Raw genomic sequence first — 485,818 nt, 5'->3', positions numbered from 1 at the left:
GGGAAGCCGAATTTCAGGCCGTCCAAGGGTTTTACCACTTCCCGGTAGCGGTTTCCTGCCATGATGTGAGTGCAGGAATTTTTGGGAGGTGAGTCAGAGGCTGCAATGAGAACCACCTGGTTGGGGCTGGGCTGGGAGGCTCGATCCCGATCTAGGGGTGATCCCTGCTGCGATGCTCGATGCCTGCATTCCTAGAGTGGAATTACTTACTTGGGACACAACATCCCATCACAGACCCCATTTCTGGCCTGGAAAAGAAGAGGGATTTGCTGCCTGAGTTCCCACGGCTCCTCCTTCCTTGCCGGGCTGGGATCGGTACACTCCGGCCACCCCACCCGGGCTCCAGGGAGAAGCTTGGGTAAGAATAAAGAGCAAAACCTCATCCAGCTCTGCAGGAAGCCGCTGGAATGGCTGTCCCGCCCAGGCACCGGGTTGTCCCGAGCACGGAACTGCTCCAAAGCAGCACCGAGGCTTGGTTTTCCCTGGGGGGCAATGCGGGAGTTGGCGGAGCTGAGAAACTGCCCTCCCTGGTCTCTGTAATTCAATATACAGAATGAGCTCCTGCTGAAGGAACCTCCCAAGTTTTGCCTCCTGAGCTATTAAAGCTCCATGACCCCGTGCCCACTCTCTCCCCAGCATTACTCAAACCCCTCTGCGCAGAGAATAAGTGAGTCGAGTCCAGAGAGTGAGACTGAGCCGGGATAAGCCTTTGGAAAGGAGCTAAACCTGCTCAAAGCCGGCACTGTTCCCTGACCCGCCCTCCTAATCCTGCCTGGCTGATAATGGAATAATAAAGGGCTGCACAGCCTCGCTCTCTGCTGCTCTGTGGGGGAGGTTCCTGCTGCCTCTGTACATGCCAGGAGCTGGGATATTAATGACTCCCTAAGTAAACAGAATCGCTCCTTTCTTCTCCTTTGCCTGGCTGTAAAACCGAGCGTGACCTTCAGCTCGCAGAGAAATCAGAGTCGCTCCCCTTTCCAGGAGAAAGGCTGGTTGTGGCAGTGATAACACCGTGATCTCTGCCCGCCACCCTTCCCAGGGCTGATCCAAACCCTGCAGCATCAACAGCTGATGGGTTCCTGGTGGGACTCGCAGGGCCACCCCTGCAAGGCTTTGGCCTCTCCCTGCAGGAATGAAGCTGGTGGTTCACTGAGGGGGAACCTCAGGAGCACAGAAGGGGGGATTTGGGAAACCCAGCCCCTCCACACCTTGTCTGCTGTGCCGGGGGTTGCCCTGTAGCAGAACCTACAAACTTGTTGCATCTCAGCCTCAGCAGCTGGAAAAAGGGAAAGTGACAATGCCAATAAGATCCATTCCCTATGGCTGGGATGGCTCTGAGCACCTCACAGGACACCAGGAATGGTGACAGGAGGAGGGTGCTGGGAGACCCAGAGGCCACAGCATCATCCCTGGGCTGCTGTGCTGAGGCTGCTGAATGAGGAACCAGCTGGGAAGGGGATAAACAGCCCTTCCTTCTCCACATGCCTGATTCCAGGCAGGGAAGAGCTTTAAAGAGGAGGGCAAAGCAGGTCTCTGGGAGGGAGTTGGTGGGAGGCTGAGTGCTCTGCAGAGGGATGTGCCATGGTTCCTGCAGGGGCAAAATTCCCTTCCTACCCTTTGGGCATGCCCCTGCTGCTTGGGTGTCCCTGAAGCAGGATGTCCCTTACTTCCCTGGGAATTGCCATTTCTCTGGTGGATGCAGGAGGGACCTCAGGAGGTAGGCAGCTTCCTATATCACAAAAAGCCCAGCTCTCACCAAATTTTTTGAAGGACAAAGGCAGCAACCTGTGAGGAGTGACCACCTGTACCGTGGGTGCTGTGACTGCTCTCAGCCTGGGGTTGGGGTGCCCAGGAGGGATGTCTGGGCTCTCTGGCTGATGGATGTTGTGGATTCATCCCAGGATAATGCCAGCCTGGAGGTCTGATTAGAATCCTACACGTGGCTGTGGTGCCTCCTCAGAGTGAACTCGGCAGCTGATGCTGTCAGCTCTCACCTCACCTTGGGGGTGAGGAGCTGGGATGTGAGAGCCAAGCTGGAATAGCCCCTACAGCCGAGCTGGAATAGTCCCTGCTCTGACAAGGCATGAATTTAGGACCTGCAGGAGGCACAGCAGGAGGGAAATGTGGGGCTGGAACTGCAGGGACAGGTAAGGTATCATATCACCAGGCGTGGTGGAGTGAGACAAAACTCTCCGGGTCCTTGGGCAGTGCTGGCATAGACAGGGGACACGGACAATTCTCTCTCGTTTGCATGGAGGGTGTCTGAGAGAGACAAGTTTTAATGAAGTGTCAGCTCAAGGGGCTGATGGCAGCGCTGCAGCTCCCAGCTGAGTCTGTGACAGGGAGTCACTGTGGCTGTCACAGCTGGAAAGCCACTGGGTCATGGAGGGAAACCTCGTCCATATCCTGAACAAAGCCCACCAGGCCTCCTCCTCCGCCTCCCTCACTCCCAGCTGGGAGGACACAGGCCAAGGGATGATGGTGTTACACAGCAACTTTGAGAACTGCCAGGAAAAGCCTCTCCCTCCAGGATGAACCAAGTGATGTGGCTCAATGCTGGTGATTAAAGTAATGCAGTTTGCCTTCCCTGCAATACATAATTTCTGTCATATACCCTCATTTCTGCTGCTCTGTGGGGTGCTCTGATCCATCCTGACCACAGGGGATGGATCCCAACAGTGTTGTCACCTCCCATCATTTTCCCAGCTGCCAAGGCTGAGATGTATATTGTACATATATAAAATAAAATTAAAACAAAATGTAAATACATGTATATATATATTTGTTCAGCCAAGTTTCACCTCCTCCTTATATATATATATTTTGATATATATATATATTCCTTGCATATAACAGATATAGCATATAATAGATATTTTATATATAATTACTATACACGTTTATATGATATGCAACTATATGTGATATGTACACTATGTATTAAAGATTTAATATTTTATATACGCTATGTAGTTTATCTATAAAGTGTATATTATTTATATAATAATACATGCGTTAATATATTTAATTTATAGGTGTTATATATAAGCACACAGTGCATGGAAAGGTCAGCCTAGCGCTCTGCCAGATGGGCCGGAGCTGAACTTTCCTGTTTAACTAAGCCATTGAGTGCCTGTACCCGTGAGGATTCCAGAGCGGACAGCGGAGCGCCGGGCACGGAGCGTTCCCTCGGGAAAAAGCTGCGGGAGCCGCGGGCCGGGCGGGTCCTCCCGCCGCCCCCGCCACAGAGCGGGGCCAGAGCGCCGCCGCCGCGCTTCCGTTTCCCCCGCCGCCATCTTCGGCACGGGCACTTCAGCCACCGCCGACACCCCGTGCCTCTCACCGCCGGGCAGGAGCGGGAGGCGGCCGCGCTGCGAGCCGCCCTCGGCCAGCGGGAAGTGTATTTATCCCCCGAGGAGAGGCGGTTCTGGCGCTGTCCTCCCGAGGTACCGGCGCACTTCGGGCAGGCGGTGAGGGGACGCCGTGACGGGGAAGCGCGGCTGCGGTGCCCTCACCTAAGATGGCGGCGGGGGCGGGCTTCTCCCGCCGAGAAGATGGCGGCGGAGGGAGCGGCGCTCTGGCCGGGTGGCGAAACTCGCTGGGCTGGGTGAGGGGAGCGGGATGGGACCGTGGCCCCCAAAGACTTCCCCCTTCACAGGGACTCCCTGCGCCGCCACGGAGACCTCGGTCCAACCCTGCTGCATCACAAACCCCCCCAGCCTTCCTCCCTCAGCTCACCCGTACCTTCTCCAGTCCAGGGACCCCTCTCCGCCTTGCTACCCACCCTCATTTTGGGGTCATCCCTCCCCTGGTGCATGAGGGGCCGCTGAGTGGGCGTGGCGTGGGGTTACCCGTTGCCTGTCTACCCCTCTACTCCCCAAAGCAGCCGCTGCTCCATTTTTTATTTATTTATTTTTTTTAATCATAATTTCCACTCTCCCTTTCATACTTTGCCGCAGGAATGGACCAGCAAGTCCATAGGTAGCGGAAGGGTCCCCACCCTCCTCTTCCCCCTCCTCCTCCCCCTCCTCCTCCCCACCCCTTAAGGGGCGGTGATCACGGTGGAGAGGAAAGAAAAGGATGCCACGGAAGCTGTTGTTGCCTTATAAATCTGTTTTTTCTCACTTTCGAGCTCCACGGGGGTTGCATGACTCTTTGGCGATGAACGCGGCCAGAAGTGGCTACCGGGTCTTCTCGGCCAACTCTACCGCAGCCTCCACCGAGCTGGCGAAGAAGATCACGGAGTAAGTTGCCTTCTCTTTCAAGTTTCTTTCTCTCCCATCGCTCCCCGGCGCAGGCAGGAGCCCTCCCGAGCGGCTGGAGAAGCTTCTGGCATCCCCCGCATTCCCAAGGCGTCTCCTGCGAACACCTTTGTGGAGATTTTGCGCTGGGAATCTTCACCAGCTCTGCCTGACCCAGCGATGGAAATGGACTCGCCGCTTTATCCCTTCTTTGATGTCCATTTCACTGCTGGAAAGGCTGGGCTACGGCAAAAGCTGTTAATTTTGGGGAGGAAGGAGGTGAAACTTGGCTGGACAAACCTCAGAAAAGCGTTTTTAGCAGGTTTGGGAGACTCTCAAAACTTTCTCCAGCTCCTGACCTTGTTTTCCCAGCAGCTTCGGTGCCTGGGGCAAGGGGAGTGTCCATGTGCACCTCGGCACAGCACCTTGCACTGACCAGAATGAATTCTGGAGAGCTGGGCAGCCTGGGCTGTTTGATTTAGGGTAAAAGTCTGCCTCATTTTCTTCAGCCATCAATTTAGGCAGAGTTTGACCTTGTCTTGTCTGGGACCGATGTGTTGGGTCCTGATGAGTGAAGAGTGTGACATCTGCCTCCAAAATGGGGCTCTTGGTGCTCTTAGATACAGTTCATAGGCAGCTGATCCCAAAATCGAGGGGTCTCAGTGCTGGTTTGTCTGCTGCCCCTGACAGCATCCCAATTATCCTTGCTAGGCATCTGCTGCCCCATTCCCATCTCCAAGGGTGTGCTTAAATTGGAAGCAGGACTTAAGTACAGGTGAGCTGCCACTTTAAACTGTGAGAACACTTTGCTGTTGGTCCTGCTTGCTTAATAAACAGTGTTCAATCCTTAGCACAGATTATCTCCACGGAGCTGACTTGGCTGTTTGGCTGGGAGGTGTATTGGATAATAGTGATGGACTTCTTTAAATGTGAGGCTAAGAGGAAAATCCTTGTGTTTGGGAGTGGAAAGCCTTTTTTTTTCCTTGTTTTTTGGGCTTATGTATTCTTGCTTTATTTGGTCAGTTCTGTTTCACTTTCCTGTCACTGAACTCTGAAACTAATGTATCTCTCTATAAAAAAGTAAGTTTTGCTGCAGCAGATGGGACAGAGTTTTACAGAGCTTGTCCTGTTGCATCAACATGACACAACAGAATTCCCCTGGGGACAAGTTCTGAGTTCTCAGGACTGGAGGAGCAAATGGGCAATCTTTCTTCCTTGTTCTTTGTCTTAAAAATAACTCCCTTCTTTGTAAAGATGAAATGAGAAGAGACACAGAGAGGCTTCCCCAGGCCATGGCGCTGGCTGGGATGATTTGCTGATGTTATCCCAGGGATGCTCTGGAGGGGAAAGAAGCAGGATCTGGATCCAGAATGACCTCCCAGCCCCCTCCTTGATCTCTCACCAAGTTAATTTCTAATAGGGGCGATGTGGGATTTTTCCCTTGGCTCTGCCATCAGTGGGATATTGGATGCTCTGATGGTGGCACGAGCACAGCCCTGTGACACACAGCTGCCACTTAACTGAGGCTTAAGGACATTTATCTTTGTTGTGGGTACAAAATCTGGAACTGTTCACAGTACAGATTTGCCCACAGTAAAAAGTCTCCCAAAATTAAAGGTATTTTCAGCATCTAGCACAGTGGTTTTCCACTGCCTTCCCTTAGGAGCTTGAGGGCTGTTTCAACTGACCTGTAACACATCCCTTCTTCTTTCAGGTTGCAAAAGATGCATGGTTGCTGCCTTTCCCCCTGTCTCACATCCCAGCCTGTTCTTTGCTGGGAAGGTCAGTTGCACCTATAAACAGAGTTGGAGCAATCTTACAAGGGTGAGTCTGTCCTCTAATATTGGGGGTTCTTTTTAAAGTTTTTTTATGACCTTGAGTAAAAGTAGTAAAAAAACTTTAAAACAACACTCAATATTAGGAGGACCCCTTGAGACACCTGTTCATCTGGGCTCTGTAGGTATGAGCTTAAGATATCTACTTGAATAGTTCTGACTTATCCTTTTTAAGATCTCCAGCCTGGAGAGGAGCACTGTGACACTGACCAGCTTTCAGACACCTGATTTATCTCCTCGCTTTCTTTACTGCAAAACTTCCCAGAGCTACTTTCATTTCAGGCTCTGAGTATCATATTCTGGCACAGTTCTGATCTTCATGATTTCCCTTGAGCATTCTCTGCTTATGGGACGATGACTAATGGTCAGTCTTACTTTCACTTTAGGTTTTCAAAGTTTTAGTTGATAGTAATGACTGCCAGGGAGAGGAGCTGGTGCTGGATTATTAGGACCTTGTGAAACTTGAAGTAATGAAGATCTTCCTTGGATTCAGCACCACTGAGACATAAATAAACCCATGTCTTTATTTTTTCTGTTATAAATTGAGAGTGATGATTATTTTACTTTAAATTCTTTCCATGATGGAAAGAAAACTGTTGCTGTTAGGACACTTGGCACCTGATTACAAGCTGCATTTCCAGGGGACAAAGATAATTTCTGTGACCAGTGCTGGTCCCTGATGGGCCTGTGTGCTGCTGGGGGGAGGGAGATCTAGAAAGTCTTTTTGATCTTTAATCCAACAGATGCATTTAGATCTCCTTGTGACTGCAGTGCTTGGCTCAGCAGGTACAAATATTACATTCTACTCACTGCTTATGTGTTTGGCTTGGAGGAGGTTGGTGATTGAATCTTGCTAATGCCTCCCCAGAGCTCCTGCAGCTCTGTGATGTGGGATGTGATACTCTTTCACTGCCAACTGTGGATGTGAGTATTCCAGAGATTTACTCAGTTTGCAGCGTGGAAAATGCTGGTGGTGTGAAGATAGAGCATTGCCATGAGCATGAACGTGGAATTAGGAAAACACAGGGATTTGTGTTCTGACCTCTGGCTGCACGGAGCTGGGTCACAATGCTAAACCCAGGGTGGTATTTTCTGTGACTGGGTGGGAGGTTAAAACCCTGCTTTGGGGGGAGACAGTACATTCAGGGGACTTGCAGCAGCCTCCCTCAGCTGAGGGAGGATTTCTGGTAGGAAATGTATTCTTTAGGTCATCTTACCAGCACGTGAGAGGGTGGCAGAGGGGAGTCACAGTATTTCTATGCAGTTTAGTTAGAGCACAGAATGTGGCTGAGCAGGCTGGGTTCATGAGGAGCTTTCTGTGCTGGCCAGCACAGCTTTAGGGGAAGTTCCTTCACCAGGAGTAGAGGAAGATCTGCCTGTTATTTGCCAGTAGTTGGGCTGCATGGCTTTGGCATGGCTGGAACAAGTGATTCCAGATGAGCAATAGGAACTTTTCTTCAAATATTCAGTTGGGCTGGGTGGATGGGGAGAGGCAAAGGAGAGCTCAGATAGTTCTAATGATATCTAAATAGATTGTATCCAGGAAGCTGCCATTCCCTTTCCCTTTCCTGGCTGTTCTTTTACTGGGGGATTAGGAAGTGTACTGCAGAGCTGCCATTGTGCTGGCTGGACCATGGCTGATCTTTATTTAAATATTTGCTGAAGTTTGAAAAGCAATTCAGAGTCAGGCTGTGGCTTGATTTGGCCGCAGTCAGGCACAGCACAGACCCTCTCTCCTCTGCTCCAGCTCCTTCTGAGTCTGCAGATGTGGGGAGAGTTGGGAGTTTGTTGAGCTGACACCAGGGAAAGTGTTTATAATGAAGCAGATATTGCCAAAATAAATTATCATAATTAAGAGCTTTGTGTTTAGATTTCTCTTCAAATTAAATGTTTGTGCTGTAAGCTGGCTGAAAGCTCCCTATGGAGATAACCTGACAAATATCTTAGATTCTGGTCACAGAGGAGGAGAAGGAAACACAGCCTGGGCTGAGGGTACTTCTCAGTGGCACTGAAACAGGCTCTGATGGCACAAAGTACTGTGAGTACATTTGCCCCTTGAAATTTGATTCAGCTGAACATGGAGTTGCTTTGTCTCAAGAGCCTGGTACAGTGGTTTTTGACAGTCTTCAGTGGAGCATTTTAAAGTACAATCTGATACAGACTCCCAGTGTTTCCTAAAATACTGCAGTGTGTCACTTCCTCTTTAAACTATGGGTAACTCCTGAGCTGTTTTCACTCAGATGTGAATTTGAGACAGGTTTTATAAACACTTTTGTATTCACAGCTTAATATCCTCTTGGCATATTTTGAGACTGCAGAAAGTTTGATCATCCTTCCTGGGCAGTGTTTACAGAGAGACTCCAGATCAATACAAATTTTTACTGGCCAATTGCTCTGAGTAGGATTTTTAAAGCCATAAAGAGGTATTTTTTTTCTCTTCAGTGCTGTCATGCCCCAGAGGAGTTGATTTAGTGATGGAGCTGGTGTGAGGATAGCAGCTCATTTTGCTTGGAAATGTGATTTGTCTTCAGGACCTAAAATGTTACTTTTCCCAGAAGCAGCTTTATCTCTGCTGGGTGTGTGATCTGGGTTACCTGCAGTGGCACCTTCTGTGTCCTAGTGCAGGCCTGCCTGTGTCTGCAGACAAGTGATCAGTAACTGTGGTAGCCCAGATTATTGTGATTATGCTGTTAGTCCTGGAGCTGGATGAAAACAGTTCTTGCTGTCAGTTCAATTCCTGTATCCCCTTAAAGCAACAACCAATTGGGAACTTCAGGGTGGAGGGGATTTTTGAGAGAAAAGAGTTGGGATGGAAAAGAAAACAAGGGAGAGGTAATAGGAAGGGGAAATTTATCTTTGAACTCTGGCTGCTGCCAGGCTGTGTGGTCAATAAGGTTGTGCCCTGCCCTTGGCTTCCATGCAAATATCCCTTTTGATAAAAGTCCTCTGGAATTTGGTGCTTTACAGCACCAAACAGTCCCCTCTTTATTGTCCTTGACTCAGTCAAGGTTTATCAGACTCCCTCCCTGGCTGATACCTTGTCTAACCAAAGCCTCCAGGAAGGGATTTGGTACAAGGTGTGCCCTTGGGGTGCACATACCTCAGCTGCTCTGGGGAAGCTGCCTGTGGATCCTGCTGTGCCTGTGGCTCCTGGGACTCTGGAGTGCTGCAGGCAGGGCTGATCTGGGACTTTCATGGGCAGTTTTATCTCATATCCACTGCTCTTGTTTACCTGCAGTCAACAGTTGGAGCAGAGCTGGGATTTATTGTTTGACCAGAGCTGCTCATTCCTCTAAATTGTCATCTGTTCCTGTCTTTTCTGCTGCTCCCTGCACCCAGGTTTGACAGCTGAGCTGCTTTAGTGCCCCAAGCTGAGCTGTTTTAGTGTCTCTTTTGCCATGGGGGAGCAAACTTGCCCTTCTGAATTCTGGTTTCAGCAGCACACAAACTGCATTGCTGCTGTATGGTGAGTAGGAGAGCACTGCGCTCTGGTTTCTGCTAGCTGCATTATGGAATCATGAAGGTCAAAAAGACCTTTAAGACTGAGCACAGCTGTTAACCCAACTCTGCCAAAGCCACCACTAAACCATATCCCCAGGTGCCACATCTACATGTCTTTTAAATCCCTCCAAGGATAGTGACTCCACCACTTCCCTGGCCAGTGTGTTCCAAGGCTTGACAACCCTTTCAAGGAAGAAATATTTCCTGATATCCAATCTAAACCTCCCCTAGTACAATGTGAGAATGATTCCCTGTGAGCACCACAAACGTGGTTTCGTTTGCCACCACTTGGCACTGAAAGTGCCACCTCCCAATGGGTGTTTTGCTGAGATGAGTCCAGCTGGACTGGTTTTGAAGCTTTCCATCCTGCCATGAGATTCAGGGCTGACTAAGAGCACTTGCACAGTCTCTCCAATGGAATCTTTTTTCCCCAGTACTGAGGTAGGATTATGCTGTCTGCAGTGAAGTCAGGGCGCACGTGCCTCCAAGTGGAACTTGCAAGACTTGCCATGTAGTTGTGGTGGAACAAGTGTGAGTCATGAAACATTTCCCACCACACACTGCTCTGGGGTGGGTGGATGTGTGTGTATGTTTCTGAGCTTGTTTGGACACAGATGCCTTAGCAGTGATTAGGACTGAGCTTGGTGGTTCCAAATGCCAGACTGTCCTCATCAGGACAGCAGGATCACACCTGAAAAACTCACCTCTGGTGTGGGTGAGGTGCCAAGAATTGCTTTTATTTGACTAGCTGCCAGCTCTTTTTGAAGATACTGAATGTACTGAGGATGCCTTTGCATTGCAGCTGCAAGTTTTAACCCACCTGGGCTGAGAGGAGCCCAGTGGGGAGATACGTGAGACTTGTCTGGCCTGGGCTGCAGGGTGATGCTGCAGTTGGTACCGAAGCAGGGCTGGTGACAGTCTGGCACGTCCAGCTCTCGAGGTGGCAGTTTAGTCACCAGCCCAGCCATTGCAAAACGTGCTGCCAGACACTCAGTGGGGAGGGTGTGTGTGCCAGACGTGCTTTCGAGCCAGCTAAGCAAACATATCCCATGGCATCCGAGTGTCTGTTATCTCAGCTGTCCCAAGCACACTCTCCAGGCCAGCTTCTAGCTGGGACCTCCAGCTCTGGCTCACAGCTGAGCCCAGCAGTTGTTGATGGGACAGAAGCATGCCAGGGTCAAACTGTGTTGTTCTTTCACTTCTGAAAGCAGAGATCTTTGTGACAATTGAAGAGCAAGGCCGAGTTAGTGGGTAAGGAGATGGAGTGAGACCAACTGCTGAAGGCTGTAGATCAGAAAAAAAACAGCAGAAGATATGTACTCTTCTATTTAGGGTTAGTCCTGATCTGAAGAATTTTGGCATATATCCAGGTAAATACAGTGCAAGTGCAAACAGGAAACTGCTGCCATAATCAGCATGGTGAACAAAGGTATTTTTCAGGCATAAACTCTTTCCTAATTCATTGTGTGGCCATGGCCACAGAGCATATACTGGGAGAGGAGGGAATTGTCCCGGCTCCATCTCCTTCAGCCCAAGCATTTCACTGCTGCAGGGTCTCACAGCTGAGGCTCTGGGTTAAAGCACAAATGCCTTTAAGTACTTACTAACGGATTACTTGTCAGTACAGTTAAGTACTGAAGTGTCACCTGAGGGAAAAGTCTGCATTTTGGAGCCTTTTAAAATGCTCTTCAAAGTGAGTCTTTGTTTTGTAAGAAATAAATTAAAAAGAGAAGGAGGATGACTAATCTTTGTTGTGATGAGTGTTGTAGATTTGATATTTAAGAAAAGGAAGGAGTAATTTGAAAAAAAAATTTAAATTGACATTAAAATCTCATTTATCATTTGAGTTATTTCAGAAGGAAGGCTCAAGGAGGAAAAAAAAAGGAAAAGAGGTGGGAGTCAAAAAAGTGACTCAGGTGCCATTAATTGAGTCTGAGTAAATCATTCAACTCTAGTTGTACATCAGACTTGCCCAAGGGAGCATTGCACAGGCTGGCAAGGTGTCCTTTGCCATCAGGAGTCACAGCCTGTGGTCACTTATACAGTCTTTGGGTAAAGCAGTCACCTGCTGCAGAGTGATGTGTCCCAGGGCCCTCTCAGGGACATCAGAGGGAAGGAGACCCCCAGAGAAGGGGATGATGTAGTTCTGCAGCCTGGCTGGCTCACTCAGCTCCCTCTTGGGCAGTGGTGTGTTTTGGTGGTGTGTAATGTGGTCCATTCCCTGTTTTGCAGCACAAACTGCCGGATTCCTCCATTTCCAACGTCCTTTTTTTCTTTCCAGGCGTCTCGGTGCTGAGTTGGGGAAATCTGTGGTGTACCAAGAAACCAATGGAGGTAAGAGAAATCTCTATATTTGCAACTGTTCTGAGGTAATCTTAGAAATGCTGTGTAACTCCATTGGGCAGACCTGCCTAAGAAGTGCAGTGATTCAGCTGTGATGTTACTGCTGCCTCTGGCAGTGCTAAACCTCCATGGCTGACCTTGGACAAAGCAATTAAACATGTTCCTTGCTTTCCCTGGTTATCTTGCTTGTTTACCCATCTGCAAACTCTCCTCTAGAGTCCTGCCTCAGGTTTTAGTTGCTGCCAAATCTTTTATGCTCCTATGCTGAGCAAAACATCTCCAGATTTAAAAGTGATGCCCTGCTTTTTCAGTGTCTGCCTTGTGAAAATTTAAATTATCGCTTTCTTTCAGCCCTTCCCTGACACACAAAATTTACAGCTGCCCTTGCCTTTAAAAGTGCAAATTCATGGCTGTGCTGGGGAAAATGCCTCTTGAAGGTTGCTTTTGTTTTTAAGGAGGTTAACACTCCGCAAGTGTCCATTTTCAGATGCTGGTGTAAAACACAAGGATTTTGGCCAGCAGAGTTCTGTAGCCAAGAGTCATTTACTGTTTCAAGACCTCTGTTAGCTTGTTTGCAAGAGAGAGTAGTGATACAGAGCTGCTATAGGAAGGGGTGGAGGATTTTGTGGTAGTGCTGCTGCTGTTGCAGCCGGAATGGGCCTGTCAGCGGGAGAGCTGCTGTGGTTATGGTTGGGCTGGCTGGTGCATTCCTGCCCGGGAGAGCTCGCTGCCCTTTGGGGTTGGTTTTAAATCAGGTTGCTTGCTATGAGGTCTGAAGTCGTTTTTCATCGCTGCACAGCTGATCAGTCTGCTCTCAGCAGAGTCCTGTAGGGTCACTGCCAGGGCAAGGCAATTAGACTTGGAATTCCATAGCTGAGGAGCTGTTTCTTTCCTTTTCTTTACCCCTTCCCTCTAGCTCATGACTGTGTGGAAAATGAGTGGCTAAGGCAGGCACCTTGGGAAACCTGGAATCATTGCTTTGGCTTTGCAGAGCTACTTGGGGTTTAGTTTCTGCATTTGAGTCAGGGACTGTAGGAGTGGTGCTCAGCAGAGACCCAGACTCCCAGCCTGTGCCAGTGTTGAAATGTGAATTTTCTATGAACCTTGATAGTGAAACTGGGGAGTTCTTGCTCTGAGTTCTGTGCTGCTGGTGTTGCCTTGAGCTCTCCAGCCAGCATGGAGCTGATCCCATGGTAAGCTGTGAAAGATCAAAGTGCAAAAAGTGCTGAGTTACCTTCTTGGAAGTTCTGAAGGTTGTTCTTCCTTGGGTGGTTAATTGCTCACTAATGAATGTGCTGTTGACATCTCTCAGCCCTCCATGGAAGTGTGAAAAGGGTTTCTCATTGAGAGTTAGGTAAATTGTCTTCTAAATCTTAAAATTCTAAATTCTATAAAAAAAACAAACAGATATTCAGTCTACTTTTGCTCTGTAAATACAACTAACTCACTGGTATGTCATGCCAGCTCTACCCAGGTCCAGCCTTTGGAAAATCCAGTGGGCTCATTTGCATATGTATGTGCACAAAGGGCAGAGGAGCGAGTCCTCATCTGCCCTGACTAGGGGGCAAGGTTGCTGCTACAACATGGTGTGTTGTCAATGTCAACCTGATGTTTGGAAACAAAACTGACTCTGTTTTCCATCCTTTTCAGAAACAAGAGTTGAAATAAAAGAGTCTGTCCGTGGACAGGATATCTTCATCATACAGACAATCCCCAGGTGAGGCACTTGTGGCTCAGTTCTGCACCTGGGATGTGCTTTGAATACCTAGATCAGCAGATGCTTCAGTGGTTTGCTCACTGCTAACCAGCACGATAACCAATGGAACTCATGCAGTGTTGTCATTGCTCTGCCTTAGATCTAAGCCCCACATAGTGTTAAGTTGTTAACATTCCCAGGGGATTGATTGCAACACTGAGATGCTTCCCATCAAATAGATGGAGTGTGTCACTTGAGGCAGGAGCAGGAGTGACTGATGGTTCCCACTGAAACATCCCTGGTCTGTGTGTTGGTGGCCTTTCAGGCTCAGCTGTTGGATGATTTCTGACTGGCATTTCCATCCCAGGATGGGTGATTTCCTCTGCCTCCCAACCACCAACCAACAGAGCCAGCATCAAACAGCAGCTGCTGCTTTCATTGCAGGCTGGATTACTCTTCCCCTTTTGCTGTAGTGATGTGAAACTGAGCTCAGGTGGAAGCCCATAGCCTCCCTCCTGTACTTTTACAGTTCTTGATGATGGTGAGGCTTTTTGGGTTTTATTTTGGACTGTTCTAGGCTTGGAGTAAGAGAAGTGCTGCAAATTACCAGGGGGCTAGAAAACCATCTGTAACCCCAGAAGCCTTGCTCCTTGCTGGCTCAGGAAGAGTAATGGGACAGCACTAGGGTGATGGGAGGGGAGCCTACAAATAAATGATAGCTGCAAATCGACCTACTGTGATCAGGGGAGGTGCTGTTTTCAGAGATGTGGTATTGATATTAACAAAACAAGAATATTCCTGCTCTGATAGCTTTTTCCAAATTACCAAATTCTGCTCAGATTTTGGAGATCACAAGAAGTAATAAGTTAGCAGAGCTCAATTGTAGCTCAAAAGTAGTAGGGAGCAGAATTGCCTGGACACAGGATTTTTTCTTTCTTGCTAGAGAAATAGAGCCCACTGAAAATTCAAATTCATTTCCTCTGTGAAATGCTTGGCCTGTTGTAAAGAAATCAGTAGGACTACTAGACCAGCTTACTCCTGGAATTCCTCTTGCAGGCAGAAACATTTTCGTAGGGCTCATCTCTCTCCAGAGAGATGCCCCAAGTGTTTCCTCCCTCAGGGAGCAACTAAATCCCTGCAAGATGAAAATCCCCTGCTGTAGGATTATGTTTTGGGTGAATGGTGCCATTCTGTTGTCCCTTGTGAAGGAGTTCTCTGAAATAACTTGTTACTGAGAGCTGTGTAAACATGAAACAGATAAATGTTCAGAGAGAGCTAACTCAGAGCATTAGGGATAGGAACAGTTTTGGGAGGGGAAAGCCTCCCTTTTTATTTTAACTTGTTGATCCCTTGTTTTTCCATTAACTGAATTCAGTGTTTTGGGCCAAGAAATGGATCTTATTTTAGCCAGAATGTTCAAAGCCCTCCAGGTGAGGAGCCAGTGTTGTGCAGCCAAGTCATCTTTCATTCCTAAACTGCAGCTGTGCCTTGCTGCATTGCTAGAAAGGACAGGTTCAAGGACATCTCAATTTTGCAGTGGGTTTCAGGAAGCTTTTTAGGAGAGTCAAAACAACAACTGTGTGGAATAATCTAAGAATAGGACTTCCACACTCAGTAGTGGTTTGAAAAGAAAATATTAGGACTTGTTAGTAGAGAGGGAAACAACCTTGTTATGCTGCAGTGTGAATTCACAGTCTGCATCTTAAATGCACAGAGAGAGCAGAAAGACCTGAATAATTGATACAGGCTCTCTGTCGTAAAAGCTGTAGCACAACCCAAAAAAAGGTGACAAGGACACTTACCATCCAAGACTGGTGTGTAGACTGGCATTTGTATGAGGGAAAATCAAATAGCTCATGTTTAGGTGGTAGAAAAATGAACGAGTTGGCGATTTTGTGGTACCCTAAAGGCAAAAGGAACCTTTTAGTGCTGAGTGTTGGTGCCGATTGTTGCAGAGTCTATGGACAGTATCACAAAAGGTGTTTGCTCAGCCTCCAGAGCAGGGGTGTCCAGGGATGGCCCAGCCAGAGGTAAGGAGCAGCAAGGGAGTCTCTGGGGTGGTAAGCAGGGTGTGGGGGATAGCTGAGCTGTCTGAGTGTCCTGGTAATGAGCTGCCAGCCCCTGTGTGAGGTCTTGGCTCAGCCCTCCCAGCGGTCACTAACTGAGCATGGCTTCAAGGCCAGAGATGAGGAGGGCAGCAAGGAGCCCAGGATGCTCTCTTGGCTTTTGGAGATGCTGGGGCTGGGCTTCCTCCATCAATGCCATTTTCCCCAGCTGGTGCCCTTGTTTAGGGTCAGTGCCCCTTGCAGAGGAGCAGATCAGTGATGGCTCAGCTTGAAACCTGCTCAGCCCACCCACCCTGGGCCCTGCTGGAGGGACAGACACATCCACCTCTGCCTACTGCCTGTGCCACCTGGTCTGCAGGAGCTTCCCTGAGCCCAGCTTGGGATCCTGCTTGAATACTGGGAGAAGCACACTCCTTGAATAACTTCTCCTTCAATATGGCTACTGGTGTCCTGCAGCAGCACCAGAACTGCTGGTGCCTTTTGAAGTCCCAGTCCTGTTCTCTGCCTGCTTTCCATGTGAATATGCATGTATTTTCAAAGAATAAGTTGAAAAATAATGATGAAAAATACTAAGTTTCTCAGATGAGCTTTAAATAGGCTTCAGTTTTACCACTTTGTTTTTACATGACACTGATAGTAGCATCTTTTTCTTCTCTCACAGCCCCACTGGCACAGCTAAACCACCAAAGGGAAGAAACAGTTCTTTGTTTGCTTGTTGTCCTGTGTGGCAGGGGGCTGTGTTTTATGTAATTCTTGGCTGGGTGCTCCAGAGCCAACAAAGCTTTCTTGTGTGTAAATGGCATTGTGTGCGCAGGCTGGCGGGGCCAGCGGGACAACAGAGACCCAGAGCCTCACAAAAGAAGAGGCACAAGTGGAGGTTAATTTCCAAAGGAAGAGAGAGCAGTGGGAAAATGGAAATGGTCAGAGGTTTGTCATGGGTCATGTCTCTGGGCAGTTGGAGAAGCTGTCTGTAGTGGCTGTCTCAGGAGGAAAACAGGGGCTGAGCAGTGCTTGGGTAATGTCCAGGAAGCTCTGCAGGGCTTTAGGCTGCTCTGTTTATTCTGCTGCTGTGTGGAAAGATGGCCCAGTTAGCCCCTGCCCTGTCACCATGGGCTGCACAGCTGAGCCACTCCCGCACTGCTCTCCTGACTGGGCTGGGGGTGTGGCGTGTCACTGGGAGCTGTCCATGCTGGAAACTCCCAGGAAAGGGGGTCTTGTCTTGCAGGAGTGCCTGTCCTGCCATCTGAAGCACGTGCTCTTCAGTTTCCAAATGTTCTTGAGTCAGTCTGTGGTGAAGCAGTGTCTCTTGGTGCTGGTCTCAAGAACTAAATGGGATCTAAGGGCTTAGCTTTTTTCCCCATCCCAAAATTAATGAAAATGCAGATTAATACACTCCTACTGGGCCACTCCAGTCATTGTGGGTGAGCAAACTGTAAATGGAATATTTCAGTCTCATGACCAGTGACAGGACTCAAGGAAACAGCACGAAGCTGAGTCAGGGGAGGTTTAGGTTAATATCAGGAAAAGGTTTTTCAACCAGAGGGTGGTTGAGCACTGGAACAGGCTCCCCAGGGAAGTGGTCACAGCACCAAACCTGTCTGAGCTCAAGAAGCAACAATCTCAGGGACAGGATAGGATTTTTTTGGGTGTCCAGTGCAGGACCAGGAATTGCACTCATGATCCTGATGGAGCCCTTCAAACTCAGCATATTCTATGATTCTTCTGCCTGTTATTTTTTTCTTTGGTTGTTTCTTCTTTCAAGAAACAGTCCTTTAGCATTTCATGTGCTGTTGTTCCTTCTGTCTCTAGATAAGCTAAAGTATGGAGATGCTGACCTCCACCAAAGTGCTATGTCTGGAGTTTGTACTGCTCCAGTTTCAGTATTTTTTAAGGCAGGAAAAATAACCTGCTGTACATTGTTAAAGAGGAATATACCCCAAGAAATCCAGTGTGGATGAAGTTGTGTTGGCTGCATGTGAAGACTATTTTAGTTCAAATTAAACTGTATCAAGTGACATTTGTTCCAAACTAAATTCTATACAAAGCCTTTTTTGTTGGATGGTGGAGGGAAATCATCATACACGTTATGTTAGAATATAAAATCAAATTCCAGTCCACAGCTCTTGAGTGCTGGTGTTGTGTCCTGTATGTGTAAGAGTTGATTGTAATTTGTTGTGGCTTGGTGGAAGGAGCTGTATGGCTGCAATCTGGGTGTGGCACACATTAGCCTGAGATGTAGCATTATTTTCTTGGAATTTTGGTGAGGGGTGGTCAGTATAAATGGAAAAGGAGTTGCATTGGAAAAACACCTGCTAATATTTGGAATTGTGTTCAAATCTCCTAGAGATGTGAATACTGCTGTCATGGAGCTGCTGATCATGGCCTATGCACTGAAGACTTCCTGTGCCAGGAACATCATTGGGGTCATCCCTTACTTCCCCTACAGCAAACAGAGCAAAATGAGGAAGAGGGGCTCCATAGTCTGCAAGCTGCTGGCTTCAATGCTTGCCAAGGCAGGTGAGTGTCCCAGGGAGCAGCAGCACAGCAGGCTGAGTGCTGCTGGGCATCCCAGAGGTCACCTGTCCTTCCAGTCTCCTGTTTGATGTGGGGACATGTTGCTGAGATCTTGAGCCACATTAGAGGAATTAATTTTCTTCAGCTTTCTTGTATTTCTCTGTAACTTGCACCTGGGGAAGTGGCCTAGAAATGTTGTAGTGAAATACAGTGTCAGGCCAGTGCTGTGGCATCACATGCCTGTTTCTCATTATGTCTGTGGAACTTTCTGTGTTAATCTGTTTATGATTGTTTCATGACATGGCATAATAGTCTGAGTAATAGCTAAAACAGTCTGAAAAATGGAGGTGTTGAAGGAACTCCAGCCACGTGGGAGTATTTTCAATAAATTGTTGTCTTTTTTCCTCCCTTAGGTTTAACACATATTATTACTATGGACCTTCATCAAAAGGAAATCCAAGGCTTCTTCAGCTTTCCAGTAGACAACCTGAGAGCATCCCCTTTCTTGCTTCAGTATATACAGGAAGAAGTGAGGTTACTCTAATTCTATGTATATCAACTTGTTTGAACTCATTTTAATGTGATGGCAGCATTGGGCCTCTGCTTAAGTAGAGGTGGTGGTGTCAGTCTAGGTCAATCCTTCTGTTAATTAATTCTTTCTCAGGGGGCACCTATTGCATGTTTCATGGAAGGATGTTACACTTCTGTGATTAGATAGAAACTGAACTGCAGCACAAGCAGGAGAGGAGCTTGCTCACTGTGGAGTTAGTGCCATTTGAGAGATGCTACTTGTGCTCCTGCCTCTAATCACCTCTGAAATCCCGTTAAACTGCTTCCCCTCTCCCTTGGTGCTGTGCTGGATTTCTGACTCCTCTGAATTATTGATAGACTTTGTCTTGGGCTGGGTGTAGGAGTGCTGAGCACAGCAGGGCTGGGAGCGGGGTGCAGAGGTTTTATTCTCCATGTGCTAAAGATGATTTATTCCCATATGATGAGAGCAAAGCTTCCCCATATGGGGAGGGTTAAACATAGTGAACATTCCCACCTTTGCAGAATACACAAATACTGGTGTTGGAAGCAAGTGCAGTTGCCTCTCTAGTTTCTTGTCGCAGAATGAAAATTTGGTTCTGGGGAGGAGGATGGGTGAATTTATTCAGCCATGTATCAAACCAGTTACTCCCTAGCAAGAAGGTCTTTTTTTAATTAATTAACTTTTTATCACATCCAGATTCCAGATTACAGAAACGCAGTTATTGTAGCCAAATCTCCTGGCGCTGCTAAAAGGTAAATGGATGCTTTGCTGGCTGGTTAAAAGTTACTAGGAAAATACCTGAGCTGGTGGAAGATGTACCAGGGAAAGTATGGGAGGGTGGCAGATGGATTGATAATCTGGTCATAATTCCTTTGTGGCTGGAAATGGGATGGATGTGGTGCAGATAGGCAGCTGAACTTTGTATTCCCACCCTCATGTGAGTAAACTCTGGCAGTCTCACTGAAATGGTTCACCTGGAGTCAGACTTGCTACTGGAGTTTCAGCACTGCCTGACCATCTCAGAAAGCATTTCACATGTGGAGGAACATAGGAGACCCTGTGGTGGAGTCAATGGGTAGAGTGGGCTTTGGGATTTTATTAAGGAATGAGGAGTCACTTCCAGTGAGGTTTCTTGCAGAGAAACAGCCACAGAGGTGCAGCCTTTGCTTGCTGTTGATCTGGGAGAGACTTGCTGTAGTGGGCTGTGAAACTGCATCAGCCCTGCACCTTCCTGAGAGGCTGTTTTTGTGTTGCAGGGCTCAGTCCTACGCCGAGAGGCTGCGGCTGGGGCTGGCAGTGATCCATGGAGAGGCTCAGTGCACGGAGCAGGACATGGATGACGGGCGTCACTCCCCTCCGATGCTCAAAAATGCAACTGTGCATCCTGGCCTGGAGCTGCCATGTAAGATCAAGCTTCTCTGCTTACCTTTGGGGGGAAAAAAAGAGAAGAGTTTGGTGGGAAGTTTCTGTTGGTTTATTTGTGTAACCAACCTAAAGGCAGTTAGACCAGTGGAATTCTTTTCATAGAAAGGTTGATATCAGTGAGTTTTAGGAGAATTCACAGGGGAAGGTTTTTATTTAACTCCTTCTGGCCATGCAGAGCATCAGTAGTTTCTCCTTGGCTGTGCCTACTTTATAGTGTTATACTGCCAAACCTCTGATAAAGGTGGTGCTTTTACAGTATTCAGCAACAGAATTCATTGAGCTGATGAAACAAGGGAGATGTAAAAGTGTAAGTAATGAGATAACGATCACTGAGGCTGTTGGCTCTATTGGGGAGGGGAGGGCTGGTCTTTATCTTCCCTTCTCTGCAGACATTGTTACTGCTGGAAATTTTCTTCACCTCGGCACCCAGGTGATCATATTCCAATGTCTGTTCTGACAAGGTTTTGAGGTTTATGTGGCTGGGGTGAATAGGTTCTCCAAGAGCATTGTTGTCCTGCTTCCAGAGCTCTTGCCATTGATTTGGGAGCAGAGAGCAAAAGAAAAAGAAGAAACTTGTGTTCTGGGAAATGCCATCCTCAGGATTGTTTGTATTCCTGCAGCAGTCAAATAACAACAGTACAGTCAAAATCCAGCTACTTTTTGGGAAGATTTTAGCTTTCTAGGCAGGTGGTGGTAGGAAAGAAATTGGGAGCAGGAGTGTGGCTGAGAAGTGCCTGTGGGAAAGACTGTGCTGCTGCATGTGGCAACACCAGCAGTGGTTTGGCTACTGATAATCATCTTTGGAAATTTAGGGAGAACATCCAACCAGTTTGTGGGCAGCTTGTGGAGGGCAGGCAAGTAAGACTGCAGGCGTTTTACGTCACCCCAGTGTGTCTCACTGAAATACAATCAGTTAAAAAGTGCTTTTGTTGCTGGTGAAACTCCTCTTGGGCCTTGGGGGGCAGGTGGGGTTTGGCAATGAAGTTTGGGGCTTTATTTTCCTCCTGACAAGAGGATTTTTTTTCATGCCTGTCCAAGAAAGCAGGAATTTGCATTGTTATTCTTCACTTTCTCCTTCCCCTCCTATTCTGGAGGATGCTGTCCTCCAGAATATCAGTAGCTGACATGTCTGCTATGGAGGAATTGATGTGATTGTATTTTTATTTCCAGCCATGTCACTTCAAAGAAGCTCAGTTGTGGAAGGTTGTGCTGCTGGAGAGCCCTGTAAATGGTTGTTCATACAGAAATGTGTCCTTGTCCTGTTTAGTAATGAATCCAATGGAAAATTGTTTTCAGTCCTCACCTATCTAAACACAAACTAATTTGCTGTATCACCACTTTCTTACTATCTCCTGCTGCACAAACTCAGCACTTGATCAATGACCTTACATCCCCAGCATGCCTAAGGCACAGTATAAAACAGTCGAGCTGTGGCTTGGCAGCTCTCTGTCATGGGGTGGATTGTGGGGCAAACTTGTCCAAAACTCTCCTTAGAAGTTGTTTTCTATCCTGAGAGATCCCTGGTTTTGAGTGAGCAGGGTTCTGAGGTTATCCCTGTCTGAAAGCAGTCTGCATTCTGGTTGTGTCACAGTCTCTGCCAGACAGAGGTGAAAGTGCAGCTGGGATGGCAATGCTGCAAGTGTCTCTGCTGACCCTCTCTGCTGTGCCTCGTTTCTTGTCCAATTCAGTCATTTGAAAAGCATCTCCCACTTCAAATGTCACATTAATTCCAAACCCTCATTCAGCTCTCCCTTCCTGGTGGTGAAAGCTCTGAGAGCAGAGTATAGCAGGGTTCAGCTGTGTGATTGGTTGTGAAAGGTCAGACACATGCTGCTGCTCAGAACTGGATGTTCCTTACACCAGAACTGTCCCCAAACCCTCCAATTATCAAAACAGAAACGGTCTGTGAGTCTGCCTGGCTCAGCAACCAAACCAGGGCCTGGCAGATAGAAGGTTGGGGATGTTCCTGGGGAGTGGCTGAGACTTCTTATGGGGCATCCCACTCTGGGCTACAACCAGATCAGTGTGGAGGATCCCAGACTTGGCAATTGTGTTAGAACCAGGAGAGAGGTGAAACCTGTGTCTGGGAGCAGCCCCAGAGCCCCACAGCGATGGCTCGTGCTTTGTGCCATTCTCCATGGGCTTCCCGGTGAATTGGCTGGGCTCCTGCGTCCTGGCATGCACCTTCTCCCCCTGTTCTAGCAGGGATCATGTGCCTCTAATTAATGAATGCTAGGCAGTGTAATGGCTTATTTATTGTCCTGTGAGTGTGGCCTGATGTGATATTCTGATTCGTAGGGAGCCACAACAGAAAAATACCAGAGGTGCTTCTAATTGCACTTAAAATGCTGTGCTAGAGTGGCAGCAAGAGCCCACATCACTGCAGCCCCTGAAATCAGAGCCTTGGAGACAGGATGTCACTCCAAGGTTATTCCCTTTGATTGTGTGCTTTTGTGTCTCAGAGCTTGCAGCTGGCTCGGGGCTGTGCCTTAACAAATGCATGGGGACTCTTTGCATGTTTCCGTGAGAAAAAGAGTGGAGCACCATCTGTTAAATCATTTCAGTGGCTTTGGAATTCAGTACTTTATACAGAGCTAATGGTCTGCTTGAATCCCAGAGCCCAGCAAACTGCCACAAAGGGAGTTAGGGGAAAAAATGGAGTGACCATAGATCTGTTCCTGCTTCCCTACCCCCATCTTGCCTGTGTTTAGGCTGGGCACAGGGATGTTTTCTGTCCTTCCAAGGTTATCTACACAAAACAGTTCATTCTTGAGCAGCCTTTTGCTCCCAGGCTCTGTTATAAATGCAGCATTATATTTCTTGGTGATTGTCACTTTAATTTGCACTGTCAGCTCCAAACAGAATATATTTTAGTACTTCTTAACTCATTTTTGACCACTTAATTAAAGCACCATGTTTACACACCTGGGAATGTCCTTTTTTAGTGCCAGTGATCCTGCCTTTAACATGTGGTACTTTGGTGTATATTATGCACATCTGAATGAAAGTGTTCTTTGATATTCTTGTTTTGTAAAAAATGGTGGTTGGTCTAGTTTTTTCTCTTTTATTTTTCCCCCTCAGAAGCTACAGGTACCACAAGCATCTTTTCTTACTCTCCAGAAAGTCAGCAGGTCTTAAACCCAAACACGTATATGATCCAAAGGGTTACATCGGGCAAAAGTACCACCATGGCTTATTTCTGTTACCCTCTTCTGTCTGTGAACATAGAGTATTTGTGTCTGGGAGGAAAATATTCTTTATTGAATCATTTTTCAAGGCACCTCCTCATAGTAGTTCTGACTTGCACATCCTTATATGTCCAAAGATTTTGAAGAAGAAACTGGCTGCACTAACCCTTGTGTAGACTCTCATCACCTTGGAGCAGTTGAGATTTGATGTGGTTGTGGGTAGATCTTTGGCTTGCAATTTCTTTTTCTTTTTTTTGCAGAGAAAATTGAACAAGGAAAAGGGAGAACATCTCTTTAAGATCCGGGTAGGTCGACATGTTGCCTACCATTCTTTAAAAATAAACCAAAATTGAAATACAGCTTTTAAAAAACAGACAGAGATGCAAAGCACTGCTAATGTTGCTGGTTGCCATGTTAGCCTTTAAGCATAGCAAGGAATATGTCTGCTTCCTTCATGGAGTAGAAGGATACTGATTTGCTGAAACTCCGTATCTCTGTGAGTAAAATAGTGCTGAATTTCAGCTCTTCACCATTTGTGTAGAAAAGTTTCCCCTGACCTGGCTGTTGTAAGCAGAGATGGCACTCTTCAGTGGATACACACGGAGGCTGGGATGGCAGCCAGGTGGAATCCTTTTGATACTTCACAGCTCCCACCAGGAGCTCTGTTACTGTCCAGACTAGATAGTAAACTCATAACTAATCTAAGCAGGCCAGTAGTGCCTGTAACTGAAATTTACTCTTGTGGTGCTTAATCTTCATTTATTACAAATAATCTTCCTTCTCATAAGAATATTTTTCCTTCAGGGTTTAGATGTGACTTTGCATTTGATAGGAGGCTCAGAAATAACCATGCAAGGGAGGCTGAGGAATCTGTGCCACAAAGAGCTGTTGATTAACTCCTCAGTCCAAGGTAGCTGTGACTTTTAACTGCAAAACCTGGCAATGAGTAATGGGACTTTGGGCAAAACAGAACTTCTGGACACCTTTTATACAGTTTTGGTTAGTTTATGAAAAACCAGCCTCTGGAGTAGGTCATGGATGTGAATACACAAGGATCTTCAAAGTTGTGGTCCTTATAATTGCTTTCATCATATCCCTCAGTGTGACTCATTCACCCAGCTGTGCTTGCACTCTAAGCTTTCCCAGGCACTGATGAGATATGGGAATAGTACTGGATCATCCTGCTGTGCAGGATGTATGACTTAATGTAAGACTTTTTTGGTGAGGAGAGCAGAGATCAATATTCAGACAGGCTTTTTGATGGGCAATGGCTTGTGTTCTCCTGCTGCTCAGGTATTACATTGAAGTGGATTACCCCAAAAGAGAAAAATCTTGCAGTGTCTGAACTCCTTGAGGCACTCGAGAAGCCTCTGTGGCTGGAATCCTGGCAAGACCTGAGCTTAGAAAAGGAGGGGCACCAAGTGCCTTGGCAGGACACTTTGCACTCACTGTGGAGAGTATAAAATAGGGGTGTGGGGGTGGGCCAGGTAAGTGTTACAAAATGCTGGAGGTGCCTCTTGACTTCAGTGGTTAGATCAGCCCAGACTGTCACCTGTTGACACACATCTGCCCACCACGGTGTCCTTTCCATGCTGGAAGGTTTTGTTCCAGCACCCCATGGCAAGTGAGAGGTTTGGCAGATGGACACCACGTCCCTGGCTGGCAACCAACTGGAGGCTGGTTGCTGCTTGGTGTAAGTCTGAAGGCTGTGTTACATCTGGACACTCTCAGTGCATCTTAGTTCAGATCTCTGGTATTTTTATGATGCTGCTGGAATTTTGGCAGGATGTGTTTTTGCATGAACCCTGTCAGTACAAAAGTACTGTCAGGAGGGAATGGAACCTTATTTCCCAGTACATCTCTTCACTGTGTGACAGGTAGCACAGCTTGTCAGTGTATCCTTTGATCCAGTTGCTGGTTGCACTGAGCTTGTTGAACTGAGTTTCAACTGAATTTTTTCCTACCCTTTCCATTAATCCACTTAAAAAATAATCAGCAAATTTGCTTCTGCAAACTTCCTTAAGCTTTCTTTGCCTGAGCAGGTGGTATTAAGGTTCTTACATGGTCTCAAAGACCCCTCTGTGTTTGGTGATGTGAGAAAGCAAATGAGGTGCAGTGCAAGTCTCTGATCCTACAGATGATTTACTGAGTCCAAGAGGTGAAAAGTTGCACCTTGTAAAGTGCCTGCCCTTTGAGAGGTGCTGCTTAGAAAAGCACATTTTTTGTTCCCAGTCATGGAATGGACCCTTTTTCAAGTCCTGTGCTGGAGCTCAGAGAAAGTCACTGATATTGCCCATAAACCAGATGCTGATTTGTAACTCTCCTTGCACATGGGTTTGTTAGAGTTTGAATTGCTTTCTGTTTCTGAGGTCAGTACAAAATCCCCGCAGAAACAGAACTTCCTCTTTATGCAGCAGTGCTGTTCATTTGAGGAGAAAAATGGTGTTTAAATCAGGGTTCCTCGCTTAGGTGGGTGTCAGGATCACGTAAAGCACATCTGTGTCTGAATCAATGTAAGATGTTTAATGGTTCAGCCTCTTGTGTGGTGGAACTGGTGGGGTTTGACTCAAGCCTGACTCACCTGGACTCTTTTTTTCCCTTCTTCTTTAGTGATGATGGCCAAGGAGAAACCGCCAATAACTGTGGTTGGAGACGTTGGAGGAAGAATTGCCATCATTGTGGTATGAGTGTGAGGGGAGCAGGTGGGGGGGTGGCTTCCTCACAGCATCTTTGCTTCAGCTGCTCCATCCCTGAGGGTCAGAGGGATGGCTGGTGGGAGGAGTGGGAATGTGTTTTTTAGACACTCATTTCTTCAGTAGTGCTGGTGGCTTTGGTTATTTCAGCTTTCTGGTGAAAACCATTTGCACTTCAGCTCTTTAAGCCCTAAAATCTCCTTGCTCACTTGATTCTAAGTGTCAGATGTCTGCAAGTAATGAATAAATCCAGGGCACACAGAAAAAAAACCTTGAAGTGTTAAAAAAACCCCAAACAAACAAAAAACTTTCCAAGCCTCTCTTACTTGCAGTGCCATGCTGCTGTGTAAGTAATCAACATGCAGCTCCTACCCCACGAAAAAATATGCCTTGCTGATGATAAACTCTGCATGTGCAGGGACTAATTTGTTTCCAAGACACAACATTTGCTGTCCACATAGCAAAAGGGTCATTAAACCCGGGAAATAGCATTCACAGATTAGTCATGCACGTGGCTGTCCTCATCAGCAGCTGAAGTAGACAGGGATTCTGTTTTTCATCTGTGTGCATGGCCAAAGCTGCAGTACCCTGATCCATGCCTACCCTGCAGGCTCTGTGAACTTCTGGTTTTGATGTTATTTCTGTTTCTGCTCAGGATGACATCATTGATGACGTGGAAAGCTTTGTAGCTGCTGCAGAGATCCTGAAAGAGCGTGGAGCCTACAAGATTTTTGTGATGGCTACTCATGGGCTCCTGTCAGCAGATGCTCCCCGTCTCATAGAGGAATCCTCCATTGATGAGGTGAGTCTCCTCTCCAGACTGCAGAGGGAGGGCTGGCACCAAAACTCACAAATTTATGTCCTTCCTATGGCACGTAGCTCATGGTTGGAATTACTCATTTAATCAGGTGCTTTCAGTTAGCTGGGTCTTCACTGGAACAAATAAAAAAAGAGCTAGTGTGATTAATACTTGCTCAGATCAGATCTGCTTCTCTGAGTGTATTTACTCCCTTATAAAAATATTAGTCATCCCTGCCTGGACACTTCCCTCCCTGCAGCTGGGGCTGTGTGGCTGCATCTCACTGTGCAGCCCCTCTCCCCCAGCTGGTCAGGGGCTGCTGGTACATGAAGAGGACAGGATTTCAAGCCTTAGTAACAGATCCTGTGATCTAAGTGGGCCCATCAGCCTGTTGGAGAGTGCTGGTTTTGCTGGTCCCCTCATCAGACTGTCCTAGAGGGGAGACCATTTATTTTAATCTTTTTTGCTAATATGCAAGGATTTCTCCCCCTGAACTGTGAAACAGCAGTACGCACCCCTCCTGGAGTCAATCCAGGGTGGCTGCTCAGGGAGGGTGAATGTTCCAGCAGCACAACTTCCTTTCCTTTCTGGCCCTCCATAGGTGGTAGTGACCAACACTGTTCCTCACGAGGTGCAGAAGCTGCAGTGCCCCAAGATAAAGACTGTGGATATCAGTTTGATCCTCTCGGAAGCCATCCGGCGGATCCACAACGGCGAGTCCATGGCCTATCTCTTCCGCAACATCACTGTTGATGACTAGACCTGAGCCTGCCCCCGTCCTGGATTCCAGAAGAGAAGGAAATCTGCATGGAAAGGCAATATCATAAAACATAGGCATAACACAGCTGTTTATTTTTGTAGGAGCGTTGAGGTTTTCAGGGTCTTGAGCCATGAGATCTAATAGAAAAAACCAACCTGACCAGCACTTTACAAGTGAATAGAGGGGGACACTGGCATAGGGGGGATTACACCTTAATTAAGAGAGATGGAGAAATGAAGTGGTGTTGAATTTTTAAGTTTCTTTAATGATTTTTTTTTTTTTAGTATGTTATCTCTTGCCCTGTAGGGGCAGAAAGAAAAGCTAAACAGAAGTAGCTGTCAGCTTGTGAGAAGGGAACAGACTACTCATTGCTGTGTGGGCAGCAAGAGCAGCCTTTGGGGTTGTTTCTGCCTGTGTCTTGCCCCAGAGCACGGAAGGGAATGTTCAGGCTGTGCTGCTGGCAGAGCTGAGCCAACAGCAGCTCCGTGCCAGCTCAGTGGCCTCTCCTCTCCTGCACAGCAGAGCAGGGACTTTCATCAAAACTAAGTTAGCGGAACATCCCGAAAGGACAGCTTAGGGCAACCCATTGACAGGGCTGCTCCCATCCCTGGGTCAGGGAGCTGGGAACAGGCTCTCGTGTGTGTCCCAGCAGAGCAGGGAATGCTAGTTTATGTGTTGGCCTTTTCATTTTGTGAGCTTTGGATCATTATTTCTCCTCAGTGATGAGTCACGTGAGGGTCCTGGTCCTCACTGGAACACTTGTCTGCACTGCAAAACCAGGCACGATTTTTGGAGTTGCCTGGGGCTGAGTTTGTGGCAGAGTCTTGTGGGGAAGGGAAGTTGGAACAATATCTGCTTCTAATGCAGCCATGCTCTCCAAAACACTAACACTGAACCTGCAATAAAAAGTGTAAGATTTTTCAGCTTTGGTGCTTCCTGTGAATGCTGTGCCCTCTGAAGAGCTGCTGTGTCTATTCAGTGGGGCTGTTGCTGTACCAAGGCTCACTTGGCAGCTTGCAGCCTTTTTTCACAGGGAAGTAGGACTGGCTGATCACTCCTTTCTTGAGTGATACTAATTTCTGAGTGGAGGGGACACTTGAGGAAGCAGCACAAGATGCATGTGGAGGGGCTTTGTCTCCAGGATGATACAAGGATAAACTCCCAAACTGATCTTTCCCCTTGATGAGACAAACACACTCCAGAAAAACCTACAACACTGGTCTGCTGATGTGAGGAACAAATAAAAGCTGTTGCTTCAACAGCACAGGAAATGTTTAGTTGTTTAGTGTTGGTTATCCTTATTCTACAACCTTCCATTCCACTCAAACATCTAAAATGTGCCACTGGGCCAGCAGTGACTGAGCAGGACAAGCCTTGAACACAGGGCAAACAAACAGACTCCTCATCATGGAGTGCTTGGACCACCTTCAGTATCCAGCATGGATTAAACCTCCACACCAAATTCCATGAGGGATCAAGGCTGCTGATGGGTTTTCCTGCATTTTCCAAGTACCACAAAGAAATCTCAGCTGTTTTCTGTGACCAGAGCCTGGCTCCTTGGCCTGGAGGGGTAACATGATGCTGTACTGCAGTACATCATCACCAGATCTTCTGGAGCTGTGGGGTCCTTGCAGATGTCTCTGCCCCCTTTCTTCTGAGCTGCTACTGGACAATGTTCTTTATCCTGGAAGGCAGTGTTTTAAAAGTGTGAGCAGTATTGCTGTTCTCTCCCCCTCAAAGTACTTGTCAGACCTGCCAGGAGCAAGGTTGGGGCTCATTGAGGGTTGTTGCCCCATTCAGGCTTGCTTTTGCTGGGCTGTGTTTGGGTAGAAACCATGGAATCACAGCACCACTGAGCAGAGGGTTGTGCCTGTGTGCCCTGGGCCATGGTCCTGACTGAATTATGGTTGCTTAAAGAACCACCAGCAAAGGTATCAGCAAAAGCAGGTTTAGTATAGAAGTGAAAGTTCCACCAAGTTGGTGGCAAGGTTCACTCTACTACTTACTAGGTGGTAAAAACAAACTAAAATCTAAAACAAATCAGTCTAAACCCAAAAGCAATCAAAAGTTATCTACATTTGAGGCTGGGGAGGGTGTAAGGGTAGGAAAGGGCAAGGATAAAAAGGAAACACGAGATGAGTCATGAGGTTCAGAGTAGACCTCTTGCAAAACTGAGCTCCAGACTTGACCAACAGTTTAGGCCCAAAGGTTTAGCAGCACTTAACAGCATAAGCTGTTAAGCTATTGCTTATGCTGAAGTTAAACAATTTAACAATTTCATATAGCATTTCCTTAAAAATCTAAACTACTTAAGAATCTAGGAGAGCAAGATCCATAGTATATTTTCTGTAGTGCATTCCCACTTGCACACAGACCTGAAGGAGCCTGTACAAGGTAGCTCTGAAAAATTCCCCTCGAGCTCCTGGGAATACTCACATCAGATATCTTTGCATTGTCTCAACAGACAAAGGGTTGAGCCTCGAGGAATGGTCATAATTCCTTTCCATCCTGGCCACAATTCATGTCTTTCTTTAAAAGTTTGATAATAAAAACATTGTTCCACTTGGGTTGTTATTCAGGCAAGAAAAATAATTTTCCAAGGCTGTTTGTTAAAATACAGGAGCTTGTTAGACAGCACAAGTTCCTGGGAGCAGACAGTGGTTTTGATAAGATTGAGAGTTGCTCAACCCAGGTGCTGTTCTCAAGGCCAAGGTCTAACAAACATTTCTCAGATCATAGTGCAGCTCAAGAGCTGGGCGGGGGAGGCACCACCAGAATCCACCCCATGACTAAAGACAACTTCTCTTGCTCCACAGAGTGGCCATGTGTTCACCTCTTGCCTCTGCCTAGAAACAGGGATTTATTATGTCCAACTTAAAAATTGTGAGAAATTTTTGATTAGGTTAGCTAAATACTGTGATTTTTAAGACTACTGAACGTGAGGGAACAGTATTATTTATGCAAGGACATCTGTGGGACAGTGCAGTCTGTCTAGCTAATATAAACACTCCAACATAAAAAACACTACAGTACACTAAGCATAAAATGACAGAAATCAGAAAAATGACAGCAGGATGCAATGTTAGATCTGGAATTCCTGTTGCAGTGGGTGACTACTCAAACACTATCCCACCAGTGATGTTCTCCATTTCTCATCACATGATGTATCTCTTCTGTATTTGATGAACAGAGATCAGAGTTCTGTGTCCATTCCTTCAGACACCTTCCAGCAGTCAACACAGCTCGTCATGCTGCAGTAATCTTTCCACCAGTGCAAGGTTCATTCCAGTGGGGGTGAGCAGGAAATCTTGCTGGGATGTATAGGTAGGTTGTAGCAATTCATGGATTGTGACAGAACTGAATAGTTGAAGTTGCATCCCCTAATTTTGGAGAAAACTACAAACCCAAATGTTTGAGTGATGGCTTATTTCTACAGTGGTGTGGTGTCCATGGAATCACAGACAGTTCTTAATCTTCCCAATGTATGTCAGTACAGTTTCAAGCATTTCAGCAGGACGTATTTCAAAATGACAAACATTTTGTTCAGTGCCAAGACAAATGTCTTGGACATTAGTGGTGTTCCTTTCACAAATAAATCCCTGTTGTTCCTGTACAGCACACATCAACAGTGACAGCTTGCCATTTGTTCCTATTTTGTTGGGCCCATACACTGTGTTGTATTGGGAATAATTCCATGGTGATTTAACCCCAGTGCAATGGGTGGGTGTATGGGGTTTACCAAAGCACTGTGTATTGTTAAAGCAAAAGCTGTGGCTTTACTGTTGGTAGGGTCAGAAGTGAACTAGATGCCACCAAGGCTGAAATTCTCATTAAAATTTGTTCGCATTATCCCTGATTACCTTTTACATTTCAGTGGTCAAGGTACCTCCATAGCTTTCCCTTATAAATTGCTGCTGCAGTGAATTGTCTGCACCACAGAGTTTGGATGTAGCTGTAGACAGGGAGACCTGCAGGCTCCAGAATGAGGAGGAGAGTGAAGAGGAAGGAGCCTGCTGGCTGTGCCCATCTTGCTCCACTTGCTATCACCTCCCAAGTGGGATGCTTGGACACCTGTGGGATCTGCCTGCCCAGGAGAGCAGGGAACCACTGCAGGGAATTGTGAGAGGCCCCTGTGGTTCCCACCCCATCAGACATGGAGAAAATAAGGAAGAAAGTGGAAGCCAGTGAAAAGAGACATCACCAAGGCAGAGCAAGAAGCTCTTCCCAGCCCCTCTGAGTGCTCCCCCTGAGCCACCCCCTCCTTTGGGGTCTGCATCCCTTGTGTGTTTGGGGAGCTGCTGCCCCTTCTTGGCTGCTGAGGATGTGCTGAAGGCCAAGCCCTGCCTGCGGTGCCCTGTGCCAGCCTGGCTGGGCCCTGCGCTGCCCCTGGCTCTGTGCAGACCATGGTGGGGGCAAAGGACCTGGTCACCAGAGAGCCTGCCCTGGTTCACCCTGCCATCCCCCTCTCCGAGGTCAGGGCTCTGTGCCAGGAGATCTGCAAGGAGATCCATGACTTGATGGCAGAGCACATGGCAGAGAACATTTGGAGGCTTCCAGTGTGAAGGGACCAGGAGGGAAGAGTGGGAAGGGTGTCCTAAGAGTGGAATGTGGGAATCAGCCCAACCCACCTGAAGCCCCCTACACTCCTGCCAGCCTCTCTCCAGCCCCAGGGAAGGTGACAGAATGGTGTGCTGGGATGTGCTGCAGGATTTCCTGGGGGGCAGCAAAGCAGAGGGAGGAAGAGGAGACCAAGGTCTGCCAGTGGAGTGGGACTGCAACCCTCAGTACCTCCAGCCACTGCCCCAAGGTTCCTGCCCCTGTTCCCTGCACATCCCACCAGGAGGCAAAACCTGGCACAGGCAGAGCCAGGGCAGCTCCGGTGTGCTGTTTTCTGCTCAGAAAAAGGCCATGCTGAGGGTGACAGGAGAAACAGCAGGAGCTGGTGTCAGCTGGGGCCAGGCTGCATTGACACCCCACCACAGCTCCTGGGTGCACATGGGCACCTGAAACCCTTAGCTGGGAAGGAACCTCTTGAAATTCAGCAAAGGCGAGTGCCAGGTCCTGTGCCCTGAGGCGTTCATCCAGGATCCCCCAGCACCCACACCTCCATCCCGTGGCTGCAGCCAGCACAGACCCTCTGTCCAACAGAGGCTCACCTGTGAGTCCCAGCCACACAGATGGCTCTGGGGACAGCTCTGGCCCTGTTCCCTCCAGGAGCCATGTGATGCCTGGCATCAGACCCATTTTAGCTAGGGATGTCCTCCCAATGACAGGTTCCTGTCATTCAGGGAGGAACAAGGAGTGGGCAGCTCCAGGATGGAGCCCCTTTAAAGCACCAGCTGCTCGTGGCTGCCCAGAGCACACAGGGATGGGAGGTGGAGGGCACAGGCTCCCACACCTGCCATCCCAAGCAGCCCTCACACCTCTGTCCTCACTTGGTCAGGACCCCCCTGTGCCCTGCAGGTCATGTCATGGCTCTGGAGACCATGTGCTCTGCCCTGAGAGGGTGGTCCTGGACCTTCAGGATACCCTGGGGCTGCATTAAGGTGAAACAGCACCAAACAGTCAATTAGAAAATTGGAGGTTTTGGGAAGCAAGGATTTAAAGCTTGTGATAGGTTGCACGGACTGGCGGCAACAATTTAAACACTTCTGAACAGCCTGCAGATTAAATTTTCCTGGACAATTTGTGGATTAAACTTCCCTCAGGAACAGCTCACAGATTAAGTTTATTTCAACAGCCCACAGATTAAAATTCTCAGAACAATGCGTGGCAACGTTTTTTAACAACCCACACATTCTCTGATGAAAAGCCCATGGATTACACAACCACCTCAATGAACAGCTCATGGGTTAAATTTCCTTGAACTGTGCATGGAAACAGCGATTTCATAACAGCCCACAGCAGCTGCAATTTAAACTCTTAAAGAGAGGGAGAAAGGAAGGAGGAAAGGAAGGAGAACAGATGTAGAGAAAGAATTTGTGTCATCAGCCTGGGTTCCAGCACCATCCCTGCTCCAGTCCCTCAGGATGGTGGGTGTCCCCCCAGCCATTGTCCATTGTGGAATTTATAGACTGGTCCTCCCACAGCCTCATTTTGTTACTCTTTTAACTTCTCAGAACAGGGTTGGGGGTTCTTGTGGTTTCAATTTCTCCCCCCTGGGAAGAGCAGGCAAAGGGGAGCAGGTTGATGGGCAGCACCTGGGGCCCCTCAGCCTGTCCCCAGCCTCTGTCTCCAAGCCCTGGCTCATGGAGCCAAACTGAAGTACCCCCTGAGAACCCAAAGGTTCTAGTTGATTTTTTAAAGGATTTGTCTGATGGATCACTCTGGTTCAAAGATTTTTCCCAGTGTTTGTGTCCTTTAACACCTAGGCTTGTCTGGAGTCTTGTGTTTATCTGCTTTTCCCTGCTCGTATGGCTCTTTGCTCTGGAGTGAGGTGCTGAAAATCTGTGTATTGATGGAGTCAGCAGCAGATTTCCACCATTCCCACATCCAAGGAAAAAGAGAAACTCTCAAGCTTTTGAGACCTCAAAAATGAATGGCTAGAGGTGCTTCCTCTCTGGGGCTGATCTCCTGGAGTGTTCTGGAATGCTCCAGATAGTGTGAGAACATGGATCACTTTTCCACAGGGCACAGCCCTCCTGGGCAGACTCAACTCACCCTGAGAGTGGCTCCTGGGGCAGCACCTGCCCAATGTGAGCTGTCCTTGGAGTAATTTTGGGGTTGAAAGAGGTAAAGGCTGGAGGTGTTGTGGCATGTGGTCCCTGCAGGTCCTGTTGGTTGCTGGAACCAGGACATCACCAGCAGTGGGGGACAATGGGGACATTCCACATAGGCTGAGCCATTGCTGTGTAACAATGGGCACTCTTTGCCAGGGCAAGGGGACGCTGTAAAGAGGGAAACAAGTGGCACGGGCTCCGGAACAAGGAGGAGACCAAAGAGGAAGGAGCCTGCTGGCTGTGCACCTCTTCTTCTTCCTCCTTCTACCACCTCCTACCACCTCCCACCCTACCTGCTCCTCTCTGGAGCAATAGCTCAAGAGGCTCCTGTTCATGGCAGTTCTGTGCTTTTGGACAGATCAGCAGCAATGGCAACACTCACTCTGGGCACGATGCTGGATGTTGCCCTCGGGTCATCAAGAGCTGGAGCTGTCGACTTTGAGCAGCTGTACAACCTCCTGAATGGGATGCTTTTGCACCTGGGCCTGCGGGATCTGCCTGTCCAGGAGAACGGGGAACCACTGGAGGGGGCCGAGGGAAGCCCTTTCTCTGCTGCTTTCCTTGAGGAGTTGATGCGGAAAGTGGAAGCCAATGAAAAAGAACTCGCTGAGGTAGAGACTCTTCCCAGCCCTGGGTGCTCCCCATGAGCCATCCCCTCCTCTGGGGTCTGAACACGCTGCTGGGAGCTGCTGGGGATGTGCTGGAGGCTGAAGCACAGCCCAGGCCAGGCCCTGCGCTGCCCCTGGCTCTGTGCAGACCATGGTGGGGGCAAAGGACCTGGACCCCAGGGACCCTGCCCTGGGGCTCACCCCACTGTCCCACTCTTCTAGGTCCGGGCTCGTTGCCAGCAGCTCAATGAGGAGGTCACTGAGATGAAGGTGGAGCAGTCCCGCATGACAGAGGACATGCAGAGGATGAAGGAGAATTTTGGCGCGGTGAGCTGCCACTGGTGTCCCCTGGAGCTGCCCCTCACTGCTCCTGCCCTGCTGCCCCTGCCCTGCAGCCCTTGGAGGCTTCCAGTGTGAAGGGACCAGGAGGGAAGAGTGGGAAGTGTGTCCTAAGAGTGGAATGTGGGTGCTTATCCCAAACCACCTGGAGCCCCCTCACTTTCCTTCTGCCAGCACTGTCCCGGGGAGGGCAGAGGGGCACCACTGCCCACAGGTCAGGCCAGTGGTAGAGGTCACTGCTTCCCTCAGACAGGGCTGCTGAGGCATTTGTCAACTAAACAGCCACCAAAAAAATGTAGCCTGGGTCCTGGAAGCTAGGGAGACAAAAGGCCAGCTGTGAAATACAGGCACAGCCACTTGGCATAGCCCTGTCCAGGATCCCTCTGTCTGGTGTCCAAGTTAATTTGCAAATGTTCCTTTTAAAACCTGCTCCTGTGTTCTGACTCCTGTCCCTGTCCTCGCCAGGACTCGCTGGATGACCTCCGTAACCAGTTGCTGGAAAGTGTCATGGTATGTCCTTGAGCACACCCAGGGCCTGCTCCAGGGTAGGGTCCCCTCACATCAGGACATGGTCCCCAAAAGTTCTGTGGGGGTAGGGAGTGGAGGAGGGTCAACAGTCCCCTGGATCCCATCCTGCCCCCAGTTACACGGATGGCTCTGATGCCTTCCTTCCCAAAGAAAAGCTAAATAAGAGGCTGATGCTCTCCCCAGCCCCAGAGGAGGTGAGAAACATGGTGTGCTAGGATGTGCTGGAGGACTTCCTGGTGGGCAGGAAAGCAGGAGAAGGAGGAGGAAGAGGAGGCCAAGATCTGGCAGTGGAGTGGGATCACAGCCCCTTGCACCTCCAGCCACTGTGCACCCTGGCATCTCTGCCAAGGTTGCTCAGGATTCCTGTGCATCCCACTGGGAGAAGGACCTGGCATAGACTGAGCCAGGGCTGCTCCTCATCTCATGTGCTCCCAGCTTGTCTTCTGCTCAGAACACGGGTTCAGGGTGGTGGGAGAAACAGCAGGAGCTGGTACCTCCCTGGGGCCAGGCTGTATTGACATCCCACAGCAGCCCCTCCTCGCTCAGCACCAGGCAGGATCACAGCTCCCTGCCCTCCAGGTCTCTCTGGAGTGGTGGCTGGGACTGGGGGACAGCAGAGGGATGTTATGGGGCAGGTCTGGGATACTGAATCACGTTGCTGGAGGGAAGAATGCCTTGCTGTTGTATTAGATGGCATCAGTTGGGTGTTTGCTGATCCCCTGGGTTGGCTGTTAAAACCATGGTCATGGAGGTACCCAAAGAGCTAAACTGGCTGGGGAGGAACATCTGGAATTTCAGCAAAGACAAGTGTGGGGTCCTTCACCTGCAGAGGAACAGCCCCAGGCACCAGCACGGGCTGGGACTCACCTGCTGGAAAAGCTGCTCTGTGGGGAAGGAGCTGGGGACAATGAGCTGGCCATGACCAGAGCTGTGCCTGAGGGGACGAGAAGGGCTCTGGTGTCCCGGGGTGCCTTAGGAAGAGCATTCCCAGCAGGTCAGGGAGTGATGCTGCCCCTCTGCTCAGCCCTGGTGAGGCCTCCCCTGGAGCAGTGTCCAGTTCTGGGCTCCTCGGGATGAGCGAGACACGGAGCTCCTGGAGCTCCAGCATCCTGGAGGGGCACAAAGGTGATCTGGGGACGGGACCATCTCTATCCTGGAGAAAGGCTGACAGAGCTGAGGCTGTTCAACCTCAAGAGGAGATGCTGAGAGGGAACCAAGGATGGGAGGGTCATGCTGAGCATCCAAGGGGGATCTATGCCTCAGTTTCCCCAGGAAGAACTGTGTTGGGAGGTTGGTTTGGGGATCCTGAGTGCAGCTCAGTGTGGTAGCCAGCCCATCCTCTCCTTCCCAGTCTGCCGTGAGGGACATGTTGATGGGCGACCAAGACTCCCCAGATCAGCTTAGGTCCAGGCAGATAAACCCGTTGGATGACGACGAGCTGATTGTCATCGGCAATGAAAGTACCTTTGGGCACAGCTGGGGAGGGACCTGGAGGGTGTGAGGGCACAGCAGGCTGGGCAGGGGGCCTGCAGACTGCTGGGTTTTCCCCCAGCCACGTTCCCCCAGGCTCCCCTGACCCTGGGGAGCTCCCTCTGGTTTCTTCTTCCAGTTACCCTCGTGGAAAGGACACCCGTACCAAGGCCCGTCAGCCCCCTGCCCCCCAAGGCCGAAACAGAGGACAGAGAGAAGGATTCCCTGGAGGCAACTACGAGCAGCCACCCAGTCTCCTTCGGGGCAGATGACGTGGGACAGATCAAGGATGAAGAAATCAAGATAAGTATCTCTGAGGCAGAGGCTCTTCCCAGCCACCTGGATGTTCCCCCTGAGATGACCGATGTGGGAGAGATCAAGGATGAAGAGATCGAGATGAGCATCTCCAAGGTAGAGGCTCTTCCCAGCCCCCCGGGTACTCCCCCCGAGACCTCTGGGGTCTGCACCCCCATCTTGCTACCCTTAGACCAAGGTCTGGTTTAAGACCAAGCTCACAGTGGCATGGGGGCTTCCCTGAGGGAAAGGGATGGAGTTCTGGGGGCAAGAGCTGGGGCTGAAACACTGCTCAGGCTTGCTCAGGCTCCTCCCCACGTTCAGAAAAAGAGTTCGGATGACAGACTCACCGCCTCGAGAATGCATCCAGGAGCCCCTGGCACCCACCCCCCAGTCCAGCGGGTGCAGTCATTACGAGGCACCCCAGGAACCCAGACCCCCGGCATCCCAGGGGAGAGTGTGGCTGGGACCAGCAGGTGAGTGCCATAGGGACAGCAATGGCTTTGGGGACAGCACTGGCCCTGTTCCCTCCAGCTGGGCCCATGAGGTGCCCTGGCATTGGGTCCATTTACCCACTGATGGAACTGTGGGGATGCTGCTGATGATTTCCTCCCACTGGCAGCAAGCTCCTGACACCCAAGGAGGAACGTGGAGGAGGCAGCTCCAGGATGGAGTCACTCCAAGCTAAACCTGGAATGTAGGTGCAAAGGCTTTTGTGACAAGTGTGGGGGACAGTGGCTTGTCCCCTGGCAGGGCTGGGACAGGCGGTGCCAGAGCCAGGTCATGACCTGCCCTCCTGGCAGGGCACAGGGGGGTCCTGGGTGCTGACCAAGTGAGGACAGAGGTGTGAGGGCTGCTTGGGATGGCAGGTGTGGGAGCCTGTGCCCTCCACCTCCCATCCCTGTGTGTCCTGGGCAGCCATGAGCAGCCACCACATTTTGGAGGCACCAGTGGGACCGAGGTGAGCGTGTCCCAGGCTGGGAGCATCCCACCCCAGCAAGGGGTACAGGAACCCCCTCTTGGACCTTGCCACCAGCCCCAGTTCCCATGGGTTGCCGCTGGGACAAATTCCCATAGCAGTGTGGGAGTTTGGGAGCTTCCCTCTGTGTATTCACCATTGTCTAATATGAGCTGGAGCTTTGATCCAGGTGGGAAACCACAAATAGCCTATTTCCCCATGGCACCCCCTTTATCTTGTAACCAGCCAGTGGGTTGGACTGTGCTGGGGTGGTGGTGGAGAACCCAGGCTCAGGAGCCTCAGGAGCCTGCCCAGCCTTTTTCTTTCTGTTTTAGGATGGTCCTAAAGGTGCCCTCTTCCAAGTATTCACCTTGTGAGCCGCTTGTGCGCTTGTGAGTGGCACCAGCACTGGTGAATCGGGGGGTGGGACAAGGGCAGATGGGTGCTGGCAGTGCCCTGCAGTGCCAGGGGTGGCTCATCTGGCCTCTGTCACCCACCTGTGGTCCCTGTCACCCTCCCCAGACGCTCTGAGATCCCATCCACGCCACCGCTATCCCCCGGCCTCTCCGGGCGCCTGTGCCATGCTCACAAGCAGTACCAAACACAGGAGCAAAGGTAGGGACATGGGGACCCATCCCTTGTCCCTGGGGGAGCCCTGTCCCAGTGAGGAGAGCTCTTCCCTGGGTGGGCTGGAAGGGGCTGGAGGTGCCTGGGCAGAGAGGAGCTGCAGAGGGTCAGCTGGGCTTGATCCAGGTCAGAGAGGTCTTGCAGCCCTCTGTGCTGTCCTGCCAAGCCCTGAAGCCACATGTGATGAGTTGTCATCAGGGACTTGGTGCCTCCTGTGAAAGGAGTTCCCAAATCAAGCCCTGAAGCTGGCACAGCCCTGCAAAGGGCACCAGGACCTGTCACGGCCATGGGCAGCTCATGGGGCTGTGGGGAAAGGGCAAATCCTGCAGGGCTGGGTAGGCAGGGGTCTCCTGCAGCAGCTGGAGGAGGGGGAGCACCCCCTGAACCCCTCCCTGGCATAGCAGGTTGCAGCAGAGGGTGCCACGGTGCTGGGTACTGAGCATCCCTGTGCCCTGTCCCACAGGGAGCAGGAACTGAGTATCCCTGTGCCCTGTCCCACAGGGAGCAGGGACTGAGTATCCCTGTGCCCTGTCCCACAGGGAGCAGGGACTGAGTATCCCTGTGCCCTGTCCCACAGGGAGCAGGGACTGAGTATCCCTGTGCCCTGTCCCACAGGGAGCAGGCAGCCGAGGGGTATTCCCGCAGATCACCGATGTACTGTGGGGGTAAACACACCAGCACCTACCCCGTGCAGCCCATGGAGCCCCTGCTTCCAGACCCCAACAAGGTAGGGATGGGGAAGGTGGTGATACAGACAAGGGACACCGAGGCTGGGAGTGTGATGGTGAGCAAGCATCTCGGGGAGGATCTATGCCTCAGTTTCCCCAGGAAGAGCTGGGTTGGAAGGCTGGCTTGGGGATGCTGAATGCTGAATCCAGCCCATGCCCTCCTTCCCAGCCCGGCGTGATTGAACTGGTGGGCAAGGATGGACTCGTGTACCGGGGCCGGGATGCCTAGGGGATCTGAGCAAGCAACTGCAGCCTGCAGAAATAAAGGGTGACGAGCAGCCAAGCACCTCCTGAATGCAGCAGGATCTTCCCTTCATGCACAAGGAGGAGTTGGCAGCATCCCTCGTCCTGAAAACAGCCCCTGTGGAACCCCTTCTCAGGGTCTGTGTCAGCCCCACGGTGTCGTGCACCCCCTGGCCCTCACGAGCCCCACTGCCAGGGGAGCCTGTGGTCCCAAAAGGGTCCGGGACAGCAGGAGGAGGAGGAGGAGGAGCTCATTTGCTGCTGGAAAAGGGGAAAATGGGGACCTCAGTGGGAGGGACAGCAGCAAAACACAGTTCGATGCCAGAAGCAAATCCCACCCCAAGCCTCTGGTTTGCTGTCGCTTATCCCCCGGGATGAGCATCACTGAGCTGCCTTCCTCATCTCCAAGTGAAGAAACCCCCTCTGTCACCCCCTCATCCCTCTTGCAGTGCTGCCACTGATTGAAGGCACAAACCCCTCTGCTCCTCACCTCCAACCAACACACCACAACCCCAGGAGATGGACACGTCCCCTCCTTTCCCTTGTGCCACCCCGAAGCCCCCCCCTCACCGTGGGTGGGAGGAAGCCCCAGTGTGTGCTGAGACTGAACACAAGTGGTGTCACGGGGAGTACCGGGCAGGGAAACCCCCAGCCCTGGAGCAGCACGGGGGAAATGAGGGGTGTCACAGCTGGGGACACATGGCTGTGTGTGCAGGGGGCTGGGGATGTCCCCTCTACACACGGGCAGTGACACTTCCTGGGGTGGGACACAGCTGGTGGCACCTCTGGGGTGAGTGGGAGGGTGAGAAAACTTGAGGGGAACCCCAGAAGAACCTGGGGAGGACTCAGAGCTTATGGGGGACATTCCCTGGGGGCTGCCCCGTCCTGGTGGATGTCCCCAAACCTTCCCCCCACAGGGACAGCCTCCATCCCTGGTCTGCTCCACTGTACTCCACAGGCATCTTAGCTCCGAGGGAGATCCCCCTGGAATGTTCTCCCTGGTGAGTTTGGTTTTTCAGGGGAAAACCAGGTACTCAAAACCTGCTTTGGGGGTACTGAGGTGGACACAGCAGGATCTGGGATCCCCCCAGTACCACAGTAGGATAACAGGAGGCCCCAGGAAGATAACTGGGCACCAGAGCAGAGCCAACAAAGAGCAATCCTGCACTCCTGACTGGGATTGAGGGGTTTAAAAACAAACCCCTCTGGGACCAACTGGATTTGCAGAACATGGCCCAGCTGGGGTCACCTGTTTGGTGTTCATCATCCCCCTGCCCCTTTTGCTGCCCCAGGATCCAGATGCACCCTATAAACACCCCCACACCACCCCTGCACACCCCAAACACACCCCCAGCCTTGGGCGATCCTTGGAGCAGGTAACCCCAGACAGAGGATTTGCCTTTGCTCCTTGGAGTTTGTGCCATCCTGGGGACCTCCCCATCCCTGCAGGAAACTTTGGACTGTGCCTTGAGCCTCACAGTGTTTCCTGGCATTTCCAGAGCCGCTGTGCTCCCATTTTAGAGGTTTTCTGCAGACAGGGGTGTCAGCTGCACCGCTGGCACATGGGGACTCCTCGCTGTGCTGGAACAGCACCCCCATGGCCCTGGGTCTTCCCTCTGATCCCCCTTTTTGGGGACAGCAGTGGTGGCTTGTGCAGGCAGAGCACAGACTCAGTCCCTACTGGTGACGCTGCCTCACAGAGTCACCACCCCCATTTTCAGTGCCCTACCAGGGACAACCTCTCAGCAGAGAGAAAAGGCAGGGACAGCTGGTGTTAAAAAAGTGATTTTTTTTTTTTAAATTTTTATTATTTTTTAAATTAATAAAAAACCTTCAACCTGTTTTTTGCTGGGTCTTTTTTCTCTCTCTTTTTTTTTTTTTTTTGTTTTTTTTTTTGGTTTGTTTTTCTGTTCGTTTTTTTTAAGCAACATTGATTTGAAAACTAAAAAACCCCCAGCTCCCCCCTGCCTGGGGAAGCGCCACGTAAGGCGGTCACAGGGACAGGGGGACATCACTTTGATAAGCCCCCAGGCCCTGGGGGTGCTGAGGGAGGGAGGATGGGGTTGGGGGCAAGTCCAGGAGGGTCTGTGCAAGAAGCTGGGCTGAATTTCGGGAGCCAGAGAGCTGCATTTGTCCTGGGCACTGCAACAAGTGCCCAGGGAAGCCAGAGCTGGGAAGGGTGTCCAGTGGCTCCACGTCCATGTGGCCATGATCTGGGGTGCCAACAGCCACCTCCATCCATTTATTTTTGTTATTCCTGTCCTCCCCTCTCCTGCCCTGATGTAGAGATGCTGGGTGGGGATAGAGCCATAGAGAAAACCCCCCAAACACCCAGCAGCTGCCTCCATGCTGCTGCTCCTTCTCTCTGGATTTATATACATTAGATATATTTATATATTATAGTTATATATTTTTTAAAAAAAAGTGGAGGAGAGTAGAGAGCAGCCAGAGGCTCTCACGGGTCAGTGCCCCCCTTGGCAGCATGTACTCCCCCGCTAAAAATAATAATAAAACCTAGAAAATTATTCCAGTGCGTTTCTTGGCGAGCCCCTGCTCCCAACGCCCCGGCCCGGCCCCCCTGACCCCCCCAACCCTTATCTCTGACCATCCATGGTGGCCACGGCTTTCTGTGGGGGGGCAGGGGCCGGAGGGGTGGGGGGCCAGGAGGGCTGCGGGTGGTGCAGGTGGTGGTGGAGGCCGTGGGTGGTGGGTGAGGATGGGGGCAGCCAGGCAGGCTGGTGGCTGGGGGGCGAGGAGGCCCAGAAGGGGCTGAAGCTGCCCGGGGGGGAGCAGGCCATGGAGGTGATGGGGCTGTTGCTGCTCTGCAGGCTCTCCGAGGTGCGCAGCTTGGAGAACATGGCCAGCGCGTCCGGGAAGTTGGGCGGCGTGGCCGGCGTGTTGCTGGGGGTGCACATCTGCAGGGCACAGGAGAACGGGGGTGTCAGCTCGGTCACGGCGGCTTTTGGGGGTCCCAACCCGCCCACAACAGCCCAGACCCACGGCTGAGGGTCCTGCCTGTATCCCACACCTGGCACCACCCCACATCCAAGGGCTGGTGCGGCCCCCAAGGCTCTGTGTGGCTGCCCCAAAAGGTGTGGGGGTCCTGGGGAGAGGCCCCAGAGAATCTGGGAAGGACATTTTGGACCATACAAAGCCCATGGACGAGGCGGGTTTGGGGAGCAGCGCACACAGGGCTGACACAAAGGGGTCATGGTGGGTAGGGAGGGTGCTGGGGTCCCACAGGACCCCCTTTCACCTTCACTCTTCCCCTTCACACCCCATTATGACAGAGAGACAAAAAGGCAAGCAGGGTACCCCCAGTTCCTGGTACAGCCCCTGCCTTCTCAGTACCCAGCTAAATTTAGCACCTGGACAGTGATGGATCATTGGGGAGAACCCAGCCCCACACTGAGGCTCAGGGGCTGGCACAGGGACCCCAAATCAGCACAGAACTTGCTGAACTGAGAACTGGGGAGGTGTTAAAAGGGGGACAGGGGTATGTATGCAAATTCCCATGAGGCTGCACACACAAGGAAGGGCTTGTGGGCAGGGGAATGCACTGGCAGGGGATGCCTGGACATGGGGGTGATCTGTACACAACAAAACTTCACCCCTCTGGGTAAAATCCATCCCAAATCCCTCTTGCCCTCCCAGAGCCACAGCTCCTGACAGATGCTTGTGGGGACTTGAGCAGAGCTATGGGGCTGGGACAGTGTGTGCTGCCTTTAGCAATGGGGGATTGAGATATTTCTGGTGGGGAATAGCTTCTTGATCTCCCCCTTCCTGGGACTTATCCCAGGATTCACCCCTGGCTGGTGCTGAGCAGCCCCTGCTGCTCCCAGGACAGGACAACGCCTAAATCCCTCCCTGAGGTCCCTCCTCATCCCCATCCTGGCCACCCCCAGTGATGCTGGGATCAAAGGAGCAGTGGCCAAACCCTTGCTGGGGGGCCCAGACCCCTGAAGTTGGGGTGCTCCCCCAGTCTGAGGAAAGCAGCAGCTGGCTCCCATCAGCCTGTGGAGCTGGGGCACCCCAAAAATGCAGTCATGGCCTGGCTGGCACTGAACAGGTTCACAGTTAACCGGGGATATTCCTCCACAGAACTCATTTCAGAACTCAGCTTGCAGTGGTGCTAACCCAGCTTTTGCTTTTTAAATTAACCTATACATTTGGTAATTTCTGAAAAGATACTTGCTGGAAAAAAAACCCAACAAAACAACAAACCAACAAACCCCAAAAACCTTGAATTTGCTCTGATTTGAAAAGAACCCACCACCACCACAGCCAGCCACGGAATTATGCTGGACACAGCTCTGGGCTTCTGGGGTGATGTTTGCCAGATTCATTTGAAATATTAATTAAAAAATAAGAATTCCCATGTAATTATTGCCTTCCTCCTCCAACACATCTTGAGGAGAGCTCTCAGCTGTCAGAAGATGCCCCCCACACTGAACCATGGCTGCACTCGCAGCTTTGTTCCCTCATGCTTGAAAAAGAAATAGAAACTGCAAGCACAAAACTCCTCACCTCACGCCTGCCCTGAACCGTGTGGGGCATTTCAAACCGCACAAATCAGGATGCTGGGGAGGGGAAGGGAAACGCTAAAAAAAATTCCCCAAAACAGGAGTATCTGGGGAGAAGGTAAAAAGTATTTTGACACCACGTGGAGCACACAGCGTTGCTGGGGAGGGGGAGAACCGAGTGGCTCCAGATCCTCCGGGCTGGGGGGAATGGGGTGCCTGTCACTGGGGTTGAGTCCCTGTGCAGGGATGGGGCTGGGATGGGTTTCACCAGCCCAGCTTTGCATCCCACTCCCAGCAGCCACCCCGATTCCAACAGGAATTGCCCCGATTGGGATTTCGGGCTGAGAACAGCAAGGCCTGGATCTGGCACCTGGCCCCTCTCCCTCCGGGAACGCGGCTTTTCCATCGCCAGACCCTCTGCGAACCCCCCGGGGCAGCACGGAAACGTGCGGGGTGGGGAAGAACTGCAATAAAAGGGTTTTTAGTGGGAGCTGGCTGACAACACGACTTTCTCCGAGGGAAACAGAGCACTTGCTGCCGGCAATGCCGGGCCGGCTGGCGATTCCCGATGGAATGAGAAAAAGGGGAAAATTCGGTTTAACCCAGATCCGCTCCTTCCCCCACACGCGGCACCGCTTAGTTCCCTCAACACTGGAGGATGGCGGGGGGAGAGAGGGAAAACAAGAAAGAAAACCCCCCAAGAAACACAAAACAAAACACCCGGAGGGCAACAACTTCCTCCCTTTGGCCAAGGGGATGTGCCCTCGGCCAAGGTCAAGTGGCGTGGGGGGGAAGGGGGGGCCAGACGTGGCCCCCCGGCCCGGGGAGCCCGAGTTGCAGAGCGATGCTCGCCGAGACAAACTATTTCCTGGCAGACATTTTAGCTCGTGTTTACATTCTCCGGCTGCGTGTTCCTGCGGGCGCCCAGCAATATGGCTGGCAGGGAGCTGACAGCTCCGAGGGCTGGGGGGCTGCACCCCCTCGGGGGGCTTGGGGTGGGGGGGCCGGGATGGGGGGTCGTGGGGTGGGTGGTGGTTTTAGGGGTGGGGGGGGTGCGGGGTTGGTTGGCGCTGGGAAGGGTCTAAAGGTGTTTTTGGGGCTGGGGGCGTTGGGGAGGGGATGGGGTGGTGCAAGGGTGAGGGAGGGGTCGGGGTCCCACTTACCATCTGGGGGGGGTGGTGGCTGCTGGGAATGTTGGTCTCCTGGAAGAAGGCGCTGAGTGCTGTCTGTGGGGACAAGCTGTCAGCTCCAGCCCACCCGAGACAAAGGGGGAGGGATAACACGGGCCCCCCCAAAGCTCACCCCGCAGCCCCCGGCTCGCTCCCGTCCCGGGGGGCATCCAGGGGTGCCCCCAACCCCGCCAGGCCCGGGGGCTGCCCTTCACCCGACCCACTGGAGATCGTGTCCCCTACTCGCTCAGGGGCTCCCCACGCGAGGGGGGACACCCCAAAGCCCTGGTGTTTACAGCCCCCACCTCCCTCCCAGCGGCTCCCCCATCCCCGGATCGGAGCGCGAGGGAGGGGCCGGGGCGCTGGGCCGCAGCTCGGGTTACGGCCCGGGTATAAATAGACCCGCCGGAGCCCGGGGCCAATTCCACCCCCCGCCCCGGCGTGGGTGCCGGGGGGGCGGGCAGGACCCCCCAAAACCCGGCCACGCTCGTCGCTGGGCCGGGGCCGCAGAGGCCTGCCCCCACCCCCACCGCCTTCCGCCCCGCGGCCCCGCGGGCAGGCGGCCGTGCGGATCGGGACCCGGGGCGTCCCGCTTCGCGTGCGGCTTATCCCGATCCGAGCCGGCGGCGGCCCGTCCCGTACCTCGAACTGCCAGTGTGCCGCCTGCAGCAGCTGCTTGGCCTGGTCGGCGGCGCAGCCCGCCGCCAGCACGAACTGGTTGTTCATCACCTGGTGCCGCAGTTCTTCCATGTTCACGGACATGGCGGGGCGGCCGCGGCCGTGGCCCTGGCCCTGGCCCTGGCCCTGGCCCCGGCCCCGGCCCCCGCCCCGGCCCCGGCCCCGGCCCCGGCCCCGGCCCCGGCCCGCACCGCCCGGGGCGCCCCGCGCCCGCCGCGCCCGCCGCGCTTCACCGGGGGGACGGGGGGGGCGCCGCTGGCCCCGCCCCCGCGCGCTGATTGGCTGCCGCCGCACCCCGCGCCCCGCCCACCACCGGCTTCGAACCTTCCAGCTGCCTCGGCGCCTCCCCATTGGCCGGCGCCTGTGTTTTGGCTGCAGGCTGCGCCGCGATTGGCTGAGGATGGCGGAGGCGGGGCCATGCTGGAGGGAGAAGGGGAGGACAGGACGCTGATTGGCTGTGCGGGGGTTTTTATCGTGCGGCGCTGGTGACGTCACGTTCATTGAGGAGGTTCATTGAGGACGCGCGGGAGGGGCCCATTGAGAGGGGTTCAGCTTGGGGGGCTCTCATTGAGCGGAGCTGGTAAAGGGGGGACATGGAGCGGGGGGACCATAGGGGGTTCACAGAGACGGGGACTCCGCCCATCTTTGGATACCCCTCTGGGGGCCGCTCCCGTGGGGGCTGCACCTTAAGCCCCTGCCTTGGCTCCCCCAGCCAGGCTGCCTCGTTCCCTTAGCAAGGCTCCTCTTTCCCCTCAGCAGAGCTCTCCCAGCACTCCATCCTCCTTACTGTTGCCCCCTCGGGGGGATTCCCCCTTAACCCCCCGTCTTGACTCCTCCAGCAAGGCTCTCCCAGAGCCACTCTCCCATCTGGGAACCGTTTACCTTGGGGATGGAGCCCTAACCAGATGCCAGGGGCAGGAGCAGGGACCCATGCCCTTCATCCTCACACCCATCATCCCCATGCCCTTCCCATGTAAAGGCTACGGGGTTCGGGGCAGCTCCCAGTTTGGGGTGGGGTTTGGGATTTTTTGTTAACGGTTAAAATCATGATGACTCTGAACTCCAGTCTCAGCCTGGAAGGATGAGCTCTCTTCTGGTGTGCTTCCCTCGCACAGCATTTGGGGACCTGAGTAGGACTTGTGCAATTTGTGCCTTGAAGTGTTTCAATTAAAAAGGGAAAATTGGCATTTAAACCCCAAACGAATAAAGAAGGGACTTTGCAAATCCATGGTGTGCAGATAGGTTGATCTGGGAAGAGCCACTGGAGATTTGGATGTGGCAGTGGTGACCAGCTGGCCAGGGGAGAGGGAATGAGGAGGCAGAGGGATGGAAACTTGAAGCTGCATCTGCAGATGATTGCCCCCAGCAGTGAAGACCTCTGTGGGGCTTCTGCAAAGTCCTGGTGGTCCCATGGAGGTGAGGTCAGCAATGCCAGTGTGTGGTTGCCCAGGCTGGATATCCTCCGGGGATACTCAGGGGCATCCCATCACTGGGATTCAGCGATGGGCATCGAGGGTCCTGCTTGCCCAATAAGATTTTGGTTGCTTTGTCTTCTTGGAGCAAAACCAGCCTTGAGGCAGGTTGAGGTGTGAGAGGAGCAATTTCAGATGCAGGGATCCCAGACCCACCTACACACAGCCTTGGCGAGCTCTCAGAACCTCCTGCTTGCCAAAGCCACCCACTCACGTGCACAGCACAGCTTTGAGCTGGGAGCAGCCAGCCCCAGGTAGTGCCAGCCTGGGAAACCAGTGGGAACGCAGCTCATGGGCCCTTGGCACCCAAAGCTGTGACAGAATAGTGTTGGTGACATTTGGAGAAGTCAGCAGGACTGTGAGTTCTTCCAAATTAACCCCTTTTTGGGGCAGGATTCGCTGTCACCTCTCCATGCTGAGATGCTCTTCCAGATGTGCTGCCCTGACGCCCCGCTGGGACCCTGGGGATCACCCTGCAGGCAGGGGTGGGCTCCCAGCACCTTCCCAGGCAGGGGCTGGGGAGCCCTCAGCAGGGCTGAAGGGTCACCCCCTCCCCAGCCATTGCCACCGTGAGCTGCACAGAGCAGAGCCAGCCCAGAAGGAAAGGGGCTGGCAGCTCCAGTTTGTGTCAGTGACTGCTGGGGGAGCTGGGAATGGACTGGGCGTACAGACAAACGTTTTCCGCTGTGGGTGAGCTGCACACCCTCCTGTTATAACATTAACTGCTGTGCTCTACCGTGACTCAGTTTCCCTCTCAGCACAAGGAGACAGGATCCTCTCTCTGTGCCAAACACACGTGTGAAATCCCACAGCCAGGCAGCACGAGCTTCAGACTTGCATCTTGCCCAGCAGCACGTGCATTTTGGATTTAAACGTTGCACTTTTCCTGGATGCCCCCTCCGGGTCAGCCCTGCTGAGGTTTCTCCTGGCTTTGTGCGTGCTGGGATGTGCAGCTGGGCAGAACTGGGAGGGCCCCTGCCCTCGGAGCCGTATCGTCACCCAGCTCCTGCCAGCGCTCCACTGCGGCACTGTCCTACAAAATCCTCTGCTGCAGTAATCGCAGGGAAAAAAACCACGAGCCGTGCATGCAGGCAGCAGCTCTGCGCGTAATGACTGCCGGGTTATGGATCTGCACGGGGATAACTTTGAATTATTATCTACACTAAAACCCTGCAGTCTGCTGTGTGCTGGTAATGAAATGTGCTGGCTCCCTCTCCCAGTTTCCTGCTGCCGGTGCTGGCTGGAGGGAGGCAGGGGAGCGGGGCTGTGCTAAATTTTTAAATTTTATCCATGTGTAGAACAGGATCCCCAAGAATGTGTGTTGGGATGAACGGGGATCAGTTCCTGGGGTCTCGGGGCTCCCAGCTGGGCACCAGCCCTGAGAGCTGGAGCAGGCTCTCGGTGTGGATGTTGCCCTCAGCTCCTCCTAGAATCATTTGGGTTGGAAAAGACCTTTAAGATGATGGAGTCTGAATCCTCCTCTTCAGCCGGTGCTCCCGCTGGCAGCCAGCCCAGGTGTGACATCCAGCAGCGTGGACGTGGTGTCACTGCTGGGAATGTGGGTCCCGGTGTGACTGTGGCAGGCTGAGAAACAGGATACAAAGCCACCCCTGCTGCTCTTTGATTTAGCTTTTCTCAGCTGCCTTTGGGGCTTGTGAGGGTAGGAAGAAGTCAGGAGAGGGGTCCATGCGTCCCTCTGCAGGGAGGGGATGAAGGGGGGAGCCCCAGGAACGGCCTTTGATCGTCACCACTGAGTAGCCGAGGACATCAGGGCAGCTGATCCGCCTCCCTGCACATCTCCCGTTTGATATTTATAGCACTCGTGTTATCAACTCAAATCAAAATCATGTGATCCTCCACTAACTGGCGCTGCCGGACTAATTAATCACCGGCTGGTTTAAGTGAGCGGTCAAAGCGTCCATCCCTCCTCTTTGGTCCAAGAGGAAAATCAGTAGGTGACCAGTGCTTCCCAATATAAGGCTGGGGGAACTGGGGGAATCTCTTGGGGTGCACTGGAGCAGGCAGGCAGCTCCCTGCCTCCAGATGCCCAGTGCATGCAGCTGCTCCTGGTGTGGAGCGGAGCTGGGAAGGCAGGATGGGGATGACGAAGATGGGGATGATGAAGATGTGCACTGGAGGGGGGTTTAACCTGGCTCCTCCCCAGCGCTGCGCACCGCTGAGGTGCTGCTGGAGGGGGTCAGTCCCTGTGCCAGCAGCTGCACAAAATCCTTCCCCTTATAACCGGGAAAAGTCGGGTTGTTCTCCTCCCAGGCGACACGCTGGCGGCAGGGGGTGCAGGGACAGAGGGGCCATGCCCAGCCTGCCCCTGGGGGTCCCTGAGCTGGAATTGCTGCTCGGTGCCACCCAGCTGGTGGGGCTGGGGGCAAGGATGGAAGGAGGGAGGGCCGTGGTGGACAGAAGTCACTGGGGAGTGGCTGAGAGTGGCAGATGATGGCCAAGAGGGCCGCTGAGCGGTACCGGAGGCAACTGAGCGACACGGGGGATGGCGGGTGGGTGGCACTGTGAGCACGCGTGTGCCACCGCGGGGGGACAGGTAAGTGGCACCTGAGGAGGGACCCTTCACCGGGGCAGGGCGGCACGGGAAGGCAGCGGTAGCATCTCTCTCCTCGCCGCGCTGGACCGAGCCGGGGCGGGTCGGGGCGTGCCAGCCGATGCCGGCCCCGCCCCGAATGTCGCAGCCCCGCGGTGCCGCGGAGGCGGCGCCGGGCGCGGCGCAGAGCGAGCGGAGGATGCTGCGGGCGGGGGCCGCCGCCAGTCCCGGTCCCGGCCCCCGTCCCGGTCCCGGTCCCGGGCGGGAGCACTCCCCGCCGCCCCCAGCCCGCTGAGCCCCGGCCCGGCCATGGGGGCTCTGACCAGCCGGCAGAACGCAGGGGTGGAGGAAGTGGATATCCCCGCTAATTCCGTCTACAGATACCCCCCGAAATCCGGTGAGCTCCCGGGGGGCCTCGCGTCCCGGTGCCGCCGATGGGGAGGGAAAGAGAGGAGCGAGTCGGGCGGGCACCGGGCACGACCTTGCTCCGGGCGGGGGTGACCCTGCGCACCCCAAAGCAAGCGCTGACGCACAGGGGGAGCACCCTAAAAATCTGGGTCTGCTGCGGGACACCCTGCGTGAGTGCGGCGCGGGAGGGATGGGGGTCACTCCTCTCCGGGCACCCCTTTGCCAGCGCACCCCGCTTCCCAAACTTGGCTGAGTTGACGCGACTTTAATGACATTATTGTTATAATTATTTCTGTAGCCGTGGTCTGCGGCACCGGGCTCCGGAGGCGATTTTTATAGCCGGTTACTCCGGTGCTGCCTGCTCGGGAAAATCCTGGTTTTAAATTCCCGGGAGGATGAGGGAGGCTGGGGTGGGAGGGATTGGAGGGGATCCCTCCTTCCCAGTGCTCTGCCCCATCGTAGCACCCCAGCCCCTGCCGTGGGCAGCCTGCGCCTTCCCGGCTCCTCTCCGTGCCTCGAGGCTGGCTGGTGATGCATCTCCCGCTCCCCAATCCGGCCCTGTCTCAAACCTTGTGCGTGACCTTGGAAAATCCGCCTCTGTGCCTCACTTTTCCCTGCCAGGGCCGGGCTGAGCGGGTGTCCGAGGGGGGCAGGCTGGGGAGGGAGGGGTGCTGGGGTCCAGCCCTTGGCGCTTCAGAGCCGCAGAAATTCCGGCGCCGGTGGGTGATGCCCCGGAGCACCGTGCGTGCATGTGAGGAGATTGCACAGGATCCTTGCAGCACTAAATATTATTAATAGGTAACTATTTTGGTAGTTAATAGGATAAGGTAAACGCTCGGATCGTTAGTGCTGTGACAAATTACTTGCTAATTACAACTAAAGACCTCCTTAGGAAGAATTACAGCCAACACAAACGCTATGCTTGTCCTGAAAAGCCGTGTTTGGCTTTTTTTTTTTTTTTTTTACTTTTAATCTAAAATAGGTTGCACAGCTGGCTGGAGATGGCTGATCCTTGACAGCCTGGCCTCCTGCAGGGCTCCCCCTGCTCCCCTTTTTACATGGTTTCAAGGCCTCTGTCACTTTGATGCCAGGTGAGGCTGGACCAGCCCATCCATGGATTGCTCTTTGTAGGGACGGTGTTTCCATGCATTACAACCTTTTCCCTTGAGATCCCATCTTATTTAGGGGCTCTTGGAATATCTGGGTACGAAGGGGTGGAGGGTGTAAGAGCACTTCCAAAGCCCTCTCAGCTGACAGAGGTCACCAGGCTGATGCTTAACTCCGGCTTTCAGGGAGAGCCTGGGGCTCCTGGCTGTGCTCAGCTGGCCTGATCCCACTGCTGGGGTCTGGGCAGAGCTGGGGGATGGTCCTGGTGCTGCCCAGGGTCCTCAGGAGAGGGGCGGGAGGTGCCCAGGTGACACAGCCATCTGCACTGAGACAAGGGCAGGCTGGTGGCCCTGGGGGATTATGGCTGGTTTGCCTCTAATCCGAGTGGGATTTGCCTTCAGCGCTGCTGGCAGCCGAGGGAGGACGTGCCAGGCAGCAGAGCTGAGTCCTCTGTGGCAGCAGCGCTTCCCCCACCTCAAAAACCACCTGGAAACAGCCACTGGCTTTGGAAATGTGGCCCTGGAGGGGAATCTCATGGGACCTTGGGGCATTTCCCTCTCTCTGCAGATGTGGCTTTGGCTGTTGGGCTGTAGGCTCTCTCGGGATGGCCAGTGGGAATTGGGCAGCTGTGTCTTATCCCAGCTGAGCATCTCCCCATCCTGGGAGTCCCATCCCCTCCAGGTGAGATCTCAATGGGATTAGTTAAACCATAATTTTTGAAACAAAGTCTGAGATTTACTTCCATGGCTGCCACTGGGAGGGAGAGCCAGCGGGGGCTGTAGATGGAGCCCACTGCCTGGCTACTGGGATGGCTTTTGGGGCCAGCTTTCAGCCCCTGTCCCCAGCTGAGGTTGGCACTGAGCTCTCCCAGGGCACACAGGACTGTGAGCAGGGCCCTGGCAGCGGGCAGGAGCACAGGGGTTAATCCAGCAGTGACACCCCCAGTCCTGGGGCACAATCCCAGCTGGTGGCAGAGCCACGGCAGGCGAGGGCTGACGCAGCAGTGCTGTGGACAGGGTTTGGCATCAGCTCCGGCTGCTGCTGGCTCTGGCTGCCCACTTTAGAGCATGGAATTAAATAATGGGCTGCCCAGGGGCAGAAGCACCCAGAGCCTTTAACCAGCCCACCACAGCACCCTGTGCTGGCACCCGTGGCCGCAGGGTGTCCCTGTGCCAGCGCTGTGCCACCCGCCCGGGCTGACCACAGCCTGTGCAATCCCAGTGCTCCCCTCACCAGAGTGTGTGGACTAGCTGGGAATGAGCTTTTCTGTTTCAGCAGCTTTGGAGAGTGAGGCTGTAACGTTGGAGAGCCAGAGGCTGCAGTAGCAGAGCCCGGCAGGGCAGTGATGGCTTGGGGCACGGTGCAGGACGTGTCACTGCACACCAGAGCACAGCACACACGAGGGTCCTCACCCTCCTCTGCCTCCTGGACAAGGCAGCATCGTGGGGAAAAGGAGCTGACAGCTGGTGCCAGATGTGTGCTGCTACCAGCAGATGTGCAGGACACAATGACTTCTTTTTTCGCTGGGAACCTCAGGCAATTTGGGTTTATTCCCCTTTTCCAGCAGCTGCTCGTGCAGCCCTTCCCAAGCTGTGGCTGTGCTTGACTGGCTCTGCTTCCCCAGGAGTGGGTGTGGGATTTACAGTCAGCCCATAATGAGGTGGCTGAGGCTGGGAAGGTTCTTTCCTGCTCTGCCCCCCGGCCATGTCCAGGGAGTCACCGGCACGCTCCTGCCAACGCCCTGGGCTTTCCTGGGCTGCTGCTTCCCTGGAAAACCTGGCTCAACTCACACCTCTGTTTAACAGCAAGGAGGACCTTTCCTTGGAGGGAGCACAGAGCTGGTTCTGCCTGCTGGCAAGAGGGACTTGAAGCCTCTGGGGGATATGCTGGAGCCTGCAGCTCCCAGGGATACTCCTGGGAGGGAGACTGGGTGATGGCAGCACGATCCTCACCTGCTCTGCCCATCCTGCAGGAGCCCCCACCATGCACTAAACTATGGCTGGGCAAATCACAAAGAGCCTGTGCTCCATTTTCCAGCTTTTTCTTAGTGCTGGGGTGGCTTTTCTCCATGTTTAAATGCAATTTTTTTGCCATCTCCTTCTCTTGCTCCAAGTCAGTGTCAGGAAAAGCTTTGGATGGCCCCATTCTCCCCTGGCTGTGCTGTTGCAGGCAGCTCTGAAGGCACTTTGCTCTTGGGTTTTTTTTTTCCACGTGGCTGAGTCCTTCCAGGCGAGCTGCCTATAAATTATGTACATGGAAAATGGGACCTGAAAGCAGCAGGCATCAATAATAGATGGTCGACGTTTGCTAACGGGCTCGCTGCATTTGGGCATCCCTGTGCCATGGGGCCTCGGGGCAGAGCTGTGTGACCCACTCATCCCTCCCAGCCTGGAGTTACATCCCCCCTACTCCTCCCCTTGGGCTTTGGGCTCTGTTCTGGGTTTCAGTGCAGTATTAAAGCCTGATCCAGCCCTGGACAGCCCGTGCCTCTGTTGGAAGCTGATTGCAAGTTCTGACCTCAGTACCCACAAGCAGAGCTGCTGCTCAGGCTTAAGCTCCTTTATCTGTGGTCTCCAAATGTTTGGTTTTGGGGTGTCCCCTGGGAGGGGTGCAGATGGATCTGTACTGGTGGGTTTGGAGTTTTTATAAGCCAAACCCTGTCCCTGTGGCTGTCAGGATTCAGGACTCTCTGTCCATGTCTGACTGAATCCTGGTGCTTCTGCTCACCCCATACTGCTGCCCCATCCCTGTCCACCTTTCCCTTTTCTCCCAGCCCTCCTGCCTGTGCCACAACATGCTTTCCCCACACAGCCCAGATCTCACAGGCAAGGACCAGGCACCACTTGTCTCCTGGCCAGGCTGGAGGAAATTCTCCTCTAGTGGAGACGTGCCTGACCTGGGGGCTGCTCCCAGCTCAGGGCTGGGACATTTGGTGTTTTGGCTCTGTGAGGGAAGAAGGGACCCAGGTCATTGACCCAGCGTTCATCAGGGCAATGTGGAGCACTCTGCAGGGCAGGTGCTGAGCTCCTGAAGGATCTACAGGACCCCAAAATCCTGATTCCTGCAGGAGAGCCCTTCCTAGGGAGGGGCTGCAGGCTGAGAACTGACAGAACTGGGTTCAGCTGCGTTCCTGGTGGCAGCTACAGCCAATCTGGGCAGTGTCTGGCTGTGGACACGCTGCCTTGGGTGGCACACGAGGTCTGTGCCATCAGGCTCTGGGCAGGAGCAGCCCTGTTTTGAGGGCTGTATGCCGGGTCCGTGCTGCCCTTCCCCGCAGCATCCCCAGGGATGTGGGGGCCAGCCTGGCTCCTCCGGGGCTCGCAGGGCTCTCTGGCAGGTCAGGCTGTGCCTCTGCCTCTCCCGCCTCCTCGGGACATGAGCTGCTGCTTATGGGCAGGATTAGCTCTGCTCTGCCGCCCCAGGAGCCGTCTCCTCTTCCTCCTCACGGACCAGGATGCGGCTGCTCCTGCCAGTGCGGGGATGGCTGAAGGTCAGGGTGACCTTGGGTGGCTCAGGCCATACTGGGGCTCACAGGGATTTCCCAGACAGGGAAAGGGGACCGGGCACTATTAAATCCCATGGATGGAGCAGCCCCCAGGGCCAGCACTGCCGTGGGGCTGGACCCCTGCATCAGCCTCTCCCCATCCCGGCTCTGCGTGCCCAGGCTTGGACCGCGGTGCTGAAGCGGGTGGGATGCAGGAAGAGGGGAGGGCGGGCAGGGAGTGAGGCTTCTTGGCAGCCTCTGCCTGCCTGGGAGCTCTCAGCGTGTGAGCTCAACCAGAAAGGCTCCCAGCAAGGTGACCCTGGGGACAAAGTCACCTCCGAGCCATCGATCCGGTGGCTTTGTGCCGCTCCATCCCCCGGCAGGAGCCCCCTCCTCCCGCTCCGCTCAGGAGCTCTCTGTTCTCATTTCAGGGAGTTACTTTGCCAACCACTTCATCATGGGCGGGGAGAAGTTCGACTCCACGCACCCCGAGGGGTACCTCTTCGGCGAGAACAGCGACCTCAACTTCCTGGGGAACCGGCCCGTGGTGGTGGGTACCGGGGACCCGGGGCTGGGGGGCTCCGGAGCACAGGGACCCCCTTCCCAAACCTCTGCTGGCCGTGTGTGCCACGGGGTGTGCGGGACAAGGCTGCTGGCTGTCCCCCTCCACGGGCACAGCCAGCCAAGCCTGCCTGGAGCGGGCTGAGTGGATCCTCTGGTGGCTCATCCAAGGTTTGGGTTCCTGCTGCAGCCTGTCCTCTATCCGGGACTAATGGTGAACGGGAATTGGGTTGATTTAATCCAACTTCTTTCTCATTCCCTCTTCAAGAGCTGCGTTTTCTCTTGCCTTCCCCATGTCATCCAGGAGCTATATCCCAGACAGGAGGGCACATGTTGGGGGGTGTAACACAGAGGTGCTGGTGTGGTTCAGGGTAGTAGAGCAGCTTGGACAGGAACAGATGAAATTACTCCCCAAGCTCTAGCAAGAAAGGGAAAGAAATAAAATAAAAGTAAAAAGGCAGGGGTAAGTCGGGGCTGGGGACAGCATGGATGGGTTTTGCAGTGCTGGGTGCTGCCAGCTCCAACTGGTCTCAGGGCACAAGGGAACCTGGCTGGAGGGGGGTCCCTACACCCCAGGCTCCTGGAGGTGGTTTTTGTGCTTGCTGCCTTGGGAAAGGGAGGAAATGAGAGCAGGGGTTCAGCCTGGGAGTGATGTCCCCCTCTCATCTGGGTGTCTCTCAGCAGTGGGACAACTCACCAACACTGGCTGGAGGAGTTTGGGAGGTCAAATATTCAAAAGATTCAGGGTGAGGACTTAAAGGTCATCAAAGCTTTTCTGTTAAGTCGAGATAAACTTGCCTGGTGCTTTAGCCCAGCTCTCAAGCATTGCCTGCTGCCAGCAGGGTTCCTGTTTCCTCCTTGCCATTGGCTTTGGTAGTGTTTTGGCAGCATCATGTGGTCCCTTAGAGGGGAAGTGTCCAGCCCTGGGCTGTGCCAGAGCAGGGATCCCAGCAGAGCCAAGGCTGGGATCACCCACAAAGCACATGAATATAGGGTGGCCAAGGACTGTGCCTTTCTCTCCAGCCCCTCTGCTTCCCTGGAAAATGAGAAGTCAGCGCTCAGGGTCCTCCAGCAGCGTGTTGAGAAATCCTCTTGATTACAGTAAAAGCCTCTAAACTGCCCAGTGAGCAGTTCCCATGTCAGCAGCCCTGACAGCAGAGCAGCAGGGAAGGCAAAGGAACAGCTTGGAAACAGCAGAGAGAATTAATACAGCATCATGAGCTAAATTGTTTTGCTCCGGTTTAATTACCGATGGCTCTGGGCTGCAGAGCTGTGACCAAGATCCCGACTCCCTGGGGAGCAGGGGGAGTTCTGGGGCTGGACTTCTGGGTCAGGACAGTTTTGGGGGCTCAGGGAGGAGTTGGGGAGGTTCTGTGCTGGTTCTGGTCCAAGCTTGTGTCCAGGCAACACTTGGGCCTCCGCCTCCAAGTCCTGTCCTGATGCTTCTTGGCTGCGAGACTTTTGCTTTCTGGCCTTCTGTGAAAGCCCTGGTTGGGCTGGAAACATTAAAGATGACCACTGCTTTTTGGTGGGGGATTAATTTTGAGTTCCTTGGGGATCAAGGACCTGGATATTTTAGAAGAATTGTGTCCCAAGTCCTCTGTGAGTAGAGCGCTTGTTCTGAGCTATGAACAGCACTGCTGCCACAGGGATGTGCAGGGCAGCCAGAGGCTGTGCAGGTTCTCCCCTCTGTGGATACATGATAATCTGGATTTTCCAGCTGGGAACAGGTTCCCAAGGGGCTGGGAAGGGCGTTGCAGGTTTAAATAGCTGCCACCATGCAGGGGCAGAGGAGCAGAGAAGCTGCTGGAGGCACTCCAAGAGCACAGGGTAAGCTGGGAACTGTTGAAATGTGCCACTGGGTTTCCCTGCCCACGCAGAGCTGCTGGGGTTTGCTTGTAGAAAAACCCCAAGACAGACTTTTGAGGATGTTTTTTATTTCACTTTAACAGAAGCTGGCCTGCACCAAATGTTGCTATAGGCACATGGATGACATTCTTAACTTCACCGCAACTGTTACCCATTTTTTTCTGTTGTGTTTCAGCGTGGTTTAAAGTGAGGAGATGTAAAACGTCCTCTGAATAGCCTCTTTCTGATGTGCAAAATCTGGCTTGTAAAATTTAATTTGAAAGAAAAAACCAAACAACCACCCCCAAAAAGCGCTTTTCACACGTGGGAGAGCCCGAAGTGGTTTCTGCAGCACAGAATTTGCCTGCAGCACTTCCCCATCCTGCCCAGCCCAACGGCCCCTGTGGGTGGCACCCAGGGGACCTGGCTGCCCCTTCCCTTCTCTGTCACCCACCCCTGCAGCAGGAGGGGGGTGCACCCATGGGTGCTTTCCCTGCCAGGGCTGGTTTGAGTAAGGTGCAAACAAGCAATTTTGGATGACTGCATTAGTTTGAATTACAGGGGATGTATCACGACATGGCACAACATGTCATGACGTGGCTCAGCTTCAGCCTGGAGCGTGTTCTCACTCTCTCCCCTCCAGCTGCAATGGGTGACTCTGCAGGTGCTCGATTCTGCAGGTGCACATTTGGTGACTCATAGAAAAGATCGTTAACAGCACTTTAATGACTCTGCTGCCCTTTTCTCCTCCTGGAGAGGACGAGAGCAGTGGGACCCAGTTCCACAGTGCTGGGAATTCATCTCCAAAGCCTTTGATGCCATCAGCCAAGCTGTGTCCAGCCTAGGCTTTAATCTGCCTTTAGTGGCACCCGTGGGATCAGGGCTGTGGCATAGCTGGCCGTGGTGATGGTGGAGCAGGGATGGGACAGAGCTGTGCCTGCACTGAGGGCTTCTGCCTGTCCCATCCTGAGCCCAGCACGGGTCCCCCAGCCACATCCATCCTGCTCTGCAGGGCTTTGGGGATGGGAAAGGTGATGATGGCTTTGAGGACAGGTTGGGTTAGGTGGTTGTCCCCTGTGAGAGCACCAAGGACATGAGGAACGGGCATCTGGCTCCCTGCAGGGCATCCCCAAGGGCCACCTGCAATTCGGTCTTGTCCCTTTGGTACTGGGTGGGTGCCTCAGTGAGGGACAATGGGACACTGTTCCCTCTCCAGAGGCAGCAGTTGAGGCTCTTTGACCACCCCTGATGGCACTTGACACCCTCCTGGCTCTGGCTGTCCCTTGGCACACGGTGACAGCTTGCCAACGAGCTGGGCCTTAGGGCTGATCCCTCCTGGAGCTAAACCTACCTGGGAGATGGAGAGGGGGGAGGTGGGTCCTGCATCCCTTCCTCACTGCCCTCAGTCTCCTTCGGGTGACTGCAGTGCCAAGGAGAGGGTGTCCCCTGGGTGCCACCACGTCCCCTCTCCCCAGGGAGCCCTGCAGCCCTTGCCAAGACAGGACTGGCAAGGACAATGTCAGCTTGGAGGAGGGATGCTGCTGCCTGCCTGCTCCTGCCCAGACATCTTGCTGGCTCTCTGCTCTGGACACGGGGCTGGGATCCCACCACCCAAATCCCGTCCACCACAGGGAGGAAACAGGGACGCTTGTGCCTGTTTTTTCTCAGCTGGTGGGCAGGGAGAGAGCTTCAGCCTCTCTCTGCCAAGCCTCATCCAACAACATAAAAATCCATCAGCAGCTGCCTGCCCCGTGCCCCACATCCCCCTCACCCTCCAGCTGAAGGGACAAGGAACAGCCCCTCCGTGTGTCCCCTCCCCAGTGAAACTGTCCCTGCTGTCCCGGGCTTGCTGGTTGAGGAGGGACATCCCTGCTGCCTGGTACCCAACGCCAGCAGGAGCTGCAGGTGCTCAGCACCCATCAGGTTGCCCAGGCCACCCCAATTCCCTCTCTGGGGTGTTGGGTTTGGGTCACGGGGGGGTTCCACAGCCACCAGAGTCCCCCTGTGTGCGTCTGCCTTCACCGCTGTCTCTCTCGTCCTAGTTCCCTTATGCTGCTCCACCTCCTCAGGAACCCGTGAAGACCCTCAGGAGCTTAATCAATATCCGCAAGGACACCCTGCGCCTGGTGAAGTGAGTGTCCTGAGCCCTGAGCCGGGGAGGGAGGTGCTGCTGGGTGCTCCAGGGACGGTGGGCACGGGGCTGCTCTCGCTCCGGCACCTGCGGGTGGAGGGATGAGCCGCCCTTCCCCTCCTGGCACAGGCTCTGCCGCAGGATTAAAGGAGCTTAGCGCTGCCTTTGAAGTTCTTTGCTGCTTCTTCCTCCCCCACCTTCTGAAGGCTTTGCTGGAGGGAGGCTGGGGATTGCGGCAGGGCGATTCGGGAGGTTCGGGATTATGGTTGGAATCTGTCTGCGGCGCTTCCCAGCCCGCAGGAGTGACCTTGGGCATGCCAGGCACTCTTGTTGTGCCTCAGTGTCCCCTGATGGAGGGCAGCAGCCCCTTTTGGTGCCAATGGGATTAGTCCTGGAGCACCCCAAGGTGGACCCTCTGTGCTCCCCAGGTGCTCAGAGGAGGTGAAGACCCCGGGGGAAGAAGTGAGCAAAGCCAAGGTGCACTACAACGTGGAGTTCACCTTCGACACCGACGCCCGCGTGGCCATAACCATCTACTACCAGGCAACCGAGGAGTTTCACAATGGGGTGGCGAGGTGAGGGGTCCCAGCCAGGCCTGTGTCACCCCCTAGCCAGGCCTGTGTCCCCCCAAGCTTGGTGTGTGTCCCTGGCTGGTGGACGTGGAGCGTCGCCCCCTGAGCATCTTTCCTCTTCAGGACAGGGAACAGCTGAGGGTGGTGCTGACATTGGAGGGGGGCTCCTTGTTTCCCCCAAGTGCCACCACCGGCTCTTTGCCAACCCCTGCCACCTCATTCCCTGTCACATCCTGCTCCCTCTTTTTACCCTCAGGTCACAATGGAGACCAGGGAAATAATTCTTCCCCCCAAACCCCTCCAGGTTGGATGTGGAGTTGTCCCTGTCCCCTCCCATGCTGTGCTGGCTGCCCTGTGTTTACTTTACCCTGTGGATTATTTTAGCCCTTTTTACACCTTCATACCTCAGCCCCAAGAGGCATCTGGGAAGGGAGGAGTGACACACACACCCCCTCCCATTTTCCTGGCATCTCGGTGATCTGGGGAGAGCAGGAGGAGCGTGGGGACAGCCGTGGTGCCCTGACTCTGTCCTCTCCCCACGGGACAGCTACACCCCCAGGGACAACAGCCTGCAGTCGGAGACGGTGCACTACAAGCGGGGGGTGTGCCAGCAGTTCTGTGTGCCCTCCCACACCATCGACCCCTCCGAGTGGAGCGAGGAGGAGGTGGGTGCCCCCAGCCCCGACATCATCCCATGGAGATGGAGGTGGGATGAAGCCTCAGCGCTGCTCCATCTCACCAAGCCCGCCCTGTCTCTCTCCAGCTGGGCTTTGACCTGGACCGTGAGGTTTATCCCATGGTGGTGCAGGCAGTGGTGGATGAAGGAGAGGGTGAGGAGGGGGTTCCTTGCTGGGATGGCCTTTCCCAGTTTGCTGGCATTGTGATGCCAGCTGGGCAGAGCCTCCTGCGTTTCCTCACTGCTGCCGTGGCTCTGCCCATGCCCCTGCACGTCCCCTGAGCCCTGCGTGTTCCTTTGTGTCTTGCAGAGCACAGTGGGCACTGCCACGTGCTGCTGGCCACCTTTGAGAAGGTAAGTGCCAAGCTGGGGCCATCCTCCCCCTCCTGCCTTCATCACCCACCAGGTACAAGAGCCTGGAGAATCCCTGGGAATCGGGTGCTGCTGGGCTGGGGATGTTTTGGGCAGCTCCTCAAATCCTGGGATCATTCCCTCATTTTAAGTACCCACTTCTAAGGCATTTGGGCTCAATTCCCTCTTCCTTCCTCCAACAAGTCTCCAGCTTTGCAATGTGTGTGACCTCCCAGAGCTACCTGGTGCTGGGCTGCCAGGAAAAGCCAGAATTCCTGCAGAATGGGCTTGTTGGGAGCGGGGAGGGAGCAGTGACAGCCACAGGTTGGGTGGGTGCTCTAGCACAGCAGCCCAGGGCTGCCCACCCATGTGCTCCTTCCTCCCCCCAGCACAGTGATGGCACCTTCTGCGTGAAGCCCCTCAAGCAGAAGCAGGTGGTGAGTGTTGGGGTGTCCCTGAGTTACAGATGGCCCTGCACACCCTGCAGGGAAACCACTGAGGGGTTTTGGGGAGCCCCAAAAGCCCTAAGCCTCTTCCAGCCTTGCCCCTGCCTCCCAGGGAGTGCAATTTTGAGGTTATCAGTGCAAAGGGAACCCCTGGATGTTGGGGAGGAGGAGGGCTGGCCCAAGCAGGGGGCTGGGAGCCACAGGGGCTCTGGGCAAGGTGTCTCTGCTCCTTACCCCTTCCCCATGGGATTGCAGGTGGATGGTGTGAGCTACCTCCTGCAGGAGATCTACGGCATCGAGAACAAGTACAACACACAGGACTCCAAGGTGTGTGCCTGCATCCCCCTGCCTGCATCCCAGGGGTCTTCCCTCATCCCTTCTTCCCTTCCCCTAGCCCAGCTCTGGCCACTGAAACACGCTCAGGGCAAGAGTTTGCAGCACAGCACGGAGCTGGTGATGGCTGGGGACACTCTGTGTTGGCATCGAAGCTGCTGGAGGCAGAAAAGTGAAGGATTGAGCTTTCCCCCCATCCTCTGTGGTCCTTTGAGGGAAGGGTGGTGGCTTAGATGTGGAGCATCAGGCTCAAGGCACGGGATGTGCCTTATGCTCTGCTCTAATAGGTGAAAACTGGGGTGAAAGTTTGGGTTTCTCTTTCCTTTGGCCTCACCTCCCAGCCTCCTGGAGGAGAGGAACGTGGTCCCAGGGGGTGCATTTCAAGAGCAGGCAGCCCATGGACACAGGCAGAACTCTCCCTGAGCACCCAGCCAGTATTTTAGAGCACCCAGCCACGTGGGCTGGGCACCCCCGAGGCCGAGCAGTTCCCTCCTGTCCCTTGGGCAGGTGGCCGAGGATGAGGTGAGCGATAACAGCGCCGAGTGCGTGGTTTGCCTGTCGGACGTCCGGGACACGCTGATCCTGCCCTGCCGCCACCTGTGCCTGTGCAACACCTGCGCCGACACCCTGCGCTACCAGGCCAACAACTGCCCCATCTGCAGGCTGCGTAAGGCCCGGGGGGCAGCTTGGGTGGGCTGGGCAGCATCTCTGGGAACGGGCTGGCATCTCTGGGAACGGGCTGGCATCTCTGGGAACGGGCTGGCATCTCTGGGAACGGGCTGGCATCTCTGGGAACGGGCTGGCATCTCCGGGAACGGGCTGGCATCTCCAGGAATGGGCTGGCATCTCCAGGAACGGGCTGGCATCTCCCACCCTCGAGCTCTGCAGTCCCTCTAGCCCCACTGGGGATGCCCCTCTTGAGAAACGGTGTCATTTTATGACAGGTCTCCTTTCAATGCCTGGTTTTCACCCCTCCCTTTTTTCCCTGCTGCCGCAGCTTTCCGAGCCTTGCTTCAAATCCGAGCCATGAGGAAAAAGCTGGGCCCGCTGTCGCCCACCAGCTTCAACCCCATCATCGCCTCGCAGACCTCCGACTCCGAGGAGCACTCGGTCAGTGCCTGCCTGAGGGTGGGACCCTGGCCTCTTCCACCAGGATGGGGATGTTTGGGGATCTGTGTGTCTCTGAAGAACAGGGTTTATTTACTTATTACAAATTCATCTTGCGAAAAAATGCAGGGTTGATGTTACAGGAAAAAAAAAAAAATAAAGGTTTCTGGCAGGGTGTCCATTCCCTAGGTTTGAGCTTCTTCCTGGGGCATTTTGATCCCACTGGTTGTGAGGGGATCAGCAAAATGGCCTAGGGAGGATCCTCAGCCCATCTTCCCCCCTCCCCAGTCCTCGGAGAACATCCCCCCGGGTTACGAGGTGGTGTCACTGCTGGAGGCTCTCAATGGGCCGCTGACGCCGTCGCCGGCCGCGCTGCCCCTGCGAGCGCTGGGGGATCCCCCGGGCGTGGGGACCCTGCCCTCGTACGGCAGCGATGGCCCCCTGCCCCCCCTGAGGGCCCTGTCACCCCTGGAGCGCCTGCCCGACTGCGGCCCCCCGGGGCTCAAGCTGAAGAAGAGCATCTCCAAGTGAGTACTGGGAGCCTGGGGGCACGCTGGGGCTCTGGGGGCTGTGGGCAGGGGTGGAACCCTCTGCTTTGCTCCTTTGGCCAGGTCCATCTCGCAGAACTCCTCCATCCTGCCCGAAGAGGAGGATGAGAAGTCGTGCACCGAGTCAGAGCTGAGGGTATCCAGGAGGAGATCCCCAGCCCGGCATGAGGAGGTGAGCACTGTCCAAAACGTGCTGGTAGGGAGTTGAGGCACCGGGGGGACAGCAGGTTTGGGTGAGGCTTGGGACCAGAGAGGCTGCCTGGGGTTGCCCCTCCTGGCTCTTCCTCCATCTATAAGGATGCCTGGAAGAGATGGGCCATCCATGCTGAGTATCCCTCATCCCATCCTTCCCATGGGCTCCTGTTCCAGGAATGTGGTGCGACACCGGAGAGTGAAAATATCACCCTGTCATCATCAGGAGCCATCGACCAGTCCTCGTGCACTGGGACACCCCTCTCCTCCACCATCTCGTCCCCAGAAGGTATAGCATGGAGGGGTTCATAGGTGCTGGCAAGGCAGGAGAGTGGCATCGTGATGTCAGGACTGTCACACTGTGGGGGGATGCAGAGAGGGGTGGCATGGCCCCTTCTTACCCTGCCATGGACATTGGATGGAGCCCCAGGACATCCCTCTGCTTTGTCACCTGTAGATGGAGATCATGGGGATCATGCCTGCTTTGTCACCTTGTAGACCCAGAAACTGGTGGCTGTGAGCCCTGGGGACCTGCTGCCGGTAGCTTTGCACCCATCACGTCTCTGTGGCACACAGCCAGTCCTCCCTCTGCACCCCACACCTCCTCATTAGCCCCCTTCCATTAGTGGGTGCTGTGCCGTGACTCCCACCAGCGGCTGGGGGGGTCCAGCAGCCCCCTCAGCCCCTGCTCTCCCCCAGAGCCCGTGAGCAGCAGCCTGGCTCAGTCCGTCATGTCCATGGCCTCCTCCCAGAGCCAGCACTCCCAACTCAGCACCGACACCGTGTCCTCCATGTCTGGCTCCTACATCGCCCCTGGCACGGAGGAGGAGGAGGAGGAGGAGGAGGAAGAGGACGTGCTCCCCTCACCTGCGGCCGCAAGCGCCACAGCCTCTGATGGAGAGGTAGGGACTGGGGGTTGTTGGTGGAGCCCAGGGTGGAGAGCTCTCCCATGGGATGTAACTCCTCCTCCAAAACCACTGGCACCAGACTTTTTTTGGTTTTGTTCCATCTTTCCCACCTTCCTCCTACAGTCAACACCTGTGGAGTCCCCAGATCTAAATTTTGTCAGCATTTCTGCCGAGGAGCGCGATGCCGAGGTAACCATCACCATCCCACGAGGAGCTGGGAGCTGTGGTGTCACCTGGCACTGTGGGGGGATCCCCGTTGTGCCCACGGAGGGGGAAGCTGGGCAGCTGGCACCACATTCCACCAGGGCTGGGCTGGGGAAGGGGCTGCCCTGGGGATGGATGGGGCACTGGGGCTGTGCCCCACTGACACTCCTGCTCCGTGGAATCCCCAGGGCCGGGGATGTGCCCCCAAAGGGACCTGGGAACAGCCCCTGGCTCAGCCCTGGGCTAACACACACTGCCTCTCGCCTGTGCCACAGGGCAACGATGTGCTGGAGGACGAGGATGCCTCTCCCACACAGGAAGATGGTAAAAGGCCCTGGGTCCTTGTTGTCCCCTCGCTGTCACCGTGAGTGGGGGGTGCTGTGCTGTCCCCAGCTCCCCTGCTGCCATCAGGGACAGCCCTGGGGGCTCTGTGGGAGCCAAACCTCTGTCACAGCGGGGACACCCACGGGGGGGCTGAGCACCAGTGGGTGGGGGGAGCCAGCCGGCCACGGGGACCCCAGAGAGTTCAGTGTGGGACATGGAGCAGGCGATGTGTGCAGGATCCAATGGTCTTTCCCAACGAGCCAAATGGGAAAGAGGTTTCTCTCTCTGCGCTTTTTCCCTCGCCAAGGTCTTTTCTCAAATCTCTGGAACTCTCCCCTGTAGAAATCAGTGTCTGGGCTGATTCCCATAGGAAGGGGCTGCAGAGCTGTTCCCCCTGGGATGCTTTCTTCACTTTCTTTGGCCTGTCCTCAATGTGCTTTCACAAGTCAACACAGACACATCGAGGGCTCCTCTTGCCTCCTCCCCTGAGCTCAGCCAGCCAAGGAAAGAGGTGGTCACCTCCATGCCACTGGCCACCAACTGCCCTGGATTGCTTTTGGGCAATAGGGAGGCCCACAGTGCGCCCTCTCCCACATTTCCAAGTCTCTTTTCAGCAAAAATACAACAAAACTATTTCCCCATCCAACCCAGATGCTCAGCCAAGCTGGAAAGCAGGAACACCCATGGAACACCCATCTCCAAATCATGGCCTCTGACCTGCAGAGAGCCTCTGGCTGATGGGGAGACTCAAGTGTAACAAATAGGAACAACCAGGGGCTGTGGTGGACACCCACGGGCATCCCAACAGCTCTGGGAGCAGGATGGCCTTTCTCCTTAGGACACAGTCCTGCGCCTGTTCTCAGCAGGGCTACTGGCACATTTGGGAACATCCCTCCTGAGGTTTAGTCACCTGCATCTGATGGATGCAGGTAAGAACCTGGAGGCTGATCTGTTGTAGAAGCGATGCTAAGAAGCAGAGTTACCCCCCTCATCCCCAAAAGCCTCCATCCCCCCCTGCAAAAGCTTGGCTGCGGCTTCTTTTGCCCCACGCATCCAGCTACTGCCTCTTCCCGGCATCCACGCAGCTCTCACTGCACCGCTGGTGCTGGAGAGGCTCCTGCAGGAGGTGATGGGTGCCACCACAGCCTGGCTGTGCCAGAGGGAAGGTTTGGCTGAACCCTGTTGGTTGGCAGGTTGGTGCGCGTGCCCGCGGCCGCATCGTCGCTGTTCCGCTGCCCTCCGATGCGGCCGCTGCGAGGAAAGGAGCAGCTTGGGCCGTGCCCAGGCGTTATTGTCCACTCTTCACCCGCTCCCACACAGATGCATCGTTTCTATGTCATTTTTTGTTTTGAAAGAGGCTGGGGAGGGGAGAGGAAAAGCCCCAGAAATCCCACCCCCCAGTGCTAAAAAGGCGACATCGAGCCCCAGCCCGGCCGAGTTAACTGCCTTAACTCCCTTCCAGGCCCGAGGACAGGCGCTTTCCTCGGTCTGAGGTGTGACAATAACAATGACATGGGCATCGCACACGTGAAAGCGCTGGACAATAAACTGTGCTCTGAGGCCTGCTTACCTGGTGAGTGGCCGTCTGCTGAACATGAACTTGGGGTGGGGGGGGACAGTTCCACTCTTCCCTGCATCCCCCCAGCCCTTTGCATCCATCCCTCCTCTCCCATCACCATCATTCCCACCATCCTGGCCACTACCATCCCCGCCAGGTTGTCCTCACTGCACCCCTCCACCCGTCCCTGTGTGGGGCTGAGCACCAGACTCGTCACCACCCGTAGGTCAGGGTGGCCTGTCCAGACTGGGACATCCCCAGGCAGCTTTGCTGGCATTCTCTGTCCCTTGGCCAGGGGCTGCTGGCACTCCAGGAGGCACCAGACCTCCCTAGGATGGTGGTTGTGTGGTACAGCTGTAGCCTGGTACAGGCTTGTGGTGGGCACAGCAATATTTTGAGTTGGGATGTGATCCACAGGCAGTCCAGCTGTACAGCAGGAGCTGCCTGTCCTGTCCTCCTCTTCCTCCAAGGTCAGGGAGATGGGGTGTGTCCATCAGGTCACCTTTCTACAGAGCCCCAGCATTCATCTGTCCCATTTCTTCATGCTTTTTCCCCCACCCTCCTTCCATTTCTGTTTCCTCCCAGCCTCTCTCCATCCCCCTTTTTTTCTTCCTTCCCCCCAGGCTCCTCCGTCTGTGTGAAAGTTCATGTTCGCTCTGTGCCAACACGGTTTTCTCCACCCACGCTTGTGCCCCTTCCCTGCCCAGAGTTGCCCAAAGGTGACAAATGTATTGAACACCCCTGGCCCCTGTGTGGAAGGGGGCAGTGGGTTGGGGACCCTGCCCAGACCTGCAGGCTCTCCTCAGCCTGTGCGTGGGGAAACGAGCCAAAAAGCCAAGACAACACCCTCTGAGGGGTCTCCCTCAATACATTTGTGGACAAGCTGAAAGCAACTCTGCCCCTGCCTTGCCCCGTCAGCAGACTTTGTGGCAGGTCCCAGACCTGCAGCAGGTACTGGAGAGCCAAGAGAGTGGGTGAAACCCACTGGAGGGAGGCAAAATCCTTTCTTCTCCCCTTCTCCTTTGGGAAAGCCTCCTCTCCTGCTGCCTTGCCTGTTCCTGCTGGTTTCTACGCTGGAGAAACACAGCTGAGGCTCTTGGGGAGGAACAGGCGCCTGCCACAAAAGCCCTGTGTCCCCCCCATCACCCTCTGTCAGCAGCTGGCTGAGTCCTGCTGGCCTGGAGGGAATGGGGAGGGAGCTGGGGGTGTCCCAGCAGCACCTCTGCTTTGCTGGAGGGCCTGGCAAAGCATCCCTTGGCTGTGGCAGTGGCCAAAGCCATCCTTGACTGCATCCCTCTTGGTTGTGCTGGGGGGCGGATGAGGAAGGGAGAGCTTTGCAGCCCAGATGGCTCTGGCACAGGGTCAAATTCTTGCTCTGCTATGAGGAGGGCACTGGCCTTGTCCCCTGCTTGGGCTGGGGTGCAGGAGCTGGTCCCTGGGCTGGGCCCAGCCAAGGATGCCCTCTCCATCCTTTGGCCACCACACCTGTCCATGTGTCTGGCACGAGCTGTGCTGCATGAGAGGGGTGAGCCAGCCTCGGCATTTGTGGGGAAAAGCTGAGGGCTGCCCCCTGTGCTGGGACCAGGGGCAGAGGAGGTGCAGGGTGGGGGCTTTGGGGGCTGTCCATGGTCCCCTGGGAATGGCAGACACGATGTTCTCCACCCCTTTTCACTTGCTGTAGGATACAAGGCATTTTTCCCACATAATAACAGACAGCAATCATTTCTGACTTTCCTTTTTGAGTTGTTGCACCAGTTTTTATAGATCAGGATGTTCCAGCAGTTTTTAACTGGGGTAATGTCCATTCCAGTAGGGGTTGGAGACGAAGTGTCATGTAACACATCTAACATAACATTTTGGTGCAGTTTCAGTAGGGAGCAGCTGAAGTGACACCCTGCTCTATAGGTGAAATCACAAATGCATTGATTCAAAGCTGTGTCTTTGTGTCATCCACTGTTAAATTGTCACATGGGGTTCTTAGACACACACACCCTTATCCTGTGGGTACTGGGATGGATTCAGGGTCATGGTCTGGAGACATTTCAAAATGATAGCCACAGTTCTGTGTCCAAACACACAGGTTAGGCTATCAAAATCTTACTTTCCTATACAAACCCCTGCCATTCTCTCACCACACAACCACTTAGATCAGTGGTTTGCCATGCATGTGTATGATGGTTCTTAAAAGCCCGTGCTCAGTGCTCCAATGGATCTAATCCTGTTCCTACCACAGGGATTTGGTTCTTGCTATGTACAGAAGCACTCTATATTGCCAAGACAAATGCTGTGACCTTGCTAGTGATGGGGACATAAGAAAATTTGATTAAAGACCGCCAGCATTGAAATGCCCTTTCAAATTTCAATGAATAAAAGTCCCTTTTCCCATTCAGTGATTATCCCAGCACTGGCAGAGTGTAACCACAACTGAGTTGGAATACAGCTGAGTGCTGAAGACACTGCTTTGGGCAATTCCCAGACCATCAGCCAGTTGGTCATTAGCATTTGGGTATTTTTGGTGTTTGAAGCTGACTACTGTGCGTTCCCAAGAGCAGATAAGGAAGACCTTAAGGGCTGATCTGTAGTGTTGAAATTATTAATGGTTGCACTTGATTGATCAGTTAGAGTTTGAAGATTGATATTATTCAATACTCCTATTCCAGTTCCCAATATATCAGTTAGATGTGTGAGATAAAAGCCAGGAACACCACCCAGTAGAGGAGGTAACAGTAAAAGATGAATGTTTTGGTCTGATAGCAGAAACATTGGTCTGAATCTCTTTAAGGACTAGGATTAAACAATATTTGTTGTTGTTCAACCAATTTGACCTTGAAATGTTATATAGGTTATATATATATATAATTTAATAATTATAATCATTATAGTAATTATAATAATAACTTATATTTTATATATTTATATGTTTTTATATTTTGATATATGTACATACATGTACATATACATACTTACATATATATACATACATACACACACACATACACAAACACACACACACACATATATATATATCTGAAATGTATAGGTTTTGGAGAAGTTTTTGGAGCAGTTGTGGAGGGTATGATGGGCACACTTAAATCCTCTATGGTCCAGTCAGCTTCTGTATCATAAGGAGCTAAGATCAGTATTGTGTCTTTAAATTTACAATCCTTTGGGCTCATGGTAAGACAGATTGGGGGTGTTCCATATTTTGTGATTTTGTTTTGGCTGTATCATTCATAAAACTTCCCAGAGCTTGTACCCAGTTCATGACAACCCCATTCACTGGTTGTAGGGAAGGCAGTAGCATCCTGGCCCTTGAGATCTGTGCTGTTCAAGAGTCAACATCTAGGACAGTCTCCAAGCTGGTGATGTTTGATAATGATGGTTTTGTCCTCTCTGTAATAGACGAAGGCGAGGGACGTGGTTCCTCAAAGTTTCTTTTGAAATCTCTGCAGATTTCAATCTGTTGGGAAAGAGCACTGGGAGGAGGTGAAAGTCCCCATCCCAGGGATTTTAAGACACGAGGTTTAACTAAACCTATAGATCCGTGTTCTTGTGCAGATCCTGCAGAGCACAGGTCGCAGGGGCTGTCTCCAGGGTTCAGAGAATCCTCTGGCCACAGCCACAGCCTCTGCCAGGGGAAGGGTGGCAAAAACAGCTTTGGAAAGAGAAACTGGGGAAAAGCATCTGCCAGAAAGGCTGGCACTGAGGTGGGGGGGCTGGAAGGCTGCTGTAGAAAACCTGAAATCCCCTGCGGGCTCTTGCTGGTTTAAAGCCAGAGATGCTCTGAGCCGTGAGCAGTGGGCCGGGCGAGCCGGCTGGGTTTCACCAGGATGGGATTTGGGAGCTGCTCTGCCCAGGGCAGGTCTGCCAGCTGCTGACGGCAGGGGAGACCCCTCCAGCAGCACAAGGGGTGGGAGGTGGGTGGGCACAGGGCTGACATCCTGCTCCAGAGCCAGACCATGTCCTGCTGCCCCAGCCCTGCTCCTCGGCAGCCTCACAAGGGTGCACTGAGCAGAGCTGTGTCTCTGCTCTGGAGCACTGCAGTGACTTAGGCAATATCAAGCTCTTAATGGGATTTCCATGTGCATGTACGTGTGGTCCTGTTCAATTATCCATTCCCTCCGGAATCTGCAGACTTAACATGCCTCGCTCTCCAGCCTGAGCTCGCCATGAAAAGCCAGTCGAAATGGCAGCTGTCACCTCCCATAAATCAGCAGGCAGCAGGATTTTGTTGCTCTCCCTCTGAGAAAGCCTCAGCCCTGGGCCTTGGCATGCCTCACACAGTCCCTCTGCCTCAGAGCTCCCCTGGCCACAGGGCTTAACCTCTCTGGAGGGCGCAGCCAAGCTGCCCTAAGCGTGCACCCCCTTCCTAAGGGCACTACGCAGCCTCTGATGGGTTTGGTGGTGGGACACAAGCCAGGGGCCGAGCTCTGCCATCACCCAGTCCCAGCTGAAGGCTGCTGCCTGAACCGAGAGCCTGCAGCCGGAGAGGAGGCATGCGGGCACCCAGCTACCCCCGCACCACAAGCACGTCCACCCCTCGGTTCCCCTTGGCACGAAACCCCGGGTGGCTCCACGCATGGGGACCCCTCCCTCCGTGCCCGGCACAGCTCCCCGGACCCCTTGGCAGGCGGTGAGCCCCCCCAGACCCGCCGGTCACCCCGTTTGCTCGCTCGTGTGTGCATGTCCCCGTGTCCCCGAGCCGCCTCCGCTCCTGCCTTCACCGTGTGCCTTCTGGTCTCTCCTGCCTCGCAGCCGCCGTGCCGGACTCCTGCCCCATTAACATTGAGGAATAGGTGAGACCCCGAGACCCCCAGAGCTGCGCCCGCCTCGTGCCGTCCCCCGGGGGGTTGGAGCTGGGTTGTCACCCGTTGCTGGTGGCCCTCTCACTGCCCAGGTGACATCCCTTGGGCACCTGCATGTGGCCTCTGGCTGGGCAGAGGGGGCACAGGCAGCCCCCTTTCATTTGGGTTATTTAAACACAGCGGTGGTCGCGCTGTGCTTCCCGTTTGGCCCTCAGCGTTCCTGAGAAATTGGGGGTTTAAGAGGCTCCCCCGGCCTGGAGAGGTGAGTTCAGGCACCCCCCCAGCCCTCACTGCCCCCAAAACCCAACGGGGGGCTGGGGAGGTGGGCGTTACTTTGGGAGAATAAATCGTATCCCCCATGAATAAACGAGCCGAGTGCACCAGTGGGCTTTGGGAGCCCCTAACCCCATTTTCTCCCCCCAGGCCCAGAGGCAGCCAACAACAACGTGGGGCTGCAGCAAACCTGGCCCCGCCGCCCCCCCGGCTCCTGGGACCCGGAGCAGGCACCGTGGGCCCTGCCCGTGTGAGGGCTCAGCCTCGGTGGGGGCACAGACCCCCCTGCCCACCCAGAGGGTGTCTGGGCACCGTGGGCATCGCCACCTCCACCCCTCGGCTGTACCAGGACTGATTTTCAAAAGAAAAGACGGTAACCTCGACTTTTCCGTGGGGGCTGAAAGCCATGTCACTTTGGAGCCCCCCATTAGCACCTTCCCATTCTCCAGCCATAACGGGGACAGGCTGGGGTCCCCTCCTGCCCCCCCCCGGTCACCATACACCCCCAGGCTCCTCTCCTCCAATGTGTGGAGCAGATGGGACAGGGTCACCTCACTGAGGGGGTTCTGGGATGTGGGTGGGTGGGGACAGTGGGAGGATGATGTTCAGGGGTGTGGGTTCAAGGGTGAGTGTTGGGGTTGGAATCCTTGGTGCATGAGCTGGTGACTCTCATGGGGGGCCGGCCCCCCCCCCAGGCTTGCTGGCCCATGCCCCTGCCCTGCCGTGTGCTGTCCCCATGCCATGGGATGTCCCCATTGATGCACTGGCAGTAGTGGTGCCCTCATAGCTCCCCCTCCTCCTGCTCTCCCTCTGAGCAGCACCTGGGCTCCTGGGCCTGGCCCTGAGGTTGCTTTTCCCCAGGGCATGCAGTGGGGTGGCAGGGGTGGTGGGCAGGAGACCTGGTACCACCCCCCAGCCCTGCCAGCCTGCTCCTGGGGCATTGATAATTTATCCTCTCTGTCTTCCGCCCTGCTGTGAGCTCAGGGCTCTGGAACAAGTGCCAAAAGTGTCACCCCCATCCCACCCGTCCTGCCCTCCCATAACACTTTGTAGCAAGGGGTGGATGAGGGTGTGGAGCCCATCCCCATCCCTCTGGCCAGCACTGGGCTGGCAGCATAAGTGGATTTTGCTCCAAGGGCGGATACACAGGGATAGTAAAGGAAGAGGGATAAAGCCACAGACCCTGGGGGCCACGCTCTACTCCAGAGAGCATCAGGACAGTCAGAAATCACTTGGAAATCACATCAGACCCTGCATCCCAATCTATTGAGCTCTGGAGCTGTTTGGGGCAGCCCAGGGTGGGAAGCTGAGCCTTCCTTTTCGCCACCTGTTTTTGTCACATGGCTGTGGCAGCAAAGGCCACCTCCTCTTTGCAAAGCACCTTAGAACAGAGGTGTCCATGCACTGAAAGCAGTGTCCCTGGAGGGGTGTGTGTGAGAAGCAGGTTCCCAGTGCCATCCCCATGGCAGAGCATGGGCTGTGCTGGTGATGGCTGTGGCTCCTAAAGAGGGATGAAGCCCTTCTGGGGGCTGGGGGGTGTTTTCTCTGCCTGGCTGTCAGCCAGGGCCACGGTAGCTGCTTGTTCTGCGGCCCCAGTGTGGGTCCTGCCAGAGGTGGGTTTGGAGGCAGCCGTCCCACTGCTCTCTCCTCTGGGCTGGCTGTCTCCTCTGTGCTCAACAGCTCCCAAATTCCTCCCTGGGAACCCAGGGCTGGCTGCTTGATCTCCAAAATGCCATCCTGTGGCATGTGAGGTGGGAGCTGCAAACAGCAGGGAGGGATGAAGTGGTGGGGACAAGTCTTGTGCCCCATTTGGGGATGCACTGGGTGTCCCAGCCCCAGGGAGCCACAGCACCTCACAGGTGCTTTGGAGGTTCACCATCGTGCTAAGCTAAGAAAATCATGGCAGCCATCTCTTCCCTAAGTCTCCAACAAGGGCAGGGGAGAGAAAATTTGGCTGATGCTCCAGGGGCATCTCATCTACCACAGCCCAGCCTTCCTCATGGTTTCAAAGGGGACAAAGACAGCTGGCCTGGCACCCTGGCACAGGGTGCAATGGTGCTTGTGGCTGCCAGCAGAACGAGGAGGACTTAGGAGTGACCCTGAGGGTTTTCTGGCTTCTCTGAGTGGTGTCTCCAAGGCTGCAGGAGCAGCCAGACAAGCTCACGAGGCGGCCGCAGACCCAGGGTGGCTGTGGGTGAGCGCTGCCCCTCGCTCAGAGCGACCGTGGCCGCGATGGAGAGGAGCCCAGAGGATGCTGTGGCCGAGCGGCACTGCTGCCTGGCTGCGAGCAAAGAATCCATCCTCTGGGTGGCACAGGAGAGACGGGATTAGGGCATGAGTGACACCAGTGCCGTCCTTGGCCACCCAGAAGGGGTAAGGGGCAGGCAGGAGCTGCCAGCACAGCGTGGGGTGAAAGGTGACAGCCCCTTGTGTCCCTCTTGTTCCAGTGACCCACGTGTCAGGGATTTAAGGAAGGAAACCAGATTGCTGCTTATGATTTTGCTTTGAGCATGTTTTGGATTTTAAGACTATGTTTAATAAAGGGTATCTTATGTCGACAAAGTGTCCAGAGTCATTTTGTGGTTGCAGGGTGAGGGCAGTTGGGGTCTGGCGGGCTTGGTGTGTAAAAACCCTTTTTGGCTGGGAAGACCCACTTACCTGTCACCCAGGTACCTTCTCCAAAACAGCCCAGCTGATTCAAATGTCCTAAAACACTTCCAAACTGCATTCCCGACTATCCTAATTCCTGCCAGGGTGGAGAAAGGGCAAATGCAAACTAAAGCTCTGCAGGAAGAGTCTGGCCTGGGGTAGAGGCATCTTCCTGGTGTGTGGTGTGGGTGGCCCCTGTCAGTGCTGTGATGGATGAGAACACCCAGAGGGGGAACTTTTCCTGGGGGAGAAGAGGAGCAACAAAGAGCTGCGAGCTCATGCAAGAGAAATCCCTCCAGAGGTGGGGAAGAAAATGTGTGCAGGGAGCTGAAGTCTTGAAGGTGAGGAGGGCTGTAAGGGGGATTATAATTTGGGTTTAGTAGAAGGGGCTGATGATAGTGGGAGGAAGCAACTTGCAGCTAAATTAGAGTCAAAATCAGAATCAATCAGATTGGAAAAGGCTTCTGAGATCATCGTGTCCAACACATGACTGAACAAGCTGGAGGGGAATGGCTTGCAGATGGTCAGATCCTTCAAAGGGATCCCTCCCTGGCCTCTGCTAAAGCTCTTGGAACAGCAGTTAGGGGACAGAGATTTCTTAGAGAAGCCTTTGGATGCAGGTTTTTTTAATTAAAGGCAGACTCCATCCTTTATGTTTGGAGTCTGCCAGCCTCACTTCAGCTTTGCCCTCATCGCTGTGGGTGCATCAGGAGCAAGAAATAGGATGGGGGCACAGGTAGGAGGAAAAGGGCTGGGGTTGCCCCTGGAGGGGCAGGTCACAGGTTTCCACAGAATCACAAATGGTTTGGGCTGGAAGGGACATTAAAGATCATCCAGTTCCAACCTCCCCCACACCAAAGTCTGGGACACCTTCCACTACCTCAGGTTGCTCCAAGCCCCATCCAACCTGGCCTTGAACTATTCCAGGCATGGGGCATCCACAGCTTCTCTGAGCAACCTGTTCCACCACGCTCACAATCGTTTCCTTCCTATAACCCAGTCTAAACCTACTCTCGGTTTGAAGCCATTCCCTTTTCCTATCACCACGCGGCCGCTTCAAAAGTCCCTCCCCAGCTTTCTCAGAGCTCCCTCCAGGTACTGGAAAGCCTCCACAAGGTCACCGCAGAGCCTCCTCCTGTCCCCAGGGCTGCGTTCGGCGGGGTCCCCCAGCATCCCTGGGTACCACCCCCGGTTCCCATGGCAACGCGCGGACCAATGGCGTGGCCGGAAGATGTTTACGGGGCGTGGCGTCTCCCCGGCAACGCGCGAAGCCTCCCGGAGCCGCTACTTAACCCCGCACCGGGGCGGCCGCGACTCACGGCGGCTCGGCGGGCACGGCCCGGCCCGGGCACCCCGACACCCCTGGGACTTCTCTTTCCCCTTCTCTTTTTCTCCCCTCCTGCTTTTTTTTTGTTTGTTTGGTTGGTTGGTTGCTTTTGTTTGTTTGTTTAATTTTTATTTTTTTTTTAATTTTTATTTTTACCTGCCGTCTCCTGTTTTTCCAGAAGCTTCTTACTCTGTCGTGAACTTTGCCTGTCGGGGGGCGACACCGGGACGGGGTAAGGGGATGCGGCGGGGTCGGGAGGGCGGTGGGACGGGAAGGGCAGCGCTGTTGGGGGCGGAGGGTCTGCGTGGGGGAGCGGCTCTGGTTATGCGCCCTCCCGGAGCTCTCTCGTGGCCCACACACTCGGGATTTCGGGTTTACATCCACATCCCCGACACAGGACTCCCCAAAGTCTGAAGCTGCCGACTCTCGCTGACTGAGGGTGTACTTGGGGTGGGACCCTGCCACTTCCCCCAACCCACCCCTGAGTTGTTTCTGGGTACCATGGGAAGGTAAAAGCAGAAATAGCATAAAACCGAGAGAAAGTGGCTGTGAGGGGTGAATCTTTAAAGTATTTTTGTCCTGGTGTGGAATACTGAGTTAGTCCTCTGAGTGCCAGGTATCCAGAGATGTGTGTTCCCAAGAAACAACCTCACTTTGTGGGATGGCAGGGCTGGATTTTGGTTGTTTGAGGGGGTTTTTGTTGTGTTTTTAAAAATTCTTTGTTTAGCCAAGAACTTGCTGGGCAGCAGGTCAGTGGGTGACACTGAGGTGTAGGAGTTTGAGGTTCAAGGTGGTTCAGTCCCTCAGGGCAGGCATGGCAGGTCCTGCACAGCACACCAGGGATGGGTCTCACCCAGCAGCTCCAGGAGCACCCAGCTGGCCCTGCCTGGCTGTCAGAGAGAGACTGCACCTTGGGGAACTTCACCCCTGTTCCTGTTGTTATTGCAGGGTCTGCCCCATCCCTTCCCTCCCCTTCACGTGCAGTTGGGAAGCACTGAGGGAGGCATGGCGTGGCCGAGCCGAGCGCTGAAAGCCAAGGGAAAGTTGAAGTGTGTGGAGGAAGACCTGGATGACAGCCTGCCAGACCTCATGTGGCTGAGGGACTTCACGGTGGCCCAGACTGGCCTGCCTCAGTTATACTCTGGCTCAGACCCCCAGGACTGTTACACGATGAGTGAGAGTCTGTTCAGCCTGGTTGATTTTGAGTCCCCGTGCTCGCCCCTGGCTGCTGACCCGGCCTGCAAGGGCACACGCCACACTCCCTGCACGCCTGTCTCCTCCTCCACCTCCTCCACCACGCACCACGACGTGGCTGTGCCCCCTCATCTCACAGGGGACATCGACTACAAGACCAACCCTCATGTCAAGCCGCCCTACTCATACGCCACCCTCATCTGCATGGCCATGGAAGCCAGCAATAAACCCAAAATCACTCTCTCTGCCATCTACAAGTGGATTACTGACAACTTCTGCTACTTCCGACATGCTGATCCCACCTGGCAGGTAGGAGATGTGGAGCCTTGGCCACTGTCCCTGCAGGGCTGAGCAGGGCTTTCCACAGCCTCCACCCTGCAAGACAAGATTCTGCAGGGATGCTGGATCCCACTGGGAAAAGAGTGACACCAGCCACCAGTGGGGAAGGGCTGGAATGGGAGAGGACTTGGCTGGGCATGAATGCCACGGCCATCGAGGTGGCAGAGGGAAGGAGCCATTCTGGGGGAGAGCCCAGGACCATTTTGGGAGCAGGCAGGCGCTCATTGGGCTCCTGGCACCTGAGACTCCTCTTGGTCTCTACATTCCTGGAGTTCTCCTGGGGCCCTGAGTCCCTTGGGGTTGAGCACACATGGAGAAGTTGCCAGGTCAAGTGTCCCTGGGTGCTGAGAACCAGGCATGGGAGAGGGATGGAGATGTCACTTGTTGGACAAGTCTCTCTCTGTGGAGGTTCTGAGCAGAAATGCCTCTGCTTTCCAAGCAGGGCAGAGTACTGGGCTCCTGGCCCCAGGGATAGGCCAAGGAGCCTCCTTCACTGGGATGAGCTGGTGAGACCTGCAGAGGGAAGCCCAGGAGTGGTTAACTTGGGCTTCTGTCCCCAGCTAGCACAAACATGTCCCCAGGGGAGAGGAGACAAGCCCCCAGGCTCACCAGCTTTGGGGACAGCCTGAAACCCGGGGGCTTTTCCCAGCCACCCTGGCTTGCTGCCCTCCTCTGTCACACCAGGAGACCTCTGGCACGCGAGGTTTTCTAGGATATGGCAGGGCTGGAGGGCTCTAGGGGCTCATCCCTCCACTGGGGTTATTCCCATCCCAAATCCACAGTGTGTCACTAATCCTGATGGAGAACCCCACTGCAAAGCCCAGGCATTGCCCACCTTCTCTCCAGGCAGGTGGGTCTCCAGTGGCTCTTGAAGCCCATCACAGGGAAGGGAACCAGTCCCCCTCCAGGGCCATCTTGGTCCCACTCTTACACTCAGGGGACCTATGAAAGTGATTTGGATGCAGGAGCTGGGTGCCAGCAGGTTGACTTTCTCCTGCACACTTCATGGCTAAGCATTCACAAAGTTTTTAATTAAATGTGTTCATTAAAAAAAGAAAGAAGGTTTTCAATTCCTCTCTGCAGAGATGCAGGGGGTACCCTGGGCCGTTGCAGGCAGGAATGATAAATATGTTGACCAGCTGAGTAATAATTCAGCCTGGGCTGAGCAAAATTTGGGATGGGGAGGAGAGATGGGCAGCAGAGAATTCAGCTTTCAAGTCTCTGATCCTTGTAAAATTTCATTACACAGTAAAATTGGAGTTACCACAGCCTGGATTGTATGGAGGAATATCTGTATTCCTCCTTCTTCTTTCTTCTCTTTTTTTTTCTCCTTCCTTTTTTTTCTTAATCTTTTGTTTCATTTCACTTTTTTTCACTTTTTTTTCCCTTCCTTTCTTTTTTTTTTTTTTTTTTTTTTTTTTTCTTTTCTTTTCTTTCTTGTTGTGGCTGTGTTCTCATCCCCTATCCCGATTCCCGTACGTGAAGACAGCCTGGAAAGGTCATGCCACCCATAGTCTGAGGGGGAGATGGATATATTCCTGTGGGAGCTGAGTGCTTTGGAGAGGAGCCAACAAACCCAAGGAGCTTCAGCCCAGAGGAGTGTTTTGGTGTGTGTGTGTGTGTGTGTGTGTGTGTGTGTGCATGTTTTTCAACAGCTCTAAGCAATTGAGCCTTGTTTTTCCTATTGGGCACTACGGATTATGGATGAATAAGCATAAAGATATCCAGGCAACATTAAAGAAAAAAAAAAAAAACAAAGCAAAAAAACCCAAAAAAAAACCCCACCTCTGCCATATCCAATCTCTTAGTACAGTCCTGGCTTTGTGGAGTCCAACGCTGGGTTATTTACCCAATAACTGAGTTTCCTTTCTGATTATTCACATCACTCCAGGCACATTCAGGGTTTCAGAACAGCTTGATGGGAGTAGAAACTCCTCCTTTTCTTCCCCCCTCCTTTTTTTTTCCCTCAGCTTATTTGAGCAGTGCCTGATGAAGATGCAGTGATTCCACACCGAGGTTCTCTGGGCCAGGAGGCACCTCTGGGGACACACAGGGTGGAACAGCCCATGTGTCTCTCCGTGTTCTCCCATCTGATTTGTGCCAGCCTGACTAGGGGAAGGCATGGTGCCTATGTTTTCTCCAAATATTTTCCTCTCAACACTACCAATAGACACAGTTGAACTGGGGAATGCCAGCAGGGCTCTGATTGCTGTCCCCCCACACTGCTGCCATGTGCTGCCCCTTGTAAAGGGGCCATGGCCACATGGGTGTAAAGACCCACCTCTTCCTCCCTGGCACGGACGATCCAACCTCCTCCAGCCTAGCTCTATGCCTAGAGCAATTCAAGCCAGTTTCTCCCAGTGTTCTGCATGATTCAAGGCCCCATGGCCCCAATTTCCAGCCAAGGAGAGCTGCCCAAAAGCTTCCCATTGGGTGGCAAGTCCTAGCTTGAGCCCCTTGGCTCCTGCCACCTTTGGCTGGATGAGACAGAAGGCAGGAAAACTGCTGGAGACTCAGGGCTTTGAGGGACTTTCTGCTGGGCATGTAGCCTTGGGTGTCTGGATGTTGCCAGTTCTGCTTTATTTTCCCAAAGGTCCTTGTGGAAACCCCCACCAGCCTACCAAGACAGGTAGGTCCTGCAGCTGCAGACAAGCACTCAGCCTTGGTTTCTTTCTCTTTTGACTCCAGAATTCCATCAGGCACAACCTTTCCTTGAACAAGTCCTTCATCAAGGTGCCTCGGGAGAAAGACGAGCCAGGGAAAGGTGGATTTTGGAAGCTGGACCCTTACTATGCCAACCGGCTCAAGTATGGGACTTACAAAAAGCGGAGGATGTCTCCAGTGCAGATCCACCCAGCCTTCTCCGGGAGGGTCCAGAAAGAAGCACGGCATGTTGTCAGCCCAGCCACTTCCTCCTGCAGCTCCAACAGCGTCCTCGAGGCCAGCGTGGCATCACAGCAGCTGCTCAAAGAGTTCGAGGAAACCACCAGCAGCCAGAGCTGGAGCCCTGTGGGTACCAAAGCGGGGCAGAAGGGCAAGCAGCCCTCACCCCTGCCCACAGCCAAGGCGTCCCGGCTTCCCAGCTCAGCCCTGATGACCCAGGAGGAGCAGACTGAGCTGGGATCGCTGAAAGGTGTCTTTGACTGGGAAACTGTCTTTAACACCAACCTCAACGGAGACTTCTCCACTCTGGTGGATATGGAGCTCCCACCTTCCATCAACCCTGTCACATGTGACCTAGACTGGACAGGACAAGGGCAACACATGGAGTGTCCCCAGGGGCAGGAACAAGTTGTCACCGAATCCAACCAGTACAGCCTGGACTTTAACGAAACCCTCATGGCCACAACTTTCTTGGAGCATCCCTGGGATGAAGGGACAAGCGATTACCTCTCCAACTGTGTCAACATTGACCAGGTGTTTGAAGACATTGATGCCTCTTTGCTGGCAGATGTCATCAACCTCAGCAGTCTGGCACGCCTCTTGTAAGACTTTTGTAGGATGCTCTCCCCAAGCTGGGACTTACAAGGGACAAGATTTCCTAGAGATGCCCATGGTGACTTTTACCAGCTTCATTGTAAGGTTATTCCCAGAAACACCAGGGGAAAAAACCCCACCACCCCAGGAGCTGCCTGCTGTGTCTCCAAAGGACACCTCAGAAGTGTCTAGTTTTCTCAAGAGAAGAAAGTTAACACTACTTATTTTTTTTTTACATTTTACTTTAAAAAAAGAAATGTGAATTAAGATGGGTTCTTTACCATCAGGGCTAAAATTACCTGTGAAATCCCATCTAAGACATGAGATTCCTGGTGGCTTAGGATTTGATAGACTAAAGTGCAATTTCCACACCTCTTTGCCTCTCTGTTTCACTCTGTCTTTCCTTTTTCTATCTCAGTGCAGTTGGTAGGTACAGTGTGATAATTAGCTGGTAAGAAAATACAGGTCCCTTCTGGATTCTCCACATTCAACATCCCAGCTGACTTGTGCCTAGGGAAGAAGAAAAGGTTTATAAACTCAGCAAGTGTGCCTCTTTAGACGTTTTTATATAATCTATTATATATTATATATTCAAAGAAATCTATATTTTTTAGCACTAGAATTTCTTAAGGGGGGAGGGGAAGACTGGAAATGCAGTTTGAGAGTTGTTTTATATTTTCACTGTTTAAAGGTTTTGTGTTCATTGTTCTGTAAAACAAGACCACACAAGGGAGAACTCCTGCACCAACAGGTTTTGTGAAGAATCCAGGAATTGGCCCTGGCAGGAGAGAAGCGGCAAGGACCAGGATGCTCCCAAAACCAGCTTTTGTATTTTTTGTACCCAAAACCCTTGCTGCAGTTGCCAATGGGTCTGGAGCACCATGAACCCTCTCTTTCACCTACTGACATAGCCCCTCTCTGCTTTTTTGGTCTGAGATTGTTGCTCTTCGCTTCTCCAGCTCTTCCATCAGGCTCCGGGTGCAAGGAAAACCCCACGGCCTGGCCCTCATCTGGTGGTGATGGAGCCATTCCACACTGAGCACTCCCAGGTGGGGCTGAGGAGGAAAGAAATCCACATTCAGGCTCCATCCAGGAGCTCAGGCCAAAAACTGCACATGTAACAGGCTCTGGGGGACAGCAGTGGAAATGAAGTCCCATCCAGCCGGGAGAGACGTCAGGATCGGTGTGCAGCGAGAGCGTGGCGGGGTCAGTGCAAGGTAACTTGGAAATATTTTGGGAGCAGAGCCAAACTCTGCTGAAACTTGACTTGAAGCTCTCAAGAACCAGATTCTTTGCCTCTGCTTTGCTGTAGGCTGTGAAAGGTAGAGCAGTCATTAGGTAGGAGCAAGTAGAAGCTGGAATTTTAGTGGTGTGTCTTAGACTTGGCAAAAGAAGTGGAAGATTTTAATTAGATTCTGTTTTGGTTACAAAAGCACTTAGGAGGGGCTTTGGGGTCTGTGTAGTTGTTTGTATTGACAATGTTTCTTTTTATTTGCTGTTTTTCTTCTGTTTTCCTGCTTTGGGGATTATGTTGGAGAACTACAGAGATACTTGTGCAATTTAACTGTTTTCATGCAAATTATTTACAAATTTTAAAAAAATAATAATAAATAAAAAAATGGAGAAGGAAAAAATCCCTTTTGCCTCATTGTTTCCTTTCCCCAGCCCTGCTTGTAAACCCAGGAGCTCTCACACACTTGCACAACTGTGCAAATTCCCTGTGGGGAACCTGAGGCACGAACCAGCCCCAGTGAGACAATGGTTACACACCACCTATGTGACACAAGGTTGGCTGTGCCTGGTGTCCTGAGCTCTGGGAGCTGCTCCAACCCTGGGAATAGCCTTCCCTGGCCCTGCACAGGGAGCTTCTGGGCTGGCAGGTCCCTCTGCTTGTGCCATGTCACCACCTGGCCCTGTAGATGCTCCAAGATGCCCAAGTTTTGGGTACAGGGTGGGGAGAGGAGCTGCACAGAGGTCCATCTCCAGACCCTGCATGGGGCTCCTCCAGCCTGGTGCTTTGGGTGCACCCACTCCTGCATATCCCATCCGTCCTGCCCTGAGGACACAGCCCTGCCCTTCTCCTGGGGAGTGCACAAGGAGCTCCCCGGTGATCTACTGGATCCCCTCAGCACCAGGCACTCCAGCAGCCAGACCCAGGGCTGCTACAGCTTCTCCCAGTCCAGCCAATCTCAACCCAAACTAAGCCCTGGGCTCGGCATAGACACTTGCCTTGGTCTGTGTGTGCTTTGTGGTGGGAAAGCAGGATGCTGACGTTGGGAAAAGGTAGGGTTATCCCTGGGGGAACAGCTTTGATGTGTCTGAGGGGGAGAATTTAGAGGCAGATCTGGGCTTTCCTTTCAGGTTTGGGATATTGGGGGCCATGAATACCAGAAGGCATTAAGGAATTCCTTGTCCTGGCTTCTCCTCCTCTCAGCTCCTTGTTGGAAGCACTGGAAGAGCTATTCCCTTCTTCCCCCCGCCCCAGTACTGGTGGCACTTCAGGGCTGCAAAAAGCTGGCACTTCCCCTGCCCCTCAGACCACTTGGTTAATTCTTTTTGCCAGGCACAAACATGTAGTAGTGCTTTCAAACCCCCTGGAAAAGAGAAGTCTCCAGCATCCCCACCCTGCCAGGGGACTGAAAAAACCCAAACTTGCCAGGAAAAAATATTCCAGCCTGGCAGAGCCAGTCGAGGGGTTTAAAGTGAGAAAGGGTGAATATAAAGGAGGCACCAGGCAAGGCCTGAAACAACCCCGTTTTGTTCAGCAGCTGAAAGCAACCAAACCGACTTGGACGTGAATTTTCCCTTCTTTCAGTGAGATAATTTGGAGGGGGTGGTGTTTTTTCAAGCGGCAGCCAGGAGGTGCAGGAGCTGGGGGTGCTCTGGGCGGTGCCATCGCTTCCCATGGGGCACAAAGCGCGGCTGTGCTCGGGGCTGTGCTCGGTGCCAGGACGGAGGTCAGGACCCGGCAGCCGCGGACCTGCCCGGGCTTGCCGGTGGCAGCGGGGCTGCAGCCGGGGCTGGGGCTGGTCCAGCCCCGCAGGCTGTCCCGGCTCGCCCGGCACAGGGGCGGTGATGGGCTGGGGATGCAGCGCTGGCGGTGTCCACCCTGCTGCAAGCAATGAACCCAGAGCGCTCCAGCCCAGAGCTGGCCGCGTTTTGGGGCATCCACCAGCTCCAAAAACTCTCTGAAAGCTCAGCTCGCTGCCCTAGTGGGGTCCTTCCCCAGCTGGTTATTAAGCACATGACGATTATTCCTTTATTATTTATTTCTGCTATTTCCCCAGCCGTCCCCTCATCCATCATCCCTCTCTGATGGGCAAACATTGACACCTCAAACCAATCTCCCCTTCACAGAGGGAGAAAAAATATACACATAAGCCCTTCTTTTCTCTCCCTTTCTTGCCGTGTCTTTCTTTTCCCTCCATTGAGAGTGGGGCTGGCATGGAGCCATTCTGGCAACAGCCGGCTTTCACTTGCTAATCATCCTAAATATTGAAAATCAACCCTAGAATAAACAGCTCAAAGATTGGGGCCATCTCTGCTCTGTTTGGAAATGCTAATCTCGCTGCCTTTTGTTTTCCTTGTGTGGATTTGGTGCCTTGAATTTGGAGGAGGTCACAGCTCATGGGTTCTCTCTGCATCCCCAGATTTCTAAAATTTTTTCCCCTGTCATCGTAAAAAATTCAGTCCATTTTAACATCCTAGGCTGGGATGGTTGGAATGGTGAGGGGGGAGAAGGGGGAAGCAGGATGGAGGAGGGTAGGGAATGGACTCGCCTTGCATAGCAATGAATGAACCTCCAAAGTTTGGGAAAAAAACAGGTTTCCAAACATGCATCTGGGAGTTCACATGGATGTGAAATCTCCTGGGAGCCACACTTAGACAGGGAGATCTACTTGGTACAGCAGGTTCCTGGTGGGGATGGGATGGGGATGGCATCAGGGCAGCCTGGCACTCACCCAAGGCAGGGCTTGGGGACAGCTCAGGTACTCCCTGGCCTGTGATGCTGATTTTTATAGTGTTTTACACCTGATGGGCTGGAGGTGCCACAGCAAACTCCAGACAGGCTGTGCTGAGCCCCACGGCTGGACTCGGATGGCTTTCAAGGAAGGATCAGGCTGGATGCAAACACCTCTCTGTGGGGCTGTAGGAGCACTGGGGGAGGTGGCTTTGAGAACAGAGAGGGGGGCAAAGCCCCTCTCCTGCTTTCCCAGCAGTGACCTTGTACTGCCAGCAGAGCCCAGAGGGACCTGTGGCACTCACACAGCCCGGGTGGCTCTCAGCACCCTGATGGGGAAACTGAGGCAGGGCTGATGTGGGTCAGAACCTGATTATCTCTGCAGAATTTTTGGAGCATCTCTTTCAGTCCTGTTCTTGTGCGGTGTGTGGGGCACTACACCCTCTGGCATGGGGGAGCACATCCAGTAAAAGTCCCCTCGGGTGCCCACGTCCCTCTGCGCCCCAGGGAGCCCCGGGACGGGTCAGTGGCCGTTGCCAGTGGCTGTTCCCGGCTGGCACAATGTCCCGGCAGGCCGAGGCTTGCCCTGCAGCAGGGAGGGGGGGAGTGCCGGCAGCCACAATGCAACAGCCCCTGCGTAAGAGCCGTCACATGGACACGCTCGGCTGCCCCTTCCTCCTCCTCCTCATCCTCAGCCCCACCGCCCCCTCCATGCATGCCTGGCTAGGGGGCTGCAGCCCCACAGGGCTTCTGCTTCTCCAGCCCGGCTCATGCCGTGGAAAGGAGTCCCTGTGGCCATTGGGGGGACACATCCAAACCCCCAGTGGAGGGGCTGAGCTGCTGAAGCCGTGCCAGCATCACTTCCTTCTTTGGGAAACCACGTCATGCCAAGGTCGAAACTTGGCCGGTTTGCAAACAAGCACTGGGGCCACGGGGATTTCTTTACAAAGGCTGTTTTTCCAGGTGATTTATTTCCAGGTTTGGAGCGTTAGGACCATCCCATGTCTTGAGATTGTGGGGTTTTTTCACTGCCATCATGACAGTGAGAAAATGGCTTTAGAAGTCCAAAGCAAACACACTCCTCTGGTGTCCGACTCCTTGGAATGGGTCTAAAACCCCTTAAAAAAGGGTGGAAGCAGGGCAGGCTGCAGGCTGCACACTCCCTGGACACAGCTTTCCTATGGTGCTGCTGTGGGCAGAGCCAGGCGTTTGGTGGGGAATGGTGCAATGAGGACCAAATATTCAGGGGTTACAGATGGGGCCAGCCAGGATGAGCAGCGGCAGGTGTGGATCCTTTGGGATGCTCCTATCCTGTGCACAGGGACCACTGGGCTGGAGGCATGGCACAGGCAGCAGGAGGGCTCAGGGCATTACGAGAGGCGGGTGTTGACCTAGAAATCGCAAAGAATTTGGCCTGGCACCGTGCTGGCGGGCAACGTGCCAGCCTGGCAGCCAAGGGAGCATGGCTCCGCTCCGAAACGGTTGCTCCTTTTCCCCATGCCTGGCTGGGAGAGGTGACTGCTGCCTGCCCCAGGAGCTTTGGGAGCATTTGGGGCTCACTGGTGTCAAGGGGTGGGATGCTCATCATTCCTACCAGAGGCTCCTTTGGGGAACCCATGCTCCCACACGGTACAGAGTCTGTGCCAGTTCTCAGCTGGGGAACGGGAGGGAGCAGCCTGGCAAGTGCTGAGGGGAGTAATGCTCCATCCTGGCAGCTTTTGGTTACGAGACACATTAACAGGCAGGAATGTGCAAACATCCAAAGGTCGGAGCTGTGGAAGGCGGCTGTGGTGGCTCCAGTCCCTGGGAGTGCAGCAGACAGAGGCAGGACCGTTTCCTGCTGCAGGCAGACAGGGATGACCGAGGAGAGTCCCCTCTGCACGGGGCTCATTGGATCTGTGCCCCTCAGCAGACCCCATGGCCTCACTGGGCAGCTCCTTGCCATCCCTGAGTGAATTCCTGCAGAGGGGATGAGGCCAGCTGCAGCCCTGCATGGCCTCCCCGTTTCTGTCATGTGGGGGATGTGTGCCCACCACCAACCCGCATGGCAAACACCCCCCTTCCTTCCCCAGCAACGTGGCATAGGAAGAAAATGAGCATCATCCCCCAGCCTGGCCCCCAGCTCACAAAACACAGTGCCCTGGAGATGCCCTGTCCCCTGGACCAAGGCTCCTGCTATGTGTACACACATCCCACTCATCCCAAACCCATCTGGGAACCTCGGGCTCCAGGGTGGCTCTGCTATGAGCTGGGTGGCACCTTGCTAATCCCCAATATGTGCCAGGTACTTGGTGGCTGAAGGGGCTTGCCCAGAGCAGGGGGTCTCTATCCTGCTCCCCTCACTCTAGCAGAGCCCTGAGTAAACAGTGATGAGGGAAACCTCGTTAATCCTGGGCTTTCATTTACAAAAAGCCATTTAGAGCTGGCTCTGCAGGCAGTTATCAGAGCATAGGGGAGGTTTTCCCAGCAGGACCTTAATTCCCTCTGCAAATAAAGCTAGAGGGGAAGGAGAGCACAGCTTGGGTCTGTGATAGCTGAAGGCTTGGGGGGGCTTCTGGGGCCAGCCTTGGAGGGACTGACTGCCTTGAACTCCTTCCTGCAAGGAGCAGGGAGGGCTGTGGCAGGATTTCTCTGCTAGGCACGGTTTCAGGGCAATTCCAGCCATGCCACGTCCTTCCCTGGAGCAGCAACGCTGGCATGGCCCTGCTCAGGGTCACACAGAAATGGCTTGGAAGCTGCTGAAGCCCAAGTGCCAGCCCTTGTCCCACACGGACCCAGTTTTCCGGGAGCAGTGCACATCCCTGTGGCACAATGCAGTGCTCTGGACCCAGGTCAGGATCAAAGCGAAGTCAGAAGGGCTCGGGCGTTACCAGGGAGGCAAAGTCCTGCCGTGGATTTGGTTCCTGTCTCATCCCTTCAAGTTCATGGACACGTAACAGCCAAGGGAATGTGCCTGGGTGCATCCCATACCCTGTCTGTGCACACTCACTCCTTCTTTCAGGGGCTTCCTGCTTATAACCCTCCTAGAAGAGAAAACTGGGGGCTTGTCAGGCAGCTCAGAGCTATTGGTTTTCTGTCTGAAGATTAATTTGGCTGAAGATTGATCACTTTTTCTTTCAGCTGACCTGAGGGGAGACAGAACAAGCTGTGTCTGGGGAGGAGGGAACACCAGTGATGGTGTTCCCAAGTGTTCTGCAGCCTGGGACACTGGAACACGGATCACACCATGGGGGAACACAGTCCATGCAACCCAGAATGGAAGATTTCTAAATTTATGTTAATCCTGACTCCTCCATACTCTGATCTCTCCTCTCCCACATCAAATGCAAAGCCCTTTCGGAGGCTCCTGGCTGCATTAATCTTGTTTCGCCCTCCCTGCATCCTCAGGCAGCTCATGTGGCTCGGAAATGCTGCTGCCCTGTTGCATCCCCAGCATCTCCTCCTCACTGTCCTCTCTTGCAGGAGCAGGATTAACCCTGCCAGTGGGAAGCAAGAGCAGGCATAATTAATTTTTTTGCAATAAAATTGTTTATTAATTATAAAATGGCACTATATTTTAATGCAGGAACAGTTCCTGGAGTGAGCAGTACAGAGCTACAATGCCAGGGATGGAAAGTCCCTGCTTTAAGAGCTACTATTAATTGAATTTCTCCAAATCTTGTAAAAACCACACTTTTGTGCAATGACCTTTGCCACCATAAAGGCAATCAGTAGAAACAGGAATTTGAGGGATACCTGGCTCTATTTATAAACACTGCCAAGCCCTGAGCGGGCAAAGCAAAACCCCGCTCTGCCTCAGTTCCCCCCCCCCCCCCCCCATAATGAGGCTCCGTTCTCTTTCCTGTGGCATTTTGGGTGGCCAACGCCCTGAACACCTTGTCCCCGGAGAGAAGTGACTGTCACGTCCCCTCCAGCAGGTGCCACTTCCTCATGCCTGTGGTGGTGAGTGAGAGCTCCCGTTGCTGAACAACAGAGCGGGGCCGTTGGCCGAACCCCGCGGCCCCCACACGCCGAGGGCGCCGCGCTCCCATCCGAGCCGGCCTTCGGGGCGCCGGAACCGCTTTTATTTAACAAACGCGCTGAAAACGGGCTCGTTAACTCTCTCGCTACCACACCAACCCCCCAGCGCTGAGGATGCGGATTGAATTTCCCACCTGCTGTGCCGGCAGTGTAAATCCCTTGTCGGGCGGGGGAAGAGGAGGCTTTGAGGGGAAGCTCAGCGCCCGCGGGAGCCGCGGCCGGCGGGAGCAGCGGCGGGAACGGGAGATTGTTCCCGCTGCTGGACAACAGCCAGCCGTCACCTGCAAGGCCGTGCTTTGCCTTCTTTCAACACGCTGCTCAGACGGCAGCGAGAAAAAGGCTTTTAGAAATATTTTCTTCTTTTTTTTTTTAATTTATTTTATAAAGTTTAAAATGGTTTAATGGAAAGGTATGGATGCTAACTGTGAGCAAAAGCAGGGAGCACAGCGCCTGTGGAAAAGCAGGCCGCATGTCAGGAAAAGTAATCCACAAACACCAGAGGTTTATGTCCAAAAAGGAGACAGAGGAGTCCTTTTACTTTATTCGAATAAAGGGAGAGGCCATGGGGCATTCCCCTGGGGTCTCTCAAAATTTCGGAGGGCGCAGCCTCCCTTTTATCCTAATTCCCGGCTGCTTGTCCCTTCTCTCTTTCCCCATAGGCTGAGGTACTTGAGAGGTACAGGCTTCCCGGAACGCCTGATACCTGGGATACCTTCTCCCCTCAATGCATAATCCCTTCTTAACTCTTAACTCTTGTGGAATTCATGGTGCTCTTTCAGTGCCTCTTTCATCTTTCAGTGGAATCTATCCTGTTGATTCTGTTGTCTCTCAGTGATAATTGCATCTTATCAGCAGACCCACTGCTTGTTTGTAAAGACAAACCCGTCATCCCTCTCACCTATAAGGCCGCGCTTTGCCTTATTTCAACACGCTGCTCAGACTGCAGTGTGAAAAAGGCTTTTATAAATATTTTTTTTATTATTTTTAATTTTTTTTGAAATAAAATTTAAAATAGTTTAATAGAAAGATATGGATGCTAACTGTGAGCAAAAGCGGGGAGCACAGCGCCTGTGGAAAAGCAGGCCTCATAACTCTCCGAGTCTCGCCTGAGAAAGTGGCCTGGGAAATCATAAGGAGGAATTAAAACAATCCTCAGAGATAGAAGACAGCCTTGCAGGTGCTGTTTGCCGGTTTCTTGTTTTCTTGCAAGAGAAGGTGGAGGGGTGGTGTACACCACTGACCAGTGATGGTGGTGTGTTAATTCACTGACCAGTAAGAGTTTTACCTTTCTGTACTTTCGTGTATCGGTCTATAAAAGATCTGAGGTTATAAACCTTATGCTCTCCTGTTCAACTCACAAGAGAGTCTGTGTCGTTCTTCTTGCCGTTCCCAATAGAGTAACAGAAAGACAATTAGGAGATAGAAATAAAAGAAAATGGACAAATACAGCCAGGTGCCTCAGCATTCAGCCAAGAGCACACCTTACTAACAAAGGATTGTCCCTTAAAAACAGAAACTTATTACATATTCATAAATTTTTATACATGATTCAAACATTCTTCTTAAGTTTTAGATGTTCCTTTGTTTAGCTTCAACTCCCTCCCCATCTCCAATAGATCAATCTTCTTGGTTTTGTTAAATCTCACACTCCCTTATAAAAGAGGTTCAATAAATTCTTCCCTTGGAGCACTGGTTACTGCTGTCTTCATCTGGAGAAGATAATCTAAGAATACAGGGGGTGTTTCTGACTATCTTTTCAGTCTCTGAGTATATGAACATACATATATATATGTATTATACCATTATTTCTAAGTTTTATCAATAACAGAAATAAAAGAAACTATATAAATACAGCAAGGTTTTCTAACATTATACATGTAACATTCATTTTAATATTTGCAAAAAGCCAATAATATAATATGCATCTATAACCCAAAACAACCCCTTGGATTCTTTATGTTTGACCAGCGTTCTTTTTTTTTTCTTTTTTGTTTTTTTTTTCTGCTACTTCCTCTTGGATGTGGTGCTGCACCTCACGTTTGCACAGGGTCCAGCAGTTTTTATGCAATGCTGTGCATTTATTTCTGTACATTTATTCATTCCTTATCACCCCACACAGCTGGCATGTGGGGTGGATGTATCTATCCCACTTTGCTCTAAGGGACTGTTGATCCATAAAGGGTGAGGGAGTCTTTTTGGTGGGTTTTCAGGAAATAAATAACATTATTGGGTGAAACACACACAACTGCTCCCCAAGGGAGGTTCCTTTTGGCTCTGGCTGCCCTTAGAATGAGGGGGTGAGAGCTGGCAGAAAGAGCATGGAATGCTGTAAGGAAAGAGATGGATCTGCTTTTCAGGGAGAAAGATCTTTCCCAATCACACCAGACCAGTGTGGGGAAGCACAAAAGGTGCTGGGTGCTGAGCCTGGACAGAGATCTCACTTCTTCCCTCAAGATCCCCTTTTATCAGGTGTCCCCACAAAAGACAGGCAGGCGGCTGTGGCCATGCAGGGAAAACAGAGCCAGAGCTTGGGCACATCCGTGGCCAGCAGGACAGGGTGGGTTGTGAAATCCATTGTTGAATAAAAAACCAACTTCTCTCTGGAGCCTGGGGTGGTTTGACAAGGGGAAGACAGATGGGCACACACCAGTCCGTGCGCGTGGCAGGACCCGTGGAGCAGAACAGGACAGCGGGAGCTGGGGCTGGAGAACCTGCAGGTGCTGGAGAACCAGCTCCCTGCTCTGGCCTTGGTGTGGTTTAGGGGGTTGCAGAGCCCCCAGTGCGTGATACCCCCGGCCATCCTCCCCTGTGCTGTGGGAGGGAGCAGGGGCAGCTCCCCTGTGGGATAACCTTTCTAGCTAGAAAGTGGATGCAGGACAGGGGTGGGCTGACATTATTCGTGGTCACATTTCTGTAATTTCCCTTCCTGAGCTCAACCCCCTGGACTCTCCCTCTGCATCGGTTCAGCACAAAAATCTAATTTGTTACCGCCCGTGCAATAAGCCAATTATGACACACTCAAGAGAGACATCGATTACTTATTTCAGAGCTGCACAAGCCTGGGTGCTCATTTGGATTCCACAGATCAAGCCATGAAAACTATCAACACCTTTTACTATTTATATATTTTAGCAAACAAAGGAATTTGTGTTAATTGGCTACAAGTTACTTAGTTCTCTTATTAATTATGAGTCTATCTTCTATTGGGAAGTTATTCCCTCTCTTGCCACGCTAATTAGACTTTCTCTTCTTTTGGGGTGATGAGTTTCTTGGATCTGCCCCTGCTGGAATTACAGTTGCTCTGTCGGAGCTGATTCAGCCCAATTGCTGAGCTGGTTTTATAAGTTTCTTCCTTATCTTGGGGGCTCTGCCAAATTTCCTCGTAGCCTGTAAATTCTGCATACTTTGTGCCCACTATCAGTAGTACATCCTTCTTCCCAAGCTTTGTTAACCTACCCCTAAATATGAGATAATTTAAAAATGTCAAACCCCTAAACCTTCCAATAAGAAATTCTTCCAATAAGAAATTTGGTTGTCTAACAAACCGCTGTCTAACTAACCCAGACATCACTTATTGGCTGTTGGCTGTTATGTCTTTCACAGATTGAATCTCCTTTATTGTTGATTAGGCTTGAAAGTACACAAAGATCAAACATCAAAGAATATCCTCTCTTAAGAAAATTTTACGCAACAGTGCCACGCTCAGGACGAGAGGACATAGTTTCAAGCTGTGCCAGGGGAGGTTTAGGTTGGAGATGAAGAGGAATTCCTTCACAAAAAATTGTGATTAGACAGTGGAACAGGCTGCCCAGGGAGGTGGTGGAGTCACTATTCCTGGAGATGTTTAAGACTGGACGTGGCACTCGGTGCCATGCTCTGTTTGACAAGGTGATGTTGAGGCACGGCTGGGACCCGATGATCTCGGAGTCCAAAAGAATTGGTCCTGTTGTTCTGTGACCCATCGCGCCACTCTCAAGATGGCGGCGCAGCCCTCCCGCCACTCCCAACATGGCGGCTCGTAGGGCAGCGCGCACGCGCCGTCACCCCTGCCCGCCCTCGGGCCCTTCTTGTACGGCGCCACTCTCAAGATGGCGGCGGCGCTCTCTGCGCATGCCCGGTGCGCGCCGCCGCGCCCATCATGGCGGCGCGGCAGTGACGGGCCGGGCGCGGTGGGAGCGAGCGGTGGTGCAGCTCCGGCGCGATGATCCCGAGCGAGGAGGTGTCGGCCCGCAGGAGGGAGATCGAGGACAAGCTCAAGCAGGTGGGATTGGGCTTGAGACGCGCTGCGGGCGCTGCCGGGGCCGGGGGCTGGGCCTGGGCCCGCAGCCCCCTGGCGTTGCCGGGGAGACGAGGCTGGGTGTGGAGGTCCTCACTGGGCCTGGGGGCGCCCCGGGACCCCTCAAGGCCTCGTCACCCCCCTCCCGGCTTGGGAACACTCTCACGTCCCCTTCAAGGCCGGTTTGCAGGCTCGGGGCATCTCTGCTCCCCACTTTGGGCCTGGGCTTCTCCCCTTCATTCTTGGGAGGATCAGTGGGCTCTCTCGTCAGGTTCTCGGGTGCAGCCTGTGAGACCAGCCCTGACAGGCTGCAATTCCCTCTCTGCCTGTGGGCTTTGGGAACTTAAAGCCAGCCCTTGTGGGCTACTGTCGTGTCCCCCCCCTCCCACCCCCCATCTGTGGGCTTTAATGATTTGAAACCAGCCCTTGGTGGCTGCTTTGCATTGGACACTTGAGTTCCCGGTGGATTTGGAAGGTGCCAGTGCAACAGTGGTGTTGTGCTCTAGCAGGGAAATACGTGTTCTGAGTCATTGTGCATCTGTGGAAAAGGTGTTAATTTTATATTGTGCTGATGCTCATGGCATTGAAGGGAAACGATGAATTCATAAACCTCTCACTCATTACATGATGTGTCTCCACCTTGGGTTACTTGCTCTGATTTCTGTTAAGAGGTGGTAATATTAAAATGTAGTCACAGAATCAGTATTAGACCAAACATGGCTTGCAGCAGAGTTTACAAGATTGGTAAAAACCTATGTGTAATGTTTAGTGGCTTAAAACTTAGTGTTCAGAATTTAAGGGTATTTTTTTATCTTACAGGAAGAAGAAACTCTGTCCTTTATTAAAGAGAGCCTTGAGAAGAGTGACCAGCTCACCAAGAACATGGTAGGGAGGTCCTAATATTGGGCCTGGCTTTACTTTTTCTTAGATTTTTAGGTTTATTAGTTTTCAAGGCTGTTGTTGTGTCCATCTGAGGGGTGTGGAGCAATGAACCACTTTGGGCTTCAGTAACTGGGTAAAGGGGAAACCTGAGAAATGCCTCAATACTGAGCTTCTCTCCTGCTCTGCTGAGGGCTCAGATAATCTGTTGGCCTCATCTCTGCTACAGTCAGTCCTCTCTCTTGGGGAAAAGGTATTAAGATACCTCAGACTAATTTGTGTGGTTGCTTTATAATTCAGGTTTTGTTTGGAGTTTTATTTTGTGAATGTTCTGTATAGAGATAAAAAGTAATTATTGTGTTATAATTGCTCATAAGCCCTCAGTTTATATACCATGTCCAGTTTTGGTCTCAGTGCTTTAAAAAAGTCATAGAGGCACCACCAGAGAAGTGTGGAAAACATGACATAGGAGACAATCTTGCAGGAATTACCTTTTGGCCTAGAATACGTGTCTGAGGCACCCTTTTATGAGCTTGCTGTGGTTTTCCATCTGTCAGAAACGCTATCGCAATCCTCTTTAGAAAACCAAATATCTGTGGTGGAGAAGAAGGTTCCTACTAGACTGGTCCTTGTGCAGCTCCTATTTGAGTCTCAGTGGTGTGGAGCAAAGGGACTGGTTTGTGCTTTTATTGTTCTTTTTACATGGGGCACCTCCAGGCAGTTCCTGTGGATTTAATTTTTTGTAGAATATTCTGCGAATAAAATTTTGCTTTTCCTTTATACTGTCTTGGAACATTATCTTCACTCTTTGCAAGCATTTAATTTGAGATTGGCCCATCCATATATGGCAGGTGATCTGTTTGTGATGGTTAATAAAAATCAGGATGCAGAGAGATGGAAACAGCTGCTGAGGAGCCATGGCAAATTAGTAGCAGAGCCCAAAAAGAAAAGCTGAAGTTCCCTGACTTCCCTGCTCTAACTCTTACCCCAGTCCATAGGAAGGAAGTCCACAGCTGTTGGTTTCTCTCTTGGTGTGTAGGTTTCAATCCTCTCCTCCTTTGAGAGCCGTTTGATGAAGCTGGAGAACTCCATCATCCCTGTCCATAAACAGACAGAGAACCTGCAGCGCCTGCAAGAGAACGTGGAGAAGACCCTGTCCTGTTTGGATCATGTCATCAGCTACTATCATGTGGCCAAGGACACAGAGAAAATCATCAAGGAAGGGTGAGTTGAGCAGATAGATCCTGCTGGGAGCTTCATCCTGTTGGATTTTTGAGATAGAGGTAGGGGAGCTGGCTCCATACATCCATGCTTGGTACCCTTCCCATGCTCTTTCCTTATCCCCAGTCCACGCTGACTTGACCTTCAGCCATTTCCACAGGGCAAAGACAGCTCAGACTCTGCATTGGGATCTCTTCCAGATCTTGCAGAGGTGCTGCCTTAGCAATCTCCATGAGCACTGGTGTTTCTGTTTTCCTCTACCCTTTTCCCAAAGCTTTTCCCTGCCCATTGAGGTTGTCACTGCATCCAGGATGTACCAGAGCTGTTCTGGAGCCTCCTTGTCTGGCAGGATGTTGGATGGCTCTTGTCTGGGGTGTGCAGTTTCCTCTGCCTTCCCATCAGGGCCTGTCTGGGAGAGGAAAGCAAGGCTGAAAGTTGTGTGCTGCTCCATCATCAGTACTTCTGCACTTGCTGTGTGGGCTGGGTATCCTGCTGTGGCACTGAGTGCAGAAAGAAGAGAATTCCATGATCTCCTCCTAGCTGAAGAAAAGGGGATAGAGATTTCCCTTGTTATTTTTATCCTGAGTCTGGTCTGGTGCTTTCTTGTTACTTTGTTTGTTTGCTTCCTGGGGCACTACTTTTTATTTCTGGTTTTATTTTTAGCCCCACAGGGAGGTTGGAGGAATACTTGAATTGCATGGACAAAATCCAGAAGGCAGTGGAATACTTCCAGGACAACAATCCAGACAGCCCGGAGCTGAACCGTGTGGTGGGTCATGAACCTGGAACCTGTGGATGAGAGGGGGACAGACACAGCCCTGCTGCTTGTCCCCTGCTGGGAGAGGCTGCTGGTTTTCTGCTGGGGGAAGGTGGTGTTTGGGCACAGCTGAAGGAATGATTGCTTTGGCTTCTGTTTGAGCCTGTAGTGGGCAGCATTTCTGCTCCTGGCATTTTGCTCTCTGTCTCTTGTGCCAAGAGGACTCTGAAAGCAGCTCTTGCACCTGTGCAGGGGGAGTTGATTGAACCTCCTCCTGAATAGCTCTTGTGAGTGCTTCAGCGGCTTGAGCAGAATGGGTGATCTGTTTAAATCCCACTTGAACAACTCCCAAGAATTTTTTAAATTTAATTCACTTTAAAAGTCTTTCAGATACAGGCGTGGTTGGAATTTGAAGCCTGCAGTACTTGACAGTGGTTAGGAAGGATGTTCTTATGCAAAAATCTCATGACTGACTGATTACAGAAGTCCTGTTCTGCTTCTGTCCTGCTGTTTTGTGCCAGAAATCCCTCTTTGAGCGGGGCAAGGAATCCCTGGAATCGGAGTTCCGCAGCTTGATGACACGACACACCAAGCCAGTGCCACCCATCCTCATCCTGGACCTGATCAGTGGGGATGAGGAGATGGACACACAGGAGGAGATGTCCCTGGAGCACCTCCCAGAGAGTGTCCTGCATGACATCATCCGCATTTCGGGCTGGCTGGTGGAGAATGGCAGGAATCAAGGTGGGTGGTGCTGCCTGCTGTTCCCTCTTGGCCTCTGGCAGGATGAGTGATGTCTTGGTGGCACCTTTTAGCTGAGTATTTCAGTCTTTCCAGCACCTGAAGATTCTGCTTTTCTTTGTAGTGAGACTGAAGCGATGGTTTGTCAGTCGAACAGAATGAGCTGTGTAAACAAAGCACAAATTATGTAAATGCAAAGTCTGTCCTGTAGCAAAAATCCACTGCACTTGCACCTGTAATGCCTTCAGATGAAGCTGCAGCTATCCAGTGCTCAGGTTTTATAAATGTGTATAAATGTATAATTTTTATAAATGTATAAAGGACACTGGGCATTTATTCTCATTTGGGAAATATTTATGACCAGAACCCATTGTGTGAAATGTGATCAAGGGCAGGGGAAAAGCAGCACAGACTTTCTTCACTCTGTACATGTCTTTCCTTTCCTGTTCTGCAGGATCAAGAACTGCCTAGTGCTTTATAGTCCTTTATTAACTTTTCCTTCAGGATTGAGTAACTTTGTAAACTTGTACAGGAAATGTGAACTTTCACATTCATGCAGCTCCAAGAATCAGCCCCCACTTCAATGATTTACTCCTGAGGGGGGGATTACTGTGCCTACCAAGTATCAGGAACATCCTTAAAAGCTTCTTAAGAATTTTTCCATGATCAAAGGCAACTCATGCATATAGAGCATATTTTATTAGTCAGCTTGCATTCTGCTTTCAAATCACAAGCACCTCATTAAATTCCTGAGTGCCCTGAATCCTGAAAAGTGTGTAAAGTCTCTCATGCTGGAAACGGAGCACTTGAACTGACAATGTCTTGCACAAATATCTCCTGTCAGTTTCAACACTTGGTAGTGGTGGAATTAATGTGTGTGGTGTGAGGGCTGGGAGATTGCAGGGGAAGGAAGAAGTTTTTTAAGAAAATAGGAGAGGCTCTGAGAGGGAGGGATGCTGACTTGGGGTCCCACACCAGTGCTTGCAAGTCCCTGCAGGGGCACAAAGTTTCTGCTTTACCATACAGTGTACCCTGTGTGCTTATAATCTCATTTTTACCTTGTCTCCTCAGATTTCATGACAGTTTACTTCCAAATCCGCTCTGTGCAGCTTGACCGCTCCATCAAGGGGCTGAAGGACCATTTCCGTAAGAACAGCTCTTCCTCTGGGGTGCCATATTCCCCTGCCATTCAGAACAAAAGGAAGGACACCCCCACCAAAAAGCCAATCAAGAGACCAGGTGAGTCCCTGAGGAGAGATCACTGCACTAGGTATTAACACATCTTCAGGTCTTCTCATTGCTGAGGTATCTCTGTGTCTAAAATGTGTTTTTAGGACATTTAGGGAGATTTTGGAGGTAAGCACTTCTCTGCTCTGGATTCAGCATTGGGATTACAGACTCTGTCTGTCTGTCAAGCCATCAGGTGTGTTCTCTGGGTGCTGTAAAGGGAGCAGAGAGGCCCTGTGTACAGGGAGAGGAAAGGCCTTAACAAAGGAGATGAGTAAAAAAGGCATGAGGGGGCTGTAAAAGGATTTGATCTGAGAACACCTCAGATCAAATCCTCAGCCTTGGCATATGGAATATAGCCTGTGACACAGCAAATAGATAGCCCATATCTGATAAAATACCTCACATCAGTCATTAGCTATGAATAAATTATTATTGTGCTAGAAAGCAAGAAGCCCCCAGGAGCTGAGATGGGAATTAGGTAGGTACTTACAAAAATGAGGTACAACATTGTCTGAAGTTTAGAAGGGCTCTTAAAGCTCTTGCCTCAGCCTGTGTTGGGAAGATCTATGAAGAACGTGGCTGGTGGGTTATTCCTCCTCTCCTCACAATGCAGTTTTGCTGCATTTGGTGCTGCTGGTGAGGTTGGTCACTCTGGAGTTTGTGAGTGTAGGGCTGGGGTTCCCATCTCTGGAATGTGCCAACTAGTGGGAGCACAGCCAGGAGGGACAGCAAAAGCCAGCACAGGGATATTGATCCTCTGTGTCCCAGCACTCTGATCCCTCCTCTGTAGCAGTCATCACATCAGAAAAGTTTCTATTTCTGTAGGTTTACCTGGCCAATACTCCCCTATTTTGTCCTGTGTTATCCAAATAGTCTTAGTGGGTTCAGGAAAATAGTAAGAAATGTGGGTAGGGACTGAGGATGGGTGGGATGGGGAAAGGGAGGAAGAAGAAATACCCATTTTAATTGTGTTGTGTTTATTTTTATAATCCTGATGTGAATGCAGTCCTCATCCCAGGTAATGTGTGTCTATGTGTGTGTGTGCTGGCCCTGGTGCTCACTCTCTTCACTTCTGTGTGTGGAGAGGCTTTGCTGGGCCTCTTCTTGCTACAGCAGAGGGTGTGCCTGGGATATTTGGAGAGGGAGGGCTGCCTGGGGAAGGCTGTGGCATCCAGACATCACCTGTGTGGTCTTCTAAAATCAATCTGTGCCATTGCTGCTGTGCTCTGGAGCTGTCCCTGAAAGCTGATGGAATTGGTTTGTGAATTTCAGTGAATTTTCCCCTGACAACAGAGAACCACCTGATAAGGCTCAGAGGCACTGAAAGGTGCTGGTGGGGATCTGTAGTTCAGCTGTGGGAAGCTCAGGTTGAAGATGCTTCAGATTTGGTTGACACTTCTCAGTTATCACCTGATTCTGAAAAGATTCCTGTGTTTTTATTGCTGTGAATTCAGCATGGTCAGCAAACATTTCTGAGCAGCCTGACAAGTGACAGTATCTCCCTTGTGCTCTTAGGTAAAGAGTTAGAGATGTGGGAGATTCTTTTTTTTTTATGGGCAAATTACTGAAAAGTCCTAGGGATGTTTTAAAAGAGTCTCAGATCTTGGATGCTCTCACAGAGAGGAGCCCACACAAGTTCCTACAAACAGGACTCCTCCAAAGTGGATGCATTTGGGCATACAGAATTACTTGGCATGAGGAAAGTCTCAGCTGTAGATGTACCAGAAGATTTTCATGTCTCTATATCAGTTCAATTGGATTTTGTGAGATGGAGCAGGTAGAGCATGGTCTGAATGCACTTATGAAGCTGATGGTGCATGAAGGAAAGTGTCTCAAGTGATCCATTGGGTTATTGTAATGTCAGGAAAAAATAGTGCTCATTTGTCTCCAGTCTTCTGTGAAGCAGAGAGAGAACCAGACTGTAGCTCTTGAAGGACAGTGAATGTTGAACCTCATACACCAGCCATCTCTTATGACTGCTGAATTGTACTTAAGTGAAATTAAAAATTGAGAAATACAGAGTCTTCAGGCGGAGATTCACTGTTTTTTCTGCAGTTCCATTAGCTTTCAAGTACAGCTCTTGAGGTGGAGGTCTCACACCATCTTTTGCACTGGCACAGTGTCTCTCTTCAGAGCAACATTATCTGGTGGTGTTTGTGTGCCCTGGGTTTAGCCTTTGTTCAATTTGGACAAAGGCTTTTTTTCTGTTCTATTACTTTATTTCAGTAAGTAAAGCCAAGTTCTGCCAATCTGGGTTTCAGACAAGGGGGTTTTCTGACAGTTCCACGAAGAGACTTGATTTCTGTGGTCCATGAGGAAAAATATCCCAGTGCACACCCCAGTGCACACTTTAATGTGTTGCAAGGGGTAAATAACAAACTAAATCTGATATGCTATAGCTTTTTTTTTTGCCACAAAACAAAGCACAAGAGAGGCTAAAGGGAAGGTGGGGTATTAGGGGCAGGGTAACAAGGCAGAGATAGCTCCAGGGACTGTGTTGAATTCTAGAGAACATGCTCCATATCCATATGTTGTTTCAGAGGGTCTTCATCTCTCTGTTCCTGTTTTGTCTGTTGATGTACCTTGTACTGTCTCCTGTTGTTACATCATGCAGTTAAAAATCTGACTGCTGGAGATGCTTCTTAAGCAGAGTTGTCTCCTCGTAAGTGACACTTGACAGGTCAAGTTCAGCTGATGATTTGTGGGCTTTTTCTGGTTTTAGTTTGCTGTTTGGAATGTCAGCGCTCCCTCTCAGACAGCAGGTGTATTCAGGTTCCCAAATCATCCTGCTGCAAACATGTGCATAAAATAAAGTCTCTTTGTGATGCCTGTAGGCTCCGTGCTCCCATTTGGCTTGAGTGCAGCAGGCAGCTCAGCAGCTCTGCACTTTTGGGGAAGGATGGAGACACCTGGCCTGGCTGCCTACAAAAGCCAGAGGGCATTGTCTGGTTTCATGCAGATTCTTGCAGCTGGTGCTTAGGAAAAGAGGATGTGTTGCCCTCCTGCTTGGACAGAAAACTGTCCAAGTTTCTGAGTTGCATTTGCAAAAAATGTCTCATGCATGCCCAAACCCTGCTCTGTGGAACAACTGGGCTGCAGAAGCAAAGGTTTCAGGTGTTTTTTGACCTTTGGAGGCTCTTTTCAGACTTCACGGGAGCTCCTTCCCAGTTTCCTTACAGCTCTGGTGACGTGGTACCTAAGGCAGGTTGAGTGGCAGAATAAAAAGCCCATTCCTGTTTCCCAGACTGATCACTGCCTGGCTTGAATGTGATGTTTTCATTAGTAGCTGAAACACAGTCCCATTTCGTTAGGGAGCTGCTTAATAGGGGAAAACAATCCTGGAACAAAAGCGTTTGGCTTTCACCAGAATCCATTAAAGCTCAATTATGATGCCAAGTCAGAGGGATCCAGCAGCACTGAAGTGATGCCCCTGGACACTGAACACTCGGTGTGTGTCAGTAAACACAGGTAATTGTGCTTATGCAAATAAAATGTAGCATAATCAGCTCCTGAAATTGAGAAAAATAGGAGGAAAAATTGAAAAAGCAAAGAAGTCATCAAGGGTAGGCTTTGAAAACATCCCCTGCATACCTGTGGAGTGACAGCCTGCTGACAGCAGCAGCAGTTGTACTGTCTGCTTGGTTTTCACACCAATTCACCCTCTTTTTTTTATTCCTTTGTATTTTCCCTCCCCCTAAATGCTTGCAAATGGGAAAGATGAAAGAACAGGTGGAAGAACAGTATTTGAGTTGAACTGCTCTGCAGCTGCTGGGCCATGGGAGCAGCAGTAAGGAAGGGCCCTCCTTGCCTAGAGGAGCTTGCTGTTGAGTCCAAGCTCTTGAGGCTTCTGGAAGTAGCTAACAATAAAGTGGAGATACGGGGTGTGAAGAGCATCAGGAAGCTTGGGAGAAGAGGCATAGCCCTTATTTGATCATATGACAGAAGCTTGAGAGCAAATGCATCAGCCAGCAAGGGTGTGAGACTTCCCATTGCCCAGGTGTGGGTGGACAGGGTGGCTGTTTCCTGCTAGAAGAAAGTGTTCCATGGTTATGACTCTTTTCTTTCTTTACAAAGTGGTTAAGAACACTCTGGGGGACCTGAAGTTTCCTTTCCATTGCCATAAATCCCATTATGGGATGAAGCTGTCCTGCACCCCAAAATGTTGTTCCAGGGGTGTGCAGCAGTGTGTACTTGGGTTCCCTTCAGCATTTGGGCAGCCAACACTCATTTCCAGGCTGCACTGTGGCTCACAGTTGGTGGTGGAAGTAGGGATCTTCTGCATGTGTGAAGTATTTATTACTTTATCGTGGAAGAACAATTCTTAATTTTGGCAGCAGAATTTTTATGTTTTTAGCTTCTTCATTTACTCCTCCTGGCTCTGTTTCATTTGGGTCTCCTATAGAAACCCCTTCCACCTTCCCAAAACTTCTAGTTCCCTGTTGTGCAGGCAACAGCAAAACTCTGCTATGAGAGGGTGTCGGTGTGCTTGTGATAATTGTGGCTTGTTGCATGACAGCTAACCTTTTAATGTGGAAACACTGCCTAGGCTTCAGTTGTCACATTAATGCTTTGTTTTGTGCTTTCCAGCTGTATATCCAGCACTGCCTTTTGTTCAGTTCTGTCTGGTTTTTGTGTGTTTAAAGTATAAATCTTTTAACCCAGTGTTATTTTTTTTTCCATGGTTTTAATTGATTTGCAGTTCTTTAGAAGAGAAGTGTCTTGGGGATTAGGGTGGCTTAGTGCAAGTTACACATGGGTGGGCAGCATCCATTATTTTGGGATTCCTGTGAAGGGAATTGCTACTGCAAAAAAAGCCCAGAGGTTGTTACCCCTTTACTGCTTCCTGTACCATTCCTTGTCTTGGCTCTGGGGCTCCTGATGGCTCTTTATTGATTATGCTCAGAAAATACCCCTCAGAAAGGCACCTCTTACGAAATGACTGCAGTTGTGGCTCCAGGAGCAGGAAACATGTTGCCAGACATAAATTGTCCATATGCAAAGCCCTGCTTCCACAGCTGAGGAAAAGCAGCAAATCTTGTGTGCTTGGATGCAGAGCACCAACTTCAATAGACCCACTACAGAGAAGGGAGCTTCATGCCTTCCCTTCTCTGGTTGTGTTTCCCACCCAGCCATACCATGCTGTGTCTCCAAACTGATTCTGTATCCCTGGCTGGAATTTATACCCCCAGCCTCAAAGCAGGGAAACATTCCGGAAATGCCATTGTATCTGCACACTTGGAAGTGAGTTTGGGGTTCACGTTCCCGTGCTGAGCATCCTCATTGCTGCCCAGCATCCTCTTGCTGGGCCCAGGTGACTTGTTGGTGGAGGGCTGGTGTTCTGGGTTTGTTTTCTTTTACTCATTTTCTAGGTTTTCTTGTCTTTTCTCTCTGGTTCTGGTGACAGGCACAATCCGTAAGGCTCAGAACCTTCTGAAACAGTACTCTCAGCATGGTCTAGATGGGAAAAAGGGGGCCTCTAACCTCATTCCTATGGAAGGTAATCACAGCTCAAGCTACTTCACCCTTGACTTTCTCTGTGTATCAGCCTTGCTTTCCCAGGTGGGGCTTCCATTACTTCAGTGCTTGGTGGACAGCACTGGATTGGGGAACCAAGGAGACACTGGAGGGCCAAATTATTTTTTTTTTAATTTATTCAGAATTTACTATCTGAATTTCAAAGTCTCCATAAGCATGAGTAGAAGTGGTGAGGAATGTTTCGTTAACACTAACCCACCCTAGCCACCTGGGTAATGGAAGCTCTGCTGACATCTGCTTGTGTTGTTCCTGTTCTCTCTTCTTTTTGCCTGGACTTTGAGACATTCAGTTTCCTAGTGACCTTTCCAAACCTGGTGCTGAAGTGTTGGACCACAGGTAGCTCAGTGCATTGTGCCTGTACTTCTCTATGCAGACCTGCCTAAATGGTTGTCTCGTGTTCTCTGACCTCTGCTCCTAGAGGTTGTGCCAGAAAAAGGAGAAGATGCTTCAAAGCATCTCTAAGACATTCCTGCCTCCTGCTATGAACCCATCCTAAGCAGATCTTTTCAGCACCTCTGCTGTAGCCTGCTAAACTCCAGATGGTGACTAACATCACTCATGTGGGGGAAAATCCTCATGCTGAGCAGGAGAGGGGCTTTAAATTTGGATTTTTAATGGCTGTGGGTAAAAATTGGACTCTGATGCCTGCAATTCCATTTAGAACATATGGCAGGAGGTTCAAAGGACTCTCGTGGTCCAAGAAACAACTTAACTCACACTTCTCATCAGGTTTCAAAGGGTTGCTACCGCTACATAACCCAACAAAAGGATTTGGTCAGGAAGCATTCCCAGGACTGTAGGGAAAAAGCTATCCACCAGATCAAATAAGCCAGGCTTGAAGCAGCTTCCAGCCAGAGTGAGCATCCTTGCTGTGACCACCCAGGATAAATTGCGCCTTCTGTTTGTGCCGGCTGCCATCTCACTAGGTCATGAGCATGACTTACGCGTTAAGCACCTTTCCGATGCCCTGAGCGACAAGCACGGGCTGGCTGCGGGTAAGTACCGGATTGGCACTGGGAACCAGTTGGTCCCCCCTGCTTCCCAGGATGTTCCACTGTGGTGGTGTAGCCAGGGCTGTTCCTCTCTGCGGGCAGTCCTGAAGCATGAGCCTCCTCAGGCTAAGAAGCTTTGGCTCTTCTCAGTAGAATTCACTCCTACTAATCACACCCCCAACAAGGAGCCCAACTTTGTCCAACCAAAGGTCACCATGCTGGGGGACATTTTCCTGTAGGTGGCTGCTGGCCTGTTGGGTGCTGAGGCAAAGCAAGCAGGAAAGGGATCAGTGCAGCACACACTACAGTCTGTGTCCTCTGCTGACCAAAACTTTTGAAATATCAACCCAAGGGACCTGTCAGCATGGGGAAGAATTGGTTCTTTTTCCATCAAAAGTCTCTGGGACGTGAGAAGCAGGAGCCTATAACTTAGAGAAGGCCTCTCTGTGTCATCTTGCTGTCTTGCAGGATGGGGTCTGTGTCTGTCCTGCAGACACATCCATCAGTGTTTGGCATGAGTTGGTGCTGTATCACTTCTCATGCCTACCACGTAGGATCTTTGATGGACCTTTGACTGAGACATTCATATTCTAGGACTCAGATATTTGCATTTGTATGCAGCATTGTGTGGCAGATAACTCACCTAGCTGTGCTGATATTTCTGCTTCATAGGATGTAAATGTTCATCAGCCTGGTTTTTATGTTTTTTCTGCAAGTGGGAAGAAGCTGCCTTCCAGGACAGCCTTTATTTCCCAGAAATGCTGATGCCAAATGGCAGTTCTTCATCTGCATGATGGATGGAGATAAGGAATTCTAAAAATACCAGCAGAGATGTTGAATAATTCACCTCAGATCTTCCTGAGTTTAGTACTCTGTGTTCAAGCCCTTGATTAAATTTAGTCTGTATCCCAGAAGAGCTCCAAACTTCCCTTCTGTCACAAGGCTGGGAAGAGGTGGTGCCCTGATGTGAATTTCCTGAACTGCGGGTGACTTTTCCTGCCTCCTGCAGGGTACTCAGAGATTCCCACACACAAACTCAGGGCAGGAGTGGTGAGAAGATGACTTTTGTTCTCACACATGGATGGGTGCAAAGCCAGAACCAACTTTGCCAGAAGAACCTCATGCTCTGTGTGTAAACCAAAGGCATCTTGCCCTTGCAGGGAGGGACGACGTCTTTGACATCGAGATCGACGCGTACATCCACTGCGTCAGTGCCTTTGTCAAACTGGCCCAGAGTGAATACCAGCTCCTGACAGAAATTGTCCCAGAGCACCACCAGAAGAAGACCTTTGATTCTCTCATCCAGGTCAGTTGAGTCTCTGTGCTTGGAAAGGATGCTGGCTTGTCCTCCAGGACTCGTTGAGGGAACGAGTCTGCACAGAGCCTGGAGAACAAGTGTTCAGAGTCCCTCACTGATACCACAAATGGCACATCAGCCAAATGGTCATCTAGAATGGGTGTCCTGCACTGAGCCCTTTGTGCTGCCTGGGCACAAGTCCTGTTCCTTCCTAGTGAGTCTCTGGCTTTGTTGCAGGAGTCACTGGATAACTTGATCATGGAGGGTGATAACATTGTGTCAGCTGCCCGGAAAGCCATCATCCGACATGACTATTCAGCTGTGCTCACAATCTTCCCCATCCTCAAGCATCTCAAGCAGATGAAGCCAGAATTTGACCAGGTCTTGCAGGTAAATGTGATGGGATTGAAGAGGGTGCTATGGGTTGCATAATCTGGAGAACTTTTTGAAATGGGTTATCACAATGGCTTTGAGCAAAGCCATGCTGCTTCTGTCCCCCAGCATGGACTGCAGTTACACAAGTGCACCTTGCTCCTTTCTGAGCTGGTGAACCAGCAACTCAGCATCTCTCAGCAGCAGCTCTTTTCAGTTCAAGTCCCAACCCTGATGGACCACCATGGCATCTTCCCTTTCTGCCTGGAGAATGTGGGATTTCGTGGGTTGATGGTGCTGTAAATATTCTTCTGGCATATGGGGAGCTGAGAATGAGATGCTGGGGTGGGGGTTGAGGGAGGGTAGGTGCTGGGTGGAAGTTCAGATACTATTTGTTTTCCTTTTCTGATCTATTGTGTGACTATTCTAGGGAACTGCAGCAGGCACTAAGAACAAACTGCCAGGGCTGATCACATCCATGGAGACCACTGGTGCAAAGGCACTGGAAGAGTTTGCAGACAACATTAAGGTAGGATTATCCTCAGTGGTCTCTGATCAGGCTTGGAAGAGAGTTTTGCAGCAAACCCCCTAGTTTAGCTTTCAGCTTTCAATGAGACCATGTAGTTTCTGACTGAAGCAGGAACTTGCTGGATTGCTTGGGACAGTCAAATAGCAAATGCTTGGTGCTGGTTTCAAACACAGAAGGCCTTTGCCTAAGGTCCTTAACAGGCATGCTACAAGTAATTTGACATGAGCCTCCAGGCTTCTACAGATACCAAGTCTATCTCAGAATTAATCCTATTTAAAAAGAAAGGAAAATTGCTGCCTTGAAAATTTTCGAGGACTCATGTTTAGCTGTTCCTTTTTAAGGTGGGCATGGTGAATGGTAGGTTAGTGAAGGTGTAATGGTCACAGGCTGAACAGAACCCTGAGGTTCTGAGTTGCTGATGCTTGGCAGCTCTGCTTTCTGAGCACCAGGAGATGGCACTGCAAGAGCTGGGCCTGAGGGTGTTGGGAGTGGCTGGATGAAGAAGCCTTCAGCTCACTTGTAGCAGCAGTTGTATTGTAGGTGTCTCCCCTTACATGCTCACCTTATGTCTCTCTCTTCCCTTTCTAGAATGATCCAGACAAGGAGTACAACATGCCAAAAGATGGGACAGTTCACGAGCTCACCAGCAATGTATGTGATGATGATTGGAACTATCCTTTGTGAAAACAGCTTCTGAAGGAGTTTTAAAAACAGCAGTAGGGAAACTTCCTAAATTAAGGTGTCTTGGCATTAACAATTACACAATTACCTGGTTTCCATGGCAGGATGAGCTGGTGACCCCTGCTCAGCCATGACAGGACTGTGTGGGGAAAACTCAGCAGTTCAGAGGAGTGTAGTGATTTGTTTCTTGAATTCCTGTAAATGTGGGGGGACACGTGGTTCTTCACGACCCTTAATAGCAAAGCACAGGAGATGTAGTGTTGGTTGCTCCTAAATTCCCTCCCTTGCTTCCAGGCCATCCTTTTCCTACAGCAATTACTGGATTTCCAGGAGACAGCAGGTGCCATGCTGGCATCACAAGGTACGTACATGCATGGGTCTTGCTCAGGCATGCAGTTCCTTCATCAGATTCCCTGGACATCTTCCCTGAAGTAACCAAACCTCAATATGCACTGTGAGCTTGTTCTCCTGTCCTTCACCCTGTGGTTTGTCTTGTCCTCCCATCTGCCTTGACCACGTAGTTGATTATCTGGAGAACTCCAAGGGATGCAGAGTTCCCTGCAGGCCTTCCACACATGCTCCTGGCAGGTACAATGAGGTGTTTACTGCTGGTTGCTCTGAGAGAGGATTCCTGGGTCATTTAGCTCCAAGTCTGGCCCTGGCCTGGTGCCGTGTGACTGTACTGGAGTGAGGGTGGCTGCTCCAGCTTGGCTGTGTCATGAACAGCGTCATCCTCTGCTCAGAGTACAACAGCAGCAGCAAGAATCTCCTCAGATTCAAGACATGGGCAAGCTGGGACTCTGGAGCCATTTGTGCATCCTGTCAGAGAAACAAGTTTTAGTTCTGCTCTCCAGACTGCCGAGGAGACTCACTGCAGAAATAAATGCATAGATCAGAAGCTGAGAGCTGCTCATGTAGCAAGGTGGTGCTGCTTATCAGCTGGAGTGAGATTCTTGGTTCTGTGCAGAGCAGCTGCAGCTCCAGGCTCTCCAGAGAGCTCTTGGCCTTGGCAGCTTGTGCTTTCAAGGTTGGAATAGAGCAGGCTGGAAATCCAGGAAACACAGGGCCCTGAGGAGGCACAGACTGGAGAGGGTTGAAGAGGCCATTAGAAGCAGAGGTAGGAAGAAGCTTAGAGCTTCCTCCAGACTGTTACCTGCAAAGTTCTGTTTGGAAATTTTTGCTAATTCTAAATCAACTCAAACTAAGATGTCTCTGCTTTTGCCCCATCTCCTCTAGCTGCTGCCTTGTGCCTTTTCCACTTGCAAGCTCAGTGTGCTCAGACCCTTCTGGGCCTTGGCTCTCTCTCCTTGGCCAAAGAAGTGAAATTTTTCTTGGAATAATCAACTGTTTCCCATGTTGTCCCCTGAATGGTGATGTCAGTACTGTTTGGAAGTCTTGGAATGTTGTCTGCAGTGAGATCTGTCTTGGCTGATTGAAAAGTCAGCATAGATTTGGGGTAGCTTTGCCTTGAAAGCGGGTTTGGACTGATTTGGAATGAGGTGTTGTGCTAAATACAACCATTGACAATGCAAACAATGTCTCCAGCAGGGGAAGGAGGTTGGACTCTGCCTTTCCTCTGTGATCTCCATTCCATTTGTGGCCTTGGAGGGACTCCTGCCTGCTCTCCTGTGCACCTGCCTGTGGCTGCTCTGTGTTAATATCTGCTTTGTTCTCAAAGGAATGGTGGTCTCTAACCTGTCTTTTTGCACTTTTGCATTTCTTTTTCTCTCTCATCCCTCCCCTTTTCTCTCTGCTCTGCCTAATCTCTGTAGTTCTTGGGGACACATACAATATTCCTTTAGATCCCAGAGGTAAGCAAACTTACCCACACCTACCTGGTTCATATTGCCTTGGACCCTGGTGATGTATGTTAATTCTTTATCCTCCAGCAGTTGTAAATAAATTAACACATAATTGAAAAGGGAGAAGACGAGAGGGTAAATAATCCTTGCCAGTGGGCTGGAGAGAATAGGGAGGGCTTGTCAGCAGCAGACAATGAGGGATGCCACAAGAGCTGAAACAGGCTCAAGACACTCTGATGGCACTGAATCTCTTTGGCACAGGTAGCAGATTGGCCCAGCTGGTGTCATGCTTTATCCCAAGTGCACTCAGCTCCTTATTGTCCAGCTCCCAGCAACAGGAGCCTCGAGGCCTTTCCCATGGGGTGCTGGTGAACTCGGACCACCCGAGCTAGGTCTGGCTGCCAAACTCTCTGGAGGGGGCAGGAGGAGGTGGCCACCCCACATGTCTTGTGGGCCCCGTGCCCACAAGCCCTCGAGGGCAGAAAGGCATCTCCAGAGGGGCTTGTGCCAGCCTGGAGTCACTGCTGCCTGTAGGGGCAGCTTCCCATGCTGGCACAGCCCTTCCTAGAGCCAGGCAGGCCCTGTCAGCAACCATGGGGATGGCTGAAGCTTTCCAGAGCCCTTCTGCTTGTTTCAACTACTCTTGTGTGCTTGCTGTTAACAGCTCCAGCTCTTTGTTCTCTGATTGCCAGTTGCTAGTGCTTACCAGCCCTTTTCAGGTTGGGAAAAAGGATGGGGGGGAGGAGTTTAATGACTTTCTGACCAAAAGTGTGTTCCCTGAGTACCAGGGAGGAAAGGAGAGATTTCTGGCAGGTTGCTCCACACTTGATGTGGACACAGGGATGGAGGGTGCAGAGCTTTTGCCCCCTTACCCAGGATGAGCTGCTGACAGTGGGCTCTGAAGCAGGAGCTGATTTTACTGTCACTGGGTGCTAATTCCATAGCAACAGGGATGAGGCTTGTTGGAATAGAGGCAGGCTGACCACACAACCCCCCCTCTTCCCAGAGCATGTTAACTGGCCTAAGACTTTCCTTTTCAGAGACCAGCTCCTCAGCCAGTAGCTACAGCTTAGAGTTCAGCAGGCGGCTGCTGAGCACCTACATCTGTGAGTACCCTGCACACCTTTGATGCCTTAGGATTTTAGCTTTAGTATTTTTCATATATTTGTAATCCTGCAATTCTTCAGTGTATAACTCTAAACCACATATAAAGTGTTAGCTACTGCTTTCCCATTTTGGTCAGACAAAACAATTCCTCTCCAGGCCTTGGAATCAAGGACACCTCACTATCTCAGGCCCTGAGAAATGTAAACAAAAGTGAGTTGGGGAGGAGCAAACTTGGGGTAAATGACTTCATTACCTGAAGCTGTAATTGGAAGATTAACCCCCAATATGCAAATGGACCAAACTTATAAAAGTATGAAAACCTGTGACCCATCATCCATTTTTGGGTGTAGCCCCTGGGGGGGCTTCTTCTGCTTGAGATGTATCTGAAGGCCCTTCAATAAGTATAACTGCTTTTTATTCTCTTAATTTTGTCTAGACTCTGCTTCTAAGTAGCCCCTAGAAGGCATCACTTTCCTACTTCTTCTTCCCTGTGGACACGCCTTCACAGGGCTCATTCCTGGGTGAAGGCTGTGTCTCTTCTCCATGTGATCTTTCCACGTTTGTGCTGGTCTGATGGGAGGGTCGGACTGGGAGTTTGACTGTTGGAGTAGGACAGGACAAAGCACAGGGCAGCAGCTCTGTACCACAGGGCTGTTCCCTTAAACCATTGTCACCTTCAACCCCATGAAGGCTCCCAGCTGCCAAGGGGGAGTTTAAGAAAGTGAGATCAGTGATTTCTCCTTGTGTTACAATGGAGATCTCAGAAGCCTTCAGCTTGTGAGACCTGAGCTTTAATTGTGGCAGGTTCTGGGAGTTCTCTGAACCCAAAGTGCACCTCCATTGCCAAGGCATGGAAGACAATAGTTTGCAGAGAGGCTCTGGTGACTTGCTGAAGAAAAATCTATGTAAGGACTGTTAAGTGATTGTAGCCTTTGTGCAGGCAGTCAGGCCTGTGCTGTTCACTTTGCTGTGGGCCCACAGCTTGGTTTGCTTTGTCAGTAATAAGAAGTTTCAGTGCAAAACTTCTTGCTCTGTGTTTTTCCCTCTTTAAGGCAAAGTTCTGGGCAACCTGCAGCTTAACCTGCTTAGCAAATCCAAGGTTTATGAAGACCCAGCTTTGAGTGCCATTTTTCTGCATAACAACTACAACTACATTCTGAAATCTCTGGAGAAGTAAGTGTGTGTCTTGAGTGAATCTCCCTCAAGTCCAAGGCTGACTGGATGGTTTTGGAGCAGAGCTCTGCATTGAGAGCATTTACTTGCTAGCCTGTCTCATATCTGCTTTTTCTTCCATCCTTAAAACTGCCTCTTATAACGTTTTGCAGTATTATAAACATCACATTACCTGAGAGTGGAAGATAAAAGCATTAGAAAATGCCTTAGGTTTTAAAGAATCCTTTGATCTCAGGAGGATTGAGGATTTGGCTTTGGAAAGTAACTCGGAGTTGCTTCTGTCTCCCAGTTTGCACGTTTCAAGGAGCATTTTGTTCCTTGTGAAAGGCTGAGAGGAACTTTGTTGATGGGGGGTTGAAATTCTGCCATCCTGAGAGCAGCCTGGCTCAGGTGCTTCCTCAGGTTTCCTGTCCTTCCAGGTCTGAGCTGATCCAGCTGGTGGCTGTGACACAGAAGACGGCTGAGAGGTCCTACCGGGAGCTCATTGAGCAGCAGATCCAGACCTACCAGCGTAGGTCAGTGACATCCTCTGCCTCTCCCTTGCTTTTGTCACTCTGGGAGCTCTTTGAGAGCCAGTGCTGCTGGAGCAGTGGGAGAGATTCACCTCAACCAGAAACTTGTCTAAAACCAAAGCAGAGTGTTTTTTTGTTTCCAAGCAATTCATCCAACTTGGGAAGGGGTCACTGTGGGAAGTTTTGTGGTGTGTGTTGTCTGAGTTGGCCTTTGGGGGATGACAGAGGTGCTCTGGTAAAGGTGTGAGTGACTCTTTGCTTCTCTCCTATCTCATTGCATATGCAGCTGGTTGAAGGTGACAGATTACATCTTGGAGAGAAACCTGCCTGTCTTTCAACCAGGAGTGAAGGTGAGAGGACGGGCAAAGATGGGCTTGACATGACAGAAGTTGCCAGAAACATCATCTCCTTTGTCATAAAAAATTCTCAAAAACCTTCTTTCTATTTCATGCCAGTATCACTCTACAGAGTGAACACTGGCTGGCACAAGTGGACAGCAGCAGTGCCTTCTGATCTGCCCTGCCCTGGATTCATCCAAGTCTTTTAATCTTTGCCTCCATTCTTACATCTTCACCTGAGCAGATGCCTCTGTTTTGGATTTTCAAAACCCTGAGACCTTTCCTTTCCCTTGGAAAGGGCTGGAAGCATGAAGAAGTCTATTTTATGTCAATTATCCTTGTTAAACCTACTTCAGCTGAGTGTAGGGTGTGCTGCTCTTTGCGTCCCTCTCCTCACTGCTGTAGGAGAGGGAATCCAAACCAAATACAGGATATTGCTGAGGTTGGATGGGGAGTTGGGGGCAAAGATTGGTGTTGGGTATTTATTTCTGGAGATAAAATAAGATCCTTTCCCTCCTTGTTGCAGCTCAAGGACAAGGAGAGGCAGATGATAAAGGAGCGCTTTAAGGTAAGGAGGTGTGGGATGGAGTCAGGACATCCCCTGCTTGATTGGAACTCACAGATCTGCCTGAGGAGGAGACCTCTTGGTGATCAGCAGGGGAGGGAAAGAGCATCAGACTCAGTGTGGAGATTGCAGATGGGATGCTGACTGAGTTTCTCTTTGGACAGGGTTTCAATGACGGGCTGGAGGAGCTGTGTAAGATCCAGAAGGCCTGGGCAATCCCAGACATGGAGCAACGGGACAAAATCTGCCGGGCACAGAAAACTATTGTGAAAGAGACCTATGGTGCCTTCTTGAACAGGTGAGACCTCCTGCAGCACTGTCCTTTCCTCTTTGGGTTTACTGAGATCTTTGGGGCCTTGCATAGCCTGAGCAAGCCACTTTTCTATTGTCCTGTCTTAGCTTTTCTACTTTGCACACTCAGACATGCCCAAGCAGACCTTGAGTATTTTTAGACATCTGCTGTCACCCTGATTCCTTGGTCAGTGAGCACAAAGCCCTGAGCAACCCTGGGCTGCTGATGTAAAACTTGTGAGGCCAGTTGTAACCAGGTCACTTGCTCTATACAGGATATTCTGTCACATTCAAGAGGGGTGTGCTGGAGTGGAGCTGATTTGTGACAGAGGAGGAGCCAGTGGATCTCTTTGCTATGTTCCAGTTGTTTGTCACCTCTTCTCTTTTTCAGATATGGCAACGTGCCCTTTACCAAAAACCCTGAGAAATACATCAAATACCAGGTGGACCAGGTGGGGGAGATGATTGAGAAGCTGTTTGACACATCAGCATAAATTTCCAGCTGTTGTGAACTCTCCAGCTGCCAAGTACAAGCCACTGCTCTCTCAGCAACCCTTGGGACTCCCTTCCCTTCTCCCCTGCCCCATTGTGGTGGGCAGGGTGTTATACTTGTATTTATCAGATTTATAAACGTGTGGAAACACTAAGTCCTGACTGTCTTTGCTCTGGATCCATGGGATAAAGCAAAGTCTGCCCTGTGGGCTCCTGTATTGGCACATCCACCTCACCTGGGTTTGTGTTAATGCCTTGATGTGCAGCAGACATGGGGAGTGTGTTTAAAAACAAAAGGAAAGAAAAACACACAACAAAAAAAAAACCCCTGTATAGGTGTACCACCCTTCTGTTAAGGGCAAGAGGCTGTGTGCTCTAAATGGTGCCACCTGCTTCCCTGATGGGTTTTGGGAATCTCAGTTCTGTAGGATCCCAAATTATTTTCACATTGTTAATCTCAACTGTTATTTCATTCAGTGGTAGGGCTCAATGCTGATTCTGGGGGTTTGGGGGTGCCTGGCAGGGCCGCAGTCCAGTCTCCTACAGGGGTGTTTCACCCTAGACCTGTGTCAGTGCTCTGTTCCATGTGAGGGTGATGGCAGGGCCTGGACCTGTGACAGAGCAGTGGAAGCAGAGGGAGCTCCATGGTGGCCCGGCTGTGTGCTGCTCTTTATTGATCTGAAGCAAAGCAAGTGTTCCCGTAGCGATTTCCACTCAGTACCTTCCTCCCACCCCTGTTTTTCTTTGTCTCCTGTCTTCCTAAATCTGATGCATCTCTTCCCTGCAAGCAGCCAAGCCCATTTGCTTTGTTAAACCCATGGGCATCACATGAAGAGCAAGTGCTGCTCTCCCATGTGCCTTGGAGCAATGCTGGCAGGCTTTGATACGGACTCTGACACTTTGCATCAAGGCTTTTTGGAGCATTAGAGCACCTGTGTTTTATCAGTGGTCTCTGGCCAGGCATTTCCTGCTCCACTCTCCCTCTCTCCTGCTGCCTGCTCCATTGTTTGCCTGTAACAATTGAAATACAGGGTTTCCATAGAGCGAGGAGCACTCACAATAGCTGCTGCTTTGCAGTTTGGAGTAAATCCATCCTTCACCTGAGCAGTGTTTACAGCAGTGTTTGCTGGTGTCTGATTAGCCTAGCAGTGGAAGAGCTGTTGGATGTTAGAACCTGGATGAGAGCACAGGTCGTGCTGTGGCTGTGCCTCAGACAGGTATTACTCAGGTACAGCTCCTGCCCTTTCTGAACCCCTGACCTTCTCTTCCTCAGCCTAGTGTAGCAAATGCCTGAAAAACAGCAGTTTTGACAGGCTCATCCAGCCCAGAGCTGGACCACAGTGTGAGTTCAAGTCTTGACCACTGCACCTGACTGTTTTTATGTGTCTGACCGTGCAGGCTCACAGTGCCAACACAAGGGCCCTCCCTGCAGAAACCTTCCTCCTGCTGTCAAATCTCAAATGTCTGTGGAAACCTGAAATCTTGTACTTGCTGTTTCTAACCTCTGCCAGATTCAAGAGCCTCTGGAAGCCAGCAGGCGCCAGACAGTGTTTTATACATAAGCAGAGCTCTGCTGACTTGTGTTTCATGCAGTGTTGAGTCTGCTGGGTACACACCCTGACATTGACCAGAAGGAGCTGGATTCCATCTTTCTCGATCTGTTTCTGACACCGCAGCAGTCCGATATGAATTTCTTTCTTGAGGAGAGTGCATGGAATTCATGCTGAGCTGTAAAACATGTTTTATTGCAGCTGATCCCAGGGTGAGACAGTTCACCCTGAACAGTCACAGGGAAAGCCAGAAGATGGGAGGGGGAGCTTTGCCTGCAGCTTTACTGGAGCACCTGAGCTTTAGTGTGCAGGAGCTGAAATCCTCCCTGACCTGATGCTTTTGTGCCAACCAGAGCCCCCCAAAAATGCATGAGATCGTTCAAGGGTCTCAGAAAGGGCCAAATCCTGTTCTCCAGAGGCTCTGGGAATGTCTCTGCATGGCCCCCACCAAAAGAGGCCTTTCTAGGCTTTGCTGTCAGCCTGTTGCTCCAGGAAAGATGTACCAGACCAGGGCTGGGGGGAAGATGCAGCCAGAGATGGGATGCAAAATATCATGCTTCCTCCTGGTCACTCCATTACCAGCACCAGTAGCTGACTGCATTGTTTCTACCCCAGGGATGCCCTGGCTGCATCTGGAGGAAGGAATGGGGGTAAGAGGCTGCTGGGGTCTGAGAACTGGGCTTGGTGATATCTGTGCAGTGAGGAGGAGCTGGAGATGGTGATTCCCTAGGGGAACAGGCAACTTCTGCTGCTCCCAGGTGGGAATCAAGACCCTAATTTCTCTGAGTTAGAGGGAAAGCTGAGCCACCTGGACCCTGTTCCCTAAATCCAACCTCCCACTCAGCCTAGCTCTAAGCATTCCCTCACTGTCTGCCTCTCCCCTGCACAGGGAATGAATGTGGGGAGACAGACCTGCTTTGGTAGCAGCAACACGTTTTTTCCACGTTTTTTGAGCCACCCCTTCCTCAGGATGGGAGCGGGGGAGCCTCCAGGCTGAGCTCGTGTCCAACACTGCAGCGCCAGGGGAGGGCTGCGTGTGCTCCTTGGCTTTTTATGGTAAGGAATGTGTTTGCAACATGTTAATTAAGAGCGACCATGGCAGCCAGCACAGTCTGACCCTCTCACAGATGAGCCCTTCACGCCCCTCTAAGAGCTGAGAATGAAACCTGGAGTCGTGCTGAGACCATGGCAAGGGGCCACAGATGGGGCTGAACACCCTCTGCTTCCCCTCTTTGCTTCCCCCAAGGCTCCTGTGGGGTTTGACACCATTCCCTCACCTCCCGTTCTGCCCTGACACAGGGAACCTGTGTCTGATTTCCAAGGTTTGGGGGCAGAGCCTCATTTTGATGTTTTTTTATTTTTTAGTGGCCATGCTGGGGGTGATGCCAGGGTCTGGGGGTGCTACCTGCTGCCTCCTCAGACTGGAGAGCAAATTTGTCAGAGTAAGTATTTGAAAACAAACCCACAAATCAAAATAACTTCTCTAACCCTAGTGATAAATCTCTTTGGAAAGCTCACACTTACTGAGGTTTCAGGCAAGAGTTTCTCATCACCTTGCCCACTCTTGGGCTTGATGGGAGCTCAGTTTAGCCTATTCATTTTTCACTTCCAGTTAAATATGCTTTTATTAAATTTTAACTAGAACATAGGGACTTGCAGTGCTCTTAATTTAAGATAAAACCTCCCAAGGGAATGGACCAGGAGCCCATTTCTCTCAGCTGGGAGCATGTTGAGTGTCAGCAGATCCTGATGCTCTTGTCTTTTCCATCTGGGCCTGATATGCTCTGTTATTTGAGGGGGAAAGTAGCTTCCCAATACGGCAGCAAAATCTTGTGTTTGTCCTTGGAGGGCTCATCAAGGCACGGGCTGGGTGTGAGGGCAATGGTTTCCTCCTCAGATGAGCAGGGACAGTGTCAGATAAGCAGGAGGGGGCTTTTATCTCTAATTCTGTATTAGCTGTAAACGGTGCAATGATCTCGCCCAGGCTTCAGTCTTACAGCCTGCAGACAAGTGAGAGCCGCTGGGTGAGGATCCATAAAATGAGGGGGGCTGTTAGGGATATGTCACAACACAGGGCCCTGACCTTGCTGTCTGACCATCACCAAGTCTCTCTCTGCTCCTGGAGAGGGTGAAAGCAGCCATGGTGCATGTCAGAGGGGATTTGGGGGTGCTGGAGGCAGCAGTGAGGTGCAGCCCCCCAGGCTGGGAGCTGTGCAGAGCCTGCCCCCAGCCCACTGTCGCCCTATGGGACCTCATTGCTGAACTGTGACCAGAAACAAGCAGGTGCCAGTGGTGCCCACGGCCACAGTGATGTTTTGGGCTGGCAGCTGAGTTAGGGCTATCCTGGGATGTTTCTTCAAAGTGGTCATGGGGTGGCTGGGTAGCTCTAGAGCAGCGAGCAGGGTATGGCAGGGTCAGCCTTGGGCTTAGGACGCTGTTGGAAGGGCTGGGGTAGGATGGATGGGGGCAGAATCAGTGTCTCTGACAGGGGAAATGTGGATATTGCATCCCCCTGCCATGCCAGCACAGGGACATGTGCCCTTGGGCAGTGCAGAGGTGGTGAGTCAAAATCTCCATCCCCAAGCTGAGCTGATAACTGCCCAGGAGAGTGGATTGGACCCCTCAGTGTGTGTGGGGTCCACTGGAGTCAGATCCTGTGGCTCTCCAAGCAGAGGTAGATGTGGGCACGAGGACAGTAAGGCTTTTAGCTGTGTTTGTGCAGCTGCTTCAGTGTTTTCCCTGGATGTGAAGGGTTGAGCAGGGAGATAAATGCAGATGTAATTAATGGAGCTGCTTATACGCTGCTCTCTGTGACTTATGCCGGGAACAGGACTAGACTAAATATCACTGTTACTGATAGGAGGAGGTGGCCAATTTATGGCCTTCTCTGTGGGAGAGGAAGATCCTGGTTATAATAACACTCAACAGGGGAAAAGAAATTATTTACAGTCAAAGGCTTCTCAAGAAAAAAAGGCCAAGCACTGGGGCTGAGTGGAAGAGGGCTGTGTGAGGACCAGAACCCCAGGGAAAGCCAAGGTCCGTGGACAGAAGTACCCATCGCAGTCCTGGGGAGCTCTGCTGTGGGGACTCACAACATTCTCTGCAGACAGAGCCTCTGTAATGGCAGTTTAGAGAGACATGGCCTTCGTGGGGGCTGTTGGGGTACACAGCTGGGAGTTGTAGGGATGCACAGCACAGCTCATCCCAGCTCCCCTGCACTTTCACCACCACCTCTGCCTGTGCTCTGCCACAGGGTTTTCAAAAGGGTGGCTTGATCCTAGTCTGGTGATGCTCTTCTGGCAAGGAAAAGGAAGGTGTTCACTTAAAGCTCTTAGCTGGTGGCAGTCACAGGGCTCAGGCACCCGTGGAGTCTTTGCAGGGTTAAGAGGTGGGAGTGTGAATCACAGCAGCCTCTTGAGGGCAGCTGCACTCAGCAGTGGTGTTCCTGTGCTGCAGTGCTCCCCTCCAGGGATGTGCTTGGGCATCACCCACATCCTCCATCCCCCCTCAGCTTCCCTGCATCCAGGTCCCACCACCCTCCAGCCTCTCCTTTGTTGCAGCTGTGGGGCTTCTCAAAGGAGCTGGACACGGCAGGTGGGATGGAGGAGCTTTATTGTGGCTTCCCTGGCTCGCTGGGCACCCCCAGCTCTCACACAGCCCTGACTGTCCTGCCTCAGGGAAGCAGTGTCAGTGCCCTGCTTGTCTCCTTGCCTGCTTGAGATGCTGAGCTGTCCCCAAGCTGTCCAAAGGCATTAAAATCCTTCCCCTACCATGGGTCCATGGCTGTGCTTCCCTGGCAAACAACCTCCCTCCCCTTGGTCCTCAGTGACCTTCTGTGCTTCACTCTGGATTTTCCTACCTGAGCTGGGTTTGTGCCCAGTGCTGCCCCAGGATGCAGCTCCTAAACTAGGACACAAACAATCCAAGACTTTCCAAATGTCCCTAAAAGTGCACCCATTAACTCCAGGTGCTGTGCTGGTCAGAGGGGCCAAAGCTTTCCACAGGGTCTGGGTGTAGATGCGATAGGAAGTTCGTCCATGACAGAGGAACAGGTGTTCACACATGGCAGTGGATTTTTGGGCTTGATCTCTCTGCTCTCAGCAAGTGCTTGGTGGAAGCAAATCCTGTCCTTGGTTGTTTATTGGCTGAGTTTGTATCAGCAGCATCACGGTTATGAAATCTGGATGTATTTGAATGAAAGGGGTTCAACTGGACCCATTTCAACCCAAAACGTAGCCCAGCCCCAGGCTTGCAATGCTGCAGGAGACTGCAAAGCCGTGGGGTGGGAGGAAGCTCTGCTAGCTGATGTTGAAGGTGACAGAGGAGCCATCTGCTCTCTGCTGCTGTCCCACCAGCTCTGCCTCCCCCCAGGGCTGTGCGGGGACCCTGCAGCGTGCGGCGGAGCGGCCGGGCAGGGCATCGCTCAGCTGGGTCACCTCACTGAGCTCTGCCTCCAGCGTGCTGACAGTGTTGGTGGCCTGGGCCACGTGCACCTTGTGCGCTGCCTTCTTGTGCAGGAGGCAGCTGAAGATCTTCTTGAAGCCCTTGCGGAAGTGTTTGGAGACCAGGGCGTAGACGATGGGGTTCACGCAGGAGTTGGCGTAGGAGATGACGTGCGAGAGGATGCGGAGCACGTACGTGGAGTGGTTGAGGGGGAAGTACCCGAACCACACGCAGAGGATGACCAGGTGATGGGGCAGCCAGCAGAGGCAGAACAGGATGGCGACAATGATGATCATCCTGGTGACCTTCCTCTTGGCCTTCTTGGACTCAGACATGTCTTGGAGAGGGTCCACGGACCGCCACAGGTAGCGAATAGTCCGCACGTAAGTGAGGCTCAGGATGAGCACGGGGATGATGTAGCTGAAGATGAAGGTGCAGATGTCCATGATCTTGCGCTGGGAGATCTCCCAGATGGGATGGCAGACGGTCAGGTTGGCCAGCTGGAACTCCTGGTAGTAGCTGAGGTAAGGGCCCGAGAAGATGAAGGAGAGCCCCCAGATGAGACAAATGGCCAGGAGGGCGTTCCTGGGTGTCCTCAGCTCCCTGGAGTGCAGGGGGTATCGTATGGCCAAATACCTGCATGGGAAAGGGAGAGAGACATGGCTGCAGTCCTGGGGAGGGCACAGAGACGGCATTGCCAGGAGCAGATTGGAGAAATGGATTTGAGCTTTCCAGGGCAGTTAGTAACACAACAGATTCCCTGGTGTTCCTTAGCACAAAGGATTGAGGAAGATTCTCTCTCTGCCCCTGCCCCTTCAGCTTCTGCTCTTAGCAGTGGTTGTGGGGACAATGGGGATGGTCCCATTCTGTCCCTCCTCTAATCCAGCAGACCCTCACTTGACCATCACTGTCTGGCACAGATTGGAGCAGTGAGGATACAAAAGCAAGAGCAAGTGCCCAGGATCCCCAGACACAGCATTCCTTGTACTGGCACATGTGAGAGCACATCCCCCCTTTCCAGTTCTGTAATTAGCTGGTCCCTTAATTGCAGCCAGATCTGAGGCTTGTGCAGGCCCTCCCCTGCTCAACACATCTGTTCCCTCTGCTCTGTGGGATACAGGGGGAGAGACAGCCCCTGGATGTGTTTTAGCTCCTGGGGGTGCTGGGATAGCAGGACACATCCAGCCAGGCTCCAGGGCCACCCAGGGGACAGGAATACGGGCTTCTCACATCCCATCTCACAGGTTTTGGGCACTGAGTGGAGCAGCACCAGGAGCTCCCAGGGTCATAACTCGCCAGCCCTTGCAGAGGCAGGGACTGAGGTAAAGCACAGGCAGGAGCAACAGGCTTCCCAGCAAAACCCACCCTGGAATGGGCTGGGATAATCACTGGGACAAGGGACTGCATCAGGACAGAAAGGGGTTTTTTGCTAATAGAAGAGGAGGGTGAGAAAATCAGTGTCTCGGCTCAAACATCCCAGTGCTTTTTCTCCTCAGGGTCTGCCTGCTTCACTGGGGATTGCTGGGAGGGTAGGGGCTCTCTCCGTGCATCCCAGGAAGAGCCAGAGCTGCACAGGGACTGAGCTTTGCTTCTTTCTCATTTTTCATCCTAACTTCACTGCCAGGGCCAGTGGATAAATCCCAGTCCTACAGCTTTGGGGTCTGAAAGCTTCCTCCATCTGGGCACTGGGGCCAGGGATCCCCATCCAGCCCTCTGCAGGACCTCATATTGGGTGGTTGCACTTCCTTGCACACATCAACTGGGAAATGCTCCTTGATTCCCCCAGAGATCACAGCAGTCAGAATTTAGCTCCAGGGGATTTTGTCCCCTCTCTGCCCCGGTGGGATCCAGAGGAAGGGGAGCCTCCCTCCCCCCCAATTCCCTTTCCTACCTGTCGAGGGAGACGGTGGCCAGGGTGAAGCTGCTGGCGTACATGGTGAGGTAGATGAAGAAGTGGACAGCCTTGCACATGAAGGGCCCAAACACCCATCCCTCCAGGGTGTAGATGGTGGCTTGGAAGGGGACGCAGAAGAGGATGAAGCAGAGGTCAGCCACTCCCAGGTTGAGGATGAAGAGGTTGGTGGTGTTCTTCACCTGCCCATTGTGCAGCAGCACGGCCAGGACCAGGCTGTTGCCCACCGTGCCCACGAGAAAGATGACGAGGTACACGAGTGGGATGATGACGGACTCGGGCTGCCAGCCCCCCCCAGAGCCCGCCAGCGAGCCGTTCATGGCCGGGAGTGCACGGACAGGGCCAGAGGGGGGAGCGGGCGTGGAGAAGGCACCGGCGGGGCACACAGGGTGACGGGGTGCACAGAGAAATCAGTGTGGGGTGTACCAGGGATTGCACGGGAACGGGGGTGCAGGGAGAGCGCGCTGGGCAGCGCGAAAGGGAGGAAAAGGGAAAGGGGGTGTAGGGAAAGGTCAGTGAGGAGAGCACCAGCGATGCAAAGGAAAGAGGTGGACAGGAAAAGAGGAGCGGTGGGGAGTGCAGTAGGGATGCAAGAGGGAAAGGGGGTGCACAGAGAGCACGCTGGGGGGAGCACAGAAGGGATGCACGGGAACAGGGGGTGCATAGGGAGCGTGCTGGGATCCCGGCGGGGATGCGGGGGAGCCGAGCGCCCTTCACCTCCTCCGGGTGTGCGGGAGCCCGCGGGCGCTCGGGGGGGCTCCGGCGGGGCGGCTCCGGCGCTCTCCGTGCGCCGGCGGGGCGGGGGGGCCCGGGGGGGTCCGGGGCGCGGCTCCCGCCCGGCCCCGCGCATCAGATCCCGACCCCGCTCCCCTCGGGGAAGCGCCCGGCAGAGGAGCTCGGGCCGGGTTTGCCCTGGGCTGGGGTAAAATGTCAGTGCTGTCACCCCCCCGGAGGGGCTGGGCACCCAAAAGGGAGCTGGGCACCCAAAGTGAGGCGTCTGCGGGGGTTTTCTTATCTCCTCCCCCTTCAGTAGTCATTGGAAAAGGGTTTGTTCTACCCCAGGGTCTCCAGGGCTGGTTTTTAGGAATGGGGGTCCTCTGAGAATGTGTCCACATTGTCCAGCGGGCAGCCAAATCCTCGCACCAAAACAGCCGAGGTGAGCGCAGTTTTCAGGAGAAACTGTATTTTTCCCCACGGCTGGGTGAGAAGCGTGATACATTGCAGCGGGAACAAATCTTTTTCATGCCGTGCCTTCTTTTCCTGCAAAATTGCCTTTTTGGTCCTGCACAGATGGAACTCTTGATTCCGGCCGGTGCAATCAGCTCTGCCAGGGCTCTTCGTCTGACCTCACCCCAGCCTACCTTGTTTTGCTCCTGTGGAGAGAGAAATATTTAATGCATCGACTACTCCTGTAACTCACTCCACAGCTTCTCAGTTCTCTTAATGGGCGTTCAGAGCTGAGCCTGTCGTGCTGGGAGCTCTGGGGACACTCACAGCCCTGTGATATTGCCACCACAGCACACGGAGCCCTTTTCACCCTCGGCTGCCCACAGGGAGCCCCACAAAACCAGCTCCCGTTTGGAGGAGGTGCGTGGGGAGGTGAACAGACCTCTTTGGTGTGAGGATGCTCCGTGTTCCTGATCCCACAGGGAAAAGCAGGCAATTCGGAGCAGCACAGCGGAAAATCGGCCGCCCCACAGGAGTGCGGAGCTGGGGAGAAAAAGCACAGCTCTGCCTTCTTCTCCTGATCCCAGGCTGGCCACACATCCTCAGGGAGCCATTCCCGTGCCACATCCCCAGCCACCAGCATGGAGATTGCTGGGATAACTCGTGGGGAAAGCCTGGCCCCAGGGAGGTTCTACCATGTGGGAATTGCCCCAGTTCCAGGAGGTTTCACCCTGTGGGACCTGCCCTGTATCCTCAGATACCACAGGGTGTTTGGGTGATGGTGCTGGTGGTGTCTTTGGTCTCACTGGAGCTTTGGTCAGCCTGCAGAGTGAGACTGTTAAAAAACAAAATGAGGGAAAACACTGTTTCTTCCCAAACATCAGTAAAACTCGAAAATAGCAGGATAAAAATAAATAGCAGCAAAATAAATTCTTGTCCTGAGACACAGATGGGTTATTTGGGCAGGGGTGCAGGAGGATGATCCAGATCCCCAAAAGCAAGATCCTCTGGCCAAAACCAATAGGAAAATGCACGCTGTGAGGCTCTCAGCCCTTGCAGGCTGACAGAGAGATGTGAGGGCCTGGAGCCTGTAACTCTGTGGATTTATTCTCTGCAGCAACCCCTGTGACACCAAAGGCAGCTCAGCCTTGCTGCAAGGCTCCTCTCAAGGCTCTGCTCCATGAGGGGCTGCAGGTTTGTGTGATCCTCCTGTCCCCCTGCCCTGGGAGAGAGCAGAGCTGCCTCTGCAGGAGGAATTTACACACCCAGGCGGTGGCTGATGGTTTTATCCTCCCATTTCCAGAATCCAGAGGAATCCAGAGGAGCAGCAAAGCTTTGTGTCAGTGTGAAAGAAAGGTGGTGTGGCAGAAATGTGCCTGTGCCACACGTGGTAGCTGTCCTGACACTGGAATAGGTCCTTTGGGGGTTTTTTTTGTGAGCCTGAGGTTGGGTGCTGCCGTGCCAGCCTAAGCCAAGCCTGTCTGAACCACCACAGCTGCAAGAGAGGAGCTGTTCTTTGTAAAATAGGCTTTAATTGCAGTGCCTGCTTAGTTCAGCATCATCCTGGAGCATGGTTTGGTTCAGATAGGGAACAAATCCCTGGGAGATGGATTTGGAGCCTGGAGCAGACAGTTTAAAAGATTTGCACAGAAAGCTGCAACTTGAGGACATGGTTGATTTTTTATTTATTTTATTCCCCCCCTCCCCTTTGAGCTTTGCTGTCTATGAGAGGAAAGGAGAAGTTTGAAATCAGGAATAACAGGTCACAGCTGAGCCTTTGGAAGGGGAGAGGAACCAAATTGCTTCTTGTAGTGTGACAGCAAAGTGCAGCCAGGCTGGCAAAGATGGGTCTGGGGACATGAGCCCAGCGCAAGCAGCTCCTGGGGCAGTTTGTACTTATAAGGGTTTATGTAAATATTACCATTAGGTGCTCAAATAAGTTTGGTGTTTGTCCTGAAGGAAGTATTCAAGCCCATGTGCAAAATGACCTGGTCTTACATGCCCACACCATGAAATACAACAGGATTATGTGAGGTAACTGCAGTCTCTTCTTTTACCAGGTACACAGCCCCAAGGGGTTAAGGCGGCTGGAGGTGGGAGGTTTTGTTTTTGGGGCTGAGCCTGGGGGGATTTAAACCCCCTCTCCCAAAGGGCTGCCCAGAGCAGCAGGCTCCGGTGTCCCGGGAAGGGGCAAAGGGATGGATGGATGGATGGATGGAGAGGATCCGCGGGACTGCCAGAGCACCGGGGAGGGACAGCAGCAACAGCATCGCCGGCTGTGGGGTCATCCTGGGCTGCGTGAGGGAATCTGGGGGGCCAGGGTGGGGAGGATGGCCCTGGGGACTGAGTTGGGGGTCAGTCGAGGGGAATGAGTGGGAAAGGATTGAGAAGGGTGAGCTTAGGGGCTGATTTTGGGGTAGGGGGGTCAATTCTGCGGGGGGTGAGCGCGGCAGAGGTGAGGATGGTGACTCTGATTTTGGGGTCAGCACTGAGGGGTGGCCTTGGGGCAGAGCACCGTGACGGAGCTGGGGGGCTCAGTGCGGGATGGATGAGCGGGACACGGGCAGGAGGGCCGGGGGATGTACAAACCCCGGGTGAGGCACAGCCCCGGGAGGCTGCCGGGATCTCCTGATCCCGATCCCAGTCCCGGTCCCGCTCCCGGGCTCCCCCCGGGTCCTCCCCGTTCCCGGCGGCCCCCGCGCGGCCGCGCGCGCCGCCCCCCCGCCCGCGGTGCACCGCGGCCGCGGCCCCGGAGCAAGATGGCGGCGGAGCGTCAGGGGGGCGGCGGCGGCCGCGGGGCCGGGGCGGAGGAGAACAAGGACCACAAGGACGGCAAGGACAACAAGGAGAACGAGCGGCCGGCGGCGCCGCAGCCCGGCGGCCTCGGCGATAGCCTGGGCCTGGAGAGCATCCTGCGCAGAGGCGGCGGGGGGACGTGGCAGGCCCGGCCCCGTGGGCGGCGGGGGGACGTGGCGGCAGCGAGGGGCTCGCAGGGCCCGGGCGGGCAGGGACGGCGGGCAGCGGGCGCTCACCCCCGGCCCGGCCCTGGACATGCGGGCGGCGCTGGCCTGGGCCTGCGTGGGGTTTTGGTTTGGATGAAACAGGTCAGCCTGGCTTTCCTGATTTATGGAATTGCGCTCTGCCTGTGCTAATTCCCCTTCCAAACCGCGTGACGGCCGGCGTCAGTCTGCACAGCGGAGCTGTGTGCTGGGCCGTGTGCTTTAGGGTAAGAGCAGGTCACCCGTGAGCTACTCGTGGTGATATTGCAGCTTGAAGTGAACAGTAATATATAAAAATATCTTAACAGATGCGCTGAGGTGACAGATGGTCACCTGCACATCTAGTGCTTCTGAAATCTCGGCGTGTAAAGCTCGAAGGTTTTGTAGGTGAAACTTGGATGTGAAACCAGTCCAGCTGCACAGCTGTGATAGAGCTGAGTTTTATCTTCTGGGTCAGAGGGAAACCCGAGGGAAATCAGGTTTCAGTTTTCCACGTGGCATATGGTAGGTGTGTAGTCAGTGACTGTTGAGTAAGATGCAGACATAGCAATTGCCCTGGGAATGTTGGAAATGTCTTAAAAAGTTCAGGGGATATGAATTCAGCAAGTAACTGCGGGATAAAAAAAGAGTCTGAAAAACATCTTGGGTAGACAGCAAGGATGAGGAGGGCTGTGTTGAGATATTGCAGTTCGACTTGATTGTTCTGCAGATGTAGAATAATTCAGTGTAATAACTATTGGTGCAGGTTTTTAAGACTTCAGGGACTTTCATTTAGGTGTAGTCCTAAGAAAACACTTCGATAGATATCTGGCATTTTAAACTTTAAATGTTTGGTGGTTTCTTTAGGTATAGTTATAGTTTTTCTTTTGTTTGGCTTGTTGTACAGTCTGGTTGTGTGTTGTGGGCTTTCTTTAAAGGCTTGGTAAAGCTTGAAAGGGAAGTTTTAGGATATGATTATATATAGCACAGAGATTTCTTGTTTGTGGTAGAGATTTCATTTCACAAAATAACTTGTAAACTGAATGAAGAACATCAGATTTACTGGAATGTGGCATGGTTTTATTTGGTAGGAATAACTGAGGGAATAAAGGAAGTGCAGGAACTCTGCAAAAACTCTGCAACATTGAAAGATGTGGAGTCTGGATGGAGTGATGGTGCCCCAGGTCACAGGGCAGTGCTTCACGTCACAGATACTTGTTATAGCAATGTACAGCAAGACTAGAAATCTGCTGAAAAAATGAGAAAATTAGCCCTGGAGTTATTTCCAAAAACACTTTTTATGAGGTTCTGTGCTCAGAAGGCATTTTGTTTATGGAAGCTGTGCTGGGGATGCAGCAGTGATTCTATTCAGGGTGGTTTTTTCTACAAAACTGTGTCACAAGTGTTGCTGGGGAGGTCCTGCAGCCAGGCTGGGCAGTCAGGTGTATTATCCTGGATGGGTCTTTCGGCACAGCTGCTTATCCCAAATTGAACTCTGGTGACAGCAGCACTCCTGTGGATGTCTGTAGGAGGAGGTGCTTGAGGTTTGTCTTGGTCTCTGCTGACGGTCAGGAGCTCTGGAGGGAGCTGTGGACTCATGAGGTGATTTAGAACCATCAGCTCCCTCATCCCTCTGCTTTTAGGAGGTTTTGGGCTGCCCCAGTGTTTGAAGTGCGTTTGTCTCATGGGATCTGTGGGGTTCCCTGCTGTTATTTTGGGGTGGAAGGAGGAGCTGGTGCCAGCTGCACTGTGAGTGTGCCTTAACGCGAGCCACAGTCCTGCAGATCGTGAAGGAGTCGCAGCAGCAGCACGGCCTGAGGCATGGGGACTTCCAGAGGTACAGGTGAGTCTTAGGAGAGCTGCTCCTGGGGCTTTATTTAAATTGTAACCCCCCCCACAGCAGGCAACAAAGCCCATCTGCCAGGCTGTTCTAGCTGAGGCCGTGTGTGCTGATCTCCCATGGCTGTACTGTGGTGTGGCTGTGCAGACTGGCTCTTGCATCTCCACTGCCCATAGGAGCTTGTGTTCACACCTCCTGATAGGCACTGTACTCCTCCAGAACTCAGTGCTCAATAAACACACGTAAACCAGTTAGTAATGAACACATCACCCTGATTTTTAAAGATCATTAATAACTATGTGTCTTCTTACCTTGTTTTCTGTTAATTACTGCTTTACGGGTAGTTTTTGGGCTACCATATGTCACACTTGGAGTTTTAATTGTTAAGACATTTGCCTGGTACAGCCTTTAGTCTTTTTTTTTTTTCTACTTGGATAGAGCAATAAACAGAAACAAAGTTGTCCTTTGGCCAAACTGACTGTGGTTATCCTTTTTTAGGGGTTATTGCTCCCGCAGGCTGAGGCGGCTCCGCAAAACTCTCAACTTCAAAATGGGCAACAGGCACAAGTTCACTGGGAAGAAAGTAACTGAAGAGATTCTCTCAGACAACAGGTACAGGGACTGGATGGAATTGAGAATTCAGTATGTTACTGAAGAGTTTCCCTTCATTAGTTTCTGTTGAAGGTGGAAAACTATTCTGTGCAATATCATCCAAAGCATTTATTTTCAGAGATGTTTGTTGTTGATATTAATAAAAGTTCAGGCTGTAGTGCAGGTGCAAGAGACACTGCTCAGATCCAGCTTCAACCAGTGGGAGAGGAAGGAGCAGCAACAGCCTGTTCCTTCTCTTCCCTCATAGTTGCTAAAATTGATTCTTTTCATAATCAGTGGATTCCTTTGACATTGAAGAGGAAATGTTTATTCAGGTCTGTTGCAAGGTAGCCATGGGAGTGCTTTTAATGTAAAGGGTGTAGCCAACAAGGTTGTGGTTGGAGATGTAATCCCTTCTGTTTGAACAGAAATATTACACTGCAAGTTTTACTGAAATCTTCTAAATTTGACAGAATGCTCATCTGACAGAGTATGTGGAGAATAGCCAGGATTTTGGGTTCACTTCCCATCTTTTAGGAATACTTGAAATGTTTCCCGTCTGGTCTTTTCTTGTGGGAAAACAGCACATGATGCTGCATTCACCTGTGTTGTAAAGAACATATTGAACCAGTTTGAAGAGTGGCCTAAAATGATGAATCCCATGTCTTTGTAGTGTCTGTGGTACTACAGAATGATACCTAATTCTCTACCTCAGTGGGGTAATTACACTTCTGAGTGAGAAACACAGCAGGAACCAGTCAGGAATAATAAGACTTTGTGGGCTTAGAACTTTAAGAAGTAAAAACATCTTGCCTCATCTAACCAAGCTAAACTTCTGTTACTGAAGTTGGCAGGCCAAATGGCAAAGAACTGGTGGTGATGCAACTCTTGTCTGAGTCTCATTACTGTTCCATGGACCCTCCTGCACCCTGCAGGTATTTGCTGCTGATCCTGATGGATGCAGAGAGGGCCTGGAGCTATGCCATGCAGCTGAAGCAGGAGGCCAACACAGAGCCCCGCAAGCGCTTCCATCTGCTCTCGCGGCTGCGCAAGGCTGTCAAACACGCCGAGGAGCTGGAGAGGCTCTGTGAGAGCAACAGGGTGGATGCTAAGACAAAGCTGGAAGCTCAGGTAAGCACTGATACTTTCATCTTGTTATACAGCAAAGGCTGAACAAGAAACCTTTGGAATTTGGGGTGAAGAAATAATTGCTCTCTCTCAGTAGATAATAAAATTTCAAAGAATTTGGGGTGGCTAAGATTGTGCAACACAGCCCAAGAAAGTGCTTACCTGCTGAGTTACCTTTTTGTTAAATGTGCTGAAGTAGCCACCTAGAACGCAAGATTTGGAGGTTCAGTTCCTGGAAAACAGGAAACAACTGTTGTGACCTCCTTGAGCAAGGGGCTGCAGTGCTGTACTCAGTTAAACTGCCATTGTATAGCATATTGCTGGGGGAAAAAAAGTTTTGTGACATCAGTGGGTCATTGCATAACAAACAAAAAATATCTTTGCTTTGATTTCTGGGCAACCTTGTTTAGAGGAAGGTGTCCCTGTCCATGGCAGGGGGTTTGAAGCTAGATAATCTTTAAGCTCCTTCCTAATCCATTCCATTATGTGATTCCATTTTATGATTCTGTGGTTCCTTAGAAATGTAGCAAAGACAATTAAAGGAGAAGAGGTAGGTAGCTGTAACCTGTCATCCAAATCAATTGTTTTCTGTGGGAAGCCCCAATGAAAATGGCAAAGCTTAGTCACTCACTGCAGGAGTCACATCAGCTTTCATGCTAAAGGTGGCACTAATTAGGCTGTGGATGGTGGGGAAGTGACCTTGCCCTCACTCTGTGTGCAGGCGTACATGGCTTATCTCACCGGGATGCTTCGCTTCGAGCACCAGGAGTGGAAGGCAGCAATGGAGGCTTTCAACAAATGCAAGTGAGTCCCTCTTTGTTCAGTAAATAGTGTTAGATCAGTTACATAAAGCAACTCTGGCAACTCTCTTGAGTTTTTTAGTTAATTGTGCTTAACTGGGAGGTGCTGCTGAAGAAATAGCATCCTCCAGAGCGCAGACACAAACTGTTCCCTTAGGATAGCACCTCACAAGTGACACACTGCAGTGTCAATATTTGTCCTTTGCTGTAGGACCATCTATGAAAAGCTGGCCAATGCCTTCACAGAAGAACAAGCTGTGCTGTATAACCAGCGTGTGGAGGAGATCTCACCCAACATCCGCTACTGTGCCTACAACATTGGTAAGGGAAGGGGGGCCTCATCTGTTCACAGGAAAGCAATATTGATTTAGTTAAACCCTGGTCTAAGTGACATTGAGGCCATAATATTTTGGGCAAATTCTGCATGTGTTCTGGGACAGTTTAGCAATGCAAAAAGGGCCTCATTTTGCAACAACACTTGTGGTTATATGTAGAAAGACAGGAGTAACAGTTTGTGGTAGCTTGCCTTTGAAGACAGAATGGAATTGCAAGCTTGTCCCTAAACTGCCAGTATAAAACCTAATTATTAGTTTTGGTGTATATGGAAGTAATTTTGAAGTAAAATGGAATTGTGATCTCAATTTGTCGATTCTCTCAGGTGACCAGTCTGCCATGAATGAGTTGATGCAGATGAGACTGAGGTCTGGTGGCACTGAAGGTCTTCTTGCAGAAAAACTGGAGGTAATTTGTTTGCATGCCTCTGCTTGAAATACTCATTATTACTGGGCTGAGCATGAATATTGCTGCAGCAAACTGTTCAAGAGCCAGAATAGAACAGAAGTGAGCAAGCAAGCCTAAGCTCTGTGGGAAACAACACTTTCCCAGAAAGCCCTTTGATTTCAAAATTGTCAAGTCTAACATGAATTCAGGAGGTTCAGTTTTGCATCCCTGTAAGTTCAAGCTCCTAAGCTCAATGTGTTTTGTGCAGGCACTGATCACCCAGACTCGGGCAAAGCAGGCAGCCACGATGAGCGAGGTGGAGTGGAGAGGGAGAACTGTCCCAGTGAAGATTGACAAAGTGAGGATCTTCCTGCTGGGGCTGGCTGACAACGAGGCAGCGATCGCTCAGGTAGCCCAGCAGCCCTCTCCATCCTGCCCTTCTAACCATCTTCTGTGCAATACCTGCTACCTGAACTAAAGGCTTTTGACTAAACTAATTTGTTTCAAACTTGGGGCAGGAAGGCTAAAGGTGAAAGTGGGGGAATACTGATGGTAACTCAAAGCTGAAGTGTCAGCTCTCACAGCCTGCTGAGTAGAGGAGTCTGGGAGATCTGATCTGAGTATTCCTGCTCCTTGGAACATTCTGTGCTGCCTTCCAGCAGCAGGGTGATAACCATTATTATTAGTACGTCACTTGGAAATGAAGTTAGTGTTTTAAGAGTAACTGGTTTTGAATTACTCTCCTAATTTCTTTAAGCATCTTTCTCAAACGCTCTGGCTTCAGAGTGACCAAAACAAAAAAAGATATATATTGACCATGTTTTCTTCAGCAACAAATAGCCATTTGCCAGGTGTAGCAGGTGCTATGACATCTATTCCAGTCTCTTACTGACTTCAGGAAATCTTCAAAAGCAGGAAGTGGATTACTAAATGTCAGGATGTAAATCAATTTCACATGTAATGGTTCTGAAACACTTCATAGAATAATGGAATATCTTGAGTTGGAAAGGATTCAGAAGGATCATTGAAGTCCAGCTCACTGGAACTTGCAGTGGCACATACTATGCTTGTCTTTAGTATTGTAGTCAAGTTTTCCACGTGTAGTTTTTCCCTTGGAAACGGTGACCAGATGGGATATCCTGCTTTTCAGTGGCTGCATACACACTCAGAGTTTGAAGAGACAGTGAAAGGATCTTCAGTAATAACTATTGCCACTAAAAATGGGATTTTTGCATTATTAAAAACTTTTTATCACCAGGAGAATAATAAAGATAAATAAAAATATAAATGATAAAACAAAAACCATACAGAGGGGTTAGACCAGAGCAGGGGATGGTGTGAGTAGGCTAAACAGGATCCTACTGGTTGGGTAGGAAACAGGCTGGGTGGGAAACCAGAGTGTTACCAATTGTGTTAGGAATTGGACATTGCTGAATGGATTTGGTTTCAGGAAGCACCTAAGTGTGGCCAGCAGGTGGAAGTACAGCTCAGAGTTCAGCGTTCCCTTGTTTAACTTCCATCCTGGAAGCCAACAGTTGGACTTTTTCAGTTCAGTTGCTCTCTAAAGTAGTGGCAGAACAGCCTGAATTTGTTCTCATCTTGCTTTGCATTCCTGGGAAGCTCTGACTAAACAGAGGAGTTGAGTGGACTGGTGAGAGCTGAGCATGCAGCAGCACTATTTGCATTCCCAGAGGGATAAAACTTGCTTTTTTGGCACCAGTTCTGGAGTTTTGTCAGCTGTGATGGGTAGTCCAGCTTCAGGTAAATGAATTGTGCTTCCTGGGATCATTGGTACCTTTCTGCTCATCTTCACTGAGCTGAAACCTGACATAACAGCAGTGCTCTGCAGGGTTTAATTAGGAGTAAAACCAGTCTGGTTTGTGTAAAAATGGAGTCTTCCAGTGCAATTATACTGTTGCCTTTGGTTCGTTATTGGTAATGGAAGGAACAGAACAAATAAGCCAAACTGAAACTGGAATCCAGGTTTAAAATTGCTTATGTCAGTCCTTTTGTAGATTTGAAGGCACAGCTTTGAGGGCCCATTGGCTCTCACCAGGTAGAAGTGACGAGGTTGCAGGGCAGCATGACACAGGTGTGCTCCTACCTGGTATTGCCTCAAGGATTCTGTGCTCATCTCTAGATTGCAGCAAAAGTGGGTGGTAATAACTGTCAGAGATGTTACACAGTAGTTTAGACCAAAGGAAATCAGACAGCTGAGCACTCCACATTTTTGGAATTGGGTTCAGTGGGATTGGTTTCTGTGAACCTTCTAAGATGAGCTGTTCAGTTCTGTCAGGGCAGTTGAATCACCAGCTGTAGCACTTGTGTCTCAGTCCTATGAGCTGATATCTCCCAAATCAGAACAAGTGTATTTATGCATAGAATCAGCTTAAGGAGTTTTTGCTTGGAAAGGAAAGCCTTTGTTTCACTGCAGGGCCCAGCCCTTGCCCTGTTTGTGCCTGAATGATGATCTGGCCATGTCTGTTTTCATTTTTGTGCTTACAGTGAAATTGCTGTGCTGCTCTGGGTGAGGTTGAGAATGCAGTCAAACTCGTCTCTGGTTATTCTCAGGAGTCAGTCCCACCTTAAAAATTCTCACAGCAAATCTTAAAAATACCCAAACCCAAAAACTGCCTCCGTCACAGGATACCTGAGGCTTTCTGAGGGGGTAAAAATAGCATTACTGATTTGGTTTGTGAACATGGGAAGTGGAGAGGCAGAGACTGTAGAGCTGCACAGAAAACAAATGAGTGTGGTTTTAGACAGTTTTATTCACTTGAACTGCAAAGTTATTGCATCAAAGCTCATGTTACACTGTTACATGGCACGGGAGTGGTAGAACATGGTGCTGGTGCTCTTGAATTCTTCAATCTCTGGGGCTGAGGTTTGCTTCTGAGTATTTTTTTCTTACTGAATCAGTGAGTCTTGCAATCTCCACCTGGTTTCCTTCCCAGCATCTGAATGAAGGCTGAGTTTGGGTTTGGGAGCTTGTTTAGTTGAGTACATGATATGCCAATAAATGAGGCAGAGATCAGGCTTCAACTTGTTTTTTAAAAGTTGTTTTCAAGTTCTGGTTTTGGGGCAGAAGGCCAAAAGCTGCTTCACTTTTTAACAAAACTTACAGCGACAGCAGAAAAGCACTCAGTCACTCCTGCTGCTAAAATATAGGGTTACTGTAAAAAATGCTTCAAACAAGCAAGTTATTGCCACTGTGAGCATTGCTGGAGTGGGAGTGGAGGAAAGATAATCATCTGCATGTTCTTACCACATGGGAAAAATTAAATCAGCATAACAAGAGCTGTCTGCATTGGTAATTTGCCAGTTCAGGACTGCTCAGCTCTTCTGTTGCTGGGCCTTTCCCACAGTGCAGTCCAGCCTCAGAACAGTGCAGGTGCCATCCAGGAAGGGAAGGGAGTTGCTGGGAAGGAAGGTAACTGATGGAAGGGTTGAGACCATGAGCTGTGTCTGCTCGGCCTTCACTTCTGTTCAGTTCTCAGCACCAGCCCCATTCCCCAAAATTTCTGGCAGATTTTCCCCAAGAATATGTTGCAGACAGGCACAGATTGGAGTTCTGAGTACCCATGGATCTTAAATTGGTCATAAAATGGACATAATTTGGGAGAAATTTTGTTTAATCTCCTTAATAATTCATGCATCATAGAAAAAGTTATGATTTCTGATCTGTCTTGAATCTCCTTTGCTCTTAGGCAGAAAATGAGGAGACAAAAGAACGTTTGTTTGAGTCTTTACTCAGTGAGTGCAGAGATGCCATTCAGGCTGTTCGGGAAGAATTGAAACCAGACCAGGTAAGCAGCAAACATCAGTTTCTACTTCCAGTGACACCATGTTTCCTTGGGGCTGATGTAGTGTTAAACTTGCTGGCATTTCTTTAATAAAGAGCTGCAAAATTTGAATTTATTCTCTACAGAACTTGTGTGGGGAATAGCAGTGGAGAAGCCCTCCCTCTTTTGCCTAGAAGTCTGTTACAGCTTCCATGGTTTACCCAAACCTTGAGTTGTTGTGTGTTTTTTGTCCCTTGGCTGCCAGTTTTAAGTAAATCACGCAGTGTTTTTTCTCCACTGCCCACAGAAGCAGCGAGAACACTCTCTGGAAAATGATTCTGGGAAGGTGTCCAACATCCAGTACTTACACAGGTAATAGGCAAACATTGCTGCCAGTGCTAGTGTGAAGAAGCCATGTTCTTATGTCAAGATTTTATTTTTGTTTGGTTTTGTTTTATGGGGTTTTTGTTCTGGGCCTCTAAGATCCCAAAGGATGACTGTACAGATAAGGATCTGATTCGGGCAGCTTTGTAAACATCTTTCTCCAGACTCTCATGTTGACCTTACAGATGTTTTCCTGCCACCAGCTCAGAACACAGAGTAATGTCTGAGTAGCTCTGACAGTGCTGATGGGATTTCTCTTTTTCTCTGGCAGTTACTTGACTTACATCAAGCTGTCCACGGCCATCAAGCGCAACGAGAGCATGGCCAAGTCCCTGCAGAGGGCCCTGCTGCAGCAGCAGCGCTCCGACGAGGACGGCAAGCGCTCGCCGCGACCGCAGGACCTCATCCGCCTCTACGACATCATCCTGCAGGTAGTGCTGAGAAAACACATCCAACTCTCCAGTCTAACCAGAAAACTTTGGTACAAAAAGTTAGTGTAGAAATGCAGCATTGCAAGTGAACTACCGTGAAGTCTGAAGAGCAGCTGAGTACCTTCAGGTACCTCAAAGATGTTCAACATCTGCATGAAACACAAAAAAACCTCTTTTAATTATGAGCAGAACCTGCTTCTTGAATGAGTGTCCTTCGTTGTGCACTCTAATACAGTTTCAAAATAATCTTTCTGACTCTTGTGCAGCACCCTTAGAGCTGCCTTAAGGTTCTGCTGGCCAGGGAGAGTAGCAGCTAAAAATACTTGAGCAGGTTCTCAGTTTCTCCCATAATTTTGCAGTTAACTGAGGGAGCCTCAGTCGTGAATGGGAGAGGGAAATGCCTAATGAAAGAATTAGTTCATGTGAAATCTAAGGAGTCTTTGTCCTGTTTGTGTCAGGAAGTCTGTCCTGAGGGCAACTTGCACAAGTTTCAATGAGAGTCCTTCACAAGGTTAGAAAACTGATAATTAGAAAACTGGAAACTATTTCCCTGGGAGTGTTCTGTTGACTTGTCAGAAGGGGCAGCTTTCTCTTAGTCCAGCAGATTCCAGAGGAAGGCAATGCCTGCATTTGTTACTCTGACTCTCTTTTGCACAGAATCTTGTGGAACTGACACAACTTCCTGGCCTAGAAGAGGACAAGAACTTCCAAAAGGAGATTGGATTGAAGACACTCGTGTACAAAGCTTACAGGTGACTGGGAAGCAGCCAGGTTTTCTTTAGCACACTTGACACCTCCAAAGGTTGTAATTCCACAGCTCTGTGTGCTGTGCAGGCCTTTGATCCAGCTTCCTCTATCCTTTGAGACTGGTTCCTAAAGGGAAACTGCCCACTGCAACTTAAGAATATCTCCTATTGTCAGTCATTTCAGTTGGAAAAAGGTGTGGAAAACAAACACATCAGGAATGCTTTTTTAACTGTTGCAGGTGTTTCTTCATTGCCCAGTCTTACGTCCTGGTAAAGAAATGGAGTGAAGCCCTGGTGTTGTACGAGAGGGTGCTGAAATATGCCCGTGAGGTTCAGTCAGGAGCTGGAGCTCACAGGAACAGCTTGAAGGTAGGAACTCAGTCCTGGAGCTGAAGTTTTATGAAGCAGCTCTGTCCCACTATTTACTGTTAATTAGGTGCCAGGCCATTACAATTCAAGACTGATCTTGAAGTAGGGAGAAGAGTAATGTTCATTATAGCAGAGTCCCAGTGACATGGGAACACTTCACCTGGCCACTTGATTGGAGGAGGGACAGAATTCCACCAACTCCAAAACAATTTACCACTTTTTCTCACCTGTGCATTTTCTCTTATACAACTTCTGTAGTGCCTGAAGCACAATGCTGTAGCTTTTCCCCTTCTGGGTGGGTGAAACCACCACACTGTCTGGTTTTACCTTTGCTCTGACTCTTAGGCTGGCACATTTGAGGCTCTCAAATAGTTTTCTTTAATGCTCTAGGAGCTGCCTGATGTTCAGGATCTCATCACTCAAGTCAATGCAGAGAAGTATTCCTTGCAAGCAGCAGCTATTTTAGGTGAGTAACACAGCTATACTAGAACTCTAATATATTTTGACTAAAGCCCCTCCAGCTATTTCATTCCTTTTATTTAAATTCTGGAGTTCAAATGTTTTTCCATCACCATTCATGAAATCTCTGGAAAAATACTTTTCCCCCCAGTTCCTAGCTGTGTGTGGTCCAGGTAGGCAAGCGATGACTGGACATTGGCATGTTTCTCCCTGCCCAGAGATGTTAAAACCCTTCCTGGCGATGTGCATCCCTTTTGGGATTTGCACAGAAGAGTTTAGTGTTTCATTTTTTTGCTGCAAACACTTTGGCCTTACTCATCCCAGTTTTGCCTGCCTGGGCAAACAACTAAGAGAGAGCGGTGATGTTCTCTCTGTCAGTGACAGCCTTGTCAACAGAATTTTGGGGGATGGATGAAGTTTGTGATTTCTTGGGCTGCTGTTTTTGGTGTGCCTGCTGCTGGAAATCCAGGACAAGTAGTGTGTTGCCTCCTTTAGTGCCTTAATGTTGCTTTGACAGACCCCCCTGGGATGTTTCCATCATCTTCTGCTGTGTGCTTCACTCAAAGTCTGTGCAGCTTTCCAGACCTTCTCATGACAGTGTGAAGGAGAAGCTCCACCACTGCAGGGTTGGCTGTAAATGAGTGTGTGTGGTTCTTACTCTGGAAATCAAGTTGATTCTTCTGAAAATACTGTCCTGTGCATCCCAGAGAGCCAGGATCATGGCTAAGCTTGGAGCACAGCTGCTTCTTGAGACAATCTTACTCTACACCAAGGTCAAGCATATTATTCTTAACCCCTTTTGTTCAATTTTGCAGATGCAAATGATCCTCATGAGACTGAATCTCCATCTCAGGTCAAGGATGGCAAGGTAGGAGCCAAGAGCTCTGGCAAATTCCAGCAGTGCTCTTAATGACCATCACCTTTATCCTGTTACCTGAGTATCTTTCACAACACAGGACATTTCACATTGATCAGGATTTGGTCACAATTGGTGTATTTAGGAGATTTTATTAGGCTTGGTGCTGAAGGCACCTGACACAGGGGGGTAGGAGCTGGGAGGCTGCTTGCAGCTTCCAGTGTGGCAGCTCGCTTTATTTAGCTTTCTCTCTGCACATGGGAGGGTTTTCCAGAGATCCAGCAGCTGTGCTTTGACAGGAGGTTAAATCATTTTCAGAGTCCCCAGAGGCCTCACAAGGGAGCTTGGACTTCCCTTGTCTCAGTTGCTGCTCAGTCCTGTTTGATGTTTGACCCTTTTGATGTGACTGGAATTTAACTTGTGTCCCTTCCTCTGTCTCTTGCAGCCACTCTCAGAACGGTTTGAGACTTTCTGCCTGGATCCTTCCTTGGTCAGCAAGCAAGTCAGCCTCGTGCACTTCCCACCAGGATTCCAGCCCATTCCATGCAAACCCTTGTTCTTTGACCTGGCTCTTAACCATGTTGCTTTCCCTCCTCTGGAGGACAAGGTGGAGCAGAAGGCCAAGAGTGGCCTCACAGGATATATAAAGGGCATTTTTGGATTCAAAAGTTAACCAGGACCCCCAGAGGAACAGAGGTTTTATTCTGTAATTGAAGAAAAAGCTCCAAGAGGTTCTAGGACACAAATAACAGCACCTGAAACCAACAGAGGGAAGTTTTACCATCTCCTCCCTTGTGTCCTGTGTTTATGTTTGTGCACACACATTCTCTCCCAGTGTATTAAAGACAAACAATTACTCAGAAACAAACATACACTATAAATAGCTGAGAATAACCTGGAGCACAGAAAAATTCCTTTCTGCTTGGAGAAGTTTTGTGATCAGTGGCCTGTCCAGGGCTGGTACACATCTACTTACTATGGACCAGGGCACAGATACAGTTTGATTCCTGCCTCTGACCCATTATTTGACACTAAAATTTGGGGGTTTTTAATCAAGAAATTGGGGTGTAATTGGGAAACAGAGGCAGAAGTAGATGCAGAATTAAACCAGCAAGGTGAGGCTCCTGCACAATGGCTGTGGAACAGTAGCCAAGGGGGCAACTTCTTCTCTTTCAACCCAGAAGTCTATATTTTTTAAGAATGTAACATTCAGAAATTACAAAAAAAAGACCCTCTTTTCAATAAGGATGGCAAACATCAAATGTTGATGGTTATTCATGCTGTGGTGGTGAATTTGTACTCTGGGCCAATAGCACCCTTTATTCATACACACACTTTGTTAAATACCTAAATACAGTATAGAACCTATTCCTGAAAGTATTTTCCTGGGAAAATAGCTTCATGGGTGGTTTAGAAATAGCTACTTGCTCTTCTTGGGAAGTTGGGTCTCTTGGTGTTTGTTTTGTCTCTGATCTAAACCTTACCTGAAAACAAGATGATCTTTTTCTGGAGTTCATCTATTGCTTTGTTTCTTGTCCCTGGTCAGTAGCTACACGTGAAATGAGGGATAAGGAACAGGAGACCAGTAGGTTTGTGAGTGATAATTCATCTCTGTCATGCCAGACAGTGTTTTTTATAAAGCACCCAGGTGCCATGGGGATGGGCACTTGGAAAGTGCAGATAATTTCATAATTGTGATCACTTCAACAGGAAAAACCCCACAGTACATGGGCAGAACTGTTCCTAAATAAAGCGTTTGGAAGATTCCACCAGCACTGTGTGGGTTTTCACTCAGCTTGTAGCTGGCAGGTGAAGCAACAGTTTGTTCTGGTTGTCTGGACTTTGTGTTTTTTCTCCTTTTTAAGGCATCGGAGTTAAGGTTGGAAACAGAAGGACTGTTTTGAATTATTGGGTTTTTGTCGTACTGGGAATTTTCCTTGCAAGGTGCATGTCAGATGAATGGAGGGAATTAACAATTCCCATTATTTTAATATGAATGTTCTCTTTGTTCCAAGTTGATCTGATTTGTGAGTTCTCAAAGTACAGGACTGTGTGCTCAGAAAGAGGTGGGAGGAGGAGGAGGAACTTCTTGTTTAATTTTAGCAACATGGAAACAGAATGGGAATTTCTGTTGTTGTAGCCAATTCCCTTTGTCTCTGGATTCCAGGGGCATTTTACAGAGGAAGGGGAAGTGTACAGGTGAAAATGTGGAAGACTTTATTCATCAGATGGCAATTTCTAGAAAACTGGGTCTTGACTGGCAGCTTTCTCGTCCCCATAAAGCCCATTTCCTTTTAGGCAAGGAAAAGCCTGCAATGACCAGACTCACCTGGTCCTGTGTCCAGCTGAGCTGCTTTTGGATCAAATCACAGAAGTGTTCTCCTTAGATCTGTACCAAACTCTGCTTTCCTTCCAGGGATCTGTGTTGTGCCTGGATTGATTCCAGGGAAACTCCTGCTGTGGCCACCTTCTAGTTACAATTTCAAAAGCCTAAGAGCAATTGGCCTCTTTCTGCCAAACATCTTTTGACAGATAACCGATGAGTTGAACGCAGATAAGAAATTTGAAAACAATAAAGTTTTATTCGTGACCTCTGAGGCGTGTAGTTTGTATTAGGAGCACTGAGCACTCTTTACCTCCCAAGCACTCAGAGGATCGAGGTCACACCATCACCTGGGGCTACTGAACCCCTGGGGAATGGCCACTTAGCTCTGGAGGAGGATCTCCTGCCCCAAGGCTCAGATAACACCATCCCGAGGAGATTTGGCTTGTTTGTTTTGGTGTAATGTTAGTGGAAAGTGAATGGAGTGGGGTTTGTGAACAGTGCTGTGGCTTAAATTGTGGAAGGTGCTGATGAGGTGCAGGAGAAGAAACCTAAAAATGTAAAGAAGGGAAGAAAATTATTATTGATGTCACCTGTATGATGCAGACCAGACCAGACTGACAAAACTGAGGCTTTTAGTGCTGCAGTGGAGCCTGGGCTGGCACAGGTGAGGTTTACAGAGCTGCAAGGGGACAGGGCAGGCAGGTGAAGTGTCTGATGTGCAGAACAAACCAATTCCCCTAGGCTTGCCCAGGTGCTGGGCCTGGAACAGCCAGGGCAAGGTTCAGAGCATGTTGTGGGGCTTGGAAACTTCCTTATTGCACTGCTCTTTCATGGCTCTTCCTTTAAAGTGCTTGCGCTCTTTCCATGAATTAACTGGCATGGAGGCCACATGATTGCCCTCAAAACAGGAAACTCCAGCAGAATGGTCAAGAGGATTGCTTTCAATCAACTTTTCCTATGCAGTATCTTTGGGATTAGCACTGGAATTTTAATTACAGGCTGAGCTAGCCATGCCTGGTACCACTGCATCTATTAAAATAGGAATGAGATGTTCATCATGGCCCTCACTGCACCACCAGTGCTGGACCTGAGCAATGTTTATTTCTGGTTGTGCAGTCTGAGGAGTCTGGGGACAGTGGATGTGTCTCAAGGGACTCCTGGGGGACAGAAGTGAGGAGCATGAGGCAAACTGGGCAGTGAAAGAACTGAAAGGTGGCACGTGGCCTAGGAGCTCCTAAACAACAGTGTCTGCCTCCTTTGGAAAAAGGGTTGGAGGTATTTTAAACAAGGCACTGTGTTGATCCTTGGGAGAAGATGCATCTGCTGAGGGATTTCTGTGCTCCCTCACAGCTCTTGTGAGCTGCCCTGACAGCGCAGGTACCCGTGAGCTGCAGCCGGGGTGTCATTGAGGCGTTTGCTCACTAAAGGAGTGATTTGATGTGATACTGACTCTGTGGCTGCTCCTCTTTCTTCAGGATGGGATTGCTGTTTTTGAACAATGGCTGGAGAGCGGTTTTCCTGCCAAGGAGAAGCCCTGTGTGACCCAGCTGGGAGCGGGGCGTGCCTGGTGGGATCCCGGGGCTGGGAGCAGCACCAGCTCGCCCTGTGGTGAAAACCTTCCCACCTCTGCCCTAAAAAGCAGTAATGGCTCAGAGGGGGAGGTTTAAAACCACTTTCAAAGGGTATCATTTACACGTCTGTTGTGTGCAGGCAGCCCTGGGCACGTTTTTCGTGTTCCCCCGTGCCATCCATTCAAATCCAGACCCAGGTCCGAGTGTGCACTTGGCATTTCCAGGCACTGCCACACTGGGATCTTTGTCAGACTCCTCCACTGCTGAGCACCCGAGGTGCTGCCGTTATTAAAGTCAAAATTCTTGCTCTGCAAATGATTTTGTCTCTGCCTCGCTGGGCTGCAGGACGTTGCTGGCCGTGCACAGCACAGACACGGCGCTTTGCCCCAGGCTCACACGCTGTGCATGAGGATTAGTGACTCCCATCCCTGCCCGTGGTCAGTCTAGGGAGCGATGCCGGGGCTGTGGTGCCCGAATGACTAAAGAGCAGCATCAAAGCCTTTGAATTACCTTCAGAGCTTGCCTTTTTCCACAGAAGCAGGAGAACGTCTAATTTTCTCAGAGCATCAAATTAAGTCGGGGAAGGTGAGGCCTGGCCACGCAGAATTAGCTGTGGCAGACACATTCGTCGTGCTCGGGTCCCTGCCTGTGACACAGAAGCACTTGCTGCTGAGTCAGGCAACAGCAGCTCACAATTGGAGCTTTGCAGGAGGTTTATGTGTGATTGAAAAGCATTTGGGGCTCTGGGCTGGAAGCTGCACTTTGGGATGTGAGGCCCCTTGGCTCAAAATGGCTGCTGCACCCTCTGCCCTCACAGATGGGTTGGGAGGTGCTTTGCAGGGGCTGTCACCATTCTGTCCCCTGCCTTAGTCACCCTGGCAGGGTTTCTCTCCTCTCCCTGTGGTGCAAGCAGAGCCCTTACAGGAGCTTGGTTTGATTTGGAGGGTGTCTGAAAGCACAATCCTTCCTAAGGGCCTCCAGGTCTTGCAGGATGGGGCGCTCCAGCCTGGGCCCCTCTTCTGAGCACCTGCTGCTTCTTTGTGCTGGGGTTGTTCTCCCAAGCAGGAACATCTGTGAGCTGCTCCAAGCACGTGTTTCAGTGGGCCACCACCTGCAATACACCATCCTGCAGGTATTTTGCACATTGCAGGGCCTTTGCCTTGCACCTGAGTGTGGAGAGCAAACCTGCCCTCGTGTTTAACTTTCCATCATCCCAACACAGGCTGCGTGCCTGGTGCTTTATCCCAGCCTTTGCAGGGGATGGTCCCTTCTCCAGGGCACTCCTGTTTGGGAAAAGCAGCTTTGAAAGAAACTCCAAAACCTCTGATCTCCCACCCTGATTCCATGGGTTCCTTCTCCAGCTGTGCCATGTGTGTGAAGGCTGCCTCTCCAGGCAGGTGTTTAATTACCTCATTGCCTTGTTAATGATCTAGGACACATCTTGTTCAGATCCAATCGCTGTTTGGGAGCAGCTCCCTTCAGCCGTGTCACCAGATAATAAAGCCAAATTTGCAGGCTGCATCCTGTAAGTTATAAGCAAGTTTTCCAGACAAAGTGTCCTGAGAATCTGCCATTAGTGAATTTATTTCGTGCTATTACAGCATTGCTAATCCTCTGGGGAGAGGAAAATTAGGCTAATGCGTTAACTGCTGCGGGGAATTGCCCTGATGTCCTGCTCATTAGCTCTGGGGCTTGAACTCAGAAGGAGCTGCAGGATGCTGGAATGAGCCTGGAGAGGCCGTGGGGTGGGAAGCAGGCAGGTCCTTTTGATGTCTGAAGGGTCTGGTGATGAGTAGTCCCCAATAGCCGTGGGACTGGGCTGTTAAGGAGATGGCGTGGTGGGAATGTCCTCTGTATTTAGAGAGATCCAAAGGAGCAGGACAAGGGCTGCCCATTTGTGCTCTGCTGGACTGGGGCACCTCTGGTTTCTGGGGAAAGATCCCTTGGAGCTGAGCTGGCTCTGCTTCCACAGCCCCCTGACTTGTGCTGAGCCTGCCCCAGCCTGGGGAGCTCCTTAATGGGTCTTAATTCCACCTGCAGGGAGGAGTCCTGGGGCCTTGGCACTTCCCCTCTGCTTATCAGTTGGCAAAGATAAGGCAAAGCAAAACAAGGTTTGAGGACCCAGTAATTTTAGACTCCAGAAAATCAAGTGTCCTATTATCCTAGTGGTGAGGAAGTTTTTTCAGCTAGGCTGTTCTGAGGCTCTGGAGATTCCCTTTGGCTTGTGGAGTATGAAAAACTGCTGCACAAGGGGGAAAAAGGGCTGGAATGGGAATTGTATGAAAAGGTGCCATCCTTGGTGCAAGGCAAACAGAGGCTGAGGAGTGTGTGTGACCAGGCTCTGATTCCTCCCAAGGTGGTGTCTGGGACCCTGATTTCATGCTCCACTGTTCTCCATGGCTTTTCAGACACTCAGAAGGGTTTCCCTGTGTCTGAGGTCGGCTCAAGTGTTACAGGCTCAGTCTCCAGCTGCAAGGAGCCGGTATCCTTTGTAAATCAGCCTGGGCTACCTGTACCTGCTGGTCCTTTTGCCAAGCAAGCAGCACCTCCACAGAGCAGAGCATCCCTCGTGGATGCAGAGGGCTCCTTGGGAATGTGCTGGTGGGTGCTGCTGGTGAGAAAGGCCCTTGGTTTTATTTGGTGTAAAGATAGGGCATCGTGAGCAGGGCCCATACAGGGTGAGGAGATGCACAAACTGCTTTTCCATAGGTATTTTATAAACAGCTCTGGGCTGTTTCCAGGTGCCAAACAATTGGAGACCAAACCCCAATCACCCTCTGCATCTGTGCTCACTGGTTGTTCCTGTGTTTCTCCTCCTATTTCCCAAAGGATAAATTTGTTGTCAAGATCCTTCCCTTGCTCTGCTGTGGCACCCACTACTCTATAGAGTCATTTAGGACCTTTAAAGTGGAGTTTCCCCTGCAGTGTCTGCCCAGAAGCAGCTCTGGCTGATGTGAGGGCATGGTGGGTTTGTGCAGTGTTTTGATTCTGTTGCATCCCGTCCTGGAGGGGTGAGTTTGAGAATGAAGACGTTCAAAAGCAAGGAGGTGAAATGGAAAGAAAACTGATCCAAAGTAATGGTGTGCCGAGGGTGTTCAGGAGGGGAGAGGCACAGGGGAGGCAAGTTCATTGTCATCCAAGAAGGCAAATGGTCTTCACAGGTAACAGTAAATCATTTATGGGCCATGTTCACCTGCCATCTCCTCTAAAAACCCAGCAGAGGCCAAGCTGATAGTGACAGCACATCATCCTCCAGCCTCTGCCAATCTCTTATGAAAGGTTAGCCCAGGATGGTTTCTGAAATCTTCCTGCCCTGAAATGTTCAGTGCTCACCGAGGTCCTCTAGGCAGCTGTGCCTGCTATCTGTCCCTGCAGGCGACTACTGAGCTGTGTGAGCAGCAAGAGGCAGCTGCTGGTTGTGTGAGTGCCGTGTAAAACCAGGCATCTGCATCCTGGCACAGCTCCCGGCCACAGGGATAAATCCTGGTCTGGAAAACGAATGAAGTGATTATGGTGTGACTTCCCATACCACCTCCTGTTGTGTCTGGAGCCCTGCAGGAGCAGCCAGCCCCAGGTCTATTCCCCCAGGAATGCGTCTCAGCCCCAAACAGAGCTGGAGCCCAGCTGGGAATGTGCCTGGGCAAGGCACAACCTGCTCTGGGATGGGTTTTACCTCTGGATCAGCGGCAGCATTTCCAGGCTGGAACAACTGGCATGAAAAGAAGGCTGCCCACCCCTGACCCATCTCCCGTGAGGACAGCAGCTCTGCCAGCTGTGGCAGGAGGGAGCTTGGTCCCATTGCAGCACAGAGTGATCCTGCTGGAGATGGAGCTGGGATGGGGCTGCCTGACTGGAGGGGTCAGGAGATGGGGTCAGGAGATGAGGACCCCTGGCAATGCTGTCAGGGTGGTCTCCCAGAGCTGTGCTCAGGTTTCCAGCTGCACAGGGGCAGGCAAGTCCTGCCCAGCACCTTGGGCCCAGCTCCCAGTGCCAAGTGCAGCCGTGTGGGTGGCTCTGGTGGAGAACTGGCTGAACTGGTCTCCTTGCCTGTTGCTTCATGCAGGGTCTGGGTTAACCACCGTGCTCTGCCCTGGCACGGCTCGGGCCAGTCCAGGCAAAACCCACGGAGGATCTGGAAGTGACCTGGGCTGAATCCAGCAGTGCCCGTCACAAGTGTGAGGATCTGTCATAATCCCCTGAGGATTCTTGCAGCGATTTCCCCTTCCCCTGAGCAGATCTTGGTGTCCATCACAGAGCAGGGGAGGTCAAGCTGGCAGCAGCAGAATGTTCCTTGTGTGCCACAGGTGTTGGGCAGCAGCAGAACCTTCTGGGCTGGCAGAAGCCATCACCCCAGAGCCATCCTCTGGCTTCCCCTGCCAGCCTTTTCTCCTGAGGCTGGGAGAGGGCCTTGCTGAGGGCTGGGCGAGCCCTGCTTCTCCGAGGATGAGCAGGCAGCCAGGAGCTGCCCCTCGCATGGACTCTGCCTGTCCTCCTCCCCTGTCTGGCTGAGTGAGAGAGAGGCAGCTCGATGCTGGCTGCTCAGCATCACTCCTGGACTAGGGCTCAGGACCAGGCAGGACCTGGCCTGGTTTCCCAGCTCGTGCCTCGCACGGTCTGTGAGTGGCCAGGTGCCCTGCCAAGGACGCTGCTCTCCTCCCAGAGATCATCCCCGTGTTTGTCTGTCCTGTCTGTTTGGCACAGAGGCTGCTGCTGCTGCCAGGGCGTGTGTCTGTGTGTGCACAGGGCTGACAGCAAGGACTGTGGCCTTTGGAACACTCTGTCCTTCTGAGGGCTCTTGGCCAGGCTGGGACATGGCTGGGGAAGGATCACAGCAGTGTCGTGTTACACAGAGGAGAGGAAGGTGCTGTCCTGGAGCTGTGCAGGTGAGGAGCCCCAGCTGTGAGCTCCAGGGTGATGGACGGCTCAGGAAGCAGGCTGTCCAGAGGGCTGTGCTGGTATCTGCTTGGTTTAGTCCTGCTGCTAATTCTTTGAACTTCCTCCCTGTGCCAGGGGCTGTTTACCAGGGGATTACAGGCAGTTGATCTTGTCCAATTTAGTTTCCTTTTAACCTAGAAGGAAGGCCCCTCCTGGCCCATGCAAACAGCACCCCCTGTTTTGTGTGGCTGCAAGATCAGGTCTGTGTGGAATCAAATGCTTCCAACTCTCATCTCTGGCAAGGCTTCAGGTCACTTAAAGCCTTTGAGTGCCAGTGACAGGGACTGGCTCTGGTCTGGGGATCCTCCTGGAGCCTCCAGCAGCTCTGGTAAGAGAACATCACTGCTGTCATTGGTCAGTGGGATGTCAATGGCAAAGAGGTGCTCTCTCAGCAGCCACTTCCCATCCTGTCTGTGTCTTTCCCTCTCTGAGACAAGTGTGATTTAAATTTAAAGGGGACGTAGAGGTTACCCAGGAAGGGACTATGCACCCTGAGCCTTTTCCTCTGCTCCTGGGTTGTCCTTGCACCACACAAAACAGGTGAAGAACAGCCACAAGCCTGTGCTGGCATCACTGGTGTCTCGCTGGTGCTTAGGTGGGGGCTGTGACCCCCATCTTCTGTCCCCTTCCTCCTCCATCCTCTGCCCTCCCTCCCTGGTCCTGCATTGGGAAGATCCCATGTTGCTGTGGGATCTGTGCTGGATCAGCCTGAAACACAGGGTTCCTGGTTTGTGGGGACCTTTGAACTTGGCTTTGTCTGAAACCAGCCCTGGCTGTGGCCAGGGAGAGCCATGGGGCTGGACAGCCCCACTGGCAGCTCCACCTGGATGGGCATCCCCCGGAGCCACAGGGATGCCAGGGTGCTGCTGAGCTTACTGGGAGCCACTTGGGACTCTGAAAGAGCTGTCCAGGGGCAAAGCCTGGTTTAAGGTCTTGTGTAGACAGGGTGCCTGGGCAGAGCCTCAGATCCAGATTTTGGGGCTGGGATTGTCCTAGAGCTTGGATCCCGGTAGCTGGGGCTCCTGGGATGTTGGAGCTGCTGATTTTCCCTCTGCTGTGAGCTCTCAGTGTTTTTCTGGGAGCCGGGGCCACCTTGTGCTGAGCCTGGGCCACAAGTTTGCTGGACTGTAAAGTAACATCATGTTCTGAGAATTGCTGATTCCCAAACTGCTGCTGCCACCTTGGGAAGTGCTTGGTTGGCTTTGTCCGTGGGGATTCTGCTGCTCTGTAGCGTTTTAAACAGATGCTGCAAGGAGATGCTTTAAAACGTGCTTCAGTGGCTGCAGTGCACTCCCTCCAAGTCGTGTTCCCAGCACTGCAAAGTGCTCTCTGTCCCTCTGCTGGAAAGCTGCTGCTGTGGCTGTGTGAGCCCAAACACTCTCCGAGCCAGGGCGAGGTCTCCCGCTCTCCCTCTGGGGCTCTGTTCTTTCCACCCTAAACTGGTTTTTCGAGTCATTTTTTCAGATGTGCCTCCATCTCTGCTGCTCACCTGCGTTCGGGGAGGAGCCTCCCAGGAGCTGCTCTTTACTGCGCTGCAGAGCGTCCCTCGCTGAGTCCTGGCTTTCCATCCCGACAGACCGCAGCAGGGAGCAGGAGCCAGAGCCCACCACGAGCCTGCAGAGCCCGGGACACCAGCTGGGACCTGGCCAACATGTTCAAGGGGGTGGGCAAAGGCTCCCCGAGCAGAAGTTCCCCCAGCAGAGGTTCCCCTGTCAAACTGAGCAAGTAAGTGTGACCCCTCTCCTCTGTCTGAGCTGTGAGACCCTGGGGGAGGACAAGGGATGGGTGATCCAGTTTTTCGAGCTACCCTAAGTGCCATCCCTCTGTGGAGCAGCAGGAGGTTGGGGTTTGCTGGGAGCAGATACCAAAATGTGCTGCCTGGCACATGTCCTTGTCTCCTGTGGGCTTTGTGTTCCTTCCCAGAAGTGTCCTGCAGCCCCTGGGATGTGCTCAGAGCTGTGGTCATTGAGCAGGGAGGTGCAAAAAGCCCCTTTTGGGCAGGTAGGAGCTGGGTAAAAGCAGCCTCTGTGCTTGGGTGGAGCGGGGTCTGCTCCATGGTGAAGCAGGTCCCAGCCTGGCTCTGAGATCCTGGGATTCCCTGGCTGTGTGAGGCTGGTGTGATGCTGCCCTGGGATCCCTGGAGAAGGATGCTCAGTGTGCTGCTGCTCCTCAGCTGGTGGAGATGGGTGAGGATGGGTTTGCAGGGACAGGCCAGGTCTCTGCAGCTCGAATCGCTGAGTTTGCCTCTTTCAGATCTGCTTGGAACAACCTGCTCTGGTGGAAGGTGTTCCTGCCCATGGCAGGGGCTTGGAACTGAGTGTCTTTAAGGTCCCTTCCAGCCCAAACCAGGCTGTGATTCTACAAAGATATCAGTTCTGAGGGAATGAGATGTGTGATGCTTCCCTAGGATCAGGGAGTCCTCTGGGAGGGAGCGCTCCTGCAGGGAGACCATCCCTCCCTCCAGCTGCTGTTGTTAACTCAGGATTATTTTCCACCTTCCTCAGCAATTTTGCCTATTGGTTGATTCCATGGGAAGTCCCTGCCCTGCCGTGGTTGGAAGCTGAGGAAGTTTCCAGGGAGGTTGTGCTGAGGAGAAGGGGACATGCAGGGTGAAGGGGGTGCTGGCCACATCTCCTGGGACCACCAGCAGCAGTCCAGGACAGTGTTTGTGTGTGTGGACACCTGGGTGCTCACAACACGGTGCTGGTCCCCAGATGTGCTGTTTTGGGGGCCAAACCCAAACCCAGGTCAGCCAACAGCCACTGAGGAGGGGGTGGCTGGGCAGGGCAGCGGGGCCTGGGGACAAGGTGACCCCACAACGTTTGGGGCTGCCCAGGGAGCAGGAGCTGGAGCTGGACCCCTGCCATGGGAAGCTTCAGTGGAGCTGAGCATGCACAAACTCATCTCAAAGGCAGGTCTGGGGGCTCTCTGAACACCGAGCTTTGCCTGGGGCCTGGCTGCAGTGAGGCACCTCCCCAGCAGCCCAGGAGCTGTGTCAGGCTCTGGTTTATTCAGCCTTACTAATGCAATCTCTCCACCTTCTCAGCCAGCTCCCAAAGCAGGCTGGGGATTTCTCAGGATCCTACAGAGGGTTTGGGCAGCTCTCCCCCGGCATGAACCTCTCAGATTAACTGGAGCTGCATCCCAGCAAGACCCCACTCCTCTTCCCCATGCAGGATGGAGGCTGGAGCCAGGAGCACAGCAATTACTGAGCTAGTTGTGCTTGTTTGAGGAGGCACCAACCATCAGACACAGCCTAATTCTCTTGGCCATGGCCTGGGGCTTGGTCAGTGCCCACAGTAGCTGAGAAAATGAAGGTGGATGAGTTGTCTCAGGAACAGCCACGAGCACACGCTCTCTAGATGGCCCCAAGAAAATGTTGGTGGCTCACAGCTGCTCTTGGTGGCCCCAAGGCCAGAGCCTCAGCAGCAGCTGAGCTTCCCTGTCTCTGGGGTTCCTGATTAACCCCACAGGTCCTGGTGCCTGTGGTGTTGAGCATCCCAGCTCTCAGGGCCCTTTGCTGTCTCCCCTTGGTGGGTGCATCCCAGAGAGGCATCAGCCAGCACAGGTTGTGCCCGAGGAGCATCCTGGAAGTGCCCTGCTCTAGGTGAAGGCACTGCAGGGCTGAAAGGGAAAACTCCTGAGAAGGTGGAATTGAACTGGATCTGGCTGGACTGGCTGTGCCTGGGTGTGATTTTGACAAAGGTTGTGGGTGGTTTGGGAGGTGGATGGCAAGTCATCTCCTGGGATTTAAGTGTCTCCTGGGATTGCTGCTTTTTCCACCACCACCCTCTGCTTCTCCCCACTCAGTCTGGAACAGTGTGACCCTGGGGACAGGCAGGGGGTCAGTGGTGGTCTGCTGGCATCTGCTGGCAAATCAAAATGTGCCAGGACTTCTGTGTGTGTCGGGGAGAACAGACCCAGCTTTGGGCCCTGTGGCCATAAGGAAAAGTCCTGTGAGGAGGGGACTCAGGAGAGGGGTCAGAGACTGCAGTGGGTGGTGCTGTGCTCCTGCCCAAAGTGCCCTGGCAGGAGTGACCAGGAGTGGGGGACAGTCCTGCTGCTGTGAGACAGTGTCCCTTGTGTGCAGCTGGACTGTCCAGGGGGCAGAAAGTGGTAGGAGAAATGAACCAATTAATAATGATAATAATAGTGCTGTGCCTCTCCTAGGCATGAGATAGCCCTAGGGAGGAGGCTGCCCTGGCTGCTGAGGAGGAGCAGGAGGAGCTTTGCCCAGCCTTGCCCTCAGCCATCCCGGGGCTGTGGCTGCACCATGCTCTGTGTGTGGAGCTGGACCCGAATTTTGGGGGCAGGGGTGTCCAACATGAGCTCGTGGCTGCCTGCATCCCACCTGATGCCAGACTGCCTCTCTGCAGCCCAAATGTCAGCGTGTTCACCCTGAAATACAGGGCCCAGCTCTGGCTGAGTGAGAGCTCCTGCCCAGGGGCGGCAGGGATGGGACAGGGGGACACCCCGAGGAGGGACAGTGACCCCTGTCACCCCGGGCTGTGTGGGTGGGGGTTTGCACAGGCTCCTCTCAGCACACCCCTGCTGCTCCTGAGGTGATGTTCTCCAGGAATCATCCCTGCTTCCCTGGAAATCGGGCTGTTTGAAGCAGCAGCATCCAAGCTCGGGTGCCCCGTGCAGCGCAGGCTGGGATGGGCTGAGTCCCCGTGACCAGGAGGTTGCTGACATCCTCTCAGTTCCTTAGTTTTGTTGTGGCTCAGTCTAAACAAAGCAGATTCCTGTGCCCAGCCTCAGGAACTAAGGGATGGAGTGCCCAGTGTTTCCTTCAACCAGAAAGGGAGTGCCAGCAGGAATAAACAGGGTTATGTTGGTGATCTACCATTCCTGGGAACGATGGATCCTCACTTCTCCCCTCTCGGAGCAGCACAGAGTTATCCACAGCCACATGACAAACTGGGATGGGATCAAACAGGACTCCCCATCCAGGCTCTTTAGGGTTCAGCCGGATCTGGGGGGAGGATGCTGCTGTTCCCGGCGCTCCGGGAGAGGCTCTGTCCCCCGGGACAGCCCAGCCCGTGACTCACATTCTCCTCCCTGCGCAGGGAGCCCGGGCAGGAAATTTGGGTGGTGCTCAAGTATTTGCTCGTGGGACACCACCTCATTCCAGGCGTGTCAGGGATGAGTGGGAGATTGTGTAACCTCCTGGGGAGGGGGGACCTCTGAGAGCTTCAGCCTGCTGCACGCTCAGGCTCACAGCTGCTCCCTCCAGCCTGTGCTGCATCTCCCTGAGCGCTGCAGCTCACACCGGGAAAGGGCAAGGATGGAGGAGGAGAGATGATTAACGGGATAGAAAACACAGGCTGTAGCAGGGAATGATGGTGATGGATGCGCTGCTTTGGGCTCTTGGGCTCCACGATCCCTGGAATTAGACCCTGGCAAGCACAGCAGCCCCTTTCACTGTGCTGAGGAGCATTCCAGGCAGGAAAGCTGAGATACGGCCGGAGGATGCTGCCAGCCCCAAACCTCCGGGACAGCTGAGAGCTGCTTTGTGCAGGCCCACGCTTGGGAAATGAAAAACAAGGGAGGAGCTGAGGAAAGGGGACGGGAGGATGCTGTGAGCAGGAGCTCTGGGGCTGTGCCTCCTCTGGAGCCACACGGGCTGAGCTCACTTCAGACGGGAGCTGTGGCACCCCAGTGCTTGGTTTGGGGTGACTGTAGCATTCCGTGGCACGTTACAGTCACTTGGGGCTGTAATAAATGAACATCCCAGCATCTGTTCCAGCCTTTGGAACTGTGGAACAGCTGGAGCCACGAGTAGGAGCTGGAGCAATGACAGAGCCATTAAGGGAATCATTTTCCCCTGTCCTTTGTGGATTCAGGGGCTTGGAAGGAAAGCACGTGGTGGCTCTGCTGCAGGACATCACCTTTCTCTTACCTTCTTCTTCCACCAAGAGGTACCAACCTGCCCTGAAGAAGTGTCCCCCCACTCCAGCTGACCCTCAGTGATGTCCCATTGCTGCTGCTCAAACTCTCTCCTCCTGGTCTCAGATCCCAGCACTCAACCTCTGCTGAACTTTGTCCCCTCAGCAGCATTCCGAGGGCTCCATCCCTGTGTGATGCTATCACTCCACACCCTCCTGCCCCTGCCCACATCCTGGCAGGGCTCTGCTCTCCCTGCCTGCAGGGTAGGGCCAGCACTGTCCTCAAGGGCAGATGCTGTTAAAGCAGCAGGACACGGGGACAAAGGTGGCAGCGAGGTTTGTGCTTCCTTGTCTGCAGGGAGCGTTGGGAACCATCCCAAGACTGGCTGCAGGCTTTGGATCCAGCTGTTCCGGCAGGGGTGCTCATTCCCAAGGGTGGTGGTGGGATAAGAGCTGTGATGGCCCTGTTGGTTGTGTGGTGGCACCGAGGTGGCAGCAATAGGGTCTGTTGGGGACCTTCAGTGAAGCCTCACTGGGGTGAGGAGGGCTGGTAGGTGTGCCATGGCCTTGGGAAATTGGAGTCTTGGAATCACAGGATATCCTGAGTTGGAAGGGACTGATCAGGATCATCAAGTCCAACTCCTGACCCCAAGAATCCCACCATGTGCTGAGAGCATTGTCCAAACACTCCCTGAGCACAGACAGGCTCAGTGCTGTGACCACTTCCCTGGGAGCCCGTCCAGTGCCTGAGCACCCTGTGGGTACAAAACCTTTTCCTGATATCCAACCTAAACCTGCCCTGGCTCAGCTTTATGCTGTTCCCCGAGCTCTGAAAACACCACAACAGCCTACAGCACCCAGAGGGGCTTGTGGTCTGCATAACAAGTCCTTGTCCCCTGCAGCCCAGTGTTGTGGGGTGGCACTGGGCTCACCAGTGTGTCACTGGGCCCAGCTTGGAGAACCTCACAGGGAACAGGGTGGCAGCTCTGGGCAGGGCTGAAGGGCCACCTGTGCCAGCAGCCAAGGGCAGGCACCCAGGGAAACACCTCCAAACAGGGTGAGCACGTTGTGCTGCCTCTGCAGGGTGCTCCCCTGGCCCCCAGCTATCTGTGGCTTTGGGTCTTCCCATCCCAGATGTGGTGGCGGTGCATTTGGGAATCCTACAGCAGTTTTTTTTCCCCTTTATTTCTTTTCTGCTATTTCCCCACCTCTGATTTTTTTTTTTTAATCCACACAAATTTGAGCATCTGCAGCAAGGAGTTGTGCAGGTGTGCTGGGTTTGTGCAAAATCCCAGCAGCGCTCACTCTGAACACAGCAGCTCTGGCCTTCTCCTGGCTGAGGGCAGCAGCCAGGCACTGACCACTTGCGTGTGACCCTTGGCCAGAGCTCAGACTCTTCTTGAGAGACCCAGTGGACGTGGGGGAAAGGGTTGAAGGAGCAGGCCTGGGGCAGGTCCTGGGCAGTGATGGAGTGAGCTTTGCTTTACCCCATCCATCTTTGCTGTTCCCTCTCTCAGGTCCTCCACAAACGAGCTGGCCGTGCTCATCTCCCGCATGCAGACAAATGCTGACCAGGTGGAGAAGGACATCCTGGAGACTCAGTCCAGACTCAAGCAGGTGAGTTGTGGCAGGGGGTGGTGGGAGGTGAAAGGCTTTGCAGTGTCTAGGACAGCAGGTCGGGTGTCTGCTCTGTGCATGCTGGTGCAGGTTTGGGGGCTGACTCGAGGCTGGGGAGGAACAAACACCCCACAGAGCCTCCCAACCCCTGGGGCTGCGTCCCAAAGCCTCCCAGATTCTTTCTGCTCAATGCCTCAGGCTTTGCACAGCCAAGTCTGCCTCACCTGTGGCAGCACAGCCCTGTGCCCTCCAGCAGCCCCAGAGGCTGCCAGCCTGGCACACAAAGCCCCTGGGAGGGAGGAGGCTGGGCTGGGCACCAAGGCTCCTCTGTGGTTGTTGTGTGCAGCATCCAGAGCCTCTGTGTTGGCCAAGGAAAGTGTTGTGAGGTCTGTGTGGTCCAACCAGGCTTTTTCCTCTGTCTCCACGGCCTTCAGGACTCCAGCAATCACCAGAAGAACAAGGCTTTTGAGTTCCAGACAGAGAATGCCAGGAACCTGAAGGAAGCTGAGACCCTGCTGAAGGATCTCTTCCTGGATGTGGACCGTGCCAAGAGGCTGAAACACCCACAGGCTCCTGAGATAGAGAAAGAGTGAGTACAGTGGAGGGACTAGTGTGATGAGGGCACTGAGCAATTGGGAACCTCCTCAGGACATAGAATGAACTCCAGTCCTTGCCATGAGTGGTAGTTTCACTCTTTTCCCACAGATTTTAGCCTTAAAATCATCTTTTCTGCCAATTTATAATAAATACACTGGTATGCAGAGTGGATGCCAGAGCAATTTCCCAAGAGGCCCCATCTTTTGGGAGCCCTTATAAAAGGTACCAGAAAAATGCAGAGCTAAAATGTGGCCCCACTCTCAGGGCAAATCCCCTTTTCCTCTGCCTTCCCTAAAATAAATACCTTTAATTTGGGCAAGCACAGAGGCAGAGGTGTTGGAGTGGGAGAAGAGCTTCAGCTGGCTTCTGGTGCTTTGATCCCCTTCACTTCCAGCACTTCTATGTAGAAATCAGGAGGGAAGTTTCCTAGTTGGGAAGGGACAGCCCTGGTCTCCCTGCAGCATCCTCCTGGGTAGGAATTCCTGAGACATCCCTGAAGTTGGAGAGCAGCAGGACAAGTGCTGGGCACTGCTGAAGGAGGCCAGTGCCACAATGGGACAGCAAAGTACCCTGGGTCTTGTGAGTGAAATTTGGGCTCCACGAGGCCCACCTTGGTTCTCCTGCTTCCTGAGTGACCCAAGGACCGGTGCCTTTCCCCTTGGCAGCATCCAGCAGCTCCATGACCGTGTGACACAGCTCTGTGCGGAGTACCGGGCTCTCTACGAGCAGCTGAACATCCCCGAGGTGGGGCCCAGGGTGGACTGGACCAGGATCCTGGACCAAAAGATGGTAACAGCAGCAGGGTTTGGATGTTTTCTCCCATCTCCTGCCAGGCCAGATAATGTTTGCTGTTGTCTGTAGCCAGACATTGCACGCTCAGCATAAGGCGTGTTGGAGCTGGGGGGAATAACTCAGTGGCTCTGGGTGGAGGACAGACTCTCCTTCTACCTCTTAAAACCCTCTGGAACACCCTCTGAATTCACCTCTTCAGATTAAGAGTGACCAGAGGGGGATCAGGTAGAGTCCTGCTGTGGGATGGAGAAGGTGATGTCTCCTAGGATTTTACAGCCCTACCTTTCAGGGTTTCACTCTGCAAGGTTTGGGTATATGGAGTGCCCAGACTGGAGCCAATTTGGATTCCCCTGAAAGCTGAATGGTAACTAAGTGTGTCCCATGCATGTCACCATGGGCAGCAGGCTGGCTCAGCTCAGGTCTGTAGCCCAGGGTTATGTGGTCTGGTTATCTTTGCCCCTGTATACGACTGAGGAAATACCAACCAACAGCAATAATGGGAAACAACAAAAAAATCCCCTCCCTTCCTCCTGGACCTCTATCAGATACCAGATCTTTTCATGGCCTGCCAGCAGTGCCTGGGGTTTCCCCCTGAAATGAAGCCTTTTGCTTTAGTGTGTGCCCTGACTCCTTTTGCACAGAAACAAGTCAATGCAGGACAGTACGGCCCCGGCATGTCAGAGCTGGAAAAGCAAATAGCTGAGCACAACATCCTCCAGAAGGAGATCGAAGCCTACGGGCTCCAGATCAAGAACCTCCGCTCCGGGGTAAGGCACCTCTGTCCCCTCCTTGCTGCTGTCACCCACAGGGGACCCTGCTGGCTCTGCTCATTGTCTGGCTGGGTGTCCCATCTGCTCCTCTCACAGTGAATGTCCACCCTCGTTCTGCAGAGGCCATGGGGGGCCAGGGAGGTGGCTCCTGGATGGTTTCTAAAGCACATTCCATAAATCAATTCATCAGTATTCACCACATGTTTTGCTAATAGCTTTTCTTTTTTTCTTTTGTTGTTGTTGTCGTTCAACTCCTTGGTCTTGGCTGTGTTGTAATCCAGGATGTGGCAGATTTAAAAAGCCAGTACAAGGACTTGCTGGTAAGGTTCTTGGTGTTTTTCTGAGCAGATGGGGTCTTACAGCAGAGTAACACCATCCCTGATGGGCAGGAAACGCCCAGTTCAGAACAGGAGCTGCCCCTGGGCTTGCACAGTAAAGTTGTGTCCCTCATATCATTTCCCTGTTTCCTTCCCTCCTTGGGATAGGCATAAATTGAAAGAACTCCTGCTGTCCTCAGGGCAATGCTGAGGGTGAGATCCATGTCTCTCCTCTCCATGGGTCATGGATCTGCAGTTTCCTCTGTGAGCACAGGGACCAGAGGGCAGCAGGAAATCCAGCCCACACACAATCCAAATCAGGATTGCAAATGTGGAGCTTTCCCTGATCCCTAACAAGGGCTCCAGAGAGGAAATGAGCAGCCAGAGCAAAGGAGGTGGCCAGGAAGAAGGTTCTGGGTTTACCCAGCTGGGCCCATGAAGGCTGATGCTGAAAATGGGATTTGTGAGAAATCTCAGCTCTGAGACTGCCCCAGGCACCAGCCCACACCTGGGATTCTGGTTAGACAAACATATCTTGTCTGTGAGGAGGGAAAGGGAACAGCAGCCCCATCAGATAAGAGCCAGTGGTGGCAGATTTCTCACCAAGGTTGCTGGGAATCTCCTGCTGGATGTGTAACAGGACTGTGGTCCTGGGGAGGAAGAGGAGGAGAGGAAAGGGACTCCTCAGGCTGAGCACTGACACTGTCTCTGTCCTGTGTGTGGGCAGAAAGCTTCCATCTGGCGAGGGCAGAGCCTTGGCAGCCTCTACCACCACCTCCAGGGCTGCACCAAGGAGCTGGGCTACCTGACAGAGCAGCAGACCAAGATCCTGAAGCAGGACTGGAGTGACCAAATGATGGATGTCCAGAGCGTGCGTCGGGAGTACGAGGTCAGCCCTCGGGGGTGCCAGCGTGTCCTGGCCACGAAAGACTGGCCAAGCCTGGTTCTGCAGGGTGCATCCCAGCCTCCTGCACCTCCAGCACCAGCCCTGAGCATGAGGCTTTCCAAAACAGAGGGGGAAGAGAGCCCCTGGGACCCTCTGTGACCCCTCCAGTCCCCTGAGCTGGCATGTGGGACCACACACTGGAGAGCTGCCAGGGAGGCTTTCCATGGTCAGAGAGAAGGGAAGGGCTCAGTGCCACATCAGCCTCCATGGCCACAGTACAACCTCCAGTGACTGCCATGTGCTGGGACACAGACAATGAGAGGGATAATTGACTGGGAAAATGCTCTTTGAATGAATGTCCTGATGCTTTCTGAGGCCCAAGTGTGTCTAATTTGTTTTAGCTCTGCCTATCCCCTTCTGTTATAACAAACAAACAAAGGCTGTCTGTGCTTTGGGAGCCTTATCTCTGTTATGTTTGCTGTCCCAGGAGGCCATTCTGTGCTCCCTGCATGCTCCCAAGGTCAGAAAATTTCTTTTCCCCTCCAGGATTTCAAGTCCAATGAGCTGCTCAGCCAGGAGGAATTTGTGAACCACCTTCAGGATGATGGGGACAGGATGATTGAGTTGAAGCACCCAGCCATCAAACCTATCCAGGTAGGGAGAGGGGATCTGTTCCCCAGCCCTGAGGGAGAATGAGAGTGTTCCTGTGCTGCAGGTGGTGGGTCAGAGGAGACCCCTTCACCTCTCCCTGCACTTATGTTACTCTTTTCCTTCCACACTGCACTGGCTGCACTGCAGCATCTTTCTGCCTGCTCCAGGCCTGCAGGGAAGCTGAGGGAAGTCCAGGGTCTTCACCCTTGCCAAAATTTCCAGGAGATAGTGGCCAAGATCTGTGTGCTTGGACCAGCCCCTGCTCTAGTGCTCACACACATCAGTGCAGCCACCCTCACACTTAGGAAGTTCCAGCTTTGGTGTGAGTTCTCCCAAGGGAAAGCAGCTCCCAGCCTCCAAGGCTGTATTTCCAAGCCTGCAGATGCAGTGCCAGGCTAAGGTGGGCTCTGAGCTCCCAACACCACTGGGGATGAAACCACCTGAGAAGTGATGGCTGCTGTGTGTGAGCCAGCTCCTTCTCAAGGCTGTCCTCATCCAGGCTCAGCACCAGGCACTGCCTGGGCACAGCTTTGTCTCTGCTCCTCCTCTGATCTCTGGGACTTCTGAGGAAAGGAGACCTGTGGTGGGGGAGGTAGGACCAGCTGGAACCCACTGAGATGTGCTCTGCCCTACCACAGGCTCACCAGGAAGCTTTGAAGAACGAGTGGCAGAATTTCCTGAATCTCTGCATTTGCCAGGAGAGCCAACTGAAAAGTGTGGAGAGCTATAAGAAGGTAAAAAGCAAATTCGTGGGCCATGGTTCTGCAGGTCAGGCCAGAGTGGGCAGACTGGGAAGAGAGACAGCAAAGGGGTGAGGATGGGAGACCCTTTGCTTGCACCTAGTAAAGGTATTTTGGGGAAACACCCCTCAAAATATAATCTTTTAGAGGTGCTGGGAACTGAGAGGCCCCACTGGACTTGGAGACAGTAATGTCCCCCCATACCTGACTGTTTCCCCACCCACACCTCCAGTTCCAGGATGATGCTGAGACTGTGAGCCGCTCCCTAAAGAAGATGAGCTCTGACCTGGACACCAAATACAGCAAGTTCAACAAAGACAGCCCTGGGGTGGTGTCAGATCTGCTGCTTCAGCTGGAGGTGAGGCCTTTGGGGCTGGTGGCACCAGCCAGACCTCAGGGTAAATCCAAAGTTTAAAACTCCCCAGTAAATGACAGAGGGGAAGGGGTGGGTGAATAATCCTACAGGGATAGCTCACCCCAGCTCTGTTCTGGGGAGGGGGAAGCCCAGTAGATCCACGCTGCTCACGCTGCCCTGAGATGGCACTGTCCCCATCAGTGACACACAGCCAGGCCCCAAGTCATCAGCAGAGTAAAGGAGAAGCACAGGGAGAAGCCATTTGTTGTCCCTAACATAAAACACTTGGATTAGAGGGCCTGCAGAGTGTGAACCACTGGCATCCGAGATCCTCCCATCTCCTCAGCACTCTCGTGAGCCAAGGGCAAGGGAGGGAATAAAGAAATCTGACCTCAGGGGTGAGATGCAGATAGGAAAGGAAGATTTGCCCTGGAGAGAGGGAGGAGACACGTTCACCATGGTATCTTCCCAAGTATGCAACACACTTTGCTCTCAAGAGATGCTGGAATCTTGGCACTTTCTGACACTGGAATGCAGCCACCCCTTGGCAGGTGTTCCATTTCTGAAAAGGAAAGCTTCTTCAGGATATCTGATGTGAAAGTGTGGGTTCACCTAAGGTTAACCCAGGCTGTGTCCTCAACAGCAGATCTGTGAGCAAAGGAAACTGAGGATGGTGTTGGCAATGGGAAGGGGAAGAAGGAGAATGGAGGGGTTGAGAATGGAGAATCTGACTCCACCCCACAAGGACAGATAATTGGTCCCAGCATACCTGCTGTAGTGTGACCCTACCCTTCCTTATCCAAACCTGGTCACAACCACTCTGTTTTGTCTAGAACGAGGAGAAGGTGTTGAAGCAGGCAGAGAAGAGCATCACTGACCTGAAGAGAAGGAGCAAAGAGATCAGCCCACTGAAACTGCGCAGGACACGTCCCCCTCAGCCCCTCACCCTGGACACCCTCTGTGACTGGGATGCTGGGGAGGTGAGGGCCAGACTAGCAGCACCCTCAGAAGGGACAGAGGGCTGCATTCTTCTCTGTTTGCTCCAGATCTTGGCCCCATGGTGTGAGGAACTATCTTTCAAGCCTTTCACTGGGTTTTGTGTCCTCTCCAGGTGCAGCTGACCAGAGGGGACAAGTACACTCTGAAGGACAACAGCAACCCAGAGATGTGGGTGGTTCAGAGCAGCACTGGCGTGGTCCAGGAGGCACCTTCTGCTTGTTTCTCCATCCCTCCTCCTGACCCTGAGTCCATAGACAAGGTCAATAGGTGAGTCTGCAGCAGAGACCCTGACCCAGAGCGACATTTAGACTCTCTTGGGTCTTAACCAGCCTGACTGCAGAGAGACAGCAGCTGGTGACAGGCCTCTCGACTATCTCATACTAAATCCCTCCTGGAGAGGGATTTTTCCCTGCACCCAGGTATTTCATCCAGGTGCCTGCCATTCCTCAACACCCCTGCACACTTCACAGACCTCACTGTCGATGAGTTTTCTGGCAGTCAGGCTTGATTTCTTCACCCCAACATGTGACTCGCATAGGTTTGACTAAATTCATTGTAGAATCAGTCTGGAGCTTGGGACTTGCCAAACAGGACAGAGTTATCTGTGGTATCTCCTCTCAGCCAGCCCCAGCTGGAGACTGAGCAATGCTCCTTGAGCCTGTGTGTGGGTTTGCTGCCTGCCTGCTCCGGCAGCTCCTGATGTTCCCACAGGATGGGGCGGTGGTGCAGGGAGGTTGGCATTGCCTTTTTAATCATGGCCCCGGGTGTTTGGGTAAATCAAGTGCCGAGGAAAAGCTGCAGCCCAGACTCAGAGCTATGCAGGAATGCCCAAAGTGGGAGCTTGGGTCCCCAGCGCCACGGGGTGTGATTGCTTCATCGTGTTCTCAGTGTGTAACCCTCTTCACACATCCCAGGATTTATGAGTTTCATTAGTGTTTTAAAACAGAAATTCAGTTCCTCTGCACAGCCCTCATCTGACAGCAGCCAGGCAAGCTGGGAATTGCTGGTTTTAACACACAGTGTTTGGCTGGAACAATCCACAGCAGGGATGAGAACCAGCCTGGTCCTTCCTGTTCCCCCTCCTTCTGGTTCCAAAAGCCTTTTCCCACCCAGAAATATTTTTTGGTCCTTCAGGCTCTGGCAGATCCCAGCCCTAGTTGCATTAGGCAGGAACCATCCTTACAAGTGAGACGTGGCACTTCCAGTGCAGCAGCCACAGAAGCAGCCACTTGTGTTTCCTGCAAAGCACCACAACCATATGAAATTAATTTCCAGCTTTGGTGGCTTCTGCTGAGAGTGGTAAACACTGACTTCCTTAGGAGAACTCAGCTGCTCAAACCAACCATCTTTACTTGCTGCTGTTTCCTTTCCTAAGGGACATCTCTGAGTTACAACAGGCTGCAGGCTCCCAGCCTTTGAGGACACCTTCCCTTGCCTTTGGGGACACCTCCCCAGCACAGCCATGGAGCTGATGCTGTGCAGGGCTCTGTCAGTGCTGTGTCCCTTCCTGGCTGATGATGCCCCTCTGCTCACAGGTTGGAAGGGGAACTGAGCACGGTGAAGCAGAAGCGAGCAGCGGTTCAGAGCACCCTGAGACGCAGCCAAAAGGAGCAGGTGCAGCCCAGCCAGCAAGGTTTGTCACCTGGATAGTCCAGCCCTCTTTGGAGGCAGCTCTGGAAACAGAGCACCCACCCAGGGTGGGCAGAGGCACCTGCAGCTCACACACAGACACCTGCAGAGGTCCCTGTGGGAGGATGCCTTCTCCACCATGGCAAAGGACAGCTGGCAGGACAACCTGACTCCTGCCTCAGCAATTCACTAAGTCTGCTGCCCTTCTCAAGCCTCTGAGATTGACCTCCAGCTCCATCAACAGCTGGAGGGTATTTAGGATTTCAGGGGGACGTGCCTATCCAGAAACTTTAATTAAACCTGCTTTGTAATCTGAGTCCCTTGCAGTTCTCTTCCCTAGCTGGGGGCTGTGGGATGAGCAGGCAGCCACGGCTAAATCCCAACCCTGGGTTATCTGTGTTATTCCCACAGCTGTAGTTCAAAGGCTCCCAGCAAAGCTGAGAAGGGATGTGTCTGCATTTGGCTTTGTCCCTCCTTTGGAGCTGTGGCTCACCACAGCAGAGCTAAAACCTGGGGATTAACCTAAGCTATGTCTCTCTGCAGCTTTGTCCAAGAGTTCTCCAGCAGTCCAGGATGATCCCCAAGCTGACCAGCTCCTCAGCAGCCTGGATCGCATTGGCAAGGACCTGGTCCAGGTGGAGAAGGAGGTCTTGAACCGAGTGAGGTCTCCTGTGAACTACAGTGACCCTACAGATGACCTTGGCAGGAGGATCAAACAGCAGCAGGTGAGTTGGAGCAGGAGCAGTTTGGTAGGGCCCTGTCCTTGGCCCAGAGCAGGAACATGGAAATAACACACAGCTGATGCTCCAAAGGAGAAAACCATGGTGCAGATGTGAGGGTTTCAGGCTGGCTTGGACCCTTGAAATGGGACTAAATGAAATCCTCAGGAAATGCAGGCCCTTCCCTCGCCTCTGGAGCAAGAGGGTTCATCCATTTCAGAGTTGTGGTGCAGGTGCCAGTCTTGGGAATGCTGTCACCCTACACTCTCCAGTCTGTAACAAAGAGACTAAGGGAGAAAAGAATTCATCCAGCTTTGTCTCACCTGCTGGGAAGTACAGACTTGTAAATGTCAGTGAGACAGGAAAAGAGGCAGTGCCCTGGAGCCCCTCTCCTTTCCTCTGGTCAAGGTCTGGGTTTGCAGTATTGTAGCTTGTTACATCTTCATCTCTGGGTATTTATCTGGCTCTGGCAGTAGGATAGGCTCAGGCAGGAAGGTTTTTTCCATCTCTGTCCATGTGGATCTCTTTCCCACACCCTGCCACTGCCAGACAGCCACAGTCTGGATGGGGCTGTGCCCCAAGGGGCAGCTCCTTACGAGAGGGGCACCACGCCCTGAGCCCCACAGCCAAAGCTGCCCCTGAGGGAAACACATTTCCACAGCAGCACTGTTATGGTTGTGTTGGGTGACTGTGCTTCCATCTGGTGTGCCAGGAAACAACAAAGAAACTTGAGAACCTGGGGGCAGCCAAGGATGCCTTGCAGAAGGAGTGTGAGACCTACCTTTCCAAAAAACCCACCAGCACCTCGGCTTCCCAGCTCCCTGTCACGCTGAATGCCCTCAGGAGCAAATACAATGATGTCAATATGCTCTCCAGCCTGTACAACGAGAAGTGAGTGATGGGGATGAGGGAAGGAAGTGTCCTTGCACAGGTGTGCCAAGACAGAAGCATGACAGAAAATGATTTTGATCTGTATGAATGTTGGTTGAGGTCCAGCCCAGGCTGGAAACCTCCCATCCATCATCAAAGACACCTCTGAAGGAGATCCCATGTGTAATTTGTGAGCAGATCCCCCCACTGTGGAAAATCCACCACAATGGGTGTGTGTCCCAACTCTGCTGTGTGGTGAACTGCAGCATATCTGACTTGTGAGCAGCATGACAGGGGTGTGAGTGCACGTTGCTTGTTCTCTGACATGTTGAAGCTCTAATTTTAAGTAAGGTTGAACACCAAAGGGAGAAAAGAAGAATGGGGTTTCTATAGCTAACCTTTCTTCATTTCCCCCCTGCCCAGGGCTAAGGCTGCCCTGAACCTGGAGGCTCAGATTGAGAACACAGACAAGATTGTCAGCACATTTGAGGCCAAGCTGGCTCAGGACAGCATCATTCCTGCATCCCCCAATGCCCTGCAGGATCGGGCCAATGACCTGCAGGTAAGGGAGCACCAGGCTTCTCACTAAGGATGGGAGATCCCTGAGCTCAGGGAGCAATGTGGGAGGGGCTGGATTTATTTGAGCACCTTGAGGCACCAGCGATGAAGCTTTTTTAAGGACTTGTTCCTTGAAGGTTTAATGTTGGTGTTGCAGGCTGACCTGCTCTCACTGGACAGCAGAACACTCTGTCCCTCTGTCCCTCCTTTTGCAGGCCCTAAAGTACATCATGACCCCCTTAGCATCTGATCTCTGTTACTCTGCCTCACACCTATCCCTAATATTTCCTGCTCCCAATCTCCTTGCCCCATCCTTGGCAGCCACAGTGTTTTGCCTTCCCCAAAACTTCTCAGTGCACTGTCCAAGCCACCTTGCTTCCCATCTTCCCTGCTGAACAAGCCTCAGTGCTCCACTTCCACCCTGCGTGTCACTTGGAGAGCCTGAGCAGCCCCCAGTGCTGCCCGGTCAGTGACACATTGAGGAAGGTCTTTGGGTGCTGCTCTGACTGATGCAAACACGAGGTGTTTTCTTTTCTCCCCTGCAGAAGTTGAGGCGGGACCTGGTGGCCCAGGAGGACTGTGTGCTGAAGCTGAACCGAGGGCTCAAGGATGCTGAGCACAGCTGCAGTGCTGTGCAGAACAACTTCCAGGAGTACTGCCCTGACCTGCCCCGGCAGAAGCGGGAGGTGCAGCTCCTCAACGATCGCTACCACGCCGTGGCTGACCAGCTGGATCAGCGGTGAGGGTCATCTCTGCTCCTCCTAGCTAAGGTGGACTGGGGCAGGGCTCAGAGCCCTGAGTATGTTCTTCATTGCAGGACCCTGATCCTGACCACAGTCCTGTAATACTGAGGACCAGCTGTGTTCTGCTGTGTAGTTGCCACCTTCCCATTCGCAGCACAGGCTTTGAGCTTCCAGAGTTGTGCTCCCCACTCAGGCATCAGTTGTCACCCCCAACAAAAAAAATTTTGTTATTTTCATCTTTGTTGTGGTGCTATTTTCACCTTTCACCTTCCTTCCTAGGAACTTACACATTAATCTTTGCCCTTCCCCTTAATGTTCCTGTCCACTTTTGTGCTGTGCAGAGAGAAGACCCTCAGAAACATCAGCCTCACCTACCAGCAGTTCCAAAACTCCAATGAGAACCTGATGTTCTGGATGAACAACCTACCCAGGCACCAAGTGAAGACCACTGATGGGCCAAGCCAGATCAAATACAAGCTGCAGGCACAGAAGGTGTGCTCCAGGGCAAGAATAGCCTGTAACTTTATGTTATGTTATGATGGGGCAATTTGCTTGTGAACAGCACATGCAAAATAGTACCAGCCAGCTCCTAGCTGTGTGCTCCCCCATCGTAGTGAATGAGCTAGAGAAGGACTGCAGCCCATGGATGGTGTTACCTGGTGTATCTCACCTTGCTGGGTTTATCTACAGTGCTGCTCTCCTCATCTGTGCCACTCACCTCCAGATTGAAATCTTCTCCATGGAGAGGCCACTTTCAGATCCTGAAATCTTGTACCTTAGCCTGAGATGTTGCATCCAAGTCCTTCATTTTTCTCTCCTTGAGCAGTCTAAGCTCACTAGCTCAGACAAGGAGTTGTGGAGGTCTCTGTGTTGGCTGTTATTTACCTTATTTGTGATAAATCAGTGTGGGAGGTCCTGGGCAAGTTATAGCACTGCTGAGATACCCTAAAAACCTGGAAACTCTTCCTAAATATCTTCCTGTTCCCACCATTCCCTCAGCTGAGCTGATTCTCTAGGCTGCAAGAGTATTACTGGGAAGCTGGATTTCAGTGTGTCCTTAACACCACGTGTGTCTCCTGCAGAGGCTGGTGGAGGAGATCCAGAGCAAGGAGCCTGAGAGGAACGCCCTGATCCGGCTGTCCCAGAACGTGCAGTCCACACTCAATGTAAGGATGGGCTTTCCCATTTATCACTCCCTTAGCATTTCACCTAAGACATCCCACCTGATTCTCGTGTGTCTGCTCTGAACAGGACTATGAGCTTGAAGCAGGCAAGTACAGCTCTTCTCTGGACCCTTCCCTGACTGACTCTGCTGCAAAGAGGCTGCGTGTGACCCCCCTGCAGGAAAGCATCCAGGCCCAGGTAAAATGCTAAGATGAAGGCATAGAAATCATTGTCCAGCTCATCACCCATGCCCCAATGTCCTCTGCAAGGCCTTAATCCACCTTAACAGCCACCACTTATTATGGTCCAGAGTCCTCAGGGATCCCTTTGTTCCTGGGGCAAAGCAGGATGTGAGATTCTGAATTACGATTGTGCCTGGCACCTTGGTTGAGATTGCTGATGTTGCCTCCTCACCACGTTGTGTATGAAGATAAAACTTACAGGGTAGGTGTGTGGGGAGAGGAAGGAGCCACAGCTCTTCTGTGCTCTTCCCAGTATCACCCCAGTCCTCCTGCATCATCTTGGGGCTTTTGCCAGCTGCTCTCCATCAGTGAATTTGGATGACTGGACCCTGTGTAGGCCTGCAGGCATCGAACAGGCATTCAGGTAACAGGGACAGGATCTCCTGCAGGAGTCCTTAGACTCTGAGTCTCTGTGAAGAGGCAGATTTGATGACACTAATCCCTAGAACTGTGCCATACACAAAACTCGTCCAGGTGAAAGGAGGTGTGGCAGAGTCTGCCATGCAGTGTCCAGGTGAGGGCACAAAGCTCTCACCACTCTTTCTTTTGCAGGAAAATGATGTCACCAAGCTCTACATGGAGCTGGCAGCAGAAAATAAACAGCAGCTCAGCCGGCTGGAGTTTGCCAAGAAGATTGTTGAGAAGGTACCAGCTTACAGCTCACTGCAAGATTGGGGTACTCTAGATTGGGGTCCAAATCTGCTCAGCCTGGGGCTCCCCCACTCCTCCCTGAGTCTCCACATCCAGGTGTGAGGAAGGACAGGAATGGAAACCCCTCTGAGAAAAAGACCACAAGAAACCATAGTTTCACTGACTCTGATCTTGGGTTGTGACTCTCATCACCTCTGGGGGCCCTCAGCTCCTTACTGAAGCTGTAGATTATGCTTGGAAAAAAAGTTTAAGGTTTTTAAGTCCACTTCTCTTAGCCATAGCTAATCAAGGATCACAGACTGAGAATTTCAGATTTGTTTGTGGGTGTGGCTGGAATTTAGTGCTCACAACCTTCTGGAAACACTTCAAAGCAATAGGGTTTTTATACCTTTTTAAGGTTTGAACCACCTGTCTCAGGACCAGGTGACTTTTAGTGGGTTCAGGAAGCACAAGAGATTAAGCTGGGGACTGGCTGTGATGCTCTCCCTCGGCTCCAGATACAAGAAGGCAGCACAAAGCACCTTTTTGGGCTGCCACAGCACCTCCATCTCAAGGGGAGGTCATTTGCTGGAGATGATGGGATTGTGTCCTCACTTTCCATTTACAAACAGCCTTATTTGAAGACTGCCTGAGGATTCTGTGCTAGTTTTGTCTCCCACCATGCCGTGTCATTTAAAAGATCTCTGAGTCACCATAAAAGAGTGACTTGGTTTACCTGCCTTTTTTTGTTTATTTTTTTTTCCCTTGCAGAAGGAAGTACATGAGGGCATTGAAGCTGTACATGAGCAAACCCAGAAAGCTGAAAACAAAGCCACAACCAGCAGGGAATCTGAGGGGTTGAAATTGCAGCTGGAGGAGGAAAAGAGGAAAGTGGCCAGGATTGAAGAGGACCTGGAGGAACACAGAAACAAGCTGCTGATGTTGAAAACTCAGAAGCCCATTGAAAGAGTGGAAGAAAAAGAGGTGATTGAATACTACAGAGACCCACAGGTGGAAAGAAACTTGTCTAGGATGGTACAGCAGATTGAAGAGGAAGGCAAAAAGAGGCAGGGCCTGCAAGAAGACATTGATATGATGAGCCGTAAGCTTGCCCAGATGGAGAGCGAGAAGAAGGTGGCTCCTGCCCAGCTCCTCACCAAAGAGATCACAAAAATTGAGAAGGATCCAGGCCTGGATGGCCAAGCAGCCAGTCTTCGTCAGGAGATCAAGCGTCTCCAGGAGGAAAGCTTGGCTGCTGCTTCTGAACTTGAACAGCATAAGAGGGAGCTGCACATGCTGGAGCGAAAGCAGCCCAACATCCGAGAGAAAGTGGTGGTGAAGGAGCTCATCAAACTGGAGAAAAACCCAGAAATGCTGAAGTCTGTTAGGACCCTGCAGTTACAAATCGATGAGGAGTCCTTCAAAAGAAAGTCTGCGGAAGAAGCAATAGTGAAAGTGAAGAACAAGATTGAGGAGGTGGAAAGGCTGATTGAAACAACAGAACCCAAAATTATTGTTAAGGAGGTGAAACAGGTAGAGCAGGACCCAGAGTTATTGAAAGAGACTTCCAAGCTTAAAACTCTGATTGAAGAAGAGAGGAACAAAAACTTGCTGCTGACAGGAGAGCTGGGAGAGCTGCAGAGCCAGTACAGCATCGCAGAGAAGCAAAAGCCCAGGATAGAGGTGAAAGAGAGGGTCAATGAGATCTTCCTGGTGGACCCTGAAACAGAGAAGCAGATTGCACACCTGAAGAGGGAGCTGCAGGAAGTCACTCTGAAAAGGACAAAGATTGACAGTGAAGTGGAAGAGGCTTTAGCAGAGCTCAAAGTCCTCAGGTCACAGAAACCAGAGGTGGAATTTAAGGAGGTCATAGAGGAGGTGGTGAAACACGAAAAGAGTCCAGAGATTCTCAGAGAAATTGACAGGCTGAAAGAGCAGCTCAATGAACTTGTGAACACCAACGGCAGGACCCAGGAGCAGCTCATTAGGCTGCAGGGGGAAAGGGATGAATGGAGGAGGGAGAGATCCAAGGTGGAAACCAAGCTGGTCAACAAGGAAGTAATTCGATATGAGAACGATCCACTCTTGGAAAAAGAAGCCAATCGCCTGCGTCAGGAGGTGCGCAACATGTCCCAGAAGAGGAGAGCTGCAGAGGATGCCATCTATGACCTGCAGAATAAATACATGCTGCTGGAGAGGCGGAAGCCAGAGGAGAAGGTGGTTGTTCAAGAGGTGATACTGACCCAAAAGGATCCAAAGCTCCGAGATGAGCACAGCAGACTGAGACGCAGTCTGGATGAGGAGGTGAGCAACAGGCGTCGCCTGGAACGCGACGTGCAGCAGGTTCGTGTGCTCGTGGAAGAGCAAGAGAAGTTGCTCAACTTTCAGGAGGATCGAAGCAAGAGGCTTGCACTGGAGAAGGAGATGAGGCAAATTACACTGAGAATAAAGGAGCTGGAGGAGAGCCCAGCCCCAGTACAAGAAAAAATAATTATGGAGGAAGTTGTCAAGCTGGAGAAGGATCCAGTCCTGGAACAGTCTGCCAGCAACCTGCGCTTGGAGCTGGACCGTGAGAAGATGGAGGTGCTGAGCTTGCAGAGAGAATGCAAGAACCTGCAGGTGCAAGTCGATGTCCTTCAGAAAACAAAATCCCAGGAGAAGACCATCTACAAGGAGGTGATTCGAGTGGAAAAGGACAGAGCACTGGAGAGTGAACGTGCACGCATCTGGGAGCTGCTGAGCAGGGAGAGGGGAGCTAAGCAAATGGCAGAAGAAGAGGTACGGCGGCTCCGGGAGAAAATCGAGAGAGCTGAAGGCATGAAGAGGACATGGGCTCGTGAAGAGACAGAGCTGCAGAAAGCCAGGAACCTGGCCATCCAGGAGAGAGCCAACCTGGAGACTGAACTGCGGGAGCTGGAGAGGCAAAAGCAGCAGAAAGTCCTCTTCCTTCGGGAGGAATCCAAACTGCTCAGCCAGCGGACTGAGAATGACAGGCAGAAAAAGAAGCAGCTGGAACACGAGGTTTCCCTGCTGGAGGCAGACATCCTTAGGGAGAAGGACCAGATCTACAACAAGGAGAGGTTCATTCGGGATCTCCAGTCAAAGGTCAACCGTGAAGAAATCAATCATGAGACCCAGATGAGAGAGACGAACCTCTCCACCAAGATCTCCATCTTGGACCCTGACACAGGGAAGGACATGTCTCCTTATGAAGCCTATAAGCGAGGTATCATAGACAGAGGCCAGTACATCCAGCTGCAAGAGCTGGAGTGTGACTGGGAGGAAGTCACCACCCTGGGCCCAAATGGGGAAATCTCACTTCTCCTTGACAAGAAAAGTGGGAAGCAGTATTCCATCGATGATGCACTAAGGCTGAGGAGGATCACAAAGGAGGAGTACCAGCTCTACCGGGATGGCAAGATTCCCATCTCTGAATTTGCCTTGCTGGTGGCTGGGGAAACCAAGCCTCCCTCGTCCCTCTCAATTGGCTCCATCATCTCCAAATCCCCACTCACATCACCCACCACCCACCAAACCCAAACCTTCTTCCCCCCAGCCTCACAGAAGGGCATATGTGATGATACATCCCCCATCGCCGGGGTGTATGACACCACCACCAACACCAAGTACAACATCAAAACTGCCGTTGCGAAGAAGCTGCTCGATCCCATGACAGCTCAGAAGCTCCTGGAAGCCCAGGCTGCCACGGGGGGCATCATAGACCTCATTTCCAGGGACCGGTTCTCAGTCCACAAGGCGATTGAGCGGGGGCTGATTGACAGGACCTACATGCAGAGACTGCTGAATGCACAGAAAGCTTTCACAGGCATTGAGGACCCAGTGACCAGGCGAAGGCTGTCTGTGGGGGAAGCAGTTCAGAAGGGTTGGATGACCAAGGACAGTGCTTTCCCCTACCTGCAAGTCCAGCACCTAACTGGAGGCCTCATCGATCCCAAGAAAACTGGTCGCATCCCTGTGCTGGAAGCTGTCCAGACTGGGATGATAACGAGCAACCTGGCCAATAGGCTCCAGGATGAGTCCAACTATGAAAAAGATCTCATTGACCCTGTCACTAAAGAGAAGATAAATTACAAGGAGGCCATGGCCCTCTGCCAGAAGGATTCTCTGAGCCACCTCCTGCTGCTCCCAGCTGCGTCGGAGGGGTATCAGCGGTACCACCAGGCCAGCCGCTCCCCCAGGCTCTCACGGTTCAGGCACTGAATGGACCAAGGCACATACTGGGGCTGGTTCCTTCAGGAGTTCATCCCTTCAGAACACCTCTCCTCACGGAGGCAGCAGGCTCACAGGAATGGAGCATCTAGATTTTAGGGCTGCCTACGCTTCTCTTGCTCGGCTGTGCAAGGACAAAACCGTGGTGATGGCCTGCCATGGACGGGTCCCCACAGCCCCCAGCTGCTGCTCCCTAATCAGCCCAGAGAGGGGTTGACTGCCAGAACTTCATGGGCAGTTATATGTGGCTATGGCCAGAAAGGGGGGAGAGCCAGAGTGTTTTCCAGCTGGGTGATTCTGCATGCAATAAACATAGCAAGTGAGTGGCTGTGGCTGCGTTGTTTCTGCAGGTTGTGGCTGAAGGCACAGCTACTCCTCCCCCGTGCAGTCCCACGCCCTGCAGCCAAATCCACACAGGTTTTGTGTGGATTTTCTTTCTTGCTCTACCTGATCTCCCAGCACTGAACCCTCCTAAAGTGTCCTTCTGCCTATGAGTTCATAGTTTTAAAGATTTTGTTACATTTGTCTTTAAAACTGAAAACCAATAGGACTTTGTTTTCTCGTCATTTGGACACCTCTAAAAGAGGTGCAAAGGGGTGCAGTCCCACCCAACAGTACTGGAAAATCCACACTTGCTATTTCTGTAGGTGAACTAAAAGTAAGTTACTCCTCTGTGTAACTTCCACCACTCAGTCCCTCCTGAAACAAGCAATTCTTATATCCCAAATGTTCTTCCCTAGTATCTACTCTATTGTGGAGCATCTCCTGGGTTTATGGGATGAGAAAATTACTTTCTATTCATATCAGATGCTCCTTTCCCACTCCCAAGGGCTCTTTTAGCTGATGCTATCCAGGAACTCCAACATACCCAAAATAATCCATGAGAGTAGAGGTTTTCCCCCCTCTCCACCCACCAGACCAGCAGCATAACCTCTATTCCCATAGAGCTTAGCTGGATTTTGAAGTCTGGGCTCCAGGCAGAAACTGTTCCCACTCTGGCAGGCTCAGGACACTCAGCTCTCTTTACCTTCCTGCAGGTAGGAAGTGCCCAGCATTAGTAATCTCTAACAGCAAGTTTCCAGTCTGAGATGTGCCCAGGCTCTGTCCCAAGCTCTGTCCCAGGCTCTGCAGGGTCTCTGGTTATTGTCAGGCCTATGGCTGCTGTTCGTGGCCATTTCAGCTGCCATGATCAACGCTGGGCAATTTGTTGGTTTACAATAGGGAAAACAATTGCACACAGCCTGGAGCATCCACTCCCAGCCCGTTTCCTCTGGCAGAACACTGCTGGTCTGGACCAGCAGCAAGGCCCTGGAGCTGGGCTGTCACACACCAGGAGAGAAACTCTGCCCAACAGCCCTTGAAGCACAGGAGCATGTCCAGGTGAGGATCCTCTCACAGTACAACTCAGGAGCCCTGCAGTCCCCAGAAAACCTCAGGTCACAGCTCTTCAAAGCTGCTGGGAGCAGCCTTGCTGTGCCTGGCTTTGCTCCCCTCAGCTGGCTGAAAGCAGGAGCATCCATCAGCAATGGAACTGTTGCCTTTCCTGCAGCTCAGCTCAGCCCAGCAGGTGAGTTTGGTGCCAGCCTTCCTCACCCTGCTCTGTGGGGTGATGAATGGTTTGGGGAGTACTCTGTAACTACGAGACTTGGAGTTCTGGTAATTAGGCAGGCAGCTAATAAATTTGAACAAAACTGCATGGCAGGAGGGATTTACCTGGGGCTGGGTGAAGTTAAGAGATGATTTAGGTGGCTGAGCAGTTTAGTCTAGTCTGAAAAACACCCACAAAAATCCTTTTGCTTGCTACCAAGGGCCCCTTATCTGCAGAAAGTAGCTCATATCATGTCCTGATGTGTCCATAGGAAGCACCACTCAGCCATGGGGCTCTGGGGCTGTCTGCAGGGTTCTGAGCCACTCAGGGGGAGCCTGGTAGGACTTTTCCTCCCTTCCCAGCACAGGGTGATGGTGCTGCACTGTGGCTTTCCCAGAGCAGTTATTTCCACACGGCTGCTGTTTGTTCCCTTTGCTGGCAGTGGAGTTGGTAAACTGAAATGTTTAAAGTTAAGTCAGTTGCTTCAGTTTTGGGTTAAGTTTGCTCTAGTGTTTTATTTATGTTTCTGGACTGGATGAATGTCCTTGGTATTTATTTTTACTGCAGATCTTTTAAAAAAAAACAAAATGGAAACTCTTCTGCAAACAGTTTGTCTGGTACAACATGAGCATTGTTTGCATAGAGCAAACAGTGGAGCATTGACTTTACAACATGTATGCAAAGGCAGGGAAATGATTCCCACAGCATAATTCATCCATGTCTCCATGGATTCATCCACAAATATGTGCCTCCAAGCTGGCTGTCACCACACAGAGGCCATAAGATGCAGGAGCACAGCTGTCAGGTTGTGCTGAAATTGGTTTTTTGAGATTGCAGTTACTAGGAGAGCACGTGTGCACGTGCAAGAAAAACAGGAAGTTTGGCTTCCATAAATTAGATCTGTCTTTTGAGTATTCAAATAAGTAGAACATAACTCTGAAATAGTGTGTGGCAAATTCTAATGGAAGGCAACCCCTCACTGAGACATCACTGGGCTGCAGAACCATCAGCCCCTCATTCCACCACTGAAATTCACCAAAAACTGAGTAAAATAAAACTCCTTAACACCAATGTCGTGTTAAGAGGAGCCATCATTTATTACAGAATAAGCTCCACCTAGCGTGCACACCATTCTCTACAAGTGCCTTGCTTATACACAGTCACCACATGCATATTGTAAGTGCCCATTACCATAAAACCCTCCCCATGCTCCCAGGTTCAGGTTTTTTTATAGCCTTGTTTTGGCTGTAGCTGCATTCCTAAGCCAGATGTTTTAGGAATTCAATAGGTCCTTGCTGAGAAAGCAGCTACTGCATACCCCGTTTCTTTCTGCTAAAAGAACAAAGAGCAGAAATTGGAATAACCCTTTTGGTATCAATTCCCCCTTTTGATACACCTCAAATTCCTTAAGGCCATTTGATAAGTTCCAACTCGATTTCTATCTCTAGTCACCTATATTCCCATACAATTATGTCTGATCATTTTGCAAACACAACCAATAGCAATGCTGATAATTATTACAATGACAATCACAATTACAATGGTTTCCAGTATTCCAGCCAGCCTTCCTTTCAGGGACCATCACGCTGTTCCTTGAAGAATTTTATTGAACCAATTAGTTTCAGGATAGCATTGCTATCCTCAGCAATTGGCCAGATTTTAGTGGTCTTTGGAGATCTTCTGTTACATTTGGGATGTGTACACAACAATGTTCTCTATCCAATTTTAAATATTCACAACCCTCTTTGGCCAGCAATAGATCTAAGGTCATTCTGTTTTGTAATGTCAGATTATCAAAATGAATCACCACTGACAGATTTATAGGGATAATTTCCCCAGGAATAGGTTCCCCTGCTGAATTTGGGATAGGGAGGCAGGCTGTACTACTGTACAGATTGTGCATCTTACCAAACCAAATTCAAGCCAATATTAAATTTTCTTCAACACCTCCACCTAAAGATAAAATAATTCCCATAAATATTAGTTTATACATTTCATTGCTCATTTACAGATGTCTTCAACATTTTCAGCTGCAAGCGTCCGGTGTTTTCCACTGTCTGCTCTGAGTCAGGAGACCTCTGAATTCAGGTGCAATGTGTCCAGGAGGTAATTCCTTTCACAGCTGGTCTTGTAGTCAACTGAACCAGATAAGGTCCTTTCCACTGCTCCTGAAGTGGCTCAGGTTTCCAGATCTGGATGTGTATGTGATCCCCAGGCTGAAATGAGTGAACTGGAGTGTCTAGGGTAAGAGGTTCTGAGAGAATGACAAACCATTTTTTGTCCATTCAAGGGTTTCCCCATTAAACTTAAATATTGTTCTATTTCCTGATTCCCAATTTTCTCCTCAGATCCAGGGAAAGTTGCAGCAGAAGATGATCTCCCAAACACCAATTCATATTGGCTCACTTTCAGGTTGGTTTGGGACTGTACTCTAACTCATAGCACAATAGGCAAACACAACACCTGTGGCCATTTTAAGAAAGCTTCCTGACACATTTTGCCAATCTGTCTCTTTAAAGTTTGATACATTCACTCAACCCTTCTGCTAGATTGCAGTCTCCATGGAGTATGTAAATGCCAACTGATTACTAAATTGCTGTAACACTTCAGATATAAAATGGGGTGCCCTATCAGATTACATCCCAACAGGAACTCCAAACCTGGGTATGATCTCTTTGAGGAGTGCCTTGGTGACTTCCCTGGCCTTGTTGGTGCAGCAGAGGAAAACTTCTGGCCACCTGGAAAAGGTGTCCAGCAAATAATACCAAGAGATAACTGTATCACTGTTGGTGTGGTAGCTCAGGAAAAACAATCTGCCAGTAATCCCTGGGGGTGTTTCCTCTTCTAGTGATCCATGGAGGCAGTCTTTTTGAATTCAACGGATTATTTTTAAGACATATCAGGCATTTTTCTGTAAGAGATTTGACTTTTTGTCATAGGCACACTGGTATCTGAGTCCTTGCACCAGTCACCATAGCACTGGTTCCCCAGTGAGTCTGCTGGTATTTCTCCTTGACAATCTGCAGCCATCACTGGTGGTGGGACTATGATCTGGTTGTTGGGAGTTAGTAGCTATCCACCCTCTCTGTTCAGGGCTTTTAGGTAAGTAGCTAATTTTACATCTGCCTAACTATATCCAGGGCTAACTTCTGGGAGTGAAACAGCTTTCTTAGGTATTAATGCCAGGATGCCTTGTTGTGCAACCTCTTGTGCAGATTTATCTGCAAGTCAGTTTCCAACAAGAACATGGGAATCCCCACGCTGGTGTGCCTGGCAGTTTAGCACAGACACTTCTCTGAGTGGCATCAAGGAAGGACAGTATTTCTTGTGTATATTAATCAGAGATCCCTGTGCTGTTAATAGACCTCTTTCCTTCCATATGGTTCCACGGGCATGAGCAATAAAAAAGTGTATTTCAAGTGAGTCCATATGTTTGCTCTTCCTCCTGCTGCCAGTTCCAGGGCTCGTCATAGCACTATGAGCTCTGCCTTTTGAGCTGAGGTGTCCATGACCAGCGGTGCAGCCTCTGTTACCTTGGTTGGAATTACTATGGCATAGCCAGCTTTTTATTCTCCATCTTGCACCAAGCCACTTCCTTTTGTAAAGAACTCTGGATCTTCAGCTGGTGCATCTTGTAGGTCTGGTCAGCTTACATAAACTTGCTCAACTATGTACAGGTGATTGAGGGGCTGCTGTTCTCCTTGCATTGGGATATTCAGGACTTGGGCTGGGTTTCCCACTGTGGTTACTTTCAGCTCCACCTCCTCTCGCACCACTAGAACAGTCTGATATTTCAGCATACAGCTTGGGAAAAGCCAATGCCCTCCTTTTTGGCAAAACACAATGGTTATGGTGTGTGAAGTGTACACTACTATCTTTTGTCCCAAAGTCAATTTCCTGGCCTCTTGGATGAGTCACTGCTACAGCTTGCAGGCATCTGAACCATCCCTGGCTGACTTTGTCCAGTTGTTTTGAAGAACACCCCACAGGCCTCTTGAAGTCTCTACCTTCTGAGCCAGAGGAGCCTTCCAAGGATGAGGTGCTGTCATTCCTGCCCAAAAAGCTCAAAGGGTTTTGTTAAGTCTGGAAGTCCTAAGGCAGGTGCAGACATCAGGGCCATCTTTAGGTTACAGAACACGTGTTCACTCTCAGGAGTCAAAATAAAAAGTCCTTCCAGGGCCTCCTTTAGAAGCTCAATGATTTGACCAAAAGTCCATAATTTTAAACCCACAATCTACACCATCCAGCCATAGCCAGGTATACTGTTAAATCTCAGGCAATTGCAGGTTAGGGTACTTGGCAGGTGGCCTCTTTTCTGTCTGTTCCAAATTTCCACTGTCCTGGTATCATTTCAAACTCCAGGTAGGTAACTTGCTGCCTCATTACTTGAGCTTTTTCTTAAAATACTTCATAACTTCCTTGGCCTAGGAAATTTAGAAGACTGATAGTCAGTTCCATGCACTTTTCATTAGTTTCAGTTGCTAGTAAGACATCATCAACATACTGCAGGACCAACCCTTCAGGGTTCTCCTTTTTCCAGGTCTCTAATTCTTTTGCTAGTTGGTTCCCAGAAATCATGGGACTATTTTTAAATCCTTGTGGTAACACAGTCCAGGTAAGCTGAGTCTTCCCAGTCTGAAGATTTTCCCATTCAAAGGCAAAAATGCCCTGGCTTTGCTTATCAAGAGGTATGCAAAAGAAGGCATCCTTCAAACCTAACACTGTAAACCATTGGTGATATTCTATAAGGGATGTTAACAGGGTAAAGGGATTGGCTACAACAGGGTGGATATCCTGAAATATTTGATTGATTGCTCGTAGTACCAACCTGTACTTTTTAACCTCACGCTTTTTAACTGGCAAAATGGGAGTGTTCTGGCTTACATTCTATCAGTAATCCAAATTCCCTGAAATTTTCAATTAGACTCATGACTCCCCTCCTAGCTACTCATTTTAAAGGATATTTTTTCTGCTTTACTGGTTTTGGTCCAGGTTTTAGGGTAACTCGTACAGGCTGAGCTTGTTGGGAATGGTCTGGAGTTCCACTGATCCAAATCAAGGGTGTTTTACTGCATTTTTTGTTGTTTCTATTCCTCCAGAATTGTCTGGTTCCAGTATTCCCTGCAACATAAAAGTCCTTGCCTCGATGGCTTTAGTCTCAAATACCAATAATTGCATTTCTCTGTCTTTAAACAAAATCCATGCCTGCAATATAGCAGGTCTCTTCCTAGCAGGGGAACTGGACATTCAGGCATATATAAACATTGGTGTGTTATCCACGGTTTGCCAAATTTAAAGTTAATGGGGTTCAATAACGTTTGTTTTTCTTCTTTCTCTGTTGCACCAACAACGTTTACAGTTTTTTGGTTTAACTTTCCATGATTTGTATTTAATACCGAGTAAATAGCCCCAGTGTATATTAAAAAGTCAATTTTCTCTTTTCCCCCAGCCCAGGGGGTTTAGCTGGGGTTTTCACTCCCGGTTCCCGTCATTCCTGATGGAGGGTTAGCTCGGTTACCTTGGGCCCTTTCCGGTTTTTGGGGCATTCCCGTTTCCAGTGCCCAAGTCCTCGGCAATAGGCGCACTGGTTCGGCTGCAGCCCCCCGCGGGCAGAGCCCCTCTCGCTCCTGCGGTTAAAAAGCGCTCTCTGCAGGGCTGCGCTCAGCATTGCATCCCTACATCTTTCTCTTCTGTTTCTTTCCACCTCCCGTTTCTTTTCTCTCTCCTCCCTTTCCATTTCCCATTTCTTTTTTCTGTCCTCCCATTCCATTTCCCGTCTCTTTTCTTTCTGCTCCTTCTCCTTTTCTCTCTCCCGGATCTTGTTTTCTTCCTCTTCTCCCCTATTATTAAAAGCTATCCAGGCCACTTGTAAGAGTTCTCCTAGGTCACGAGACTCTGCTCCCTCCAGCTTTTGTAACTTCTTTCTAATATCCGGGGCTGAGTTCCCTATGAAAATGGAAGCCAGCTGTACAGCTTCCTCTGGTTTTTCTGGATCAATATTAGTGTATCTCCTGGCAGTTGCCCTTAGGCGTTCCACAAATGCAGTTGGAGTCTCATGCGGTTCTTGTTTCACCTCATAAAGTTTAGACCAATTGATTGCCTTCGGCATTGCATGTCTAAAGCCAAATAATATCCACTGTTGATATTGTTCCAGAAAAAGCCTCCCCTCCTTTGTGTTAGGGTCCCAACAGGGGTCCTGGGAGGGAAAATGCTCTTCCAGAGTTCCTGGTAATTCACCTGCTGTACCTATCCTGTCCACCTCTTTCCTAGCAGTCCTGAGCACCATCTTTCTTTCTGTGGAGTCCAATAGAGTATATAACAGAACTTGTATAAGCCCCCAATCTGGGTTCTGTGTCTTGAGAATGGTTTCAAATACTCTAGATACTCTCTCTGGATCTTCTCTGTAGGGCCCTGCCAGTCTCATCCATGCCTCGAGATCGACTGGGGAGAAAGGCACCTTCACCACTATCAGGCTGTGAGATCCCACCCCTGCCCAGAGCTGAGCTCTGGCCTCCTGCTTATCCACCTCCAGCTTTCTCGCCTCCTGCTCCCCTACCTCCTGCTTTTTCACCTCTTGCTCCCCTACCTTCTGCTTTCTTACCTCCTGCTCCCCTACCTCCTGCTCCCCTACCTCCTGCTCTCTCACCTCCTGCTCCCCTATGTCCTGCTCTGTCACCTCCTGCTTCCCTACCTCCTGCTCTGTCACCTCCTGCTTCCCTACCTCCTGCTCTGTCACCTCCTGCTTCCCTACCTCCTGCTCTGTCACCTCCTGCTTCCCTACCTCCTGCTCTCTCATCTCCTGCTTCCCTACCTCCTGCTCTCTCATCTCCTGCTTTCCTACCTCCTGCTTTCTCACCTCCTGCTCACCCTGGGTTCTCCCCACCACTGGACTTGAAATTAACTCTTGCCTCCCCCCTGACTGCTCAGCCCCTCCTTGTGCTTCCCCCTTATCAGGCACACCCCAACTCTCTATCCCCCTGTCTCCTGCACCTGGTGCCTCTAGCATTTCTACATCATCCTCTTCCCATCGGCTGTGGCATTTCAAACAGTGGTGCCCAATACTACAAGAGGAACAAGATCTCTTTGGTCTCCTATCCTTTTCCCTTTCCTTTCCAAAAGCTAACATGAGAGGGTTTGATAGGCTGGGTAGGCACCCCCTTTGTAATTCCAGATGGTCTCTTAAAGTAAAGAACAGATCTACGTACGGCATCTCACTCCACTTCCCGTCTCTTCTACAAAACAGCCTCAGCTCTAACAGGGTGTGATAATCTAAGGTGCCGTTCTCCGGCCACTTCGCCTGATTGTCCAGTTTATATAGCGGCCACAAGTGGTTACAATATTGGATTAGTCTGGATTTAAGTAGCGAGTCTCCCCCTATCTTTTCCCAGTGGTTCAATATACATTTCAACGGGGAGTTCGGGATATCATTTCCCACTCTAGTTTTAGAACAGACCGCCCCCATACTCAATAATACAAGTATATAACAACGGCTGGAAAGCGAACACAACGATTACCTGGGCGCGGGGAGCCCAAGGCTCTGTGCTGCAGCGGGCGGCTGGCGCTGCCCAGGCGGCTGGCGCTGGAGCAGGCAAGAACCCGCCGAGCCGGGCCCGGGCTGCTGTGCTGAGAGTCTGTTGGGTTTCTTCTCCCTCCTCCTCCTCCCCGAGCCAAGGTGACGGCGGGGGAACGGCTGAGCTGCAATTGGGGGTGTCCCTGCCCTCCCACCCTCTCCCACTCGTGCCGGGAATCCTGCGCGCACTGGCACGAGAGGGCGCTTCGCATCTACAATTGTATTTCAGCCGCGCACGCAGAAAACAAATCGGTAATCGATAGCACACACCCCCGATTGCTTCGAAACCCCAACAGTCAGTTAAGTTTCAACACTCTTCCAGCAAACGAGCTTTATATCACAGGCGTCCTAGTGCTAATTTTGCAGGCCGGCAAAATGAAATCAACACACAACCCACTCACATGCACACTGCCAGAGACCAGAAAGAATTCAGAGTATCTAAGTGCACTCCACCACAAAAGCGAGTACAGCAATGCTTTGGCTCTGGTGTTATGAACCTGCTTTTTTTTCTCCTCCACCAGCTACAACACTGAGTTTCCTGCTTCAGGGGAACTCCTCAGAGGGAACTCAAATCCCCTAGTCCTGGGGGACTCAAAGCCCTGCACAGTGAGCTTTCCCAGGGACTCAAACCCTGTTGGGCGACTCAAACCCCTCACCAGTAACTCTGTGAGGGGATTCGTACCCCTCATCAATAACCCCAAATAAACAATTTAAATGATGCCTTTACTCACCCCAGGGATCTCGCCTCGAGCCCCTGACGGTCTGAGGCCGAGGTTCTCCCCGAGAACCCCTTGGTGCCAGTTGGAGATCTGTCGACTGCAGATCCGTCGAGGCTCAGAGGTGAGCTCCCATCTGGGTGGCCAATAACTGTCACCAAAATTCACCAAAAAGCAAGTAAAATAAAACCCCTTAACACCAAGGTAGCTTTAAGAAGTTATCACAGGCCTGGTGCACAGGGGATAAGCTCCATCTGGTGTGCACACGATTCACTACAAGCATGTGGCTTATATACAGTCACCACGTGTGTATTATAATTGTTCATTACCATAAAACCTTCCCCATGTTCCCAGGTTCTGTTTTTTCTAGAATTTTGTTTTGGCTATAGCTGCATTCCTAAGGCAGATGTCTTCCCCTTATCTTCCTTCTGTCCTTGATGAGAAAGCAGCTCCTGCATACCCTGTTTCTTTGCTAAAAACATGCAGACACAGCAGAAATTGGATTAACACTTTTGGTACCAGGTCCACAACAGGACTGAGAGCACATCTCTGTACCTGCCAAGGATTTGGGCTGGAAAGGATAAGAGTGCAGAAGATGAAGAAGGGAGAAAGGCTCTTTGGGAAAAAGGACCAGCCAGGCTGTCCTGCATTACCAGCCTTCTGAGCTTTGCCAAAACAATAACACCAAGGTTTCTGAACAAATGACGAGTATTTATTTTATACAGAAGAAAAAGAAATTAAGATGTCAACACCACACCAAGAGTCAGAGACAATCCCCCAAACCTTTGAACAGCAAAAACATTTCCAAGTCAATAAAGCAAAGGAAACAGCATTACATTTGGAATGATGATGGAAAGCCTGTGGTTTAGCTGCTGCCTGTTTCCAGCCATATGCAGCAAGTGTTTTATCCTAACTAGATCTGCTTTATGCTAACTGGATCTTTTGCCTTCTTGGTCCCAGATAAGGCACAAACTGACACTCTTCAGCTTGTGAAAGAGCAGGATGTCAGCTCTGTTAAACAGCTCAGCCTAAACAGCTTGTCTAGTGCTGAGAAGCCTGGCTGATAACAGCAGCAAAGCGCTGAGCAGTGAAGTGTCCCCCCTTCCCTGGTGCTAGCAATGGCCACCAACAGACCCAGGGATGCTCCAGTGCTGGAGACAGAAGTCACTGTGTGTCACCTTAGCTCACTAGTGGAAGAATAAACCTCAGAGAGATGCTCTCTTCTCTACATTTCAGTAGTTTATGCTGATAAATTACCCCCACCTTTTGTATATGACCTCTTCAAAACAGCTCTCCTGGCTGTAACCCAAACTTTCCCCCAACAACAGACTGAAAGTCTCTAAATGGCAAGAACGTCCCCTTCCAGGCTCCTCAGGAGAACAAAGACCCTGGGCTCCAGCCAGGCCTCTGCTAAGTGCCCCAGACCAGATCTGCAGTGCTACCTGGAGGTGCAAGAGTTTGGGGAGAGCTGTGTTCTCTCATCTGCAGTCTCTCCACAGCACGGGTCGCTGTTCAGGGCTCCCAGCATTTCTGCAGAGGAAGTACTGATGGTTGAGGGCTGCTTTGGCTGAGATGCGCTTGCTGGGATCATACAGGAGTAATTGCTGCCAAGAGAAAAACCCAACAGATTTAGGATTTTAAAAACTGGGTGATTAATTGCACCTGCACACAGCTGGGCCCAGTTGCAGATGTTGGTCCTGAATTTTCCTTCTCTGGGCTTCAGGAGTCACCCACAACTTTATTTACTTTGGGGATTATGTTAGAAGAGTTCCTTAACTCCCAATGCAGTGGCTCCTAGAGGAACCTGCAATGACAGTCCTTCAGAGCAGGACGTATTCCATGATTTGGTGCTTCTGCAATGTCAGAGGTGAGCATTCAACCTAGATCAGCTAACACACTTCCAGATAATTAAATCTCAAATATCCCTATTCCTTGCCCAATTTGAAAACATCCTGTCTATGCCCAGGCCCTGCTCTAAGCCCTCACTCACTGTCAGTAAGTCTCTCCCATCTCGATCTAAATTTGGAACAATGTCCTTCATCTCCTTCCTTGGCCACTGGGGAAAGCTGCCCTTGTAGTCAGGGAGCTGGGTCACACCAGGCCAGGTCACCTCAGTGGGAGTGCCCAGGGTGCGAAAGATCTGGAAGAGCTGGTCGATCTCAGAGTCCCCTGGAAACAGGGCCTTCCTGGTCATCTGGGGGAAGAAAAGAAAAAGCCAGTTCCCACCTTTCCATCACTTGTGTTCCCTATTTCATGCTGCAAGCAACCTTCTATCCCAGCAGATGCAAACAGCTGCACAGACCAGGGCAGTTACAACGCAGTGATTCTGCCAGGCAGTGGTTGGGAACATCACAGGAGACTGCTTGTTCCCACTCTTGGCTAGCTCACTCCTACCTGCTCTGCAGCCCAGTGACTTGGGAATAAGGCAAAGTGCTATTATACTGCAGAGCTAACCAGAGCTCTTCCAAGGGGCATATGGACCTCCAGGAGATCCATAGCCATGCCACAGGAGTGCTTATTCTCTGCAGCTCACCATGGGGTCATCTCCTCCCAGGGTCAAAATGCTGCAGCAATAAGGCTGAAGTTACCCCTTTTGTAAGGAGAGACATGTTCCAATGTACTTAGAACCTGAAGCCTTCTGCCCCCAGGGTAGTAGATTTCCTGCAGAGGTAAGGACCAGTTAACCCTTAGGGTGGACTTTCCATAAAGCACACCCCAGGACAGGGTGGGAACACGGTATCCCAGATGTTCTGTATCTCATCCCTCCTTCCCACTGCAGCTGCCTCCTCTGGCTCATGAAAGATATTAAACCCATCCTACCATTTCTGCAAAGATGCAGCCAATGCTCCAGATATCCACAGGGGTTGAGTAGTATCTGCATCCCAGCAGTATCTCGGGGGCTCGGTACCACAGAGTCACCACCTGGAAAGGAACCAGCAAACGGGCTGTGTTTGGTTTCCCTGGATGAAACCAAAGGCATGGGACCCTCCCTTCTCAGTTGTAATGTGGTGACTGTACAAATCAGAGCATGCCTTGCTGAATTTACAGACACTTTAGTGCCTGCAAGGTTGGGATTAACAGAACATTTTTCAACAACACACTCTGGAACTATTAAATGTTCCAGACTCTACACAGGGTTGTGGAGAGAAGGTGGGAGCCCAGCTGGCAGCCAGGCTCTGGTAGAGTCAGTCAGCACCCCTTGTGGGGAGTCCCTTAGATTCAGGTGAGCTTAAGAGCTCATTCCCGGCATGGCTGCACCTCTATTATGGACGAGCAACTTGTGCTGCTGCTGTTCACCCACTCTGGATTGTGTACCCCACTCAGGGAGCCTTGACACTACCTCATGAGTGTATGTGCGTAGGGGGACCCCAAAAGCTCTTGCCAGTCCAAAATCAGCCAGCTTGATTGCTCCTGCTTCATTAATGAGCAAGTTCTGTGGCTTCAAGTCCCTGTGGATGACCCTGTGCGAGTGGCAGAAGCTCACACCCTGCAGCATCTGGAAAAGGTAGTTCTAAGGAGAGAAGAGATTTCAGATAAAGCCATGATGAAAACACTTTGAAGTCTGGATTGTGTGAACCAACACACTTTGGATCACTTAGAGATCTGAATGGGAAGAAAGCCCTTGTTAGAGTGCAACATCAGGCTTATGGGCCACTACTCAGAGATACACACAAACTGCTGCCATGCCACATGGGGACAGAGAAACTCTAATCCAGGCACTGTCAGTCCCTTCCACCCACGCATTACTGTCTACAGAGGCAATTAGCAACAGATCTCTCTTTTGTTCTGCATCAAGATGGGCTGGAGAGCCCAGAAACAGCTGAGAAACATTTCTGAGCAATAGTGCCAAGAGGGTTTCCCAGCTGAAATGTTTGAGATCTGGGAGGCTGAGAAATCATTTCCAGGCCCAGTCTGAGCAACTCTGAGATGGCTCTGCCCAGCAGAAGGCAACATGGATAGATATATTGTCTGCCCTGCCTGTTAGCATTCCTTCCACACTGTACCTTGACCAAGCTTAAAGGAAGCTCTCCAGCTTGGCATGAGTCCATGTACTTCTTGAGGTCCTGATTCAGATACTCAAACACTATATAGAGCTTCTTCTGGCTGTGTATGACATCTAGGAGCCTGTAAAAGAAGTACAGGCTCTCCCTTCAGTATCTGCTCCAGACCTCTGTAAATACCCAAACATCCCTCCTCCCACACATGCCTATGCTCTGTTGGCCTTCTGGAGAAGAGAGGGGCAGCTTAAGGGCAGAATCTAATATGGGGCAGGAGCAGCAGTGTGTTGCTGAAGTGGCAGACCCATGAGGTATTGCTGAAAGTGAGAGAAGTGCATGGGATTCCTGCATTTATTTTGCTTCTGCCTGTGCAGTTGGGGGAGGAAAGAAAAACCCCTTGCTGCCTGCTCCTGGAGCAGGAGCTCATGGATGAGCTGGTGGGGAGGGTGCATCCAGGTCTTACCTGACTATGTTAGGGTGCTTCAGCTCCTTCAGCAGTGAGATTTCTCGGATTGCAGTGCTGGGGACACCCTCTGACTCCCTGTGGCAGAGACAGGCTGTAGTGCACTCCATAACCCAGGGGGATCCCACAGCCCAATGGGGTTCTGAGTCCCTTCCTTCTTCCACTGTACCAAAGGAGCATTTGAGTTTGGGGTGGAGCAGTGGCTGGGGTGGGCTGGGGTGAGGCAGGGGGAAATGGAGTTGTGGGCAAGGAGAGGATGACCTAGACATACAAGCCTTTGGGCAGAGCTTGTTTGGAAGCACCTAAGGGTACATTTAGAGGACCAATTATATATTAAATATCTAGGTCTTTCTTTTTGGAGGTGGGGGAAAATTAAAGCTCTTTTCCCCTCAGGCAGCTACCTCCCCCACCCTGAGGGGCCACCATGGGGTGCAGCCCCAGCATATTGGCTCCCAGTCCACACAGATACCCCTCACTGTGCACACAGCTCAGGCTCCACCCAGGGGAACAACAATAAGCTTTTACCTGCTCAGTCCCACCCTGGAGGGCTGAGGGTGACCCTGCCCAACACCCACAGCACAGCTCTGAGGGAGACACCACCTCACAACATAGCCGCTGCTTCCCCCTGCCCTGTGCCATGGACCTGGGGCCAAGTGGTGCTGGGTCAGGCCCTAAACACTTGCACTCAAAGATCTTGAACTTCTGGCTCAGCAATGGGTTAAATCAGCCCATTCTTAGGCCACCTGGAAGTTGGAGTCTTCCCTGTGGAGTCTTCCTGCCGTGCCCATGAGACATGGAGCCCCCAAGCTCTCCAGACAACATTCCCTTTGGCTCTGCCTTTCCTGGTGCCACAATACCTAAGATTATTTTAATCCTAGAGACACCTTTTTCCCCCTCATATAAGGATTTTTTGTGCCTCTAGCACCATACTGGGCATAGGCCTGGCGCCATGGCCGGACCAGGGCTTTGCCCCACTCACGCGTCCAGGCGGATCTTCTTGAGGGCCACCAGCTGCCCCGTGCGCTTGTTGCGAGCCTTGTACACCACGCCATAGGTGCCCTCCCCAATCTTCTCCACCTTCTGGAACGACTCCTGGATGGCCTCCATGGGGCTGCCTCAGCCTGGCAATGGCAGCGGGGGCGGCTGGCACCGCGCTCTGAGGGGAGAAAAAAAGGCGGGAAACAAAAAGGTGAATGTGGGGAAAGCATTTGAGCCCCCCAAGTGTTCCCTGAGGCTCTGCCGGGGTCTGGGTCCCACCTTGCTGCTCCCTCAGCCTTGAGGGACCCCTCAGGGACCCGCCTGGGGCAGCTGTGAGTGGACAGGGAGGCCTGGTGGGGCCTGGGGTGTCCGGGGAGCTTCAGGTGGACAGAGCCACACAGAAGCCACCCAGGGCTGGTTGTTCTGCTGCCCAGGTTGTGCAGTCTGCTGGCTACAGACAAAAATTGAGGAAAATTGATGTAAAGAGGCACTTTGGGGCCTGGGGAAGAGCAGCATGAACTGCACAGGGCCAGGGGAAGCTCTCCCTCTCCATCTGCACAGTGCTGGGCATCAGTGGAGTAATTTGGTTCATAATTATGGCTCCCTGGGACATGCTGAGGGCAAACACCCAGAAGACATCTTTTTTATTGGTTTTTTGGTTGTTTTGGTTTTTCTGGGGGGGGGGTTGGTTTTTTTGGCTTTGGTTTTGTTGTGGTTGTTGAGGTGGTTTTGGGTTTTGTGGGGGTTTTTTTTTTGGTTGGTTTTGGTTTTATTTGTCTTTTGGGTTGTTTTTTTTTTCTCCTTTTATTTTGTCTTGCACAATTGTCCCTTGAACCTCCCCAACATGGGCTATGCTGCTAGGTCAGCCCTTCAGGAGATGTCCTTGAGGGGGACAAGGTTAATCATTGACTTGATAGCTGACAGAAGACAAGATTAAAATAATCTTATGTATTGTGGCACCAGGAAAGGCAGAGGCAAAGGGAATTTCATCTGGAGGACTTGGGGGCTCCATGTCTCTGGATGGGCATGGACATTGCAGCTGCATGGGTCCGCAAGACTCCAACTTTTAGGTGACTGTCCTGGGGTGACTTTATGATTTACGATATCTAATTGTCTGTTCTGTTTATGTTGGATGTTAAGTTCTGCATCTTTAAGACTGGCTTTGAGAGCGAAAAGGGGGAAAGAAAAAGCCGCAGTTTGTTTTCAGAAACAGCACTCACTCCCCCACATGCTTCTCCGGACTGTGTTGTCTGCAGCACAGACAGCAGGACAGAGCTCTCCTTTGTTTTTAGGTAGTTTTTAGCTAGCTGAGGCAGAGAAGTTCCCCAAACTGTGTTTTTCCTTTTTTTCTTGGATCTGTTCAAACCTGCTCTAGACTGAAAACTGAGGAAAACCCCAGGAGCTCACTCCTATAGCCCACCAGGGCCTGGCCCTCAGCACCTTCCAGTACCGGAGGGACTGATAAGAGACTGAGCAAGCCAAGCTACACCCCACAAAAGGAACTTTTCTTCAAAGAGATGGATTTGCCATCTCTTTGAACAGCGAGAAGTTTCATTATTTAATATTATTATTTTTATTTTTTTTATGCTTGTAGGTACTTTGCTTGTTAAATAAACAGCTTTTTCCACTTTTCTCCAAATAAATTTTTCCTGAACCAGTTAGGGGAGGGGCCACTTGAATTTCTTTCCTAGAGGGAACCCATTCAGAGGTTTTCTCCCAAATTTGCCCTAAACCAGGACAAATACATTTATTGGCACCCAATGTGTGGCTTGAGAAAGTGGAAAAACCTGCACTGATTACATTTTGGTTGTACTTACTCTACATTAGGATAAAGCAGTCAGTAGCCACGTTGCTTAAATTCATAATGTCTCTCAGGGTGGAGGCCTTCATGTTGTTCTAATTCCAAGACTTTTTTTGAGGTTTAAATACCTTTCTAGTCCCTAGGCTTATTTTCTTATCCAGAGATAGCTCCAATATTGTCCCTAACATATATGTCCCTACATAGCTTTTACAGTAAAGGGGCACAGATTAGAATAGCTGTTGTGCTGGGCTTGGTGATAATAATTTATAGGAAGTTTATAAAAGTACTGGAGTTTGTGCCAAGTATGTTTGGTTTATAGTTTCTTTGCCCTACCCTGTGTCCCAGTCCCAGTAACATGTTTTGGGGGTTTATTAGTAATTGCACCCAATTTGATAGAGGAGGAGCAGGAGATGAGACTTTTCACCCTTTCCTTCTTCTCCTTTAGTAGTATTACATCACTTTTTGGAAATGTTCAGCTTCCCCTGAGCTTTTAGGGGAATACCTTCCTAGTATTTAATCTGATAAGCTTCTTCTATATGGTCCACAGCTTCTCTAGAGTGAGGGCTGAGATATCCAGAGTGATATCACTGAAAAGTTTCATTAATTAATATTATTCTTTTTTTTTTTTATACTTGTAGATATTTTTCTTATTAAATAGTTTTTTCCACCTTTCTCCATAAAAAAGTTTCCCAAACCAATTAGGGGAGAGGCTGCTTGAATTTGTTTTCTAGAGAGACCCCATTCAAAAGTTTTCTCCCAAATCTACCCTAAACCAAGACAGTGACCTAAAAAAGGGTTATTTAACCATTGCTGAGGCAGCAGCTCAAATCTTTTGAGCGCAAGCAGAAAAGGCTGGAGATGGCTGCATTCCCCTGCAAACCACAGGCACAGCTCACTCCAGATTTGGGGATTTCTACAGTATAGGAGAGTCTTCTCTCCCTTGCACAAACATTTGATTCTCATCTGACATTAGCAATGTTCTGTTCTTTTGCCAATGGTTTAATACAGCTGTGTAGGCCTGGCACCATGTTCGTCAGAGTGGCTCTGATGTAACTTCATCTCCTTTTCTCGCAACTTTTTTAAAGCCAGACATTTCCATACAAACCCAGTACTTAGGAGAAGGAGGAAAACTGAATTTTCTTACATCATCTATAGGGTTTGTGCAGGACCTAACACATTTGACTTAGCAAGGAGGGATTTAATCAATGAAAAACATGCTGCCTTCTTTTTTTGTCTTTATTTAGGAAAATTTAAATCAAAATCTTTAGATACGTCCAAAATAGTGATTTAAGATCTCTTAAACTTAGTTGCATCAAGGAAGAAAGTCAAGTACTCAGAGTACTGCAAATATTTATTTTAGAGTTAGAACTAATCCTCCCCTTAGATACCAGTTCTTCCTACCTGAAGAGGCAGGTGCCACTGGAAATAGGGACTCTTTGTTCTTGTTTCTTTGGTCAGCCCAGATATGTGAGTGTTTTGCCAGGAATGTTCCTGTGTGGCAGCTGAGTCAGGGTACCCCAACACAGGAACTCATGGGCCTGCATCCAGGCAGGGCTAATGAACTTTGTGCTAATGCCCTTTTCCCCCATCTGCCAAAGGTGAACTGCTTAACTCCAGATTTAGACACTTCTGACTTCATGTTGTGCACTACAAAAGGACCAGTATAACCCAAATGTTCCCTTTCCTTAACCACCCTTTCAAACAAACAACAAACCTGCTTCCCAGAGCTATTTTCAGTCATGACACCTAGGGCAGGAATGGACAGCCCACAGTCACACACTGATTCACAGTCTTCAAGTGTTTCCCTGCTCAGTGACTTTGCTGTTTACCACAGCGAACACACCTCCTAATTTACTTTTAACATATTTGTTGCAAATCCTAGTGCAAGGAGCAGCGTGTGGCTGGCCTCAGAGCTGCTATCAGGATGTGCTGTTTCCCCTCTGCTCCTGCCTCTCATTGAAGTATTTCCTCTGCTCCTGTATGGCTTGTTCCAGCAAGGGCACGTTCATCCCTTCCACGCAGGTCAATATTCGTGCTTTTACTACAGGACTGGAAGTTTCTGGAGAAAAGAAAACAGACACAGCAGCTTGGAGACAGAAAGCTCCCTCAGGCAACATATGACTTGAGCTAGGCAAATAACCATAGCCTGAGAACTTCAGGAGACCAGACTGGCTGCATGCTGCCATGATGTGAGTGATGTCACTGATGTGAGCTTGATTCAGTGACGTGTTTTGCTCTGCCCTGATGGCTACAAAATGCTGGTGACTGACACTGCACTCCCCTTGGACCAGGGAACAGTGCCAGTGCCTGCCATGTAGCATCTGTCTACTTTCTGGCTAGATGCACTTTGGTTTCTCTGAAAAGCAGCAGTGATGGGTCTGGGCTCATTTCTGAATGCCCCTGTGCAGACAAGAGGGCTTAGAAGAGGCTCAAAGCTGGCTACAACCAGCAGTTCATTGGTGGCATTCAAGTGGCAACATGGAGCTGCACAGAAGGGGCCAAACCTTGGTGGCATAGCCTTGGTGACACAGCCACCCCTGCAAAATGGGGCCAACTCCCTCCTAGGCTGGGATGACCAAAATAACAATTTTCTAACGGAATTTTGCAGCAGTGGCTTAGCAGGTCACTCTCTAGAGCTCACGTGAGGTGTGGCTTTCCACATGCTGCTGAGGACTTCTATGGCATGAATGCAAACACTTTTTATCAGGTGTGGCCAAGATAACAAAGAATTCGCTTCACCATCCCATGGCCCAGCTCAGATAAACTCCCCACGCAAAGCACCAAGCAGCTGGAACATGAGGCACCCCAGGAAAGGACAACAGGGCGCCCTGTATGACACAGCCTGCCGCATTCCTCACATGTCTGAGGGCAGGAATAATAATTAGAGCCTTTCAAAGATGGCAAAGACCAACCCAGCCACTTGCAATGAGGTATTGCTGCAATCTGCCACGTTTGGGGCGAAGTCAGTTGGTGTGGTGGCTGGCAGTGATGTCAGAAGGCTTTTTAGCACAGGTTTCAGAAGCCCAGCAATGCTGCTGAAATGCTTCTTTTTTCTAAAAAAATCTGTGCCAGAGGACCAGATTTTCACCAAGATAAGGGTAGCTCTTCTCATGGTCAGCAGTACCTTGAATTACACTCATGTAACTGGAGGAGCTGCATGAGAGGAGCCTTGACCCAGGCTGCCCTCGGTGACTCAGGGAGCCCCAAAAGAGCTGATGTACCATGAAGAGTAGCAAAGGGCACCAGTTTGTGGAGCATTTACCTTCCCTGTGTTCAGCCTCTCCCAGGACCATGTAGAACGATCCCACTTGGGCTTGGAATGGCTCCACAAACTTGGTGTCAACACAGACTTGGTACTGAGCTGAGTTGTGCTGCGTGGTGAGAACGGCTTCAGATCGGGCCAGGTCATAGCAGCATAACCTGGGAATGATCAATTCAGGAAGCTCAGCTGTGCAAAAATCCAATTACAAACCAAAGGGGAGAGGGGGTGCTCAGCCAGTTAAGAAAAGGTCTGGCCTGCAAGGAGAGCAGGATACCCTTCTCACCTGCCAAATGTCCTCAGTGTCTTCCCCTCAGGGACTGAGCTGTTGATCTCCCACGGGAAGTAATAGACACCAGCACTTGGAAGCATCTCATACAACGGCTGGCCTGCAGTAAAGCAAAAGGTCTGACTCCATGCTTCTCCAGTACCTGATGCAAACTGTAAGTGATACTGCCCTTCAACTCCTTCCTTGCCCAGGTTCCACCGTCCAGGGGGCTGCAAGAGCTTCAGAGCTTCTTCCCTGCTGAGTCCTGTTTTCAGCTCAGTAAATGTGCCAAGCCCAGAGCATTCTGGCACAAAGAGGAGCTGTCTAGTCCCACACAACCCAGCATGAACCACAGGCAGACCATCAGGTCCTCTGGGTCTCTCCCAAGCTATGGAGGAGTTGAGAAAGGTTAAGGAAGTGGGGAGAATGGTGACTGAGCAGTTCAGAGTGTGAGGGACTGAGATGCAGGGATAGCCTCAGCTGCTGGGGTGATAGAGCACTATGCAACAATATTTAAGGAATGATCCCAAGCCTGTTCTCTTACTGCAGCATAAAAAGTTCTGTCAGTGTCTGATCCTGCAGCTGGAGAACAATACACTGGATCCAAGCCAGCCTGGTTTCATCAGAAGTTCTGGTTTAGAAGACAGTGACGAGTGAGAAGGATTAATTACAAGACAAAGCTCAGGTGGGACCTCCTGGGAGCTCCTGTGGTGGAGCAGGGCTGGCACAGGCAGTCAGCCACAGCACTGAGCACACAAAAAGGCAGGAATGCAAAGCAGCTTCAGCAAAGTTCTAATCTTGCCCAGTCAATGTCATAGCCAGGCTCCTGGCTGTGCCCTGAAGTGGTTTTTTTTTTGCATAATTTTCCCTCTGATCTCCCTTGCAGGCTGCCTGTGTTTGGAGTATTTCCATGCTTCATTTACTGTTTTTCTTTTCTTTTTTTTTGCCTCTATGTGGGGGATCCCAAGGGCTGCACAGCAGCCCAGGCAGGGACTTCTGCCACTCAGATGTTCAAGGGCGCCCAATACTGATTATTCAGCAGTGGGGACACTGAGCTGACACACACGCTGTGGGCTTTAATGCCTGGTGTCCCTTGCCCACCCCACGCATTGCTCACGGGGTCGCACCCTTGCAAAATGCCCCACAGAGGAGGAAGGCTGCCGAAACCAGAGCGGTCCTGGAGTACCCCATCCCTGCACACGCCTCTTTCTCTGCCTGCTGACGCACAGTCCCATGCCAGGCTGTGGACACCCAGGGCGGGCTGAAAAACCCCTCTGGCAGGGTCCCAGCGTGGGCCCCGGAGGTGGAAACCCACCACCCTGCCCTCTGCAGCTCCGTGCATCCCCGCCGCACCTAACATTTAAAGAGCGGGGTCAATTCTGCACCTGTACCGCTCGGGTTTTGCTCCCGAATCACACTGTGCAGCAAGGCGGATCAGCCAGGGATGCAAGACACTCAGCGTGCATTTAACACAGCTTTTAACGTATAGAGTAATTTAAGTTGTAAAAGCCATAACCCAGTCGCCACACACCCTGTGCCCACCCAATGTACTACCTAATGCATGCGCCACCTCCAGTGCAGGACCTTGCAGAGATTTACGGCCGGCCCAGCCCCAAGCGCAGCCCTTTATACGCAGATCCAGAGCACTAGCCAACACCGTATTTAACGTGTGCACAAACGCAGCCCGCTAACGGCATTTAATGAGCTGTTTATTCAATTAACTACTCCATGCCGATGCCGCACGTGCCGAGCGCTCTCCCAGCGCTGCTCCATGCGCATCACAGCGCGATTTAAGGCACCGCTCCCAGCACGAATGAACGCGCCCTCACCGCTCCGCCATCGCCTCCCGCGGGAAGGCCGGGCACGGGCCGGGACCCACGTGCTCAGGAAACACGTGGTGTCGCGGGAGTGACGTCACGCGGGGACGGTGCCGGCGCAGCGGGGACGGGAGGGGATCGGAGATCGGGATCGGAGACCGGGATCGGAGACCGGGATCGGGAACTGGGCAGAGCCGCCGCCGCGATGTCGGTGAACGCGGACCTGCGGAGGGAGCGCGCTGCCGCCACCTTCCAGCCCCAGCTGCTCACCCATGTCCTGGACGGCGGCCCTGAGCGCACCCGCCGCCGCAAGGAGATCGGTGAGGGAGGGCCCGGGCCGTGGGGACGGGGAGAGACAGCCCCGCTTGGGGCTCGAAGGAGGAGAAGGAGATGCGGGGTTGGGGAGGGGAGAGGCTGCCTGGTGGGGGAGGCGCAGGGGGCACCTCCGGGGAGAGGGGGATACAGGGCGGGGGTAACGGGGTGCGGAGCTCGGGGGAGGTGAGGAACGGCGGAGTTGTAAGGGGGTCGTGGGGCGAGAGAGGGTATGGAGGAGCTTTTGTGGAGAGGGAAGACCCCAAGGAGAGGAGAAAGCTGTGAGGAGAGGGTTTGCAGGTGGAGGGTCCGCGTAAAGGAAGGAGTTAGAGAGGAACAGGAGCTGCGTTACCCCCTGGTCCTCCTCTTCCCCCCAGAAAAGATTTAGGGTGACCCTGATGGAGCAGTGTCCTTTTACTTCTCTGTTTCTCCTTCCTCCAGAGGGTCAGAGGTGTCTTCCCGTGGGTATTTCTCATGGGCTCTGTCCCCTCGTTTTTCCTTCCTAGCATGCTCTTGCCCAACAGTACAAATGTCACTTGTTTGTCACCCGGCACGACGTGGTTATGAGAGATTAATGAGCCGGTTCCAGTCCCTTCCCTGGGCTGGGACTGTCAGAGGCTGGTGTTGTGTAACTTCGGTGCCAAAGGGGGGACACAGAAAGTTTGTGGTCTCTGGGCACCTTGTTTCCAGTTGGTAGAGTGGGAGTAATAACTGTGATTTTCTGTTGGAGTTACATGGGGATCAGAGTTCACGAGGCTGCCTGAGCCTGTGAGGCTGTTGCTGAGGGGCCTGCAGGTCTTGCATCAGTGAATTGCCCTCCTGCCAAGTCCAGAGTCCTTTGAACTGAAAATGGAGTATATATGTGGAATGAGAGTGCCAGGGGTTGAGCTCGCAAAGAGCTTTGATTTCTTTCTCATTTCATTAACTTCTAATTTTATTTTCAATTTTCTGATACCTCTGCCTTGAGGTAGAGCCGGTAAAATGCTGTGTCGCTGGTGACCCACTGCTGAGGTTTGTGGAAACTGAGCTTGTTTTCCTCTCCTGGTCTGTCCCCAGAGGCCTTAGTTCTTAATGACCCTGACTTCCAGCACGAGGATTTGAACTTCCTGTCCCGTAGCCAACGCTACGAGCAAGCCATCAGGAAGAGCTCCTTGATGGTGATGAAGCTAAGGGAGTATGGAATTGCAGATCCCGAGGAGATCTACTGGTTTAAAAGGTACCCAAAAAGATGCAGAGTTTGCTTCTTGTACGTACTTTAATCGTCACCAAGGACATTAGGACTGTGCTTTTTCCCAGTGTTTGTTGTCTAAAGGAAGCTCAAGACCACTCAAGTATTTGGTTTCAGTGAATTTCAGATTAAATCCTGAATTCCTGAATATTGTGTTTTCCTAGGGTTGTTTTTAACATGAATACAGGATTAACAAATATACCCTGTTCTTTATATGCAGTGCAGAAACTACAAAACAGAACTTGAAGTCAGATTTTTTTTCCCCAAAGGAATAAATAAATATACTGAATGACTTTGAATCTGGATAGATCTGATGAGTTTTCAGCTTCTAATGAAGTCACTAAAAGCTGATTACTTCACTTTGCACTTAGACCCAATAAAGTCACATTGCAGGCATACTTGAAAATATTCCAAGATGGCTTATAAGTTGTTTATCACTGTGTGTTCTGTGTCCCTCCTCTAAGCTCCTGATGCTACAGAGGTTCTCTTTGACCCAGAGGCTTCTTGTTGTAGCTGACGTTTGGTTTATCTGATAGTACAACCTTTGGATCAAGTTTACCAAAAGAAGAATGTCTTTACATCTGAGTTTTCATTCCTTCCAGAAGGAATTAGAACTCAGTTCCTGATTTTGATGCATTTCTCCTCCTAATTCTGTTTAAACTCTTTCTGATTTAATCAAACAGAAGTTGATAAGAGAGAGGTTACACAGATCTAGAAATCTGTCTTAATCCCATGGATATATTCTCTGGCACATTAAATAATGAACCACAAGCCCCCTCTGACTGGTTTTGTAGAAAAGCTGTCATGGGCCCCAGGTCATGACCATTGGCACTGAAAATTGAAATCATCTTGTCCACTGTGGTTTTACTTTCAGAGAAGCTGGTCTGCACTCACCTGTGTCATGAAAGTTCTCATGGAAGTAACATAAATAAATTGAAAATTATCATTGGTGGGCAGTGATTACAGGGAACAAGTTCAGTGACAGTAGTGGATTATTCAGGTGCTGCACAGCCAAAGTTAATCATTATTTTTTTTTCATACACAAACTGTATTGAATGTGACAAGGAAGTTTCTTCCTTTATTTATTTATTTCTACAGAGAAAATTCAGCAAAGTCTATCCAGTCTATCAGATGGAAAATTTTCACAAATTTTCTGTCTTTTTGTAGCATTAAATGACAATATTATATGAAAACAGACCTTTTCGAAGTGGTCAAATGAGAGTTTCTAGTTTTGTCTTTCCATAAACATACTTTGGAGTCATCAATTCTTAAGTGGATGAAAGTATATTATTTCATACAGATACCAAATAGCACCTCCATATCTAAGGTGACATGAATGGTCAGGTCTGACTAGTCAGAATTCACAGTCCAAAACCAACTGTAACAATGAAAAAAGCTTATTTTTTTCCAAGCTAAAATCTATTTGCAGCCATTCAGGATTTCAAAATGTAATTGCAATTACTGTAGACTGACTGTATTTGCTGTTTTTTATTTATTTTATATACCATATTCATTCTGTAATAACATGGAACAGAATGAAGAGCAGTGCATAAAGTTCTTGCCTACAGGTGAAGTGTGTTTTCTTTAAGAACTGTGCAGTGTTATTATTCTAAAATTACTTCTTTACTATAATGTGTGGTGTTGGCAAGGGAGGATGTGGGCTTGCTGCTGCTTAAAAACAGGATGAAATGAAAGGATTATTTTTTCATCCTTTGATTTCGTTTGCATTTTAACATCTGTCCCCACTTTCCCACCTGTTGAGTTAAATATTTTTTTAAATTTGGTGAACTGCACCCAACTGACAAAATTATGTTTATTTCTATCCCATATCCAAACATGATAATTGATGCTAACTGTAAGTGACTTCAATAGTGTAAAAGCTGACCTGGAGAAAGTGTATTTGTGCTTATTCATTTTTCCAAACTAAAAACTGAATGGATATGGTGTTGCAACATGCCTCAGATGAAGTTTATAAAATAGATTTACACCCTTGATTCAGACATCAAGTTGTATTTATTGTGATTGACATTTCCACTTATGGAAATTTAAGAAATTTTGTCAGTTATCCCCAAAAGGCAGAGACAGATTTACATATGCAATATTGAAGAATTTTTTCCTGTAGCTTTCCTAAACTGCCAGAACATCTCTAGGTAGCTTTGCACATGAGTCACCAACTTTATAGTTTGATTTATGAGTAGGAGAGGAGAAATGCTGCTTCCTTCACTGCCCTGAAGATATACTTAAATACTTGCTGCTGCTGCTGGTGTTGTGACATGTCCAAGTGAATGCTTCTCTTTCTTGTTCCAAAATGGCTTTGTTGGACACCAAATCATAAGAGGATCTATTAAATATACTTAATTGCTTTTCATGTAGTAATTCTTCTATGTCCACACTGCAGTTGTGGCAGTTGTGAGTACAGATTTGAAGGCCATCAGCCTAAAAGTGCCAATATTTCAGATTTCTTTTACAGTTTAACTGCAGCAAAATATATAGCATGAAAAATGGGAAATGTTTCTGGTGTAATGCTCCAATGCTCTTGGAAGAGAGTGAGCTGCTCAGTTTTAATTCGCCTTCAACTTTAATTAACCTTCATTGAGGAAAATGGGATTAAACAAAGAAGTGAAAAACAGTTGAGACAAACTGGGTCACAGAAGAAGAGAAGATCTGAGAGCTGCTGGTCACCAGATGATTCCTGTGTTCATGAACATTGCATGAATGTGCACTTTCCCTGTTGGAATTTGTTCTTACCTATCTAAACTAGGACGTGGATTAGCTTTGAGATAATCAAAGTAAAAAAACTCTTCTATGGGCCCTACTTGCTACTGTTAAATTAATGCAGAGTGGATGAGTCTGGCTTGATCTTACTTTGATATAAGTGAACAGGAGTTTATTGCCATAGCAGTTAGCTCTGAAGCCCAGATAGCACAGCTCAAACACAGCTCCTGCTCCTTCTCCACTGGGATGATCCTTCATGCTCATCCTCCAGAGAGTTACTTCAAGAACTGCACAAAGCAGAAAAGTTTGCACACAGACTAATGTAAAGTAAATGCCCCTGTTCTGTGACCCAGTTCTGCAGCTTGAGAATGGCTTTGCAGTTGTTCCTGTGGCTTTGGAGCTTCTGAACACACAGACTTTGCTTCTGTTGTCCTCTGTGCACTTTGAGACAATGACACACCTGTCACATAAATGCCTTTTACTGTGTGGGTGGTGCTGGTTGCTGTGAAATCTGGGCAGATCTATATTGCAAAGCATATATTACTACACAGTGGATTTGGAACTGCAGCCTCATTTGACACTGGTTGTTGTAGCAAGGCTGACCTCAGAGCAGCTGGTCATTGATCAGATGGTCACTGCCACCATCAGTCTTGATGGAGCAGAGTATTTGAACAGTTACACTCTGCAGCCTTTGGAGAACAGCCAATCCAGGTGCTGGGAGTGTTGAAGCTGTGACAGGAAGCAGTAAGAGTTCAGAGGAAGAAAAAGAAGGGAAGAAAATCTGTTCTTCCTCCCTTCACAGCTGGTACCTCTTCTGTTTGCTCTGTGTCTTGAGGAAAACAGGATTCTCTCTCATTTACATTCAAGTTGTTAAAAGGCACATTAAGGAAATCCAACATCTTCAGTGTGGAGTACACAGAAATGAACAGTTTCTGCTGTAATTTAATTTTCAGCTTAGTTAATGCAAGAAGCTGTTAAAATGCTGCAGGATTGGCTACTGAAACATCATGGTCTAACACAGGGGTGTTAAAGCATCCACTTGCAAAATGTCTTCTGTCTTCCGTCAGAGAAGGTGATAGTTAACCATGAGATATCTGGCACTTGTGATTAAACTTCCTAATAGGCAGTGAAAGATGCTGGTGTGACCTTTCAGAAGATTTCTGGGATTTTTTCCTGGAGCATTACCTTCAAAGAATCAGTGTCTGACCTGATTTTTCTGACAGCAAAGCATGGGCTACACATTTTTCTCAAGTTCTTTCAGTGACTGCTGAAAATATGCAAAGACCCATTCGAGCTCTTCTCAAGCTGTCCTGAAACTTTGTGTTTCAAACTCAGCACTCATTTTCTCCCTGTAGATTTGTCCTTTTTGGATCCAAGGAATAGGTGCACAATAATTGTGCTGCAGGTAGTGAGGAAGAACAGGGTGCTGCTGTTGCTGTATAGGTTCTGGGCTAAAAGAATGACCTACTTAGGAAGCCACAAGAGTGTTGAAAAGTTCTGTTTCGCTGTCCTTGCAGCATTTTTAAGCCCTTGGTCACCACAAAAACATCATCTTTGGTAACATGTGATGCTGTAGGCAGGAGTATTTTTTGGTGAAAGAACTGTGTGGCTCAATTCCAGTAACTTGAGACACTGTACCTGCACCCACACCAGCTTAAAGCACAGTTAATACATTAATGACCAGCATTTGATTACTTGATTGCAATAGTTCTGGTCCTGGAGAAATCCATGGCTCATTTAGTCTTGTTCAGTTAAAACAGGTAAGGTGCACTTCAGTGGTGCTGTCTCTAACTCTGGTTTACACAGCCTGTACTTACACTGTGTAAACAGGTGTTTACACAACCTGCTGTTGAATTATCAATTATTTATTCTCTGCATGGAATTAAATGCCAGTCACAAATGCTGCTGTAATGGATAAGCTATGTGCAGAACATCCCCTATGGTATTTGTGTACAGTAGATTGAAGATGAAGAAACTGTTCAAGCTGCAGAAGGGAAGATGTCTTAATTGAGAATGTACTTTGCCTGCCATTGTGGCTACTAGATGATTAGAGTTTTCTTTCATGAAATAACTTCTGCTTTGGTTGTCTGATTTTTCTTTCCATTCCCTCCAGCACTAGACTGTGATGGTAACTTTAATTGAAGGTGAGTTTCAGATCTCACAACTGATAGAAGCAGCTGCAGGTAATACAGAGCCATTCCGAAAAGAACTCAGTCACCAAAGAAACCTTTTCATTTTTAATATATATTTATTCTAACTAATAATGCCCTAGTTGTAGGCTACCAGCAGCAGTGGGATTTATTTCCACAAAGCCTGAGAGATAGGGAAGAAAATAATTTGGTTTTCATGTTCTTAGTTTCAAGTTCCTCTTGAACCTTTGTAGAATAACATTTTTCCCAGTTACATAGCAACAGCAGGATTCATGGGGTGAAGAAGATGCCTGGAAAAATCATCTATTTCCCCATTAGCATTGCTTCTGATGCCTCTACATTTGGAGGTTGCTTGTGGGACAAAAATAAAAAAAGGTTGAATGAGGCAAAGAGATTATTTATCTTATGCTCCAGTTGGAGAAAAGCCTTTCAGGTTCATGGTAACACTGAGATCCAGATCCCTCTATTTCTCTCCTGTAGAATATGCTTGGGCAATTTCCCTGAACCTTTGGGTCTCCACTTCAGCATGTTTCACAAAACCATAGAGACCCAAACGACTGCTGCTCAGAAGGAGAAGTGGCTGCCCCTGGTCCGTGGAGTCAAGATAATTGGCACCTACGCCCAAACCGAAATGGGACATGGTTAGTTCCCTTCAGGGATCAATGGGTAACCTCTTTTCTCTAACTCCAGTGGGTAAATTGTTAATGTTCCCTGGGTCAATCTAAAGGGGGAAGGGTGAAATTCCTCAGTTAATGGTTGATGTCTGTAGCTGGACAGCCACCTCATTTCACATCCTGACAACCCCAGGATTCCTTTGGTCTTTTCCAGAATGCATCTCTTAGCTGATCTCTGCATTGGTAGTTGATATCTTTGTTTGGAAATGAGGAGGTTGTTCTAAGCCCTGAGAGTCTGAATTTCACTTGAACCTGTTGGAACGTGTCAGTGAACACGTTCACAGTTAGTGAACTGTGGTTTTTACTTTTGCCTGATTTTGGGATATGTATGCCAGAGCCCTCAGTGCATGGCTGGCCTGCAGAAACAGGACAGGAGCATTCCTATAGCAGCAGTGGAGCACGGTGAGATTGTGAGTTTTGGGTTGAAAGTCAGGTATGCTTTGCCCCAGGCACTTCTCTTCCAGATGTTGTTCCACTGCAGCTGTACAGCTTCCTGGAAAGGTCTTGTTCACAAAGAAAAAAAACCATCTTATTCCTGCTGTTGTTGACAGCAACTTTCACTGCTTCAAATGGAAAAACATTTAATGGATCAGAAAAAAGTCTTCTAGCCCAGAACCTGGAATTATGGCTGTTAAATACCAGCAAGAATAGTTTACAAACAAGGACTCCAGTGCTTGTGCTGGCATCTGAAGTGGGAAAGCCTGAGGTGTACAAGTCTGGACACTGCTGGATGGCAATGCCAGCTGCCTGGTTGTTCAGTTACAGCTGCTGAAACATTTGTAGAAGACTCAGTGGAAGAAACCCTGTCCTCTGACCTGCTCAACAAACCCAGCTCAACACCAGAAGCTGAGGGATAGCTGGATGGCAACAACCAGTGCCTGCTGGCCTTATTTGCTTTCTCACACCAGCTGCTTGAAATCAGTCACATACACACTGCAGTGATTGGTTTTACCTCTGATTTCACATTAGATCATTGCACTTTCTTGCCTGGTGATGGTTGATTTCCTTATAGTTCTCATGTTGTTTCATGGTTAAATTGGTATTTTGACACTAAATGGAGCTAATGCAGTGAAGTAGATATACTTTCTATGCTGAATAATTAAAATGCAAACATTTGGCATTCCTGCTGTGAATATTGAATATCTGATATTTCATCAGTGAAGATGCTGCAGTAATTGTCACTGAGCTTTGCTTAATTTAATCCTGATGTTTAAAATCTGGTGATGGGGGAACAGACCTCTGGATTATTGAATTGAACTCTGGCCTGGATGGGTAGTTACTCAGTTTTATCGTAGTGATTGTGTGTGTGTTGTTATTTTGTTAACATAGCCTGTGTTGGTTTTAACCTGTTTCATAGTGAAGAAATCTCTCTCTTTTTAAAAAAACAAACAAACAGAAAAACACAAATAGCACAGGGCTGAAAATGAAACAAGGAGCAGTGAAAAAGTAAAAATACTGTGCTGTTTCTATCTGGTTTATAACTACTGCTGGTAAATAAGGATTTTCTAATTTTTTTTTCACTCTTTGGCTGTCAGCTGTGTACTTCCCACCAGTACTGAACTCACTTAAAATCTGGTATTCCTGGTAGGCCATTAGTCCTCTGTTGGGCTTGGTCACTCTGCAATTAGAAAGCTTAGAAAACCTTGTTGCTGGGTTTATTAGATTGTTGAATTTATTTGTAGGATTCTGAGAATATCAAAAAACAGTTCTTGGGAAGCCCTAGGGACAGAACTAGTTCATATTAATGTGTATTATTAATGATACCACAAGGATGAATTGTTCCCACTTTGATAAGAATGGCAGATGAGTTTGAGCCAAGCTCAGGCTGGCGTTCTTTCTGTAATGCATATCATTTAAATATATATCAATATATTCCTGTTAAAGTCCAATTACATTTATTTCATACATAAATGAGCCAGGTGGAGGTACTGGTCCTCAATCTATCCCCACTATTTTAATGCTCAAAGCTGTCAATATTTTAAGATTTAATGATGAATTAATTCTTTATATTGAAAAACTTAATAGATCACTTAATTACTTCACAGTGGTGTTTGACAGAACATGGAGAAAAAGTAATTCTAGTAAAAGATGTTTAACTGGAGATAATTTGTGCTGGTGATTTACAGATTGAAAAATGTTGGCTTTCTTCCCAAGTTGTTAAATGTTCACAACTTAGACTTACTCATACAGAGCACTGTCCTTTTAAGAAAGTTCTTTAAAAAAGCAGAAATTGAAGTGAGTTGATTTGAAATGCCATGTACACTAATTGTGTCTGATATTTAATTTTTAAAAATTGGAGTAAATAGTGTAGCCAGGTAGGATTTGCCTTTTCTTCAAAAAAAAAGAAGGTTCATTGAAAACCTAACTCATTTAGCTGGATAAACTAGGACTTCCTAGTTCTAGTTCCAGGTTCTACCTTCAAAACATGGCAAAAAAAATCATGGACTTCCTATATCTGGTTGAAAGCACACTGCATTCAGCCACGTCACATCTCCAACAAACTGACATTCTCAGCTGACTGCCTCAGCCCATTGAACTTAGGGATGCTCTGATGTTCAAACCAGAAGGTCTGGTCCATCTTTTGGTTTGGATTCATCCTTTTTTTTTCCAGTCAATCATAGTGCATCAAAAATAGGGGAATGTTGCAGGTGCACTTTCTGCATGATTACAAAAAAAATGTGTCGCAGCATGTTTATTCCAAAGTGAGTGCAATTTCTTATTACTCAGGCCTGAGAAAAGGACAGTGCTCTGGCTCTCTCAAATACACTTGCTGAATTCCAATTGACACATGAATCATTTTTTTTTTCTTTTTGTCTCTTCCTGAATCTCCACCATGAATCCTCATGCTTGCTTCCCTCCCATAACATTCCCTTCACGCTCCCATCCCATGACAATTCTTCACAGCTTTGTTCACCGCGGACGGCCTGAACCTCTGGACCTTCACCTCGGCATGTTCCTCCCCACTCTTCTCACCCAGGCCACCCCAGAGCAGCAGGATCGCTTCTTCATGCCTGCCTGGAACCTGGAGATCATTGGCACTTATGCCCAGACTGAAATGGGCCATGGTACAGTACATTCAGTAAATGCTCTTTTCTAAGAATGGCTTTGTATACAGAGGATTCCCGTGCCTGGGAAGGACCATGTGTGTGTATCCCACAGTTCTACACATCAGCTGTGGTTGTAGGGAGAAGTGAACAGCCTCTGGAAGGGTTAATGGAGCTGTATGCCATCAGCTGCTTCCCTGTCTTCCTCCAAAGGGAGGGTGTGATGTCTGTAGCTCTATAAATGAGCACCTGGGTGCTCTGTGTGCCATTCCAACCAGTGTCATTACTGCCCAGCACTGGTGCTGTCAGGTTGGTGGCATCTGTTCATTTTACATTTGCTGTTCCTTCGAGTGTGAGTTCTGCTTTGCTCTAATTAATGTTCAGTGTAAAGACAAAAGGACAGAGCTTTGAAGTAGTGAAAGAGATGCCAAAAAATTAAAGAGTTACTGTCTCATCTCACGATTAACCTTGGATCAGATGGGTCAGGATTAACTTGGTTCCAATGCTCATGTTCTGTGGGGAGCATTTTCCCCTTGGTTCACTTCTGTGTGCTCTTTTTAATTTGCCATGAAATGTGTTGGGCTTTTTGAGTTCTCTGTCTTAAGCTGTCTTTGTTTTTTGTTGCTATTCCTTTGCTTTCAAGCTTTGAAATGGATTTTGATAACTCCAGCAGTATTGTGTTTGCAACACTTCCAATTCAAGTTTCAAAGGGAGGACATTCTGCCTTGGGAAACTTTAAATTTTGGTCATCTCAGAGTTGCAGATGAGAATTATTTTCTAAAAATGAGCATGATTCACCTTGATGTTGAAGGGAAATGTAGAGACTTTGTGAAGCATAAAGTAACTGCAAGTCTGAGGAAAATCTCTTGGAACTAGTGAGGTTTGAAGATCCTTTGCCATCAGAGTAAGTCTGTGTTGAGCTGCCTGTGGAAGTCTTCCATTATCTCCATGCTTTGGGAACGTGGTTGCTGCAAGGTGATCTCCTTTTTCCTGTTGGAGCTCTTGTCCTGCGCTGTCAGTCCAGACTCTCAGGAGTGGTCACAGCTTGTCTAGTTTAAGCAAGTAGGCTTGGTGATTTGGGGAGTTTTTAAGGCATTCAGAGGCAATGCCACTGCTCTGAGACAGGTATGTGGGAAGTGAAGCACTGGGGGCAGAAGACAAAGACTGTTCCTGAAACTGCCTCCATCTTTTTGCAGTCTCTTCATCTACCTGCATCAGTACCTGGCATACACATGCCATTACTTGCTGTCTTGGAGCTGTGGATGATCTCTTCTGGGAGATCAGCTCCATCAAATGAGAAGAATGTAGGCTTGATGAGGGAATGAAGAGGTGGTGGGCACTTTATTTCATCTTGTGGCTGAGAACTGGATGGTTTTATTTTGCAATCAGATTGCATTTTAGTGAAATTCAGGTGAGTGTGTTCCTGTGGAACATTTTAACTGAGAAAGGGCTTCTGGTGTGTGATAGCAAAAAGGTGTCAAATTGGAGGTGCTTGGAAAACTAGTCTTAGACCACTGGGGAAAAAAATCAATAAGATTTCTAAGTTTTCTAAGTAATTTAAGTAATCTAAATAAGTTTTCTAAGAATTGGCTTCTGGCCCCAGAATGTGGTGTGGCTCTCTCTTGTTCTTCCTTAATTTGTTGATATTTAGCTTTTTATATATATAGCCTAAAAGCAAAGTTAAAATTTAAACATTACTACTGGAGTTCCACTTTCCATTGTCCTTGTCTCTGTTTTGTGACTGATTTCCTGCCAAAACAATGTGTGTTCTTGCTTCCAGGGACTCATCTTCGTGGCCTGGAAACTACAGCCACTTACGACCCCTCTACACAGGAGTTCATCCTCAACAGCCCCACTGTCACCTCCATTAAGTGGTGGCCAGGTGGACGTAAGTGTGTCTAAATCTGGAAGATGTATGGAAAAACTCAGGGAGGTGATGCCAAGTGTGTTATCATAGAGTGATAACTGAAAGTTGATCCAAAGAGTTGGCTGAAAGCCAGTCATGCTTGCATAACAAGCAGACCTGTCAGAGCCTGCTAAACATTGTCTATGTGCTCTGGACTGTTGCTCAGAACCATTCACACTGTGGATTTGGTGGAATTTCTGATTGCTTTTATCAAATTATTTATAGTTCCTTCAGCTTCACTGGGAGGTGTGCCAAGGACTTGGTGTTTTATAGTCAAGAAAACTGTGTTGTGCTAATTCCACTGACTTGAGCGACACTTTGTCATAGAGCTGTACAATTGGGGTGACATCCCGTGGGGTCAGCCTGGCTTTCATGATGTGATGAGGTTATCTCAGAAGACTCTGTGTGTGTGTAAGTGTGCCTGCCTGTGTTTCTGTGCTGACTCCTGCTCCCGTTGCAGTTGGGAAGACGTCGAACCACGCCATCGTTCTGGCTCAGCTCTACACCCAGGGCCAGTGCAAAGGCCTGCACGCCTTCATTGTCCCCATCCGGCAGCTGGGCACACATGAGCCTCTGCCAGGTACAAATCCACACTCAAGGAATGGATTAAAGCTGTTTCTCTGTGACTGTATACAGCTGCTGTGTCTTGTTAAAGTCCATGGCTTACTTCATTAGCTGAATTCAGCTGGTAGATCACAGGGCTTTAATGAGTCCTTCTTATGACTGAACTACCACTAAATCATCTTTCCTACCAGGCCTTCAGTGTGAAGTTTAGTTTGGGATTTGATTCTGCCTCTGTGAAGTTTAGTTTAGGATTTGGTTTTGCCCCAGTGTCTGCCAGCTATGCATTCCATGAGCAGCACATCCTGCTTTCTGAAAGGGGATGAAGAGCTTTCTTCACTCTTGAGCTGGATGAACTTTAGAGTTCCTGCAGTGTGTGAATAGTAGGGCTGCATGGAAATTATGGAGATTCCCATGTTTTGATGTCTAGTTGTTGTGATTTAACTCATCAGACAGCTTAACACACACAGCCATTCCCTCCACACAGAGGGATGGGGGAAAGAATTGTGAAAAAAGTAAAACTTGTAGGCTGAGATAAAGACAATGTAATAGGACAGAAAAGGAAGGGAAATTAACAACAACAATAATAATAATGATAATAGTAGTAGAAGTAGTAGTAGTAGAGTTTGCAGAGCAAGTGATCACTCTGTGCTTGCTCAGCATCAGCTGACTGGTGCCCAGCCAGTCCCTGAGCAGGGGGCTGTCATCCCCCCCCAGCTGGCTTCACCCAGTTTTATTGTTCAGCATGATGCCACATGGTGGGGAATATCCCTTTGTCCAGCTGGGATCAGCTGTCCTGGCTGTGTCCTCTGCCAGCTTCTTGTGTCCCCCCAGCCTCCTCACTGTTGGGACAGTGTGGAAATGGAAAAGTCCTTGACCTGATGCAAGTGCTACTCAGCAACAACTGAACCATCAGTGTGTTATCAGCATTGTTCTTGTGCTAAATCCAGAACACAGCACTGTACCAGCCACTGGGAAGATAATTTGACTCTATCCCAGCCAAAACCAGGACACCACTTTTCCATCAAAATGATTAAGGTCCCCGTTAACTTTTACTCACAACACTGCCAGGACTTGGTAGAAAACTAAACAGTCTCCTTATTGGAGAAGGCTTTAACCTCATCTGGTGTTTAGTTCCTGTTTTTTTAATGCAAGTGGCTTTGTCTGTGGCAGGTATTACAGTGGGTGACATTGGCCCCAAGTTTGGCTATGATGAAATGGATAATGGCTACCTGAAAATGGACAACTATCGAATTCCTCGGGAAAACATGCTGATGAAATATGCCCAGGTAAAGCAGTGAGTTTCAGCATCTGCTGTTAGAAATGAGCATGCTGAATGCTCCTGTGAGGTTGAACACTGCACCAAAAGGATTGTGGGTGGCTTGTAAGTGCTGCTTGATGAGTTTAGAGTGTGAACATGTAAAAGAGAGCAAACATCACAAATCAACAGGCTGTATTTTTTTTTAATATTTTACTTTTTGGCAGGTTGAACCAGATGGCACCTATGTGAAACCAGTCAGTGACAAGCTGACCTATGGGACCATGGTGTTCATCCGTTCCCTCATCGTGGGTGACTCTGCTCGCTCGCTGTCCCGGGCCTGCACCATCGCCATCCGCTACAGCGCTGTCAGACACCAGTCTGAGCTGAAGCCAGGGTGAGTGCAGAGAGACCTACAGCAGCCTGAACTGCTGAGAGAGAATTCTGAAGTACTGGGAGGAGTGAGAGCTGTAGCTGATATTTGCTTTGGCACTCGGTGTGGTTTCAAAACACTGTCCTGGGGAGTGCATAATCTTTCATTCTTGGAATGTCCTCCCCTGCCAGAGGCTTTTGCTGGATGGTCTGAGAGAGTCTGGCTTGATGTGGATGGTGAAGATACTTAGAGTAGGGATAAATGGGATTTCTGCAGCAGTTTGCTACCACTGACATGCTAACTCATCTGTATTTTGCTCTAGGGAACCAGAACCCCAGATCCTGGATTATCAGACCCAACAGTACAAGCTCTTTCCTCTCCTGGCAACAGCCTACGCCTTCCATTTTGTGGGAGCCTACATAAAGGACACCTATCATCGTATCAGTGGGGACATCAGCACGGGGGACCTCAGTGAGCTGCCAGAGGTACTGTGTCCTCTGGAAACCTGTGTTGATTGAATTTGTGTGAGGTTTCTTTACAGCATGGAAAAAATGGCATTGAGGCTTTTTGGCTTTCACTCATGAGGTGTCTTCTACTTCTGTAGTTTGAGAAGCCCCCAAGTCTAGTATGTGCTGGTGACATTTTTTTACTCTATTCATTTAGCACTTTATAAAAAACAGGGAGTAATGCACAGTGAGAAAGCTACTAGGAATATATTTTTATTCAAAAGGTGTATTTCCAGGAATGATGGAGTACTGTTAGGGAGTTAAGATTGGTCTTGTGCTTGTGCTGTAACTTCTTAATTGTTTTTCCAAGTGCCACAGGTAGAATAGGTGTGTTGATCAAAGTATCAGTACTATACTGAGGGGTTAGGGTTGTAAAATGTTAATTTTCTTTTAGGGTTGACAATGGGCAGTTGAAAACAGTCTTGTACATAGAATGTGTAGGGGCAGAAGGAATGGTGTACTAAAAAGAAGTCTTTCGATATAGAAGGGTTTTCATATAAACATTTGGCTCAGGAAAGAATTCCTTTAAGAAAAACAAGACCCAAGCAAGAATGGTGTTGACTCTATTTTTTTTTTTCTGGGAGTTGCAGTCCTTAACATGTATGTGTGCAAGCTAAGACTGGAAAATAAACCTGGCTTTGCTGTTTCCCCTCAGCTGCACGCCCTGACAGCAGGGCTGAAGGCATTCACCTCCTGGACTGCCAATGCTGGCATTGAGGAATGTCGGATGGCCTGTGGTGGGCACGGCTACTCCCGCTGCAGTGGCATTCCTGACATCTATGTCACCTTCACCCCATCCTGCACCTACGAGGGGGAGAACACAGTCATGATGCTGCAGACAGCCAGGTATGGGAGCTCTGAACAGGGATGTTCCAGCCTCTCCTCGTGGTCCTGGCAGCTGAAGTTGGTACCAAAAGGGTTAATTCAATTTGTGCTGTGTCTGTGTAACTTTGAGCTGAGAAACAAAGCAGGAAGTATCTGCTATCCCAGCAAGGACAGCTGGAAGATAAGGGGGAGACATCTGGCTTAGGAATGCAGCTACAGCCAAAACAAGGACTGAATCTGGGAACTTAGGGAGGGGTTTATGGTAATGAGTGAATTATAATATGCATGTAGTGACTGTATGTAAGCAACATGATTGTAAAAAAATCACATGCACACAAGGAGTTGCCCCTATGCAACCAGGCACCTGTGGTAGATGATGCCCTTCTTAACATTAAATCTGTGTTAAGAAGTCTTTTATTTGACTGCTTTGGAGTGAATTTGGTGACAAAGTGATGAGCAGAAGTACCTGTATTACCATGGAACTGGTGTCGTGTTTCTGTTCCCTACCCCATTTTTGATAATTGTGTGCCTACAGCTGTTCTTCCTGGCCTGAGCCTCGGTGAGATGACTTTTGTCCATTCAAACAACTCATGAGTAAGAGCTGCCATCTACTGTCTCTATTTTCAGGTTCCTTATGAAAAGCTACACCCAGGTGACCTCTGGACAGCAGGTCACTGGCATGGTGTCCTACCTGAACGACCTCTCCAGGCAGCGCATCCAGCCCCAGCACGTGGCTGCCAGGACTGTCACCGTGAGGATCAATGACCCCACCAGCTTGGTAGAAGCCTACAAGTCACGTGCTGCCCGGTGAGCTCACACTGACTGGGCTTAGCCAAGAGAAACTGGGTGAGGTGGTGGTGATGCTCTGCCCTGTTTGTGCTGGATTCTCGAGGCGTGGCTGGTGAAGCTTTGATCTGTGTGTTGCTTTCAGGAAGTGATACACTTTACTGGGTTGGGGTCAGGGTTAAGTGCTTTGAGGCTGCAGGAGGCTGCTCACAGCCTGTTCATAGCCTGGTTACCCAGCTCCCCATTCCTTTGGGATGTATCTTTTTCTTATTTATGTGTAAAGTATATTCAAACTTACAAATACCAAACTACTCAGAGATCTCTGTGGAGAGAAGCAATCCCGATATTAAAGTTCATTGTGAGGGAAGTGGGAGAGTAGAACAGACACCTGCTTGTGAGTAGGTATTGAAGCACCACATGTGTGCTGTCAGAAGTCCTTTTACCCCTCTGTAGCTGTGTTGTAGCTGCAGCAGTGATTTATTGGTGTTTTAGAAGCACAGCTCGTCACTCCAGTCACTGTCTTCACTCAGGGCACATGAGAAGAATTCTGAGCTCACGTGCCATGACTGACATGGATATGAGTTCAGTGCATGTCATCCTGTTAATGTGGTGTTATTATGTAAACTGTTTTTCTTTCTCATATGAAACAGGCAAGTAGAATCTGCAGCGAAGAATCTGCAAGCTGAGCTGAACCACAGAAAGAGCAAGGAGGATGCCTGGAACAGGACTTCTGTTGATCTTGTGCGGGCATCAGAGGTCAGTGATGTGCCTGCTAAAGAAAGGTGCTGTGAGAGCTCCTCATCTTCCTGTGCCCCTGACTGACCCTCTTTGGTTTCTGCAGGCCCACTGTCACTATGTGATAGTGAAGCTGTTCACAGCCAAGCTGGCCGAGGTCAGTGACGCCGCTGTCCGCAAGGTCCTGACCGACCTGTGCCTCCTGTACGCCCTGTTCGGCATCAGCAGGAACGCAGGCGATTTCCTGCAGGTTGGTGTCTTCCTCCAGCACTCCAGATCTCTGAAGCCAGCTTCACTGCTTGCAAATGTGCTTTAAATGCCAAGCTGTGTGGGTGTTATAGGTGTGAGTTCTTGACACAAGGTCATTAGCACTGCAGGTCTGCTGGAAGGCTCTTGTTGGGTTTCCCTCGTGATAATGGAAACCAGGCATGTGCCAAGGTTTAGCTGAAATGATTTCCAGTTGGTGACCAGCTGCTATGTGTTAAAAAGCAATGAATTAATAAAGGAGCTGCAGTTAGAGGTATTCCACAACTAATATCCCTCAAAGGGGATCTTGTGCTCCAAATTCTAACCCATCCTTCAGTGAATGGCTCTACATTGTCAGGTGTTGCTTTTCTTCTCTTCATTCTGTCAGTTTGAGAATGTATTTGTGCAGCAATGTTTTGTTTGCTCTTCAGGCAGACATAGTTTGTTTTGTCTTCCCATTTTCCTCTGTGCTGCTTAATAAAAATTTCCCTGAAGCCAGGCTCAATTTAATATCCTTATATGCATATTCTCCAGAAAACTTGCTGCTGCAGTTAACTTACAGGTACTCACAGAGTGAGTCTCCCACCCAGGATTAATGTGCTGGCATCTCTTTTGGCTTGTGCACTGTGGCAAATTCCCAATTACTTAGTGAAGAAAAAAAACCCCTTGGTGTTTTAGGAACTGCTGCATTTTTGTGTATGGGAAAGCTGACCTGTGTGAGACCTTGGGGAAGGGAAGGATCTGTGATTTGTGTAACCCTTGTTTCTCCTCTCAAGGCGGGTATCTTGACCAGTGCCCAAATAACCCAAGTGAACCAACACGTGAAGGAGCTCCTGGCTGTCATTCGTCCCAATGCAGTGGCACTGGTGGACTCCTTTGACTTCCATGATGTTCATCTGGGATCTGTTCTTGGCCGCTACGATGGCAACGTCTACGAGAACATGTTTGAGTGGGCAAAGAAATCCCCACTGAACAAAACACAGGTAAAGAAACATCTTTTCTTTTTCTCACAGCACCAGAGAAATAACTCAGTTTAGGGTTGTTAATTATGCTCCAGTGATTTCAGCAGGTAATTGAGGAAGGGGGGAGAAAAGTCACAAGTAATAATGGACCAAAATGAGCGACCTTCTTTCAGTTTGCTCTCTGTGGTTTCTCTCCCGGGTGTACCTTGCATTCATTCCTGTGAGATCTCTTGAGCTTCTCAGTTGAGGGAGGAAATGGCACATTCCACAGGGAAACAACTGAATTATCTCAGTGAATTCAAAAGCAATTATCACTTGCTGTTGATTCTGCTTAGTGACAGTAGCTGTGGAAGCGTTGCCCATTTTCTGGCAAATCTTACAGTCTTCAGGTAGTAGCAGTGAGTGGAGGAGAAATAAATTGCTCCCCTGTAGTACTTGGGTATCAGTTGTATATCTGGCCTAGGACTGGAGCTTCAGCTGAGCTAAAATAAACTGAAGTATCCCTGCTCCATCAGCCAGAATGGTAAATCCTGTCTCCTGCTGCCTTTATTTGATGGGGGCAAACTATGTCTCCTACAATGGGCTGCCAGACACTGCAGCTGGAGTTAAATCCCACCACAGCTTGCTCAGTGTTCTGTACTTCTGAAGTCAGTGGGGCTTAGGAGGTTCATTACAGCCCCTTAGAAACCCTGTACCAGTTTTCTTTTAATCAAAATGCCAAGCAATTCTATGGATATAAATACTGCATTTCTTTCTAGTAGTAGTGAGCAGGCTGTTCTTTATATCCTCATGTTTTGTATCATGTAGACCCTGAAATACAGAAGTTATCTGGCTGTTCTTAGATCTCCAAAGTGCCTCTGATTCAAATTTTCTTAGTATAAAAAAACACTGCAAGATGTGAGGAGGTAAAAACTGTTGCAAAGATCAAACCTGACCTTGTAACCACTGTCTTCCTGTCTTGCAGGTTCATGAATCTTTCCACAAACACCTGAAGCCAATGCAAGCCAAGCTGTGACGCCTGCAGGTTTTTTAAAATGCACTCATGTCCTGCCCTGAAAATTGGATGTTTGCATCCTTCCTTCAGGCACCTAAATCAAACCTTTGAATCCTGTAGCTGTAGGACAGTGAATAATTGTAGCCTTTCTTTCCTCTTTTATAAATGGAGGAGATGTTTGGGAAGAACGCATAGGGATTGATGCCTGTTTTTAAAGTGCAATTATAATGGTAAAATCAACCTTTTAAAAATTTGGGAAAGCTTTATGGATTTATACAAGGATTGCTTTTGTGAAGCTGCTAACTAGGGAGAAGTTCCTGTCAACTGGAAAAGGTGGCAGGACTACTATGATGTAGTTGACAGCCCTCAGGCAGTAGCTTCTGGTGAGCAGCTATGTCCTCCCCTCAAAAAAAGCATCAGTGTCTTGATTTTTTCTTTTTTTTTTTTTTAAGATTAGCCCCATCTCTCTCCTCATTTGGCAAATGTTTGTGCTGTGTGAAGCCTCCTGCAGAGGTCTGTGCACATGAGTCTGCTTTTCTGATGGATGTGGGAAGTAAATACCCGTCCTTCTCTGGAGCTCTGCTTCAGGCATCTTTCCAGAAGAAATCCTCGTGTTTCCTTTGTTTTCCTTCTTTCACTGCACTGCACAAACTCCTTTTCCCTTAGTGCCAGCTCTTGGTTAATAGGAGGTCAAAGGAGAACATAGTGATGCTGCTCTGAGGATAAAAACCAGCTCATAGTAATCAGCTGAGTGCTGATGACAGATGTTCTGCCCCTCTTTTCACTCTTAGCATTTTCTAGCACTATCTCAAAGCACTTTACAAATGTTACTTACATTGATTTGGTGGCAAAAAAAAACCACATGTAGTGGTAAAAACTGCAAATTTGACCTGGAATGATGAAGCCAGTATTGGAGGGCAGAAATCAGTTGACCAACATCCTCAGGTATTCTGATTTTTCTGGGATGTTGTCCTGGTTTTTTAAAGGCATTTGTCAAGAAAATGACAATCCCAAGTGAAGTGTCCAGATTTTTTTTTTTTTCCTATCCATGCATTTCCAAGGAGCTTTCTCTGATTTTGCTTAATTTTATTTTGATATCAACTTGGGCCTTGCACAAGTGCTGTCAGATTGAACAAGAATAATTTAGCTTGGAAGATAAGGTCCTGCTGCCCAGGGAAATCAGTGCAACAACTGATTTCAGTGCAACAGCTGAAATCAGTGCAACAACTAAGCAAAATCATTGCTGCTTTTCCACGCCAGTAATTCTGTCCAGTAACCATATAACCTCTTCACACTAGAGAAGGGCAACTCTGAGCTTAAAATGGTAAAAAAGCTTCAGCATAAACCCAAATCCTGCAGTTCTGAGGCAACACCTGAGAAGCTGCTTCTCTGCAGCTTTGGTCTCTGTTAGTATCTAATTTTGAATCAGTTTTCTGGCACTAACAATGATCAGACACAAGTTTTGGCTACTTGTGCAGTAGCTGAACAGAAAGAAATGTTTAATTTTAAATAAACTAATCAAACTTGCCTTTTGGCTGCCGAGTGTTTGAGGTGCCATGGAAGTTCAGGATGCCAGAGGAGGCTGAAGGCTCTGCCTTCCCTGTGTCCGGTGGAACAGGCTGCTGGCCTGGGGAGAGGGGATGGAGGACAGGTTAAAAATACACTAATGAGAACAGCCCTAGCTGTGTACAGATCTAATAAATTACAAAAATGTGTTTTCAGACAAAATGTCTTTCTTTTCACACGCTGCCTTCAGTGGATCTCATGTAAAGCAATGGGGAAAGTAGGATGAAGTATTCAGAAGACCTCAAATTAGCTGGATTTGGGTGTTTTATAGGGTGTGACCTGCCTGGCTTTGCTCTGCAGTGTTGTAGGGCAGCCAGCCCCATCCCATGGGGCTCCAGCCTCTCCTGCTGCTCACAGCCACAGGGGCAGCAGGGCTGGCACAGGGACAGCAGGGCTGGCACAGGGGCAGCAGGGCTGGCACAGGGCAGGGCTGGCACAGGGCAGGGATGGCTGTGGCCTTTGCTCAGTGTCACTGCAGCTCCAGCACCAGCAAAAGCTGGTCAGTGCTGTGAAAAACGAGGTTCACATATTTTTATGTAGAATTTTAAAGTTTAATAAAAGGACAATTAGGAGATAAAAATAAAGTATACGGCTGGGTGTCTCTGCATTCAGCCAAGAGAGCACACCTCACTAACAAAGGATTGTCCCTTAAAAACAGAACCTTACTGCATATTCATAAATTGTCATACATGATTCAAACATTCTTCTTAAGTTTTGGATGTTTCTTTGTTTAGTTTTTGACTTGCCCCTTCCCAATAAATCGATCTTCTTGGCTCCACCGAGTTTCACATTCCCTGATAACAGAAATGCAATAAATTCCTCCCCCAGAGCTCTGGTCACTGCTGTCCTCATCTGGATAAAAAATCCAAGAATGGAGGGGGTCTCTATCTTTTTCAGTCTTTGGGTTACACAAACAAAAGTAGTTTTTGTTTTAATACTGTGCCATAGCTCAACATATATGTACATTATACCACTATTTCTAAGTTACATCAGTAAGAGCAGGGCTGGCTTTGTCCTGTACTCAGCCTTGGTGTGAACTGCCCACGGCATGAAGGAGGTTTGGGACGTTCCCTCAGGGGGGCAAGGGTGGGGATGGGGAGCCCGGGGCGAGGGAAGAGCTGCGGCTGTAGGGACGTTTCTAGTCAGGCGCCACCAGGGGCAGCCGCGCTGCGCGGACCGCCGGAGACAGGCGGCGTGAGGGGCAGCCCCGGGGCGGGCGGGCCTTCCAAGCCAGGCCTGCGCGGCGCAGCGCTGGTCACTATGGCAACGGGGTCCTTTCCTGAGCGCGACGCACAATATGGCGGCGCCCTTGCTGAGTGCGGCGCTCCGCGGGGCCCGCGGCGGGCGGAGCTTCGGCACGGCCGGTGAGAGATGGGAGAATCACGGGAGCCCCGAAACCCGCCCGGGAAGGGAGGGCGAAGGGGAGGGGACAGCTGTGTGCCGAACGTCAGCCCTTGTCACTAGTGGTGTTCCCCAGTGTTTAATACTGGGCCCAGAGCTGTTCAGTTTGTTCCTTGATGAGTTGGATGAGGGGTCGGTGCCTCCTCAGCAAGTTCGCTGATGGTACAAAGCTGCGAGGGGTGGCCGATAGCCCAGAGTGCTGTGAGCCCTTCAGAGGGACCAGGACAGGCTGGGGAGAAGGGCAGAGAGGAACTGTCCCACATTCAACAAAGACAAGTGTGGGGTCCTTCACCTGCAGAGGAACAGCCCCAGGCACCCCAGGCTGGGATTGACCGGCTGGAAAAGCAGCTCTGTGGGGAAGGAGCTGGGGACAATGAGCTGGCCATGACCAGAGCTGTGCCTGAGGGGACGAGAAGGGCTCTGGTGTCCCGGGGTGCCTTAGGAAGAGCATTCCCAGCAGGTCAGGGAGTGATGCTGCCCCTCTGCTCAGCCCTGGTGAGGCCTCCCCTGGAGCAGTGTCCAGTTCTGGGCTCCTCGGGATGAGCGAGACACGGAGCTCCTGGAGCTCCAGCATCCTGGAGGGGCACAAAGGTGATCTGGGGACGGGACCATCTCTGTCCTGGAGAAAGGCTGACAGAGCTGAGGCTGAGAGGGGCCCTCATCCCTTTCTGTCCCTGTCTGCAGGGAAGAGGCAGAGCAGGGCCCAGGCTGTGCTCCAGGGGGCCCAGCAATGGCAGCAGAGGCCACAGACACGAGGTGGTGCCCAGGAAATTCCACCTGGACATGAGGCAGAACTTCCCTGTGCAGTGATCAAGCCCTGAATGAGATTGTGCAGAGAGGGTGTGGAGCCTCCCTCACTGGAGATGTTCCAGAGCCATCTGGACACAACCCAGTGCTCTGGGATGATCCTGCTGGAGCAGGGAGGTGGGACCCGATGACTCTGGTCCCTTCCAGCCTCACCCATCCTGTGACTCCATGAAAGTGGCTGTGGGAGCTGGGGATGGCTCCAGCCCTGTCCATGCTCTGCCCATCCCTGGCTCATTTCTCTCCCTCTGAACCCCCTGGGATCTGTGTTCCCCTCCAGCCGTGCTCTGGAAGAGGGCAGCCCCGCTGGGGCCGATGCCCAACAAGGACGTGGACGTTGGGAACCTGGAGGCGCTGGAGAAGTACCGGAGCTTCGCGCGGTACTTCCGGCAGGCGGAGCAGGAGAGCCGGAAACCCTGCTGGTGGAACACCTACCACAAACACACCAACCCCCCCGCAGGTACCCTGCCCTTGTCCCCAAAACACCCCCTGAGGCTCTGCCACAGGCTCAGCCCTTTCCCATGGACAAGTGCGCAGAGTGCAAATGTCTCCAGGGAAAAGGGGTGGCAGTTTTCCAGAGGGAGGGAGGCTGGCCAGCACCTGCCAAAAGACACACAGCAAAGAAGTGATTCCTGGGAGCCCCAGCGGTGCCACAGAGAGCAGACAAGGAGCCAGAGCTTCAGGCCTGCAGCAGATAACACAGCTGGGCTGCTCAGCAGCCGCCAGAGCTGGGAATGGGAGGGCCATGATCTGGGGAAGGAGGTGCAGAGGGGACAGAATCGAATCCTGATTGTTCTTTTAAGTCTTCTCAAGTGGGAGGTGTCCTTGTCCATGGCAGGGGTTGGAAGTGGATGGTCTTCAACACCCCTCCCACCCCAAATCCTTCTGTGATCCTGATCTCTGGAAGTCTCTGTCTCACGCTCTCAGACATTTCACAGGGGTTTGTGTTTGGGTGGTTTGGGTGCTCACATCCTCTCTTTTCACCCCTCCCTGAAGAGCCCGAGACAGACATTGGCCTGCCACGTGAGAAGCTGTCACGGGCAAAGGAGATCAAGGAAAGAAAGAGGATCCTGAGGGAGAACCGCCAGAATGCTGAGATGGAACGAGCAGCACGGCTCCGGACTGGTGAGAACCCGAGCACCTCCCTTCCTGCTCCAGGTGTCCAGCTGCTGCCTCTGCATCCTCCCTCTCTCCTTGCAGTGCTCATTCCCCTCGACGACGTCAGGGCTGAGTGGGAGAGGACCAGTGGCCCGTTCCACAAGCAGCGCGTGGCCAAGCACTGCGGGGTGTTCCGGGACCTGTTCAGGGGGGCCACCTTCACCCCCTGGGTCGCCCTGAGGGTGCAGTACAGCCAGGAGGATGAGCACCTCGTGCCAGTCTACTATGGGAACATGGTGACTCCCTCAGAGGTGTGTGAGGGGAGCTGGGAACAACCTGGAGCCCCTGGGGAGCTTTTTTCTGCCAGGTGCTTCCAACAGGCACGGTTCATTCCAGGGGATGCCTTTTACAAGGGTGTTACCTCTGTGCTGAGGGAAACTGCTTTATGGATGTGATAGGGACAGAGATTGTAGCTTGTCTGTCAGGAGACTGATGGTTATTTATGCCCTGAGGCTCTCCAGGTGGATTCCTCAGTGGCCTGGCAGTGCCCAGTCTGTGTTGTGTCCAAGACACAGTTCACAGATGCTGTTGTGTGAGTGATTTACATTCTCTTTATGTTGCTCTTTTAGGCTTCCAATCCCCCTGCAGTGTCGTATGAGGCAGACAAAGGCTCCCTCTGGACCCTGTTGCTCACAAATCCAGGTGAGCAGCGAATTCTTTAAAGGAACGTGTTTAAACTGGGCTGTTTCACTTTTGGTAAACTCCTGATTCTTTTGGCTACACAGAGATGATGAACACTGGAAAGGTTCAAGGCCAGGTTGGAGCAACGTGGTCTAGTGGAAGGTGTCCCTGCCCATGTCAGGGGGTGGGATGAAATAAGCTTTAAGGTCCCTTCCAGCCCAAACTGTTCTGTGATTCTGTGATATCTGTTAGTTTGGGACATATTACACATGGAGGAAAGATTGTGGCCTCCCCTAATCTGTAGCAGTTGAGAGAAGGGACAGCGACACAGCAGGACCTGAGTCACACTGTAGAGGAAACAATTACCTGACTTTCATCTTTGCTTACCTCCAAACTCCTCTTCCTTGGCAGTCTGCCTGGAAGGCAGCTTTGCTGACACTGTTCACCCTGAGAAACCAAGGCACAGTGAAGGGATGCAGCCATCCAAGAAGATTTCAAGAATCTTTGAATTAGATCTGCCGAGTTCTTTGCTCCTCATTTTAAACTCAGTCCTATAGGAATGAGTTCCTTTTTTGCAAGGGAAGGAATGCTGGGAGGTCTTGAGCTGCTCCTTCTGGTCAAAGCAGATCTGGACATTCTCACTTTGGGGTCAGTGCTGGCACTAGGGTGTCCCTAAGTCACTTTTCTCTGTTGTGTGTTGGCAGATGGACATTTGAGGGATGCAGACTCAGAGTACCTCCACTGGCTGGTGTGAGTACATCAGAGCCATGTGCTCTGTGCTTGTGGATTGGGCAGAAATTTCTCCAGCAGCTCAGAATCCATGGCTTTTCCTGGTGCTTTTGCCATTAGTTCCTTTAGCCCTGTGTTCTGGGTCCTTCTAAGGATGCAGGTGTTCCAGATGTTGCTGCTGTTTAGCATTCCAATCACTGGGTGGGATGTTTCCTGTGGTGAAAGCAATCTCTACTATCTGTTCCCTTATCAAATGGGGCAGAAATCACATCACAGCATGGCAGAGTGATTTGCAGTCCTGGATGAATCTGCTGGAGAGAAATGAGTGTAAATGTGTTTGTGTTCAGGACCAACATCCCAGGCAGTGACATCAAGGCTGGTAAGGAGATGTGCCATTACCTGCCCCCCTTCCCTGCCATGGGGACAGGCTACCACCGCTTCATCTTCCTGCTCTTCAAGCAACACGGTCCCATCGACTTCAGCCAGGATGCTCGGCCCACACCGTGGTAATTCCTCTGCTCGCATGCAGGGCTTGGCTGCTGCTGCCTGTGGGGTTCATGTACCTGCCATTGCAGTAGAGGAGAAGCTCTTGTCACTCTGCAGAGTTCTCCAGGCTGCTTTGGGTTTGTCTGTCCTCTGCAGCCGTAATCCCAGCACTGCTGAGTCCTGTGGTAACAGAACAGGCTGTTAGAGAGTGGTTTGTCCTGCCCAGAAGTGTGCATGGAGCTGGAGACACTGGGAGATTTCCTTTTAGTGGCTTCCTTTTCCACCTCTTTCATATGCCCTGGGGTGATGTGGAGCAGGGTACTGCTGCAAGGAAAGGTTCACCTGGTGCCTGTGTCTTGTTTCCAGCTACAGCCTGAAGATGAGAACCTTCAGCACATTTGACTTCTACAGAAAGCATGAGGATGCCATGACCCCAGCAGGGCTGGCATTTTTCCAGTGTCGGTGGGACAGCTCTGTCACTTCCACCTTCCATCAGCTGCTCAGTAAGGAATGGGGATGCTGGAGGGGGTCTGTGGGTGGGACATGGCCCTGTGGCTGCAGGCTCTCACTTGGTCTTCGCACTTGCCCAGGGTCAGCACAGACAAAGCCCTTCCTGAGCCATTCTCCTCCAAACTAACAGCAGCCTGAAAGAACAACCCCTAATCCTTGGATGAGGATTTTAAAATAACTCCTTGGGCGTGTTTGAGCAGCCCTGGTCCTGTGTGGGTGAAGGGGGGTTTGGGGTTCAGCTGTGAGCCCTCCTGCTGACCCTGTCACCCCTTGCAGACATGAGGGAGCCCGTGTTCGAGTTCGTGCGGCCGCCTGCCTACCACCCTCCCCAGGTGAAGTTCCCTCGCCACCAGCCCCTGAGGTACCTGGACAGGTACCGAGACACAGAGGAGCCCACCTACGGCATTTACTAGGAGCTGTCCCCCTCTGTGTCTGTGGGATGCTGGCTCCTGGATTTTCTGCACTGCCCTCAGTGCCTCAGGAGGGAAATGACAAAGTCTCAGCCCCTCAGCTCCTGGTTCTCCTGTGCTGGGAGCTGGCATTGGGTGCTCACAGGGCTGGCAGCTGCGTGGTCAAGAGGCTGCTTAACAAGAACATTCAAAATGAATCCATGGCCAGGCTGAAACCTTGCTCCTGATTCTGCAGCAGAGCTGAGCAGTGGCTGGCAGGTTGCATCTCCCCAGAGATGCTCTGTCTTGCTTCCCTGCAAGGATCCCAGTTCTCCTTTTGCCTGTTTATGGAACAAACAGAGCCAGGCCAGCCTGGATTTCCTCCTCTTACAGTGCTGCAGTTCAGGACTGTGTCAGATTTTATTTGTGCAGTCCTCCTGAAGAGATGAGTCTGATTAAACACTCTCTGAGCAGTGCTGGCAGAGCTGTCTTTATTGGGAAGAACTTGTTACCCTGGCCAGTTGGCGCAGAGCTCAGCAGGGTGCAGGGGTGTGGCCAGAGTCACTTCCCTTCTTGGATGTTTTAGTTTGGGAAGAGTGTGGCTACACAGGTGGTAAACCTGCATCAGGTCAGTGCTTGTGGAGGTGCCTTCAGCTACCCAAGCTCCTGGACCTCAGTCTCCTTCACCTCTCTCCCTGGACAGGCCATACCTGGCGTGGGCAGGTGGAGCAGAAGCAGAACTGCTGCTGCTGATGGCCTGGCACTGCTGCTGCTGCTGGTCCTGTTCCCAGGCCTTGGAGAGCCTTTGCTCTCTGTTGTGCTCCACTGTGCATCTCCTGTTCACATGGACCCCCAATATGTTCCTGTTGGTACAGCTGCCTCTTCCCAGCTCTGCTTCTCAGTGACTTTTTCTGAGGTTCCTTCTACCAGGAAATTGGAGCCTTCAGCAAACAGCTGAGATTGGGCTGAGGTGGCCCCTGCTGCCTGTGCTCAGGGCTGTTACCAGTTACTCCAGAGCTCCCTGAACTCCCCTCCCAGCCTGAAGGGTTCTGGGGTCTGGTTTAAGGTGGGGTGAGTGCACTGGGGAGGTGCCCATGGTGGAGACACAGGTTCCAGGCAGACACAGAGGTCATGTTATGCCTCTCTGGGCTTTAAATATTTGGTCAGAATTGAGAGATGCAGCCTAAAGGAATTTTTGGAGCTGAAGCTTGCTGGGACATGCAGGGAATTGTGACATATCCCAGGTCCTCTCCTGTGGTCAGGGGGTGGCTCTGAGCCTGCCTGTGGTATGGAAGCTGGTCTGGATGATCCACCAGAGACCTGCTCCCTGCGTGCCCTCACCTGTGCAGGTGAAAGGGAAGCTGCTCATGAGGGGAGGCTGCTGAAAAACGAGGCTGTCCCAGCAGCATCAACAGCCTGGGAACGTGTGCAAGATAGCACATGGGCCTGGTACAGAGGTAAAACTTGGGCTGGGAAAACTAAAACTGAACTGTGTGACAATGAGATGAAGGTTTGCAGTGCACAGGCACCGCACTGGTCTCCAGGCAGGAGACTCCACCTGCCACCTGAGCAGGGACAGGTGGCACAGATGACATCTTTATTGCCTTTCAGGGTGCTGATGTGCACGGGTGTTGCAAGGAAGTTCATAGGAAAGCTTCCCATGTGTGGTGGGTGTGCATGGGGACATGGCAAACAGCAGGAGCTGTGGTTTAAAAGATGCAAGGGAAGAATGTAGTGCTGGCATGTGTCACAGCCTTGCCACCGCACAGGGAGGTGACACGTGGCTGCAGAGCAGTGGGTGCCTCTGCTGGTTCCCAGGCAGGAGCTCTGTATGGAGGTCTCTATGCCAGGGGGAACTGCAACGCTCAGCTCAGAGACCCAGACCTGGCAGAGCTGAGGATGCCTGGAAGTTCCCTCAAAGGGCAATAAAGGAGTGAAAATCCAGCTGCACATCCATATGTGCCCAGCAAACGCGTTCGTGGAAATACACATTGCGCTGATCCCTGTCGGCCTCCTGCTCGTCTCCCTGTGCTGTCACCGCAGCATTCCATCCTCTCCGGATGTGGAGATTCCATCCTCTCCTGTGCTTCACAGCCCTCCCTCTCCACGGGGAAACAGCTCCAAGCCTCCCTGGGCACAGGCAGTGTGAGGAGGGAGCAGCCGCCGGGTGTCACCTTCGGAGCGCCTGGCCGGGAGCCCTGCCCCGCCTCGGCACGGCGTCACCAGCTCTTCTTCCTCCGCGCTCTGGAGTTCCTGTTTCCCCGGCACAGGCAGGATGGCATCACCCATCTCGCAGAAGCTGGAGGAGAAGCTGGTGTGCTCCATCTGTCTGGAGCTGTTCAGGGTGCCCGTGACCTTGCCCTGCGGCCACAACTTCTGCAAGCGCTGCATCAGCGACCACTGGGACAAGCAGAGGCAGGCGGCCGCCGGGACCCAGCCGAGCTACACCTGCCCCGAGTGCCGCAGGGGCTTCGAGCGGTGCCCGGAGCTGGAGAAGAATGTCACCCTGTACAACGTGGTGGAGCTGGCCCAGGACAGTGAGGCTCGGGACTCGGCCATGGGCTCGGCGGCCCCCGCCGAGCTGTGCCGGCAGCACGGGCGCCCGCTGGAGCTGTACTGCGAGGACGAGCGGCGCTGCATCTGCTGCATCTGCACCGTCCGCGACTGCCAGCGGCACCGGAGGGTGCTCTTCGAGGAGGAACGAGCCAAAAAGCAGGCGGGTGACAGGGCTGGGGCGATGGGAGAGCAAGGGGTGTTGTGATAGCTCATGCGTGATATCCACCTCCACCGCCCCGTGTCCTGCTGCAGGGATGTGATGTCCCTCTGTGTGCCAGACTGCCCAGCCTCAGCTGGACGTGGGGCTGGCCAGGGAGATGCCACCAGTGCCCAGCTGCTTCTTGAGAAGCCAGGTGTTGTCAGGAGCAGCAGTGAGCTGGGTAAATCCAGCAGCACAAGACAAACTGTGCCCTTTGTGTTTGTTGCCCTCTGATCTAGAAGAAACAGCTAAAAAGGGGGTAAAGGGCAGCACAAAAGAATCACTTCTTTGTTATCTTTACACAGAGTCCCCTTCCCAAACTACCTTCTTCCCTGTTAGCCTTGTCCTGCAGCCCTGAGAGAGTCCTGGGGGTGGGTGAGCAGCATTGGGCTGTTCCACAGGATGTGCAACTGGGCATGACTGGGAGAAATGACTGGATGTGAAACTCAGGGCTAGGTGAGGGTGTTCAGCCATAGGTTGAACTTGATGATCTTGGAGGTGTTTTCCAACTATAATGATTCTATGTTGGTGGCTCCTTTTACAGACCTTTTTGAAAGAATCTCTGGGAAAAGCCCAGGAGGAATTGGAGAGGACTGAGCTGGCAATGAAGGAGCTGGAGGTGAAAACACAGAGCATCAAGGTAATGCTGCATCCTCCCTGTGCTGGCCTGTGTGTGGGAGCACACTGGTTCTCATGGCTCTTCCTGCCCAGGACTGCTCTGAGGAGTTCAAGGCTGGGATTCAGAGCAAATTTACCCACCTGAAGAAAGCTCTGGAGGATTTCCAGTGTCAGACAGTGGCCAGGATTGAGCAAGAGCACAGTGCGGCACTGGAGTGTGTGGACAAGAACTGGAACCTGTGCAAGGACCGCCTGGATGTCCTTGGCCAGCACAGAGAGAGGGCTCAGAGCCTGCTGGCCTGTCCTGACCACAGGACCTTCCTGCAGGTACCACTCTGGCACTGTGTCCTTCTGTTGGCTTACACCTGCACCTTTTTGATGACAGCACAATCATGTTCAACCCATTCCCACTGGGAATGCATCCTCAGTTTGGCTCAGGGATGTGATGGGGCTATGGGGAAGAGATGTTTTTTGGGAGTCCCTGAAAAGTTGTGTGGGCAATGCTGGGATGCCCCTGTTGCCCACTGGGGAGACATGGTGAGTGCAAATGGGTTTGCACAGTCCTCCCCAGAGTGGTACATGGTGTCTGTGTGTCTGTCTGCAGGAGTTCCCCCTGCTCCCACCTCTGGAGAGCCCAGAGGTGCTGGTGCCCGTGGAGTTTAATGTGGCTGCTGTGATCAAACCCATCTCTGAGATCCTCACCAGCATCTCCAGGCTCCTGCTGGAGGACCTGCCTGGCTCTGTGGCCCCCAAAGCCCCAGACTCCACTGTCCAAGGTAACCTTCCTGCTCTCAGGGGTACTTTGAAGGGCTCTGAGTCATCCTGAGGATGAGCCTGGCCTGTGTCACTGCTGGGGACACAGCTGCTGGGCACAGGGGTTTGGGATGGACACACATTCACTGCTCAGCAGATGAAGTGGGATGAGCTAAGTGGCCTCCCTGTGGCCCCTCCCTGCTGGGAATGCTGAACCATGGTGGCACATGCCAGCTCCCAGGTTTGGATACAATGGAGTTCCTCCTCCTTCTCCTCCTCCTTCCCACGAAGCCAGAAGAAAGTTTTTGGGTGGCGTTACTCAAAATGCCTGTTCCCCTCCTCCACAGGCCCAGTGCATCCCCAGGAGCTGGCAGTGAAGGCTGTGGCCCCTCTCCCCACGTGCCAGCTCCGAGCTGAGCTCCTGAAGGGTAAGGAGCACAGGGGCCTGGAGGGACAGCACCTCACTGGGGTCCCCAGCAGGAAGAGTTGTCACCAAGCTGGGCTCTTTCCTGGGAGGAGGGTGGTTGTGGCTGCAGGGACAGGGGCTCCTTCCCTGGTTCTTCCAATGTGTCTCCTTAAATGCAGAGAAGGGGGGTGTAGGGACAGAGTGCATGGGCTGGGATGGGAAAGGACTCACTAGGGGGATTAGCAGCACGAGGAAATGCTTTCCCACGGAACTCAGGCTGGTATTGGATTAGTCACTGCCCTGCATGGCATAGCCCCAGTCCAGGGCCCTGCCTGCAGTCATTGCTCTCTATCCAGGGATATGGCATTAGCATTCCTAGCTACAGTCCTTCATGTCCCCTTTCCTCCCCAGGCCCATCCCTCTCCTGTCTTTAGGAAATCCTCTGTGCTCCTCTTCCCATCTCCTCCCTGTTGGGAAGAGGGTCGGGTAATGTTCAGGCCATGTTGGTCATGTCACTCAAGGAGGCAATCACTGCCTATGGGACCTGTAGGAATTCCTTCCATTCTTAGGGCTATTAATAGGAATTCTGTGTTATTTATGGGCAGCAGGCAGGAGCCCAGCCAGCTGGGAGTGTTGGGGGAGGAAGGTGGGGTGCTGGTGGCTAGTGAATGCCCATGGCAGGAGCTATCACTGCCCATGCAGAGGAGAGTAACCCTGCAATACCATAATTGCTCACTTAACACCTGGTTTTCTCCCCCTCTCCCAACCCACACTTTTAAAACCAAGCACATCCTTGCCAAAATGGCCACAGAGCCACTGTGGTCACAATGGCTACTTGGTTGTGAGCTGGGTTGTGCAAGGACTGTGTAAAGCATCGTGTGTGAGTGCCTCAACAGCTATTCCTGGGCTTTTCCATTCCCTCTAGGGCAGGTACTGCATCCTCGCCACTCCCCTTCCCTTCCAAACAACCTGTTCCATTCTGGGAGCCAGCCCTACAGAATTTAAACCCCATCACTGCTGGGAGGGCATAAAGCTCTGATGAAGCATTTCAGCCCCATCCATGCCCTTGCTCTTCCCAGACCATCGCAACCTGACCTTCGACCCCAAGACAGCCAACAAGTACCTGGAGCTGTCGAAAGGTGCCCGGAAAGCCAAGCACGGTCCCGGTGCCGTCCATGGGCAGGAGCAGGGCCCCCGCTTCGAGCCCTGGCAGGTGCTGTGCACGCAGAGTTATGGCCCTGGCCACCACTACTGGGAGGTGAGGATCTCCAGCCACTCTGTCGTGCTGGGGGTCACCTACCGGGGGCTCCCCTGGGAGCAGCAGCAGGGCTGCAGGTTCAACATCGGGCTGGACGGGGGCTCGTGGGGGCTGCAGGTGAGGGAGGATTGTTACCTGGCCTGGCACAAGGGCCAGGCCAAGAAAATCCAGGAGAAACTCTATAAGAACCTGGGGGTCAGCCTGGATTATGGCAAGGGGCTCCTCTCCTTCTATGGCCTCGGGGAGAGGACAAAGCTCATCCACTCCTTCCACAGTGTCTTCACAGAGCCCCTGTACCCCGTGTTTTGGCTGTGTGAGGGGCGAATGGTGACGCTGTGCCAGAGGGACTGAGCCAGAGCCACCACACTGAGCCATAGCCAGGCTGGCATGTCCCAGGCTGGTGCCATAATGGAGCTGCAGCTGAGGCTGTCATGGTACAGTGGGACCTCAGCGCTGAGGCAGGTGTGGAGTGCAGCGTTTTAACAAGAGCTTGATGAGGACAGACATGTAAATTAACCTGTTTGATCTGCATATGCAAATATTACACTAGTAACATGGCAGGGCTGGAGCTCACCGTGGGTGCCTGTCCCTGCAGACAAAGCAAGGGAAGAGGGGATAAAGAAGGTGAAAAAATTATATTTTCCTCTTTCTTCTATCCCTGCCAAACTTCCCAAACTTGGGGAAGGTTTGGGGTGAGGGGGACCCCAGAGGGAGGTGCTGCTGCCACAGGGTGCTCTGAAACAATTCAGAGGGACCTCTGTGCTCACACAGCCTCATATGCAGGCAGGTCCTGCTTCCCCCAGCCCCTTCTTGGTTACCTCTTGTTGTTCTCAGGCCTGGCAGAGCAACTTCTCAGGGTTCTACGCTGCAGCTCTTTGTGCAATGCTGCTTTACCCAATAAAGCTTTATTTTCTTACTGGTTTGACCTTGCTGTTGTTGGGAGATGTGGGACCCAGCATCACTGGGGGTGGGGGGAGCTGGGTACCCCTGTTCTCAAAGCCACCCCTGCAGGGCCCCATCCTGCCCCTCAGTGTTCCCATGACCTGTGACCAGCCCTTGGAGTGATCAGCTGGCAGCAGAGCCAGAAGGTGCTTTATTTACTGTAGCACTGTGATAAGGAAACCTGGTTTCCTACTGCTCTGCTCCAAGGCTGATTTGGCACAGAAGAAAATCTAAAGTTTTCATTGATGTTTTTCCAAGGGTGAGACTGCAGGTCTGACGTCTCCTCCCGCTCCTGTGGGAGTGCTGGCGAGGATTAATGGGGTGAAACTGGGCACTGGATTCAAAGGTGCTGGGGATGTGAATTCCTGGGGAATGAATCACATCATTTTTTCCTTTGGGGATAAAAAGCTTAAATGGATCAATCCCCTTCTTCAAGAACAGATGAGATTTGTCTTGGGCTTCCTGCTTCTCTCAACACCTCCCTGCTCCTCCCAGCCCTGTCCTTGGGTAAGGCCTTGGGACAGCATGCACCTGGGAACTTATCCAAGTCAAAAAATTGTCTATGTATCCTGCACAGAAAGTGTCCAGAGATCTCATGAGGCTGATCTTCACTCTAAAAGCACTTTGGTGTCTCCCATCCCTCTCTGGTGCCTGCCAGCACCCAGGACTCCAGACCCCAGAGGAAAAGTGGACAGTGGCTGAGCCAGGACTTGGGCACTGCAGCCTTTTTGGCCATGGGGGGGACAATGTAAGGTCCATGGAGGTCCACGAGGGCTGGCAGGAAAGCACCTGCACCTATACACTGGGGGGGCTCAGGACCTTCCATGTGGTCCCAGGGTGTGGAGCACCTGGGGAGCAGTGGAGCAGCAGCAGGTCCTAGAGGGGGAAGGAATGCTCAAGGGGAGCAGCAGATCCTTGGGAGGGCGATTGGAATGGGCTGGCAACAGCTTCCCCAGATGGGAGATTTGGGGAAGGTCAGCAGCTTTCCCTGGGAGCAGTAGAACGCCGGGGAGGGTCCAGATCCCAGTGGGGCAGATCCTTTAGGAAGTGGCAGACCCTGGGTGGGGAGCAGCACATCCTCAGGGTGACATCCCCCCGCAGCTGATCTCCCTGAAGGCAGCCGGGGAGAGGGACCAGATGAGAGAAGATCCCATTTGGGGTGAGACCCTTCCCAGGAGGGCGGGTGCCGGGGACCAGGTCCCGGGGCTGATGCTGTGGCTCAGTGTCCCGAGGACGCCGCAGCCCCCTTGGCACCGCGGGCAGCAGAGCGGGGAGGCGGGGCGGGCGGGCGGGGCGCGGCTGCCGCCCGCCCCCGCCGGGGCTGGGACCGGCACCGGGGCCGGTCGGGGCGTTCAGGGATGGATGCTGCGCCCGGGAGCGCCCCGCCGTCCCCCGCCGCGGCGTTGCGGCTGGCGCTGGCGGCTCCGGGGCTGCCCGAGGGTCCCCTCGGCTGCCCCATCTGCCTGGACGTGCTGCGGGACCCGGTGACGGTGCCGTGCGGACACAACTTCTGCCAGGGCTGCTTGCGGGCGCCCCCCCGGCGCCCAGCCCCCCCCGACGGCGGCGGGGCGGGCGGGGCCGCCCGCTGCCCGCTGTGCCAGGAGCCCGTCCCCGCGGCCCTGCGGCTCTGCAAGAACCGCGCCCTGTGCGAGCTCCTGCCGCTGCTGGTGGCCGCCACCGGCGGCCCGTCCCCGTCGTCCCCGGCCGCCGCGTCCCCGATGGCCCCGGGAGCCGAGGAGGAGGACGCGGCGGGGGAGGAAGGAGCGGTGGTGCTGTGCGATGTGTGCCCGCCCGGGTCCCGCCTGGCGGCCGAGCGCTCCTGCCTGGTGTGCCTGGCGTCCTTCTGCGGGGCGCACCTGGGGCCGCACCGCCGCGCCCCGGCTTTCCGCGCACACCGCCTGGTGGCCCCGCTGCGCCGGCTGGAGGAGGGGCTGTGCCCCCGCCACCTGCAGCCCCTCGACGGCTTCTGCCGCACCGAGCAGAGCTGTGTCTGCTCCCGCTGCCGCGCCCACGAGCATCGCGCCCACGACGTGGTGCCCCTCGAACAGGAGCGAGAGCACAAGCAGGTGCGTGGGGTGGGGAGGGGCGCGGAGGTCCCCCCGCGGGTGGGACACTTGTGTGCGGGTGTCGCGGGTGGCAGGACGCGTGGCATCCCTCGGAGGGGTTCGTCCCCGCGGGGAGCCCTGTCCCCGAGCGGGGGGTGTGTGCACGGGCGGGATGCCATGTGGAGCGGGTGTACTCTCACCCCTCGGGGGATTCCACCCCAGCAAATGGACAGGGTGCTGCGCCATCAGGGAACCCCTGGGATTGGGACAGGATGGGCAGATGGCGACGGCTATTGAGGCAGAGCCGCTGCCAGGTGTCCCGTGGGGAGTGTTCCCGCTGCAGAGCCGAACTCGCAATCCCGTGGCTGTAGGGCTGGGGCGAGGCTGCCTGGGACATCCCACAGCGGCCACCCCCTGGTCCTGCGGCAGCCGCCGTCTCCGTGTCGTTCCCACAGCTCCGGCAAGGCGGTGTTTCTGGCCGCGCTGGCAGCCGGCCCGGCCGCCGCTCCCGCTCCCCCAGCCTTTTGTATCCTGCCGTTTTGGCAGCGGGGCTTTTTCCATCACTCCCATTCCCAGATGTGACTGAGTCACCTCCTAAACTCACACCCACGAGCCTTCCCAGGAACCGGGGCTCCAATCGCGGCGTGGTGCTGCCTTCTGGGGCACGTCTGCCTTGAAAGTGTGGGGCCTCTGTGGGGCTGGAGGCAGATGGGAACCTGCGAGGCTCACGGTGTGGTGGCATCTCGCATAGCCTTGAGGCATTTTGAGACCTTGGGAAACTTGGTCTTTTTCAAGGAGGAGCCCAGCCCCAAGCAACAGCCCCAATCCAGCTCCCACTCCTGGCGGGCCGCTAGGACTGCAGGAAAACCCTTTTATCGGCATTATTAGTCATGAGGTACCTTAAAATAGAAAGTGTGCGTAATCCCAGCCCCGAGGAGCTGTCAGACCTCGGCAAGCGCTGCTTAATGTCGCCTGCACGACCTCTGTGAGTGCCGTCGGGCACCGCTCTGCGGGCTGGGATGGATGCACGGGGAAAGCACCTGTACCTGCTCCCCGGGCACAGGCGCTGCCAGAGCGGGGCCAGCGGGCTGAGCATCAGCGGGGAGCTGTCGTGGCTGGGGAGCGCCCTCCTGGCTCCCCAGGGAACCGTCCTCGTGATGGGCAATGGCTGAGCCAACAATAGCGTCTCCGGAAACGCCGTGTTCTGAAGGTGCTTCCTTTGCAGCCCGTGCTCCAGAGCAAAGCTTGCTTTGCTCCTGAGCAGAAACCTCCAGGGGACTCCGTGCTGAGTTTCTTAGTGCTCCAGGCCTGCCTTTCAGCTTCTTCGCCAAACCCAGGTGGATTTTTCCCAGCCCTGGGTACTCGCTAAGAGCACTCGCTTAGCTGCCATCACTGCCTGATGGGTGTGCTTTCGAATTCCTGTTTTGTTTGGTTTCCGCTGGGACCGGGGTGGGGAATGTGGAACTGGACATGACCCTTTCGTTTTCCAGCTGAGTGAGAAGGGATGTTTGCAGGTTGGATGTTGCAGGGAAGGAAAACAGGAAAACAACTGATGGTTCCCCTTGCATCCTTCACATGAAGCCTGGTAGCGAGGTCATGGTCAGAGACTGAGCTTAGGGAGAGGCTGAATGCTCCCACTGGGACTGGGGGTAAAGCTCAGTGTTTGTCCTTCGTGTCTGCAGGCCCAACAAGCCAAATTCCTCAGCGATGTGGAGAATGAGCTGGAGGAGCTGGCAGTCACCATTGCCCAGGCCAAGAAGATGGTAGAGCTCATTAAGGTGACTCTGCAATGGCTTTGCTCTGTTGGTGCAGCTCTGCTGGGCTGGGGGTGGAGGAGAAGGGGCTGTGAGATTTTGGGGTGCATGGGGTATAGAGATGGTGCTCACAAGAGCACCATGAAACAATGGTGATCCTGGTAGAGATCCCTGAGGATTCTTTCTCATCTTTGCTGACACACATGGCATCTCTGGTTGCTTTAGTTTTTAACATGGAAGAAGGAACAGGGCAAGGGCCATGCCAGGGCATCCTCTGGGTCTTGCTCCTTGTCTCCCCAGGCTCATGGGGGGTTGTCCCTTTTGGCCCTTGTGCAAACATGTCACTTTCCTGCTTGGGGACACCAAATGTGATGCAGGAGTAAGTGGCAATGCCCAGCCAGGTCCCTTGGCAGCTGTGATGGGAAGTGATCTGAGTTCTTGTGTGAAGGGGGTGATGGAGCATCAGGGGGATTCCACAGAGCTGAGAACTGGGCAGGGCACAAGGGTGGCACTCCTGCACCCTCACCTGTGGGACCTGACCCCTCTCTCCCTGCACTCAGGGTGCTGCCACGAAGGAGAGGGAAAGGGTCGAGAAGCTCTTTGCAGAGGCCTCTGAGGTGCTGGCGACCTTCCAGAAGGAAGTGACAGGATTCATCGAGGACGGGGAGCGCTCCATGCTGGGGGAGGCCGAGGCCGATCTCCGCTGGAAGGAGGAGAGACGAGCCAAGCTGGCACAGTGCAAGCAAAACCTGGAGAACGTCCCCAGCACTGACACCATCTACTTCCTCCAGGTGGGATGGAGCAAGAAGGAACTGACAGTGTTGTATTTTGGGGTTTTGTCCCATTTCCCATGGAGCTGGGGCCCAGGAACCCTGGGATGTGCAGGCTGCAGAGTCTCACTCCTGTTGGCACTCCTGTCCCCTCCCCTCTCCCAGGGGGAATGGGCAGCCAAGATTTTCCCCTCCATTGCCCCCTCTCTGTCCTGTCTGTGACTCAGGAGAGGCTGATGTGCTGCCCAGAGTGGGTACCTGGATGTGGGGGAGAGCGAGAGTTTGGGGTGCCCCACTGCCTCCTCCAGCATCCTCCCTCCCTGACAGCCCAGCAAGAGGAGACATTTCAGGGAGGAGATTCTGCTCCCTGTGAGGTGGGCATGGTCAGAATCTGGGTTTGAAAGGGAGTGAAGAGAAGGTGCCAGGAACACGTGGTCAGGAAAGTGCTCTCCTCCCTTACGTTGTCCTTGGGCCAAGTCCTGAGAGCTGCCAGATCCCAAATCCTCCAGGGCCGGGTGGGGTTGTGGAACAAGAGACAACTTTGGCTTGTTTGAAACCTCCTGAAACTCCGTCTTTTTTGGCTCAGGAATTTCAGGCCTTGAAAGTAGCCATGGAAGAAAACCTCTCTCCACCTTTGAGCTTCCAGAAAGAGCTGAACTTCACCAAGTGCACCCAAGCCGTGGGTGCCATGAAGGATGTGCTGTCCACTGCCTGCAAAAACCAGTGGAACTACTTGCAGGGGAAAGGAATTGATGGACTGAATTGCCAGGAGATGGAGGAAGGTTTGTGTTAAGTCAGCCTCCCTGCCTGGATGGTTCCCTGTCCCTTTCCCTCTTCCCTGCATAGGTGGGAGGTGGCTGCAGGCTCCGTGGCCCCTGTGAGCGCTGGCCCTTGTCTTTCCAGCCCTGGAAGCTGCTCAGCACGGCTTTCCCTGCACGTTGCACAATCCCTGTCTGGGCTTACGCCTCCTTGAGGTTTTGTGAATTTTTCCACGGAGACCAGAGACTGGAGAGGCAACAAACAGCCTGGGAGTTAGGCAGGGCCCTGTGGGAGGGGCAAGTGGCCAAAGTGGCCTCCTGTGAAAGGGGACTCTTCCTCCCAGAACAGACAATCCCCCTCACAGGGCAGGCTGTGGGCTCCCAAACATGCCAGGGTTAGAGAGCTGATGTGGCAGCTCTCTCCCATGCTATCTCATTTAACCTAAACTCTCTCTCATTTTCTTGGATGCCCATGGGAATTGCAGGCAGTTCCTTACCCGGCTGCTCACCTCCCTGGGGTGACAAAAGTGGTGTCTGTCCTTTGCTGTGCAGGGGGAGTGGGGATGCTGGCTGGGGCTGTGACAGCTGGGTGCCATCAGGGGCAGGGGACGATGCTCCAGCAGCCCCTTGCTGGTTTGGTTCCTTTGCTGATACAAACCCTTCTGTCCCTGTCTCCACAGCATTGGCCGAATCCCGATTTCCAGACAAGTCAAACAGCCCTGCCTGCCTGGAGCACCGTGATTATTTCCTGAAATGTAAGTGGGGGACTTTTGCTTTGGTGGTTGTTGCTAAGGCCCATCTTCCCTTTCCTCTCTCCTTCCCGCCTGCCCGGCGGCGCTGATCCAGCGCCTGCGGGAGCTCTGCCACCAACAGAGGAAATATTGCTTGGCTAACAGGGAAGCCTCCAGTCATAGCCTGGTTAGGTGATGTTTTCTTTCCCTTGTCTGTGGTTCTGCTGGCCCCAGGGGGGCTGCAGGCGTCCTGTGTGATTCCTGCTGCCTTCCAGCCCTTGGCAAATCGGATCATCTTTAAATTAGGTCAGAGTTTGTGCATCTGCCTTGTTTGCTTCAGGACCCTGGGCTGGTGAGGGCTGTCTGCAGCAGCAGAATGACAGGGATCATGTAGTGGTGAAGCAGAGTGGGGCAGGAGAGGCTGAAGCTGGAGGGTGCTGGGTTTGAACTCCCACACCCCACCTGTGTGTCCCCAGCCTTACAGGGGATATGGGGTCACCCACTGACATGTCCATAGGGGACAAGATCTGCCTCAGTGGCACAGAGCAGCAAAACCTGGGCTTAAGGAGGGTCTGCTGCTTTGCTGTCAGGATGGGACATGCCATGGTTCAGACTGCAGTGCAGATGATAGTGATCCATGTCCAGGGTTGTTTCCTGGAAGAACTTCCTTGGGCATGCCCTCTGTTTGGGATCCATCAGTGGATCCATGGCCCCACTTGCTGGGAGCTGCCTGTTTGTAGCTGTGGCATACCTGGCTGTTCTCTCTTCTTGGGGTCTTTCTCAACTGCATTTCTCTGTGGTTACCTGAAACATGCTTTAATGTGAGATTTTCTTACCACCAGTCTGTCAGGTGGATTCTCCAATGTCTGGTATCAAGGCTGAGCTGATAAAGCAGCTCATCTGCTCTTTCCTCTGCCCAGTTACCTGTATTCATCCTGCTTATAGGAGTATCACCTCTTTCAGCCCTTCATCCTCATTGACTGAAATTTGCCATGGGACTTAAAAGCAAAGGGGCAGAGTGATGGGAAAGGCCAGAAAGGATCATACTCATCATCAAAGGCTGGGGCAGGGAGGATTTCCTCACATTTCCCTCCACATGCTCACTACTCCCTCTTGCCCCACACAGTTGCCTTCATCATCGACCTGGACAGCGACACAGCTGACAAGTTCATCCAGCTCTTCGGCACCAAGGGGGCCAAACGGGTGCTGTGCCCCATCCCCTACCCAGAGAGCCCCACCCGCTTTATCAACTGCGAGCAGGTGCTGGGTTTGAACCTCATGAACAGGGGCAACTACTACTGGGAGGTGGAGCTGATCGACGGCTGGGTCAGCATCGGGGTCATCGCCGAGGATTTCGACCCGCGGGAGGCCTACAACCACGGCCGCCTGGGCAGGAACGACAGGTCCTGCTGCCTGCAGTGGAACGGCCAGAACTACGTGGCCTGGTTTGGTGGCTTCGAGTGTGCCATCCAGCAGCCCTTTTTCCACACCATCGGTGTCTTTCTGGAGTATTCAGAAAAGGCTTTAACCTTCTACGGAGTCAAGGACTCCAAAATGACCTGCCTGCAGCAGCTCAAGGTCTCCCCTCCTGCCAAGGGGAAGCTTGACCCGTTCCAGAACAAGATCAACCGCCAGTTTGCCTCTCTTTTCTCGTGCAGGCTGAAGCCAGCCTTTTTCCTGGAGAGTGTGGATGCCCACCTGCAGATCGGGCCACTGAAGAAGGACTGTGTGTCGGTGCTGAAGCGCCGGTGACTGCCCACGGAGAGGGGCACGGACACACGCACAAAAGTCTCTCCTGCAGGTTACTGCCACCTCTCCTTGGTAGCCCTGTCTGTCTCTGTGGCAGCCCTCCCTCCTCTCTGCACTGTTGGGGACCCAGGGCTGGATGAAGCTTCCTGATGGGCAGGGCTGGGGGCCAGGATGGGGCTGGATCCGAGTGCCAGCTGTGCCACCGAGTGAGCTTGGGCGAGTCCTGTGCTGCTCCCTGCCCTCGGCTTCCCTTTCTGGACATCAGGGACTGCGACAGCCTTTCTTGGTAAAGTGTGTGCTCAGAAGTGCCACATGGATTTGGAGCTGTGCCTTGGCCACCTGCCCAGTCCCTCTTCTTCACCTCTGCTTGCTCTGCCCCGGCAACTTGTGCAGATGCTTTGTGCCTTATCTCAGGCTCTGTTGCTGATGCTTTTTTAAGTGCTGCCTCATCGACACCTTCTGCATGCTCCCCACAAAGTGCCTTTGCTGGAGCAAGCCCTGTGTGCACCAGGTGAACCCTCAAGGCAGACGTGGTCACTTCCCTGGTGCCCCATCACTGCTGTGCCCTGGCATGGGAGAGATGGTGCTCTGGGAGAGGGATGTGGAGGAGCCTGGCTGGGTGCTGGGGTGATGCAGCTCCTCTCCTTGCACACCCATTAGTGCTGCAAATGTGAAACAAGGATCTCTGCCCAGCTGGGAAAGGGAGAAACCTCCTGCCGAGAAGCAGCACCACTGAGCTGAAAATCTACCCCTTAGCTTAGAGATTTTTAAGTGACAGAGGTGCTGTGAATATGTCCCAGAGATAAATGGTCTGGTTTAGTGTTCTAGGGACAGCTGTGAGTGTCTCAATAAAGGTGCAGCACCAGTCAGCTACTAAACGACCCTTTAGGCTCTGGGAATAACAAGTAACAATTAACAAAAACTACTCTCAAGCGAGAGAGAACACTGTTCCCTTCAGGAAAGGTGGAAACTCGAGGCTGAGAGACAGAACTGCCAGTTCACATTTCCTAAGGGAGCTTTTTCAGAAAGAAAACATAGAAATACTGCCTGTGAGGGTGGCACAGAGCAGCTCCTGTCTCAGCACAGCGTGCCTTTCCACAAGTTAATTTTTTCTGGGGTTATTTTGCTACCTACCTCCCAAAGCTTGCTTTAGAGAACTGTGGTGCTGTGTAATATACACCTGGAGAGAAAATACAGAGGGTCAGGTTCTTCAGTGGAATGAGTGAGTCAGGGATGATGCAACAACCATCAGCAGGGATAATAAACAGCCCATTTAGCTAAATATATGATTTATTTTTTTCCCCCCAAAGGATAAACTGGAAATCATAGTGCTATATTCAATTGGAGCCAAGGGAAAAATGTGAACGTGAATAAAAGGCAGGCACAAAACTGGGAGGTTTGAAGTTAAAGCCATGGTTACATCTAAAACCACATTTACATGCTGAGGCTCAAAGAGCTCCTTTACTGTGACTCCTTTTCCTGCTCTGCCAATTTCTGCTGGTGCAGAAAGAGCTGCCAGTTGTCCTGAAAATTAGGATATTTGAGTGGCTGAAGGGTCTGAACGCAGCCACTCCTTCCCTGGGGCTAGGCTGGTGAGTCAGTTTGGGAAGGGGCTGCTGGCATCTCTCTGCAAATTCCTTCTCCTCCTCCTCCTCCTCCCCTGCATGAGGTGACTCCTAAACTGCTGCAAGCAGTGGGAAAAGGAACAGTAGGGCTTCCAGACTGAAATCTTCAGCTGAAATCTTGGCCTTTCCTGGCTGGTGGGAATGCTGCCCAGACTTCTGTCCGGATGGGAATTCATTCCCTGCATCCTGAGCTCCAAACCCTCTTTGTTTAGCTGGCGCCAGCGGCCCCTACAGAGCTCAGCCCTAGCACGAGATGTCAGCAGTGACACAGAGCAGGCGTCTCTGCTGTTCTGTGCACACAGGGAGAACGTGGTGTCACCAATTCCTGATGGGATGAGAAAGGTAGAGCCGTGCCACAGCCTCTGCATGGTCACATCCTGGGAGGACGAGGAAGGGAAGGAACCTTAATCTCTGCAGGAAGAGATTTCCCATGCAGGCCCACATCTGCACCCTAAATCTCATTTATTCAGGCTAAACTCCCACAGTTTGCAGCGAGGAGTTCTGCCAGAGTAAACACAGCAGATCTGTTTGCCCTGTTTCATTTCACCATAGGCAGATTGATTGCTCCAAGGGGAAGCCCACACTGGAGCCATGCATCCTGCCCTTCTCCACTTTCCCAATGCACAGACACAAACCTCTGACCTCCTTCGGGGCTTGGGAGGCTCAGAGGGATCCTCTCTTTCCACCCTGTCACCTGTGGGAGCAGCTCAAGAGGCTGCTGGGGTGTCTGGGCAGGGTGTGTGGTTGTGCTGCTGCTGTGGGTGGATTCATGGATGCAGCTCCACATCTGGGGGGTCCCTTTGGATGCGCCACAGCTGGGAAGTGCTGCCCAACCCTCTCTTTCCTGCTGCTTGCTTTTATCCTGGTAGGGAGTGCTAAAACCCCTCCTGGTTTAGGGATGATTTACAATAGGAGCAATCCCCTCAGGAGCTGGGTCAGGAGCTTGCTCTGTGCTGCCAGTAATTTGGGCTGTAAACTGGAACAATCAGGGAGTGTGCACTGCGCCAGCTCTGGATCCCCGATTCTGCTGTAAACAAAGGGTTAAATGCAGGGTGAGATGAGTGGAGATGGATCGATAGCACTTGGCAATTTAAACAGCCTTTCCTTGTTCCCTTGGGTTATTTCTGCTGTCACAGAGTGTTCCTATTTTTAATTAGGATTTTTTAAATACAGTAGGGTGTTTTACAGTGCGTGAAAAAACTGTAACAGAATAATATAATGGTGTTAGAGACTATGATTTGACCATTAAATATGATACAGTCATTGCCCTCGGTTGTCTTTCTTTTAAATACCAAGCCATTTGGGTTGTCCCATATCTTATGTTTATTTTTCTGTGTCCTGTACAACTGGCATAAAAGAACACAGATTTTTATTTTCCAAATGTGTCCATGGGAATTCTGCCACACATTTTTGTTGCAAAAGGAGCAGAAGAACCTTAAAATCCAATAGTAATTGTCAGTCCTGGGCAATTGAAAACAATGAATTGTCTCAGTTCTCTCTTCTATGCCTGTCCTCATCCTACAAATAAAAAAGATTATCAGATTACATATTTTTTCCTTAGTGTTTTCAAGTTTTAATTTCCAAGGTTTTCTGTGTGATGACGAGGTCTAGAGCTTCACACACACACTGGCAATTACAGTAGCATCTTTTTTAAGGGAAGACTGCTTTTCTTAATCCCAAATGTCAACTGAAGTTAGGATAAAAAGGTTATTTGGTGAGCCTTAGTTCATGCGAAGTGCCAATGCTCCATCTGGGTGTTTCAGTGGAAGCTGAGTGGATTCTGCTCCTGACTTTAATAGGAGAAGAATCAGAACTGTTTGTTATGACTGTTTCTTAAAAGGGAAACTTACTGCTTATTGGAAAAGCGGATATGAAAAGCACAAACTTGTTCTTTTCCTGCCAAGAAACCGTACAGATTATGTCATTGCATTTATTTAAATCTGGTTTCCATTATGTCGTTTTTCTGCTTTCCCCCCCAGCCTCATCTGGTTCTCAGGCACTCACACAGGACTGGGCTGCAAATCCAGGGAATAGCTTAGATCCATCTAAAAAGACATAATAGAGACATAATATATGCTCTTATTTGTATATTACTGATATACAGCTGTCAGTTATTGATCTGAGGGAGCCCTTCAAACAGCGATTCATTTTGCAGGGTTCCTATTTTTAATGAAGTTATGCAATCATTATATTTTTTTTTTAATTCCTCCTACTTGCACACCTGGAGGCAAGAGTTTAGACCCCTCCTGCAGATCTGCAGATGTCACAGCTGTTTTCTTGCTCCCATATTCCTGACACACAGATGCGGTCCTGGCTTATTTACAGCTCAACCAGTTAGTCCTTCTAGTTTAACACACATCAGAATAAAGGGGTAATTTTTTGGATGTGCTTGATTCCATCACTGAAAGCAGCCAATAACAGGATCAAAAATCTGTTTGCAAGTGTGCGAAGCAGGAAACGCACATCAAGTGGGAATTTAAAGACCCATTGGAAATGGAAGAAGAAGAATAGGACAACGCCCCAAATCTTCCGTGTTGTCTCTTATTCACTAATATAGCTTAAACCCTAAACTCTATCTTTCTCACCCAGTGACTTAATATAATTCTATCTAATTTACACACTCACATTCTCAGTTTCTCTACTTAGTTCTTGAAGTTTTCTCCAGGGTTTTAAGTTAAACTCAATGCTCTCTTGAGAGTCAGAGCCTGTCAGCACAGATAAGAGAATATCTCCTGTGCCTCCGACTCCAACATGAAGCATCTTTGCTGTTTAAGGGGCTGAATCTCATTGCATGTGAAGAACCGCCAGCTATCCGGGATTATTTTTATTTTACTCCACCGAACAGCTGTATTAGAGAGAGAGAGGATGCCAGGCCCTGAGGCGGGGAAAGGGGGGCTTCATGGCGGCCGGCCTACAATTCCCAGCATGCATCGCGTGGCTGACACGGAGGGTGCTAATACCGAGCATGGACGGACTACAGCTCCCGGAATACAGCGCGCGGGCAAACGGCACGGTGCGAAGGTGGCGTAAGGTGCACTACAACTCCCAGCAAGCCCCGCGCGGAGAAATTGAAGTGACACATTCCATTGATGGCGGTGACTACAACTCCCAGCATGCCTCTAGGTCCCATTGACGGCAGCTGCTTTTTCCCGCGCAGGCGCAGAACGGGGTCGATGCTGTGAGGAGGAGGAGGAGGCGGCGATGGCGCTCAACAAGAACCACTCGGAGGGCGGCGGCGTCATCGTTAACAACAGCGAGAAGTGAGGTGCTATCCCCTTCTCCCCTCCTCCGGCCTCGGGAGCCGGGAGCCAGCGGCGAGTTGCCTTCTCCCCCCGCCCTCCTCCTGCTTTCCCCCTCAGGGGGAGCGGTTGTGTGGGTCATGGGGGGGCGTGCTGAGGGGGCGAGGCGGGTAAAGGGGGTGGTTTAACACTCTCGGTGCCGGCGTTGCTTGTCCTCCCCTCATGTCCCTACGGTTTAGGGGCTGTAAATATCCCCCTGCCTGTGCCGGGGGAGCTCTGCTGGGCTTCAGCCGCGGGCCTTGCCCTCCTCCTCCACCGTTTCCCTCAGCATCCAGCCTGTCCCTCAGCCTGCTGCTGTCCCCAGCCTCTCCCCCGAAGGCTCAGGAAGGGCTGTCAGAGCTCAGCTCCCGCCCAGGTGATCTGGCCTGGAGCCAGGCCTCCTCCCTCGGGATGCTGCACCTGCCTCGTGCCTCAGCTCAAAGGCTGCCCGCTGTGGTTTGCCAGGTTCCTGGAGCACAGCTCCCTTTCTGTGTGTGCGGGAGGGAGCAACAGTGTTGGAAAAAGGTGCTGGGACATAACCATGGAAACGGCAAGCCTGCACAGAGCTGCCTCTGTGTGTGCATGGCAAAGGGCTGTCCGCACCCGCTGCCTGCCAGCGTGGTTCTGACGTGGCAGTCATCTGCTTCGGGGACAAAGGAGTGCTTCTTCCTCCAGCGCCTCTTTCCACGGGGCCACTTAAACATTGCTGTAGGAATTCTGTGCCTGACTTCCACTTGGGACGTGGCATTTCTTAGACGGCTCTAGTAGGATCAGTTCAGGTAGTTAAATTTGCATTCCCTGAGAGAACTGCATCAGCTGAAGGTGTTGCTGTTCCCAGCTGTCAGCCTGACTTGCGTCAGGGCCTGCCTGTCCCTGGGTTGATCCAGCTGAAACGATGCAGCCTGAACAGAGCTGGTCCTACTGCCCTTCCCCAACTGTTCCTAGAGGGACAGGTATTTACTGGCAAATGACTGAGGATGGAAACACGTCAGCTGCCAAAGATAGAGGTGGTGGAGATTTCTGCAGCTTTAGGGATTAGAGTCCCTGATGTGATGCTGTAATGTCAGTACAAGTTACCTGCTGTGTCCATGCAAAGGTTTTAATCAGGTCAGTTTGTAATTGAGAATTAAGGAATCAGTGCAGGCAACATGAGTTAATGAAGTCTTGTGGCAAGGAAGGGGAGTTCCTCTGGATCACATTTTTGTGTCAGAGGTGCTTGAGCTGTGGTGAGACCTTCAACAGCCATGTTGCATAAGCCAGCCTGAGCAGTTTCTTCTCCTGCAGTCCTTCCTCTGTCATGTCACTTGGGGACAATTGAATTAGGGAACTGATCCAGCAGAAATGCAGAACAATTTCAAACAAACCAAAACAAGTCTTGAGATTTTGATCAGCTCAGTTGACCGGGTTTGCTGCCTGGTTGTGCAGACAGCAGCAGCAGCTGTGTCAGCACACTGGGAAGGGAACAAGCAGTCAGTGCTACTTCAGTTGCTGCTGCCAACAACAACAACAAAAAAAAGGCAAACCGGAACTGAGTTTGCTCAGCATCTCCATCAATGCTGAGGTTACAGGTGGTTTTGGTAGGTCAGCAAACTTCTGTGCGTGCTGCACTTCTGCCTCGAGCTGTAACTCCTGTCTCTTCTGTCGCCATTTGCAGTGTTTTGATGACCTATGACCATGTAGAAATCACCTTCAGTGATCTGGAGCCGATGCCAGAGGCCTTCAAGGGGACCAAGAAAGGCAGTGTTTTCCTGACTCCCTACCGGGTGAGTGGTGAAAGGCTTTATCTCCTCTAAGGAGATAACAGCCCTGGACTCTGTATTTAAATGTCCTCTGCATGAAAGTCAGGATAATCTACTCCTGCTTCAAGTGTGGCTCATCCTCTCCCTCTGGGAAGTATTATGAGTCATGGCATATCCCATCTATTTGTCAATAAATAATAAATCTGATTAGTTCTTGTACAGGCAGCTGTTTAGTCCATCAGGCATCTTCAAACTGGAAATTAGCAGTGGTCTGGAAATGCTGAATGCAACAGCACAGCTACTAAATCATAGCTGTGTGGAGTAGCAGGTTCTCTGGAATCTGGGAGGAGCATTAGCTGAGCAAGGGACTTCCTGGAAGGCTTTACTGCCTTGAGGATTTGGTTTACCCTTGTGGCTGTTGTGTGTAGCTTTTAGCTTGTGGAACTGGTGATTTGGGAGGGGGTTTCAGTCCATGGAGGAGTCTGTTCATAAAATAAATCAGGGCTGCATTTCCTGTTGGTTTTGAATAGCTGTTGTAATGTTATTTTCTTTCCAGGTTATCTTTGTGTCGAAGGGGAAGGATGCTATGCAGTCATTTGTGATGCCCTTTTATTTGCTGAAGGATTGTGAGATTAAGCAGCCAGTGTTTGGAGCAAATTACATCAAGGGCACAGTGAAAGCAGAGGCAGGAGGTAGGTATTGCATAGTGTATGTCCTGTGTCACAGTTCAGCTGCTCAATTCATAGCAAAATCCTGGCTAACCAAACCTTGACACTGTCCAAATGGGTTTTCACACTCCTGCAAAAACGTGTTTCTTACATTGGCAGCTAAAAATATTCCCCTTACCATCTCCCTGCTCAGTTACAATGAGCAGATGTGCTCTGCAACCCATCCCATTCCTGCCCTCTGCAAAATAGAAAGTTCAGTCAAACAAGTGATCTCAGCAAATAAACATCAGAGTGAAATCAGCAAGAATGAGGATGTAATTTTTCTTTGGTCACTTGGGATCACCTATCCCACCTGCATCCAGGTTCTCCTGTGCCAAAAGCTCAGATCCTTTCTGGCTCTGGGTTCAGGTGCAGATCCCCAGAGCACTTTCTCCATTGTGTTTCTTGTGCAGCTCAAGGACAGGTGTGCTATTGCTGTAGTGCATCCTGGCAGTGAAAACAGCACTTGGAAAGAAATAGACTGTCTTGAAATCAGGGAATTTAAGGAACTGTTTCACTTTAAACTCAATGAGAAGGCTGTGGCAGACATTTTCAAGAATAATTTTGGTTTTGACTGGTTTTTTTTTTACCAAAGGCACAGAGTTCAGCAAACTTTCATCCTCAGCTTGATTCAGTCTAGTAGTTACGGCACAGAAATCACAGCACAGGGTGTAAGAGCCTTCAGCTGGAGTTCTGAAATCAGCATTGTAGCTTCTGCATGGGAGCTTAGTGGGACCATCCAGCATGAGAGGCAGCCTGAGCATTAACAACAGTAACAACTGTGTGAAAGGCAAAAGGCTTTAGCTAAATCTTTGTTAATTTTTCCCAGAGGCCATCTCCTTTAATGATGATGTTGTGTTAAAAGCCATGAGAGTCTGGTTTAGCTTAAAAGGCTCTTTAATCTACTTGTTTCTGTTTCAGCACAGCTTCTGCTTTGATGCTTTTTTTGGGACTCTGGTCTGTGCTTATTTTTCTTTTTTATACTGTAATGTGAGATTTGTTGTTTAATTATTATTTATTCTGACTTGAAATATCTTCCATGGGCTCTATTGGATTTATGTGGACCATGTTTTTCATTAAGCTCTTTGCTTTGTTGGGTACTCAGACTCCCAAACTAATTTGGCGATGGCAGTTAGGTGTAGTTGCAAAGGCTTTTTAGCAAACAGCATTAACAAAATCCCTGTCTTCTGCACTAATCTTATCCAAAGCAAGAGTAAATCCAGGACTCCTGATAGCTTGGCCTGTGACAGCTACTGTGGCAACAGCCACAACACCAGAAATCTTTTGAAGCTCTCCCTCGTGGAGGTTTCTGCTTCAGGTGTCTCTTGACCTGACAATACCCCAATGTGAATTTTTCTGATGATACCATAATTCTGCCACTTCCTCTGCTTGCTGGTTTTTTGTTTTTTTTTTTTTTTAATTTGAATTTTTGGGATAAGCTTTTTAAAGCTCTCTAAAGAATTATATAAAGAACAGCATGCAACCTAAATAGCACGGAAATGGCTTCTCCTTGCCCCTCAGTGCTGTCTTTCCTCCCTCAGGTGGCTGGGAAGGATCTGCCACATTCAAGATGACGTTTTCAGCTGGGGGCGCAATTGAATTTGGGCAGCGGATGCTGCAGGTGGCATCACAAGGTATGGAGGTCTGGGGGTGACTGCCAGAGTTCTGTGGTTTCAGGAGCCCTTGTCTGAAGCTTGCTTTAAAAAATACTTCTTTCACATCCAACAAGCAGCAGATTTATTGGGATGACACTTGTTTTTCTCATAAGGACTGTCAAAGTTTGTTGGAGTTCTTGGCCTGCATTTGAGACAGGCTTGATGTTCTGATAAGGTCTTGTCTTTGCTTTTCCAGTCTCCAGAGGTGAAATCCCCAGTGGAGCTTATGGCTATTCCTACATGCCAAATGGATCCTATGCTTTTGCACCACCTGCAGCTAACGGGGGCTATCCATACCCACCTCCTCCTCCAGGTAACCCTGGGAACTGAGGCTGGGGTTTGTTCCAGCGAGTAAGAGTTAAAATAGGCAAAAATGGAAAGAACCACAGATTTTACACAGTGTTTTAATGATGACTTGTGTAGCTTTTGTTCCTGAGTTTAATTACGTTTACCTTGACTGCTTTTTGTTGATAACTCCACCCAGAGGAGTTAAGTCTCTTGCTGTGTGATCTCCTTTCCTGACAGACTTTTATCCTGGTCCTCCTGCGGCAGATGGAAACATGGGCTACATGCAGCTTCCACCCCCACCATACCCAGGGCCCATGGAGCCCCACGTCAGTGGCCCAGACCTGCCCTCCACTCCTGCAGGTACGTGCGTGTCCAGGTGAATGAATTCAAAATGGTTTTGTTAGGAATGAAACAGACTTTTTCCTTTTGGGGAACTTTGAAGCTCCACTTAGTTTGAAGTTGAAATTTGTTTAGAAAAGGGATTAGGGAGCTCCCCTAATCTCCAGCCTTGTATATCCAGCTCAGTCTGGAGTCCAGCCCAATTCTCTTCAGGGAAGACACCATTAATGGGCATTTTACAGATAGATTTACTCTTCTTTTGACAGAAAAAATACAGTTTGTGATTCTCCTGTTGTGATAATCTTGCCCTAATGGATAAATAAATGGAAACTGATGGTGAAGTGTGTTTGTGGTCCATTTTAGTTCACAACTCTGGCTTTGGTGGTATTTGTTCCCCTTCCCCTGTTTCACTCTTAATGTGATTGTTTTTGCTGAAACAATATGAAACAGAGGAAGAGATGATGGAAAGGAGTTGGGGAAATATCAGCCTCATTTTTCACTCGTTTGGGATTTATTAAAATGAAAAAAGAGCTATTGTGGTTGGGCACAGTCATAGATCTCTTGCAGATAAGAATATTTGTTTGGATAAGGATTTAACTTTTCTCTTTGGTTTGAATAAGTAACCATTCATCTTTTGAACTATTATTTGGAAGGTGGCACTGTGCCAGAGGGTTGTACAAGATTTCTGTGTTCTGCAGAAATGGAGGATCTGGATTATCCTCATAAATTACCATCTTTAATACATGAATTCCCTGAGCTGCTATAAACTTGTGCTGATTTTTGTTTTGCCTGTTGATTTCACTCCCAGGAAGCATGGTTTGTTCACTGCTTTTTTATAAAGGATATTGTCTGTATTTGGGCAAGGCAGCAGCAAGCATTTATTTATGGCTGACATGCAAGTCCCAGGTGACATTTCCAAACTCCATCTTCCTCTGTTTCACTGGGAATTGACAATTCTGTGGTAACTGGAAGAGATAATGCTCAATTGTTTGTTGTAGCTATTTTGCAACTTGAGCCCTGCTCATAGGGTGCTCTGTTAGTAACTCTTGATGGCCAGGAGTCCTTGTTTTATTGTAAATAGTTCTCTGTGTGTCCCTATCCTGTCACTTCTCTCCCTGTGACAGCTGAAGCCAAGGCTGCTGAAGCTGCTGCCAGTGCTTACTACAGCCCAGGCAACCCCCACAACGTCTACATGCCCACGGTGAGTCCCTGTTGCTCTGGGCTGGCAGGGGAGCCCAAGTGTGTGTCTGCCAGATCCTCTCTCAGTGGCACAGCAAAGCTGCTCTGAATTGATGTTGGTGTCTTGGGTTTTTTGGGGGATTTGAGTTTACTGTTTTATTCTTAGCCATGCACTGATGTCCTTTTGTCATCTTTATTGCAGGACCAGCCACCCCCTCCTCCATACTTCCCACCAGAGGACAAGAAAAACCAATAAGCTGACACAGAACTTCTCCACGACTCATTGCTTTCTTTTTTTCCATTTTGGCAGAATTCTGGGGCACAATCCATAGCACTGAGGAGTAGAGCCTTCCCCCAAGGCACACTGCTTTCAGGGGCTCTAGGAGTAGGTCTGTGCAGAGCAAGGGGAGGGATTTTGACAGCCTGGGTCACCTGTGGAGCTCTGAGGGTTTGCTGTCCTGCAGCATTCCCTCCTCCCTGTGCACAGCATTGCTACACCTGGGGGTTCTCTTCATCTGTGACTGCTTCCCTTAGCTCTGTTTCTTTTGATACTTAAATTATACTGCTTTAGAGTCAGCATCCTCAAAACTGCTAATGAACATGATCATGACTTGGAAACAAGGCTCTTGGGGGTGGGAGGTGTCCTGAGTTTTCCCTTAGTGTGCATCCAAGAGCACCTCTGGACACTGGGATGCCTCTGGTTATTCTTTTTAATCCAGAGTGTCACATCCAACTCTTTGCTCTTGAGAAAGGACTCAAAGGCAACCTTTGGGATCTGGAAGGAAATACACACCTATGACATTTTTCAGATGTATATTCAACTTTCTTGGGTTTCTTTTTGTTTTTAGTCTAAGTCATTCCTGACAATCATAGCAAATAATCTGGTAGCCCTTCAAGTTTCCCTGCTGCTCACCATGTATGACAGTACTGACCAACTTCTCTTCCTTAGACATGCTGCTCCTCACAGGGTTCTCCAGTAGCATCTGACCAGTTTAGATCCCATGGGAACACTGATGTTTCTGCAGTCTCTATTTTCCAGATAGATGAGTTCACTAAGTCCTGAACATTCTCCTCATAGTCTATAATGCACTTTTGTTTTTCCTTTGTTGTAACACAAGTTACACTTTTTGGCCAGTGAAGCATTTTCCTGCTGTGATTTACCTGGTGAATTAACACCTAATGGGCAGAAAGCAGTTGCTTTATTTCTGTCCTGGAAGCACTTGAGAGAATATGCAAAACATTGGAATAAGCTGTAAGGTACAAAGTGTTGTTTATTGCTGTTTGTGTTCCTGGTCCAGCTGTGAATTCCCAGTCACCCAAACACAGACTCCTCATAGCATTGACTCCTTGGTTTCACTAGCAACAACTCCAGTGCAGAACCTCTGCAGGACTGATGAGAACCTGGGCTGTGAAACTTTTGCATTGTACAAAGCTTTGCACAAGTCACACTTCACTTCTGACAGCTGTGAGAGAAAATCCTTCCCAGCAAAGTGTGACAAGATCCTGTGCTAGGGAACTGCTGAGACTTGCTGCATGCAGCCTGCTTGGAGAGAAAAAAGGTCCACCTCTTGTTTTCTTCTTCTTTGAGTTTAGCTATTAATGAAATTGCTACTGTTTGTGCACTGACTTTTCTAAAATTGCTACTGCAGTGATGTAAAGAAATGGTTATTTAAAAAAAATATTTATTTTGAAAGCGTTTGATTAATATATTAATGTGAAACTTTTGAATGCAGATTTGTTTTGCCAAGACTGTGAAGTAAAGAGAAATCAGCTCAAAACTTGGGGTGTTTGGTGTGTGTGAGTGGGCAAACTTCTGATGAGTTGGTGGCTTTGGATGCAGAGATCCAAAATCACTTGGATTTTATATTTTATTAGTAGAAGCAAAATCAGTTGGCTCTTCACTGGTGACATCAGTTCTTGATTTGTCTCAGGTGACTTTGGGAATGAAAATGTTAAAATGTTTCAGCAAACTCCCATCTCACAGTTCCTGTTGGAAGCTGGTGCAGCAGCTGCTTTACCCAGTTGTTTCACCCAGGTTGTTTTTCCAGACCAGTTGTCCTCATAAAAGTTACAACCTGTTACTATTTTACTTTGCAAGAACTAGCTCAGCAATGCAGCATAATTAATGCATCTAAAATATGTCTAATTAGAGGCAAGCCACAGTTTTACCCTTTTTATCCTAAGTGTGCCGAGGTGCCTGGATGGTTGTGCCCAGTCAGGTCGGAGCTGTCTCAGGTGTGTTCCCCCTGTGCTCCTGTCCCTGGAAAAGCCGGGAGTTGTGCTCCAGCAGCAGTGCCAGAGCTGTTCCTCCCTTGGCAGGGCAGGACAGGAGTGTTCCACACGGGATCATGTCCTGCTCAGTCCCCCTGGCTCACACTCACACCTGTCAAACAGGACAGAAGCTGCTCTCCAGGTATCATCCAAACCTCGCTTGGTTTCATTCTCTTCCCAGCAGCTGCTGTGGGTGCCTTCATTCTCTTGAATTCCCTGACCAGCCAGCAGAGACATCTTCCAGATTCTGCTCATTTTTAGATCCCTTTTTCCTCTCACATCCTCCCACATGGCTGTTTGACTGCCTTTTAAGCCTGGCTGAGCCACTTGGGTTTGTTTTCTGTAGAAGAGGTGGCTGATGGAGGGAAGCATTGAGATAAAATTTTGAGGTCCAGTAGGAGCTGAATAAATCCTGATTTGTAAATTAAATGACTTCAAATCAAGGTTTCCTCAGTCACATCTGTCCAACTCTAAGATGGTGCTGAAACTTCTCTGTTCTGGCTCATTCCCAGTTGCCATCTACTCTGAGACAGAATCCTAGAAAACATAGATTGCACGAACTTTCCAGAGCTCTTGCCCAGCCCCTCTCCCTGTGCAGCTCTTAGGCCAACAATGAGAACAATCCATGGTTCTTTCAAAACCTTTCCTCAACTAAGTGTGCTTGAGAGAGAAATATTTGGATATCTGCTCCCATGGGAACTCAGCTCCATGCTTTGAGCTGAGTCACTTCCCTTAGAGTGGAGAAGTGGCAAGACTTCCAGAGACACCATAAGGTTTCTGTCTGGCAAAAGGGAAATACACTCAAAGGATGAGTCAGGCTGGAATAAATGAAATATTCCTTAGCACGGGTGAATGGGCTAAATCTGGAGTTGGAGCTGTGGGCTTCCCAGCGTGGTTTGAGGCAGAATGTTCCCATTCCCCCAGACTGGAGCTGGGCACGGTCTGTGGGGAGGGGAGGAGGAGCAAGCCAAAAAAAAAAGAGATTGGACGTGGTCTCGTGTGTTTGGAGTGTGCTGGTGGGGAGTGAAGCACATTTTGGCAATGCTGAAAGTGTGGGGCCGGCTGGGTACACAGCCAGCAAGGGTCGGGCAGGTATTGTGCCGAGTGGAGCAGCACGATTTGGGAATCCAGATCTTTGGGTGCTGCTGAGAATCCCTGCCAGAACCCCCAAATTTGCCTTTGCTACTCACACTCCCTGCCACCCCCGATGGAAACCGGGAACTGTTCTCTGCTTGGGAAGGGGCTCAGGGAGGGTGGGAGGCTCACCAGTCCTGCTGCCCATGCAGAAGGTTTTAAACATTAAATCAGGGAAGCGCAATTTGAAGTCTGCTGCTGCTCTGGAAACGGGGTGGGAGTAGGGCAGGAAGAAATTTTGTGCATTGACACGTCTCCAGGTCTGGTCCCTGCCTCAATGATTAACTGGCTGTGCAGCAGCAGGCTGCCATGTGACAGCCAGATTGGTACCATTAAACTCCAATATTTGTATGGTGTTATAGTACTGAAGGAAAAGTGGAGGCATAGGGAACAATTAGTGTTGGATCCTTTGGCAGAGGCAGGTTTTTCCATCACCACCTACAGTTCTGTCTCTTTGATGTGACTTGGGCTCTTCACTTGAGAAGTCTTTCCCTGCCCCTGATGCTGGGAAATGCGGCTGCTTCCCTTCTCTGGGGAGTGTGGGGTAACAGTATTTCCAAAGTGCTTTGAGATCTTGTGCAAAGAAGTGTTGCTGCAGGAACCGCAGGTGTTGCTGACAGATTTCCTACTGTCAGCCCTGAAATCCTGGTGCTATCCCTGGAGGCTGAGGAAGGTGTTAGTCCTTAGGGATTAAGGATCCTTACCCTGGAAGGATTGTCCCATCTTGTGTGTGCTTGCCTAGGGTTGCCTTCAGACACAGAATGAAACAGAATCCTCCTCTTCCTCCACACCATTTTGCCCAGGTTTTACCTCAAGTGCTCCAGCTTCATGCATTATTTTTTTTCTGGCTGGGGGGATGCACTAAGCAGTTGTAGGGGTTGGGGTTAAGCCCACCTGGCCAGCACTTCCCTGTCCTGTGTGTGCCTTCCTTTGGAGATCACAGGGACTTCCAAATGATGCCTTAAGTTTTAGCTTCCATATTTTCCAGATTCTGTACTGCATTGGTGTATAACTCTGAACTTCATATAAAGTGTTAGCAAGTTCAACTCACAGTTTAGTCAGACAAAACAGACCTCTGTTCTAGGTAGCCTCCCAAGGCATCACCACCACTCTCAGAGCTGTGGATGGTCAAACTGCCTCTGCCACATGATGGACACTGTGATTTCTCAGCTCTGCCTCACAGCGCTGTCTCCCTTTGCAAGCAACTGCTGGAAGTGACAGGAGTTGTGTGGTGGAGTTTGGATCCAGCTGCTCCTGGAGCATCCAGGAGCCCTGCCCGCCCTTGCCAGTGAGCAGCTCCTGTCGCATCACAAGCACCACCACCTGTAAAGAGTTGCCAGGGGTGTGTTGGAGTGAGTTTCACCAAGGCTGGCTGTGATCAGGAGGAGTTTCAGGTTAAAGCTGCACAGAAAAGCCCAAGTGACAGAGGTGAGGTTTGTGGGTGGGGACAGAATGCTGAGATGTGCAGGGATCTTTATTTCAGTGAAGGCTCTGCAGCCGCAGCAGGTGTTACTCACCTGTTTGGAGTGAGTCAGCTCCAAGAGACTGGAACTGGTATTTCAGCCCCCTCCTTGCTCAGGGGCTGGCCCTGTGTCACCGTGACAGGCAGGCCCCAGCGGGACATGAAGTGGCCCAGGGGAGCAGGAGCTCGTACCTGCCGGTGGTGGCTGCTGGATCTCACACCTCAGGGTGCAAACCCTCCCTGCAGGCTCCTCCTATCCCACCTGCCATTCCCTACACAATTCCTGTGGTGTCCGGACGCTGGAGCAAAAGGTATCAGCTTGGCTCTATTTACAGCTCTGCAAATCCTGTCTTTCTAAACTTTTCCTTTCCCCTGCTCAAGCTGTGTCTCCTCCTCCTCCTTTTCCATGTACTTTGCTCTGTGAGGGCTGGGCTCTGGCTGGGACACACTGGCTCTTCCCGTGGCACAGACTGACTGCAATAATATTCCATGTTTTGGCGTGTCCCTCTGGAATGTGGGGGCGGTGGGAGCAGTTGTCCTGCAGCCTCCTCCCATCACCCAAGAATGTGGCTCTGTGGAGCTTGGTGGGGTCCTCAGGGGCTTCAGCAAATGTGTGGGGAGAATTGTTGGTGGAAAAGCCGTGGGGAGAATGCTCTGTGCTGGAGCTGGTCGGTAATTTGGCATCTGTGCTCCAGACTAACCTGGTTAATGGGCACCATGGGTTAATGGCTGGGTGTCAGCCCTGGGTTCTTCCACCTTCACAAGCATCACCCTGGCCCCTCCTCAGCTCAGGCACATGCTGTCAGTCCTGCTGCTCCCAACTCAGCCCCCAAACCAGCAAATAAATTGCCTTTGAAATCTGTGTCCCCCATTCTCTGTCCCTGCAGTGAGGGGATGATAAATTCAATGTCTGAAACAGAATTATCTCACTGGGAGAGGGAAGTGAAGACAGCACATGACAGTGATGGTGAAAACATTTTTAAGTGGTCACAAGGTGCTGTGAGGCAAATGAGGGACATCCAGGTCTACACATAAAGTCTGTGACTTCCTCAGAGTCATCCTGGCAGCTCTTGTGCCAAACCTCTGCTCCTGCACAGGGCTCCCAAGGGGAACAAAGCTTTCACAACTGCTCTGTCCTATGTGGGTGGCTGGAAGTCCCCTTTGCTCTTCCCAGAGGGATGGAGTTTGCCTTGACATCCTTCTAAAATGTCCCAAATGAGGAGGGAGATGCTGTGTATTCCCCACTTCCTTCCCAGGTGCCACCAGCTTTTGTGAGGTGCCCCCAGAGTGCTCAGGAGAGATGTGGGGTCAGGGCTGGAGTTACTGGGGGGGCCCACTAGAAAGAGGGGGATGACTGACATCCCTCCTGGGTATGGAATCGTTCCCCACAGCACCCAGTGGGTCCCAGGGGGATACTTCACCCCCCAAAGAGGGGAAACATGGACATCTCTCATTTTGAAACCACCTTTCTGTCTTTTGCCTGGTGTCTGCACTGTCCCCTTTGCCAATGCCTGGCAGGCGCCGCTGGCTTCTGCAGAGTCATCAGACCCCGTGCTTAAAAGGAGAAGTGAGGGAGGGACATGTTGAAATAATTTTTTTGACTATTTGTCCATCTCCATCCGAGAGATAAGAGTGTGGCCAGGCTGTGGCTTCAGGATCAAGACAAGAGGTAGGAGATAAACTACTATTAATGTTGCTGGAGGGTTATTTCCTAGCAGCTTTTCCTTTAGGGGGAAGATGATTCCGTATAAAGACAGTGATGATGTTTGTTCTTTGGAGATCTGTTTTCTCAGCACCTATAACCCCATTCACAAGTGAACTGTGAACTTTATTTATACTGGGGACAGGTATAAAGGGTTTTCCTTTAGGATGACTTGTTTTGGAAAGGAATGTAAGGCTGCACTCCACATTGTGCAGATACATGTTGGTTATTTTGGGAGGCAGACTGACAGCGTGGGAAGCAGGGGCTGTTTTGTGGAATGCCAACCCCCTCCCTTTGTAAAGTCCTGCCTTGGATGTCTGGAATGTTTTGCAAGTTGTCTGCCAGTCTGGGGAACTTTATCAGGAGTTTATCAGAGTTTATCAGGATTGTCTCTACTAACCAGAAATCCTCGCTCATTCTGGAGCTCTTCTCTTACTGATTTCTGGACAAGGAGTAATTTGAGGTGCAAATACTGGAGCTCAGTGATTTTTGTCACTGGTATTTTGTGGAACAGGTGGCTGCTGGTAAAACCCAGGGGAAAAAAAGATATTTGCTGCTTTTGAGACCTGATCACCAAAGAGCTCTCCCATGGCACACACAGAGGCTCGGATCCATGTGATCCCTGCACAGATTCCTTCCCAAGGACCGTGCTGGCCTCTGATGGGAGCTGGGTGCTCCCACCCTGCCGGGCTGTGCCTGAGCATTTCCAGTGGACACTGTAGTGGCCAGCTGGGGAACTGCTGGGGAAAGTGCTTTTAAACAGACACTTCCACACTGCAGCTGAACTTTTGCTTTCTAAAGCCTGCACAGCCCCAGCCTAGGCACCAGCTCCTGGCCAGAGGGTCACTGCCTGATGTCTAGCCATAGTTACAAATAAGTTTTATTTCTCCAGTGTTACAAGGAGGAAAGAAGTGGGTTTGAGGATTACTAAACCCTTTCAGCTGTTCTCTCTGTGCTGGTTGAGGCAAGAGACATCCTGACTGCTGTTAATTTTTGTTGGCAAGGAGCAGTGAAAGGTGTGAGCAGCTCAAGGATGCTGAGTCCATGTCCTGCCTTTACCTCTGGAGTTCCTCTTTGCAGAGCCAGATTTTGCTTTTGCAATCAAAGCTAAAAGCAAAGATGCCAGCAATGGTTTCCAAAGGCCATCATGCACTTTTCTCTAGTTCCCACTAACAACATTTTGCAAGGGAGCACAGAGCTGGTGTCCCAGATCAATAAACTGCATTTGTGTGTGTCACGGGACAGGAATCGGCTTCTCCACCACATCCCCTCCATCAGCAAGGGAGGAGATGCTTTTAAGCCATTTGTCCAAGGTGAGCCAATGAAAAAAGGCTGGATAAAGCCAAGGCTGAGGCTGGCAGAGCTGGGTAAGCACCTCTGAGAATTTCTGACAGTTACCAGAGCCCTCCTGACAGGGGAGAGAGCAGAAGTGTAACAAGCAGCTTTTTGCAGACCTCAGAGGACAAGGCTGAAAAACCTCAGGAGTGCATTTCAGCTTTATGGTGTCTCACTGTATCTCTGGATTTTTATTGTGTAGATTATCTTGGCATCCCCCTACTCCTGGAAATTCAGTGTTTTTATGCTGTGCAGCCCCTCTAGGTCCCAGTCCTGTGCTGGCTGTCCTGGATAAAGAAAATCTGCATCCCACATCAACCCCCTGCCTTTGCTCTCGACCCTTTTTCCATCTCCTGGTCCCACAACTTCAGGGAGCCCCTTTTGCCATTATAACCTCCTCTTACAGGGTTCCAGGGCAAAGGGAGGTTGTGTCTCTCTCAAAGCAATTAGAACAGTGCAACCTGCCTCAATTAAAGGACTGGATTGAGTGCGAGGCTGGAAGGGACTGGCTGCCTGCCCTCATCCTCTCACAGAGACGCTGCTGCCAGCATCCTCCTGCAGCCCAGCTTGAAGCCAGCATGCTGTGGGGCTCTGTGCTGATGGACTCTGATTCCTTCACTGGTATTAAGGAGGCAAATTCTCCAGTGCAGTTTCCATGTTCATGGTTTCCTGTTTGGATTCAGCATAAATCCCAGAGTGCCTGCACAGTACCTCTGATCCCACTGTGGAGCCACTGCTGCCTGTGTTACATCTGAAGCATCTTTTTGAATGGCTTTTGGACCATCCAGGGGTCAGGAAGGTGTGGGGGAGACAAAACCTGCCCTTGGGGAGTCACTGCCCTGCTGCAGAGGGCCTGTGGCAGTGACACCAAACCCCAGCAGTGACACTGAGCACGGGCTGATGTCCTTGTCCTTCCCCAGGCTGTGGGTCAGGCTGCTGAGCAGAAAATGCTTGTGCAGCTCGACAGCTCCTCCAAAGCCCAGCCCGCTCTCAGCTGTGCCTGTAGACACAACAGACACCCAGCAGCAAACTGGATCTTCCCCTGGCATCTCCTGATGCCCAGCCAAGCCTTCCCCCACCCAATTTGTTATCAGTGAGAGCATCCTGATAGGGATCTGCGAGGGGAGTGCTGCTCTGTGACAGGCCTGGCAAGCTGCAATCAGATAAAGTGTTTACAAGAATGAAAGCTGATGGTAAAGAACAAGTTTTCAGCGTCATTTCTTTCTGCTTTTTTTTCTTCAGTAATCAGCTTTTTCTGGACAGCCTGTTTGGGAAAAAGGTCACAGGCCCTTTCTCAGTGCTGTTCTTGGCTTTTCATTGCATCTGCTCTCAGCCCAACCTTGTGCAACTCTCTTGGGTGTTGCAAGGACTTCCCCTGCTGCAGCTTTTGCGTGGGGCTTCAAATCCCCTCCATCCCCCGGGGCTGAAGACACTCCCTGCTTTCTGCAGGGTCCCTGCCCCTGCTCTCGGCACCACGGATCCCAAAGACACATCAGAGCCCACATCCTTGGTGTTGTCTCTGCTAATCCTCTCCAGCACCCCCTTCCCCTGCTGGGCTTTGCCTTCTCAGGACTACTTCTCTCCAATTCCTGGCTCATGAGTGATGGCAGGGGCTGGATGTGCCACGTCCCACGTGTGATGCCATGTGTGCCATGCGGTGCCGGTGGCTGTGGGTGCAGGGTTGGGGTGTCTGTGTCCCCGGGGTGCTCTGGCAGGAGCCCTGAGCGCGTTTCCGCTTCTCTGACATGGCCACGCTGTGATAAGGGCTGTGGTTTCCTCCCGTGAGCGAGAGAGGCAGTGGGGGAGAACACAGCTCCCGGCAGAGCTGCAGCCCTGCCCCACACTCAGCCTCCCCCCGAGATGGATCCTGCTGCTGAGAGCCCCCCAGGGACCCTCCCCGGGGAGGAGAGCCCCGAGGTAGGTGGCTTTGAGCTTTTTGGAGGTGTGCTGGCACCAGGCAGGGTCAGGGGGGCTGTGCCCAGGGGACCCCGGGGACAGCGCTGGGTGCCGGGGCTGTAAAAGGGAATGAGAGAAAGGGAACCGAGGCCTGGGGGTGCCCGAGAGATGGGGGTGCCATACCCGTGTAAATGGGCACCCCACGGGCTCAGCTGCAGCTCTGTGCCCCCACTGAGGTCCCCTCTGGGCTCGGCTGTGGTTTCCCAGCACTTCCCAGCCTCTCTGGGCTCTCTGCTGCCGGCAGCTCCCCCAAAACCTGCTCCAGGCCATCCCAAAACAAACAGCTTCCTCTGGGTCCCCACGTCTGTCCCCGAGGGAAGGGACCCACAGTTCTGCCCAGGGCTGCTGGGAGGGCACAGTGCCCCGTGCCCTGGATGATCTGTCCTGGTGCTGGTCCCCACTCGGGGACTTGTCCTCCGTCCCCAGAGCCCCTGTCCCTGCTGCCTCCCCCCGCTGCAGCTGCTGGGGTGGGCTGATGCTGGTGGCTCTATCCAGACCTGGGTTTAAGCAACACTCCTGGATTTGAGCTGGGTTCTTGGCATGAGGATTAGCAGCAGTAAACAGGTCCTGGTGGCTCAGCTCAGCTTTATCTTAACCAGTCCCCTGTGCACATGGGAGCAGCCCCTGTGTCCAGGGCAGAATGGAACGGCAAGGAGCTGCCCCCAAAAGCAGCAGGGATTCCTCCCCCTGCCCTCCTGTGCTACCCCACTGCTGGGCAGGGCACAGATGCTTGTGTCTTGCGATAAACAACAGCAGCAGAGAAATAAAGTCCCTTTTCTGTCCCCTCTGCACTTGCAACCTTGCAATGGGGCAGCGCTGGCTGTGGGGATGCTGAAAGATTTGGGATGGGGCCTTGCCCCCCTTGCCTTGGCACAGGCAGGACAGTGCCAGCAGCAGCAGGAGGTGCCCCTGGGCAGGGGCAGGCTGGGACCCTCCTAAGTGCAACAGGTGCCCCTTTCACAGGGGGCTGCTCAGCCACCAGAGCCCCCAGCAGCCACCAGTGGGTACAAGAAGAGATGTGGAAGGTGGGGGGAGCAGCTCAAGGGTTAAACTCGCCAGGGCTGGAAGGGTTGAATTCAGTCCAGATGGCCGGGGGATTATGCCAGCCCTAGATTTGCCATAAGCAAATGTTAATGTTCAAGCTCGGGGTTGGTTTATTTTTTTCTGTTAGGGGTTCCTAAGGTCAGTTTGGGGCCTGGGCTGACCCACGGGCAGGATCCATCCATCCATCCATCCATCCATCCATCCATCCATCCATCCATCCATCCATCCATCCCTACCAGCCCTGCATGAGCAGGTGCTGGGATCATGCTCTGCAGACTCCCCTCAGCCCAAAAAAGCCCAAACTCATTTTAAAAACTTCTGTTACATGTTTTGGTGTCAGCCCCTTGTGCTCCCAGAGGCTCCAGTGCCAGGACTGCTAACAGATGGCACAGGGACACTGGTCCCCTTCCTCTGGCGGTGTCACTGCTCGGATTCAATTCTTGTTTGGAAGGTCAGTGCTGTTGCTGGCCATCCTTCAAGTGGGGAATGAGCAGTGCACCCTTGCAGCTTTCAGAGATTTGTAGCAGTGCACCAAATCCTGATGGATTTTGGCATCTCCTTGCCCAGCCTGGAGCTCCTCACGGTGCTCTGGCCCCCTGCCCTGTCCCTCAGCTGCTTTGCTCTCCCAGCTGCTGTTGTCACCCTCGCAGCCCCTCCTCAATTAATGGGGCTTGGGGGTGAAGTTCTCTGTGCTGCCCTGCTGGTGGGTGATGGGGGACACTGTCCCTCAGCTGTGGGGTGTCTGTGGGGTGTCACAGTGTCCTTTGGCACATCCCACCCTCGTGCTGTGGGTGATGCTGCCCCATCCTGGCTGCCCTGCCCTGTCTGGCCACGATTTCCTCCTCAAACCACGCTCTTGATGGGAAACCTCTCTTCTCTTCTCTCCCCAGATGGATCTGTCCCACCGGTTCTCCAAGGAAGAGGTACAAGCGTGGCCCCACTGTGGTTTCCCTTGGTGGCACTGGAGGGGTGGCAGTGCTGCAGGGCTTTGGGGACGTGGCTCAGCTCCTGGAGCTCCAGGACAGCCAGTGGTGGTGGGCAGGGCTGGGTGCAGGGGGTGGCAGGGCCCAGCATGGGGCTGGGGGAGCTGTGAGGAGGAAATCCTGCTGATCCTGGGGGGTGCACAGAGCATGTCCCTGCTGGCTGTCCCCACATGAGGTGTCAGCACTGTCCCCCCACAGCTGGCCCTGCTCTACCAGGAGGTTCTCTACACCATCCTGCACCGCCTGGGCAAGCCCAAGCAGCAGCACGTCGGGGATTCCCAGGAGCTCTACTCCTATGTGCAGAAGGTGTGTCCCCCCAACAGGGTCCCCAAAACCTGTCCCCTGACATGTCCATCCTCCCACCTACAGGGGATGGTAAGGATTTGTTATGCCCCAAACTCACACAGTGAGTTTTTACAGGGGCTTTGATTTACTCTGGTGGTTCACAGGAGACCACAAAATCCTCAGGAGGCTGAATAACAAACTTTTACTTGCAAACTGGAGAATATTTCTGTTGAATATGGTTGGGCTTTCCATGTGTTAGGGGCTTGGACTGGACCAGGGGCCAGGATGTGGAAATGCCCCATCCCACCTATGCAGAACTTGCCCTGACCCCCACCACACACAATTTCTCTCTGCTCATTTGGAGCCAATAATCTTCCCTCTGGCCCCCTACAGGGTCATGCAGAGGAAGCTTTTAACAAACACCATGAAAGATGTAGCAGCAGCATCCAGCCAGAGGGCTGGGAGCATCCTGTGGCTGGGAGATACTAGCCCTGGGGAGAAGTTTATCTTGGGGATGGTGGGAAGAAGGCTCTCCCTCTCTCCCTCAAGAGATTTCAGCTGGTCCCCACCCTTCCTGCTGGACTCTGCCACTTTCCTCTCCCCTTGGGCTGGTCCCAGGGAGCAGAGGGAAGCCCCTGGCTGCTCTCCAGCCCCTGTTAACAGGGCAGCATCCATCACCAGCCCCAATATCCACACAGGCTTTTGGCATGGACGTGGAGGAGCACAGTGCGATCATGCAGCAGGTCATGGAGCTGGAGGTACAGTGTGCAGTGTGCAGCTGGGCTGGTGCTGGGGGGCTGCAGTGCCTCTGAGCCCCTGTGACTGGGATTTGGGTGCTCTGGCATTGTCACTGCTTGGGTGGGAGCTGATGGCAAGGTCCTGCTCCGACCCCATCCTTTCTTGCAGGGTTGAGCCTTCCTCACAGGGTTGGTGACCCCACACATTAATAGCTGTTTTTTCATTTTCCCAGAGCCCCATTTACTGCCTGAAAGCCACTGTGAAGGAAGCCAAGGGAATTTTGGGTAAAGATGTCAGTGGTAAGTGGAGATGTGTGGGTGTCCCGTGGGAAGAGGGGCAGCTGCTGCTCCCGAGTGGAATTCCCACACCTTCACCCTCACAGGGCTCAGTGACCCATACTGCCTGCTGGGCATCCAGGCCAGGGGCCAGGAACCAGCCCACCCTGACCACAAGAAGAGAACAAAGGCTGTGGTGAAAGACCTCATCCCCGAAGACCAAATCCATCGCACCCAAGTGATAAAACAGACCCTCAGCCCAGTGTGGAACGAGACCTTCATCCTGTAATCCCCCACCCCACCCCTTGGCTCTGCCCTCTGGGGGGATGCAGGGCATGGCCAGGGCTCTCAGCTGTGGATGGGGGTTCACCACTCGAATGTTTCTCGAGTAACAAAATGCCCTGGTGCCTTGCAGGGAGTTTAAAGATGTGGAGACAGCCAGCTTCCACCTGGACATGTGGTGAGTGACCCTCACCCTGCCCCCAGGGTGTCCTGCCTCCTGGGATTCAATCTGCAGCTTTTTTAAAGGCCAGAAGCCAGCTGGGAACCCCTTTGCCCATCACTTTGTGTGGAGCAGTGCAGGATGTGACCTGTGCCAGCAGAGAAATCCCAGGCTGGCTGTGCCCAGGCAGGCCTGGTCTTAAACCCTGGTTTCATTTATGGAGAGAAGCCACATGCTGGCAGATTTGGGCTGGGTTTGGGGGTGGCCTCAGTCCTGCCACTTCCCTGTTCCTGTACTTTCCCTTCTCCACCGTCATTGCAACTCTCTGCTCTGTTTTTCCACCGCCTGGATTTCCCCCTTTCCCCGCGGTGGGCTTTGTGCAGGGACTCGGACGTGGTGGAGTCGATGCGGCACAAGCTGGGGGAGCTGACGGACCTCCACGGCCTCAAAAGGTTGGTGCTGCTGTGGCCCCAAGGCTGCTCAGGAAATCTGAGCTAGAAAATGCTTATTTGCCTGCTGGATTTTAAAAATCACCTTTGGATGGAGGAAGGGAGTGCGGCAGGTCTGTGTCACCCTGCTCCACGCCGAGCACGGCCGGGTCACGGCTGCAGGACACCTTCCCACCCCCTTTCGTCTGTTCCTTTCAGGATCTTTAAAGATGCTCGCAAAGACAAGGGGCAGGACGATTTCCTGGGGAACGTGGTGGTTCGGCTGAAGGTGAGCGCCGGGTGCCTGCTCTCCTCCAGGGCAGCGGCCAGGTTAAACCTCCCGGCAGCCGGGCAGGATCCCTTCCCTGCGGCAGCACAACACCTCCAGAGCCACAAACTGACCTCAGCTCCCTCCCTGTGCCGCAGTCACCCCACCACAGTCACTGCACAGCCTGTGCTTTTAACCCTACACAGAATCTCCCTGCCCCATTAACGCAGCGGGATGAAGATCCCCTGGTCTCTGAACGAGATCCTTCTCCTGGGGAGGCTGCCCGGGGCTGCCCCTTTGTCCCTGTGTGCCTGCAGGACCTGCACTGCTGGAATGACCAGTGGTACCAGCTGGAGCCACGGACAGAGACCTACCCCGAGCGGGGGCACTGCCACCTGCAGTTCCTACTCACGCACAAGAAGGTGGGATGGGATGTGGAAAGGGCTCCTTTCCCATTGCCTGGGCAGGATGGGACAGCTGCCTGTCCCTTGGGGCTCGTCTGGGGCTCACAGGTGCCAGCACCAGGGTCTGCAGGTGCTGACCCTCCCCTGAGTTCTGTGCCAGCACCAGGACCCTGCTCCTGGGGCACCTGCAACCCTTGGCTCTCCAGCCCCTCTTTTTGGGTGCTGTGTCCTCACTGTGAGAGCGTCCCTGTGTGTCCAGGCAGGTGATGGCTCTCTCTGCCTTGTCTCTTTCCAGAGGGCCACCACGAGCAGCCGGACACAGCCGAGCTACACCGTCCACCGCCACCTCCTGCAGCAGCTGGTGTCCCACGAGATCCTCCAGCACCAGGTACCACCAGCACCAGGAGCAGCCCTCCAGCAGCTGGGCTGGGGGAGGGCTCCTTTGCAGCCCACACCCCGACACGCTGTGTGATGGGAATGAGGGTCAGGATGATGCCTGGCATCCTTCCAGGGCTCCCACTCCTGCACATACGCCCCCTCCCCGCCGTGGTGCCTGTCCTCATTCTCCCTGTCTTGCTCCAGGACACATTGCCCCTCCCTTTTCCTCCTGGCAGGCCGGCAGCACCTCCTGGGATGGGGAGCTGAGCAGCCACGCCAGCACCGTGCTGTACCTGCACGCCACACAGAAGGACCTCTCTGACTTCCACCAGGACATGGCGTGAGTGCCCCGCACCCAGAGCGCCCCGGTGCAGCGCTCAGGGCCTTCCTGGGACCCTCTGCCACAGCTGGTCTGTCCCATGAGCTCAGGTGTTGTCCCCAGGACACCTGGGTGCCACCCCTGTGACCCCAGCTGTGACTGTGGCTGGCTCCTGGGTGCCCCCAGCCCCCGGGGGCTCAGCCCAGCCCTTCCTCCTCCCCAGGCAGTGGCTGGCCTACAGCAAACTCTACCAGAGCCTGGAGTTCAACAGCAGCTGCCTCCTCCACCAGATCACCAGCATCGAGTACCGGTGGGTGCAGGAGCGCCTGAGGCCAGAGCAGGTGAGGAGGCTCCAGCACCGCTGTGGGGCAGAGATCAGGGAAAGGTGTCCCAGGCACCCAGCCCAGAGCCTCTCCTCCTAGGAGCCCCTGGGAACCCTCCTGTGTTCCAAGAAGGGCAGGAGATTGTGGGGTACAGGGGTGCCAGGGTGTTGGAGGCATTTCCCAGTGCTTTGTTCCCCCCTCTGTGGAGAACCCCTTACCCTTTGCACAGACATCCCCTCCCCCACCTCTGATCACAACCCCCTGCAAAACTTAAATATGACCCAATTTCTGCTTCTCACAGCCTTTTCAGCTTTTCCCAGAGCATCCCTGCACCCTGCTGAGACACTGAATTTTCCATGCATAGCAATGAGGTTTAAGCACAAAGCTCAGTTCAGTCCCTCCAGGGAGAAGCTACCAGAGACATCAGGGGGGTTTTTCCCATCCCTGGAGCAGGCTGGAAGGGAATGGGAGCACCAGGTGCCATGGTCCAGCCAGCATCTGCCTGTCACTGAGGAGGACAGTGCATGTTTCCTTTCTTCTCCCCAGAAAGCAGAGCTGGCCGAGTCCTTCCAGTCCTTGCTGACCTACGGGGTCTCCCTCATCCGTAGGTTCCGCATCATTTTCCCCCTCTCTGTCCCGAGGTCCAAGGAGAGGCTCCAGTCCCTGCTCCGGTGAGTTGGTCACTGCTGCCAGCTGCACGTGGGGTCCCGTGGCTTGGCCACTGTGATGGACAAGCCCCTGAGCTTGAGCAAGACTCAGTGTGAGCCCTTTGTCCCCCATCTGGGCTGCTGTGACACTCATCCTGTCCCGTCCCTCATCCTGGGCTCCCTGTGGCGGTTGTTGCTGGAGGGGAACGCTGTTTGGGCAGGGTCTGTGAGGGAAGGGGTGTTTGTTTCTCATGGCAGGTGCTGGGTTTCACTTGAGGTTCTCACTTTGCAGGGTCCTTGTCCAGATGTGCAAAACAAAAGCTTTCCATGAGCTGTGCACACCCAGCCCTGACCTCACCCAGATGGTCTCAACAGCTCTGAAGGTACTGGGGGTCTCACCCACCCCAGTCCCTGCAAGGTGGGACCCTGTGGCTCTCCCTTTCCTTCCATCCCAGCCCAACACCTCAACAAATCCACGTGGATCACCCTGGCATGGGAAATACCCACTCCTCTTCAACCTGGTGGTCCCTGCCTGTGGTTCCCGCCTCACCCAGGGAACAGGGAGAGTGAAGGGGGTGACAGAGCTGGCTTTGCTCCTCCTGCTTCCCTGCCATCCCACCAGGACTCCTCTCTTGCAGTCAGGCACAGCAGAATGGTTTCACATGCAGAAGCAGCACCTCAAGCCCATGGTGAAGGTCAGTTCCCATCTCTGTCCCTCTGACATGATAAAGTCACCTCAAAATGTCTGAGCATCCAAAACAAGCTGTTCTTTCCTTTGCAGAGCATAGAGGAGAATAGCAAAGCTTTGTCCAAGCTCCTCCAGGAGGTGATAGAAGACCTCAAGCAGTGCCAAAAGATCTGGAATAAACTGTTCAGCACGTAGGTTTCAATGCTCGATCTCACCCCATCCATCTTCCCTGGGATCAGGAGTGACAGGGCATTTTGATGCCTCATTCCATGGCCCTTGGGCTGCACAGATGGGATCTTTGGTCCCATCTCTGCCCCTTGCAGCTGTGCTGTCCTCACCCAGGACACAGCCTGGCAGGCTTTGCTGGGCAGGCTTTGCTGGGCTGGGGTTGGCAGGCTCCTGACTCTGCATTTTTCTCTTGCAGCAACCTGAAGCTGAATATCTTCTCCATTGCCTACCTGGAGCTGGAGAGCCTGGTGAGCAAGCCTGGGCTGCTCTGCCCTCAGGGGACTAAGGCCTAAAGCCAGGCTGAGGTTTTTGGCCACCCTTCAGGTGGCACCTGCTTGTTGCAAGGCTGGAAGGGGAGCGAGAGAAACTCGCCCTCTCTCCCTGTGTGCCCATAGAGTGACTTTGGGGACTATTTGACCCAACAAATCTCCTCAAATGCCACCCAAAAGGAAGAGGAGTCCCCTGAGCTGACCTTGCTCCAGAAGGAGCCTTCCTGGCCAGACCTCAGTGTGTGTCCCCTGCCCTTGCTCCCATCCAGGTCGCGGAGCACGTCCAGCAGCAGCTGCACGAGGTTGACAGCAGCATGTCCAGACCCACAGCTGAGAGCCTCTTCGATCTCTACAGGAAACTGCAGGAGCTCTGTCAGATGAGGGACTCCCTCCCAAACAGGTATGAGAACTCTCTCCTCCTGAGAGAGGAGAGCTGCCAGAGGGAGGGATCGCGCAGTTAACTGAGAGGATCTCTGGATCCTTCCCACTCACCTACATCACTAATTGCACACCAGGCAGAGCAGGCTGTTGGTGTCTGGTGTCAGTGGGAGCATCACCAGGAGGGTTTTGGGCTCATCTCTGGGTGGGATTGGTGTGAGAGCAGGAGGGGTGGTGGTCCTGTGCCGCTGCTGTGCGGTTGGAGAAGCCAGCACATCATCCATAGGGATGATGCCTTCATCCACAGGGATGGACCTCTGGCTCTGAGCAATTTCCACCAGTGGTTCGAGGAAGCATTACCCCTGTGGCTGCAGAAGGCCTACACCACCACACTGGAGAGGGCTCAGAGAGCCATCCAGATGGACCAGGTAACGTGGGAAGGAGAAATCTCCCTCCTCCCTTTGGGACACTCCAGCTGTCCTCCATGGCTTGCTGCTGTGCCTGGCTCACAGCACTGAGATCACCACATAGGTGCCACTGGCAGCCCAGGAGCAGCCTGGTTCCTCTCCCAAAAGCATAAAAATATCTGGTTCCCTGGGCCAGGTGATCCCACCCACCCTGGCCCCACACAGTGTCCGTGTGTCCCTGGCAGCCTGTGATCTGAGCACCCTGCATTTGGGCTATGCTGTGAGAATCCCCTTTGCTTCCAGCCTCCCTGAAGAGGGGAGGAAAGGCAGCCATGGGGCCTCAGGCTGCCCTTCAGTGGGGTCCAGCAGCACTGGGTGGGTGTATGGAGGGAAGCAGGGAGCTCGTGCTGCTCCATCCATCCTCATCGCCACTCTCCAAAGTGGTTTTGTGATGACATTGGGATCCAAGGAGCTGATGATGGGCCAGAGAGCCCCAAGGAGAAGGAGCAGCTCTGCTCTCTGGGATGGCATCTCTCTGTACGAGCTGTGTTTGCCTTCTCTGCCCCTCAGCTGAAGCCTTACGGGTATCACAAGCACAGCACATCCACCGTTGACCTGTCCACCTGCTACGCCCAGATCGTGACAACCTGGCAGCAGCTCAACTGGCCAGACCCTGAGAAAGCCTTCATGATCATGGTCAATCTCCTGGAGGTTTGTACACCTGGGCACCAGTATACCTGGATTTTCCTTCTCCTGCTCTTGAGGACGTGTCTCCATGAAGGAGCCGGTGCCCCACGGTGATGTGGGTCCCTGAGCCCACGGTGGTCCCCGTGATGCCTGGTTCAGTTCTGTTTGTTTCCTCTCTGTCCTGCAGGACATGTGCAAGATCTCCCTGATGTACTGCAAGCTCATCAAGGAGAGGGCTGAGGCTCTGTCGCTGAGCGAGCAGAACGAGGGCGAGGCGGCCAACAAGGTTGGTACTGGAACTTGTCCTGGTTGCTCCAGGAAGGGCAGGATTTGGCCCTGGTTTCTGGACAAAGAGGCAGCTGAGCTGTTGAGAACCCAGCTGACATCCCCAGTTTGGGTTCCACAGGGACCAGCTGGCCATCAAAGGCCATAATCTGGGAAAATCAGGAGGGAAATGATGTGAGCAGGGGGAGCAGGATGGGGATGGGGACACAGGTGAGGATGAAAATGAGAATGGAGATGGTGATGGGACTAGGGATGAGGATGGGGATGGAGATGGGAATAATGATGGGGATGGGGATGTGGGATGCTCCAGGGAGTGTAGACCCTGGAGTAGACCCACCTCTCCCAGCTCTGCATCGTGGTGAACAACATTGAGCAGCTGCGGCTGCTGATGCTGAAGCTGCCGTCGCAGCTGGACTGGGCCCAGCTGGAGCAGCGCATGAGGGGCATCATCGACCCACAGCAGATCCAGAATGCTCTGCACAACCAACTCCACAGCACCGTGGCCTGCCTGGACCACGAGGTCCAGGACGTGGTGCAAGCCCTGGCTACCAAGGTGACCACCTGCCACTGATGGCCCCTTGGCCCTCACCCAGCCCGGAGCAGTCTCACCCAAGGTGTCCTGAAGCCCATAATGCTCCTGGGATGGAGACAAGGTGGAACTGGGCATGGGGAGGCTGGTGCAGAGGGCAAAGTCCAAGTCTCTTCCTGCATTTCTCCCTGGCAGCTGGAAAAGGGCATTGCCAGGCACATCCAGGAGCTCTCATCTTCCAGTGACACCCAGAAACCTGAGGATGTAAGTATCTGGTCCAGCCCCTCCTGGACCATCTTTTTTGGACAGCTATGGATAGCCTTTGCTTGCTTGGTGGGTGTCTCTGTCACCCTCCATCCCTGCTCCCTGCCCATGCCTGGGGAACAGGACACACCAGTGATGGGGCCCAGACCTCCACAGCCTGCACTTGATGCCCATGTCAGCAGCAGGACCTCAGCAGTCACAGCCTGCCTGTGTTCTGTGGGAAGGAGCCCCTCTGGGATCCTCCCTGGCCTGCTGTGTCCTGCTGGATACGCCCCCCCTGCGCTCCCCAATGCCCCTCTCCTCTCACTGCAGTCCATCATCCCACTCATGAAGTTCCTGGAGTCGGAGCTGCAGTACCTCAACGAGCACCTGGTCCAGGAGAACTTCAAAAGGTGACCAGGGCACTTGGGATGCACTGTGGCAGAGGCCACCAGTGTCACCATCTCTTGGGCAGGAGCATCCCCTCAGCTCCATGGGGCTTGGGACCATCCCACTTTGGGGCTGGCAGGATGAGGCACTTCCTTCTGGGGCTTTGCAAAGCCCTTCAGCTGGAGACCATCCCTGAGCCCAGCCCCTGGATCCTGCTCACAACCTCCCTCTCCCCTGCAGCCTCCTCACTCTCCTGTGGCAGCACACCCTGTCCGTGCTCTCAGCAGCACAGGGGCCGCAGGTGCCCTCGTTCCAGCACTGCCAGAGGCTGTTCTGTGCCCTGAAGGTACCAAGGGGAAGCAGAGGGACAAGGCAAGGCAAGGACAGGGGTTTGGTTGGTGGCTGACAGCATCCTTGTCCCCAGAGCCTGGAGCTGTGCTTCCATGCCGAGGGCTGTGGGCTGCCGCTGGAGACCCTCCACAGTGCAGCCTTCCAGGTATGGAGATGGGGATGGGAGTCCCTGTGGGTTGCTTTGGGAGGAAAGGATGCCAGGGATCCCCGGGCTGTGGACCTGTCCGTGTGCTTGAGCATCACCTCACACCCTCCCACAGAGGCTGGAGTCTCACCTGGCTCTCTGCTCCGCCACCAGCCGCAAACTCATCCAGAAATACTTCAGCAACAGGATCCAGCAGCAGGTAGGAGTCTGGATGGTGCCCCCAGCCCCCTCCCACATCCCACCCTTGCCCACAGGCCCTGCCTGTGGAAATGTGGAATTTCCCCACCACCCTCCCAGTCCTGGGGCTGTTGGGGCAGGGTTTGCACAGTGTTGAACAGGAGGGGGCTCAATTCATGCCAGAGGATTCCAGCACACCCTGGTACCCCAAAATTCCTGCTGAGCCTCTGCCAGACCTTGTGCATCCCCTCCATGATGGGGATGAAGGACAGCACCTTTATCCTTGTACCCCACTGCCCAGCTGGACACCAGCTCCGAGAAGTACGGGGCTGTGACCATCAAAGCTCTGTACCGGCCTTCGGAGCAGAAACTCCGTGTGGAAGTGCTCAACGCCACCAACCTCATCCCGCTGGACTCTGACGGTGGGTGTGTGCGGGCAGGGGAGACACTCTGCACCACGGCTCCTGTCCCTGCTCCCCGTATGCCCCAGTCAGGAGAGATGCTGGCAACGCTTGGACTCTCTCTTGATTTGCTTTTTTGTCCAAGGAGGTGGATTTGGGGGAAAAGAGGGGTTATTGCAGTGGTTCTGGGTGCTGCGGTGGGATGTGGCAGGCAGGACTATGCAGGACACAGTGCCCACATCCCACTGTTTGTGGCACAAGCCAGCAGCCAGGGCAGGCGGCTTTTCTTCATCGTGCAAACCAGCCGCAGATAAAAGAACACTCCGGGGGTGAGCAGCGACCTTCTGCTGGTCCGGCTGTCGTTCGGGGAGCTCTCCAGGAGAGGTCACTCCTCCTGCAGCCACCCCTGGCCGATCGCTGTGCGGGCAGGGCTAGGGACGTTCCCGCAGCCTCCAGGAGCCCGGGGTTGCGGTGAGGATGCCCTGACCCCCCCCCCCTGCAGCCACCCCGGTGTGTCCAAGCCCCCCCGGTTGGGTTCATCCGTGCAGAGGAGCCAGGGGAGGGGGCTGATGTCTGCACCCCACCAGGCTCCAGCGACCCCTTCGTGCAGCTCACCCTGGAGCCCCGGCACGAGTTCCCCGAGGTGGTGGCCCGGACCACCCAGTGCAAGAGGAACGAGCTGCACCCCCTCTTCGACGAAGCTTTCGACTTGTACGTAGGGGCTGACACCCCCCGGCCCCCCCCACTCCCCGCAGCCCCTCAGGCTTCAGCAGAGCCGCTGCCATGGGGCTGCTGCTCCAGGAACTGGCTCTGCCCAGGGATTTCAGCCCCTGCACCCCAGCGGGGTCCCCCAGACAGCCGGGCTGGTTCGGGGCTGTGCTGGGGCCCCGGGGGGTTCGGGTCAGTGGGGGGCTGTGCATTCCCATAGGGCACGGCAGGCTGGCACCGAGGGACCGAGGGGACGGGGTGCGATTGATGATCCCCTGGTGCCCCTGCAGCTTGATCCCCTCCGAGAAGTGCCGGCAGGAGGGGGCCTGTCTGCTGCTGACCGTCTTTGACTACGATGTGCTGGGGGCCAACGACCTGGAGGGCGAAGCCTTCTTCCCCCTGTGCCACCTGCCGGGCCTCGACAGCGAGGAGGACGAGGCTGACATGGGACGGGTGCCCCAGAGCCGGCTCCCCCTCACCCACCCCAAGCCCACGGGTACGTGGTGCCACAGCTGGGCCGAGCCCCTGCAGAGCGGGGAGGGGGCTGTGGGGAGCAGCTCCCACCATTACCGCCCTCTTCTCTGGCAGATGAGATCCTGCAGCTGCTGGAGTCCAGGAAAAGGGACAAAGAAGCTCAGGCCTTCGTTAAGCTCCGCAAGCAGCGAGCCAAGCAGTCCAAGGAGACAGAGTGAGGGAGGGGCAGGAAGATGGCCTGGAAGGAGGGGTCCGGCCAGCGAGACCCCGGGACTTCTGTGGTGCTGGGACCAGAACCATCTGCAGGGAGTGTGGGGACAGAGGGGTCCCTGTGCCTGACCCAACTCACCCCCACCTTTGGCAGCAACGCTCCCATGAGCCAGGGAGGGTGGGCAGGTGGATTCCGGGGCATTTCTTTGCCTGCCTGGACTAGTAACACTACACGAGGGATGTGAAAGTGTGGCTGTCCCTTTCTGTCCCTCTGGAGCTCGTGACTGCCAGTGCTGCATCTCCTGGCCGTGTCCCCAACCCTCCTGTCTGCAACATGACTGACTCAAGCTGGGGACAGCCATGGCCAAACCTGCCTTCATTTTTTTTTTATTTTTTTTTTAATTTTTAAAATTTCTTTTCCCCCCTCATTTTCTTGTGGATAAGCCTCTTATTTTAAATGAAAAGCCACAAAGCTGATGCGTGGGCTGTGTGCTTTGGGGCAGTGGCCCTGTGCTGGGAGCAGCACAATGGGGTGGGACAAGGCATTTGAGATCTGGCGGGAGCTGATGAATTTCTCCTTTTTTAAAATATGCATAGCTGTTGTGTCTGTTTGGTTTTGGTTTTTTTTTTTTTTTTTAATTTTACCACCAATTTTACCTCCTGGAAGCCTGGGATCTTGCAGCAATCAAGAGCATCACAGCCCTGGCAGCCAAACCAGCAGGTATTTTGGGCAGCTGACAGTCCAGGCATGGGGTGCAGGTCCCTGGCATCACTCCCAGCCTGTGCCAGGGACCTGGGTCCCTCTGGAATTGGTGGGAAGCCCTGCAGGGTGCATCCACGTGGGTGACCCAGTATGACAGCAAAAATGCAATGCAGGTGGTTGTAACAATTTTGTGGGTTTTTTGGAGCTTGTTTTTGCTGCAATTAGTACTAATTATACACCTGGAGCTCCCTCTACCCCCACCCTGCAGGGAGATGGCCGTGTTTGAGCTGCAGCAGGTCCCTGGGAGCTGCCAGGGACCAGGGAATTAAAAGCATCCCCCTCCCGGGTGCCTGAGCACCAGCTGCTCCCTCGGTGGGCAGAGCAGCCGCTGGGTCAGCTCAGGTCAAATCCTGGATGCGGGGGTGGGAAAAGAAAAAAGCTCCTTTGGTATCTGTGTGACAGAGCCCACAGCAGGAGGGATTAAGGCGCTGCGGGCTCTCAAGGAAGCCATTTGCTGGCTTAGGTTGCAGTGCAGAGAAATAATATTCCAGAGCTGGGTCTGGGAGTGTGGGGATACTGTGGTGGGTGTCATTTCAGCTGGCTCCAGCACCCTGCAGCTCATCTGGAGCTGGCAGCTCCCACTTCATTACAAGGTTTACTACACGAGGCTGAAGGTTTGAATATGGTCTCAGCTCATTTTTAGCTGTTTTTATAAAAATCACTGTGTCCCACCTTGCCCTGGGCTGGCACCAGCAGGCGTGTCCCAGGGAGCAGGTGGCACAGGCTGACCTCTCATTTGAGATTGCTTGCACTGTATTATTCAAGGTGTTTTAGCTTCATTTTTGCTCAGTTCCAGGCACCTGTGTGTGTCTTCTCCCACCCTAAAAGAAATCCCACCTTTTACAGAGAAAGACTAATAAACCTTAATCAGTCAGAGCACAGCTAGCGCCATGGAGGTGGAGAACAGCCCAAGCATTAAAAAATAAGGCTTGAAGCACACAAAACCAGCTCCTAGCAAATGCAAGAATGATGAGAGGAAGAAATCTCCATCATCATCCTCCTAATCCTGGTCAAGGACCCAACACAGGCAGATGGCCAGAACACAAGAGGGAAGGGGCTGGCACTTAGATCTACTGATTTTATTGTGTTACCAATAATCTGCAATACAAATGGGCCCATTCAGATTTTTGTTGTGATGGGACTAATGGGAAGTGGTCGATACATCTTTGAAGCATTAATTAGACCAAAATTAACAGGTAATTTTTGGATCCACAGGCTGGGTGTGTTCTTTTGGGTGCCAACACACAAAACACTGTGCAGGCACAGCTCACCTCTGCCCAGCCTGGCTCTTCCAGGACATAAATCCATGTCCAGACCAAGAATTTGGATGAGAAATGTTTTGATTTGCCACCTCCAAAGGGGTCTCTGCCCCACCTTAACCACATTGCATAACCCTCTTTACTATGCCTCCACCAGGAAAGTGAATTGCAACACCCCGAAAACGGAGGGGAGCTCAGAGCGAAATTACTCTTGGTTGTGTGAAAATTTGCCACAGATCTGTTGTTTTGAAGGCTCCAAAGCCCAGATTTCTCCACCCTCCCAAGGCCCAGAGCAGAGCCTGGGGCTGCACATCCACCCGGGCACGCATGCGCACACACACACGCACACACCGCTTCAGTTTGTAGTTTTTTTCTTAGCAAAAAAATAAAAATTTATTGTCCTCTAAAAAAAAAAAAAGAAAAAAAAAGAAAAAAAAAATCCATCCTGCCCTTGGAAACTGTGACACAGATTGAGTTCTTTCCAGCCCCACATGCAAATTCACTCTGCCAAGAAAAGAGTCTAAACCAGGTTTCCGACAGCCAAAACACATATTTACAGAGTACGAGAGAACGACAGCTGAAATCACAGTTCTATACATGGAATCAACAACACGTTTTACACCACTGATCACCATTCTGCCAACTTCTACACGGACTAGGGGCGCCTCTGCCCAGTGCCCTTCCTCCTGGGGAAAGCAGGGAAGGGACTGGGCAAGAATTGCCACCAGAAATACTGCAGTGTGTATTATTATTATTATTTTTTTAAAACGTATACTGTATTTATTTTGTTTTAACATTGGAAGCTACGGAGTGGGGAAGCCCCAGAAATCTCTCCAATGCAGTCACTACTTTGCAGGAATACTTCACCTTTAAAATACTAGATTTTACATCAGTAACATCTATTTTGCTGTTGGCCATCACTCCAAGGATTATAACTCTGGAGGAAAACACTGGTAATATTCTTCCTTCTCAGATAGGGGAAAAGGAGGAAGAGAGGAGGTTCGGAGACTGGTGGAACAGCAAGGGGTGACTGAGTCCATTCGGTGTTATGGGCTTCCTCCCAGGGTAAGGAATTCTCTTCATTGTCTCAGCTGCACAAGCCTTGCCAGTGGCTCAGGTTCAGCTTCAGAGATGAACAAAAGTGTAAAACCCTTCTGCAGGGGATCAGCTGCAGGGACCCCCCAGGGGAGGGATCTGCTTTAGGAAATGTGCTCCAGCTCTGAGAGCCTTGCCTGGTCCCTCCCGTGCCACAGCAGGCACGTGGCTGTGGCACCTAAGGCTGGAGAGGAGCTCAAAGTGGTCCTGTTAGCCCAAAATGCCAACATCCTTCAGCTCCTGGCTCTCACCTACAGCTCCAACCCTGCTTGTTGCTCTGGATCTACCCAGGCTCCTGTTGTCCCAAGCCACCTGCTTTGGGTTGGTTTTCCGTAATAATGTACAAGTTTATTGACCTTTAGGATGCTGTGGTTTCACAACACAACCACAACTCCCTTCCCCCAGCTCTCAGAAGGGTCTGACCTGCCCAATTCATCACCCAGGTCAGCTCTTCTGAGACTCCCAAAAATTTGGGGAGGAAAATGTCATTATCCAAGGACTCTGTGTGAGGGGGCAGGACCCAGATGTGGTCAGGGCTGTTCAGCTGGGCTGCTCCCCCAGGAACCCTGTGTGGAGCCCACTTTTGTTTGTTTGAAGCCCCCTCAGCTCTGCTGTGTTACTGTGTGTCCTGTAAAGGGAGTTCCCACTTCAGAAGGAAGCCTGACAGTACGTGACAGGGGCTGCACTTATTAGCACCAGGTTTATTTCAACTCTTTTTACACCACACAAAAGCTGATCACAGACTCTCAAGCCTCAACTGCAGTGCTGTGATTATGGTTTGTCCTTACTGCACGGAGCAGGCAGCAACAACTGCTGGAGTGGGTCAGGAATGCTGCTCCTTCCCCCTGCTCCCACCTCATTTGGTTCAGAAATTGTCTTTAAATGGCCCACCAGAACATTCACAAAATATGCAAAGATGAAGTTCTCTTTTCCATCTGATGCTTAAGAAAATAAATTCACATTTCAATATTCCTCTCCTTTTTTTTTTTTAAAGCAGCAAACAAATAGATAGAAACCTAAATTTAGGAAGTGTTTCTTCAAGAACCAGAGGAAAGTGAGAAAATCTATGTGCTTGTGCAAAGAGAGTGCTGAGAGAGGTTGGGGTGGGGGCAAGGGAAGGGTCTAGTGCTAATTCCTTCAGGCTGCTCTGCCATGAGTGCAGTGTGGCAATGGAAAGTTAAAATTTAAGGGCCACAAACAGGTGAAATTCTGAATTCTTTGGTCCTTCAGTATAAGTTTTAAAACAGAGAAACTGTTTTACTCAAAAGGGAAAAACACATTTTCTCTGGCCAGGAATTTTTCCTTGTACCCCAGGGAAACTGGGGGCAAACAGCTCTTTCCCCTTAACCCCCCAAGTCCTGCATCACCCCGTGACTGGAAGTCCCACAGAGACAGCCCAGGCTGCCCTCAGGGGATAAGTTCCATGTAGAGGGATTCCCTGGTGGAGTCACGGAGCTGGTGCTGGACAGATCTGGAAAAAGAGGGTGGGCAAAAGGCAGCATCACCCCTGAGCAGCCCCCAGGGAGGAGCAGAGAAACCCCCATGCTCATAAAAAGTGTTACAAACCATAGCCAAAAACGGGCTGATCAGCTCTGCTGCTTATAAATACTAAAGACCTGATTCAAGTGTTTATTTCCTATGATTTAAGTTAGTTACAAAAAAAACTTTTTAGTATTTTTTTTTCTTATTTGGGCTTTTTCCTCCTCCTCCCCCCCACTTTAATTTTTTTTTATTTTTTATTTTTCCTAAAAAAAAGAGAAATGTTCACGTATTTTAATAAAAGGTCTTTCCTTAAGATCAGACCAAGGCAGATGTGCTGCCCCATGGCACAGACATTCAAAGGCTATAACCAAACAACATAGCCACAATAGTCACTCAACAGTGTCTCTCCATTAAAAAAAATTAAAAAACCTGATGCTAGTTACAATAAAATACACATGGAAAAAAAGCATTTTTACCAAAAAACCCAAAAACAAGTTAATGGGAAAACATAAAAAAGAACTACACAGAGCTGCACTTAAGAGATCATCTGGGAATGCATATTAACCCCTTCCATGGAGAGGAAAGGTGGAATTATGGAAGCAAACCTAATTATGTGTTTGTATTAAAGATGAAGCTTTCTGAGAGGCTCTGGTAAAAATTCAGTTTTCCTACAATAGTGGGCAGCTGGAGGTTCCAGTGCTTTTCCAGGTCAGGGAGGGGCAGCACAGGACCATCCCTGTGCAAAATAAAAATGTTTAGTCAACTGAGTGGCCTTTTGGTTGAGATCCCAGCAGGTTACTGCAATCCACCTGATGTAAAAATCCAATGGACATGCTGGTAGGGAAAGTCACAGGAAAGCTCAGCCGCTGGGCAGGTCTGAGCTGGTGGCATTTCTCTGTCCTGCTGGACTATTTCTGTCACCACACATCTCCAGCACAAGGATCTCTGGAGCCAGCAATCCACAAACCCCCCTTGAGCTGCTGATACAGGCAACAAAAATGTCCTCAGCCTATCTGGAATTGGTTCATGCACTTCAGCAGTGACTACGAGTCAGGTCCCTGTGGCTAAAACAAAACTAATCTGGTCTGAAACAGTAAAAAGTCTCTGGACAGCCACCAGACAAAGGGGTGCCCGGAGAGAACTAACCTCTGCATCCAAATTTCCTTCATAAAGGGCATTGGCTCACCCAAGGGCAATACTTCTAAGGCTGCTCAGACTTGGAACATGTTGGCTGCATCAGAAGTGAACATTGCTCACTGAATTTTGGGGCTTGGCTTGCTCTAGGTCCAATATAAATATTTTTTTCCCTCTTTTCTTCTTTTCATACAAATATACAAAGAGCGTAAAAAAATTTAAAAAGTGAACTTTGCTGATTAAATGACAGACAAAGTTCCTGCACATTCAGAGATGGGCAGTGTGAGGCCCTCCAGGCAGGAGCCTGGCAGAGCTCCCATCAGGGAGGACGGCTTTAACCAAGCTGGGTCAGTGAAAGAGCAGGGGGACCGAAGGCATGAGCAAGTCATTTCAATCCACCTCGATCCTCCCTGTGATCTCAACTCTTCCTCTGGAAAGCACGTGGAAGCCCCTCTTGCCCACTCTAAGTCCTTCTGGAAATAGTCAAAAATTTGTTATCACCTAAATAGAAAAGAGGAGAAACACAGACTCTTTGCAAATGGCCCTTTGATCTGTATTAAAAACAGCTCTCAAAGTTCATCAAGAGTTAGAATTAGTGGGGCACGGGTGAGGGGCAGTTTAGATACGGGATGTAAAATATTAAAAAGTGCTCTGCAACTAATTTTCTGTTTTCATGTGTGCATGTGCGTGTGTGTGTGCACGTCCCTACACGTGCACAGCCACACCCAACCGCACACATATATACATATATATATATACACATACATATATATGTACGTATGTATAAAGTTAAAAAGTTCTATAGGATATGATCAGAAGGAGTGTCCTCGGGAGGTCACGACTGCAGGGAGTGGGGCCTGTTGGGGTGGCAGATGAGGCACTCGCCCTCCTCAGCGCACGTCTCGCACAGCACCGCGTGTTGGCACGGTAACACCACCCGGTTCTCCTCCTGACACTTAAGGCATTTCACTGACTGCATCTGAAATACCGCCTGCAAGAGAGGGGGACAGGGCACAGCGTCAGTGTCACACACACGGCAAAGGGCTCAGTGGCTTGGGGAAGGGCAGGGAGCACTTGCAGCTGTCTACCCTGTTCATGTCCTGAAGCAAAAGTAAAGCAGCACAGTGTGATGCCTTTCAGGACCTTCAGGATCAACACAGCGGCTTTGACTGATTTAAATTCTGTACTTTAGGTACAAAGAAGATGGAGTTATTTCCCTGTGAGCCAGCTAGAGCTCACTTTGATTACATCTACCTGGAAGTGCTCCGATAGGCTTCTGATTTCTGAGTCTACTAAAGAAAGGGAAAAAGCTGTGACCTGTAGGAGCACAGAGGGCAGAGCCCTGCCCTGCCAGGCCCTGGCACTCACCTTGTCCACTTTCTCCAGGTTTGCCCGCAGCTGTTTCTGCAGGGTGTAGAGTGACGAGAGCGAGAGCGTCTCCAGGTCAGAGAAGGAGCGCAGGAACTGCGGGTCCTGGCCGGTGTGGATCCTCTCCAGCTCCTCCTGCAGTTTCTTCACTTGCAGCTCCAAGGCTTCCCTCTGCTCCCGGGCCAGTTCACATTCCATGTTAGCTGTGTTGGCGCGATCATTTGCCTCCTCTGCCTCCTTTTTCCAAGCATCACAAGCCTGCAAGTTCCAACAAATGGGGTAAAAGAAGCAGTCTGAAAACTTGGTCTGCCTCCAAAGAGAAACCCAGGCAAAACTATCAATTTCCATACACTCCTCACACTGGTTCTGACCCATCTGCCCTGTTCCCAAATTCTGAAACATGTTTGGAGCCTTACTTCAAGGCACTGCTCATTCCACATATCCCATCTGCTTGGGCCGTGGCTCTACTCATCTGGCTCACAGTGTTCAGGGGAGGAACTTTCAAACTGACAAATTATCATGGATCGAAGCTCTGAGAGACTGTCAAACGCCTCAGGGTGCCTGTCCTGACATCTGGCCTTGCACTTCCAGCACCTGAACACACCAGGCCCAGTGATTTGGTGATTTCCAAGGGAGAGGAAAGAATGCTGAGAACCTGTAAAACCTACAGCTCTGTCCATCACCTCCATGTCCAGAAAGAGCCTGTTGAAAGGCTGACACCCCCTACTCCTTTACACTCCCTAATCCCATGATTTGCCCAAGTACCTGCTTGGCTTGTTTCCAAGACTCTTCCCACTGCTTTATTGTGCCGTTGGCTTCGTCCAGTTCTTGTCGTAGCCGTGCCATCTCCGCAGCACCTGGACCTGACAGAAATGCAGGTGAGGTACTGGGCGAAAAACTCCCCGAAGCAAAGTGTTCCCATATGCTGCTGTTCATCCCATTTAAACCTGTTTCACAGGGAAATAGAGAGGGTTATGTCACAGGTGCTGGCAATTTCCCCATTTTCTCCCTAACCTGTGAAATCCAGGATTCAAAAATGTGTAAACAGGATACAAACTTCATTTAGGAATCAGTTTCATCCCCATGACCCCAGAGTCCATCACAGAGGGACTTTATAGGGAAATTTCACACTATTAGGCCTCATCTTTAGTGATGGAGGAAGGAACCATGACACTGAGTGGAGGCAACTCTTGAATCAGGCTGTTTTTAGAAGCATCACTTTTACAGCAGAGCTGACTGTCAGCCTGAACGCCCCTTCTTTCAGGAGAACCCCTGATCTGCTTCTACGTCCCCACTTTTCAGGGCAGCATAGCCACCAGAGTTGGTTCACAGAGCCCAGGTGGTGCTTCCTCCCACCCTACACCCTGAGAAACTTCTGCTTTTGTCTCCTCAGTGTGGGGCTTAGAAAAGGAGCCTCACTTCCAAACAGTGACACAAAAATGCTCCAAGCCATTACTGTTTCCATACACAAGGAACAAAAGTGGAAAATCCTGTTTATAAACAAGTAGAGACAATAGTATCTGTATCTGCTTCATCCCCTGCAGAGCTCTAGCACTGAGCTAGTGAGCAGCATCAGAGAAAAAGAATTCTCTATTTCTCTATTTTAGCTTGTTCAAATAAACTCTCTTTTCAGGAAGAAATTCAAGGCTTAGGAGACAAAGGAGTAGAATATCAGTTGTAGACAAAAGTGGCTATTTTTCCAGAGTCCAATGTTTGCGCATTCAGGGGAAAACTAGTAGGAAAAGGTAATATTGAGACAGAGTGTGGACTCTTACCCACACAATTTGCTCCAGTTTGATGTGGGAGCCATTTTCATGCAGTGGTGTTAAATTGAGCTGCTGTTGATAATTCTGATCTCACAGCAGCTAAACTGTCCTGCAAGTGACCCTTTGAGTCAACAGCCTCTCACTGAGGTCTATCCCAGCAGCACTGACTTCCCAGCCAAGACACAAAAATACAGCTGAAAAATAGTAACTTGTCTTCACCAAGGGTTTAGGCACATTAACTCATTCAGCAGAGCAGCAAAGGATCTTTGCCTGCTCAGGCCACTTACCACAGATCCATTTCAGCTGCTCTGAAGAGTGCACAGTTGAAAGCAAGAAGTTTTAATGGAATCCCAACTCACATTTTGTTTTTTAAACCTCAGTTTTCTTGAATGGGAATCCAGCATTAAGCAGGATGCTGGCAAGCCACAAATTCTGCCACAGTGCTGACCAAATTGATCTTTCAATTTAAACTCCCTCTTCCCAGCTGCTGTTCTCATTTCACATTGGAAGTATCAAGCCCCTTTGGGAAGGAAAACCTCTGCATATTTCACACCTAGCACAGTGGAAACCAGCCCAAAACTAGGTATTTTAACTCAATTTCAATACAAATAAGTGATTAGCTACACACTTGACATGTTATGTGCATTCACTAAGTTAAATGGAACAGATGATTGCCAACTGCTAAGAAACTATTTAAATATCTTTTCAAAACCCCAGCAAAGGATTTGTTGTGTTCATGGAAAAATATCTTTTATAAATAAATTATTTTAATGCATTTGTGAATTTCTTGCAACTTTTTGCTTTTTACTTGTATAAATACACAGTCAAGATAAACATAACTCATTTCTTCTGAAACAGCAATTTTTTCTTTCCTTACAAAAACTGGGATGAACAGCCAGCCTCAACCTAATTAAGAGCAGAGATGGCTTCTGATGTCTTTTATTACAGTTAATTGTAAAAGCTGTTAAAGCCAAACAAGCAGCAATGGCAAGCATGGAAGCATGAGCTTGGGCTGTGCAAACAAGGGATGGAGTTACACAGATAAGTGCATGCAGAAATAGCTTACACAAGCATGTAATCATTTTATTAGGTTAAGCTGAATATTAAAGATTAAAGTGTATCTCAGATTTTAAGAGGCATTTATGTCTAGCATCAATAGAGAGAATTAATATTTACTGTTACGCACAGAAATGAGCAGAACTGGTGTCCCTGTAGCCTGGAGGCCAAACAGTTTTATTTCTCAAGGTAATCCTGTGTCTTGATAATAAAAATAGATTTGTCTGCTAAATTCCCTGTTTTTCCTGATACAGCTGAAGCTCCAAAGTAATTTCTCTTCCTTCAGTCCCTCATGCAGGAAAAGGACCCTTGAGGAAGGGAAGGAAGGAGCAAAGGGGACAAAACTGGAACACTGTCTTTTTGGAAAGTCCACACTGCAGAACTGGTGCAGTGTCAAACAGTGGCCCAGGTCTGCTCTAGAGCTCCCAGAAGCCACTCTGACCCACAAGCAGCCCCAAGGGCAAACTGCAATCCCTACCTAAACTAAGCCAAGATAAGCACCCAGCTCTGAGTTTTATATGAAGTCTCAGCAAAGCACCGCTGGCTGGAAGAGGCAGAGCTCCTTTCCCCGAAAGGCATCATCAGAGCAAGACAATTAACCTATAAGTCCCTTTTTCTCAGCCCAGAAACCAGGGAACTAGAGGGAATTGCTCCCTTGTTCATGAGGTATTAGCTGACTTTTGGTAAAACAGCTTCTAGTCCCATTGCTGTTCTCATGGGAAGAAGAGATACATGGCAGCAGTGAAATAACACATTGAAATTAAAGCCAACTGAAAAGAAAATACTTACATGGCACAGACAGGCATGTACATGGGACACACACACACTGTGCATTTACCTAATGATCCATGAGAAGCTGATGTGCCCAGGAACGTGTTTTCTGACTGGCTTAAGTGTCCCTGGGGCTGATGGAGGAAATGCGATGAGAGGCTGACCGGTGGAGAAGGAGAGGCGGAGTGAAAGGAGGCAGAGCTTCCAAGGGACCCGGGGATATTTACAGGAGCAGAACTTTGCAGCAAACTCCCACCTGGACAAAGAACACACAGAGAGGATGGCTATGTATGACCATGAGGTGTGGGCACAGGCAGGAGTTCAGAGCAGGAGGTGTCAGGTTCCCTTTCTCCTCCCTGAGCCCCTTGGGATTCCCTCCACTTTTCCTGAGGTTTCATTCCCCTCTCAGCCTTTAAGAAGAGCACTGAAGCTGCCATCCCATGACCCACGCAGGTTAAAACCCTCCACAATTCAATGGATTACTCTTTCAGTGGCCAAAGGAACAAAAGGTTTTCTGAGCAGAGCTCAGTCCTTGTCAATCTAGAGAAGATGAATTTGGTATCTGGTGAAATACTTCATCACGAAAAATTCACTTCTAAAATATCTGCTTTTAATAATTCCAAACAACCTGTAGTGAGAAGACCACCATGCTGGGTGGTCTCATGATCTCAACCACTAAAAACCAGTGACTAGCTGTAGTTACACATACCTGAGTGCCTGGATCTATCACTAATAAAAAACCCGAATAAACAAAAGCCTAACCACAAAAGCCATCAACGTCCCTTACACCAGAAGTTCTGCCTGCCACTCACAGATTTAGGGAGATCTCAGCCCTGCTCTCTCCTCAGCAATGTCTGTCCTTAGAAGGTCACCAGGTAACACCCAGGTCTGATGTGAAGAGAGGGAGAAGGGGAGGATCCCTAAGGCACTGCAGGTAGGGAGCAGCAACAGCAGGGCGGGCAGCAGACAGGGACAGTAAACCTCCAATAGGCTCTAATTTTTGGCAGGAAAATGGAAGTGATATTCTTTCCACAGGTCCCTTTCTACCTCAATAAAACTCCAGGCAGTGCAGTTCCCTTGGAAACCTTCAGACAGCTGGAGTTAGCTCCTGTTCAAACACCTGCTTTGCACAGCAAGGGTAGCCAGAAACTACAACCACTTCCAAAAAAGTTAGGAGACGTTTCTTTTTTCACTGGACACCCATCAGAGACAGGTAGAGGAGGCCTTAGCCTACCTCCATGTATCAAAATGAGACAGACATTCCAGGAACCACATCAGCAGACCATGATGACACTCTGACAGATGGATGGCATTACCAGGTCAGTGAGTTTCCTGTTACAGCTAGGGAGTTTTCTGCTTAAGATGCAAATTGTTATACTTTGGCCTGATTTGAAATGTATCAGATGCCTTCTAGAGTCCACTTACACACTCAAAAAAAGAAAAAGAAAAAAAAAAAAAAAAGAAAAAAGAAAAAAAAAAGAAAAAAGGGAAAAAAAAAGGAGGAAAAAAAAAGGAAAAAAAATCAGGCAAGTCCCATTCAGTCGCAAGAAACATCCCCAAGACACCTGGGCCCAATGGAAACAACTCAACTCTTCTAGTCAGTAAGGGCAAGCTCTCACTTTAAAGATGCTCAAGGGTTGCCAGAGTTTGTTGTAACTGCTGTTTTAACCAATGTAATTTTGGGACTGGTTTTAGGGCTTGGTTGGGCTGGCTCCACTGAGGTGACTGGGCAACACTGCTTGGCAGAAGATAAAGAAAGCTCTGTTGCTTTCATGTACCTATCATGATGCCACTCGTGTGGGGCACTGTGCTGCTGTCAAATGTCTTCTCCAGGGCAGCCACTCCGAATTCATTCAGGTCCAGGTCATCCAAGGCAGACTCTGCCAGACACAGAGGTACCAATTATGTTATAAAGGACCAACAACTTCAAGAGATAGGATGGCCCAAAGAGCCTACATGCAGAGGAGCCTGTGCTCGCTACCTCTCAGGGCCCTACTCTCCATCCTGTTCTCAGATGGTTTGGCAGAAGTGTCATGGGCAGCTTTTCAGTTCAGGTTGTTTAACCTGACCTGTTTCTTTTTGTCTTAAAGTATTCCCAAATGGTATATGAAAACAAAAATCTGATGAATTAACAGCAGATCCCGTAAGTCTTCCCCAAACTGCTCTTTTAAGTCTGTCCCTTATATACAGGAACACTGGCTTATGGCATGTCTGGGTCTGGTTTGTGCTTTGTCCCTGCTTTCCTGAAAAGCCACTTGGAAAAGAAAAACCACGAGAAGGGAACACTTGAAAAACATCTCTGAGGTTCACATACTGGGTAAAATAAAGCTTATTAATGCCTGAAACTGTTATATCTATTTGAACATGCCTCATCACTAATGATGATCAATATAATTCCAACCCACACATGCCCACTCATTTCTATTATTATTTTTAACAAATTAGTGAGATCACCTCAGAAACGTTATATTTAATTAAAAAAAGGAAAAAAAAGAAAAAAAGGAAGAAGAAAAACAGGTGACCAAAAAGCCTGTGCCTATCTAAGAGTGACTCCACTCTCTGGACTCTCCTGTTTTCCTCTCTCTTACAGCCTCTGTCCTACACTCTACAAAGGGCAAAGTCCTTACAATCTACCTGGTGGTAGCTCTGGCTATAAAACTGTCATTTAGACCTGAGGGGTTGTAACTGTGGAAAATGCCCCTGTGATTTGCTGCCTAGTCCAAGACCTCTTTGTCACTTTGACAAAGCTAAAACTAAGGCCCTTTTACAGCATGTGACATTCTGAGTGAGTGGCTCAGAGGCCTTCAGTCGGTCCCGTGGATGAATTTCATCCAAAATGACCTGCAGGAAACATCAGATGTGTCACAGTCACAGAACAAGCTTCAGGAATCTGCCAGCACTGACAGACACAGAAAACTGGAGGTCACTGGAACACCCACGTTATTCCAAGTCTCATACCTGGTGATCCACGGCTGAGGAAGCCCTATTTTCATAAGTGAAAAAGGCAGTTACCTATGACAGACTCAACGGTGTCACTGGTTGGATAGAAGGGAAGGGCATTGGCATTCATGCCTGGAATGCTGCTGGTGCCGGCGGGGCTCGGGGGGGTTGCAGCCAGACTGGAGGTGATACTAGAGGAGATGCTGGATGTCAGTGGGCTCCCCACTGGGAGAATGCCCAGGATGTCCTGAAACAAGAGGTAGGAAATAAAACATCTTTATAGAACAACCCCTTCAGTAACGTGCAGGAACGAGCCAAATGCCAGCAGCAAACCTGTTTCCTGCCTGCTTCCAACCTGACAGATGGCTATTGCTACCACGGGGCTGGGGGTGGGGAGAGATTAACAGCTTTTCTTTAATTTCTGTTGACTGTTCTCCATTCCATGTCCCCCCCCCTGCCCCAGTATTCTAAACATCTTTCAGGCTGCCCCAGAATTAACTCCTGTGACCCACAGGTTGCATGCAATCACAGCCATGGGCCACACAATCACTCACTCAGCCTTAGTTCAGCACACGACTTAGAACCTGATATTAAATTCCCTTTGCCAAATCCTTGAACTTAGATGACTCCAGAGATCCATTCCAGCTCAATTTTCTGTAATTTGAAGACTCTCTCCTGCACAGTCCAGCCCTATGAATCTACCCTGAATTCACTCAAGTCTAACTACTCACAAATAACACCTCCAGCAAATCATCCCATCTTCATAAAGTAATCCCTCCAGCTGAGAATCCCTAATGGTGTCTGGACTGTTATTTACTCCCTGCAGAGCTGTCTGGATCCACAGATTTCCCTGTGGTGCTGGAAGCCCTGAGCCCTGCCAGCAGCTCCATACCTGTTTGGGCTGTAACAAAGGTTGCTCCTGGCTCCTGTGTTCCAGGGAGTGGGACTTCATTTTTGCTTGCTGCAGTAAAGAAACAAAACAAAAGGTAAGCAGAAGGATTATTTAACAAAATTAAAAATGACTGGCTGCTGGCTTTGGAGAAGCCATGGGAAACACAGTCCACTCCTCTCTTGGGCTGCTCAAGGCACTGGAGAATTTGGAGAGAGGAAAGGCACAGCAAACTGAAAACATTCCAAGTAATTTGCTTTCTGTATACCAAGACATCACCCCTAGAGTTATGCAGAGACTTGTTACAGTGACATTTGCCTTTAATGTTGCTGTAAGACTCCTGCTAGCACAAAGCACATCATCAAAACCAAATTATTTTGCCTTGCTATAACTAACTCATCAGCCCTACTAGCATCTAACACCCAGAAAGGGCCAGAAATGATGGGAGGCACACTGCATTGTTAAATTATGCAAATATTTTTCAGTTTGGGGAAAATAAAAGCATGTAGATTATGTCTTCTCTCAAACTTTTCCAGCTCCTAGCTAGGATTGCAAAGTAAAACACAGTGATAACTAACCCATTTTCAAAGCAACATTATCAAACTAACTTCATAAAAAATCCTCCTCTCATCCATTAACATAAGAGCTCAAAGGCAGAAAACTTAAGTGAGGCCAGGGCTGTTTGGAACTGCAAAACTGCATGAATGCCAATACACATTTAGAATCCCACTATCCAGGCTAAAAATTCAGCTTAAGGTCCTTCCAGCATTATATCCTTAATGGATAAAAACTCTCTTGCTTTGTAACATCAGTCAGTTCTGCTGGGATTCAGTTGGGAAGTGGCTTCAGGAGCCTGTCAGAGTGCAACAGTCTGTCTGCAGGCCTTGCTCCCTTCCTCTTGTGCTGTGACATGGCACAGGGAGATCAATCCCACCCTCTGGGCACACAGAGGCAGCAAAAAAGTGCTGGGAGTCAGCCCTGCTTGTTTACTCACTCTCCAACCTCCCCCAGAGTGAAACACAGACATTCCAGCCATAAAACAATTTTTATCCCAAATCCAGCACCATCTCTGCAGGAAACTGAGGCACAGTGTGCAACAGCAGCACATGAGGCACCACCCCGAGTTGAAGTGATACCATTTGACTTCTTGGCCTCAACAGTCTCATGACAAAGATAAATTAATGCTGGAGAGGGGTGACGTAACCAGACAGGCAAAAGAGCAGCAGAAGAATTCTTCCCTTGGTTTTAAATAATTTTCTCTGCTCAGCTCTATGCCCATGGGCAGATGGAGAGGTCAAAGCCTGGCAGACAGGCAGTTGGGAGATGAACACAAAGATCCTTCTGCAGCAGGGACTGCTCTCTCCCACACCCCTGAACATGCTCCCAGCACAGGAGCGATGATGGGCTCGCTCTCCTTTGTGTGTGAGAGCTGTGCTGAGTGCCCCTGTGTGTGTCTGATAACGCTCCTGCTGCATTATCCAGCCCAGCCCTGCCCCATTTGACACTCATCTGAACACAGAATGTGCTGTCTCAGACGTCAGCAGCGGAGGGGAGGGCACACACACAGCCGTGCCCCCACTGAGAGGCTTCCTGCCAACGTGGGGAGCTGGCTCTGCTGCAGTTAAGTCTTACTGGAAGTGCTTTTTTTTCTTTAAGGAGGAGAAAAGTGAACATATTTCCAAGCTAGCCCCAATTCCCACTGCCTGGAATTCCCACAACACAAGGGAAAAATAGAGCAAACAAAATGCCATCACTAAGCCAGTCTCCTTTAACTCTGAATAACATTAGAAAGGGCACATATAGAGACAGACATTCAAAAGACAGGCTGAAATTCTCCAGCTCTCTCTGCTGCAGTCAGGGAAGAGAACAAGGGACATAAATTATGAGTGAAACTAAATGTTTTCTGACCAGCATGGAACAAACCTACTGTGCTGTGTGTCAAAACTTGGGAACAGCTCCTGGTCGTGGCATTCAAGTCCTTCCAGTGCAGCCAGCATTTTTCCAGCTTGCTAAATCTTTTGGGACTTGGGAAAAGTATTTTTAGCTTTAACTGCTGGCTCAGCTTTACCATAAGCTATGTGGAATCCATTAAGACAGAAGGTGCATTTTTCATTCTAATAAGATAGAAACTATTTGTACCAATTCTACAGGGGAAAAATGACAAGCCCATAGCAGAACTGAGCCAGAGTGTCTCCTCTGACGTTTTCATACAGGAGCTGACAAAGTTAAATGCCTCATTATTGGTCTAATTTATAGGATATTTGGGAATCTCTGGTGCCTACTGCAGTTAAAGGGAATTACAGTAGAATTTAAAAAGTAATTATATATTAAAGTAAAATTAAATCAGGACACTTATGAGACACCTAATTTCGTCTGTAGAAGCCTAACATAAGGCAACTGTGATTACCTTCTGTCTATACCTTAATAATAGCTATTTATTCCTATTTAACATAGGTTTTGCTTAATTAAAGCCACATAATTAAGCAGTTAAGTGAATACAGTATCTTTGTAGCACAGATCTGACTTCAGATACAAACGCTCATCATCTGGCCTTCCTTTTACAAGTCCTATTCATGCTCCATCCCCTTTCTCCTTGGCTTAGGCTTGCTGCCCATTTTCTCCAAAGCAGGGCCTCCTTGGCACCCTGCCTCTGCTGGCAGCAGACAGGGGTTCTCTCAGTCCTTCAGCTCTGGGTTCACTCCTCCTTTGCAGCAGAGGCCACAGAGAACGAGGACATGTTTTTCCTTTTGTTTCTAAACAACTGTTACAAGCTGCTGTGCCTGCAAGAAGTGCCAGGATCACAGCATGCTCTGCTCTTTACCCCCAAAGACGTGTTGCATCAATTTGCAGTTTCCTAAGGCACATCCCCCTTAAGGCAGACAAAGGGAGCATTGATAAGAGAGCACACATGCATATAGCTTAATCTGGATTTGTCACTCCATCATTTTAATTAGACTAAACAGTGCTCAAGACTGGCCCTACTGCAAAGCTTGGCCATATTTTCCCAAAGCCATAAAAATAAATAAAACCCATGGAGTCTGCTTCTAAATTCAACTACTTTATGCAAGGCCTTGTCTGGACAGGATATTTCCGCAGTTTTCTCACAGCAGTGCAGGCTCATTAAGACTGACTTCTTTAATGTCACAGACCAAAGTTAAAACATGGTCAGGCTGAAAGCAGCACTCCTTGTCCTCTCTTCTCAGGCAACACAGACCTGATATTCTTACCCTTTTTATACTCTTGTACAAAAGAACTTGTAGGAGTTACTTTTGCAGGCACCTCCTCATAAAAGTAGCTATTCCCCTCCCTCTAAATCAAGATAAAGTTACAAACTCAGTGAGGAATAAAATCTGAAATAAAAACCCAAGCTCTGGGTTGGGCTCAGGTTGGAAGGGGTGGTGCAGAGAAACTATTAATTGTAACATCAAGAAAGGAAATTCACAGCAAGAAGCTGACTGTGGAAAAGCTCACATGTGGCAAAAGAGCTGGAAGAGACTGTTCCAGACCTAGGGAGCAGCATGAATAAGGCATGACACCAGGAAGAAGACTGAGGAAACAGCAAGGCAAGACTGGGATATCCAAAAGGGATAAGAGGGAATGTCATTAAGAGATGTGGGTTGGGTAATATTCAGAGGGTTCTTCAAATAAGAATGAGAAATTCTAATTTAACACAGAAGCCACAGGATACAGTCACAGAAGCAAGAGAAAACTAACATGACATCTTTAATACACCAGAGGAATGGTGAACAGAGGACAAACCAAGTCATGGAGATCAAGGTAAGAATTTGGAGAGGGAAGACAGAAGGAAGGATGAGTTTCCATGGGATAATACAGCAAAAGACACAGCAACTCTTGGCAAGGACCTGAACATGGAAAAATAAAGAGCAAGAAGTGATGTGGGAAGCTACCCAGGGTCAACACACGACAGAAGTTGAGAGGGATTAGGAAAACAAGCAGGAGTTCAACTTCTACAAACTGGGTGTGTGATGGCAGAAAGGGAGACAAGACCAGATGTGAGATGAAAGAGGCTGGAAGGGAGGCTGAAAGCAAGAGCAGAGATCCAGAAACTGCTCATATGAGACCAGTGCTTTTCCACTTTTGTTCCACCAGAAACAAAACCCCATTCAAGTTAGACTGGGCAATTTCTCGTTCTTTCTCATCCCCCCAACTCTTCCAGCCAATATTCCCCACTAACCTGGCATTTGAAACTCTTCAAATACTCGGCCCCCACCTGATCTTCTCGCTCAAACCCCGGTGCTTTCTTGTAGCTGCTGGCTGCTGTGACTGAGTCTGGAGGAAAACCAATGGTCTCCAAGCTGTGGGGCTTCCCAATGGCACCAGGAGGAGACCCACATATATTAGATGGGCTTCCAAGACTGCTGTTCCTACAAAGAATCTAACAGAGGGAACAAGTGTCAGGAAAGTACAGCCAGACAGCAGGAACCACTCAAAGAGAGGCATCCATGGAAGTGCTCAATCACGTCACTGTAAATTGATTACACTGACAGCCAACACAACCATACAAGCTTCCAGTAAACACTCATTAAAAACACAGGAAAAAGCTCCACTGAATTTACACAGTCCCACAATTATGGTTTTTCTGTTGTTACTTTGGAGTGAAGTCTTGTAAAATCTAACCTACAGCTCTATTGACATTTATTCTTGCTGAGGCCTCAGAGGTGATCAGCTTCCCAAGATGACCATAACACTCCTCTCTTTCCTTAGGCTACAGTGGGTCCTGTCTGACTCTGGGTAGTGGTGTAGAAACTGGAAAGGTGCTGTGGCAGTCACAACAATTAGGCATATCTGAGCTATATGTACTACTGTATTTTTTGCTTTCTAGTTGGAAATCTCAAAGGTTTAGTGCAGACACAAGTCAGGTATCAAGAGCTGCATTAAAAATCCCCAATGATTTCCAACACTTCCATTCTTTGGACTAATACCAGGGATCACAATCACATGCAACAAGGCTAGTTTTGCACTGTAGATGAAGCCACAGACAGCAGCAAAGGAAACTGAGTCTTAAAGAATGTGTCCGCCTGGATGAACACAAATATCCCATTTCTCTGGGACAAGAAATTATTTGCCTCCACTGGCAAGCACAACTCTGCTTCAGACATCACAGATTCAAATGTGGCACAGTCTGGGCTGGCATTAGGAAAAAAAAAAAAAAAAGGAGCAGCCTACAATGTTTTTATTTTATTTTTATACAGACATTCTGCTGTCCACGCTTCCCTACAGTCGCAAAGATAACTACTCACTGTGGTGGAGGTGGGGCTAGTTGGCAGAGTTCCTGATTTATTCCACACCTACAGTACAAATACAAAACAGAACAGGCCACGTGAGGCTGGCTGCTACAGGGACCTTTTCTCTGATTAATTCATCATGTAAAATGATCACCAGCAAAACCATATTTGTTTGCAAGCTACATGCAGATGCCCTGTGGAGTGATGAAGTCATAGACAGACATGTGTTGCCATTTGGCACATATCCAAGGATTAGGAAAGACTGTTTAAAAGACTAAGAGCTTGAGATAGACAAGATCTAAACAGCCTAAAAGTAGGAGATATCTTCAACTACCCTGCAGCTTTCAGAGAATTTAAATGATAACTTCGTAAGATTGCTTTCCAGTGTTATCTAGTAAGAGACAATATTATGTCCAGACTTTTCAAGATCTGTTTGGAATTCTACCTGCAATCCAATTCAGGACAACTGTGAACTATAAACACAGCTTCTCTTTTCAAAGAGAGGGAATAAAATAAAGCAGAGGTCCTAGATGCATTCACCTCAGTCTGACCAGTTTCAAATGAGTTAAATTCGTGTCATTGTACCTTCTCAAAATCTCAGCCAACCATTTGAAAAGGTTACACACCTTATCAAGTGCAGTACAAACAGGAAAGACTTAAAAAAAAAAAAGAAAAAGCTAAGTAAAAATGTAGTCTAGCATTCCATGGATTTCTAATCTGACTGAATATCTGTTCAGCACTTAGACATCTCCTCTCTTGTATGGAGAACTAACTACCAACAATCTGGGGCATTACTGAAACATACCCCAGAGTTTAGCTATCTCCAGAAGTACAAGAGGGAGGGAACCAAGGATATCCTATAATGCAACACACAATATGCACAGGCTAAGGCTCTGAGATTACATATGTAAACAAACTCAATTGTAGTTATGTACTTTAGAGGCTGCTGGCTCACAGCCTTTAATTATAGGTCTTGGAAGCTAAGGCCAATATGTACCTCCAGAGAGGAAGGAGTTGGACTTCATGTGCGGATGTATTCCACTTTCCTGAAAGTACATCAACAAACCCTGCACAGAAAGGAAGGCCTGGAATTTTTATAGGTGAGAGGACAATACTAAAGCCACTGAATGTATGTTCCAAAAAAACAGATCCCTCTAAAACATGTGGAGCTGAGAATTAAAAGAAAAATTTCATATCCTCTGGGCTTTCGGATACTTTTCTTGGAAGGAAGAACAGTGACTCTGAGAAACACAGATTTGCACAGTATGGACAAGGCTTCTCAACAGAACTACTACATACATTGCTAAGGTCTGGGGCATGTGGACTGGAAGGGCTGACTGGAACAGAGTCCCCAGCTGCTGAGGGCATGTACATCACTGCTGCTGTCTGGGTGGGGCTGGACACGGCCGAGGATTGCTGTAAATCTTCACTGAGCGCGGGCTCTGCGGGAGACAAAGCACAGGGAACACCACTCAAAGCTGGGCAATTGCCATGGAGCATGAGACATTTAGGAATAAGAATACTCAGATATTCCTGAGAGGAAAAAGCTCCACAAGCACCTTATAAATATAGAAGTAAGGAGAAACCTTATTTGGCTTATTTGCTTATCTAATATTCCTCACGTTTTTACTGTCATCGCATACACACTGTGCTGCTCTTTAGCTCATTAATGCTGCTCCAAAATTATCTTCCCTGGATGAATTGTGTGTTATTCATTCAGCTCCCTTGAACTAAGCAGAGTTTCCTTCTTTGCTTGGCACGAAGTTGATGGGTGCATTATAATTAGCTGAGGGAGTTAAAGTTTCCATCTGTGCTCAGTACAAATCATTACCAAAAAAAGTGGCATTGGTTTGGAAGGTAGAGATGCTGTAGATTTGTAGGATTTACATCTAACACTCAGCATCTTCACAAAAACTATAGAACTGACACTACATCTATATTTCAATATCCTCAAAATGCTGGTTTCTTGCTATTAATCAGTAAAACTCAGGTTAAGAGCAGACATAATAAATGGAGTCCTGTTGTTTTAATGACATTAGGCCTGTCCTTGTTGACCTTGTAGGAAGGACTAAAAAATACAAATCTGTAAGACAGCACAAAAAATAACCAAATTGGAACGGCCTAAGTGCCACAGAATGTTACTCTAAGTAATACCATATAAAGTCAAGTGTAATAATCTTATTAGGAATAAGGCATTCCTAAACAAAAATACTATGTTATACCCAAGGAAGTTTGCTAAACACTGTTCCTTTATCAAGATTTCATTTCCTAAAGCTTGCTGGATCCCACTGTGTAGTTGCACTGCTGTGTCTTGGGCCATTACAGCCCACAGTTCCAGCTATAATTACTGCTTGTCAACAAGGCTTCCTATAAAAGGAACTGCATAACCTGTAGGGAATTTACTCTCCCCATTCCTTGTCAAAGGCAGCAATTACTAATTCCTTCATTTACAAAGGATAATCAAATAACAAAGAGATTTTTTCAAGGCCATGCAGTGAGTCAGTATCAGAACAAATCTAGTGAGTAACCTGTTCTAATTGTTGCAAATTCAGCAGTGAGATTGCAGGGCAGCAACTGAGGAGGAGCCCTAGGACAGTAACTAACCATTATTTATGAAGGTTAGGACCACCTGCATGTAGAACTTCCACAAGCAAAACTGCATCACTAGTTTATAGTTGATTAAAGTTAGGATTGAAATAATGCCCTGTAAGTCAGGGAGCTCTTGAGAAAAGAGGATTTGAGATAAAGCAGTAAAAAAAAAAAGCTGCATATTTTTCTTTTCCAACCTGACTTAAACTTAAGTAAAACTTCATGAAGAGTAAAACAGCATTCTTTTTTAATGGATCAATAAATTATCTACAATCAGCAATTTTAACTTCAGCTTTTTAAGATAGGACACTTGGCAATTTAGCTAGGTACAGTTCATCCATGTACAGAAAAGAAGCAGCTTTCTCCACTTCCATCCTCCTGAACTGACACCCAGAGAACTGAGCAGGTGAGAGGGAACAGAGGGAGATCCTTCAAGAGACAGTGCAGTGAGAGCTAAAGGCTGAGTCCTACTGGCCACCTACTGCCTCCAGCTCTGCCAACACCTCCCACACCAGCACAGTTTTATAGAAATCAAAGTTTAACCCTGCACAGAAGCTCTGGTTTTGCAGCTCTACATTTGAACTCTTTTGGTCAGAAGCTTTCCACAGCTCAAACATCCAGGAAAGATGAGAAAGTAGTGCACGTACGTTCTACGTGTGCAAAGGCACAGAAGGGTCCTCGGGGACAGCTGCCAGACTGCTGCATATCATTGCATTTGGTGGATTTGTAGATCTAAGGATGGGGAAAAAAACCAAAACAAAACAAAAAAGAACAAACAGAAATGAACAGAAAATAACAGTGACCACCAGGTACAGAAGTACTATGAAGAAATTTGACAGCAAGGTAGGGACACAGGTAAGAGATGCAAAGGCCAGCAGAGCTCAGGGTGACCATTTCAGTGCTTTGTTTCAAAGAGAGGAAAACCCACTACAGTTTTGGAGACACCAAAATATGCCCATGACACCTAGAGCTCACCCAGAGACCAACCCACCACACACCAGCTCACCCAAAGGTCACCATCTGCCATGAAGTCCCTCAGACTCACTGGAAGCTCCATGGACATTACAAATGGCAAAAGGTAGGAAGCAGCTGACAGATGACAGCACAGAAAGTTGCAGGCACGTGTTTGCAAGGAAAATAACAAACCATTGACAAGGACTGTAGCAAATGGATTATTCCCTTTCCCCCCAGTTTGACAGGCGGTGACAATGGTTACTGTGCAGATACGGGCCCCACAAAGCTTTTCAACACTGTAACATGAAGCAGACTACGAGAAGGTCTTAATTACACTTTCTGTAAGGATATTGGAATGCTCTGGGCATGCTCACAGCTAAGAGCTTGGTGGTGTTCAGTGCCATCAACATGAACCACAAACTCTTAGTCAAGGAAACAGATGCCTTTTGCTCACATGCAGACCCACATCATGCTTTCCAAAGGACCCCCATACCTGAGACTGCTCCTATACATGAGTTTTTCCCCACTTTTCTTACCTCCTCCCATACAGTCTATTCTGTCAAGCAGCTGAATTGCAGCTTACTCCCAATATGCAGCTTCTCTGTACCCCAGGACCACACTACAAGCAGCCCACATTCTCTCCCACCTGGCACATTAATTTACTTTGTAAGACTTGAATGCTTCTGCTTTTCTGAAGTGGAGTGAGGAGGTTACTGTACCTCTGGGTGGAACTGCTGTTCTGTGCGAGTGTGGCAGTACTGGCAGGAGTCTCCATTTTCACACTTGCTGGGATCTCCCCACTCATCCCCGTGTTTCACACTGGGACACGGTGAAGATCTGTGGAAGTAAGGCAGCAGGAGAAGGCATCAGACTCACGGATGTGCTCTGAGCTTTGATTACTTTGGGCAGCTGGAGGGAAGTGTTTCTCCCCCTCTGATCCACTCCTGGAGGACTGCATCCAGCTCTGGGTCCCCCAACATCAGAAGGATGTGGACCTGCTGGAGCAAGTCCAGAGAGAGCCAAAAAGGTGCTCTAAGGGTCCCTCTTCTCTGGAGCCAGGCTGGGAGCACTGGGGGTGTTCAGCCTGAAGAAGAGAAGGCTCCAGGGAGACCTCAGAGCCCCTTCCAGGGCCTAAAGGGGCTCCAGGAGAGCTGGAGAGGGATTTTGAACAAGGGCCTGGAGTCCCAGGACAAGGGGATAAATGGAAAGAGAATAGGTTTAAATAGATTAAATACAAGGGAGAAATTCCTCTCTGTGACGGTGGTTCACAAGTTGCCCAGAGAAGCTGTGGCTGCCCCTGGATCCCTGAAACTATTTCAAGCCAGGCTGGATGGGGCTTGGAGCAACCTGAGTTAGTGGAAGGTATCCCTACGCATGGCAGGGGGTGGAACAAGATGAGCTTTAAGGTCCCTTCCAACCCACACCATTCCATGATGTTACAATTCCTCAGTTGGGGCCAGGTTTGGCTGCCCACCCTCAGCTGTACAATCTGCTTGGCTGCTGGTTCCACAGCCCCCACCCAGCTGCTATTGCATCTTCTCCACCTCCTTCCAATTTCCCAATGAAAAAAAAATGGCTTAATTCTCTATTTGAAACAAAATACAACTTGAACCAGCATAACAATATTAGCAGCTGATGTGATTAGTGTCAGAGATGCTGGGTCTGGTTTCTGTTTTGGAACTGCACCTTCATAGAAAGCTAAGAAGTTAATTGGCTAATCCTAAAATACATAATACCCTTACAGAAGTATGTTTCCAGGTTTATAATGTGGCCATGTGGAAAAGAGGCTGAGTCAGGTCACTGGGGAAAAGGCAAGTCCGTTTTCTTTCTCCCAGCCAGGAACAGTTCCTTTTCCCAGATCTAAATTTTTGCCGTGACCTACTTCCCCTCCTCTTTATGCTCTTAACCATTCCCTCAAACAACAGCAGAGGGAAGCAGATAGCAGCACCAGCACAGCCACATCAGGTGGGGTGGGGAAAACACAGCAGTGAGTAGAGAGCAGCAGAGCAGCTTTCAACTCTTCCCTTCCCAAAGGCCCCAAAGAGGGTCAAAAAGCACATAGCAGCTGCCTAAAGACTGCCCTAGTGGTTTTATTTCTCCTTCAAGCATCAGCATTACTTTGATTGCTGCCTGTTTTGTTTTTTTAAATATGGAATTTCAGTGCCAATTCAGAAATTTCTGTGAATGTTGGGGGTGGGGAAGAGAAGCGAGAACATCCCTGGTATTTTCTCTCCTGGCTTTCTGGTCTGCTCCTATGTTTTTCAAAAAGGAACTAAGGAAAAGCCCCACTGAGACCACAACAAAAGCTCTGTTGTGTCGGAGGAAATGAGGGCCTATAATTTGGATGAAATGCGTTCAGGGAGACACAGCATACTGAAAAATCCAGCGACACTTGAGTGACAGAACACCCCGGTGCCTCAAAAGCAGAGCCTTTAGCAGCTGGTTAAGAATGCATGTCCAGCCACAGGCCCTCCTCATGATCCCCATCAACAGGCATACACAACAAGCAGCCTGATGATTCTGAATCCTTTACCATTGACACACTGTTGTGCAAGTTTGTTTCTAGAAAGGGATTAAAACTTTCTTTTGTCTTCTCTTCCCTGCACTGCTTTTTATAGGAGAGGTTTATGTGGTAAGGGAAAGCCAAACACAGGTTCTCTTTGCTATAAAACCAGAGTTGTAACATGACTTAACAATTCATTAATTAGAGTATTGGTTACTATATACAGGAAAACTTCTTGTTTAGTTTGTTATCTTTCTGCTAGGAATAAATAACAGTCCATCATACTGCTCAGTACATGGCTTGGAGATACATTAGAAACAACTATCTAGTGGTCAAAATCCTGCCTCCTGCACCACAGATTTCCAATACACTGCACCACTCAGCTGGGAAGTACAATATCCAGGACCACAGTACCTGTATTTGTGTTTTCTTGGACTTCGTCTTCTGTCTTTGCTATTGTGGTAGTAGGGACAGGCATAACCCTGGCGACAGAGCCGGGGGGGTTTCTTACACTGCTCTGTCTTGTAATTTCCCAACACATATGTTGTATCTGCAAAAAAATCCCAATGAGTCAAGAGAGATGACCACAGCCCATATTTACTACAGAAAAGTTCTGGGCAGGAGCAGGCACTCCACAGAGACCAAACTTTCCCAGCCCAACAGACCCTCAGTGACACTCACCTTGCCACCTTGGCTCCTCACTGAGTATTTTCTCTATCATGGCATGGCTGGCAGCAACCGCAGACTGACCCTCAATGCCTCCTTCAGATGTTGTCTGACCATTCTGTAAAGCTTCCATTGCCTGAAGCTCTCTTCAGGGATAGAGTTAAATGAACAAACAGACTGAGCAGAGGAAGAGTCAGATAAATGTGTATAAAAACTGACATACTGGAGCATTTGCTAAGTGGGTGCATTTCAGCCATGCATGTTTTGTCAGAACATCTTTAGCTGAACAGCAACTGCAATAAAAATAAGTCTTCATTCCCTGGGAATTCCAGATGCACTGTTTTGACCCCCTGCATCAGATTCCAAAGTGTGATCCCTTCCCCCATTTTGCGAATCCTCCCTGGAGGTTTTTTACATTTGCCTTATTAGGAAGGGACATCTTGCCATCGCTTCATTTCAGGCTGAAGCAGTACTGTCCTTCAATCATCTCACTTTTCACTTGGGTACAGAAATTACCTTTTCCATCATCTCCTTTTTCATTTGGGTACAGAAATTACCCTTTTCTCAGGAGCCCCAAGCTCTACTGACCTGATGTCATACACGGGTGAGCGCAGGTCATGGGGCCCATGAGCAAAGGCGCAGTGGACTCCGTTCTTGGTGCAGTTTCCCTTGGAGTCTGTCTCATGGATGCAGATTCCAGTTTTGTAGTAGCGCAAGTGATACCTCCTCTCTGTGTCTCCAGTAGTTCTATGCAAGAAGGGACACCTGAGGAAGGAAGGAGGGGAGGAACAGACAAGGTTTTGTCACACAGATGAGGGATTCAACTACCAGACGCTTTGCTGAGAGAAGATGCTGCAGTTGACACCATCTTTGCTAATTCTTCCCCTTCTCTTATGCTGTGCCTTCCAACACTTCAGAGAACCCCCAAACCTGTCACTACAAAGGATGTGATGGTTTCCCTCCCTTAAAGAAAACTGGATTATTAATCCAGCAGCACCTTATTGACAAGTGGCTGCCAGGAATCTGGAAAAGAGCAAGGACACGGGACAAGAAAGGACAACTACAAAACTACCATTTTAACTTGTTTTGTTTCTTCTTTTAGGCAGAAAAACAATCTACATTGAGAAATAAAAACAGAAATATAACAAGATGGAAAGGGCAAAGTTCAGATATTGCAGCATCAAGGTAAAAATATAAATGAGCAAAGGTTCCTAGATGACAACAGTTTTCATTCACTGAGTTTGAGCCACGTATCAACAAGCAATCTAGAAGCCAAAGCCCCCAAACATCCCAATTCCAGTTCCTTCCAGATCTCTTCTAGCAATGAAGAAAGTACTGAAACTGAAGTCTCAGGCCTGAGGGACTATTCCATTCTGCTGTATTCACAGAAACTTTATTTAATCGAGATAAAAAATAAAAAACTTTTGCCAATAAATAGCATTTTTGTATGTTGATACTGGCACCACAAAAGGGAATTGAAATCCCATCTTTATACAGCATCTCTCTATAAAACACTCTCCATATTTGACCACAGTTTGGCTACACTATTTATCCCATATCAGTCATGTGGCTAAAGTTATATTATCAGGTTAACTCCTTAATTGCTGGGGTCTGCCACACACACAGCAGAAAAATTTGTGATTTTGCCCCAGTTAAACCTACTGCAGTCATTGGGGGAGAACACCCAAAAAACCCAAACTCTTCCTCATGTTGCCTTATTCTGGATACCTCTCAATTCTCTACTGGCTTTTTAAAAGCTCAGAAAGACTAATTAAACTGATATGAGTTTAAAACTCAGGGGGCAGATTGGAGGACAAAGGTCCTGCTCTTTCCTCAATCTGTGAAAAACTAAATTATCCTGCTAGTGAACAAGAGCTGAGAGTCAGGGACTTAGAGGACAGAGTGCTTCCGAACTCATTGGTCTCATTGAGCTGTTTTTCCCACCTCAGCTTTGCTGAAGATGCTAAAGCTTGCGAGCACAGTGAGTTCCCAAGAGCTGAATTCCCATCTAAGTCACCCTCAGTACTGCCACTGCAGCAGGCCTGGAGCACACAGGCTGCTATTCCAGATTTTACATCTGGTCTCATGTTACGTATGTGACAAAGCTGCTTTACTGCTGACTTGCCTCATCTCTGCAAGAACCAGCAGGAATCATCACCTGGCCTGATCCCAAAAGCCTAATGCCTGAAAAGCAGGGTGCAGCCTTTACTCACTCATCTCCTTCCGGGCAGATTCCCGTGGTCTCGTCATACTTGGTGCAGTAAATGTCAGGGCTGTAGTTGAAGGTCCCGTCGCGGCGGCGGATGGACCTGCGCCGGCGCTGGTTGACAAAGTGCCAGTGGAAGCAGGTGTAGGGCCGGTGCTGAGTGCACTTGTGCTGCACGAAGAGCGGGCACTGCTCCGTGCGGAACTCCTTCAGGTACCTGCGGGAAGCGGGATGTGAGCAGCGGGATGCTGGGCAGGGGAAACACCCAGGCACCCGCAGAGCCCCGAGCCGTGTCCATCACACAGATGTCTGCTGTCCTTCCCACAGCCTCCCTGCTTCCCCTCCCAGGATGGAGGCTGGGAGCTGCAAGATATCCATTACACACAGGAATGTAACAAGAGCTGAAATCGCTTGCTGTCGGGATCGTTTTGAAGAGGCTTTTCATGAGCTTAGGAGACAGTTTGTGAGAAAATAGAACCCTTCTAACCTTAAGTACCTTTCTAACCCTTTCTAAATCTGTGACCTATCTGAGCAAAAAGGGCTTTCCTTCCTACATGTTCCATTAAAAAAAAACAACAGAAAGAAAAACCCAAATAGAATACACTTCTTTGAGCCACATTTAAAGCGTCAAGTTACTGAAAAAGAAAAATTTTTAAAAGACTCTTTCAAGCCTTGTCCTCCTGGTTTAGCTCTGCTTTATCAGTATATGCTCAATTATGAAATAAAAATTAACCAATTTCTCTCTTGCAATCATATGAACTCAGGGCTCAGTCTTGAAAAGTAGGATAGCTATCCTCAAATTCCCACATGTTTATGTTGCTTTAATTTTAATATGTAATTCCCTGAAAGTACATGGCTTCTTTTATCCCGAGAACTAAAGAAGTCACAAGCTTTTATTTGTGACACTAATAACAGTCTCTAAACCCAGATTGTAGAGGATTACAAAATGGTTTAGATCAACATAATGATCTGACTGTGATCTGTGTGTAGGTGCTTAGAAAATCCACGCTGCTGAAACCCATAGGCTGCCCTGTATTTACAGGGAACATCCAAACAGCTCCAGGAGCTCAGACCCGACCGAATCCCACTCGGTTCAGTCTCAAAGACACATCCAGGAACAAGGCAGAAAACACAGAGCATTCTGGTCTCTTATGTTTACAGGTCAGTGTAAACAGTGAGGACCAAGATTTGTAGGTCAAAAAAAAAAATACAAGTGTTCTGCTGGAAGCAACAGGGTGATATAACAGCAGATTTGGACTCATTTTAAACTGCGTATGTAGTCTGAGGCAACAAAAAGGAGTGTGGGAATTCATTCCCATGTCAGACAGTCTTTATCTCCTGTTTCTGAATAAATGGAAAGATGTCTGATGCCCAAAGATGTATTTACAGATAACATCACAGTGCTAGGCTCATTCTGAAAGCAACATCTGTAAATAAAGCCTTCTTTCCTCTTTACCCCAGCTGAGGAGAAAGCCTCAGGAAAAGGCACAGATTCAACCAAAGTGGTTTTATTTGTTTGCTATGAAGAGACAGTATCAGTGGCAAGAGCTTTCCTACATTGGATTTTGCAAGCATGAAAGGATAAAAGCTCTTCCTCTTCTTCAACCTCTAAATATGTGAGATTTGCAGGTTCCACTGCCTGGGATCTGCAAACGCCTGGGGCTGGAAGCCTCCACAGCCGGCTGTAAGCCCTTCTCTACCCAAGCCCATCTGTCCCCTGCAATCCAGAGTGGCTGGAACACTATCTGCACTGGGGGCCAAGTTAACAGCAGAAAAACCAGAGCCCGCTGCAGAACCAGGTCTGCTTGGCAGAGGTGAGGGATAACAACATCACTTTGCTCCTTCTCCCATTTAAAAATCCAGCCCCGTTCAAATGGAGATCCCTACTTCAGCCACACCAGCAATTCATCTGGAAACTGAAAGCTGTGGTAAACTCATCCATTCTTGAAAAGCTTTCTAAGCTGTTGGACCAAGTAGTTGTAGAAGGTGGAATTCCACAGATTATTTTATCAGTGCACTAGGAAGACTTGGAACAAAAGTGACTGCAACAACATTTTGGTTAGAAAGTGAATTAAATAACCTTAAGCAGGACGATGCTGTCTACAGATGATACAATCACCAACCAGTCCTTTCCACTTACACAGCTCCATGTACACCTTAGAGACACCAGATTTGTGTTACTCCCATTTTACAAACAGCAACACAGCCACGAGCCCCAGCCAGTATCACACAGCAATTGGAATCCCAGACAGAAACCAAGAGCATTTTAATTCCTCCATCCTCACCCAGTGCTGGGCTTAAGTTCAAGAACAGCATCCTGAACCTCCTCAGTGCTCTGGAAACTAAGGGGAGATACCAGGCTTACACAACCTCGGTATCGAGCCCAGCACTCCACACTTGTGACAGGCCCAAATTAAACACTTAAAAATCCGACAGTTTAACAACTCCATAATCAGCTGAGCTGAAAGCTGCTTCCCTTCAGCAGGGAAGTTTAAAAACGTACACACTGACTAGGGATTTCGGTCTCTAGTGTCTCAATTGTTGCTGAAGAGTATTTGAAAATTAATTGCATTTCATGATTGGCTAAACTCCCCGGAGAAACATTTATTGTAATGTTAACGAGAGATAATTACATAAGTAAATGGTTCACCTGAAAAGTGCTTAACACCTAACTTGCTTCATCAGAAACTCCTTCTTTAATGGTCTCTATTAAATAAATGATGTCTCATTCTTAATTTCAAAGCAAGTCCTGCAAACAGGTACCACTGAGCTCCACAGACATTAACTGTGCACAATCACCTCTGCAACAGGTCCAACTGAGGGAAGGAGAGTTGTCACATTAACTCAGTTATTTCAAGCCTTTCAATCACTGCTTTGGGTTTTCCTTTTTTCCAAGCCACTACAACGTTTTAAATCACCCTCCTCCACAATAGCCTGAATGGTAAATTGTCTTACAGCCCTTTATTTTCTTGATCCATGAAGTGAGTTTTGGCTCCTCTGGGAGAACATGGACCACTCAACCACCCACTTTGTATTAAAATATATAAAAGGCCTCTAAAGCACGTGTGTTTTGAGAACACAGAGAGGATATAGAGCCTGCACCACCGCAATGTGATGTCTCACAAAGCAGAAAGCCATTAATATTTCAGGAGCCTCTTTGCAAAGGCTCTAAATAAAATGCAAAGAACACTGTCAGGACAGATCCTTCTGGTGTCAATGGTCTCTGTAATTTTATATTTTTTTTCCAGAACAGCTGAAAAAAGGAATTTCAGAACGACCCTTGAAGCTGAAATCACATTGATGACTGGTACACATTTCACAGCATGTCAGCCAAACTCTGCGTCTGCACAGGAAGAGGAAATCCAGTAACGATAACTTGTATTTCTCAACCCCTCTCAGGAAACTCTACAGCCCTCACTTGAGGGGCAGAAGAATTATTACCCCTATTTTATACTGGAGCTACTTCCATATTTCTTTTGTAAAAAACAGAAAATGTAAGTTTATGTTGTATTTTCATCCAAACGTAATTTTTAAAAGGTGGAAAGCACATAGAACTGTCTTCTGATACATTAACATCAACAACAACACTCAGATTCCTGGAGGAAATGGTATCATTTATGAGCCCTAGTAAACAAAGATGAATGCAATTCTAAACAAATAGGACAAGACTGGCCAGAACAATGAAGATCAAAGTCCCCAGGCTGAGCTGAACTTGCTGTCAAACAGGATGGACGCTGCTGGAAATGAAAGGTTTTTTCCCTGGGAAGACAAGAGGAGAGGTTCTTGGAGTAGTTTTAGGAACTCCTAGAGACCAGCAGGAGAAGCAAACATTAGAAAAAACTCAATGCTACTTTGCTGAAATTCCTCTTCCTCTGGGATAAAGAAAGGGGCAGTGATTATTCTGCAATTATTTAGACTAGTGGGGAGCTGCTCACTGTGTGCAGAGTAGCAAGTGTTTACCTCTGCAGCTTGGAATTGCAGGAGTTTCCCCTCTGCCCTGGAGGAATGGAGCAGGAACCTGCTCTGGGAGCTGCAGGGAAAAAGATGAGTGCAGTGGGGGAAGAAGAAAAATATTCAAACCTAGAAAGAAGGAGGGAAAAAAACAAAGCAATAACCCAAGAAGAATTTTTAACTTAGAAGTTTCATTTTTATCCTCCACAACTGCAGCTGTGTCCTAATCCCCTCTTTGCCTCCTAGTGCAGAGATCTCTTGTTTTTCTGCAGCTTTTCTGGTTCACACTGGTGTGCTCAAGCAGCTCGGTAGGATTCCTGCACCCATCCTGCTTCCAGGGCTGCAGTTTCCTATCAAACTTGACCCAAGTCACACATGCAGTGGAGTCAGCTCAATTCAGGAAAATGTGCTGGTAATGCACAGCTGAGCTCCAAATTCCTTATAAAAGCCTTAATCCAAAGCTCCCAGAAATCACTGGAAGATGCACACTGATGCCAAGACAGTCTCTGCTTTGTAACAGAGGGATCAGGGGAGAGAAACAATACCAAGGAGCAAGGAAATGAAAAGATTAAAACCAGCTCCTCAAAACTCTTGTGGCTTCAGTGATGCAAAGCCAGGCTCTGCTTTGCTTCCAACACCCCTTGCACTGTTTGAGATCTTTATGCAGGTCCCAAGACAAGCTCCTCTCCCTTGCAGCCCTTATTGCTCTTTCAGGTCAATCCCCTTTCTGCCAAAATTCCTCTCAGGCCATAGAGGCTCACAAACAGGACCTGAACTTCCTGCAGCAGAATGACACCAGAGAGAAAACCACTGGACAATATAACCATCACAGTCTGGCTAATCCAGACTAGGACACGGTCTGCAAATGTAGGGCAGTAGTGAGATCTAACACCACCATCATCTACATTCCACACACGGGTGGGGGTGTGTTTACACCCCTGTGCTGAGAGGCTGCAGCAGCCCTGCTTGTCTGGTGTCACACCAGTGTAAACTACGAGCAGCTTTTACACCGGGTCCTCACTCAGTGCCACTGGCACTGGGGCTCCCTCCCCACAGCTGCTCCTGGGTCACAACAAACCAACCCAGAAAAGGCAGCCCAGGTCTGGGTTGTTTCTGTAAAGTCCCACCTGGTGTGGGCACTTCATTTTGTTATTAGCATTAATATTAGGAATTATTAGTTCAGGGCCATACAGAGATTCTCAGCCATCATCCAGAAGAGACCCCAGAGGCAAATTTAACAAAAAATCTACAAATTAATTTTTAGGTTGTGTGTTTTGTCTTGGGTTTTGGTTTAGGGTGATTTTTTTCTGTTTTGTTCTGGCTTTTTCTTCAAACCAAGTCTTAAATTCCTGTTAAGATTTCAGGTATCAGGGAGAAAATGCTTTTCTGCCATTACCATTTATTTTAGTCATGCGTGCCTTCTCTCAAACTATTACACTGGCAAAAATGCCATTTCACTGGCACAAAAGTACACGGGAATGCTGGGGACATTTGTTGGCATTTTTACATCAGTCACGTCCTGCTGTTTCACACAGGACTGCATGAGGCCATGGACCTCTCTGTAAAGTCTCAGGTGGTCCCAGTTCCCATCCTGAAAAATGCAGTCTGACTGAGAGGTCACTGCTCTCAGCTGCTTATTAGCTTTTGTCCTCTGGAAGCTCTGAGTGGCACTCATCTGTCCAGACAGCAGGATGGAGAAAGTTTTCCTAATTCAGGTTAGGAAAGGTTTAAAAAAACAAAAACAAAAACACAAAAAACCCACCCCCCCAAAAAAACCCAAAACAAAAAAAAACCCCTTATACACACACACACACACACATATATATATATATGTATATGTATATATATGTATATGTATATATAAAACCCAGCTTCACTTAAAAATTTAAATTAGGTTTGAGCCAACACAGTTAAAATTATCTGAAGCAAACCAGGGTGTGCTTATCCAACAGACTGTCTGCTCAGCAGACAGCATTGCAAAACTCAGGAGAAAAGACCTAACTATAGATATTGATACTTCTATTTCAATAATGCTTATCTTTTGGGAATATTTTCAAAACTGCTATTTTCTTCTTAAGCTCAGAGAACCACCCCGACACAAGAGGAAAAGAGCTGTCCATATTAAATCAGCTCTCTAAATTCATTTCACCCTCATAAAATTTTATTGCAAAAGATGATATCAGACACACTTTAAGTAAGAAACCCATGACTCAATTATTTTCTTTTACTGAACTGTGGTATTCCAATTGAAATGAGTCAGTGGTGCATGACAGAATCTACTTATTCCAACAGGATACTCAATAAAAATCCTACTAATGCACCTTTCATTTAACATATTACTGATAGAGAAAACCCATGATATGCAGCTCTGACATTGCTCAGGAGTTTTTGCTCTTAGGGCAAGGGAGATGTTTCAGATTAAGCAAGTTGAAAAGAGAGAGTTAAAGAATAGGATTGTTCCAAAATAATTCAGAGAGTTTGATCCCAGCACTCACACAATGTCTTAGGAAATGCTGGCATTTCAATGCAAATTCCTGACAGGTAACAGAACCTTCAACTCTCAAGATTTTTTGGAACTGGGGAAGAAAGATTTGAAGCAATCTGACTTCATGGTAGCTGCAAACCACCAGCAACCTGGTTTACAACTCTGCAATGTTTAGTGTCCTTCCAGTAAGAACAGAAGTTAAGACAGGTCTGTTTCAATAAATATTTTTTACTGACTGACAGATGAAATTTAATATTGAAACAGAGCCTCACATGAATCACTGCTGAATATGAAACAATAACAAACACTTTAAGCAGCAATCTTCAAAGTTTTAATCATAATTTCAGGAAAAAATTCTCATCAAGTTCTACCAGAAATCTATGTCAAGGCATAGTTTGGGTTGAAAGGGTCCTTAAAGATCATCTATTTCCAACCTCTTGCCATGGGCAGGGATGCTTACCCACTAGATGAGGTCTATCAGCTATTGTGGCTCACCAATATTTGGATATTTCCCCTTTTACCACATTTAATGGTATTTAGAAAAATAACCTCATCCACCTGACCAAGCCCTCACACTTTACACACCAAGCTTTTTGCATACACCATGCACCACTTGGCACAAAAGGCAAACATCTCTCTCAGGACATCTCCACAAGTATCAGTCCATCTGCCTTTCCATACCCTCAGCAGCCAGGTGCGGTTCTGTAAACCTTGAAAATATTAGAAAGCATTTAAATCTCAAAGAAAAATATATGGATCACTTTATAAAAACAAAAAGCTGACCGTGAATGTGGGGAAGGAGAAAAGGATGAGGAAAAAGTTTCAGTAAGCTCAGATCTGTCAAGAAGATAGACTTCACATGCCTCAGTGTTTTCTTTATCACCTAAATAAATTGAACCATCAACTGGAAAAAGGTCACACAGCAGACAGCAGTGTGTGATTTTAAAGCTGCTAGATTTCCCCTCCTCCATTAGAGCTTGACAACAATGTCAGTCTAAGGGCAAATAAAGAAAATGAGAGTTGGAGAGACTTATTACAGATGCATGGAGCTGGGTTTGTTTGGTTGTGGAGGTATTTTGTTTTAAGACTTCATATAACTCATTGTATACCTCAGTGGTCAAAATGCCAACTGCTCACAGCCACAAGCCATTGCTTCCCCCAGTTTTTGTTGTAGAAATAGGTAGGCAGCACTCAACTCTTCCATTTTGAAGGCAACTGAATGACTTAGCAAGCAAAGTTCAGCTGGATGCTTCCAAATAAATCGAAATGCAGAGTGTACTGCAGAAAATAAAATACAAACTGCCAGATTACAGGAAACTGAGAATAATACACCAAAATGCACACAGACACATTCAACAGTAAGATGATCCCTACTGGAGCTCCATTTCTGGATTTCAAAGATGATCACGGGCTGGACAAGAACACAGAAAATTCATTTCAGCCACGACGAATTAATTCTATACTACCAATATTTAATTGATAACTGAGTGACTGCAAAAGTTCAGGCTAAAAATAACATGTTTTGGCAACTATCAAAAACCATCAGGACATTTTTCAATTAAAAGGAAAAAGACAAACAGTCATGTCTTGCCTGCACTGCAAAACTAAGGGAAAACAGAGAAACGCTACTGTGTGGTGCTGGCCCATCATGGGAAGACAGATTTGCACCAGCCTCGGGCAAAACATTGTTCAGTTTCCACAGTTATAGCAAAAATGGTTTTGTTTGGAGAGAAATGCCATGCTGAAGCTAAGAAGCTCAACACTCTGTCCTGATGAGGAACAAGAATCAAGGTCTTCAGCCTGCAGTTCACCTGATAAAATGCAAATTTATCACATCTGTGAGCAGCCAAGACATGAGTTCCACGAGTCAAACCTGTATTCCTGTCCATGGGTGTCGGGGAAGAGGTGCTTGCTCAGACTTCCCAGGAGCTGTGCATCCCTTTGCTTGGCAGCCCTCGAGTTGTGTCACTCAAAACACAACAAATAAAATAATTTGAGTAATGTTTTTTGTCTGCATGCTGTCTTTAAAAAGCAGGCACTTGTTGCATCAGCAGACCGTGAAATGTATATAACCAAGTGACACCAATAAAATCCATTTCAAACACAAGTGTTTGTTTACACAGAGCTTTCACCTTTTTAATTAAAACAACCCAACCACTGGCAAAGGCAAACACTTAATGGCACTACATTTCAGAGGCATTTCCTTTAAAGCCATTCACCAAGATCCAGAATTCTGCATAAAGCCTTGAACTTACATTTACATTTCCTTGAGTTAGTTATCCTTTTTTTTTCCCAAATTACTTGGCAATGAATATTTATTAGACGTGACCTCGAAATTACCTCAATATTTAGGCAGTTCATGCAATGTTTTAAACACATAGCCCATTTTTCCAAGTTTAAATGACATATTTGCAATTTGACACCGTTAGTTTATGTAAACTGTGCCTAAAGCACATTTTCCTGTTTTCAAACATGGATCACCCCGATTGAGACAACCCTCACCCCTCTCTGGGCTGGTTTTTTGCACCACAAACTATTTAGTTGTCATTAATCCTTCCCTATGGCACCTATATAAGTGGTGAGTCTGTGAAAACAGGATCATATAGAAATAATTACTTTTCAGTAACACAGGTTGAACCTGTTGCAGGGAAAGCACTGGAGCTCACTGCATCCAAACACTGCTGAAGGTCTGTACCTGCTTCAGTTGTCAGCACAATATATCAACATATGCTTAAATACGAAGAGTTAAATATTTTACTACTAATTACTTCACAAAAACATCCATCCCCAGACTATCTATTATGGCAATTTATTCAGTTTATAGCCAGGTAAATTTTCTCTTTATATTAACTCATATATTAACTTATATTATCCCATCTCTTATGGATGGGATAGATGATAAATCTTTATCCCAGTGTGTTTGTAGCCTCAGAAAGGTAGAACCCAAGCAGGGTTAACACACACCAGGTTTGGTACATCAAATGAAAGTCTGAATAACACCCTGATGTCCTGTGCTGTAAAAATTAAAGTTCCAGTTTCCAGCAAAGGTTTTTTTTCCATACTGTACTTCTCTCACCACTGATTCAAGCAGTAACAAAGCCTACCCAGGGCTTACAATTGTAGAAACACCAGGGAAGGCTGGGAACAGGGCTGGGCTGTTTGAAAACTTGTGTTACTCACTCTGCTAGTTCCCTAAAACAAAACATCCCACATGCAAGAATTCATAATGGCCAATTCAGAAAAGTATTATTTCCATACAAGCCATTCCACAGCTCAGGCTTTCAGCTGCAGATTGTTATGAGCATTTGTAGCCAGCTAAGCCTCAACATCTTGTCTCACAAGAGGTGCTTTGGAAACAGAGCACAGCAGCCTTCCCTCTCCTGGCCACACCAAGACTCTCATGATTTTACAGACAGCTCACAGATCAGCTTCAGCCCCACACTCACAAGAGTTTTAAGATAGAACATGAGCTGTTCGAAGGGCTGTATTTACACAGGACCAAAACCAGACAACCAAAGCTCCACATGATATGACAGCTCTGTAGTGCTCTCACCCAGCCCAATCTACATTGGAAATGAAATAGCATCTGCTTCTTCTCAGGTTAAACACCAGCAGCTTTGCAGCAGCCTCTTTGGAAAGGCTTTCATTTGTGAACAGACATTTTCTGCTGTGAGTCTGAAACAAAACACGGTGATTATCTAACAAGCATGAACCTGCATCCATAACACATGTGCCAGCGCAAAGATAAAAGCCAACCCTTACTGGTTGATTTTGAAGAATCAATGTCAACCATTCAATCGATTTTCTTTTCCGCTCAGCACTCAAATCAGACTTCATCTGTGCCTGCAGTGGCCCAGTGGACTCTTTCAGCACTCCAGACAGCAAGCACACCTCTGAATAAAAGTCCTGCACACTCTGGTGTCCCAAAAAGCTCCACTGCACGTTGATAGCAGCTCTCCTCCAAGGGGAAAGTAGGCAAACCCTAGGCTATTCCACAGCTTCTCATTTCCCACTTTGACCAATCAATGCACTGATAAATCTCTCACGATATTTTAAATGTGCAAACAATATTTTTTTTGTTGCTGTAAAGCTGCACAGTTTTCCTCAGGCATTTGTTGTTTGTATTTCTGCTATGACAGTAACAGTCAAGTGCCATCAATGAAAATTCATGGTCTATTGAAAACTTTAGAGGAGAAAAAAAAAAGTCACCTCTGAGCAACACTGGGTGTGGACTGACAGCTTCTTTTTGAGCTGAAGACAAAGGATAACAAATAGGATAACAAGTAATTCTGACTTTAATTCATTTTTTTGCAGATATTCATAGAATCACAGAATGGCCTGAATTGGAAAATACCTTAGAGATCATCCAATTCCAGCCCGCCAAGTTCTGGTTCCAAGTTCATCCAGAATAGTTTCAAAAACTAATTCTCTTTCCATATGGCCATGACTGCATATTAATCAAAACAAATTTTAGGCATACAATGATAAAAAGCCATCCCACCTTAATTTCTTAGCTGCACTTAGCAGTGCCATCAGTCCAAGGAAGGCAGTACATGCTCTGCTGAAATGGATTTGCCATTTTGACCATCTGATAGTTAAGAGATGGTATGAGAATTTTCTTTGACAAAATTCAGTGCAAGTTTCTTCTCTACCACTGTTTTGACAACTTCATGCAACAAAATGTCTCTGACTTCTAGCAAGAGATAAGAATCAGGCCAGTATTGAGCATTTCAGTGATCTGGCTCTTTCATTGCCATCACTGCACTTCAGTGCTTAAAATTCCTTAAAATATTTCTTTCAAATAAAACCTAGAACTTTCCTTGTTGTAACAATCACCTCCTAAACCTGAATGAACACTACAACAAGGTAAGGGGTCTGTGAGTCAGAAGCCAGCCTGCACCAGAGCTAAGGAGAGAAGGAATTGCTGGTATTCATTTCAAGTGAACACTCATTCCAGCTGATATTTCAAATGTCAAGTTGGTATTAACTGCATCAAGCACTGATCAAAATACACAAGACAAGAGATTGCTGAGAAAATCATCACAAGCATCTAAATTGGCTGTCAGCACTAGGAGGAGTTTGGGAAGGTACAAGCCTTTAGCATCTCCCTATGCACCCTTCTGCTGAGGCTCTGTATTTTTGATGCCCTGATATAAAAGACAAACTCTCTCAATAAATTAGAGGGAAAAAAAGGTAGCTAAGAAATAGCACTTGCTCCAGAGCCTGCTGGCACGTGACCACCCATTAATTTAGGACACTGAGCGGGAATTGCTGGCTGGCTCTGTGCACACACAGCTTTCAGCAACAGCTCTGTACCTGATTTGCAAGTGATGTGCTGAACATTACAGAAAGTTTATAGAGTATATAAATTCCTTATAAGATAGAAACTGCTGTGATTTACTCCCTCTTATAATTCACAATTTCACCAAAATCCAGTTTAAGGTGGAAACTGATAAAATATTGAAAGTTGTTTTTCAATCTAATCTAATCTTTAAATCTAATAACAATTAGACAAAAAAAAAAAGTCTTCACTACCCTGATGCAGGTGCCTCTTGGGCAAAAGGACCAGGTAACTTCTCACCATCTCTTTCAGCCTATTCTGCTACTTCCAAAAAGACTTATGAAGTTTTTAAAAGCAGCAAGTTAATGGAAGAAACTAAACCTCCCCATAGCATCCTCTGAAAGCGAACATGGCTCTTCATATCCTGACAAGCAGGTTCTCACAAGCCTCAGCCCAGCAATTAAAGATATTATTGCCTCTTTATTTTGCTCCTCTGTCGGAAATTACAGCTCCTTTAACAGGGACCACAGAAGGGCTGTGTCCTTGCCCAGGCTCAGCCGGGTGCATTAACACAGTCCCCAGTGACAGCTCATGCTAATATGCCACACAATAAGTGTGATTAACTGAAGTCCTGACACATTCCCTCCTGCCACGATGTCACAGGGGCAGGGACATGTAGCAAGCAGCCAGGCAGGGATGCTGGAATGTACTGCAAGAAAGATTTTCCCAAGGACACTGGTCAGACCCCTTGGAACAAGAAGGATGAAGTGTTTCAGCTGCTCCTAGAAGGTAATAAAAGCTTTTTCTAGAAGAACAGATCTAAAGACAATAAAATGTTGGAATTCCAACAGAATTTTCCTAAAAACAGAATGTTAAAAATACTAGACAATACATAAACTTACAAATGAGAAAAACTGGTATAATGGGAAACTCTAAGCTCTGAGCTCAGGATCATAGAATAGATGGAATTGGGAGGGACCCACAGAATCACCAAGTCCTAGATTTTCTAGAACAATTATTAACTTTAATATTGTCTCTCATGCCACAAAAAAACTATCCTATGTGCTAATGTAAGCAACATATAACCATCAACATAATACTTTTTATTAAATTAAAAATTAAAGAACCATCTTCCATATTGAAACAATTCTGCATCATTGAACCCTTCTCCTCTTTCACAGAGTTTCGGATTTTTGAAACATCAAATCTTGCCTGACCAAAACTAATTCTGAAAACGTCACAGCAGTACACGAAGCTTTTTGCTCTGCAAAATATTGATATGACACCTCTAGGGCAGTTATCCATACGTGAATTCCCTGTCAGACTGATATCCAGAAGTACTCAAGAAGTGGGAATGCAGCAAGCAAACCACAGGTCCAGCCCTACTTCAACACAAAGGGAAAAAACCCATTTTGCCCCAACACATTTGGGGCAGATTGGGCCCAAATTCCCCTCACCAGCCCCTCTCTCAAACTGGAGCCTTTCAACACTCAGCCTTTGAAGAACCATAAAATCTAAAATGTTATTTTCAGCACATGTGTTTGGTGGTGAGAGCATACTGTGAAGGCAGCTCTTCCTGTTCACACTCCAGCACTTTGTATTTCCAACTTCCTGTAACTATTCACACTTCCTAATAACAGCTGGCAGTGGATGTGCATTCAGTGAAGTTCACACAGACTCAAAAAATACCAGTAATAATAACCAGCTTATACTTTCCTGATGACATTTACAGGTAATGATGTAGTAGACCACTGGTAAGCCCCAGGTTTAGAAGTATTGACTCACTCTGTGCTTTCCTAAGGGTATTACCTTTCATTGTATATAATACAATAATAACATCATCTATTATACATCTTCTGTGCTTTCTCCAAAGGCATTACCAAATCTGAAACCTAAAAACACCTGGGTTTCTTTTTGTTGTTTTTGTTTTCTGGGTTATTTGGGCATTTTTTTTCTTTGATTATTTTTGTGTTTTGTTTTGTTGAGGTGGCTTTTTATTGTTGTTGGTTTTGTTTAAACAATGGAGCTAGTTTCTACAACTTGTATAAGTCCATATCAGCTTATTGATCTAAGGGTTATCACCAGTAAAACCAAAGCAGAATTAGGGCAGCAGTTTGTTATTTTAAGAGTCCTGATGGTTTAAAAAGAACACAAAAGGTTTCTAAAAACAATTTCCAAAGCCTCAACTCATGCAGTAGGGTGTGAAGACCACCCAACTCAAGCACATTAAATGTATAACAGACTGAGCAGGCAAATGTTATGCCGCTGCAAGAGCAAACAGCAACCCTGAAAAATTGCTAGCTACAAACCTGGTTTTTGGTTTTCTTCCCACAGACAGTCTGCACCTTTGAGATCAGACATGTCCTGTTTGCTCTGCCAGTGGTAAGACACCATCCACTGATAAGGAGATAAGGATTACTCTCTGCTGCTAAGGAGATGCGTTTTTGAGTGCTGTTGGTTTTGAGTAAGAATTCAGATGTACAATTTTGAGATGAGTAAGACTTAAATAAGCACACCTATGGTCTTGGTACTTTTACTTCTTCACCCATATTTCCATTGCTATCCTAATCTGAGTTCCTATTTGAGGCCAAGAAACCACCAGACAAGGCACGATGCAGACACAAGAATGTCTCTGATTTAAGTTATAGCCAAAGTATTTCACCAGCTCCATTTTCATCCCCATTTACAATGTCCTTCATTCAAGTCCTGTGGTCCTTCCATGCCTAAATGGCACCAGAATGGTTGCCAGACAAAGCTTGGCTGAGCACAAGCCAGCAGTCACTACATGACAGCCCAACCAGCCATGTGGATGCAGCTCCAGAACAACTTACAGAGTACTAATCCTTCAGGAATTTCCCACAATTCCTCTCCGTGTGCAAAAGGAAAGACAAGTTTTTTGCCTTTTCTGCTGCGAAGATATAATCACAAACTTTATCTTGATGCACTGCAAAAGAGGACAGGATGTGCTCTCAGCATCTCACCCAGAACTCAAGAGGTGGTACAGCCGGTCAGGACACGGAATCCCGAAGGTCGCTTCCAAGGGTGCTGCTCATATTTAAGATGGGCACACTCAAGAGAAATGTCTTGAGTAGCAATGATTTAGGTTATGCACAACAAATCTGTGTCCCAAAGAGTTTTTCACCTAAATCAGAATATTTTAAATGCCACTTGTGAGCATGTGTACTCTGAATGCACCCGACTGAAGGGACTCTCTGTTTTTTATTAAACGGGTTAATTTATCTCCACCTGAACATTTGCTTTCCTGCAGAGTTATTAAACTGTCTGACTTTCAGGTGAATGCACAGTGAACAAAGGGCTGCTCCACTTTCACTTATCTAAATTCTGCCAGATCAATAAACACCCAAGCAGTGGAAACAATCTTTACAATTCACAATTAAGGCATCAAGTCTGACTGAAACCAAGCATGCTGCCAGCAGCCGAACAGAGGAACCGTAGCAAAACAAAACTGTCCCAGAGCATTCCATACCTACATCCGTACTACAGCTCCAGTGACTGAGCACTTGCTTTCAGTTTCTTCCACATGTGTAGATGCACATTAAAGACAGAAGTACCTGCAGAAATAACGTGCTAGACAGAGCCAACAAATGCTGCAAAACCAATCCTCAGCTGAGGTTTGACAGAGCCTACCCAAACCAAATCCACTTCCCATCCAGCCCCTGCAGAGCACATTGCCCCAAGCTGATCCCAGCCTCCAGGAACCCCAGGAACAAGGCTGTCTCACCCCTTTGTTCCTGGGAATACACTGGTTTCATCCTGCTATGGGAGCTGTGGGATCACAGAAAGCAGCCACATGCAGGAATATCTAATCCAGTAACCCGGGGAGAGCACAATGGAGTATTTTGTTACTCACTCGGGTTCTACAAATGGAATACCAGATCCCCAGACAAGGAGCATGCCATCCATAATTAAACAGCAAACTTCAGCATCTACCAGCAACTTGTCTCCAGGAATATCCAGCTGTATGCCACGACTGCTACCAAAGGACACAAATCATGGAAGTTCAGCCTCTTCTGCTAACAGTGACAAAGGTGTGGGAGAGCATCACCAGCTCTATTTTTCCCACATTTTCTTATGCTGCACATCTAAAGTAAACACGAAGGCTTCCTAGCAGAAAAAAACAGAGGTCCAAAGTATCTAAAAAATCTCATGCAAGAAACACCAAGAGTTTAGAAATTCACACTAATACAGAAATTGGAACATTTCCTTAGAAATACAACCGAAACTTTCCGAGAGATGCCCAGCACCAGATTGCCTGTCCCCAGGGAACAGCAAAGTATGCAGATAATTAAGCTTACTTGAGTTTACAACTTGTAACCTTCGTGTCATTTTATGGAAACAAACTGTATTTAAGGGGAAAAAAAAAAGAAAGAAAATATTTACATTTTGACAACATACAACTTGTTCACATGAGCGACCACCAAATAAGTTCCCATATGTTATCAGGAGGAGGTTTACAGTCTGATGTGACCCAGTGTACACATCCTAGACTTCCAAAGGATGGCTCACATCCCACTGTCAGCACTCAGCAGCCCCCAAACCCGTCTTTCACTTATGGTTATTCAGCTCCTCTGCAACTGTTTCCACTGAAGTATTTTTAGCATCCATCTTCAAAACACAAGTTTTACCCTCTGGAAAGAAGCTAATTGCACCACCAGCTTTGTTCCATGCTGTCCCATTTCCGGCCTCTTTCCCAATCTCCTCTTTTTTCTTGAAGTCTTTCTTCCTCTATTTTTTCTAACACTTGATCCTTCTTTCCAGTCATGCTTAGCCAAGTTATCACCTTCACCTTCCTCTAGCCAGTGTCCTCACTTTCTCAACCTCATCTCCTTGTTTTCCCTCTCACTTTTTAATGATTCTTTCTCCATCACTGGTGTCACTCCATCTCTACAGGCAGCTCCTGTTCCTTCTTTTGCCCTACAGCAACATTCCCAGCAGACTCTTCCATGCCCATTTCCCCCCTAAAACCGTTAAACTTGTAGACCACACCAGAAACTATACAACCTATGACTGTGGCCAGTTCTGTAAGGATCATGACAGGATCTTCACAATAACAATAAAAGCCCTCACTCTGCCATAGTATTCCAAACAGCCTGAATGAAAGGGGTGGCAGGTAGCCTGTCATCCCAGCAACAGGTGCACAGTATGGATCCATGCCTGTGAATTCTTCAAAGCTCTTTTTATTCCAGGTATCACAGTGTGGACACAGGGAAGTCCACCATGAACCTTATGAAAATGGAAATTAAAAGCACACAGAGCACACGTCTCACTTTGGGTGGGGGCATTGACACAAGCCAGAGATACGAGTATTTGTAGGGTACTTATAGGACAACACCCTAAAATGATAAGAGCAAACGGCTCAGCACATGTATTTCGTCCACGAGGAACAGTTCCAAACTTTTCTCTTTTTAAGGACAGGGAACACACGAGCCATTTCCAGCCATACCCATCCATCGGCAGCCCACCTCACAAAAATAATGCTCACTCCTGATCCATTATCCCTGTCGCACAAGAGGATGGGAACATCATCACCATAACCTCCAACAACTGGTCACAGGCCAACTTCACACAGCTCTGACAGGTTGTGCTTCCTTGGGACAAGGCAGGGAAGTGGTATTTTTTGGTTAGGAAAGACACATTCCAGCAACAAGTGTTCCCTAAGGGAGTATCTCCAGTGATGGAGGTGACACACACCAACAGTGTGCCCCGCACAGCCAGATCACACCCGTGCAGTGTCAGGAAAGCAAGAATGGGGCAAACGCTCGTCCAGTGTTCCAAGGGGAATATTCCACACATCTGCTTCGTTCCCAAAGACACCTGCCCTGAGAGGGACCCACTCGAACCCTCCATCACCAACCACCGAGGCTGTGACCTGGGGACCTCCTGTCACCTCACATCTTCCTCCACAGGTGCCAAGAAACTCCCAGAACCCTCAGGGGGTGGAGGACAGGGGTGACAGCCCTGGGTGGCAGCTCACCAAAACCTCAACCCCCCAGAGCACCACCCCCACACGAGATAACACCCGGGGGAACGGACTCCCACCGTGGGCAGGGGGCAGAGCTGGGGACCCAGGGGTCCCCTCACATCCCGTGGGACAGACGCCCAACCTCGGGCGGGGGTGTCACCAGAGGGCCCAGAGCTCCACCAACACCACGGGGGAGGGACCAGGGATGTCACTCGTGGGTCCCCTCACCCGCCGCGGAACGGATCTGGGGTGTTGCCCGGGGGTGCCCTCACATCCCGGGGGATGGACCCCCACCTCAGGAGGCGGTGTCACCCGACAGGGAGGGACCGGGGAGTGAGGGGCCGGGGGTGTCACCCGAGGGGCCGGGGGTCCCCTCACCCCCGGGGGAGGCGCGGCGGCCCCGGTGCATCACGGGGGTTTGGGGGGGGGGGGGGTCACTCATCCCCCGCCCCTCCCTCTCCCCCCGCCGCCCCCGGCCCGCGCCGGCCGAGGCCGGTTCCAGCCGGTGCCCGCGCGTCCCCCCGCGCGCCCCCGCGCGCGCCGCACGCTGACGTCAGGCGCGTGTTGGCGCGCGGGCGGGCGGGCGGCGGCGGGGAAGCTCCCGGCTTTACGTACGTGTAGTGCTGCGGCTTCTCGGGCTGCGCCTGCAGCGCGCTGGCGGCGCTCGCCGGCCCGGCCGTGGCGGGGCCGCCCGCCACCGGGCCCTTGGACATGCCTCCCGCCTTCCGCCGCCGCCGCCGCCGAGGAGACCTTTATTATTCACTCTGCGCGGTCCGCACGGAGGGCGCCGCGCGCAGGCGCCGCCGCCGCCATTGCCGCCCCGGTGGCGCGCGGGGCGGGGTGGGACTTGTAGTTTGGCCGCGCGCGCGCCGCCCGCCAGCCCGGGACGCGGTGGGCGGTGGCTTCCGGCCGGCGGGACTACAAATCCCAGAGGCGCCCCGCGGCGTTGCGGCCTCTGCGCTTCCTGCCGCGTGGGGCGCGACGGGAGCTGTAGTGCGCGGGGAAGTGGGGGTTGCGCGCAAGGGCGCCCCCCGGTGGTGGGGCGGGATTGGGGCCGGGAAAGCCCCGAGCCCAGGGACGGCACCGACCCCCGGGGAGAATCGAACCCCTGAGGGTGAGGAGCGAACCACAGGATGGCACCGAGCCTCTGGGGGAGCACCGAGCCCTGGCAGGACACCGGCCCCGGGGGCGGCACGGCCCGCTAGGCCCAGCCCCTCCAGGCCGGTTCGGACGGGAGCGGGGGAGGCCAGTCCGGGGGGCTGGTGAGGGGCCGGGAGTTATTTGTGTCAGGCGACCTCACTTCCTTCCTCCCCCCTCTTCCTCTGCCTCAGGGGCTGAGCGTGGACGCCGGAGCGCGGCCAGAGGGTTATTTTAGTGCTGGCATCGCTCATCGCTCCACGGCCCTCCCCAGCCACGGGACAACGCCGTGCAGGAAGTGCCCGGGAATAGCACTGCGGCCCGAGGAGGAGGGGGAGGAAGGCCCAGCGAGCGCATGGAAAACCTACCTCGGAGCGGGTGACACCAATGGCACCTGGCTGCTGGGACATTGGGGCACGGGCTCCCCGTCCTCCCCGGGGAGAAACCCCCCCTGGAAGCAGCCGTGTCCAAGGAATCGGCCGAATTCCCATGTGGAGCGCTTCCTCTGCCAATTAACTTCTCTCCCAGGGGAGGAAATGATACGAGTTTCTTTTAATAGGACTTTGATCTCTTGGGCTCCACACAGAAGTGCTCCTGGCGCTGGGATCTCCAGCGGTGTGGGAAAGGGCACACGGCATTTATCGGGCAAACACCTTTTTTACCTCTGCCAGCCCACACGGGGTGAGCAACGTTAATAATAAACTGTAGGCTTGGTCTCTGTAGCTGGTTTGGGGAGGCAAATCACTTCTTAAATTCCTATTTATACTGATTTAATATCTACTGCAGGCAGGCTTGTCCTGAGGTGATTTAGTAGTTTATTTCCAGGCATTTGCAGGAATAAGTCACAGGATATCAATACCTTCTTATTCATCTAACCAGCCTCCATGGGAAGCTGGAGCACTGGAATTATGCAGCTCCAGGGAATTATGCAGGGCTTTTCCTCAGTCAGTGCAGGTGTTTCAGTGAGTATCTCCACACACTGGGTTGGGTACACCCAACCCAGAGCCACTGTCAGTCATGAACCTGCTGGAAAATCCACTCAATTATTGAGGAATCACACTGAAAACACCATCAGCCTGCACTTTGTCCGAAGGGACTTGGATGCCACAGGCTCCAATCCCTCCTAGCTGATGTTTACAACCAGGTGCTGACGCTGTTTCATCTTCCAGGGCACACGCCCTGCCAAGTGATGGGGAAACACTGAGGACACTCCAGGTGATGTGCCCAGGGTGCATTTATTCCCACCTTTGCTAACCTGGGTTGGTTTGCCCTCCTCAGCTTCTGCGTGTACACCTGTCCCTCACCCTGCTCCACCCCAGATGACCCCCGCCTTTTCTCCAGGGTTTTGGAGAGGAAAAAAACTAAAGTATCTCCAAAATGAGAAGTCCGAGTAGCCATTGCTATGAAAACTGGAGAAGGAAATAATTAAGGAGACTCTGAACTCCTGGTAACAAAGTTTCACCCGGCCTCCTGGCATTAGTGACAGTGCAGCGCTCTCAAAAGTGCAAATTAAATGTATTAAATTCTGTTACCACCAGAACCAGTTCCTAGTTTTATTTTCCCTATGAGTGAACAACTCAGATGAAAGGAGAATTCTTCCCTTTCCACCTTCCAAAACAACACAGTGAGTATTCACCTACAGCTCCCAAGCTTGGATACACAGCTTTTTGCCTCTGATAAATAATTAACATTTTCCTTTAGAAGAGAAAAAATGAACCTGAAAATGAGGACCAGAGGCAGGGGAGAAGACGTCCCTCAGGCAGCAACAGCCTCAGCACACGTGATGGCCCTGTCACACCACGGTGCCACATTTGCTTGAGTGGCCAGGTGGACATAGGAGCAGGATGTGCTCCCAACACATTCCCGACGTGCCAAGCTCCATCCTGGCTCTTCCCACAAGGCCAGTGCTGACCCCAGAGGCCGAGGATGCAGAGCCTCATGCAGAGAGTGGGTGATTCCAGCTGTGCTCCACTTTGGGAAGCTCACGGACGCCTTTGGGAGCGTCTGTTTGTGTTCCCTGCATATCCTACGTGCTACAACTCCAGGGCATTTGGGACCTGTTCTTCTTGATCCTGGGAGCCTTCCCGTGGGGGCAGGGACCTGCCTCCACAGTCTGCAAATACAGTATAATAGCAATATAAATCAAGGTATAAATTAAGGCAGCAGTTTTCCCCAAAAGACAAGTTTTTTTTATTGAATTGTTATTTATCTTAGGAAGACAAATGCCAAGACGGTAACAACAGGGAGCACGGATTCTGGATTTCTAGTTGCAGTGAAACTTTGTGATTCCCTTTGGGGATGAAGGTGCCCCATAGAGTCAGTGTGATTTGGGGAATGGCAGGGTACGAGGAGCTGAGCCCCAACTCCTGAATGCTCCCTTCTCAGGGCCAAAGGTCAGGCTCTCACTCGGGGCAGTCACATCCCCGCGCTGCCCACTGCGAATCCAAGTCCCGTGACAGCCCTTCCTTGGCAGCTGGAATGATAAATCCGGGCAAGAAGTGCCGGAGGCGCTGCCAGGCTTCCCTTCCCTTGCGAGGGCCTCTGCTCGCCCCCACGGACACCCCCGAGCGCGGGTGTCGAGCGGCCGCACACCGGCGGCTCCCGGGGGAGAGGGGGCGGAGGCGTGGGGGGCCCCGCGGCCCGGCCCTCGCCGCTCGCAGCCCCCGCCGGGCGCCTCCGCTCCGCAGGCCGGGGCCGGAGCTCTGCGGCGGGGGCGGCCGGGGGTGCCCGGGGGATCCCGCGGCGCCGCCGCCGCTCGCCCCGCTCCTATTGACTTCCCATTGTGGAGCTTCGCAACAAAGGGTAGGATCCAAACTCTGCCCCGTTTCGTCCAATCAGCGTGCAGAGCGCCCGCCCGCCGCCGATTGGATCCTTCTCCTCCCTCAACAGCCAATCGGGCGCCTACTTTAACAACCAATCAGAGCCCGGCCGCGCGCCCAATCAGCGCCGGGGAACCGGAGCACGGCCTTTGTGTGTGGTGACGTGATGGCGCCGGCGGAGGTCCCGGCCAATAGGGCGGCGCGTTGCTTACAGGCATTGTGACGTCACGGCGCCGCGCGCGCGCCCCCACTATAAAACGCGTGTCCCCGCGGCGGGGAGGGCGCAGTGAGCGGCGCGGCGGCTGAGGAGCGGCTCGAGGCAGCAGCACAGCGTAGAAGGTTCGGCGCGCAGCGCTACCGGCACCGGCGCTTCCTTCTCTTCCTACCGGTAAGTACCGGACTGCGGACGCGTCCCGAAGCGGGTGGTGGTGCTGCGCGGCTATTCGCGGCCTTGGGTCCTTCCGGAGCGCGGCGGACATGCCGGGCCTTGCCTACGTGCCCTGAGTCACGGCAGGTTCCCATCCCCCCATTGCACCTCCCCCCGCACCCCGGAGCGGCCCGGGAGGAAGGAGGAGGCGGCGTGACTCAGTCCGCTTTCCCCGGGGAGGGGAGCGGCTGGGCCGCAAGGCGGGGGCGGTGGGGTAACCGTAACTCCTCCTCCCCGTCCCGGGGGAGGCCGCTGGCCGCCTGCCCGCGGCGGGGGAGGGGGGCATTTGGAACTTGAGGGTATTGGCTTCTGTGTTGTCGGGCCTCGGGGTGACGGGGAGATCCGGGCCCCCATGTCACGCGTGCCTGTTTCTGTAGGTAAGTGAGGAAAAATGGCCCGTACAAAGCAGACCGCCCGCAAGTCCACTGGGGGGAAGGCGCCGCGCAAGCAGCTGGCCACGAAGGCGGCCCGGAAAAGCGCCCCCTCTACCGGCGGCGTCAAGAAGCCTCACCGCTACAGGTAAGGCCCTCGGCTCGGCCCCGGCTGCCGCAGCCCCTGCTCCGCCTCACCGCTCCCTCCTCCCTCTTCCATCCAGGCCGGGAACCGTCGCGCTCCGTGAGATCCGTCGTTATCAGAAATCCACGGAGCTGCTGATCCGCAAGCTGCCCTTCCAGCGGCTGGTCAGGGAAATCGCCCAAGATTTCAAAACAGACTTGAGGTTCCAGAGTGCGGCCATCGGTGCGCTGCAGGTACTGTGGAGGGCCGGGTGGGCCGCAGCGCTGGGGGAGCTGCGCTTGAGGGTTTGTAACAATATTTCTTCTGCTGCTCTTGAAACAGGAGGCCAGCGAGGCTTATCTGGTGGGTCTGTTTGAAGACACAAACCTGTGTGCCATCCATGCCAAGAGAGTCACCATCATGCCCAAAGATATCCAATTGGCTCGCAGGATACGGGGAGAGAGAGCTTAAGTGAAGGCTGTTTTTATGGTGTTTTGTAGTTAAATCTGTAAAATACTTTGGTTTTAATTTGTGACTTTTTTTGTAAGAAATTGTTTATAATATGTTGCATTTGTACTTAAGTCATTCCATCTTTCACTCAGGATGAATGCTAAAAGTGACTGTTCACATAAACCTCAGTGATGTTGAGCCTCGGGCTCGGGAGTGACAAGTTGCTAATATGCAGAAGGGATGGGTGTTCTTTCTTGCTTCTCATGCATGTTTCTGTATGTTAATGACTTGTTGGGTAGATAAACTTGTAAGGTACTAGAATTGATATAAATGTGTACAGGGTCCTTTTGCAATAAAACTGGTTATGACTTGATCCAAGTGTTTAACAATTGGGGCTGTTAGTCTGACCATGCATCACTGTGATCAAATGTGGACTTCCTTCAGAGGGTGAAACTACAAGTCTTAACCACAGTGTAACTTACAGTTTCCTAAAAACGTAAACCTGGCAGCTATAGAATACACTATGTGCATTTATAATAGCTATTTTATATATTGTAGTGTCAACATTTTTAAATTAAATGTTTTACATTCACATGTGAGGAGTCTTTGTCATTTGGTTTGAACGAGCTTGAAGAAGCTTCTGCCTCCTCCTACAGATTCCTGTAAGTTGGGGCTGCTGCTCTGGCAACTTAACCTCGGCTGGCGACAGAATGGAGAACTTGTGGAGTATTTTGGAGATTTTGTGCAGCTTGACTTCTTGTTGCCAATGGGAGTGGAGCTCTACAGCTCTGCAGGGTCCAGGAGGACTGGGCAAAGCTGCAGTGGCCTTTTGGGGGACTTTTCTCTAATCTCTGCTCCAGGTTCTTTCGTCCTTTCCAGTGGCTGTAGGGAAAGTTTATTTTGGAATTGTGACTGGTGTGGCTGAGGCAGAAGCACCTGGCTGTTCCCAAGCAGTGCGGATGGCAAGGTGGGGGGAGCATTCCCATGGGATTGGGCTGTGCTAGTCCTGGATCTGCACAGGGGATGGTGTGCAAGGGCAACAGCTGATTGTACACTCTGGGAGCAGAGGGGCTGCTGAGCCAGACGGGCGGCTGCTCCATGGGATTCTCGTTTCCCATCCAGACTTCTCTGGCTGGAGTAGGATTATACTCAAACCCTTGCTTCAGGCTTGGCTAAGGCAGGTCTGGGTTCCTCGGCTGCCAGACCCTGCTGGGCTGTGATGGAGGAAAGTGCTCAGACTGCACCTGAAGCACGGGTAATTGACACTGAACTTGGAGGGAGCCAGAACAGGCTGCACGGGTAAGGCTGGAGTCGTCACAGAAAGCACAGGAGAGTGGTTGAGCCAGCTCAGCTTGATTTATTCCAGTGGAAGGACCGTGGTGTTCTGGGGGAAAAGTAGCAGCAGTTCCGACCTGACTGGGGTAAATTGGTGCTGGCTGTTCGTGATCTCCCACCACAATGGTGAGGAAGAGCATGAAAACCATCCCGGCTCGTTCTGGGAGTCAGGGCCTGCAGCCCACAGCTGCTGCTGCGACTGGAGCCTCGTCGTGTTCTCCCTCAGACAAACCACTCGGTGTGCTTAAATCCTGCAGCTGGAGGAACAGGCACTCCTCACCCACCTTACACAGCCTCCTCCTCACCTCCCTGTCCTACACTGCTCCAAGGAGCAAACCCAGCCCCTGCCTCTCAGCAGTATCCTGCTGAAATCCTGCTCTGAAATGATGGGTTTTGAGCAAATATTTTCCTGTTCTCCTTGCTAAAGCTGTACAGGGAAAGATTCCTTTGATACAGAGTAATGAAGTTCACGATTTAGACACAAAGTTAAGCACCAGCTCAAACTTCAGGTGATGCTCAGTGAGCTCAGGTCAATCACCTGGGCAGGTCTTTCCAGGGACACTGCCTGCCAGGAATGTCCCCATGGGAAATCTGAGGATCTTTGGTAGCCCACGTAAGTCAGGAAGAACCACACAGTTTGCATTTAGGCCAATTGAAAATGAAAAATTCCAAGTAATGGGATTTGTTTATGAATGATTGGTTCGGGGCTGAGCTGCAGTAGCAGTCTCAGCTCCTGCAAGAAAAGTATGTTTAAAATATCATCCCTTGAAAACAGTATCTCCTGCAAGTCCTTACTGGAAACAATGAAGCATCTGGGTATGCCTAGAATAGTTTCTTAAAATAAAATCATTGTCTGGTGGTCCTTAGAAACCCCCCCACACACCAGAAAAATATCAAAGTATCTCTTCATCTTAGTAACCTCAACAAAAGGAATTAAGTCAGATCCTGCATGTGGTGATCCAGAACAGAATTCCTGCTATTCCACGGTGTCACTGATGGTAGCTGAAGCCTTCCCTTACCGATTCTCCCGATGATTTCCTCGCATTCTTGCTCAGAACTGGATGCAAACACCAGGCAGTTGAACGTGCTCCCATCAGGGCTCTCGGGGGAAGAGCTAAAAATGGAAACACGTCCATTATCCAGCAGAGCTCGGAGCCCAGCCCTGCTTCCAACCACGCCAGGGACCCTGCGGCTGCTCCGGACCTCGCTTGTTTATTTTCCCAGACCCACATCCCTCTGTGCCCCCTCCCAGGGCCCACAGGCAGCACTCACACCACACAGAAGGCAAAGATCCCGGGGCTCCACGCGCAGCGTCCCACACAGGAGATGGACGGGTAGGGATGGCGGCACAGGAGCTGTGCAGGGGACAGGAAGGGGACAATGTTTGGGCTGTGGTCAGCCCCTGACAGCCCCATTCCTGGGTGATAATGTCCCCAGGACCCTCCAGCTGGGCTCCCCATGCCTCCAGATTCCCGGGCTTTGGATGTCACTCACTCACCTTGGAAGAAGCCTTCTCCTTCACAAGGACTTCTGCCTCCTTCACATCAAATAAAACCTCCTGCAGGGGGGATGAGGGGGAAGAAGCCCCGATCAGCACAGCCCTGAGCTCTGTTTTTAATCAGGCATTCACCAGACTTTATCCAAATGAAGAGGTGATGAAGCACAGTCAACCTCAGCTTTTTAAAATTTCCTCTGTGCTGCCCTTTTTCCCCCACCACCCAGTGCTTCCACACTTCAATCTTTTCACAAACAACCCCCAGAGGCTCAAACAACCTGAGCCTTAAAGCACCCCTTGAATCAGGCTTAACCTTCCCAGAGTTTTCCAAGTGCTTTCCTGCATGCTGTTGCATTTTTTTCCTTAATGCCCCTTCGTATCCTGGCTGCTGAGATGCTTCTGACCTGAAAAACCCTCCCAGGGGTGATGGCATGGCAAATATTCAGCCAAGCCAAGTGAGCTTGGAGCTGGCAGGAAAAAATATCCATGGCAGAGACCCTGGTTCCCTGTATTCTCTTCCCAGGATGTCCCCAGCCCCGTCGCTCACCCGCGCTGCCAAGCGCCTCTCCAGCACGGCAGGGATGGCTCCCTCCAGCACCTCTTTGCCACCACTCTGAAATGGAATGGGAAGGAGGGACACATGAAAAGAACTGCAGAAGAGATGATTCACCCCATGGCAGGTCTCTGTCCCACAGCCTCACCGTCCCAACGCTGGTCTGGCCCAGGTAGAGCAGGTTGTAGAGCAGCCTGGGGAGGAAAGGGCTCAGGGGCATCAGAGGAAGGACCCCACACACCACTCCTGCGGCTCTTCGCAGGAGAAGATGCTCACAGCCCCCTCCTCACCTCCAGGCCATGGGGGCAGCCTTGGCCCCACAGCCTTGAGCAGAGATCAGGGACAGCGTGGGCACAGGGCTACCCCAGTGCCAGGAGCCTCAGCCCAGCCTGGGGGCTGCCCATGGCACAGACCCACCTGCCCCCCTGCAGCTGCCGGGGCTCCCCCTCACCCCTGTGCTGGCTCTGCTGCAGCTGCAAGTGAGGCTCCTTCTCCTTCAGGGCCTTCAGGTAGGGCAGCAGTGGCTCAAAGACCTTCCCATCCTGCCACCGCCACCGGAGCAGGCGGAGGGTGAGCGGCTGTCCCCTCAGTCTCTGCAGCACGGCCCCAGCCTGGAGGGAGGGAGGGGGAGCAGAGGGGAGCAGGGGGCAGGAGATGAGGGGGACAGCCCAGCCCTCTGTGCCCACCCACCTGCCCGGGGCAGGCGAATCTCAGTGAGCAGCCATTGATCTCATCGAGGATGTCACCGGCCAGCACCACCTCGTCCACCTCTGCCTGGCTCCCAGGGAGCACCTTGGTGACAAGGACTCGGCCATCCACGTACCTGAGGGTGCAGCCAAGCCTCAACTCAGCCCCAGGGACCCTGCCTGGCTCCCCTTGTGTACCATCCATGACATTTCACCCATACACGGAATGCAGGGAAAAGCCACCTCATGGATACTGGCAAAGCTGAGCTGATGGGGAGAAAAGCACCCGAGACAGCCCAAATGCTCTCAGCAGGATAATTAATTCCTTTTTTGGGGCACTTTCAGTGTTGGGATGACCAGATCCCTCTAGAGAGTGGAGAGGAGGGTCCAGAGTTCCTACCTGAGCACCATCCCCAGTGCTCAGCACGGGACTGTCTCATAAATACTGCACACCTGAAAGAGAGTGGATGGTGACAGTGGCCTTGCCAATGGCCGTGGGACATCCAAGGGACCCCATACCCTGGATAATTTCTGGCACTGATGCCAACCCAGGGCTTTGGGAGCCCAGGGAGAGGCAAGTCCCAGTGCCACAGGCTGAGCTGGGACCAGCTTTTCTCTGTCCTCTCAGGATTCGGCCGTGCTCAGACCCTGAAGGGACAAAGCTGCTCTAGGGACAGGATGGCAAAGCAACAGCAAACCCTTAACTCATTGAAGAGCCCTCCTGCCTCACCCCACATGTCCCCACGCAGCAGGGGGATGCAGCTGCCCCTCCCCAAAGCCGCTGCTGTTTGCAGCAGCACTTACTGTCACATCGCATTAGCCGGGGCCTCGAGACACGGCCAGCTCGGCCGGGGGCACTGGCTGTCAGAAATGCCCCAAAGCCAGCGGGATCCCAGGCTCTGCAGCACCACCACGGCTCAGTGCACGCCTTCACCAGTCCCAAAGCCGCCTTGAGCTTTTTGGGGATTCTTTTGGGTTTAAAAGGTGGTGGAGGGATGCTCTTCATCATTAAAAGACATGGAGGCGTCCCTGCTGCTCTCAATAACGCACTGATGTTTCACTGAGCAAACCAAGAGCAAAACCAACTGATGCATAATCTGTGTCAGCCCAGGGAAATGGGGATTTTTTTGGCAAGAAATCAGGGGATGGAGCACAGGGAATGATCACTTATATCAGTGATTTAGGCCTGGGTACTTCTCTTGCTTGTTTTTACTCCTGGGAATGCTGGGATCTGTTCCTGGTGAGGGCCCAGGCACCCGGCAGGATCCAACCTCTATAGCAGAGAGAGCTCTGCTTATCCTGGTGAACCTGAGCCAATTCACCCCGGGGTGCATGGCAATCCCTCCCCACCAAACCCCTCCTGATCTCCCTCATTTGACTTCTCAGGGAGGGCCAGGTGGCAGAAGGACGCTCCCGGGAGCGATGGGCTCTTACCGGCAGCAGCCAGCTCTTGTCCAAGAAGCTGCAATTCTGCAAACAAAGGAGTGCCAGCACCATTGGTCCCTGCAAGGAAGGGGCCAGGGCCCCACATTGGCAGCCCTGTGCTGGTCATCACCCCACTGATTCACCACTGCACCTGCAGGTCCAGGGAGACATCTATCTCTGTCAGCACCAGCAGCAGCGAGAGAAAAGGCTCTGCAGAGGGATGGGGATGGAGAGGCAGTGTCACCACCTGGCAGCCACAGCTTCACAGGGACATGGCAGAGGACAGGATGAAGCCATTTGCAGTGTAACTCATGAGTCCTGGGAGCAAGGCTTTGAGAACATCCCCGAAACCACACACCCAGGCTGCTGCTGTAGGCTCATCCCAGGCTCCTGCTGCCAGCACAGGGGCAGCTTGGTACCTTTTTGGTACCTTTAGGCTTGTAGCAAATGCTACTGACTATTTCTCCCCTTAGAAGTACAGCAAAGCTGCCCAGGCTCTCCTACACAAGCCTTGCAATCACACTGCTGGGTCTGAAATCTGCTCATGCACCAGCAGTGCGGGTGATTTATAAACCATTGATGTACAGGTTTAATATGGGGTTATTTATCATAATCAAAAGATTAAAGGTTTCCACCCTGGCCTAGCCCAGCAAGGAGCACAGCTGTGGATGGATGGAGTGCTGCAGCCTGTCAAGGCAATGCAGCCATTTAAGCCCCTGTGCCACCCCTCAGCCCAGGCCCATCTGACATTCCCTCCCCTTAAAGCCAGACTGGGTCTGCTTAAGGCAGAATCCTTTGTACAAAGGAATAACATGGAAGATACTTCAGAAGCAATTTCCCTATCCCATGCCACTAAAGCCAATCTTAGATGGATTCAAATCCTGTTTAAATATTTACACCTTTTTTTTTTTCCCACCCTACCCAATCACTGCAGCAACATATTTAGATTCCAGCGCTAAGTTTGGATTAGAAAAAGCACAGTGGCCTCTTCCCCCTCCCCTGCAGCAGTGCAGTGCTGCATCCTGCCTCGGGTGAGCCATCATCTTACCCCGGAGATCTTGGCTGCCGAGGATGGAGCTCCCTGGATCATAAAACTGAAACCCAGTGAAATAACACAGATTACTCCTCTGGTTCGCAGCCCATCGGCCGTGGGTAGCAGCTGCCCCCCACATGCCGCACCTCCAGGATTCGGGGGGTCTGTGCCAGCTCACGGCCACCGCCAGCACCTTCCCTTGCAGGGCCAGGCGCAGAAAGAGCCGCCCCCGGCCCTGCGGCGTCCGCTCACAGCCCCCGGCTCTCCGGATGCTGCTGGACAGAGAGCTCGGCCTGTTTGGGGAGAGGAGAAGCAGCTTTGGCAGCACACGGGAGCGGCCTCCCTGCGCCTGGGGTCTCTGGGATGAGCATGTCGCGACAGACGCCAGCACAGCTCAGATTTTCACCCCGGTCTAGCTCGGGGTCGCTTACAGGCCGCTGGTTCCCGTGGGAAGTCGCTCCAGCCAGTGCCAGTAATCCCGTCTCCGGAAGCCCCAAACCGGTTCTGCGGGAGAAAGGGAGCTGGACACCCCTCGCCGCGGGCCCGGGGACGCTGCCACCGCCCGCCCGGGCACCAAGGATCACTCACGTCGGAACCCCTTGCGCAGGATGCTCTCCAGCAGCTGGCAGAGCGACACGAGGTGCGGAGAGGTGTCCGTGCAAGGGCCCCCGTCCTCCCGCAGCCGCAGCACCCCTCCTGCGGGGAGGAGAGAGCGGCGGCACCCGTGAGTGCCCAGCCGGGGAAAGGGGACAGGCCACCCCAGGGACAGCTCTGCACGGCCCCGAGGAGGGGTCCCACCCTCCCCGGCTGCCGCCGCCGCCCTGGGCAGGAGCTCGGGTGAACTTCCCCGAGGCCAAGGTCGGGCGGCGGGGCCGCAGCTCCGGTCACACCGGTACTGCTGCTGCAAGAAGCTCGGCCCACTCTCACCTTGAAGGGCGCTGAGCAGCGGCTCTTTCCTGGCCATGGGCTCGCCGCCCCCCAGGGCCAGGTGGTCCCGCGACGGCGGCTGGACGGGAACCGGGAACCGGGAACCGGGAAAGGGGAAAGAGTCCCGCCCCAAGAGCGGAGCGGAGCGGAGCAGCCCGGCCCCACGGGCGGTGGAAACCTCACAGACACACACAGGTGTACGTGTACTTAAGCTGAAAGCACATACACTGATGTACATTGGTGTAACACAGCGACACGTACACCTATCGATCTGTACAGATATATAAATGCCATACATTGTATCGGCAGACCCCGCGTTTATGAGACACACGTGCGAAACATACACGTATTTATCTGAGTGTGTAAGGACAGGTTTTGGGATATAGATATATGTGTTATAAGGCTTCGGTGCCGGCCCCGCCGCAGGTACACACGGGCTGTCCGGGGGGATGGCCACGCACGAACAGCGATTCCGAGGACGGTGAGAAGGAGCGCTGAGGGACCCGGGAGCGGTACGGAACCCACCGGGGGCGGTGCGGGGAGATCGGGGGCGGTGCAGGGTGCTCGGGGGAGGTGCGGGGCTCCCGGAGAGGTTCGGGGCGCTCGGGGGCGGTGCAGAACCCACCGGGGGCGGTCCGGAACCCACCGGGGGCGGTAAAGAACCCACCGGGGGCGGTAAAGAACCCACCGGGGGCGGTAAAGAACCCATCGGGGGCGGTACAGAACCCACCGGGGGCGGTGCAGAACCCACCGGGGGCGGTGCAGAACCCATCGGGGGCGGTACAGAACCCATCGGGGGCGGTGCAGCTCGGCCATGGCGGACCCAGTGGGTCCCGGTTCGTCCCCGCTGCTGGCGGCCGCTTGCCGGGCTCACGAAGCGGCTTTCGGGGGTGCGGCGGTGCTGGCAGCGTGGGCCCCCGGCCGGGTCAACCTCATCGGAGAGCACACCGACTACAACGGCGGCTTCGTGCTGCCCATGGTAAGGGCCGTGCCCCCCCGCCCCGGCCCCGGACTCTCGCCGTGTCACCCTTCCGGGCCCTCCTGGCGGCCGCCGGGGGTCCTCGGCCACCGCCTTCCCACCCCCGTCCCAGGATGTCCCCTCCAGGATACCCCACCCCGGACCCTTAGGGATCCTCCGGGATCCCCTGCCCAGGACCATGGGCTTCGGAGCCAGACCTGCTGCAGCCCCCCGTGCAGCCCGGCTCCTCACTCGCTTCTCGGGGGATGTGATTCTCTTCCCAACCACCTCTCCGAGAGACTGAAACCTTTTTTCTGCAACCCCGTCAAACAACTTCCCGTTCCCACAGAGCGGTGTTTCAGAACAGCGGGAGCTTCCTGCTCCTTCCGAGCCCCTTTGGCTCAGCGGGGAAGTCCCTGCTCAGTCCTAAATCAAACCTTCAGCTAATTACTGTGAGGCCGAGGAGCGTGGGAGCAGGTCAGCTGAATTCCCTGGCAGGCAGGAAAACTTCCCGAAGCCTCTCCCATTCGTGACGTGGGTACCACTCCCTCGGAGCCCAAGCAGCACCCGGAACCGAGCCGGAGGGTCAGGCGCAATATTCAGTGTGAAGACTGACCCTGTGTATCAATAAATGGGCGCAAGTTTAATTCTGTGCCAAGCTGGAGTGTGCAGTGGGCTCAGGGGTGTTAAAGAGAGCGCTTGGATGCTCCAGCTGTGGGCTGAAGCAGCCACAGCTGTCCCCTGCCACCCGTGGGGATGCTCCAAAGGGGCTGCGGGGTCTGAGCCCACCTTCCCCACCCCCAGGCCCTGCAGCTGGGGACGGTGCTGGTGGGATCCCCCACGCAGGACGGGACCATCTCCATCATCACCACCTCGGCAGAGGCGGACGAGCCCCACAGGGTGCAGTTCCCGGCTCCCGGTCCCGGCAGCTCCCTGAGCCCGGGGCTGCCTCGCTGGGCCAACTACGTCAAGGGGGTCATCCAGCACTACCGGGGTAAGGCTGAGGGGTGGGTCAGAGCCCCCCTTGCACGGGACTGGTGTTCAGACTTTGGGAGTGCTCTAGGGGCTCTTCCAGTGTCTGTGTAATCCTGCAGCTCTGCCAGGACCAGGCTCCAGCAAACTCAATCTCAGCTCCAAAGGTCCTTGTGCTTGGGGGGCTGCCGGGTCAGACTCTGCTGTGGATCACCCTGTGCTCTGAAATGTTGCACAGGGGCTCCTTGTGTCATTCCCCATGAGCTGTGGGGCGCACACAGCCCTGCAGGGGCTCATGGCCCCCCTTCTCCTCCTGCAGGTGGTCCCGTGCCAGGCTTCAGCGCTGTCATGGCCAGTGATATCCCCCTGGGTGGGGGCCTCTCCAGCTCGGCTGCTCTGGAGGTGGCTACATACACCTTCCTCCAGCAGCTCTGCCCTGGTAAGGCAGCAGCCCATCCTGGGCCCTGGCATCTGTTTCCAGGTGGGAGCTGGGATGAGGGGGTGCCCTTAGCTGGATCCCACAGCCCTTGGGAAAGTGCTGATGTGAGTGGGTAACAACTCCCCAGCTGGCACCATCCTGCCTGTGTGGCTCCTCTGGCTCATCCAGCCTGACCTGCCCAGACCTCTAAAATCCGTGGACCACTCCTGGGGCTGGTTGGGAGAAGGAGAGGAAATTCCCTTGGGAGCATCCTCTCCTCACCCTAATGCCACCAAAAATCCAGGTACCTGAAATACCAGTGTCAATTATCACATCCAGTTGGATCTGGGGGCCCAGGCTGGCATAGATGCCGTGCAGTGGTGCAGGAACGAGCATCAGCAGCTGCAAAACCCCATTCCATGGGAAAACAACCCTTTACCTCCATGTTTGCTTCCCCTGATTCCAGGCAAGGGACAAAGTTGCAGGAGCTGCTAACCTGTGTGTCTCTGCTGTGGCACAGATGATGGGGATTTGGTAGCCAAGGCTCTGGCCTGCCAGAAGGCAGAGCACTCGTTTGCTGGGATGCCCTGCGGAATCATGGACCAGTTCATATCCGTGATGGGCAAGGAAGGCCACGCACTGCTCATTGACTGCAGGTCAGGGTCGAGCGCTGAGCTCACTGTGCTGTGCTCACCTCCTTGAGCAGCTGGGGATGAGCTGGCCCTGTGGCCATGAACCAAGGGCAGGAGTGCAGGGAGAGGTTAACCCTTGAATCCAAGGGTTCAAGGGTTTTGAAGCCCAAAAACCTCGTTATGGGGGCGGGGCACCCTGCACTTTAATTCCTCTTTCTCCTGATTCCTCCTCCTGCAACCTTTCTGCTGCTTGCTTGGGCTACCTTTCCACCGGTCGTTAGGGTCTGTTGTGGAGCTGATAACCGGGAGGGAGCGAAATGCTTGAGTGAAATCCTAAACCACCTGGACTTTGCCTCTGTAGTTCAGGATCTGCCTGCCACGTGGCCTCACTCAGGTGTGTGAGAGCCGGGGTGGGCAGGGGGGTGGGCACATGGCTGAAGTCTCCCTGCAGGTCCCTGGAGACCGTCCTTGTCCCCCTGAGCGATGCCAGCCTGGCCGTGCTCATCACCAACTCCCAGGTGCGGCACACGCTGTCGGGCAGCGAGTACCCAACGCGCCGGCGGCAGTGCGAGGAGGCGGCGGCGGCGCTCGGCAAGGCCAGCCTGAGGGATGCCACCCTGGCCGAGCTGGAAGGTGGGGGCAGTCCCCCCCTCATCTCTGGCCACTCCTTGGGGCATCAAGAGCTTGGTGCCCCATGGGTTGAGACCAGGGGCAGGTGGGTAGGTGCACATCCTGTGCTGGGAGCGGGCTGCAGGCAGAGAAGCTTTGGCACAGGATGGTTGCAGGATGCACCCCGCAGCATCCTGTGAGGTTTGCTGCAGGGACACAAATGTCTCTGCAGAGGCCAGGAGCCGGCTGGGGGACGAGGTGTTCCGGCGGGCCAGGCACGTCATCGGCGAGATAGCCCGGACAGCGCAGGCAGCACAGGCACTGCAGCACAGGGACTACAGAACGTTCGGGAGGCTGATGGTGGAGAGCCACAACTCCCTCAGGTGAGGATGACCAAGGATGCTGGCAGCCCTGGGCCAGGATCTGCAGCACCCAGCATCGCTGCCATGGCACCAGGACACGAGTTGGAGCTGTCGGTGGTGCAGTGGTTGTGCCCAGGGTGCAGGGCACAGCACGGCTCTCCTCTCTCCAGGGATGACTATGAAGTGAGCTGCCCAGAGCTGGACGAGCTGGTGGCAGCAGCTCTGGAAGTCGATGGGGTTTATGGCAGCAGGATGACCGGGGGAGGCTTTGGAGGCTGCACGGTGACGCTGCTGGAAGCTGGGGCTGCAGGGAGAGCCCAGCAGCACATCCAGGTACGTGGGGGAACAGCCCCAGGAGACTGACTAAAGATCCCAAGGGAACACTTAGGGGCACAGCACAGGGACACTGTTGAACTGTCACTCCTGAGCCCTTTGGGGGCAGTGGAGCCCACCCAGGGCTGTGCAGGGGTAGCCCTGATGGTGCTGAGCTCTTGCAGGCAGTTCAGCGCTGTGCTGGTCACAGAGCCCTGCCCCACGACCTCATTGCTTTAACAGAGGTAGTGAAAGGTAGTGCTGGGTGAGCTTCATGAAGGCCAAATCCATCTTCAGAAAAGTGAGCTGAGCTTGGGCACTGGCAATTATAGCCCAGGAGAGATCTCAGTGCATCACCAGTGTTCCCTAACTCAGCACCGTGGTGTGCACAGGGAGCTGGAAATGCCAGCAGAATGGGGGTGTCAGGACATGGGGCATATGAACAAGGCAGAGTATCATTTTGCTGCTCTGTGAGATCATGGTGCACCTGTAAATAGCTGGGGGAGTGGGACAGGAGGGAAGAGGAAGGTCTGAAATGAGGAGAGAGCAAAAGGACTTTGGCCTCTGCCATGGATGGGAGAGAGGAAACATGACCAGGAGCTACAGTACAGTGAAGAGTGAAGGTAGAGCGAGTGTGGAACTGACCAGCAGGCCCTTTCCCCCCAGCTCTGGCATCAAACCCAGCCTTGACTGCTCCTCTTGTTTTCCAGGAGAAATACAGTGGCACAGCCACCTTCTACCTCACCAAGCCCTCAGATGGTGCAAAGGCCCTGGCCCTGTAGAGGAGAGACCCCCTCACCTGGGACCCTTGGGCTGGCATTGCCTCCCTCCCCAAGGGGATCCATTTGTCCATCTGCATCATTTGCCTAATAAAAACAAAACATTTGCACAGTGCCCATGTTAGCTAAAATCACTTGGGAGTCTTCCTCAGAGGATACTGCTTTAGCTCCAGTTTGCAGTGGTGTAAGGAGCCCTTAGCAGGGCTGTGGAGTCCAGGAGAGCTGCAGTGGCTGGCAGTGGAGGAGCAGCTGGCACTGACATGCGGCAGAAATTCCTGCTTGGGAATCTCCCTCTGGCCCCTGCCCTGCATCTGCTGCAGCTGGAGGGTAGTGAGGGGGAAGGGATTTTTTAGTTTACTTTATTAAAAAAACCCAACAATAAACAGGCAGAATATAGAGAAAATATTTATTGAGTGCAAGAGGAAGGCAACTGATCAAAGACCTGCTCTGGATCCAGCTTGGAAAGGCTGAAACAGCACCAGCTCCAACAAGCAGATGAAATTAAAGTCAGGCCTGGGTTAGTGCATGGGGAAGGCCTGATTCCCTGGAGAGCAGCTGAAGGGCCATGCTCTGCTCTTGGAGAACTAGATCATCTTTGGTTAAAATGCTTGGGGAAGTCCCTGTTTAGGCTGTTCTCAGTATTTGACCCTGGACCACAAAGCCCAGGAAAAGGGTCACAGAGTCCTTGTGCAGGAAGAGAGAAAATCCCAACCCCAGGCAAGAAGGGAGCAGGGAGGAAGGCAGCCTTGCTCAAGAGAAATAAGTGCTTCTTGAAGGCACAGTAAAACCTCAGGGCTGGTGAAGAATCCCCTCCTTGAGCCAAGTTCAAAACTGACCTAGCTCCATCTGCAGTCATAGAGACTCCTGTGGACATGATTCACACACATCCATCTTTGGCTGAAAGATGTACAGCCCTTTCTCCAGTGAAAAAAGAAGCCTGAAGAGGAGAGGGAACTGTTGGTGTGAGCTCTTCTTCAGAGTCCAAAAGAAAAAAGGAAATAAAAAAAGAAATAATAATAAAAATAAAAATAAAATAAAAAAAAACCCACAAAAAAAAGGACCAAGGTCCATTGTGAGATCAAAGCAGGCTGGTGATGCTGCCAGGGGCCCAGGCAGCTGCTGCTTTGGTTGGAAGGTATAACCAAAGTTAGAGCCTAGCTCTAGCTTGCCTAGTTGTTCCCAGGCTTGCTCTTCCTTTGTGTTTACTGATGGATCACAGGTCCCTTTATGGATGTTGCTGCTGGGCAAAAAGTCTTAAAACACACCCAACATCCTGTGCCCTGAAATCTCACACTGTCCACATCAGCTGTGTAAGGAATCCCAGCACCATTCCCACCTCAGCTGCTGGGGCCATCCCCATCCCTCACCTCCAGGAAGCTCCCAGCCCTTCTGTGCCCAAGTGTTCCAGCTGGAGGATGCTCTGCAGTGAGTGGATCTGGCCCCTTGCAGTCTTCTGGAGTCTCTGGAGCTGAAGGATACAAGGTCCAAGGCAGAGCCCACCAGCCTCATCACAGGGTTCAAGAGGCCTTTGGATCAAGCCCTTAACTCATTTCTTCAGGTATTCACGTTTCCCAGCAGCCACAATGCTAAGTGTAGCCTCCACATTCAGCATAGATCTCCTCCACCTCCATATTTTTATAAAATAATAAAATACATTTATATATATATTTATATATACTATGAAAACTGTACAGTATTGTATGCAAAAAAAAAAAAAAAAAGCATCAGGGGCCATCAAGTAATGCAACACAAATGAAAGGTTATTCTTTGCTATCATGGTACCAAATGTCAGCAGCAAAGGTCAGCCACGAACAGGTGCAGTAAGAAAGCACAGGTTACCCCTAAACCCTACCTTGCAGCTCTCATAAAAACCCCCATACTGAACAAAACAACCATCTCCACTGGACAGGTGAGTTGCCAGAGAGCCTGGAGCAAAGATGGAAATGGTGACCCTTTATAAATTGTGATTTGGGCATCTGGGATCCTCTCAAAACCGAGGACCTGACAATAAAATAATTCTGTTCCATTTACCTGGGGAGGCTGAAGCCATGGAAACACCCCAATTTCTGCCCTGAAGGATGAGCTTACACACCCAGCTGTGCCAGGGCTCTGAGTGCGCTGGGCTCCAAAGGAGAGCCTGGAGTGCCACAGAGGGTCTGTCCTGGCAGGAGGAGCTGCCCAGGCACTGCCTGGATGAAGCACCCTTGAGTCATTCCATAGAATCCTGGCACCTGATCCCAAAAGTCCTGCTGGTGCTCGGCCTGCCCTGGCTCAGGCCTCGTAGAACTGCCTCTCCACCTGCTGGGTGAGGGTCCCGCTGGCCATCACGGTGCGGCTCACAAACTCCTGGGTGAGGGTGCTGCTGGAGTTCTCCACGTGCTGGGTGGTCACCAGCATCCCGTCTGCAGGGGGAAAGCACCAGGTATGGGGTCACAGGGAGCAGGGTCTGCTCTGCCCTGTGACTCCAGACAGTTTTCCATCATAGAAAGTGGTATTTAAGGGCCTCTCCAAACCAGGTGATTCAGTGATTTGCTGAGCCAAGGGGATGGATCTCCTAACAGCTCCCAAACTCTCCAAACTGAACCCATGAGCTCAAGTGGGACAACACTGGACAGATATACTGATGTGAATAAAGATGTTTGTCTGGTTTCCTCTGCTCTGAAGAGACCTAACCTTGCAGGAAAAGCTATCATTTGGTCCCTAGTGATAGTGTCGGAATACAGCATTCCCTCCAGGACTGGGCAGCACATGTGGAAATGACTGCAGCTCTCCCTGGGGCAAAGCAGGGACACAGAGTAGGAAAAGGGGCTGACCCTCCTCCCCCGCCTTTGGCACTTGAGGTTGAAGCAGCCTCAGACCTTTGGACAAGCAGAATTACCCTTTGTTTTCTGAGGGCTGCAAAGCAACAATGAGCCCCTACCTGTGAAGTGGGGATCCAGAGAGGAATGGCTGATGCTGGTTTTGGTGGTGTATTCAGTGGGGAATTTGTAAACTTCTCTCATGTACTGCTGTCCTCCAAACTGGGAGAAAGCACCTGGGGAGAAGGAAAAGGGACAAGTCAGTCAAGAAATAACAAAGAGCTTCCAGCTCCTCAACACTGCACAGTGAGCACCAGCAAGCTCAGAATTTTCCCTTGCTGATATCAGAGCCAGGTTCAGGAGGAACTGGGAGGACTGGGAAGGTCTCACATCTGGACAGTAAGGAGCTGCCTCCAGGTATTTGTACAAACAGGCAGAAGTTTCACCATAAAAGTTAAACAGTGGCAGGTGTTCCCTCATTTAATGCACCAGAACTGGGACAGTGCTCACCAGGCACAGCGCTGCCTTCATGGAAAACACTCTCCGTGTCTTTCTTGGAGCATGGAGTCACCACCAGAGCTGGAAAGTGACTGCAGGAGTTGTGTTCCCTGCTCTGAGAGGTTTCTCTTTGCACCTCCACAAAGATGTGGTACTGTACCTCTGTCCTGAGATTCAATGGTGATGAGACCTTCTCTCTCTGGCCCAAAGCCTTGGGTGGTGTTGGCTTGCACTTTGAACTTGTACGGGACATTCTCACTCAGGTGGGGCACAGTCAGGGTGGTTTCCAGGTTGTCTCCTTCCACATAGATTGTCCTGGGCTCCCCTAATCCACAGAGACACGGAGTGGTCAAGACTGACCTGAGTGATGGTCCCTCCAAACACACTCTCCCCCAAATCTGCTGCCTCGGGTTTCCCTGAGCTTTATACAACCCACGGGCTGTAGGATTGCACACACTTCTACTAAGGATTAAAACAGCCCCATTTCACTGTAGTGGGGGTGCCTCAATGACCAACCTCCACGGTGTTTTGGCTGCAATAATCAACAGCTCCTTCCTCTTCCCACCACATTTGTTAGACCAGAGGATGCAATGGCACAAGTGTCAGGAGCCACCAGCTCCCAGGCCTGGGACCAGCCCCATGTCCCCACTTTGTCTGCACTGATGTAAGCAAACAACTCTTTTACTGGTCCCAGCCAAAATGCAGCAGATTGCTGCTGCCTCAGCTGGAGGCATCTTGTGCTCTGTACAAGGGACCTGTGCCCAGCCCCATCCTGCCCCTCCTGGGCCCCATCCTCTACCTCCTCCATGCAGCATCTCACAGGTGATCCTGTAGCCCAGGATGGGCCCATTTGGCTCGCGGGGTCTCTCCCAGCTGAGGTGCAGAGAATCTGGGCTGAGGGCAGTGAAAACCAGTGGTCCAGGGGCACAGGGGGTGCTCAGGGTGAAGGGGGTACCTGCAAGGGCACAGGGGACATGTGAGAATCACAGCGAAGGGAGCCTGGGAGGGATCTGCAGAGAGCATTTATGGAATGAGCTGGAAGGGCTCAGCTCCCTGGACAATGAGTGTGAAGTGAATGTGTGGGGAAGAAGGTCGTGTTCCAAAATGAGGGGAAGGAAAAGAGAGCTGAGGATGTGGCAAGGGGAGAGAAAACAGCTGCCAGCACCATCGACAGCAACACAGACTCCAGTGCCACCCTTCTGTCCCCAGCCACCTCACCTGGCACGGGGCTGAGCGGGCTCTGCGGGTCCACCTGGGACTCGATGGTGATGACTCCCTCCCTCTCAGGGCCCCAGCCCTCCTCGCTTTGCGCCTTCACCTTGAAGATGTAGGAGTGGTTGGGCAGCAGGTCCTCCACCACCACTGAGTTCTGGCTGGGGTTGGGGATGGTGATCCTGTGCACCTCTCCTGGGACACACAGGGAAGAGCACGTCACCACCACGTTACAGGCACAAAGACAAAGCCACGACTTTCACCTGAACTCTGTCTCAAACTGCCTGCAAAAACCATCCAGGGTCCCTTCCCAACCACCTGCATCACACCTTGCCAACAATAATGGGTAGTGCAGGACGAGATGTCTTTCCAAAAAAGGCTTGGGACAAACAACAGCTCCTTGAAAACTCAAGGGGCTTCAGACAAAAGAATAATATAATCTCAGGGCAGTATTAGTGATAAATGTAAAAAGATATTTTCATTTCAATCCTTCTTCCAAGTCCCATGTGTTGAAAAAAGATTCATGTAAGATGTTTGGGCTGAAGGAGAGCATCAGTCAAAATGAGGGTTTTTTTGGAGGAGAGATGATTATACAAACAACTCCAGAAATAGCTCTCCCTCGAGGAGAAACAGGGAATGAAAACTGTGGAGTAGCTGCAACATTTCCTGCACAAAAAAAAAGGCTACACAAGAAGCAGATTTAGGACCCTGAAACCCAGAATGGTTGAGGCTGGAAGGCACCTCTGGAGAACATCTGGTGCAATTCCCCTTGCTCAGAGCAGGGCCATCCAGAGTCAGAAGACCCAGAGCAGACTCTCCAGCACCTGAACCTCCCACCAACCCCTGTGCCTGCTCACTGACCTCCGTTGAGGAGCTGGTACTGCACGCTGTAGCCCTGCACCTCCTTCTCGCAGCGCGGCTCCTGCCAGCTCACCTTCAGGGACGTGGGGCCCAGGGCAGAGAACACCAGGCGGGTGGGGGTGTCAGGGATGCCCAGAGCCTTCCTGGGGTCTGAGGCAGAAAGGGAACATCAGGCTGGAGATTTTGGGGATGAGGGCTAAGGGGGCTGAGGGAGAGGAGGGGGTGGCACACGCAGACATGGGATGGTCCTGATGGTTCAGGGAGGATGTGGTGAGATGTCATCTCTGCAAGCTGAGCTGTCATGAGGGGAACTGGCTGGCTCTGCACAGCTACAGGGATGTCCCACGGCCTCAGGGTGCCAAGCTTGGGTGGGACAAGTTAATGTAAGCTTCATGCCCCTGTGGCAGAGAGCCCAGAGAAGGGGCCTGGTGCTGGCTGTGACCTTCCTCACCCCTAAGAACCCTGTCCAGTCTGCCAGAAGCTTCTTAGACTTCATCAGGTGTAGGTCAATTAAGACTGGCCCTAATCTATAGCTAAATCAGCCCTCCAGGCCCTGTTTGTGTGGCCTGAGATCACATCTGGGTGCTCCTCAGCTCATCCCACTGGGACACAAAGCTCAGGAGAGCACAACACCTCCCAGGTGACACTCAGAGACTGAGGCCACTCATTGACAAGGAGCTTGCAGAGAGACATCTCATAAGAAGCACACATTCTCCCCCAGAGTTCTCCAAAGGCCTGTGAACTAAGACTGAGAATGAGAAGCTCATTAGGAATGAAAAGAACGGGGACAATGGGTTGATCAGAGCACGGTGGCAGCAGTGGTGGTGAATGTTGATCAGTCCAGATGGGCTGAAACCTGCAATTCACCTGCAAATGGAAAGGTGATGTGATGGAGGTGCAGGCTGGGTCAGAAGGAAGATCAGCACGGCACGCAGCAAGCCATGGAGAGGAGGTTTGGGGTGAGCAGTGGATGGCAGCAGCTCATGGATGGGCGGTGGCTGGGCTGTTATGGGATGTGTGGCTGGGAGGAAACACTGGACAAGCTGTACCTATGAACTTGCACATCCCTGCGGCCCCAGCAGTCATGATTATAGAGTCCCGACAGCCAATGCTGGGGTAGTAACCCTTCACCTTTGCCCTGCTCCTGAAACCCACGTCCCAGGGCTGGAGGAGTGTCCTCCCAGCATCTTCATGGATGGGAGGGAGGAGTGTCCCCGGGTAATCTACAGGAGTGGTGCAAGAAGAAAGAGAAAAACACCATTGGATATTTCAAAGCAGGTTCAGCCCAGGTGCCTGCACAGGTGACTTTTTAAGGCTCAGGTTTGAAGAATCTTTAAACCACCTTCTGTCAGCACCAGCTGATTGACACACATGGAGCTGAAAGGCAACCACACTTCTGGATAGAGTGAGGAGAAGAGACGTGCTCCCCCTGAAGTGCTTCGTAGTGAGAGGATAAGGATGGAGCTCCCTTCCCTGAGCACCCTGCCTGTGAGGGGTGGGAACCCTTTCCAAACTGGTCTGGAAGCAGAGAAGCCTTAGCAAAGCACCAAGACATCAGTGTTGGGGACGTGACTCTCTAGACCTGCGGTTCATAGGCCCCCTTAGCTGTGAGCACAGTCCTCACTCCAGGAGAACTTCAGGGTGCAGGTCCAAAGGCAGTCATGGGGATGGAAGGGAAGGTCCCATGGCTGCGGTACTCACCGTGCCCCATCAGCACCGTGGAGTAGTCTCTTGTCAGCGAGGAGCTGCCCATCACCCTGTGCTCCTGGTGCACGTGGGAGCTCAGCTGGTGGTAGCTGCTGTTGGCTGTCCTGGTCAGGGTGCCACTGCCACTGCCAGGGAAGGAGAAGTCCACCCGGCCATTCAGCAAGTGCTCTGTGGAAGAGGGCACACCGTGAGCAATGTGGCTGTGGACAAAGTTGCTGCTCCTCTTCCCGTGGGGAGGAAGCAGGAGGCATCGTGGTGCCCCCCCTGCCTTGGCTGAATCCCAGGTTCAGCCGCTCTGGAAGGTGATTCTGGAATGTTACATCTAGAACAAGCCACAACACCCAGCATGAGACACAAAGATGTAAACAAAAACTTCTCCCTGCACCAGACACACCCATGGTGCCCAAGGTAACTCCAGACCTCGGCCTTGCTGGGGCACTGCCACGTGGTTCTCGCCACATTCTCTCGCATCTCCCCTTAGACGCAAGCACTGGTTTAGAATTTTGGATTATAAAAGAAGGTGGAAGAAGGAAAATGTCCCTCTATGGAGGAGGTTTCTCCAGATCTCATTCTGGATCCCATCTCAGCTGGATCTGAAAAGCAAATTCCGCTCCATTGTTCTGGTCCTTGACAAAAAAATTCCCATCCCCTCCCAGCAGGCCAGGAGAGATCAGCCATCTATGAGTGAGTGATTTCTGTTTAACAGTCCATCAGATCTGCCCCAGAAGCTCAGGGCACTTAATTAAGGTGAAGAGCTGCCTCTGGAGGTGGCACTTAGCAGGTATCATCTGAGTTTGCTCCTGCCTCGAAGGTCCAGCCTTTGGTAGAAGCAACTTGCTAGCAGGCTCCCAAGTCCGTGCCGAGATGGGGGTTACCTTGACACTTGTGTGAGCAGACACACCAGGACAAGGTTTTGAAGCAGATCACACCAACAGGAGGGTGGGCACACAAGGGGAGGCAGGGGACACAGAGCCCATCCGCCGGCCCCTCGGCTCAAAGCAGGACGAGACAGGACACTCAGTGCTGTAACAGAGCCGTCCTTCACCTGCTTGGGGCCGGGGCGTCCCGCTCCTCCTCACACTGCCAGGAGCCACAGCGCTGTCCTCCTCCTGGAGGAGCCCCTCAGTGTCCGAGGAGAGGCAGCTGCTGCCAGAGAGGCGGGGAATGGTTTCGGGTGGGAGCCTCCAGGTGATGCGGCGAAGGTCCAGGTCTTCTCCCAGCAACGGCACAAATTTCCACCTGGAGCCTTTTGGGACAAGGCAAGCACTGGTGTTGGCACGGTCTGCAGGGGTCAGGGTGGGCCACCCACCACCTCCGTGCTGCTTGCTGGGGAGAGGAAGGGACAAGCACCAGTGGGGACGATGCCTGTTCACAGCCCGTGTTCCAAGAGTGAGCTCAGGAGCTCAGGTGGTGCAACCATCGGGTCGGTGGAGGAGAATGGTGGGAGCGTGGCACGCAGGGGGTTCCTCAACCCCCAGACTGTTTTCTAGCCCTGTGTCCATCATGACAAAAGGTGAGAATCAAAGCCCCACCACACGCCTGTCCCTGCGTGAAGACTCTGCAACAATTGTCCTCTGCTCAGGAGAGGTTTCATCGCTCCTTGATGTGCACTCGGGGCAGTTGGACTCCTGGCGTTCCCATCACCTTGCTCTCTGAAAAGACCAGGGACTCACTCTTGGGTCCCAGGCCCTGGAGAACGCTCCAGAGAAGATCCTACAGACACACCTCATCATTTCACTTATGGCTCATGTCCCAGCACAAGAGCAGGGAGTCAGCCTCATTCAGAAAAGTGAAGGGATGGAAGAAGAGAGGCCAGTGCTTTCCCAGCACTGCTGAGTTCCCTCCTGTTGGCCTGGCCTAGACCCTGAGCATCCAAGGGACTCAGAGGTCTGTGCCATTGTCAGTGCTTGTTTGCTGATGTTAGCTCTCATGGTCCAGCCAAATGACAACCAAAAGGGAAGATGAGGAGGGAGGGCCATGAAAAGCTCCTCTCCCACTCCACACTGAGATTTCTCTTTGCCCCATGGCTACAACAAGGAGGCACTGGCCTTATTTACAATGTGACCAGCCAAGTTCCCCAAGTGTTCCCATGGATGCAGCTACTGAGCTTTGGAAAGGCAGATCTCCACCATCTCCACAACTTGGAACTCCCCATCCTTGAGAGATGGAAAGGAGCAGTGAAGCTCATTGCTGAAAGCTGCTGTTAAAGAAAATGAATGTTAGAAATGACCTTTTCAAATTCAGAGACACAAACCTGAATCATCAGAGACACTGGGCCTCTTGCTGCCAGCTGGAGAGCGGAGCACATCTGTGCTGTACATCAGGTAGCTGTCATAGTCCTCACCTCCCTCTGCATCAATGATGGGGACATCAGGGATAATGGGGACTGCAGGAGAGGTGGAAAGGGCCATTAGACAAGCAGCAAAAAACTGCACAATGCTCAGGCTGGCCCTCAGCAATGCCAGGAAGGCTGGAGAAGCAGAACAAACAGGAGGTGGGGGGAAGCAGCTGGGCTGATGGGGAGCTCTCCCCAGCACTGCTCCTGTCCCTCTGCCCCCTGCCCAGGCTGGCACTCACTGGACATGGGGCGCTTGGGCTGCGTGGCGAGGTTGATGGTGGCTTCTCTCTCGGGCCCCCAGCCCGCGCCGTTCCTGGCCTTCACCATGTAGCGATAGGGCTGCGACTCCCGCAGGTTCTCAATCAGCACCATGCGCTTCCTGGGCTCTTCAATCAGCACCTTCTTCATGGGCCCAATGGGTACTGCAAGGCATGGGCACGCCCGTCACCCAGCAGGCACAGAGGACCCTCAACACCCTGCACTTTGGTGTTGGGATGCAGCCTGGCTCTGGGAAAAAGTGCAGCAGCTCTTCGGGCTGCTCACAAGCAGCAGCATCATCTCAGGGTAATTCCCAAAGCCAGTGCTGAAGTCAGCCTACAGGGGAAGTCTTCTGTTGCTGGTGTGTCACAAATAACACCTTCCTGGCACCCCATCCCTTTATAGACCCATGAACTAAGTTTTTGAGATGAAAAATAACCTAAAACACTATGAAATTGAATGGGGACAGTTTTCTGGCATTTGCAGGGTTAAATCCTGACTGTCAATTTTTCTATCTCTTTCCATCAAGAAGTGACCCATCCAAACCCCAGTTCTCAAAAGAAACATGCCTGGAGCTGTTCTGGCTCTGCTGCTGTGGTTTGGGACTGGCCCAGCCTGCAAAACGTGTCCCTCCAGCCCCTAAGCCTGCCTGTCCCATCCAAAAATGAGCTCTTACCGTTGTCCTCGTTGACAGGCCCATAACTGACTTCATAGGCCGTGATCACCCCGTTGGTTTCTGCAGGCTCAGCCCAGCTCAGCTGGGTCACAGTGGAAGACACGACGTTGAACGCCAAGCGCCCGGGCTCGCTGGGCACTGGGAAAGCAAAGGGTCCCCATCACTGCAAGTCAGGACCCGGTGGAGACCCAGAGCTCCTGAGATCACAGCTGGGCTGCAGTGGGAGACACCCAGTGCTTGACCCTGAGGCCAGCAGAAGCTCAGGGCTGGAGCCCTGACCCCGGTGCTGGGTGCAGAGGTACAAACTCGCTCCCACGTGGAGGGAAGGGAGGTGTGGGGTCACTCACCCTCCTCCAGCGTGCGGCAGTGGATGATGTCCGAGTAAATCCCTTCTCCCATGGCGTTGTAGGCACAGACTTGCATCTCGTAGTCGCAGAATGGGTAAAGGTTTGTCAGCTCTGCTGATGGGGTTTTGACATCAATGAGACGGGCTTCTGACTCAGGGTCTCCCTGGATCCAGTATTTCACCTGGCAAAGCAAGTGCAAGCCGTGATTCCTCCAGAACCTCACATGATGGGTGAGAATTCTTTGTCTCTTACTAAAGCTCTGGGAACGGTGTTGTGCCATTCCTTTCAAATGGGAGGCCAGGACAGTCTGGGCACTACGTGGTAAGTGATGGAACCGGAGATGAAGTCACCAGGAATTTTTCTTGCATATCCTCATCCACCAGCAATGGTCCCTCAAGGATGGAGGGGACCAGAAGGGGTGAAATTCTCCCTCCTTCTTTTGTGTGTGTACTTGGACCCCTTCGGTACAAGTGTCTGTGTGAAACACCTGCAGGAGGGGACCCACACTCTTCCCTGGGATCCACTCACCCCTTACCTTGTACCCCAGGGGTTTTCCCGGTGGAGGAAACCAGTTGAAGCTGATTTCCCTGGAGCTGAGGGCGCGGGCGTCGGGATTGAGCGGTGCACTCAGGCGGCCTTTGGGGGACTGGGGGACCTGGCCCAGGCCAGTCATTGAGGGGACACCATCCACCAGCTCTGCAGACAAGAAAGTGTCATCAGTGCCAGTCCTCCCCCTTGGATGAAAAAGAAGGAAGTGTGCCTCTCTCAGCACTGCCCTGCTGTGATAAACACATTATTTATGTTATTGACACAGCTGATGACAGTTTCGCTTGTCCAGCCACAGGAACCACCACACACCATTCATGGCAAGTCCTACCTCTCCCTTATTTTTATAGCTTTTCATTCAAGCTCCTAAGGAAAAGGAATTAAGAATCAATTTCCTTTAAAGAAGAGACGATCCAACCTCTCCCCACCCACTGCCTATTCCCACTCGTGCCTCTAGAGGGGGACCCAAATCTACCAGTCGGAGCTGGAGGAACCTGGCTGCGGCTTTTGGGCGAGGATGGCACTCTGGGCACCGCATCGGGGTGGGCTGGGCAGGAGGTCCCGCAGCCACTGACACCACCCAGCTCCCAGCCCCTAACCTGGGTCAGCAATGGTCACCGTGGTCTGGGGGTAGCGGCCGATCTTGGCGCCGTACTTGGGGTGGAGGAGGTCGATAGCAAATTGCTTGAGCTGGCAGCTGTTGAGGAGGGTGTCTATCTCTGTCAGCTCCAGCAAGGGCACCTGCACCTCCTTTCGGGTCTCCCCAGGCTGGAAGACCAGTTCACCCTCCGTGAAGATGTAGTCCTGAAGCAGAAGGAAGAGGTGTGTTCAGGGTGAGGCTGGATGGGGCTCTCAGCAGCCTGGTCTTGTGGAAGGTGCTCATGGCAGGGGTTTGGAATCTGTAAGGTCCCTTCCAACCCAAACTGTTCCATGATTCTATGATTACAGCCTGCAGTATCCATGAGGCAACTCCCAAAGAGCTTCCCCTCGTCCCCCAGTCAATCCTCATTTGCCTCCCAGTGCCCACAGCTCTGGGGGCAGCTGGTACCCTCTGCCTCAGGCACAGGCATCCTCTCAGGACCTCCCTCCCCAAGGGAGCAAGGGATGGAGGAGAACGTTTGCCCTTGTGCTGACCTCAAGCCTTGGGTCCCCTCTGTCCCAGCCACATCCTGATAACCCCTCTTCTGCAGCCCCAGGGTTGGTCTTTTCCCAGCCCCACATTCCCACTCCTGTTCCTGCCACAGCCAGGAGCACCACCCTTACCCTGCCACTCTTGGCGGTGAGATCCCGGGTCCTGTAGGTGACTTGGGACTTCCCGTTGTCTATGATCTCCCGGAGCACAGGGATCTTGGCCAGCTTATCAAAGCGGCTGTGGGAATATGCTGGCTGCAGGAAGGTGATGAGGCTGCTGGCTGGAAGGGGCAGGAGAGAAGGAATGTGTAGAGCAAACACACAACAAATGTCATCCCAAACACTCAGGTGTCCTCCCTGAACAGAGTTCCAGTCACCCACAGGTGTGACATGTGTGTGGAGTGTCATTGCATGGGCTGGAGATTTCCCCACTTCCCATTTGTGCTCCCTGTTTCTAACAGCCAGGTGGGAAGCAGAGGGAAAGTGCTGGGGACATCAGCACAATAACATTAAAGAGGTTCTGCTTCACACCAGCACTCGATGAACTGGAGCAGAAGGAATGTGGTCAGCCCGTAATCTGTCATGGAATTGGCAGCATCCAAACTCGTGATGGTCAAATGTTTCTGTCAGCAGGGAAGATGATCCTCTGGATGCATTAAAAGATGCTCCAGTTTAGACCCAGGTGACCTCAGAAAGGAGTCACCAAGCGAGTCTCTGCTCTGTGACCCGGGGGTGCTCAGATATGCAGACTGTGCCTTACAACACGTCAGTCTGGAGACAGGAGACTCAAACACAAACACCTCCACAGTCACAGCCCTTCACCTTGTTCTTTGATGATGGTGATGTTGACAACCCTGCGTCCAATCTTGGCAATGCCACTGGGGACCTCAATGGCCTCCACCTGCAGCTGCTTCTCATCATCATCATCATCCCTGATGAAGAGTGGGACACGGACGTCCACCAGCTCCACAGCCTCTTGGAACTCCACCATTCCCTGAGCATCTGGGGGAAAAGGCAAAGGTGAGAGGTGGGAAATAACCCCCTGCACCCAGCCAGGAGCCAGCGCTGGGCTCTGCTCCCTACCTTGGTCTGAGGTCACAGTGTAATAACCCGGTGCAACCTTCAGGTCATTGAAAGCCTCGTGGGAAACGTGTTTTTCCACCACCTTGATGATGTCTGGCTTGGCTGAGTACGGGGCAGTGAGCACCGTGTCCACAATGGTGTGGTCCTGCCTGGGAGGAGGGGAGGGAAAGGCAGGTGAGAGCTGAGACCAGAGTACCTCGTGTCACACAGCAGCTGGGGGGGCAGTGAGGTGCAGGGCACTCAGTACACGTGTGTGTACAGAGGGAGGAGCAGCACCACAGAGCTGCAAATTCCTCTTACCTTTTCCCAGAATTGGGCTGTAACCTGGGGGAATAAAAAAACCCAACAAATCAGAGTGACTAACACCTTTGGAGAGACAAAGTGCTGTGTGAATCACAGCCCTGTGCAGGTCTGAGCTGCAGCACTGCCCTGCAGGTGCCAACCCACCCCACAGAGCCCCAGCACATGTTCCCTCCTGCCCTGGGTTTCCCAATGCAGCAAGGAACGTGCCCACAGGGGAGAACACATCTGGATCAGGCTGTGGGAAGGAGATACCACTCCCTGCTCAGCACTGGCATCCCTAAATTCCTCCTGGCCTCCACCAGGCACTCCTAAGTTTGCATCAGGCTGAAATTCTGAAGCCAGTGGGAATTCTCCCATTGAGCACCATGCGACCAGGATTCGTTCCTGCTGCTCCAAAGCCAGACTCAGCTGAGATCTCACCACAGCTGGGTGGGCAAAGCACCACACCAGACTTGTGTCACAGACGAGTGACACGCTCCCTCCCAGCACTGCAGACTTCACACCTCTGGTTCACCCCATCACCAGCAGCCCTGGGGGAACCCTGTCCTGCAGGAGTCTCTCTCCCACTGACTCACCTGAACTTGGTCTGCTGGACCTTGTGGCAGCCAGGAATGTGCTTGAAAATGTCGTTCAGCTGCAAGGAGCAGGAGGGACTTTCAGAGCGTATCCCTCACTGAACAGGGATGTGTTCAGGGAACAGATGCTGCTGCCACAAAACACAGGAGCCACCCCAGGCCCTCCCACACCAGGTTTCTTCCCAGGACATGGCAAGAGGCTGCAAACTGAAACCAAGCAGGAGCTTCACATGCCCCAAAGCAAACCCATAATCTCAACAAGATGCTTTGCTAATTCTTACAAACTGTGACCTTAAAGATTGCGCTTTCTCACAAAAGAAGACAAACTGCTCCTTCCTTTCCATAGCTGTGGGTTCCCAGGAAAGGGGCACTGCCCAGACCCCTGTGTGGCTGTCCCCAAGGCCAGCTGTCCCCAAGGCCACCCTGAGCCCCCCTTGTGCCAGGCTCCTACGTTCTCCTCCACTTCCTTGCGCAGCTGCTCGCACTCGCGGGTGTCTGGTTTCACCAGGTTCTGCGTGAAAAGCCGGGTCAGCCTCAGGGATAGCCCGTAGGGAGCTGGAAAGAGAAATTCCCAACTCAAACTCTGTCCTTCTTGGCCAGAGAAGTAACCCACGCAGAAGCTGGAAGCACGGGGACACTCACTGAGGTCCTTGGGGTTGGTGGCAGCGGGTGAGGTGACTCCCTGCCTGTGGACATTGTTGTGGATCTTCCAGCGGACCGTGTCCCGACCCTTGAGGGAGCCGCTGCGCACCAGGGGTGTGTCCAGGTGGTCGGAGGACATGAGGCTCTGGCGGAGCATGTAGTGGTCCTCCTTGAAGCCAACGGTGCGACCTGCAGAGCCAGGGGTGGGCTCAGAGCCTGGGCACACTGGGACAACGCCGGCCATCAGCTTCCCAGCGCCAGAGATTCTGTTCTGGGGGATATTTAGGGTTTCCACCATGCTGAGAGTGTTGGGATGTCAGGAGGGGAGTGGGATGGAGAGAGCAAGGGGTGTTCATGAGTGGGGAGAACATATCTCACCAGCTAAGCATTACAAGGTCAGGGAGAGGCAGCAGCAGGATTCCCAGCAGGGCATCCCAGAGCGTGGGACAGGGAAGAAGAGTGGACCAGCAGCTCCAGGACTCCTTGGCTCAGGCTCTCTGCTAGGAGCCTTCTCCCAGAACCACCTCTCCAGCTCATCCCAGCACACCCCAAACCCAGGAAGGCCGAGCACCCCAGAGCCCTCCCCCCAAGGACCAAGGGCTGGTACCTCGTGCGCAGCAGGGGAGCAGGGCCAGGCAAGCCTAGAAAACAAATGGCCAGAGACACCATCACTTTGTGGCCAGGGACAAAACCCCTCTAAGTTTCCATCAGGAAGGACCCACACCAGCAGGGGTGCATGGGCTGTGGATGAATGGGGCTCTCAAGCTGATTTTAGCCAGATAGGGGAAATCTGGTTAAAATTTAACCATTGGCTCATGTTTGCAGCAGCTGAGGGTTGGATACCACAGGGACACCCTACCAATCTGGCCAGGCTGAGTGGATTCTGAAAATTTGTCATGTTTTTGGCCATATCTGGTTCTCTCCCTGGGCTGGGGAAGCCAGCTGAGACACTCACCTTGCAGCAGGCACAGAACTTCCAGCAGAGCAGGAGCAGCAGCCCCAGGAGCAGGATGAGGAAGATGAGCAGTGGGATGAGCCAGAGGAAGCTCCCAGGTGGGCACTCTGCAAGTGACAGCAACGTCAGTCCCAGGCACCAGCCCCGTGTGGGGTGAGCAGGGAGGCAGAGGGAGAGGCTGGAGCACAGCTCTCTGAGGGATGGAGCAGCCCAGTTAACCTTGGCAATGCCTCACAATGAGGAAATGCCGTTCACACCTCTGCTCCCACCCAGCTGTACCAAAGGGCTGTGCAGCACCTTACAGCAATCCCTGGCAGCAGGGGAAAGGCTCTGCTCTCTAAAGGTCTCTCAGGGTGCCACACTCCACCCCTTGCAGCTGATGTGACAGTGTCACCCACCCGTGTCACCCAGCAAGGCGGGCAGGGAGGTGCTGCCTGCAGCTGACCCTGCCCAGGGGCACAGCAAAGGGACAAAGCAGGGACTGGAGGCACTGTGGAGTTCATTACTCTGATCCAGATCCCAGCCTGGACATCCCCTTCTCCTGCCAGGTCCCTGCTCACCTTTGTTCTTCTGCACACGGACGGTGGTGTTGGGGAGGACACTGGGGTCTCCCTCCAGGGTGTAGTGATAGGTGCAGTCATCATCCTCATCCTGGAAGGAGCAGTACTCACCAGCCTCCTCTGTGGGGAGAGGGGACACTGTTGTAAACTCTCCAGGGAAGGACTTGGGGAGCACCCTGTGTGCACACACACGGAGCAGAGCACGCAGGAGATGCCACACACGTCTGCACCCAGCTCTTCTCACGTTACCTTTCTTCAGCTCCTCCACCATCTGGATCTGGAGCTGGCAGGAGCTGCAGTTCCCTTTCAGGTTGCCTGTCCCCCAGGTCTGGCAGCGGACACAGTCCCGGATGCTGTCACACACAGCCTGGAAGCCCTGGGCAGAGGCGGGGTGGGATGGTCAGGGACACCCCCGGAGAGAGGGAGGACACAGCCTGAAAGGCAGAGCTGGAGAGGCAGGTCCTCATCCCAGAGTCAGGGCAAGGTCCAGATCATAAAGAAATCACTGAGAACAAGGCTTTATAAGCCCAGTTGTCTCCAAAATCTCTTACACCAACTGTTGGCATTAGGGCAGCAATTAGATCATCTCCAAGGGTTTCAGTGGCCTTTCCAAAACATGATCAAGCCAGCTTTCTCCATCCCCATGGGATTAGCCCATGCTTGTCAATGGGGGAATCAAATGTGTTCAAGGCCAGGTTGGTTGGGGCCCTGAGCAACCCCATCTAGAGGAAGGTGTCCCTGCCCACGGCAGGGGAGCTGGAATGAGAAGTTCTAAGGTCCCTTCCAATCCAAACCAGTCTATGATTCTATGAAATGAGTTTTTTCCTCATCTTGAGGCAAATCAGAACAAACCAGAAGCTGAGCCTCAAACCCCTGCCCATCACCAAGGTGCAGATAAACACAGACAGACTCTCAAGAGTTGCTGCTGGTGGATAGGAGGGCAAAGAAAGCCTGCAGCTACAAAGCAGCTCCCATGCCAGCCCCTCCCTGCCCACAGGACAGGTGAGACAAACCCTTGCTCAGGATTTCATTCCTGGCTGAGATGTGCCTTCATCTCTGCTTTGCCTTTCTTCCTTGGAGGCTCTGCATGGGGATAAGTGATAAAGCCAGAGGGACTCACCAGGGAGTAGCTGATTTCACAGGTGGAGCTGGTGTAGAGCGAAGCCATGTCACAGATGCATCTGCCACATTCACACCTCCCGTGGTTATTGCAAATGCCCTGGGAGAGAAGAGGTGACAGCCTGAGAGCAGCGCTGGGACTCAGCAGGGCACCTCGGCGACCCAGGGATTCCAGCAGTGGGGCAGGTCCCCTCAGCCCTGCTGGAGCAGTGTTTTGGGGGGGTGGGACAGCACCTACCCCTCGGCTGTCGATGCAGGTGTCATTGCTCGTGGGACATTCGCAGCCCGGGCCCTCCCAGCCGCTCTCGCACACACAGGCGCCCCTGGAGCAGCGGCCACGATCTGGGGTGAGAGCGGGGATTACCTGGGCCCCGGTGCTGTGCCATTCCCCCAGCCCTGCCTGTGGCTCCCCCACCTTCCCTGGGGGTGCACAGGGGCTGCAAACAGACTCCACAGCATCCTCCCTGCAGAGTCCCTGCAGCTCATCACTGGTCGCTTCATCCCCCGTGCCAGTGCCACCAGCCCGGGACACCCTGTCTGAGCCACCAGACCCAGCTCATCCCCGAGCTGGGGGGCTCTGGGGGTGCTCTCACCGTTGCAGAGGAAGCCGGAGGTGCGCGGGCACTGCAGGACATCGAACTCGCAGAAGGCGCCGTCGAAGCGCAGGCTCTGGTCCTCGGAGTAGCACTGGCACTTCCCGCACAGGCACTCCCCCCGCCCCGAGCACGGCTCCACCTCCCCGGGACGGATGCAGGCTTCGTTGTTGGGGGATGACGCCGGGGAGCAGTCACACGTGTCCCCTCGCCTGGGGATGGAGATGGTGCTGAGAGAGGCAGGAGCAGAGCGCAGCACTGCAGGGTCCTGGGCAGGATGCCCAGGGTGTGAACGCGTGTCACTGTGGGTCCCCAGACACAGCAGCGTCCCTGGCAGGGGTGTGGGACCTGGCCATGTGGATCTGGCCATGTGGATCTGGCCATGTGGACCTAGACACAGTCCTTACCAGCCTGGGTGGCAGATGCACTGTCCACAGACAAAGTTCCCATGGAAGCTACACTTGGGGGAGTTCAGCTCTTGTTGCTGGAAGTGAAGAGAGAAGAAGAGTTGCTGAGTGAGCCCAGCTGCCCCCAAGACCATTTCAGGAATCAGAAGGGCAGATCCAAGGGCAAAGTTTTGCCCTGAAGACCAAACTCTGCCATAGGACATCACACCCAGCTCGGAACAGGCAGTGATGGAGATCTTGGCCAGGCTGAGGGGTCGAGCAGGACCAACACATTCCCACCCCAGGCTGGCCAGGAGAAGGACTCCTTTTTGCATCACCCCACCTGTTCACAGGGACACACGTCGCAGACGACAGCAGCTGACACCGTGAGGCTGTCGCTCAGGGACGTGGGTTTCACGTGGATGACTCCGTGCCGCTCCTTCTCGGGGAGGCTGCAGACGTGCTGCCCACCAATGTACTCCAGAGCCTTCACGTGCATGTGGAACTTGCTCTGAAGGAAGGGACACACTGCAGGGATGAGCCAGCTCCCACATCCCAGCTGGACACGGGGAGCTCATCCCCCCCATACACCTTCCCTCCGCTGCCATCCGAGGACTTACCACTTTTCCACGGGTGATGTGGAAGGAGCCGGATTCTGTCTTTTCAAATACCGAGGAGGTGAACTCTGTCTTCAGGGCTCTGGGGGTGAAGTCAGCCCGGATGTCCATCTTGGAACGGATGCGCTGGGCGGCAGAGGATAAACACAATGTTGGTTTTCAGCGGTACCCGGTGACCGCTCCATGGCCTGCTCCAGAGGGGACACATCCTGCCTTCTGCCTGCTCTCCTGCCCAGGAGGTGCCCACCCTCTGCCCTCCCTGGGAGCCAGGGTGAAGCTCCAGAGAGCACTGTTACCTCAAAGGCTGTGCGGAGCAACTCCACAATGTTGGAGGAGTCTTCCTGGAGCACCCCGATCTCAGAGATGGGGAAATACTTGTGCAGCTTCTGCAGAGAGACAGGAACTCTCTGAGTCAAGGCCTCAGAACCCTCCTCTTTCACAGCAGTGGGCTCTGCTTTGAGCAGGACTTGGACCAGAGACCAAATGTCCCTTCCAACCTAAATTACTCTCCAGCTCTGTGCCTCCTGCTGCTTTACAAGCAGCAGAAACCAACACAGGGAGACCTCTAGGAGCCCGGATTCCTGCACCTAGGAGTACATCCTGAGACCTCCCACAGCCTAGAGCAGCCCCCAACACAGCGTGGCACCCTCCCAAATACCAAGGTGTTGGTTTAGCACTTAAGGACAAGCGATGGGAGAACACTTTCTCCTCACAGCTGAGCTGAGGCACAGGTCCTGGAGGAAAGGCAGCATCACTGCCGTGGTCTCCTCACCTCATAGTAGCTGTAGGAGTGGTTGGTGACAGCAAAGATGGGGATGATGTTGTGCTGGCCCAAGAGGCGCACGAGGGTGGGCACTGAGGGATAGTCCTGCTTGGTGTCGTACACGTAGGTGCCGTGGCTGTCCAGGTGACACTGCTCATCGTTCCTCGCCAGGATCCCTGCCAGCACGTTGGTACCGTCAGCTTCGTAGTGAAAGGCAGATTCGGTGGAGAACACGAGCAGGTGAGTGCTGTCCTTTCTCCAGCCGATCTTATCCTGCAGCCAGGGAGGGGGAGAAGGGACCTTTATCTCTGTGCCTCCCAAACCCCTGCACAGCACTTGCAGCCTTTGGCAAGCTGGAATACCCAGGGGACAAAGGCAGCACATGCAACCAGCCCCAGGAATCCCAGCACCCATCCACAGCCGCAAAGCGCGGGGAGCCTCCCACCCAGCAGCTCGGTGCCAGGCACCAGTGTGTACAGGGGGCAAGCCCACGCTTCCCTGGACGTGTCTGGAGCTGTGCTCATCGCTCAGCCAAGCCCAAGTGGGCTCTCTTCCAGGGAGCAGAGTTTCATCATCACAGGCACGGAGGGGGACAGAGCAAAGAGGACATACATCATGGCCAGCAAGCAGCTCCTGCACTGGGCATCAAGCACCAGGGCACATATTCTAAGGCTTAGGGAAAACTGGGAATGAGAAACAGCTTGGCACTGTGAGTGTGTGGTTGGGGGGACAAGAATCAACTGTGGCTGAACTGGGGCTCCCTTGCTGCCCTGTCAACTGCTCTGTGTGTGGCTGTTCTGCTCGTCAGTGGGCATCAGGAAGATCCACTCATTAAAAACACTGCCCTGGCCACCCTCACCTTGCAAACAGCTGTCTGCAGGATGGCATCGAAGCCGCCCTCGGGGGCATCCAGGTTGCCGGAGATGCGCTCCTTGCTGAGCTCCTGGCTGAAGTGGTTGATGTTGCTGGTCAGGCGGATGACGTGCTTGAAGGAGAACGGGGAGTCGGCGTTGTGCCAGGGCTCACGCAGCCTAGGAGAGATGGAACCAGGGGCCTTGTGTGGGGCAGCAGCCAAGAGATGCTAGGGTGCAAGGAGAGGAAATGTGGGGAGAGTCCCTCAAGGGAAGCCATGGAGCTGAGCAGCTCAGCCACCAGCACTGAGAGGGAGAAGGGATGAGGGCAGAGACTGAGGGGAAGACAAGATGTGCAGTCAGTTGTGGCAGAGCAGGGAAGGTCTGAAAGCAGAGGATGACACTGCTGGCACTGTCACAGCGCTACAGCAAGCCCTGAGGGATGGGGAGACCAGGGAAGACACTGGCAGTGAAGGTGGAGATGGATGGAGGCTCTTGCACTGCTGACACTGAAAGCCATGAAGAAACAGGAGGCACTTTCTGCTCCCTCTACTCCCACCTCAGGGACCCCTGGAGCTCACTCACTTTTCAGGTCTCATGTCTGTCTGAGGGGACGAGACTTTGTCCACAAACTTGCCGAATCCAATGGTGTAATTGGAAGTCAGGGCTTTCAGGAAATCCGCTGGGAGGGGAGGAAAGGGGAGACACAAAGAGATGCCTGTGAGCTCCCTGCTCCAGGGAAAGAAGTCCTTTTGTGGGCATCTTCTCTGCTGGTCAGTTCTTAGACAAGATTCCCAAACTGTCATATTTTAAGATCTTTGGGTTTTTATAGGGCAGAAACCTACACCCCCTTTGGCAGCCCCAAAGCTGGAGCTTCTGCAATAGCACCCAGCAGGTTGAAGATGCCAAAGGCCCTGCACAGACCAGCTCTGAGGGGCACCAGCTGGGCTGGAAGGGGATGTGAGGATCCCTGCAGGTCCAGAGAGAAATCCCCACACAGGGCTGTGATAATGAGAAGCTCTAATTAAAACAGACATCTCTCAGCCCATTGCCATCCCCCTCTCTGGTGCTGGCAGAGGTCTCACAGCCACATGCAGGAGTGAGCTGCCTGCCTTCATCAGCACAGGAACAGGCTCCCCTCTTCTCCCAGCTCTGCCCTCACCTAGGTTATGCCCCATGCTTTTGAGGTTGTCCAGATCATCAGACATGGAGTAGGAGAAGTCCATGAGGATGTAGAGATCCACAGGGCTCTCCTTGGGCTGGAAGACATCCATGTCGAAGCTCATCTCCTCCCCAGCCCGCAGCCGCATGTACATGGCCTGGGGGGACACCTGGGTCCTCTGCAGGGACGTGTTGATACTGGAATTCTGTGAAGGAGAGGGACGTGAAGGGGATGGACTCCATCCCAGGAGGACGCAAGGGGCAGGGAGATGTGCGGGAAGCGCAAAGGCAGGGATGAGCACCCTCCCCTCCCTCGTGTACTGTCCAACAGGCTCCCACACACCCACTCCTGTCCAGCCAGGATGCTCTCATCTCCAGAGGGATGAGAGAATTTTGCTTACATCTGCTTTGTCTGCAAGGTCACCCCAGCCTGGATCAGGAGCAGTGGCCCACAGGTCCCCCAGCTAGTGAAGGCATTGCTTTTGAGTAGACCCTACCTAAATAGCCATCTGGGCTTTGTACTTTTCCTGCTGAGGAGCCTAGAGAAGGATGAAGGATATGAAGGACCCCTCAGGAGAGGCTGGGCAGGGGCTGTGTCCCCAGCACGCACCTTCAGTGTCCTCATCTCCCCCTGGCTGTACACGATGCTGGCCTCGCCGCAGCCGGAGCGCAGCAGGTTCTCCCGCAGGTCACAGCGCGGCTCCTCAAAGCTCTGCCGGGGGGCAAGAACAGCATCAGAGCTGCAGAAAGCACCAGATCCACTGAGAAAGGGGGAAATAAACAGGGCAGGAAGCAGGGTCCTGTGCCCAGAGCATTATGAGCCTTTGGGAGCAGGAGTGGGGCAGAGAGATGGGGATGAGTCTCGCACAGAACCAAACCATCAGCTGAAATGTGACCATCAGTGAGTTACTGGGCTGTGTGGGATAAAACTCTCCCTCCATCCCTTGCACACACTTTTTCTGGTGCACTGACATTTTCTGATAAACCTCTTAATTGCTGCAATTCTGCCCTGGATTCCCATCCCTCCCCACTTTTCGCACCAGAAGGAAATCCGCATTGCAGCCTTTCCCATCCAGAAGAGAAGCTGGATCCAGAAGCTGTCCATGCTCCTGTGTCCCTCTCCCACGGAGGGTGGTGGGTCCCTCCATCAGCAGGGTGGGAAGTGGAGCCCCAGGCTGCCCTGCAAGGTCTCACCTCGTCGGTGCAGAAGGAGCAGTCCTTATCCACACGGATGCACTCGGTGCAGCTCTTTGCCCGGGACAGCACACAGCGGTTGTCTGCCAGGAAAGATCAGGGCATCAGGGATGGGGAAAACACACTGAGCTGTGGAGGGTGTGAGGAAGGCTGATCCCATGGAGAGATGGAGGCTTTGTCTGGTTAGTGGAAAGTGGCTGCAAAACAGCAGCAGGGTAGCAAGGGAGGGTCCCCAAAAGCTGGGGAGATGGAAAACAGCAGGAAAAGCACACAGCAGGTGTTCTCCAAGTGGTGTTTCTGGAGCCCAGGACAGGTACACACAGTCCCCAAGGGGAGGAGGCAGACAGAGCTACCACAGCTCCACTCACTTTTGCTCCATTGGCAGAGGCTGGTGGCACACAGCAGGGACAGGAGCAGCACCCTGGCACATGCCCATGGCAACACATTCATCCTCTTCCTCCTGAAATGAAGGGATTGCTACATTGCAGAGAGCCAAGAAATGGAAATGGAGCTGGACATGACCAGGGCACCTCCCACAGAGCCCCTTCCCACCCCCACCAGGGTGGGACACCCCCACACCCCAGGGAAGCCGAGGCTGGAAGCAATTGCTGAGCTCTGCATGGCAGGGCACAAAACAAAGCCAAGGATAGTTTGTACTCTGCTCAGGCATCTGCAAAAGGCTCCAAATCCCTGGCAATGACACCCCTGTAACCTGGAGTTGGGGTGCCCAGCTCGACATCAGGGGTTGGTGCAGGCAGCTGGAGCACAGGAGGCTCCCAGACAAACCCAGCACCATCCTCCCATGTGAGCACTGACACTGCTTTTCCTGGTAGCTTAGGAAAAAAAAGGAGGAAAACAAAGTGAATTGTCCACATGTCTCCCCAAAAGCAACACTGACCCCTCCCTTCAGCTATTTCCTATCACACTAAGAGTTTCCAGGATGGTCAAGCCAACAATAAAGAGAGGGTGAGGCCTTGGGAAATGCCAGGCTTGGGATTTTGGAGTTCTTGAATGAATTTGTGGTTTTGAGAGCCTGGCAGCTCCCCTTTGCCCTGTCCAGGGCAGCAGGACCCCTTGATGAACACAGAGGTCAAATCCTAAACAGAGGGAACCATTCTCCCCTCACCACACGTGACTGAGGAAACTCAGTGCCATCCAGAAGTCGGCATTTGGATGTGGTAAATAAAAGGCACAAAGCTGGAACTCGAGTTGTGCAGCTGCTGTGCCAGAGGTTCAGCCTTGCACACAGCAAGGGGAGCAAGTGAGAGCAGCCAAGGAAAAAACAACAGTGTAGAGTTATCATTAAATCATCTCCTTCCTGGTAGATGCAATTGTGAAACACAAAATGTGAATGAATTCTTATAGCTTTTTGCTGTTTCAGCCCTGACTCTAAAATGAAAAGAATGTGAAAGCCATTTAAATAGGGAAAGGAAGCAAGAAAAGTTGTTTTTGCAGTAACAAACAGTTCCTGGGGGACATCCAGCACACAGAACAGTCACCTGGAGACTCAGCTGCTCACAGCCTGGGCTGCAGGGAAACCCCTGGAAAGACCCAACCTGACTCAACAGCAACAGATCCCACTTGGCCTCTGCAGCCAGTGGAATACATTGAATGCAGCAATTGTTGTGACACAGGGCTCAACCAACCCAGCATCAACACCACAGGACATCTCCCTTGGTGGCTGCACTTGGCTCCAAGTGAGAGTCACTGGGTACACAGGCAGCAACTGACAGGACTTTGGTATCTCATTCATCCTGCCAGCTGTGCCCAGAGGGATTTAGCACAGTCATTAATGCCCAGTGGCTCAAATGTGAGAAGCACGGGAGCCTCAGGGCAGCATCTCTGCTGAAACCCAGGAAGCTTTGCTGTTCCTCAGCCTGTAGCCAACGTGCAGTTTTACCAATGGGCAGCTGTTCTTACTGGTGAAAGGTACCAGCTGAGCAAGGGACTCCTCAGCTTCCCTCCTGCCACACTGACTGTCCCCAGGCAGGCCCTTTGCAGGTTTGGCTTTGGGTGGTTCCTGTCCCCCCAAGTCCAGTTGCAGCGCTGGCTCTGAGGCCACCATTCCTCACCTGGCACATGCCCATGACCTCCTTCAGTCCTCACACCAAATGCTGTGTCCCTTGCAACTGACACAGGTAGATTTTGAAGCCAGGAAAATCCCTTTTTCCTTGCTCTGCCCCAGCCCAGGACAGTGCTCTGGAGACGTGGGGAGATGCCAGTTACAGGTGGGATGCAAGGGTAGGGAAGAAATCCTCAGAGCCCATGGAAGGAAAACAAAAACATCACCTGAGCACTCAGCAAATCCCATCTCCCACCATGACATGGGCCACAAGGAAAGGATTGAGTATGGGACCAGACTGCTCAGCTCACAAGGACCTAATGCCTCTTCCTTTAATCACCAGTTAGGAAAAAGTCACCAAGGAACGGATGGACACACCCTGGGCCTCTGGCACATAAATTGCTATCATGTCTTTTCAAGTGCTGAGATAGAAGGCCATAAAATCCTGCTTAATATTAACAACCTGTTGCCCTGTGAGCCACCAACCTTCAAGGATTTTGCTGGGCAGATGCCAGCAGGCCAGGCACTGGTGGCACAGAGCACGGCCACTGCAGGAATGCAGCCTGCAATATTTGTGCAAAAATATGGGAGTGGCCACCCCTTACTTTCAGAAGTGTCCTCTGGAAGGGAAAACACCGCTTTCACTTCAGGAAAGCTGCAGGATTTGGTTTGGTTGGGTTTTCCTGACGACAACAACAAAAATAGTGTTCAGTTGTGCAAAAACAAGGAGAAAGGCAGAGTAGCTCCTGGCTGCACATAAACTTCCTACCACTTCCCAGACCTGCTCCAGCATTTCCTCCTGGTCTCCTCTTGCTCCCCCAGCCTTTACCCTGCCCCTCAGCACAGCCAACAAACCTGCTCCAGGAATTTGCCAGGAACCCCTGAGTCTGGAGAAGCTGGGACTGGCTACCTCATCCCCAAAATCCAGGCTATGCTCCAAACAACCCGCAGCAATGAGACAGAGGACAGGGTTGGAATGGCAGATGGGGGAGAGGGAGCAAGGAGCAGGTTGTGATGAGCCACAAAGCAGCAGCAGGAGCTTGGTCCCAGCTGCCACATGTGGGACACCCGGCAGGTTGGGACACAGGAGTGGCAAAGTGAGGGAGATGCTCAAGCAGTGAGCTCCCAAGCACAGCCTCTCCTCTCTTGGGTGGGAGCTGCTCTTTTCATGGCTGCAGCCACGGGGGCTGTGCAGGGCACTGACCCTGGAACAGGCATCAAGGACCAGCCACGTGTCCCTGTGTGCTGAGGACAGCCCACGGCCCAGGGGATCAGGGACACTCAGCTCATGCTCTCACCCCTGCACATGTGGTGCCACAGAGCTGCTGGGACCATACTCCAAAACCTGGAAATTGTCAAGCCAGACTCCCAAAAACTCGACCCACGTATCAAATCATTACTTACACACAAAATCGTACCGATATTGTTTTGTTTGCCTTCCCCCTCCATTTCCCCTCCTTCCCCAGGTGTGCTCCTGGGAGGCTCCATGTGAGGATCTCCATTTGTTGTTTACAGCTGCCAGGCTGAGCTCCAGACCCCAGACAGCCCCCAGCACCCTCCAGCTGGGGACAGAACAGAGCAGGACCCAGCCCGGGCACCCACATGGAGCTGCTGGGAGCTGCTTTGTGGCGAGCACCCCCCGTGCTGTGAGGGGCTGGTGGCTGTGGGACCATCGCCCCCGGGCTCGGGCAGGGGGGAACCCCAAGGAGCAGAGGCAGGAAGGGCACGACCCTGCCTGGGGACTGCTCAAATGCCAGCACAGCCCCAGAACCCTCCCGTTCCCTCCATGTGCTCTCCCTGCCGCTTTCACCGCTCCTTTGGCCCCACAAGACACTTTCCCCCTCCTTCTGCGTGTGCGCTCCTCATCCCCCTTTTCCCCCACCTAACCCATGCCCCTCACACCAATCCTATCCCGTTTGCTGCTCCCTGTCCGTTTCGGATCCACCAATTTGCAAATACCCCAACACCTGCAGTTCAGCAAAGCCCACCCTGAACCCCCCACTCTCTCCTGGCCTTTTCCCCTTCCCTTGCTCCGCCCTTGCAGGGGCAGCCACCAGTTGTGGAAAGCAGCCCCGGTGGGCTCCGGGGGCACCCACAGCCCTGCTGACCTCGCACATTTTCACCCGTGAAAGCTTTCCCTGGGTGCCAGCTCGGAGGCACAGCAGCCTTTCCCCTGGAGCTGGGCTGAGGGACAGGACAAGCCCTGAAACCCCCAGCAGCTGTCCCCAAAGGGCTCTGCTGTCCCACCCTGACCCCCACCCAAATACCTGAGACACAAACCCGGAGCCGTGCAGCCCCCAAAGCCCTGCCCGGCCACCAGCGCTGCCTTTCCCAGCCGGAGGCACCGGGCGGGTTCCGACAGCCAAAAAACGGGAAAAGCAGAGGGAGCAGACGGGCAGGGGCTGAGCCCCTTGTCCTGCCCACCTGTCCCGCATTAATTCACTGCCCGCTTCATCCAAGCGGCAAAGTTCAAGCGAGCCGGACGCTGCAGAGCACAGATGAATCAATTCCACAAACCTCATTAGCGCTGGGTCTGACTGCGAGTCCAAATCCTCTGCCGCAGCCCCAATAACAGGCACCCACACACCAAGCCAAGAAATTCTTCCGAAGGCAGAGGGGGAACGCGCCGCTTCGCTGCTGCAACTTGATTTCCAGCTTTGGGCTTTTCTTTCCTTTTTATTTATTCTTTTTTTTTTTTCCTCCCTCCTCTCTATTTTGAGTCCTTTTTTCTCTTTCCGGTTAAACGTCAAGTCCCGGTCCGGGGGGGAGCGCAGCCAGCCCGCGATCCCACATAACTCCCCGTGCCCTCCAGTCAAATATTCCACTTTGTTCTCACTGCCCGCGCTGCCGCCTCGCCCTCCCAAGGGGCTGCCTGGCAGGAAAGGTGGGAGCTGCGATAAATGAGCTTGGATCCCAGGTGAGGAGAAGTTTTATCCCAGCCGGGAGGGAGGAGGGGGTGCCCGTGACGCAGGGCTGGCATTCACTGCTCCCTCACACACCTGGCCGGGCAGGCACAGCCCTCTGGAGCCTCCCTCCGAGCAAGCACCATCCCACAGGAAAAAAGGGCTGAGGGAAGGCGCTGTCCTGGGCAGGGAGCCTGGAGGGGCTGCTCGGCTTCACCTGCCTGCTCAGGGCACAGCTCAGGGAGCTCCCCGACCTCCCCCGGCAGGGGTTTCTCCTCCCAGTTTCCCCCTAGCACGACTGGGAGGTGTCACCCTCAGAGCTCAGGTAATTCCTGGCTGAAATATCAGGGAAATCCCTGCCCCGACAACCTGCAGATGCCGAGCGAAGCCTCGGTGCTTTGCAGGCAGAGAGGATGGGTCTGCATCCTGCTTTATGCAGGGCATGGGCACGGCAGGCCACTCCTCACCTGCAGTAAATCCGTCCCGAGAGTCAATGCAAGCCCTTGTGGCACCATGAATGAGAACCATCCATACCTGCATCCCAGCATGGTGCCAGGCTGCCACAGGCAGCAATCCCACGGCTGATTCCAGTCCTTCTGCTGAGCTCGAGCCAAATCCCCAGTCCAAGGAACAGCAGAGGAGAGTTTGGAGTTCAGGTGAGGTTGTTTTCCTGTCCACAACACCCTTTTGCTTTAGTCTGGGGTTGGTCACAGCTCAGAACCACTCACACTTTCCACAGAGTGGAGCACACACGTCTTGGAGCAGATGCAGTGGCAAAGGCTGCATTTCAGCTCCCTGATAGATCCCCTGAGCTTCAACACAAACAATAGCAACAGCCAGATGAAAAAATGGCACATTTCCTGCCTGACTTGGAGATTAAAATTACAAGCAGGGAAATTCTGCCCTCCTTGCTATCAGTGGGGCATTACAGAGGCTGCTGCTCGGCAGAACTGATTGAAAGGTGAGGAGCAGGACTCCTTTCACTACAAGAATTTAGGAAGCTCAAGTTAATATATGTAAACTGCCTTAGCCCCAGGATAAAGGAGGATGAGCTTGTGCCATTAAAAACTGCAGCAAATGGGAAACAGGCAGGGGTGCAGGGGAAGATGGCCCAGGCAGTTTCAGTCTGGCATTTCCGAGTTTCCCAACACATGACTTGGCCACCCCAGCCCTTTTGGAGATGTGATTTCCTAGGTTTAAACAAAAGTTTTGAAAATGAAGGAGGTTTGCTGTTGTTTTTTTAAAAACACATCAAGACAGCGACTGCAAAATGAGAGCTGGGACATGAGACAAAGTAAAGGCAGTGCAGGACCAGGCTGTGAGTGCCAGGTGCTGATGCTTGAGCTGCTGGTGACGAGCAGATGGTTCCCATGGAGGGGCTGAAGGCTCCTGCTGTGCCTCAGAAGCCACAGCTGCAGATGTTGAACACTGCAGGTGAAATTAAAACTGGGCTTCAGTTCCCAAAATGGGAGAGGAGCTTGTGCTGGTGCTCAGACGTGTCTGGTCACCTCACCAGCCCCATCCCACCTCCCACTGGTGCAATTTTCCTCTTTGAGGTAAGCAATGCTGCCACTGCAGTTGAAAAAGCCAATTTAGGCTGCAAGCAAGAAGCAGAGTAGTAAAAAACCAGTTATTTTAGTGATGGATCCCTAAGAGGAATCCTGAAGCCAACCAGAAAAGCTCAGGAGCACCCACCTTCTACCACAACAGTGTCCTGATTTTCTGGATGTCCTCCTTTCTCCACCTGAGATGGAGAATGTTTATGTTGCCTCCTGTAAAGGATCTCTGTTGTCACCTGCAGACCCTGCCAGCCCCAGGGCTTCCTGACACCCTCTGCTCCCATCCATCCCCACAGCCTGGAGCAGCAAGGAGGGACCAGCTCCCTTCAGTCTTTCCAGCTGGGAGGAGAAGCCCAGTTGCAGCCTCTGGGTGCTGCCAGAAGAGCTCAAGATACCAATTATGCACCTTTCTTTAAAACACATCCCCCCAGTACCTGAGAGATCCCACACCCATGGAATGTGAATTTTCCCAGAGCTGTAACTGGGCTGCTTTTACATTTGCAGGGCTGATAAAGGCACTTTTCCAATAAAAAGGCAACTTCACCACCAAATTTTTAGGGCAAAAGAGCAGAGAGGAATAAGAATTTTTCTGTAAATACTCATGAAAATATAAAAGGTTATAGCTTCATCTTATATTTTTTTTAAAAAAACTTGTTTTATGAGTTGTCTTTCAGATAACTTCTCCAAATTACTTCCACAAGGGAGAAACACCTGGTCAACTCAAGTTCTTGCCTTGGTTCCACACCTTGCTCTCCCTGCCTGCTGGATAAGGCTTTTGCTGCACAAATTTGTTGTTTTTAAGAACAGAGGACAGGGATTTCAGAGGCAGGGTCAGCAGATTTCAGTGCAGATGGCTCCACCACAGCTCACAGTCACATTTGTGGCAAATCTTGCATTTATAAATCATTTTCTGCTGTGGCAACGTGGCCTAGAAATTTTTGCCCTAGGAGGGAAAACAAGCAATTTTATAGCTCACATGAAATTATTGCTCTCTCTGCTGAGACTACCAGTCTGAGTGCCAATTACTGATAATTACAAGTGATTTCAGGGTTAATTATTTTCTTCTTTTTTTAATGCCACGCCAGCTTGCAACAGAGCCTTTCTTCTTTCTGTCCTGCCACCACAGCGTGCCTGGAGACAGCTTTGGGGCTTTTTCTAGGTCTTTATTGAGCAGTTACAGCCAAAGTCCTGCTGCTGGAGCACATTCATCCCCTTCTGAAATTCTGTAACAACACACATTACTAAAAGAAAAATAAACAATCCCAACACTGCACTCTGTAGTGACAATATCCTGCTATGTGGCTTAAATAAAAGGGATGTGTAATAATGTATTATTAACATTCATTAACATGCACATAATTTATCACACTAAATGATGCTTAATATAATTCCCTGTTCAATTAAAAGTGCCAGATGAAATCCTGTCATATTCTCTCCCTCAGCCTTTTCCCCCAGGCAGCATTAACTACACGTGCCCCCTGTCTTCCAGGGGATGTTCCTTGGCATGAACACGTTCCTAAAGGAAAATCTCACCGATGAACATTTGCCTCTGGGACAGACCAGCAGCAAGAGGGAAGCAGGATACAGAAACAACACCAGAGGAAAACATCAGCAAAGGATCCAGGATACAACTTCAGCCTGGGACAATCCTATCACCCATCTGGGGACACCGGGGATACATCAGCACCTCACCCAATTGCCAGGAGCAGAGCACACACCGATGTCTTCTCTGCAAAAAGGCAAAACCTTTCCTTGTAAAATCCCAGAGCTCTGCTGTTTACTGGCAACACAGAGCACGAGCCCGGCCCCAGCCAAAGACAAGCTTCAAATAAACAAAGGCCAACTACTGGAAGTCATTGGTGTCCATAGCTCTCGCTTAGAACAAAAGGAAGGAAGTGGAATATAAACAGTCAGAAGAACAGCAGCAGGGAAGGCTCAGAGGTGGAAAAGTGCTCTGTAAAAGCCATGCAGGAATATGCTGAGGTAAACGTCCCCTCCAAAAGGAAGAGGAACTTTGGTGGAACTTTGTTGCCTTTTCAGGGGACCTTGAGCCTCCACAGCAATTTATTTATTGGAACATTGAACACTAGACAGTCTTGGGGAGCCCTGCTGAGAAGATCTGAATTTCTCACTCCCTCTTTGGAGATATTCCAGAACTGTCTGGATACAACCCTGCGCCAAGTGCTCCAGGAAAAACTCTGCTTGAGTTTGGGTCGCTGCCGTCCCTTCCAGCCTCACCCATCCTGTGATTCCCTGCAGGTACCAGCTCTGGGCTTTCCTGGGCTCACACCATTCCCCAGGAAGGAGCAGCTCATACCCTTTGATGACTCACTGGGCACATTACAAAGCCCACCTGTTTGAGGGGCTTCACAGGAGGTAACTTCTCCCCTGCAATGGAGAAGAGCTGGAAAGGAGCTTGTGCAGGTGTTGGCTGCAGCCATCACCTCCCTCACTGCTGGAGCTGCCATCAGCAAAGCCTTGGCACGGCCCAAAGCCCTGGCAAAGAAGACTCTTTCTTTCATTTTTTGTTCATCTCAGTGCGTAACTCCCCTAAACCAGACAGTGCAGCAGCAATCCAACTAAAACATAGCTTCAGGTGCTCCCATTCCACGGTTTGAGGTGGGGCTGGCAAGGGCTGCCCTCCCCACCTGCTCCCTCAGCCCAGCAGCACCCAGTGAGACAGAAAATAAAAGCAAGTCCTGAACACACAAAATCCCTTCCCACACCAGCATCAAAGGAGGACAGATCTCTAAAGCACAACAAGCAAATAGGAGAGAAAAATCAACACCTCGGGGCATGGAGGTGGAAGAAAAGACTTCAGAAGGGAGAGGGAGAGTAGAACCAAGTGTGCCAAGGATGACTTCATTACTGCAGCTCTCCTGCCTCTGCTGAGGCAGACACACAGACTTGAACGTGGAGTTTCAGCTGAGACAAAGCTCCTTGAGTTATGAGACACCTCTGCTTAGGAAGGAGACAGGCAGAGAGAAGTCCTGCGGTGTTCAAGGAACAGAGATTGTACTTCTTGGACTAAGGAATGATGAAAATAGGACTGGTTTTACTCTCCTGGGCATCACTTTGGAAGGAGAGGTAAGAGCAAGTATCTACAGCTTTTAGTCACAAGCACAGCCTGAGCAGTCACTGTTGCAGCAGCATAAGGAACATTTTCTGTGTCAGCTCTGAGTTTGCAGCTGGGGCAGAGTTTAGCACACAGGACTGACACACCCAGCAGGTCCCCCCAGCCTCAGCAGCCAGAGCTCCAAAGCAAACCACTCCAAACTCCTGTCTGAGGGCTTCAGGCCATGGTTCCCAGGCCAGGAAGGATCCTTTTGCCCAAGGACATCACCCTTTGTGCCTGATGTTCCCTCCAGCTTCAGTGCCACTGACTGACCACAGCTCAGTGAAAGCCATCAACCTGTCCAATCCCATTTTCAGAGCTGGGAAAAAGGCTTTTCCCTCAGAACTGCAGCTTCCAACCCGAGTATCCATCTATTACCTCAGCAAGACAAACAAGAGTAGCAAGTTACTGGCTGCAAGTTTGTTATACAGGAGTTGGCAGCCTCACTCCAGCTTTTTTGGAGGAAAAAACCCAAACCCAAACCTCACCTGTTTCAAGCGGCTTTCTCCACTGCAGACAGCAAACACCAACTCCTGGGAGCTCAGGAGGGAACTGCCAGAGCACAGCTCAGTCCTGCAGGAGTCCTTTTGCAGGAGCCATTACTGCAGGAGTCTGGACACTGCTGCTCCAGGGGCCTCATGGCAACTCTGCTCAGCAGAGCTCAGGAGGATTTCTCCTCATCCCTCGTGCTGCAACATCAAGTTCCCATGATCAGCATTTTCCCCTCACTCCAGATGCTGGACAGTGTCACTCAGTGTCACTCAGTGTCACTCCCTGCCTGCTAGAAATCCAGGGGTTTGGAATGACTATGGATGCTGCAGAACGAGGAGGAAGAGGGCACATGGAAGGGGGAAGGAGTGGGGTGCCAGGATGTGTGATATGAGTAAGATACATTTAAACAACGTTCAGTACCTTCTGCTCTGCAGTGGGATTCAACACCAAGAACTCCAGCAGTTGCCCTGACAAGGGATTAACTGGCAAGAATGGCTAATTAACGTGGTGTCATCAGGCTCTCCCAGTGACAGTGTCAGGGCAGAGCTGTTACCCCACAGGATGTAGATGGAGTTAATGCACCTTTACAAGCTTATAGGAGCCAAGCCAGCAGCCCAATGCAAAGTAAATTAACAGAGATGTTTCCATCTAACTATTTTCATGCCTTTCAATATTTTATTGTTTTAAAAAGAGCAATTCCACCATCTCCCCCAGTTTCCCATGCTAGTCACATCAGTCCTCTGGTTTAGTTCCCATGAGCATTCCTGGATACACAGATGTTTCTTATTTTAAAGCTTAAGTGACTGCCAGGCCAAAGTGTTTAACATGTTTTAAAATGATCTAAAAACAGGATATCAAGTCTCCATAAATGCCAAGTCTTGATTAGGAGTGACATAAGCTACATAACAAACTGGAAGGAAAAAAAGAAGAAAAAGCAACCCCAAATCATTGAATTCTCAGAAAATTACACTTTTGCTCATCTGGCAACTATCTCTCCCTACCATTGCTTAAACACTAGGACAAAGAGGCTCTGGGTAGAAATTTGACTCTAAAGACATGCAGACACATCAATGACACCATGGATTTTTTTTAAAAGACTTTTCAATTTTTATACAACAAAATTTTCAACTGAAAATACTTTTTCACAACAGTGGAGGAAGCAGTAACTGCCATGTGTGCATTCACAGAACATCACGAGCTACAACAAAGATGGACAACATCACAAACAGGATCAGACACTCTCCTCTGCTTATCTGCTGTCCAACCTCATTCCACGGCAATAGAAGTGTTTTCTGCACAGGTCTTTGCAAGTGAGTTCACAAATCAAACCTCTACAGCTTGAGGGTTCTGCATAGAAATCTCCATCCCTGTGAGATGGTAACAGGATGCTCCAGCACAGTTTCCTCAAGAGTTCCACAGTTTCACATGTGGTCACTAAGATCTACACAGAGAGCACAGGGTACAGGTGTCAGCACTAGAACAAAGAGTGAGCCTACACTCACTGATGTAGTTTGCTTCAAGTCTCTGCTACACATCTGGACGTGGACACTGAGTGGTTGTCTCTGCTCCAACTCCCTCAGAACTGAGCTGATTCTGGAGGGAGGCACCTACACAGGCTGCAGGCAGCCCTGGAGCACCACCTGGAATACACAGGGTTAACACTGACAGGCCTTCCCTGCTTGCCCTTTTAATTTATTTTCTTTTTTCCCCCCCTAAACCAAACTTGCAAGTAGGTAAGACCCCAATGCAGTAATTAATAAGCAAACTTTTACAGCTGACTCCAGATACCACCTTCCTCCAGCACAACACAGGCAGCCTGGTTCTTTCCCCAGCAAGCAAAGGCAGAGGCATGGTGGGCAGAGGTCCATTCCTGTGGGCACACAGCTGGCATCCTGCTCCTGCCCCCAGCCTTCCAAAGGAGAACTGTGGGCTGCTTCAAAGAATCTTGTCGTCTTTTACCAAAGGGGAAAGCCACCCCTCCCTTCCAAGGACAATGGCTTCAGTGACAAACAAGTCCAAGACTCCAGGCCCAGCACAGCAGTCACTGCTTGGCCTTTTTCACAATGGTGCCCACAGCTGAGATCACCGTGGTTTTGGAGCCACTGGCACTGGTTGTCACTGTGACAACACCTGGCAGTGTTGCAGTGGTGGTGAGGATGGTGGGCTGAGCTATCGTCGTTACGGGGATGGCAGAGTCCCACTTGCTCTTCCTCTTCTGGGCATCTGTGAATTGGATTAAACCAAGCACACAAGGATTAGCATTGCCTTAGAGGTCACCAATCCCCTCTTAACACCCTGTCTTGTCAACCCTTAATATCCCACTGCTTGACTAGACAGCTTCCCCTCACATTATTTCAGGATACACTGGCAGTAAAGGGTGAGAAGGAAAGGCAATTTTTTCTTGGGGAACCAGGAGTAATAGCAGAATTCTAGACCTGAACTCCAGCCACAGGGGAGAGAGGATCACTCCCTGCCCCAAAGCAGATTTAATTTCAACAGAGCACATGTATCCCACTCACTCAGCTACAGGCACTGGACACACTCATCAGCCTCCAGTGATTTTTATCCCTTCCCCTCAGTTTCCAAGACAGAAGACTGACTTCCAGTATTTCCACATCTCAAAATGTATCATTCCCAGGAATACTCTATAACTACAGACAGCAGCAGGCTTCTTAACCCACTAGCAAGTCTCTTCACTATCCCACCTGGCCCCAGTCTTTCATTCCAGCACAGCCATGGAATACAGGGACTAGAGGAAAGCTAGTCCAACACCCCTTAGAACAAACACTCCCTTGCATTATCTACAGGATCATTCAGGAGGCTTCAGGAAGCACTAATCCCAGCATTACTGCAGCTTAAGGGGTACATTCACAGCTATTCTTTACCTCCCACAGTGGTGCTGGATGTTGTGGTGGTTGTGGAAGCAGCACTTGTTGTTGTACCCTTTTTAGTGCCAGTCACAAATTCGATCTGGGAAGGGAGAGAAAGAGGAGAAGATTAAAAAAATGAGGTGTTAAGATACACAGCATTTTTTTAACCCACAGAACCTCGCTATGTTTTTTAAAAACAGCTTTTATGTGATAGAAGACATTGGACTGGCCTCTGAGCTGCCCATCATGCAGGAAGGAAAAGACAGACCTCTCAGGCCACAAGAATTAAGGATTAATTAAGTTGCAACCCAGCTCCTAAATCTGATACAATAAAAATGTGTTTGTCAACTGGTACAAGCACAAGATTTGATACAGCTCAGACAGCATAGATCCTGGTCATTAAACACTGTATTTATACAGTTAGAAGCTCTTACTCATTTTACTTTAAGGAACATGCAAGGCAAGTCCCTGCTTGCACAATTTATTGTGACTGCATCACAGCAGGACACCTGGCAACAAGAGCTCCACCAGCACTGCAGCCTCAGAACTGCAGATCTGGGCAAGGGCATCATCAGATACCTGGATTACTGTGCAAAAAACCAAAACAAGCAGCAAGACACAGCATGCACTGCATGAAAAACCTCCTTGTACTGGAGATGGAAGGAGCCTTCTGCAGCTTAGAGGTGGCAAATCTTTAACATCAGACATGTTCTAATGCCAGCCACTGGCTTAAAGGAAACACAGGACAGGAATGAAATCTCTTCCAAAGCCTGTCTGTGCTCTTTTTGGGGCATATCTAAGAATAACTGGGCTTGTCACAAAATGCACAAAGTTAAAATAGGCCCAGCTTCTCTGGAAACTGGATGCAACAAGGAGAACAGAATGCAGGTATTGTCTCACACAGAAACATGGTGAGGAAATTAAGCTTTAACTAGGCTAGGCACTAGGCAAAATGTCATACATTAAGGAAAAAGTTGTTCTTTATTCATTATCTTGCCTGTATCTGACTTACCCAATGCCATTTTTAGAGCTCTCATTTAAAAATACTGACAAAACAGCAGGAAATCCAGTGGAATAAACAACCTATAAATGGACCTATTAGGAAGGGCAAATAACTTTATCTGTGCAGTTTGGGAAAGACATGCAAGAAGGAAGGAGAGATCTGGGATAAAACAAGCAGTTTTAGCACAGAAATAGCAAAGCAAAAGAATGAAATTCAGCAGGGAAAGAAACAAAAGCCCTGCACCTGCATCTCTTTAGGTTTTGAGTAGGTACCTTTGTACGCTCCTTCTTGGCCTTCTCCAGTTTGTCCATCTCAATCTTCTGGGCTTTAGCTGAGAAACAGCAAAAGATGTAAAGCACTAAGAACAGTAAAATTCCACAGTTCTCATTTACACATTTCCCATAAAAAAAAATCGAATTCTATATAGAAAAATTAAACTGCCATGAAAGCAACTGCTGCTTTTTAATCAAAGCATTGCAGCACTAATTTAATGATTTCAGTGATGAAAACATTGCAGAACCAATTTAAATTAAAAGCCTTTCCAAACTGATGAAGCATCAATAACATTCAGGCACATCCAACCAGAATGGAGTCATTAAAGAGCATGTGATGACTTCTCATTTATACAGAAAGTGAAGACTCCAGTGTAGTTAATTAAGTACAAAACACAAAGACCTAAGCTAGGACAAAAAAAGGGACTTCCTGGAATTACCTAGTGCCTCGTAATATGAATCCTCTGACCAGCCATGAGGATCAAACATGTCCTGAAAAAAAAAGAAATAAATCAGATTAGGGCTATTCCCACAGAAACACAACCCAGTGCAAAAATGTTTTATGTATTTCTATTCTCTGATGATAATCAGAGGTGACAATGAGAATCATCACTGATTTCTTCCTGTGTCCCAGTGACACAAAGATCCCATCAGACCTTCTTTTACGGGACCATGTTCTGTTGTGAATGAAGAAACAGCTTTGAAGCAAAAAAGGATGCTGGGGTAAGTCATGCATTTTTCTGCTACTCAGCTTCTTTCCCCACTCAAGGAGTTCTATTCAGACCTCCACAATTCAGCAGTTTTTGTGCAGAATCATTGTAGCAAAGGTTGAGGCACTGAGGCTCAGCCCCACACAAAAACATTCACTTCACTGCAGAGGCTCAGACTGAGGTTGCCTTACAGGACCTCTGAGCAAGCAGGCTCAAGAAAGCCTGAGGTGAGACTTTACACCTCTATGTTACCTTTATCCACTCCTTTTCCAGTCAAAAGTACTGCCCTCACCTTTGGATAATTTGTACCGAGTTCATCGATGGAACAAAACTGGATCAGCTTTTCATAGATGCTGTAAAGGAGAAGCAAGAGGTCAGAACAGAACTGGGGAGGCAGAAGGGAACAGAAGTGTTTCAGATGTGTAAACAGAGAGATGCTGTCACCTCTTCACATACAAAGTGAAATGAGAACCTGGGAAGCTACACCTGCTATGATGGATGTGACACCCCATTATCCACAGTGTTTCCTATTCCCTGGAACATCTCCCAGCTCCCAGAACAGGCACATCTTCTAAAGTACTTCATCCTGAGTCTTCACACTTTAAATCTAACCAACACACCAACTCCAGCTGCTGCTTTAATAAACACAAAGAAGAGCTTTACTGTTCCAGTCACAAAATTGAGAAAGACTATTTGTGTAAGCAGTAGTCCTTCCTGTTCAGGACCCTTCTGCTACAACTCCAACAAAGAAGAGAATTCTTCAAATTTGCTCTGTGGTGCTGTGGTCACATGAAAAGATGGTGGCTCACCTGGGATTGCGAAATTCCTTTTTCCTCTGGATGATGTAGTTCATATCCATGCCCTCTTTCACTTTCCTCTCATACAGCTTTTGAATTTTATCCTAAAGGAGAAAGATCATAGGGTGAGCCAGGATGAAAAGGAGCAGCACACCAGCTGACTACTGGACATGTGAAAAGAAGCCAATTGAACCAGTGACATCCTTGAACTGAGCTAGGATTTCACCTTTACACCAGAGCCAGGCTGCTTAACTTCTTCCAGACACTTTTTCCTTGAATGTCTGAAGTACCTTCATGAACTGTCTCATTAGTAAAGGAATTATCTTTGCAACCACTGAAGGCTTTAGGGATTAAAGATCTGTATATAAGGCACAGACTTCTAATTCCCAGTCTATTGTTTCCCTTTACACAGAGAAGCCAATTCTGAAATCCAGAGGTTCTCCCACCAACTCACAGCACCCACCAACACTTCACCAGGTGAGCACCTGAGAAACAGCAGCTGGGCTACACTGCCCACAGGGCAACATCCCTGCTCATGTGTAACCCAGGCAGAGCCAAGTTCTGCTGGAGAACTAAACCCAGCATGATCATCAGGTATTGCTGGGGGTGCCCACTGGCAGTCAAATGCTCTTAGGAACAATGTGCTCATAAATCCCTGCTTTGGTACCAGTCAGATGGAATCAGCTTCTCTTTGCACATCACCCACAAGGCACAAGCCCATGCCAAAGACAACTTAACTGACTCAGGTTGCAGATGTTAAGCAGTCTACTCTCCAAAAAGGCTAAAATATTTCAAATCAAACATGATTTTTTCCTTCCTCAGCAAGGTGGATGAAAGTATGTAAAAGTATTCCTACTCTGGTGATGGTGAAGGGACAGCAGAGGCAGGAGCTTTCAGAAAGATCAGAGAGTTAAGTGCTATTGCTAAAATATCTTCAGTAATTTCCATCATCTTTTCTTTATGACTAAAATTTCTAAAGTGCAAGAGGCACATAAAAAAAGACTAGAGGCTGAGCCTTCAGTCTTTCAGGATGAGAGAAGCTGAGTCAATTTTATTCTGTTGCTTTTGGTTAAGTCACTTCATGTCTCCCTCCCTGGACAGTCAGACACAGAGCTGACTATTGTCTGAGGGCTTGCTGCAGCCTGAATAAAAGAGGCTGTTAAGAGCTCATATGAAACTCAACAACCTTAAAAAAATCTTCTGTAAGATAAATTTTCATCAGGTTGTCACATAATCATCAAGAGGAAATGACACAACCTCCACATCCAGCACACACATTGTGAGGTTTGAAGGAACAAACTGAAAAAAGGTGAATCTGGGGAGTAGAAATGATTAAATAGGTGTTCCCTTTTATCCCCTCCCCATGGGGTAGCAGTGAGGTTCCCCAAGTCCACAGATGGGCAACTACTCAGTCAACTTCATAATAACAAATCCTCCCTTTGGCAGAGTTCAAAATACAGTTTATCAGAGGAAAAATCTGACAAAAGAGCAAACCACTAGTTTTGCACTTTTGCATTTCTAAGCAACAATCCCATCTCCTTGCTCAAAGTGCTCTAAGATGTGGTTTTACATGCCAACAGAGGACAAGTTCCCCTTTGATGTAACACACTAAATTGCTGTCAAAGGGGAAGAATTCTGCATTATTCTGTCTGCCCTGTCAAGCTCTGTGCATTCCTCAGGTCTAACACACTCCAGGTTCATTGATGTCAGAACAGTAAAATCCTCCTACAGTACTAGAGGAGGTTTGGGTGTGCCCAGGTATGGTGTGTGGAGAAGAAAGCATCATCTGGATGGTGAGTCACTCTGAGTCACCACTGCATGTTAGGGGCTACTTTATAGAGCCTCCAGGAGTGATTCTTTACTTGTATTTCTGCTGGGCAGAAAATCAGAGTTACAACTCGAGCATGTGTTAGGAGACAGCAGTCCCTGCTCTTTCATTTGCGTTCAGTGAGAACACAGTTCTCACTGCTATTATTTGGGTGTGCACCAGAGAAAACATGCATTTGTGTTTTTTTGTTGCCTTTAAGGTACCAGCCTTCCCTCCAAATGTTTACAATCCAGAGACATGTAGGTGGAAAAGGAATCCAGGCATTGCTGCCTCAACTATTCCAGTTTAGGGGATTTCGGGCCTGTACAGAAAAACAATTTGCTCTTTGCTAGGGAGCTGAATTTGCTGAGGTAAGGGGAAAGCAGCCCTGACAGTAAACATTGCTTCTGTGTCACTGCTGGGATCAAGAGCTGTTTTAAAGCATAAGTAACCCAGAGAGGCTGGAAAACAGAGCTACTTTGAGATTCCTAAACTAGAACTGCTGTAAAGCCTAAAGCATTAACATGATGCATTCATAAACTCAGTGTGATAAAACCCAGCTTTATGCTGGAGCTTTTCCTTGTGCAAAATTACTGAGCTGGGTTCCCAAATATGCCCTGAACTACAAGTCTTTAAAAAAAATAAATAAATGGACTTATACCAACCTGCAATTGGTTAGAGCATCTGCCAGGGGGCTCAGGAGGGATTTTGATCTCATCTGGAGACATGTTCCGCACTCTCTCTGAAAAAGAAGCTGGAGAGGGCAAACTGGGATGAGTTCTGGCACTACTGACAGGAATTTCAGCCACACAAGTAATTAAATTTGTTTTATGTCTTTGTCATCACTACTCCCTCATTGGCAACCCAGGGCAAAGGTGATGAGAATGCTGACAACTGGTACTTGTGGTGTTTCCAAGATGCCGAGCAAGAAGCAACTAAAGAACCTGAAGGTTGGCTCATTAGAGGAGAGATGTGATGCTTGTTTTATTGATACCTACACTCTTGGAAAGAAAACTGGACCATGCACGTGGAGGAGCAAAGGATCATTTTTATGCAGTCTGGTTCTTTGCCGTTTTAGGGGAGATAATCACTTGGTGACTGTTTAGTCATTATTTAGTGACTATTCAGACTATTTACTTCAGGACATAGCTGGATAAACCAAAATGGTTCAAGGAGGGAACAATGATCCCTAAGGCTGTCAGGAGTTAACCACAAGAAATTACATTTCATCCTTAAGTTAACACTTCCTTAACAGGCACTTTGATCTTTGCTTACAGAGACAGACTATTGCTAGAAAGAACAACTTGTCCTACAGGACTGGGAACAGCCCAGTCCAGATTGCCAAATTTCCACAGCTGTTTGTACTGGGATATACTACTACAGTACCTGATTGCTCTGTAAAGATTAGTTTACAGAGTTATCAGCAAAAGAAGCAGCCACATTTCCCTCCATTGCTTGCTACTTTCCCACTATTATGGGAAACCCAGGCAATTTTCTGGCCAAGCCAGAAATGTGCCCCATTTAAGCAGCTGGGATTGTTTTCAAGCATAATTTGTCCAGGGAACACACCCCAGAGTTGCTCTGTACTGGATAAGAGACCTGAGAGCAGCACAGAAGTCACATAGACCAAGTTTTTCACACGTGCAGCTCCTCAGTTACACATTCCTCAGTAAAGCTGCCCGAGCTGCAGCTCCAGCACGCAGAGTTCAGCTCCTCTGAATACAGGCCAGGAGGGCCCAAAGGCCAGACAGGGCTGTTGGGACCCTGGAGAGCTGAGGCTACAGATAAACAACACCACACAAAATCAGTGCTGCTACAGTTTCCATGTCCTTTGTAAAAATGTGAAGCACTAAGGACAATATCCTTTAGAGAGGCAAAGCTGGCAGGCGACCACTCATTCTATTTGATCAAGATGTTGCTGAGGGTTAAATTCTTCAGCAGTTGCCAGTAAGGAACAAAAAGTGTCCTTTGGCATTTACCAAGTGGGAGCCTTTGTGGAAGGAGGAAAGCTTGCCAGAGTCCCCAAAGAAAGGCAGGCAAAGGCAAAGGGTGCCCTGACAACAAGGCACACATTTGTTCCAGGTTACAGCTGCTGGTGGGATGGGGAAGCCTCTGGGTCAATCAGAGCTCCGGGAAACCCAGAAAGACAGTGGCAAAAACACAGAGGTGTGGATAACACACAGCACACAAGGCTTGCTAGGAAAGGTGAAAGCTGATTACTGGCTTAAGAGGTTCACAGCAGCAGCAGCAACACTAAAAAAAAACCCCAAAAAACGACCATTAAATCTTGATAAAGCAAAGAGAGTGCCTGAAAAAAAAAATTAAAAAATATCAAGCCTAGCTCCACATCAGGCATCCCACAGAGAGGGATGTCTAGTGTCTTTGCAGATGAGGCACAGAGAAACAAAACATTTATGGGAAGGGGAACTGTGTGCTCATATAAACTCAGGAACTCTGGGCAGGACCTGTTTTACCAGCAAAAAAGTGTCAGTCATATGAATATCTTCACCAATCTATTCAAAGCCCCCTTGAAAAATAAATAATTTTGAAGGCAGAACAAGAGCTCCCAATGAGACAATGTATTTTGATGAATTACTTTTCAGGTTTGGTGTTCATTTCCTCTTTTGTTTGAGCCTTGTGAAAACAATCCTTTATCAACATTATGAGGAGAACCATCTTTTAATGGCTTACAAGGAACTGGAACTAAGAAATCTTTGCCTCCTGCAATCCCACCAGAGCTGGAGGCAGCTGAACACTGCCAGCAGCAAGGCAGGACATGTACCTCACAAACTGAGCACAAACTTGCAGCATTACTCAGTTATTTCATCACTTTGCTGCCAGACTGAGGTGCCACATCATTAGGAAGAAAAGGGTGAGTTTAAGGGTGAGTTTAAGCCCTTTGGGCTTATTTACAGTAAGGAAGTACAAATAGTCCATGCCCTCCAGCAGTCCTCAAACTTGCTCCCCATTCAGACAGAATGGCTGATTCCACAGCATCCTCCCAGCAGCTCATTCCCTAGAGGAAAGGGTAGCTGGGATTATAATCCTGGCACTGCCATGAATGGCCACATATTCCTGTATAAAACATTTCGTGTTTCTCAAGTCCCAAGGGCAGCTTTCCACCCTCTCTACAGCAATAACTGCAGATGAACAGCTCACAACAAGGTGTGTCCTCACAGGATACATCCAACTGCTCTGTGCATCCTGTTATTCCTGCCAAGATCAAAGTTTTACTTTGACATGAGTCACAGGTAGTGACACTGGCTACAGCCCCTAATTTGCCCTGTGATTTGCAGCCTCACAGCCTAGAGGATCTCCAAGTGTGGACCTCAGGAAGTGGCTGTTGGCACAGTTAATCACTCCAGGCACACCCAGATTCTGGCTCACAGTAAGTAAATATCTTCCTCAATCAGATTCCCAGTCCTGACAAAGAACTAAGGCTGTGAAGCAGATCCCGTGAGTCAGATGGGGGTTCAAGAAAGCAGAGGCCACTGCCCCTGAAAGCATCCCCCTGCTAAAGGACACTGCTGCTGGTGCTTAGTCCGTGCATTCTCCTTCTGCAAGCTGACCTAAAAATTAAAAACTTCATCAGCACAAGCAATAGGTATTTGTAGCTTTTTGTGCAGTCAGCACATGCACTGTGGTAAAGGAGAGCCACTCCTCTGCTCCCAGGCCATGCACAGCACGCCAAAGCAGGCAAATATTACGGGGTACCTTGCAAAGACTCAGCACCCCAGCAGCCAGTGAAAGACATTTGCTCACCAGATCTTGGTGAGGCAGAAAACAAAATGTAAATGCAATGTTTAATGTGCTCTTCAGTTTGAGATAGATGGATTATGTGACCTATACCCAATAGCAGGAGACAATCTGCAAAGCAGGAGAGAAAGAGCAAACTGTGAGCTCCACTTCCAGAAGGAAACAACTGCTCTCAGTCCAAAGACTGTGCTGGACTCATTGTCAGAGGCCACACAGGAATTTTGTTTCCTACAGATGGGAAGGAATGTTTTCCTAGTGCAGAGAAAACCAAAAGAACAGAGAGCACAGGAGCTGGCTGCACAGGACAGACATGGTATGGATCATGGCTCTTGGATTAACGCTGCTCCTAAGTAGGATGAATAATTCCTGTCCCTTTCAGGGGTCACTTATGTGCTGTGTTTGAAGCAGCCACAAGGGATTAGAGGCAGTTAGTTTGTTTCTAAATGTCACACTATACAAAAAAGCAAGGAAAGGGCGATCAGAGTGACAAAGGTTTCCCCTGGAGACATGCAAAACCGGTGGTGCCTGGTCTCTAAAACTGCATTCCCTGGCACTCTAGTCAAGGCTGCTTGGCATAAACCAGGGTGTGGGGGGTTCTGATTTCCTGGCACCAGAACAGCCAAATCAGAGGGAAGAACTGGAGACAACAACATGCCAGTGAGTCACCCATCCATGGAAGGACACCAGGTCCCTTTCTGCTCCGTGGGCTGAGAAATGCAGAGGGAGACCTGCAACTCAGCCATACTTTCTGCTCTTATGAACACACTGACTTTGTGGTTAGATATCCCAATGGCTGGAGAGAACATTTCTTATGATCCAAAAGGTAAACAACCATGCTGCAAAGAACTTCAGGGCCAAAAAAAAAACCCCTACATCCTGAAAGTATCATTTTGCAAGGCTGCAGGAAACAGCAAATGCAATGTCGTGGCAGCACCATGAACTCTTCAGAGTGGTACAAAAAGCTCAAAAGGACAATGCTGATGTAAAAATCTATCAAAATAAGTTTCACACGTATTTCCTTCTCAACCATGGGGCTAAAATCTTCCCTCTCATTCTGTCAGCCATTGATTATGTGATCACTACTTTGGCATTAGTCAGGACAACCATGCCCTTCCCAGCAGCTCATCCCTACTGTTTTCTTTGTGCCAGCTCCAGTGTTCACCTAGCATGCACTAAGCACATCAGGGAATGGATCCAGCTGGAAGCCTTACAGGGAAAAAAAAAAAAAGAGAAACAACAAAAAAAAGAGCAGTGAAGATGGATCCCAGCTGGCTCCTACTCCCAGAGCTGCTCCAACATTACTGTGCATCTGGGGGAGGTAAAACACAAACAGTGCTTTTGGCAGGAGACTACATTTATTTAATACTCAAGCAACTGCACAGTCACAGACTTTAATAAAGGTGATGCTGAAAAATGTAGGGTTATCTTCTGAGAAGGGCAGGCCTGTATGCTTTTAATGCAAAAAGCACTTGTGGAAAATTGTCCAAGGAAGACTTTGACTTCCCCAGACTGATAGACAAAAACCAGATTGGAGCAGTTATTTGTTTTGTGTCAGAAAATCTTGCACCTTTTTCCATTAAAAAAATTTAACTGTGGAAGTCCAAGCTTCCAGAAAGGGAGTGGTTCTTACATTACTCCAACTGTAAGTCTCTTGCAACAGTTCCTTTTCAACTAGATAAGATATGGTCTAATGGAACAGACCTACAGAATCCAGCATGGCAAGTATGCTGACCTCTAATGACCTGGTTCTGCACAAAGCCAGCCTGCACACTGCTTTTGGAAAAGGATATTAAAGTTAAGATTGCAGAGACCTCAATCCAGGTCTCAGAGTCTCCAATACTGTTCACCCATACCAAGTGTTCCCTGTGCTGCTTTTAAACCCATGTACAAGTCTGGGCCATCCTGAGACAAAGAAATCCAGTCTGGGCAGCCACTGGGGGGAAAGGGGACTAACAGAATTGTAATCTGAGCCTTACACCTTCCTCAAGAAAGGACTTCCCACTACATTGCTCACAACTGTACAGCTTCACCCATATGTAAAATACAGAGGAAAAAAGCAGTTGGCTTCCTGAGATTTTGCTGTACTTTTTACCCCAAATGCTGCTGTGTCATCCATTTTTCCAGGGTGCATTTTGAGGTGGATGAGTAGATTGGAGAAAGATTTCTATTGCATTTGATGATGAGATTGGTTGAAGCAGTTTTGCCCTCTAAAGGCAGAAAATCCAATAGAGCAGTTGCAAAGTCTGAGCAGGCCAACAAAAAAGGACTTACAAATCCCAGACTTCAATGACAGCTGCTGTAGGAGTCACAGCTGAGCACCTGAGTATTTTCCATCTTAATTTACACTTACACATTTTAAGTCTGAAATATCAAACTGTTTTGAGAGATGAAGCTACTTCCAAACTCATTAGTTTTTAATGATGTTATTACATGATACCACACAACTGCAGAAGTAACCTCAGGAAAAGAGGATCAGTTCAAGACAGTCAGAAATGCAGTGTAAAATACAGCTTCTGTGCAGCTCCCAAAAGACCAAGCAGAGAATTGTATTTCAAGACAACAACCCTGGACTTTCCAAATCTAATAATTGTGCAATGAATAAATGAGATGTCACAAAAATCAAGTCAGTTTTAGTAACCATTAGAAAACATACAGTACTATGAGAGCACAGCTGTAAATCTCTAAGTGGCTCACATTTAAATGTGAATAGTTTCGAGAACAAAGTCATCACTCCAGGTTCCATTGGCTCTTTCTAGACAAAGCTACACTATTGGTTTTAAGCTCTAGAAAAACACCAACACTGCCCTTTACATATATGTTTTAAACACAAAATTATTTTCATATTTTTAAGCATTAAACTTTTCTCCCAGAAGAAAAGTTCACTGAAAATATTCAGGCAGCAATTGAAACTACAGCACTGCCAGGGCAGAGGGAAGATGCTTCTTTTACAAAGCAGGACTTACAACATCTACCTTAAAAAAAACCCTGTGAATAAATACTTCTGAGTGAACTTACCAACTAGCTCCTGAGGATCTCTTTTCTCCACTTCTGAGAATTCCTGCAAAAAAGGAGGGAGAAACAGATTTTAGTCAAGTTATGCCTCCAACCTAAAAAGCTACTCTGTTTATTTGTTTAGAAAATTACAACTTTATTCTCAGACAAGAGAATAAAAATTAAGACTGAAATTCAATTTATTACATAAGAGGACAATAATTGGACCATGGAAAGTCAAAGTCTAATAGGATGCACCATTTCTTTGCAAAGCTAAATTTAATGAAAAAATTAAGGCTTTGTTTCACCAGGTCTTGGACACTGAACTCCTTTGGAATTCCACAGAAACTGCTGTACTCTAAGCCTTTCCTCAAAACAGATCAAACCATGGATTCTTCATTTCTGGTGACTGGCCCTGGGCACCAAGCAGGAGTTTTAGAGGCAAACACAGGCTGGATCCAGCCCACAGGAGACTCCTTTAGTCCTGGGAATGCTGACCACAGGCCTGTGCAACTACCAATGCTCTAAGCAGGATCAGCCTGGTGCATTCCCCAGAGGATGTGACAACAGCCCAGATGCTGCCGGAGCCAGAGCTCAGTGACTTCAGGGCAGCTCCTGATCAGCCTCTCCAGCCTCCCAGAGCTCTGCAGGGTCCCAGGCTGCAGAGGTTTGCCAGATGTGTGTGTGTGATTCATCTCTGCCACTGTACCATGCAGGGCTTTGGCTGACAAACCCTCTCCAAACCAAACTGCCAGGGAGCATGGTGGTGATACAGATCCTGCATTCCTATTTTAGAAGGATGATCCCACTGCCAATTCTCTTGCTGCTGCTTTCCAGGAGTGATACAGCCAACCTGCTCTACCAGAGGCTCAAGGGCAACCTCCACTGGCTTGCAGTGTTCTGTTTGGAGATCTCCACACAGCTAATCCTTGCCTGGTTATCGAAATTAAGGACACTTCATTTGCAGATGTTTGCAGCAGAGTGTGCTGAGCAGGAGGCATTATGTAGGATAAGACACTTAAATATGGTTTCACCATACTTAGACCAACACTCAAATATTCTGGTGCTTCTGGGAGATCCCAGGAGAGTCACAAGCTATATCAAGTTCAGCACAAATAAAGTTTCTGAAACAGTACCAGCTGTATGCCAGCATCGAGCTCTCCCCCTGCCTTCCTCCCAAAGACCTTTTGTGACTCACTGGACTGTTCATCCAAAATTCCTCAGTGTCTCCAAACACTGAAGCCATTCATTGAACCTGACACTGACAGAATGCTGCCTCCTTGCTGCTTGGTAACTGCTCCCTGACCCCCTCCTTTTCTCCATTTCCAGTCAGGTGAGAGGTGCATCAGGTGAGGAGAGAGCGGTGAGGTCACCAAGCCAGATGTGGGAACAGCCTGTGCCAAATTCACTCTGAAAATGACCCATTTTCAGAGAAGACAAAGCCCTCTGGAAGCAGAAAAACAAATTCTTTGTGTGGCACTAACTGCTACAGGGCATTTTTTATAGCCATTCATGGAAGACACAAGGAAAAAAAAAAAAAGGCACTATTTCTGCATTAGTACACTTGGATCACAAAAATACAAAGCTAAAGCTATTTTAGAAAAAGAAATACAGAGAGGAACTTTTAGAAAAAGTACACAGAGGAACACACATCTTCTCCCTGGCCAGCTGGCCCCAGGCCCCTCTGAGATGGGCTGAAGTGTCACAGCTCCAACCCCTCTGAGACAAAGCCTTTGGTGTGTGCACCAACAGCTCTTTTCCCAGGGCCTGCAGCAGCACAGACAGAAAAATTTAAACAGGAACATGACATTTCAAAGCAAAAACTTTATGCCAAAGCAGTAGCTCTCTTTGGTGAGAGCACTGGACAGGAATCCAGGAAAACCAGACTGCCTTCTCCATAAACCTGCATGGATGGGGAGTTCACAGACTGAGCTTCAGGTCACCACTGGAGAAGTGGGAGCAATTCTGTGGTAACTGATGGGCTGTGAGGACAAATCCAGATGAACATGGAGGCTGAAGATGCTGCAGGTGCGAGGTAACATCTGTCCAGGCACATACAGTGACTCACCAGCAGTAAATACATGTGGTCAGGAGGCTGCTCATTCCCTTTCAGGGGGGAACTCGCCAGATGGGTAATTAAAACTATTTCTCACCTTGGTTTGAGATGACAAGCAAATGTTCGTTGAGGTGAGAGAACTGCTTTAGCTCTAACCTTGACTAAACTACATCCTGCACTCTTATCTCTTGAAAGTTTAAGAGGGAACTGGAGAAGAACTGGAAGAAAAAGGCTATGTCCCTGAGCATCCCTTGATCCTTCCTCATACCCAGCACTGCATTTATTATTCCATCATGCTCCCCCCATCTCCTTCTGCCCACCTATCCCCAAAGGCAAGAGAAATAATCCCCCAAAACGGCAATATTGCCAAGCAGGCACTTAAGTGACCCAGTCACACAGGCAAACTCAGGTGCATTAGACATGGGCTACGTGGCCCCAAAAAGGCTGCCCTCTTATTTGGGGCCACTAACAGCCTTGCAAGGGGCTGTGCTGCATTCCTGACTTTCCCAGAAGCTAATTTTCCTGTATGCCTGGAGTTTGTACCAAGCATAAGAACACAGCTTTCAAGAAAAATGAACTAATACACTGAGAGAGAATCTGATGTCCAACCCCTCTCCTCTCACGTACCTTATATTAGACAAAAATCTAATTTTAGATCTTTGCTTTTACCAGAATTTTCTTCTTTAACTTGCATCCTTTGAGTCTGTCCCATTTATACCACTCTAGATCAAGCCAGTCCTATCAGGCTCCACTGTTTTGCCCTGGCCCACACTTTCCCACCACAGCTGCTCCAGCAAGTCCAGTCCCCACATCCGCAGGCCCAGCCAAGACATCAGAGAGCCCAGAGCTACACCAAGCAAAAGCAAACACGTTCAGCACTGGATTGCAGCCACACCTCACTGCCCAGGGGATAGGAATTTTGCTTAGTGAGGAGTTCCTTCATACCTCCACCCACTGCTCCATCCTGAACAAGCTGGAGACATCAACACAGCTTTTCATTAACTTGGGCTGCTTTCAAACCTCTTAAATGCCTTCAAAAAACAAATGGATGACCAACTTCTCCTACAGTGCTTGTTCATATTTGCTCAGTTTGCTGTTGAAAACTACGGGGCAAGCATCAACAACTTGACCAAAGTTTGGCAGATGCAAGGTTTAAGGAGACTTGTCCAAGCGTCTGAGTATCTACTGAAGATCCAGAACATTCTAAAATCCTCCAGTGGAGCAATCACACAACAAGAACTGTTCTGCACTCCCTGAGGCTAATTTAAGTTTGAGACACATGATGAGTACAATGAACTGATTAGGAAAGACAGCATAAAAACCACAAATCTGCAGATCTAATCTAATACATTAAGTGGAATGAAATGGAGAATCACCCAGTGGAAAAATAAGGTACAATAAATACTGAAAAGTTGCTACCTTTTGGTTATGAAAGAGAAGAAATATTTATGCATGGATGAGAGATTTCTAAAGGAATTCCAAAGCATTTAAACAATGGAAAATTTGAAGCTAACTGAATTTTATAGGGAAGTTACCTAAACCCACTTAGGCAAAGGTGATCTCTCTGTAGATTACATCACCAATACCCACTGTGTTATGTATCAGTATCTCACATGGAGCATGAAATCAAGCAGGTGAGTAGTTCCAGCAGGAGGGATTTTATGTCAAATCTCTCTATCAGAGTAAATATATGAAATTATTAGAGATTTCAAGCATCCCAGAGTTAAAGCCATCACTTAAAGGGTTCAATTCCATTTGAATTCTGAGGCCTTTCAAAAAATAACAAGGTTAAGACTTTGCTAGTGGCACCTGTACCTGTATGGACAAAGTATTAAAAACACCCCAAACCACACCTTTTTCATAGATTTCTGTGCTTCCAAGAACAATTGTGCACATCAGCTCACTGACAGCAAACAACGCTTACACTGTTACTAATCCTGTTGGAGTATAAATACAGGTTTTTAATTTTTTCTTTCCCAAAAGAAATGTTTTTTTTCAAGCCCTGGACAAGATGACTGCCTGGAAGAGCTTGGCTCATGAGCACCCAGAGTGCAGGTTCAGTTTTCATGTATCATCATCAGTTAAAGAGGAACAAGATGAAGGGAGTGTGTGTACACACACATAAGGAAAAGGCTGCATTTTGCCTGAAGATTTCACCTCACTGGGGTGAAATACAGACCATCTTCTCAGTCCTACAGTGTCTCCATCCAGTTGCATAAAAAACAGTGTCTGCTCAGGCTCCATGGAAAATAAAACAACTAAACACAATCCTCACAGCATGGAACAGAGATTAAAGGAAGGAAGCAAAACAATATGAATCTGAGACTGATGAATTCCAGTTTCAACAGGCCTGCCCAGAACAGCTTTATTTAACGGAAAGAATGGATGGCTCCAAGAATTGACTTAAAACAATGCTCACTAAATCCTTGCTGTGACAAAATCCATAAATCCAGCACAATGCTCACATCCAACATAACTGTTGGCATTAACTGTCACCACAAAGTACAAATTCAAGCAATTCTTGCAGAAGCAGGTGCACATGTCAGTGCAGGTGCACTCCAAACTACAGGAGAAATTGTTCAAAAGGGAGGCAGAAGATACAGAACCAGACCTTGATGGCTTTAACTAAGATGCAAATTTTAAGAAATAGTGAAGTTGATGCCAGGTTTGCCACTGCTCAGTTGCATTCCCAGACTTGCAGCCAACTGAATCCTGCAGCTTCATTTTCCCACTGACTTCCAAGTAATATTAAAAACAACTAGCTCAGACAGTATCTCCCCCTCAGTATTTTCTATTTTTTTTTTTAGCTAATGCTCTTGTGTTGCAGAATTTCTTCTCTCTCCCAACTACTTCACCTGATTTTTTTTGCACATAAATTTAATGCAAATTTAAACTGTCAGCCACAAAATGTAAAAACCAGTTACTTCATTGTTAAGCAGTGTATTAGTCTGGAGATATTGCAGAGAATTTTTCAGTACAGCCCTTCCACCAGTAGCCAGGGGATCTGCTGCTGTAACAGCTGTTACAGTGGATTTCTTGAATCTGAGCAAGTGTCAGCAACAAGATTTTGTAATTTTCCCTCCTCTCGACAATTCAGAATATCTCCAGTAGTCCCAACCCACAAACAGCCTCACTTGGCTGAGTATGATGGAAAGAAACTATAATTTAGCAGAAAGTGTTATTATCTTAGCCAATAGTGATGATGGCCTTGCCAGAGCAAGCAGGTGAAATGCCTACAACATGCAGACAGCAGGAGAAAGAAAACCCCAAACCCTGCATCATGCTTTTTTTCTCCCCTTTCTTTTCTTTTTTTAAAGGAACATGGTAGCAATTATGTTCTGCTTTTCCTCTATAAAGATCAGGAGTGCTCATGGGAACAGCACACCAGAAACATCTCATTTAATATTAAAAGTGCATGACAACATCGATTTCATTTCTTGTTCCCCAGATCTGCCTGATGTTGGTGTGCACCCAGGCTGAAGGCAGCAAATAGAGTGCATGTCAAGTGCATTGAGAGTCTGGGGAAGAGAAAGCCAGACAACAGGAGTACAATGCTTTTATTCCTCCTCCCTGCCCAACCCTTCTTTTCTTCTTGTATTGTGAGAGAGGAGAATCCCAAGAGAAAGCCTGAAACAAGCACATTTCCTACAGCCATATCCTGTTTGCCAGCTCTGCTACGTAGCTCCAGGCAAAGTGCCCAGTTCAGCATAAGAAATTTAACTAAGAAAAACCTGTGGGCACCATGATCTAGATAGCAAGAGAAGTCCAGCAGCTCAGAAATAAGCCACCATAGAAAAAAGAGCTGATACATCCACCCTTCAGTGACACTTATGTACAGGTTTTACAAATCTGTTTGGAGATACAGTCACAGACAGAAAGGGAAAGAAGAACAAATCAAAGAATCAACTCCTGAGACATTCCCTATCAAAATGAATGTAGCTGACACTGCCTTTTACTTTTCCAGCTAAATTACATCTAAAAATCCACATTCATTAATGAAATGAAAATAAAAACTCCACTGAAAAAATCCCAACCAAGACCTGGCAAAACATTTCAGTGAGAAAGTGCTTTAGAAAGGAAGCATTCATAACATGAAGCATTTAAATAGCTTCTTTGAAACTTGACTCCATTCACCTGACATATGCTATCTCAATACTTGACAAAGATTATTTGTTAGGAGCAATTTCCAGTCAAGGAACTGTGTGCCAGAACTTTTGCTTTCCATGTGGAGATATAATTAATAACACCTGCTTCCCACTGGAGCCTGGTCTCAAAGCTACCTGCTTCCCTTCACAGCCCCAGCAGCACAACAGCAGCCTGCCCCTGATCTGCACAGGCCAAAAATTCTGCTTTCAAGTCATTTTTGCTTCCTACAGTGAAACAGAAATTCACTGATGAAGTACCAGCAAGACATGACAAGGCTGCAGGTGTCAAACTACTTCGATGATTTTATTTTTTTACAGCTTGTTGCAGTGCAGAATCAAGTAGAAGGTGAAGGTGGGCTGTGAAAATTCTGAGGCCTCATAGCAGCAAAGGAAAGGCTCAGGGGAGCTGGCAAAACTAACTTCTTGCACAAGCTTTCTCCCCTAGCACATAGTACTAAAAATTCTTCATGGTTTGGAGTAGAGGCAAGATGTAAGAACAGCGAGAAATTCACTCCTCCATGAATGGATCCCACGGAGTTTATCCAGATTTTGCTTCTTCTGTCCCCAGAACAGGGCAGCTGGAAGGAGCTATTTTCAGCTCTTTGCTGGTATTTGAGGCAGTGCTCCATCTGTGCTGACTGCTCAGCCTCTCACTCTGACATGCACAGACCTGCACACTCAGAACAGCAGCCAGAAATAATTGCAGCTACAGAGCTGGACTTGTGGAACTCAGACCTTTATCAGGTGAAATACGCGAGGGGAAGCAGCTCCAGAAAGGACTTTTCTTCAAGTTTAAAGACAAACAGAACAAGCCTGGCTCTTCTTTGGAGGAAGGCAAGCCACACCTGTGTCAATAATCCCTGGTATTTAGTACTGCAGGGAGTGAAGAGTCTGCTGCAACATGTATGCCTGGCAGGGAGGAAGGAACAAGCATGTCCACGGACATGTCTCATCTTCCAAATGGCTCCAGAGATGGATGGAAGCCAGGAGCTCTCCAGGAGGCATTCCAGCTTCAGAGCCTCACAAGGCTGTGATCTGTCTCCCTCTCAGACAGAGCTGGAGACAGGAGTACGTGTGGCAAGGGGAAAAATAATCCCAGATGCCAAATGTTGCTTCGCTTCCTGCACGCAGAACAGCTTTGACTGCCTGTGATATTCTCTGGCAATAACCAAGGTTCACCCAGATAAAATGGGAACCAGGTATCAGCTGGTTTCATGTTTGGGCACTCACTGTAGCAATGCAGAGAACAGCATTTGCAGCTGAGTTACCTCTACTCCCCTCTAAACTCTCTGCAAAACTCCAGTTCTCACTACAGAGCTCTGAAAAAGCATCTGTCAAGCCTAAAACAAGGGAAAAACACACAGAATTGGAAGCTCAGACAGCATTTTACACAATTATATTAAAAGGAAGCTAAAACACAGAAAAATAATCTGAGACTGCAGTGCTTATCACTGGCACCTTCAGGCTGTGCTTCCAGGCAGAGGAATGAGTGAGGAAACAAACCACTGGAATTCTAACCTTGACCCTGACCCTGGGAAATGCACAGTTCATGCTTTAAAAGTTTTTAGAGAGGTATGCTCACAGCCATGCATAATGCAAGGCCGTAATAAGAATAAAACTTTTCCCAAACATACTTTTCCCCTTCTTTGGAGCAAAATAATTACACCTGAGATGAAAGTTAATGAGTAGGTTCAAGCATTTTTTTGAGAACCTGGCTTGATGAATGTATGCTGAATTCAGAAAAATTAATATGCCTTATCAAAGTAAGAGTTAATTTCAGGGATTATTTACTGCACACACACCCATTTACTGGTTCTCAGCACTTACCACTTTAAATCAAGATAATTTTGGTATTTAAACAAACAGGTTAATGGGTAGGCAAGATAAAAAAACCACTGCAGTCAAAGCCTCCAAGTATTAGCACACACCTACACATCGTAACACAGTAGAATTACTTTACAGGTATGCTGGATCAATAAAAGCTAAACATAATAAAGAGCTGATGGTTATCAAGAGGAGGTACTTAGACATGCTTCGAGGCACAGTATTCCTCTGAAAATTTGACACCCTTCTGCCAGATCCCAGTTTGGCTGCCTCTGCATAAAACACCTCGAGGATGCAGAGGGGACCCTTAAAACAAAACCAGGAAAGGAAAACATCAAAGTAGCCACCTGTTCTGAAAAACTGCTACCATGTGTCAGGCATTCACCTGCCAAGGGAGTGGCAAATTTCTTAAGCTTCCCTGCACTGGCTGGTCCTGATACAACAATCAAGGCTCAAGAGTTAATGATTTCCCTCTAGGAAAGCTCCAGGACCCAAGCTGCAGGGCTGGGCTCTGTCCTTGATCAACACTCACAACTTGTTATTCATGCAGCCCTCTAATATGAAGCCCAGAACCCCTCAGGAGAGGCTTGGAGCACAAGGTCAGTATTTTAAGGTTCATTTTTCATTTTCCAGCAGGGTTGGTCCATTTAGTGAGCTCTGAAAGCTTGTATCTTGTTTCTGCATCAAGGCTGTAACCAGAGCCAGCTGCTGGCCAGAGCCCCAGCAACCTGCACTCCCTGCAGCCCTTAACCCTGTCCTTCCAAACCAGCACAATGCCACATTTCACACCCAACCCCAAGCCTCCTTCAGTTTGTACCCAGCTGAGGAAAGGGCACAAAGAACTCATCCAGCCTGTGGATTTCACTGTTTTAACATCACTGTTAAACAATAGATTTTGTTGCCTATTTCTTTTCTCTTTAAAGCAGAAGGTTTTGTTTCTAAAGTGCTTTTAAGGCAGATGCTTGTTTACAACTGGTGACTGCTCAGGCAAAATTGTGGCCATTCACAAACCTATCCTGTTCCAGAGCCTGAGCACATCCATCCAGTTTTGATTTCTGGAAGAGCAGCTAGTTCAACCCAGACTTGAATCTCCAGTTTCCCACGGGCACCTGAAGCACTTCAAAATGCAGTTGCAGGATGCAACTGAATACATCTGAATCTGCTGCTTAAAGAGAAGGATTCTGCTTTTTGCTGCAAGCACAGTCTGTTTTTGCATAACTCAGATGCTCAGTAACAAGAATCCCATGGGCCAGAAATCTTTTCTGCAAGAATGCTTCCAGGTGACTGATGAAGCTTAAATACTCTCCTCCTCCTGGCATGCCTTTTCCTCCAAACAGGTGTATAAAAACTTCTCTATCTTGCCAAAAGTAGAGAGAAAACAGCGGTTTGACATCACAATGTTAGAACTTGGAAAGCTTATTGTGACTTGCTCCTTGGCAAAAAAAAAACCCAAGGAAAGCTGCAGTCCCAACCAGCTCCTTGTATTGGCTTCTCCTCCAGGGAGGAACTAGAGCTGAAAAGCCAGAGAGGTGTCCCTTCATCACAGCCAACAAGGGCAGATACCCTGGGATCCAGAGAAAAACCCAAGACAAATATAAAATAAATATCTTCCCAGTGGGGCTATTTGAGGCAGGCACCAAATTCCACTCTCCCCATATCACATTACAAAAGAATTTTTACATCATTCCCCACTTTCTGTCTCCTCTGACTCAGCCCACAACTGACACCAGCTGACCCTTCTGGAGGTTTTGTGTCTGGCACTATCCAAGTGCACAATGAGGCCAAATCACAGGATGCACCAGCAGCAAGGGAACTGCTCCACACACCCTGGCTCTATTATTCAAGATACAAACTCTAAGTAGTTCATTCATAATATGTACAGAGGCAAAACACCATAAAAAAAAAAAAGAAAAAAAAGAAAAAAATATCTTCAGGGCTTGAAATTACTATAATTGACTGATGAATTGCATTTTTTTTCCTCATTCATTCATTTTAAATTATTTTCTTTCTGCCTATGGTCAGATTCAGACCTTGAAAAAGCCCTAGCCATATATAAAGAGCGTGGGGAATATATTTAAACATGTTTCCAGGTCTCTGATGTCTCCATGAAACTGATCAGGCACAACTACAGCACTCTGCAGGTCCAAAACAAAATTAAGTTGCCCAAAAGTGTTAGCAATTTGTGATTTAGGGCCTCCCTTTTTGCTGCACTTTGGATTTACAGTACCTGCAACACTTGTTAGCTGTCACAGACATTGCAAGCTCCAAGCAGTGAGGATGGAGAACACTGCCACTTGGTGGTAAAAGGGGAGAGGAAACTTTTGCAACTGCTCCAAGTACAAATAATTCCACAGGGATGTTCCATCTCTCCCCATCTCAAGTGAATTTCTTAACAGCATGGCTGCTGCAGCTGCACCAGTGCCCCCAGAGCCACACCCCTCTGCCTCCACAGCCCCACCTTGCCCAGTGCCAGCTGGCTCTACAGCTATGACTTAATATTAAAAAAAAAACCAAAAGCCCAAATGAGACAATTCCTTTTTTCACCTGTGTTTGAACACATCTATTAAGGATGACATGGAAGTCTGAAACTGCTGAGTTTCAGCCAGCACAGCTTTGCCTCCCTCCTACTCTTCTCAAACCACACCTTTCATGCCACACTGGGATGGCAGGAATTACATTTTACCTTTATTTATTTCCTTTAATTCATATTTTCAGCTCTTGCAGAGTTATTATTGCACAGTCTACCAGGATACAAAATGCATTTTATTTTTAATACATTCATTATTTCTTTGCTCCTCACTGAAGCTGAAATGCTGCCCTGTGGCCATGTGTGGCTCTTCTTCACAAGCACAAAATGCACCTGGGACAGCAGCACACAAAACTCGCTGAAAGCAAGAGGCTTTTTAAACAAGCCAACATGAAATGTCAGTGACATATTAAAGCAGCAACCACACAATTCTGTGGTGAGATTTCTGTCATGTATGATCACTCAGATAAGAACAAGTACAGTGTAATTGTACTCTTTCTCTCTGCCAGATCTATTCTCCACCGCCCTGAAGTTCTACAGCTCTTTTAGAGAAGACAGAAATGCACACACTTGCAACAGGGCCTTACTACACAACTTCAAAAACTTGATTTACACCAAATTTATCTTCTAAGGAAATCCCATATTTTTATTTCATAGTACACATTTGAATCCAGCAGTTTTTACAGAAACATCTTGCTAGCATATTTACCAGGGCAAAAATGTAAAAGTAAAAAAAGGATGAAAGTGAGAGATTCCCTTCTCCTTTCTTTCAAAAAAAAATTCTTTCTTGCAACAAGGAAAGGAGACAATACATTCCATTTCCAAGTGCCTGGGAGCCATTTCACACAACTGAGACTTTACCAGTTGCAGTGCAGCTGCCAAGATTTCCAGCTGTGTATCACTGTAAATCTGTAAGAATGTTGTGGGACCTGGAAGAAGGTGCTGCTATAAAACTAATTCAAATAGAATATCTAAACACATCCATTTGCCTTCATCTTAGCCTATCAAAACCATGTGGTAAATCAAATTCTCTATAGAATTTTGCTTTGCAGCACAATCCTCAGGTGTTTGTAGCAGAGTTTAGGGGCTGTCTGCATCCTTGAGGAAGCTGCTGGACAAAATAAATGCCTTTGCAACTGTTCATCACTTGGCATCCCTGACAAACAGGACTGCTTCTACTGAACTAACAAAAAAAAATAAACATGGCTGTCTATAGTTTCAAATAGATTTGGTTTTTTGTCCTCCAGCTTTTAGAGTGATCTGTGTCCTATGTGCTGCTAAACACCTGCTGTTCAGCAGAAACAAGTTGAAATCCCAAGATAAAGATGATTTAAACTATTTATGATAATAGCTATTATCTGGGGATCTTATCTCAATTTTTAAATTTACCTATGACCTTTACAAGACTGCTTCATTCAGAAGGACAGAGCTGGAGAGAACTGAATTGATTTTGGCACCTTCCATGGCCTCTAAGAGCACAGGATCCTTTATTCGTTAAGCTGTTTTAAATGAAAAAATTATTCCAACTAACACTGGTCATGCAGAATTCTGTACTGGATGTTGCACCTCCCACATCACTGCCAAACAGGTGAGATGCTGTCAGCAAACTTCAGATCTAATGCACAACATGACCAAATTCATGAAGGCCGACCTTCATTGTGACTCAGTCTGTGATCTGCTGTTAACTGCCTTTGGCACAAGCCAGAACTAAAGTCAGAAACACAGGTTAAAGCTACAGAAGGTGTGAAACTAACTACAGATCACAAATGAACACCAAGCCATGCTGTTAAGACTTACTCCTCTTGTACTGAGCTTCCCCACCACCACCAGACCACACTTTCAAATACCTTTAGGTCACCAGCCTCAGGTTTTTCAGTCTCTGAATCGTCATCTTCCTACAAGACAAGAATTTACAGGATTAAGCTTAAAGAGCAGGCCTGGCAAGTAACTGAACTTACAGCAAAGGGAAGTGTAAAGAAAAGGAAAGAATTCAGCAGCCCAGCAGCAGATCAAGACCCTTTCCATGGAGGATAGTTTTGCCCCACCCACTCATAACCAGAAAACAAGTCCTACAGGACTTAGGGGAAGAAGTATTTGTTTGGTTTTGGGGGTTTTTGTAGGCAAAAACATCACTCAGTACCAGTTGTGCCTACAAATCTCATGCAGCTCTGGAATACTCAGAATTAGACAACAAGAAGCAGCAGAACTGGGGAAAAAAGCATTTGTCCTTTGATAATTCTGTCTCCTCCAGTTGGCAGGTGGTGATTGAAGAGCCTCTGTTCAGCAGTACCCACAGAAAAAGCAGCATTTACAAGACCTGTGATAGTCCCAAGCATCAGCAACACACACAGGACACACAGCTGGCCTGCCACCAAACCAAACATGCAGGCTTGGAGAGGGTCTGGCCTAGCACCAAGTTCCAGGGATGCAGCAGACACAACTTCCTTGCTGGTGCCAAGCTCTCGTGCCTTGCTTGCAGGTGCTGTGAACCTCCACAGAAGGGAACACTGACAAGTTTCAGGTAACAGTCTCCATTTTTTAAAAATTTATTTTATTAACCAGAAATAAACCAAAGAAGTGGGGGAGCTTCTGCCCTGTGAAAGCCTAAAATACTGAACACAGCATTGTGTGAAAATCCACACCAGGTGAGCAGGAAGTTCCAGTTTGGTCCCCACTGGCAGCAAACCTGCTGTCCCCTCACTGGGCATCCTCCAGGATGCTTTCTCAAAACAACTCATAACCTCCATGAGCTACCAGCACAAGCAATGCCAAGGAAGTTTTCAAATCTACTCAGAGAATATTTAATGGAAAAAAAAAGGGAAGTAACTTGTGCAACCTGCAGTGTAACCACAAACCTATGCAAGATCCACTGGCTGACACCAGAGTGATTGACTGATTGTCATTTCCTGAACAGCAGCTGATGATGGACAACTGCAACCTGCACCAAAAGCTGTGTATGCAATAAAGCCACTCCATTTACAGCCCCTTTACAATTCTAACTAAACACAGCTGACCTTGGCAAGCACCTGGATCACACACAGGGCTTCCTCTGAACTACAGACCTCCCTTAAACAGAGTCTAGAAATGCTGGATATAAAAAAGAAGACTCACTGAAGCAATAAAAAAGCTTCATTGCTTTGCTAAGGGAGACATCAGGGGCAACAGAACAGAACTTAAAGCAGGAACAAGAGACTGAGGAATTTCTTGGCTGCTACTTGGGCAAAGAGATGGCAGAAAATCACATCTCCTAAGAGACTGATCTAACACACATAAAGCAGATTTCAGTGAGGAAAAGTTATTGGAGTATCCCTGGGTTTTGGCTGTGTGGCAGAAGAACGAACTGGAACAGAGAGAAGATAACACAGTGCTAGGAAAAAGGGTCACAATAAAGAAAGGAGCTTTCCCTCTTCCCCAAACTTATTCACTCTCCCAGACCCAGGGCAGAACTACACATCCTTCTGTGTGATGTAGCTGCACTCACAGCCTGTGAGCTCCATGCCCTGTCCCCCCACAGTGTTGTTATGTCAGAGCTCAGGTGATATCAGACACGTGCCATGCACCTGTGACACACAAAAGCCACCCACATGTAGACAGGACACTGTTACATCAAGGTGACCTGATGCAGGGAGTGGACTGAGCTAGACACAAAAGTATAATTTAAGACAGCACAGAAGTTATTCTTTTAATCCACCAGCTGACAGTGTGGTCCTCTTACAAGATTCTTACATGTCAACTATGTTTAAAGAATAGCTTTTATTTGGAGGCTTTTTCCCATAAAAGAGTCCAACGACACCAACACAGAAACGAGCAACATGAGCTATGCCAAGCTGCTTATGGGTTTCAGGGCAAATGCTTTCTACTTAAAAACAAAGTGGAAAGAAGTAGATGGAGAGTGCTGAAACCCACACCATGAGTCAGATATTCCGGGTTCCATCACGGGTCGCTATTCGGGGATTTTATTTGGAAGAGAAAAGCCTCTACAACCTGTGTAAGGGGTCAGGACAAGCTGCCGGAGCAGGGAGGTACTTACTGACTGCCTGCTGTTCTCATCATCCTCCTCTTCATACCCTTCCTCGTCCCCATCCAGGCGGGTAAAGTCATCTTCTCCGTACCCAACTGAGACCAGGCCGCCTTTCTCTCCTAAGGAGAAAAAGGAGAATTGTGAGGAAAGGGGAGGTGGCAGCGTGCGGGGCCTCCCCTTCACATAGGGGAAAACGCCAGGCCGGCGCGGGCCGCGTGGGGGAGCCCTGGCGCCTCAGCCCGCTGCCTGTCCCGGCCCCCTGCCCGCCCTCACCCATGGGCGCTCCCCCATCGCTCCCCGCCGTGCCGGCCTCGCTGTCCGACTCCGGGTCCGAGTCCTCGGCATAAACCGCCAGGGAGGAGAGAACGCTGCGCTTCGCCGCCGCCATTTTCCGCCTCGGCCGCGGCGCACTTCCGGCGCTCGGGGATGACGCACGCAGCGCTGTCGCCGTGGCAACGCTGCCATTCCTCCGCTCTCTGAGGCTCACGGAGCGGCGGGGGAATCCCGCCCTCACACAGGAGAAACTGCTCGGGGAGCTCACGGCCGGAGGGGACGGCCCTCAGCGAGGCGGAGCGGAACGTCTCTGGGGAGGAGAGGGGATGAAAGATGCGCGGGCTGCCCCTTTAACTGAAGGTTTTGACGTCATTTTGTGGCGCCGCGACAGCACCTGCCGGGTCTGGAGCGAGCGCGGAGGGTGGGGGCCGGGACAGGGCGGAGGTGGGACGGGAACGCGAGGGTTGCAAGGACACAGGCCCCTGGGAAGGAAGGAGGGTGGGTGAGAAGGAGCCGCCTGCCCCCACACGCCCGTCCATGTCGGGTGCGGGCGGGTTTGGAGAGCACTGAGCCCCCCCTCCCCGCTCTGAGCCCCCTCTGCTGTGCCCCGTGGGGAGGGGGCTGACCCACAGTAAACACACTGTGGCCCTCTCCGGTGAGAGGGTCTGGATAAACATCCCTGAGAGACCCGAGAAAAGGAGGAGCGTGGCAGCGAAGCTGTGGGGGAGGTCGTGCGGGTCGCAGGGAGTCGGGGCAGGCCTTGGGCTGAGGAGGGTGGCGGCGTCCGGGTCTAGCTCAGGTTCCTGTCGCCGTTCGCAGCGTCCTTAGGATGAGCGGGAAGGATCCCCCGGGCCTGGAGGGCAGGGTCCGGAAAACACTGCAGAAGGTCTTCGGGTTCGAGTCCTTCAAGACTTCCCTGCAGGAAAGTGCGACCATGGCTGTGGCCAGAGGTGAGGCTCGGCATGGGAGACGTGTGGAACACGGCTGGATGTCCATCCCCGTGTGGGGGTCACCCTGCAGGAGTTGCTGTTGTGCCTGCTGTGAGCAGATGTCTCCTGGACTAAGCAGGAGCGCCAAGCCCTCCACACCCTCTTCTGCTCTGAGGTGGTTTTGGTGGCCCAGGAGCACGTGCTGCACACGAGCTCTGCATCTTCTCCTTTCATTTGTTTTGTAACACCTTCATTTCATCAGCCATGGAAGTGGGAAAGTGCAGCATTGTTGGTGTCTTTTCTAATTGTTTCCTCACACCTGCCAGTGCGTTTGTGGTCAGATGACATCAAACCTGTTAACATTCAGGCATTTTCAGAGTAAAACTGTCCTTGTGTTAAAGACAATACCAGCAGAGGACTTGATTTCTTAGCATAGCTGAGATCCTCAGAATCATGGGGCCATTATCAGAAATATTTTTGTGCTGATGTTGACACACACCCCGACAGGCAGCTCACCCAAACAAGCTGCCAACTCCCCCAGCAGCTCTCTCAGTGTGAATCAGAACAATGCCCAGTTCAGTTTCCATCCATCACCACTCACAGTTGACAACAGACCTGTCAGAAGTGGGATTCTGTGTGCAAGGTGTCTCTCCCTGGTGTCACTAGCACCTTCCTGGCTTGAACTGGATCCTGGTTAGTGCAGGAACAGTCACTTCAGGATATTATCAGTGTGGTTGAGATTTCCAACTCCTGTTTCATGTGAGGGACCTTTCTGGGATAAGCTTTAAGAGGATGTGGTGAAGTTCTGTCATGGGTCTGGTAATGTAGTAAGTGGAAGTCTGTAAAATGAGTGAAAACAGCTTTTTTGGAGGAGATTCAACATTAATAACTTCGGTTTATTTTGGTTTCTGTGTAGCTTCTGGTACTTTTATTCAGCTGCCTCTAAAAGTTTACAAAGCAATCTGAGGTACTTTGAAGGAAACCACTGCTGGCATGCGAAGCATTGCTGTGCTTTTAGAACCTAAACTGAAGTCTTTTGTTGCTGTGCCACCTGGTACATGCACACGTGTTGTTTCTGTCCACCCCTCCAGCCCAAGCCCCAGGAACTCAACACCACTCAGAGGCCTTGAGCTTTCTTCTGTTGTTTTTGCAGGAGAGAAGGATGTCTTTGTGTGCATGCCCACAGGGGCAGGGAAATCCTTGTGCTACCAGCTTCCTGCAGTTCTGGCAGTGGGAATCACCATTGTCATTTCACCTCTGATTGCATTGATTCAGGTAACTGTCTCCTGTTAGCTGGGGAATAGCAGTCAGGGAAGGGGTTGGGAGACTCTGGAGACACAGCAGGTGCTCTCTTGTCTTTCTGCCCACGAGTCTCTGCTGCTGACCTGCCTCTGGATTCTCTAGATGTCTTGTGCTTTCCTTACCCTAGGATAGGTGAGGACAGCAGAGTATCTCTGGTATGATACTTTGCATTTCTCTAAAAGGATGGTTTTGCCTTTAATAGTAGCCTGGTGGTTTTTGTAACTGGACCTTTCTCCATTTTCTTCAGACAAAAGCAGCAAAGCAGAGTAACTCAAATGCACCAAAAGATGGATCTTTCCCCAGAAAAAAACCTGCCACTTTACCTATAAACTAATAACTCCAGGAGTGATGAAGTTGCCTTTGAAGACACAATTCATTCTGCATCAAAATGTCTTTTTGTTGCAGTCGATCTGATGGGAAGAAGCTGGTTTAGCAGAGCTGCTCCATGAGCACTTTCATCTGTGACATGTTTTTTCCTCTATTTTACCTTTTCTTCTGTTTCACCATCTGTTGGGAGAAACAACTCCCTGTAAGAGCAGCTGTAGCATTGCTTAGACTTGTGTAGACCATTAGCACTGCATGACATCTGGTGCTGCAGGCTGCTGGTTTGGGATTTGTTATTTGTGGAATTATTTAACTCCTTTACAGTCTCACTGTAATACACATTAAGAACTATAGCAGTCTTTCCTATACTATAAGGAGTGAATTTGTTCCAAGTGTGAGGATTACTGATTAAACTCTGATATGGCAAATATTGGTGAAATAGAGGTTAAGATACACCATCGATAATGCAGTTACAAATAGGTTGAGATGGGCTCAACGAGTCTTAGGGGAAAGAGCTGGAGTAAACCCCCAGAGTCTTCTCATTAAGTCCTGAGAAGGGGTTGCTGTGCCTGAAATGATCATGATGTATTTCAGTGTAGCCAAACTTAAAAGAGTTTAGCCTGTGCAGTTCATTATAGGGAAGGCTAAGGGGTGGCTGTGAACAGAAAACAGAAACAGACATTAAATCAATGACTGAAACCAGATATTGAATAAAATAATTAGATACCTGTTTTTTTCAGGACTCTTCATATCCTGAAACATCAAGTGCAAGTGAGCAGGGGATAGGGAAGTGAATTTGTATGGCCTGTGTTCATCTGGATGTGATGCCATGTTTTCTTCTTGATTTTCATGACACACTGGATTCTCATCCATGCTATTGGTTCTGCTGCAGTGGTGATTTCCATGATCCTTGCCCTGTCTCAGCTGTATTAGGACATCCTTCAGTTATTTTGGAGTGAACTGCTTCCTGTTCTTGCAGGGTGGGAGTGTTCATTTTCCATCTGTGACAACTTCATAGTGTAAATACTGAGATGTGTTCAATCACAGTGCCTGTGATGAGTTGTTTTGCACAGATTCCTGCTGGTGCTCCCTAGCAGCAAAAACACTATCTTAAAGTGAATGGATTCACAAAAATGGAGTTGATGGAGCTCACAGGTGAAGAAAAAGGCATCTAGAATTGAAATTGTAAATAACAGGACTATAGGTGTGTGTTGTCCTGGGATTTGATCCTGGAGGTGGAAGCTGAGGTCTCACTTGGGTCTCCCAACTAATCATTTTAGTTGCTGGTGACTTTCTTTATTCCCATTTGATTTTCATTTCTATTTTGTATTTACTTTAGGATCAAGTGGATCACCTGCTGGCTCTGAAGATCAAAGCCTGCTCTCTGAACTCCAAGCTGTCTGCCCAGGAGAAGAAAACCATCCTGGCTGACTTGGCAAGTGAGAAGCCTCAAGTAAAGCTCCTGTACATCACCCCAGAGATGGCAGCTGCCTCTTCCTTCCAGCCAACACTGAACTCCCTGGTGTCCAGAAACCTCCTGTCCTACCTGGTCATTGATGAAGCTCACTGTGTGTCCCAGTGGGGACACGACTTCCGCCCCGACTACCTGCGCCTGGGCTCCCTGCGCAGCCGCATCCCCCAGACCCCCTGCGTTGCCCTGACTGCCACTGCCACCAAGCAGGTCCAGGAGGACGTGGTGGCAGCGCTCAAGCTCAAGCAGCCACTTTCCACCTTTAAGACTCCTTGTTTCAGATCTAATTTGTTCTATGATGTGCAGTTCAAAGAGCTCCTGACTGATCCGTATGCTGACTTGAAGGATTTCTGTCTGAAGGCGCTTGAAGTGAAGGGCACCACTGGGGTAAGTTTTACCTTTAGGGAAGAAAACTAAACTGGACAAAATATTAATGGTCCCTGACCTTCTAGGGCTTGGTGGGGCCCTGACAGAGCTGTGGCAGGAAACAAGGAGGTCCCAGAAAGGAAAGTGCTCGTGTGTATTTTCTAAGTCCTCTAAAAGTGCACACATATTTTAGTTCCTCTAAAACAGGTAGAATGTGAAGGCTGTATTCCTGTTAGAGGTGTCCTCAGAAGGGGGTTAGTCTAAAAGGAAATCGATTAGGAATACTGAACAAGCGTTTCCACTTGGTTTCTCACATCCTCTGTGACCATTGTGTGTTTGTTTTCTGCTCCATTAGTGTGGTAATGGTGAGCAGAAGCATTTGAAGTGTTGAATTTCCTGCTCTAACACTAATTCTCAAAACAACTCTAAGCAGCTCAGCTATAACCTCTGCACCTGGGTGTGTCTGTGAGATGGTTCTTGCCTTGTGTCTACTAGGAGGATGAGGGGCTGTATTTGCAGCTTTGTTATTTGACTTCAGGCCGTGTCCTGGCCTTTGTCTCCTGGCTCCCAGGTGTACGCCGGCTGTGGCATCGTGTACTGCAGGATGAGGGATGTGTGTGACCAGCTGGCCATTGAGCTGAGCTACCGAGGGCTGAAAGCCAAGGCCTACCATGCAGGTACTGGAGTCTGCATCTCTCACTAGCTGGGAGAACTGAACTCTGCCACTTGGGCTGGGGCTACCTAGAAAAGAGCTTTCTAGGCATGCTCTGCAATCTGTGATGCTCACACATCAGGTCTGTGAGATAAGTGCAGGCCCTTCACCACAATGGCATTCCCTTGTCTCCAGAGCTGTTGGATCTTTCATGGCCTGAATATAACAACTGCTTTTATCCCAGGGAGGGAGCTAGATTTTTTTTCCTTTGGAATAAAGGCATCTGCTGCTGACTTCTGCTTGGTTCCAGGCCAAGCACTGAGAAGAAAGGAGTATGTACATCAGTCAGTTTTAGTGAGGGAGTTGGCCTACAATGGGGAAATGAATGAGAAAGAAAATCCTCTTGTTTCTTTCCTTCTTGCTTTTTTGGAGGTTTTGTTTTGTCTGTGGTTTTTAGAGGGGTGTTGTTGGTTTGTTTGGTTTGGTTTTTTTATTGTTTTGTTTTGGTTTTTTGTTTGGTTTTTTCATTTGTTTGGGTTGGTTGGTTGGGGTTTTTTTCATTTGTTTATGGAGTGGTTTTGGTTGGTTTTGGGGGTTTTTTTAGGGGGGTGGGGCTTGTTTATTTCTTTGGTTTTGGTTTTTTGTGGTGTTGTTTACTTTCTTCTCTTTTTCTTCCCAGGCCTCAAGGCAGCTGACAGGACTTCTGTCCAGAATGAATGGATGGAGGAGAAGATCCCTGTCATTGTTGCAACCATCAGTTTTGGAATGGGAGTAGACAAAGCAAATGTCAGGTGTGTGAGGCTGAGTGTTGTGCACCACCAGAGACTGAGACCTGAGCAGGGGGAAGGAAAAGTCTCAGGCTCTGTTACCTAATACACCTGACTCAACTGCCTGATGAACACTTGCTTAAACCAACAAAACCAGTGCTGGAAGATTTTTATCTTAGAAGCAGCAAAACCAAACCTGGGAGGGCTTTGTAAAAACTTTAAACACAAGGCAGCAGAGCTCTTCTTTGCCAGTCATCCTTAAAATCAAGAAAATTGGAGGAAAATTGGAGGAAAGCTTTTTTGCCACACCCTCCAGGGTTTCAGAAAGAGCCATCTCAGTGCAATCACAGCTGTCTCTTTCACTTCTCTTAATGCAATAGCTGCTGTTAAAAAGCAGTGGAAAGAAAATCTGCACCTAAAATAATTCATCCACCCTCTATTAAAATAGTCAGAGCCAGCTTTTTTTGGAGATCTCTTGCAATGCAGTGGGGAAAAAATAATCCTTCACAAAGGGCAATAACCATATAAAAATACAGCTCTGGTCCAAGGACAGAAACTTTGCACATGGTTTCACTGCTGTTCCTCTGAGACTGCTGTCCCCATAAGGGCTCTGTGTTAGAATATATGCCCTGCGATATGGCTGTGCTGAGTTATTATTATGATCACTTACTAGAGGGATCATTCAGGTGCAGCTTAGACAGCAACAGACCTGATCTTTAAAATCCATGTACAGAACTTGCTCTGAATCCTGTGAAAGGAGGGCAGGATATCACTGAGCCAATCCCATCAGTTCACAACTGTGCTGCCAGGAAACAGGATCCTATAGCAGTGACAATTTTACTCCTTGATGCACCTTTCTAAACAGAGAAGTGAGGAGTCTCCTAGGACATGAATTAATGACCTGCTGAAGCCACTCTGCCCTGTCCAGTGGTCATTAAAAAGGGCAAAGAGTAACTGAAATGCATAGTAGTGACTGAAAGTGAAATATGGCTGAAATCTGCTTGTAATCTGGTTAATTTTCAAGGAATGGAGTTAAAATGTCTCTTCACAGGATTTTTTAAAAATAACATTATACCCAAGCCTAGTTCACAAGACACTGCTGCTTAGCCTTTGTTCTGTGTTGGCAGATTTCTGAGTATTCATGCATATGTTATCAAATAAGATCAGGTCTGACAACTTCTAGAGTGACTCATCTGGACAAAAGGGAAAACAGAGGTGGTGTCCCTTTTTTTCTGATGGAATCTGCTCCTCTGTCTTCACTGTTAATTCAGTCCTGCTTAAAATTATTTATCAATTTCTTCAGCAAACTTCCTGATGGGACTTAAATGTACAAGGCTCTGATGCTTCCTGCTTGGCCTGTTCCTGGGCTGTTTGTGTTTGAAGAAATACGTTTGCTTGTTTTTGTCATTTAATCTTTAGCTACACCCGTATGCATCATACCTGCCCTTGGGTCATGCTGGCTTTAAGGAAGACTTGAAAACATTGGCAGCATTACTGTGCTGCCCAATCCTCTCAAAACAGGTATAAGCAGAATTGCTGAATAGTCAGGTACAAGCAGGATTAAAGCAGTCTTGCAGTGCTGTTGAAAAACCTTCCTGCAGAGATTACATAAAATTTAGTAATGATTCTATAGTCATATTTGCTGGTTAGGAGGGTTGCCTTCATCTGAGAAGAACAGTGAGGTGGAATTTCCCATGGAGATTTTGGCTAAGTGTCTTTTAAAAGTAAAATATTTAAAAATGTGTTTTGTAATGGGGTGTTTGCATCCTACAAAATAAATACAACTTTTTTATTAATGCTGTATTTTATGGTAAAATCTCCCAAACTCCTTATTTCAGTGTTCCTTATTCTCAGTCTTCATAGCTGCACAGTTGTATGCATGTTTGGGATACTCATGTGCTCATCCTTTTCCATCCATTTAGAGTGGCATCCTGCTCACATGCTTCCAGGTGCATTTATTTTCTTACAGCTGTGCTGCTTTCCATGTCTTGTGTGTTAAGAGGACTGAAACTTCAGTGTGCAAATTCTCTTGCTGTGCTCCATGCTCTTTTCTGTTTTGCTGCCCTGTTTTTTGCTGTTGTTGATGCCCACAGACACCACACTGGTGTGTGTGCAGTGCTCTGAGAAACCTGCAGCCTCATGTTCCCTGTTTTACCACATGCAGATTTGTTGCCCACTGGAATATTGCCAAGTCAATGGCTGGATATTACCAGGAGTCTGGCAGAGCTGGGAGAGATGGAAAACCATCCTGCTGCCGCCTCTATTACTCAAGGAATGACCGGGATCAAGTCAGCTTCCTGATCAAGAAGGAGCTCTCTAACATCCAGGTGAGAGCTGCAGAACTCTGTCCACCTGCCTGGATACACTGCCTTGGCTCTGGTCTGGTTTGCCTGCAATACCCTCTGAATATGAAAAGATGAAATGAAATTTTCTGAGCTGTGTGGAGCCCCGTTTCAAGGGATAGCAGAAGGAAGGGAAGCAGGGAAGGAAAAGGCTGCCAGAGCCAGCTCTATTAGAGAGGAATGGGTGAGCAGAAGTTGGAGTAGAGACAGGGAGGTGTCTGTAGCTATTTGCCATGTAGCTCAGAAGGGTTGGATTTGATCATTGCCAGAGTCACTCTATCTATGTATATTTAAACTGAAGACTACAGTTCCTTGTCCCATCTACTTTCAGGAAAAAAAAGGCACCTTAAAAGAGTCTGACAAAGCTGTGATGACAGCTTTTGATGCCATTGTGAACTTCTGCGAGGAGCTGGGGTGAGTGCATTTCTCTCAAACACCACTGTTAGTGCTGGGGAAAACATGCCCTGTTGTTCCAAGAAACTTTTATGGCTGAGATCCTGCATGTGTCCCTAAGAAATCTCTCATCACTCCCACCTCTGAGTTAACTTCGAAGTCTTGGAGTCTGACCCAGTCAGGGGAATGTTTAACTTCTGTCTTTGATGATGGGTTGACTTAGCATTTGTTTTTGTTTTGACTCTCCTCCTTAAGTACATCACCCCTCTCCTAAGGGGGCAAACAGAACCATGGGATGGAAACATTTAGAGTTAATGTTTCTGTAAATCTCTGTCTCCACTCTGCAAAGTATCTGTGATTCTCAGTGATCTTAAAAGGACCTGATGGTGCTTAGAATGTTTCAGAAACAGGTTCAAATTATGGATGTGCCCAATCTAAATGCAGACTAGCAACCACAATATGCCTTGTTCAGGTTTAGTTCATGCCTTGTATGCTGTAATTGTACTAATTGCTGTTCTGTGCTGGATAAGACATCAAAGCTATATTTTTTCCAGGAAGGGAGCAGTATATGTTCACTAACTGAAAATGGTCTTTGTGTTTCATGCTTACAAGTTCTTCATTTTGTTTCATTTTTCACATGTGGGTCTAGGACAGCTTTTTCAGCATGAATGTAACATGTGCTGCTTTTCTAGTGCCTTCTCTCCTTGTCATGTTTGGCAAACAAATCCTGGGTTTATGGGATAGCCTTGCTCGTACTGAAGTGTGGCACAACACTGAGCCCTGGGGCACTTGAAGGGGCACTTCTTTGCCCAAAGTCAAGGTGATGCTGTTAAGCAGCTGCTGGGAGGCTTCTTGTTCTAAGAATTTGATCCACTTGTCTGAGAAGCTCTGCTCCTTCTGGGGTGTGTTCCCATCTCGCAGATGGCTGTTGTGGCTGGGTTTTGTAGAATCATAGAATGGTTTAGGTTGGAAGAGACCTTAAAGATGACCTAGTTCAACCTCCTGCCATGGGCAGGGACACTTTCCCCTAGGCCAGGTTGCTCCAAGCCCCATCCAGCCTGGCCTTCCAAGGGATGGGGCATCCATAACTTATCTAGGCAACCCGTGCCAGTATCTCACCACTCTCCAAGTAATAATCTGAGTAAGGGAATATCACTGACCTAATTAGAAGTCACCTCTCCCAGACTTTTTCTTCCCTTACTCAACTTGATCCATTCTTCCAACTGTATATCATGGGATATGATCCCATGATATGAACCCATCCCATATTGCAGCACCCCTGCCTGGCTTCCCTGCTCATAACTCTACAGGAAACTGAGGTTCTGTGGAAAGCAAAGCCACGTTGCATTTCTTTTTTTACATATTGGATTAATACAGTTCTACTCACTATCCAAACAGTGAAAACAAACCTCAAACTCTGACCTTGCAAGGTTATAAATAAGAACAAATAAAGACAGACTGTGTACTGGCAAGCAAGTTTGCATAGTGTATTTAGGCCTGAGTATGAGAGGAGAACAATGGTCTAAGCTGCTTTTAGAGAATGGGCTCAGACAAAGCTTTCAGTGGCCAGAGTTTCCTATTGCTCTTTTGCAAGGTAAAAAAAATCCCCAACCGACATAGCTGCAGCAGCAGTACACATCTTTATCAGCTTTAGGTGGTGGCTGACCATCTTCCACCTCTAGCTGCTGGTTTTGCTTGAAAGATGAAATTCAGAGATGAGTTTACTTTGGATTTGGCAAATGTTGCAGTTCCTGAATCCAGACAGCCTCAATGTATTGAGTTTGCTGTGGCCTGCAGAACAACTTGCTGGCATTGGGACATTGCTCTTGATACAGGGAAGTTACATGGAGAGAAATAACCATCCAGGGAGTGAGATGAGAGTTTTCTGTCAACAACACAATCAGGCTGTACCCAGGCTGGTTCTTGCTCAGCTGTACCAAGTTCTGGGTCCCCACTTTGCTGTCTATGAACCACCCCGTTGGTGCCTTGGAGATGTGCAGCACCCAAAGATAGCAGCAAATAAAATGAGGGCAATAAAAACAAGACAGAAGATGCCAATCACCACCAGCCCTCCAAGAGCCCAGTCACTTGTTGAAATCAGTTTCTTTAGGTCTTCCAGAACTGAGGATGCCTCTTGCTCTGGTGACATGCTGGCTTTCCACCCTGCTGGGGGCAGACAACAACAGGGTCAGATGTTGTATTCTCTCCGTGCCCTCAGCCACAGCCCCAAAACCAGTGCAGGTATGAATGATGTCTGTGCCTGCAGACACCCCCCTCCAAAGGAGGGTCACCCTTCACAGAAATGGGAGCATAAACCAGAGGAAACACAGACAAGACTGGTTTAACAATCAGATCTATAGAGATATAAAGAGGAAAAGCTGCTTGCTTTACAGCATTTTGACAGTTGAAATTAATTTTAATCATAGTTTATCAATATTTTAAATACAGTGTCTCTCCAGCATGTTCAATATGAACTCTGTCAGCTGTACAGCCTGTACATGAAAGACAAGTATTCAGTGGGATAAATTCCTTGATACTATTGGAAGGACCTCTAAAAGAAAGAGTTGGGGGTTTAAACTCTGAGGACAAAATTGAGATTAAATGAACACTTATTTAAAAACAAACAAGCAAAAAATCCCACCAATAATAAGCAAAGATCATGTACAACTTGTTTCTTCCATAGGGCTTAGAATAGTCCAGTTATGTTAAAAAGGGTGTCCTGCTAATGGAGTTTGCTTTACTAATGGTTTCTGTTACTCTGCAATAAAAGCATAAATTTTCCTCCCACAAGGTCCACTAACAATTTAAACTGGGATCTCAGTGGGTTCTACTCACTTGCTCTTTCACTGATACTTTGAATAATGACTTGGCTGTCAGCCTTCTAAAGAACATCTAGCATCTCTCTTTGTGAGCATCTTGTGGTTTTAGTAAAGCTTCCTTGCCTCTCAAGGGAAAGGATGGAATATTTCTCACACTTTCTTGCAAATGTGACTATGAAGATATATGAAAAGATATTGGTTATTTTTGAAAATTTGCTTGACTTGCTGCCTCTTTTGTCTGTATCCTGAGTACTTTAAGAAAAAGAATTACTCCTGTAAAGTTTTTCATCCTCAGCAGACTGGATTTGACTCGAAGCACAAGCTCACACTTGCTGAAGTTTTTGTTTCTTTCTACACAGCCAGATTTATTCAGTTCATGGTTTGTTTCTGGGTAGATGGCAGATCACTGTTCTCAGTCTTTAACCAGCCACACAGGACATCAAAGCTGTTCTGGATTCCTTTGCCTTCAAAAAGGAGGCAGCCTAGATGTAATTCCACAGACCCAAAGGCAGAAATCCCATGGGACTGCACACCCCAGGAAGTTCCTGTCTCTTTTGCTAACTGCAGTTCACCTCCCAGAATAGGAGAGCTGTATGACATTTCATAAATACCTGAAGCTGTTGTGGTTTGTAGAAGCTGTTTCCTCTGTTGCCTCCTCTTCAACCCCTCTAAGAGATCTTGGCCTGTGGTGAGGGACCTCTTGCTGTACCTGGAGACTTGTAGAGGTAGCCTGGAAGTTGCCTCTTTGGGCTGCAGTAAATGATTAACAGCTGATTTTTCTGCAAAGGTGTGGCTAATCTAATCAAATCAAAGGCCTTGAACCCAACTAAAAAGTCCTAATTCAGCTGTTCCTCAGACATTTCTTCCTCTTCATGGCTTTATCCAGTCCTACAGCTGTTGCAGTGCTTGTAGAGGCCCACTGTGGCCTCTGCCTAGGGCAGGCTGCAGGATGTGGTGGAGAGAAGAAGGCTGTGTTTCCTGGAGCTGTGTTGCAAGCTCCAGGAGGAGACTGGAGTGAGACTGTGAACAGGACTGCCCTGCAGTCCAAAATTCATTGTTACAGTTTAGGTGAATAAACCCATTCCAGAGCTGCAATAAAACTATCACTTTCCTGACTGGAGAAGGCTAGAGGGCTGGTGCTGGAGAGAGGGGAGAGGGGAGAAGGAGGAGTGTGATGTGTGAGATGTGTGTGAAAGGAAACTTATTTTTCACAAGCCAAGCAAACCAGAGGGATAATGTTACGGAACAGAAGCTATCCCATTAAGTCATCAGTAGAAATTCAACCACTTCACTGGAGGGGCTGGCCTTGCAGGCAATTTTGAGGTTCCTCAGGGAAAGAAACTATTTCAACACTTGTATCACCACAACTGAAGTAACAGTATTCCCGTGCAGTTCCTCCTAGGCTTTCACAGTACGAATGGCAGTTGCTGTGTTAGAAGCAGCCTTGCCTTATTCTGTGCTTTTCTGCATCTCCCTCTGCAGGTTGAAACAAGAGGATTCATCCTCACTGCTGCTCTCTATAGGTGCCTGTATCTGAGTACTGATTGAAGCCAAAACACAAAAGCTTGTGTGAGTGCTGAGCAGGGACCCAGGGACCAGAAGGTTTGTAGTCAGGAGAAGATGAAGAGCTGCAGGAGCCTGGGCACTTGCTGGCATCTTTCAGGCTACTCTGAATGCATGCAAGGAAGCAACAGATCAGGCAAACAACTGGCATGTCTGAATCCCAGCTGTAGGAATAGCCCAGATGAGTGCAATGGTACAAAATAATCCAAAGCAGAACATTAGGCCTGAGAGGTGCAGACAAATGTGTATAAGTTGGTCCCCTCTACATACATAGTGGCTGGTCCTTTGCTCCAGAAAGCCACCTGAATGCATTAGAGGATTGCCTATTTTTCTTTCCTTCCCTTTCTTTAACAGTGCTATGTTTATTATGTTTCCAATTCAGGAACTTGCAGTGGCCGAGATAAGACAGGAGCCATTTCTCTTGTTCCTCTGCCTGGTATCTGTCAGTGGTTTAACTTGTACCACTACTGGGAAACATGCATTTGTGGCTTTTCCTGTTGAGATAAGGCCTGGCAGCTTGTTCCCAGTGACAGCAACCTGTCAGCCCTTGGTGTGTGTCCAGCCTGCCAAGCTTCCCCCTGTCTTAGCACAGGCTGGCTCTGTGCTGCTGGAGCAGCCCTCAATGGGCTGCTGTTAATGTCTGCAGCTGGCACTGTCTAGCACAAGCTTGGAAAGAAAGTGAGCTCTGTTCTTCCCTGGGTCTCGTGACTTAATCTAGATACAAAAACATCTGTTGAGTCTGTCTGTGCAAAAGAGGTTTGAGGCTTCTGATGTCACTTTGATTGCCACTCATTTGTGAGTGAAATGAGCAAAGATTTATGGGACAGGAGGTTGGTGTGATGCACCTCTAAATGTTTGAATTGATGCTGTGCTTGAGATTGTTTCCCTCTAACACGTTGGCTGGCAGTGAAAACTTTGTGACAGCCTAAGAAATTTTTGTTTTGTTTTGTTTTGTTTTGTTACACCTTGGTAGTTTCAGTGTAACTCTGCCAGTACCTCATGCTAGTGCAGTCTGCTCTTGGTAGTTGTTGAGTCTCAAATATTTATTTCCAAAGAACATCCTCATTTTCTACTGGAAAGTTTTTGTTTTTATTAATTTAAAAGTAACACTGGTAGTTTCAGGAATTTTATTTTTCTTATAATTCTTAGACAATTCATTATGTCTCTGGCTGCAGATATATTTCAATGTGCAGCAGTACAAAAATACCAAATACCTAGATCCAGTTTGTTGGCAAAAAATAAAGTGCATTAAATACATAAGAAGCTGATGTAATGTGCCTTTTACTAATATGGGTGCAGGTAAGAGAGAAAATACATTTCTTTACAGAGTTTTCTTTATTTTCTGTACCTTTTGAACTGTCAAGAGTATTTTAAAGCCCACTGTTAAAAACTTGATGACTGTTCTCCCTAGCTAGATGTTGGCTTTGGTACATACACTTAGTTGGGATACTGAGGCAGAAGATAACTTCTCTACATGCATGTAATTTTTTATACCTTCTCACAAAGGTGTTTGGTCTCCCATTTGGGGCTGAAACACCACTGGTTCAGAGTTTAGTGTAGAATTGTGGCCTTCTTGTGCTGTGCCAGTTGTGAAAGTTGTGGCCTGTGCCACAGCCTTCTACGTCCATAAATCTCTTTCGGAAGTTCACTGGAGTGTAAACCAAACACACACAGTGGCTGCAGCATGGAAAAGGGATTTATTTGCACTTGTTAATTCCAGCCCATTCTTGGCTCTGCTCTGTCACTCTGCCCTCTGTCAGCTGCTGCACACATACCCTGAAGTGATGGCTCCCATCATGTGTCACTCCTCTGAAATGTGAGTTAATGAGACTCTCTGAAATGAGACTCCTCTGTGCATGCTCATAAACACACCCCTGGCATCATGTTCCTGTCTACTAAAATAAACTGCACACAGTGCAGGACGTCAGGCACACAGATTCCTCAAGTAAGGATTGGCATTTGTTCATCTCCTGGGTGAACAGGAGATGCTCAGGCTCTGCAAGAATCATTCATCTGCAATAAGCAGAAGAGTAGAACCACAGGGCATGGAGAGGGAGCATGTTGAGCAGAGAATGATCAAAGTAAGCTGTAGGATTGGTGAGTTTTTCCCTTTTGCCTTCATCTTTCTGTTAACAAAGAGTATTCCACACGATCTGTTTTCTTCTTTGGCAATTTCCCATCATTGTATCACCAATGAAATAACACTGGGGGCAGTTGTTACCAGCTGTACTCAGAGCTGGCACATCTGGAACAGAAGGTCCACCATTTGTTGTTTTCAGCAGATATCTCAGCTAAACATGTCTCCTGCAACAGGTTTGGCCACGAAAACATCATTTGATGCACAATGACTTGAGTGATTGGACCTCCCAGTGGTGTCAGTGGGTTTTGCTAAGGCCCAGTACCATCCTTCTGGTGAGGAGAGCAGGCAGTGCCTCGTGTGTGGCTGTGTGCGTGGCCTCTGCTTTGCTCCGTGCCTCTGTGTCCCAGAGGGGATCCTCAGCTGGCCCAGCTGCAGGGCTGTCTTTGGGAAAGCTGTCTCTTTTCTCAGCAGTCTGTGTCCATGCCCTCCCACCCCATCCCAGCCCAGAAGAGGGAGACAGTGATGGTAAAGGAGCTTTACCTTTCTGGTCACAGTAGTGGCTGTCACGGAGAGAAGGAATTCCACGCTGTGATTTCTGGTCCTTTGAGTCATGTTAATTAATATTGTTATTGCCATTTTCAGTGGGCTAGTGTGGAAAGTCATTCCCATAGCACTGAATCACAGTGTCCATGCATGTCCTTGATAGCAGGTTGTGTCACCTCATGAATGGGCAGCTGGGCGGACTTGGCTCTTCCTGTGTCTGGAGTCAGGGTGTCCATCACAGCCACAGCAGCTGTAGCAGCAGCAACTGCAGGCAATGATCATGAGCACCAGCACAGTAACTGGAAAGAGAAACAAAGGATATTTCTTCATAGCATAGGAACAATCCCTGCAGAGTAACCCAATGTCTCCTCCAAGTTGTTTGATGAGCAGCAAAATGAGCAAAGCCTGGTTTCTTGAGAATTTTTTTTGCCCTATATCCCCATCTTCCTCCTCCTAAGTTCCTGCTCCTTTTTATTGGTTTTCCATTTAATCTGGACAATCATTACTAGGCATTTCAAGACTTTAAGAACTACATTCCAAGCCATGTCAGGGCTTCTTTACCCACTTAATGGCTGTTGTTTGGGAGCTGACAAAAATCCAGCTTTGGATTTTTGAGTAACCAAACTCGAGGGAATTTGGTTACTCAAACTGGCAGTTGTATTTCTGAAGAGTGAGTTCAGCATACTCTTTAAGCATAGAGACTCATGACTGTGTTGGCTTTACTCTTCTGTATTTAGCTTGAAAAAATAAGATACTTCAAGTGCAAGGGTTCAATTCACAGAACACCAGGTTAACTTACTGTCCTCCACTCTAGCCAGGATGGTTGGTGTTGGCAGTGATGTGTTAGTTTATCTGGAGTAGAAAAGGATGACATGTTCCATCCTGCAGAACCTGTCAGTGTGAGCATGCCTCTGTGTGTGCATGTGTTCCTTTAAAGCCTGGACCTGGGCTGCCAGGTAACCAGGCCTGTGGGGAACCAGCTGTAGGGATGAACCAAATAAAGCAGCAGGTGTGACTTAGTGAATTCCAGCCCAGGGAGGAGTGTCCAGCTGGATGCACACCCTTCCTTTTGGCCGGGAGCAAGTCCTGCCTTCCTTCCTGCTTGTTTTCCCTTTGTATAAACAAAGTTCATCCCCCTTGATCCAGCTGTTCTCTGTTTCATGCCATCCCCACACAGAGCAGCAGGAGGTATTTTGCCATTACCAGAGAAGAATAAATAGGCTCATCTGAAGCATACTGCCTTCCACTGAGCCAGAACAGGAATGGCTCTTGGAGTCTCTCTTAAGTGTCTTCTGTGACAGGGAGATGCTCTAATACCATTTGTCATAAACTGTCTTCTATGCATCAAAACATTACAGCAGCTCAGGGCTGATAAAAATATTGCTGATTTAACTGATGTTTAAAATGGGGGCTTTGGGGAAAGCTGTACTGCTGCCTGTCATGCCCCACAATCATGTAGAGGTACATGTTGAGTATTAAAAAATTACCTAGGAATTAACCTGGGCCTTAGAGCACAGCCTAGAAAACAACAGCCAACACCACCAACCCACCTACACAACCTGTGGAGCAAGTTGCCCCCATAGGAGAGGAGAGAAATTCTGACACCCCTTTGCCTCCACCCACAAACTCACCAATAAACAGAAGAACCACAGAAAAGCTGACAATCTCCACTGGCTCAGCCTTGGGCAGTTTCTGGAGCTTAAGAAGAAACTTCTCACCAATGGCTTGAACTTCCTTTAGAAAACCTTCAGAAGACATTGTGTCACAACCTCTCCAGGCTTTATGCTGTGGGAGAACCAAACAGAGAATAAACCTTTTTACTGACTAATGCTAGGGAGCTGCCAGCCTTCTTATACAGCTGGTGATCACAAGGAAAACAAGTTTATCTGGTCTCAGTCCTTGCTCCCAGTAGCTAAGGTGGAGGACTGTTAATTGTCTACATGTTCTGGCACTGTTTTAATTTCAAAATCCAGTTTCGAGGGTGTTTTTGTCAACTGCACTGTTAAACAAAGTCCAAACGGTGTTCTACAAGGACACTTTTTCCAGCAGGCACTGAGTTAGACTGGACAATGCCTGCCCTTGGCTCTCACCCAATCAAAGTACTTTTTTTCCCATCTGTGCTAACTTGTCCTTCCAGAAACAAATGCAATTCTAACCCAACTTGAATTCTGAATGCTGAACTCCACTGTACATAGTTTTCAGTTGTTTCTTACTGAGTAACATGAAGAAACTCCCTTGAAGGCTTCTTGCACTTTGAGCTACAGAACCCCCCTTCAAAAACAAAGGTATTTACCTCAACATCTCAATACAATAGCATTAATTATGTTTTATTAACATTTACTGTATGACACTAAAAGTTAAAGTCTGCATTCACTAGGGACAGCTGGATGCTTTTCAAATTCTTACAGATGAGTGCAATTTTATAAAGAAAGCTAAATTTAGGGTTTTTTTTCCTTTTAAGCCACAGAGAAATATATGAATTGAAAAGTGGATTCCACCCATCACTGCTGATGCTGAGCAAAGCAAAAGCTCCTGGATCTGTCAGGGAGATATCTCCCTTGTGGAGCTAATCCCTCTTGCCCTGCTCAGTAATTTTAGGCCTTCTTTATTCTCAGAGTGATCATCAAGAGCTATTGCTACTGAAAATATTATTAGTCTAGCTAAAGTTAAGTGCCTCCATTTTGTCACCAATATTTGGTGTTCTTTTATCCCATGAGGAAAATTTTGGGAGGCACTGCAACAAACTAGCTGGCATGAAACCTATGGGCCTTCAAATTTTGCTTCAGTCAGGAACTGGAATTGGATATTTTTGATAAATATCCATAGTTCCACCTTAAAACAAGTGTTTGGACAGGTCAACACTTGAATGGGTTATAACTTTTATTTCATTATTATATCAAAATGTACTGATTTGTGTGCATTGTAACAGTCAACAACACTGGGTTTTGGGACTTGAACATTGCAATTTAATATCTTGATCTTGGTGATAACACAAAGCCAAGTGACTAAGACAGCACTTCCAGAACAAACCAGTTAGTTCCTTACTGCACATCTGGCTTGGTTACCCAAACAAATGGATGCTTGGAGTTCAGTTTTTCTAAACACACTGAGGACAGAGAGACCTTGGCTGTTTCTTTGCATGCTGGGCTTTAGTGCTCTAGTGCCAAGTTAAATTAGTTTTGTATGTTTATGCAATTCAGAAGGGGTTTTCTTTGCTCTTTTAAATCCAAGCGAAGGAATAAAAATTGGAACCAGCTGGTTTCTTAGAAATGGGGGTGGATGGAAAATCTACATCCACAGAAAGATTGCTGTGGAACTTAGAAAGGAGGCAGAGCTGTGGTCTTTTGACCTGAAAAGGTAATTTTTGAGACTAGGGTTAAGTGCTTCTTTCCTGGTGATTGCATACCCCAAGTGAGCTGCTCCAGCAATGGCTGCTTTATCCTTAGTGCTGCAGGATTCTGTGTCAGCAGGTTTTCAATTTTGTTTCCATTCCAAGAGATAGTGGAGGAAGCAGAGGTGAAATGATTTGTGTTTTCTGTTCTTGGCTCTAGAAGAAAAATATTTAAAAAATAAAATTTCTGGCTCTAACATTGTGAAAATGTTTGTTCCCTTTGGAGGTGTTTCTGCCTGTCCAGAAGCTCTCCTCATAAGGAATTTCCTGTAAACTTCCATGCCATGCTTTGGGTTGCACAAGAAGCAACAGGTGTTAAGAGCCAGGCTTGTGAAATTTGGTTATACAAGGTAAAATTAGTGATCAGAATTGTAGAACTCCATGTGGATTGGAAAAGTGCTTAGTTGAAAATGATAAAGGCTATCTCTGTAATGGACATTCCTCTCTGGCCATGTTACCTGATCTGGAGCTAAGTGAAGGAGTTTTTATTCTAAAACTTGCAAGGAATGTTGCTTGTTTACCTTGGTCTCAATTACATCAGGGACAAAGTTTGATGGTGGTGGTGCAGTCTCCAACGTGAGGAAGCAAATGTTTTCCTGCTTGACTGCACTTTCTTCTGCTTCCAAAGGCTCTCTGCTTTGGGACTTCTGCAGCAAGACAAAAGGGTGAAGTATAAAATAATTCTTAAAGGAAAAAAGTAAAACTCCCCCGAGAAAGCCAGTTACATTCATTTTGTATGTTCTATTCTACTTGTGATGTAAAATCTTTGTTCAGGACTAGTTTTGATGTGACCTTTTCCCAATTGATTTCAGTGGAACCAAGACTTTACCCTTGAGATTAGCACAAGGGTACGGATAGTGTGATTTAAACCACTTGTCTTATGCATCTGCCTCATTTAAAACACAAAGTGGTGACATTAATTACAATAACAGAGTGGAACTGTGAGAATTAATTTCTTTTATTATATTGTGTTCAAATAAGCTTCCACTCACCAACAGTAGTAAAGGCCAGGTGGTGCAGGATATTCAGTTGAAGCAGTAACTGTGAAGATTATTATTAAAATAGGGAAGTCTTAAGAGATTTGAAAATTAAGGTTGTAGGCCTTAACTGACAGTTTACTTTCTAGGCCTGGAGTGCTGTTTTAGAGCTTGGAGGAGCCACCCAAGTTAGTACCTCAGAGATTCTCAGGGCTTTGGAGCAAACATAATTGTCTGCCAGTGTTTTCCTCAGCTGGGAATTTCTTCCTGCTCATCATTGTCCTTCCTCAAAACTTCACCCACTGAGGATGGGAACCCTCCAGAGCAGAGGAGACTTGGCTGTAGGGCAGCAGAGCTGATGGAACTGATCCATGTTATGGAAAAAAATCCTGAATGACCACAGTGCAATGTGGTCTTCATAACACATTGTCAGACTGATGTCAGGAAATTCTGTTCCACAGCTGTAGAGCTCCCATGAAGTAAAAATCAGATAAGGAGAAGCAAGATAAGAATCTCACATAGAAAAGAAAGTAACACAATGTCTCGTGACAGGCAGTTTGTGACATCCTGCTGGGATGGGGTGGCAGCCTGAAATTCATGGTTTTGACTTAAGAAATGAATCTAATCAGTGATGCCAGTGAAACTAGATCATCAAACCTTTCTGCCCTTTTCTAATGTTGCAAAGCCAAGCTGGGGGAGGGAATAAATCAAATCATTTAATTTGGGTTTATTTGGTTTTGATAGAAAAAAGGCCCATTCTGCCACGTGCCATGAGCTACTAGCCTTGATTGAAAGGACAGAGCACAGAAATGATGCTGGGGAATGGCAAACAGCTGCAAGTGTGCTACTCAGCTGCAAGGATTACATGACCCTGTAAAACCAAAGTACATGTCCTGTGTTTAGGACTTACACAGATTTAGATTCCCAGAAAGCACTAATGCAGATTCATCTTGCTGTGCCCACTGAAGAAAGCTGTGAAAATTGCCATAATAGCACTGAAATTATCTTTCTGAGTTGTTTTAATGGACTTGTGCCATGCTGAAGCACTCAAAGAAGTTTGGCTGCTCAGCCCTTTGGAGAATAAAGCCATTAAAAAGCCTCAATCTAGACATTCAAGAGAAAAGCCTCCATCAAGGTTCCTTTTTTGCTGTGAACTGGCTGCATATGGAGGCTTCTTTTTCCAAGAAAAAGAGCTTTGGGGTGACCATGTACAGTGGGGTCTGACATCCCTGTGTCTGCCTGAAGCTGGTGAGGCTGCTGTGAGTCTTTTGGAATTGCTGTATATTGAGCAGGGTTTTCTGGTCTATCCTGATGTGTGTGTGGACACAGCTGCATCCAAAGGTGAACTGTAGGGAGTGGGTGAGCTGCTGAGAATGAGACACTTGTTTACACATAGCCCTGGGGGTATTTGAGCAGCCTTTTTTAGTGCAAAAGGCGCAAATTTAAGTTTGTGGTTTAGCCCCAGGACTGGAAGTTAGTAAATAAAGGCAGTCTCCCTGGCCTGCCAGAGATGCTCCCTGGTTGTGTGACTTTAGGTAAGTCATCACATCCCACTGTTGGGTGACTTCATCTCTGCAAGACAGCAGAACCACATCAGAGTTTTGTTAATTCTTGTGTGTCCAAGTTTACAGCATGCTTGGGAATCTTTAGATAGAAAGGCAACAAGTCCCTGGTTTTGCTGTAGTTGTAAGCTGAAGTGGCCATTGTTTTACTCAATACTTCTTACACTTTGTTCACTGAGCCTGTTTAGGATGGATTTAGATGAAAGTGTGGTTTCCACTCTTGTTTGCTCCTAACCCAACCATGCTCCTCATATTGTTCTTGCCATGATCTTGATCCATTGGTTTTACTGTACTTGCATGGGTTTGTTGCTCTAGTAACCTAAAAGTGGAGATAAAAATTTTGGAGGGGGGAGTTTTGGGTGGAACAAGAAGCTGCTAAAGCCTCTAGTCCTAATGCAGCAAATCCCAGTGATGGTGAGTTGGTTCTCCTCCATTGCCCACTGCCCACAGCAAGAGTGCTCCAGAGACCTTACTAAGTAGAACCTTCCTGATATTCCCATCAAGTAGAATGCCAGAGCAACATTCTCATTGCAGCCTTGGCTTTTCCTTAAGACCTTGGCTCTGAAGAAGCAAATGCTGTGTTGTTCTTACTCAGACAAGTCCAATCACTTGGTTGAAATTGGACCTGTACAGGGATGGGAAGCCTGTATGGATTGTGGGGGTTTATCTGGTAGGAAATCTTACAAGGCAAGCCCAACCTCATGGAAGGAGGTTGCTGAGCAGCCAAAGGGGAGGGGATGCTTTTTATTCTGGTCTAACACTCTTAAAATAAGCTCTGACTGTACTTGGCCACTTTCTAAAGAACATGAAGGCTTGGCCAGTTTCAAAACGTACCAGCTTTGTTCTTGGTCCCTGAAATGTCCCTCTGATTTTATATGGATAAGGTCTGCAGTGCTTCCTGTTCTCAAACAATGCTGGGTTGCTAGGTGTGCCTACGGTGTGGATGCATTTTGGCATGTCATAATTCCTTCATGATTGTTTATTGTTCTAAGTGTACTGCTGAGATGAAAAGGGCCATAGAAATGCAGTTGTAATATCAGTGCATGGTTTTCCCTCATCATTGTTAATGCAGTGTTTGCTGCCATGACTGTAGTTGACCAGCCATGTGAATCTTAACTGTAGCTCAGACAAGCCCATTTTTCCTAAAACAGGAGTGCACAGAGCCAGACAGACCTATAATTCATTCCCAAGCAGATGAAAATAGTTACCAGTATCAAGAGAATTCAGCCCTTTAACATCACACACCCAAACTGGTAAATTGTAGCTCAATGCCATGGGAGAAAAGCTGGGACTTTGTCTGTTGGTTTGGAACAGAAGGCCACACATTCCTGAGATTTTAAAGCTGCCCTGCCTGGGTCACCCTTTGGCTGGAATACCCTCTCATCTCTACCACCTACCATTTGGAGATGGGTTTTGAGGCAGCCCTGTAAATGTGCCTTCTCTTCCCTACAACCTCATATTAGATTAATATAAAAAGGCACTGAATTCCCAGTTTCAGTAGCAGAGGTACCCGCTGGGGCACTGAGCTGGGATTCTTTACACCTCTGCAGAGCACCCTGGTTTTCTCCAGTCCATCCCACAAGCATGTCCACAAAACCCCATGAGATAATTCCTCACTACTAGAAATTTTTTAAGTGGGGAAACCAAAACACGGAGCCATCCAATGAAATGAAAAGGTCAATTTTAAAAATAAACCTGTAGTTCTACAAGAGAACTTTTTTTAGGGTCGGTGATGCTTGAATCTAGCCTGAAAGTCTATTCTAATATTAGCAAAATATCCATTTCCCAGGAAGCTGACTGAGAGGTAGCTGTGTGCCTGTGAAAGCCTTTAGTGACTTCACAAATATAGTGGGATCTATCAGTAGTTGGTGTTTGAGGTCCAGCATCTGGAGGCCCTGAGAGTGCTGGAAACTCCTCCACCTTTTTACAGCCACTTCTGTGCCCTGTCCTTGATCTCACATCTACAAGTCTCATAAATTACATGCATTTTTGAGTTTTTTGAAATATCCTGGACTAATCCTAGTAAAGGTGCTACTGGGGTGTAGGAACTCAAAACCAAAATCTGCAGCAGCAGCTGCTGCCTCAGGAGGAATTGTCTGGAATGTCATCAGCTGTGGGTGTGTGGTGTGATGGGGAGAGCCTGCAGGGAGGTGTGGGGTGGTGGGGAGAGCCTGCAGGGAGGTGTGGGGTGGTGGGGAGAGCCCGCAGGGAGGTGTGGGGTGGTGGGGAGAGCCTGCAGGGAGGTGTGGGGTGGTGGGGAGAGCCCGCAGGGAGGTGTGGGGTGGGTGCTGCTCCCAACCCCCAGCTCTCTCCCAGCCCCTCACAGTCCCTGCTGCCCAGTGGGTGCCTCTGGCCTGCTGCAGGCTCTGAGATCAGGGGGATGTCTTACAGAGAGGAACCTCTCTGTCAAACTGGATTATTTTGTACCTTCATTCCCACAACCACTGTTGTGGCTGAGCCCCGTGTACTGTGACAGCTGTAACACAAGCCATGTCCTGCTGCTTTTATCCAGACATGTGTTTCACGTTGCTGTGCCTCTCCCCCCACACATGAACAGCGCGGCTGCAGCTGGACAAGCCCCCAGCCAAACCCATTAAGATTTTCTTTTGGCCAGGAAAATTTGGCATGTTTCTCTACCTCTTTCCCTCCCCTGCCTTTCTCCCTTCACTCCTCCCTCCTTTTTATTTTTTTTATTTTTTTGTTTTGCTAAACTTTGTTTTTTCACATGCTTTATTTAAGAAGCTGTCTTAACTGCAACAACCAGCTTACAGAGACTCTTCATTAGCAGGGTGGAAACTTCCCTGCATCCCCTTGAGCCTTAGGGCCAGGCTGGAGGCCTGTGGGTCTGAGCTACATCTCCTCACTCAGGCAGTTCCAGTTCCATGTTTGTACAACATGTAGGTCAGAAAGACCTGCCCTCCATTCCTCGTTAATGGAAATGGAGAGAAGTGGAAATACCTGATCCTTAACATTCCTCCCTACAGGCATGTGTAAGATTGAGAAGCCCTCTTTCTGTGAGAATTGGCTTTCTGCTCCTGTTTGTAAACAGTTCACTGCCCCTGCCCCTCCTGGCAGAGGCTGAGGGGTCCCAGCTCAGTGCTGGGAGCTGCAGCAGCTTCCAAACAGAGAAGTCAGCTTCAGATGGCAGAAAATGGGGATTTATCTGGCCAGTCTCCATTACCAGCCCTTCTTCCCATACCCAACAGCAAAATGGAGATGGGAGCACAGGTGGTGGGACACCTCTGTAAAACCAAAGCTTGGACACAATGGCCTATAATGTCTTTTTCAACCTAAATGATTCTAAGTTGTAAAATGATTTTAAGTTGTAAAACTTCATGTATTTAGGTGATCCTTTTATTCTTCCTTCCCTTCTCGCTGCACTCAAACTTGACAGTCTGGTTACTGTAAACCATGAGCTGTGTATGTGCACGAACGTGCCTCTCAGAGCAGTGGGTTCTCTTGCTGTTTTGAACACTAAAGCAGCATCTGTGCCTGATACACTGGCTGAATTCTTATTTTTTTTTAAATGATCTCGTTAGTAACTGTGTCAAATCTTTCCGTTTATTTCTATTGCACACAGATGCTTAACTTGCACAGTGTGCTAGTTCCACGACCAGGGTTTGTTTTCTGAGTTCTCTCCTTCAGGATTTGGGGGATAGAACTGGGCTGCAGCTGGGAGGAGCTCCGGGGAAAAGCTGTGGCTGGCACCCTTCGGGTTTCATCGGCGCCTGCCTGTGCTGCGAGCTCCTCGCTAAAGGCACGCACAGCCTCGGAGCCAGCTGCCCTGTCCACACCGACTATTTCTGTATCAGGTCCCCAGCTTATCGGGACACAGACGATACGAGCGCAGGAACCCGAGCAGCCGGCCTTTGTCACGGGCAGAGGAGTCGCGGAGCCCCGCTCGGGCTCGGAGCTCCTTTTGTTACGGGGCGGCTGCGGCGCAGCTCTCCGCAATCCCATTAAAAGCTTTTCTCTTTTCTCCTGCCACCTTCGCTCCTCGGTGACCCTGGCAAGCAAACGGAGCCTCCCGAGCTCTGCTCCGTGGCTGACCGAGCAGGGGGAGCTCCCCAGGCTCCAGCCCCTCGCTAAGCAGCGTGGGGTGCCGCGCTTGACCGAACAGCAGCGATAGCTCAGCCTTACCCGACCGCGAGTTCTTCCCCTCTTGTTTTTCTTCCCGTCTTCTCAAACTTTCACGTCATCTCTCCCCTCATCCTGGCTTGCGGCTCGCTGCTCGCTCGGCTCCTCTCTGTGCTCCGCTGCTGACAGCCAGCTGTTGTCTCGGCCCTTTTTTTTTTTTTTTTTTTTTTTTTTGTTGCTGGTTGTCCTGGAGATGCGAAGTTTCGTGTTACATGTGTGCCAAAGAGGGAGGGAGGGAGAGGAGCCACCGCCGGCTGAGCCAGAGCCGGTGCCAGCTCCCCGGGCCGCCCAAGGGCCGGCACTTGTTGCTGGCTTCCTCTGTGCATCTCCTCCGAGAGAGGAGTTTCTTCTTTACCTTTTAATGACGCCTTTTTCTGGCGTGAGACTTGGATTCATTCCCTGCCTGCGATAGTTTGGGGCAATGTTAAAGCAAATAACTTTTATTTACACTGCCCAGTTTCCTTCTGGCTCCCTGGGGAAGGAGCTTTTCTCTTGGGTTCAGTGAAAGAGCAGAACAAGTACTCACAAGGACAGTGCAGCCCTGTAAGAGAGACCTGCCACAGGCAGGGCAGCAGCCACAATGCTGGGATGGTGAATTTGATGCTGGGACAGTGAATTTGATGCTGGGACGGTGAATTTGATGCTGGGACAGTGAATTTGATGCTGGAATGGTGAATTTGCTCTGTGCCCTTGGCCAAGTAATTTACTGTCTTGATGCTGAGCTTTTTGCTTCTTGTATTCTAGGGACAGCTGACTGTCACTGTCTTGTCTCACAGGGTGAAGCTCAGGTGATGCTGAAAGGACACAGTCCTTCAGAGAGGTGCAAAATTAGAAGTTCTCATCAACCTCATGACTTGATCTTCTATTTGATAAAGCTCATTAAGTGGCTTTGGCTTGACAACTGCATAACTAATTTGCCCTCATATGATTTTTTATATTTTTTAACCCTTTCACCTCATATTATTTAAAGACTTGCTGAGTTTATTTCAGGGAGCATTTCTGATGAGGCTCTGTATCCTTTGGGTTATACAATGGAATGCTTTTTTCTGGTGTTTTTTGGAGATGCATAGCTTCTTTTGTGATATGTGACTTTGCTTCTCCTCTGGCTGTCCATCTGCTTCTCCTAATTGCAGGAATAGGGCTCCTGTTTTATTTGGTGTATAAAGACAAGGACTACCAAAACAACACAGGTGCAAGCAGCTTTGTGGTCAGTTTAGCACTTTCCTGAAGTGTATTGCCACAGACAAAAATGTGTTAATAAACCTCGTTATTTGCTCTTCATCCCATTCCTTAATTTCAAATGTGTGGGAGGGGATGTCTGAAATGACATAATTTTGTTTAGACATTTTAGAGACCAATGGTCAGCTCATACATACTCTTTTTGAAGGGTGAGGGGAGACAAATATTACAGTTGCATATTTAAAAGATGAAATAATTTTAGGACATGTATAATAGTACAAACTACCATTAATTTATGTAAATCATCTCCACCTCGTGGGCATTAGTCAGGTGTTGGTGTGACTGGGGAAGCTTTCCCCTCGCATGTTAATGCATAACGAACTATGTTTCAGGAACTCTTGTGTTAAGCATTAATCCAGTGATTAACTCCAGCATCCCTGTTAGTAACTTTGTTTTTTGCCTTTTGAACTTAATTATAGGATTGCAGTTTTAGTTTTGCAACTGAATTTCCGTTATGGCCCAACTCCTGAACACCGCTGGCTGAAGTGGGGCTGTGGCCCCAGTCCGGGTAATTCTTCAGGAAGAAAAAGGCAATTACAGAAGGCTGGGTGGAAAGGGCTTGGTTTTACAAGCCTGATGGGTTAGAAACTGGAACTCTAAATTCCAGTGAGCTCACAGCTGATCTCTGCTTCCACCAAAGCCCTCCCCTGGGGCATCTAAAGGACAAGAGGTGTGTGTGGCTGTCCCTCCCCAGCATAAGCCTGGTGAGCTGTGGGAGTGGGGAGAGGGCTTGTCCCTCACTGAATGCCTCGCTGAATTAACTCTAATACAGATCAGTGCGTGCAAGGGGAAGAGACACGGACTAATGAGAATGCCTGCCTGTTTTCTTTTGGGGGAACAAAAAGCTGACTTGCAGCTCGCTGACATTTCTATAGTCACGTTGCATTGGCAAGCCAGGCAGCACCAGTAGTTCTTTTGGAAAGGCAGGACAAGGGGATCAAATGTGTTGCCCCCATCCCGGTTCCCCCACCCTTCCCCTCCATGTGAAAGGAGCTCTTTGAGTGCAGGAGCAGAGTGAGTCAGTGTGGCTCTGCAGGGGGATATAAAGGCAGCTTTGTCGGAGCCCTCTCCAGGCTTTGGTGCCCTGCACGGTGCAGACACCCTGCTGCAGCCCCTTACCTGAGCACTGCCAGCCCCCTGGCACTTCAGTACACTCAGGTCACTACCAGGGGACAGGAACCTGTGACCTGCTGCTGTGCTGCTTTCCAGATCAGCCTCCCAGGCCATGGGAAGGAGCGAGCTCCAGCCACCGCAGCCCCTTGCAGGGTTTGTTTGAGATGCTTTGGTAACATGTAGTTGTGTTCCCACACAGACACAAGTGAAGATGAAAACCGTGTTTGTTAGATCTCTGGCAAGTTCTGACATGCCTTAAAGGGTATGGAATAAGAGTAAATGAGGTGCTCACTCCCTTACTTTTCCCTTCTGTGACCCACTTTTTGCAGATGAAGTTGGTAAGGCCGCTAGGGCACACCTTGGTAGAGAAGAAAATTTTCCACCTTGTTCTTACTTGTAGTAAAATAAATTTCTTCTAAAATAACTTTTGTTCCCACTTGGCTGCAGGATTTGATCTCTAAATGCCTGATGAAGTGAATGTTTTCATATATTTATTATCAGCATTTTGATTAATGCACAACCAGCCACCTCTGCTGTGAAACTTTAGTTTTAAAAAGTTCCTCTAAATTCTTCTTTCTTAAAAAAAGGGGGGAAAGGAACTGCCTCATTCTTTGGCAAAATCAGTGTATTCCCTGGTTTAAGTTAGGGAGTGTTTTAGAAGAGAAATTACTTCCTGCCTGTATTGCTAGTGAGCATATTGTCACCAAGTTCTTTTCTATGTACCCCAAAACATTAATGCCTGCCAAAAATCTGAAAATTTCTGGAAGAATCTAATCATCTTCACATGGCTGGTTTTCTAATCCTGGTAAACTGGTTGTGCAATCCTGTGTGAGCAAATGGACTGGTTTTCATGCATGTAGGACTCTACCCAAACTTTGGGTGCTGATCTGGAGCATGTGTCAGCCCATCAAGATCCAGGCTGTGTCATCTGAATGGTGCTCCCTTGTGACCTCACTCTGGACTCTATTTCTGGGACTTGCTTTATATTCTTCTGTCTTCAAATATATATTTCTTCACTTTCAAATCACAAATAATAAACCTAGAAGCTCTTCAATGTTAGATACAGAGATACACTCTGAGGTGTAGTGACCAACAGGGTCTCTTACAGCCATCCTGATAGGACATGGAATATATTTAGCCAATGACACAGAATTAATAACTCTATATTTCATCAACTGATCCTTTTGCAGATCTCAAAGATCTGAGAGGGTTTACCAGAAGAGATTAACACTGATTTTTTTTACATATGGGGAAGTGGAGCAGAAAGACTTTAAGGTGACAGTAACAGAGCCTGAATTCTGCTCCAGGTATTAAGACCTGTGATTCCTGCTGGAATAGACATTCTCTGTGAAAAAACAAGAATCAAATCTTTAAATAAAGACACCCTACATTTGAAGGGTGGAGTTTTTGTGGATAGGAGTGATGACCAGATGATTTTGCCTTGTGTTTCCAAGCTGTCGCCACGCTGCCATAGCGAAGTACTTCGGCGACGTCACGCCACCTTGCAACAAGTGCTGTGACTTCTGCAAGAACCCAGGGGCAGTGAAAAGGCAACTGGAGGCACTGGAATGCTGCAGCAACAGCTGGAGCAAAACCTGCATCGGGCCCACAAGATCCTCCTGGGATAGCTACGACCCAGAGCTGTATGAGGGCGGGAGGAGAGGCTGCAGAGGCTTCAGCAGGTTTGTACCAGAGAGGTTACACTCATCTCATAGGAGCCATCAGAGAAAAGAGCATCCACCAGCTGCAGGCCAAGACACTCCTATTTTCAGCACATGTTTCTGTGTGGATGGTATTTTCCTGCAACTTTCTGGCAGCAGCAGCTGGAATTTCGTTTTCCACACACTTTGGCAGCCTCGTTCACATTCGTGTCCCAGAGAACCAAAAGCTGTTTTGACAGAGCTAAGAATTGCCCTGCACAATGTAATTGGCTCAAGAAACTAGCCTGAAATTTTTGAAAGCAGCAAGTGGGCTTGGCCTGTTCATAGTCACAAGGATCTAAAATGTTTAAAATTGACACCAAGATGACATGGTCCACAGTTCATTCCTGATTTAAGACAACTGTCTTGGGGGCCAGCAGGCCAGGGGCCACTGATGTGACTTAGTCACCACAGAGGATGTTATGAAGTGCCAGTGTCAGATTCTTCTGCAGATTGCTGCATTACCCTGTCAGGCTGACAGCAAAAGGAAGATGTGCAGTGGGAAACATGATGAACTCTTTAAAATGCTTGGCAGTGTGGAAGTGACAACTTCTCTTTCCCCTTGTTCCCTGGCAGAGTTGCAGTGATTGTGCAGCTGTGTCAGGATGAAGTTGCTCTGCTGGCACTGCCCATGAAGCTGTGCCAGGATACACAGAGCTGTAGGCTGGCCAGGCACTCTGCTTTACCTTAAAAAGCTTGAGATTGATACCTTTGTTCTTTGGCCAAGTCCAGCTGAGTCAGAGGAAACCAGGACTTGTGACTTAAGCCTGTATTTGGTCTCAGGACCTGAGAAGCCTCAGCCAATGCTGTTGTACAGAACAGTGTTTGCCATTTGGTTTATTGAACCTTTCCATGATCTGATTGTAATTTTGCCTTGGAAGTTGTAATATTCAGCAGCTCTAAAGCTCAGATTTGTGATACCTCTAAGTTTGGCAGCTGTGGGAGGCTACATCTGGTGAGGATCAGCTGCTGCATTTCAGTATATTAGAGATGGGGATTTCATTTATTGCAGCAGCCTGTGAACAAGTGAGGCTGAGGAATGGATGTTGTGCCCTTTCTGCCATCTCTGCTCCCAGGGCAGGAGGGACTGACAGATGCAGTACATGACAAGAGGCAGTGACTCCTGAACCCCCTGGGAGGATCTGGCAGAGCTTCTGAAATGGAGTCCTCCATTCTCAGGGCACTAGTTATGTGCTCTTAGTTCATGCCACTGCCTGCTAGTTTATGGGATTAACAAATGCTGTGAATTTTTGGAGTTCACTCACTGCTGTCCTGGTTGGGGAATGGTGGAGAAACTCAAGGTGAAGACATTCAGAAAGGGTGTGGGATGCATTGCTGGGGTGGCTTCCCAAACTTGTCCCCCAGTTAATGCTGCAGCTACAGAAATGCTTGTTCCTCTTGCTTTCCTGCTTTATCCAGGTATGATGAAGAGGGCAGTGGCAATTGGGATGAAGACAATGAGGAGCGTCGGAAACGGGAGTGGGACAACTTTTACAAGAAACAGATGAGTCTGCGCAAAGTAAGTTGGGCTCAGTTTTTAATGGATGCCCAGAGAACCCTCTTGCTGTGAGCTTGTCTGACAGCCATAAAGGCTTCCTGGCACTGATGACAGTGAATTAATTCACCTCGGTGTTGCTTGCTGTCTTTCACTTCTTGTACTTCTGCTTTTGCTGTGTTCTCCATATTCTGGGCCAGCCCCATAATAGGAAGAAATGCAGCTTATTCATGTGCTGGCTTCTCTGCAGTGCTAAGCAAGAGGAGCCTGTTGGTTTTAATGCCCATGGCAGTAGTAAAAACAGGTTTTCCCATTCAACCTCTCCTAAATATTCCTATAGCAGAGGTGAACTTTTGGCTTTGTTTCTCATTCTTTGTCTTCTTGGCCCTGTTTTGGCACTTTTTCAATACCTTTATAACTTCAGCTTTAATTTTCCCTGGAGCAGGGATATAAAACATGTCTTTTGTGCTTCTAGATCTGCATGTGTGTAGTAGGAATCGAAATGTTTGACTGATCTTTGTTTTCTTCCAGGGCAAAGAACCAGAAAAGGAAGATTTTGTTCCTCCAAGTAAATATCTTCTTTGATTTATAATGGGTTTTCTTTGGGAGAAGAAAGTCTTGTATTTTGCAGCTGTATGCAATTTGTACAGCATCACCACTGGAGGTATCGGTCCCTAGGCACAGAGGTCAAGCTTTTGGCTGTGAAAACTTGGCTGGCTGGAGGAGATGGAGCACAGCTTAGCTTTGGTTAGGGTGAAGATATGGAATGTATCTTTCTGAGCAACATTTCCAAATAAGCAAGAGAGAAGGAAAACTCTGTCTAACCTGACTACATAGTGTTGGCTATTTCTGCAGTGGTTATGCAGCAATAACAACAAAAAAAACAATAAATATTAGTATTACTATTACTATTATTATTAATAATAATAATAATAATAATAATAATAATAATGCTATAAGGAAACTGCTGAAAAGCTTTGCTGTTTGTAACTGTGCTGCTTGGGGCCCTGTCTGGCACTGTTGCAAAAGAACACTTGATAGGTCAGGTAACTCTATGCCTGATTTTTTTGGTTGATATTGTAGGGAACAGAAAAGATATTCCTAAGAGCCATAAAGAAAGGTTTTCTGAGGTGGGAAGATTCTGGAAAGCTGTTAGTCCTAAACTCCAAAGTAGATGGTCTTTATCAGAGGAAACATTCTCACTTTGCTTTCTGCCTACTCTTTTGGAGTGTGTAGCTTCTCCAGGCAGAAAGGGTGACCACAGTGTTCCTTGGGGCGACAGTGCAGGGAGGAGAAAGCCAGGCAGTCCTGGACCTGCACCTCCCCTTGACAGCTGAGATGTTCTCCATCAGCCTAGCCCTGCCACAGCTCCTTTCCCAAATTCCTCTCCTGTGGCAGGTGCAGACTGTCCCCTGAAGGATGCTGCCAGTAGGAGGATCTCCAAGCTCACTGTGAAGGTAAGTGATGATGCAAAGAGAACAAGGTTTCTGCCTGGCCTGTCCTTACTCCTTCAGGGCTGGAAGTGCAAGGAGCACTGTAGAGCATGTCTGAGTATCCCATGTTTCCTAGGGCCGGGAACATTGCTTGAAGATGCTGGAAGAAGCTTTGAGCAACAACCAAAAGACTCAAGCAACAGAAGGAAAACGGTATGGGATGATGAAAAAGGGGTGCATATTGAGTCCCTTAACAGGGCCTGCTCTTCCCTGAACACAGTTACCATTCTCAGGGAATGCTTTTTAAGTTATTTTGTCCAAGGATGTGGTTTCACTTAACAGCATCTTTCTGGCAGTGATATTGAAGATCAGACCTGAGGATTCCTGTGGCTGATTGTTACCAGCTTGGTTCCAGGAGTGGCAGTTCTTCCCTATCCCACAAGATGGGGATAGTGTACTTCTCAAACGGAGCAGTGGGCAAGAATCTTGATTTAAAACCGTTTTCATCACCTTTTCCATTCTCCATCAACTCACTACTACATCCCTTAGGATTTGACTGGAAGTTATCACTTATTCTTGCACCGGAGGGAGTGGATTTTGTATTTTCTGGGAGATACTCAAGCTTTAGTGTTCCCTTTGCAGATGCAGAAGTGTGTCTTGCCAGGAATCACCCCAGCCTGTGTTTCAGGTCAGACCCTGGTGCCTGTGCAGTGGAAATGGAATATGAAGCTTTCCGGACCAGCAAAATGGCAAATTCCTACAAGGCAGCTGTGCTGAAGAAGGTAGGGACAAACATCTACATCTGCTGCTCCCTGGCACGTGGGAGCTCCAGGGCAAATAGGGCAGAGTTTGTGTAGGAAAGGTGAAGGACAAGCTCTGTTTTGGCTTGGGTATCTTACAAATCTTTCTTCTTGATTTTGTTTGCAGGAGGGCCCAGAATCACCTCGGGTTCACATCTTAGTTGTCTTTACAGGCTCTGAAAACCTACGTAGCAGTGCAAGCTTATCCACATATGTTCTAGCAATACAGGGATTTGGGAATTCCTCAGGCTACTGCTGACACTAGAGAAGCCTTGGTTTAGGTTATCTGGTTGCCATTATTCTCTCTGAAGATGTTTCTATTCTTGAGACAGGTGCCTCTCCAGGACAGATATTTGTTTTGTTACTATGGCTTTTAGTATCTACAAAGGCAGAAATACATAAAGATTTCTGACCATTAGAAAATATTTCTGTTCTCTTTTCAGGTGGCAGAAATCAATAAAGCCTCCAAACAAGGGGAATTATTCTCAGTCTTTGGATCTTTGGGAACAAGTGGTAACAGCAATTTGGAAACAAAATCTGTGTCTCTACCAGAAGAAGACTTTGTCCCTGCATCCCAGGTTCCCTCAGTGAGTACTGGTGGGATAGACAGGAGGGAATGGTGTGTTTTGTCTGTCTGCATTTTTATAAATTTATTTTGTGTCCTTTCTGTGGCTACAACTGCATATTTCTATTGTAATTGCTTTTTCCTGTCTGTCACGTTGTTATTAGTGAATATAATCTGTGTGCAGGCCACAGTTTAAATATGTTCTTTCTCATCTTGCTCTGTCCAAGGATGCTGCCTTGTTTTCTTATTGCTGGCCTAGGATTTCCACCTAATCCACTTCCCTCACGTCTCTGTTGATGGATGCAATGATCAGTCAGATTTAGAGCCTCCCCCAGCTTACAGCTTCCCACACTGGTGTATTGTATGCAGAAACTTAGCTGCTTTCATGGTGCTGCACACAGGGATCTCACATCCAAAATTTCTTCTTCTTCCTGTCTCCCCAGTTCAAACCCAAGCGTGTGGGAGCAGGACTCCCAAAGAAATCCAGCTTGTTCCAGACAGCTTCAGAACTGCTGAAGATCCAGGAGGAGAGTGATGCAAAGCCTGTCAAAAAAGACTGTCCAAGTGGGCAAGACAACAGCAGCTACAGTCTGGAGCTGGACACTAGAAACCCTGTTCTCCAGAGGGAAGAAGCTGCAGCCAAAGCAGTGGATGAGAGTGCAGGGGCAGAACTACACCCAGAAAAGAAGGGGCAGCAACCCAGTCCAGACAAAAAAACTGCCCTTGGGGATAGTCCTGCTAAGAAGTTCAAACGCAGCAAGAAGCAACAAATGCTTGCAGAAGCAGCTAAAAAGGAATCACAGGATATTTCCAAATTCTTCTCCCTCCCCAAAGGTGCCTCTAAAGCCCAAAGCTGCAGTGTAGCAAAGGGAGATGGCTCTTCTGCAAGCACACTACCTCAGGTTTCTTCTCAAAGCATGTGTCAAGGGAAACCAACACCTCAGGAAAACAAAGGCTCTGGAGATCTGACTGGGCAGTTCCAGACAGAGAATAAAGAACTGAGAGAAACAGAAGTAACACTGACTGAGAGAGGGGAGAATTTTAAGACCCAGCAGGCTGCTGAATCTGAATTTCTTGAGGAAGAAATGGATGTGAAGACCAGGTAAAATCTCTACTTCTCTGCTCCCTGTGTTGTCCAGAGCCCCACCAGCCTTGTCCTGAGAACCTGTATGAGGTCTCTGGGTGAGTGAGGGAGACTCTTGCTTTACCATGCAGTCTCATGGCCACTGACAGTGAATGCAGAAATATTTTCACTGTGGAATGATTGCAATTGGCCTTCTCTCCACTCTTCCCACTAGTGTTACTGAAAATGTTGCAGACACTGAGCTACTTGTTGTTGGGGAAGGTGACAGTGGGAAGCGGCCAGGATCAGATGAGGTAAGACTTCAAAGAATGCCGATTTCCTCTATTTCTTCTGCTCTTCCTGTGCCAAATTTCTCTCTGGGAGTGACACTCCTGCTCTGACAGTGTCATTTATCTGGACAGGGCCCAGATGTAGTTGCAGCAGAAAGGAGAACCCCAGTTCTGTTGAATTTCTGGTGTTTCTGGGCCGTGCCAGCACCTTGGGCTTCAGTGGAGAGCTTCTCCTCCACTGTTCCCTCCTCTGTTCAACTCACGTGGCTGTGCCCTTGCTGGTGACTTGCCTGGAATGAGTGTCTCCACCCCCTGAGATCTGTCACTAACTATAATTAGGGAGCTGCTTTCTCAAGGCAAGGGCACAAGCACAGGCCAGAGACACACAGGACCACTGGGAAGTGATCCCTGCTCACAGCCTGCCTTGCCATTCATTCTCTGCACCACTGCAGTCTCCTTTCTCTTTCAAACTGAGCAGGAGTGTGGCTCTCCTGATGTGGCTGATTTTTCCTGAGGGATGTATTCTTAGCAGACATCCTGAGAAATCTTTAACTCACTTTTCCTCTGTAGGACGGGCTCTAGCAATTAGCTGGCCTAATAGAAGCACAGGGTAGTTCTAAATGTGATATTCTTTAAGGGTTTTTTTTCAAAGTCCCTTTGTGTGGGAAATAGTGTCTGCACAGCAGGTTAAAAGGAGTTATAGGGATTCCCACTTGGTATTCACTGGAGGGAGAGGCTGCAGGATGCTACAAAGATTTGTGTTCTTGGAAAGTGGTGGCTGCTTGGAAGGGCAATGCTGCCACAGGAATTGGTAGGTTTGGTTTCCTTCTGTCCCCTCTCCAGGATATGGAAAGTCCTGCAAAAAAGCGGCTCCGGACAGCGGCAAAATCTTCAATTCTGACCCAGCCAGAGGGCAAAAGTGCTGGTCCAACAAAGAAGAAGGTGACCTTTGACTCAAACTTAGCACAGTGTGATGAAGAAGGAAGCAGCAAGGCCATACAGCCAGTGACCAAAGGCACGTCCCTCAAAGAGACTGCAGACATCGTTGTCAAGTATTTGACCCCATTCTACAAGGGGGGAAAATTTGCTTCCAAGGTAGGATATAGCTCAAAGCCCTCTTTAGCAGAAGGAGAATTCATCTCTCTAGGGATTTGGAGCTCTGAGAAAGGGGAGATGATTTGGATCCCACCTTTTATTTCCAAGTCCTGTTTTAGTAACCCCAGGTGCAGCAATTCCCCTCTCCCACAAAAGGGGAGTGTTGGTGTGTGTTGGTTCCAGACTTCCTTGTGATTGTTCATATTTTCACATTAAACCCTGGCACATTTTTAACTCTCACCTGTGGAGCAGCAACAGCTCAGGTTCAGTGCTGGTGTAGTTTCCTTGGAGTGCCCTGCAAGGCAGGATTTGTGTGCCTGGGCTTCTCCAGCACTGCACAGACAGCTGTGTGTATTCAGTCTAGGAGTGGCTTGTGCTACAGCCAGTCTGAGCTAAGGGCAAAACATGGAAACAAACATGGAAATAGACTGGTGAGGTAACTGGTGTCTGCTTTCTGCTCTTTGTCTTCCTCAATGCTGCAGGATCTCTTCAAGGGCTTTGCCAGGCACCTGTCTCACTTACTGACCCAGGAGCAGAGTCCTACCCGCAAGACAGGTGGGTCTGGGGTTATTTCAGTGCCAGATGGGTTTATGGCTTTAGAGGGGGCAGATATCTTAAATATCAACTCAAAAGATGGTGTTTCCTTTCTTGTAGTGAAAGAGGAAGCACAGAGACTCATCAAGGAGTTTTTCAAAACAAGGCTCAGGTGTGAGAGTGAGGCAGACTGGGAGGAGCTGCAGAGCTGGGAGAGCTGATCCCTGCTGCTTGTTGGCTCTTCCTTTCCTGCAGCAGCACTACCAGGGGATGTGGAAGAACTCAGTCATGGAGGGTTTTATAAGACTGCAGAAATGAGATTTATTTTTCTTTTCTCCACTGCATTTTTGTTTACCTGTGTCCTTAGTGACACATAAGGAACCAGATTTTGTGAACTCATGGTGAGTTTCCCCAATAAATGGGGTGCTGAAACCCTCAAGGACCAAGAGTTGTGAAGTTGTACCTGCTGTGTTTGTTAGGGGCTGCTGCCTTGGATGTTCTGCACTGTCTCCAACCTCTACTACCTGCAGCAGTCTGGGCAGGGCTCAGACTTTCCACTTGGGATTCTGCTTTGGGATGGCACTTTGCTTTCTAAATGGCTCCTCCCCTTGCTCCCCTCCCTTATTTCAGTGTCACCAGTAGAAGCCTTATGCTACAAGTTTTCATGCTTTGCTCAGGGCTGCCAGTGACAAACTCAGTGTTTGAGTTCCTGGATGGAATATTGTCATTTGAAGGGCAGAGGAAGAACATTTTGTAATTACCATGGAGGTGGTTCTTGCTTTCTAGAGGAGGAGAAACTCAGATTATTTTTCTTTTAATATGAACTTCTTTAAGTTTGTCCAGTTCTGTCTGCCCTTTAATTTAAGTGATGATACTCTTTCAGTATTAACCTCTGCAACACTTCCAGCCTTTGCTTGTAATCCCTAAAGCCATATTTGCTCCCTGTGCCTCACCAAAAGTCTGCAGGACAGGGGGCAGTGCTGCTGTTACAGCTGGGTAAGGTTCTGCTGTGACCCTCAAACTGACACTGTGGTACCTCTGCTGCTATGTTTATATGGAGCCTGAACCTGATTCTCTGGCACAAGTCCTTCCTTCTGGATTTTTGCTGGGTTCTCCCTCTATTCCATACCTACAGGGGCTGGTGGCCTCAGGCTCTAGTGCTTCCAGAGGAATGTGCAGCCTCAGAGGCTGCCCAGGGGTTTGGATCACTGTATTCCACAGATGTATTTTTTTTAAATATTCTGAAGGGTAGATGCAGAACTGACAATAAAGCAATGTTACAACTGCTGTGGATTATTCCTGGAAGCTTTTTCTTATCATTCAGTCCCACAGACTGGTCAGAGGTACATTAAGCAGCTCTCAAAGGGAAGCACCTGCCAGCAAAAGTCTAACTGTGCATCAGGGCTTGTATTGAGCACCCTCAGATCTATTCCCCTTCCCTGCTGACAGTGACATTTTCCTCAAGCTTTGCCCATTACCTGCAGTAAAGTTTTCCCTGGTTAGATGTAAGATCTATCATATCATGCCTTCAGAACATCTCTGTGATTATTTTATTGCAATTTCCTAAAGGGCAGTTATGCCTCAAGTCATTAGAAGAGCTGTAGCAATAAAAATAAATTAAATACTTTTATACAACCCAAAACACTTCAGTATAGTACAAGTTCTGTTTGAAGATGCTTCCTCCATGGGCATGGAGCCACCATTGAAGTCTGACAGCTGCATGGCCATGACTGACTTCTTTATAGTGGAGGGAAGCACAGGCATATAATTATGTCAGTGAGAAATTAATTAACAATAAACTTCCTTACCATTGCAGCTCAATCTGTGCCCCAGTGTATGTGCCAATTGTATGATTAACACTGATCTGCTTTTCAATTAGGATGCTTTCTACAAACTCCTGCTTCATGAATCCTGCTACAGGACCTCTGCATTCAGAGACAAATCTGGCTCCTGGAAAATACCAGCAGCCCAGGGGACATTGCACAGTCTCAGCTGGGATACACAAATCTCCAGCAAGCACCAGGCTTTGCTCATGATAATTAATTCAAAACAGAAAGGAGGAGTTGCATGGTGTACAACTTGAAGGCAAGTGCTTACTTTGGGGTCAGCTGTTCTTTGCTGGAACAGGCTGTGTGTGGAGAGGCCCTTGGGGTTTGTTTGGCCACAAGGTGAACTGTTTCCAGGAAGTGCTTGGGGACTGAATGGCAGATCACGAGGGTTATGGTCACTCCATCAACAAACACTGTGCTGGCATTCTTAGAAAGCAGCTGGCTGAGGTCATGGGTGTCTTCTGGGATCTCCCAAGGACATGGGTCAGGAAGCACTGATCAAGTTCAGAGCAAGGGAAATAGTGCTGTTTTCCTTTGTTTTCTCCTCCTTTTAGGCTCTAGCAGTGCAACTCTATTTTATCCAGGATGGCCACAATTGTGTGGTACAGTTCTTTGGCCTGCCAAAACACAAACCAGCATCAATAACCCTTTGCCCCAGAAAGACCTGCTTCCCCTAATTAAATATCCCCAGAGATCACTTCCCATAATCTGCCATGTGGTGGGACCAAGCTGCACTTTGGAGCCTGGAAATGCAGTGTCCCCTTTCTCCTTTGGGACAGGAGAGAGGAGGAGCAGCAACATCCCTTAGCAGAGGCTCAGCTGGGCAGGGGAGTGCCAGCTGCACTTGGGGAATTTGGGAAGTGCCAGGAGGAAGCTACAGGTCCAGGCTGATCTCACCTGTGACAGTTCCACCCACATGGCCCTGGGGCTGCTAGGGGAGCCATAGCTGAGCTCCAGGCCGGGAAGGCCCCCATCAGAGATGGGCCTCAGGGTGCGCATCTTCTGCAGCTCCTTCAGAGGGATGACCTGGGACACCACCTGCGAAAGGGAAAAGCCACCAGCCACTCTCAGGAGCAGTGCCTACACATGAAACCATCTGATTCTCACCACAAGTCACCTCAAGAACCTGTTGAAAGCTGAGGGAAGGTCTGGGGCACAGGGTGGTGTGTGCTGCCCAGCACAGCCCTGGAACTACCACAGGACTGGGACAAACAGGAACGCGTTCTGCATTTAGTTTTACTGTGGCTCGTGCTTGTTAACATGAACTTACAAAAGAGCCCATAGCAGTAAAGCCTGTTCTACACTCTCTTGCTTGGGGCCAGTGCTGTTGTCAGAGTGGCTGTGATGCAGGGAAGTCCAGCCTCTTCATACAGAAGTTCTTCTGAAGTCACAGTTATTATCTTACAGACATCAGGGGGAATTGTCTGACATACCTGGGTGGTGCCATCCACCAAAATGATCTCCTCCTTGTTCACACCAAAGAAACAGGGCACAGGGACCATGTTATCACTGATTCTCTCCACTATGAAGATGGTGTAGCCAAAGAAAGGCAATTTCATCACGTGCTCTGGAAGACAGCAAAAAGTGGTCTCAGAGCAGCAGCTTTCAGCCAGGAATTTACTGCACCTGCCTGGGGTGGTCAAAGCTGCCAGTGTTCCCAAGATTTCCTACATTAAAAAGTAATAGTGACTACTTCTGTCTCCCTTCCTGGCTTCTGAGACTCAATTCTCAGCAGCTTGAGTGGATGTCCTGTCCTTTTCTGACCTGAAAACTATCAATTAAAACACAGCTTGTACAGAGCTCTGAAAATCTGAAAACTGCAAGCTCCTACAAGAGATTGTAGGAGTTGGAACTTCTACCATGATCACCATGCTTGGGAACAAGATCTAATCCATAGTGAGGAGCTGTCAGGGAATTCCATTCTCATGGCTCATTCCAGGCTCCAAGAATCATCAATAACCTCATGAATTGTCCCAAAAGTGATTTCAGAGCAGCTTCCAGAAACTGAAAACAGCTCATGAGGTGAGCATCATGAGGATGTCTCCTCACCTATGAACTGGATTTTTGCATCCAGTGGCTGGAGGGGCTGCCTTGTTCTCAGCAGTGTGGCCACGTGGTTGTGCAGAGCCTTGAGGCTGATGGAGGGCTGCAGGGTCTTTGGAATGTATTCCTTCAGTTCTTCCCTGTGCCAAAAAACAGATTCTAATTCAACCTCCTGCCCAGCTAAAATCAAACATCAGCCAGGGGATCAAGAGGAAGGAGGGGATGGGGCAACAATTTTCCACTGTAAATCTGGGAAGAGGTGGGGAGGGGAAGAGCACAACAGGTGATGCCTGCATTGGCTAAGGTGGAAGGAACCATCAGAGACAGTGAGACCACCCTTGCTCACAGAGAATTCAGCTGTGCACCACTGACCCATGCATGGAGAGAAATCCCTCCTTTCTGGAGTCAGCAAGAGCTTTTCAGTGACCAGCAGGGTTATGTCATTTCCCTGCTGCTGGAGCTTTAAGGGGATCTGATGGAGGCATTGCCTCAACTCCAAGTCAAAGCGCATAAGGAAAGGAAGGAGTGGCCAAGTACAGCTTGGAACTGCAGGAATGAAGGTTTCCAGTATCCAGGGACACTTTTCCCATTGGGCATCTCACTACAGATTTCAGGTGTCCAGGGTTGAAACCTCTGACACTTGTGAGAGAGAACAGAGGATTCACCCAAACCATGAGCTCATGCCTTTCCTTCTTGGCATTACAAATCCATGGCAATCAAATGAAATGACTGTGGCACCCTCATGACCCTCTCTCTTCTCCAGAACTGGACATTTCTTAATTATTCAGAGAGGACTTCCAGGTAGCTGCCCCTAATCCCTGTGGTGCCTATGGCCACCTCAGAGAGATCCCCTCTACCACAGACATACCTGGAGGGAGCAGAGTTCTGCTGCTCCATTTTGGCCCAGTGCTGGAGCATTGCCAAAAGGCCCACCTGCATCTCCATTTCTTTACTCCGGCTCAGCAGGATCCTCCCATTCAGGTAATCCCACAGCACCTGAGGGACAGCACAGCAAAGAGGCCTTTGTTAGACCTGCCAGAGGGTACAGGCAAGTCTGGGCAGTGCCAGGCTGCACAGACCCACATTCTGCCTTGCTGATAATGCAAAACAAAGGCTCTCAGCTCAGGAAGAGCCTGGGGAGCTGCACAGTGTGTGGAACAGCACTGCTCCAGGCTACAGCTACAGGCACAGAGCCTTCCTGGCATCCATAGCTTCAATGTTTAGTCACTCCCACAAACAGCACACAAAGCCTATCAGCCAGAGCCCTCCTGCTTTTTCAGCCCCCTTGGGACATTCCTGTTGGTTGGGACACCACATCTGTCCCTGCCAGGGAGGGTCCTGCTCTGGCTTACCTGTCCATAATGGACATCTGTGTAAATCTGGTTGTCAAAGTGCAGAGGTGTCCTCCAGATGAGCCTGCGCAAGGTGACAGTGACCAGCTTGTCCTCCAGCAGGTAATCATGCAGATACTCCTCCAATTTTATTGGCCTCACCATTTTACCTACATGACACAGAAAGAGGGTCATCCATCCCCCTTGGTGGAGAGGCTGGGACAGGAGCCTTCCTGTACACCTCAGTTCCACCCTGCCCTGAGACTCCAACCATCAGCCATTCCAAAGGGACATACTCCATTCAGGAACAAGCAACACAGCCCCTGAGAAGGATCAATCCTTAACCCTAATACAGAGGGAAACTCCTTAAGAGGACCTTCCCAGGAGCCAGCAAGGGTGGAGGGACTATTCCAAGCAGGAGCAGTGGTGCTCCCTGTTGCAGAGGCTGCTGGAAGAGAGAAGTTCTATGCTGGTCTCTACTTGCCAAGATTTTTGTCGTCACTCCTGATAGCAAAGAGAACAAAGTCCTGTATCTCTTGCTGTTCACCTATTCCCATCTGCTCACAGATCTCCTGCAAGAGCTCCTTGGCCACCTGAAGCAAGGAAAGAAGGAAATAAATACCATGACAAGCCCAAGAGCAGGTAGACACATTATTCCTTGTCAGATAAGGGATTTCTCTGGTGTGGCTCAGAGTCCAGAGCAATGGAGGAATTCACAGCTGGAAACTCACAGTGAATGTCCTGATCCTGGTGAGGTACTCCATGCCTCCAGGCATCAGCACCACCAGCCGGCGGGCACCGTGTCCCTTCTGCAAAGGACAATGCTCAGGCAGCAAGACATCCCAGCAGGGTCCCATCAGCCCCACACGTGCTTCTCCCTCTCCTTCCTCATCCCTGCCTTCCACTGCTTGTCCACAGCTCCTGCCTCTTCCCTTGCCCACTCCATGGCACTGCACTTCCCAAGCTCCTTCCACCCACATGCTCCATTTCCTTTCCTGGAACTGCCCCTGTCACACTGCACGTGGCACCTCCAACAAAACCTCTTCCCTCTCCCCCTTCCCAGCACCCACCCCACTCCCCTGCCCCTCCATACCAGCAGAGCCTCCATCTCCACAGGGAAAGGGAGGTGCCGACGGCCCCCGTACAGGAAGTTTTTGCGCAGGTTGCTCTGGCAGATCTTGGCTATATCTGCAGGAAAAGGAAAAAGCTCCATGTGCTGAGCCAAACAGAGCTAAACAGCGTGCCCTGTGGTGTTGGGTCATCCTGGCTGGGTTGAATTTAACTCCTGGTCACTGCTAGGGGAGCAGAGACTTGATCTCATCTCCCACCCTGCCAGGACACATCCAAACCATGACAGTGTCCAGGACAGAGGAATGACAGGATGGGGGGATTAGATCTGGAATATTTGCTTTACAGGGCACAAACAAGTCTTACCATGGTGGGTGCTGGATGGATCACTGCTGGCCAGCTGCAGGAACTTGGTGGCATAGGGCATCAGGATTTTGGAAGGCAGGAAGTACCCAGTGAGCAGGTTTAGGAGCAACCAGCCCCGCAGCTCGCTCTCCCTGCGGATCAGAAAGGACTGTGGGCACCTTGGGACAAGACAATTCCCGCTCTGAGCAGCTCAAAGTGAGCTTGTGCCCTTCTGAACACCTCTGGCAGCTGGCAGAAAAGGAAGTGTCAGCCCTTGGTCAGAGGTTTCTTGTGCTGAGCAAGAGATTGATTCAGTTATTCCAACAGCAAGCAAAGAAAGGGAACAATCAAGGCCACTCCAGTTCCACAGCTGCCACCTCACAGGACAGCGTGGGGCCAAGACAGTCCTTGCCTGGTGTTTACCAATTCCCCAAGGCTGGGAGGAGGAAATCAGGGCTCTGAGAAGCACCATAACCAGGAGCCACCAGGAACATTTACTGGTGCCCAGATAGATCAGCAGCCAGAAATATAAGGAAAAATATCCACTAAAGTGAAAATGCAAGATCCAGTGACTGACAAAATGTTCTGAGTGCTCAGCAGGAGCTTTAGCAGTTGCACAGCTGGGGACAAGCCATCATGAAGGGACACCCTCTCCCCTGGCCCTGGTGTCCCTGCAGCAGATGGTTCCTCTCCAGCTGTGCACACACAGGAGCTGGCAGTGCTGGTACTCACTGCTGAGGGTTGTGGGTGACCTGTTTGATGACCTGGCAGTAGATCTCATCGTGTAAGTTCTCCTTTTCCTTGCACCGCTGCATCCAGAGAGGAGAAAACAGCATCAGAGAGGGGATGAGAGCATCAGAGATGTCCCCAGGTCATCTCTGTGTCCTTCCTCTCCCAGCTTCAGAGCTCTGACAGTTTGGCTTAAAGTTTGGGCTTTGCAGCCTCTGGTCCCTAGAGCTATTTAGGCTCAGAGAAGGAGAGAGGAGAGCAAGCTGTACTCTCATCCAGACAGTGATATCCAGGGAAACTATTTACATACAACCCCTCCCCACAGTCTGTTTCAGCTCCCTTCCTCATGAAGGAGGTGCCATTATGGCTCTCCCTGCTCTTTTCCTTCCCAGCAAGGTCTTGGCCCTCCATTCCCATTGGTGCTTCTGCTCTTTTCCCAGGGGAAGCTCACAAACCTGAAGGATTTCATAGATGCATTGGACCTCAGCCTGGTGCTTGTGTTTTGGCTGATCTCCCATGAACTGCATCAGCGCTGCAAGGCAAAGCCTGGCCTTTAGTCTGAGCAGGGATGGTTCTGCCATGGGGCTGGCAGTGGGCAAGGAAATGTCCTGAAAACTTCTCTGCTGTTACAGGGCTTACACTGGACATGTGGCATCAGCCCAAAGCCCAGGAAGTGTTCAAGGTACTTTGTTCGAATCACCTTGTACTCAAGGCAAAGTCCCTTTTGCTGCAAGCTTTCAGCAAGCACACAGGGGGTTATGAACTGCAGAGATGCCTTAGAAGGGGCCCTCCTCACCCAGTTTCCACTCCCACTGAGCCCCACAATGTCTGTGTGTGCCCACTCTGACCACCCCACTGCCTCCCTCTGCAGTGCTGTGTCCCAGGGAGATCCTTACTCTGGAAGTTCTTTGTAGCCAGCTCGTTCAGCTCACTGTCAGAGTACTGGAGCAAAGATGCCTGGATTGGGACCTGCAGGGCCAGAATACAGGGATAAAGCAAGGCTGTGGATCACACAGAGCTGTGGGTCACACAGAGCTGTGGGTCACACAGAGCTGTGGGTCACACAGAGCTGTGCTCTGCAGGGCTATGGGTCACACAGAGCTGTGGGTCACACAGGGCTGTGGGTCACACAGAGCTGTGGGTCACACAGAGCTGTGGGTCACACAGAGCTGTGGGTCACACAGAGCTGTGGGTCACACAGAGCTGTGGGTCACACAGGGCTGTGGGTCACACAGGGCTGTGGGTCACACAGAGCTGTGCTCTGCAGGGCTATGGGTCACACAGAGCTGTGGGTCACACAGGGCTGTGGGTCACACAGAGCTGTGGGTCACACAGAGCTGTGGGTCACACAGGGCTGTGGGTCACACAGAGCTGTGGGTCACACAGAGCTGTGGGTCACACAGGGCTGTGCGTCACACAGAGCTGTGGGTCACACAGAGCTGTGCGTCACACAGAGCTGTAGATCACACAGGGCTGTGGGTCACACAGGGCTGTGGGTCACACAGAGCTGTAGATCACACAGGGCTGTGGGTCACACAGAGCTGTGCGTCACACAGAGCTGTGGGTCACACAGAGCTGTGCTCTGCAGGGCTGTGGGTCACACAGAGCTGTGGGTCACACAGAGCTGTGCTCTGCAGGCTTCACCACCCAGGATCCCACAGGCAGCACCAAAGAGTAGGGGACACCAATACTCATCCAGAGACCACAGGCAAGGATCTGCTCTTTGGTCATGTGGGGACAGAGCCAGAGCCAGAAGCAGTGCTGGAGCTGGGATTCTGGCTGTGGCCAGGGCGAGAGGCTGAGCTCACCTTGGTGTGTTGCACCAGGTCAGCAACACTCTTCTCAGCAGATGTCCCCTTCAGGCCCTGCCTAGACAGAGGAGAGGGAACATGCAGTCCAAGAAATACCCCCAGAAACAGCCTGGTCAGGCTACCCAGGTCCTGTTTGAGAAGGAGCACAGCCTACTCACAGGGACTGGGCCTCTCGGAAGTAGGCGATGGCGAAGTCAGTCATGGTGTAATGGTCACCAGCAGTGACTAACATGCTGCTGGTGGCTTCTGGTGTCAGGCTGAGGACAGAACTCTGCAGGAACACCACCAAACATCAGCTGAGGAACTGCAGTGTGCATTCTCAGCTGCCAGACCTCACCTGTGTATGGTGCCTCCCATCCAACACTGTGATGGATTTGAGTGTCTCATCTGCAAAGACTCATTATCTCCCCTCTGCTCTCAGAGGTCAGACACTACCAGAGCCATGGACCCACCCTGGCAGCTCCCACAGAACCCAGCCATGTCCCCTGGGTGCTCCTCCCCAAGGACTGCTCACCTCCCTGCTGGTGTTCCTGCTCTCTGGGGAAGCTTTCGTGCCCTTCCGCTGCTCTCCCCGTCTGTCCATGCTGGTGCTGAGGTAGTCAGGGGCAGGAGCCAGCTGCACCAGGCTGGTGGGGAAGAGACCACAGCGGCCACCGGTGGAGCCGAACTGCCACCCTGGAAAAGCAGCAGAGAGTCAGGAACCAGGGCAGCTGCTAAGAGAAATGGGCACTGAAGCTCTCTGCTGGCAAAGGAGAGCATCAGATTCACCAGGTTTTCCTACATCCTAAGGAAACATATATATATATATATATATACAACATATATTCCTGTAACGGAGGCAAATGGGACAAAGCTTGTCTGGCAGAGCTGGAGGCTGATGATGCCAGCCCACCCTGTCTTCCTCTGGTTCTGGGCACCATGGAGCCAGCAGGCCCTTGATCCTGGTCCTGCCAATGCCACCACACCCCCTCACCTGGCTCCACGCCCTGCATGGGCAGCAGCTCAATGAGGTCGCCCTTCTTGAAGCTGAGCAGGCTCTTGTCATCCACGATGTAGCTGCGCAGAGCCACAACATAGTTGGTGTCCTGGGGAAAAGGCCATGGCCAGGTCAGATCTCATCCCAAGGATGTGAAGGGTTCGGATCATGTCATCCCATGGACACTCTCGGGTTCATCTGGGAAACCACCTTCATTCCCTACTCCAGCTGCTGCCTCACCTGCCTCAGCTCCTGCATGAAGAGTTCCACCATGGCCTTGATGCACGGAGCCTTCAGAGAGTGCAGGATGAGCTGCTCTGTCTTCAGGGAGAACTCCAGGGAATGGCTGCCTTTCACCTCCACTGACAGCACATCTGCAAAGCTGGGAACACAGCGTGCTCAGGCTCCTTCTGCCAGAGCTTGGGATGCAGAGCGTGGGCATGGGAGCCCAGTCCAAGGACTGGGAATGGAGACACGCCTCAACATTCTCCATGCTGGCCTTCCACCAGCTGCTCAGGGCTTTCACCCTGAGGAGCTCCCTGTGGTGACACACACGGAGCTGATTCACACCCAGCACTCACTTGTAAGCAAAGCTCAAGGTAGGAAGGAAAAGGAGAAGCCAGACTCATTAAAATGAGGGTCAGTGAGTCACAGCTGGCCTAGGATAATCCTAGAGAGCACAGCACTCAGAATTTTCAGCTTCCCCATTCAGTTTGCCTCCAACACCCTGCCAGACACAAACTGTCCTCCTGCAGCAGCCAGGGCCCTTTTGCTCACCCATAGCTGCGTAGGATCTTGAGGTGCTCAGGATGGTATCCAGCTGCTTTCTCCACCTTCAGCAGCCTCATGCCCCGGTGAGAAACACCCAGGATCTGCACATCACTTCCCTTTTCACCCTGTAAGGGAAGTGCAGCACAAAGAATCAAGGGCTCCATCCCACCTGTACAGGAAGCACCAGGGAAAGGAGATGCCACACAAGAGATGTGAAACCCTGCAAGGTTTGGAAGGTACAGAATCACTGCAGTGTGGCCAGGCAGCGGGACAGAAAGGGTGAACTGGAGACAGCTAAAGCAAGCCCAGGGTCTGGTGAGAGAATTAAGACTCACCTGAACTGGGAAAAGGCGGGAGAAATAGTTGGCCCAGTTGTCCCGAGCAGCCACTACAATCCTCTTCTTTATCCCGTCCTCCTGAATGGACTGGGCATTGTTGCCAACTCGGAACTCCGCTAGCAGGGTTACAAAACAGTTACTTGCTCAGAAAGACAAAGGTGGCCAGGTCTCCCTCTTCCCACAGACTCATTCCCAGCAGTCCCTCTGTGTTCACAGCACAGCAAACCACGTGCAGAGTGGGAAGGACTCTTGCACATACCAGTCTGCTACTGGTTTCCATCCCTCTCTCCATGAACATCATGTCAGCTGGAATTTGAAACAAGTCAAAATCCTATCCTTGGGCTTCAGTTTTCTCTCCCCACTATAAACATTTCAGAACTAAGTTTTTCTGGCTCACAGAAATTCCAGGGCCATGTGGAATAAACAAACATTCCTCCACTGCACTCTACAAATGTGCTTTCCTGCAGCAGTGACAAACATTTCTCCTCTGCCCTAAGTACTGAGTGAAAGGCTTGGAGGCCAGTTTCTCATTCCAAACCAGAAACTGGGATGGGCACAGAGGGGAAGGGCTGATGGGGCTGTTAATTACTCAGCAGGTCTTTCATCTTGCGCTTCTCCTCCCTGGAGATCCGAAAGCTGGACTCAGAGAAGGTGTCACGGATGATCTGCAGAGGAAGGGAACAGAGAGGCTTCCACTGCAGAGGCCACACCTGGCTGTGCTGGAGCATCTGAGGCTGTTAAAGTGAGTGTCAGAGAGGAGTGAACAGGGACTGGACTGGATGGACCTGGAGAAGAGACTTGCACTGCTCGAGGTGGAGAAGTGAAAGTAACTTATGCAATGTAATTATGGAGTGTTTTGTCCCCTGAAAGACAACTGGCCTTGAGCCACACTCCAGTGCTTACCTGTTCACACAGCAAGTTCAGACAATAAGGGTGGCTGAAATTTTCTTTGGGGTAAAACACCTGCAAGAGAAGGGTAATAGTGGTGTTACAGATATTGCAGAAGCAGCTCCCCAGGGATGTTTTGCAATCCATATGCCCTGCTGCCAGGGAGGAGTGAGTTCATCTCCAGGGACAGACAGGGAGGAGACACTGTAAATATAAACAGAAGGAGTAAAGGACCAAAATCTGAGTGGCCAGACCAAGGGATGAGTTTAGCACACTCTCCAATACTTGATTTTAAATATTAATACTTGATATTAAATATTTGTACTATTTTAACAGGAAAGCAGCAGGCAACAACAAATTCAGTTTTGGATTTCTCAGTGGTCTACAGAGGAAGGAAAGAACAGGTAGAGAAACTGAGACACAGGTGTCAGTGAGGCAGAGCAGAACCCAGATTCCCCATGGCATGATCCCCTGCCTCCAACTCCTGTGTCCGTGCTCCCAGAATTATCTTTGTGCTCTTATCTTACATTGAGTGTCTATGACCAAAAAAACCACATTTTAACCAAAGATGGGACGAGTTCCCCCCCCAGCTACTCCTCAGATAAGGAACTGAACCTCTTTGCGCAGAAAAATTTTCCAGGCAGGGTCAACATAGGAAAAGCTGACACTGGCAGTGAGACTGTACAGCTGGGTCTTGATCCCATCATCGCCTGCCACTGTCACAGCAGAGTCTGTGTGGGGAGAAAAAGCAGTGAAGATGGGCTGTGATGGGTTACAAGGCCCTTTCCACCCACCAAAGACCAACCAGGAGAAAGGGGACAGTTCCTGATGGAATGTTCCAAACATTCTTAACGTGTCCAAGGTCTTCCAGGCTCAGCCTCCCTCTGAGAAACATTCCCTCATTCCTCAGCCTGTCTCTAAGATCCCTCCAGAGGTTTGTAAGGTGAAAGACCTGGCTTCCCATTCCTCCCTGGTCTAAAGTCCACCCACTATTGCCACTTGGATAATTATGCTGCAGGCAAACAATAAAAGTATTGTGAGCTGGACCTTGATAAAGCTGTAGCCCAATGGACCTTTCTATTTTTAGCTGCATTTTTCAGAAGGGAAGAGTGAAGAGCTGGGAGGTGCCACGCTGGAACTGTGACATCTCCCTGCTCACAGATCAGATTGCACCATCCCCCTGGCCTCACACAGCTCCCTCAGTCCCTGGCCCACTGGCTGATGCCAGGACCTGTGCCATGGCTCTCCTGGGCTGATTCCATTCCCTCCCTGTCCTGCTACCAAATCCCACATGGGGGAAATCAGTGCTCACCTTTCCCTGTGGATTCCTGCCTGCCTTGGTCCTCAGGTGTTGGCTGGGGAAGAAGGGGAGCACGAGGGGCCTGGGAAGCTGGTGGGGCACCCTCTGGTTTGAAGATGGACAGGAGAGGCAACTGCTTTTCCTTGATAGAGCTGGAAGCTGGCCCTGGCTTGGGTTTGACAGGTGGAGGTGTTTTCTTCTCCTGTGGCACAGGAGATGGCTGCAAGACAGCAAAACCCATTGAGCCAGTCGTTCCCTGCATTCCTGGGCTCTGTCCTGACAATCCTGTTCTAACTCATCCCAGGGCAGAAGCCCACCCCTGGAGCAAGATCTGTGTGAACAGCCCACCAATGCCTTTAGATCAACACAAAATCCACAGAGATGATCAACCAAACCCAGAGGACCGAGTATTTGAGATCAAAGCCTCCAGTTTGGAAAGGAAAAAACAATGTTAACAAGCCAAAGCCTTGGTACCAAATGTGGAGAACATAAGTTGCTTGGCTCCAGATCAGCCTTAAGCATCTCACAATAGGACTTGCTGCTCCAGAGCCTTTTCTTCAGATGACTTTACAGACTGGAACCCAGTCTAGGATGGGCAGCACCATGGTGTGAGCTCTCAGCTATCTCACAACCCAACGAGAAATCACCTGGCTGCTACTGCAGCACCAGGGAGATCCCAGCCTGCTGGAAACGGGATGAGCAGGCTCTCTCTGCTGAGCTCCTGAAGTAACCAGAGAGCAAAGAACTCACTGATGGCTGAGGTGAGGGGTTCATCATTCCCAACTTGGCCAGAGCTTCATTTTTGGGGTCATTCTTCTTTATAAATGGCTTGGATACTCTCCTGCAAGGGAACAGGGAACAGCATTATGGGGTTTGGTCAAAATGGAGCCAGGTGGCAGAGCTGAGATAGAGAACCCCCATCTCCCTCCTGCCCACAGGGGGATCCCACACTCTCACCTGATGGGCTGGAAGGGTTGGGGCTCAGGGGCTGGTCTGCTCTGGTACATTTTGATGATGTTCCCGATCTCATGGCTGGGTGCAGGACGAGACTCAGGCCCTGAAGACTTCACTACAGGTGGCTCTTTCTTTGGTTTTGGTGTCTCCATTTTTGGCTTTGGTTTAGGAGGCGGCAGAGGGGAAGCAGGAGCTATTGGGATGACAGCTTTAATCAACAGACAGCAAAGACACAAGAGAAATCCCTTTATCTCATTTGACCATCCCTTTCTTTCCCTCTGATGCTGACAGGCAATAGCCTGACATTCCTCTTTCCTCTCCTGTCAGATTCCCAGAACAGCCAGATCCTTTCTTCCTCTGCCTAAATCCTGACCTTATGCTCCTGGAAAATTCTTCCTTGTCAACCTTTGGGTCTCCACTGCACAACATCTTACCTGGCTCTGCTTTAGGGACAGGCTTCACTTCTTTCCTCTTCTCCAGCTCCTCTCTTTTCTCCTCCTCCTTTGGCTGGGGTTTTGCTGGAGGAGTCCAGGTTTTGCTAGGTCTGACTTTCTTTACTCGGGTGTGCTGCTCTCCTGCATAGAAAGGGGGACTTGAGCCAGTCAAACCCACACCAAAAACCTGGCACGGTTCCCACTCTTGCCTCAGTCAGCAAAAACCTTTTTTCTAGAGTGAGGGAGAATATGGCAGTCACAAGCTCAGAGATTTCTAGAACACTGGCTCACAACAGGTCACAATCTGAATTATAGCTAGCTGAACAAGAACCCCAAACTCCTGTACACACATCACCAGCAGCTCCTGCAGGGATTAGCTGGATTTCAGACAGGGAGACAAGAACACCTGGGCATGCCAGGAAAGCTGCAGAGCAAGATGTTATGATGAGTGAAATTCCCAAAGTGGCAGACGCTCACCCATCTTCTGGAAGTACTCTCTCTTCTGCTGGAAGGTTTCCTGAGGATAGTCATCATCCTCACTGCTGGAGAACTCCTCTTCTGTGTAGCTGTAATCCTGCAGACAGTGCACCACTCATTTAGCTGGCACCAGCCAGCAGTGCCCTTCAGCTCAGGGGTGATTTTGTCTCAAACTGTCCTGATCTAGATCCTCTCCACACCCAGGAATGTCCCAGCAGGTCAGTTTCTAACACAAAGAACCCTCAGCCAAGCACAGAGAAGAGGGATTATGTTAGAGGCCCAACACAGCTTGCTGGAAGATAAGGAACTCAGAGTAATTAATTCTCCTGGAGAAAAATTCAGCTTAACTGGAAATGAACTGGCCAACCCTGCAACCAAACCTCCACATAGCAAAAACCACTAAGGTTTGATCCTTAAAGACTCAGCAAGCAGAGTTTGGAAGGTCTCAGTATCATCAGTAAGCACAAATCTCTGCTCTCCTCTCTGCCAAACCACAGCCACACATGCAGAGCAAACACCAAACATGAAATTCAAACCAAATCCACCACGGCTGTTTGTTTCCCATACCGGCTCTTCTGCCTTAGCTGGTAGCTCTGGAGACCTTGATGGTGTTGCAGCAGCCTGGCTGCTGGAAGGTGTCTTGGGTTTTGGGACAGTGGCTGGGGCTTTTGCTGAGCTTGAGGCTCTTGGCCTTGAGTTCTCAAGAGACTTTTGCCACTTCTGCAGCTCCTGCTGCTGCTGCTGGGAAATGCTCATGGCTTGAAGGGTCATCTGCTGGGCCTGGGGAAGGAATTGCAATGTCCATGAGCTCTAGGCTACACAAACCCAGCCATCAGTCACAGGCTGTCCTGCTTTTTCACAGTTAATCAACACCAAAACACCCACACAGTGCACAGCAAATTTCCCAGTGTGTGGACAAGGGAGTCTTCTTCCACCTGGCCAAGGATGCAGAGCTCCCAGCACCCCCCAAAGGCTCAGCTGCCAGCCTGGGACTGCCATGCATTCACATGGCTTTGCACAGAAAGCAGAACACTGCAGACCTGCATCTGTAGCAAATCCACCCTAAAACCCCACAGGAATTACAGCTGTATCTTCTCAGGGCCTGCTCCCGTCCCTGCTCCTCTCTCACTGATAGTGCCTGAGTGTCCCCATGGACACAAAGGGGATAAAAAGAGGGTTCCCAGTTGTGCAGTCTTAAATAATCCCCACTTTTCACCCCAGCACGAGCACAGAGTGACACAGAGCAGGCCCAAAGAGGAGGAGAGCTGTCCTCCCCCTCCAAGGCATAAACACCAATGTGTGGCTCTTCCCCAGGTCCTGGAGCCCTTCCACTCACCATGAGCATGGCTTGCTGGTTGATAAAGGCTTGCTGCTGTGCTGCCAGCTGGCTGGGATCTACAGCTGGAACCACGGGCTGGGGCACCACCATGGCTGTGGGAGACAACACACACAGCTTTAAAAGCCTACATGTGAACATGAACATGTGAACAGAGTCTGAGCATCAGCCTGGAGTGTTCACTGAGCCCCTCACCTGACACTGAAATGCACAGGCTTCACTGACAGCCCCTCTTCCACCCCCTCTCCTCTGCAGTTACAGAAACACTGCTGTTACCTGGCATAGGTGCAACCCCACCAGCCCCTGGCATCATGGGCATGGCTGCTGGCATCCCCACCATGGAGGGCATGGGCTGGTAAACTGGTGTTTGAGTCATTCCAGAGAAGCCTAGAGGCAAAACACCAAAGTGCACAATGCTTTGGAGAATCCCAAATTAGAATATCCTGAGCAACCCCAGAGAACACCTCTGGTGTTCTCCATATGCACCAACCACAGCAGGACACAGCAAAACACAGATGGAAAAAGAAAACATAAGAAAAATGTGTGACCTGCCAGATTTTAAATAGCAGTATCCAGACTCTGTTTCTGCAGCCTAGCTTAGGACACCACCATTCTTCATGATTAAACTGATAAATAATAAACTGATAAATAATTCCTGCCTGTGTAGATCACAGATGGTTTCTCTTGAGAACTGGGCAAAGATCTCTGGGGCTGGGACTGTCACATATTGGTCTCTTTGCAGTGGGTGGCAAGGCTGGATGAACAATGAGCCCTGGCCTGGATGGCATTGTGTGTCATGGGGAGGAGCTGTGGGGAGAAAGGAATTCCTCTGCTCTCAGCAGTCAAGTCCCAGATGGGGTCAGGAGCAAATCCTGCTGAGTTTGAAGCCAGCAGAGCAAGAGGTGTGAGGGTCAGACTGGGCTGGGAGGAGTCAGCACACAGCACAAATCTACTGAATCATGATGTCCTCACCAGTGAGAATAGCCCTGGGATGCCATGGGAAGATCATCATATACCCCACTCATCTAAGAAGCCACATAAGTGACAAAGTGGCCTCAGGCCAGTGATTTGTAAAAGGGCTCATCATGCCCCAGAGCCTCTCCAATAGCCAGAAGTAGTCCCTGTCTCAGGAATGACTGAACTGGACATTCCCCACCTTTCTGAGACTGCTGGGTGTGTTCCTACCCATGCAGATTTGTCACTGCCATTAATATATTGGTGCTTGACTCCACCCTGCTGCAAATGCCACAGTCTTAGCTCCACAGAAATGAGGAAAAGTAAAGAAACCAAACACACAAACCAGAACCTCTTCAGGGTTCAGACTTACTAACCCAAGGAACAGTTACCAATGATGGGAAGTTCTGTAAGGATGTAGTAAGAGAGATTAAAACCAGCCCCAATAAAGGCACCAACTGCTCTGTGAAAGCATGGGGTGAATAGAATGACTTACAAGTATTTGTCTAGGGAAGAGGTTGGCTGGGTCAGAAACAAGCTACCTGCTGCCTTGACTCCAAGACCAGATCAAAAGAGAAATTAAAAGCCCAACAAAGTTGTTCCCTTATCTAACACCTTCTTCCAAAGCATCTGTCTCACCTGGGGGTGAGGAGTGCAACCTACGCTAGAGCCCAGTGCTCTGCATGAACCAGCTGAACATGCAATAATTAGCATTTAAGGGGCTCCCTGACTTGTGCTCACTGAAGGTCCTGTGGTCCCAGGTGTTCCCAGCTGTCCCCATGCCCTTACAGACCTGTAGAGGGAAGGATTCCTCTCTGTGTGGGTCCGATCTTGCCACCTCCTTTCATGCGTCTGGTGAGAATCTCTCTGTTCTCCATATCCTGCATCAAAATAAATCCAAAACAGTTATCAGAGCTCAGAGAGACAGACTTCCCAGAGGGACAGACATTGAAATGCATGTCTGAGCTGAACAGGGGCAGTGAATATGCAGGAAAAGCTCGAAGGACTCACAGGGACAGGAAAGCTGCAGACAGAAGGCAGGAGGGAATATCAGGGGACTTACAGATACTCTGGAGCCCTGATGTAGCACAGGGCTGAAGAGATCATCCACATAGTGATCCAAGCCTACAGGGGTACTCAAGTCATCTCTAAACCTTGAATCTGGGGGCAGAAAGAAGTCTGGTGACAAGGCAGGTAAGAAACATTCCCCTGCCTCCAGTCCCTTTAGTCATCTTTCAGAAGAATCACCTGATTCCCCCTCTGCCCTGATGGGCTGGGCCCGTCTGGCCCTTCCCAGTGTCAGCCACAGAACTGGGCTAAAGCTCACCTGGATGGACACCAAGAAGTTCTGGAGGCAGGCTGGGTGGGGGGAAGGCAGGGGCCTGGATACCTGGAGCAGGAGGGATCCTGTTGAAGAGGAAAATGAGATGAGGAGCAGAGTGCTGAAAGGTGGGTGACAGGGCCACAAGTGGTGGGGCAGGAGGAATAGGTGGCTCACATGTCCAGGTCAGAGGACTGCAGGATGCTCCTGTCCCTTTCTGGAGTGATGGGGTACTCAGTGGGGGCCTGGGAGGAGCTGCTGAAGTTGCTGGTCTCCTCCATCTCTCCAATGAGGTCCAGCACAAAGTCACAGCCCAGCAGGTCCTGCCACGTGTTTCCAGTGAACATGGAGACAGACCACCCTCGAGTACTCTTGTCACAGCCCCTGGGAGAGGAAAGGTGTCCAGGCAGGCAGGGGAAAGGGAGTGGAAGGAAAACACTACATTCAGTTTTTTCTTGCCTTGTTTATCCTGGCTTAAACCCTTTAGAATTAGGGTGTGAACCAACTATTAAGTGCTCATGGTTAGAAAAAAAACTAGAATAATTCAAGATTTGTCCTTTTTATTTTTTTTCTCTGAAGCTGCTCTCACAGATCACACCAGTAGCTCCTCTGTTCTTAAAGATGCCCATGGTTTATGGTTGAGGTTATGTTAAGGGTGAAGAAGGGAGCACAGGCTGGAGTGGGCAAGAAGTGAGTATTCTACACATGACCATATAAATCCCAGCCTGCAGACCAAACCAGTCTGGACCTTAGAGCTGCTGACAGCCTCTCTCACACCCCCAGACCTTCCCCCATCCTCTGGCAGTACCTTGCACTCAGGATCCAGGCTGCATACTGCTCCCCAGTCATCCAGGACTCCACCTCAGCTGAGAACTTCTCCTCTGGCACAGAGAGCAAAGTCAGTACCCACAGCCTCCCTGGCAGGACCCAAAGCAACACCCACATTCCATGGGACACAGGCAGAGCCTGGATGGAAAGTCTCACTCACTCCTGAGCAGGACCACAGGAGGACTGAAACCTCTCCTTCCATAGGAGAAGGCTCCACATGGACACATTCACATCCAAAATATTTGTTTGATGGCATAGGTTGGCATTTCCAACCTGACAGGTGAAAACTCTTGCAGTGACCCCTTGCTTGGGGATCACTCCACTCACAAGGAGCCAAAGTAGGGATGTTCTGCGTTCAATTCACAGAGCTGCTGGCTGCTCAAGAGGCAGCTTCAGGTAATATTTGAGAAGGGAGAAGGGCAGAAAGTTCCTGTAGAAAAATACTGCTGCATGGGCTGTGCTGTAATGGACAGAAGCCCTGCAGAGAGGCACAGCCTGAACAACCCTCTGTTGAGCAGGGCCCAAACCCAGGACAATTTCATCCCTCAGCCTGAGAAGCAGGTGCCCCCAGGCCTTTGCAAATTTTGGATCTAAATTCAGATGCTTTCCCCCATGGTTGTACCAGCAAACAGTGCTCTGATCTGCTTTACTTTGTTGAAGGAATTATTTCCCAAACGCTGATTTCTGCACTAGAAAAGTCCTTAGAGACAAAAAGATAGCAGGAGGGCCGAAAGACTGAGTTACCATTAAAGGTATGAACATCCAGCACCATCTTGCCTCTCCTCTGGTTTGCTGTCCACTCCAGCTGGGTGGGAGGGTAAGCCCGAGAGGGTGCAGGCTCTGTCTCTGCGCACCGAGCTGCCGTCAGCATCTTGCGCTGGCAAACAGCGCTGTAGCCCTCCATGCCATAGTCTGACACAAACCTAGGAGAAGGCAACTGCATGTAGCACTGCTCATCCCTCTTAACCCCTCTGTAAGCCTGACTTGGTCTTTTCTCCTCTTACTTCAGCAGTGGCTTCTCCAGTGCTGGTGAGGGGCCAAAGCAGCTCAGCAGAGTCGCCATCAGGACCCAGCCTCGCTGGCTGTGCTCAGTGTCTGGGTTCCTCCAGGTCTGGGCAACCACCTGGCTGAAGATTTCATTGCGCAGAGCAGCATCACTCAAACCTCTCCCAGCAATGTAGTTGCCCAGCAGGACCTCCTGCCAGCCACTGAGATTCTTGTCACCAACGAACCGCAAAATCTGGAGGCATCCGGGACAAGAAAGAGAGAACTGGAGCTGTAACCCTGTGTCCCAAACTGTGTAAGGAGCTGTAGGCACCAGGATGATTGTGAGCCTGAGTAGCCAACACTCAGACTGGGGTCTGTCCTCAGGTTTTGTGCACCACCAAAGTGCTGGGCAATTTGGGAGGCAATGTTTATAGAGGTTGGATCCTGACTAAAAGTCTTGGATCAGACTTCAGTCTCTTCTGAGGTGTGACTCAGAATTTGGTCTAGGGCAAAATATTTCCCCTTGGGCAGGGCTCAGACACACAGGTAAATTACCACAGGATATTTGCTACTGAGCCCACTGAGTGTTTAAAAGCCTTTGGTACAGTTAATATTATACCAGGTACTATGGGATGTGGTGTCTCAACACACTCACTGAAGAAATGATTCAGCTTCTTGGCTTTGCATATCGACATCTTCAATGCTTTTTTAGTTTGTATTTCTCACCCTTAGGTACAGAATTATTTATTTTATTCTCTACACTTCAATATGTCACAAGTCAATTTTTTTATAAAATTGACAATTTTGGAAAGAACATTTATGAGTAAACACTTCTAAAAACACTTAATGGTACCAAGCATGTCAGAGATTCACTGAGAAAAACAAGGGATGGTGGTTGTTTAGTCCTCATGGAATTCGCTGTAGAAAATCCCTACTTCATTAGCAAGGAAGAAAAACTGCCTTTGATCTTTAGAAAAATAATAGTATTCTGCTTAAACACAATCCTACTCACAAGATTTTGTTGAAGCTTAAGCTTTTCTATAATTTGGATCACGAGGACAAAACAAGAGACTGTTTTTAGGTATTAACTTTCTTAATGGGCTTATTTTAATTCTTTGTAATTCCCAAAAAGATTACCAGATTTACTTAGAAAGTATTTGGAGTTTCATTCTATTTTCAACCTTTTTAAAGAAGATATATAAAGGAATATATGTTTCACATCCAGAGAGATGAAACAGCACCATCCCCTTCACACAAACACTACAGAGTGAGGGTGTGGCTCCAGGTGTACTTTTCCTGATGACTAAGTCCCTGCCCTTTCCATCCTTTAAACAACAGTTCAGTGTCCCCTGTTGGGTACTGACACATCTGTGAGCCTGAGGTGCAATTGAGATGTTTGCTATAAATCACATCATGGAAAAGATCTGGGTTAAATGAAACTTTTTCATGACTGATAGATGAGTAAATGGCTGAGAAGACAGACATCCCTTATCATTGCTACTCAGACTGGGATATTGGGATATTAAAGTTTAACAGTCCTATTCCTATATGTCCTGCCAAATTCTGAGGCTCCATCACCAGGTAATTCACTTTGATCCTAGCAGTCTGTGGCTGGTCTGTGCCTCCCCAAAACCAGAGCAAACCTAAGGGGCTGTGTGTGATCTCTGTCAGGCTCCAGGGCCTAGAAGGAGCAATTTATTCTGCTTTTCCAGCCCTCCGTGGATTACAAGAAAAGCATCCATCACCAGGAACTTGTTGTATCAAGGCATCAAAACATTGTCTGTGCCCACCTGTTCTTCAGTAAGGTCAGGAATGATGTCTCTTACCAGTTTGTTTATCTCAAGTGCACTCTCCTGGCGTTCAGCATCCAGGTGTGTCAAGGGGTGCTGCAGAGGCTGACCAGGGCCAGGGAAATCTGTCTTCTACAAAGAAACAAAGAAGGATAGAAATATTTGCTCCTGGTGTTGCTAAAACCAGTGTGTCTGCCCACAGGGGAGGCAGTGAAGGGAGATAAAGAGTTCCCACCTGGAAGTGTGATTTGATGAAGGAGGAGAAAGGATAGCTGTTGATGGTGGGAGGGAGGGAAAGGTTATCCTTGACCTTGACTTCTGGGGGCTGTGTCTCAGTTATCAGGTTGGCCTGTGCTCGGTGTCGACCTGCAAGGGAAGGAGATCTGGTGTGGTGGCAGGACACAAACAATTCACACAGCAGCTCCTGGCTGACCTGCACCTCACCCTGCCCGAGCCCCTGAACCAGCCCCCAGCTCCAGGGACACCCAGCAGGCACAGCCTGACCTCCCTGAGATCACAAGGACTCTCTTCAGGAGGGAGATTTTACAGCTCTGGTCTTTCAGACTCTTCTCTCCAGGGCACACCTGGAGATTCAAGTCTGCTCTGCAGCTTTTACAGGCAGGAAATGCTGAGCCCATACAGATCTGCTGACAACTGCCCAGTCCTCAAGGAAATGAGAGGTCTTTGTAATGAGGGATTTATAATGGATAACAGAGAACATCACTAAATGAAGGGATTTCTCAGTGCAGCACAGCTTCTGTGCATTCCTCTACCTCCAGCTGTGTCCCCTGATGCTCTCCCATCCTCCCTGTTTACTTCCCATCAGCTTTCACTCCCAGCAGTTTCAGTGTTCCCTGAGCTCCTCTGGCTTACATTGCTCACTAGACCTGCTGATAGTCCCTGGAGGGCTCTGCCATGAAATGTGAAGTATTTGGGAATCCAGCACAATCTGCTCCAATTCACAAGACTCTTCTGCCTGATTGTCTCCCTTACTGTCCCCCACAGGCACTGCTGGCTTTGGGTTTGACACCACACAGACAGAGAGAGAGGCAAATCCTGCCTCAACCTATTTGCAGCTTAAATATTCACATTATTATGTGAGCTACAGAGGAAATACAACTGCACATAACGCTCAAGGTCAGAACAACAGCTTGTGAAATTATTGCAGTTAGTGGGGTTTTGGTGATTTGAAAACCAATTGGTACATCCCTAAATTGATAAATAAACACATGCTCAACTTGTTACATTATTACATCCTTAAGTTATTATATTGTTATATCCTTCGACTGAAATTGTTATATCTCAAGTTATTACATTGTTCCACAATCAAGTTGTTACCCTGTTTCTCCTTCCTTCTATTTTAAATTTTCTTTTGAGGAAGCAATTTTTAATGAAACCTAAAAATATTTCTTTGAAATGGTCAAAACTTCCCCTTCAATTTCCTTAAAGATTTTAGAGTAGGTAAAAGATGTGTTTAAGTTCTTCCACACCAGATACTCATCTCTGTCTGGGTTCATTAAGCAGTTTGCTGTTACATATCTTTGACCAAAGAGTTTTGCACCATTCCTGCCACCAGTTCTATGAGTCCAGTTCAAAAGAAAAGCTGAAAAATTAACAAAGATACTGATTTTCAAGCTGGTGTTCTGCCCCCTGGCCCAAGTTGCTTTTCCTCCCTACCATGTCAGGAAAGATCCATGGTACCATTTGTCTTTATCAGAGTTACACTGCAATGATAATGAATCAAATTCAACCCAGTGACAAGCAGCAGGGAGAACAAACACATACATTGATATAAACAAGGAAATACTCAGTGAAACAGTGCAGGAAAGGGAAGGAAGGAGGAGGATTTCTCACCTTCAACAAAGTGCAGGAGGGCTGCAAGCTCTGCAGGGATCTCCAGCAGCCCCACATCCTGGAGAGAGAAACAAATCAGGCACTGGCTGCCAGCAGAGGAGCCACATAAAAACCCTGAGCTGAGACAGGGTGAAACTGCCTTGGAAAAGCTGCCAGGACAGGGATGGAGCATCTGAGCCAAAGCAGTGACTTCTGCCTCCACAACATTCAGAACCACTGCAAATAGGGAGGTATTGCATGAACACAGCTGTGTGACATGGGTCAGCAAAGGAGGGAAAGGGGAGCTATTCCTAAATAAAAAATCAACTGCCACAAGGGGAATGACAGGAAAGTTGGTTTTCTTTGACTCATCCCTCATTGCTATCAAGTCTGGCATATTGCACTGCAGAGAGTGCACCTGAAAGGTAAGGGCCATTTCCTCTTGCACTTTCCTGACATTTTTCTTTTGATTTTTCAGTATCCAAAAGTGCTACAGCATAAAATAAGACCCAATTCTGATCTTTGATATATGTTGGAGGTTCCTAAGAAAGCTCAGATCTCTACCTCAGTAATCCAGATGAGAATCTGGCCAAAGAATGTTGATTTTTCACTGTTTTGCACCTTGCACTGCAGGGTAGGAAGCAAATGGGCCACTACAACACAGTGTGTCAGCATCACTGCATGCAGAGTCAAGCTCAGGGCATTTCAGATAGAACTACTCAGATTAAGGCACAATAAAACCAAGCCAAAGTCAAAAAAACAGAGCTTTTGGGGTTTGTTTTTCTTTTGGTTTCTTGGTTTTTGGAGTTTTTTTAAGATCTGCATAGTAAAGCCTCTTGTCACCAGCACATTATTTCGACATCTCTCTCCACAAAGAGCTTAAAGACAGATTCACAGCATTTTTGATCAGTTTGATTTTGCTCATGAGAATTATACTTGACTTCAAGTCAGGCTTTTCAATGGTGTATTGAGGAAGTGAACTGTGAAATTCCACAGTTCTGGATCCACACCTGAGGAAGAGGTGATACAAGAGCACCTTATTCTTCTTGTTGTTGACAGATCTATACAGAATTATGGATAATATCAATTCAGATTCCCTTGATACACACACTTCAGCAGATGTGTGTCCAGTCCAGACACATAAATAATGGCATTAGTTAGAAGTGTTGATACAGGCTAAATGTGTTATGAAGCTTTTAATAAACCCCTTCCTCTACATCAGCTTCTGTTAATATATTTATGCAGAAGTGCCTCATTCCCACCCCTCACAGTAGAAGATCACCAAAAATAATCTTCCCTCCACCTCTGAAGACCAGGTCCAGTGCTGTGGAAAAAACACAGTGCTCTGGTTTGGACTGATTTATGATGCCTGGCTGTGCCCAGAGTCTGGGAAACACTGAATAATGAGATATTTCAGTATTAGAAGGCACTTTATACCTAACCTGCATTCTGTACTAGGTTCCACACACATGTGTGCCCCCTCTAGATGTTCTGCTATTCCCCAGCAAACCTGGGCTGAGGAGGCACAAGAGAGGGAGAACACCTGGAGAACCTGATTTTTTTGCTCTCAGACCCTCCCAGACCATTTGACAACTCACCATTCCTTGGCTGGGACTATTCTCTGTGTCAACACAGGCCAGGGAGCTCCTTCTTTGTTTCCTTTCCTCTAACTCCTGCTGTTAGGAGATGAAAAGGGGATGGAGGGTGGGAAAATGTGTATGAAGTCAATTCCAGCTGTTCTGGGGGCAGATGCTGTGGGTGGGCAGGAGATGGTGTCCTGCTCCAGCAGATAAAATGACAGAACAGCTCCAGATCCTTCTTGGGACCCCAACACAGTGTATTGAGAAGGGACTGCCCAGGCAAAGACCTGAGCTCTGCTGAAACACCTCCTGCCCTTCAGGACACAGTTCAACAGCAGGAGCCTCCAGCACCTGCCCAGCATCCTGCCACACCTCCCCTTGCTGAGCGTTTGATGTGGCTCAGGACAAAAGCACCCAGCAGCTGCCAGAAACATTCACCCACCTCGTTCAGCATCAAAGCACATGATAACAGCCTGAACACAGAGAGATTAATTCATCCACGGAGAGGAAACCCTTTAGAAAGGTGGGAGGGATAACAAAAGCTCAACTCCTTCACAGCTCTGCTCTTTCCCATCCATTCTATCGTTCTCCAGCCTCACCACTCACCTGACTCCCAGCTGGAGATGGAGAAGGAGGGTCTGTCTCTGCCTCTCTCCTGCCTGCCAGTGGTGCAGAGCAGTGTGACTACATGGGAGGCTACCAGGGCTGGGCTAAGAAAGACAGTGACAAGTGAAAGTCCAAAGGGCAGGGCTGTGGGGTGGGGGGAAAGGAGGAACTTTGCAGCAGGTGAACTTTGAGACCTTTGTTTGCATGTACAGCAAACAAACACTGAAGGAACAGAAACAGATTCAAGAGAACTGCAATGTGGTTACCTGGGAGAAAGAAAAGCTGGATCCTGTCCTAGTGGGAAGGGCAAGAAACAGAACAGAAAGTCAGGCTGTGCTGGACATGGCAGGAGAGGAGGCACCTCTGCAGGTTTGTATCAACAATTGTCCTTAACCCTCAGCCATGCCAGCAGCTGCACTGGGTCCTTCCCTTGTAAAGCTGACAGCTATGAGAGGTTTGTTTCTACTCTAAGGATGAGTGGTCTGATTTCCTCCTTCTGATTTTATTTTACTAGTTTACATTATACCCATTTGACAGAACCATGGCTCTCTCCTGTACACCATTTTCCATCTTCTCTAAAACCTGCCATCCTGGTCTCACCCCAGCTGATTTCCAAGAGGCCAAGGGCTTGAGCAGCCTGAGGCAGCTGAAAGGGATCAGGGGAGGATCATGATGGACTGAAAAAATCTTACATTTCAGTCACCATCAGAATTAGAACAGGGCAACAAAAAAAGCAAGATGAATGACTCCTTACAGCTTGAGCAGAACAGCAGCTCTGAAGACCACAGATGGAACTAGCTCTTGTCTCATGTAGGGCAGCCTGGAGTGATGCCTGGAGTGGCTACCTAGAACAGAGGCTAGACAGAGTTAGAGAATAAAGTAGGTATTTATTAAAGGCCTTCAACAGATACACCTTGGGCAGTGCAAAGCCTCACAGAGGCTACACCCAAGATGGATGATGGTCACGAGTTTTTCAGACAGAAATAAATTTAGTATATTTGCATATCGGGGGTTAATTGTCCAATTACATCTTCAGGTAATGAAGTCACATTCTCCCAGTTTGCTTCCCCCAATTCATTTTTGTTTATACTTTTTTACAGGCTGTGACTGTGACCTTGGATCTCAGGCCTGGAAGGATTGTTCTGTCTGACCAAACTGTGAAGAGAACCTACTAACACTCTATTTGGAGTTCAGAGTTATACACTAATGCAGTACAGGATCCAAAAAATATAAAAGCTAAAGCTTAAGGCATCATTCCCACCCTGGCTCACACAGCCAGACCCATGAATCAGCTGTGTATGCAATACCTGCACCAATTCTGAATGTCATCTAGAGAGAGAAGGTTCCAGCCTCTGTGGTTCCTTCATTTGACTACATTTGTGTCAGACAGAGGGTGAAGGACACCTCACTGGGTCATTCCCAACAAACCTTCCAAGGCCATCCCTGCCCTGGCCTCACCCAGTCCCCAGCTCACTCTGCTTAGGGCAGGAATAGCCCCTCCTGTACACCTTGCTCTGACAGGACTGCTGTTACCTGGCAGCGCTTCCTCCTCCAAACCAAAGGTCTGGAGATTAAAATCATGGTTTTAAATTGCACCAAAGTCTTCTTCAGCCTCCTGTAACGCTTCCTAGAGGATGAGGAAAGAAAAGAATCATCTAATGAGGGACACATCTGCCACACAAACACACATGGAGCAGGCCAGGAGCCAACATGAGGGGGGGCCTGGACATCCCCACCTGTGTGTCCCTTGGCTGGCCTTTGACTCCTCACCTTGCCTGGTACCCTCGGAAGTGAGCCTGGATGACCGTGACTTTCTCCTGGAGGACACGGAGGCGCCGGCGGTGGAGGAGGCGGCGGAATTTCCTCTGCAGAGTGACAACAGCCCAGCTCTGCCTCTGGAGCCATCGTCTCTCCAGCAGCTGCCTGGCCTTCTCCTTCAGAAACACCTGGGCAAAGGCAGCAGCTGCTGAGCCACGAGGGAAGCAGCAGCTTCTCCCAGAGCTGTTCAATAACAAAAACTGCTGGTTTATCCCTCTGGCGCCGGTGCACGTGACAGAGACGGATGCATTTGTGGTGGACAAGGAATCAGGGAGGGATGAAGGTGGCAAAAGTAAAGCCCAGGAATGCTGGATATACAGAGGACTTGGGCATGCTACAATAGCCTGGAGCTGGAGTCTCCTGTTAATCTGGAGTGCTACAAAGGCCTCCTTAGTTCTTGAGACAAGAGGCAAAGGTGAGGGGGGAAGGTGTGCAAGGCCCTCACTCTTTGGGCAGAGGCTGAGCTCCTCTCCATGCTTTGCCAGCCTGGGAATGGGTGGGTGGGGCTGTGCAATCCAGGTGGGAATCTCTGTAGGCATCACCTTTGTCACTCCAATCTGATAGAGATCCGAGGGGCTCCCCACCACACGAGCCAGCACTGCTGCACAGCCTTCCCTCTGCTCCACGCTGCTGGGCCTGCTCCCAGCCAGGAACCCGTACCTGGCACAGGAGGAGCGGTTGTGACAAAAACCAGGGCTGTACTCAGAGGACAAAACATCCAGGGCTGGGGGATCCCAAGCCAGGCCAGCCCTGTACCTGGCCAGGAAGCTCTGGAATGGCAGACGGACTGGGTATCCCTCCTTCCAAATGTGGATGGCCTCCAGGATCCCGGAATGCCGCAGCTGGCTGTTGACATACTCCACATCAAAGATATTTGACAGCTGCGAAGATAAAGCAGAAGAAAAAATTAAAAACAAGAAATAAAGAAAAATTAAAGAAAGGAGACTGAAGGCAGGGAGTTTAGAAAGGGTCTCCTTCTCTTGTCCTGTCCTTAGATTGGATCTTGCCATGGGCTGTGGGCCATGGAACACAAAGCCCAAGGGATGCTTTGGTGTCCAGCTGACCCTGGCTTCTGCTCCTGCAGCACAGGATAAACCCAGATGGCCACAGGGAAGGGTGGGACACAGAACAGGGAAGAAAAGTCTCAAGCTATCAAATGAAACAAAGTTTAAATCCCGGCTGTGCAAGGAAAGCTGTTGGAGACAAATGAAGGAACTGAGGGACTCCATAAGGAGCTCGGGGTGCTGCCCTACCTTCCTGGGGTTAGGGGTGATGCACCGGATGAAGAAGGCATGGCTCCTGGAAACAGAAGGAAGAACCATGGATCACCCTCCTCTCTGTGCTGACCTTGGAAGACTTCACACCCCTGTGTGCCAACAGCATCTCTCACCCTCTCAGCTTGGCTGTGAGGTCTTCCAAAGACTGCTGGAATTTGGACACCAGTGTGGAGGCCTGAGGCCTGAGCCCTTTGCCCCTGCCCCACAACTCCCTTTGCTGACCATAGGCAACTTTAGCCCTCTGGAAAATGTGAGACACCACCTGCAAAAACAAAGAAATTACCAAAAACTCACTGAACTATGTGGAAAGAAGAATCTCTTCTACCTGGAACTTAAGGGGACCATTTTCCCTTGCTCCTGGCAGTGTCAGGACTGCAGCTGCATCCTGAGGCAGTCTGTGTGTTTTATATAAAGTGCATCAATTGCGGCCAAAGACAATTTGCTCAACTCCCAAGTAAATTCAGTAAAATAAAACTCATGGCTTCTCCAGGTTCTCCTGACAGCTGATCAGCAGCTTTCTGCTTCTCATATAAAGACAATGAGTGGATCACTGATTATCTGCAATAGAGATCTTCCTCCTGACCCACAGCTGTACCTTGAGGCGGCTCTGGGAGAAGATATCCAGCACCTCTGGCCGCAGCTGGTCACGGTTTTTATGGAGAAACTTGTGAACCTGCAGAGGCAAAGTCTGATTTAAAACACCCTTCAGACCACTCAGACAGGCAAACACTCCTGTTACACACACTGGGACTGGGGACAGGCAGCTGGAGAGGTGGAACAATGGAAAGCCCTGGAGAATTAAGCTGGTTCTTCCTGCTGCCACCAGGATAGATGGTGGCAGAGGACAATGACTTCTGCTTTGAGAAGGGATTGCTCCTTTCCTCCTTCACCCAGCAGGCTTTCACCTCTCTTATTTTTATTTATTTTTATTTATTTTTATTTATTTTTATTTTTTTTCTTTTCCCCCAGCAGCAAGAGCTTTCCTGCATTTCCAGGGCTCTGAGGCTGTTGCATCACTCAGGGCAATTCCTATTTTGCTTCTGCCCAGAGGCAGCTTAGTTGGCTCTCTTAATCTCCTCTCTTCTGATAATCTGATGCTCTAGAGGGATGTGCCATCACAAGGGGAAAGCTTTGATCACTGAGCTGGTCCCTCAGGACACCCAGAGCTTGTCCCCAGGATGGGTTATTTGTCCAGCTCCTCTGAGCCCCTGCCAGCTCACCTGGTAGGTGACAGGGCCAGCGTAGTGCTGCACAGTGAACTCTGGCAAAGGCAGCTTAGGCTTGGTGTACCAAGGGCTGTTTCCATGGTGGTAATGACACTTCTGGAGGAAAGTGTGGTCTGTGGCCTATAAAAGAGATTCCCTGATGCTGCAACACACTCAGTAGGCTGAAAAGTCACTGTTAAACTGAAGGTAAAAACATTGAATAGTTGTGCAATCATTCCAGAAAACAGCCTCACCTTAACCATCCTTTGAAAAGGATCCCATGAGAGGCTGAGCTCCTCACCTGGGTCAGGGATGTCTGGTCATCCAGGATGCACAGGATGCCGTGGGGCTTTGCAGTAAGGAAATCCAGGCAGGACTCACTGTACATCTTGGAAATAGGAATCCAAGCTAACTGCTCCTGACTGTATTCCTCCTGCATGTTAAAGGCCAAATCCAGCCATGCAAACAAGGACAAATGGAGAGAATTAACAGAGGGATTTGGGTTGCTTATCAGGAGGTTAGTGTTTTACTGCTGTTAGGAACTTGCCTAGAATTGTCTGGTTTTGTCCTATGAAACTTCTTTTAAAGCCATAAATGATTTTCCTGATTTGAGAGAGGAAGGCTGCTAAGCTGAGTGATAAAGTGAACTATAGAAGGCAACAAGTCTGATAAATACACTTCCATCCCCAGGACATAAGTGGTACAGAAAGTGCTACAAAGAAGCCAAAAGGCTTTAAAAGTACCCTCTGTGGTCTGGGCTCTTTGGCCCTGACCAACTCACTTATAAAATCTGGAAAAGGAAGCAAGCTGACAAAAATCCCTTAATTTACTGTAGAATTAATAAAAGGTATTAAATAGGCAGCTGTTAGGAGTAGGATTCCATGGATATTGCTTAAGAGGACCATTCCATTTCCTGTTCCCTGCTGAGGGATGCTCTGAGGATGCCTCAGCTCAGTCCCTGTGTGCTGCCTTAAGGTGGTGTGAATTCCACTTTACCTCTTCCTGGGCAATGACAGTCTGGCTGAAGAACCACTGGAGGTGCTCATTGGCAAAGTTGATGCAGAGCTGCTCTAAGCTGTTCACCCCCAGATCCTGCAAAGACAAGAAGGGATCATCACTTCTGTGGCCCAGGGAGCTGTGGCTCCCTGTAAATGCTGCACAGGCTGAGCTGAGCTGCTGGTTCTGGCCAGGGTGAATGAAACCCAACAGCTCAAACCATCTTCTGTCCGGTTTGCAAGCTCTCAGCCTGGCTTACTGACCAGGCTGAACAGCCAGAGTGAGACAAGCTGTGAAGGAGCACAATGAAGAGAAGATCTACTCTTGGATGCACAGCCCCACCTCTGTATTCCATTGTTTCCAGCATTCATTGGGACACACAGGTTTTAACAAGAGCCTTAAGTAAAATACTCCAAGGCCTTGCTGAGCCCTCACTGCCTAGGCCATAGCAGACAAACATGAAAAATAACCTCAAAGCCATGGATGTCCACGATGCCCACGGCACAGTCAGACTCCCAGGGAGCCAACCACTCATTGATCCTCAGCAGCAGCCACTCAAAGAGCAGGTAGTACAGAGCCTTGGCAATGGAGTCCCTGAGTGGGAGAGGGGACAAGAACCAGTTACTGCAAAGACAGCACCTCTGGCTGCATCTCACCCACCCAGACATCAGCAGAAGTCACCTGGCATCAATGGCTCCTTCCACAGACAGAGGGGAGAAGATCCGATCATAAGATGTAACCTGGATATGTAAAGAGAGAATTTACTTTTATTATCTCACAAAAACACCTTTTTTCTTTTAATCTACAAGGAAGTCAACCCAGTCAATAAATGGATATTTTTTCCTATTTGGTGAGAATTCACCCAGATATGAAAAGGAAAACTAAACCCAGAATTTTGCTGCCAGAGGTGGGAGTCAGCTGGCCAAAGTGATAAACCTGAAGCCACTCATGTCAGAAACAATTCCTCCTAGATGTGAGTTCTGCCATCTTTACAGAGCTGCCTTCAGGGGTTCAGCCCATCCCAACCATTTTATTCCTGGTGTTACCTCCCACATTTTGAGCCTTCTAAGCTTAGGACAGTGGGGCAGGATATTTCGTGCTTCAGGAGGAATGAGAAATCACCAGAAAAGTACTCACAGTGACACGGTGAGTGACAGCACTCTGCAGGGGTTCTGCTGAGACACACAACAGATTGGCCACAATCTGAATCTCAGTGTCACTGGCAATGGCTGCGTGTTCAAAGGATTCTTTCTAAATAATAAAGTGTTCTTTATTATATATTACTATACATATATTACTGTCTATATTATTGTACATTATAGATAGGAACAATGGATGGGATACAAGGTCCCTCCTGTATTAATATCTTATATTAATATTCTCAACAGCACCTCAGCTGCACAGAGCTGGTCACAGCCTGGGCAGAACACCAGGTTCATTTTGGCTCCTTAAAAAGCCACCCAAGCTCTAATGACCTTTGGTTGCCTCCCATCTTCTGTCCCTGTCTGGACCAGTTTAGAGCACAACACTGAAAGGACAGAAAGGTCTTCAAAGGATGTCATCCTCAGTCAGGAATCATGTCCTCGGCCCCACTATAGGACAACAGCAATATTCAGCACAAATATCCCATTCTCAAGCTGTTGGGGTTACTGTACCTCATAGGAGGTAAAGCAGATGTTCCCCAGCTGCAGAATGGCAGCCAGGACAGCCCAGGTGGAGCTCAGCTGATCATCTGAGAGGTTGATTCCCTCCAGAGCTTGCACCAAGACCAGAAAATCCTGACTGTCCTCCTTTCCCAGGACGTCACATGCTCTGCCCTGAGAGAAAAGGGACAGATAATCGTGATCAGCCCCTTTAGCCTCGGGCAGGGGTTAACCCACCTGGTTAATTAACCAGGAATTAACCTGGGTTAATTCCACCCAGGAATCTGCAGAGAAGCAGTTCAATGTTTTAAGGACTGGAGGAATCTGAAGAGATAAAAGACACCTCTAGTGGAAATTCAGCATTTGTGGTGAGGGGCCAGTGTCTTCACCCTCAGGAGTTTTGTGATTAAGATCTCTCTTACCCACACATACCAAGTTTCTGCTGGAATTCCAGTACAAGCTGCCCAGGATCCCCCTGTCCGGGCAGAGCTTGAGAAGCGGTGCCTGAGTCTGCTCCCAGGTAAATGATGGCAGAGTTGCTGCCCCAGTTGGTACCAGCTGGGGTTCTGTGCCCCCAGGAGCCCCCCAGGCTTACAGCCTGTCTCACCTTGGCCACTAAACTTCACCACAACACGGGCTTGTCACTCCTCTGCTGCTTCTTTTCTCTACAAGAGGACATTCCCTGTGACCCTAATGGTCACGGAAATCCTGGGTCAGGGGTTCTGCAGAACCTGTTTGTGTTCAAGGGCATTCTTTGACCATAGCTCTCAGCAGATTTTGGTGAGACAGGGATGAGGTCCAGGCATCCCTTGGGCTTCTTCTTGCCAAAATCGATTTTGTCAGTCTCTGCTAACTCTTTCGTGCATAATCTGATCTTTTTCCCTTTCCTTCTCCGCAGCAGGCTGGGATATTCCTGTTAATTATCACCTCGATGACTTTGCTTTACGATGCTTTGCCAGCCGGGAGCCATCAATCACCCAATTAAGCCACACCAGGGCTTAATTGCCCTCCATCCTTGAGTCATTAATGGCTCTTGTCCATTGCTCGCCTGAAGGTGAGCTGATAGCAATCACTACCGAGGATTCCTCCTGACCGCAGCTTCTGCCAAGAATTTGAATTTGCCACCTGGGAAAGCTGACTCACGCTGATATAGGAAAAATCTCTTGCAATTGTTGTGACCTCCTTGATTATGGAAAACAATCTTAAAAAACTCAAACAAAACAAAACCTACACTCACCAAAAAAAAAAAAAAAGAAAAAAAAGAGAAAAAAGCGTTCCAAGATTGTGACTTGATGTAAGTCTGACAAGCAAATTTAAATTTAATTTAAATAATTGCAATCAGCAGTATATTTCAGTGATTTAAAATCTGCACCCGTTGACTCAGTCAATAAAGCAAGTGTTTTGCAGAAGATAGAAAGAAATCCTCCCTGCTTTTTGCAGTAAATTGCAAATGCAAGGAAAGGCAATGGGAAAAGGGGTTTTACACCACACGATGGAGCCACGAGTCTACACAACGACTCCTCGGTAAAGCCTGTCCTTCCAGAGTAGACGGGGACTGAAAGGTGAGAAAATGATCACAAAAGAGACAAAGATGTCGATTCTTAGATCAGGGATGAGAAGAAGCCGACTATGAGAAGGAGCAGAGCTGACTTGAGCATAGTCCTGAGTCCTTTGCAGGGGAGAAAAGTGATTTGGTGCCTCTCTAAGCAAACAGAAGGGATGCCTGGGCCATTTCTCTCTGCCAGCTGCTGCAGAGCACCCTCAGCTCACTCACCTGGTTCAGGTAAAAGTAGGACTCTGCCTCCTGCAAATACATCTCCTCTTTCTGCTCCATGGGCAGCCCTGCCAGCAGCTCGTAAAACACGTGGTAGTTCCTCTCACCGTGGGCCTGATGGAACACATTCAAGGAGTTGATCCAGCTCCAGCTCCAAACCCCTCCAGAGCACACTCACAGAGCAGGACACAGGTTCTGGGGTCAGCAGGACAAAGTCAGAACCACTTCATTTGAAAAGTTTCCAGGGTTTCCACTGACACCTTAAGAACATCTATCTGAGAGAAGGCCTTTTCACACAGCTCTAATATTTGACCAATTCCACACTCCAGAGATTAAGAAAAACTAATTGAGGGAAGATTCAACTGTCAGTAATCCCTAATAAGTGGTTTAATTCAACCTGAGACAGAGAAATCTCCTATTTTATTCAAATAAAAGAAGTGATCACCCTGTGCTACATGGAGGGGACGTAGTTCTTGCTAATAGAAGAAATGGAAAGCATTTCTCATACTAATTCTCACCCCTGACACCTAACAGTAAGTTTGAGATGAAATGTTAATAAGGGAGAGAGGGGGTCACTGGTCCTCACCTGAAACACCACACGAGACTTCTCCAGCAGGTACTGGGAGATGGATGTTCCCACCACGATGCCACTGAGAATAAGACAACAGATCCTGTCAGAAGCTGGGGTCTGCTTTTCTGCAGACTTGTGTCTCTGCAGGTAAGAATGATCTTAGGGATATAATCTGCGTGACTTTTCAAAATATTTTGACAAAATTGTGGGACTTTCAGGGAAACCAAGCATGCATGGAATAAGAAGGAAAGTCTTAATGTGGGTAGGAATAAAGGTGAACTCTTTTAACAGTCTGAAACAACCATCAGAGTTCCACAAAGTGTCTGTACCTGACCTGTGAGTGCAGGTTTGGTAAGTGACCTAGAAGAGGAGTTGAACAGCAATGGGTCAAAGCTTCCTGCTTGTATGAAATTATCTGGGGTAGTGAGGATGAAGGCCAGTTGTGAATAAATGCAGACAGACCTTACAGTGCAGAGTGAGCAAGAAAATGGCACACAAAACCCACTGTAGATAAATGTGAAGTGATGGGTGCAGACCCAGCTTCACATATAAACAGGCTCCAATTTAAACATTGCTCCTTGGGACTGAGACCTGAGGGTTTTGATAGACTGTTCCATGAAAGAATCACCTCAGTGCTTGGCAAAGGTCAGAAAAAAACCCCAAACAAACCAATCAAACCCAGAAGTTAGAAAGTAGGCAGGCTCAAAACAGAAAGGTGGTTTTCACAGAATTTGTTAGACTTGTGGAACACTTGTTGAAGGCTGTTGCAGAGGTATCAAGTTTGTATGAATCCAAGAAGAAACTGGAAAACCTCAGGAGACTGAGGAAAACTGAGCTGCTGCAAATGTTCAAGAGCTCAAGAGGTGTTAGGGAAAAGCATAGTGTGTATTTGGGCTGTTCTTGCCTCAGGCAGTGCTTGAGGTCAGTGCTGAGGACATAGCAGGGTATCAGATGGGTCTTTGGTATAAACCAGTTCAGCCATTCTTATGTTCTTAATTTAGCACTCATCTTGAGAACTATGCTCTGTTCTTTTTCAGAGGAAACACAAGAAAAAACAAAACAGGGGTGTAAACTCGCCCTCTTCCTACCCTGATGACAAGAGTGAAGGGGAGGGGGGGTTATTGTGTGAACTCTCAGCACTGCTCCACCTTTTCTCACCCAAACACCCCTTGGCAGCTGCAGGGGCCCGAGGAGATTCTTGAACTCACTGTCGCAGGTGGACGTTCAGCAGCTTTCCAAAACGGCTGGAGTTGTCATTGAGGATGGTTCTTGCATTTCCAAAACTCTCCAGGATGGGTAGGACATTGCAGGGCTGTAAAGAAAAGAGGGAGGGAACACTTCAGTAGCAATCACAGGTTTTTAAATTCAAAAGGGGTTTAGGTACCTGTCAGTTTGAAAAGATAAAACAAAAATGTGACTTCACTGATATAATTCTCACATTGGTAAAAGATATCTTTTTAAATGTGTCCTGGTATCATTCTCTCTAGCAAGTGGTGAGTTGCTCTGTGAGCTCTTTACCCTTGCTGCTATAATCTTTCACTTTACTTCTGCTCTGTGTTTGTTCAGATTCACCTCCCAGACTCTGCCAAAAGCTCTCCATGGCAGCTGCCAGCTCGCTGTTCAAACAGATACAGCAGTTTCCTTCTCCCAGGTATTAAAATACAGAACTACAAATACACCAGCTGTCCTCGAGTTTTTATGGGAGTTTCACCATGGAGCACAAACCCTCCCAAGTCCAGCCACAGAAATAACATCAGCAGCATGGCCTCTCTCCCCTGTCCTTGGCTTCTTTTCCCTGCCCAACCCTCACAGCCTCCAGCCAAGCTCACTTGCCTGTTACCTGTCTGATCCTGTGGCTGTCAGATCCCTGGTACAGCATGGTCAGGTATTGCACAATGGCTTTGGCAGCTTCTGTTTTCCCTGATCCACTGTGCCCACTGCAGGAGCAAGAGGTGGAGAAGTTGGCATCAAAACAGAGGTACCTGATCTGGGCACATCAGAGGCCCTGCTACAGCAAATCAGAGGGGTTGTGCTGATTTACAGCTGAAAATCTGTCACCCATTGCTTGAAACATTGAGATAATCTGACAAAATGGGCCCAAATAGGATTCCACTGGGGAATTTCAGACTCCTTCTCTCCCAATCTTCTGAAGTTAAATGAAATTCAAACTGTTTTTGCACAGAGTGAAATAAAAATCCACCTTATTCAGGTTCTCCACAGCAGCCCTCATGTAAGAGCCAGAAGGACCAACTTACAGGAAGTGAAATACAAAAGTGGAACTTTTACATAAAGAAATTAAAGGGCCTCCAACAAAGCCCTTCAGTTCCTACCTGATGACAACACACTGCTCCTGCTCTGACGACTGTGACAGCGTGTAGGCCATCTGTGCTATGGCAAAGATGTGTCTGGATGGACAGAAAGAAACCCTCGTTAGCTGACCCCACATTTCCACCTCACAGGTGCAGCACTGAAAGATTCCTCATCAGGGATCCACATTAGAGATGGACCAGTGTCTTGATCAAAGAAACTTGACTTAAATATCACAGAATGGTTTGGGTTGGAGGGACCTTACAGACTATCTCATTCCTCTGCCATGGAGGGACAACTTCCACTAGACCTGATTTTCCCAAGCCCTGTCCAGCCTGGCCTTGGACACTTCCAGGGATGAATTTTAGCTCTGTATTAGAGGCCCAAGCAACTACAGCTTTGCCAAATGGGCTGTTCACTCCCTGTGACATTCCTGTTCACTCCCTGTGACATTCATCCTGCTCTACCAGAGAAGTGGAGGAAAATAAAATACTTTCCGGAGCACAAACAGAACAGGGTTCAGAAAGTTATTTGAGAAAGAAAAACATACGGGGCATTTTTTGAGAGAGTCCCTTGCTGGTACTCTGTAGCCACATCTTCAGAGTAGATACTGAGGTCTTTGAAAGGATTCACAGAAATCAAAATTTGCCCAATGTAAGTCTAAGACAAAAAAAAAGAAAGGGGGGAAAATCTGGTGGCTTCTTAGAATTTTCTGGATGAGGGAGGCAGCTGAATGCATATATTAATACAAATATACAAATCCCCTTTAAAGGAATATTATTTATTCTGATTATACTGCCGATTTATCAAAGACACAGCTTTTCAGTGGTCACTTTCTAATCTCTGTCATCAATAATTTGGGATAAGCAAGCACTCACTGGTCTGTGGTCATCTTCTCTGTCTATTCTCCAAGCTCCATGTGAAATTACAGGTACAGGTTTGAACACTTGAGCCAGTAAATGGAAAAGAGAACAATTAACCATCCACAACCAGATCTGGACTGCAACGTTGTGAAATGTTTGCAGAAACTCTGAGGTTTCTTCTCAAGATCCACAATTGTTAACTCAGAACTTCTCTGCTAAAACAGGAGAGTCCCACTAGGAGCAGCTGAAGCTAAAAAGGAGACCAAGTATGCTCACAGGTATTGGTAACAAATACCAAAATTACAGAGAAACTCTGGAACTTTCAGATTTCACCCCAAATAGTTCATGCTACCTGATTTCTGAGCAAAAGCTGTGTGAGAATACTTTTTATCATTGTTCCCGGTAATGAGTGAGGTACTTGGTGCATTATTAAAGCTTGATGGCATAATATAAATTATTTTCTCTTAAAGCTCATTGTTCAGAGTGAATAAGCAGTGAAGAAAACCAAGCCAAGCATCACTATCCATACATAAATGAGATTGTGATGGAACCTCTTCTTCAGGCACAGCAGGACTGAGCTCTCACAGACTTCCCTACAAAGAGAGGAAAGGATTTGTCAGTCATAAGCTTCACTTGCATGTGTTAATATTAAATATTAACCTTTCTGCCCTCCCAAGGATCACAGAATATTCTGAGTTGGAAGGGACCCACAAGGATCATGGAGTCCAGCTCTTAAGTGAATGGCCCGAACGGGGGTCAAAGATTTTGTGTGGAGCTGGGACTGAAACTCTTCACTGCCTTCATGTGGTTACAACACCTCCAGGACTAAAACACATCAGAGAATGGAGCATTCAAAGCTCAGAACTTCCTCTGTGTGATCACAGCTCCTTGCACAGCCTTTACAGGTGTTTATCTCAGCAGGATGACAGGAGGGGAGGATGTGTGAGGGGCAGTGTCAGGGGCTTGTCTTTCAACAGCAGCAGTGAACCAAGGGTTAAACATCTCTTAAAGATGAATTTTTCACAGCTGAGGGCAGCAGGAGTCACTAAACTACAGATGTCAATGTCAGTAGGCAAAGAACATAGAAATGTGCTTCTCATCCTGCAAGCTGTCCTTTCTCACCACTCACTTCATACAATAAGAAAGGCATTGTTAAATTCCCAATTCTGTCCTTCTGCTACATCACAGAAGTCACATCAGCCTCTAAACCTAATTTCCCCTATCCATTAAGTATTTTGTTGTTTTTTTAGAACCATTTCAGGACTGGGAACCATTTAACAGGAGGAACAGAGTTCCAGGGATGCAGCTGTACAGAATTCTGTTAACCAGGCTGAGCTGCTGGCCCTGGGGTGTGACTGCAGAGGTTCAATGTGCCCTCTCTGTGCAGCAGAGCCTGGGGACATGCTCTACATAACAGCCAGGAGCTCCCTCTGCACCTCTGCTCCTCCCCAGTGGTTCAGTGTAGGTCCAGAACTTAAATACTAAAATTCAGTCTTTCACTTAGCTTTTCAGCAGAGCATCAGTTACTCAGCTATGATATGCATCCAATCAATTCTGTTTTCTCCCACAGAGGAAAAATTTTATTTTCTCCTATCTAGCTAAGGATCTGTAATGTGTTTTCTATTGCTGAGCCACCTTTGCAGGATAACAGGCAAGCCCCTGTGACCTGAATGAGCTGCAGACACTGAGGACACCTACTCCAGCCTGGTTAGATCTTCAATCTCCTCAACTTCTGCACAGTGTTCTTCACACATGTACACCTGAAATGCACAGATACATGGCTGAAAATCGGGGGAAGTTCAGCTCCATTCCAGTACTGGGGACAACACCTGTACCTGTTCCTGCATGAACTCCATCTCCAGCATGTTGTCAGCAACATCTTCTGCCTCCCACTGGTCCTTGCAGACCCTCACACAGCTGCTGGTCAGCTGGGGCTCCTTGGAGATGGCCCATTTGCTCAGGTTCTCGATGGTTGGCTGTGGCAGCAGCTCAGAGTTCAGCCACGCTGCAGGGTCACATCCCTGCTGCTGGGACCAGTGCACACCAGGAGTGACCATGGCTCCCGCAGTCTGGAGGTCACCTGAACCCTCCTTGATATCCACCTCACTGCAGTAATCTGATGTATGAAGTGGCCCCTCTTCTCGACGTGGGAGGAAGCCCTGCTCACTGTTTTGCTGGCTTGGATCCATCAGAGATCTGGGAAGGTCACATTTGAATCTGTGACTCCGTTGTGCAGGAGTGACAGATCTTCTCTCTGATGGAGATTTCATTTTCTGTAAGGAATAACCACTGCCAGAGCCCCTGGACAAGGAGTTCTTAGCCTTAACCAAGCTGTGGACTCTGGGGAACACTACAGCAAACTTGGCATCAGTAGCACTGTTCTTCTCATCTGAGCATGGAAAGGAACCGGTTCCATGAGCAGGGGAATCACCAGGAGCCAAATCAGTGTGTCCCACTTCCTCTATAATTTTAGGACCACCTTTCCCCTCCACTAATGCAGCAGAAGATTCTTTATCCCTCAGCTCAGCCCTCTCCAGCTGTTCAGCTGCACCAGGGAAGGCTTTGCCAGACCGACCAGCCCACCCAGCAGTGCTCAGAATCCGGATTGCCATTCTACTTCTGAATCCAAAAGGTTTGCTGCTCTTCTTCTTCTTCTTTCCAAATTTCTTCAAGAGCCATCTGGAGATACCAATTGCACGTGCCACACTCAGCAATCGAGCTTTCAGCCTTGCTTTCTTGGCAGGTTTTTGGCCAAGCCAGCTGGTGACTTTTCTAAAAGCAGAACGGGTGTGCAAGTGCTTGGATCCTTCCCCACCATACCCAGGTTCTGTTTCAGAAGGTGCCTCTGCAACCACTTCTTCTGCTTTCTCTTTTTTTGCCTTTGTAGACTGGCCTGAACTCTGTTTAACTTTTCCAATAACTTTTCCAACTTTCTTCTTCTTTCCAAAGAGCTGCTTATCAGACAATTCTTTTGTAATTGTGGAGCAGCTTGAAGTATTTAATCTTTTCTCTCCAAAACTCTGAGCTATGTTGGGTTCTTTCTGTTTACTGGGAGTTTCTAGAGTTATGGGTTTTGAACAGATGTTTGCAACATTGTTCAGGTCTGAGCTGGTTCCCAAAGCCATCTGGGCAGGATTTGGTTTCTGGTTTGGTGACAGTTTGATCTCAGTGTTTTTATGCTGGTTTTCCAGACTGAGGGGGATTTGGGATTGAGGACATTTCTTTGTAAGCATCAGAGCTGGTAGGTCCTGCCTGCTGCAGCCTGAACTGTCCCTCTGTCTATGTCCAGCCTCTTCACCTTGTTCTGGGATCTTGCATTTCCCAGCTTTCTCCTTCAATGTCTTCTGCTCCTTGGAGAGGAAAGATCCATTTTTCACCTGTGTGCCTTCATCACTCACCTTCTTTTCCTGTTCATATCTGCTAAGGTGAATGTGGAGTTTTGCTTTCACAGCAGTTGGGAGCGGTTCTGGTTTGTTTTCTTTTACTTCATCAATATTCTCTACAGGGTTGCTCTCCCCACTGCTGTCAGAATTCACTGGTCCATCTTTTGACATATCTCTGTCATTTTCTAGTATATTTTCCTTGTCTGCTTCAATATTTTTCCTGTCCTTAACACTCTTAACTGGGAGTCCTGAAATGCTTAACTGACCATCTGCCTCACTGCTCTCAGCTGGAGCACATTCCGGTTGTCTCAGCATCTTGTCTGGCTTCCTCATCCTCTCCTCTGCTTCCAATTCTGCAAATTCAGTGCCTTTGGCCTCAGATTCAATTTTTCCACTTGTGGTCACCTGCTCCTTTTCAGGTTCAATAGGTGCTTCCTTGCTTTCATCAGCCAGTTCCTTGTAGCCTTTTCCTTCACTCACAGGAGGATCTTTGAGCACAACTTCTTTCCCACTGTTGCCATCTTCCCCTGAAGAGCTGCTCTTCTCTTCACAAGAGCTGCTTTTCTCTTCACTGGAGGAAGTGCTGTCCACCACAGTCTCCTTTGTAGCTGTTCTGTGGGTTCCATGGCCTTCACTGCTGGAGTCAGAGCAGGAGTTACCTGAGGTTTCCAGAATATTTTCATCCTCACTTTCAGTAATGACAATCCTGGTAAGATTTTCAACTTGCTTTTTCCCAGTCCTCTCACCTTTTTCCTGTGCTGTACTGCCTTGGGATTGAGAACCTGATTTCTGCTCAGAAGCCTCCTTGAAGTCCCAATTCCCTCTGTGCCTTCCCCTGGGGTTCTGTGCCTTTTCTGCCAAGTTCTGTTTCTGAAAAGAGCCTTTAGCACCTTGTTCTGTGATAGCCTTTACAGCCCCCAGCTCAGAGCCTGTCTCACCAAGTCTCTTTCCACACCTCTTTTTAAAACTCCGTTTCTTTCTGTTTGTGATGGCTTTTCCCTCCTTGTCACTGCTGTCCTCAGTCTCCTGCCCTGATGTCATTTCCCTTTGCTTGAAAGCCTTTCCTTTTCTCCCCTCCAACCTGGACACGCCACATTTTCTCCCCAAACTGGATTCGCTTTTATCATTTCTCTTGCAGGCTCTTTTTTTTTGGAATAACTTCTTGTGGTCATTTTCTTTGCTTTCCTGAGGCCTCCCCAGCCTCTGGATTTTTAAGGGCTCTTCACCTTGTCCAGGCAGTGACTCTTTGGCCTTCACTTGGCCTCTGCTCTGATCTTCCCTCCACTTCCCACGGTGGATCTTTGAGTCTCCTGCAGAGTTTTTGTCACAAACCTGCTCTTTTCCAGCCTTCTTCTGCCGAGTCTTGGATCGGGAAGGAGGCATTTCCTCAGTGTTCAGGAATCTGTGAGGGTTTATCTCAACTCACCTGTGAAAGGAAACATTGTGCATTTTGCTGGGAAATAAGCTACAAAGGGAAGCCAGATGCTCCTGAGCAATAATTTGCTTTGTTTCTGTGGAGCCAAATAAATGTTTGCAGAGCCTTGCCTGTGCAGTGCCAAACTGACTGCCCTGTTCCAGGTTAATCTCTGCCTTATTTGTCTCAAATCACCCTGATTTTCTTCTTTTATCAGAATCATACCATCACAGGATATGATGACCTGGAAGGGACCCATCAGTACCATCCAAGTCCAACTCCCCAAGAATCCCATCATTAGGCCATGTGTCCATGATTTTCTACAGCTGACAAAGGTTTGGACTGGAACTGTAGTTCAAGTTAGAATGATTATTTTATTTAAGTTTCTGCTTCTCCAATATCCTTCTTTGTGCTGAAGAAGAGAGGAACACATCTAATGATGTGTGTGAAATAAATGTCAGAAGCAAACGCTGCTCCAGTGTGTCAAAACTTCTCCACTCAACTGCCCTGAGTGCACTGTCATTCCCTGGCAGGGTGGGAAATGTTCAGGACGCCAGGTGTTATCTCTTTATCTTTCCTCCAATCATATGTATGGAATAATGGATGTAAAAGTGCCCAAAGGATTGGTCCTGATCTTTCAGACTGATGCAAAACCTCACTTCTATCCTTTCCAGCTATCCAGACCCTTTATGAGTCAACCTCTTGCTGCTTCAGACGTGCCACTGGGGCCCCTGAGAGTGAATGAAGTGCTGATGGTGGAGCCTGGGTTTGGGTCCCCAACACCAAACACTGCAAGGAAGGCTCCAAACCACAAAACACTGAGAGTGCAACTGAAAGGAAATGATGGATCAGAGGAAGGAAAACTTGGACTAAGGGAAAAAAAATCTTACGGCAAGGAAACCCATCAGTCTGCACCATCTTCCCAAAGAAAAAAGATAAAAAGGCTTTTGTTGGGGCTATTTGAGTCTATCTTGGAAATTTCTTTATCCAGTGACGGGCAGGGACCAAACCAGCACAGGGAACAGGGAAATTCCATTATAGATCCTCTCATCTCTTTCTCTGTTAAAGTCTTCTCTCCATTTTCTCCTTTTCCTTTCTCTCAGTTTTTCAGCCAGCTCTGTGGATTCTCCACAGAGAAGAGAAACTTCAGCCATCACAGGTTTACAGATTCTCTCAGTGGGTAACAGAGGATGGAGCAGTCAGGATTTTGTTACTGATTCATCCTAACTTCACCAAGCATTGACTTATTTAAAGGCTGAAATCCATCATCTGGAAGCCTCCAGTCACATGTTAGACTATTATGGGATGCTGGCAATGTATTTACCTGTCTGGCACTCTGTCCCTGCACCCCAGTAGCTGAGGGTACAGTGTCTGTACATAGGCTATGAGCCCAAAAGAGTTTTGGCCAAGGTTTCCTGGAACTTCCATCCACAGGCATCTCCTTGCCCCAGGGAAGGGGATGGGGGAAAAGCACACAGTCAAGATTGCAATTCAGCAAGCTTTAAAAGCTTTAAAACTTTATAGCTGCTATAAAGTCTGTCAAGGAATGAGAATTTTTAGCACTTAGTACCTCAAGAAAGATGGAAATCCAGCCACTCTCCATAAAATCTTATGACCTGATTGCAGACTGAAACTTGTCCAAGTGTATTTACAAGTTATTAAAATAAAATTTGAAAAAAGGCCATTAAAAAGTACATTCCAGTACTCTGGGAACAACTCTGTAAGATAACATGCAGTGAATCAAGGAGTTTGTCTCACCTCAGTCACTCTAAGGAGGGCAGCAAAAGCACATTTGAGATTTCCACAGCTCAGGAAGGATGATGTTCTAAGAAAAGCACATTGTGTGTGTGCAAAGCACAGGGGTTTATTGCAAATATTGGTTCATTTTCTGTACCACCTATTTTGTGCTGTTCTGCACCACAGAACAATCTGCAGTGGAGAAAAAAAAATTAAAAATGTATCTCCCTTTCCCCCAGCTGCAACTCTAATACTGAAGCAAAAAGCTGCTGCCCTGAAAGCAGTTACACACATTAAGGGCTCCCCAGCAATGTGTCCTTAGGGTTCCCTCTAAACTTGCTTTTTTGGATCTGGTCTAGAGTTGACTCTGTTCAAACCCTCCTGGATACTCTGCACAGTGCAGAGCTCATCTCTTAACACCAATCCTCTTCCCTAGGTGTCTGGTCACCTCATTTCAGCCTCTCCCCTCCCCATCTCTAGGCCCCAGTACTCCTGGCCTAGATCTCTAAATCCTGCAACAAGACTTTTGTTACTGAGATTAATGGCAGCTGAATTAGACCCTAAATCCTCAGTACAGAATAGTTGTTAATAATCTGTCCTCCTGGGGGCTTATAGTTGATTCAGCTTCTCTACAGTGCCAAATGCAGGAGAAAAGAATAAATAAAAGTCTGCTTTTATGTGCTGTGGCTAGATAGTCATGTGTCTGCAGAGCTAAAGCCTTCCACAAAACAAAAATGCTGAAATTCTTGGATAAGGAGGAAGGTCAGGAGCACTGCCCAAATTTGTAGGGAGCTTAGACACAGGAGTTTGGTTTGACTCACTGTAAAGACAGGACCCCAGACTGAATCTGGGTTAGAAAGTGAAAAACTGAAGTTTACAGTTCTTCAGAGACAGGGTTTTAGAGCAGACTGGTTTGTAACACCACTGTTATTACTGGGAATGGGAAGATGAATCACTGTTTATATAAACAATTCTTCTGACATCAGACCTGCTCTGATTAACTGCCCTGGACCATCTGCCTGCTGGACACATTGCAGCAGGTGAAAGATGCTGCTCATCAGTTTTTCAGCTCCCCTCAGCACAGCAACTTCACCTAAATCACTACAGGAAAAAGAACAATTCTGTGGCATTCTCCCCTTTTTAGAAGAAATGAGAATAACTCACATCAGAGAAATAAGATCTTCAGTGCTGTCAAGAATCACAGCATGAACCGACAGATAAAAAGAAGAGCAGAAAGCTCACGCTGCTATTTTAAGACCAAGAGGGAATTGTCTGTCTTCCCTGAGCACAGTGGATTCTCCCAACTCATACAGAGGAAAGTACAATCATTAATATTAAAGGAACCTGCCTGGAACTTAAGAATTAAGTTTCTATTTTCGTTCACTGTACAAATTGCTCAAATCCCTTCTTATATCAGCACAGTGATTTTTTTGTAACGTACCTACATGGATTCCAGCAAGCTGCCCCGTCCCTGGATCACAGCTCACATCCATGCAGAGGTAACATATTCCCTCTCCCATGCCTTCTTTCCATGCAGCCCAGGGTCTGCTCCAGAGTTCCTGCAATCCTGCCCAGCTGTGGAGTCTAACAGGGATTCTGGCTGGGCTGTGCCCCAAGAGCAGATAATTACACGTATATGGAAGGAAAGTGGCATCAATAATTCAAGCTAATCCCATGGTACCTTTTGAACTTCTCAACCAGCAATATCAGCAGCTGGCTTGCAGAGTTTGGGATAAAAGAAGAGGTGGGATTTCACCTAGGTCAGGTGAATGTGGTATGATTAGGTGCACCCTCAAAGAAAGACTGAAAGGGTCAATTCCAAAACTAAAACACATCTGCTATAAAGCAAGAGGCTGCCAGACAAGGCACAGTGAAAACTACCTAAAAAAAAAAAAAAAAAAGCTTAGGCCAGTGAAAATAATTAAATCATAGGTCCCTTTCTTCTGCAGCCCTGGAGTTTTATTCCAGGGAGCCAAGCATGGATAGCTCAGCCTCTGCTCTCTCCTTGCCAATACCCAGCTTGGAAACAGGAAAGCAGTTTCCAGCTGCTCACTGAAAAGACAGCAAAACTGGCACCATTTTTGCCCTCATTATGCCTAAATCTCAGTCCAAATCAAGCAGAATGACTAAATCTCCTTTCAACTCGAATTTCCAAATATTCTCTTGCAGACAGGATGAGGTTACTCACAGCCAGTGCTTATGTCCATGAAACTCTGTTTAATTCAGGGATGGTTTTGCCCTGCCTGGGTTGTTCTCAAGAAACCAGGTAACAGAGCAGGCACAAATGCTCAGTGTGAGCTGTACGTGCAGCCTCCCCCTGCTCTCCCCAGGCTGCAAAGGGAGAGCAGGATTTAACTGCTCTGAGGATGTCCCTGGTTCTGGAAGGTTTCCTGCCCCCTCCCAAAAAGCCTTTCCACAGGAGCTGGAGGTTAAACAAAATGAACTCAGGTCTGTCCAGCCACCACAACAACAAGTGGCCTAAACATGAAATGTGTTAAGATTTTAGATGCTTTGCAGCATTAGTTTGGGACCTCTTTGTCCCTCATCTCCTTCCAAGAACCCCTGGCTGTTACGTTCTGTATCTTGAGGACTCCTCCATTAAGAAGCAAAGATAAAAACTGGGGATTGAGCTGGAGAACTCAAGAAACATTTTACCTGAGCCTTCTGTCCCTGGATGCTCCACTTCTCTTAGTTCACAAGAATGAGGCTGTAGAGCAACAGTGTAGTTAGTTATTTTATCACATTCTTTTATTAACTGTCCACAAATAAGTCTCTATCCCTCTCTGCAGAAAAGAGAAATCTCTCCTGTAAAGCCCAGAATGACTGATGGCATCTGAAACATTAATTCCTCAACAAATCTTGGAGAAAAGCCCCAGGGCTCTTGGCTCTAAGCTTCTGATGTGTGTGTGTGTGGCAGGGAGGAGAAGCTGCTCTGAAAAATTCAACTCTTGAGGAGGAAATGTCTCTAACAAACTCCATCAGCATCAGCTGGAGCCTCTTCAAGGCTCTGCATAGCCCAGGCAGCACCAGAGCTGCTGCTTTGATTTGTGTGATTTGTCAGAAGCCTCAGATATTTGGCTTTCACCCAGGGATGGCTGAGATGAAGCCACTGATCACATTCACTTCAGATTCCTGTCTGCTCTAAGCTACCTGAGATGAGAAAGGCTAAACTGGTGCTGTGCAGATATTCCCTCCCCAGCCCAGTCTCCAGCCTGGCTGTCCCAGCACCTCTGACCTGAATTCTCTGCACAGACTGAACACATTTGTTTGCCTTTTAAAGTGCTCCTGGCAAGATGCTGGCAGTTGGTTCATATCACGTTAAGGGAGAGGGAGATAAGCACCAAGAAAGATGAAACCCTTCAGATTTCAGCTCCAGATCCCTAAATAGACTGGATAGTGGAGTTTCCTAAAGATTTATTCATTTATGCAAAATACCAGGTCCTTTCAGCCAGAATTCAGCCACTATGATTTTAAAAAGTTATTAGACAGTGATAAAATATCAGAATCACCTTTTGACTGCAAATTCTTCTTAAGTCAATTACATAAAATAAAAACTTTTGATACTATTGCATAAAAAAGTCATGAGAAGGTAACTCCATTTTTAAAAATTAGTAAATCACACAAACACAAGAGCAGAAACTGGCTGTGACTGATCAGAAAAATGATACTTTGCATAAATTCCCAACCACCTTGCTTGCTTGGGTAAAGAGATTGGTCAAAGCTATTCTTAGGAACATCTGTTAAGATTAAACTTGCTAAATATATAAATAGGGTCTCCTCTTGGTTTGACTCCACTGCAAGTAGAATTGACAATTCAGTCAGGACCCTGAAGCCTGTAAACCTTGTTTAAAAATATATCTTTTTTATGCATCTCCCCTCCTTTCCCCCACCCCCTATTGCATTAATATAAAATATCTCCACTCTTGCTTCCATACCATATGCTGCCTCATATTGACAGAAAATATTCTCCTTAGAGCCTGTACCCCAGGCTACTGAGGGAGAATTCCTGACCTCTCATTCCTGACCTCTTGCAGTTTCAGACTGGTAAGGGCTCTGCTGCCTTCTTCCAGCTATTTTAAGACAAGTCAAAAGGTCTCCAAGGGCCTCTTCCCAGCCATAACCTGAGGAAACCAAATAAAATATTCATGATTGCAAGGAGAAACCAAAACAATTAAGTTACATAGGTTTGAAAACAGCCCCCTTAAATATTTCAGGAGCACTTTGTTGCCCAGTTGTCCGCCGTTCAGCAGGGCTGGATGATCCTGTTACACTGCAAGGCAGTGTCCTGTGGCCCCATGGCAGGGGTCAGAGACAGCCCCAGGCTCGGGGCAGGGATGGACCTGATCTGGGTGAGCTGAAGGACACACAGCTCAGCCTTCTCTCTTCTGATCCCCTGAGTGAGCTCTGTGGTTCATGTCTAAAAGGAGAAAAGTGACGAGGCAGGGCCAGGCAAGGCTGTATTAAATTCAGTCCTGGTTGGGGAGCACCAGTTTGGTGACACCAGTGAGCTCCTGGCAGAGCAGGGCCAGCAGCAGCAGCCAGGAACAGGCCCATGGGTCATCCCACTGCTCCTTTGCTGCTGCTGCTGTGTCCTGTGCTGCTCAGGGACTCAGGATGTGATGTCTGTACTTTATTTTTACTGGGCACACCGAGGAACCTGGGTGGCCTCAAATGAGCTGTCCTTGCTCTCCTTCCGTTTCTGCATAGCTGGGAACCATGGGTTTGACAGAGAATTCCTTTAAATCAGTGAAATCCCCTGGATTTAAACTGGGTTTCAACCCAATTATACATGAAAGCAAGAGGCTTTTTAATGGTGGGGGCGGGCTAAAGCCCCCAGGGCTGTTCCCCCGTGGGAAATGAGTGCTCTGCAGAAAGCAGCTAAGCCCCAGAAGTACAAATCAAAGGCTCAAAGTGGAATGTCAGATTGTGCAGACCGAAATGATTACACCCAGGTAGTTGAAAATCCCCAGCAGATTCTGGTAAACTTGTAGAGATAAAGGTAGAAGGAATCATGCAGCCAAGGGTGAGGTCTCATGTTACAGCCGAACTTTATGGGGCCACTCCTTCCTTCCATTGTCTCCCAGGTTCCCCAGCTGTTTCCTTTGCACCAGTGCTGGTGGTCACCTCAGTGCAATTTGATCTCACAGGTAAATTGAACTAATGCTGAGCTTCCTCCTAAATGAGTGGCCTGCTTGCCTGGAATTGCTCTTGCTGGTTATTCCCTTGTTCCAGATCATAAGGCATTAGTTAGCTAAAAATTAAATTTAAAAGCACAAGTGTGCACCAAGAGAAGAAAGGGAGCAGGAACAAGCAACACAGGAGGGCAAAACAGACTTTAGCCACAAAGGTGAAACTCTTTTGGAGCTCCTGAACTCTGGGAGGGAATGAGGAGGAGGGTTCAGAAAGACCACTGTACCCGGAAGAAAGTTTGGTTTGGAAACTTGGACAGAGGCTCTGTTAAAAGCAGATTATCCTACAGAGGAATAACAAACTTTCATGAGATATTGGGCCACTCACATTTTTTATGCCCTGTGATATTGTCTTTAGAGTTTTGAGGCACAGGCAGTATTATGCTTTGCTACTGAAGATCTGAAACAAACTGGGAGTTGTTTGTTGAGCCAGGCATTTGAAGACTCTTCTCAAGGAGATTGCTTCCAAAACTTGACATTTATTTTATAGGATGACAAACATTTTCTCTCATTTAATACTAATTACCCAGTATCTTATGTTCTGTTCTACTGCAGATATTTAACTCCCTTGATCTTCTGTAGATTGATCCTTCTTCATTTTATGAGAGGTCTCACCTCTTCCCTGTGCACAGGAGAGATCCTCACATAAATCTCTCTCACCAGATACCACTGTGACAAGGAAATGGTTTATAGAATTTGAGCCACTTCCATGCAGAATACATTCCAATGGAAAGTTCTTTCTGTGTACAAGCAGATGCAGAACAAGCACATCAGTGAGCAAGTTCACCTGCAGAATCAAGCCTGGTCAGTCTTATGAAACATGAACTGATCGTTCCTACTTTCTGTTCCTTCTCCTCAAAGAAAATCTACCAGGTTAATGGTACCTGCATCCCATGCTATTAATTAATGAGGCACATGGAGCACTCATACATTAATTCATGCCTGTGAATTGAGTTACTGAGAAATTAGCATTTTTCTTGTGCACTAAAAACTACTAGTTGAAGATGTCACCCTCAAACAGGATTTTTTAATGGTTTAAACAAACCTCTAAGGAACAGCAGGGTGGGCACAGAGAACTGTCAGGAGGAATCTGCCTGTGCAACATCAGCCAGCAGAGATGAATTGGAGCAGGAGTGGTCTCACACAAGTCTGTCTCACTTTTCAACCATACCAATTCCTGCTCTGATTAAAGACAACCCAATCCATGAAGCCACATAGGCAGTGGTTTGGAAGCTGAATTCAGGACCACAGTCCAGGCATGAAATGGTTTGAGCTCTCACAGACACAAACCATATTCTAAGAAACAGACCAATTAGGCTGTGAAAAAAATTCATTCTCTCATTCTCTCACTAACCAGACAGGCCTCAGGCTTCATGACCGAGATGAAAAGTACTTTTCCTTCCAACATTATGTTCTTCTAATAGAACTGTTAGACAAATTCTGCAAATATTCAATTACTAAACATCTGAGAAAAAGCCTGTATTACTATTAAAAAGTTAAAAAAAAAAAAAAAAAAAAAAAAGAGCTCCAGGCCAAGCTTTTCTAGGAGTAGAGAATTTTGGCAGCAAACACACAGCCCTATAAAAGAGCTCGCATTACCAGAAAGCATTTGACCTAAAACTCAGGCCACTATAAAACAGCATCCCATATTAGGGACCCAATATGTGTACTCAGATGTGGAAAATTTGTTCTTTAGTTGTGATCCAAGACTGTCCCCTCTGCAGAGCAGCAGGTCTGTGGGGGTCAGGGAACACTGTGCCAGCTTTGGTGGAAGGATTTTTTCAAGACAGTGTTAACAGCAACTCTGGTCCTGCAGCCAAGGGCCACTTGCCAGTGCCAGGGCCCTGTGAGGCTGCACAAAGCAGCAGAAGGGGGAAGCAGGGGGAGGGAGCCAAAGCCTGACTGGCAATAACCCTAATAAGGGCCAATGAGCCCTCGGAGTGCTTCCAAGCATTAAAGCATTAGCTCTTGGAGAGGGCCAGCAAACTTCTATCAGATCCCAGACAAAGGGTTCAAGTGAAAAGTAGAGGTAGGCACAGAATTCAAGGGGTTTGGCAGCAGCTGAATCCTCTGATCAGAAGCAGGCCATTATTTTTAGTGTCAGCTGAGGGGCAGGCTAAGAGCAACCACAAGGCTCAGAAGGCAGTTCCTGAAAGGAAGAGATGAAGAGGGACTTTTTTTTCCCCCACTACCTTCAAAAGCTGCTTATATTCATTCACTGAAGGCTCCACCCTTCGTGATCATCTCATCCCATCACCAATTTTACTTACTGCTCATTTTCTGACAGCACAAATAATACACCCTATTTCTGTCACAAGCCCTTCCATCCCTTCCTGCTCAACTCAGAACACAACTGAAAGCACAATTAATGAGTTCCAGTCTTGCTCTGCTTTGTCCCTTTGCAATTTCTC

The 485,818-nt window shown here is 49.9% G+C and overlaps 25 protein-coding genes and 1 pseudogene across 70 annotated transcripts; 16 read left to right on the top strand and 10 right to left on the bottom strand.

The window, feature by feature from the left end:
- The first annotated feature begins 3,291 nt into the window (after positions 1 to 3,291).
- Positions 3,292 to 28,866, top strand: PRPSAP1 (phosphoribosyl pyrophosphate synthetase associated protein 1). Of its 3 annotated transcripts, none has more exons than XM_088065407.1 (11): positions 3,292 to 3,446; positions 4,133 to 4,244; positions 11,859 to 11,911; positions 13,571 to 13,637; positions 18,027 to 18,199; positions 18,610 to 18,725; positions 19,425 to 19,480; positions 19,985 to 20,130; positions 25,952 to 26,022; positions 26,690 to 26,836; positions 27,435 to 28,866. In XM_088065407.1, exons 2-11 carry the CDS (start codon positions 4,162 to 4,164, stop codon positions 27,591 to 27,593), a joined length of 1,071 nt encoding a protein of 356 aa, XP_087921533.1. In that variant the 5' UTR covers positions 3,292 to 3,446; positions 4,133 to 4,161; the 3' UTR covers positions 27,594 to 28,866. The 3 variants fall into 3 exon arrangements, with proteins under 3 accessions (XP_087921533.1, XP_014111385.1, XP_087921532.1); XM_014255910.2 differs by lacking the exon at positions 3,292 to 3,446 and adding an exon at positions 3,543 to 3,607; XM_088065406.1 differs by lacking the exon at positions 3,292 to 3,446 and adding an exon at positions 3,963 to 3,981.
- A 6,015-nt stretch (positions 28,867 to 34,881) lies between these two features.
- Positions 34,882 to 41,379, top strand: LOC106628357 (uncharacterized). The gene is made up of 11 exons (XM_088065481.1): positions 34,882 to 34,923; positions 35,143 to 35,247; positions 35,725 to 35,769; positions 37,139 to 37,247; positions 37,397 to 37,668; positions 37,876 to 38,027; positions 38,174 to 38,248; positions 38,845 to 38,901; positions 39,032 to 39,124; positions 39,752 to 39,863; positions 40,034 to 41,379. The coding sequence occupies exons 1-11, from the start codon at positions 34,885 to 34,887 to the stop codon at positions 40,091 to 40,093; spliced, it is 1,119 nt and encodes a 372-aa protein (XP_087921607.1). The 5' UTR covers positions 34,882 to 34,884; the 3' UTR covers positions 40,094 to 41,379.
- Positions 41,380 to 41,879: 500 nt separating this feature from the next.
- On the bottom strand, positions 41,880 to 46,647 carry UBALD2 (UBA like domain containing 2). Its single transcript, XM_005526788.3, has 3 exons — positions 46,442 to 46,647; positions 45,794 to 45,856; positions 41,880 to 43,022 (listed from the first exon to the last, which is right to left on the bottom strand). Exons 1-3 carry the CDS (start codon positions 46,559 to 46,561, stop codon positions 42,702 to 42,704), a joined length of 504 nt encoding a protein of 167 aa, XP_005526845.2. The 5' UTR covers positions 46,562 to 46,647; the 3' UTR covers positions 41,880 to 42,701.
- Positions 46,648 to 50,684: 4,037 nt separating this feature from the next.
- Positions 50,685 to 72,882, top strand: RNF157 (ring finger protein 157). 4 transcript variants are annotated; one of them, XM_088065467.1, is made up of 21 exons: positions 50,685 to 50,897; positions 55,931 to 56,049; positions 59,951 to 60,039; positions 60,468 to 60,614; positions 61,159 to 61,276; positions 61,375 to 61,441; positions 61,598 to 61,641; positions 62,028 to 62,075; positions 62,340 to 62,411; positions 62,925 to 63,084; positions 63,415 to 63,527; positions 63,813 to 64,051; positions 64,136 to 64,244; positions 64,442 to 64,553; positions 64,964 to 65,166; positions 65,296 to 65,361; positions 65,652 to 65,700; positions 67,163 to 67,273; positions 67,882 to 67,977; positions 72,014 to 72,054; positions 72,487 to 72,620. In XM_088065467.1, exons 1-20 carry the CDS (start codon positions 50,810 to 50,812, stop codon positions 72,052 to 72,054), a joined length of 2,091 nt encoding a protein of 696 aa, XP_087921593.1. In that variant the 5' UTR covers positions 50,685 to 50,809; the 3' UTR covers positions 72,487 to 72,620. The 4 variants fall into 4 exon arrangements, with proteins under 4 accessions (XP_087921593.1, XP_087921594.1, XP_014111276.1 ...); XM_088065468.1 differs by lacking the exon at positions 67,882 to 67,977; XM_014255801.2 differs by lacking the exons at positions 67,882 to 67,977; positions 72,014 to 72,054 and having other exon boundaries at positions 72,487 to 72,882.
- A 3,492-nt stretch (positions 72,883 to 76,374) lies between these two features.
- On the top strand, positions 76,375 to 82,761 carry FOXJ1 (forkhead box J1). Its single transcript, XM_005526786.3, has 3 exons — positions 76,375 to 76,544; positions 77,261 to 77,815; positions 80,534 to 82,761. Exons 2-3 carry the CDS (start codon positions 77,318 to 77,320, stop codon positions 81,332 to 81,334), a joined length of 1,299 nt encoding a protein of 432 aa, XP_005526843.1. The 5' UTR covers positions 76,375 to 76,544; positions 77,261 to 77,317; the 3' UTR covers positions 81,335 to 82,761.
- Positions 82,762 to 93,421: 10,660 nt separating this feature from the next.
- EXOC7 (exocyst complex component 7) lies at positions 93,422 to 114,248 on the top strand. Of its 15 annotated transcripts, XM_088065363.1 has the most exons (22): positions 93,422 to 93,564; positions 94,399 to 94,464; positions 95,498 to 95,682; positions 96,343 to 96,448; positions 96,958 to 97,180; positions 98,249 to 98,416; positions 99,414 to 99,425; positions 103,812 to 103,902; positions 104,852 to 104,937; positions 106,095 to 106,240; positions 106,469 to 106,621; positions 107,034 to 107,132; positions 107,721 to 107,783; positions 108,108 to 108,174; positions 109,586 to 109,624; positions 110,656 to 110,721; positions 111,775 to 111,895; positions 112,315 to 112,410; positions 112,694 to 112,757; positions 113,272 to 113,313; positions 113,475 to 113,608; positions 113,993 to 114,248. In XM_088065363.1, the coding sequence occupies exons 1-22, from the start codon at positions 93,505 to 93,507 to the stop codon at positions 114,093 to 114,095; spliced, it is 2,190 nt and encodes a 729-aa protein (XP_087921489.1). In that variant the 5' UTR covers positions 93,422 to 93,504; the 3' UTR covers positions 114,096 to 114,248. The 15 variants fall into 15 exon arrangements, with proteins under 15 accessions (XP_087921489.1, XP_087921491.1, XP_087921483.1 ...); XM_088065365.1 differs by lacking the exon at positions 99,414 to 99,425 and having other exon boundaries at positions 103,812 to 103,904; positions 104,869 to 104,937; XM_088065357.1 differs by lacking the exon at positions 103,812 to 103,902 and having other exon boundaries at positions 104,869 to 104,937.
- A 4,824-nt stretch (positions 114,249 to 119,072) lies between these two features.
- GALR2 (galanin receptor 2) lies at positions 119,073 to 122,577 on the bottom strand. Its single transcript, XM_005526781.2, has 2 exons — positions 121,978 to 122,577; positions 119,073 to 120,722 (listed from the first exon to the last, which is right to left on the bottom strand). The coding sequence occupies exons 1-2, from the start codon at positions 122,316 to 122,318 to the stop codon at positions 119,942 to 119,944; spliced, it is 1,122 nt and encodes a 373-aa protein (XP_005526838.1). The 5' UTR covers positions 122,319 to 122,577; the 3' UTR covers positions 119,073 to 119,941.
- Positions 122,578 to 125,906: 3,329 nt separating this feature from the next.
- SRP68 (signal recognition particle 68) lies at positions 125,907 to 140,021 on the top strand. Its single transcript, XM_005526780.3, has 16 exons — positions 125,907 to 126,072; positions 127,920 to 127,986; positions 128,482 to 128,595; positions 129,510 to 129,705; positions 130,424 to 130,506; positions 130,714 to 130,823; positions 131,161 to 131,243; positions 131,491 to 131,631; positions 134,930 to 135,028; positions 135,312 to 135,376; positions 135,660 to 135,819; positions 136,477 to 136,571; positions 136,805 to 136,934; positions 137,325 to 137,400; positions 138,209 to 138,261; positions 138,695 to 140,021. The coding sequence occupies exons 1-16, from the start codon at positions 125,925 to 125,927 to the stop codon at positions 138,920 to 138,922; spliced, it is 1,848 nt and encodes a 615-aa protein (XP_005526837.2). The 5' UTR covers positions 125,907 to 125,924; the 3' UTR covers positions 138,923 to 140,021.
- A 6,929-nt stretch (positions 140,022 to 146,950) lies between these two features.
- EVPL (envoplakin) lies at positions 146,951 to 171,773 on the top strand. The gene is made up of 23 exons (XM_005526779.3): positions 146,951 to 147,029; positions 148,658 to 148,806; positions 154,487 to 154,586; positions 155,021 to 155,175; positions 155,849 to 155,972; positions 156,617 to 156,742; positions 157,027 to 157,065; positions 157,790 to 157,951; positions 158,495 to 158,602; positions 159,238 to 159,333; positions 159,572 to 159,697; positions 160,528 to 160,674; positions 160,806 to 160,960; positions 162,229 to 162,326; positions 162,866 to 163,047; positions 163,754 to 163,932; positions 164,335 to 164,473; positions 165,015 to 165,208; positions 165,554 to 165,704; positions 166,295 to 166,378; positions 166,464 to 166,574; positions 167,171 to 167,263; positions 168,020 to 171,773. Exons 1-23 carry the CDS (start codon positions 146,958 to 146,960, stop codon positions 171,467 to 171,469), a joined length of 6,240 nt encoding a protein of 2,079 aa, XP_005526836.2. The 5' UTR covers positions 146,951 to 146,957; the 3' UTR covers positions 171,470 to 171,773.
- Positions 171,774 to 182,634: 10,861 nt separating this feature from the next.
- On the bottom strand, positions 182,635 to 193,798 carry CDK3 (cyclin dependent kinase 3). Of its 2 annotated transcripts, none has more exons than XM_005526777.2 (8): positions 193,674 to 193,798; positions 186,793 to 186,969; positions 185,814 to 185,891; positions 185,357 to 185,477; positions 184,693 to 184,863; positions 184,173 to 184,274; positions 183,343 to 183,546; positions 182,635 to 182,956 (listed from the first exon to the last, which is right to left on the bottom strand). In XM_005526777.2, exons 2-8 carry the CDS (start codon positions 186,918 to 186,920, stop codon positions 182,831 to 182,833), a joined length of 930 nt encoding a protein of 309 aa, XP_005526834.2. In that variant the 5' UTR covers positions 186,921 to 186,969; positions 193,674 to 193,798; the 3' UTR covers positions 182,635 to 182,830. The 2 variants fall into 2 exon arrangements, with proteins under 2 accessions (XP_005526834.2, XP_087921649.1); XM_088065523.1 differs by having other exon boundaries at positions 183,463 to 183,546.
- TEN1 (TEN1 subunit of CST complex) lies at positions 189,671 to 194,010 on the bottom strand. Of its 3 annotated transcripts, none has more exons than XM_014255835.2 (4): positions 193,949 to 194,010; positions 192,138 to 192,240; positions 191,855 to 192,012; positions 189,671 to 190,651 (listed from the first exon to the last, which is right to left on the bottom strand). In XM_014255835.2, exons 2-4 carry the CDS (start codon positions 192,221 to 192,223, stop codon positions 190,512 to 190,514), a joined length of 384 nt encoding a protein of 127 aa, XP_014111310.2. In that variant the 5' UTR covers positions 192,224 to 192,240; positions 193,949 to 194,010; the 3' UTR covers positions 189,671 to 190,511. The 3 variants fall into 3 exon arrangements, with proteins under 3 accessions (XP_014111310.2, XP_087921650.1, XP_014111309.2); XM_088065524.1 differs by lacking the exon at positions 193,949 to 194,010 and adding an exon at positions 192,664 to 192,733; XM_014255834.2 differs by lacking the exon at positions 193,949 to 194,010 and adding an exon at positions 193,674 to 193,801 and having other exon boundaries at positions 189,674 to 190,651.
- A 44-nt stretch (positions 194,011 to 194,054) lies between these two features.
- Positions 194,055 to 214,739, top strand: ACOX1 (acyl-CoA oxidase 1). 2 transcript variants are annotated; one of them, XM_005526775.3, is made up of 14 exons: positions 194,055 to 194,256; positions 195,305 to 195,464; positions 203,920 to 204,080; positions 205,840 to 205,947; positions 206,426 to 206,545; positions 207,700 to 207,815; positions 208,012 to 208,181; positions 208,480 to 208,642; positions 209,319 to 209,509; positions 210,116 to 210,295; positions 210,925 to 211,030; positions 211,116 to 211,259; positions 212,032 to 212,238; positions 213,182 to 214,739. In XM_005526775.3, the coding sequence occupies exons 1-14, from the start codon at positions 194,142 to 194,144 to the stop codon at positions 213,230 to 213,232; spliced, it is 1,992 nt and encodes a 663-aa protein (XP_005526832.1). In that variant the 5' UTR covers positions 194,055 to 194,141; the 3' UTR covers positions 213,233 to 214,739. The 2 variants fall into 2 exon arrangements, with proteins under 2 accessions (XP_005526832.1, XP_005526833.1); XM_005526776.3 differs by lacking the exon at positions 203,920 to 204,080 and adding an exon at positions 200,822 to 200,982.
- A 1,315-nt stretch (positions 214,740 to 216,054) lies between these two features.
- MRPL38 (mitochondrial ribosomal protein L38) lies at positions 216,055 to 221,351 on the top strand. The gene is made up of 9 exons (XM_005526774.2): positions 216,055 to 216,141; positions 217,263 to 217,442; positions 217,979 to 218,107; positions 218,183 to 218,391; positions 218,710 to 218,782; positions 219,466 to 219,511; positions 219,838 to 219,996; positions 220,343 to 220,479; positions 220,763 to 221,351. The coding sequence occupies exons 1-9, from the start codon at positions 216,075 to 216,077 to the stop codon at positions 220,897 to 220,899; spliced, it is 1,137 nt and encodes a 378-aa protein (XP_005526831.2). The 5' UTR covers positions 216,055 to 216,074; the 3' UTR covers positions 220,900 to 221,351.
- Positions 221,352 to 223,005: 1,654 nt separating this feature from the next.
- On the top strand, positions 223,006 to 227,514 carry TRIM65 (tripartite motif containing 65). Of its 2 annotated transcripts, XM_088065434.1 has the most exons (7): positions 223,006 to 223,591; positions 224,175 to 224,270; positions 224,342 to 224,575; positions 224,853 to 225,024; positions 225,349 to 225,429; positions 226,487 to 226,665; positions 226,941 to 227,514. In XM_088065434.1, exons 1-7 carry the CDS (start codon positions 223,151 to 223,153, stop codon positions 226,980 to 226,982), a joined length of 1,245 nt encoding a protein of 414 aa, XP_087921560.1. In that variant the 5' UTR covers positions 223,006 to 223,150; the 3' UTR covers positions 226,983 to 227,514. The 2 variants fall into 2 exon arrangements, with proteins under 2 accessions (XP_087921560.1, XP_005526830.2); XM_005526773.3 differs by having other exon boundaries at positions 226,487 to 227,514.
- A 1,451-nt stretch (positions 227,515 to 228,965) lies between these two features.
- Positions 228,966 to 238,305, top strand: TRIM47 (tripartite motif containing 47). Its single transcript, XM_005526772.3, has 6 exons — positions 228,966 to 229,673; positions 231,335 to 231,430; positions 231,967 to 232,197; positions 232,763 to 232,958; positions 233,615 to 233,689; positions 234,792 to 238,305. The coding sequence occupies exons 1-6, from the start codon at positions 228,966 to 228,968 to the stop codon at positions 235,415 to 235,417; spliced, it is 1,932 nt and encodes a 643-aa protein (XP_005526829.2). The 3' UTR covers positions 235,418 to 238,305.
- Positions 238,306 to 240,196: 1,891 nt separating this feature from the next.
- WBP2 (WW domain binding protein 2) lies at positions 240,197 to 248,002 on the top strand. 2 transcript variants are annotated; one of them, XM_005526770.2, is made up of 8 exons: positions 240,197 to 240,299; positions 241,972 to 242,080; positions 242,613 to 242,748; positions 244,305 to 244,397; positions 244,615 to 244,731; positions 244,944 to 245,066; positions 246,170 to 246,246; positions 246,427 to 248,002. In XM_005526770.2, exons 1-8 carry the CDS (start codon positions 240,241 to 240,243, stop codon positions 246,478 to 246,480), a joined length of 768 nt encoding a protein of 255 aa, XP_005526827.1. In that variant the 5' UTR covers positions 240,197 to 240,240; the 3' UTR covers positions 246,481 to 248,002. The 2 variants fall into 2 exon arrangements, with proteins under 2 accessions (XP_005526827.1, XP_005526828.1); XM_005526771.3 differs by having other exon boundaries at positions 240,206 to 240,304.
- Positions 248,003 to 252,703: 4,701 nt separating this feature from the next.
- On the top strand, positions 252,704 to 270,848 carry UNC13D (unc-13 homolog D). Of its 5 annotated transcripts, none has more exons than XM_014255875.2 (32): positions 252,704 to 252,760; positions 258,019 to 258,051; positions 258,310 to 258,417; positions 259,095 to 259,154; positions 259,367 to 259,433; positions 259,517 to 259,694; positions 259,825 to 259,869; positions 260,235 to 260,303; positions 260,499 to 260,568; positions 260,865 to 260,969; positions 261,247 to 261,339; positions 261,566 to 261,669; positions 261,872 to 261,989; positions 262,518 to 262,642; positions 262,911 to 263,001; positions 263,257 to 263,313; positions 263,400 to 263,497; positions 263,731 to 263,782; positions 264,073 to 264,203; positions 264,489 to 264,609; positions 265,159 to 265,299; positions 265,463 to 265,561; positions 265,907 to 266,113; positions 266,285 to 266,353; positions 266,666 to 266,745; positions 266,963 to 267,068; positions 267,147 to 267,218; positions 267,334 to 267,417; positions 267,697 to 267,817; positions 268,384 to 268,507; positions 268,795 to 269,000; positions 269,093 to 270,846. In XM_014255875.2, the coding sequence occupies exons 2-32, from the start codon at positions 258,019 to 258,021 to the stop codon at positions 269,194 to 269,196; spliced, it is 3,138 nt and encodes a 1,045-aa protein (XP_014111350.2). In that variant the 5' UTR covers positions 252,704 to 252,760; the 3' UTR covers positions 269,197 to 270,846. The 5 variants fall into 5 exon arrangements, with proteins under 5 accessions (XP_014111350.2, XP_005526826.3, XP_014111351.2 ...); XM_005526769.3 differs by lacking the exon at positions 252,704 to 252,760 and adding an exon at positions 255,928 to 256,045 and having other exon boundaries at positions 269,093 to 270,848; XM_014255876.2 differs by lacking the exons at positions 252,704 to 252,760; positions 269,093 to 270,846 and adding an exon at positions 255,928 to 256,045 and having other exon boundaries at positions 268,407 to 268,507; positions 268,795 to 268,992.
- Positions 270,849 to 271,639: 791 nt separating this feature from the next.
- Positions 271,640 to 316,291, bottom strand: UNK (unk zinc finger). 5 transcript variants are annotated; one of them, XM_014255829.2, is made up of 17 exons: positions 316,191 to 316,291; positions 297,883 to 298,092; positions 296,258 to 296,434; positions 295,685 to 295,815; positions 295,418 to 295,553; positions 293,220 to 293,337; positions 292,194 to 292,278; positions 290,257 to 290,399; positions 288,973 to 289,020; positions 287,907 to 288,107; positions 283,715 to 283,783; positions 282,895 to 283,069; positions 281,661 to 281,762; positions 279,950 to 280,138; positions 277,055 to 277,236; positions 276,290 to 276,547; positions 271,641 to 275,912 (listed from the first exon to the last, which is right to left on the bottom strand). In XM_014255829.2, the coding sequence occupies exons 1-17, from the start codon at positions 316,286 to 316,288 to the stop codon at positions 275,757 to 275,759; spliced, it is 2,478 nt and encodes an 825-aa protein (XP_014111304.1). In that variant the 5' UTR covers positions 316,289 to 316,291; the 3' UTR covers positions 271,641 to 275,756. The 5 variants fall into 5 exon arrangements, with proteins under 5 accessions (XP_014111306.1, XP_014111304.1, XP_014111305.1 ...); XM_014255830.2 differs by having other exon boundaries at positions 277,055 to 277,152; XM_014255831.2 differs by lacking the exon at positions 281,661 to 281,762 and having other exon boundaries at positions 271,640 to 275,912.
- Positions 316,292 to 319,781: 3,490 nt separating this feature from the next.
- Positions 319,782 to 321,497, top strand: H3-3B (H3.3 histone B). The gene is made up of 4 exons (XM_005526768.3): positions 319,782 to 319,919; positions 320,336 to 320,477; positions 320,554 to 320,707; positions 320,796 to 321,497. The coding sequence occupies exons 2-4, from the start codon at positions 320,350 to 320,352 to the stop codon at positions 320,922 to 320,924; spliced, it is 411 nt and encodes a 136-aa protein (XP_005526825.1). The 5' UTR covers positions 319,782 to 319,919; positions 320,336 to 320,349; the 3' UTR covers positions 320,925 to 321,497.
- Positions 321,498 to 322,460: 963 nt separating this feature from the next.
- On the bottom strand, positions 322,461 to 329,173 carry LOC148182701 (uncharacterized; annotated as a pseudogene). The gene is made up of 17 exons (XR_015774357.1): positions 329,147 to 329,173; positions 328,358 to 328,436; positions 328,019 to 328,126; positions 327,862 to 327,934; positions 327,577 to 327,723; positions 327,446 to 327,491; positions 326,549 to 326,607; positions 326,407 to 326,442; positions 325,373 to 325,425; positions 324,977 to 325,109; positions 324,704 to 324,897; positions 324,435 to 324,480; positions 324,281 to 324,346; positions 323,737 to 323,796; positions 323,511 to 323,593; positions 323,258 to 323,352; positions 322,461 to 322,495 (listed from the first exon to the last, which is right to left on the bottom strand). The product of XR_015774357.1 is annotated as an uncharacterized LOC148182701 (transcript).
- Positions 329,160 to 333,514, top strand: GALK1 (galactokinase 1). Of its 2 annotated transcripts, XM_088065565.1 has the most exons (9): positions 329,160 to 329,336; positions 330,120 to 330,309; positions 330,607 to 330,726; positions 330,854 to 331,009; positions 331,226 to 331,361; positions 331,789 to 331,970; positions 332,179 to 332,329; positions 332,479 to 332,641; positions 333,331 to 333,514. In XM_088065565.1, the coding sequence occupies exons 1-9, from the start codon at positions 329,172 to 329,174 to the stop codon at positions 333,400 to 333,402; spliced, it is 1,335 nt and encodes a 444-aa protein (XP_087921691.1). In that variant the 5' UTR covers positions 329,160 to 329,171; the 3' UTR covers positions 333,403 to 333,514. The 2 variants fall into 2 exon arrangements, with proteins under 2 accessions (XP_087921691.1, XP_014111347.2); XM_014255872.2 differs by lacking the exon at positions 330,854 to 331,009.
- Positions 333,515 to 335,138: 1,624 nt separating this feature from the next.
- On the bottom strand, positions 335,139 to 361,791 carry ITGB4 (integrin subunit beta 4). Of its 3 annotated transcripts, XM_014255873.2 has the most exons (41): positions 361,153 to 361,791; positions 356,942 to 357,033; positions 356,574 to 356,656; positions 355,990 to 356,091; positions 355,381 to 355,585; positions 354,804 to 354,900; positions 354,227 to 354,398; positions 353,377 to 353,640; positions 352,901 to 352,990; positions 352,608 to 352,730; positions 352,331 to 352,498; positions 352,009 to 352,085; positions 351,602 to 351,813; positions 351,247 to 351,350; positions 351,010 to 351,108; positions 350,139 to 350,265; positions 349,890 to 350,009; positions 349,330 to 349,436; positions 348,982 to 349,015; positions 348,375 to 348,563; positions 348,184 to 348,287; positions 347,733 to 347,791; positions 347,155 to 347,178; positions 346,855 to 347,003; positions 346,594 to 346,773; positions 345,904 to 346,052; positions 345,240 to 345,444; positions 344,630 to 344,790; positions 344,095 to 344,275; positions 343,748 to 343,885; positions 343,053 to 343,235; positions 342,730 to 342,861; positions 341,521 to 341,721; positions 340,470 to 340,643; positions 339,818 to 339,991; positions 338,769 to 338,918; positions 337,914 to 338,102; positions 337,495 to 337,650; positions 336,856 to 337,020; positions 336,320 to 336,433; positions 335,139 to 335,801 (listed from the first exon to the last, which is right to left on the bottom strand). In XM_014255873.2, the coding sequence occupies exons 1-41, from the start codon at positions 361,155 to 361,157 to the stop codon at positions 335,671 to 335,673; spliced, it is 5,589 nt and encodes a 1,862-aa protein (XP_014111348.2). In that variant the 5' UTR covers positions 361,158 to 361,791; the 3' UTR covers positions 335,139 to 335,670. The 3 variants fall into 3 exon arrangements, with proteins under 3 accessions (XP_014111348.2, XP_087921689.1, XP_087921690.1); XM_088065563.1 differs by lacking the exon at positions 339,818 to 339,991; XM_088065564.1 differs by lacking the exons at positions 339,818 to 339,991; positions 341,521 to 341,721.
- Positions 361,792 to 367,359: 5,568 nt separating this feature from the next.
- Positions 367,360 to 396,000, bottom strand: SAP30BP (SAP30 binding protein). Of its 2 annotated transcripts, XM_005526765.3 has the most exons (11): positions 395,757 to 396,000; positions 395,493 to 395,602; positions 393,310 to 393,357; positions 380,935 to 380,977; positions 374,829 to 374,917; positions 372,369 to 372,460; positions 371,852 to 371,912; positions 371,290 to 371,341; positions 370,850 to 370,908; positions 369,590 to 369,674; positions 367,360 to 368,927 (listed from the first exon to the last, which is right to left on the bottom strand). In XM_005526765.3, the coding sequence occupies exons 1-11, from the start codon at positions 395,869 to 395,871 to the stop codon at positions 368,746 to 368,748; spliced, it is 936 nt and encodes a 311-aa protein (XP_005526822.1). In that variant the 5' UTR covers positions 395,872 to 396,000; the 3' UTR covers positions 367,360 to 368,745. The 2 variants fall into 2 exon arrangements, with proteins under 2 accessions (XP_005526822.1, XP_014111255.1); XM_014255780.2 differs by lacking the exon at positions 393,310 to 393,357.
- An 18-nt stretch (positions 396,001 to 396,018) lies between these two features.
- Positions 396,019 to 435,079, top strand: RECQL5 (RecQ like helicase 5). Of its 5 annotated transcripts, none has more exons than XM_088065469.1 (20): positions 396,019 to 396,116; positions 396,576 to 396,706; positions 397,839 to 397,960; positions 399,651 to 400,169; positions 400,720 to 400,825; positions 401,480 to 401,591; positions 403,732 to 403,894; positions 404,241 to 404,323; positions 425,181 to 425,408; positions 426,846 to 426,945; positions 427,453 to 427,489; positions 428,320 to 428,378; positions 428,491 to 428,567; positions 429,043 to 429,136; positions 429,598 to 429,741; positions 430,163 to 430,821; positions 431,018 to 431,096; positions 431,916 to 432,167; positions 432,650 to 432,722; positions 432,801 to 433,149. In XM_088065469.1, exons 2-20 carry the CDS (start codon positions 396,586 to 396,588, stop codon positions 432,920 to 432,922), a joined length of 3,150 nt encoding a protein of 1,049 aa, XP_087921595.1. In that variant the 5' UTR covers positions 396,019 to 396,116; positions 396,576 to 396,585; the 3' UTR covers positions 432,923 to 433,149. The 5 variants fall into 5 exon arrangements, with proteins under 5 accessions (XP_087921595.1, XP_087921596.1, XP_087921598.1 ...); XM_088065470.1 differs by having other exon boundaries at positions 396,086 to 396,157; XM_088065472.1 differs by lacking the exons at positions 396,019 to 396,116; positions 432,801 to 433,149 and adding exons at positions 396,146 to 396,177; positions 434,581 to 435,079.
- SMIM5 (small integral membrane protein 5) lies at positions 405,770 to 421,650 on the bottom strand. 4 transcript variants are annotated; one of them, XR_001331740.2, is made up of 6 exons: positions 421,378 to 421,644; positions 415,220 to 415,345; positions 414,714 to 414,854; positions 412,939 to 413,092; positions 411,305 to 411,606; positions 405,770 to 406,468 (listed from the first exon to the last, which is right to left on the bottom strand). XR_001331740.2 is itself a non-coding variant. In XM_014255917.2 (5 exons), exons 4-5 carry the CDS (start codon positions 413,063 to 413,065, stop codon positions 411,485 to 411,487), a joined length of 249 nt encoding a protein of 82 aa, XP_014111392.1. In that variant the 5' UTR covers positions 413,066 to 413,092; positions 414,714 to 414,854; positions 415,220 to 415,345; positions 421,378 to 421,644; the 3' UTR covers positions 408,659 to 411,484. The 4 variants fall into 4 exon arrangements, 2 of the variants coding, with proteins under 2 accessions (XP_014111392.1, XP_087921599.1); XR_015774334.1 differs by having other exon boundaries at positions 405,770 to 406,465; XM_014255917.2 differs by lacking the exon at positions 405,770 to 406,468 and having other exon boundaries at positions 408,659 to 411,606.
- MYO15B (myosin XVB) lies at positions 434,926 to 471,120 on the bottom strand. Its single transcript, XM_088065600.1, is given in 64 exon segments — positions 434,926 to 435,147; positions 435,428 to 435,568; positions 435,964 to 436,097; positions 436,580 to 436,713; positions 437,442 to 437,569; positions 437,926 to 438,074; positions 438,389 to 438,497; positions 438,636 to 438,713; positions 438,998 to 439,092; positions 439,339 to 439,469; positions 440,050 to 440,126; positions 440,502 to 440,578; positions 440,943 to 441,015; positions 441,855 to 441,915; positions 442,016 to 442,128; positions 442,372 to 442,532; positions 442,831 to 442,942; positions 443,074 to 443,215; positions 443,611 to 443,729; positions 443,940 to 444,058; positions 444,532 to 444,607; positions 444,846 to 444,905; positions 445,446 to 445,561; positions 446,143 to 446,350; positions 446,881 to 446,971; positions 447,088 to 447,277; positions 447,519 to 447,659; positions 447,996 to 448,092; positions 448,563 to 448,775; positions 449,332 to 449,426; positions 449,608 to 449,718; positions 451,079 to 451,166; positions 451,349 to 451,446; positions 451,613 to 451,692; positions 451,784 to 451,990; positions 452,415 to 452,487; positions 453,179 to 453,357; positions 453,439 to 453,674; positions 455,248 to 455,343; positions 455,447 to 455,577; positions 457,066 to 457,123; positions 458,643 to 458,720; positions 459,231 to 459,308; positions 459,831 to 459,835; positions 460,051 to 460,075; positions 460,764 to 460,857; positions 461,001 to 461,176; positions 461,591 to 461,708; positions 461,805 to 461,929; positions 462,302 to 462,347; positions 462,439 to 462,587; positions 462,921 to 462,998; positions 463,546 to 463,671; positions 463,832 to 463,963; positions 464,527 to 464,622; positions 464,997 to 465,120; positions 465,208 to 465,266; positions 465,664 to 465,777; positions 466,182 to 466,343; positions 467,944 to 468,057; positions 468,530 to 468,593; positions 469,723 to 469,826; positions 470,355 to 470,451; positions 470,845 to 471,120. Coding segments are annotated over 64 exon segments (7,299 nt in total). The 5' UTR covers positions 470,961 to 471,120.
- Between the last annotated feature and the right edge of the window lie 14,698 nt (positions 471,121 to 485,818).

Source organism: Pseudopodoces humilis, chromosome 21 (genome assembly GCF_049639895.1).
Source record: "Pseudopodoces humilis isolate 2021_Gansu_Grassland_sample_001 chromosome 21, ASM4963989v1, whole genome shotgun sequence".
NCBI lineage: Eukaryota > Metazoa > Chordata > Aves > Passeriformes > Paridae > Pseudopodoces > Pseudopodoces humilis.
This window is presented reverse-complemented; position numbering and strand designations above follow the sequence as displayed.

Coding starts and splice junctions, on each gene's coding strand:
- PRPSAP1 (XM_088065407.1), top strand. CDS start 4,162: ATGAACGCGGCCAGAAGTGGCTACCGGGTCTTCTCGGCCAACTCTACC. Junction 18,726..19,424: donor TTCAGTATATACAGGAAGAA/GTGAGGTTACTC, acceptor TATCACATCCAG/ATTCCAGATTACAGAAACGC. Junction 20,131..25,951: donor TCCTGGCCTGGAGCTGCCAT/GTAAGATCAAGC, acceptor CTTCTTCTTTAG/TGATGATGGCCAAGGAGAAA.
- LOC106628357 (XM_088065481.1), top strand. CDS start 34,885: ATGCGGAAAGTGGAAGCCAATGAAAAAGAACTCGCTGAG. Junction 35,248..35,724: donor TGAAGGAGAATTTTGGCGCG/GTGAGCTGCCAC, acceptor TGTCCTCGCCAG/GACTCGCTGGATGACCTCCG. Junction 38,249..38,844: donor CTCCAAGCTAAACCTGGAAT/GTAGGTGCAAAG, acceptor TTTCTGTTTTAG/GATGGTCCTAAAGGTGCCCT.
- UBALD2 (XM_005526788.3), bottom strand. CDS start 46,561: ATGTCCGTGAACATGGAAGAACTGCGGCACCAGGTGATGAACAACCAG. Junction 45,857..46,441: donor CGGCACACTGGCAGTTCGAG/GTACGGGACGGG, acceptor TTGTCCCCACAG/ACAGCACTCAGCGCCTTCTT. Junction 43,023..45,793: donor GCCACCACCCCCCCCAGATG/GTAAGTGGGACC, acceptor TGTGCCCTGCAG/ATGTGCACCCCCAGCAACAC.
- RNF157 (XM_088065466.1), top strand. CDS start 50,810: ATGGGGGCTCTGACCAGCCGGCAGAACGCAGGGGTGGAGGAAGTGGAT. Junction 64,554..64,963: donor CACCATCTCGTCCCCAGAAG/GTATAGCATGGA, acceptor GCTCTCCCCCAG/AGCCCGTGAGCAGCAGCCTG. Junction 67,274..67,881: donor CTCTGAGGCCTGCTTACCTG/GTGAGTGGCCGT, acceptor CCTTCCCCCCAG/GCTCCTCCGTCTGTGTGAAA.
- FOXJ1 (XM_005526786.3), top strand. CDS start 77,318: ATGGCGTGGCCGAGCCGAGCGCTGAAAGCCAAGGGAAAGTTGAAGTGT. Junction 77,816..80,533: donor ATGCTGATCCCACCTGGCAG/GTAGGAGATGTG, acceptor TTTTGACTCCAG/AATTCCATCAGGCACAACCT.
- EXOC7 (XM_088065363.1), top strand. CDS start 93,505: ATGATCCCGAGCGAGGAGGTGTCGGCCCGCAGGAGGGAGATCGAGGAC. Junction 107,784..108,107: donor TTCACGAGCTCACCAGCAAT/GTATGTGATGAT, acceptor CCTTGCTTCCAG/GCCATCCTTTTCCTACAGCA. Junction 112,758..113,271: donor TCTTTCAACCAGGAGTGAAG/GTGAGAGGACGG, acceptor TCCTTGTTGCAG/CTCAAGGACAAGGAGAGGCA.
- GALR2 (XM_005526781.2), bottom strand. CDS start 122,318: ATGAACGGCTCGCTGGCGGGCTCTGGGGGGGGCTGGCAGCCCGAGTCC. Junction 120,723..121,977: donor GCCACCGTCTCCCTCGACAG/GTAGGAAAGGGA, acceptor TTTCCCATGCAG/GTATTTGGCCATACGATACC.
- SRP68 (XM_005526780.3), top strand. CDS start 125,925: ATGGCGGCGGAGCGTCAGGGGGGCGGCGGCGGCCGCGGGGCCGGGGCG. Junction 126,073..127,919: donor CGATAGCCTGGGCCTGGAGA/GCATCCTGCGCA, acceptor CGCGAGCCACAG/TCCTGCAGATCGTGAAGGAG. Junction 136,572..136,804: donor CTCGTGTACAAAGCTTACAG/GTGACTGGGAAG, acceptor TAACTGTTGCAG/GTGTTTCTTCATTGCCCAGT.
- EVPL (XM_005526779.3), top strand. CDS start 146,958: ATGGCTGGGGAAGGATCACAGCAGTGTCGTGTTACACAGAGGAGAGGA. Junction 156,743..157,026: donor TCAAGAACCTCCGCTCCGGG/GTAAGGCACCTC, acceptor GTTGTAATCCAG/GATGTGGCAGATTTAAAAAG. Junction 160,675..160,805: donor GTGACTGGGATGCTGGGGAG/GTGAGGGCCAGA, acceptor TGTCCTCTCCAG/GTGCAGCTGACCAGAGGGGA.
- CDK3 (XM_005526777.2), bottom strand. CDS start 186,920: ATGGAGGCCATCCAGGAGTCGTTCCAGAAGGTGGAGAAGATTGGGGAG. Junction 184,864..185,356: donor TTCCTTTAAGCTTGGTCAAG/GTACAGTGTGGA, acceptor TTCTCTCCTTAG/AACTACCTTTTCCAGATGCT. Junction 183,547..184,172: donor GCTGCATCTTTGCAGAAATG/GTAGGATGGGTT, acceptor TTCTTCCCCCAG/ATGACCAGGAAGGCCCTGTT.
- TEN1 (XM_014255835.2), bottom strand. CDS start 192,223: ATGCTTCCAAGTGCTGGTGTCTATTACTTCCCGTGGGAGATCAACAGC. Junction 192,013..192,137: donor ACACTGAGGACATTTGGCAG/GTGAGAAGGGTA, acceptor GATCATTCCCAG/GTTATGCTGCTATGACCTGG. Junction 190,652..191,854: donor AGAGGCTGAACACAGGGAAG/GTAAATGCTCCA, acceptor TCTTTTCTCCAG/AAACTTCCAGTCCTGTAGTA.
- ACOX1 (XM_005526775.3), top strand. CDS start 194,142: ATGTCGGTGAACGCGGACCTGCGGAGGGAGCGCGCTGCCGCCACCTTC. Junction 194,257..195,304: donor CCGCCGCCGCAAGGAGATCG/GTGAGGGAGGGC, acceptor GTCTGTCCCCAG/AGGCCTTAGTTCTTAATGAC. Junction 212,239..213,181: donor CCCCACTGAACAAAACACAG/GTAAAGAAACAT, acceptor CCTGTCTTGCAG/GTTCATGAATCTTTCCACAA.
- MRPL38 (XM_005526774.2), top strand. CDS start 216,075: ATGGCGGCGCCCTTGCTGAGTGCGGCGCTCCGCGGGGCCCGCGGCGGG. Junction 216,142..217,262: donor GCGGAGCTTCGGCACGGCCG/GTGAGAGATGGG, acceptor GTTCCCCTCCAG/CCGTGCTCTGGAAGAGGGCA. Junction 217,443..217,978: donor ACACACCAACCCCCCCGCAG/GTACCCTGCCCT, acceptor CCCTCCCTGAAG/AGCCCGAGACAGACATTGGC.
- TRIM65 (XM_005526773.3), top strand. CDS start 223,151: ATGGCATCACCCATCTCGCAGAAGCTGGAGGAGAAGCTGGTGTGCTCC. Junction 224,271..224,341: donor TGAAAACACAGAGCATCAAG/GTAATGCTGCAT, acceptor CTTCCTGCCCAG/GACTGCTCTGAGGAGTTCAA. Junction 224,576..224,852: donor ACCACAGGACCTTCCTGCAG/GTACCACTCTGG, acceptor GTCTGTCTGCAG/GAGTTCCCCCTGCTCCCACC.
- TRIM47 (XM_005526772.3), top strand. CDS start 228,966: ATGGATGCTGCGCCCGGGAGCGCCCCGCCGTCCCCCGCCGCGGCGTTG. Junction 231,431..231,966: donor AGATGGTAGAGCTCATTAAG/GTGACTCTGCAA, acceptor CCCTGCACTCAG/GGTGCTGCCACGAAGGAGAG. Junction 233,690..234,791: donor CCGTGATTATTTCCTGAAAT/GTAAGTGGGGGA, acceptor TGCCCCACACAG/TTGCCTTCATCATCGACCTG.
- WBP2 (XM_005526770.2), top strand. CDS start 240,241: ATGGCGCTCAACAAGAACCACTCGGAGGGCGGCGGCGTCATCGTTAAC. Junction 244,398..244,614: donor GCTGCAGGTGGCATCACAAG/GTATGGAGGTCT, acceptor TTGCTTTTCCAG/TCTCCAGAGGTGAAATCCCC. Junction 244,732..244,943: donor ATACCCACCTCCTCCTCCAG/GTAACCCTGGGA, acceptor CTTTCCTGACAG/ACTTTTATCCTGGTCCTCCT.
- UNC13D (XM_005526769.3), top strand. CDS start 255,989: ATGGATCCTGCTGCTGAGAGCCCCCCAGGGACCCTCCCCGGGGAGGAG. Junction 258,052..258,309: donor ACCGGTTCTCCAAGGAAGAG/GTACAAGCGTGG, acceptor GTCCCCCCACAG/CTGGCCCTGCTCTACCAGGA. Junction 263,783..264,072: donor ACCTGGAGCTGGAGAGCCTG/GTGAGCAAGCCT, acceptor GCTCCCATCCAG/GTCGCGGAGCACGTCCAGCA.
- UNK (XM_014255829.2), bottom strand. CDS start 316,288: ATGTCCAAGGGCCCGGTGGCGGGCGGCCCCGCCACGGCCGGGCCGGCG. Junction 296,435..297,882: donor ATCTGCCCGGAAGGAGATGA/GTGAGTAAAGGC, acceptor TTCCTTCCTCAG/GTGTCCCTTCTTGCATAGAA. Junction 295,816..296,257: donor TCACCCGTGTATGACATCAG/GTCAGTAGAGCT, acceptor CTATCCCTGAAG/AGAGCTTCAGGCAATGGAAG.
- H3-3B (XM_005526768.3), top strand. CDS start 320,350: ATGGCCCGTACAAAGCAGACCGCCCGCAAGTCCACTGGGGGGAAGGCG. Junction 320,478..320,553: donor AAGAAGCCTCACCGCTACAG/GTAAGGCCCTCG, acceptor TCTTCCATCCAG/GCCGGGAACCGTCGCGCTCC. Junction 320,708..320,795: donor CGGCCATCGGTGCGCTGCAG/GTACTGTGGAGG, acceptor CTCTTGAAACAG/GAGGCCAGCGAGGCTTATCT.
- GALK1 (XM_088065565.1), top strand. CDS start 329,172: ATGGCGGACCCAGTGGGTCCCGGTTCGTCCCCGCTGCTGGCGGCCGCT. Junction 329,337..330,119: donor GCGGCTTCGTGCTGCCCATG/GTAAGGGCCGTG, acceptor CCCCACCCCCAG/GCCCTGCAGCTGGGGACGGT. Junction 332,330..332,478: donor GAGAGCCACAACTCCCTCAG/GTGAGGATGACC, acceptor TCCTCTCTCCAG/GGATGACTATGAAGTGAGCT.
- ITGB4 (XM_014255873.2), bottom strand. Junction 347,792..348,183: donor GCAAGGAAGTGGAGGAGAAC/GTAGGAGCCTGG, acceptor TGCTCCTTGCAG/CTGAACGACATTTTCAAGCA. Junction 339,992..340,469: donor CACGGTGCTGATGGGGCACG/GTGAGTACCGCA, acceptor CCACTCCTGTAG/ATTACCCGGGGACACTCCTC.
- SAP30BP (XM_005526765.3), bottom strand. CDS start 395,871: ATGGCGGCGGCGAAGCGCAGCGTTCTCTCCTCCCTGGCGGTTTATGCC. Junction 372,461..374,828: donor GATGCTCTAACCAATTGCAG/GTTGGTATAAGT, acceptor TTTCTCCTTTAG/GATAAAATTCAAAAGCTGTA. Junction 371,342..371,851: donor TCGGTACAAATTATCCAAAG/GTGAGGGCAGTA, acceptor TTTTTTTTTCAG/GACATGTTTGATCCTCATGG.
- RECQL5 (XM_088065469.1), top strand. CDS start 396,586: ATGAGCGGGAAGGATCCCCCGGGCCTGGAGGGCAGGGTCCGGAAAACA. Junction 401,592..403,731: donor GTAGACAAAGCAAATGTCAG/GTGTGTGAGGCT, acceptor TACCACATGCAG/ATTTGTTGCCCACTGGAATA. Junction 404,324..425,180: donor AACTTCTGCGAGGAGCTGGG/GTGAGTGCATTT, acceptor TGTGTTTCCAAG/CTGTCGCCACGCTGCCATAG.
- SMIM5 (XM_088065473.1), bottom strand. CDS start 413,065: ATGTCTTCTGAAGGTTTTCTAAAGGAAGTTCAAGCCATTGGTGAGAAG. Junction 411,607..412,938: donor TGTGGTTCTTCTGTTTATTG/GTGAGTTTGTGG, acceptor TTCTCTTTCCAG/TTACTGTGCTGGTGCTCATG.